The 469,321-nt window shown below is 41.5% G+C and overlaps 4 protein-coding genes and 1 pseudogene across 55 annotated transcripts; 2 read left to right on the top strand and 3 right to left on the bottom strand.

The window, feature by feature from the left end:
* Window positions 1-1,715: 1,715 nt before the first annotated feature.
* Window positions 1,716-299,149, bottom strand: TTLL5 (tubulin tyrosine ligase like 5). 50 transcript variants are annotated; one of them, XM_008977927.5, is made up of 35 exons: window positions 298,757-298,928; window positions 296,927-297,095; window positions 290,634-290,740; window positions 278,519-278,601; window positions 276,504-276,610; window positions 269,840-269,970; window positions 260,900-260,982; window positions 253,073-253,142; window positions 252,452-252,536; window positions 242,207-242,308; window positions 240,343-240,434; window positions 239,465-239,572; window positions 227,739-227,820; window positions 226,108-226,169; window positions 224,870-224,964; window positions 222,556-222,597; window positions 214,978-215,091; window positions 214,605-214,696; window positions 207,398-207,460; window positions 202,469-202,507; window positions 195,545-195,702; window positions 193,949-194,255; window positions 188,453-188,573; window positions 184,732-184,878; window positions 183,511-183,614; window positions 180,663-180,790; window positions 177,803-177,889; window positions 176,846-177,229; window positions 167,282-167,469; window positions 140,374-140,528; window positions 96,672-96,867; window positions 77,573-77,790; window positions 58,246-58,328; window positions 53,769-53,897; window positions 1,716-2,123 (listed from the first exon to the last, which is right to left on the bottom strand). In XM_008977927.5, exons 2-34 carry the CDS (start codon window positions 296,998-297,000, stop codon window positions 53,776-53,778), a joined length of 4,029 nt encoding a protein of 1,342 aa, XP_008976175.1. In that variant the 5' UTR covers window positions 297,001-297,095; window positions 298,757-298,928; the 3' UTR covers window positions 1,716-2,123; window positions 53,769-53,775. The 50 variants fall into 50 exon arrangements, with proteins under 50 accessions (XP_008976175.1, XP_054953239.1, XP_054953238.1 ...); XM_055097264.2 differs by having other exon boundaries at window positions 167,282-167,466; XM_055097263.2 differs by lacking the exon at window positions 298,757-298,928 and adding an exon at window positions 298,506-298,670.
* Window positions 299,150-299,242: 93 nt separating this feature from the next.
* Window positions 299,243-309,226, top strand: ERG28 (ergosterol biosynthesis 28 homolog). Its single transcript, XM_003824192.6, has 5 exons — window positions 299,243-299,366; window positions 302,615-302,778; window positions 305,136-305,226; window positions 308,235-308,353; window positions 308,490-309,226. The coding sequence occupies exons 2-5, from the start codon at window positions 302,646-302,648 to the stop codon at window positions 308,567-308,569; spliced, it is 423 nt and encodes a 140-aa protein (XP_003824240.1). The 5' UTR covers window positions 299,243-299,366; window positions 302,615-302,645; the 3' UTR covers window positions 308,570-309,226.
* A 2,729-nt stretch (window positions 309,227-311,955) lies between these two features.
* Window positions 311,956-388,344, bottom strand: FLVCR2 (FLVCR choline and putative heme transporter 2). 3 transcript variants are annotated; one of them, XM_003824190.7, is made up of 10 exons: window positions 381,775-388,344; window positions 339,228-339,369; window positions 335,391-335,531; window positions 326,447-326,514; window positions 325,117-325,220; window positions 320,656-320,766; window positions 319,054-319,159; window positions 318,821-318,932; window positions 318,216-318,271; window positions 311,956-313,721 (listed from the first exon to the last, which is right to left on the bottom strand). In XM_003824190.7, the coding sequence occupies exons 1-10, from the start codon at window positions 382,459-382,461 to the stop codon at window positions 313,653-313,655; spliced, it is 1,596 nt and encodes a 531-aa protein (XP_003824238.2). In that variant the 5' UTR covers window positions 382,462-388,344; the 3' UTR covers window positions 311,956-313,652. The 3 variants fall into 3 exon arrangements, with proteins under 3 accessions (XP_003824238.2, XP_024781125.2, XP_054953280.1); XM_024925357.4 differs by lacking the exon at window positions 381,775-388,344 and adding an exon at window positions 355,801-355,943; XM_055097305.2 differs by lacking the exon at window positions 320,656-320,766.
* Window positions 365,245-365,681, top strand: LOC129393758 (small ribosomal subunit protein eS24-like; annotated as a pseudogene).
* Window positions 388,345-414,431: 26,087 nt separating the features above from the next.
* On the bottom strand, window positions 414,432-439,230 carry BATF (basic leucine zipper ATF-like transcription factor). The gene is made up of 3 exons (XM_003824188.5): window positions 438,674-439,230; window positions 436,231-436,335; window positions 414,432-414,965 (listed from the first exon to the last, which is right to left on the bottom strand). Exons 1-3 carry the CDS (start codon window positions 438,734-438,736, stop codon window positions 414,756-414,758), a joined length of 378 nt encoding a protein of 125 aa, XP_003824236.1. The 5' UTR covers window positions 438,737-439,230; the 3' UTR covers window positions 414,432-414,755.
* Window positions 439,231-469,321: the final 30,091 nt, after the last annotated feature.

The raw sequence follows: 469,321 nt of genomic DNA, 5'->3' as shown, positions 1-469,321 counted from the left end.
GGGGGAGGGTAAAGAGTGACATTGGAACTATCACCTCCGTTGGAGGAGGGCTCATAGCATCTGTCTGGTTTATTGCCAAGTGAAGTCCAGTCCCAATAAAAATGACTTGAAAGCACTTGGACACATGAAGGGAGAGATCTGGCGTCTTAGCACCTGATCAGCATATGGTAAGTGCAGTAAGAAATTAGCTGGAAGACTTCATTCTGATTGGTTACCTAGGGCAATTTCAAGCATTATAGTCTATAATTTCTTTTACTGGGCTCATACTTTTTTCCCTTGTCACAAGATTCACGTGGTGAGTCCTCCCAAACCCCTTATTTCCCAATTCTACACCTCATCAGGGGACTATGGAGGAATTCTAATTTGTCTCCTAATCAACTCACAAGCAATTGAGCAAATCGTTAAGGTGGTCCTGAAACTACTCTCCAGTCCCGGGGACATTTGGAATGCATTCTTACTTCTCTTCTCAAACCCACAGACCTCATCCTTCACAAGCAAACAAAACGTGTCCATGTGCCCAAACCTTTGTTTTCATTCAGTAAGAAGGCAATAAAGTCCCTTTTCTGCCCCTTTAGGTGTCAATTTTTTCTTTCTTTCTTTCTTTTTTTTTTTCAGGTGGAGTCTTGCTCTGTTGCCCAGGCTGGAGTGCAGTAGCATGATCTCGGCTCACTGCAACCTCTGCCTCCCAGGTTCAAGCAATTCTCCTGCCTCAGCCTCCCGAGTAGCTGGGATTACAGGCGCCTGCCACTGCGCCCAGCTAATCTTTGTATTTTTAGTAGAGACGAGGTTTCACCATCTTTGCCAGGCTAGTCTTGAACTCCTGACCTCGTGATTCACCTGCCTCGACCTCCCAAAGTGCTGGGATTACAGGCGTGAGCCACTGCGCTCAGCCAGGTGTCAATTTTCTTTTTGGATTTCAACACTAAGTCCATAGTACCCTGCTGAAGAAGCCCCAGAGTCTGGGTTCTCCCCTGATAACTCTCTAGGGCAGCTAAGTTAATCCTTCAGTGGACTCTGCTGTCCAACTCTCAACCTTTTCTCTAGCAGAAGCCAGAGAGAGAGGACATAGGAAAGGGGAGGAAGCAAGAGGGCGGAGGCTTGAGGGGAGAGCACTGGGGCTGTGCTGCATCATTCAGGTGAACTGCGAGGTATGCAACATGCAACTGGATACAGGGCTCAAGCCACTGGAGGCCCACGCTGTGAGTGAGCCTGCCTGCCGAGGGCTGATAACGGAGACATCTGCACATGCCCGCTCCCCAGGTGCGGGAGCTGCCTTTGGGAATAGCCTGGACCCACCATATGCTGAAATGAAATGTAAAAATAAAACATCTCTTTACAGCTCACATTTCTAAAATGAAGTTTAAAAAATTGCACAGCCACAAAGTAAAATAAAAAACTGGTTCTACTTCAGTCCTGTTTGTGAATATTGATTGTTGGGAAATTAGTAAAGGGAAAAAAAAGAAAATAAAAATAGAATTACTTTATTAATCTTTGAAATCAGTAATTCCAAAGGGTGCCTTTACCCTGGCTCATGTTGTCAACAGCACACCGATTTGTCTCCTCTCTCTAGGAAACTTGTGATGAATGCTCCTCTTTCCCCCTAGATCCTCCGAAAAGGGAGGAACAACTTTGGCGCATGATGATGTTGAAATTTTAAGCTTGTACAAAGAAAATAAAGCGTCATACTGTAATCTGGAAAAGAAGAGGAAGCAAAATGCAAATAGCCAAAGAGCCTCTTTTATATCATCTGTGTGCAGCAGCAGTAAAGGGACAGAGAAGACTTAAGCAGTTTGGGGGCATGGGGCAAAGGGAAGGTAAAAGATACAAGTGTGCTCTGACGGGGTATATAATGCATCAGCTGAATGTCCCCACTGCCAAGTTCCATCAAAACCCAGAAGATCTGCTTTCCTGTTGTCCCAGTGAAAGTCTGCATTGGCTGATTAGCAACCATCTACTGCCACTTCTGCTCGAAGGCTTTGGGGACTTTGAGGCAGCAAAAAAAAAAAAATACTATGGACCCCTTGAAGTGCTGGTGGATGCTTCACCCTCAATCATGCACCCAGGAGTGGTGAACAGGTTGTTTCTCTGTGTGTTTGTGGTTCATATTTTAGTGTGAGCAGGATCTGAAAAAGAGAAAGGCAACCATGAAATGAATGAAATGACAGCATGGGGTTTTACTTACAGGCAGCAATGTCTGGTTTATCTAACATCACTGAAGAATAAAGAAGTGGTGGCCCAAGTAAATGAAGTTCACCTCTAAGTGGAAAGCTCTTTTTTTTTTTTTTTTTTTTGAGACGGAGTCTCACTCTGTCGCCCAGGCTGGAGTGCAGTGGCGCGATCTTGGCTCACTGCAAGCTCCGCCTCCTGGGTTCACACCATTCTCCTGCCTCAGCCTCCCGAGTAGCTGGGACTACAGGCGCCCACCACCCACCATACCCGGCTAATTTTTTTTTATTTTTAGTGGAGATGGGGTTTCACCGTGTTAGCCAGGATGGTCTCTATCTCCTGACCTCGTGATCTGCCCACCTCGGCCTCCCAAAGTGCTGGGATTACAGGTGTGAGCCACCGCGCCCGGCCACAAAGCACTTAATTTTAACCACTTTTGCTGGAAACCTTCCTAAAATACTCCCAGTTCTACTGCTGTTTCTTTTCTGTGTTGTTCTCCTTCCTTTTTTTTCTTGGACAAAAACATTTTATCTTTTCCTTTTCAAATTAAACAATGCTAAATATGTCCATCTTTTCTAGAAACACAGTGTATTATCAGCATTTTTAAAGTGCATGAAAAAATTCTTCCATGTATGCTTTTGAGTTTTTCTAAATTTTCCCTCAATGTCAGAGTGTCAGATAATACTTTGCCTTCTCCTCAACCCCTCAATCCCAACAATATACACCTATATGCTCACCATCTAGTTTAAGAAAAGGAACTTTACCATTACCCTGCATCCCTGCTAGACCCTCCCAATTCTTTCCCATTCTCACCATCCTGAATTTTGTGTTTATCCTTCCCTTGTTTGCTTTTAAAAAAACAGGTTTATGATCTTTATGCCCCTATATAATATACTGTTGAATTTTATGTGGCTTTGAATTTTGTAGTGCTCCTGTGATTACACATGCAATCTCAGTATATTACTGGGAGAATTTCTTTGGGTATACACTTAGGAGGGGAATTGCTGGGCCATAAACACTTGGATCTTCAACTCTCTAATGCCATCTTATTTTCCAAAGTGATTATACAATTTACACTCCCTCTGGAAATGCATGAGCATCCTCACTTCTCCACACCTCTACATGTGGAGCAGTATTGCCTCAGTTTACAATTTCTGTGAATCACATGAGTATTCAATGGTATTCCACTGTGGCTTAATTAGCATTTTCCTGATTAGAAATGAGGTTGAGCATCTTTTCAAGTATCTATTGTGCATACGTGTTTCTTCTTATATGAAATGTGTGGATATGCCTTTTGCTTATTTTCCTATTGAATTGTTATTTTTTAAAAAACAGCTTTTTTTGAGATGTAATTCACATACTGTACAATTCATTCCTTTAGCATGTACAACTCAATAGCTTTTAGTATATTATATTCAGAGTTGTGCATCCGTCATCATAGTCAATTTTAGAACATTTTGATGACCCCAAAAATAAACCCCATACTTCTTCACCACCACCCCCTACATCTCTCATCCCTCAGCTATAGGCAACCATTAGTCTAGTTTACCTTCTGTCTCTATAGATTTGCCTATTCTGGACATTTCATATAAATGGAATCATGCAATGGTCCTTGGGGACTGGCTTCTTTCACTTACCATAATGTTTTAAAGGGTCATCTATGCTGTAGCATGCATCACTACTCTACTCCTTTTTTATGGCTGAATAATATTCCATTGTGTGTATAGACCACATTTCATTTATCCATTCATCAGTTGTGGACATTTGGGTTGTTTCTACCTCTTGGCTATTAATAATGCTTCTATAAACAATGATGTAAAAATATTTGAACTATGTTTTCATTTCTCTTGGGTATAGATACGGAAGTGGAATTAATTGCTGGGTCATATGGCAACTCTTCACGTAAACTGTTTAAGGAACTGTCAAACTGTTTCCAAAAGCAGTCACGCCATTTTACATCCCTCCCAACAGTGCATGAAGGTTCCAATGTCTCTTTTCCATTACAGCCATTCTGGTGGGCATGAAGTGATACACTGCTGTGTTTTTCCTTTTTCTTTTTTTTGGTGCAGATGGGGTCTCGTTGTGTTGCCCAGGCTGGTCTCAAACTCTTCGGCTCAAGTGATCCTCCAAGCTGGTGGCTGCTGACCACTGTGGCTTTGATTTATTTCCCCAGCGGCTAATGATATTGAGGATCGTTTTATATGCTTCTTGGCATGGTATATCTTCATTGGCAAAACATCTGCTCAGTTCCTTTGCTCATCTTTAAACTTGAGTCGTCTTTTTTATTATTGAATTGTAAGCGCTCTGTATGTATTTTAGATACAAGTCCCTTGTCATATACATGATTTGTAAATATTTTCTCAATTTCACGGATTGTTGTTTTACTTCCTTGATAGTGTCCTTTGAAGCAGGAAATTTTAAATTTTTGAGGATGTCCAGTTTGTCTACTTTCTTCTTTTGTTGCGTATGCTTTTGATGTCATATCTAAGAAACTGCCTATTGAATTTTAGAAGTTCTTTGCTTAAATATCTGGATACTAACTTTTTGGTTTTTATGTATTACAAACATCTTCACCCAGTTTGTGACTTGTCTCTTCATTCTATGGTTTTTTGAGACAGGGTTTCGCTCTGTCGCCGAGGCTGTAGTGCAGAGGCAGAATCATGGCTCACCACAGCCTCAACATCAGGGGCTCAGGCAATCCTCCCACCTCAGCCTCCTGAGTAGCTGGGACCACAGGCATGTACCACCATGCCTGGGCTAGTTTTAAAATTTTTTTGTAGAGACAGAGTTTTGCCATGTTGCCCAGGCTGGTCTCGAACTCCTGGGCTCAAGAAATCCTCCCACGCTGGCCTCCCAAAGTGTTGACTTTACAGGTGTTAGCCACTGTGCCCTGCCTGGTATTTTTTTAAAGAGATTGTTTTGTAATTTATTAAGATAAGTGCTATTCAGGATAAAAATTAGATTGTATTTAGACATGTACCTAACAAGTGATCTTTTCAGAAAAGGTTATGTATTTATTTATTTTCGAGACAGTGTCTTGCTCTGTCACCCAAGCTGGAGTGCAGTGGCATGATCATGGCTTACTTGCAGCCCCAACCTCCTGGGCTCAAACGATCCTCCTGCCTCAGCCTCCTAAGTACCTGGGACCACAAGCATGTGCCACCACGCCTAGCTAATTTTTTTTCTATTTTTTTTGCAGAGATGGAATCTCCCTGTATTGCCCAGCCTGGTCTAAAACTCCTGGGCTCAAGTGAGCCTCCTGCCTCAGCCTGCCAAAGTGCTGGGTTTATGGGCACAAGCCACCACACCTGGCCCAGATAAGGTTTTTAAAAAATATTAGAAAATCCAGGACAGTCACCATAAAAACAGGATGGATTAAAAACAAAAAACAAATTTTTTTTTTTTGAGACAGGGTCTTAACTCTGTTGTCCAGGCTGGAGTGCAGCGGCATAATCATAGCTTACTGAAGCCCTGACCTCCTGAGCTCAAGTGATCCTCTCACCTCAGTCTCCTGAGTAGCTGGGACCACAGGCGTGTGCCACCAGGTTTGGCTAATTTTTAAAATTTTTATAGAGACAAGGTCTCCCTATGTTGTCCGGGCTGCTCTGGAACTCCTGGACTCAAATGATCCTCCCTCCTTGGCCACCCAAAGTGCTGGGATTACAGGTGTGAGCCAATGCACCCGGCCCTGACAAAGGTTTTTAAAATAAAAAATTTCAAACATACATAAAAGATAAAATAGTATAATACACTTCCATGTTCTCATCATCTAGCTTTGATAATGATCGGCATCCTACCATTTGTTTCGTCTCTTCACATTTGTTTCCTGGAGTATTTTCAAAGCAAATTCAGGATAACATTATCTTCAGAATCTATCTCTGATGAATAAGAAACAAAGGGAAAAAAACTCCCACAATATCTTCATGGCATCTTAGAAGTTCTTAATTTTAACCAGGTCAAATTTATCAGTTTTTACCTTTATGGTTTGCACTTTCTGGATTTGATTTTACAAGCCCTTTACTTTTACAGTGACTATAATGATCTGGTCCTCTAATGTATTCTTAAAGATTTACACTTTTGCTTTTCATATTTAAGTCTCTAATCTGACCTGAAGTTGTGTACAGTTCGAAGCACAGATCTAATTCCATTTTTTCCTACACAAAAACTGATTGTCCTAACGTTATTATTGAAGTCTATCCTTTCCTCTTCTAACCGCAATGCGTCTTGGTCGTAAGTTATTTCCTATATATAGACCAGTTTTAGGTTTCTCTATTTTGTGTCAATATCACATTCTCTTAAGCATGTTAGCTTGATGGTAATTTTTGTTATCTGGTTAAGACAAGTCACACACAGCCCCCTACTGACATCCCCATTCTTTATAGGAGTATAAGGGTTCTTCTCTCTTTCATATAAATTTCAAAAAATAAAAATAAACAACTAATACCCTCTCAAATATACAAATCAATTTTAGGGAGAACTGGTATCTTTACAAAACTGTAACTTTTTTTTTTTTTTTTTTTTTTGGAGACAGAGTCTCGCTCTATTGTCCAGGCTGGAGTGCAGCAGTGTGATCTCAGCTCACTGCAGCTTCCATCTCCTGGGTTCAAGCGATTCTCGTGCCTCAGTCTCCCGACTAAGCTGGGACTACAGGCATGCACCCCACGCCCAGCTAATTTTTTGCATTTTTAGTAGAGACGGGGGTTTGCCATGTTGCCCAGGCTGGTCTTGAACTCCTAGGAGCTTGGGCAATCCCCCTTGGTCTCCCAAAGTGCTAGGATTACAGGCGTGAACCACCACGCCAGGCTACAAACTGTAACTTTTAATCCACGAACATGTAGGTGTCTCCATTAATTTCTTAAAGCGTCTCTTGGTAAGGTTTTATACATATATATTCTTTATATAAGGTTACATATATATAGGATATAGAATATATATATAGAATATATATATACTCTATAAAACCATATATATATTCTATATATATATATAACCTTATATAAAGAATACATATATATATTCTTAAAGCGTCTCTTGGTAAGGTTATATATATGTGTATATATACATATTTTATCACAGATCTTACGTATCTTTTGTTAGATTTATTCCTAGGCATGTGCTTTAATGCTCTGTAAAGCATATCTTTTCAGTAATCACATGTTCTACCTGTTTGTGCAGAAATATAGAAATGTAATTGATTTTGGAAAATTCTCTGATAAAGCCAATAGTCTATTTGAACGTTCTTTTTGGGTTTACAATCAAATATGTTATCTGAGAATAATGACAGATCTGCCTCCTCCCTTCTGATCCTATATAATTTTCTTATACTCTGGAATAGTTTGTAGATTGAAATATTTGTTCCTTGAATGTTTGGTAGGACTCACCAGTAAAACACAAAAGCCTGGTAATTAATTTGTGGGAAGATTTTTGTTCTTGATTCAGTTTCCATAATAATTAAAGGAATATTTGGATTTTGTATTTCTTCTTGAGTAAATATTTGTAAGTTAAATATTAAAATTGTACTCATCCCACTAAAGTTTTAAAAATATATCAGCATGTCATCATAAAGTTATTCACAGTATCTTCCTAAAATCTGTTTAATCTCCGAAGCATGTATAATAATGTCCCTAACTCATTCCTCTCAACTCTATGTTTATTTTCCTCTATATCTTTATTATTACTATTATTATTTTTGGTTTTTACTTTCTTTTGACTTATTTGGTTTTTCTTTTTTTTAACTTCTTAAACCAGATACTTGGCACATTAACTTTCAGCCCCTCCTCTTCCCTCACTGTAAGCATAAATTTTCCTTTAGGTATTACTTTACCTACATTTGTCAAGTTTTTAATATTAAACAACATTTTAAAATTATGATTTTTTTTTTTTAAGATAGAGTTTCACTCTTGTCACCCAGGCTGCAGTGCAATGGCGCGATCTTGGCTCACTGCAACCTCCACCTCTCAGTTTCAAGCCATTCTCCTGCCTCAGCCTCCCGAGTAGCTAGGCTTACAGGTGCCCACTACCACACCTGGCTAATTTTTGTATTTTTAGTAGAGACAGGGTTTCAGTATGTTGGCCAGGCTGGTCTCGAACTCCTGACCTCAGGTGATCCACCCGTCTTGGCCTCCCAAAGCGCAGGGGTTACAGGTGTGAACCACTGTGCCCCGCCAATTATGATTTTTAAATTAGTTAACTCTTTCTTAATTTCCAAAAATATGAGGACTTTTCCAGTATCTTTTCGTTATTGCGTTGTGGTCAAGGAATGCAGTGTTTGAAATGTGATTTAAGGCCTACTACGTAGTTTCTGCAACTCCCCCATAGAAGATTGCAAAGAATGTGCATTATGCAGTTATTTAGTGTGATGTCGTATACACGCCTATGAGATCAAGCCTGTTAATGATGTAGTTAAAATTTCGATTTTTTTTTTTTTTTGAGACAGGGTCTTGCTCTGCTGCCCAGGCTGGAGTGCAGTGGCATGAACACAGCTCACTGCAGCCTAAACCTCCTGGGCTCAAGCATGGGGATGCGTCAGCCTCCCATGTGGCTGGGACCACAGGCACACACCACGCCCAGCTAATTTTTCGATTTTTTTGGAGAGACGGTCTCACTTTGTTGCCCAGACTGGTCTCAAACTCCTGGGCTAGAGTGATACTCCTGTCTCAGCCTCCCAAAGTGCTGGGTTTATGGGTGTGAACCACTATGCACAGCCTCTTAAATGTTCTTATTATCAGAAACATTACTTATTATCAGACTGCTCAATCTAGCAATTACTGAGCTACATTAAAACCTTCCAATATAAAGCTAGATTTATCTATTTTTCTTATGGTTCTGTTAATTTTTTGCCCAATGTACTTTTCATAAATATGTATTTATTAAATGAAAAAAACATTAAATATACTAGTTAAAGTAAGTTGACGAGAAAAGGTTGAGCACTTTCTTGGTGAACCTTTAGCCATAATGTAGTGACCCTCTTTATTTCTTGTTATGCTTTTTGCCTGAAAATCTATTTTATCTGATAAATATAGCTACATCGGCTTTCGTCTGGTTGGTATTTCCCCAATATATCTTTTTCCAACCTTTTTCTTTGATCCTTTCTATATGCCTATGTAAGATTTTCTTGTTTTAATAGCCTAAAAGTATATTTTTTAAAAATCCAGGCTGACAATATAACTATTTCTGGTTGGCCATTTTCTCTTCCCTCCACTGTTCCCACCTTGTCCCTGCCTGATATAGCAGCCACAGCCATCCTGTGAAATCCTCTGCTCAGAATCCCTTGATGGCTACCACTACACTCAGAAGACAAGCGCCAAGTCCTCTCCTTGGCCCCCAGGGCCTGCATGATCTGGCCCCTTGTCATCTCTCAGCCTCATCTGTTCTCACTGTCCTCTGCTCTCTCGTGCAACATGACAGCTCCACTTGAATTTCCCAATCACAGCAGCCACATCCCTCCCTCCAGGCATGAGCTCCCGCTGTTCCCTCCACCTGGAGTTCCCTTCCATCCATATCTGCCAACTTATTCCCCCTTCTTCAGTTCTCACCGCAAAGGCCACTTTCTCTACTTTATTTAGAACAGCGAGCCTCCCCATTCTCTACCTTCTTTCACTGTTTTTTTTTTTTTTTTTTTCTCTAGAACATTTCCCACATTCTCATGTATGGTTTGTGTTACTTATTTGGTCTGCTGTTTGTCTCTCCTATTGGGGATTTTTGGCTGTTTTGCTCACTGCTCCACGGCTTGTGCCTAGTGCCTAGAATAGTGCTGAACACACAGAAGATGCTTGGTCCGTATTTGTTGCATTCATGAATCAATCAGTCTTTGACCTTCACTGGAACATTGAGTCAACTCACATTTTGGAAAGGGCCAATGCTTTTATTTGTTCGTACTGTTTTAAGCTGTGCTTTCTATTTGTTCTACCTCTTCCATGTTTCCTTTTCCTCCTTGTGGATTTATTCTCTATCTCATTCCACTTTCTCTCTGCTACTTTGGAAGTTTTCTATTTTTTTAAATACTTTATTCATTTAACAATTGTATATGTTAACTATATAAAGGTAAAATTCATCAATAACTTTACCGTTTCACTGTACAGTATGAACTTAAATGACTTTAATTTTGAACATCTGCTCTCCTTGAGTTACATGATATGATGGTTTGGACATTTTCATTTTCTTTTTAACCTCACAAGAACATTATCATCATTTGGTTGCTCATTATGTTGCCCCCAATTCCTCCTGCATTTCAGACCTTTCTTCTGGTATTATAATACCTTCCTCTGTCTGAAATACATTCTTTAGACTCCTTGGCAAAGGTCTACTAGTGACAAACTCTTTTGCGTGTTATGTGTTGGAAAATGTGTTTCATCCTCATTCACGAAAGATATTTTTGCTTAGAATACATTTATGGTTTGGTAATTATTTCCTTTCCTCAATGGCAACATTACACTGTATTTTTGTTTCCATCTTTGCTGCTGAGAAGTTAGCTGTCAATCAGACTGGAATTGCTCTGGTAATCCTTCCACTCCCTCCAGCTGCTTTAACATCTTTTGACCTTAGTGCTCTAAAGTATGATGTGTCTAGGTGTGGATTTCTTGTGATTCACTGCAATATGTGTATCTTTCACTAGTTGTGGAAAATTTTTAGCCATTATCTCTTCAAATGTTGTCCCATTTTTTCTTTCCAGAGCTCCAATTAGATACTTATTAGGCCTTCTCAAATGGCTTTCCACCTCTTTTTCTTTCTGTGCTGCATTCCCAATCATTTATTTTTCAATTTATTATTATTTTTTGGGCAGAAGGGAATGTTTATTAAAAAACTTTAGAAGGCCAAGTGCAGTGGCTCATGTCTGTAATCCCAGCACTTTGGGAGGCTGAGGCGGGCAGATCATGAGGTCAAGAGATCGAGATCATCCTGACCAACATGGTGAAACCCCGTCTCTACTAAAAATATAAAAATCAGCCGAGCATGGTGGCACGCACCTGTAGTCCCAGCTACTCAGGAGGCTGAGGCAGGAGAATCACTTGAGCCTAGTGGGTGGAGATTGCAGTGAGCCAAGATCGTGCCACTGTACTCCAGCCTGGGGACAGAGCAAGACTCCATCTCAAAAAAAAATTTTTTTATATATTATATTATAAAAAATATATATTATAAAATAATATATGTAATATATATTATATATCTATAAAAGCTTTAGAGCAGGAACAAAAGGAAGGAAAGTACACTTGGAAGAGGGCCAAGCATGTGGCTTGAGAGATCAAGTATGAGGTTTGACCTTCTGACTTGGGGTTTTATATGCTGGCATACTTCTGGCGTCTTGCATCTCGTCTCCCCTGGTTTTTCCCTTGGAGTGGGCTGTCCACATATGCAGATGCAGTGGTCTGCTAGCACTTGGGAGATGAGCATGCACAGTGTGTTTACTGGAGTTGTACGCATGCTCACTTGAGGCTTTCTTCCCTTACCAGCCGAATGTCCCTAGGAGGTCATATGCCAGTTAAAGGCCGCCATTTTGCCTCTTAGTGCACATGCTCAAGCCCACTCCCCCAACTCCTGAGATCTTATCAGGAAGCTACTAATCACTAGTTTCAGGTTTTTCCTATCTATAAGGAGACTGCCTTTCCCTGGTGCTGGCTGCAACTGATTATTATTTTAGAGAGACAGTTAACAACTGCCTGATCATCACCTGATGGTCACCTGACATTCCTGGTTGCGGTGGGAAGGGGTAGGGCAGGAGCCCTCTCTTGCCCTGCTCATGTCTGACTACCTACTGTAATCTTTCCTGACTCAAGAGTCCAAGATCCCAATTCTTTGGGGAAAATGGATGAAGGTCAGTCTTCTGTAACTGCTTTCCACTGACAGGTGGTAGTTGGCTGTTCTGTGGGTTTTGGCCTGTTGCTAGCTGTCAGGGCAGGGTGGCTCCGTGGGTTGGTGAAAGTGGGATCCAGCCAGGCCCAAGGGAGACAGGGGCAAGATTGTGCCTTTGTTTGTTCCACTGATGGGCAGTCTAGGGGTCCTTTGTAGAAGGGTGACTCTTGAATATTGAGAGGACGGTGTCCCTCACTGAGGATCATCTGAAGCTTGATGGCAAGTAGGGGACGTATTCGAGTCACACAGCAAAGTATGTTACCAGCGGAAGGTATCCAAGTCACATGGCACCAAAATATGTTAGCGGCAGTGAATCTGTATCTGTACAGGTCTGCCGCAGCCTCAATTCTTGCCTCCTCAGAAGAAAGAATTTGACTGAGGGGCATAAGGCAGAAGAAGAGACCAAGGCAAGTTTTAGAGCAGGAGGGAAAGTTTATCAAAAAGCTTCAGAGCAGGAAGGAAAGCACACTTAGAAGAGGGCCAAGCAGGCGACTCGAAAGACAAGTGCCCAGATCATTTCTCTAAATCCGTCTTTGAGTTCATTAAAGCTCTCTTCAGTGAACTGGGTCAAATCTGCAGGTAGGCCCATCCACGGATTTTTAAACTTTAATTATTATTTTCCAATTCCAAAAGAGTTACTTAGTTCTATTTCAAATCTGCTTGGTCATAACTTTAATCTCTTGGTTTACTCTCTCTTTTAATTTCTCTAAACATATGAGAAAATTTATTTTGCACTATTTGGCAATTTCAATTATCTTAGTCTAACACTGTTATCTATTATTTTGCTGGCTTTGCTCATGGTGCCATGTTTCTTTATTTGTTTTGATTTTAAACTCTGATCTCACAAAACTTTACCTGTGGGAATTATTTGAGGTTTGGGTTGGAGGAGGATTCCTCCAGATAAAACATGCATTCAATTCTGCTAGGTGCCTTAGGACCACCTTAAACTCTCAGTCTGAAGTTTTTCAGGCTACCTCCAGAATGTGAATTCATGCCCAAGCTTACAAGGGGTCCAGCTTGTGGTTATAAATTACCAGGGGAGATTCCCCTTCTCCACTCCATTTAGCACCAAGTTTCCAGATACCCAGTTTTCTTTCAATGCCTGAGGGACTGAAGGGTGGATGAGAGGGAGGGTTTATTTCTAGTTGACTTACATATGGAGACTATAGCTGGCACTCTGGGGTCCCAGTCTAGAAGGGTCTCCTACTAGACTCTTCACCTTAAGATTTGCCAGTTGTCCCTTACATCCTGCCATAATTCGGGTACAGAGTCACTTCAATCCTAACTCCTGCCTGGTGATCCAGTGACGGGGTCATAAAGCCGGAGAGGTATACAGAACAACGATGTTACTGCATTTTTCCCTCACTGCCTCTATGACCACGACTACAGCCCAGCTCTTCCCCCACACCGCCTTTTTTTTGTGGGACTTTGAAATACCAGCCACTGTAGCTAGCCCATCTTTATTTTTGCTTTAATGGCTTGGCCTGGAAATTCTGTCTTTTTTTGGCCAAATGTCTACAGATAATACTGTCTTTATACACTCACTTGGCATTTATGAAATAAATGAAGTTATGTCTTATTATGTTAGTCCTAAAGTCAACAAGCAACACAAACATAAAATATATTCAGAACTACCCTAAAAAGTCTTAAAGCACCTGTAAAATACATCATGCCAGTTCGGCAACTATCAGGGAGTCCAACAAACACACTTATACTTCCATCCTTCTGTTCTTTCGTTAGCACCCAACTAACGTGACTGGCTTGTGTTTAGGCCATAGAGAATGCAAGTATTTTTAGACGTTGTGATCAACATTTGCCAAGGTAAACTGCACTATGAGAACCACCTAGGAATGAAGAACCATTGAAGCCAAGAGCAGATTCACATGTCGTGCTCATTTGGAAGCATAAGTTACCTGAGAGGAATGGTGGAGAGACCCTCCTAAACGATCTAAATCATTGTTTCTTTTATCATTTGGAGGCACATGGGGAGGGACTTTGTCTTGCATATACTGCTTATTTTCACTGCTACACTCTTAAGTGCTGAGACCGCATCTTACAAATTTTCACATGACCCAGGGCACCCAGCATTTTGCCTTATAAATATTTACATGAGAGCTGCTTGGTAAATAGTTGATTGACTGATGATCAATAGCGCTGTTACCCTATGGGTGGCAAAAGACTTCCAACTAACAATACAAACTAGGCTTCTACAAACAACAAAAGGCCTGATGTGGTAAGCGGCAATCTGTACTTCCAGGCCAGTGCTTCTACCACTCATCAGCTGTCTGAAGGTTAAGGGATACACTTTTTTTTTTTTTGAGACAAGAGTCTTGCTCTGTAGCCCAGGATGGAGTGCAGTGGCATGATCTCAGCCCGCTGCAAGCTCCGCCTCCCTGGTTCACGCCATTCTCCTGCCTCAGCCTGAGTAGCTGGGACTATAGGCACCCGCCACCATACCTGGCTAGTTTTTTTGTATTTTTAGTAGAGATGGGTTTCACCATGTTAGCCAGGATGGTCTTGATCTCCTGACCTCGTGATCCGCCTGCCTCGGCTCCCAAAGTGCTGGGATTACAGGCGTGAGCCACCGCATTTTTATGAAATCCTATGACTCATAGCTTTTCCAGTTCAGAGAAAAAAAAAAAAAAAAAAAGTTCATCACGAATTCCCTGCCAATAAAGAAGGCCCTAAGCCAGGCAGGTGTGGTGATACATACCTATAATCCCAGCTTAGGAGGCTGAGGAGGGAGAATCACTTGAGCTCAAGAGTTCAGGATTCAAGACCAGCCTGGCCAACACAGCAAGACCCTGTCTCAAAAAAAAAAGAAAAAAGAAAAAAAGAATACAGTAAAAAGAAAAAATTCCTATCTGGAAAATGGGACAAATAAAGAAGGCCCAAACCTCAAATGTTATGAACATATAACCAAAGTTATTTTTCTCCCTCCAAGGTCTGAAGTGAATAAGAAAAATAAAATTAAAAACTTAATTTAAAATATTACCTAAATGCAAAGACGTTTACCTCTTAAAGATTTGTCCCTAAGGCCTTTCCAACTGATCTGGGCAGCCCTGGTAGTATCTTCTGGCAACATTCTGGTTTGATAAGAAAGGAAGTGAATGAATCAATTTATTTATATCCTGAGTGACATTAGTAGAAACGGACAGCTGGGGTGTGTGGGCCAACCTGCTGCCCCTCACCTTCCTGGGCATAGCTCCAGTATGTAGGAATGAATAACACAGGCACAAGAACATCAGATCCATTTCATGAAACCTTGCCTGGGTGTCACAAAGGCGCCGGGCACAGCTGCAAGGGGTTTGTTCAGAGCAAAGACAGCCCAAGGAACTCTGCAATGCAGCCACATGGGACATGGGAGCCGCTGACTACAGCAGCACCACCAAGCCCTCATGGCCTCCCAGAAATCCTTTTTAATTTCTCATGAGTAATGCAGGCATCTGGTTCAGTTCAGATGCTAAAACCAACAAGAGCTCAAGTGTCCATCTATGGGGGAAGATTTCCTTTCTACTCGCAAATGAGTGTTGAATAATTTTAATACAATGCTATTTTAAGGAATTCTACTATAAAGAATTACAGTCATTAATACAACAAGCCTAATTCTTCTAAGAAAAATGCACATAACTCATTTCTGAAGATATACTTAAGTCTCACAAACCTGTAAAAAACCATGTTCCCCCTATTCTGGATTATTTTATTATAATAAACCCATCAGATGGGCATGATAACATTTTATCACGGAATAGAGAGATATAAATCTCTGAAAGACTTTCAAATGTCATTCAGTGAAGTGTTTCTTTTTGTAACTACATTTAGATAGTAAGTATCCTAATGGAAGACTGATTAACATGTTTGACAGAGGTTTTTTGGCATAAGAATACTTAATAACCACCCTTTTATGAAAATTTAAAAATTTTAAGCCTGACTAAAATCAAAGTTCTTGGGATCTAATTCTATGATGTATCTACCATGCTAGTTTCGAAGCATAACCTACTTGAGTATATCTGGTGTATTTTTATATAAACATGTAAAACCTAGATTTATAAAATAAATGACTGAATTATTAAAAGGAGAGTTTCTTTTATGAAGAGTTTCTTTACTTTCTTAAAAAGATTTAATTTCGGCCGGGCGCGGTGGCTCATGCCTGTAATCCCAGCACTTTGGGAGGCCGAGGTGGGTGGATCATGAGGTCAGGAGATCGAGACCATCCTGGCTGACATGGTGAAACCCCGTCTCTACTAAAAATACAAAAAAAATTAGCCAGGCTTGGTAGCGGGTGCCTGTAGTCCCAGCTACTTGGGGGGCTGAGACAGGCAATGGTGTGAACCTGGGAGGTGGAGCTTGCAGTGAGCTGAGATCGCGCCACTGCACTCCAGCCTGGGCAAGAGCGAGACTCCGTCTCAAAAAAAAAAAAAAAAAAAAAAAAAAGATTTAATTTTTTTATAGGGAGCTCTGGTAATGAAGAGTGGTAGAGTAAAACAATGCTACGAGCTATAAATTGATTTATGCTATTCACAAGCCTCAAACCTCCGGGATTTAAGGATAATGATTTTTGTTTTCTGCTCACTGGAGAAAATCTTTGGTGGGGCATTAGAATGGATTTTTATATAGCTTTGAGTTCAAAAGACAAATTGATGGTGGGGGTGGATTTTGCCTCTTCTAGAATAGCTTCTAGTCTGATAAAAATTCAGCCTCATTCCTCCTGTAGCAGATGCAGCATGAGTCAAAGAGGGTGCTGGATACCAGTTCTCTATCTGAAGATTAGGAGAATAGCACTTTCAGTTACCTAAAGAAGGTGAGAAGTAAATGGCCCAGCTGGGCATGGTGGCTCATGCCTATAATCCCAGCACTTTGGGAGGCTGAGGCAGGAGGATCGCTTGAACCCAGGAATTTGAGACCAGCCTGGGCAACATAGAGAAACTCATCTCTACTAAAAATAAAATAAAATAATTAGCTGGACATGGTGGTGCACACCTGTGGTTCCAGCCACTCAGGGGCTGAGGCAGGAAGATTGCTTGAGCCCAGAAGTATGAGGCTGCAGTGAGCTGTCATCATGCCACTGCACTCCAGCCTGAATGGCAGAGTAAAGCTGTCTAAACAAATAAATGAAATGAAATGAAGGGACTCTAGACCAGTGACCAACAGTGACTTTCAAACTTTTTTTCTGATTGCAATGCATAGTAAAAAGTACATCTCACATTGCCACTGAATGCACAACCATCTTTATGACTTAAATACAATTCCCATAATACTTACACTTACTTTTACTGTAGATAGACCCTGGTATTCTTCTATTTCATTCTGCTGCACTGGGGTGGGGATGCAGGGGAATGATGATTGTGACCAGTAGTGTGCTAGAAAATGTTTAACAGGCTCTCTATGGTAAAACAAATGAAAGCCCCAACTTTGTGTTGTTGGCCAATTTCCACCACAATTGAGTTCAAATAACCAACGCAAAGTTACTGAAGGCAGAGTTGGGAAGGGACACATTCCACCAGCTCTTGTGAGCCTGGTTGTGACCCGTTAAACTGATTGGATGACCCATCGCTAGGTCATGACTCACAGTTTAACAATCACTGCTCTAGAGTATAGGAAATCAAGCTCTTTACTAGTTCACAGGAAGCCGAGAGTGGCCAGTCTATATTGTTTCCAGGAGGTACTGAAAGAGATCTCATGTGCTAGGGATGACAAGCCTCTGGGGCATTACGGGAAGACACTCATGCCTACTCTGCTGTAAGCATCTCTGAACTACTGTGCCTTCAGCCTCCCCAAAACTGATCATCTTGGGAAACTGAGATTTACGAGCAGTAACCTTAGGAAAATTGCAATCTCTCTGTGCTTCAGTTTCTTCCTCTGTAATATGAGAATAAAAACGTGTGTACCTCACTGGATTGCTACACGGGCCAAATAAGGAAATCCATATGAAAGCATTCTGAAAATTATAAAGGGCACTACAGATTATTATTCATGTAAAATGGTTCAATTTAACAAAATTTTATTCACAGGCAATTTACATAAAGTCATCTGTCTTGGCATCTGAGCTCACTGATCATTCCCATCCTGGGACTCCGAGTTTCTGAAATATCCAGGTGTCTCTCAAGGCTGCCTCCATGGGCTCCCCCACTGGCTCCTTTTCCTCCATCCTTTGAACCTTGCTGCTAATCCTTAAACTCGTTTCCTTGGAGAATGCATCCATGAACAGTTTTAACAAGTATCTCCATACAGATGATTGCTCAATTCTACCTCTGGCTCCGACTTCTCCCTCTCTTTTGAGAAAAACCTAGCTGAGTTTAACATTCAGTCATCATCGAAACTTGACTTTGAAAATTCTAACAGTATTGTCTGTCCCACTCATCCATGATGCTAATTTTATAAATGGCACTAGTATTATCTCAGTTACCAATGTTTAATTTAAAACCACATCACACCCATTAGGATGGCTACTATCAAAACATAAACATTTAAACTAACCATAAAATAACAAGTGTTAGTGAGAATGTGGAGAAACAGAAACCCTTGTGTGCGGCTGGTGGGGGTGTAAAATGGTACAGCTACTACAGAAAGCAGGATGGTGGTTCCTCAAAAAATTAAAAACAGAATTACCATACAATCCAGCAATTCCACTTCTGTGTATGTACCCAAAAGAAATGAAAGCAGGGACACAAACATATATTTGCACACCCATGTTCACAGCAGCATTATTCACAATATTTAAAGGTGGAAGCAACTCAAGTGTCCACTGATTGCTGAATTGATAATGTGGTGTATACATACATTAAATTATGACTCAACCTTAAAAAAGGGAATTCTGATGCTTGTTACAACACAGATGAACCTGGAGAACACTATGCTAAGTGAAATAAGCCAGTCACAAAATGACAAATACTGTATGATTCCACTTATATGAGGTACCTAGAGTAGTCAAATTCATAGAGACAGAAAGTAGAATGGTGGTTGCCAGGGGCTGGGGGCAAAAGGGAATGAGGAGTTATTGTTTAATGGGTACAGAGCTAAAGTTCTGCAAGAAGAAAAAAATTCTGGAGGTGAACGGTGGTGATGATTACATAAGAATGTAAATGGGCCAGGCATGGTGGCTCACGCCTGTAATCCCAGCACTTTGGGAGGCTGAGTGGGTAGATCACAAGGTCAGGAGTTCAAGACCATCCTGGCCAACATGATGAAACCCCGTCTCTACTAAAAATACAAAAAAAAAAAAAAAAAAAAATTAGCTGGACGTGGTGGTGCATGCCTGTAAACCCAGCTACTAGGGAGGCTGAGGCAGGAGAATCGCTTGAACCAGGGAGTTGGCGGTTGCAGTGAGCTGAGATCGCGCCACTGCACTCCAGCCTGGTGACAGAGCAAGACTCTGACTTAAAAAAAAAAAAAAAGTAAATGTACTTAATGCTATACACTTAAAAATGGTTGAAACAGCACATTTTATGTTACATATATTTCACCACAATTTTAAAGATGTTAAATAATTATGGATATTGATCTATCACTTATTCTGCTCCAGTGTTATATAAAGTGCTTATTGCATGAATTGTTTTATAATTTAACCTGCATTTATATAAGAAGCTAAGGGTGGAAAGCAGGGAAATTTACTATTTTTGTCTGCCTAGTGACACTTCCCATCTGCTTAGGGTTTCAGCCCCTTTCTCTTCCTTTGGGAAATTGCTCCCCACTTCTTCTATTCCAACCAAGCTATTACTGCCAGGCTACAAATGTTAATTCCATATCCTCTTGATCACAAAAGTTGATGCAAAAATGATCCCAGGCCTGGCCAAAGCCTGAATCCCCTTGGCCACAGCAATTACTTCAAGAGGTGGTCTTATTACCCAGGCCAAGCCGATCCCAGTCCTTCTTTGGGAGTTATATATATATTAAAGTAGAAAGAGAGACGCTTCCCTCACTCTGTGGTCACTGCTGGGAAGAATAAGATGGAAGATGCTCAAACCACACCCTTCCATCTGATCTTGCCACATGGAAGAAGCCATATAATGCAAGAAATAAGGAGGTCAATGAAGCTGTGATGAGAAATACAAAGCGAGGAAGAGAGATGGATGGAAAGACATGAAGCAGAGAGGGAGGGAGAGCAAGAAAGATCTGACTACACTTTAAGACAAGCCAGAGAAAGAGGAGAAAAACTTGAAGGTAGAACTGATCCGATGCACCCCTCAGGAGAAGGGCCATTCTAATCTTTGCTGGAGCAAAGTAACAGACATTTCGTAGAAAATTAATCTTGGAACTCTCTATTTTCTAAAGAAAACCCAAAGAAGGAATATATGTCTCCACTGTAAAAACATGGCAGTTTAAGAAGTATTTCTCATATGATTGTTGTGATGATTAAGTGAAAAAAAAAACTATGTAAAAATTACAGCACCTGGGATACAGCAGGTGCTCAATAAATAACTGCTATTCCTACCATGATTTTTCAAACTATAATGACAAAAAGGAGAGAGAACCAGAAAACTCAAATTACTATTTAAGAGAACAGAGCATGAATTTAAAGGCTATATGCCGTAACTTAAGTGTCATTTCTTCAAGGGTTTTCTCTTTTAAAAACTGTTCCTATTTGTGTGGTTTAAAAGTCATCTAGGCATGATTTTAAAAAAAAATACACAAGGGGAGGAGCCAAGATGGCCGAATAGGAACAGCTCCACTCTACAGCTCCCAGCGTGAGCGACGCAGAAGACGGGTGATTTCTGCATTTCCATCTGAGGTACCGGGTTCACCTCACTAGGGAGTGCCAGACAGTGGGCACAGGTCAGTGGGTGTGCGCACCATGCGCGAGCCGAAGCAAGGCGAGGCATTGCCTCACTTGGGAAGCGCAAAGGGTCAGGGAGTTCCCTTTCTGAGTCAAAGAAAGGGGTGACGGACGGCACCTGGAAAATCGGGTCACTCCCACCCGAATACTGCACTTTTCCGACGGGCTTAAAAAACGGCGCACCACGAGATTATATCCCGCACCTGGCTCGGAGGGTCCTACGCCCACGGAGTCTCGCTGATTGCTAGCACAGCAGTCTGAGATCAAACTGAAAGGCAGCAGCGAGGCTGGGGGAGGGGCGCCCGCCATTGCCCAGGCTTGATTAGGTAAACAAAGCAGCCAGGAAGCTCGAACTGGGTGGAGCCCACCACAGCTCAAGGAGGCCTGCCTGCCTCTGTAGGCTCCACCTCTGGGGGCAGGGCATAGACAAACAAAAAGACAGCAGTAACCTCTGCAGACTTAAATGTCCCTGTCTGACAGCTTTGAAGAGAGCAGTGGTTCTCCCAGCACGCAGCTGGAGATCTGAGAACGGGCAGACTGCCTCCTCAAGTGGGTCCCTGACCCCTGACCCCCGAGCAGCCTAACTGGGAGGCACCCCCCAGCAGGGGCACACTGACACCTCACACGGCAGGGTATTCCAACAGACCTGCAGCTGAGGGTCCCCTCTGTTAGAAGGAAAACTAACAAACAGAAAGGACATCCACACCAAAAACCCATCTGTACATCACCATCATCAAAGACCAAAAGTAGATAAAACCACAAAGATGGGGAAAAAACAGAACAGAAAAACTGGAAACTCTAAAAAGCAGAGCGCCTCTCCTCCTCCAAAGGAACGCAGTTCCTCACCAGCAACGGAACAAAGCTGGATGGAGAATGACTTTGACGAGCTGAGAGAAGAAGGCTTCAGACGATCAAATTACTCTGAGCTATAGGAGGACATTCAAACCAAAGGCAAAGAAGTAGAAAACTTTGAAAAAAATTTAAAAGAATGTACAACTAGAATAACCAATACAGAAAAGTGCTTAAAGGAGCTGATGGAGCTGAAAACCAAGGCTCGAGAACTACGTGAAGAATGCAGAAGCCTCAGGAGCCGATGCGATCAACTGGAAGAAAGAGTATCAGCAATGGAAGATGAAATGAATGAAATGAAGTGAGAAGGGAAGTTTAGAGAAAAAAGAATAAAAAGAAATGAGCAAAGCCTCCAAGAAATATGGGACTATGTGAAAAGACCAAATCTACGTCTGATTGGTGTACCTGAAAGTGAAGGGGAGAATGGAACCAACTTGGAAAATGCTCTGCAGGATATTATCCAGGAGAACGTCCCCAATCTAGCAAGGCAGGCCAACGTTCAGATTCAGGAAATACAGAGAATGCCACAAAGATACTCCTCGAGAAGAGCAACTCCAAGACACATAATTGTCAGATTCACCAAAGTTGAAATGAAGGAAAAAATGTGAAGGGCAGCCAGAGAGAAAGGTCGGGTTACCCTCAAAGGGAAGCCCATCAGACTAACAGCGGATCTCTCGGCAGAAACCCTACAAGCCAGAAGAGAGTGGGGGCAAATATTCAACATTCTTAAAGAAAAGAATTTTCAACCCAGAATTTCATACCCAGTCAAACTAAGCTTCATAAGTGAAGGAGAAATAAAATCCTTTACAGACAAGCAAATGCTGAGAGATTTTGTCACCACCAGGCCTGCCTTACAAGAGCTCCTGAAGGAAGCACTAAACATGGAAAGGAACAACCGGTATCAGCTGCTGCAAAATCATGCCAAAATGTAAAGACCATCGAGACTAGGAAGAAACTGCATCAACTAACGAGCAAAATAACCAGCTAACATCATAATGACAGGATCAAATTCACACATAACAATATTAACTTTAAATGTAAATGGACTAAATGCTCCAATTAAAAGACACAGACTGGCAAATTGGATAAAGAGTCAAGACCCATCAGTGTGCTGTATTCAGGAAACCCATCTCACGTGCAGAGACACACATAGGCTCAAAATAAAAGGATGGAGGAAGATCTACCAAGCCAATGGAAAACAAAAAAAGGCAGGGGTTGCAATCCTAGTCTCTGATAAAACAGACTTTAAACCAACAAAGATCAAAAGAGACAAAGAAGGCCATTACATAATGGTAAAGGGATCAATTCAACAAGAAGAGCTAACTATCCTAAATATATATGCACCCAATACAGGAGCACCCAGATTCATAAAACAAGTCCTGAGTGACCTACAAAGAGACTTAGACTCCCACACATTAATAATGGGAGACTTTAACACCCCACTGTCAACATTAGACAGATCAACGAGACAGAAAGTCAATAAGGATACCCAGGAATTGAACTCAGCTCTGCACCAAGCGGACCTAATAGACATCTACAGAACTCTCCACCCCAAATCAACAGAATATACATTTTTTTCAGCACCACACCACACCTATTCCAAAATTGACCACATACTGGGAAGTAAAGCTCTCCTCAGCAAATGTAAAAGAACAGAAATTATAACAAACTATCTCTCAGACCACAGTGCAATCAAACTAGAACTCAGGATTAAGAATCTCACTCAAAACTGCTCAACTACATGGAAACTGAACAACCTGCTCCTGAATGACTACTGGGTACATAACGAAGGCAGAAATAAAGATGTTCTTTGAAACCAACGAGAACAAAGACACAACATACCAGAATCTCTGGGACGCATTCAAAGCAGTGTGTAGAGGGAAATTTATAGCACTAAATGCCCACAAGAGAAAACAGGAAAGATCCAAAATTGACACCCTAACATCACAATTAAAAGAAATAGAAAAGCAAGAGCAAACACATTCAAAAGCTAGCAGAAGGCAAGAAATAACTAAAATCAGAGCAGAACTGAAGGAGATAGAGACACAAAAAACCCTTCAAAAAATTAATGAATCCAGGAGCTGGTTTTTTGAAAGGATCAACAAAATTGATAGACCGCGAGCAAGAATAATAAAGAAAAAAAGAAGAATCAAATAGACGCAATAAAAAATGATAAAGGGGATATCACCACCGATCCCACAGAAATACAAACTACCATCAGAGAATACTACAAACACCTCTACACAAATAAACTAGAAAATCTAGAAGAAATGGATAAATTCCTGGACACATACACTCTCCCAAGACTAAACCAGGAAGAAGTTGAATCTCTGAATAGACCAATAACAGGAGCTGAAATTGTGGCAATAATCAATAGCTTACCAACCAAAAAGAGTCCAGGACCAGATGGATTCACAGCCGAATTCTACCAGAGGTACAAGGAAGAACTGGCACCATTCCTTCTGAAACTATTCCAATCAATAGAAAAAGAGGGAATCCTCCCTAACTCATTTTATGAGGCCAGCATCATTCTGATACCAAAGCCAGGCAGAGACACAACAAAAAAAGAGAATTTTAGACCAATATCCTTGATGAACATTGATGCAAAAATCCTCAATAAAATACTGGCAAAACGAATCCAGCAGCACATCAAAAAGCTTATCCACCACGATCAAGTGGGCTTCATCCCTGGGATGCAAGGCTGGTTCAATATATGCAAATCAATAAATGTAATCCAGCATATAAACAGAGCCAAAGACAAAAACCACATGATTATCTCAATAGATGCAGAAAAAGCCTTTGACAAAATTCAACAACCCTTCATGCTAAAAACTCTCAATAAATTAGGTATTGATGGGACGTATCTCAAAATAATAAGAGCTATCTATAACAAACCCACAGCCAATATCATACTGAATGGGCAAAAACTGGAAGCATTCCCTTTGAAAACTGGCACAAGACAGGGATGCCCTCTCTCACCACTCCTATTCAACATAGTGTTGGAAGTTCTGGCCAGGGCAATTAGGCAGGAGAAGGAAATAAAGGGTATTCAATTAGGAAAAGAGGAAGTCAAATTGTCCCTGTTTGCAGACGACATGATTGTATATCTAGAAAACCCCATTGTCTCAGCCCAAAATCTCCTTAAGCTGATAAGCAACTTCAGCAAAGTCTCAGGATACAAAATCAATGTACAAAAATCACAAGCATTCTTATACACCAACAACAGACAGAGAGCCAAATCATGAGTGAACTCCCATTCACAATTGCTTCAAAGAGAATAAAATACCTAGGAATCCAACTTACAAGGGATGTGAAGGACCTCTTCAAGGAGAACTACAAACCACTGCTCAAGGAAATAAAAGAGGATACAAACAAATGGAAGAACATTCTATGCTCATGGGTAGGAAGAATCAATATCGTGAAAATAGCCATACTGCCCAAGGTAATTTACAGATTCAATGCCATCCCCATCTAGCTACCAATGACTTTCTTCACAGAATTGGAAAAAACTACTTTAAAGTTCATATGGAACCAAAAAAGAGCCCGCATCGCCAAGTCAATCCTAAGCCAAAAGAACAAAGCTGGAGGCATCACACTACCTGACTTCAAACTATACTACAAGGCTACAGTAACCAAAACAGCATGGTACTGGTACCAAAACAGAGATATAGATCAATGGAACAGAACAGAGCCCTCAGAAATAATGCCGCATATCTACAACTATCTGATCTTTGACAAACCTGAGAAAAACAAGGAGTGGGGAAAGGATTCCCTATTTAATAAATGGTGCTGGGAAAACTGGCTAGCCATATGTAGAAAGCTCAAACTGGATCCCTTCCTTACACCTTATACAAAAATCAATTCAAGATGGATTAAAGACTTAAACATTAGACCTAAAACCATAAAAACCCTAGAAGAAAACCTAGGCATTACCATTCAGGACATAGGCATGGGCAAGGACTTCATGTCTAAAACACCAAAAGCAATGGCAACAAAAGCCAAAATTGACAAATGGGATCTAATTAAACTAAAGAGCTTCTGCACAGGAAAAGAAACTACCATCAGAGTGAACAGGCAACCTACAAAATGGGAGAAAATTTTCACAACCTACTCATCTGACAAAGGGCTAATATCCAGAATCTACAATGAACTCAAACAAATTCACAAGAAAAAAACAAACAACCCCATCAAAAAGTGGGCAAAGGATATGAACAGACACTTCTCAAAAGAAGACATTTATGCAGCCAAAAGACACATGAAAAAATGCTCATCATCACTGGCCATCAGAGAAATGCAAATCAAAACCACAATGAGATACCATCTCACACCAGTTAGAATGGCAATCATTAAAAAGTCAGGAAACAACAGGTGCTGGAGAGGATGTGGAGAAATAGGAACACTTTTACACTGTTGGTGGGACTGTAAACTAGTTCAACCATTGTGGAAGTCAGTGTGGCGATTCCTCAGGGATCTAGAACTGGAAATACCATTTGACCCAGCCATCCCATTACTGGGTATGTACCCAAAGGACTATAAATCATGCTGCTATAAAGACACATGCACACGTATGTTTATTGCGGCATTATTCACAATAGCAAAGACTTGGAACCAACCCAAATGTCCAACAATGATAGACTGGATTAAGAAAATGTGGCACATATACACCATGGAATACTATGCAGCCATAAAAAATGATGAGTTCATGTCCTTTGTAGGGACATGGATGAAACTGGAAATCATCATTCTCAGTAAACTATCGCAAGAACAAAAAACCAAACACCGCATATTCTCACTCATAGGTGGGAACTGAACAATGAGATCACATGGACACAAGAAGGGGAATATCACACTCTGGGGACTGTTGTGGGGTGGGGGGAGGGGGGAGGGATAGCATCGGGAGATATACCTAATGCTAGATGACGAGTTAGTGGGTGCAGCGCACCAGCATGGCACATGTATACATATGTAACTAACCTGCACAATGTGCACATGTACCCTAAAACTTAAAGTATAATTAAAAAGAAAAAAGAAAAAAGAAAGCACACAAAAAAAATACAAAAGATTATGGAGTTAAAAGTATTTCTTCTACCCTAGACTCTTGGGTCTCCATCTCAGAGGCAGGCAGCTGCCTATTACTGGTTTGCATAGGTGTGTGCTCACCCTTCTCAGGACTGTCTATGCACACACAAACATATATTCCTCCTGCCCTTTTTATATGAAGGGGAGCATAATCTACAGTGGGTTGGGTTTTTTTGGGGTATCTTTTACTTAACAATATCTCTCAGAAATTGTTCCACAACAACATAAACATCTACTTTCAAGAGAACTCTTTAGGTAATCCATAGAAATATCCAAATCCCAACACATCTTTTTAGTGTGGGTCTTGTGGGATCCTCCCACCATCCGTCTCACTCTCTAGTTTCACAGCTTGTTGTATGGAAAACTGAAATGGGCCCTAGAATCAGCCTGTCTTCTTGTTGTCATGCAGCCTGGAGATAACAGGAAACAGCTTCTTCCTCTCTTAAAGGCTCACCCAAGAGAGCGTTCCAATGAAGCAGGAGCTAAATTATTGCAGCTGAATACGTGGAGATGTTATTACTATTGACAGCTCCTTAGAGCTCTCTGAAAGGCAAAGGGAGAATCTCCCCTCATATTAGCATCACTCAAGAAACCAACGAGGGCTGTTGGTGAAAAGAAGTTTGACCTTGGTTGGGAATAATGACAGCTTTGCCACATAGACTCTGATTGTTAGACAAACACAAGACAATCAAGCTGACAATGCTACTAATTTTAGAGGCTAAAGCTACTGGGAACTCAGTGTACTTACTGAGGAATCAGATGTCAGCTCACTATCACCACAAAGCAGATGTCCTCTGGATCCTTTGAACTAAAGCTTGGGTTCAACAGTCCCCAATCCTTCTCTTGTAAAGTTCTTCCTATTAGTTCTTAAAGGCTCCAGAATATGACTGCTACTTTATATTTATCTCCCAAACTAATCCATGCAGCCCCTTAACTGTTTTCTTACTCTTCACCGGATGTTCTTAAAAGCTCTTTGGGTATTATGGTGCACTGCATGCCCACCCGGAACCCAGTCTCATTTACTCCCTTTTTGTCCATTAACAATGAGAGAATGGTTAGAGCATTTTCTCAGCTTTTTATGACCTATTCTCCATCAGCCAAGATTGTCTTCAGTTTTACCTTCTGCAGTTTATGAAAGCTATAATTTTTTTTCACTTTCCATACATAAGATTACATTACAGTTTGACTGTGCTTTTTACTAATGATAAACTTTATCCCTCCTTCCTTCCCCCCACCTCCTCTTGGTATGCAGCCCTGGATGAGAAGCACCATATTCAACCTAGACTTAAGCATTTATTGATAATACCTTTTCTCTTCAATCTAGTCCATTAAAATGTTCTTCATCCCCCAGAAAACCTTGTCTTGAATGTCAAAAGTTTTTATCTTACAGATCATAACAATCTTAGGTTCACAGAATGAGAGTATAGCTTATAGATTAAGTTAGTCAGAGTGCTCATGTATTTGGTGAGGTTGAATCTACAGTATCACGGAAAAGTTGCCAATCTGTCCATCTCTAAATGCTTTACTTTAACTTATTTAAAAGCAACCCCAAACTAGTATGGCAGGCAGCCTTTTAATGACCTCTGTGACTCCTCCTCCTGGAAGGCATACCCTTATGTAATTGCCTCCCCTTGGGTGTGCACTGGAATCACTTCTAACAAAGAGAATACTGCAGAAAGTATGGAATGTTACTTCCAAGATTAAGTTATAAAAAGATTGTGGCTCCTGCTGTGGGAGCTTTCTCAGGCCCTCATGGCTTTCTGGCTCAGGGGAGGCCAGCCACTATGGGATAAGCCAGCTGTGTTCGCTTGATAGGGCTGCCATAACAAAATGTCACATACTAAGTGGCTGAAATAACAGGAACTCATTTTCTCACAGTTGTGGAGGCTCAAAGCCCAAGGTGGAGGTGCTGGCTGGTTTGGTTCCTTCCTTGGCTTGCAGATGGCCACAGTCTTGCTGTGTCCTTGCATGGTCTTTCCTCTATGTGTGCAAATACCTGGTGTCTCCTTATGTGTCCATATTTCCTCCTCTTGTAAGAAGTCACACTGGAGCAGGGCCCTGCCGCATGGCCTCATTTTAACTTTATCACCTCTTTAAAAGAGCTATCTCTACATACAGTCATATTCTGAGGTATTGGGGGCTAGGGCTTCAACATATGAATTTTGAGGTGGACACAATTCAGTCCATAACAGCAGCCTTTAGAGAAGCTTAAGTGGAAAGAAGCTTGCCAACAACCACAACTTGGAAGCAGATCCCACCAGTTTATCCTTCCAATGAGACCACTGCTCCCAGCTGACAGCCTGACTGTAACTTCATGAGAGACCTTGAGCCAGAGACACTCAGTTAACCTAAGAAGTCTGATCCATGGGAACTGTGAGATAATAACTGTGTGTTTATTTTTTGAGATAGGGTCTCAGTCTGTCGGCCAGGATGGACTGCAGTAGCATGATCCGGCTGACTGCGGCCTTGACCTCCAGGGTTCAAGCAATCCTCCTGCCTCAGCCTCTCCAGTAGCTGGGACTACAGGCACACGCAACCACGCCCGGCCTGGCTAATTTTTTAATTTTTTTTTGTAGAGATGAGGTCTCACTCTTGTCTAGGCTGGTCTGGAACTCCTGGGCTCAAACAATCTTCCCGTCTTGGCCTCCCAAGTGCTGGGATTATAAGCGTGAGCCACTGTGCCGAGCCAAATACTTATTGTTTTAAGCCGTTAAGTTTTCAGGTAAAATTTGTGATGTGGCAGTAGACAATAATACAATAACAACTTCACCTATCAATAAAAAACTGTATTAACTAGAATGCTTGGGCAAAGAAGATTGGGGCTACTTGAACTTTTCTGTGAATTGGGGCTAAAGTCAAATATTTCTTTGCTTCAAATGAATCAGTGTACTTTTCTGTCAAAGTAACGGAGTCTTCGCTGACTGAAGACTGAGATTGTTCTAGGTGTCACTTGATAGTAATAAACAAAAAACAACACCAACAACGCTCTCACAGGCAGTATCTCATCCAGCTTTCACATCAACCTCATGAAGAAGACACGGCAACTATTTTGAGTGCATAGCAAAGCACCTGACACACACACACACACACACAGGCATTAAAAATATTTCTAAATGAATGTATTTCCATTTCACAGTGACAAAACAGTCTGGAGAGGTTAACTAAATCGCTTCAGAGTGCACAGCTACTAAGTGCCAGGAATGAGAATAGAAGCTACTAAGTCCAGAATTTTTCTACCACAGCAGTTCACCTTGTGTATTTGTTTGCATCTTTCTTCCTTGAAGTCATGGGTTAAAACAGTAAAAAAAAAATAAAATGGCCTGTTAACATTCTATTTTACTTTTTATTCCCCCATACAGGCTGTGTTGGGATGAATGAGAAGTAGAGGCAAACAGCAAAAAACTCCATCGTGAAAATGGTGAATTCATAAGTACGGACATATACACCCTAGTTTGCTACTGAGTCAATTCTAAAAGATTTGTATAAAATCTCCTTATCTTTTTAACATCAGTATATAGCGATGTTAATATCTTTAGCTTATTAAAGATAGGTACTCCACTCTAGGCCTGTTTTTTGGTTCCTCCCAACCCCAAAGTTCTGGATGAATGAAGTAGAATAGCCTCCGAATATCAGAAAAAAAGTTGATTACAAAGATGCATGGAGTTTCTGTTTCCTCTCAGAAGTCCAAAGGACACAAGAAGTACAGAAGTAGTTATTAAAATACCCATAATTTACAAGATATGAATATTGCATAGCTGATCTTACCACTGTACAGCCACTTATTCAGTGAATGCTAAACCTTACAATAGCAATAGAAATTTACCTTTTATCCCATATTTATGTATTGAATACCTACTATATGCCCAGGACTATGAAAAGCGCTGGTGATACAGAGGTGAATGACATAATCCCCAATCCTTTTGGGACTTAATAATCTAGTGGTAGAGGGCAATAAGTAAAATAAAATAAAACATTTTAGCAAATTCTGTTACAATGGAAGGCAAAGGGTGCTACAGGAGTTGATAGTAAGGGATGGGATTTCTAGGAAGAGGAAACATCTTGTGCAATGGTGAAGAAGTTTGGGATAGCATGGCAAGTACTTTAGAATGACTGGAATTTAAACCTATGTGTTGAGGGAGTGGCTGGGGAGTGGTCTTTAATGAGCAAACCATGACTGGCTTTGGCAATCCACTTACAGAGTTTGCACTTTAAAGGGAGCTTCTGAAGACTTTTTAGGGGGGAAGCATCATAGTCATAATTGTTTCTAAAAGACCACTTTTAGAGCAGTGTGGAGGATAAAGGCAGGATACAATTTAGGATGAAGAGATCCGTCTGGAAAACACTGTAGTAATTCAAACAGAAAGTGTTATGTGTTTGAATTACGGCAGTGGATATGAATGAAATTGGACTTGTTAAGTTGTTAACTGAGGGATATTTAAAGGGAAAAGTATAATAATGATAATCAAATATGTGGACTGAGGGGAGGAGCTCACATGCCTCTCAGTTTCTGGCTTTACCTCTAATGAAGGTGAACAGGAAGGACCAGAGGAGGGGTGTGTCTTGAGAGGATGATAAGGTCAGTTCTGGATGTGTTACACCTGAGATGCCCGTGATCCCTTCAGGAGACATGTCTAGAGGTGGCTGGGGAACATGGATCCAAAGAGAAGTATGAGCAGGAGAAGTACTACTTATGTTCATGTTTGGTGTGTATGGTGCCCCAGAATTGTGCTGGGCACAACCAATCTTTGAAGCCATATGTGACAGTCTTGGCTGGAGGAACAGGTTTGGAATTGTCCTAGATGGAGGTCAGCTGAAACTATGGGAGCAGATCAAGGACAGGATCTTAGAGAATAATATGAAAATTAACAAGCAAGCAAGGATGGGGAGCTTTATCAGGAAGAAGGAACAGCTAGAGCGGTAGAAAAGGAAAGCCAACATTCCCAAAAACTCAGTGTTGTTAAAGACCAACACTCTAAATATATGGATGATATTTCTCTAAGCCGAGTGATTAAATAAACTGCCCTTACTGATTTCTCAAAAGATTTATCATAGCCAGACTTCTAAATGATGTTAGGATTGTCCGGCTAAGGTTGATCTTAGAACTTAATCTTAGCCTCAATATTTATACCAGGTGAAATCGCTTCTTTCTCGCAGAACCATAAAAGTGCTTTCTTTGCCTAATCCTATTTTTGCATTTCCCCCCCTCACTTATCTCCCACTTGACCCCTGATCCACTTGTTCCGTGCATTTCTTGTTCTCTGCAAGAAACGTCAGTAGATATTTAATTAATAATATATACAGGCTGATTATCCTTTATTCAAAATGCTTGTGACTAGAAGTGTTTTAGATTTTGATTTTTTTCAGATTTTAGAATATTTGCATTATACTTACTGGTTGAACATCCCTAATCTGAAAATCCAAAATCCAAAATGCTCCAATGTACATTTCCTTTGAGTGTCACGTTAGCACTCAAACAGTTTTGGATTTTTGAGTATTTCAGATTTTGCATTTGTAGATTAGGTATACTCAACCTGTGCTAGTATCTGTCAACATATGAATTTGTAATCATTCTTTTGCCTTACTCTACAATTTGAAATTCTGTTTTACCTTGTATGTGTTCATTCTCTACATTATAGGTTAGGATCTTTGGATTTGTTATTCTTTACATGCACCTAGTATTGTGCTGAGCATAATTAGTTATTCAAAGAATAATTAACAGACCATACAAGCAAGGCCACAGGAGAACACCAAACATCTGAAAGGTGGGAATAGAAAACAGAAGTCAAAGAAACTTTGTCGCAACTCTAGTTACAAGTCTGTACTGGTCTGCTTAATTGCTTTGGTGCTTACGTTCAGTTTTTTAAATTAGAAGTCCCCTTGCCATATATAAAATTATTTTTATTTTTCCAAATAATGAGATTTGAAGGTTGAAAAGTTACTTTAAACTGAGTTTGGTAACCATGACGTGTGACAGATTATATAGATTACCAGCAATTTGGACTTGAACCTCCTTTCTCAAAGTGACGAGATACTAATCAGCATTATAGGAAAAATGGTTCCAGGTCAGATAAACTTAAGAAATGCTGAGTTAAAAATAGGTATCTTTGGCCGGGCGCAGTGGCTCACTCCTGTAATCCCAGCACTTTGGGAGGCCGAGGTGGGTAGATCACCTGAGGTCAGGAGTTCAAGACCAGCCTGGCCAACATGGCGAAACCCTATCTCTGCTAAAAATACAAAAATTAGCCAGGTGTGGTAGTGGGCACCTGTAATCCCAGCTACTTGGGAGGCTGAGGCAGAGAGAATTGCTTGAACCCCGGAAGCGGAGGTTGCAGTGAGCCAAGATCGTGCCACCGTACTCCAGCCTGGGCGACAGAGCGAGACTCCATCCCCACCAAAAAAAAAAAAAAAAAAAAGATATCTTTATTGAAAGACTTTTCAGAGTCTTCAATATGTTAATATATTACAACTCTAAGAAGTGGCATAGGGTAAATAGCATTTGTCAAACTTATTCGACTGCGAAGACTTGTATTTTGTGAACACATTTTGGGAAACCATGAGGACCCTGAGACCAAAGAGGTTTGGTGACTTGCTCAAATTCACACGAATGGTAGCAAAGCTGAGATGAGAATCAGTTCTAATTTTAAATTGAGAGCTCTTTTCATTATACTACGCTGCTGCTATGCTAATTAGTTTTATTCTAAACACTTCATGGAAAGCAGTACACAAAATTGATACCACTGATCCACAGAAATTCTGACTTCTAAGACTCAGAGATTCCCTCCTTGTGTACAATGACAAGATGATCTCTCTGGAAGTCTGTCAGCTGCTCCGTGGCCACGAAATAAACTGTGGGGGTGGGGAGGGTGGGCAGGAGGAGGAGCTCCCTGGGATGCTTTACGATGCTTAAAAGAAAAATGGATTTATGCCGAGGATAATTCCTGGAACAGATGTGAAACTAAATACTTCATATCACAATCCTGCCCCCACCCTTTCTGCAAGGGAAATGAAATAGCAGGATTAACCTGCTCTTGATCAGATCATGCTTTGTTTCTTTCAAAAAATCCCATGACCAGGGCAGATTCCATTTCCTGCTACTCCCCTTCCTATCACAACTAAGGGGACAGCCCAGGACAGAAGAGGCTTTCCTTGTGCCCTGCGATCACCAGGTAGGTTAATGCTTGAATATTCCCTTTTACTCCCAACACACATGCCACTTTCTCTGTCCTCATGCCATTAGGAAGTTTTTTTTTTAGTGTAATAAGCATCGTAGAATACTGAGAAATACATCAATCTCAGGGGAGGGAGGGAGGAATTCTAATTAGTTTAATTCTAATGCTCTCTGAAAAGAGTACATATAGGCTGAAAAGTGGCTCAGTGCGTGTGTGTTTTGCCATAAAAGCTGAGGTTTGTGAAAGAGATGGATGAATTTTATAAATAAAATAACATTTTGCCCAGGAAATGATAGAGTAAAGCAGAAATACAGTGAGATATATATATATATGTTTTTGTCATTCATTCATCACAGAGCTAGCTGTGCCATAATTTAATAACTCAGGTGTCAGGACATAAACTCTTCTGTTTGAGCCAAAAAGAACTGGAGCTTTCTCACTATCTTTGCTAAGTAATGAAATGCTGCTTTCCCTAATGACGCTGGCGGCTAGGCCAGGATCTCAGAGGAGGTCAGTGGCAGTTACCTCCTTTGTGAGTTGGGTTTGGTTGGAAAGGGTTCGCCTACAGACAATCTCTGGTGCTCCATGGAAATGAACACCAAGAGCATCCCAGCAAGCCAGGGTCTGGGTCACTTGAGGTATCTCTAAGAATCACCTTTCAAAGTCCAAACCACTTGTTCAATCACATCACAAGTGGGCAACAGGATGGTGTCAGGGAGGGGTGCCTAGGAACAGCAGAATTAAAGGGATTAACAATGGGAGAGAAGCAATTGGTGGCATAGCTAGCCCCATTCTCAGCTGCTCTTTCGTGGATTTGAAGCATGAGGTGAAGCTTAAGGCTGTGAAACTATAGTCAAGGTCCTCCTTGCTCTGTGCTGACGAAAGCAACAGAAATACTTGGGAGCCTGACACCTTTCCAAACAGGGAAAAAGAGAGTGAGGCCAGGCCCAGGGACAGCTGCTGTCCCCTAGGCACACCACCTTTCCTGGGAGGATAAAACAGCAGGGGCAGAGCAGAGCCCAGACATCTTTCTGCCTAAGACCTTAGAGCACACTTCACACACGGGAGTCAAATTATTTGTTGGACAAATGAACAGGACACACTAAATAAGTATTGATCAACAATTTGTCCATCTAAGATGTGAAGACAATTTGCTTATGTTGAAGGGCTTTTTTTTCCTCTTACTTTCTAAATATTAACTATTAATTCTTTCAGATTTATTGTGATATATTTCACATATTAATAAAATTCACTCATTTAAAGTATACAGTTCGGTGGTTTTTATTGTATACACAAAATGGGGGGATGGTTAATGGGTAAAAAATAAATAGAATAAGACCTACTATTTGATAGCACAATAGGGTGGTTATAGTTAACAATAACTTAATTGTATGTTATAAAATAGTATAATTGAATTGTTTGTAACTCAAAGAATAAATGCTTGAGAAGATGGCTACCCCATTCTCCATGATGTGCTTATTTCACACTGCATGCCTGTATCAAAGCATCTCATGTACCCCATAAACACATACACCTACTATGTACCCACAAAAATTAAAACAAAAACACAAACACAAAATGGGGTAACCATTACCACAATCTCATTTTAGAACATTTTCATTACTCCAAAAAGAAACCCAATGCCATTAGCAGTCACTCCCCATTTCTTGGCCCCCGCCAGCCCCAGTTCCTAGGCAATCTGTATATATACACTGCATTTTGTTTATCACTTCATTTTCTGGCTAACATTTAGGTTGTTTCCACATTTTGGCTATTATGAATAATGTTGCTATGAACCCTCATATACAAACATTTATGTGGACATATGTTTTCATTTCTCCTAAATGTATATTTAGGAGTGGAACTGTTAGGTCATATGGTAACTCTATGTTTAACTGTTTTAGGAACTGCCAAACTGTTTTCTAAACCAGCTGCGCCATTTTACATTTCCACCAGCAGTATATAAGGATTCCAATTTCCCCATATCCTCACCTACACTTGTTATTACCTGTCTTTTGATTACAGTCATCCTAGTGGGTGTGACGTGGCATTTACTGTGGTTTTGATCTGTATTTCTCTAATGACTAATGATGCATCTTTTCATTGGTCATTTGTATATCTTTTTTGGAGAAATGTCTATGCAAATCCTTTGCCTGTTTAAAAAATTGGGTTGTTGGTACCAGCCACTGCAAAAACATGCCAAATTGTAAAGACCATTGATGCTATGAAGGAACTGAATCAATTAACAGGCAAAATAACCAGCTAACATCATAATGACAGGATCAAATTCACACATAACAATATTAACCTTAAATGTAAATGGGCTAAATGCCCCAATTAAAAGACACGAACTGGCAAATTGGATAAAGAGTCAAGACCCATCAGTGTGCTGTATTAAGGAGACCCATCTCATGTGCAGAGACACACATAGGCTCACAACAAAGGGATGGACGAAGATCTACCAGGCAAATGGAAAGCAAAAAAAAAAAAAAAAAAAAAAAAAAAGCTGGGGTTGCAATCCTAGTCTTTAAAATACATAGACAAAATAGACTTTAAACCAATAAAGATCAAAAGAGACAAAGAAGCCCATTACATAATGGTAAAGGGATCAATTCAACAAGAAGAGCTAACTATCCTAAATATATATGCACCCAATACAGGAGCACCCAGATTCATAAAGCAAGTTCTTAGAGACCTACAAAGAGACTTAGACTCCCACACAATAATAGTGGAAGACTTTAACACCCCACTGTCAATATTAGATCAACAAGACAGAAAATTAACAAGGACATCTAGGACTTGAACTCAGCTCTGCACCAAGCAGACCTAATAGACATCTATAGTACTCTCCATCCCATATCAACAGAATATACATTCTTCTCAGCACCACATCACACTTATTCTAAAAGTGACCACATAATTGGAAGTAAAGCACTCCTCAGCAAATGTAAAAGAACAGAAATCACAACAAACTGTCTCTCGGATCACAGTGCAATCAAATTAGAACTCAAGACGAAGAAACTCACTCAAAACCACACAACTACATGGAAACTGAACGACCTGCTCCTGAATGACTACTGGGTAAATAACAAAATGAAGGCAGAAATAAAGCTGTTCTTTGAAACCAACGAGAACAAAGACACAACGTACCAGAATCTCTGGGACACATTTAAAGCAGTGTGTAGAGGGAAATTTATAGCACTAAATGCCCACAAGAGAAAGCAGGAAAGATCTAAAATCAACACCCTAACATCATAATGGAAAGAACTAGAGAAGCAAAAGCAAACAAATGTAAAAGCTAGTAGAAGGCAAGAAATAACTAACATCAGAGCAGAACTGAAAGAGATAGAGACACAAAAAACTCTTCAAAAAAACCCAATGAATCCAGGAGCTGGTTTTTTGAGAAGATCAACAAAATTGACAGACTGCTAGCAAGACTAATAAAGAATAAAACAGAGAAGACTCAAATAGACACAATAAAAAATGATAAAGGGAATATCACCACTGATCCCACAGAAATACAAACTACCATCAGACAAATAAACTAGAAAATCTAGAAGAAATGGATAAATTCCTGGACACATACACCCTCCCAAGACTAAACCAGGAAGAAGTTGAATCTCTGAATAGACCAATAACAGGCTCTGAAATTGAGGCAATAATTAATAGCCTACCAACCAAAAAAAGTCCAGGACCTGTCGGACTCATAGCCGAATTCTACCAGAGGTACAAAGGGGAGCTGGTACCATTCCTTCTGAAACTATTCTAGTCAATAGAAAAACAGGGAACCCTCCCTAACTCATTTTATGATGCCAGCATCATCCTGATACCAAAGCCCCGCAGAGACACAACAAAAAAAGAGAATTTTAGATAAATATCCCTGATGAACATCGATGCGAAAATCCTCGATAAAATACTGGCAAACCGAATCCAGCAGCAGATCAAAAAGCTTATCCACCATGATCAAGTGTTCATCCCTGGGATGCAAGGCTGGTTCAACATACGCAAATCAATAAACGTAATCCATCACATAAACAGAACCAGAGACAAAAACCACATGATTATCTCAATAGATGCAGAAAAGGCCTTTGACAAAATTCAACAGCCCTTCATGCTAAAAACACTCAATAAGCTAGGTATTGATGGAATGTATCTCAAAATAATAAGAGCTATTTATGACAAACCCACAGCCAATATCATACTGAATGGGCAAAAACTGGAAGCATTCCCTTTGAAAACCGGCACAAGACAGGGATGCCCTCTCTCACCACTCCTATTCAACATAGTGTTGGAAGTTCTGGCCAGGGCAATCAGGCAGGAGAAAGAAATAAAGGGTATTCAATTAGGAAAAGAGGAAGTCATATTGTCCCTGTTTGCAGATGACACGATTGTATATTTAGAAAACCCCATCGTCTCAGCCCAAAATCTCCTTAAGCTGATAAGCAACTTCACCAAGTCTCAGGATACAAAATCAACGTGCAAAAATCACAAGCATTCCTATACACCAGTAACAAACAAACAAACAAACAAAGAGCCAAATCATGAGCGAACTCCCATTCACAATTGCTACAAAGAGAATAAAATACCTAGGAATGTAACTCACAAGGAATGTGAAGGACCTCTTCGAGGAGAACTACAAACTACTGCTCAACAAAATAAAAGAGGACTCAAACAAATGAAGAACATTCCATGTTCATGGATAGGAAGAATCAATATAGTGAAAATGGCCATACTGCCCAATTTAATTTATAGATTCAATGCCATCCCCATCAAGCTACCAATGACTTTCTTCACAGAATTGGAAAAAACTACTTTAAAGTTCATATGGAACCAAAAAAGAGCCCACATTGCCAAGACAATCCTAAGCAAAAAGAGCAAAGCTTAGGAGGCATCGCACTACCTGACTTCAAACTATACTACAAGGCTACAGTAACCAAAACAGCATGGTACTGGTACCAAAACAGATATATAGACCAATGGAACAGAACGGAGGCCTCAGAAATAACAGAACACATCTACAACAATCTGATCTTTGACAAACCTGACAAAAACAAGCAATGGGGAAAGGATTCCCTTTTTAATAAATGGTGCTGGGAAAACTGGCTAGCCATATGAAGAAAGCTGAAATTGGATCCCTTCCTTACATCTTATACAAAAATTAATTCAAGATGGATTAAAGACTTAAATGTTAGGCCTAAAACCATAAAACCCTAGAAGAAAACCTAGGGAATACCAGTCAGGACATAGGCATGGGCAAGGACTTCATGACTAAAACACCAAAAGCAATGGCAACAAAAGTCAAAATAGACAAATGGGATCTAATTAAACTAAAGAGCTTCTGCATGTCAAAAGAAACTATCATCAGAGTGAACAGGCAACCTACAGAATGGGAGAAAATTTTTGCAATCTACCCAACTGACAAAGGGCTAATATCCAGAATCTACAAAGAACACAAACAAATTTACAAGGAACAAACAAACAACCCCATCAAAAAGTGGGCAAAGGATATGAACAGACACTTCTCAAAAGAAGACATTTATGCAGCCAACACACACATGAAAAAATGCTCATCATCACTGGTCATCAGAGAAATGCAAATCAAAACCACAACGAGATACCATCTCATGTCAATTAGAATGGCAATCATTAAAAAGTCAGGAAACAATAGATGCTGGAGAGGATGTGGAGAAATAGGAACGCTTTTACACTGTTGTTAGGAGTGTAAATTAGTTCAACCATTCAAGGATCTAGAACTAGAATTACCATTTGATCCAGCGATCTCATTACTGGGTATATACCCAAAGGATTATAAATCATGTTACTATAAAGGCAAATGCACTTGTATGTTTACTGCAGCACTATTCACAACAGCAAAGACTTGGAACCAACCCAAATGTCCATCAATGACAGAACTGGATTAAGAAAATGCAGCACATTTACACCGTGGAATACTATGCAGCCATAAAAAAGGATGAGTTCATGTCCTTTGCAGGGACATGGATGAAGCTAGAAATCATCATACTCAGCAAACTATCACAAAGCAGAAAACCAAACACCGCATGTTCTCATTCACACGTGGGAACTGAACAATGAGAACACTTGGACATGGGGGTCGAGGGGAACATCACACACCAGGGCCTGTCGAGGGGTGGGGAACTGGGGGAGGAATAGCATTAGGAGAAATATGATGGGTGCAGCAAACCAACATGGCACATGTATACCTATGTATCAAACCTACACGTTGTGCACTTGTACCCTAGAACTTAAATTAAAAAAAAATTGGGTTATCTTTTTATTGTTGGGCTATAAGAGGTCTATATATATTCTGGATACAAGTCCCTTGCCATATAAATGATTTGCAAATAATTTCTGCCACTCTGTGGGCTTTTACATTTCATTTTGTTGTTGTTTGTTGTTGTTGTTGTTGAGACAGGATCTCACTCTCACCCAGGCTGGAGTGCAGTGGTGCAATCTCAGCTCACTGCAACCTCCACTTCCTGGGCTCAAGCATTCCTCCCACCTCAGCCTCCCCAGTAGCTGGGACTTACAGGTGTGAGGCACCATGCCTGGCTAATTTTTGTATTTTTAGTAGAGATGGGATTTTGCCATGTTGCCCAGGCTGGTCTCAAACTCCTGAGCTCAAGTGATCCGCCTGCCTTGGCCTCCCAAAATGCTGGGACTACAGGTGTGAGCCACTGCACCCGGTTTGTCCTTCACATTTCTTGGTGGTATCCGTTGAAGCACATAATTTTAAAATTCTGATGAAGTCCAACTTGTCTAATTTTGTTGTTGCTTGTACTTTTTGGTATCACAGCTAAGAAACTGTGGCCTAATCCAAGGACATGAAGATTTATTCCTATGTATTCTTCTAGGAATTTTATAGTTTTAGCCCTTTCATGTAGGTATTTTATCACTTTTTGGTTAATATTTGTGTAGATGTGAAACAGGGGTCCAACTTCACTGTTTTGCATGTGGATAACCAACTGTTCAAATGCCAGTTGTTGAAGAGACTATTCCACTGAATAGTCTTGGTACCACTGAATAGTTGTTGAAGAGACTAGTCCACTGAATAATCAATTGGCTATTTGATATATAAGTTTATTTCTGGACATTTAATTCTATCCCATCCATACTGTTGTGGTTACTGTAGCTTTATATTCACTATTAGATTAAAATCCTTTTTTAAAATTATGACTCCATACTGTTGAGTGAACGTCTGTTTTGGATTTTTCAAGTTACCAGGCCCCTCCCTGTCCTATTCTTTTTGGAGAATGTCAGCAAAGACCTGAGCACAAGGAAGCTTTTCTTTTCTTTTTCTTTTTCCTTTCTTTTTTTTTGAGACAGTCTTGCTCTGGAGCCAGGCTGGAGTGCAGTGGCGTGATCTCAGCTCACTGCAACCTCTGACTCCCTGGTTGAAGCAATTCTCCTGCCTCAGCCTCCCGAGTAGCTGGGATTACAGGCACGTGCCACCATGCCCAGCTAATTTTTGTATTTTTAGTAGAGACAGGGTTTCACCATGTTGGCTAGGATGGTCTCGAACTCCTGACCTCGTGATCCACCTGCCTCAGCCTCCCAAAGTGCTGGGATTACAGGTGTGAGCCACTGCGACTGGCCAGAAGCTTTTCTTTAAATGAAACAGGAATCATTAATAACTTGTCTCAGTGTTTAAAGCAGCTGTACTGTGAGCAAATCTTAGGAAGACAACAATCGTGAACAGAATTTACTATCATAATAAAATTAAAGTTATAACAATATTAATCTCCATAATTTAAGAGTATACATAGTCATTATTCAGCTGAAGGATAATCAAATAGTAAATAATTTATGTGAATGAATGTGGTATATCATAATTTTATATTGTACTCGGAGAAAATTTATAATTTTAATAAGTATATTTATAGGGTACTTTTTTTCTCTATGGCTCATTTTTTCCATCTTCCTCATTTACGGTGACCTTTTAAACACTTCCAGAAACATGAGGGCTCTCATGTGTTACTGTAACTGAAAGGTAATAGGGACCCCCAACTCCATGTACTAGTAGACAGGACTGGGGCAAATTTGGGTCAAGGAACAACGTATCTATTTATAGCAGTCAAGAAGCTGGTGGTAGAGGGGCTGCAGAAGTGTGATGAAGTTCCTCCAGCAGGTGTGGAGTCTCTGGAAAGAAAATGTGCTGTGATTGAAACCAGTAGATGTATATCATTAGCCATTCCCCCTTCTTCCTCAATAAAAGAGCCCAGATCTGACTGGGAAGGCAATGTGCCCAGCTAAAAGACCACCTCTCTAGACACCTCTGTTGCTAAGGAGAAGTAGGCAAGGGAGCCAGTGTTGGCCAATGATATGGTAGTTAGAACTGCTGGGCTTCCAAGAAAGTGTTTTTGAAAGGGGGACAGATTGACCTGGCATCTGTCTTTTGCCCTTCCCCCTCTTCTCACTGAAACATGGACACAATGCCAGTAGGAACAGAAACCATCTTATGACCAGCAAAATGAAAGCCAATGCATTAGAGTTAGTAGAGCAGAAAGAGAGCAGCCTGGCTCCTCGGTTATGTCTCTGAAGAGCAGCACTAGCCCTGGACCTCCTGTCTCCAGACTTTTTGACATGTGAGAAAAATAAATCCCTTACTTACCCTGCCACTGATTTCTCGGAGTTTCTGTCACCTGCAGGGAATGCTCTCTTAACTAATCCAGGGGTGATTCCCAAGCCCTCTCGGCTTTTCCCCCACCTCCTACCTCCCCACTTCAGCTCCACCCTCTGCTGCAGAGCTTCATCTACATCCATGTTTCCTCTGCCAACCAGAACTGCTGTCCCTTCGAAGGCGGTTCGGGCATGCGGGAAAGATCACAGATCACCACCACCACCACCACCGTCACCATCACCCCCACCCAGGGGAGGAGAGGCAGAAGGCCCACCTTGCTCCTTATCCTCCCTCTCCAGGTCTGGCTCCATCTAAATAAGAGAAAGTTAAATGGCTGGATAAAGAGACAGCCAGCCTAAACTACACATGCCCTCCTACTGCCAGGCATCCCCCTAATGAGCCATTTGAGATAACAACCAGACACTGCAGGGGAGGCGGACGCCACAGGACCTGATCACCAGCCGCTCAGCTCCATTAGGAAAGGAAGCTGATAAAATGAAATCACCTTGACGGGCCGAGTTTTCAGATGAAGAAGCAGTTCAGCAGCTTCTGGAAAAAAACTGCTTGGGTGTGAATTTCAGCTCCATCATTGACCGTGTAGCTTGGACAAGCTACTTAACTTCTCTCAGCCTTAGTTTCCTCAAATGCAAAATCGAGAAAACAAAAACACCTAATCTGGGGTATAATACATACACAATCTATAATCTTTCTTTAAAAATTGTGGCAAAATACATGTAACATAAACTTTACCATCCTCACAATTTCGAGTGTACAGTTCAGTGGCATTAAGTGCATTCACGCTGCATGACCATCCCATCATTCAGCTCCAGAACTCTGCATCCTGCAAAACTGCAACTCTGTGCCCATTAAACAAAAATGACCTATTCCCCTCTCTCCCCACCCCCTGCTGACCACCATTCTACTTTCTACCTTTCCGATTCTGACTACTTTAGGTACCTTGTATAAGTGGAATCATATAGTACTTGTCTTTTTGTGATTGGCTCATTTCACTTAGCATAACGTCCTGAAAGTTCCATGCTGTAGCTTATTGCAGAACTTCCTTTATTTTGAAGGCTGAATAGTATTTCACTGAATACACAGACCACATTTTGTTGACTCATTCATCTGCTGACGGACACTTGGGATGCTTCTGTCTTTTGATTACTGTGAATAATGCTGTTAGGAGGATACAAATATCTGTTTCTGTCTCTGCTTTCAATTCTTTTGGGCATACGCCCACAGAGTGAAATTGCTGGATCATATGGTAATTCAATTTTTTTGTTTTTTTGAGACAGAGTCTCGCTCTGTCACCCAGGCTGGAGTGCCCTGGTGTGATCATGGATCATGGCAGCCTCAACCTCCCAGCTCAAGTGATCCTCCCACCTCAGTCTCCCAAGTAGTTAGAACTATAGGCACGTGCCACTGTGCCTGGCTACTTTATTTTTTGTAGAACCAGGGTTTCCTTATGTTGCCCAGGCTGGTCTTGAACTCCTGGCCTCAAGTAGTCTTCTTGCCTCAGCCTCCCAAAGTGCTGGGATTACAGGTGTGAGCCACTGCACCTGGCCAGTAATTCTATGTTTAATTGTTTGAGGAACCACCATAGTGTTTTTCATAGTAGCTGCACCATCTTCCATTCCCAACAGTACACCGGGGTTCCGATTTCTCCACATCTTCCCCAGTACTTGTTAGTTTTTAATCCTCCCTTCCCTTCTTCCCTCCCTCCCTCCCTTCCTTCCCTTCTTTCCTTCTTCCCTTTCCCCTCCCTCTCTCCTCCCCTCATCCCTCTCTCTCTCTCTGTTTCTTGAGACAGTCTTGCTCTGTCACCCAGGCTGGAGTACAGCAGCCCGATCATATCTCACTGCAGCCTTGAATTTCTGGGCTTAAGCAATCCTGCCTCTGTCTCCCAAGAAGCTGGGACTACAGGTGTGTGCAACCATGCCTGTCTAATTGTTTTTATTGTCTGTAGAGACGGTGTTTCACTATGTTGCCCAGGTTGGTCTTGAACTTCTGGCCTCCAGTGATCCTCTTGCCTTGGCCTCCCAAAGTGCTAGGATTACAGGCAGGAGCCACCATGTCCGACTTATTTTTTGCTTTTTTAATAGTAGCCATCCTAAAGGTGTGAGGTGGTATCTCACCATGGGTTCTGATTTGCATTTCTCTTATGATTAGCAATGTTGAGCATCTTTTCATGTGCCTATTAGTCATTTGCATATCTTCTTTGAATGTCTATTCTAGCCCATTTTTATACAGGAATTTTTGCTGCTGCTATTGAGGCAATCTATCATCTTCATATCCCAATCCTGCAAGATTGATATTTTTATGCTTATTGTATAGATGAGGAAACTGAGGCTGAAAGAGGTTAAGTGATTAGCCTAAAGTTGCCAACTGGGCAGTGACAGGGCCCACGCAGGTCAGTCTAACTTCACAGGTATGATCTTTCCACCCTGCATTCTGGAATTCTTACAAAACTTAGGTATTGTTACTGACAACAGCAGTGGTAATGCTGCATGGCCCTGTGAAGCAAAAGGAAGTAAGGAAGGTAACAAGTAAGGGTTGAGAGAACTTTGGTTTTGTTTCTGGGAATACTGTGCACATTTAAAGTGTAACATATGACTCCGGAACCATGACGATAAATTTTACACAATACTCAACACCTGTCAGATTAGAGTGTGCTGTTCAGTTTCAGGTATTATACAACTTAAGAGGAACCTAAAGAATTCATGGTGAGTTCAGAAGATAATAAGAAAGACAGTTCAGTGTTCAAAAGAGAAATCTGATCTGTGCAATAAACAATTCCAGTTAGGTGATGTAGAGGGAAAAAAAAAAAAGCTGAAAGCGAATGTTTTCCAAATAAATTCAATCTCATTTTAACTTTGTTCCCTTATAATGAGATTCTTGAATGTGGTCTAAAATGGAACATCTTCATACTGAAATCTACCATGTAACAAGTTATAGTAAGGTTGGGAATGTGTAGCAGATGTTGTTATCTAAAGAGTAGCGATCGGCCGGGCGCGGTGGCTCACGCCTGTAATCCCAGCACTTTGGGAGGCCAAGGCGGGCGGATCACGAGGTCAGGAGATCGAGACCATCCTGGCTAACACAGTGAAACCCCGTCTCTACTGAAAATACAAAAAATTAGCCGGGCATGGTGGCAGGCGCCTGTAGTCCCAGCTACTCGGGAGGCTGAGGCAGGAGAATGGTGTGAACCCGGGAGGCGGAGCTTGCAGTGAGCCGAGATTGGGCCACTGCATTCCAGCCTGGGCGACAGAGCAAGACTCCGTCTCAAAAAAAAAAAAAAGTGATCAATCATTCATTATTTTACAGGAAGTAGTTTTACAATGTTGCAAGAAATGGGATAGAAATACCAGGTAATTTATAAGGAAGGTTATTCCGATTTTGAAGACTGTTTAATAATAAAATGCATTTTTTATGAAATCTTCATTAGAAGATTTTATCTTCTGAGGTTAGGCATTTGACTTAAATCCAGGAGAACAGAGGAAATGGACTATTTTCCAGAAAAGTTTTATGTATGTATGTGTTCTTTTCTTTAGGGTCTACAATACAAAGTAATGAAACATTTTGGGTATTACTAGGGATTGAAGAAACATACAGATATAATTCTGCCCTCAAAAAGTTTATGGTCTTATTGAAGAGACAATTCACCCAAAAAGTAAGCAGTGATAAAAGATGACAAAATCTGAAGAAGTGTTAAACTTTGTGATATAAATTGTAGGTCTCTAGGAATTTTTTAAACGACAAGATAAATGAGTGACAGAGCGAGACTCATCTCAAAACACAAATAAAAACAAAAACAAAACAAAACAAAAAACTTAACTGGGCCCTTAGGGGATTTTATATATATATATATATATATATATATATATATATATATATATATATGTATATATTTTTTTTTTTTTTCCTTTTAAACAGTCTTCCTCTGTCGCCCAGGCTGGAGCGCAGTGGTACAATCTTGGCTCACTGCAACCTCTGCCTCCCTGGACTGAAGCAATTCTTCTGCCTCAGCCACCCGAGTAGCTGGTGCTAAAGACGTGTACCACCACGCCCAGCTAATTTTTGTATTTTTAATAGAGACAGGGTTTCGTTATGTTGGCCATGCTGGTCTTGAACTCCTGGCCTCCAGTGATCTGCCCACCTCGGCCTCCCAAAGTACTGGGATTACGGGTGTGAGCCACTGAGATTGGCCTAAGAATAGGAAGAATTTGCATATGTAGGCAGGTATTCCAAATGTCAGTAGAATAAAAAAAGGCAGAAATATGAAAATGTACTCATTCATCTATTCAATCAGAATTTCTTTTTTATTTTTGGTTATTTATTTGTCACCTTATTATTTTTTGTTTTCTTTTCTGAATTGGGATTTCTTAAGCCCCTACTACAGGTTGGGCACTATGCTAGACCCTAGAGTTTTAGAGTCCACTTGGACCTGATCCTCACATTCCAGGAAATTTCAAGCTTAGTAGAGGGAGGAGTTAAGTAACCATAAAGATCCTAGAGTGTTGTAAAAGCCATGATAGAGGTAATCACAGAGTTCTAAAGAGCAGAGTCAAAAGCATCTAAATCAGATTAACATAGGGTAGGGCTGGACAGGAGAAAAGTGGTTGAGGACAAACAGGAATAGGCATATTGGGGAGGGAGGGAGCAAAAGTGGGGAGATGGTGCCTAGGCAGAGGAAACTGTGTATGGGAGTCAGGGAGCAGACAATCAACATGCCACATGATAGAGCGAGAATACTGCTTAGCTGCCAAAGCTTTCAGAAGATATTACCTCTGCCATCTGCTTTCCCAAGCATATATTAATAGATGCATCTTCAAACAGTAAGATAAAAGACCAGGTATCTGGATCCTTGCCTAAGAGCACAGCTAGTTCTTATCAAGCAATCAATTGAGAGAAGTTATATTTAGGATTGCCTAAGACACATGCAATTCACCCAATCCTCTAAATAACCATTATCTTACCCTTGGATTACGAAGACCACAAAGAAACTTAGACTATATTCCTTTTGTCCCCTCACAAAACTGTCTTCATTGACGTGTACTATAATATTTTATCTTTGCACAGTTCATGCCAAGGAGTAGGCATATGAAACACAGCACTCTATTGGCCTGTTGACTGAGAAGCTACTATTGACTATTTTTTAATAGTTCATTAGCAGTTGACTACTACTTTATTAGGTGTCTTCTATATAAAGTATGTAAAATACTTCCTTTAGAACCAATACTAGGAAATATCTTGACTTTCCCTGGAGTATTTCTTCCTTTTTGATTGTGAGAACTATATACTCCAGTTTATTATGTTTCCCTGTTTGCCCTGCCTATTAGGAATCTTAGAACCAAATTTCACCTCAACAACAATAAGTTTATTTAGGCTGATATTTGAAAAATTGGAATTATCTTGTTTTTTGGCCCTGACTTTCCCTTTATACCTTGTTATTTTATTGCATGTGGTTTTATATTTTAAGACCCTATGCTGGACATGAAAAGGCTATGCTGTACCTGCCTAGCTACGATCCCATCTGAAAAAATGGTCAGACATGCATACATTGGCGGCTTTGTATCACACAATCATACTACCCTAGTACCAGGCTGGCATCTGTCTGGAAGGCAGCTGCCACCCTCTTTATTTAGGGCAGTTAAGGCCTGGGAGAGAGAGCTCTGCCCACCAGGGGCACTTTGCTGGAGAAATGAATGGGAAGTATTCCGATTCTGTCTTCTGAAAACTGAATGTAAAAAAAAAAGGAGAGAAACAATCCCATAGAGAGAGTCACGTCATGAGTAGGGCGGAGCTGTCAGCCTAGACAACAATGGAAGCTGGCTGCGGAGGAGCCAGCAAATGACCTGGCCACGGGGATGGGCTAACCCGAGCTGCTGTTCAGCCAGTAAAGCTGCTGATTCTCTCAGCAAGGCTGCAGGTTTTCAGGAGGTCTGGCTCTTGAGACTGATTCCTTCCTGTGCTCATGTACAACAACTTCCCTTCCAGAGGTGAACTGAGGGTCTCTCTCCTCTCGATCATCAGAAGGCTCTTGTGGTAATAATAAGAATAAATGTACACATGTACGATGATGATTAATTTTGGAGAATACTAAAAAGGATGAATAAATATAAAACAGAAGGCCTGTGAGCGGTCATTTTTCTGAGTTGTGATTTTGAAAATTCCATATTCCAGTATCTGATTAAAAACTATCAATAATTCATTGCCTAATATAATTTGAAGCTCAGGCATAAGTTAAAAAACTCTTGTCAAATTCCAAAATATCTTCATTTGGGCTTGTCACAAGTCTTAATTTCCCTGGGAATCAAATTACAAATAAATAAAAGGGGAAGGAAAATACCTCACTCTCACTTTTCAGTTCATTAGATATTAAAAAAAGAGTGATTCTTCTAACCAACACCAAACAACTAAATGATACATATAGCAACTTCTAAGCAGCTGATTTTTTCTTCACCTCATCATCTTAAAATCAGGTTGGTTTTCTAACTTCTTTCCCCATTTTATAATGGGGATAGAGGCTATGTTTTATTATAGCGAAGGCAAGTCCACACATTCAAGCTACTCCTCTCTGGTATCAACTAACTGCATAACCAGACCGGGCGCGGTGGCTCATGCCTGTAATCCTAGCACTTTGGGAGGCCAAGGTGGGCAAATCGCTTGAGGTCAGGAGTTCGAGGCCAGCCGGGCCAACATGGTGAAACACTGTCTCTACTAAAAATTAAAAAAAAAAATTAGCCATGCATGGTGGCGCATGCCGGTAATCCCAGCTACTCGGGAGGCGAAGGCTCGAGAGTTGTTTGAACCTGGGAGGCGGAAGTTGCAGTGAGCTGAGATCATGCCGCTTCACTCCAGTCTGGCTGGGTGACAGAGCAAGACTCTGACTCAAAAAAACAAAAACAAAAGCAACCAACCACCCACCCCCCCAACAACAAAAAAAACCTGCATTCAAGTTTTAAGAGAAGGGAGCCCCTTGACACCTCTGGTACAAACTGGAAATACCTGCATGTTCAAAAGACGAGAACAAAGAAGTTTAAGAGACTACTGTTTTAGTTTTAGTAATGCTCTTCATTTTGAGGACTTAAGAGAATCTGAGTCTTTTCCTTTATAATCACAATTTGAAAGAATAAAGGATAAAAATCAATACAAATCATGCCAACAGAGCAATACACTTCAAGTCATCATTCTCCAAGCCCTGCTATTATCTACCTACACTTTTTGGGACCTGGTTCAAACTCTACAGATCAGGTAAGCAGAGGTGTAAATATTTCCATGTGGAAAGCTTGCTTTTTCCAAAGACAGGCGTGGCTTAGCATGTCATTTTCTTTCTTTAGAACTTTCAGGAGCAACTATGCCCTGAGGATATGAGGACAATAAAGCAAAGGTATGTGGCTATAAGATGTGTGGGTTCACAGGATGGATAACCACAGTGAACAGATCGATAACCTGGAGTGATATATATAAAGACAGAAAGAAGGGCAGCCTTATGCTGGTTACTTGTCCAGTTCAGGACTGCAAGAATAGACTAGATCGTCTTCTGCCCAAAGTGCATGGATATTACACAGGACCACACAACTCTGCAGCAAGATGTAGGAGTAGGCACAATTCTAACAATCCAGGCTGCCAGGCATTTTTTTCCAAGAGGTGTGTGTGCTTCTGTAATGTAAGTGTAATTTGAGAAAGGGGCCACTGTACTTCCCGTGTCTCTTTATAACAAAGTAGTAATTGTTAATAACTGAAGAATCATCACTCCTCTCTTGGGATTTTGCCAGTTCAGCAAGAAAAAAATATCAATTTTCAGATATTATCTTCTCCATAGCCTATTTCTTAATCCATTTGAGAAATGGAGTTCTCTGGTTTTCTTCAAGGCCAATGAACCCATTTTGGATAGATTCTTAGAAGTACCCCTATTCTCTCCCCCAAACTAAAAGCCAGGCTGTCTTCTCCCTCACTTCCAACCAGGTTGTTCAGCTATACTTGGGTTTTGTTTCTGAATGTAGAAACAGTTACTAAATGAAATGCAAGAGGCCTCAGGACAGGAACGCATGCACTTCAATGGCTGACAGCCAGGTGATTTTGCCATGTAGAGGGATCCACATCCTTCTTGTGTGGCTACAGCCAGGTCAATGCCAGCAAAACACATACTGTTAAAACATCACTTGTGTAACACAGGCTACGGATGAAGTGCTATGCCCAGTTGCTTAGAACTGGGTGATGTAAACCTAATTCATGGTTCTTCCTGGTTCCTCGTATTGCAAGTTAAAGATATTTATCCTCTTAATGTTTGTTCTAAGAATGTACATGTTGGATACAGTATGGCAAAGTTGGTGTGGCCACAGGAGGAAAACAAAAACAAGGCTCGGAAGGAAGGTATCGTTTATTCTGACAGCTCCCAGAGAGGGGGTCACTGCACACTAAGCAGGGTCACAGTGAATGCACCAGTGTCAGTCTGGAGGCAGAAGACAGCAGTGGGGGGAAAAGCCTAGGTCAGAACCTTTGCTGGGGCTTCCATAGGAAAGGCAAGGCAGGGCAATTAAACAGCTTTGGATTGGCTGGATTGGCTAGTTTAGATAATTCCAGGGGGCTTCGGGGCATAGGGATGGTATCTAGTTGCCTGGTACCTGGCCCTGAGATGATTTTAGGGCAGGGGAAATTTTGGGTTGGTGTGTGAAAGTTTGATAAGGAGGTTGGGTGTAGATACTCAGGACTGGTTGGTTTGCATATAAAAGATGTGCTCATGGACAAGTTGTTACTACGTTTAGGAATTAACTAGCCCTGTGAAAGGCACTCTCTCCCCTGGGCCTGCAAGGATCCCAAATGCCAGGGCACTAAGAATACAGAAAATGGCCAGGTGTGGTGGTTCACGCCTGTAATACCAGCACTTTGGGAGGCCAAGGCAGGTGGATTGCTTGAGCTCAGGGGTTCGAGACCAGCCTGGGCAATATGGCAAAACCCCATCTCTACTAAAAATATGAAAAATTAGCTGTGCATTGTGGCACATGCCTGTAGTCCCAGCTACTCAGGAGGCTGAGGTGGGAGGATCGCTTGATCCCAAGAGGCGGAGGCTGCAGTGAGCCATGATCACACCACTGCACTCCAGCTTGTGCAACAGAGCAAGACCCTGTCTAAAAATATATATATATATATATACAGAAAATAAGAAAATGTAGTTAATATAATTAGCCCTCTGATGAACAGACAAATACAGAATCTAAGAAAACAAAGAACAATGTAGGTATTTAAATATGACACTTGCCCTGGGCAGCATACAGGGGTCATACACAGGCTTTGCTCCTAATATCCTTCAGCACAGCTCCCTCCACTCTGATAAGGACAACTGACGTTTTTCTCAGTTTTATAAAACATGTAATGCAAACACAACTCAAATTCTCTAACCTGACTGCCTCTCTAAACCCACATATGAAGAGGTTCTAGGACTGTCATGGCTAGTGATGACATTCGTTTGTGATTATGGTTGAAGGGACCTCTGCTGCCTACACTGCATTCGCAATAAAAAGAAAGCATGCTTCAGGTGATGGGCTGAGGCCTGTGGGGTTCTGCCTCCTCACTTTGTAAACAACCTAATTCTTCTGCTCAAGAGATGCAGCCCACTGCCATCGGCCACATGCCAGGCTGGTGGGCCTGACTCTGCAGCTTCCCAGCAGTGACGGTGGTGTCATAGGAGCTGGACTTCTGAGACCCTCTGATCCACTCTGTCCTCTTTGTCCATACACACATGCTGTCTCATCGCCTCTGCTAATCACAAAGCACAGCATCAGTCATCCCTCGCTTATACACAGCTCAGGCTCAGCATGGCTGTATCTGCAACAGAGATCAAAATGTTGAGAAATGGGCTCTTTCCCAAGGCTTCTTTTGCTGATGGTCCCATTTTGCCATGTAATGTTCAGGGTGGATTGTAAAGGATACTAATGAACGAGGTTCAAGGAAAGTGATATAACTGTGGCAGGTCCAAGTATCACAGTCCTAGAAGCAGATGGACATGAGTACTTCTTGGCAGGCCATCAGTTTAGTTTGGAGCTTGGTGTCACATTTGTTCTTCTGGCTGCCAGTCTCCTAAGGGAAATATTGACCTTCTTGCTTTAGTCTTCTATATTTTATTAGTTATTCATCATTGGACAGGCTGCTTAGTATCAGAATTAAAGGGCCATTGGCTAAGAATTACCAATAGAACTCTGGTTGTTTTCAGTTTCTCCAGTAAATTTTGGTATATGACCAAGCCATGGATTTGGTGTTCCCTTCTCTCTTCTCATTCCTTTCTGGAAAGAGTTTAGATGGGCTAGGGAAAGATATTTGAAGCTTGCTGATCCAATGTAAATGAATCCTGTGGTGGGTAAATAATTTTCCTCTCTCTTTTGCACTCCTGGGGTATTCTGATGAATAACGCTTCTCAAATAAGTTTATAAATATTCCCCCAGAAGTAAGAAGAGTATTAGCCTCATGGCAGGTGTGCTGTTAATGCATCAGTGTGTAGGGCAGAACAAAGAGGAAAGGAATTATCAAAGCCTTGAAGTTTCGCAGAATTTTCTGGAAATTTTTGAAGGCCATGGCTGAGAACAAAATACTGATGGCAGTGCTGGTGAAGTGTGGAAACAGCTTCACAAAATCAAGTTAGACCATGCCTTCGGTGTATGAGCTTTTTTTGGTTGGATGGAGGATGAGGTTTACAGTTTGTTTTGCTGCTAATTATAGCATATGTTTATTTAAGTAACTCAGCAAAAACACAATTCATCAACCTCACCAAAATTTGAAAAAAAATTTGTTCCCTCCCTGCCTCCCACAATCTGAAAGTCCAGTTTATAAATTCTAGTCTAAAAGCCTTAATAATAAATATCCATTCTCTTTTGCAACTACTGCAACTTTACCTTCAAATATCATGTTTTCCCATATATTATGTTATGCTTTGTGATAACTCAATTATGGTTTTAGTTTCTTTATTTGAACTGTCTTAAAATCCTCGTATTTTTAAACAAAAGCCTCTAGTAATAATAGAGAAAGTTCTTACTGCCACAGCGCCACCTACTGGTAGACCATTATAGGAGCAAACTATTTGGAGCTCAACTTTGACCCAGTTTGGGAGCATCCTTCTAAGTTTTGGTTTATAAAGCCCCAACTTCACTGTCATTTTGAGAAGCTATAACTTCTTTTGGTAGCCACTAAGTCTCTTGCTGTAGTATAAAGTCAGCAAGTGAAAATGATAAAAATATGCTCTTATTCTTACCGTTACCTTAAATTGGCCCTGACTTCACCGACTTTGATTTTCTCTGTCCTATAACTGCAGCAAGGGCTTCAGATTGTGTGGGCAAGGGTTTGGATGTGGCGAAAATAACTTGGGGAGTATCCAAAGATCCTGAAAAATGGAAAAAAGAATCCCTACTTAACACTACGTTTGATTTTGGCCCAAAGGACACAAGGTAAAATCTGAAACTAGGTTAAGGGGATCACCGTTCCCCCAGATACTGCCACCCCACTTCCTGTCAAATTCCAATTCACAGTCTCTCTTTTGCTTTTGAACAGCGTAAAAGTGGGTGATCAACCCAAATTCTTACCCCTCTGGCTCTGGAAAGAAAATCTGGGGAGCAATCAGGGGGATAGGATTTAGTTTTATGCGACTGTACTCCAGATCCACCCAGGAACTCCAAAAACTATATAACACGTGGTGAAAAGAGTAAGAATCTGATCATGAAAATAGGTCATTCTGTTGAGAGCTGCCAGGCAAGTAATTTTGCTTGAAAGTTAAAGTGACATCTAGATCCTTAGGGTTTTGGCTCCACAGGGTTTACTATATAGTAATGTTCCTTTCTATTGTTGTCTCAGGGACCCAACGAAGTGGGCAGTCAGAGTCACACTGATGCGCTGTTGCCCCATCCCCATCCAAAAAGCACAAAGCTATAGTACATTTTACTAGGGCCAGAAACAACGAACATTTAATAAGGACACTGCTCACTGCTTGCAAATGAAATCCATCATTGATTTTCTAAAGGTGGTAAGGTCCCTTCCACCAATTGCAGACTACTAAGAGCTTAAAAATAAAAGGAGGGAGAGGTTGGGCTCCAGAACAGGAAAGGCTTAGGCAGAAGCTAAGGGGCAGGGATGAGGGCAGCTGCTGCGGCTTCAGACTCCTACAGTAATGGTAGTTTACATTATCAAATCAGCATGAGAGAAATGTCAGTTATCTAATCTGTTGCTCTCTGCTATTTTAGTTTACCATCACCACCTCAGAACTCAAGAAGAACACCATGGTTATAAAGAAGGAAGGCCAACGACTTTGGCTTTGGGCCAAGAGCTCTCACTCCAGCTTCCTTCTCAAGTTTCCAAATTTGCTGACTCTAAACCTTCCCTTCCACAGCAAACTACTAATATAAAGCCTGAGGTTGGTAAGTCAAGGAAAAACCACATTCATGGAGTACTCCAGGCACTCTGCTAGGAGCTTTCAATTCACTGTCTCATTTAATGTTCATAATACCAAGAATGCCATTAAGCCACCATCTATAGGAAAGGACTCTGAGTTGTTTTTCAACAGTGCCCTGGGACGAATCACTATCTCATTCAGACTGCCAGAGAACAGTCACACAGCCGAAAGCCTGGCTGGCAAGACTTACAGGAAGAATTAAGGAACTAGAAAACAGACTTCTGCTATAGTCTTGGACTCAATATCATGTTTAACGGATTGAATTAACTGGACCAGATGGGCTAAATACCTTTCAAAGATGGTTTAGGGATTCCTACATAGGCACACGCTTCCCAGGTCTCAGGGAGAGGTGTAAACTTTTAGACTTATATTATGAGAGTTGTTCTTCTTTCTTGTGGGTTTACAGAAAAATGTTGCTACTAGCAACCTAATCTCCTTTTTGTAGGATATCCTTCTGAACCCCTAGGATAGAACTGCTTTAAATCTACTTGTAATACAGAAAACAAATGATTTGCAGTTCAAATGTTGGTGTGCCTGGCAGTTACTTACTAGTTGTACAAATAACTGTAACAGATTTAGTTACTAATGCTGTGAAGGTAAAATGTTCATCGGGAAGTATGGAAAATGCCTGAAGCTTACTATATCATGCACCTCAGTGTTTCTTTAACTAAGGATCAGGAACACCAGAAAAATCAGAGTAGAAACAAATTCAAAAAGTTCAGAGGCCCAGAGCCTATTGGTGACAAAAGCAGTAAGTAATAAACTACCTAAACAATGAAGAAGAATGATCTGCTTGTTACCATAAAGTAGAATTAGCAGGGAAAGGTCACTATGAGAAGCCAGGAAGAAATACAACTTCTTCTTCTTGCTCTATGGTTTCATACTGACACCAAGTTCAGTATGAGTGCCACAAAATCTTCTAAATAACGTTACCAAGAGTCAGTAAACAGTAATTCACGGTCAAGATGCTGCAAGTATGACCCACCTGACCACCCAAGTTTCCAACTGGCTCAGCTGGAGTGCATGCAAAGTTCAATTCAACACTTAATTTATCAATCAGACACGCAAATGAAGTATAGTCAGGGAACTCCTTGGGTTTGTGAACTTCTCTAGCAGAAGCAAACTTGAAGAGCCAAAGGGGTTCTCATAGGGTATCTCACAGAAATCCTTCACACTTGGCCATGATTCCCTTGTGCCATTACTTCGCAGTCCATAACAATCCCAGGTGAAGGTTTACTTTCTTAAAAATATAGTTAACTACCATGTTCTAGTAATTCTTTTTTTCTTTCCTTTTTTTTTTTTTTTTTTTTTGGAGGAGTGAGGTGAGTAGATACCCATCAAGTATTTCTTGAATTCAGGTTCTAAAATGTTCAGTGGAGAACAAATCCTTATACTCCTATCATACTTCCATGGATCAGTGTGGCTGGGAACTGGGGCATGAGCAGGGAGTGGAAAGAGAAAAGGTTATGGGGTAGTAGTGGCCCGGGTGTAGTTACAGTAGTTATAGCGCCTTCCCTATATATTGCTTCATTTAATCCTCACTATAAGCCTTATGAGATACATATAATTATCCCCAGGATGTAGTCAAGTAACTGGCTTTTTTTTTTTTTTTAATTAGAGGTAGGGTCTTGCCCTGTCACCCAGGCCGGAGTACAGTGGCAGGATCACAACTCACTGCAGCCTTGAATTCCTGGGCTGAAGTGATCCTCCCACCTCAGCCTCTTGAGTAGCTAGGACTACCAGCATGTCACACCACACCTGGCTAATTAAAAACATTTTTTTTTGTAGAGATAGGGTCTCACTCTGTTGCCCAGGCTGGTCTCAAGGGATCCTCCTGCCTCGTCCTTCCAAAGCATTGGGATTATAGGCATGAGCCACTGTACCTGGCCTGAGCTTCTCAGAGATCTTGTAATCATTTTAAGGTGTATTATGTCAATCCTTGACCCCTAACCACCCAGCCCCCTCCTGCTTAAAACTCCTCGATGGCTCCTTATTGCTGTCAGGGCAATGACCAAGTTCCCTACATGGCTCATAAAATGGCCCTACTACCTCACAACCTTTTCTCTTTCCAGTCCCTGCTCATGCCCCAGTCCCCAGCCACACTGATCCATGGAAGCCTGTGGAACACAGCACGTTTTCACTTCCCCCCGGTCTTTGCTTGCACTGTTCCCTCTTCCTAGAACTCCTTCCACCTGTGCCTTTCCTCTCCTGGCTGACTCGTCCACATTCCAGTGTCAGCTTCGATGTTTTTCCTCTAGGAAGCCGTTCCCAGTCCCTAGAGATCTGGGCTCGACTGCTTAGGTTCAAATATGCCCCACTGCTTACTAGTTGTGAGACTTCAGACAAGTTTTATAATCTGCCTTTATTTCTTCAGCCATAAATGGGGAATATAGTTCCTACATTATATGCCTGTTCAGTGAACAAGTGAGTTGTTACACATAAAGCATTCAGAACTGTGCCTGACACATAGCAAATCCTCAGTCAATGTAGTCTGTTGTTATTCTATGTGTCTCAGGCATGCAATAATACCCACTTTGCAGCACATTCCCTGCTGACTTTTCTATCTCCTTTAGTCTTTAAGTTCCCTGAGAGCAGACTGTCTTGTTCACCCTGTGTGTATCTCAGTGCCCAGCATGTTATTTTCTCTAGAGTAGGTACTCAGTAATAAATATTTGTTCAATTTTCTGACTTATCAGTGCATTTTTATTAATTATTATTCATAGAAACTATCTCTGGACCAACACTGCCTAACTTATCTGTATGCACCTACATTGAGAGGCTTCAGGCTGTCAGTAACAACCTGTCCACAGACCATGGCATTAGCACAACACGTAGATCAAAGACCAGAGCTCCAGCTCTGCATCCACGCATAAGCTTCAACAAGCCCTCAACTTTCTGAGCCTGTTTCCTCAAGTGGAGGGGATAAGATCAAATTCACAGGGCTGTGTGAGAATTAAGTGAGAGATACAACATGTGGAAATACAACATAGACAGTGAAATACCAGTCAATACGGGAAATCTGAATTAAATGCTGCAAATCTGACAGCATTTTATAAGATGGCGAGGTTTCATTTACCCTAAGCTAGTTCCAGAAAATGCCTATTTTAGGCTGCCAAGACTATTTTAAAGAAGAATGCAACAAAAATGCCCATTTGCCAATGTTTTGAGAGGCTAGATGTTTCATTCTTTGAACTGGGGCTCTCTTTGGAGGCAGAAGAGAGAATGTGCCAAGCCCAACACCTTCCCTGTCATCTATCCAGTTGCAGAAGAGCTGGTGCCCACTAACCTGTAGAGCTGGTGATGGGCACAAAGGCTGCAGGGTTAAGGCTGCTTTGGAGTCCATTCAGCTGCCCTTCCGCGGAGGACCCTCTGAAACACAAAGGAACTTGGTCAGACCTGCAGGCGGAAAGGTGAGGTCAGGTGCAGGACCTCTGATGGCTTCGCTTCTTGCTCTTGGTGCTTCTTCTCCTGTGGCTCATTCACTCGCTTCCTTCAAGGCTTTGTTCAAATGTCACCTTATCAGAGAAGACTCTATGACAAACCTCCACACTTCTGAAATAGTATATATTTTGAGATTTATTGTTAATTTCTCCCTACTGAAATGTAGTGTCAAGAAAGCATGGGCCTTCATCATTGCTGTGTCTCCAGTGCCTAGAATAGTGCCTGACACATAACAGGTACTCAATAAATAGTTGTTTATTGAAGGAAAAAATTATATTTCTGGTATTGACTTACCTAAATCATATGAAAACACATTTTTAAAAAAGCAAGTCTCATGTGGAACAGTGGTTTTCAACTGGGGAAGTGGGGAAGGAGAGATTATGTGTCCCCTGAGCCAACGAGGGACACCCAACAATGTCAAAACATCTGTGGTTATCACAACTGTGGGGTGCTACTGGCAGCTAGCAGGCAGAGGCCAGGAATACTGCTACGCATTCCACAGCACACAGGAAAATGCCCCAAACTAAGAATTATCTACTCCATGGTGTCAATAATCCCAAGACTGAGAAATGTACACAGCATCTCCCCTCATGCCAACTTTGACAAGAGATATGACAGAGTATATCTGATTCTTTGGGCAGAGGTTCCCTAGCCATATGTCTCAGAAATCCTAGGACTAGTCTGATGCCCTACAGCCCAAGTCAAGCCTCCCTGTGAAAGGCGCTTACAGCTCTAATTCTTTCTTTGCATTTTTCAAAAGTATAATTATGAAACTGTGTAACTGGTTGCTTAGTATCCATCACCCTTGCTAGAATGTAAGCTCCATAATGACAGAGATTGTATTGGTCTTATTCACTGCTGCTGCATTTTGCACACATCAAATATTTATAATTTTTTTGGAAATATTTGTAATATTTTTGTTGTATATTTATAATATAATATTTTTGTTGGGTCTATCTGCCTTGATTTTAGTGGACGTGTAAAAGTTGTACCTGAGAGATCAAAGCTTTCACATGCTCAGTTCTTTGTTTTTGTTGAGCAACATCCAACCCAACCTTTAGTATCTCTCTCCCGACACTATTTTTCCAGTCAGTCATTCACACAAGACATATTTATTAAGCATTTCCTGTGTTCTGTACTAGTGAGGAGATACGTTAAAGCACGTACATAAAACACAAACTGTGTGCTAAATGCTAAAGAGAAAAAGCACACAGTGTTATGAGAACGAGGCCGGGGAACCTGGTTTAGATGATGAGGACTGTGGTCAAGGATGGTCTTTCTGTGGAAATAATTTCAAGGGAGTCATGAAGTTAGGAGAGGTAGGCATTAGCCAGGAGGAGGGAGACGAAAGAGCGTTTCACGAGGAAATTGCATATATAATGACTCTGAGGCAGAAAGGGGCTTGGAATGTCCTAGGAACCTTTAAAGACCAGCTAAGGAGATAGGATAGGGGTGGGGACAGTCAGGCAGTGTTTGCTGAATGTCTTTGACAGGAATGACCTGGGGTCACTTGTTAATCACACAGCTTTCCAGGTGGGCCTGGGGACAGTGCCCCAGGTGCCCAGGTGATTCATATCATCATTGGCTAGTAGGTAAAGAGCAAAGTGGTATGAGGTGCACCTGGAGAGTCAGGTGGTGTCTGAGGTGCCCACACAGTCCCTACAACCCTGAAAGAGACATGCCGCTTGAGAAGATTCTAGCCCAGCATTAGCGCAAGGATCAGACTGTCTCATAGCCCCTCCCCTCTGGCAAGCAATTTGGGGCCTACCCTCTCCTTTCCACTTTCATTTTGAGGACAAGGGAGCCACAGAGGCAGGAGAGAAAGGGGCAGGGAGCTTCTCCCTTTTCCCATCAGCCTCGGCCTTGGACAGCCACATCTGAAATCCTCACGCATTTTATTTCAGCCCCTTATGGGACCCAAAAACTCTCCCAAAGCATCTGTAGCTGATGTTTGCTCTTCCATGTCCAAGTGAAAAAGTTCTGGAGGGCCTAAGATAAGCTCTTTCCTTTACAGAAGTTAAAAACCATTAGAGCCACTGTGCTTGCTTTAGGAGCAGCTGAGTGGAGCAAAGCCCTGGGCTGGTCTCAATTTCACAAAGTATTAGTGGTTTAAAAAAAAAAAAAAAAAAGGGAAGAAGCCGGCAAAATCTTTGGGTCAGTAGTAGAAACTGGTAGTGAATAATAGAAAACTGCCTGAGGGATGAGAAGAGTCCCTGGGGGGTTAGACTCAATGAATTCTGGGTCTTTAAAACTCTTGAAACTTTTCCCTCTCCTCTCTGGAACCCCCAACCCACCCTTCACCTTCTCAGGCTTTATCCCGTTCTTTACTCAAGATCCTCTAACCCTATGGTCCCTGGTTCCCAGTTTCACTCACTCTTCCATCCTCTTCCCTCCCATCAACTCCCATCAAAGGCCTTGGAGACCACCACAGATTCAGAATTTGAACACTTCTAACGATTCTACTGCTTCTAGCATAGAGTCCCCATTCTCCCTGTGATGTAGAAATGTGTCCACAGCAATCCAAGGGGAAACTCTTGAGTGAATTTTTCCACGGAAACACTGGTGCACAAAATGGTTTAGGTCTGTTATTACTACTTTAGGCACATTATGGGTAAATATGCTTTTGTTGTGATAACATCATTTCCTTGGGAAAATATATTCCAACTTCTGGACAACCTTCCCCTAAATGAGAACTTTTGAAACTCAGCTTGTCTAGAGCCTGCATGTCAACTTGCACTTGCCCCTGCAATGATTCTTTGCTGCTTTCCTAGGAATACATGTGTTTTAGGAAATATTTACGTTGGGAGGTATGTATGTGTTCCCTTGGTTGTCTTTAAGTCAGTTACTATGGTTTAACACCTGGATAACAAGACCTACGTTATAGGCTTTTGAAGACTACGTAAGATGGTGAATATAAAGCACATCTAAGCAGTGACTGGTGTTATATTATGGACTAAATATACATGAACTATTACTAGTAGTAGTATTGTCATTTTTTACTTAGGAATACTGCTTAACACTCTCTGCATTCACTATAAGTCTATCTACATACAGAAATATCAAATTGAATGACTCATTGACTCCAACATCAGTCTGAAATATTAGTGCTAAACTACAGAAGAATGGCCATAGGCATTCTGAACCTGGAAGTTAACAGCAATTTGCTATTAAAGTTACAAGGTAATTAACTGGCAGCCTATAAGACAAAAATCTCATAGTAAAAATTATTCTTAAGATCCCTTAGGAAGAGACGCCACATTTGAGATTGACAGGTTATCTCTTAATAAATCTAATATGTATTTTTCTGCCAGTGTCAGAATGATTTGTTCAACTGTGCACCAAATGAAGTAGGTTTGTATTTAGAAAAGTAGGCTTGTATTATGGGATCATGTTGTATAAACTATGTATTTCTATTTTTACTTTTTTGAGACAGGGTCTTACTCTGTCACCCAGGCTGGAGTGTAGTGGCACAATCACAGCTCACTGCAGCCTCAACTTCCTGGGCTCAGGTGATCCTCCTATCTCAGCCTCCCAAGTGGCTGGGACTACAGGCGTGTGGTACCAGGTCTGGCTAATTTTTGTATTTTTTGTGGAGACAGAGTTTTGCCATGTCACCCAGGCTGGTCTCAAACCCCTGGGTTCACACGGTCTGCCTGCCTTGGCCTCCCAAAGTGCGGGGACTATAGGTATAAGCGACTGCACCTGGCCTAAAATATGTATCTTTAAGCATGAGAATAACAGTGCAGTGGGATGCCCTTGCTATAAGAAAGTCCCACGGGAACTGCAGCTGACTGACTGGAGTGATATTTCTCCCATCTTATCCTAAGTGTAAAATCAATTGGAATCAGCCACTTTATTGAAATTATAATCAATTTCTCTCTGAATAGCTGAATGTATAAAGTTAAATATGTGTGTGATACAGTTCCATTATCTGATGTTCTCTGGTCATAGTACACCAGAATATAAAGAAGTGGCTAAAGATGAAGTTAGAAAAACTGGAGTTATAGAAGTATCAAGAGCTTGACAGTGAGAAATACTGAAAAGATGGGACAAAAGGTGCCATTAACTTTACACTACACAAAAGTTAGAGTTCAAACATGAGAAGAGTGATAGATGTGAATATCTAGTCCTTAATTGTTCTTCTTGGAAATTGTCTAGGAGATGGAAAGCTGCTTGATGTAGTTAAAGGTTGAGAGTAAGAAGCTTACTACAATCTCAGCTGTGGTAATGGTCTTATTTAGGTTCTTCTCTGAGGATAAACTGTCAATGATTATTAAAAACTGCTTAAGCCAGGTGCGGTGGCTCACACCTGTAATCCTAGCACTTTGGGAGGCTGAGGCAGGCAGACCTGAAGTCAGGAGTTTGAGACCAGCCTGGCCAACGTGGTGAAACCCCATCTCTACTAAAAATACAAAACTAGCCAGGCGTGGCGGCTCATGCCTGTAAAACCAGCTACTTGGGAGGCTGAGGCAGGAGAATCACCTGAACCCAGAAGGCAGAGGTTGCAGTGAGCCAAGATTGCGCCATCACACTCCAGCCTGGGTGACAAGAGTGAAACTCTCATCTCAAAAAATAAATAAATAAATGAATAAATAAAAATAAAATAAAAACTGCTTAAGAGCACACTGCCTGATTAACTTAGCCACTTAAAAACTATAATAAGACACGTGACCACATATAGTAGCAACAAAGAATTCGAAGAACTCAATGAATAGTCGCATGCTCCTCTCTATGAAGTCAAAATCTCTTTCCTCGGGACATGTTCACAGCTGGCAGCTAAAGAGTTTCCTTAAATATTACATGTACACTTCCTAACCCTGAATTTGACTCACTTGCTTCACATCTATCTACTTGTCTTGCCTCTGCCATTTTTCTGAGGTCTGAGAAAGCACCTCAAATGAGCATTATTCCTACTCTGAGGGAACAGCTCTCCTGAGCCTTTCAAAGTAGTTGTTCAATGATGCATTAAAAATAAATAATATCCTTGTAAGATGAAATGCCTGTATTTCATCTTATAGGGATATTACACCCTGTATTAATTATTTTGAAAAATTTCTTCTAGTACAAGTCTCTATTTAAGGAATATAAGCCAATCAACTGGCTGGCTAGGAATTCCACTGGCATCAAGACCACACCATATAGCCAGCCTATATAACTATATAACATATATTTATACATAAAACCCAGTCCAGGAGGGTTATAATGAGCAATAGCCCCACCATCCCTTTTGCTGGTAAGGTTTCTGACAGGTTTTTCGTGGATCTTCATTTCTTTATTTGTGGTTTCCTCTATTCTTCTTTTGCCCATTATTTTGATCAGTGGAAACTTTTCTGAAAGCGATATGCTTTCTTTAAGGTCTGTTTTGTTCATTACTTCACAAGGTTGACTGTGGTTTGCTGCTATATTATTTCTGTTTGGGTTCTTTTCAAGGCTTTCCACATCCCCAACACAGGGGTACTAGTTTTCTATTTCAATGGTTTAGTATAAGTTTATCTTGGACTCATGCCACCACATCAGAGATGACCTTTCTGTAGAAGGAAGGACTCACAAAAGGAAAATGCTCAAGATTTTACAGGAAGAGCAAAGCTACAAATGCTGATCTTACCAGGGCTGTGGCAAAGCAGACATGGCTGCATCTGTGAAGGTCCTGAAAACAAACACCCCCAAACCTGATCGTTTTTATAAAATACAGCGATAACCAACCTCTTTCAATTCCCAAGAAAAAAGAAACAAAACACAACAAAAAATACATACCCTGACTTTTCCTACCAAACATTTACTCATAGTAAGTAGCCTACAATTTTCGACATATCCACACACACACAGGTATATGCTGCTTCTTCCTTTTATCTCTCAGTCTAGGGATTATGATTCTGAAATGGAAGTTAATGCTAATCCTTAGAAAATAACAATTAGAACATTATTAATTAGGGTCAGGTTCCAAAACCAAATCATGAAACATTTAGTGAAGTCAACTTTTGTGCAGTAAAGGCACTCAGGACTCCATTTTATAAATATACTGCATATTATCTATTCCCCCGTATTTCTGGTTACAGTCCTTTTCATTCCTGAGTAGGCCCTTTTCTCTTTTTATTCATTAGTCTTTCCAGAGGCCATCCCAGTACTTGTCAGTTTCATTCGTTCCTTCAACAAGTATTTAATGACCCCCTACCACATGCCAGATACAGTTGGAGGCACTGTTCTCTCATGTTCTGCCATGCACCTGACTGTTGTAGGAGATTTCTGTATTTTTTTCCTTTCTATATTTCAATTAGTTTACTCTGTTGTCCTTTCATAGCTTTTCGAATTAAACAATTAACTCACTTATTTTTAATCCTTCTTGTCCTTTAAATAAATGTATTAAGAGTTTATTTTTGAGTGCAGTTTTGGTTATTCCACAAATCTGATGTGTAGTACTTTTAGAGCCATACAGTTTAAAATATTTTATAATTTTCATTATGATTATCTCTTTAATGCATGAGTAATAGGTACTCTATTTTTTTTTAAATTTCCAACACATGGATTTTTTTTTAAAAAAAAAACCTCTTTTTATTATTTCTAACTTAAGTGCTTTGGTTGAAGAGTGTGAACCGTTTGATATTGATATTTTGAAGTGCACGGAGCCTTCATTTGTGACATAGTATGTGCTGAATTTTTATAAACATTCCACATATACTCGAATACCATTGAGTGCAGGAGTCCATGCATAGCTGTAACTGCTTTTCAGGCTGTGAGCTGTGATTCATAATTGGGTTGTAAAATGAATTTCAGGGCTCAGAATCAGCGTTAAAAAATAGAAGACAGTATTTAGTGAAATTTTAATTGCACATACACACATACATATAGATAAGTATTTTTGCTGGGTTGCATATAAAATGTTTTTTCTTTTTTTAGATCATTTCGCCCATGACATACCCCTCAGGAAGTCCTGAGAACATGTGCCCCTAAAATGTATTTTCTATTTTAAGTGCTGGTCCAGAAAGATGAAAACCCACTTATTAAAGCAAAATGTTAATTCTGCATTTCAAATATTCAAGTCTTCAGTAATTTTTGAGTTGTTACTGACAGAAGTACATTCAAATAAATTACCCACTAATATTAATGATTTGCAAGTTTCTCCTTATAATTTTGTCAGCTTTTGGTTTCTATATTTTTAAGTTTATGATGTTAGGTGCATACAAGTGCTTTTCTTTATTCCTTAGTGATTTTTGCTATATTTTATCTGGCATTAATATTGCTATACCAGTTTTCCTTCTGATTAGTATTTCATAATTGCTCTTTTCCAACCTTTTATTGTCTACCTTTTGTTGATATTTTACTTTATGTATGTCTCTTTCATGTAGCCAATAACTTAAGTTTTTAAAAAGATGCAATTTGATCATCTCTTTTTTAATGGAAGAGTTTAATCTGTCAACATTTATTTTGGTTACTTGTATATTTGGACTCATTTCTACTATCTTAGTTTTTGTTTTCTATTTATCATCCTTTTCTTTTGCTTTTTTTTTTTTTTTTTTGAGACAGAGTCTTGCTCTGTTGCCCAGGCTGAAGTGCAGTGGCGTGTGATCTCGGCTCACTGCAACCTCAGCCTCCTGGGTTCAAGAGATTCTCCTGCCTCAGCCTCCCGAGTAGCTGGGATTACAGGCATGCGCCATAACGCCCAGCTAATTTTTGTATTTTTAGTAGAGATGGGGATTCACCATGTTGGCCAGGCTGGTTTCGAACCCCTAACCTCAGGTGATCCACCTGTCTCGGCCTCCCAAAGTGCTAGGATTACAGGCATGAGCCACTGCGCCCAGCCTCCTTTGCTTCTAACTTTCCTATCTTCCACTGAATTAATAAAGTATCTACATTTCCCTTTCCCTGCTCTATTGGTTTGAACACTACAGCCTGCATCTTAATTATTTAGCTATTTTTTCCTAAGTGTAAAGTCATTCAGTATTTCTGTCCTGACCTCAAAGTCGACACGGACCCTTATCAATTAAATACTCTAGGTCCCTGTATCTTATCTTTGTTATCTCTAAATGGTTTTCATCTTCTTAAAGACCAATAATTATTTTATAGTCATTAACATTTATTGACATTTTACGGATTTGTTGTATTTCATTGTTTCTTGTTGCCTAATACTTCTGGATTCACTTCTATCTCTATACAGTCTTTACTATTTCCTAGTTTGAATTTCAGGTATACTCTTAGACTTTGAATGTCTCAAATTATTTTTATTTTGCCTTCACTCTTTTTTTTTTTTTTTTTTTTGAGATGGAGTCTTGCTCTGTTGCCCACGCTGGAGTGCAGTGGCACGATCTTGGCTCACTGTAACCTATGCCTCCCAGGTTCAAGCAATTCTCCTGCCTCAGCATCCTGAGTGGCTGGGATTACAGGCGTGTGCCACCCCGCCCAGCTAATTTTTTGTATTTTTAGTAGAGATGGGGTTTCAACGTGTTAGCCAGGATGGTCTCGATCTCCTGACCTTGTGATCCGCCCACCTCGGCCTCCCAAAGTGCTGGGATTACAGGCGTGAGCCACTGTGCCCAGCCGCCTTCACTCTTGAATGCCAGTTTAGCTATGTATAAAATTCTAGACTGAAAGTTTATTATCAACACTTCGAAGCAATTGGCTACTGTTTTCTAGCACTCATTATTGCTGAGGAGAAGAATGCTGGTACTCTGTGTTCCTTTGCCATTTACGCAGATTTTCTCCCTGGTAATATTTAGACTTCTCTTTACGCTTAATGTTCTGGTTTCTTGCTACTATGATGTGTCTAGAGATACATTTATTTTGGTACATGAATGAATTTTTTAGCTGAGGACTCATGTCTTCTTCAATTCTGGAAAATTCTGTCATTTTCTAAAAGCGTTGCTTGTCCAATTATCCTTTAGGTCTTTTTTGTGATACTCCTATCAGAGTCACATATCATGTTCCACGAGATACTCCTATTAGACACATGATCTAACATGTCTGACTGTTTTAAAGTATTAATTTATCTGTAAAGAATTCACGTTCCAGTTCTTGATTTTCCTGGCAATCTTTCTTAGAATTAGATTTTTTCATGTGTTTTGGAATTTTGGTTTGCGGGCTTATTTTGAATGGGAATCATTCCCTGTCCTGGTCTCTGTGCTTGCTCATTCCTCCGTGTCTGAAGATTATATAGTTGTCTTTACCCAGACCCCTGACACCAGCCCCAAACCAGGCATTATGGTGGCATTTTGGGGCACTTGCCTCAGTGATATTTAGAAACCAAAGGCAGTTTTGAGACAGGAACAGTTGGAAGGGTATGTCATTGCCTTCCTGACTCTGTAAGGCCCATAGTCTCATATAAAGACATAGGCTCAGTTAGTCGGTTCATGCCAGTTTTACTACTCTCCCATTAGGAGGGCATCCTTCAGTGCAGGGTTTTCAACCTTGCCACTACTGACATGTTGGGCTGGATAATTCTTTGTAGTGCGGGACTGTTCTGTGCTTTGCAGGATGCTCAGCAGGATCTGTAGAGTCTACCCACTAGATGCCAGTCGCACTCCCCCAGTTATGACAAGTATAAATGTCTCCAGATATTGCCAAATGTCTCCTGGGGGGGAAACTGTCCCAGGTTGAAAATCAATTATTTTCAAGTAATGAGCCTGGCTTTAGGTTCTCCTCTTGTAGGGCACTTTGAGCTCCCAATATGACACAGGAGCTTGCCACTGCCTGCTTCAGAAAGCCTGTAGCTTCAGCTTCATTCATTGATTCTCGTTTATTTTGGTATATTTTGGGGCCAAGGAGATATGTGCCTTGTTTTTGAAGCACAGCTAAGTCCCGTAGGTTTTCTTCTTTAAATGTTCATCCATCATAGCTATGTATTTGCAGCACAGGGGGGAAATGGATGTGAAAGTGTGAACTTTGGGAGCCAACTGGCCTGGAAGTCAATAACTCCAAATCTAATTTTTTCTTTTGTTTGAAACTGAGCCTTTGTCTTCAATTGCCTTTAGAGTTATTAGTGTTGAGGAAATCAGAATATGTTTAAATTTCCACAGGCTCACCAGCAGAACCAAATCACACTTATAAGTAACAACCTACCAACAAAACAAATGTGATTTCTTTTAGTAGGAAACAAGAGCAGCTGCAGAATACAACTATGCTGACCAGCAGACATTGGATGCAATATATGTCAGGGAAACACATTATCTCATTTAACCCTATGAACAACTCCAAGACATAAGTGATATTTTATAGATAATGAAACAGAAGCTTAGCGCTATCTCTAGAAAAGTTAGTTAAGCCAAGGAACCAGGATCCGAATCCCATTTCAAATTCCAGACTATTAACAACTGTACTCTACTGTCTCCCATACGCTACTCTACAAGGCATAAATAATGAGATCATTGTTATTTACTGACCTTTGATGCATATGACTTGACACAGAATACCATGTCACCACCACCACTGCCATCACTATCTCCACCACTTCCATCTCCACCATCACCACTGCCATTTGCTGAGAACTTACGAATATAAGCTATCTCAGGCACTGGGAATGAGTTTATCCCTTCTCTCAAAAACAAACCATGCAAGCAGAGATCTGATCTGTCTTGTCCACTGGTGTTATCACCATTGAACATTGCTGTCTAGGGCAATGTTGAGCAAAACAGACATTCAATATATATGTGATGAAAGGGTGAAGACAGGGTATCTGTCTTTGAGAGAGCTATAGAAAGCAGAACATATGAAAAAAGGAAAAATAAAACAAGGAGGTAGATGGCAGAGTCAGATGAGGAGGTGAGGAAGGGGCAGCTGGGAAGGATGCACCAAGGTGAGACACTAAAACCCAATCTTGAATTAAAGGCAGGACTTAGGTTCAAGAGGCCTAAGGGCACTCTGCAGAGATGACATGGATATGTAGGAACAAAGAATGGGAAGCATGTGTGTGGAACAGTCTGTGTGCAAAGCGGTGATAGAGTATGAAGAAGGCAGGAGACAGGAGAGAGGTCATATTGCAGAAGGCTTGAATGTCAGAGTCAGGACTCTCAACTTTATCTTGTGGGCACCTGGAAGCCTCCAAAGATTTCAGAAAAATGGGCCAGGAGCAGCGGCTCACGCCTGTAATCCCCGCACTTTGGGAGGCTGAGGTGGGCAGATCATGAGGTCAGGAGATCAAGACCATCCTGGCCAACACGGTGAAACCCCGTCTCTACTAAAAATACAAAAAATTAGCTGGGCTTGGTGGTGCATGCCTGTAGTCCCAGCTACTCTGGAGGCTGAGGCAGGAGTATCGCTTGAACCTGGCAGACAGAGGCTGCAGTGAGTCAAGATCGCGCCACTGCACTCCAGCCTGGGTGACACGGCGAGACTCCATCTCAAAAAAACAAAAACAAAAAAAAAGATTTCAGAAAAATAGTTTGAAGAACTATTTTGGAGACGATTTTTAAAAATGGTTCCTGGGCCTACTCATGTGTTTAAGAAGAAGCAATTTAGGCAGTTTGAAAATTTCCACTTGTTCTATGTTCTAGTTAAATCTTCTTTTTCTTCAAGAAGAACCAATTTATACTTGATATTTTTCAAAATATTATCTTTCATCTAGTTTTTAAAATTGTACATAGTGTGCCGTGTTCTCCTAATTTTTCAGTCTCTTCTATATCTACTTTTAAAGTATTTTTCTTATGTTTACTGCTCTTATTCTTCTGGCAGAAGTATGTTTATTTTCTTCTTCTGGGTTCCCCTGACCCAAACTAAATAAGGTTTTGAACTTAACTAATTTTATTGCTTGCTTTTCACTTTATATTACTTTTCTTCTTAATTTCCTTAAATCTGTTTTTCTTAGCTTTGTTTTACGGTTCCTTTTCTAACTTCATGTGATAAAAGCTTACTTCAGTTATGACAAATATGCGGCCTATTCACGACTCTCAGCATCTTCCCTATGTGTGGCGGATGCTACTAACCTATCAAAGCACTCTTTTTTGCTGAGCTCAGGGAAGTCCTCATGGGTCTTTCCAAAACAACACTGGGCAATCACCTGAAGCCAGTTTATCTATTGAAGCCAATTTACCATTTGTATCTTGGTTAATTTCTTTTTCATCTTTCAGTATTTTAGTAATGAAAATGATGAAGATTATGAATTTACCTTTGAGTACATCTTTGACTCCCTCCCTCCTTCCCTTCCTTCCTTCTTTGACAGATTACCTTTGAGTACATCTTTGCCTGACTTCCTTCCTCCCTCCCTCCCTCGCTTCTTCCCTTCCTTCCTTTTTTTTTTTTTTTTTTTTTAAGAGTCTCGCTCTGTTGCCCAGGCTGGAGTGCAGTGGCACAATCTTGGCTCACTGCAACCTCCACATCCCAGGCTCGAGCAATTCTCATGCCTCAGCCTCCTGAGTAGCTGGGACCACAGGAGCCATGCCACCACGCCTGGCTAATTTTTGTATATTTTGGTAGAGACGGGGTTTTGCCATGTTGGCCCGGTTGGTCTAGAACTCCTGACCTCCGGTGATCCCCACCTGCCTCGGCCTTCCAAAGTGCTGGGATTACAGGTGTGAGGCACCGCACCCAGCCTTTATATTTAATATCTCATTTTATTGTAAAGTGGTCTGAGAATGAGGCATGTATAATTTCTACTTTTTGAGGACTTAATTGAAACGTTCCAGTTTAGAAAACTATTCCACAAGATCTCTGTAGGGCACAAAGTTATGTATCTATTGATTTAATCTTATTAACTAATCCCTTTATGTCCTTATCTTGGGTCTTTTTTGCCTATACTACTGACTATTATTTCTCTTCTCTTTCTGGAATTTGTTATTTTAGGTTGAATCTGTCTTTTCTGTCATCAGTTTTATCTTTGTATACTTCCTCCTCAAATTTTTGGCATTTGTCTTTTACTTTGCGAATTCAATTTTCTGCAGTGGCCAATTTCTATTCACTGTGTTCAGCCCAATTTTTCACTTACGTAGTTCTCATCTCTGTGCAATCCTCCCTGACTGCAGGCCCCTTGCTCCTTCTATATGATAGCTTTGTCTAGTTCTCCACACAGATGCTCTCTACTCTTACATTTTGCTAAGAATACACACTAGGTATTTTCTAAAATGTTATTATTTCTTGCTTAAACTCATTCCAGAGGTTAGAAGCCTCTGAATCTTCTCCATGAAGCCTTCTCTTTTTTTTCGGAGACAGTCTCTCTCTGTTGCCCAGGCTGGAGTGCAGTGGTGTGATCTCAGCTCACTGCAAATCTCTGCCTCCCAGGTTTAAGCGATTCTCCAGCCTCGGCCTCCTGAGTAGCTGGGATTACAGGCACCCGCCACCATGCCCAGCTAATTTTTTGTATTTCTAGCAGAGACGGGCTTTTACCATGTTGGCTAGGCTGGTCTCGAACTCCTGACCTCATGACCCACCCGCCTCGGCCTTCCAAAGCACTGGGATTACAGGCATGAGCCACCATGCCCAGCCTGAGCCACTGTGCCCAACTGAAGCCTTCTTTTAAGCTATACCACCTATTGCCAGGCCCCAAGATATTCCAGTATTTGCTCATCCTTAAAGAAGGTCTAAATTTGCCAAGGGCTTATATTCACGGAGAAACTGATGTGGATGGATTCTGTCAGAGGTTAGCATAAATTCCTGCCAAAATCTTTTAAAAAAGCGTTTTCATACTCAGGTGAAGGACGAGGGAAGTGAGGGATGGGAAATATCCAGCAGTTATATTACCATTTCAACAACCATTTTAACATCCCAGGAGGCAGGCATGAGAAGTCAGATTTTAATTTAAATTATGCCAGTATGAATCAGCAAGGGAAGACCCATCATTCCATGACTCTCATGTAGCTTTCCTCCCCAATGAGACACACACAATCACGCAACTTTTGATTAGGTGTGGTTGTAGCACCCATCCCTCTGACTGACGTCACTGTCCATGCCAAAAGCAACCCCAGAGACCTCCTAATGCCACCACTGAGGTCCAAATGACGAGGATTACTAGAAGACAGAGAGTCTAAGTGGCAGAGCTCCTGACTGGCGCTCATGTCCTTTCTACCCTCAGGCCCTGCCCCTCAGAGTCAGAGGGTATTATTGTCTGCAGTGTTCCAGGTTTCCCTTTCATTTCCTAGAATGCACTCTCCCAGAAGACACTATACAAAAGCCCTCCATGTTGTTCTTCAATCCAGTCTTCCTGTGCTACATCTAAAAGAAATTCCCCCAGCACCTCTAATACGAGTGGCATTAATTCTTCCTCCTTTTGAGTATTTCATTTTCAGTATTTCCTGGTCATTTAAGTGGTAAAACTGGCATGGAAAAAGAGGGGAGTGAGTTCCTAAGTGCATACATTGTATTTTCTTCAAAAGCAATATTTTAGGATAATTGATCTGCCATTTGCTGTACAGACAGATATAGATGAATAGATTGGCAGGGACCTTTGAAATCAGTGATGTACGGGGAAGAGTCTGAGGTGAGCACAGCGGGTCATATAAGTTCCAGTTTGAGCTCAGCCACTGAACACCTGCGTACCTTGTTGTACTCATATCCCCACAACTATGCCTCCATCCCTTTATCTTCTACCAAAAACATTTTATAATTACCTACCTTGGAAATGCATAATGTAGAGAAGCCTGTATTAAGGATGAATATGTTATAGATTCAACTATGTTTCTTGAAACTGCACATAATAAAAAGCCGGCAGAACATGGTTAACACACAATATGGTATCTTCTATGCTCACCTCAAGAACTTTTGGACAATTATTAAGTCCTAATTACTTTGCCCTTAAATCTTCTCACTTTAATGATTCATATGTTAAAAAGATATAACATTTTTTAAGCCGGTGTTTATTTTCATATTCTTCTGACATTAATCTCTTAAACATCTTTCATCATACGGCTGACCTCACCACATGTTCAGGTAACATTAATTGGGATTTGGTGCTACCAGGCTACCCAGTCCTGATGGCTTTCCTCCCTGCTAATCCCTGGCAGCCTTAACAGACACCACTGTCCTGGGTGCTGACACAGAACAGTCGTTACCACCAACTTCCACTCAGGTCACCCTGATGAGAATCACCTAAGCCCAGGGTAAAGAAGGTCATCTCAGCTATTTAAGGAAAAGTACTGCAGTTCAGTCTGTGTTTCTTAAACAGTTTTCTTTCTTCAGAGAAGTCTCCCAGGTTACAACATCTTTGGCCCCACCCTTTCAAATTCATTCAGTCTGAGTTTTGCCCTTGTGCCTGGCAAACTTCAATCTCCTCAGGTTTCTTTCTCCATATTTCCTGGAGAGTATGATTCTGGCTCTGAAAAAAGCTCATTTACAAGAGACAGTTCAGATGCATGTAGTTGTTCGTAGGCTGTCGTCCTCAGTTCAGCTGACTGCTTGGAAGAAATACCACAAATAGTTTTGAAAGGAGGATCTGAAGCGGGTACTAAATTATGAAGTGTTGCAAACATTGGAGAAGAAAATCAAGAAAGATTATTGGCACTAGGAAAATGGTAAAAAAAAAAATTTTAAATCATTCCCTTCACAGAACTGACAAATGAGATTTAGCTAAATGAAATATAAGTATATGAATTTGAGAACTACAACAAAGAACTGCTGGGACAAGAGGGGCTGAGGAAAATGGCTTGAAAGCATCAGGATTAAAGAGCAAATGGGCTCATAAAAAAGCTTTCAATGGAATAGACAGAAAACAAGTCATTTTGGTTAATTATTCAGTAGGGACAGTGGGTTTCGTTTTACAGATGGTAAAATGAAACCTTTAGAGGGAAAGCAACTTGAGTATTATCATAAAGAAACAGGACCCCACTATTCTGATTCTCAACTCCCTTTGCACCAAAATCCAAGTGACATTCCATCTTTAATGTTCTATTCTTCTCTAAACTCAAAACTCAACCCTCTAGGATGTGGAAACTTTGATGCTCTTGGAAATTGCTTCTATATTTGTCTAATGCCAACTTCTGTGCTAGAAGAAGTTTGAAGTTCAACCCAAAAACACAGGGCTTGGCATGGTCAAAAGCTCATTACAACTTCTCATTAGTTGTGTCTCTTGAGGCGACTATGGCATTCCTGAGTGTGACTCAGTATCACCAGTCATAACTGAGGGTTCCTGATTAATCTGAACTGAGCCGGAGTAAAGGCCACAGTAAGATCCAAGCAAATGAAGCAACACATCTTGTAGGAAGAAAGTAAAAAATTTACATGAAAATTTCTTGAAATGCATAATAGTACCTAACACTGATTTAGTATGTATTACATACCAGGCACTGTATTTGTGCTTGACATTCATCAATTCATTTATCTTAATAACCCTATGAGGCAGGTACTATTACTATTCCCATTTTAAAATAGGAAACTGAGTCACAGAGATGTTGAGTAACTTGCTATGCTGGCTAGGAACAAGAATTACTACAGAACAGTGAGAATATATCAACTGATACTCAGGATCCTGATTTCGAGAGCCATGAAAAGCTTCTCTAGATTAAAAAAATTACTTCATCAGTCCAAATAAAGTATGGGGTTTAGTTCATAGTAATGTGCCAATGACAGTTTCCTAGTATGGTACATTCCTCAAATGCCCCATGGCAATGTCAGATGTTAACAATGGAAAAAACACTGGGCAAGTGGTACGTGAGAACTCTCTGATCTCGCTCTGTCACCCAGGCTGGAGTGCAGTGGCACGATCTCGGCTCGCTGCAAGCTCTGCCTCCCAGGTTCACACTATTCTCCTGCCTCAGCCGCCCAAGTAGCTGGGACTACAGGCGCCCACCATCATGCACGGCTAATTTTTTTTGTATTTTTAGTAGAGACGGGGTTTCACCATGTTAGTTAGGATGGTCTCGATCTCCCGACCTCTTGATCTGCCCGCCTCGGCTTCCCAAAGTGCTGGGATTACAGGCGTGAGCCACCGCACCTGGCCAGTTTTTTAATTTTAATTAATTAATTAATTAATTAATTATTTTTTTGAGACGGAGTCTTGTTCTGTCACCCAGGCTCTCCGGAGTGCAGTGGTGTGATCTCAGCTTACTGCAAGCTCCGCCTCCCAGGTTCACGCCATTCTCCCGCCTCAGCCTCCCGAGTAGCTGGTACTACTCGGGTGCCTGCCAGCATGCCTGGCTAATTTTTTTTGTATTTTTAGTAGAGACAGGGTTTCACCATGTTGGCCAGGATGGTCTCGATCTCCTGACCTCGTGATCCGCCCACCTGTGCCTCCCAAAGTGCTGGGATTACAGGCGTGAGCCACCACACTTGGCCCAATTGTTTTTTTTTTTTTAAAACTTTATCAGGATACTTCATAGGGGGAACTTTTCACTGTTCAGATGAAAAGCCATGCTATTCTTTTTCCTAAAAGTCAGGAGAATATCTGAAAACACTGGGGTCCCCAAAACGCTGTACATTTCACATGTAAGTGAGAGAATGTTCAAGTCTTTATTAGTATTAACTTAGCTTCAGAGACTTGTCCTAGAGTTTTAGAGGCAAATTGGAAACTATTTCCTGGAACAACGCCTCACAGCATGCCTTTTGATACCTGGATTATATTACTTAAATTCTGAAGAAATCTCCGCTTTTTCCCCCCTTCTGTGCATTTTTGATGCTGAGCTGTTTCCGGTTTTCCCACACTCTTGCCTGTCACAAAGAAGAAACCACAAAAATGCTGCAAAGCAAAGTCTGTCCAAAGAGCTGCAATTCCATCTCAGGAGGCTGCGGAGTTCTCCTGCCAGCAGTGAGTTCAGGGCAGTAGCAAGCAGCGTCTTCAAATGTCCAGCCCTGCCGCCTGGGCCCACCTCTCCACCAGCTAGCCACACAGGCCACCAAGGGCCCTCTGAGGGTACTGGCAATAATCAGAGAATCCACAAGGGGCACACTGGCAAATTCAACATTCGCATTTGGCTCAAAAATTTTCCTAGTTAACTACGGGCTTTCCAAATCTGTGAAGGAGAGTGTGGTTTTAGAATGCATATGATGGTGACCAAGGCTTACTGAGCTCTTACCTGGGCCGGGCCTTACTCTATGTACTTCACACATATTAACTCTGTTAACATTTAACAACTGACCTAGGAGGTAGATACTCTTATTGTTTTATTTTTACAAATGGAAACATGAGGAAGCTGAGGCTAGGAGATTAAGTAACTTGTAACCTGCAGAAGGTATCATATTAGTAAAGTGTGGCCTGAGGATGTGAATCCAGGCAGTCTGGCTACAGAGGCTGCAGACCTAAGGATTTGACTCCACTATTTCCAGGGTGAGAAGGCACACATTTCCTATTTTGCTACTGGCATTCAACCACAAACTGCAGCCTTCCTACTGCCCTTTTCTACTACTCCAGAGAGTTCTGCAGTCATTACAATGCCAGCTCTTCCCAGAACAGCGCTTGGTACTTAGTGGGCACTGAATAAATATTTGTTGGATAAATGAATAATGGCAGCAATATAATTAAAACAGCCACAAGGGATTGTTTTCTATCTAAATCCAGAATTTGATTTACCATCCAAGGAGGAAAAAACAGTAATGACTTTTTCTATGTTTTAGGATTCTTCTCACAACTAATATTGATCTTCCGAAGGACAAATGAATGAGAAGCCTCAATGACAGCAAGAGAAATACACAAATGTCTGCGACACAAAAACACAGCAGGCAATGCGTGCCTCTTCCAGACATCTCTAAAAGTTCCCCAAGTTTAAACTGAAGAAGGGCTGCTAGAACCAACGCTCTTCACCAATCTATTTCTAGTTCACTGGCTAAAAAGTGGCTGGAGATACAGTGAAGGATTTTGACTTAACAAAAATTTGACTCAGGAAAGGAAATGTCTTTTTGGTGTAAACAGGTAGACTACAAAAGGTATTAAAAACACTGTTGCTACACAGAGCTTGGTGACTAATGTCAATAAAGTTATATTATCTTCTTAGATGAAATCTCAATCCTGTATCTCCCCTTTCAAATGCCTAAAAGTGAACAAACCAAGGGGAAGCAGGATGTTGAATTTTATATGAAATTGAAAAGATCTGATTCTGCAGGGCCTGTCCCTCCCACAGGGTAAAGCCCTGCCATCTGCTTGTTTCAGTAGTTCCCTGGGCGATTCGAATTTGTAGCCCACGCTGAGAACTAGCGTTAGCCTTTATTTCCCAGCAGGTGTTCTTGTTTCCAGTACTTCAGTACGAACGGTCTTGAAGAGTAATAAATAAAGAGTACTATTAGCTTAGAATTGATAAAACTCAGTAGAAATTGAACAGAAAAAAACTTACTTGGAAGTTTTCTGGGATGTTGCCCTTCTGAGCACTTGTTTGTGGTTGGGTGGGGGTTTGGGAACCAGGGAGGCGCAAGAACTTGGAGGTGGTACCACTTTTTGTGGCAGAGTGGTTGGCTTCTGGCCACTAGCTGTGGCACTGGAAATTGTACAACCTGCACCATTATTCATTGTCCATAAATTGGAGTTAGGTAGTGTCTGGCTGCCAAAGATTGCCTACAAAAAAAAAAAGGAAAAAAATGATCGATGGACATCACCTTCACAACCCATTTACTGTATGTAACTAGTCTGTAATCCTGTCAAGGGGCAAAAAGGACAACTGTTAAAGTAATTTTTTTTTTAAGGAAAAACTTCTCTAATGTTGCCAGTGCAGCTCTAGATTCAGAGAAGGGGAATATTTTGAAGCAGATTGTTGAAATGGTCTTGTTGAAAGTACACTGGGCTAGGAATCAGGGCACCTGCGATACTAAGTGTTGGTCCACATGCGTGAATTAGAAAAGCATCTGATCCCTCAGTGTAGTTTCCATCATTGTTAAATTCAACACTTTTTTAATGAATGTCTCTTTCGAGGCGTGAAGTACTAGAAATAGAGCACAGAATAAAATTGTCTTGCAGCTTGACTTGATTCCTGCCCACTCCAAAACTCTGAGCTCCTCTAGAAAGTTTGCAGGCAGGAGGCAAGGGGAGGAGTCAGTGTAGCTAAGGCATGGTGAGCAATACAGAAAGATGAGGTTCCTGCGACAGGAACCATGAGCCAGGCCTGGTTATAATCTTCAGGGCTAGTTTAGAATTCTAGCCTAGAAACACTTTGTTGACCTAAAGATTAACATAAGACTTTACATTTGAAAGCGCTTTCAAAGTAAAATTACTATACAAATGCTTGTTATATGAATACAATCGACAAAAGGATATTTTTGCTCAGAGGGTAAGCCTATAAATAAAGACCTAAAAATCACCATCTAAACATCACAAATGTCAACATATATAATTAGGATGTAAAAGTATTCTTCCTTCAAGTAGATGCTTAAAAAGTTCTTACAACTTATTTATCTCATTAGAAATGGTCTTTTTGTGTCTCAATTTTGTTACTAGTCTTTCAATACTATTAATACTGCTTTCAACATGCATTGTAAAAACTTTAAATGAGAAATAATATTAAGAGAAAAATAACATCATTGACAAAATACATACATGTTTTTTATTAAAACAATTTCTGGCAATTGATTTCCATTTGTACCTACAACATGTAAAGGACTCATGGTGAGGCAGGATGAAATAATATGAGATGCTCTTAGGAAATATTCATCTTCTAGACAGAGTTTGCTAGTATTATTTTTGCCCTTTATGAATTTTATTTTTTCAGATTTAAAAGATGAACTGGGTAATTTTAGTAAAATGTTAACCAACCCTTCTATATGCATGACATAAAATGTCTCATTTTCAGGAAATGTGTCAAAGGTCGTAGGCTAAGCAGATATGAGAGGGGGATCCAGGGGTCTTGTGTGGAGTAAATGTGTTTCACTGAGATGCTTGACAAAGAACAAAGAGATTTCAGAGGTAAAGGGTCTGAGCATTTTCAGTCAGACCAATCTGACTGAGATGTCCCCAACCTGTGTAAACCACCTGAGGGAGAAAGTGAAGAGCTACAATTTTTCTCCATCTCTGATCCACAGAAGAGGAACAAAGACAAAGCCAGGTGCGGTGGCTAATGCCTGTAATCCTAGCACTTTGGGAGGCTGAGACATGTGGATCACCTGAGCTTAGGAGTTCGAAACCAGCCTGGGCAACATGGCAAAACTCTGTCTTTACAAAAAATACAAAAATTAGCTAGATGTGGTGGTGCCTGCCTGTAGTCCCAGCGACTCAAGAGGCTGAGGTGGGAGAATCCTTTGAGCCAGGGAGGTGAAGGTTGCAAAGGGTGAAGACTGCACCACTGCACTCCAGCCTCGGTGACAGAGCTAGACCCTGTCTCAAAAAAAGCGGGGGGAAGAGGAACAAAGACAGATGCAAGGTCATGGGCAAAGCCGGGAGGGCAGCACTGTTGAGCATGTACACATGGGGAGGTTTCCGGATGGTCCAAGAGAATCAAGGAGCCCTGACCCTGCTAAAGCAGGCCTCCTCAGGACAAGGAACCAAAGCTTCCAGCAGGAGGCAGCCTTCTGGGACAGGGTCTACAACAAACCCTTTCTTTGCAGCTGTTGTTTCCATATTTGAGGGCCTTAAAATCTGTGTGAGAAACTCAATTGGAAGTAAAGAGGGACACAGGAACAGGCTGCCCCAGGCTTCTATTTTCACCACTACATCCTAATAATTGAGGTTAGGTGTAAGGAGTGTTTGGGAAGTGCCTCATTCAAGATGGGAAGAGACCAAAAATCAGAATGAGGGCTGAAGAACAGTTCTACACTGAGCCATCCATAAAGAAATTCCCTGGGTGAGTAGTAGAGGAGGGGATAAAATGTTGTTAGTTAAGAGCTCTTGGAAATCAAAATATTCTTTATTAAATTATATATTTAATGTTGTAAGGGAACTGCCATTGGTAAGAACATCTATTCAATAAATGTTGCCACGGTGACAACTATATTTTCAAATTCATAATTTTTTCCCCCAAAATCTGAAACATGTAAATACAAATGAAATAATGAGTGAAAACAGCAGGTTCAGAACAGTGAGTTTAGTGAGCTCCTATTTTTGTTTTTTTAAAAAGAATACATACACACCATATATATCTATATATGTATGTACACACACTCTCTCTCTCTCTCTCCTAGTATCTGCACAGAACAATTCTGGAAGTATACACAAAAAACTGGTAGCCTTCAGGGAGAAGAATTGGTTAGCTAGGGGTCAAGGCAGGAGGGAGACTAACTTTTTACTACATGTCATTTGTATCTTTTGAATTTCATACTGTGTGCATATAGTTATTTATTACAAAAATAAACGAATTATTTAAAAGACAAAAGAAGTCTAGTTCCAGTAACATTTAAGCAGGTAATACATTATCTGTGAGTACAAATCAAGATACCCAAGTGAAGCCCAAGTTTTAACCAGCTGGGTATAGGATTCCTATTAGATTGGGCTAAAGAAGGAATTAACTGTTCAACACTGGCTAGAAAAGCAGATTAGGTCATCAGTGAAAGGCAGAGAGACCCAGAGTAAATGGAAAAGACATGGCTTGCGGTCAAATGTATCTCAGCTCAAATGTAGGCCTTGTCACTTACAAAGTGGGTGATCTTTTCAAGTTAACTTCTCAGAGCTGTCTCAGAAGCAATTAAAATTACTTCACCTTTAGAAGATGAAGAGCTTAATTAAAAAAAATTACTTCATTGGATTTTTGGAGGTCATCATGTAGGTAACCTTAGCCTAGGCATTCAATAAGGATTTCTTGAAATAAAGCAAAGACCTAGGCACACAGTAGGCACTCAACAAATGTTCCATTCCTTCCCAAACCTCTACCTACCTCAGTTCTACTGAGAAACTAAAGGATGGGATGACAGCGAAGTCCACCTATCAGTAATCCTTTGTGAATGGCAGTTGCTTATGCATTTCTTCAACATATTTTTCCAGACTTATGACACTCACTAGTTGTGAAAGCAAATTCTTACAACGGAAACATATGTTTAGGCTCCCCAGATCATATTTACTCAATTCTCTCTGGCAGAAATAATCTTTTCCTCTTCTGAATGCTTAGAAAAATGTATTTGTATGACTCATCACAGTACATTCTACCATGTATTATAGCCACTTACGTGTGTACTTTGTCTCCCTTCTGGGTGATTCACACTGGAAATGGCTGAATTTATATATGATTAATTTTAGTTTCCCCTACAGTGACTAGTAGAAAGGTGCTTAATAAATGGAAAAAATTAAAAATTAAAAATAAAAACACCAATCCCAACTATTCATCTTTTTTTAGCAAAAACTAAATTCCTACACAACAAAATAGGCAAATGTGTATTTATATCCAGATGTAATCTTGTAAAAGGACCATTTTCTGGACTTTAAACAGTGCCTAGTGTGTTATTTGTGTCCAACTCATACTCAGACACAAAATATGTTAGCCCTTCTGCAGATCTCAAACAAAAATAACTTCACACCTTCCTAAATGCAAAATTTGTGGTAGGACCTTAGATACTGATGTTTTATATAAGATTAGTTTTCACTTCAAACAATAAAATAAAATAATTTAGGAGAACTTACTGCCTAGGAGACTGCCACTTGCCTAGATAAAATCGCTTCTCCCTTTCTTCTTAATATTACTACTCTGACTTTGTTTGGGTCATAATGTTTGCCCAGCTAAAGAAAATACATTTCTAAACCTCTCTTTTACCTAGGGATAACACATGCCATATGTTCTGGACAATGAGATGGAAACAGAAGTTTCTGGGTGCAGTTTTTGGGAAAGCTCTTTAAATGGGCAGACTCGGCTGGTGCACACCTTATGCCCTTTCATGTTCCCTGTTCTTCTTCCCACCTACAGCATGGAATCTAGCAAGAGGTGGATAGGCATAGGGTAAAAGTTATTTGCTAAGGATTGCAGAGAATAAAGACAGAAGGAGCATGGGTTTCTGATGGCACCATGAAGTCTGCAAGAGCCTATCTCTAGATTTCTAACTATGTGGGAAAAAAACCCTTTTAACTTAATTAAACTATTGGTGGTAGAGAGGGTTCTGTTACAAGCAGCCAAACGGAATCTTAACTGATACTAGAAATAATTCTCAATCTACCACAGATTCAAGCTTGCCTAAGCCTCAATACAACAAACATGTACTGCATCTCAGAAGGCAGACACTCTTTCCAAATACAGTAAAAGGCCTCTAGGTTGTGACTTGTGGTTTGGTGATTATACTGTAATACACTGAACGGATAATGAAATGATTATAATTGCATGCCATCTGAAACTCCAAAGAGTCGGTAATGTAGACAAGTCCCCAGGTGTTTCACCAAAGCCAAGGCTAAGTGGGATGGGATTAAAGCAATCAAACCTGATAAGAAGAAACCCAGGAACACACTCAGGCAATGTTAAAAGCAGACATATAAATGGTTGTGTGTAAACTAGCAGCAGAAATCAGCCTCTCCAGGCACCCTGAGAGTCCTGTACTGGCCCCGATCCTACAGCCCCACCAACTGAACTGCTCCATCATGTGAATTGTTCTGTCCTGATATTCATTCATAAAAGGACAGAAGAATTAGATGAAGTTCTCTCTAATAATTTGTAAGAAACATGAGGTTTCGATATACAATATTAACAACACAGGCATAGGAGCTGCACCATCATTAGTCAATGTCCTGGGAATGAGAGAGCTGTGTAAGCACTGGCCTCCACTCAAGACCTAGTCAACATACACTCAGCATATACATGACTCTTGTTTCTTTGCTGGGTGTGGGAAACAGCCATACTACAGCAAGAAGACTCAGAGAAAAACCACAGTTTGAGGGTTGGCTTGGCCCCAGGCAAAAGACTGGAAAGGCCCTCCTTCTCCCACAACAGAAGGGTGCTCATGGGTGGGAAGGAAAAATTTTTGATAGACAGAACACAGACTGCAACTTGGAAGGTTCCAGGGAAGCAAGATCTGGGCTCTCTTACTAGAAAGATAATACTGTTTAGAGATTAAATTCTGGGAGGACTTTTTTCTTTTTTTAATTCCTTCCAGAAAAACACTACTTTCAGCCTTCACTCAGGCTTCTTGGTGATGGAGCAGAGCTGGATGCCTCTTTGTAGTGAAATAATTCTGTAAATTAATTTTTTGAGAATGAAGGGGATAAAGTAGGCAAATGCTACTCTCTATTTGAGTAGGTTAATGTCTCTTTGTGACCCTTGTACTCTAATTTAAGACGAGCAAACATTTCTATGCAGTATTCTCCCCACATTAGATTGTGTCCCAATTTGGATAAAATTCCCATGACATATGCAAAGACATTTCTTGTCCGTTTCCCTCTTGAAGCTAAACTACTGAGAAGGTACATTTTCTTGAGCATGTAAGTTACTAATCACTCACCTTCCTACAATCAGGCCAAGACTGTTCAGAGCAAAGAACACATCTAGAGTTTTATGCAACCCTGTGATGCTGTAAAAACCTTGCAGCCAAGGTGAGAGTGAGAGTAACTGTTTCTATTTTGGCAAAAGTAAGCTTCCAAAAGGCCTTTGTCTCACACTGTATGGAGTTCTTGGCTGTCTTCCATTCACAATGTTTGTCGGCTGGGACAAGACTGGGTGCTGAGCAAGAGAAACAGTACAACTTTTCTGGTGCTGCTATAAAGCACTGGGAAGTACTACGACTCCAATAGGAATGGGACAGCAATCCAGAAGTTGCTCCTCTTCATATAGAGAGACCAAGCACACAAATACCTGAGACAGGATATGGAGCTGTCAAAGGTGTCAGAAGCCTTCCAACATATCCTCTCATTTCTAAAACCAATTACGAAGCTCCCCCTCCTTCAGTGAGTAGGAAAGGAGGTTCTTACTACCTCAAATGACCTACTCTAAAGGATACAAAGACAGGTGCTTACCTGGACAGAAAAATTTCGAAACTATTATTCACTAACCAATTGAGATCAGTGTGATTCTTCAGAGAGTCCCTAAATTAACTGTACTTACCAACATTTAAGAAGCAATGAAGATAATTACAACTAGATATTCATATATACTCAAAACTGAGCTTGGACTAGTGTGTGACCCGACCAGCACAGTGTAGCTATGACACAGCTGGCTAAGACTAGGGCTGCAGTTCATGACACAAAAGCCAGTGAAACCACCTTGCCCTAAGACATCACATGGGTGACCTTCCCTTATTAGCAGCCACACCTTCATCTAGCCGCAAAACCAATCAGACACTGGTTGACGTTCTGATGCAAATTCAGACTCAGATGACCATAGACTCTGCTTTGCTTTACATTTCTTTCATATCTCCTTCAATGCCCAGCACTGTTTGATCACACACACATACATAAAAAGGTTGGCAGACTGATGTTCTTCTTTTTGAAACAAATTTCTTTAATAAATGTTCATTCAAAATGATTTATGATTCTGCTCTCAGAGATAACCTGTTAACATTTAGATGTTTTTCTATGTATATACAAACTTATTTTCTATATGTACGTATGCATGTATTTCTGTGTGCTGACAAAACACGGAATCATATGACACCTGATGTTTTGGAGCCTGTTTTTATTTCATTCAAATACCTATTCTGAGCATTTTTCCCTATCTATAAACGTAGACCTAGACTGCTGTTTTTAATGGCATTTTTTCTACTATGGTTTATTATACTTCACCAATCATCAATGCTATAAATTGACACACTGAGATACATCTATATTTGAAGCTATGGAAATATGTAAATATGTTCACAATATATTTTTTTCTTTTTTTTTTTTTGAGATGGAGTCTCACTCTGTTGCCAGGCTGGAGTGCAGTGGCACGATCTCGGCTCACTGCAACCTCCGACTCCAAGCAATTCTCCTGCCTCAGCCTCCCAAGTAGGTGGGATTACAGGCACGTGCCACCACATGCAGCTAATTTTTGTATTTTTTTTTTAGTAGAGATGGGGTTTCACCGTGTTGGCCAGGATGGTGTCGAACTCCTGACCTCGTGATCTGTCCGCCTCAGCCTCCCAAAATGCTGGGATTACAGGCGTGAGCCACCACGCCCAGCCCACAATAGATTTTTGAGTTAAAAAAAAAAAATAGGCCGCGCGCAGTGGCTCACGCCTGTAATCCCAGCACTTTGGGAGGCTGAGGCAGGCGGATCAGGAGGTCAGGAGATCGAGACCATCCTGGCTAAAACGGTGAAACTCCATCTCTACTAAAAATACAAAAAATTAGCCAGGCGTTGTGGCGGGCACCTGTAGTCTCGGTTACCTGGGAGGCTGAGGCAGGAGAATGGTGTGAACCCGGGAGGCGGAGCTTTCAGTGAGCCAAGATCACGCCACTGCACTCCAGCCTGGGTGACAGAGTGAGACTCCATCTCAAAAAAAAAAAAAAAAAAAAAAGGCCCCCAGTATCTTTTTTTTTCTCTGTGTCACAAACAGAAAAGCACCCCCAAAATCTTATAGTTCCATTTTGAAATACCATATGTACGTGTGCACGCACACACACACACACGCATATATACACACACATATTCAGGTTGTTACCAGTTTACTTTGCTTTTTAAGAATAGTGTTGTGATAAACATCATGTTATCTATACCTTTCCACATATGCTGGATCATTTCCTTAAAATAATTTCCTCAAAGTAGAATAGCTAGATCAGAAATCTCTTTATTCTTCTGCTTCAAAACTTTTTAACATATATTCCCAAATTGCTCTCAGGAAAGGTTGTACCAATTTATATTTCATCAGTATGTCTGAAAGGATTAAATTTACTTATCATTCCTTTGATTACTTTGAGAAAGCAGCTTGCACCCGATGAAAAGCTAGCTCACAATTGATGCTAACGCTGTTTCTTGTCTTTTTATGTTTGTAAGATATTTATGCCTTTGGACAAACATGTCAATAATCTACACAGATATTATTCTAAAGAATAACCATTTAGGCCAGGTGCGGTGGCTCACACTTGTAATCCCAGCACTTTGGGAGGCCGAGGTGGGCGGATCACGAGGTCAGGAGATCGAGACCATCCTGGCTAACATGTTGAAACCCCGCCTCTACTAAATAATACAAAAAATTAGCTGGGCGTGGTGACGCATGCCTATAGTCTCAGCTACTCAGGAGGCTGAGGCAGGAGAATGGTGTGAACCTGGGAGGCGGAGCTTGCAGTGAGCCCAGATTGAGCCACTGCACTCCAGCCTGGGCAACAGAGTGAAACTCTGTCTCAAAAATAAATAAATAAATAAATAAATAAATAAATAAATAAATAAATAATAACCATTTAATCATGGTATTAATCATGCTTTTTATTCTTCTCATAGCTCTAATAATTATGAACAAATTAATTTGCATACCATATTTAATTGTTCAAGTAAGTAACTATTAGTTTTAAAAATGTGCTAATTAATACTTAATGAGCCTTGGGCTTCTCCTAAGACACTTTCTTTAATATCATTTTAATCAATTTCTGTTTCTGGCCCGGGAGGTTTAAGTAAAACCCCCAAGTTGACATCATAATGCCATGTATATTTACGGTTAAAAATAATACATAAGAGATATTTGTACATCCGTGTTCATTGATGTATTATTCACAATAGCCAAGATGTAAAAGGAACCTAAATGTCCATCAATGAATGAATGGAAAAAGAAAATGTGGTATGTAGTACCCAAAAAAACTAAAAATAAAAAACTAAAAAAAGAGAAAACATGGTATGTATATGTGTATACACACACAATGAAATGTTATTCAGCCTTAAAAAAGAAGGGAATCCTGTCATACGCTACAACGTGGATGAATCTTGAAGACATTATGCTAAGTAAAAGAATCTAATGACAAAATCATTTCACTCAACATGAGGTAATGAAACTCACAGAAAGTAGAATGGTGATTGTCAGAGGCTGGATGGGAAAGAGGAAAACAGGGAGTTGTTCAATGAGTACGGTTTCAGTCATGCAATATAAAAAAGTTCTGGAGGGCCGGGCGTGGTGGCTCACGCCTGTAATCCCAGCACTTTGGGAGGCCAAGGCGGGCGGATCACGAGGTCAGGAGATCGAGACCATCCTGGCTAACACGGTGAAACCCCGTCTCTACTAAAAATACAAAAAAATTAGCTGGGCGTGGTGGCGGGCACCTGTAGTCCCAGCTACTTGGGAGGCTGAGGCAGGAGAATGGCGTGAACCCGTGAGGTGGAGGTTGCAGTGAGCCGAGATTGAGCCACTGCACTCCAGCCTGGGGGACAGAGTGAGACTCCGTCTCAAAAAAAAAAAAAAACAGTTCTGGAGGTCTGTGGTACAGTATGCATATAGTTAACAATACTGTGCTGTATACATAAAAATTGTTAAGAGGGTACATTTACATGTTTTCTACCTAAATGATAAAAAAAAGGTGATACACAATTATAAGAGCAACTAACTTTTGACTTTTTTTTTTTTTGAGATGGAGTTTCACCCTTGTTGCCCAGGCTGGAGTGTAATGGCCACGATCTTGGCTCACTGCAACCTCCGCCTCCTGGGTTCAAGTGATTCTCCTACCTCAGCCTCCTGAGTAGCTGGGATTACAGGCATGCGCAACCACGCACAGCTAATTTTTTGTATTTTTAGTAGAGACGGGGTTTCTCCACGGTGGTCAGGTTGGTCTCGAACTCCCAATCGCAGGTGATTCGTCCATCTCAGCCTCCCAAAGTTCTGGGATTACGGGCGTGAGCCACCACACCCGGCCTTTTATTGACCTTTTATCATGGGTCAGGCATTGCTTTAAGTGCTTTATGTTATCTCTTTTATCCCTCCCAACCATATGACCTGTGTCTCCTCATCATCACCATTTACAGAAGAAACCAAGGCACAAAAAATGTTAGGAAATTTGTTCATAATTGCAGAGGTACTGAGTAGTAAGCTGGGATTCAAACCCATGGAGTATGACTTAAGAACCTCACTATACTATGCTGCCTTTCTTATTTATGTTATGCTGATTCCCTTTTAAAGCAAACATATCTAAAGCAAATTTATTTAAATCATATCTCTTTTCTAAAGCAAACGTAGAAATGTGTCCAGTTTCCACCAGATGTATATAAAGACAAATTTCATTCACCTTGCTCCAAGATCACTCTCTTTCTTGAGAAGGAAAGGAAAGGCTGAAAAAAAATTATTGTCTGTAAGCAAATGTTTGTTACTTATTGTTAAAGTGAAAGTGTGAGTATGTATACAGATAACATCAAAGAATCAGCCATGACCCCATATAGAAAGCACAACTGGCTAAAGAAAGATAGGTCTGCTTCATTTTCAATTGTGTGTTTTAACTTTTATTTGTTAGTACTTATAAGAAATTATTTGTATATCAGGGCCCCGTTCTCCTAACGTGTCTGTATCTTATATGTCCTGATTACTAAAATGAAATAATTAGTCAAAGGCAATCTCTAAGTTTCCTTTACAACTTTGAGGTTATAAACATCTAACTTGTCTCTGTCTTCAAATGTATAATTTGTTTTGTTTGGCCCAGGATCTCACATGGTTGGTTTACTGTGCATATCTTCCACAGACCTTACTGTCATATATTCATTAAGTATTTTTCCCCTGGCTGCCACCATCTCAGATGGATGGATTGAAGTCTTTCATCATCTCACACAAAGTTACTGCTGGGAGTCCCTCATATACCTACAGACAAACAAACAAACCACAGGCCACGGAGTGAGGGAAGAGAATAAAACTGGTCACCAGACAGCTGCAGCAACCAAGCTGAGTTCTGAATCTTAATTGGTTACACCGATCCTTTTTTTTTTTTTTTTAAAGATTTGTGTATACGAGAGTATATAGCAGTGCAGCAGCAATAATGCTGGAATGCCTTATCTGACTGATAAGTATGTAAACTAAAAAGAAAACGAAGAGTCAATTCTGTCGTGGGGGAGGACGGCAGAGTGGAAAGGGGCTTTGGAAGTCCTCTGACCTGGTATAAATATTATCTCCACAATCAGGCAGCTGTGTGATCTTGGCTAAGTTACCCAAACTCTTTGAACATTGATTTCCTCATCAGTGGAATGGAGATAAGACTACATCTGGTGCACAGGAAGCATTTACTGTGTGTTCATTTTCCTCTAAGATTCCAGAAGAATATTCCCCTAGCAGCAGCTTAGAAAGCAACATGATGATAACCAGGGTACTTATGTTACTATCAGTAATAAGTTAACACAATGAAAGAAAGTCTGTATTGTAATAATACACTAAGATCAGACTTATATGATATTGAAAAAGCAAGCATAGGCCGGGCGTGGTGGCTCACGCCTGTAATCCCAGCACTTTGGGAGGCCGAGGGTGGGCAGATCACAAGGTCAGGAGATCGAGACCATCCTGGCTAACACAGTGAAACCCTGTCTCTACTAAAAATACAAAAAATTAGCTGGGCGTGGTGGCGGGCGCCTGTAGTCCCAGCTACTTGGGAGGCTGAGGCAGGAGAATGGTGTGAACCTGGGAGGCGGAGCTTGCAGTGAGCCGAGATCGAGCCACTGCACTCCAGCTGGGCGACAGAGCAAGACTCCATCTCAAAAAAAAAAAAAAAAGCAAGCATAATATGAATTAAGCAAACATGTCATCTGTGGTAGTCACATTTGTAGACACCTGTCAGGTTTCCTGGGAGTCTTCTGAAAAACACCTATCACAGAAATAAAATTAAAATAGCATTACCAGTAACAGTGTTGAAAGGACAAAATAATAATTACAGAAATCATTCCTGTATTATTAATAACACAGGAATTAATAACAACCCATACAAGTGCTCCTACTATCCAAACCTCTAGAACAAACATCAGGATACTGCATGTGTTGTTAGGTGCTAATCCTATTACTTAATAAAAGTACAAGGGATGGTAAAGGATGGGCATTTCCAAGATTGTTACGCCCAAGAACACCTTATTAAGATACTTCTTTCATTAAGAATTGAGGAGAGGCCGGGCGCGGTGTCTCATGCCTGTAATCTCAGCTCTCAGGGAGGCAAGAGGCAGGAGGATAGCTTGAGCCCAGGAGTTCAAGACTTGCCTGGGCAATATAGCGAGACCCCGTTCTCCAGAAAAAGGAAAAAAAAAAAAAAAAGAATTGAGGTAATTGGGATGACGTCTAGGCCTAAGTGCAGGAAAACTTTTCTTTTGAGATGGTGCTTATGAATAGTAGGAGACTGGTGAAGAGACCTGATAATAACTTTTCAAACATAGTTTCATAGGAGTCAATAAGTACTTGTTGGCTGGGTATGGTGGCTCACGCCTGTAATCCCAGCACTTTTGGAGGCGAAGGTGGGTGGATCACAAGGTCAGGAGTTCAAGACCGTCCTCACCACTATGGTGAAAACCCCATCTCTACTAAAAATACAAAAATTAGCTTGGCGTGGTGGTGTGCGCTTATAGTCCCAGCTACTCAGGAGGCTGAGGCAGGGGAATCGCTTGAACCCGGGAGGCAGACGTTGCAGTGAGCTGAGATTGCGCCACTGTACTCCAGACTGGGCAATAGAGTGAGACTCCATCGCAAAAAAAAAAAAAAAAAAAAAAAAAAAACTTGTTGAATGTATAAATTGCAAGTTAGAATTTATGTAATAGTACTTACAGTTGCTGTTTATTGAATGCCTTATTAGCAGCAGGAGGCAGCATATAGCATAATAGCCATGAGCTTGGATGCTGCAGGCTGACAGACCTGGGTTCAAGTTCCAGTTCTACCATTTATTACTTATGTGACACAGAGAAAGTTATCTAACTGATACTATGCTTTTTCATCTGTGAAATGAGGCTAATAAGAGGGCAGCTGTAAAGATCCACTGAGATAATACAAAAAAATGGCCACTTTGGTGCTTGACATATGGTAATATCAATATCACATCCTGAGAACTACAATCATGATAATACACAGGTATATATCATCATCTTCAAATGAGAGATAAGGAAAATGAGGTTCTAAAAGTTTGAATAACCTGTCTTAAGTCATGGACTAGACAGGGCCAAGACTTAAGCTGTGGGTTATCTGACTCCAAAGCCTGTCTAGAGTGGCCTATTTCCAAAACAACTGAATGCAGTATTATTTCATGTATTTTCTATGTATTTTCATTAAATAAGAATAAAAGTTTGGCTTGGCAAAATCTACTAAATCAAGTGGTCCTAGGAAAATCAATAACAACTAAAAGCTAGACACTAAGTACGAGTTCCTGCTAAAAGTCAAGTGGAAAAATAAAATAGAACAAAAGAACCAAACAAACAAACAAAAAAACAACGAAGCAATAGGTTATGACATTAAGTTCCGGAGTCAATATGCTCCGGAACTTAAACACACACAAACACACACACACACACACACACACACACACACACACACACACACACTCCTCCCCTCTCATGTCCCCAGTCCAAGCTTCCTCTCTGATACACCATTATAAAGATCTATCAAGACACCTCCTGCATGGCTAGACTGTTCGCCTGCTCTTTGTGCCACGCTGAGGAGCTAGCATGTTATTGCCAGCTGCTTGGAAAAAGACAGGGTGCCTGCTGAATTTCTCTTTCTTTCCCCTCCCCTCCTCCACAACACAAACACACAGCAGCTGAAGGCTTGGCGAAACAGAATTCATTCCTGCAGGAAGAGGCAGAATTTTTTTAGACACATGCAATGAACTTTTAGGAGCAAAATAACAAGACGTGGTTCGGTTTATATGGGAATCCTTTCCACACCTGTGGGATTGTGTATATACACACACAGCATTAGCAAAAAGCTTGTTACACACTGCACTCAAGATGTTACCAGCAAACTGAAAGACCTCTTGATGTGAACAATGAGCTGCTGCCAGTCCTGCCTGTTATAGGAACATTAGTTTCTGCTAGGATTATTGAATCCAGATTAGTTTGGTAAACTTGGACATGGTGGGAAGGGAAAAGTAAAGAACAGATGGGGCAGAAGGATGAGAGAAATTTAGGACGCACAGTTTTCTCCTACCTTGAGTTATTTACTAATGTTGAAAATTAAGTCTACTAAAAATTGAAGGGGTTTCGAAAGAGACCGGAACCAGTGAAGAATTAAGATGTATTTAAAATCTCTCCTTTCTCCCATTATTGTTAAAGGAAACTTCGGCAATTCTGTGTTGGCCATCAATATGTCCTTAATTTTTCTGCTTTTGGGGCTCTTTTTCACTGTGGATGAGGCAGAGAAGAGAGTGGGAGGGAAGGAAGCAGGGAGTGGGTTGGGAGCAGAAGTTTAACAAAGGATCACTTTAACAGAAACTACTGAGTAATCGCTCTGTCCTGCGCCAAGAATAACATCAGCTCAATGTCTGCAATTAGAATCAGGTCAGTCGGGCCTCACAGCCGGTGCAGCCCTCCTCACAGACCCCAGCATGGAGAGCTACTCATGCTGATGTCACCAGTAGTCACTGCTGCCCAAGAAAGTCCCCGACTCAGCTGAAAGAAAAGTTTTCTTTTGCCTTCTCCTTCAGGGGCAGGAAGACAGCAGGAGAAGACAGACAGAATTAGAAGACATGCATTGGGCTGTATCAACATATAACAGATTTGTTTGATCATTCCTAACTCTTGAGATTCTGTACTTCCCCCAACCATCCTGAAATTTTTTTTTGCTTTTTTTTTTTTTTTTTGGAGACAGAGTCTCAATCTGTCACTCAGGCTGCAGTGCAGGGGCATGATCTTGGCTCACTGCAACCTCCGCCTCCCGGGTTCAAGCGATCCTCCTGCCTCAGCCTCCTGAGTAGCTGGGATTATAGGCATGCGCCACCACGCCCGGCTAATTTTTGTATTTTTAGTAGAGACGGGGTTTCACCATATTGGTCAGGCTGGTCTCGAACTCCTGACCTTGTGATCCACCTGCCTCGGCCTCCCAAAGTGCTGGGATTACAGGCATAAGCCACCACGCCCGGCCCTGAAATTCATTTTTAAATGAGTTAACGTGTATAGAGAACCCTGAATAGTGCTTGGAACACAGCAAGTGCTTAAGTGGTGGCTATTATTATTAAAACAAAAAGGGAGGATTCTGCCTATTCATTAGGTTATTCCAAACCTAATGAATCAGAAATGGGATGGAGGAACAATTGTTTTAACAAGCCCTTCAAATGGTTCTGTTACTCTAGTCTATGGGTCTGCACACTAGGACCTATAGGCCAAATCCAGCCCATTGCCTGTTTTTGTACATAAAGTTTTGTTGAAAGACCGCCACACTCATTCATTTACATATTGTTTATGGCTGTTTTCACTCTACCATGGCAGAGCTGAGTAGTTGCAACAGAGATGCTATGGCCTGCAAAGCCTAAAATATTTACTATCTGGCTATTTACAGAAAAAGTTTGCTGACCTCTGCTCTGACTTAAAACAATGTTTTTCAAACTGCTGGTTTTACCATCAGCGTGTAAAAGCTCATTGTTTCAATTTTGTCTTATTTTGTTTATTATGCTCTCTATCATACGGACTGGATCACGCCAAGTTTCTTGTATCTCTGTTCCTGAAAACTTCTGCCATTGGCTCTGGGCGACTTTCCTCTCTCACTCCCATGTCACAGGATCAGTCTTTTGCAGGGGTGGATTAAGTATATGACAATTGCTACATTTATGAGTGCAATGCTATACTGAGATGAAGATCAAAGCTCATTCCCCATGAATACTGAGAGATGTCCATTTCCAAACTCATATCCTGAATCAGAGTTTAAGCAGAAATTAACACCTTCAATAAGTTGGATATCTAAGTGTTCTGACTGGAGGCCGAAAAGAATGGAGAACTTCCTATGTATACAATGAGAGAAAGGCTGCATGAACTTTTCCCAGACATTATTAGGAGATTACTATGTGAAAGATGCTGTTCATAAACATAATATAATATGATATAAGATAAATATAAGGCCTCCTTTAACATCGCATTCCATAAACAGGCCTCTTTTATGGATGAATGCTAGGTAAATCAGATTTCAATTCTATCCACTGGTTTCAAACAGGCAGTTAACCACACTGTGAGTTATACCAATGGCTCTCTACACTTTAGAGAAATGAATCCAAGCGCAAGGAGTTCATTGGAAAAGTACCATTGCTATCTAAAGGGTAACCCCAGGACAGAAATACAGAATACTGAAAATGTAAACCATGCTTCAATCAACAATTTAGTGATAATTATAATGGTCAGATCTAGCACAGCTAAGCTACAAAGGCATAAAATCTACTAGGGCTTTGCTTCCATTGTGGAATGATTCTAAGTACCCTCTAAAATAAAGTGCTCTAAGTTTCTACATATTCTTCCTGTTAGAATATTTAATATCTTATTTGTTATTTTACTAGTTATAAACTCTTGAAGCTAATGGAATTTAGTTACTTTAGCTCTCTCCTACAGTCCCAGAAACTTCACCCTTACTCATTTTTACCTAAATCGGCTGTGGTTTAGAAGAACGGGTTCAGGGTGTTGGGGAGAAGAAATAATGTTACACACATATATACAATTATGATGAATGATTTTCTGTTTGCTCTCCAGGAGAACGAGATAACTCCCTTCTTGGGAGTTCTGCCTCCTCGCTAAAACAGATATTCTGACAGATTCTAAAAAACATAATTTCCATATACTTCATAATTCAGTGAAACTAAACCAGTATAATCCTCAGTGAAAAGAAATTCCACACAAGAATAGTAGTACAGTACTTTGAATTTTCAAAGGAATGTGAGTTGCTGGAAGCTAATCAAAACGATGAGAAGGACTTAAAAATGAAGCAGTTTCTAAAAGTGAAAATCAACAAAACTGCCTCTCCTTCCCCAGTCATCCTCCATTTCAAGGTATTGAAGCATAGTTTAAAAGGTACCAACTGTCTAGATTCATTAGAGCCAGAGTTTTTTTTTCTGACTTGTATTTTAGGCTCAGGGGTGCATGCTCAGGTTTGTTATGAAGGTAAATGGCATGTTGCGGGGGTTTGGTGCACAAATTATTCTGTCGCCCAGGTAATGAGCCAAGGACCTGAGAAGTAGTTTTTTGATCTTCAGGCTATACAGTGATACTTCCACTATCCAGTATCTGATTAAGTTGGCATTCTCAAGTACTCTGAATGACAGGGAGTTTAAAGTTTAAAAAGCTTTAAGAAATTTAAGAACACAGATTAAAAAAAAAAAACAACAACTAAGACACACATTTGTATCTGGAATTGTGAAAATGCAAACTGGCTTAAATGTGTCTACTATCCTCAAGACCTCAAGATTTTCTAAATGAAGAAAATTTTACATGACAGAAAGTGATGTGATTACAATGAGATGCTATATTCTATGCTTTCCAGATTAAGAGATTTTATTTTTCTCCAGTAAAAATGGTCTAAAGAACTACTTTGCAAATGCCGGCACTTACAATTTCTCAATTATGATGAATTAATATAATGTACAGAGTATACTACCGCAGGTAAAGATGATCAATTGATGAACTATGTTGAAATAATAAAATGACATTGTATTATGGGTGGTAGTTGAAAAGAGAAGACAGACTATAATAATCATTGTTTTACATAGAGGAAAAAACCTTTGGGAAATGTTGCTTTAGTCTTTGAGTAAATAATTTTGCACAAACTCATGCACACTATGTACTACATTTTTATAAGAAAAAAATGATCAGGAGATCAAACTGATAAAAAGTTATTTCTTCACATAACCAAATGTCAGAAAAGCTTATAAAATCAGTACTAATTCATTCCAATAACCCCACTGTAGAACACAGTAACTATTCTAATGATGATCCTGAGTCACCAAGAAAAATTTAACTCCTGAATTTTCGGTGAGGTCATCCTTTCTCTACCATTGGGGCCATACTAATATATTAGTGCTATATACTTATATAGCTCCCTCACTCAGGGGTTTCTGGCATTTTATAGACAGTGAGTAGCGAATCAACATCTACCTACACATAAGTTGCACAACAGCAAGGATTTTTGTGTGTACAGTCACCTTATAGCCCCACTGTTTAAAACAGTGCCTAGTACACAGTAGAATCACAGTAAACATTTGTTGAATGACTAGCTATCATTTATAGATGACCTGCATGCTAACATATGTCCATTTCCCACCAGAAGAACTTGCAACTTATTTATTCCTTGAAAATCTTGTTAGATAATGAGTAATATCATGCACGTATGCCAAGTATATCAAGACAAGAAAGTAGAACATTTAGAAATAAAGATGCTTAAAATGCAAGCTTTCAGGTATCTTAGAATCAGACCCTATGGGAGGTTACTAAACTAAGATCATACAACAGAAAGGGCAAACACCACAATAGAGATTTTTGTATAGAAGCATTCAAATGAAAAAAAAAAAACATGTCAAACACTGGTTAAGCATCACTTTCAAGCAAAGCCAGTGTTATGGCTCCAGAACAGTTTTTCCTCAAGAGTAGACTCCCCATGAGCTGTCCAAGCCAGGATGGCACGAGGTTGGAAAACTAATCCTACATTTCTCATTCACTGACCTTTTTTTTTTTTTTTTTTTTTTAACCAACAGCAGGAAGATATAACACATGGAAAAGACTTATCTTGAATTACCTGGTGCCGGGCTCGACTCTGGTCCAGGAGCTGCCGGGACTGAAGTTTCTGTTGTTCAAGTTGCTGCAGGGCAAAATGAAGCTGATAGCTGCCTGCTGTGGGGTGATACTTGTGCTGGGGGACCACCCCTGTAGCCTTGCTGTACACGTTGTTTTCTACTTCTCCTTCCCAGGCAAATCCCCCTGTCTGCAGGCTCCTGAAGAGAAAAGCAAGCAGGTTTCTTAGAGTGAGTGGTTGTATGAACAATCTAGAGGAAAGGAGAGAAATATCTCAGGTATTTTTCCAATATGGAACCAAGCACAGTTTGGAATTACAAATCTACTTGTGTGATATTATCTGACTCCCCCACTAAACCGTAGCTCCATGATGACAAGGACAGGGTCTGTTTTGCACTCTCTTCTTTTCCTAGCACGTATCATAAGGCCTGGCACACAGTCAATGTACAATAAATATTAGCTGGATGTAAAACAACTGAAATAGCAATTTCATTCCCCTGTGATTGCCAGAAGACCTATAAGAAGAGTCCAGAGAGCTTCCAATGCAGGATGGGGGACTAACTTAAGGCAGGAACAGATGCATGATCATCTTCTCTAACATCAACTTCGAAAGGAAAAGGGTTCATCACACAGAATTTGTTTTCTCTCAACCACGCATCAGTTAAATATCTAAATATTTTCTAGAAGTTGTTTATATTTGAGCTTATGTCCCTATGACTGGGTAACATAAATGGTGTGGGAAGACACTTTTTTTCATTATTCCAAATTTATCTCACAGGGTCCCCACTGAGGCTGACAATCTGTACACTGGCGAAGGGCCGGTGGCCTTTTTGAATAGTCAGTACCTATGCTATGTTATAGTATTTGTTAAATACTTTGACTATCTTCCTTGCCCAAATTATTTATTTATTTAGAGACAGGGTCTCAATCTGTAGCCCAGAATGGAGTGCAGTGGTGCAATCACAGCTCACCATAGCCTCAACCTCCCCATGCTCAGGTGATCCTCCCACCTCAGCCTCCTGAGAAGCTGTGATTCTAGGTGTGTGCCATCATGCCTGGCTAATTTTTATATTTTTTTTTTGTAGAGACGGGGGTTTCACCATGTTGCCCTGACTGGTCTCAAACTCCTGGGCTCAAGCGATCTGCCCACCTCAGCCTCCCAAAGTGCTTGGATTGCAGGCGTGAGCCACTGCACCCAGCTCCAAATTCTAGATTCTGGTGACCATGTCTGTGTACTTCCTAGCAGAAGTCTTTACAACTATAGCCTCCTACATTTCCCCTCTCAGATCACTTTTCCCAGTAGAAAAGACCCCATTTATACTACTTCATTCCCATTTGGCTGGCTATTATTAAAACAAAATACCTGAAGATAACAAGGGTCACTGAGGATGTGGAAAAACTGGAACCCTTGTGCAATGCTGGTGGGAAAGTAAAATGGTATAGTTACTCTGGAAAACACTTTAGGGGTTCCTCAAAAAGTGAAACACAAAATAACCAAATGATCCAGCAATTTTTCTTGTAGATATATACAGAAAAGAATTGAAATCAAAACTAATAACCGTACACCAATGTTCATAGCAGCATTGTGCAAAATAGGCAAAAGGTGAAAACAACCCAAATGTCCATCAACAGATGAATCTACATACAATATTACTCAGGCTTAAAGAGAAAGGAAATTCTGACATATGCGCAGCACATGTACAGAACCTTGAAGACATTATGCTAAGTGAAATAAGTCAGTCACGAAAGAACAAATATTATGTGATGCCACTTATGTGAGGTACCTGGAATAGGTAAATTTTAGAGACAGAAAGTAGAATGGTGATTATCAAGGGCTATGGAATTAGGGAATAGGAAGTCATTTTTCAGTGAGTACAGAGCTTCAGTTTGGCATTAATGACAAAGTTCTGGAGACAGATGGTGGCTAATAGTTGCAAAACAGTATAAATGTACTAAATACCACTGAATTGTACACTTTAAAATGGTTAAAATGGTAAATTTTATGCTAAATATATTTTAGTATGATTTTCTAAAGGTCTCATTTCTTTTGAGAACAGTCTTATTTGTCAGTCCTTCCATCTCCTTAACACTTTTGGTTATTCTTCTTGGGACCATCTTTAATTACACTGTATTTCTTTTCCTTTTTAGGTACAGTGACAGGAAAATTGTACATAGAAGAAACATAAGACTTTCATAATGAACAACCTTGCTCCAAACCCTGGTTAAGGGGGCTTAGAAAAATGAAAGGCTGCCTAAATTGAGAGAAGTATTCATAGTGATTTAAATCAGTGTTATTCTTTCCTTTGTCATTAAAGTCATTTCAATGACAGAGGTGTAGCAACCCTGAAGTGAGGCTACACAGACCTTCCAGAGTCCTCACCTAAAAGCCACATAGGGTTATTTATAGCCTGGGTCCTGATGACTCAACAGAGCACTGAAGGAGGGAGCAAAGTGAAATGTTTGCCAAGCTCAGAAGTCCATGCTCCTCTGTTGCCTGTGCCCTCCCTCACAACCTGGTCTTTTCAGGCCTCTGCTTTGGTTTCCCAACTCTCTTAGAGAGATTTCCAAAACTCTCGTTAAGGGTAAGTCCGTGAACTGTATTCTTTCAGCTTTCTATCCCATAATCTCACCTCTGATATGTCACATGCCTTACTCATCTCCTCCCACAGTTTGGCTCCCACAGTTCAGTTGCTCAATTGTATACCATCTGCTAATCTTCTTGGAGAACACACCAAAAAGTTCAGAGCTTATCTATTAAGTTTTCTGAGTGCGACATTTGATCTTCAGTGATCCTTCTTGAAGTGCCTCAGTGTGCATGTTATCAGACAGTTAAAAGGGCATGATCTTTCCCAAGAGACTTCTAGATGTATGGAGAAATATGGTGAGCACTGATCAAATATAAATAAATACTTCAATACATTAGTGAAATGTTAACATTATTCACAAAGCAGGGTGCTGAGTGACAGTAAAACAGGATGACATCGTTAGGAAAGGAGGAGCCTGAGGAACCTATTATCTCTTTTCTCATTAGTGAGGGAAGAGAAAAGCTTACTGAAGATAAAACACCCAAAACTACTGAATAGCTACTGGCTCAGCTAAAGGAACGGAGTGAGCTGTGAACGAAAGGGGGAGCCACCAAGAAAGGTATCTAGGTTCAAGGCAGGAGTGGGCTGATCCAGTGAACAAATGACTACAAAGGAAAGAAACAGGTGAAAAAGAAGAAACTGCTTTAGCTGGCTAACCTTGAGATTTCCACACCAATTAGGGCAGGTGCTGCTTTGAATCCAGAATGAAACTATTAGTTACAACTGGACTAAAGTTCAGAAAGCCCATCAACAGTGGTTCTGCTTTCGTTCCTGCTTTGCTGGTTACAGAAGTTGCTAGCTATAGAAAGCAATCTAGACTCAGTGATTAGATTTTACAGTATTTATATAACTATGAAGCTTACATCAGAATTCATCTCACTGGTTAGATTGGTTCATTTGCTAAAAGCTGTTTTAATAACAAATATCCCCAGGAGACATTCACTTTAATGCCTTCTTGTGTATCAGAAATCAAAGTCTGAAACCAAACCAGGCCCCTTTATGTGGGGATGATCATGGACAGGTTTGCAGGTGTGTGAATATGAGGTGGGGGTCTGTGGATATATAAAGGGTAGGACAGTGGGCAAGAGAAGATCAAATAAGGAATTATGGATAAGAAAGGATGTGTTCCTCCAACTGCACACATATTGAACGGACTGGAACATCATAAACTTTTATAATGAAATCTGTTTTTAATCTCCTCAGTAACATAAGCCCAGTCTACAAATCACAAAAGGAAGTTTCTCAAGCAAGTAGAGGCTTTTAGCAAAGAGGCAGGCATTTTTACGGTGCAACACTGGGTGCGGGCAGAAATGCACAGCTGTGTAATGTAATAAGTGCCACGAGAAACTTGCTTGCTTTGAGTTACAGTGGGTGTTACTCAGCCCATGGTATCTCACACTTAAAGCACAAGCCTTGGGGTTTGCAGTATGCTAATGCTATAATGATCGACACAGCGGAGGCCAGGTGTACCATAACTTGGCCTTTCCTTGATTTCTGGTGCCCAAGTTTATATATCTAAATATTCCTTTCTAGGCATCTCATACTTTCTATTTCAATGCAAAATTCCATCCCATTCTTGAACCTCAACGAATTCTATTTTTCTAATAATGTTTTTTCTACTCCTACCAAAAATTTTGAGGTTCAATCATTCTCTCCAAAATTTAGTGTTTTTCCTTGCTCAATGCTAAAACATAATATTGTACACAGGCCCTGTAAATATCTTCTAATTGATTTACTTTACTTCTACAACAGAGTACACAGAGCCAAGAGAATTAGCTGTGGGAAGGTTCTGTGCTTAACATCTGATTCAAAGTGAATTAGGCTGTATTTCCCCTTTACATATGTAGCAAATAGGCAACAATATTGCAAATTTTTCTAAATACTACATTCTCTTATTAGCCTATCCATTTAGAACTTTATCTTACTTTCTATATTGTACTGTGGCACTGCAGGATGAAATGTTTTTCTCTACAACTGCCCTTCCTGCAGCATACCTGCAACCTCCAGCCAATAAACATTGAAGAGCTATACTTTTCCTCTGGTTTAATATCTGTTCCATCAAATGGATACTGGTTTTAGGGAACTTGGAGGGAATCTGAAAAATGTAAAGCAAAATCTCAATGGAAGTTGCACTCTCCATAAAGATATGCAGAGGACTGTGACACTTGTATAGAGGGTGATTCCACGGTCCATTTTCCCAGCCTCCTCCACCCAAGTCTAGCCAAACACAAGCTACCATGTACAAGGATGCCCCTGCTCTTTTTGATGGTGCTTGCAACTGTGAGTGTGCTTTCAACTGTCACAATGATGGGGGTGGAGGTGTCACTGACATTTAATTGGCGGAGGTCGGGGTGTTAAATATCCAGAAATGAAAGGAATAGTCTTGTATTAAGAAAATGTGTGCTGCTTAAAATGCCAGTGGTGCTTCTGATGAGAAACACTATAAGGCCATGAAGGAGGTGCTTTCTGGGGAGAAATTATTTCTTTACAAGAAAGTCTATTCACTTCAATGGCACTTTGTGAAATGTACAGATATTTAAATCTTCAAGTATTAGGAAGATGTCAAACTCACAGTGGTGGATACAAGTTTTCCAAAAGTCAAACTTTTCCTGAAAAGCTGTAATTTTATCATTGACAACAAATACTGTCAGTTGTATTCTTTGAAGTGATAGGCTCACTGTTTACTTTTGAGGAAACAACTGCCAAATATCCAAATCCAAATAACCCTAGTTTGTCTATCAGATAGATGCTCTTTCAAGTTCAGGGTCACAAATGCCTTTCCTTGAGACAACTATTACATACTAAGCAGCCGAATTGCTTTATGTGTACATCTCATTTTGTCAGACAGAATATTAAAAAGATATACACTCCGGGGTTGAGTTTAAGAAAATATTACTGCTTATGAAGGATACTCTTAAGTAGCACTGGCATTTGTTTCAAGTGAAAATGCTATGGTGGTCAAGAATACAGTGACTTCTACTACAGTTTGGTGCCATTGCCTGGATCTGTGCTAAGGCACGAGCAGTTTTACAAAACCCACCATCGTTTTTGTACCATCGGTGCAAATGTCAACACAGTGAAAAAAGTAGAAATGTCTCAGTACCACTATGAAAATGTTTGACTCTATTGGCTTCCTCAAAGGGTCCTGAGGATCCCCCCTCCTCCCAACCTCTCCGCAGCCCCCAGGTCCAATAATAGCACTTTGAGAATCACAGACCTGCTGTAATACGTATTTTAAAAATTTAATTTGTAATCAAACCTTTTTAAAAACCTTAATATTTTCTTACATAGAAGGAAAATTCTAAGCCCGAATGATTACAAAATGAATTCTATGCCAGGCGTGGTGGCTCACTCCTGTAATCCTAGCACTTTGGGAGGTCGAGGTGGGCGGATCGCTTAAGTTCAGGAGTTCGAGACCAGTCTGGCCAACATGTTGAAACCCCAACTCTACTAAAAATATTAAAATAGCCAGGAGTGGTGGCTGATGCCTGTAATCCCAGCTACTCAGGAGGCTGAGGCAGGAGAATCGCTTGAACCTGGGAGGCGGAGGTTGCAGTGAGCGGAGATTGTGCCACTGTACTCCAGCCTGGGCGACAGAGTGAGACTCTTGTCTCCCCCTCCCCACCAAAAAAAAAAAAAAAAGAATTCTATCAAACAAGAAGAAATAATTCCATCCTTTCACAAACTCTTCCAAAAAAGAGCAGAGAAAAAAAAAACTTCCCAACTCATGAGGTTAGCATATCTCTAATACAGAAATCTGACAAAGACAGTACAAAAAAAAATTACTTTCTTTTGGTCTTTTCAGACCAATATGCCTGATGAACATAGATACATAAAAAAACTTTAACACAATATTAGCTAATAAAATCTATCTATCTATCTATCTATCTATCTATCTATCTATCTATCTAATCAACCAACCAATCAAATACACTAGGATAATATATCATGGCCAAGTGGCATTTACCATAGCAATGCAAGGGTAACATTAGAAAAAAAGTCAATCATATAATTCACCACATTAAGAGAATGAAGAAAAGTCATATATTAATACCGTTAGACATGAAATGCATTTGACAAAATTCAACACCCATTTCCTGACAGACACTCTTAGTAAACTAGAAAACATTTCTATTCAACAGCAGTAAAGGATGACCTAGCCAGTTTAAGACAAGAAAAAAAGATATTATTCATTGACAGATGATTGTTTACATAGAAAACCTTATAAACTTTAGAGAGATACTGCTAGAACTAATAAATAAATGTAGCAAAGTTGCAGTAATCATGGTCCATAAACAAAATGAAATCATATTTTTATATTCTAGAAATACACAATTGGAAAATGAAATTTTAAAAAGCAATACAACTCGGCTGGGTGTGGTGACTCACGCCTGTAATCCCAGCACTTGGGAGGCGGAGGTGGGCAGATCACAAAGTTAGGAGTTTGAGACCAGCCTGGCCAATATGTTGAAACCATGTCTCTACTAAAAATACAAAAATTAGCCAGGAGTGGTGGTGGGTGCCTGTAGTCCCAGCTACTGGGGATTCTGAGGCAGGAGAATCACTTGAACCTGGGAGGCAGAGGTTGCAGTAAGCTGAGATCGTGCCACTGCACTCCAGCCTGGGCAACAGAGAGAGACTCTGTCTCAGGAAAAAAAAAAAAAAAAAAAAGCAATACAACTTATAATATCATGAGAATACATCAAATACCTAAGAATAAATCTAATAGAAAATACATAAGGTCACTACACTGAAATTATAAAACACTAATGAAAGATATTAAACAAAACCTACATAAGTACAAAGATATACCATGTTGACTCACTGGAAGACTCAATATTGTTAGAATGTCTATTCTGTATTTCAGATATTGTTTTTCTCAGTTTCACAATTTCCATTTGGAAATCTGTCTTTATTATTATATTATTATTGAGATGGAGTGTCACTCTTGTACCTCAGAGGCTGAAGCGTAGTGGCATGATCTTGTCCTACTGCAACTTCCGCCTCCTGGGTTTAAGCAATTCTCCTGCCTCAGCCTCCCAAGTAGCTGGGATTACAGGTATGTGCCACCACACTCGGCTAATTTTTGTATGTTTAGTAGAGATGGGATTTTGCCATGTTGGCCAGGCTGGTCTTGAACTCCCGACCTCAGGTGATCAGCCCGCCTCGGCCTCCTAAAGTGCTGGGATTACAGGCATGAGCCACCGCACCTGGTCAATATTTTGTATTTTTCATTCATTAAAGCATATTTTCCTTTACATCCTTGTGCACAGTTATAAGAGTCACTTTAAAATCCTTGTCTGTTAATTCTATCATCTGGGCCTTCTAAGGATTGGTCTTCATTGATTATCTTTTATTCTGAGGATAGGTCGTATTTTCCTATTTCTTCCTACATTAAATAATTTCATATTGTATCCTGGATATTGTGAATGATATGTTGTAGAGACTGGATTGTATTATGTCGCTCTAAAGAATGTGTGTGTATGTGTTTTAAGTAGATGGTTAACCTGGAGAAACTCAAATTGCAATTCTTTCTTCTCCTCCGTGGGCTGCAGCTCAGATCAGTTCTTTTTGTGTTACCTGCATGCTTTGAAGTATGTCTTGCATATGCATTAGTCAGGGGTCAGTCAGAGATTTGGGAAAACTTTCTACATAGAATTTAGGCTCCCCTTTTCTGGAGATGTCTCATTTCTAGAGTTCCCCTCTCCCTCTACAGCAGATGTGGTTGTCCTGAACTCCATCTTCCAGTTCACCAAGCCAGTTAGACTGCAGATTTTGGGGCAAGTTTTATCTGCTCCATGTGGTGCAAACTATGACTTGCCCTTAAGTGAAAAGGCAACAACAGAAAACAAACAAACAAACAAAAACCCAGAAAACTCACCCGTGGCAATTCCCTTCTTTCAAATGTTGATTCATCTCCAGTATCAATCAGCTTTTGTTCACCCTCCAGTGCCTTTAAATAGTTGTATTTTATATTTTATCAAGTAGGTTGATCAGATAAAGACATAGCCAGAACTGGAAACTACCCCCTAATCAATCTACAGATTCAAAGCGATCACAATAAAAATTCCAGCAGGCTTTGTTTTTGTTGTTGAAGAAACTGACATGTTGATTTTTTTTTCTTTTCTTTTCTTTTTTTTTCTTCTAGCATACCTCTGGTGGCAGGAAAGGTTGATTGCCACATTAGGGAAAAATCAAAGAATCTATATTAGTCAAAACAATCTTGAAAAAGATAACTTACATCACCTGATTTCAAGACTACTATAAAACTACCATGATCAAGACATTTCTGCTCATCAAAAGACATCACTAAGGAAAAGAAAATGAATAAGCAAGACATGCCTTTGAGGAAAAATATCTGCAATATAGGTATGTATATGTGACAAAGGATTTCTAGTGATAAAATATAAAAATGCCCTATTGGTAACTGTTGATTTGAATAATAAAAATAATGAGATTTAAGAACATGTAAAAGATTGGAACAGTCAATTTACAAAAGAAAATATGTGACTGGCTAAGAAGCAAATGAAAAGTTCTCAACATCAGTACTCATCAGGGAAATGCAACTAACATCTTACATCTACTAACATGACTAAAATCAAATGGAGAACAATATCAGATGTTAGTGAGCATGAAGAGCAACCAGAACTTTCATACATTGCTGACGGGGGTGTAAAATGATGCAATCGTTTCAGAAAACTACTGGTCAGTTTCTTATAAAGTTAAACATATATTTACATGACAGGACAATTCTACTTCTAGGTATTGGCCCAAAAGAAATAAAAATGTGGCTAAAAAAAAGTTGCATAAGAATTTTCATTGAATTTGTATTCATAGTAGTCAAAAACTGGAACCAATCCTAATGCCTATCATTACAGAAATAAATTGTGGTGTATTCATACAATGAAGTATTGCTCAATAAAAACGAATGAACTGCTAATATAAGCAACAAAACAGATGAATCTCAAAAACACTGTATTGAATGAAAGAAGCCAAACACAAAAGAACAAATATTGTATGATTCCATTCATGAACAGGCACAGCAAATCTACAGTGAGAGGAGTCAGAAGAATGATTACTAGTGGGGAGGGGCAGTATCGACTGGAAAAAGACGCAAGGGAATTTTGAAGTGTGATGGAAATGTTCTGTATGTTGTGTTGCATGGTGGTTAACACAGATATATAAAATTGCTGAAACTCATCAAATTGAACAGTTAAAATATACATATATTTTCTCTTTTTTTATTTTTTGAGACGGAGTCTTGCTCTGCCACCCAGACTGGAGGGCAGTGGCATGGTCTCCGCTCACTGCAACCTCTGCCTCTGGGTTCAAGCAGTTCTCATGCCTCAGCCTCTTGAGCAGATGGGACTGCAAGTGTGCGCCACCACGCCTAGCTAATTTTTGTATTTTTAGTAGAGATGGGGTTTCACTGTGTTGGTCAGGCTGGTCTCGAACTCCTGATCTCAAGTGATCTGCCCGCCTCGGCCTCCCAAAGTGCTGGGATTACAGGCGTAAGCCACTGCGTCCAGCCAAAATAGATGATTTTTTAGTTTACGTAATTATACCTCAATTTTAAACAGACAAACATGCAAACAAAAAGTTACAGCATTTTCACTTATCTTTCATTAAAACTCTTGTTATTATTTCCTGTTTTTATAATTTCCTGATTTTAGCTATAAAATAACTTTTTCTCTCTTGTACTTTGCAATACTGGGATCATATGTAAAGATACATGCCTAAGCAGTTATTTCATTTCAGTGCAATTCAATCCACATTTATTGGACACTGTTCCTAGGTGCTTACGGACTACCAAGAAGAAAAACACATAGTTCCTGCTTTTTAAAAGCTCATGACCTAGAGCAGTGACTTGTCAGGCGAGTCCACAGGAAGAATGAGGAGGTGAAAAAATGTCAGGAATAGCAGGACTCTGGAATAGGTGGTATTAACACAGGGGTTTAAAGCCCAGGAGATGTTAGGCAGAATCAAGGGGAGCTAGCTTATATGTTAACATTAGTGATGAAAATCATGTTAGTCTGAATGACCCAGTAAACTGGCATGAAGGTCTGAAGAAGTGAGAAATGCAAGGACAGTGACAATCTTGGTGTAAATGAGTCCTATGGATGAAAGGCACAAAGAATGGTTGGCTCTGAAAGTAAGCTTGATGATATATTGATAATAAAAGTGAAATGTAGTTAGAAGAGAGTCAAGGGTCATAATAGTTAAATTTAGCACTGAAATTGCACAGTGGAGGCTCTGTAAAGAATAAATCTGTTTATGAAATGTGTTCAATGAATGATTGATAACTACTCTCATTAGTAAAAAAGCTGAATTGCACTTAGATATAAACTTAATACATACTGAAACAGTCTACTAAGAAATCTTAATATAAAAGGTAAATTATAAATTAACTATAACTGTTAATAACTGTCAGTAACTGCTGACTGGGAACACTGATAGCTAGCCAAATGAAATCTGTGCTTAACATTATTTAAGTGAGTTAGACGGACCTGCCAAGAGTTCACACTCATGGTGACAAGTGCTTTGATTCTTAGAGAATTTATGTGTTAGAACAAGATTTTTAAGTGATCTCCAAAAATTATGATTCTAAAGAAATTAATTATTTTTTAACCTTTGAGTTTACACCTTGAGATAAGAGTATACTCTCTTCTGCTTTTCCTGTTTTGAACCTATGGAGTTATACAGAAATGGTTCTTCTATGGGAAGAGTTAAAGTATAATAGGGATGGTGTTAGAGATAATGAAAAGCTCAGAAATAATCTGGAAAAACTATGTGAACTTTTGATGCTAGGTCAAAAGCACATAACTACACGAAATTGTAAGTGCAAGCTGATCTCCTTGCTTGAGAACAGGGTGAAAGGACTTAAAAACTTCTAAATAATTTGTTTACTTGAGAGGATGAAAGTCTCCTGGGAAAGGATTAAAGAAATAATCCAAGAAAGAAGACAAAAAGAAATAAAAGGTTTTGGGTGCTGGGAAGGAATCAAACCCAATGCAAGCACTGAGATAGTGAGAATTCAGGAGGCCTTGCACTCTGGGTCCACACCACGGGTCTCCACAGGACCACCTGCAGAAGGGGAGGCAGCAATGCAGTGACTAAGGCTGAGATCGAGCGCAAGCCTGCAAGGTTCAGATCCTAGCTCTACCACTAGAAGCAACATGTTTAACCTCTCTGTGCCTTGGTTTCCTCAGCTGTGAAATGAGAATAAAAATTAATCCCATCTCTCATAGGGTTGGTCTAAAAATTACATGTGATAATCTATGTACAGCGTTTAGCACATGGCATGCATAATAAATGTTCAGTAAACATTAGCTATTATTAACATTCTTCCCATGGAAAGTGAACCCAAGCTTTCGGGGCACAGGGTAACCAATAAGGGTACTAAAGAACAAGCACTGCTTCTGAGAAAGAAGAAGCATACTACTTCAAAGCAGTATTTACAATGCCTTTACACCAAGTTTTGTGTCTATGTGGGATCACCTGGGTGATAAATGAGGGCAGCCAAACTATTGGATCCAAAAAAAAGACGCCAGAATCACTCAGATGTGTGAGCAGGAGAGTAAAGTCCATTTGCCAGTCTCACCCGCCAGAGACAGCGGCTGCACGGTGGCCCCTGCTGGAGGGGACTTTCCTATGGTGGAAGCCTGCTGCTCCACGCCAATCCCGCTGCAGAATGCTCTAATTCTGGGCAGAGTGGCTCCTGTGGGGAAGTGGGGGTTTACTAATAATGCTGATTACCTGAGAGAAGCAATGGTTCAGGCACTGGATGTGAGCACTGACGAATGAGAAAGATTACCAAATCTTCCTCCCCTCCCCGAAGGCTAAATTACCAGCAGCGGCTATATACCCTTTCACCTTTTCAAAATGAAACAAAACCAAAGCAATTTTTTAAGAATCAAAGTATTATATTCTCAATGCCTAAAACCTGAGAGACAAAAAGGCATAGAGAAATTCATTCGTGATCCAACAACCAAAGACATCTACATTTTGTCAGCATGTTGATGTATATTCTTCCTCTGTGTGTATTTCCCTTGCACAAACAGAATGAGTCCATACTCTATGCTTTATAACCTGCTTTTTCATCTGATAATGTTATGAACATTTTCCCACAAGATAATATGTGGTTTTGGCAGTTCTTTTTCCATTAACTTTTTTTTTTTTTTTTTTTTGAGACAAGGTCTCACTCTGTCACTCAGGCTGAGTACAGTGGTACAATCGTGGCTCACTGCAACCTCTAAGTCCCGGGCTCAAGCAATCCCTCCGCCACCTCCGCCTCCTGAGTAGCTAGGACTACAGGTGTGTGCTAACACACCTGGCTAATTTTTTATTTCTTGTAGAGATGAGGTCTCACTATGTTGCCCAGGCTGGTCTTGAACTCCTGGACTCAAGGGATCCTCCCGCCGCAGCCTCCCAAAGTGCTGGGATTACAGGCGTGAGCCACTGCACCTGTCCTTCTATTGTTAAATTCTATTATATTTAAAGTCAACCTAAACCCTTAAAGTCTTCTTTACACTTGAATTTTTGAACTCATGTGAAAGGCTTTATGTTTTTCCCTATTAAATTCCATGAATTAGATTCATTATTCTAGCCCGTTTAAATCACGGTGAATCCTGCCTGTCATCCCAGGTATTCATTATTCCACGGAATTCCTACTTCATGTTATCTTAAAACAGGATTCACGTGCCTTCTACCTACCTAAGTGCCTAGCATATACTAGGCACCTAAATAAATATGAATGAATAAATTCATTGATAAACACTGGGAACTATGAGTCAATGACAGAGTCCCAGAAACTTAATTCTCAAACTTTGATTTATTGTTTGGGTACAGCTGCACATTTAGTTACCAATTTTTTTTTTTTTTTGAGACGGAGTTTCACTCTTGTTGCCCAGGCTGGAGTGCAATGGTGTGATCTTGGCTCACCGCAACCTCTGCCTCCCAGGTTCAAGCGATTCTCCTGCCTCAGCTTCCCTAGTAGCTGGGATTACAGGCATGTGCCACCATGCCCGGATAATTTTGTATTTTTAGTAGAGACGGGGTTTCTCCATTTTGGTCAGGCTGATCTCGAACTCCCGGCCTCAAGTGATCCACCCGCCTCGGCCTCCCAAAGTGCTGGGATTACAGGCATGAGCCACCGTGCCCAGCCCCAGATTTTTTAAATTTTTTTTATTTTTTGAGACCCTGTCACTCAGACTAGAGTGTAGTAGTATGATCTCGGTTTACTGCAACCTCCGCCTCCTGGGCTCAAGCAATCCTCCCACCTCAGCTTCCCAAGCAGCTGGGACTACAGGTGCACACCACTACGCCCAGCTAAATTTTTGTATTTTTGTTAGAGACAGGATGGTCTCAAACCTGTTGCCCAGGGTGGCCTCGAACTCCTTGGCTCAAGCAATCCACCTGCTTCAGCCTCCCACAGTATTGGGATTACAGGTGTGAGCCACCACACCCGACCAGTCACCAAATATTCTTAATGACAGTATTACCGCATTCACATTTCTCTTTTGTGCTCACAAGATTTCATTATGCCTTGGGGAAACCTAGTTACAGTAATTCCTTTGTAGTCCCCTGGTCTTCCCTTACCAAAGTAATTCTACCTTGAAGGGAAATGAAGTTAGTCTAGCATAACTTACTTTTTTCATGAATCAGTGCTGGGCTTAAATGATTCCCTTCTACTTCTCTAAGGACTGCCAACTCATTGGTTTGCTAATCTATTAGATTTTGGCCTAAAACTGACATCTCAATTACCAGTTTATATATTCGGCATCTAACTTATTTCTATCTCTTCCTTCTTTTCCCAGCATACGACCTCCTTCTTTGTGCATTAAATCATCTACTGAATCACTATCACAAGCACCAGAAACATAAATCAGAAATTAGCCATCATAAGAACTGCTCTTTGTGGATACAGTAAATTCAACAGAGAGAATAAGGTTGACTCAATGAAAAAGATTAAGAATATGGGTAGGATCCAAATAAAATATCTAATTTAAAACACAGAATTACAAGCTCTTGAGGACAGACTTCTGATTAGCCACTCAATAAGCAGAGATACAGAAAAGGAAAAAGCGGCAGAAGTGATGATGGGAAGATGCTGGGGAGGGAGATGTTTTGGCTAACTTTACTTTGATTTTATTAAATAACTGTATGACAATTACATAAATTTGGGAAGAATACATTGAGGTATCATGTCAAAAAGCTAGAAGCTGATATGTCTGTCCTTTAAAAGTACAATGAGATTCCAGCCAGCTGGACCTGACAATGGGTAGAGAATGTGAACCAGACTCCTGCTGTTTCCACACCCCTACCACTCCATGATCAATGGAATGGTCCCCAGGAGGAAGAAATAAGGACAAAGCTGGATTTTTTAGTACATCTGGCAGAGACCCTGGGAGCAAGCTTTATGGAACAAAAAGCTGGATATAAAAACCAAACCTTTCAAAAGGTTAAGTTCACAGCACTGTTGCAGAAGGCAACTTAGGATTCTAGCAGTGAGCTGGTTATGGAGATAGAGACTCCCTGGTCCTTTATCTATTAGGAGTCTGGATCTGAAAAGACAGATTGGTCCTCAGCCTTATGAACATGAAATGTCTTTGATCCAGTTCTTTATTTTGGCATAACCAGCATACCACATGAAGCCTAAAAAAATGTAGCTGTGAACTAAAAAAGAAGTGAGCAAAGAATGACCTTTAAGAAAGCCAAAGGAAAACTCCCTGACACCAGTTCATTCAACAATGAAGACTGAGTCCGGCTCAGCAGGATTTTTATCAAATCAAGGGGAAAGTCTTTGTGACAGTAACATCAGCACACATAAGCACAGCTGGCCCTTATTGTAAAACTGGACCGCCATCACCTAGCTTTCACACTCTGCAAAGGCAAGCCAGGAAAAGTTTTTAGAGTGGAAGTTAATGTGCAGATTGTCTAGGGCAGCTGACATGCCAGTTTCCAAGAACTTCTACATTGAATTGTAGCTGGGTTCAAACCTAGTGCACATAAACAGCTTGCAAAGTGTCACAAATTTAGAATTCCTGCCCCATCACATCAGTTAGGCTCCCTTCACTTCTCTTTTCCCCAGGAAGCAAAATATCAGGCAACTTGGAACAGTGAGGCCTACAGTTTTTCTGGCTCCAGTAACCTGCCTCTGCCCGCTTCCTTCAGTTGGCCAAGGGAAATAGGAGACAACTCCAAAACTCCACCTTTTTTTTAAACCTTCTCCACCTGTACTTTTTCTTTCTTTATAAAGATATTTTTATAAAATGGGGAAAATACCAGAGAAATCACAAGAGATTAAAAAAAAAACAGCACCAAAGGGAAGAAAAGAAAATGTATACTTATAATTAAGCCTTTCTCTTACCGGACCACCAGCAACAGCAGCAGCCACATTTTGAAACTTGTTAAAAATGAAAATAATGGAGCCTCACTCCAGGCCTACTGGAATTAGAAACTCTGTGGTTGGGCCCAGCAATCTGTGTGTTAACAAGCCTGTCAGGTGATTGTGACACACACAAAGAATCACTGGCAGAGTGGTTAAGAGCACGAATTCTGCCACCATATTGCTTGGGCTTGGATCCTGACTGCCTTTCATCAACTGTGTTATCTTGGGCAAGTGATTTCATTTCTCTGTGCTTAGTTTCTTCATCTGTAAAATGGGGATGATAACAGTACTTACCTGATAGAGTAGCTGTGAGCACTGAATCAGTTAATACATGTAAAGCTTTCAGAACAGTTGTGTACATAGTAAACATTAGTTATTAAATGAATTAAGGTACATAAGTTAAGGTACATAAAGCATTTAATTATTATTGTTACTATTATTTCTTATTTATGATCTAGTTTTTGAGGTTCAGTGAGACATAATCCAAATTTCTCACAAACCAAGAGAAAGTCCATATTCCTCTATGGCAAACTGGACCCTCTTGGTATAAAGAAGCTAATCAGCTTTGGTATTAATGTGATAAAAAAAAGAAATACAGCCAGATGCGGTGGCTCACGCCTGTAATCCCAGAACTTTGGAAGGCCGAGGTGGGTGGATCACCTGAGGTCAGGAGTTCGAGACCAGACTGGCCAACATGGTGAAATCCCATCTCTACTAAAAAACACAAAAATTAGCCAGGTGTGGTGGTGGGCACCTGTAATCCCAGCTACTTGGGAGGTTGAGGCAGGAGAATCAATTGAACCCGGGAAGCAGAGGTTGCAGTGAGCTGAGATTGTGCCACTATACTCCAGCCTGGGTGACAGAGCAAGACTACCTCTCAAAAAAAAGAAATATAGAACTTGTATTTTAGGAACTTAATCCAATGTAATTCTTTGCCTCTAAAGCTCTAAATTCAGACATTACACTTGCCAAGGAAGAAATGCATGATTCATCTCTATGTCTGCCTTATGGACTAATTCCTCACACTTCGAGTCCATAAATGGCCTGGAGGCCAACAGGGAACTCTTTCATTATCTCTTGTAATTCTTTTTTTTTTTTTTTTTTTTTTTTTTCTGAGATGGAGTTTCACTCTTGTTGCCCAGGCTGGAGTGCAATGGTGCAATCTCGGCTCACCGCAACCTCCGCCTCCCAGGTTCAAGTGATTCTCCTGCCTCAGCCTTCCTAGTAGCTGGGATTACGGGCATGCGCCACCATGCCTGGCTGATTTTGCATTTTTAGTAGAGACAGGGTTTCTCCATGTTGGTCAGGCTGGTCTCGAACTCCCTATCTCAGGTGATCCGCCCGCCTCGGCCTCCCAAAGTGCTGGGATTACAGGCTTGAGCCACCACACCCGGCCAGTATCTCTTTTAATTCTTTACATCCTATCATGATATCATGGTTCGCTTCTAAAATACTGTAACTATTAAACCATATGCTTTTTAAACCATAGCTAAAATGACAGATCACATTTACAAGAAGTGTTGATTGACCAACACCTGTGTGATTAGGCCATTGTAAAAATCCATCAGGACCAAAAAATCCACAATTTCTATCCCCTAGAGTCACAAGATTTCCCTTATGTAATTCCCCACCAACTAAAACAACCATTCTTACTTGCCTAACCTGTTGGTTTATATCTATTTAAAAAAATAAGTTCTATTCAGGAGAGTCAGCATACAAAGCAAGACAAAATTCAGTCTAAATTGTAAATATTATACAAGTCATATATTGATAGTTAGCCTCTTCAGGCTATTGATGTTTTCTGCCCACACTCAAAGCTTCTCTATGGAATTGGCATTTGACAAAAGTAAAACACTATACAAATGCATAGACTAGGGTAAAGATATTTGTAATGCTGAACTCTATCGCACCAGCCCCTAATTTTTTTTCATTTTTGTTCACAGAAAGATTCTTATAATCCACCAGTGATAGTTTCTTTTCAGAAATATTTCCATCTGTCCTTTGTATGCTATCACCAAAAAAACAGGTCTAGGCTGGTCTGGGACGCCATTGTGTAAAGACTGGTACTGATTTTCCTCCCTCTAAAACTAGGAAAGTTAAAGTAGAGGAAAGAACGTGAGCTTTCACATCAGAAAGACCTGGACTCAAATTCTTGGGCCATCAGTTACCTCAGGTGTGACCATGGACAAATGGTATCACCTCTAAGACAATTTCATCATTTACACACGAGGATAACAATACCCACATTACAACCCTGTGTTCAGCACAAATCATACAAAGCACAGGATCTGGCATAAACCAGGCGCTCAGTAAATGTGGTTAAGCTCCCTTTTCCTTCTCCTGTTCCTCTCTTTCACAACTTACAGCACAGATTCTTATTTCAAAATAAGGGAGAAATACTTCTGAACTAATATCAAGTTGTAGGGCATTTCAAACAATATAAAAATTAATTTAAAAATTAAAAACATGCTGACTACCAAAATGTGTAAGTACTAAAAAGTGCAAAGAAGAAGGAAAAAAGTCACCCCTAGGGCCATTCTACAGCCACGGGGAGTCCTTCGGTATGTCTCATTCCAGTCTTGACCAGTACATTGTGATCATACTATTCATCTTTATCATTTAGTATTAATGTCAACACATAATGGATATATTTATGTAGTTTAAAAATAGGTGTACACTTGTTTAAATTAAGAAAAAAAACTCCTGCTACTCCTCCAACTCTGTATGCCACTGTGCTGGGAACAGGACACTAGCTTTAGAAAACAAGAGAAGGGAACTGGCTATGGAGAAAAATCAAGGAAGCCTTCCAAGTAGAAATGACATTTTATCTGCATCTCAAAAGATGACCAGTAACTTGCCAACTGGAAAGGACATTCCGGGCATCAGGAATACTATGTAAAAGAACAGGGAACAATAGGAAAGCCAATGTGGCTAAATGGCAGGAGTGTGGAGGGTGGAGAGATGCTGTAATGAAAGCTGGTAAGATGCAGATCTCTCACATATTCAGAAATAGAAATGTTACTGGTCAAAACTTCCATTTAGGCAAAGCACTGCACAACAGCTTTAACTGGAATCATTCATGCACTTATGATGAAGCTGCAATGAAAAGGCTAAAAAAAATTAAGGTTTGGGTAATAGAAAGGGCATGAGTGAGTGTGGCTTAGAGTGACCAAGAATGAGGACAGCCAAGTCTCACCATCACTACCATCATTAGTGTGAGGGCTTTCTAAATGCCAGACTCCCAACTGAGCTCTTTATATGCCTTATCTTTGTTAGCCTTCATAGCAACCTGTTGAGACAGGTATTATCCCATCTTACACATGAGAAAACTGAGGGTTAGGTTAAGGCCTAAGGACATACAGAATAAAGGAAAGAGCTGCTTTTGAACCTAAGTCTTGATGTCTCCACAATTATAATGAGAAACAGAAAATCATAACTTAAAATAGCCCCTGCTAAAGATTTTCTAACAATTATTGCTACAGACCTTTGTTTTAGAAATACTAAAGTCATCCAAAGATCCACACAAATATGCTCAACTGATTTCTGACAAAGTTGCAAAACCAATACAATGGAGGAACAATAACCTTTCTAAACCATTTATTTGTGTATTAACAAATGAAGTTGGAGCAATTGAACATACATAGGCAAAGAAGGAACCTCAACCAAAATCTCATACCTCATACAAAAATTAACTCAGATTAGATCACAGATTTAAATATAAAATGAGCCAGGCCAGGCGGCTCACGTCTGTAATCCCAGCACTTTGGGAGGCTGAGGCGGGTGGATCACGAGGTCAGGAGTTCGAGACCGGCCTGGCCAATATGGTGAAACCCCATCTCTACTAAAAATACAAAAATTAGCCGGGAGTAGTGGTAGACCCAGCTACTCGGGAGGCTGAGGCAGGAGAATCTCCTGAACCTGGGAGGTGTGGTTGCAGTGAGCCGAGATCATGCCACTGCACTCCAGCCTGGGTGACAGAACGAGGCTCCATCTCAAAATAAAATAAAATAAAATAAAATAAAAATAAAATGAGAAACTATAAAATCATCCCAGAGATGACTTCTAAAAACATTTCAAACAAAGGAGATGCTTCCATTTTAGCTGTATGCCACATGAGGACAATGATGAGAAAAAGAAGAGGAGGTGCCAGGCACTGCGCCAAATGTTTCTGTGCTTTATCTCACTTTAACCTTGCCTCATGTTACAGATGAGGCAACCGAGGCATAGCTAACTGCAGAATCTGAGCACTCATCTGCTCTGCAGTGCTACCTGCCTTATTGCTACCATTGCCCTACATGTGGTGGCTGCTCCTCTGAAATAGGAAATAGTTGACAACAAAAAATAACATTTCATTTCCTTCTTGTGTAAGATGAACTTTTAAAGGTGTCTCAACAAAGTTTAAATCTAGATGGATGTGAAGATCCAGCTGAACCAGGAACTTCATTTAGTAACCCCCTTTCCTTCTCCCTCCTTGGATGAATGGTTAGGCCAAGAGGCATATGACTGTTCTTGACCAGCTGGAAGTCATAAGGTCAGGGAGCCCTTCAGCTCTGAACAGTATATTTACATCTCAGTTCCACAGTGGGAAGAGTGGACTTCCAAGAGAAACAAAGGTCTAAGCCTCCAAATAAGTGCATGCACTTCCACACTGGCATCTAGGAGGGCTTCAGACTAGAGGGTTTTCAAGTAAACGCGATTATTACTGATGGAAAGAGAATCCTATCTGTCACAAGGAGGTTCTCAACTCCTTTCACGTTCCTCTCAGGACAGCAAGGGGAGAAAATATCCTGGACTGGTCAGGCAGGCTGCTCTCTGTCCACAGAAAAGAAATTTGGGCATACTGAAAGGAGTTTTAGCAAGCAGGTGCTTTGCTGTTCAAAACTTGCCTCCACCTTTCTTCTTTTTGCTATGGAGGCAAAAAGGGCACTGAAATATACCAGGACTTCTTCAAAGTGGACACCACCTTTGAGGCTGACTCAAAGGAAGTGTCCAGGTATGGAAGGGTTAAGGCGTGTCCTGTGCTGTCAGCCCTTGATTATTATCACTTTGAAAAGCCGCTGGGTTTACAGGAAGAGTGTGAGAATACTGCAGCTTTCCTAGCCAACATTTGGTTCCCATTACCGTGAATAATCTCTTTCCTCCCTCCTTTCCCCAACCCCCACCCATTTTCTACTTTTTCCACATTTTATATTAAAAGTACATCAAACAACACTTTTCTTCCTTTTTAATATTTTCCTTAAGCTTTTTTCATTCAGTTTGCTGGGTTCTATAACTTTTTCTGGTTATTCATTACTTAGGGAGGGGAAAGGATCAGGCTCCCTGGGTAAAATCAATCAAAAACAAAACCAGGAGAGAAAAGACCTAAGCAGCGTGGAGGGAAGATGAACTTGACTCACAGGGATTCCTTCTAGTCTTAAGGAACATTAAGAAAATAAAGAGCCCACGGAGAACCCTTTACCCTCCTGCTTCTCGGCCTCCTCTCAGTTGTACTCCTGCCCCAAACAAAACACCCTTGAAGTAATATATCTGAAGATAGGGTCCACTCCTCATTTCATCATCAGTAAAAGTGGGAGAGCAACAGTCCAGAGGAAGAGACAGAAAGGTCAATGGTATGTAATGTTGGCAAGGGTGTGGAAAAAGGGCATGTTTCTGTACTCCAGATTGGAGGATATACTGGGATAGGCTTTTTGGATGCCAATTTGACAGCATCTATAAAAATTCAAAGTGGACATTTGATCCAACAATTCCACTTCTAGGAGTTTATCCTACAGAAATACACACATGCACAAAGATCTACGTATAAGGAGTTCCCTACAGATGCCTCATCAGGATAGGACTTAGTGCTTCTTAATAGAAGGATGGAAAAACAAATTATGGCACATTCATACTTTCAAAAACGACATAGTGGTTAAAAATATTTAAGTCAGTTTATATGAACAGACTGAAAAACATGGAGACATATTAGGATAGAAAAACATCACAGAAAAATACATGAAAAAATATACAAACCAACCTTTTAAGTATAGCTACCTCTGAGAAGATTTTATTTGCCACCTAATCTTTCCATATGTGTATTTTTTAGACTACTGTAACGTGTGGCTACATGTGTGTACCACTTGTACAACTATATTTTTTAAGTATGGACATAGATATTTCAGTCTATAGAAAATAAAAAAAAGTAAATATATAGATCCCTTCCCAATCCCCCGATTTACAGCCCCATGTAAACTGTCCTGAACTGGAAGAAATTTAAAAATTAGAACCTTTCTTAACTTCACAACATGTACTAAGTCAGACTTAGGGAAGTAGATCATATGGAAAATTATCAAGGGAATCACCCAGAAAGTCAGACCAGATGACAAAGAAAGGAATAAATAGGAAAGAAGAAATAATGACTCTAAGAGGCCCAAAAGTTCCCAGTCACAGTCATGGTAATGAAACCAGTGAATATGAATCTAACCAAAAACTGTATTCTAAGTATACTGCAAGGATGGAAGGAAGGAAAGAATGCTGTGGGTATGTGTGTTTGTGTGGGTGTGAAGGGTGTAGAGTAAGAGTGCAAAATCTTTTTCTGACAGAAAGTTAATAGATAATATCTAAACCTAAAATCCAAAAATGGCAGAATAAACATGATTTAGAACTATGAAGGTGATATGGTTTGGCTGTTTGTCCCCTCCAAATCTCATGTTGAAATGTGATTCCCAATGCTGGTGGTGGGGCCTGGTGGGAGGTGATTGGATGATGGGGGTGGATCCCTCAGGCATGGCTTAGCATCATCCCCTTGGTGATGAGTGAGCTCTTGCTCAGTTCGTTCACACGAAATCTGGTTGTTTTAAGAGTCTGGGATCTCCCGTTTCTTGCCCCTGCTCTTGCCATGTGACATACCTGCTCCCCTTCACCTTCTGCCATGATTGGAAGCTTCTGAGGCCCCTACCAGAAGCAAATACTGGCACCACACTTCCTGTATAGCCTACAGAACTGTGAGCCAATAAAACCTCTTTTCTTCATAAATTACCCAGCCTCAGGTATTTCTTTATAGCAATGCAAGAATGAATTAACACAGAAGGTAAATAACAGAAAAAGCAGTTACAAGAAAGTTGAAAGCAATTATTTCTAGGGCATGGAAATTAAGGTTGGGTAGCAGTGGGAAGAGAAAAGGCAAGGGATTCCCATTTTCATTATAAACCTTATAGAATGCCTTAACTTTTAAAACTATAGTTCTGAATTATTGTGGGAACCAGCCTTTGAGAGGGCCCCCAACGATCCCCATACCTCCTAGTATTCCTAACATCCTTGCGTAGTTCCCTCCCACACTGAATAGGGCTGCCTGTATAAACCAACAGAATGCTGAAAAAATGACTGTGTCTGAGGAACAGAAAGCCAAACACCGCATGTTCTCACTCCTAAGTGGGAGGTGAACAATGAGAACACAGGGAGGGGAACATCACACACCGGGGCCTGTCAGGGGGTGGGGGGCAAGGGGAGGGAGAGCATTAGGAGTAATACCTAATGCATGCAAGGCTTAAAACCTAGATGACAGGTTGATAGGTGCAGCAAACCACCATGGCACATGTATACCTACATAACAAACCTGCACGTTCTGCATGTGTATCCCAGAACTGGAAGTATACATATATAAAAAATGACTGTGTCTGAAAGACACAAGCATAAAAGCTATAACTATTACAACTCTTAGAACACATGTGGCAAAAGCTGTATGACACTGGATTTGGCAATGATTTCTTGGATGTGACACCAAAGGCACAGGCAACAACAACAACAAAATAGACAAATTAGACTTCATCAAACTTAAAAACTTTTGTGGATCAAGGGTTACATTGTCAACAGGGTAAAAGGGTATTCAATGGAATGGGAGAAAATATTGACAAATCATATATCTGTTGAGGGTTTAATAGCCAGGATATATAGAGAACTCCTAAAGCTCAACAATAACAAAAACAACCTGATTAATAAATTGCCAAAAAACTTAAACAGAGATTTCTCCAAAGAAGATACACAAATAGCCAGTAAGCATCAAAAACATGCTCAACATTACTAATCATTAGGGAAATGCATATCAAAACTACAGTGAGATCACACTCGTTAGGATGGTGATATGATTTGGTTGTGCCCCTCCCCAAATCTCTTCTTGAATTATAATCCCCATAATCCCCATGTGTTGTGGGAGGGACCGGTGGGAGGTAATTGAATAATGGGCACGGTTTCCCCCGTGCTGTTCACGTCATAGTGAGTTCTCACGAGATCTGATGGTTTTGTAAGCATCTGGCATTTCCCCTGCTGGCACTCATTCTCTCTCCTGCCGCCCTGTGAAGAGGTGCCTTCTGTCATGATTGTAAGTTTCCTGAAGCCTCCCCAGCCATGTGAAACTGTGAGTCAATGAAACCTTTTTTCTTTATAAATCACCCAGTCTCGGGTACTTCTCCATAGCAGCGTGAGAACAAACTAATACAGATGGCTACTATCAAAAAGACAGAAAATAAGTTTTGAGGATGTGGCAAAATTGGAACCCTTGTGCACTGCTGGTGGGAATGTGAAGTGGTGCTGCAGCTATGGAAAACAGTATGATGGTTCCTCGAAAACTTAAAAATAGAATTACTCTTCTTCTCCAAGACAAAATCTCAAATGGCAGATGACACCAGCGCTATGGGACGGTCTAGACCGCAGGTGTGCTCAGGGCCCACACCACAGAGCTCACAGAAGCAAGACCAAGTACAAGGAGTGTGTCACCATCCGCATGCTGGGCTGCCTGGACAAGAACATGAAAATCAAGTCCCTGGAGCAGATCTCTCTCTTCTCCCTGCCCATCAAGGAATCTGAGATCATCGACATTTCTGGGGACACCCTCTCACAGGTGAGGTTTTGAAGACTATACTTGTGGCAAAAGCAGACCCACACTGGCCAGTGGACCAGGTTCAAGGCATTTGTTACCATAAGGGACTACAATGGCTACATCAGTCTCGATAATTGCTCCAAGGAGGCGGACAGTAGCATCTGTGGGGTTATCACCCTGCTCTCCATCATCCCCATGCAGCAAGGATCCAATGGAACAAGATCAGCAAGCTCCACACTCTGCACTGCAAGTGACTGGCTGCTGCGGTTCTGTGCTGATGTGCCTCACCCTCGCCCCCAAAGGCACTGTCAACATCTTAGGTCCTGCACTCAAAAAGCTGCTGCTTATACCTGGTACTCATGACTGCTACACCTTAGCCAGGGGTTGCACCACCCTCTGAGCAACTGTGCCAAGACTACCTTTGATGCCACCTCCAAGATCTTTTTGTTTTTTTTTTTTGAGATGGAGTCTCGCTCCGTCACCCAGGATGGAGTGCAGTGGCACGATCTCGGCTCACTGCAAGCTCCGCCTCCAGGGTTCACGTCATTCTCCTGCCTCAGCCTCCCGAGTAGCTGGGACTACAGGTGTCCACCACCGCGCACAGCTAATTTTTTTTTTTTTTTGTATTTTTAGTAGAGATGGGGTTTCACCGTGTTAGCCAGGATGGTCTCGATCTCCTGACCTCATGATCCGCCCACCTTGGCCTCCCAAAGTGCTGGGATTACAGGTGTGATCCACCACGCCCAGCCGCCACCTCCAAGATCTTTAGCTATCTGACCTCTTACTTCTGGAAAGATTGTGTTTACCAAATCACCCAATTGGGAATTCACTGGCCATCTAGTAAAGACCTGCACCAGAGCCTCTGTGCAAAGGATGCAGGCTCCAACTCTGGCTACCATGTAGTGCTTTTATATAGGAAAAATAAAGTGAATAATTAATTTTTAAAAACACAATTAACATACTATCCAGCAATTTAACTTCTGGGCATATACCAAAGGAACTGAAAACAGGGAGGTGAAAAGATATTTGTACACTCATGTTTGCAGCAGTTTATTCACAATAGCCAAAAAGCAGAAGTAAACCAAGTGTCTATCAATAGATGAATGAGTAAACAAAATGTAGTGTGTGTGTATGGGTGTGTATACATATATACACACACACACTCCCATATACACACACATATATATCTAGATATACACACATACATATATGTTTAATGAAATATTTTATATTATTCAGCCTGTAAAAGGAAGGAAATTCTGACACATTATAACATAGATAAACCCTGAGGATATTATGCTAAGTGAAATAAGCCAGTCACAAAAAGATAAGTACTCTATGATTCTACTAATAGAGATACCTAGAGTAGTCAAAATCATATAGATAGAAAATACCACAGTAGTGTCCAGGCGTTGGGGGGAGGGAAGAATGTAGAGTTATTGCTTAATGAGTATAGAGTTTCAGTTTATCAAGATGAAAAGAATTATGGAGATGGATGGTGGTGATGATTGCACAATGTGAATGTACTTAATGCTATTGAACTGTGTACAGTTCAAATGGTTAAAAATGGTTAAGATGGTAAACTTTATATTGTGTTTTACCACAATTTTTAAAATAATAATTTTTTAAATGATGATATGTGATTTCCAAGGCTAGGTCATAAAAGACATTGTGGCTTCTACCCTACTCTCTGTTGAATCACTCATTCTGAGGGAAGTCAGTTGCCATGTCATGAGGTCATGTAAGCAGCCAGTGGAGAAGTCCATGTGGAAAAGTCCATGTAGTGAGAAACTGAGGCCTCCTGTCGACAGCCAGCATGAACTCATTATGCATATGAGAGTGAAACATCATGGAAGTGGATCCTCTAGCCCCAGGTAAGCCTTCAGATAACTGCAACCCTCTTGGCTGACACCTTAACTGCAATGTTATAAGAGAATTTGAGCCAGAAACACCCAGCTAAGCTGCTCCTCAATTCTTACAGAAACCTACAGAGGCTGAAATAATAAATGTTTATTATTTTAAGCCACTAAATGTTAGAGTAATTTGTTTTGTTGCAATAGGTAACCAATGCAATCACATTGATAAATTTTAAAAAGAAAAAAATCAGCTTTAAAGCATTATCATGTCATAGTGGCCTGCTCTCCTAACACAGCACAATTTAGGGCATATTTTCATGATGGTCTATCACCGGATTACAACACATCTCTTCATTAAAGTCTTGGGAAAGAGGCTTCAACTTTTCTGTGCTGAGAAAACTTCACAGGTGTGTAAAGTTTGATCAGTATGTATATTTGATTACATATATTTTATTTTTATTTTTAATTTTTTTGCATACATAGCAGGTGTATATACTTATGGGTTATATGAGATATTTTGATAAAGGCATGCAATGTGTAATAATCACATCAGGGTAAATGCAGTATCTATCCATCACCCCAAGCATTTATCCTTTGTGTTACATACAATCCAATTACACTCTTTTAGTTACTTAAAAATGTATAATTAAATTATTTTTGACTACAGTCACCTTGGTATGCTAGCAAATACTAGGTCTTACTCATTCTATTTTTTTTTTGTATCCATTAACCATCCCCACTTCCCCCTGTCACCCCTAACCCCCACTACCCTTCCCAATCTCTGGTAACCAGCATTCTACTCTCTATCTCCACAAGTTCAATTATTTTGATTTTTGGCTCCCACAAGTAAGTGAGAACATGCAAAATTTGTCTTTCTGTGCCTGGCTTACCTCACTTAACATAATGACCTCCAGTTCCATCATGTTGTTGCAAATGACAGGATCTCATTCCTTTTGTGACTGAACAGTACTCTACTATGTGTACGTATGACATTTTCTTCATCTACTCATCTGATGATGAATACTTAGGTTGCTTCCAAATCTTAGCTATTGTGAACAGTGCAGCAACAAACACAGGAGTGCACATATCTCTTCAATATACTGCTTTCCCTTCTTCTGGGCAGATACCTAGGAGTGGGACTGCTGGGTTGTATGGTAGCTCTATTTTTAGTTTTTTGAGGAATCTCCAAACTGTTCTCCATAGTGGTAGTACTAATTACATTCCAACTAGCAGTGTAGGAGGCTTCACTATGCTCCACATCCTCGCCAGCATCATTACTTGTCTTTTGGATATAAGCCATTTTAACTGGGGTGAGATGGTATCTCACTGAAGTTTTGATTTGCATTTCTCTGATGATCAATGATGCTCAGTATTTTTCATATACCTGTTTGCCATTTATATGCCTTCTTTTGACAAATGTCTGTTCAGGTCTTCTGCCTATTTTTAATTGGATTATTAGTTTTTTTCCTACAGAGTTGTTTGAATTCCTTACATATTCTGATTATTAATCTCTTATCAGATGGTTAGTTTGCAAATATTTTCTCCCTTCTGTGGGTTTAACTACATATTTTAATACAACATAATGGTTCTCTTTGTCAGATGAAATGTTGAGCTGGTTGGCTCCTGTCACATGGTATAGAGCAGAGTCCATTTGCAATACACAAGAAGAGAAGCATAACATCAACCTGGTGACAAATAGAGATTGTGTGTTTACTACAGTCTGAAGAAACTTTGTCCTGTGAGTATACTAGAGTCTAATGAGGGCAGTAAATAAATAGCAATACTCAAAACAGCCACATGGTCCTGAAGGATGACTGAATGAGGAGTATAACTATAGATACCTAATGGACACTGGGAGACAATGCTCTACTTTAATATTGATTCCACCAGGTGAAATTTACTGGGTTGAGTATTATCTTGCATCTTTTGATCCCTTCAACTGTGTTGATCAAAGTTCTTGTATGTGGAAGTGTGTTGCAAACACACAAGGAATGACAACTGCTGCCATAGCAGGTTTTTGGCCAGCTGAGTGCTAGGGTACCTTACTAGAGGAAGTCAAAGCTCAAATTGTTTTTTTTGTTTGTTTGTTTGTTTGGAGACAGGGTCTCACTCTGTTGCCCAGCTTGGAGTTAAGTGACACAATCATGACTCACTGCAGCCTCAACCTCCTGGGCTCAAGCAATCCTCCCACCTCAGCCTCCTGAGTAGCTGGAACTACAGGCACATGCTACCATGCCCGGCTAATATTTGAAATTTTTTGTAGAGATGAGGGTCTCACTATACTGCCCAGGCTGGTCTCAAACTCCTGGGCTCAAGTGATTCTCCTGCCTCAGCTTCCTAAAGTGCTGGGATTACAGGTGTGAGCCACTGTGCCCAGCCCAAAGCGCAAGTTCTAATGATGGTAAGCATGCTGAATTGTGGTTCTGGTTAAAGGAAAAAGTCCTGACCTAATCCATCTACAGAATAAAAAAGTTCTTTTTAAATGATGGTGTGTGACTTCTTGTAGTAGGCTAAAGAACTGCCCAGGTAGAAGTCCGGTCTGTGAATTTTGGGCATAGGTATGTAATTAGACTGCCTGGGATGGCAGGGAGTAAAAAATATACAGAGTAAGGGGTAGAACTGGGCTAGATCCACAATGGTAAAAAGTGTTTGCCAAATAAGAATGGGAAAGGGAAGGGGAAAGACAGTGAAAACATGAAAACATAGGTATAAAGATGTAGAAATGTTTTTTAAAAACTCCCTTGATTTCTTCATTTGACACTGATTAAAAGGGCTGACAATGGGATAAAATCCCTTTAACATGGCATACCAAGCACTTTAACTTTTCAACTTTCCCACTTTATCCTCAACCACATACTCCCCTACTTGAATGTGATGCTCTCACAACACTGCACTTCAGGTATGCTCTTCCATACCTCCCTGCCTTTGCACAAATCTCCGCCATTTTCATCTAGTAAAAAACCAATAATTCACTCTCTGCAAAATCAATCCTGGTTTTCCTCTGATTTAGCTTGTTCCTCTAGGCCCCACATGCCTTTTACTAGCATGTTTTTTGTACTGTGACTTATTCTTCACAGTGATGATTTCTTCCCTACTGGACTAACCATTGAGACAGTGAGTTCATCATTACTGGTCTTTGTACACTCAGAGCCTGGTAACATTACGGTCATGTAATGTCTGTTGAATGAAAAATGAATGAATAAATGAACATGCCTCTATCTGGGATAATAGCATACTTCACCTAAAGAAAGGAAACTCAAACAAATAACCCTTTGAGGAGTCAGAGAGATCAAATGGAAAATTTATCAGGCAGAGAACTAGAAGCCCTGGATTCCACTCCTTACTTTATCACTAGGTAAGCATGAGAATTTGCACAATCTACTTCATTTCTCTGGGTCTCCATTTTTAACATTTCTAATGTATGGGTATGGGTAAGGGTAGATGACATAGAAATGTTTACATGGATTCCCACTTACTGGGCACGTACTCTATGGCAGGCATTATATATAGTAAAAGTGCTTTTCTTATGCCATTTAGTTTTCATTTGCTCCTGAGAACATCCCTAGGAAGTAGGCATTTATTCTCTATTTTAGAGATAAGAATATTAAGTTCAAAGAACTTGCCCTAGGCAACATAGCTAGTGAGTGGCTAAAAAAAGAAGGAATCCAAATTGGTCTGCCTCTTAACTACATGCTTTCAAACATTAGGTCATAACACTTAAATGGAAGATCTTAGATATTTTAAAATAAAAAAAATTGGGAGCTTCTCAGGCCATATGATAGTCCCAAAATATGGCAGCACTTATTTATCCTATTTTTCTCTGAGAAGGAGCTGCCTTCAGATGCTGGGGACTGGGTGACAGGAGGGTGAAGATGTACCGAACAGCAGAGTCTTGAAATATGAAACAGCCTTTCTGGATGAAAGGTCAGAACTCAGAGAACGAAAGAAAATGTAGGATGAAATGATATGAAAGAGGGAGGAGGCTAGGGGATGGCCTGGCAGAAAAATAAGCACAGGGAGAGGAACGCAGGAAGTGAGGCTGAGAGGTGCTGATAAGGGCATGGGGCTTGGCTGAGGAGAATGATGAAGGCACCTGGTGTTCCTGATGGGCAGAGCTGCGGGAGGCAGGTGGCCACGCTGAGGAGACTGGCCCACCAGTACAGCAATTCCCGCTGAAACTGGGAACTGGATGGACAAGCCTGCTGCCCTAAGAACAGAGGTGGTTAAAAGAGAGAGCTCAGCCTGGGCCTGATAGGAGAAGAAGGGAGACTTAAGAAAACAACCACCCCACAGCTCCAAAAGGAGGAGCTTGCAGACTGAAAGAGAAGCGATGACAGACAGTGCCTGGAATGGACCGTTTAATGCTTTAAACCTGTGCCAAACTAACTGAGTAACGTGAGACTAAACTGGTGATTTACCTCAATTCTGGGAGAGATTAGTCTTTGTACATCAGCAGCAGAAACAAACATTACTATTTTATAGTGATGAGTATTATTAGTACTGAAAAGACCCAATCATGTGTAATACTTTACAGTTTACAAAGCACGTTCACATATGGGATCTCATCGAATTCCCATGACAATCCAGGCATCACTTTCCACATAGCAAAATTAGGCTTTGGTTTTGTCAAATGATTTGCCCCAAGTCAGGTGGACCTGTGGCTGGCACCTAGGTCTTCCCATTCCTGGTCCAGAAATAAAATGTAGCTTACATCTCAGGAAAGAAAGAAAAGACAGTTAACTACACAAAAGAACATACACTAAACTCCGAGAGTGGAGTTCAGAGGAAGCAGCAAATTTGGGGGCAATTGGGAAAGGCTTCAGGTGACTGTAGACTGGATAGGAGAAAGGGATTACTAAGAAGGCAGGGAAAGCACAGAGGCTGGGCCTTAAAGGTGTATTCTACCTCCCCAGCCCTTCTCCTCCAGCATAGCAGCTGCAAGTGCAATCATTTAACAAATATTTATTGTTGACATTGTGCTCAATGCCAAGGAGCCAATGGTGAGCAAGAAGTTTACTCTGAGACCAGCAGTATCCGGGTTACTTGCTGTGGGGGTGGGGGTGTGTGTCATCTGTTCTTTTGTAAAAAGGGAGAAGTTCTAGCCTCAAGAGTGACACCCCAATCTATCACAGAAATGTAGGACCTCCAGTTTTTCAAACTGTACTATGTTCCCAAAACAGAAGAGGACTCTAACCCTCCGTTGGCAAGTGATCAGAAAGGGACAGAGCTGAAAACAGGGCATTAAAATGGCTATTTCATATCAGAGTCGTAGTAAAAAGCAAAAGCCAAAAGCCAAAAGGGTTGTGTTTAGTTCCTTACTCCACAATTTTATATTTGCCCTCCCAACAGCCAAGCTCCATTGTGTATACTATGCACACACAGTAAAGAAAAAATGTGATATGGGAACACAGGGAGAGTCTGCAAAGTGCTGAAACAGCATACCTGGCAGCTGCTAAAACAAAACTTCAAAGATTTGGCGTCTCTGAAAAGCCATCAGGCAGGACCCCACCCACTCCCCCTGCTAGCCACGGCTTCCCTGGGAGCTAGTACACGTAACCACTTCCGCATGTTTGGCTCTGTTCCCCAGAGTTACAGCAGCTCTAGAAGCCATGTCAGAACCTCCAGCCAGGCAGGTGGGGGTGGGGGTGGCTGTGGGCAGTAGAGGGAGGGTAGAGAAGCAAGACTCCCCCAACATCTAGCCATGGACACATCTCAGAAAATAAAAAGATAATGCTGGGATCTGCTTTAAAAACCCCTTCCTCTCAGTTGGCCTAGCTCTGATAGGTTAAATACTAGTTACACTGAAGCTCTGATCTTGTGAGATTCCCAAGGCATTAGAATATTCCCCTTCCAGGACCACAAATTAGTTCAAGAACAGCATCTGTAGTAAATCTCCAGATCTAAACAAAAGAAGCTCAAGACCTACAGAAGATCCTAAGAGGATATCAACAATGTACCTTTCTTAGAAACTCATTCCTTTTTACTTTTTATTTCACTAACCAAGTTTGAGTCTTTATTACATCTTCTGGGTCAACTATCCAGTCCTGAGCTGTCCAATATGGTAGTCATGAGCCACGTAAGCTCGTTTTGAGCTTTTGACTTGTGGCTTTTATGACTGAGAAACTGAAATTTTCATTTTATTTAATTTTAATTAAAACTTAAATATACACATGTGGCTTGTGGCTACCATACTGGACATCATGGTGAATTATATCTCTCAGGAGCATGATTCCAATAGATGAAAGGCATAAGGATGAGAAATCCTAATAAGATCTGCTTGGGACATCAGGGAAGGTTGCAGGAAGACTGCAATAAACTGAGCCCTGTGCGAGAACAGGATATCCGTGCGAGAACAGGATATCCATTCACTCATGCTTTTACTCAATATTTGTACATCAATAAGTTCCTACTGCTTACCAAGGCACTGGGATACAATAATGAATAAGACAACATACACTTAAGTGAAAGAGTGATAGAAAGTAAACAGTAAACAAATAGAATAAGTGCTACAGAATGGCATAAGTGAGGATGTGGTGATGGGAAAATATACAAGGCTTATATATTTGTGTTCCAAAATATTATCTTTCATGTTTCATTAATTATTTTAATGAAAAAATAAAAACTGTATATATTTATGGTATACACCATGATGTTTTGGAATATGTTATACATTGTGGGATGGCTAAATTGAGCTAATTAACACATGCTTTACCTTACATATTTTTGTGTGTGCTGAGAAGAGTTAAAATCTACTCTCTTAGTGATTTTCAAGTATATAATACATTGTTATTAATTATAGTCACCATGTTGTACAATAATAGGCTTACTTTTGATCTGTTGACTTGGCTGACACTGAACTTATGAAGAAGAATACAAGTGGTAAGGTGGACTGGACCCAGATGCAGGTGCTCACTTTGGAAATTAGGCCACAATTTTTGTTTTTGTTTTTCACCTTGTGGTGTGTTGGATCCTTTTCCTTCTTCTTGAAAAAATTCGTTTTAATTATCCAAGTGACCAAAATGTCAATACAGGAAATATTTAGAATACAGAAAACAAATTAGAAAGACTCAGACTTGAGAGGTAGAAGCCTAATTATGCTATATCCCCAACAATTTATCCTTAGCAATACAGCCAATATCTCACTATTTCTCTAACTTTTCTACTATTTCTCATTTAGTTGTGAACATGGAAGAAAGCAGAATGATTAATGATACTTCCTAACTCCCCCACACCAACTTCTAGGCTTTTATACGAACTAAAAAATCTCCTTTACGGATATGCCAGCTTGATTTCAGTTTCTATCACTTGAAACTCCAAGTGTTTTGACTAATACATTATTTCTGACACACTCTGTCTGAGCCAGACTGGTTCCCACTTACTGTCCCTGCAAATACCTTAAATATCTTGCACATTAACTTCTTTTTCGTTCCATTTCTTAACCTATCCGTAGCCTATACACCTGGGACTGAATTTACACCCTACCTTAAACTCTTCCTCTGCAGAACCTTATCTTTTCACCCAAGTCTTTAGTATCTTTTTTGAATTGTGAACTCATCTGAACCCATATGCCCTTTTAAAATCACTCGCTTTCTGTGTTACATGAAAAAAAAAAAAAAGTAAATGTATAGGACAGTATTACTCAACCTGAGGATGGCAAGAATGAAGACCTTTATGATGATTCACTTCTGCTTAATGAATAGTAAATGTATTTCTCTTCCTTATGATTTTCTCAATAAATTTTTTTATTCTCTAGCTTACTTTTTAGTAAGAATACAGTATATAATACATATATTATATACCATATGTGTTAATTACTGTTTATCCATAAGGCTTCTGGTCAATAATGAGCTATTACTAAGAGTATGGATTACAATTCTTTGATCCTCTCAGATTCTCACATACTGCCAAGCACCAAATATATGTGCAATTATCTCTTAAGTGATGAATATCAGCCTGTTGGCCTATCCAAGCCCCATCTACCCTTCCAGGTTCAACTCACACCTTTTCTTTTCCATGAAGTTTTCGCCAGCTTCTCCAGCCAGAGTGATTTCTCCTCGGAACTCTCACCACTTAAGAAAAGGTTTTCATCTTCCTATTCAATAATTAAGCACATATTGCTTTATAATACTTGCATTAGTAAATTTTATGATCAGTAATTTTCCTTCTTGAGGACAGGGATTTATTTGTCTGATACCTCCTTCAGGGCCCAGTCTCTCACACTGAGGAGATATTCAGTAATTTTACATGTTAACTTTTTGAGGATAACATTACTGTAACAACTATCAGATGAAATCATTTCCTAGCTGAAACATTACTTACTACCAGTTTCACCCTTGCTTTTGCACATATTTTAATTTACTAAATATTTGTTGAAGAAGGTAACAAAACTCTTTTCGAAGCTTATATTTCAAATGTCAGTACTGGGCTCAAGCAGCTAGTAAGATATTTGAGAGTATTCAACAGTATAGGCAGGGTCTTTCATTTACTTAGTTTTACTTGGTGCAACCCAGTTTCAGAAGAATGTACAGTTGACCCTTGAACAATACAGGGGTTGGGGTGCCAACCCCTGCACAGTCGAAAATTCAGGTACAACTTCTGACCCCCTACAAAAACTCAAATACTAATAGCCTATTGTTGACCGGAAGCCTTACGGATAAACAGTAATTAACACATAAGGTATATGATATATGTATTATGGGACTGTATTCTTACTAAAAAGTAAGCTAGAGAATAAAAAATTTATTGAGAAAATCATAAGGAAGAGAAATATATTTACTATTCATTAAGCAGAAGTGAATCAGCATAAAGGTCTTCATTCTCGTCATCCTCAGGTTGAGTAAGCCGAGGAGGAGGAGGAAGAGAAGGGGTTTGTCTTGCTGTCTCAGGGGTGGCAGATGATGGAAGAAAAGCCACATATAAGTAGATTCGAGCAGCTCAAACCTGAGTTATTCAAGGGTCAATTGTGATTTGATTTCCTCTAGCCTTTAAGTATATTCAATTTACTAACCTCTTTATGGCTGCCTTACCTACTATGCCAGAAAGCCTGCTTTTGTCATCTAAATCCTTTTAAATTATAGTCACATCATTGAGATGCACCCATATTTCATTCTCATCACAGAAAGATAGCAAAACTTATTTTTAAGATCAGCCAGGCCAGGTCGGGCACAGTGGCTCACACCTGTAATCCCAGCACTTTGGGAGACTGAGGCGGGTGGACTGCTTTAGCCTGGGAGTTCAAGACCAGTCTGGGAACATGGTGAAACCCCCTCTCTACAAAAAATGCAAAAATTAGCCAGGCATGGTGGTGCACACATGTAGTCCCAGCTACTTGGGAGGCTGAGGGAGGATCACTTGAGCCTGAGGAGGCAGAGGCTGCAGTGAGCTGTGATCATGCCAATGAGCTTCAGCCTGGTGACAGAGTGAGACCTTGTTTCAAAAAAAAAAAAAAAAAAAAAAAAAAAAGAACCAAGCCAAATGTGGTATTGATTATTGGCTCTGAAGTGAAATTAATATGAATCTTAGCTTGATAATTCATGAAAACCACGAGTAGTCCCTTTACTGCTCCTGAAGCATACGAATGGTCCAAGCAGGACAAGAGTTTGTAACTTATAATGAACACCTGGGCCTGCCATATGTTGTGACATTTCAAATCCCTAAGCTCTCATACACTGCCTCTCTCACTAGCTTTGCACACATCACCCAAAGAACAGTTGGCTCCATATTTAAATAAACATTTAAAATTTGGCTTTTCCTAATTATCTTTCTTTACGAGCATTTTAATGATTTATAATAACAGTTTTAATAAGTGGGTACTTACTTCACAATATAAATAAATAATGTCAACCTTAGTATTGTGATTACATATTACTGCTTTCCCTGCTATAATACTGTATTTTATTGTACGTGAGTTACGGCCAGTTGACTCTAAACTGTGTCCCAGTGTAGCAAATACCATATACCAAGCAAGTACAATTTTGTTTCTTTCAAAAAAAGGGAACTAAGACTTAGCTACTAAAAGCCTATACCAAAACTTTGTCCCACAAAGCAGCTTCAGGAAAGAGAGGACTTTTATTCCTTTGCAGATATATAGTTCTATAGTTTTATTTTATGAAAGCATAGATACAGGGAGTTTTTTCTTATTAGCATCTTAACTCCTGAGACCTTTTAAAAAAGAGCATTGATTTCTTAGCTGTACTGGGTAGGTAATACGCTGAGAGTCTTTTAGCAGCGAGAAGGGCAGGTGGGTAGGATGAGATCTTTAGTTAAAGGATCAGGAAAACTGGCTGGTTTTCCTTCTAAATTTGTTGAGTCAATACTAGGTAAGCTTTAAATATGGATCATCAATGTTCTTCTACATGAGTCAGAAAGAAAGACTGTGTTTCATCACGCCTGTGATCTTCCCAGGCTCTTCCAAAACTGGTAAACCAGTTAACTTGAAGGGATAGAAGCTGATAGAAAAACCATGCCAGGAGAATTAAACTAAATTATAAATAAAACAACTCCTATAATTTCCTAATTCTAAAAACAGAGTCTCATTTAGCTTAGTGTAAGGAAATTTGTCATAACCAGGCCTCTTAAAACCAAAATAATCATCCATTTTGTAGAGTTACAAAATTATAAAGTAAACAGTTAAATATGATTAAACAGTTAAATAAAAAAATTATTTGACCAGTAAATAATTTTTGTGAAACTATGGGGTTCTCTTTTAAATCCTTACATACTCTTTTTTTTTTATGTTGTAGTTAAAAAAACACACACATAATTTAAAATGTACCATCATAACCATTTTTATGTGTACAGTTCAGGAGTGTAAGTATATTCACATAGGTTTTGCCTCTAACAAAGACTCGTGTGTGTGTGTGTGTGTGTGTGTGTGTGTGTGTACGCGTATCCTAAGGAAATAGAAGGTGGTTTATCATTAATACTTCAAAGCAGTGCGGAGTGGAGTGAGAGAGGCAAACTTAACTAGAAAAACTGACACTGGCAAACTGCAAACACTGCATTCCATGCTTTATTCTGACTTGTGGATAAGAAAGATCCACGTTTTTCACTCCTGACACTCGGCCCCAGGTTCCCGAACCTATGCTACCTAGGCCCTGGTATGACGTCCAGCCAGCTATCTTTGACAGATTTCCTAAGCTTCCCAACATTCCTTTATTAGGCAGAAGCCAATCACTTTTGCTCTTGGCACAAACACTGACAGCACTCAGCTCTCTCGGTGAAGGAGGAACTGTAGAATCTGTCACAGAGCTTGAACTGATGCAGCGTATAACTCTTGAGAGGTTACGTGTCTGGCTGAGTGAGAAAAGTAGCAGAGAAAATTCAGATGGAAGTACAGGCCTTTATCATACATGTACTGGAGAAATCGTTTTCCTCAGGGGAAGGAATAGTGAGAGTTAAGACTCAGGAGAAAGGTGAGGTAAACTTTATTTTATGAAAGAGGAGAAAGAGGCATAAGGAGTGAAATATCACTTCTACAGGACTCTGAATATGAATTTTTTTTTAGTCCCCCCCACAAAAAGTAGTTTCTCTTTGATTGTGCTCTTTGGCTGGAAAGCATTGTTTATATAACAGGATAAAGTACAAAATTATAAGCTCCAAACTGCTCCAGAGAAAAGCTCTCCCAAAGCTCGACCCCCAGGATAGATGGAAAATATGAGTGTTTACTGGCTGGAACATTGAGCTGCAATGGAAATTTCAACATTCAGGAGACAGCAGAGAAAAAGGGCCTGCTGAGTAGAAAGAAGCTGACCTCCAACCAAGGGGTCAAAGAAAAAGGAAGAGTCTCTTGTTGGCCCCACTCTGATGCCTTCCCATCCTCGGCTAGAAAGGCCAGATTTCTGTAATCCAGTCCCAGGAGCGTACTGCACAGGGTGATGGCCAGAGTGATGTAAACTAGGTACTAAACTAAGTGGTGAGCAATACCATATCCCAAGCAAGTTCAATTTTAAGTTTCTTTCTTTCTTTCTTTTTTCTGGAAAGGGAACTGAGAGTTACCAAGAAACCTACACCAAAAAAGTAAAAAGTAAAAACCATGCTGGCCACTTTCACATACACAACTCAGTTTAATCTTACAACAACTTAATGAGGTGGGTTTAACTATGTGCATTGAAAAAAAGATGGGGAAATTATGGTTCAGAAAAGCTAAGCAACTTGCCCAAGGTCACACACTTAATAAGGCAAACCTAGGTCTGTCTGACTCTAAAGTCCCTTCTCTTCCCACCATACTATGCCATCTTCCTCACAGAAATTGCTGGGCCCATTTCCTATAAAGGTAACATGCTTTTCAAGAAAGAGAAGTATTTAAAGGACTATGTTCAGAATAATTCCCTTATAACAGAGGCAGAGGATAAAAACAAAACCTTGCCATTTGGCCACTAAGTAATTTTTGTGGAACTATGGAGCTCTCTTAAATCCTTACATACTCTTCTTTGTTTTAAAAAAAAAAAACACATAATTTTAAATGTACCATCTTAACCATTTTTACATGTATAGTTCAGGAGTGTTAAGTGCATTCACATCATTCTGCAACAGATTTCTAGAACATTTTCATCTTTCACAACTGAAACTCTATACCCATTAAACACTAATTCCCCCTCCCCTCTTCCCCCAGCCCTTGGCAACCACCTTTCTACTTTGTTTCTATGATTTTGACTACTTTAGATGTTTCGTATGAATGGACTTATACAGGATTTGTCCTTTTGTGACTGGCTGGCTTCACTGAGCACACGACCCTCAAGGTTCATCCGGGACAGGACTGACTCCTTACATGCCCTTCTTGACACCCTTTCTTCAAATTGTCTATCCCATAAAATTCAGATCTTTGTCATATGCCGCCTGCCACTGCTCTGATTGTTTCATGTGTATACACTCCCTTTCCCTGCCAGACAGTAGCCTCTTAGTGATCAAACATTATGTCTTCAAAAGTCTTTTAGGCCCTACCCAGCACCCAATACTGTGCTGAGAACGTGGAAGATATACCCTAGAGAGTAAATTTTGAGATTGGGAACCATTCTGTTTTATTTACTGCTCCTCCCCAGCAACTAACACAATGCCTGACATATAGAAAATGCATAAGACATATTTTTAAAGGAAATTAACAAATTCAGTATTTCTGAGGACTGACTGAGAATGAAAAGATGAGAAGTTAGAGACCTGAATCTCCAGCAACATTTCTAAGAATAATCTAAAAGAAGGGAGGAAAGTATTATTAACTAAACTAGAATCAGAATCTCTGAAAAATGTGTACCTTAAAATTACGCAAAGCAGAATACCAAGCTATTTATAATCTATTGTTGAATAAGAGGGCAGAAGGGCAGGGTGACATCGAAAATGGTTCCAACTTCTCAAGATTTCCCACTCCTCAGTGGCATTTCAAGTTCATACAGATGTTCTCTAGAGAATGGGAGCTGGCCAGGTGGAGCAGCCCATGCCCATAATGTCTTGTCCTATCACAAAAAAGTAGGAACAAACTCACAGCTGTGCTCTTTCTGCAAATTCTCCCATCTTTCATATCGAGGAACAGACAAATCCCCAGGATGCATGTGTGAAAAAGCCAGAGGTGGATAAAAATAATTCAATGACAAATGCTGGAAAAACATACAAAGGGGCAGGAGCCAGACATTCGTGGGATTCCCTGACAGCTCGATCCACAGGGAAGGGCTGGACTGGAAAAAAACAGGGCCTCAGGTTCCTGCCAAGCTGTCTGAGGCCCTGTTCTTCCCAAATCATTCCAAGCAGCAGCCAAGACTTTACAGTAACCCTTCCATGTCTCACAAAGAAAAACGCACTAAGAACCCACTGAGTGCTCCACACCTAGAAAATCCTCCCTGATGCAGTCCAATTCCATGGAAGGCTGGCAGTAATGATGAGATGGCTCTGCACATCAACTTTCAGCTCCCAATGACTTCCCATGTACCCCAAAAATGGATAATTAAAAGGCAGCTTGAAAAATCTAATCTTTCTCATTGGCTAAAGAAAAGTTAACACACCCACGTATCAGCACCTAGAAACTGAAAACGTCACTTTAAGGAAGAGAGAGGTCATAAACACTTGGTACCTGCGTCCTGGAGTCCCTACTGTATAATTCTAAGTCGGCCTTGCTTGGAGGCACACCTCAGGCTTCTAAACATGTGACTGTATTTGGCTCTAACTACTTTCTCTTCTGGAGAATGGCCTGCAATTAATCTCACTTATTACCTCTGAAAAGTAACAACAGAGGGATGGCTGGCCAAGTCCAACTCCAGAGTGTCTAGGGAACTGCAAGCTACATGGCCAGGCCTCAGACTGTCTGGGCAAGTCGTGGGCTCTTTGCCTTCTTCTCCCACAACAAAGCCTGAACAGGACTCCAGACAGACCAAAGGAACCAAGGGATTTGAGGCGCTGGGCTGAGCTTACACTGACCCAATGGGAGACGACAACCCTGAGGCTACATTTGGGGTGATTTCAAAACAGCGGGAGAATAAGGTCGTTTGATGAAAACTTGTGTGATCCATAAAATTGGGAACAATAGCAACACCATAGGGAAATGAAAAATAACACTATTTGCAGAGTTCTTGTGAGTCACCAGTTTTCATTTCTGTGGCTACCAAGTCAGTGAATTCTCTGACATGCAGAGATGAAAAGTACAGCTAGCAATGGGATTCTCTTTACATTTTATTACAGTTTACAGGGCAGCCCCTAGTTTAGTGAATTATCAGAACTAAACTGGAATCCACTGTTGCTACTGTAGAAAAACTATTGAGAGTAACTTTTATTTACCTAGCACCTACTTCTAGGGAGATCAAAGTGCTTTAAAGGCAATCTAAAAGCTCTCAAAACAGGTCACTTCATATGTAAGTATGCTTACCCAATAAAAAGATTAAATGAATAGCTTAGGGTCACTTAATGTCAAACCAGTAATAAAACTCAGATCTCTAAGCTACAAATCCTGTATTCATTAAACTTAGTCATCCTTACGACTAAAGGAGGAACAACAAGAGACTAAATATCCACAAAACAGTGACTTACCAGGTATAAATGGAAACCAGGACATTGGGCTGTGCAGGTTGTATGCTGCAGGTCTGGCTGCGGCCTATATCACAGCCAAGTCTGGAAAGACCTCTGAGAATTCACTCAGGGCTCCTTTAGGTTGGGTGCCTCTGGGAATTCCATGTGGAACTGGGACTCTCAAGCTCAGGTTGCAGGCAGTGCTGGCAACCAGAGGTCACCTGGGGGTAGAGGAAAATGTCCCAGGGCTACCCTGAACTGAAATGGGACTTGAAAACTGGCTCTTGTGTTTGAAGAGGAGGTAAAGAGAAGGCTGCTGTGGGTAAAAAGAAAAGGAAAAGACCAGGGGACTTTGTGGGGATTGCTTTTTGGCTGGAATGGGTCAGAAGTAAATCGTGTAACGCACCATGAGCATTATCGCAGCCTTGTGGGCAGTCTGGCTGGGAGAAGGCCACTCACAGTACTGAACCTTAGGTCCTGGCACATCCTTAACCGAACTCATCATCTTTCATCTCACTACTAACAGGCGCTACCAAAAGAAAGCTCTAAACCCAGCCACAATTGTTATTAAAAATGTTTTCCCTCATTCCATCTACAAGTATAAAAAGTGCTAAAACTGAATTTCTCCAAAATGTGTGGTTTTAACATTTTGTTTACAGTAGGAGCAATGCCTGTAGCCTTGTCATACAGACATTATATCCAAAATTGCAGTGAAAATGTCTTCCATAAAAACAAGGCTCTGAATTTAAAATGAAAATGGAGTATCTGTAAATTTTTTTATGGAAAATAAAGCTCTATGGTATAAACAGAATTTCTTGTTTATGACTGATGTTTTACAGCAGACTTCTCCTGGGGAGAGAACTGTGTGGAGGATGCTCTGCCTTAAAAAGTCCTGCGTCTTGGTCTTCGGTTCTTTATAATTCTCAGTTAAAATGATTCTTTTCGCCCCGACCACAATGATCACTGGTATGAAAGACACCGTACCACAGGATGATGTAATGTGCTTATATCTATGCTGCTTCCTGGGCAGAGCTTCTGCTTCCCAAATTAGTTCCTTAAGTAATAATTCTAACACCAATAGATACTTTACCAACAACTAGGTATTTCCTCCATGTCCAAGTCTTCAGTACCCCCTCTGAATCTCAGGGCAAAGCAGCATACTAAAAGGCAGAGGCTGGAAGTACTGGAATGGGGCGTGAGGGCTTGGTCGGGCACCTGTGGTAAAACTTCTCTGGTTGGAGGGAACAATATCTCAGCTGGTCAAAATACTTCACTGTAACAGTCACATTTCTCTCTAGTGCATTGGACTCAGGGACTGATGCAATTTAATCCATATTTAATAGGCACTAAAGCAAGATGTGCTGGGAATCCATTTCTTTTTTTTTTTTTTTTTAATACAGGGGTAATTAAAACACACAGCAAGACCAGAATTCAATACAGTGGTTTCTTTTTTAATTTGGAAGCTGCTTACATTATTGCCGGAAGCTACTTGGATTTTATCTTTAGCCACATCTCTCAACTACATAAAGGAAATTTCCTTCCCACTTCCCAAATGAGCATTGTTCAGCGAGGTTGTTTCAGTTCAGTTATTTGAAACTAGATAAAAAAATAAAAAACAAATATGTCCTCCAAAAGAACAGAGTCTACAGTTACTGAAACACAATGTAGTATAAAAAAAACTATAAACAACACAAGGTATTAAAAAAAAAACTAAGAGACAAGGACAAATGCAAAAAGTTGGTACATAAAAATGATGACTATAAGCAAGGATTAAATATAGTATAAATTCTTGCTCTTTTACCCTAAGGTGATTTTCTTAGCTATCTCAGAAATGTCCTTTTCATTTGATATGCTTGAAAACTGTCTTACAAATAAAATGAGGCTCTCTTAGTCAGGTGCCAGAGGATCGAGGCAGGTGGAGAAAGTGCATATGCCTTAGTGCTATCTCCATACAGAACTCAAGGTGGGAATGGCTTGCTTGGGACACAGGCCATCCCTGAGTAACCCAAATGCTAGTTGCAGGGCCCTTCACATACCTGCTTCCAGGAGAGCTGGAGTGATTCTCGGGAGCTTGGGGGTCTGACTGTGTAGACCATGTCGGGCCACTAGGACTGATGATGGGTCGGAGGGTTGGGGGAGTTGAAGCACTGCTTCTGTTTATGATGCCAGTTGCCAAATTCAGGTTTGTTACCTAGAAATAAAGCGAGGGAAATAACCTGACTTTACAGAGTTTTTAAAAAGCATCATTAACAACATATAGGCAAAATCAAGTCAAGGCCAACAGATGCTGACCCCTCTGAGCTGAAGCTGTGGCTGTGACAAAGGCACCCAGGAAGGAATGGCTCCTGTGCACAAAGAGCAGAAGTGAGAGTGGTCAGTGTAAGTTAACAAGCATTTATTTTGCTCCTACGAAGTGCAGGGCACTGGACTGTGCCGGGTGCTATGAAAAACAAAGACGGATAACAAAAACAGCAAGAATCTACTGAGTAGACAATGTTCAAAGAAACGAGGCGAACTAGTCTTTCTGCCCTTGTTACCTCATCTGAATGTTCTAAATGCTCAGTAAATTTTAGTTATAAATAACATTATTATAATACACAAAGAACCCACTAATTTAGAAAGAAAAAAGACGGTTAGGAGAAAAATAGTCATGGACTTCAATAAATAATGTACAAAGAAGGAATACAATTAGCCAATTAAACATGTAAAACTAGTCATCATTTCTACTGGTAAATGTAAATTATAAGAAAGACATGCAAATTACAAAGAAATGCAAGTTACAAGACATCATTTTTGCATATCACTTTGGTATACAATATTTAAAGATAGTATCCAAAAATGGCAAAGGGTGAAATTAGGTACTTATACTACTTGTGTGACTATAAATTGGTAGAATCTTCCTAGAAATCAACTGGCAATACCTTATCAAAATATATTACAATATCTGTATACTTTGATACTACAATCTGGCTTCTGGGAACTATACAACAAAACAATTGCAGATGATTAATGACAGGTGGCTATCATAATAGCAGTCAATATTTATTAGAACTCACTAGGTGCCAAGCTATGTGTAAATGAGTACGTCGCACACATCTCATTTAAATTGCCACAAGTCTGTTGGTAAGTACCATAATAATACTCATTTTACAAGAAGGAAACCGAGGCCTATGATTGCACTGAGGCCTAGAAATAAATGGCAGAACAAGAATTCAAACCATAGTTTTTCAACTGCCAAAGCCCATTTTCTTACTCACTACATTATACTGTGAATACTGAAAATCAAGCATTGTTTTTAATACTGAAAAAGGAGATCTAAATGGCTAACAATATTGTTAAATAAATTTTGCCCTAAGTAAGACAATATTACGTATGCATTAACATTTTTTGAAAAATAGGCCGGGCACGGTGGCTCGCGCCTGTAACCCCAACACTTTGGGAGGCTGAGGCGGGTGGATCACGAGGTTAGGAGACCGAGACCAGCCTGGCTAACATGGTGAAACCATATGTCTACTAAAAATACAAAAAAAAAAAAAAAAATTAGCCAGGTGTGGTGGCAGGCACCTGTAGTCCCAGCTACTCAGGAGGCTGAGGCAAGAGAATTGCTTGAACCTGGGAGGCAGAGGTTGCGGTGAGAAGAGATCATGCCACTGCACTCGAGCCTGGGTGACAGAGCGAGACTCCATCTCAAAAAAAAAAAAAAAAAAAAAGGAAAAGAAAAGAAAAGAAAAATAATGATATAGGAACATGCTAATATCTCAAGTAAAAAAAATCGTGGTAGCAAAAATCACAATATGAAACTGTATAGAGTAGATCCATATTTCTTTAAACACATACACACACAAACACAAGTGAAAAGACATTCCTGAAGACTAGAAGTAAAAATCCAGACTATAAGTAGCATTTATTTCTGAATTACAACTTATTTTCTTCCTTATCTATATTCTCCAAATTTTATAAACTGAGCATGTATTACCTTTTATAATAAAAAATTATTTTAAAGTTGTTATGGCAAATACAGATGTATTTAAAACCTGGGCAGTGGTAGTGGAATCAGAAAAGAAAGAATGGGGCCGGGCGCGGTGGCTCACGCCTATAATCGCTGCACTTTGGGAGGCTGAGGCAGGTGGATCACAAGGTCAGGAGATCGAGATCATCCTGGCTAACATGGTGAAACCCCGTCTCTACTAAAAATACAAAAAAATTAGCTGGGCGTGGTGGCAGGCACCTGTAGTCCCAGCTACTCGGGAGGCTGAGGCAGGAGAATGGTGGAACCCAGGAGGTGGAGCTTGCAGTGAGCCAAGATCTCACTACTGCACTCCAGCCTGGGCGACAGAGTGAGACTCCGTCTCATAAAAAAAAAAAAAAAGAAAAGAAAAGAAAAGAAAAGAAAGAATGGTTGTGCGAAGCATTTCAAAGTAAGATGCACCGGGACCGTTGAAGAGAGAGAAGACACAAAGCTGAATGCAGGATTTTAAGCATGAGACACTAGAGAACAGTAGTGAAAGTCATCAGACTGGAGATGTAAATTCCAAGGCAAATGTTTGGCTATAAAATGTTCTAAGGGCCTAATAATTTTGAAACTACAAATGAGAGAATTATGATTTTTTTTTCCTAAAAATTCTGAAAGAAAAAAGGTCATTTTTAGCAAGAGTATAGTGTTTCATTCCTAGTTATAGAATTCAATAAGTGAAAACAGCTCAGGACTGTGTCTTTACACCAAAGGACTAAAAATAATTTTCTTGGAAAGAAAGTTGTTTTCCATAGGTCAGGAGCAATTCCCAGTGTCTGTGGAGGCTGCACCCTCCAGTGTGGACCAGTCTTTGGAAGAAAGCCTCACTGGCCATACACGACTTACCATTTCTGTCCCCTACTGCTTCTACAATGGGGAGAAGAAGGGCATATGCTAACTAAAAGGCAGGGAAGAGGCTGGGCGTGGTGGCTCACACCTGTAATCCCAGCACTTTGGGAGGCCAAGGCGGGTGGATCACGAGGTTAAGACATCGAGACCATCCTGGCCAACATGGTGAAATCCCATCTCTACTAAAAATACAAAAATTAGCTGGGCGTGGTGGTGTGCGCCTGTAGTCCCAGCTACTCAGGAAACTGAGGCAGGAGAATTGCTTGAACCCAGGAGTCAGAGGCTGCAGTGAGCTGAGATAGCGCACTGCACTCCAGCCTGGCGACAGAGCGAGACTCTTGTCTCAAAAAAAAAAAAAAAAAAAAGACAGGGAAGATATAGTAGCAAATTATGGTAGTAACTTCTCTGGCCACTAGTTTCTCTGAAATGCCTTGTCCTTCTTCCTATATCCTAGGGGCAATGTAGGTCAGGCCTTCAGACAATGAACCAGACTCCCTGTACTCCTGAACTCACTCCTGCCCCACACTGACTCCTCTGCTTTCCTGCCCTGATTTGACCATCAGACCTTTTATATTAGACATGATCTTGAAACTTACAGAAAAAGTACAGTGGGAAAGGTCTTTATGATAACTAACAGCTTCTCCAATTACTGCTTTAGTTGTGCCAAGAACTTAATAAAGGAGGCTTAATAATTTATAAGGGAATATCAATAAATAAACAATGTGCACCCTTTACCATGTTTAGTATAAATGATATCGTGCAGAGATTAGTGAATGGAAAGGAGAGGAGATAAAAGATTTAGTAAACCTATCCTTTGGCAAGACTGCCCCTAATTTAAACATCATCATATGCATCTTAACAGTTAACACTTATGGAACACTCACTATGTGCAATGACCTTGCATTATGGTTTTATTTTATTTTTTGGAGACAGAGTCTCACTCTGTCACCCAGGTTGGAGTGCAGTGGCGTAATCTTGGCTCACTGCAACATCTACCTCCTGAGTTCAAGTGATTCTCCTGCCTCAGCCTCCCAAGTAGCTGGAATTATAGGCATCTGCCACCAGGCTAATTTTTGTATTTTTAGTAGAGACAGGATTTCACCATGTTGGCCAGGCTGGTAACCCCTGAGCTCAAGTGGTCTACTCGCCTTGGCCTCCCAAAGTGCTGGGTTCTTGCATGATCTTGAAGTTCATTATCTCATTTAACCCCGAGCAATCCCTTTGTAACAGGTTCTACTGTTACCCATTTTACAAAAGGGGAAGCCAAAGTCAAAAGAGGGTAAACAACTAGACAACAGTCACACACCTGTAAGTGGCAGGGCCAAGACAGAACAGAGAGTGTTTGCCTTCCAGCGCATGTGGTCTACTTTTCCCAAATAATATGGTTTAATGAGTCCTTACAGTAGTGGTGTCAGGCATTCTGGGTTTTATATTTTACTTAGTCCTTACCCATTATTCACAGAGGTAGATACTGTTCCACACCATTTCACAAGTGGAGAAACTAAGGCTCAGAGAGGTTATGATAAGTAATTTGCTCAAAGTCACATAAAAGTTGCAGAACTGGTACTCCAGTTTTAAAAATCTTTTCTAGTTTGGAAACTAGTAGGAAAACAATCCTAGTTACCCTTAATTATTAGAGATTTTTAAAATATCATCAGATACAGACCTCAAATTCTTAAAACAGTGATTATACAGAGATTGACAAAACTATATCAGCTTTTCCTTCTTTCCCTTCGATTTTACTTCCCACTTGTTATCTTTCATCAGAAGACATTAAAGAAGTAAAACAAAGAAAAACATCCTCGGCCAGTTTTGTTTCTTGGCAGGTAAAAAGTGACTTGATCATGAAATTACTTTTGGATTATTGGAGGGTTATGTTTATTCACATAACAACCATTCCTGATGTGATGGATAAATCAAGAAGTGGCAGCCACTGTGATTTCGTTTTATGCAAAAGCAAAGTATCATTGTTAATTTGAGAAACAGCAAAAGTGACTGCTACTTAAAGAGAGACTATACAAGGAATGAGAAAACTTTAAAAGCTTCTCACCTTTCTCTCTAAAGGATTCCTGCTAAAAGAAAACAAAAAATCTGTTCCTACCAAATGATAATAACCTGCCCCTCTAGATTAAATATTCTATTCTTAGACTTGTGGATTTTTTGTCTAGAAGACACTCAGCACATATGCCAGAGCTAACAGCCCTACATCCCTCACCCAGCAGTCTCTTCCTAGGACTCATACTGCTAACCCATAATCAAGCAACTCGGGGCTGACTTGGAGATGGTCTCAGAATCTTCTTTACACATTTCTCTAAGTAGCCATCACTGATCTATCAGAAAAACAAGTGAAATAAATCATTTTCTATGTTCTAGAATGATCTGTGATAATGGAAATGTTCTGTAATGTGCACTGTTCAATACAGTAACCCCTAGCCACATGTGACTACTATGCATGTGAAATATGCCTGCTATGACTGAGGAACTGGATTTTAAACTTTATATAATTTAAAATTTAAAAGCCAGATGTAGCTAGTGGTTACCTTATTGCACAGCACAGCTCTAGACTCTCAATTGGATCTGGCTAAATGTTACGTATACAGATTTACACCTGACTAAATTTTGCACCAAGCAAATTATCTCTAGATTAAATTAAGTAAGAAAACCTCTGGTCTTTCTTTTCAGCTTCCCACTTTTTTCCAGAATGGGCAGAAGGAGTCACTGAACAAAAATGAATCTAAGCATCAATTCTGGCTTTAGAACTGCTTTGTCCTGCCTAGAGAAGACCTAAGGGCAGGGAAAATCTCCCAGTATCGGATGAGACCTTAATAAACTCTACAAGCCAGTTAGGGTTCATACCTGAAGGTTTCTTCCCTAACAGGACAGAAAGATGATGATTATAGACGTTACCAGGCTACATCCACTTCTCTATCCATCTACATTTCTCCAAATAACATAACAAAACCAGCTTTGATCAAATGAAGAGAAAGTGATAAAGAACACTTACAGGTGCCTGATATACAACGATGATCAACATTTCATTGCTAAATAATTTTTTAAAAGAACAGGCTTACAGTACATGAAGAGACAGCACCACTCACAAAATCAATCACTGGCTCACCATTTTTGTTAGTAGTACAGGTTAACTGTCCCTTAACAGAAATACTTGGGACCAAAAGTGTTTTGCATTTCAGATTTTTTTGTATTTTGGAATATTTGCATTATACCAATTGAGCATCCCAAATCTGAAAACTTGAAATATCATGTAGGTGGCTCAAAAAGTTTCAAATTTTAGAGCAGTTTGGATTTTGGATTTTTAAATTAGGGACACTCAACCTATATTAGGATATTAAAGTGGAGGTCATAGCCATTGGGCCAGTTGGTGTCTCTGGGCTAATAACTAGTGTCTGTGCTATTAAATCTAGGCTTGCCAACCTACGAATTCATGTTATTGGTCACAAAGGGGTCTGGAAAACAGACAGGAGATAGTTGAAAACCTATAGCTTTTTTTTTTTTTTTTTAAATTGAAACCATGACTCAAAGAACATGCCCTACTGGTAAAGGTAATCAACATCTTTAAGTGAAAAACACAAGTATATACACATAAGAAGCTTATAAGTCTGTGTTTGGACCTTTAAAATGTTCTACTATAATCGATTTTAATATGCTACTTTTTAGATCCACTACAGTAACAGTAATAATAACAACAAAACTATATTAATACTAATGACGGCTAAATTCAAAAAACAGTTTGGGCCAGGCACGGTGGCTCACACCTGTAATACCAGCACTTTGGGAGGCCAAAGCACGTGGATCGTTGGAGCCCAGGAGTTCGAGACCAGTCTGGGCAACATGGTGAAACCCCTTCTCCACTAAAAATATAAAAATTAGCTGAGTGTGGTGGTGCATGCTTCTAGTCCCAGCTACTAGGGAGGCTGAGGTGGGAAGGATTGCTTGAGAGCAGGAGGTTGAGACTGCAGTGAGCTGAGATCACACCACTGCACTCCAGCCTGGATAATAGAGCAAGACCCTGTCTCAAACACACACACACACACACACACACACACACACACACAGTGCCTGGATAATAGAGCAAGACCCTGTCTCAAACACACACACACACACACACACACACACAGCTTGTTCCAGGCAACATGCTAAGCATATTTTATGTATATTAACCTACTTGGTCTTCAAGACAGGTAGATGGGGAAACTGAGGTTGAGAGATAAAATAACTTGCTCAAGAACAAATAATTATTATGTGTCAGCCCCTGGATTCAATTCCTGGTCTGCCTGATGAAAATTCTCCCAATCTTGTTGTTTTAATCACTGTGTTATCTCACTGCCTTGTACCACTGAGCCTTGCGACTTAGAATTTGGTCTCTGGACCAAGAGCACCTGCATTACTGGGAGCATATTAAAAATGCAGAATCTTGGCCCAGCCCCAGCCCCAGCCCCAGCTGCACTGAACCAAAATTTGCATTTTCAAGATCCACGGGAAACTTACTTGCATTGCAGAGTTTGAGAAGCACTTGTTACCAGGAATGGTAGCTAAGGAAATGAGAGAACAGGTAAAAGGAACCATTCAATGCTTCCTCTCCTCCACAAAGCTCACGGGCAGGGGATTTTCCAAAAAACAGCAGAAATGCCTTTGATGGGGTGAAGACAAGTTACAAAACAACAAAGGGGAATGAGAAGGGAAAATAGTTTCATTAGCAACTTTAAGGTTTTACTATTTCTCAATGTTGTTCAGATGCTCAAACATTAAAATGAGTAATCATTAAATATGCCAAGAATGCAAAAGTGGACAAAACAGCTTAGGACAAACTTCAGAAAATTCCAAGATTACTTGCTATGCTGCCCTGAGAAATAGTGGTAACAACGAAAAAACAAAAAACAAGAAATTTAAGCCTAAAAACAGTCAACTTGTTCCACATGTCTCTGTCCCTGCCTCCCTCTAGCTGGCTGCTGCTAAGTGAGTAACTGCCTGTGGGAAATCTGGTCACAAGATCCTACCTCCACCTAAGCTTTGGGGCCTGCTTGGCAGATGTTTCACCCCTTGCTCTCCTCCTCCTCCCCCTGCTCCTGCTTTTCCTCTTCCTCTGCTCCCACTCTCCTGGAGCAGCTTATCCAGATGTTCCACTCCCATTCTCTGCCTCATGTCCACTGCCACGGTGACCTCAGTGCGTTTTTCCTTTAGTACCAAATCACTGTTTATTTTAGAGCCAATCTTCCAAATAAGGCAGGTGAGCAAATATCTGAATGTGTGGGGTAGGGACACATTGCATGCATACCATCTAGACAGGTGTTTAAATTATAGCAGGAATAAATACAGGTGATGGATTGAAAAGGGGGTAGGAGAAACCCAGAGAAAGAGGCCAATTTCCGGTGGCTGGCCCGCCCAAGTGTTACTTCTTGTTACTGCTGTTTGTTAAAAGTCGTGCTGCTGCCAGCACTATAATTAAAATATGATGGAGCTTCCCTGTTGATTCTTAGAATATACCCACCATCCACCCAAATACATAACCTTTTGGTATATGAAGAGGGTTTGAAGACAAGCCTAGCTATTTCAATGCTGCATGCTCTCAAAAATGCTGCAGTCCCGAATGCTTAAGAGAAGTCCAAACCTCAAAGGTAGTAAGTGCTGTATTGCCTATCACAGGCAAAGCCTTGAGGAAAGCGCTAACGCATGTGCAGATAAAAACATGGCCCTTCCCTGCCCTCAAGCCATGTTGGAATTTATAATTACTAGGTCAGACAAGATTGTAAGACAAAAAGCAGTATTTAAGACCTCCAGAATGCAGTAAGTGCCATAAAAGAACAGCTAAAGAAATTTAAAAATGGCATCTGGGCTGGGCCTAAAATAACAGGTAGGAGGAAAGAAAAATCGTCAGACAAGCAGGGAGAACATCTGAGAAACAGAAAGTAGTCTAATTCAGCAAAAGCTTCGCGTGATAGAAGATAGGGACAGACAGATAAACAGCTTGGGGAGGCCCTTGAATGTCAGACTAATGATTCTGTCCTTGATCTAGTAGACAACAGTAAGCCTGCTCACAGGTTCTGACAGAACCATGCTATATGAGAACCTTGGTTGCAGACCCTTCTACTCCCAAACACACACACACACATACACACACACACACACACACACACTCTCTCTCTCTCTCTTTCATTCCCTCTCTTTCCCCACCCCCTCTATTTCTCCCTCCCACCCCCATCTCCAGTTAGCAGCTAGTTTCACCAGTTGAGTAGAAAAGTGGTTAATGTCTCTGCAAGGCTATCAAGGAAATTAGGAGTCCCAAATCACCTCTTTTTGCCTGGGCCACAAGGGAGGGACTGCTTTAGAATTCAGGGAAATAAAATGAGCAGTGACTAGAGTTGAGAGATGTGTTGCTCTTGCTGTGCCCTGAATAATTTTAGAGAGGATTTTTGCTTGATCTTAAATGGATGAAATAACAGCTTTGACATACAGATGTTGTGCCTTATGCACACAATGTGTATATTTGTTTCTTCATGCCCCTGGAACTGCAAAGGCCTAAGAAACCATTTGCGATGGACTCAAACTAATCTCAGGTTCACTAAGGATGTCTGCAAATTTCATGCATCTTATTTATCGAAATGGAGAAGAAAATTAAGCATTAAAGATTTAGGGTCAGGCACAGTAGCTCATGTGTGTAATCCCAGTGCTTTGAGGGGCTGAGGCAGGAGGGTCACTTGAGGCCAAAAATTCAAGACCAACCTGGGCAACATAAGAGACCCCATCTCTACAAAATATAATTTAAAAAATTAGGCATGGTGGTGCATGCCTGTAGTCCTAGCTACTTGGGAGGCTGAGGCAGGAGGATCACTTGAGCCTGGGAATTCAAGGCTGCAGTGAACCATAATCACACCACCGTACTCCAGCCTGGGTGGCACTCTAGCCTGGGTGACAGAGCAAGATCCTGTCTCAAAAAGAAAAAGGGAGAGAGCGAGAGAGAAGATGATTTAGTTAATAAGAGCTTAACATGGGAGTAACTGGTAGCAAAGCATTCCCAATGCAGTTTATAATCTTGCCATAGCTCAATTTCCTCATTGTAGCAGGTCCAGAAAAATTTTAGATAATTCTTGTCTGAGGTGGTCTAGGAATGGTGTTTCCTAAGATTAGTTCACTAATTCAAACTAATATTTATCAGGCACCTACTCTGGGCTTGGCATTCTTTTGAGCATTAAGGATAAAACAATGACAAAAAACAGTCAAGTACGACAGTCCATATGGAAAACAGTATACAGGTTCCTCAAAAAGCTAAAAATACAACAACCATATGATCTAGCAATCCCACTGCTGGGTATCAACCTAAGCGTCCATCAACAGATGAATGGATTAAAAAAAATGTGACATATATACATAGAGGAATATAGTTCGGCCACAAAAAGAATGAAATCCTGTCATTTGCAGAACATAGATGGAACTGGAGGTCATTATGTTAAATGTAATAAGTGAAGAACAGAAACACAAAAATTGCATGTTCTCACTCATATGTGGGAACTAAAAGAGTGGATTTCATGGAGATAGAGAATAGAATGATGGTTACCAGAGCTGAGAAGGGAAAAAGGGGAAGGAAAAGAGATATTGATTCATGAGTACAAAAATACAGTTAGATAAAATGAATAAGTTCTAGTATTCGAAAGTATAGTAGGAAAATTGCAGTTAACAATTTATTGTATATCTCAAAATAGTCACAAGGGAAGACTTGTTAATGTTCCCAACACAAAGAAAAGATAAATCTTTGAAGCAACGGATATCCCAATTACTCTGACTTGATCATAACACATTCTATAGATGTATCTAAACATCATATGTACCCCCCAAAATATGTAACACTGTGATATATGAATAACCCCCAAATCCTTGCCTTCATGGAGATTACAGCCTAATGTGGGGCTATCATTGAAATATATAAAGAATGTATAAAACAAAGATACTCATAGATTTGGAGTTTGGGCCAAATTATTGATATTAATGGTTATATGCTACCTAAACACTTTCAGGGGATCTTAACTTAGAGACCCTAAGTCCATGGGGCATCAAGACAGAGCCTGATTGAGGGTGAGGGTATTTGAACCCTTTGAAATTAATGCAAATTTATAAGTTTGAGTGTATATTTTTTTCAGGAGGAGGAATAAAGCTTTAATTAGATTCTCCAAGAGACTTCTGAATCCAAAAAGGTTAAGAATCACTTCAACTGATAAAAGGATAAATTTGTCTAAATGTGCATTCATATTATCCTCAAAACTACCTCAATGTCATTTGAAAATAATGTTCTCTGTGGTGTTCATATATAAAGAATATATATATATATATATTCCTTATATATATCCTGATATGTATAGCTATATCAAAATCTGACTGGATCAGCTAGGCATGGTGGCACACACCTATAATCCAGCACTTTGGGAGGCCAAGGCAGGAGGATCACTTGAGCCCAGGAGTTCGAGATCAGTCTGGGCAACACAGTGAGACCTCACCTCTATATAAAAATTTTTAAAAATAAGAAAAAAAGAATATGACTGGATCAATTGAACATGCCATAGCTTTGATTCCTGCAGCCATGGGGCTCTGAATGATCTGGAACAGGAAAATGCTGTGGCTAGTCGCTCCTGACCTGTTTTCACCTGTTTTGCTAGAGCAAAAGGTAATCCTTGAATAGGAAATATCAGTGGACCAAGATCTGTTTCACTCAAGGTAAAAGAAGAGGAAAACCAAAAGTGCCAGATCTGCACCAATTACAAGATTTTCACCAATGGAGAAATATTAGAGAATATATTCAATCAGAAAAATGAAAAGAACTATCTTAAACAGTTACATTTTGAACAGTCCTCCAAAAGCACTTCACGAGCATTTATTAAATCACTAGCCACAATTCAATTTCTTCTTCAATTCCTGGATGCTGATAAAATAAACCTCAAGAAATTCACACTCCAATCCAGGAGAGAAGGGTTAAATGTTAATAATATTTTAAAGGGGGTCAGGAAAAGCAGGGAATCTCTGCAGTTCCAATACCTCAGCACTAAATTCTCTTGGCATATCTTCTCTTTCTGCTGAGTGCCATCATTTTCATAATATACGTATATATACAGACATTTAGTGTTCCAAAATCCAGACAGAGTTCCAGATCAAGATTTGCCAGAGACATTCCTGGGAAACCTGACAAAATGGGCAAATCTCTTCGTAGGGTTTCCAATTTATACATGTAGATTTTGTGTGTTGACAGGGGAGTTGCTGCTGCCATCATAAGTAGATCTATTCTTATTGCATCTCTAGTGATTAACAAGGCTGAGTTTTGTCTGGTCGAAGAATCAGTTGACTATACTATAAAATAATCTAATGAGGAGTTTGCCTAACAAATAACTGATAATTCTCAACAGCGCCACATGTTTTGCAAGCTGCTTCAAGAACTAGAGAAGCATTTCAAATCAAGAAAACAGAAAGTTCAACTCCTTGTTTCTCTGAGCAGGCACAAGTATAGGCTTGGCTACAACTCTGTAGCAACATCATGGAACAACAAGCTCACAGGGTGAAGTTCGGTCACTTTCGTCTAATGAGAGGTTTGAGTCCTTATTCCCACCGAAAGAGGGAGAAAAACACTGAGGTAAAGAGCATAGAGTCAGACAGAGCTGAGTTTGAGTCTTAGCACAGTAACTTGCCATCTGTGTGACATTAGCAGAGTCACTTATCCTACCAGCTTCTATTTCTTCATCTTAATTGGCAAAAAGTAAGTACCTACACCTCATTAGGGTTAAAGAGATAATGCATATAAAGTCCTTGGCACAGTGCCTAGTACAAAGTAAGCATCTGATTAATGTCAACTGCTTAATTATGAAGGGCAGGTATGGTGTTATCAATGAAAAAATTTTGACACAGGGTCTTACTTTGTAGCCGAGGTTGGAGTGCAGTGGTGCAGTTATGGCGCACTGCAGCTCTTGAGCTCAATCAATCCTCCCACCTCAGCCTCCAGAGTAGCTGGGATTACAGGCACGTGCCACCGCACCTGGCTAATTTTTGTCTTTTTTGTGGAGTTGGGGTTTTGCCATGTTCCCCAGGCTGGCCTAGAACTCCCGAGCTCAAGTGATCCACCCGCCTCAGCCTCCCAAAGTGCTGGGATTATAGGAGTGCGCCACTGCACCCAGCCATCAATCGTTTTTAAAGAAAATATAAAAACCTACAAAATGTAAAAAAGAAATTCTTTTCAATTTAGCAAGCATGTGATGACTGCCAAGTGAAAGGCCTTGCGCTAGGTGATGAGTTAGAAAGAACTGCATCATGTAGTTTAGTGCAAAACAGGAAAGAAAAGATGCAAAATAATTATAATAGATCTGTTATAAAAAGTAATGAAGGAATGAAGGAGCACACAGAATAGAAAGATGACTTCTGGCTAAGGCAGCAGAGGGGTCTTCATTTACTTATTTATTCAAAAAATACGTACTGAGTGCATACTATTAATATCTAGCAGGCTGGGAAAAAACTGGTGAAAAAAATGGACATGATCCAATTCTCAATGAATTACCTTGTAGTCCAGTCGAATCAGCACATTTTTTGAGTACTACCAATGAGTCAGGTGCTGAGGCAGCAAAGGACACTGCCCTCAAGGAGTTCACTGTCTGTTAAAAGAGACAGCTATCTTGACATACCTAGTGTGATGAGTGAAAGAGTATGCATATGAGTGAAGTGGCATCTACACTGAGCCTGGACAGATGCCCAGATTAGACATGGCAACTGGGGAACATTTTCCATGAGGAGATAGCATAAGGCATGGAGACTAACAGAAATTCTAGTTGAGCTGCACAAAAACATGTGTGATAGGAGGGAGACAGGCTGGAAAAGTAGCCTGGAGCCAGATTCTAAATAAAGGCTTTGAATCACATTTAACAGCCTGAGCTTCCCATTATAGACAACAGGAAGGCCCTCGAGATTCTTAAGCAGAAGAGTACCATGACGAGACTTGTGATTTAGGAAAGGATCCATTATGGCCGGGCACAGTGGCTCACACCTGAATTCCCAGCACTTTGAAAGGCTGAAGCGGACAGATTACTTGAGGTCAGGAGTTTGAAACCACTCTGGCCAAGATGGTGAAACCCCATCTCTACTAAAAATACAAAAATTAGCCCGGCATGGCGGCAGACATCTGTAATCCCAGCTACTTGGGAGGCTGAGGCAGGAGAATCACTTGAACCTGGGAGGCAGAGATTGTAGTGAGCTGAGATCGCGCGCCACTGCACTCCAGTCTGGGCAACAGACTGAGACTCCATCTCAAAAAAAAAAAAAAAAAAGAATCTTTCAGAGCAAAGCAAAGACTAGGGTGAACGGGAAGAGACTGGCCAAGAAACCAGTGAAAAGGTAATTGCAGCTCTCCATCCAAGAGATAATAAAGGCCTTAAGCAGGACAGTAGATGTAAAAGTGAAAAACAGGATAGGTATCAGAGACACTGTAGAATCTTGACAACTGCCTGGACATAGAATGAGGAAGTGAAGAGAGGCACTGATAAACCAATGGCTCCATTCCTAAATTCCCTGGGATTCTAGAATTCCAAGAATTGCAATGTCACTAATATAGAGAAGAACAAAAAGAGGCAAATAAGTTTTAAATATGTTTAAGACTTTTCTGAGTATTTTCAAAATATGTTCAAAATACATCAAGTATTTTGAATGTTCTGCAATATAGTTAGGTAGAAATGTCTCACAGGTGGAAATGTGGACCTGACTCTCAGCAAAGGCTCAAACTAAAGATATATATTTGGGAGAAATCCATAGAGAAGTACCAGGATGAAATCACAGGAAAAGGAACTTTATCCCAGGGGAAAGTATGGAGAGGAAAAAGAAGTTCTGAGGATTACAGCCTAGAATTCAGAGATATGCTGGAGGATCCCAAAAGACCAGGGAGAAGCAGATGCCCAGGGGCCACTCCACCTTCTTCAACCAGAGCCACTCTGCTATGATCAACTTTATACACCTAAGGTCTATATGCCAGTGGCTCTGAAAAACATGCTGAAAATGGAATCTAGTTTTCAGGGAGAGCAGGAGGAAGCAATGATTTCTCAGAGGAATTACTGAAGGGTTAGAAAAGCTAAGGGAAATTTTCACCTAAGAAGCAGTTGATAATAGTGCCACATGCTAAAGGAAGAAGATTAAAAATAGTGACTGAAGTTGGCAATTCTGAGGTCATGAGTGGCCTTTGAGAGAGAGATGGACAAATGTAAGAGATGAAGTCAGACTGCAAGAGCAAGTGTGTGGGGGTGGAGGGGCAGAAGGAGACTAGAGCCAACAAGGGTGTGTTATTTTAAAAGAAGTTTGGCAGTACAAGTAAGATGAGTTTAAAGGGGTGGCAGAGTAAAACAAAGGCTATTTTAAAACAAGAGACCATGCAGTAGGCCAGGAACTAAAGAAAATGAGAGCTTCAAGCCTCAAGACCTAGAAAAGCTAGGAAATTAGATCAGATCAACTGGAGCCAGGTCCTGGAACAGAGAGGCACAAGTAGCCAAGAGAAGAATTGGTCTTGATACCAAAACTACCCCATTTTACAGATGAGGAAATCAAGGCACAGGGAGGTTAAACAACTTGTCCAAGGTCTTGCTGACTCAAGAGCTTATGCCTTTTTCTATTTACCCTTTCCTGCTTCTAGAAATGGGAAAGAATAATGTATATGGTACAAAGAACAACAACTTTTTCTACTAAGAAAGAATATGAAACTAAAGGAACTAGGGTTAACAAACGGCCACAAAATCTGAGCACAAATGTACCTAAGTTCAAATGTGTCCAGATAAACTAAGGAGGCAGAAAGAGTTTCCAGTGCCAATTACTGAAGCTTGTGATAAACTGGGCGCCATCTGCCTCAATCCTAGAGAACATCTGTAACCATTTCAAAGATTTAGCTCCGTCTCTCTTCATTTGGAATTTCTGAAATTGAGATTCACTCAGGGTCCACTGTGGACCCTTACGGTGTTAGCTGCGGAAGCAGAAGAAATGATAAAGAATTCCTTTGTATAGAGAGAGTGAGAGAGTTTAACTGCTGTGAATCACGCTTTATGTACCTCCGCATCTATCTTTCTCTAGGACCAGGCAGGGAAGTCTCAGGGTAAGGAGCAAGAAAAATGAAAGAAATAGAATGGATTTTTTTTTTCCCACTCTCCATCTAAATGAAAAATGTGAAGAGCAAAAAGTATCTCCTCCCCTCTCTGTATCTGTCAGCACATTTCCAGGCGGCCTGGCCACATCCCGGGCACTGGCTGGTTGGGGAGCAGAGACTGACACAGCACATTCGTTCACACTGGAGCCCCCGCCTGGGTGGTCTGCTGTTATCCCTTTGATTAAACTCCCAGGCTGGAAGAGCTGGAGTTGCTCCTAATGATAGCTGGGTCCTGCAATCTCACACTTGCCTGCACGGAGAGGGCCAGCGCTCCCTCTGATTCCCTGCCTCCCACTTCTCACCACAAAGCTGGGCTAATTCACCACATTCTTCTGTTCACTAATGGCAATAACCACAAAGGGCTACATCTCTTCAGAGCACTACACTCCCTTCCAGCATGGAGTCAGGCAGAGATAGTGAGACTTCACACGGAAGCTCAGTACCCTATTGGCCACCACGACACTTCTCCTGCCCCCAGCCCAGGTGCAAGATGTTTCTAGAAAACCCTGCTTTCAGGGACATACACATACATTTCCAAAAAATCTCATCTCCAAAAGACAACCAGCCTCTCTTGGGCCAAGGGAAAGAATTAAATTTGATCTGCTCTCTGCTCAGATTTGTAAGTTATTTGTTGAATGGTGGTAGTTGAGAACATTTATCTCTTTATATTTCAAGTATACACGTGCTTGCACAGATTTTTTGAAGTGGCTGCTGCTCACGTGGCAGGGAAAGTTTGATATTTTTATGTGTTTTAGGCTATAAACAAAGTTAAATCACAGCAGGAGTAGTAGTAACTACACAGGATATGAGCTTCTGTTTTTGCCACACAGATTTCTTAAGAATCTAACCTCTAATGTAAATTCTGAGTTCCTCTATGTTTTATCATCAAATTTTTGGCTTGTCAGAATACTTTGCTTCTTTACCTTTAGCTAGTTCACTGTTCCTCATTATCTTCACCAGCGAGCATGGAGGAAAAAGGAGTGGCACTGCCTCATCCTCCAAATCCATCCTCTTCAAGCTACCTGAGTGGTCAAGCTAAAAGGCAAAGCAATTGTGTCTCAGAGAATCTCCATCATCTAAGAGACAAAGGACAAGTTCCTTCACACGGCATGAAAGCTCTCCCTGAACCAGCCCTTGCCTTCTCGCCCAACTTCATTCCTAGCTAGTCCCTGCTGACTCTCCATCCTGTGACATCCTTAGCCTGTCACTCGTTTCCCTACATATGCACAAGTGAGTTTTTATTCTGTAAACTGTTTCTCCCCTTCTTCTGCCATCTACCTGCCTATCTTTAAGATTCAGTTTAGATATAATCTCTTCCAAGAAGGCTAGTTCAGCTTTTTCCCCACTCCCACCCACAAGCTGGGTTCGGGGCCTCTTTTAGTGGTTGTTATTCCCTCGGACTATCTCTGTCATGCATATTCCATGTTATTATTATCATCTGTTTATGTAGCTGCCACCATTACAAGAGAGTGAGTTATTTCATGCTGAGGACTATGTGTTATATCATCCCCATGGCTTAGTACCAAAGCCTGGAAGACTCTTAAGAGCCTAGCAAAATGTTTTTTAAATACATACATATACACATGCACACACAAACACAATGAAATAAAAGTTTTGCAGGAAATGCCACTAAAAGTTTTAATAGGCTAAGCAGTTGAAATTGTAGGCCAAATATAATGATTTTTCAGAAATACCCAACAACTTCAATATTCTATACTCATCTTCCAAAATAGCACAAGTAATTTAAATTCAACTTTGCTTGCTTAGTAGAATATCTCTTAACTCCTTGCCCAGAAAGCCAATTAAAGATAGATCAGAATTTATGTAATATAATGAGAGCAATGCTCAGAGAAAAATTCATAGCTTTTATATAGTGAAAAAATACCAAGAGTGAATGAAAATAAATGAAGCATTTAACTCAAGGTGGGGAGAAATACTGAAATAGTGGAACAAAGTTAAGGAAAGCAGAAAGAAGGAATTAGTAAAGATAAGGCAAGAAAATAATGAATTAGAAAACAATAGAATGAATAAACATATCCAGAATAAATCTTATTTTTAAAAGGGGAGAAAATATTAATTAAACCTATTAGAAAAGGGAAAACAAAAAAAAGAAAGCACAAACAGAAAATAAGAATCAAGAATATGAAAACAGGTAAGAGGAAACAAAAAACATTTAAAGTGATTACTGGACACAAACTTGTTTCTGATAATAGCTAAGTTTAAGTTTTCAGGCCCTAACTCCAGAGAGAAGAGCAGAACTCTCACCACTTTCTGACTGGAAATCCACCTCTTTCTAGAAAGCTACAGACATTGTATCACTTGACTCAGTGAGTAAGAAACTAAAGCAACTTTCTTTTTAAACATAACTAGAGAAAAAGGGAAACTGTTAGTAAACAAATATACCAGAATCTATACTAAACCATTATAACATGTTATTAGTTATTTACCAGAAAAAGAATAATCAATGACAGAATTTTCCAAATTCCAAATTAAGGAATCACTTTCTCTGAAGGGAAAGGGTTGAATAACCTATAATTGAGCTTTGCAACACAAAATACAGAGGGTGGGGGGAAGTGGGGATGGTTAATGGGTACAAAAATATAGTTAGCATGAATAAGATCTAGTATTTGATAGCACAACAGGGTGACTACAGTCAACAATAATTTATCATACATTTTAAAGTAACTAAGAGTATAACTGGATTGTCTGTAATACAAAGAAAGGATAAATGCTTGAGGTGATGGACACCTTTACCCTGATATGATCAACACACACTATATGCCTATATCAAAATATCTTATGCACCCCAGGAGATTGGCCGTGTTGGCTGCGTGGGAAATGGGTGAGGTCTGCCACTGCTGGCTTTCCCCTACTTCCCTGGTGACCTGTATGATGCAGCAGGGGCAGCCATAATCCCTCTGGGAACGTTAACTCCATGGGCCTGAGAACCACACCCCCATCCCCCACAGCAAAAGCAGCAAGCCCTGTCCAAGGAGAGTCTCTGAGCTCGGGCATGCCTAACTCTGCCCCAACCTGATGGTCTTTCTCTACCCGTCCTGGTAGCTGAAGAAAAAAGACGTAATATCTTGGGAGCTCTATGGCCCCGCCCACCACCTGAGACACTCAAATACTTACCAAGGCGACCTTAGGGCAAGCTTGTATCAGCTGATGCTCTCTTGAAAGCGCCACCTCCTGGCTGGAGGTCAAAAAACCACTAGCACAACCAGCGCTCAAGAAAACCAGCTCACTGAACAAAACTACAACAAAGGACCCTCACAGAGTCCACAGAGCTCACTCCCCTGCTACCTCCACCAGATCAGGTGCTGGTATCCATGGCTGAGAGACCTGAAGATGGATCACATCACAGGACTCTTCACAGAAACTTGCCAGTACCAGCCCAGAGCCCAGCAGCTCTGCTGGGGGGCTAGACCCAGAAGGGCAGTAACAATCACTGCAGTTTGGCTCTCAGGAAGCCCCATCCCTACTAGGGGAAGAAGAGAACACCACATCAAGGAACCAACCAGTGGGACAAAAGAATCTGAACAGCAGCCCTTCAACCCAGATCCTCTGATACAGACTACCCAGACGAGAAGGAACCGGAAAAACAATTCTGGTAATATGACAAGGCAAGGTTCTTTAACACTCCCAAAAGATCACACTAGCTCACTAGCAACGGATCCAAAGAAGAAATTTCTAAGTTGCCAGAAAAAGAACTCAAAAGGTAGATTATTTAGCTATTTAAGGAGGCACCAGGGAAAGGTGGAAACCAATTTAAAGAAACTAAAAAATAATAATAATACAGGACATGGACCAAAAAATCTCCAGGGAAATAGAGAGCATCGATAAAAAACAATCATAACTCCTGGAAATAAAAGACACACTTAAAGAGATGCAAAATACACTGGAAAGTTTCAACAATAAAATAAAAAAAGTAGAAGAAAGAACTTCAGAGCTCGAAGACAAGGCTTTTGATTAACCCAGTCCGACAAAGACAAAGAAAAAGGCATCCCCAAAAATGAACAAAGCCTCCAAGAAGTTTGGGATTATGTTAAATGACCAAACCTAAGAACAACTGGTGTTCCCGAGGAAGAAGAGAAATCTAAAAGTTTGGAAAACTTTTTTGGGGGAATAATCGAGGAGAACTTCCCTGGCCTTGCCAAAGATCGAGACATCCAAACAGGAGAAGCTCAAAGAACACCTGGGAAATTCATCGCAAAAAGATAATCACTTAGACACATAGTCATCAGGTTATCTAAAGTCAAGACAAAGGAAAGACTCTTAAGAGCTATAGGCAAAAGCATGAGGTAACCTATAAAGGAAAACCTATTAGATTAACACCAGATTTCTCAGCAGAAACCCTAAAAGCTAGAAGGGAGTGGGGTCCTATGTTTAGCCTCCTTAAACAAAACAATTATCAGCCAACAATCTTGTATCCAGTGAAACGAAGCTTCATAAATGAAGGAAAGATAGTCTTTTTCAGACAAACAAATGCTGAGAGAATTAGCCACTACCAAGCCAGCACTACACAAACTACTAAAGAAAGTTCTAAATCTTGAGACAAAACCTCGAAATACACCAAAATAGAACCTCCATAAAGCACAAATCCTACAGGGCCTATAAAACAATAAGACAATGCAAAAATCACCAGGTATTCAGGCAACAACTAGCATGATGAACAGAATAGTGCCTCACATCTCAATAATAATGTTGAATGTAAATGGCCTAAATGTTCCCCTTAAAAGATACAAAATCTGCTGTCTTCAAGAAACTCAACTAACATATAAGTTCAGGAAACTCACCTAACACATAAACTCACATAAACTTAAGGTAAGGGAGTGAAAAAAGATATTCCACGCAAATGGATAACAAAAGTGAGCAGAAGTAGCTATTCTTACATCAGACAAAGCAAACTTTAAAGATTCAAAGCAATAACAGTTTAAAGAGACAAAGAGGGACATTACGTAATGATAAAAGGACTAGTCCAATAGGAAAATATCACAATCCTAAATACATCTGTGCCTAACACTGGAGCTCCCAAATTCATAAAACAATTACTACTAGACCTAAGAAATGAGATAGACAACAACACAATAATAGTGGGAAACTTCAATACTCCACTGACAGCACTAGGCAGGTCATCAACACAGAAAGTCAACAAAGAGACAACAGACATAAACCATACCCTAGAACAAATGGAGTTAACGGATATTTACAGAACATTCTACCCAGCAACTGCAGAATACACATTCTATTCATCAGCACATGAAATATTCTCCAAGATAGACCACAAGATAGGCCACAAAACGAGTCTCAGCAAATTTAAGAAAATCAAAATTATATCAAGTATTCTCTCAGACCACAATGGAATAAAATTGGAAATCAACTCCAAAAGGAACCCTCAACACCACGCAGTACATGGAAATTAAATAGTCTGCTCCTGAATGGTCATTGGGTCAACAATGAAATCAATATGGAAATGTAAAAATTCCTTGAGCTGAATGATAACAGTGACACAACCTATCAAAATCTCTGGGATACAGCAAAAGCGGTGCTAAGACGAAAGTTCATAGCTTTAAATGCCTACATCAAAAAGCCTGAAAGAGCTCAAATAGACAATCTAAGGTCACATCTCAGAGAACTAGAGAAACAAGAACAAACCAAACTGAAACCCAGCAGAAGAAAAGAAATAACAAAGATCAGAGCATAACTAAATAAAATTGAAACAAACAAAAAAACCCAATACAAAAGATATATGAAACAAAAATCTGGTTCTTTGAAAAAAAATAAACAAAATTGATAGACCACTAGCAAGATTAACCAAGAAAAGAAGAGAGAAGATCCAAATGAACTCAATTAGAAGGGAAGCAAGAGATAGTACAACCAACACCACAGAAATACAAAAGATAACTCAAGGCTACTATGAACACCTTTACGTGCACAAACTAGAAAACCTAGAGGAGACGGATAAATTCCTGGAAATATACAACCCTTCTAGATTAAACCAGGAATAAATAAAAACTCTGAACAGATAACAGCAAGCAGCAATATTGAAATGGTAATTTTAAAATTGCCAATAAAAAGAAGTCCAGGACCAGATGGATTCACAGCTGAATTCCTTCAGGCATTCAAGAAGAATTAGACGAATCTTATTGAAACTATTCCAAAAGACAGAGAAAAAGAGAATCCTCCCTAAATAATTCTATAAAGCCAGTAACACCCTAATACCAAACCCAGGAAAGGACATTAACAAAAAAAGAAAACTACAGACCAATATCTCTGATGAATACAGATGCAAAAATCCCCAACAAAATTCTAGGTTGTTGCACAAGTAATTGCAGTTTCTGCCACTAACCTAATCCAACAGCATATCAAAAAGATAATCCACCATCATCAAGTGGGTTTCATACCAGGGATGCGGGCATGGTTTAACATACTCAAGTCAATAAATGTGATATACCACATAAACAGAATCAAAGACAAAAATCACATGGTAATCTCAACAGACACAGAAAAAGCATCTGACAAAATCCAGCTTCTCTTCATGATTAAAACCCTCAACAAAATCGGCATAAAATGGACATACCTTAGGGTAATAAAAGCCATCTATGACAAACCCACAACCAAAATTATACCGAAAGTAGAAAAGTTGAATATATTCCCCTTGAAAACTGGAACAAGACAAGAATGCCCATTTCACCACTTCTATTCAACATAGTTCTGGAAGTCCTAGCCAAAGCAATCAGACAAGAGAAATAAGGGCATTCAAATCATTAAAGAGGAAGTCAAACTGTTGCTGTTTGCCAATATGATCATATACCTAGAAAACCATAAAGGTTCACCCAAAAAGCTCCTAGATCTAATAAATAAATTCAGTAAAGTTTCAGGATACAAAATCAATGTACACAAATCAGTAGCACTGCTATACACCAACTGCCACCAAGCTGAGAATCAAATCAAGAATTTAACCCCTTTTACAACAGCTGCAAAAAATAAAATAAAATACTTACGGATATACCTAACCAAGGACGTGAAAGACCTCTACAAGGAAAACTACAAAACACTGCTGAAAGAAATCACAGATGACACAAACAAATGGAAACACATCCCATGCTCATGTATGGGTAGAATCAATATTGTGAAAATGACCATACTGCCAAAAGCAATCTACAAATTCAGTGCAATTTAATACCATCATCATTCTTCACGGAACTAGAAAAAACAATCCTGAAATTCATATGGAACCAAAAAAGAGCCTGCATAGCCAAAACACGACTAAGCAAAAAGAACAAATCTAGAGGCATCATATTACCCAAATTCAAACTATACTACAAGGATATAGTTACCAAAACAGCATGGTACTGGTATAAAAATAGGCACATAGACCAACAGAACAGAATAGAAAACCCAGAAATAAAGTCAAATACTTAACAGCCAACTGATCTTTGACAAAGCAAACAAAAAACATAACCTGGGGAAAGGACACCCTATTCAACAAATGGTGCTAGGATAACTGGCAAGCCACATGTAGAAGAATGAAACTGGATCCTCATCTCTCACCTTACACAAAAATCAACTCAAGATAGATGAAAGACTTAAATCTAAGACCTGAAACCATAAAAATTCTAGAAGATAACATCAGAAAAACCGTTCTAGACATTGGCTTAGGCAAAGACTTCATGGCCAAGACCCCAAAAGCAAATGCAACAAAAACAAAGATAAATAGATAGAATTTAATTAAACTAAAAAGCTTCTGCAGGCAAAAGAAATAATCAGCAAGAAAACAGACAACCCACACAGTGGGAGAAAATCTTCACAAACTACGCATCCAACAAAGGACTAATAGCCAGAATCTACAAGGAACTCAAACAAATCAGCAAGAAAAAAATAATTCCATCAAAAAGGCTAAGGACATGAATAGACAATTCTCAAAAGAAGATATACAAATATCCAACAAACATGAGAAAATGCTCAACATCACTAATTATCAGGGAAATGCAAATCAAAACCACAATGCAATACTACCTTACTCCTGCAAGAATGGCTATAATTAAAAAGTCAAAAAATAATAGACGTTGGCATGGAAGAGGTGAAAAGGGAACACTTTTACACTGTTGGTGGGAATGTAAACTAGTACAACCATTATGGAAAACACTATGGAGATTCCTTAAAGAACTAAAAGTAGATCTACCATTTGATCCAGTAATCCCACTACTGGGTATCTACCCAGAGGAAAAGAAGTCATTATATGAAAAAGATACTTGCACATGCATATTTATAGCAACACAATTTGCAATTGCAAAAATATGGAACCAGCCCAAATGTCTATCAATCAATGAGTAGATAAAGAAAATGTGGTGTGTATATATATACACCATGGACTACTACTCATCCATAAAAAGGAACAAAATAATGGTATTCGCAGTAACCTGGAGGGAGCTGGAGACCATTATTCTAAGTGAAGTAACTCAGGAATGGAAAACCAGACATCATATGTTCTCACTTATAAGTAGGAGCTAAGCTATGAGGACACAAAGGTACAAGGATTATATAATGGACTTTGGGGACTTGGGGGGAAGGGTGGAAGGAGGGTGAAGAATAAAAGACTGCACATTGGGTACAGTGTACACTACTTGGGTGATAGGTGCACCAAAATCTTGGAAATCACCACTAGAGAGCTTATCCATGTAACCAAACACCACCCGTTCCCCAAAAAACCTACTAAAATAAAAAAAATCGTATGTACCCCATAAATATATACACCTACTATGTACCCACAATAATTTTTGAAAAACTACTAAAAAGTACACTTTATCTAAAAACTTGTTTCTAACCAAATTAGAAGCCATTTACTATTGAAAGCCTTTTATGGCTGAAATAACAATATTTTCCACATATATTGCATTTAGAGGTTTTGCATAATATCCTCATGACCCTGTTGTATTTTCCTCATCAATCAAAGAAGACTCTGAGGTTAAGAGAAGTTAAGTGAACTGCTCAAGATCACACAGCTAGTCAGTGGCAGGAGAACAGTAGAGTGAACTGTCCAAGATCACACAGCTAGTCAGTGTCAGAAGAGTAGAGTGAACTGTCCAAGATCACATAGCTAATCAGTGACAGAACAGTGGCATGAACTGCCAAAGATCATACAGGAGTCAGTGTCAGAATAACAATGGAGTGAACTGCTCAAGATCACACAGGAGTCAGTGGCAAGTCTCTGGATGGCTAATCCAGCTCTTTCTCCACTACTCCATCCTGCTTATTACATCCTACAGCACCTCCCTCAGTACTGACCACCCTATTACCAAGACTCTAAAAGTTAACACTGACATCTAATGGCAAGTTCAGATCCCTACAAACCATAGTCTAATGGACTTTTAATTCGCTGGCACTGAAGTTCTTTATAGATGAAAAAAATGAACTGAAGGGGGATGACTTCCCAATCAGGATACAGTCACCTTGGATTCCTACAGGATTAGGATCTTTTCACTTTGTAGGCTTTGCAGTCTAGCGAACGATAGGAGCTAGAAATAGGTAAGCACTAATATTGGCTATTTTGGGTATTTTTTTTTTTTTTTTTTTACTACAATCACAAAATCTCAATGTCTTGGTGCTTCTAGCTGCCCATTTATAAACCGGAAACATATAATCTAGTTAGTGACCCAATGATAAAAGTGTAGCAGAGCACTGGCCTTTCCCGTCTCATAGCCACTTATTTAATTTGAAAATTCCTTCCCATCGTATCTTGGTATCCTATTCCCTCTTCCCATAATTCTATCACTAAAATCTAACTACCCAACTCCCTCCAAGAATCAACATTGTTCTTGTAATATTCTTTGCTTCCTATTTCACATTAGGCCTTCTTATTTACTCCTTTCAAACAACTAAGTATTTGAGAAAGAAAATAATTACTGCTTCACACGCTGGGATGAGGCTGAAGTAAAACTAATTCCATGAGAGGCTTAGCTTTAGTTTTGGTCCTAAATTTTATACAGATAAGTAGGGTACCACCAGGGAGCAGTGTGTTGCCTACTTTTAGCATGTACTTAAAGTAATTTTCAGCTTCACTTTTTTCGAGACTTGATTATCACTACAGAGTTACTACCAATTAAGGAATTTGGCACATCAGCAACATAGCAAAATATAATTGTGGAGTTAAATTACGATAATTCCTTTGGAGGACTTTGATGCCATTTAACATTAAGGAATAAGAGATATGGCTTTTCCTTCAATTAAACACCATAGGGATAACCAGCAAGAAGGACAAAGAGAATTCACAAAGCTCTTGAAAGTGTCATCTACCTTCACTGTGTTGCAAGATTGTTAATATCTATATAGCATAAGGACAATATCCTGTTATTTATTTCTATCCACCCAGCTTGTTGAATGACCTTGATCACATCACTTCTTTCAGCCTCAGGTTCCCCCATCTGTAAAATGGGGAGAATATTATATTGAATAAGGGTATAATGAAATATGAAATTAATCAGTTACCCATAAAACATCCTGAGATCATGAAGTAAGAGGCAGTACAGAAAAAAAAATTTTTTAAGGGTAATGTTATAAAATTCTGGTAAAAAGATTTATAAGACTAGAACTCACTGGAAAATTTTACCAAAGAAAAGAACTTATTTTTAAAGATCCTTTAAAATTATATTTACAGATGAACATTCAAGTCTGTTTATCCATGAAATAGGTACATCATATCCAGTAGCAGACTTACTTCACAATGCCTGTAACAGAAAGTTATTTTCTTTAAATTTGAAGAGGAAAAACTTGATACTTTAGCTTGAAACCAACTATTAATAATACTCATTCAAGAGGCATCAGTATATGGGAATAGTAAAGACAGGGAAAGACAAAGTACCCTGTCATTAATTCTATCCTCAGGTCCAAAGAGCTCTTGGGCACCCCAGACCATCCGTACCTGTTGGGTGAGGAGGTTGATGTGGCTGGATGGAGAATACTGTCTCGCTGCCTGCTTCTCAGCTAGCCGCTGAAGTTCAGCTGTAACCACACTTTGGTTGTACCGTTTGCTATATAAAGAAGCATCTTCTCCCTCTTTTTGTGTTTTGGCTATTCCTGAATGATGCTTGTTTAGATAGCACGATCCTGCTAAAACGGAGAAAAGTTTTCACTCATTTAGGAAAAAAAGGCCTGAAAAAAATTAGGATAATGACAGAAATCTCAGGTCAACAGATACTTTACTGAACCCTAAGGATCTTTAATAATATAGGAGAAATAAACTATCTTCAAATGATCACAAAAATAAATGGTTACCATAACCTAGAAACTCTTCCTATTACCAAACTGCCACATGCATTATTTATTAATATGTTTTTGCTTATAATGAAAGCTTCACAAAGAAGAATTTTCATTATATGTAGTGGGGAATACCAATCCTATAATTTGCTAATCTTACTGAATAAAAAATACATATTTGAAACTCATTATAATTCTTATTTGTTTTTCTTGTTATGTAACTGTACTTGTCAACAGTCTGTGGCATCCACTGTCAAATCATCCATAATACTTAGAAAGCTCAAAAGGGAAACAGGGATAAAAGCAAAATCGAGTATACTCAGAAAAATAACAATAACCTTATATTTTCTTTTTTTTAATATTTTTAGTCAAAACATGTTTTCTTTTTTATTATTATTATACTTTAAGTTCTAGGGTACATGTGCACAACGTGCAGGTTTGGTACGTATGTATACATGTGCCATGTTGGTGTGCTGCACCCATTAACTCGTCATTTACATTAGGTATATCTCCTAATGCTATCCCTCCCCCCTCCCCCCACCCCATGATAGGCCCCGGTGTGTGTATATTTTCAAATGACTGATTTCCCTTTCAGATTTAAATTTTCTTCTTTCAACTGTAATATCAGAGCATTCTATTATTTAAGCATTGAAATTCTGGCAAAAAGAAATTATTTAATATAAAATCAAGATTCAGCTGAGCACAGTGGCTCATGCTTATAGTCCCAGCTACTTGGGAGGCTGAGGCAGGAGGATTGCTTAAGCCCAGGAGTTCAAGGTTACAGTGAGCTATGATCATGCCACTGCACTCCAGCCTGTGTGACAGAAAGAGAACCTGTCTCTAAAAATAAAATAAAATAAAAATCCACATTTTTCCTGATGGTAAAAGTCATATCTCTTCGAAAAAAATTTTTAAACTCAGAAAAGTAGAAATAATATAACCTATTTCCTGTCTTTTTAAAATTAATGCTAATATAACAATGATCATTCTGCATATACAACTGATTTTCTGAATCTGTAACTTTTTCATGTTTACTATATTATTTAGTACATACAAAATATTTATAATAGCTGTATATGTAGTTATATGCATACTGTAATGAACACCTGTGAACTCACTACCCAACCCAGGAATTACATTATCAACAATATGTACTAACCTATGTGGTTGTTCCTCCCCATTCCTAATCTCCCCTTATCAATCATTCTTTTTAAAAAAAAAGTTTTATCAAATATATTTGTGTGTATATGCATATACAAACAAAATACCAGATAATTTTGCTCGTTTTTGAGATCTACAAAAATAGTATCCTACTATAGATATTTCCTGGGACTTGCTCTGTTATTCAACTCTACTCTTCCAAGATTAATCCTAGATAAATACAGCTGGAAGTCATTCATTTTCCTTGCTGTCTGGCATTCCATTTTGTAAATACACCACAACTTATATTTCTATTCCCCTATCAATGGGTATTGTGGTTATTTCAAGCATATTGCCATTATAAACAACGCAGCCATAAACACTCTTGCATACATCTGCTGGCACACGTGTAGAAAAGCTCCTCTTGTATATGCCCAGGAGTGGAACTGTTGGGTCACAAAGTATGTAAATTTTCAAGTTTATGTAGTAATACCAAAGTGGTTTTTTTTTTTTTTTTTTTTTTTTTTTTTTGAGACAGAGTCTTGCTCTGTCACCCAGGCTGAAGTGCAGTGGCGCGATCTCGGCTCACTGCAAGCTCTGCCTCCCAGGTTCATGCCAATCTCCCGCCTCAGCCTCCCGAGTAGCTGGGACTACAGGCACCCGCCACCAGGCCCGGGTAATTTTTCTTTTTTTTTTTTTTTGCTTTTTTTTTTTTAAGTAGAGACGGGGTTTCACCGTGTTAGCCAGGATGGTCTTGATCTCCTGACCTCGTGATCCGTCTGCCTTGGCCTCCCAAAGTGCTGGGATTACAAGCGTGAGCCACCGCACCCAGCCCCAAAATGGTATTTTTTTACACTCCAACAAACAAAATAAAAAAGTTCCTGGGCCGGGAATGGTGGCTCACACCTGTAATCCCAGCACTTTGGGAGGCTGAGGCAGGAGGGCCACTTCAGCACAGAAGTTCGAGACCAGATTAGGCAACAAAGTGAGATCTCTTATCTATAAAAACTTAGCTGGGTGTGGGGACATGGGCCTGTAGTCCCAGTTACTCGGGAGGCTGAGGTGTGAGGATTGCTTAAGCCCTGGGAGGTCAAGGCTGCAGTGAGCCATGATTGCACCACTAAACTCCAGCCTGGGTGACAGAGTGAGACCCTGTCTCAAATTAAAAAAAAAAAAAGAAAAAAAGAAAGAAAATTCCTGTTGATCCATAGCCTCTTCAACACTTAGTATTGTCAAGTGTCTTAATTCTTCCCATTGTAGTCTTCATGTACCTGATTAATAATGATGTTGAACATGTTACCTCTTTTCTGGTATCATTTTTCTATTGGGCTATCTTTTTCTTATTGACTTACACGATTTGTGTTTTTGTTTTTACTTTTGCTCCATACCACAAGTTCTTAATGATGGTCTCCTTTATTTTATTATTTTATTTCAGTATGGAAGTTTTACAACTGAAATTGATTTTATACATGGTGTGAGGCAGGGATCTAATTTCATCTTTCTCTGTGGGGATAACCAATTACCCCAGAAGCATTTATTGAGACATCTCTCCCTTTCTTCTGATCTACAATGCCATCTCTGTCATACATGAAATTTCCATCTTCTTGTGTGATTGTTTCTAACTTTCTATTCTGTTCCACTGGTCAATCTGTCTACACATTTGCCAATACCACACTGTCTTAAGTATCAGACCTTTATATTAATAAGGTGCTCCTCCACCTTATTTTTCTTCTTCAGTAGGTTCTCACTATTCTTGGCTCTTTGCCTTTCTATTATCATTTTAGAATAGGCTTAAAAAATCCAACGACACACTTGTTGAGATTTTGATTGGAACCGTATTGAATACAGAGATCAATGTGATGAAAATGGAAACTTTGATGATATTGAGTCTTCCTATGCATGTACGTGGTATATTTATCCATTTATTTAAATTTTTGTTAATGTCTAATATCTGTGTCTTTCAATGCAGTCTTATAAAACTTCCTTTCCTTTCTAAATGTATTCCTAGGTGACACAGTTTTTATGCTATTATTAGTGATATTTTTAAAAACATTTTTATTGGTGGTGATGGCTGCAAAACAGTGTGACTGTACTGAATGCCACTGAATTTAAAATAGTTCAATGTTAAATTTTATGTTATTTATATTTTGCTACAATCAAAAAATTGTTTTCTGTCACTTCTGGCAAGTAATTTTGAAAGCAATTAATTTTTAAATATTGATCTTATGCTAAAATAACTATTTCTAAAATGTATCTGTAATTACTTTGTTTTCTATGTAGACAATATATTATCTGCAATTACACAATTTTGTTTCCTCTTTTTTGATCCTTATGCTTATACTTGATCTTAGCCAAAAGGCTAAGAAGGGAGGATCCTTATGCTTATAATTTCTTTTTCTTATCTTACTATGTTGGTTCTGATCTCCAGTAAAACACTGGACAGAAGGAATGTTAGTGGGCATCCTTACTTGTTCTCAATGTTAAAGAGAATGCTTTCAACATTTCTGTATTTAGGCTGATAGCTCTTGCAGGTTTTTGGCAAATACCCTTTTTTTATGAGAATCTCCTTCTCTTCCTAATGAGCTGAGAGTTATCATCATGAATGAGTGCAGAATTTTATCGAATTCTTTTTCTGCATGTACCATGATGAAGAATATGGTTTTTTCTTTATTATATTTACATGGCAAATGGTATTTATAGGTTTACTAATGTTAAACCCCTCTTACATTCCTTGAATAAACTTGCTCATGGTGTACTATCTCTTTTAGATGTTGCTAGAGTTGATTGGCTTTTATTTTGATTCAAATTTTTGCATTTGTGTTAATAAATAAAGCCAGTCTGTAATTTTCCTTTTTAATACTGTCCTTAACTGTTTCTATTATTAAGATAAAACTAGCCATACAGAATAAGTTGAGGAAAATTCTCTTTTTCCACACTCCAGAAGAGTTTTTTAAAAAATATATTGAAATTATCTACCTTTTGAAAGATTAGAACTTACCCATAAATCTAGGCCTTATGTTTTCTTTAAGACTTTCAACTACTGTATTACTTTTTAAAATACTTATAGGACTATTCAGACTTTCTTCATCTTCTTGAGTCATTTTTACATAAGTTATAGTTTGTATGAGTTTGGTCCATTTTATGTAAGCTTTCAATTTTATTGGAATAAAGTTAAGATTACATTATTTTTGTCATTTTGGGTGTATTTATATTTTCTATGTCTGCTTTTCTACTCCTTATATTATTTATCCATGTCTTCTCTTTTTTCTTGATAGGTGTCATCAGAGGTTTGTCCATTTTATTAGGCTTTTCAAAAAATCACTTTTGGCTTTGCCACCCTCTACTGTGCCTTATTTTTGAATTCTATAATCATTGCTCTTATCTTTATATTTCTTTATCCTTTATTTAGATTTATGATACTGTTGTTTTTATAATGTCTAAAGCCAGACATTTAGCACATTAATTTCCAGCCTGTCTTCTTTTCAAATATAAGTTTTTATTTACTTATTTACTTATTTATTTATTTATTTTTAGAGATGGGATCTCGCTATGTTGCCCAGACTGGTCTCGAACTCCTGCGCTCAAGCAATCCTCCCACCTCAGCCTCCTAGGGAGCTGGGACTACAGGCGCACACCAACTATAATTATTTAAGCCAGTAAATTTCCCTTCAAATACTGACTTGCATTGCTCTCTACTTATTTGGACATACAGCTTTTTCATTATCATTCAGTTCTAAAACTTAATAATTTAATTCCATCAGGATTTCTTCTTTGACTCTTAAATTTTGAAATACATGGGGGTTTCTTCTATATCTTTTTGTTACTGACTTTCAACTTAATTGCAATGTGGACAAAGAATGTGGCTGTGTGATACCAAGTCTCTGCAATTTGTTCTCTTGTTTATGATGTAGGATATGACAGATTTTTATAAATATAGCATGTATGCTTGAGGCGTTTTGTCTATTGGGTGCACGGTCCTATATATTATCAATAAATAAACTTATCACCTTGTTCAAATCCTCTTTATCCTTTCTGCATTTAAAAAATCTGTTTAGTGTATTAATAATTAATAGAAGTATGTGGCAATCACCCACTAAGATAGTGGATTTATACATTCTTCGTGTGGTTGTTTCCATTTTTGTGTTACATATTTGGAGGCTATTTTGTGAGGTGCAGACACTTTTAGAATTGTTTAACTTTTGACTGAACTGAACCTTTTGTCATTATGTAGTTACTCTTTATCTGTAAGAAAGTTTTATATCTTCAAGCCTATTTCAGCATATATTAATGCAACCATACCAACTTTCTTCTGGTTAGTACTCATCTCGTATTTCTTTTTTCAATTTTTTACTTTTAAACGTTCTGTGTCCTGAAACTTAGGTGTGCCTCTGGTAAACAGCATATAGTTGGATTTTTTTAAACTTTAAAAATCTGTCAAGTTTAACCTATTCATGTTTATTTGCTTCTTGATATATTTGGACTTGATTTACAATGTTTTTTGTTTTGTTTTGTTGTTTGAGATGGAGTCTTGCTCTGTGCCCAGGCTGGAGTGCAGTGGTGTGATCTTGGCTCACTTCAACCTCTGCCTCCCGGGTTCAAGCAATTCTCTTGCCTCAACCTCCTGAGTAGCTGGGACTACAGGCCAGCGCCACCATGCCTGGCTAATTTTTGTATTTTCAGTAGAGATTGGGTTTTACCATGTTGGCCAGGCTGGTCTTGAACTCCTAACCTCAAGCGATCTGCCTAACTCGGCCTCCGAAAGTGCTGGGATTACAGGCATAAGACACTGTGCCCGGCCAATTTACTATGTTTTAAATTTCTATTAATCTTGCTTTTTCTATGCTTCTTGCTTGCATACACCTAAGTTTCTGCATGTTTTTTATCCACAATTCATTTTTCTTCTCCCCATTAGAATTTATACTTTTATTCTTTTAGTGATGACCTTTGAAATTTGATGCTGTATATTTAACTTTAAAAAGTCTATAGAGTTAAATAAAATCTTACTCCTATTCCAAAATCATTCAATTACCACAGAAAAATTTAACTCCAATCAATTACAGGCTGTTGTCAATTATATATTTTTGTCCGCATATTGTCGTCTACTACTGTTTAATCCATTCAGATTATGTTCTCTGACCACAGTGGAAATAAGCTAAAAACCAATTACAAAAATAAAGAATCCCAACTACCTGAAAATTAAACAATATATTTATAAATAATCCAAGAGTCAAAAAAGAAATCACAAAAGATATCAGAAAATATTTATGAACTCACCAACTTCTTTTGTTCACTATCATTCTCTTGGAAAGGATCAAAAGGGCGGGTTTTGAAAAAGTTTTTATGATAACACAGGCCACTGAAGACATTCATCTTACTGAATTTCTTACATGGGGAAAAAATAGTTCAAACTAGAACATTATTGATCATTATTATTACCGATTTTAGAAAATTAAATCACAAGAACAAGATCACCCAGAATTAGCAGATATATATATATGCATATATTCATATTTATGACTTATTAAAGTGGACAATTTAATATCTCTGACTCAAGCTGCATATTAAAATATCCATTTCATTTGAAAACAGGTATTAAGAAATACAGACTGGCTATTTATAAAACATGTCTTAGCTGTAACTCACCTTAACATAGCTATTACTAGTGTTTAAATCTTGACTGATGTTAAGATAGTCCCCAAATTGATCCACAGATAATAATCCTATCAAAATCCCATCTGCCTTTTCTTGAGGAAATTGACAAGCTGATCCTAAAATTCATATGAAAATGCAAGGGATCCAGAACAGCCTAAACAATCTTGAAAAAGAAGAGTGAAGTTGGAACAATCATCCTTGGTGATTTCAAAACTTACTATAATGCTGTAGCAATCAAGATAATGTGATATTGGCATAAGGTCAGACATATAGATCAATGGAATAAAACTGAGGCCTTAAAAATAAACCTTTACATTTATAATTGATTTTTGAGAAGAGTGCCAAGACAATCCCATGGGGAAACAATACTCTTTTCCACAAATGATGCTGATTTAACTGAATATCCACATGCAGAAGAATGAAGTTAGACCCCTACATCATACCATGCAGGACAATTAACTGAAAATGGACAAAAGACCTAAATGTAAGAGTCTAAACTATAAAACATAGGAGGGGCCGGGCGCAGTGGCTCACGCCTGTAATCCCAGCACTTTGGGGAGGCCAAGGTGGGTGGATCACAAGGTCAAGAGATCAAGACCATCCTGGCCAACATGGTGAAACCCCACCTCTACTAAAACTACAAAAATTAGCTGAGCATGGTGGCATGTGCCTGTAGTCCCAACTACTCGGGAGGCTGAGGCAAGAGAATCGCTTGAACCTGGAGGTGGAGGTTGCAGTGGGACGAGATCGTGCCACTACACTCCAGCCTGGCGGCACAGCAACAATCCGTCTCAAAAAAAAAAAAAAAAAAAGGAGGAAATCTCTGTGACACTTGATTAGGCAACAGTATTCCAGACGTGATACCAAAAGCACAAGTGACAATAGAAAAAAAACAGATAAACTGGACATCATTAAAATCTAAAACTTTTGTGCTTCAAGAAAGTGAAAAGATAACCATCAAGTAGGGAAAAAATATTTATAAATCCTATCTGACAAAGTGTTTTTATCTAGAGTATATAAAGAACATTTACATTCAACAATAAAAAGGAAAACATATGAATTTTTAAAAGGGCAAATAATTTAAATAGACATTCCTCCAAAGAAGATATACGAAAACCCAATAAGCAAATGAAAAGATATTCAACATCATTAGCCATTAGGGAAATGCAAATCATAACCACAAAAAAGAGATACTATTTCATACCCATTAGGATGTGAAAATCAAAAACAGAGACAACTCATAGTTTTGGCAAGGACAGGGAGAAACTGGAACCCTCAAACATTGCTGTTAGTAAAAAAAACAGTTTAGAAGTTCCTCAAAAAGAGGAAATACAAAAAGTTATCATATGAACCAACAATTCCACTCTAGCTATACACTCAAGAGAAATAAAAACATATGTCCACACGAAAACTTACAAACAAATGTTCATAGCAGCATTATTCATAATGGCCAAAAGGTATAAACAAATCAAATGCCCCTCAACTGACTAATGGCTAAACAAATTGTGGTATATCCATACAATGGAATATTATTCAGCCATAAAGGGAATGAAGTTCCTACTACAACGTGGATGAACCTGAAAAACACTATGCTAAGTGAAAGCAGCCATTCACAAAAGACCACCTATTATGATTTTACTTATATAAAATGTCCAGAATAGAAAGCAGCCATTCACAAAAGACTATTATATGATTTTACTTATATAAAAATGTCCAGAATAGACAAATCTGTAAAAACAGAGAAGTAGATCAGTGGTTGCCAGGGGCTTGGGGCAGGAAGAAACAGACCGTGGCTGCTAACAGGTATGGGGTTTCTTTTGGAGATGATGAAAATGTTCTAAAATTAGATAGTGGTGTCGAATGCACAAGTCTGTGAATATATATATAAAACCACTGAATTACTGAATTGTACGTTTTAAAAGGGTGAATTTGATAGAATGTAAATTATATCTCAATAAAGCTGTTATTAAAAAATGGAGGACAAACTTGACAATATAGGTCTATTTCAGTTAAAATGATATAACCTATTCTAAGAATTCTTTGGTTATTTATTTAGGTCATTCTTGCCTAAAAACTAACTTGTCTGATGTTGGGAATAACTATTTGAAGCACAGAGAATGCATATAGCACACTCATAGATGGTTATCTGTGACAGGAAATCTCTTGACTAGGCTGTAGGCTCCTAGTGAACAGAAGCCTTGTCAGATTCATCTCTTTATCTCCAGTACCTAAAAGAAGTCCTGTTTCCCTTTGTGTCAATGAAGGCATGCTACTGGATGCAATGCAAAAGTCTTCTTTAGTCACGTCAGAACAATGCAGTGTGTGTCCATTTCCATTTCAAAATTTAAAAAAAGGCAAAGGGAAGAGATGACATCCTTTCTTTATTGGGGCTGGGGAGGAGCTCACATTGTGGACTGTCTTTCGTTCTCTCACTCACCTGCCTTTGCTGAAGAGGGACGAGACAGTTTCTGGCTATAGATGTGTGCAGCACTTTGGAAGGAAGAAAAGGGACCAATGGTGTGACTTCCTGATCGACAGCGTGGCAGGCCAGCAGGGCTTGGGATGTTCTGTGCCCCAGGATGTAGGCAGGGAGAAGCACTGGCAGAGACTGTGTTCAGTAAAATTGTTGGCTGGTGAGGCATGCTGGGGATAGCTGAAGGAATTTGAGATAAAGAAGAATGGTGGCAAGGCCCTGGAGAGAGGTCAGAGGTTGTAACAGACGACAAATGGGTGTTGGGAATTTTCTGCAGAGTAGCAGTAGGACCAGAGGAGGAATTGCTATCAACTAATTTTGCCTCTTTTTCTGCTGAAGTGGTAAATCCTATTAAAAACAAAACAAAACAAGACATCATTATAGGAAAAACAAACATACAATCTCTATAAAACAAATATTTTTAAAACATAAACATCACAATAATCTTGGCATGAAACAGAAATCATGAAAAATACAGACTTTAATGAGTGTTCATCATAAACTTAATGATTTTTGCCTACCAGAAACAACCTGGCAACAGAAATAGGAATTTACTTTTATTCCTTTCTAAAAGCTGGAGTTGGGACTACCACTATGAAACAGAGCAGGCATGTCTTACACATGTTAGGACATCAAGATGAAGTCTCCACTAGCAACAGGTAATTCCTCTCCCCCTTCTTTTCACCCTTCTAGGAAAAAAGAATGCACTTAGAATTTCTAAACTTAAGAAAACGAAAAAGTCTTTGGAAGGAAAATAGCTTATCAATAGATAAGAGAAAATTCTAAGGGAAAAGGAAAAAGAAACATATTTCTTTGGGGTAATGTTCCATGCTTTAGAAATATTTAATATCTGATGACTGTTTCCTTCTTTTAGGAAATTATCACAGAGCAGCAAATCTAGGTAGGTTTGAAATCACTCACGAGATAATTTATCAGAATGAATTTCTGTTGTCTGTTGCTGTTTAGGTGGCTTTATTTTCACTTCTTCCATTATAGTCTCAGGGTGATCTGAAATAAGAAATAATGAGCTTGGACTCTCTTATAATCAATTGCAAGTCCGCTGTTCTATACATAATTTTATTTCCAAAAATATAACACAACTGCTAATCAATGCTGGGAAACATGGCACGTCTCATCACACTTTTCCAAAGATGGAGACACCCACAGCCCTAAGGAGTAGGCAACCAATTAAATGATTCCCAGCTATTCCCAATCCCAGCTACAGTTAACTGAACTGGCGAACGGTACCTAAACCCAGGGCAGCCATCCACGGACAGCCAACAAGCTAGGGCTTATCTGGAAAAATAATAATAATAAGGGCAGTCAGATCTTATGCCAGGAATTCAGACTGAGGGTTCTAAGAGATCACGCTGGTTGGTGGTAGCCCCTGGAGCCAAGAAGTTACAATATGTATGGAGCAGCGAAGCTACCCCGAGACAGCAAGAGCGGTCCCACTATTTCTTGGCATAATACCTGGATACTACGATGGCTCTGTATCTTAAACTCCTCAGCTTTTTTTTTTTTTTGAACAAAGTTTCACTCTTGTTGCTGCCTAGGCTGGAGCGCAATGGCGCGATCTTGGCTCACTGCAACCTCTGCCTCCCAGTTCAAGCGATTCTCCTGCCTCAGCCTCCTGAGTACTTGGGATTACAAGTGCCTGCCACCACACCCGGCTAATTTTTGTATATTTAGTAGAGATAGGCTTTCACCATGTTGACCAGGCTGGTCTTGAACTTCTGACCTCAGGTGATCCACCTGCCTCAGCTTCCCAAAGTGCTGGGATTACAGGCGTGAGCCACCACGCCTGGACTAAACTCTTCAGTTTTACTGGAGATAGGTTGATCAGTATATTCAATAATAGTATCACTCTAATCAATTTTGACATTAATAACTAATTTTTTCCACTACAGAATTTTGAAACAGAATAGCCAGAGCTAATCATATATAAAAATATTCCAAAATCTTTGTCAAGGGCTAGAATCATACAAAAACTTAAGAAAGGCCATTTTATAGATCATCTTTCAGAGTGAAAGAATAAAGACATACGAATTTTCTCCCCTCCATCGCCAACAGCAGTGGTAACACTGTCACACACTTGTTTGTTCATGTTTGAAATGAGTCCAGATACTATACTATCAAATGTCATAATGTTGTTTCCTTGATTGACGCCTTCCTACTGCCCCCGCCGGCCAGTTATCCTTAACAGGTTTACACAGGTATGGATCTTATGTAAAGGTAGTCCTTAAAACACAAACCCTAGAATTTTGAATGACCTATCAGTATAAAAGATGTCACCACTACATGCTGTTAGGGCTTCCACATTACTGCCAGGGGAGAAGTTACTAGATGAATGTCCATCTAGGCCCCTACCTCCCCAAATTAGCATGCTTTTCTCTATTCCAACCTTATTACAAGAATTCCTTTGTCTCCCTTAGCCAAAACTCTTATAGGAGTTTTTCAGAGCTTCTGCCAGCTTTCTTATTCTATTCACTCACCTGACTTTTATCTACCAGACAATAAACTTTATAAAGTTAAAGACTGTGACAGTCCTGGTCATTGTATCCCTAGCAACCATGAAAATGCCTAACACATAATAGGTGCTAAGTAAAAAAAAGTATAGAAGGAATGAATGAACAGGTGAATGAAGTTAGAAAAACTCAAAGAAAAGGGCTGGATTCAGGACTTCCAGTAATACAATAATTCAATCATACCATGAGTTAAACGGGCTTATGTGGATTGGCCTATGAACCAAATCAGTTTTTAAAACATTAACACTGTTTCTTTGGGAAAATTCATTCCACATTTTAAATGACCAATCTTCCTGGCTATTTCCACATTAGATTATCATAACTTAAGAGCAGGGAAGAAGTCTCCATCTTTGAATCTAGTACTTGGCACACTGACAAAATCAGGAGGTTGATTACCTATGCCTTAGGCTTCCATCTAGGTTTTAAGTTAATTTTACATTTAAAGCACAGAGCTTTGTTTGTAACAGAATGTCACTGCTATTTTTTTTTTATCATGGTGACGTGAGCTAGACAGCCACATCCGTATTCAATTCCAAAATCCCCAACCATGGAATCCCCCAGCAGTAAGAAGTTTTAGAAACATGTAGGGGCATTCTGGATTATCACAATGGCTGACGGAAGCTAATGGCATGTCAGGCTTGGAACCAAGTATATTAGACTTCCCACCAGGTATGGAACAGCCCCACACGACAAAGAATTCTCCTGCCCAAAATGCCAATGATGTTAAGTTAGAGAAAGTAACAAACTTGACAAGAGTCAGAAATAATCATTAAGAGAGACAGAAGAATATATTAAGAGCACAAACTTTGAGTCAGGCAGGCTATGTATCCAATTCCTTGTCCCTGCACGATAAAGAATAACCTTGGGCAAGTTACTCAGTCTCTTTTAGCTTATTTTCTCATCTGTAAAGACGTTCTGTAGTAGTGCCCACTCTATATGGTTTTGGGAAGTAGAAAATAAGACCATGTCCAGCAGACAGAAAGATAAGTGTTCACTAAATATCAGCTATTATTAGCTTTTCTTGAAAATCTCTCTGCTGTTAATTATCTTGAAAAAAAATCAGACCATGGCCTTCTTCTGCTTTTAGGACAAAAAGTACTGTCCCCCATTCTCCACCCCCTCCCCATGCTGCAAAGTCTCATTACCTTGGGGACTATTAGTGCTTAGCCAACACATTATTCCTCATTCTCCTTTGCATTTCTCATTTCTTCACTTGTTCTTCTTATTTTTCGTTCATTAACCAGTATACTTACCACCTTTTGCCCCACTATCAGAATAACTGTTGTTGTTCTTAGAACTTTTAGAGTGAGTCCCCAGGAAGACACTAGCAGACTTGTTCTTTTGGGTATAAAAAGTCAACACCTCCTCCAGTTCAGCCTCACTGAAATGAGGAGAAAAAGTATGGTCAGACAGGAAGCTATTCTGGAAAATCTTTCCACCAGATTTTATTATGAAAACAGAGCAAGCTGGAAAAGGGAAAAATGAAAAGCACAAGCTGAAAATTCCCTATTAATAGGTGGTTAAAATAAAATATAAATGAAAGCAATCTAGAAAATTTAAAGCATAAGGCTTTATTCATCCCGCAGTGAATTTTCTAGATCTACACTGTCTAATATGGTAGCAACTAGTCAGTCATATGTGACTATTTAAATTCAAATTAAATTAAAGATTCTTTTCCGTAAACTAGCCACACTTCAAGTGTTCAGTAGTCACCCACAAAAAGTTCTACTGGACAGCCACATTCTAGAACAGGCGGCAAACAACTACACACTGTGGGCTAAACCTGACCAACGACTTGTTTTTATGGCCCCCAGCCAAAAATTTTAAAAAATATTTTTAAAGAATATGCAAAACAACAATAACAAGAACAACCACCACCACCACCACCACCCATATGTAGCCCACGGAGTCTGAAATGTTTATTATCTGGACCTTTACAGTTTGTTCAGCTCACTTCTAGATAATTGAAGTATCTTCACTTAAAGAGCCACTTGTCATTTTCATTGCCTATGTCAGAAATAAGGAAATCCACCAATAACCATAGAATTCCCTAACCATCTATATAATGCACGAGACTAAAGTAGATCATCTCTAAATCACTTCAAATTACTGAAATTATATGCTCTTTATGAATAGCCACAAAATAGAAAGTATAAGGAAACAGATGAGAGGCTAGTGGATTCTTCTAGTGAACATATCACACATGGACTTTAACATCTGTAGCAGCTTCTCAATGACCTTTTTCTTTTCTTTTTCTTTTTCTTGAAGCTTGGCTACGTTCTAGAAAAGTGGCTATTAAGTGCAGTATGCCTGCATTATCACAGAGAACCTATATCCCATCTTCAGAAAACACACTCTAACCAGAACCTAGAAACCACCTTTATGAATCTCAGCGTAAACCCTAAAGTCTTCAAAGTAGCCAAATGCCACAAGATAAGTCTCTCAAGTGACTATCAAAGATCTACAGCTGAGGGTGCAAACCTTTGCCTGTCAGTGTGTTTTATTTGGCCCTTCACAGAATACTGAAAGGCAAAGGTTATGGTTGGTCAAAATACAAGCTGCTTTATATCTGTCTTATCCTTTGCCCACTCCATAATTTATGTTTTCCTGTCTGACTCCGGCAGGTATTTGAATTTACCAGCCCTGAAAAGTATCCATGTACTCAAACCAAACTTAATAAAAGAAGAACTGACGTCACCACATTATTTCCCAACAATCAACACCTAATCCCCAATCAGAAGTAATTATGTTCCAAAGCATTTTATCTCCAAATCTATACAATTAGTTAACAATATGTTATAATTCATTTTTAGTGTCCAGTTAGACTTGCTTGGGAAATAGTGTTCTTTTAAAGGCTGGGTTTTTTAAAATATATATTTTAGGGATTTTGAAGATCCTTAGGATAAACCTGAAAATTATCTTTTAGCTTTAAAAAGTAGAGCTATTTTCTGGACACAATCTGTTTTTTTTTTTTTTTTTTTATCCTTTTCTGTTTTTATAACGTTGATGAGAGAAGCTGTTACTATACCTGTTTTATCAATCATATTACTTAAGACTCAAAAATGTCAACAAATAACACCATACAATTATGGACTCCTACAAAATGATATATTTGTTTGCTGTAAAGCGCATGATAGTGAGGTCTGAAAAGGGTATTAAACAAAGATTATATTATGCTGGTGATTGATAAGCTCCTACCCCTACCTCATTTAACTTCACCAATCAACATAGGGTAGATTTTCTACTGATTTTCTCCCTATTTGTGACTTTGACAGTTGAAGCCTAAGTAATGGGGCTTACTGTTTTTTTATCCTATTTTATTTTAATGGTTTTGCACATCTATTTAGAAAAAAATCCTCCAGTGTAAGTTTTACAAGATTTAAAATTAAGTGCCTTTGTTATCTCTTCCTTTGTAAGCCAACATAAATGGACAAAATGGCCTGGCTGACTTTTAGCAAGATAGAGAGATGAGTATCGAGATTTTCCATTCCTAAAGGCTAACCCTAAGCATGAAGAACTTGTTCTATTTTATATAAATTAGGTGTAACCCTCACAGAGTGGAGAAATTGCAAATTCCTCAGCCTACTCAATGTAGGCAAAATGTGGTCATTTCTACTCCATGAGTAGGTCAGGGACAAATTCAGACCCAGTAAATATGAGATGCCTCTAATTTCAACTTTCCAAAGAGCTCTCATGTGACTTCAAGAGATGTGCACTGTGAAGGCTGTCGAGAACTACAGCCCTGCTACCCAGCAGTAATGTTTTGATAACTGAAGCCATGAAAATAGCAACGTAATTGGCTAAGATATGGAGAGGCCAAACCCATACAATCTTTTCTCCTTCTGAGAATGATTTCTTTTTTCATCATTTAGAGACAGGGTCTCACTATGTTGCCCAAGCTGGCCTTGAATTCCTGGGCTCAAGCAATCCTCCTGCCTCAGGCTCCCAAGTAACTAGAACTAAAGGGGTGTGCCACTGTGCCCGGCTTTAAGAGTGATTTCATTCACATCCATGTATCAGAAACAAAGGAATGCTGGGTACTCAATGAGCATTATGGAAGATGGAATAAGACAGCTTTTATCAATCAAGAATGTCTACTACCTTGCTTGTCTGATGAACTCCTGAAAGTTTTCCGTATTCACCCCATCTTCCTCTTCTTCCTCAACTTTCTTCTTTGATTTCTTTTCAGCCATTTGTTCTGTTTCCTATCCAGTGCCCAAACCCCACAGAAAAACAACAAGATAAAACTGACTCCTAATAAATATGCACTTCATCATGTAGTTTCAATAGCCTTGAGTTAATCTGTCCTTATAGTAAAGACATTTAATTCTTGTATGTACTTTTGCCACCTATAAATTTGATATATTACTTTTGGCTATGATTTTGTAAAACATTTTGAAATTCCCAAGTAAAAGTTGCAGAATGAATGTAAATTTTAATCATGTTTTTACTTTCTACTTACACAGCCCATTGATTAAAGAGGTTTTTATAGTAGCTTAGTAATATCTATGATCACCCTTGTAGCTTTAACAATATGACAACAGAGACACAGTATTTTGTTCCAATTAGGAGAGGAAAGACAGATCTTGGAAGGTACTCTTATACCAGCTTCCATACTGACTAAATTCTTCACTTATATAAGACATAACAAAATTCTCAACAGATCTGGAGTAAATTGTGGCTATGAGTTTGGTGCACTGATATTCTACCAACAATTCCATGCAACTTTAGAAAAGCCATTTAAATTTCTATCAGCTTTTCCTTCTGCAAACTGACCAAACCTCCCAAACCCAAACACCCAAAATGATATTTTTAATGCATTCTGAGATCCCGGGATATAGAATGCTTTGCAAAATATTCTAATTAAATAGTATATTTCTTGGGCTTGACTGTAAAATTCTGTAATGTATAAAATGTTTTAAAGATGAAAGTATAACTCGTTCAAGAAAGAATATGTCATTACATTCAATCCACAGCTCAAATTTGTTCTCCAATGGTCAATTTGCCACTTTCTACAGGCAGTAACAATCGTGCAGACTCACACAGCCTAGGATTCATCTCAGTGCTCAAAAGGAATATGCCTTTTGATAAGAATGAAGAATTAACTATGGCCACTGGGCCTTCAGAAGTAATAAATAGTTTTTCAGACCAGCTGGGTTAAGGTGTGGGGTCCTGCTTCCCCTAACAGTAATACATAAGGGATGGTGATGCCAGAGAACAGAAGAAGAGTGTCTCCATCCAGCTGGACAGAGGCTTCTATCTAGTCTGTTTCTGACAGTGTATGGCAATCCAAAGCACAAGACTAACAGATAAAAGACTTACCTTGTTGTATACAATGATAAAGTCACCCAGCTGGTGGGCCAGGATTCTTCTGCGTTCCAGAAGTGCCAATCGTCGGCTGGGTAATACCATCCTCAGTGAATGCTGGAGGTTATTTGATGCTCGCTTGAGGAAACGAACAACCAGCTCCTATAAATTAAAGAGTCACGGGAGAAAAAAAAAGGAGGGATGGTGCTAAGCAACAGAAGACAAGCTATGAAGGCATTATATAACAGAGATGTAAGAAGACATATATTACACATTTCAACAAACAAGACCCAGAACAAAAAGGTTAGAAGCATACAGAAAGACAAAACAAAAACGAAAGAAACTTATTCCCTTCCCTCAATAAGCTGGCAATCAGAAAATTTAAATCAAGTATGTATGTAAATAACTATGTAATAAAGTAGTAGTTGTAAAAGTACCACAGTACATACACAAATAGCACTATTTAGGGAAGGTAGCATTCAAAGACAGGTAGTAGGAACTAAAACTGTGGAAGCAGATGAAAGTATCAAAGGTGAGAAGACAGAGAATACAGAAATATTCATATTTAGAGATAGAAAAGATGATGAAGTATCAGGAAAAAAAAAAACAAGTTAGAAACACCAGAAACACAGAAAACCAGGAGAAAATAGGCTGGGCATGGTGGTTCACACCTACAATCCTAGCAATTTGGGAAGCTGAGGTGGGCAGATCACTTGAGGTCAGGAGTTTGAGATCAGCCTGGCCAACACAGTAAAACTGCATTTCTACGAAAAATACAAAAATTAGCCTGACGTGGTGGCACACACCTGTAATCTCTGCTACTTGGGAGGCTGAGGTATGAGAATCACTTGAACCCAGGAGGTGGAGGTTGCACCGAGCCAAGATCATGCCACGGCACTCCAACCTAGGCGACAAAGCAAGATTCCATTTCAAAAAAGAAAAAAAAGAAAATTAAGAGAAAATAGTGCCATGGAGGCCAACTGAAGAAAGGGTTCCATGTCAAATGCTTCCAAGAGGCTGGAGCTGGAAAGGCCCACTACAAAGACAAGGCCTTGGATCTGACCACTGAGGGATAATTTCAAGAAAACAGTTTCAATAAAGAGAGTACAAGAAGACATTAAGAAAATGCATGGGTAATGAAAAATATACATGAAGAGTAGAAACTAATGACTTTAAAAGTGTCGTGATTAAGGCAAAGAAAGAACTATCACAGTAGTTTGAAAGGTAATAGCTTTTTTTCTTCCCCAAGAATAAGGGAGCTTTTAGAGTTGGGGGTTGTCAAGGAGGGCACAGTGGAAAGTTATTAAGGTAAAGAAAGAATACATCTCACGGAAGATGGGGGCAAAGGATTTTGAAATCTGAACAGATACCAATCAGATTACTGATGAAATCATAAACGCTTCAAAGGGAGATTTTATAAGGCCAAGAGCCTTAAAGATGTTGTTGTCCAAAAACCACAATAAAACTGCCTTCAGATGATAAATCTGGGGACGTTCTGTTGATGTGCCTTCTGTGAGTTATGAGAGAAGGAATCTCTAACCTAAGCTGGAACACAGAGGCCAACTCTACATCTACCTTCCTCAAAAGCAAGACCACTGCTACAATCATCAGGGAATGGGGTAGGGCTTGTGCTCTCGCTCTCTCTCTCTCTCTCTTTCTCTCTCTCTCTCTCTCTCTCTCTATATATATATATATTTTTTTTTTTGAGACGGAATCTTGCTCTGTCACCCAGCCTGAAGTGCAGTGGTGTGATCTCAGCTCACTGCAACCTCCGCCTGCCAGGTTCAAGCAATTCTCCTGCCTCAGCCTCCCAAGTAGCTGGGACTACAGGTGCGCACTACCACACCCAGCTAATTTTTTTGTATTTTAGTAGAGACGGGGTTTCACCATGTTGGCCAGGCTGGTTTCGAACTCCTGACCTCAACTGATCCACCCGCCTCAGCCTCCCAAAGTGCTGGGATTACAGGCATGAGCCACCGCACCCAGCCTAGATATATTTTCAAGAAAGAATTCACAGAACTGGTATTAAGTTTTGTAGTGATGATCCTCAATATTCTTGTAGAAAGCCCCAAAGAAATACTGTGTGAATTCCAAGCCAGTATCTGCAGTGGTTATTCTTTTTTGAACTATTTTTTTTCTTCTTGAATTTGATTTTGGTTCATTGTCCTTTGGTGCCAATTTACTCCAGCATAAGTGAAACAGCCTCATAACCAGAGGGTTGAATTTCATAGTTCTACTCTGCTGTCTTTACTATAGGGTGGTTTAAGCTGTTATATTAAAACATTATTTTTTTCACAGGGGAGCAGACAAACTGACTCTCAAAAAGGCAGTTTCAATTTTCCACTTGGAAAGAGCAGAGCTAACATTTTCCACTGATGGTTGAAGGATTATTCACAACACACAAGGTTTTATCTCTGGGTTCCATTGGCTACTTTAAATTCATAAGTTGTTTTCTGGGATAACCAACATGTTTTTACAATAAGCCTGGCATAAAGACTTGCCTTTTGTATGTGGAGGACTAAAAATTACAGTAAGGTCACCACTGAGTGGAACAAAGAATGCAGCTTTCTCAGACTTAAAGGCCCCTCTCCTTTTGGTGACAAATCCCTGTTATTAAAAAGAATATGGGGCCAGGCACAGTGGCTCATGCCTGTAATCCCAGCACTTTGGGAGGCCAAGGAGGGTGGATCACCTGAGATCAGGAGCTTGAGACCAGCTTGACCAACATGGAAAAACCCCGTCACTACTTATAATACAAAATTAGCTAGGCTTGGTGGTGGGTGCCTGTAATCACAGCTACTCGGGAGGCTGAGGCAGGAGAATAGCTTGAACCCAGGAAGCGGAGGTTGCAGTGAGCTGAGATCGCACCACTGCACTCCAGCCTGGGCGACAGGGCAAGACTCTGTCTCAAAAAAAAAAAAAAAAAGAATATGGAAGGGCTGTGGCTTCTTCCATAAACTCTGACCTTACCAAACAGCTTAAAGCTCCCCATCATTCTGATTCACACACACAAAACTGTCCTAGAATACTGAATCCCAGGAATGTTCAAATGACTGATATACAGTAAAAATGATTATACAAGTTTGATTCTAGCAATCTAAGAATCTTACGAGGTTACAACTAGTAAAGTAAAAAATACCAACTTGGAGGATGGTATATTCTGACAGGGCCTATGATAAGGTGATGACTTTCAAAGAGCTAATTTGACTCCTCAGGACAGAAAATAAATGCTTTACAATGCATGAAAGCAATGGAGGAGCAAGTAAAGTACATCTGAGTTTAAGTTCTGGTTTCATCACGTATAACCTGTGGAACCTTGGCTTCTCGAGGTCTTTGTTTGCTCTTCTGTAAAACAGGAATGATAATGCCTACCTCAGAGTTAATAACGTGAGGTTGCTTGAGAAAAGACTGTAAATTGTTATTCTTTTAAAGGGCTTTGCACAGGGCTTCACGTCCAATGAGAAATCAATTTCCAATTCAAAATGAAATACATTGATGCCTTCACTACATGGTGTAATGAACATAGCTCCAGGTCAAAGATTTGCTTCACATTGAAGTATAAGAAATAAGTATATATAAATCTTATAAGTATAGATTTATAAGAAATCTAAAAACCTTCTTATGTAATAATCCTTTCACCAGAAAAATATCGCACTTTACCCTAATAGGAAAAAAAAAATACAGAAAGAAGAAAGAAAAAGGGAAAGTAAAAAGGTTTCAGTAAGAAAAGCCTTACCATCTGTTCATCCTCTTTGGCAGCCCAACTGGCACTGAACGTCTGACCGCCACTGTCTTTCATCAGGCGAATTTGAACATGCTGGAGATAGGCAGAGAATGCTATTCGGGCCTGCACTTTGCTATAGAAATCCAAAACAACATACCGTTATGTGACAGAAGTGTAAAACTACAAAATGTGTACTTGCTTCTCTCCAAGTGGCCTTTGAGGATGCTTCTATTATGATGGCTAAGAAATATGAAACCCATCTTACAGCCTGTGAATAAGGATTCCTTCTAAGCAGTACATGAAGGTTTTTCTTTTTAAATTTCCTATTAAAAGAATCAGAGATGGAGAATCCTATTTATTTTCTCATTATTAGCATAAGGGAAAAAAAACAAGAATAGAAAATTAGATTTCTTACTCCTTCTCTTTGAATTTTTTTTTTTGAGACAAGGTCTCATTCTGTCACCCAGGCTGCAGTGTAGTGGTGGAATCTCAGCTCACTGCAACCTCCATCCTGCTGGATTCACGTGATTCTTGTGCCTCAGCCACCCAACTAGCTGGACTTACAGGTGCACACCATCACACCCAGCTAATTTTTGTATTTTTAGTAGAGACGGGGTTTCACCATGTTGGCCAGGCTGGTCTCGAACTCCTGGCCTCAAGTGATCCGCCTGCCTTGGCCTCCCAAAGTGCTGGGATTACATACAGGCCTGAGTCACTGTGCTTGACCCTCTTTGAACTTTTTAACAACTTTCTTGGGGGAACAGACAGGAGAAGTACTGAATCTTCACAAAAACCACTGTATTAATGAGAAAATGTTTTTTACATTTGGAGGTCCATAAGAACTTATCAGTTAGTACAAAAGCAAAAGTGTGGATTTTGCAATGGCAATTAATATTTCTAGTATATAAAAGTGTCCAAAGCAGGAAATAGATAAATCCTATAAAGGGACTCTTAAGACCAAATTTAAGGCCACACTGTTCTCAACTACAAGATGGAATGGCTGGAGCCCAGAGCAAATGAGGGAGGTCCAACAGAGTTTGGCACAGATGAACTGATGGGCCAGGCAGGACAAGCCCAGATGTTCAGTGGGCGAAAGAAATCCTCAAGTCTTGTGAAAAGCACCTTAGCAACATCATTAAAGAACGCAGCTATTTTCTGCCTGGTGGCCTAGGCTGGAAATAAGGAAATCTGATCAAGCTATAGTTTGGAAGACAGAAGTACCAGAGAGACACTGATGATTTTCACCTCAGCTGCTGTTCATGGCAGATCTGTTTTCTTTCAGGCGAGATTTTGGTTACTTCAGCTGATCGGCCTTCTGATACTGTAGCCAAAACTATGTCAGCGAAGATTAGGGCCCAACACAAACTTTGTTTACAATCCCCACAAATGCAATCACTGAATGCTTTCTACTGACTGTTTTCACAAGGTTAGGAGGTAGGATTTGGCTAAAGTAAGCTGCAAATCGTAAGAGGGCTCCAGTCTAGCTTCCATGTGTGTGTTGGAGAATTGGAGGGCAAGGGAGTCAGGCTGGGGAGTAGATTTGCTTTTGAGAGTTTAATACATAAGAGCTTCAGAACATGAACTATGAATAAGGCTAGATCTTTGTTACTAGCAGGGATGGTTTTTACGGGAGCATAATACGGTTTTGAAATAATACACTTATATTTTCTTTTTTTTTTTTTTTTCGAGACAGAGTTTTGCTCTTGTCACCCAGGCTGGAGTGCAGTGGTGTGATCTTGGTTCACTGCAACCTCTGCCTCCCAGGTTCAAGCGATTCTCCTGCCTCAGCCTCCCAAGTAGCTAAGATTACAGGTGCTCACTACTATGCCCAGCTAATTTTTGTATTTTAATAGAGATAGAGTTTCACCATGTTGATCAGGTTGGTCTCAAACTCCTGACCTCAGGTGATCCACCCACCTCAGCCTCCCAAAGTGCTGGGATTACAGGCATGAGCCTGCACGCCTAGCCATAAATGTACATTTTCAACTGTTCCTCAAAGACAATAATTATACTCTTGTTTACCCAGAGAGCATATACCACTTTGCCCTGAATCAATCCTATAAGCTTTGTCTCCATAACAAATTATTCTCAAGTCAAAATAAATTTAAAAGATCCTCAGTTTGGGTCAATAAATTCACCTACAATATAATGAGCAAGAAATAGCATGTTTCAGACACCTTCAAATGTAGCAGAATATCCAATTCCACGGATTCATCCCTTTATACTAAAACTTGAAGATCTTTTAAATAAGGGGATTATTGCTCATAAGTTGAGACTTCAATCATTGTTTTGTTGTGAATCACTGTTGCAAAGCAAATGAACAAATATTGAGGTTTCCATTTCTATAAACGTCACGAATGTTAATTCTGAGACTGTCTCTAAGGTATTGGACACATTGTTCAGCTAGTCACTTGCAACAAACCCCCCAAAAGATGAAAGAATAAAAACCAGAATGATTTACAACAAAGAAACCTATTTTTAAAAACAAAAGGTTATGCAGATGCTCAGTATATAAGATATGCAACAATGACGTGATCCTTAGAGTTTTGAACCCTGGCCATGGACTTTCCCCAAACCCCTAAGTAGCCTCTGAGACACTTCACCGAACAATGAGCAGCTTTAGGGAACACAGTCTGAAAACCACTGATTGACACTAATGCAGCCTGCAATTTTAACAGTTTACTCATTCAAAGTGAGAGCCACAAGATTCATGAAAAAATAATTTATTTCTACAACAACTAAGCAGAATGTTATTGCTGGAAAGGACCTTAGAATACAGTCCAGTGGTTTTCAAATGCTCTATTTTCAATTCAGTGAAATCTTCTTTCCCTCTAGGAAGAAGTTTGAAAGAACACTTGTCTAACTCCACATCTTGGATTGACAGAAAAGGAAACTGAGGCCTAGAGAAGCTCTCTGACTTGTCTATGACCACACGGCCAGGTGGTAGCACTAAAACAGCCAGAGCTCAGGTCTTCTGACTGAGTTTAGCATATTCTATTCTCCACTGACAGAACTATTCTTATTCTCCATGACACTGTTCCAAACCTTAACTCTATCCCCTGCTACTCCAATGTCACCCTCCAGCCTTTCAGTATAAGAACTGGCCTCTAATTTAGAAATAAAGACTATCATGCATAAACGGCTAAACTTCCTTGCTCTTAAACTTCTATCAACTCCATTCATCCCATAGCACTTTCTTTCTGACTGATAGGAAGAGATACTCCCTCCTCTGGCCTCTTCCCACCTTCCTTTAGTACTCTTCTCTACCAATATGTCCATTTCTGCATTTCTAATCCTCTTATCCTCAAATCCTTCCCCTTAGTCTATAAACAACCTCCAGAACCTCTTCTCAAAAGAAAAAAAAAAAATCCGTTTCTTTTAGCTGGCTGTCTCCCTGATGCATTCTTACCTTCCTTTCATTGCCAAACCCTTAGACAGTTAGTTCACACTTGCTTTCTTATTTTCTCCACTCACAACTGGTCTTCCACCTACTCAGTTGGCCCTAGGTCACAAATCCAGAAGTCTCTTTTCACTATTCATCCTAACTAGGGCTGTTTGAGGCTCTACAGACCTGAAATGCTCATTCTGCAGCTTTTACCATACTATTCCTTCCTGATCTTATGTCTATTGCTCTAACTGCTACATCTTGACCTTTTTACTGACTTACCCATTGAACAGTGGTATTCCCCAGGGCTCAATTCTTTTTTTATCCTTGCTGAACCAAATAAATTTGTGAACAATCTTATCCATTCTGAAGACTTTACCTATCAACTATACAATCCTGTTCAACCTTGATCAACAAAGCTGTCCACCTGTCTATTGGACTTTAGCCCAGAACCCTTCTTCCTTACTACATCTTAAATCAAACTCATTGTTTTTAACATGAAACCAACTCCTATGTTCCTTATATTGACCAAAGGCACCACCAAGTTTCCAAATGTGAAAAACTTAGTCTTATCAATTTTACTTTGCAAATTTTACTAAGTCCATCACATTCTCTCCACTCCTAAAGCCATTACTCTGATCAAGGCCTTCATCTTCCTGGCTCTGGACAATTCTAACAGTCCCTAACTCACCCCCCTGCCTTTAGTTTCACTATCCCGCAATGCAAGCACGATTTACTTTCTAAAACAAGATCTCACCGTATCATTTATCTGCTTAAAAGTCATCTAGAAAATAAAGCTTAGGCTCCTCTTACGGCCCTTCACAATCTAACAACATCCAATTTTTTAGTCTCATTTCTTACCATGCTCTTCTCCTTATATAATTCCTCTAGTCTGTATTTTGTAAACACACCAAGCTCATTACGATGTCTGGGCTTTTGTACTTGCTATTCTGCTGGGAGTATTCTGCCTCCTACTATTCACACGACTGACTCCTCATCATTCAGGACTTACCTCAGAGGTTACCTCTTCATGCCAGATCACTGCAATTAAGTAACTCTGCCCAATTACATTCTAACATTACACCATCTTATTGTTCTGACAGCATTTCTCACGACCTGAAATGACCTTGTTTCTTTGTTAACTGTCATTCTTCCCCACTAGACTGTAAACTCCAGGCCTATCTTGGTCCCCACAGTAATGTGATATGGCCTAGCACAATTGGCATAGGGCAGGTGCTCAATAAAAACTCACTGAGGGACTTAATGAATGACTGTATTATCACACCTCTATGTCTTTTTTTTTTTTTTTTTTTTTTTTTTTTTTTTTTTTTTAAGATGGAGTTTCACTCTTGTTGCCCAGGCTGGAGTGCAATGGCACAATCTTGGCTCACTGCAAACTCCACCTTCCAGGTTCAAGCAATTCTCCTGCTTCATCCTCCCGAGTAGCTGGGCTTACAGGCATGCACCACCACACCCAGCTAATTTTGTATTTTTAGTAGAGACAGGGTTTCTCCATGTTGGTCAGGCTGGTCTCGAACTCCTGACCTTAGGTGATCCGATCACCTCGGCCTCCCAAAGTGCTGCAATTATAGGTGTGAGACACTGCGCTTGGCCACCTCTACGTCTTTATTGCCTCTACCTAGCACTCCCACATTTAACCATCACTTCCCAAAGCTCCTGAAACCCTACTCATCAGTCAAGGCCTGATTCAAATTTTCCCTCGTCCATAATGCCTTTCTAGCCCTCCCAAGCCAGACCAATCACTCTTTTTCTGTGTCCTAAGACCACTTTGTTCATAGTGGGGCCATGGCCTGAGCTGTCTCTGATACTAAACGACGAGCTGCTTGAGCTCCTTGTCCCAGTTACCTTATACTCAGTGACTGACACAAATGCCCAACCAATGAGACCCGGGTTTGTATCATAGCTCTACCTTAGACAAGTTACCTAACCTCTCTAAGGCTCAGTTTCCTTAATAATAACAGTATCTAATCACAGTCATTATTTCATAGGACTTCTGTAAATATTAAATGAAAAATGACTGTAAAACCACTAAAATAGTAGCTGGTACACAGTACAAGTTAGCTGTTATCAGTTTTACTAATATAATTATAAAAGATACATACCTAAGATTGCCATTATCTTGAAGAATCTGCATCAGGTTAAATTTAGGCTCTAGCTCCTGAGTCTCAAGTTTGCAGCAGTGTCCATCTTTATTATTCCATTCACGAACTTTCATGGAATTTTCTTTGGGTGTATTTTCTACCAAAGCTGTCAATGAGGGTGTATATTTGGCTTGATTTTCTCTAAGAAATCCTGCAGACTCCTCCTGGGAAGCCTCCTGTTCTTCATCTTCATTGTCTAATGAGACTTCTTCCTCCTCTTCACTCTCTGTCTCAGTTTTAACATTCATTTCAGCTGGTTGGGTAATCACTAAATGCGAAGAATCACTAATGTTGCTGAAAAAAGGATTAAATGTTCCTCTCTCCCAATACCTTCCTTTTCTCTTTTTAGTAAAAGCCCATTTCTAAACCAAACCACAAACAAGGTACAGAATTAATAGCACCCACATGTCACTCTCTAATCTCATATATTCTTTTATTTATTTTTGTTTTTATTTATTATCATTTTTTGATTCAGGGTCTCACTCTGTTGCCCAGGCTGGAGGGCAGTGGCAGGATCTCGGCTCATTACAGCTCGACATCCTGGGGTCAAGTAGTCCTCCAACCTCAGCCTTCCAAGTAGCTGGGACTATAGGCACATGTTACCATACCCAGCTAATTTTTGTATTTTTTGTAGAGACAGGATTTTGCCAGATTGCCTGGGCTGGTCTCGAACTCCTGGGCTCAAGCGATCTGCCCACCTTGGCCTCCTAAAGTGCTGGGATTACAGGCATGAGGCACCATGCCTGGCCTAATGTTACATATTCTAAAACCTATTAATAATCTTCATTAAAGTATACATTTTTCATCATACTCTCATCATCACTGTCTCACAACTTAAGGCAAAAAATAAAAATAAAAAAACAAAAAACCCTTGGCTTAGTAATTTCTATAGTGTGTTAGAGATTTTTTAAAAAGCACCCTTCACGGAGGTATAAAGAACAGGGGAATATCTTTCTATCCTATGTTTATTCATTATCCTTCTCTATCGCCTTCTAAGTTCTATGAGGACAGAGACCATATCTTTTTTATTTACCAGCAAAACCTCAGTGACTAACACACTGCCTGACACAGACGTTCACAGGAGGGAAGGAGAGAAAAAAAGGAAATCAGTATATCAGTCAATTATAAACAGACCTACAACATTGTAGAAGCTAGGAGAGAAAGAAATTCCACTTTGTCTAAAATACTTATGCCATTCAGCAATGTTAAAGAATGAACTGAACTTACCTAATTATAAAAAACCTGAACAGTAATGCTCAGGATTCCATTAAACTCAGGCTAATATTATTTCTAGAGTATCAGGTATTTGTATGATGCTGACATAAGAGCAAAGGCCAAAACGTATGTGTTTCAGATAGTCTTCAATACAAATATTATAGAGTGGAAGGTTTAAAAACTTAAGACTTTGTTGAAATTAAGTTTCAGAGAAAAAACTATATAAAAAAGGTGTATGTGATCAGGAAGATTCTGACTCATGAAATACTGAGTAAGAAGCTGGTTAACTCAGTCTGGCAGGATCCAGATAAGGGAGTTTGGTGAAAGCTCACCAGCAGGTACCTGGGTATTTTGGCCTCATTGCCCTCAATCTGCTACTCCGTCGTCTACGTTTTCGCACCTCCAGAGACAGGAGCTTCCTCTCGTAAAGTGCAGCATGCAGCTTGGCCTTTGAATTCAGACTCTCTATCTTCAATTCTGGCGCTCCATCAGCAGTCATTCTAGGGGAAAAGCAACATGGTAGCTATGGCCTTCAGAAAGTTCTCTCCTTCATTCCAAGGCTAAGCTTCCCAGAATTCCATAATGCTGACATACTGGACATGGTAACTCAAGTGAATTCTAAAAGTTTGACAGATAAAGAGGAACACTAGAATCTACGTTAAAACCTCACTAGTGACCCATTTGAATTTATTAAATGTTCTAAAAAAATATGCAGCTAAAGACAATGTTTAAGACCTTTAAGTGTTCAGTGATACTGATTATTACTTTACTGCAGGGATTATAAAGTGCCACCCAACACCTTATACCTTAAAATACTTTATACCTTAAAAATGACAACATCTTAATTCTTAAGTTGAGTGGTGGCAAATGGTGTTTGTTTCATTTCTACCCATTATAACTTACTCAGCATTTTATAAATATTCTTTTGAATGTATATAAAATCTAAACAATATGGATTTAGCAGAGGTTCAGATGAGGGGAACAAAGGCTGATGATCTGTGAATACGTGAGGGAGCACCGAGTTGACTGAGACGCATAGAAGTGTCTTAGTGAAAAGTCACCAAGCCCTAGGGACTCACCAAGTCTCAAGCATCCCAACATGAGGAAATGCCAAGGCACCCACCCTCCTTTAAGATCCTGATTATATACAGGAGAAGGTGGAGCAAGGTGGCACGGACTTTACAGTTGTTAAGTACAGGTCAGGAGTTACAGTCAGAGGCACAGACAAGGGAAGGCAGCAGAGATAGGACAAGGCTAAATACATCAAGTCAAGAATGAGAAATGGGATGTGGAAAGGGGGCTGGCACCAGCTACATTAGGCATTAAAGTAACACAAATCACAAATCAGGGAGTGACTGATATGAGGCCCAGTCTAGACAAGGACTGAGCAAAATACAAGAGAGGCAGCCATAACCAAGTCACCAAAGAGCGGGCTCTGGGTCACCAGGTCAGAAAAGCAGTATCTGTATCAGTGACTGAAAGCATGTAGCCAACTCTCTACACTCAAACGCAATATCTAATTGGTTGGCTCTGAACTCTCTAGAACTCAAAGTGTGTTCCCTTTGAGGTCAAGAAATCATCCTAACTCCTCTGGGAGTTTTCAGTCTCTGAGTATAATAAAAAGGCTGTGTCATTTGGTCTATTTAGGACCTTTCTGATAGGGATTTCTGGGTGGATAGAATGGATGGTAAGTCTTTCGGAGGCCTTCTCTCCAGAGTAAGACAAAGAGCCAAAAACAGGAAGGTCCTGGCACTGGGAGCAGAAATGGGAAGCAAATCAATTAACTTTAAAAATAGTTCCAATGTATTTTATCAGAGTCCCAAAGAGTACGTACACACACAACACACACACACACACACACACACACACACACACAGAGAGAGCTATAGAAATAAACTTTTAGCCAATTCGATAATAAAGAAAATAAAACAAATCTGATAGAAAGATAAAATCATTTAAACCATTTATTTAATAACGTCTGGCTAACTTGGTCAATTTTGTATTTTTTTTTAAACTTGGTCAAATTTGATAACTGTATGGACAAACATGGGCATAGCTTAACACCGACATCGTTATCTCATAAACACACAAACTCTCTCTCCAATGACATGTCTCTTAAAAACTTAATGTGATTGGAGACAATTTAATGTTTGAGGTCATCCTAATTAAATGAGTGGAAGTTAATTCAACACCCTAATAAGTTAAAGCCCAGTGTTTACGTTCATGAACCACCGTTCATTATATAAACAAGAGTTTATATTGTCTACATTATACCATCTACATTGTCAAGAACTCCATTCTTTAGGAAAAAAAAGATTTCTTTTTATCAACAAAAACTCAAAAAATAAACTTCTGAAAACATGAACGCTAAAAGCTCACAGATATGGAGAAGCTACTACAAATCTCTTTCTCTAAAGAGATTTTAAAATAACAACTAAGAACCAAGAGACCCTGGATAAACAGATAAATCCTAAATAGTACAAGGGATAGAGGATAGGGAATGCTGGGTAAAATATGAATCTGATAAGCCAGAATAATAGTTCTATGAGGGCAAGGACCATGTTTGTCTTGTATCACTGTATCCTAGATGCTTATGAGACTGTCCAGCACACAGCTGACTTGCCATAAATATTGGTTAATTAACAAACAATTGAATTTCCTAAAAATAAGTTGGATATCTTTTAGCTACATCTTTTTCATTTACTTTTTCCAACTATTTATTTATTTATTTATTTATTTTGAGACGGAGTCTCGCTCTGTCGCCCAGGCTGGAGTGCAGTGGCGCCATCTCGATTCACTGCAACCTCTGCCTCCTGGGTTCAAGCAATTCTCCTGCCTCAGCCTCCCAGGTAGCTGGGACTACAGGCATGTGCCACCACGCCTGGCTAATTTTTTGTATTTTTAGTAGAGATGGGGTTTCACCGTATTAGCCAGGATGGTCTCAATCTCCTGACCTCGTGATCCACCCGCCTCGGCCTCCCAGAGTGCTGGGATTACAGGTGTGAGCCACCGCGCCCAGCCCCCAACATTTTTTTTTAAATATTTAAACAAAAGTTTAAAGAACTGTACAGTGAACAACCATATACCTACTTACCACCTAGTTTCTACAATTAACATTTTACTATATTTTGTTTCGTCACGTATATATCCAATCATACATCCTTCATCCAGCAGTCTAATTTTTAAAGCAATTCAAAGTTAGAGACATCAGTGCATTTTGCTCATAAACATTTCAACATGCATATCCTTACTATCTAGAGTTTAATAATTGTTTTATAGAACTGTGTTGGGTAAGCTAAAAGTTACATACAGTGACATATCCAAATATTAAATGTCCACTTAATGCGTTCTGACAAATGCCTAGAGCTATATAACCTAAACTCTTAACATTAGTATCACCTCAGAAGTTCTCATGCCCCTTCCCACTCCTATCTAGCCAATCCTTCCCTAACGTCCTAAAGGCAATCACTGTTGTAAATTTTTCATCATGTATTACTTTTGCCTGTTCTAGAATTTCATAAAAACGAAACCATACAGTATGAACTGTTTTGTATAAGGCTTCTTTCATTCAGCATGCTTTTGAGATTCACTCTTGTGTGTGTCAGTATTCATCCCATTTTATTTCTGAGCAGTAGGTCACTGTCTGAATAACCCACAGTTATCTGCTCTCTTGTTGGACACTTAGGTTGTTTCCTGTTTTGGAGCATTATGAATAAAGCTACTATGAACGTATTTGTACAAGCTGTTTTGTGATTATGTTTATTTCTTCTGTGTAGATCTCAAAGTGAAATCTGTATATTTCTAACAAACTGCCAGTCTCTTCCTAAAGTGCTTGTACCAGTTTACACCGTCAACGACAATTTATCACAGTTCTGTTAGTTCCACATCCTTACCACCATTTAGTATTGTCAGTATAATTTCAGCCATTCTGCTAGATGTTCAGTGGTATAACGTGGTTTTACTTTGTAATTCCCTGATAACTAATGTTGTTAAGCACATTTTCATAAGCATATTGGCTACTCATATATCTTCCTTTTGAAGTGTCTGTTCAAATATTTTATCCTTTTGTAATTGGGTTGATGGTCTTTTTATTATTGAGTTGTAGGAGTTCTTGATAGTTCCTAGATATCAATCCTTTGACAGATATGTTTGATGCATATTTCCACTCAGTCAGTGGCTTGCCAAATCATTTTCCTAACAGTATCTTATAATGAAGTTTTTAATCTTGAGAAAATATAACATTATTTGTTTTTTATTGCTTTCTGTGTCATGTCTAAAAACACTGCCAAGCCCAAAGTCACAAAGATATTATGTTTTCTTCAATAAGTTTTATAGTAATCATTTTTGTATCTATGAATCATCTCTAATTTCTATGGGAAACAGCGGTTGGGGTTCATTTTTAAAAATACGATATTCAGTTGTTCCATCCTCATTTTTAAAAAATAATTTCCTTTCACCATTGGATTACTTTGACCATATAAATGTGGGTCTATTTCTGGGCTTCCTATTCTGTTTCAATATGATCAGTTTGCCAATATCTTGAATACTGTAGAATTACAGTATTTAGGTCAAGTACGTTAAGTCTTTTTCAAGATTACTTTGGATATTCTGAGTCCTTTGTATTTGAATATAAATTTTTAAATGTTGGTCTGTTCCTTTTAAAAAAATCTACCAGAATAATGATTGAAATTGCACTGGATCTTTATATCAATTTCAGGAAAATGGCTATTTTAACTATATGAATTCTTCTAATCAACAAATATGGCATATCTCTCCATTTATTTAGGTCTTCTTTAATTTATTTCAGTAATATTTAATAGTTTTTACTGTATAGGTGTTGAACATGTTTTGTTAAATTTATTCCTAAGTATTTCATATTTTCAAATGCTGTTGTAAATATAATTTAAAATTTCATTTTCCAATTATTTACTACTAGTACATTAAGATACAATCGATTTTAGTATGTCGATCTTGTATCCTAAGACCTTGCTAAGTTCACTTCTGTGTTCTTGTAGTTATAGATGCCTTAGGATTTTCTACTAACCTGATCATGTCATCCAAAAATAGACATTTTACTTCCTCCTTTCCAATCTGTGTGCATTTCTTTTTTCACTGCCTTGCTTTACTATACTAGTGTACAACGTGAATAAAAGATGTCCACATCTTTTATTACATCTTGCCCTATTACAAATCATATGGAAAAAGCCTTCAATATTTTACTGAATATGATGATAGCAAGAGGTTTTTCATATAAGGCCTTTATCAAAGAAGTTTCCTTCTATTTCTGATTTGCTGAGTTTTTCTCATAAATATGTGCTGAATTTCATCAGTTGCTTTTTTGGGATATCTAATGAAATGATAATCTAGTTTTTCCCCTGTAATTAATATGGTGAATTTCAATGACTAATTTTCAAATGTTAAGCCAACCTTGCAATACTGGAGAAAATCTCAGTCATATGTATTATCCTTTTTATACTGGCAGATTAGATTTGCTAGTATTAAGAAATTTTGTGTCTATGTTCATGAAGGATATTAGCCTGTAATTTTCTCTTCTTCTTCTATTTTAATGTCTTTGTCAGGTTTTGGTATCATAGTCATGCTGGCATCGTAAGATGAACTGGGAAGTGTCCCTTCCTATATTCTTAAAAGAATCTGTATAAGATTGGTGTTATTACTCCTCAAATGCTTGACAGAATTCAATAGTGAAACCAGTGAGCCTGGAGTTTTCTCTATAGGAAAGTTTTTCAGGACAATTTCAATTTTCTCAACAGATACAGGGCTTTTCAAAATTTCTACTTCAGCTGGTATCAGTTTGGGTGTTGCCCCCAACTTTCCCACCACCACAAAGAATTGTCATTTCAACTAAGTTGTCAAAGTAATTGAATAAAGTTGCTAATAATATTGCCTTAATATCCTTTTTCCGCACCTTAGCATCCACTTTATGTCTATTGAATCTATAGTGAAATCCTCTCTTTTCTATCTGATGATATTGGTAATTAGTGTCCTTTCTCTTTATTCTAGATCAGTCTACCTAAGGGTTTATCAATTATGCTACCTTATCAATGAACACACTTTGGATTTTGTTAACATTCTTTACTGTTTGTTTTTTATTTGATTTCTGCCTTTCCTTTCTTCCACTTACTTTGGAGTTACTCTACTTTTTTCAGTTTCTTAAAACAAACATTAGAACAGTGATCTCAGTCCTCAGTTTTCCAAGGTAAGCATTTAAACTTATAATTTCCCCCAAAGCACTACTTTAGCTGTAGCGTACATATCTTGACATATTTTTAGTATCATTCAGTTCAAAGTATTTTCTAATTTTCCTCATGATTTCTTCTTTTACCCATGGATTATTTAGAAATGTTTAATTCCCAAATATGTGAAGATTTTCTATTGTTATTGATATTCAATTCTATTGGGGCCAAAGAACATACTCTGTATCATTTTAATCCTTTTAAATATATTAGGACTTGTTTCATGCTCCAGCATATGGTCTATCATATGCCAGCTTGCATCTGCTTACACCTCTACAGGGCCCAAAATCCCTATTGATGGCAATATAAAATGAGTGCCAAAAAATGAACAACAGAACTCAGTGCTCTTCACATATTCTTAATGTTTAAGATTTTTTTCTTTTTTCTCAATTTCCAAGTTAACAGCAGTATGTTATAGGAAGCATATTTCTTGACTCAAAACTGGAGAAAACTTATACACCAAGTGTGACTTTCTATTTGGAAACAAGCTACAAACTTGATTTATCTCAGTTTTCCCTTAACTAAATGGCAATCATAATGTATTCCTTCTTTAAAGAAAAATTAGATTTATGCTTTAAAGGGCTCTCTGCCTAAATGAAAGTCCACAGGTGTTTTGTATACTTTCAGTTCTGTGGCAAACTAGAAACAGGTTCTCTTCTGTACCATGAGGCACAGAGCTGTGTGCCTCAGGTATGTCAAGGCCAAAACACAAACTCTGTACTTGAATCTAACATGACAGTAGTTTCAAAATCTCATTAATACTCTCTCTCACACAGCTAAACGAGAATACCATCTTCAGTTAGAATAGTATACCTGTAGTTACAGTGAAGTAAATCTCAAACTTAGCTTGTAAAAAGTGGCCACAAAACACTTTTTCAATAGAAAAAATTTTTATGTTACTATTCAAGCTGAACCAAACTAAAAATGGTTATATAAGGTATTATGCTTAGTCTGTGCATGGTCACACATTATGCACATGGAAAGCATTTCTCAACTTTTAAAAGTCAATTACCGTGTTCTTCCTGTCAATAAGCTTCTTCTTGGGTTTCCCCTACAGAAGCAGAAAGGACAACCGGGTTAGAGAATGCTATTCAGGTAGTCTCTCTTGAGTTCACACACACATGCACTCCAGAAATTTTTAATACAGAAATTCAACATGACATTAGGCCAAGGAGGGCATCTTTGCAGAAAAGCAGACAGATAAATTGAGAACATTCTCATAAAAGAGTAGAGTGCTGTGAGCTGGAGGGACATCAATAAAAAACAAAAAAGGACAAATTATAGAGAAAAATTATAACAATTATTTGTACTTGCTTATCTATTTACAAAGCAAACTGCTTATTCATCACAACCACCATGTGAAGAAGGTTGTTAATTCGCTCCATTTATAGAAAGGAGCAGGATAAAATAATTTTTTGACCTGCCATGGCCGGAGCTTAAAGGGCTTACATCTGAGCCCCTGGCTTAGGTCTCAAACTGCAGTGCTCTTTCTACTTTCACTGAACTGTTTTAGGAAAAGAAACCAAGCTCAATTCTCATGGGGTTCAAAAGGGATGCTCATCAGAAATATATTTTCCACAATTAAAAAAAAATCTCTATTAAAAGGACGGGCGCATTGGCTCACAGCTGTAATCCTAGCACTTTGGCTGGCCGAAGCAGGGGGATTGCCTGAGCTCAGGAGGTCAAGACCAGCCTGGGCAGTACGGTGAAACCCTGTCTCTACTAAAATACAGAAAATCAGCCAGGCGTGGTGGCGTGAACCTGTAATCCCAGCTACTTGGGAGGCTGAGGCAGGAGAATTGCTTGAACCTGGGAGGCGGAGGTTGCAGTGAGCCAAGATCATGCCACTGCACTCAACTCTGGGCAACAGAGCGAGACACCTCTCAAAAACAACAAAACAACAACAACAACAACAAAACCTCTATTGAAAAAAGATACTCTCCATTGTCTCTAAACTAAGACTGGGCTCTAACCACAGAAATTGAGTGCTATTCATGTTAAAATAGGCCTTTGTTTTTCTTTTAAAACACTCTCATTCAATTTCCTTTCATTTAACACTCTTAAAAAATTTCTGGCTAGGCAGTGGCTCACGCCTGTAATTCTAGCACTTTGGGAGGCCGAGGTAGGTGGATTACTTGAGGCCAAGAGTTCACGATCAGCTTGGCCAACATGGCGAAACCCATCTCTACTACAAAATACAAAAATTAGCCAGGTGTGGTGTCATGAGCCCATAATCCCAGCTGCTCGGGAGGCTGAGGCAGGAGAATCACTTGAACCCAGAAGGAGGAGGTTGCAGTGAGCCGAGATTGCGCCACTGCACTCCAGCCTGGGCAACAGAGTGAGACACTGTCTCAAAAAAAAAAAAAGTCCCCAGTTTTACTTGTACTCATTTATGTACGTGTGTATTTAATTCAGTACATGTTTACTGCCTGTGTAGGTTCATGTATCCACCACAGAAAAGATACTCAATGATTATATCACCATGAAGATCCCCTATGTTGCCCTTTTATAACTACCCATACCTCTTAAACCCTGCCTCATTAATCTGTTCTCCATTCTAAAATTGTCACTTCAAAAATATTATATAGAGTCACATAACATGTTTTGATTTTTTTTTTGTAAAGAGACAAATGCAATGTAGATGATATGCAAAGAAAAATCCAGTGAAAAGGTAAGTCTTCACCAAGATGTTTTGTCTTTCCTTTCCCATGTTTTCTATCCATGTTAATGTCCTGATATTGTCAGGTAATCATCAGAAAGTCTCAAAATGATTTTAAGTTTTTCACCCAGATAATGGTTTTCTCCAGTAATTTGCAATCATGACTTTACATTATAATTACCTGGGCAGCTTTTAGTAAGTACCAATACTTCACTCTGGGTGGGGGTGGGGGGCGGTGGGGGGGTGGCCAGGACATAAGCCAGGGTTAAAGCTACTGCCATAGTATGAGACAGTATGTAAGATACTGTTTGCCAGAACAGGGTGGGTAGGTCGGGGAGGAGTCAAGAAGGTAAGGAAGGTAGTCAAAATTAACCTAAAAGAAATGAGTAGAGAATTAGTTTGAAAATGGTCCTAACAATAACAAAATTAATTGGATCTGCAAGAAGGAAAATATCAATTTAGACTGATGAGAGAACAGATTTATTGGAAGATACTAGAACTTGCTACAAACACAATCTCATTTTTTTCAATGCATGTTTCCGTGTGTGTGCCTACCATGTGGTAGGTTCTTGACACTGACAAAGATGAACATAACAAAGTATCTACTCTTAAGAGCCAACATGGAAAGCACAAATTAGTAAACAGGCAATTATACAATCTGGGAATCTAAATTAGACTGAGGGATAAAAGAAGGGCTGGGAGTACCTCTTTCTAATCTAGGATAGAGGAGGAAGGACAAAGCTAGAAGAATTTAGGGATGGATTGAAGGCCATTCCAAAAGAAGGGGAGTTTGTAAGAATATGGATGTATAAAAGAGCAAGTAGAAATGGCCATCAGTTGGTGTGAAAAAGTGACAATTAGGCTAAAAAGGTAAGCATGGGTAGATCATGAGGGTTTTTCTTAGCTAAACAGGGAAAATTATTATTATTATTATCATTATTTTTATTATTATTTTTTTTTTTTGGAGACAGAGTTTTGCTCTGGTTGCCCAGGCTGGAATGCAATGGTGCGATCTTAGCTCAGAGCAACCTCCACCTCCCAGGTTCAAGCGATTCTCCTGCCTCAGCCTTCCCAAGTAGCTGGGATTATAGGCATGCGCCACCAAGCCTGGCTAATTTTGTATTTTTAGTAGAGATGGGGTTTCTCCACGTGGGTCAGGCTGGTCTCGAACTCCCGACCTCAGGTGATCTGCCCACCTCAGCCTCCCAAAGTGCTGGGATTACAGGCGTGAGCCACCGCGCCTGGCCAAATTATGCTTTTTTTAATCAAAGTTTTTAGAATGCTTCATAAGCAGGAGCTGTTAACTGGGGCCTCAAGAAAGAATGCAGGGAATATACAAACTTGGATAGAAAAAAACTTACATCCTCTAATTGAAATTTAGCATTTCCTCCATATAAATGTAGGAAACTATCCACAGTAGTGGATTAATGTGACTTCATTACCAAAAGAAATAATGCATCTTTCTTCATATTATTTTAGAATTCTTACAACTATTTTGAAATACTGTCAATATTTATCACCGTTTGAAATTACGGTAGGTATTAGATCTGCTGCTACCTCTTACTATTTAATATGTTAACAAAGAGGCACACATATTATTACACCTCAAATTGTTTATTTTTTGCTACTCCTAGGCAGATACTTCCTCATTTTGGCTAATGCAGTGGTCCCCAGAATGCCTACTCTGCCCTCCTTCCCCTTCCTGGGAAATTCAAGTATAGAAAGATCCAGCCTCAAGCGCAGTGTCCATGTCAGTTCAGAAACAGACCTATATAACCTGTGAAGCAAACTACCTGTCTTAAGCAAACAGTTCATTACTTCTAAATACGACTGGACAAAGATCACCATACATTTGCAGATATATAGAAGTTAAAACTAGAAAGAATAAGATGAATAAATACAACTAATCCAGAAGAATTAAAATAATGCAAAAAACAGAAAGGAACTTTAAACAATCTAAAATAGAGATCTGAAAAGACATTACATCCATGAAATACTAAAACTAATCGAAAAGCAAAAATAGTTCTTGTATATTAAAAACACACTTGCCAAAATAAAAAACTAAATTAAACACCCCTATCTTGTGTGGGAAATAAATAACAATATAGATATGGTTGAAGATCAATTTAGTTTTGGAAGACAAAATCCAAGAAATCTCCAAGAATTTAAAGCTAAGAAGCAAAACCAAAAGTTTAAAAACAGTAAAGAAATATGGAGGTTATAGCCAAAATTTATCTAACAGGAATTCCACAAGGAGAGAAAAGAAAGGATAAGGGAAATACTTCCCACAGCTGAAAGACTGAAAGGCCGCACTCACTGCATAACCAAAATAATGAAAAATGACGTATCAGAACACATCCTGGCAAAGTATCTAAACTCTAAAGATAAAAGAAACCTTGTAAAAGTTTTCATAGAGGGGAGGAAAAACCCACAGGTTTTATACATATAAAGAAATGAGATTCTGTCTTGTACGTAAATCCAAAGATCTCTTTCTTTAGAATCTACACAATGTGATTACTTAATCAATCGTAATTACCACAAATTTACAGAGACAAATTGCAAATCCCATGTATTTCCTGATACTAGATCATGAAATTGCAGATGGTTAAAACATGGGTATCTATTTTAAGAATCCTTCAAAAACGTACATATATCCTCAAAATAATGTAGGTTTCTCTAAATAACTAGGGTGCCTTATTTTGATAATCAATTAATGAACTGTACTGCAATGCAGTTATGTTTCAGGGGCTACAAAAGTATGTGGGACTAAGCAGCCCTGATTGCTGTGCTATTTAAATTCCAATGTCTGTTTTCCATCATTTCCTTCTATTTTCCCTTGTACTGAGATTATCAGTTGTCATTTCTTATCAAAGTTTCAGTGTATTTATTTTATGAATTACCTCCCCTCCACTTTTTCCAATCTGATAATTCTAGTATCTTCAGGTCTAGAAAAACAGATAATCGTGTCTATTAAAACTGCATCTAAAGTATAATGGCACTGAGTAAAGGCCTTCCTTGAAGAAGAATAAAGTTTAAGGCATCTGTTAAAATTGCTCAAAGATCTTTATAGTTAAATTTTTGTCTTTTGGAAATGTTACAAAGTGCTGAGAGTTCATGATAAATTCTGGAAAAATGAGTCATGATAGCATGCTTTCTACAGGACTTTTTTTTCTAGCAGAGATTTTACATAAAGACTTTTATAAGGTCTCTTTCCTTCTTTGACATGTACTTTCTTTTAATCTTGTGATCTAGTCCTAAATTTAAAGTTTAGCAAATCTCTACCTGTCCTGGAAGAGGCGTGTTGCCAGCATATAGTTCATTGAGGTCTTATGCTCGAGGTAGGACCTGAAAAGCAAAGAAAGAAACTGGTTATTTCTTAAGCTAGTTCAAGAGGAAAATGTAGAAATACAACCATGAATCAAGCACAGAAATAACAGGGGTACTTATATACTGTTTTTAATGATAAAAGAAAAATTAACAAAAATTTATATATAGGTCAAATGAAACTGGGAATAGGAGATGCATAAAGGGCCTGAAAATGTAGATAAGAGACTGTTTCAATCATGTTATTCCCAAATTAAGAGCTTTCAGTGGCTCCTCGATGTCTACTGCTTAAGGCAAATACTTTCTCTTCCAAACTTTCAAAAGTTGGATCATCTGTAACATCAATTTATTGACACTTTCTCCACACAGTTGCCCAACACGGATCCTGCAGTACAGTCAGCCAAGTCTCCTTAGAATCCTCTTGTCAGAGGCATTTGAACCAGAGCAACTCCATCTTGAACAGGGGCTGGGTAAAATGAGGCTAGGCCTACTGGGCTGCATTCCCAGATGGTTAGGAATTCTAAGTCACAAGATGAGACAGGAGGTCTGTACAAGATACAGGTCATAAAGACCTTGCTGATAAAACAGGTCGCAGTACAGAAGCTGGCTAAAACCTACCAAAACCAAGATGGCAGTGAGAGGAACAATGGTTGTCCTCACTGCTACACTCCCACCAGCACCACGACAGTTTACAAATGCCATGGCAATGTCAAGAAGTTACCCTACATGGTCTAAAAAGGAGAGGCATGGATAATCCACCTTATTTCTTGATTGTTTAGCATACAATCAAGAAATAACCATAAAAAGGGGCAACCAGCGGCCCTCGGGGCTGCTCTGCCCATGGAGCAGCCATTCTTTTATTCCTTTACTTTGTTAATAAACTTGTTTTCACTTTACCTTATGGACTCACCAGAATTCTTTCTTGTATAAGATCCAAGAACCCTCTCTTGGGGTCTGGATCGGGACCCCTTTCCAGTAACACTCTCTCACCTCCCACTGATCTTTTGCCTCTGACTGGTTATCTTCTCCCCATATCTCCTCTACATCTATACAGTGGTCCTCCCTCATGTTTCAGTTACCCACAGTGAACGAAAGACTGAAAATATTACATGGAAAATTCCAGAGATAATTCATAAATTTTAAATTATGCACTGTCCTGAGGAGCGTGATGAAATCTCATGCATTCTGCTCTTTCCCACCAGGAATGTGGATCATCCCTTTGTCCAGCGTCTCTGCACTGTAGACACTCCAGGCCCATGAATCACTTAGCAGTGTTTGTGTTCAAAGAATCCTTATTTTACTTAATAATGGCCCCAAAAGACAAGAGTAGTGAGGCTGGCAATCTGCATATGCCAAAGAGAACTGTAAAGTGCTTCCTTTTGGTGAAACGGTAAAAGTTCTTGACTTAAGGAAAAAGAAATCACATGCTGGAGCTGCTAAAATAAGAACAAATTTTCTATCCATGACATCGTGAAGAAGAAGAAAGAAATTCATGCTAGTTTTGCTGTCACACCTCAGATTGCAAAAGTGATGGCCACAGTGCATGATAAGTGCTCAGGTGGAAAAGACATTACATTTTGGGGTGGAAGACATGAGCAAGTGACAGCAGTGTGTCACACCAGAAAGCACTGAGCCCATACAAAGACTTCAGCAAGGGATCTGAAATGAGTGACACCAAGCCATTTACTGCAAATAAGGGATGGTTACACACATTCAGGAATACAGAAGGTCAACAGTAGCCTAACACCATGTCACAATGCCTATGGCGTTCACCTCACTTCATCTCATCTCACTGTACCATCTCATATCATCACAAAAGGAAGGGTAAGTATAGAACAATAAGATATTCGAGAGGCCACATTCACATAACTTGTATTACAGAATATTGTTTTAACTGCTCTATTTTATTATTAGTTACTATTAATATCTTACTGTGCCTAATTAATAAATTTAACTTTATCATGGGTACATATATAGTAAAAAACATAGTATATATAGTTGACCCTTGAACAATGTGGGGTTTAGGGGCACTGGCCCCGCCACAGAGTCAAAAATCCACATATAACTTTTGCTTCCCCAAAAAAGTTAATTACTAATAGCCTACTGTTTACCAGAAGCCTTATCAATAACACAAAAAGTGGATTAACACATATTTTGCATGTTATATGTACTACATACTGTATTCTTACAATAAAGTAAGCTAGAGAAAATAAAATGTATTAAGAAAATCATAAGGAGGAGGAAGAAGATCTAGTTGCTGTCTCGGGGTGGCAGAGGTAGAAGAGAATCCATGTATAATTTTACTTCAAATCCATGTTGCTTAAGGGTCAACTGTTTGGTACTGTCCACAGTTTCAGGCATCCACAGGGGCTCTTGGAAGGTATCCTCCGCTGATAATCCTCTGCTGATAAGCAGTTTTCTACTGCACTACACCCTTCAAAAAGCAGGTCAAGTCCACCCTGCTGTACAAAGCCTTCCCTGATATGCCCTAACGTGTCTCTACTGTATGCCTAAGGACCTCTCATAACCTGTGCCTACAGAGCAAACTTTTTGTTCTAGGAAAGCTGTATGATGCAGCAGGAAAAAAGTAGGATCTAGATCAGAATATCTGACCCAAGTCTCACTGTGTGGTTACGGACAAGTCACATTGTTTTACTGAGCCTTAGAATCCCTGTCATTAAAATGTGAGTGAAACAATGAAGTATACAAAGTACATTAAAATTACAAAAAGCTATATAAATATGAGCTATTCTTATTATTAAGATTAAGAATATCATTAGGAATAAAGTAATAAAGCTATTCTTATTATATGTGTAAATAATTTTCCATAAACATACTGTTAACTCTCAACTGACAGGGAGCCCACCTAATATTTATTTTATACACCAAAGAACCAAGCATAATGTAGACATTTGTTGATAATATATATGTACTAATAAAATAGCATATTTGTTAGTAGATAAACATACCTCCCACATTCTATGTAAAGGCAGTTCAATTAATATTAAATATTAATTGAGCCTCTTTTCTCAGAATGCACCAAGAGAGTTAGAGTAACTTACCAATGTGATTGGTAATTTAGGAAAAATAAACAGAAAATGATGCACTGAGCACCTCTCTTTTTTCTCCTGGGAGCTAATCCCCACTTAGGAAATACATATCCTCTACTGCTCCTATAGGGTCAGCACTCCCCATACATGGCTCAGACCAACCTTGCTTACAATAGGAATATAAGTCCGTCCAATTCTGAAGCTCAACAGGAAGTGCATTTGCTTGTAGACAGTTACAATCAATTCCCCCAACCTAGACTTTATCAGTAAAAAATACAGTATTTTGGTTTCTATCTATTTTAGTCCTTGTTTTATTTCTCAACTAGTTCAAAACCAACCTAGTAAAGAAAGGTATCATTGTTGGACTTCCTTAAGAGACCTCAAGATTATTTGTAATTGATTCCATAGAAAAAGATACTCAAAGTAAGGTCCTATATCTTGAAATACTCAAAAGTAAATGGTCCCCCTTTCATTAATTAAAAGATACACTTTCTAGGAAATGCAAAAATTCAAATTCTTTAAAAAACATTTCAAAAGATATACACATATATATAATTTTCAAGAAAACCCATGTAATATTTTTCTGTTGAACTCCTAGGTCTTCATAAGGTATAACTACATGAATAGCGTATTTTAAAAGATAAAAGGACGATTTCTCTATGAACAGCTAGGTTTTCAAAACAAGCAAGCAAATTTTTAAAAATGGCTTTTTCTTTTATTGCTCTAAGTTCTACCTCTATACTTAGAACCACGAACATCCCAACTAGGTCAAAATGCAGTCACCAGAGGAAGAAAGTGTGTTGCCTATAAACAAGTACAAAGAGTGTCAACCTTACTAGAAATCATAGAAATGCAAATCAAGACCAAAATAAGATATTTTACTCCCATTAGATTGACAAAAATTAAGAAGTCTGACAGTACTGCAATTGGAGAAGATACAGATCAACAGACTCTCTTATGCATTGCTGATAGTTTACATAGTCACTTTGGAAAACAATTTAGCTTTTTTTTTTTTTCCTAAAGCATTACCTTTTAAAGCTTAACATTCACATGTCTTAAGGCACTGAGCCTATACAAAAACTTCAGCAACGGATCTGAAATGAGTGGCACCAGGCCATTTACTGGCTCACATATTTTAAGGCCCAGTAATTCCACTCCTAGATACATGCCCAGCAGACACATACAAGAATATCTGCACCACAGCTGTCCTTAACAGCAAAAGACCAGAAAGAAGTCAAATACTTAACAACAGGAGAACAGAAAAATTAACAGCAATATAAACACACAGTAAATACAAAAGCATTGAAAAAAGTGTACTGTAACTATATGTAACATGAACCTGAATTACAAAATGCTGAATGAAAAAAGCAAGAATACATAGAACATGTCTTTTTTTTTTTTTTTAAAGAAAAAGTTTAAAAGTGATTCAAACAAAACAATAGAATTCTGCTTCTATACATGAGAGGATAACTGTTACAGGACACGCTCTCCTACCATAAACAGCTAGAAAAGTTTACAAGTTATTTGAAATAACTGTTTTCAGACATTAAACAACTGGCAGCACAGGACTGTGATCTCTGACAGAGGGAAATACACGAAGTACAACTGCCCTACATTTCTGCCTAAAGGCAATTTCCAGACTACGCAGAAAGAGAGGAAATGCAAATAGAGCCCAACTGTCTCTGAAAAGAGATAACAGAAATCTAATTTCTAGGGAGTGGCTAGAATTTTCAGAGCAATGTCCTGGAGAAGAAGTTGTGCAGGAGAAGATATTCAAAAATCATCATGAGGGACCCCTTGAATGTTTGGGTGAATACAAATCTGCTTAGGTATAGGGTGAAAGTCCACAAGGCTGAGCAAAGTGCAACTATCAGGATAAAGAACAAATTAAGGAGAAGGTAAGGTGTAAGCTGAATAATTCCCAGAGCTCACATGAGGTTGCAAATTGAGTTCCCACCAGACAGAATGAAAAGATCTCATTGAACGTGGAGGTAATTTAACAGACACCTCAAAAGACTCTTTAGTGGAGGAACTAACCTGGATCTAGACAAAAAGCTACTATAAACAAACCATAACAATGCTTAAAAATAAGCCTGAAAAAGATAAGCTGATCTACAAGTAACTTAAGTGCCTGACCAAAAAAAAAAAAAAAAAATTCAAAAGGGTTTAAAGAAGGCAATAAAATCCAAACACTCAACAATATAACATCTGCAATGTCTAGCATTCAATTAAAAAAATTACTGTACATGTGAAGAAACAAAAATGTGACCCATAAACATGAGGAAAACCAGTCAATAGAAACAGACCCCAAAATGACAGATAACAGAAAAAGATATTTTAAAACATTTATTACAAATATTATAACATGTAAACAAAAATGTAAAGGAAATCATGAACATAATGAAAAAGAGAAAAGGGAGACACAAAAACTGATGAAAAATAAAATATCTGAAATGAAAATTTCACTGGGTAGAATTAATAGAGGACTAGGCACTGCAGACAAAATGATGAATGACCTTAGAGACACACAGAAATACAAAACCATCCCAAATTAAGGAAAGCAAGAAAAAAAAGTCTGAAAAAACATGAGCACAGCCAGATTTGTGGTAAAATATAAACTAAGTTAACATGTAACCAGAGTCCCAAAAGAAGACAGGAAAGGAGAAAATTAGAAAAAAATATTTGAAGAAATAAAGGCCAAAAGGTTTCCAAATTTGAATAAAACTATAAGCCCATAGATGAAGAAGCTCAATGAATCCCGAGCACAAGAAACATGAAGAAAATGACACCAAGGCACATCATAATCAAACTGCTGAAAATCAGCTGTGACCAAGCACGGTGTCTCACGCCTATAATCTCAGCACTTTGGGAGGCCGAGGCAGATGGATCACTTGAGCCCAGGAGTTCAAGACCAGCTTGGGCAACATGGGGAGACCCCATCTCTACAAAAAAATACAAAAATGAGTCATGCACAGTGGCATATACCTGTAGTCCTAGCTACCTGGCAGGCTGAGGTGGCAGGATAGCTTGAAGTGGAGCCCAGGAAGCCAAGGTTGCAGTAAGCCAAGATTGTGCCACTGCATTCCAGTCTGGGCAACAAAGTGAGACACTGTCTCCAAAAAAAAGAAAAGAAAAGAAAAGAAAAGAGGAAATCAGTTATAAAGAGATAATCCTAAAAGCAAGCTGGGAAAAAAAGACATTATGCATAGAAGAACAAAGACAATAATTGCTGTATGCTTCTCATCAGAAAAACGCAAGCCTGAAAATGACGAAAAGACATTTTAAAGGTGCTGGGAATTGTACATGAATGGTCACAGCGGCTTTCTTCAAAAGAGACCATAACTGAACACAACCCAAATGTCTACAAAAGATGAGTGGTATATTCTGGTATATTCAACAAATTCTGGTATATTCAAACAATGACATAGTATATAATAATAACAACGAACTATTCTTCATAAACCAACACATATGAATATGAAAAACACTACGCTGAACAAAAGAGTCCAGATACAAAAGAGTACATACTGTATGATTCCATTTATGTGGAACTGTAGGAAAACTGTAATGACAGAAGGCAGGTCATAATGTCTGAAGCCCAGGGTCATGTGGAGGATTGAATATAAAAGGGGATAAAGAGGGCTATGAGGGTGATGGAAATATTTTATATCTTCATTGTGGCAGTAGCAGTGGTTAAACTGGTGCCTACTGTTGCCAAAAATCATCTTCAAACTGTACATTTAAAATAGATGCATTTTACTGCATATAAACTAGATCACAATAAAACAATATATTGCTTAGATACACATATAGATAAACAATTTTTTTTTTCAAATCAAGGTAATGATAAACACAAAGTTTAGGACAGTCCCTAACCCTGGGATAGGAAGCTAGCTAGGAGGGAGGCAGAGGATTAAAAGGGAGAAATAATACACAGGTATATTAAATTACTGTCAATAATCTAGTTCTCGGGTTGGATAATATTTATCATATTATAAATAAACAAACAAAATAAGAAAAGCATCATCGGGGGGAGCAGTGATGACAGTGTATCACAATTAATCTAATTCTATGGACCTCAGGTAAAGAATAAAAAAAAAAGGTAGTCACCTCACCCATATATTTCCCATGTCTCAGATGTAGGAAATATGCGAATAAATCCACCTCGCCGATCATTCTCCTCCTTCACCCTTCGTAAAACTTTGATCTAGATGAAAAATAAGATAAAATGAGTACCTATTTTGAAAACCGGAGTCCATGTGGCTATAGGACAAAGGAAGATAGTTATGACCCAAGAATATGAAAGTAGCATGAAGGGAGAAATTAATTCCATTTAAAATGTTCTTCCCTGAGAAAACATTTCTCCAATCTTGAATCTTTCTCTTTTCAATGTAAGACATGAGTTTGTCATGAATATTATCAATCACTCACTAATTTTCACTAAACCCTGTGTTAACCCACAAAAGCCTAAAATGAACTTATCTTTACCTCCTCCATTGACAGACCAAGCACAGAACCACCCAACTTCCCTGGCCCTTTCTCCCGGGCTGAGCCCACGAGGTTTTTCATTTCCGCATCACTGGCAGAGAGTGGACGGCAACGCTAAGGAGAAGAAAATGAAAATAGTAAAAAAAATTTTTTTAAGTTTTCATTATTCCTCATTACCCTCTGTTCATTCCCTCAACATCATTATTTTTCCAAAGATTTATAAGCTCAAATTCATAGCCCACTTTCTGTAATTAATCTCAGCCTGGAACCCTGGAAAACAGACGAAAGCTAATAAACTCAAAGGCAAGAGGAGAAAACAGAACAGTAAAAGAACACTATGGGTTGAGAGAGAAAAGAGAAGAAAGAAAGAATGAGGTCCACGTGACTTTCTAAGCTAGTATTTAACCCAAACCTTGGTTTTAGAGCACATCCAATATTTCAAGGATATGGAAAAATCTGAAGATGCCCTCAATAGAAAAATAAATGTGTATTTATTTCAGTGGGTATATTTTTAGCACAGGAGATGAAGAATTAAGAGAATTGAGACATAAGACACAAAACCAAGGAACAATCTATTATATCACAAATGAAAAAGTTGGGCTGTGAAATGTTTTACAATTTGAGGGGGAAATATTGAGATGAGAGACATCAGTAACACAGAAAAGAGCTGTGGCCAAAAGGCTATCACTGTGGTTGCTGGACTTCAAGAGGCCTGGAACAAGCGTGACTACCCTGGGTACTCCAAGAAGGCAGTCAAATGGGCCCTGTCCATCACTGATCCCAGAAGAGGATCTTGGCTATTTCAGCTTCTACATGATGATGAGGGAGGTCATCTGAAAACATAAGTTTTAAGTGATTTTGATTTTATGCGAGTGGAGAAATAGAAAGGTAAAAAAGGAAGTCAGTATAAAAGCATAATAATACACTATTATTGAAATAGATGAAGTGACAGACAAAAATAAGACAAATCTGCCAAGTACAAAAAGTAAGAAAGAATTCGCCCACATGGGTGCAAATTGTCCTCTTGATTCTTAGAAGTAACTTCAACCAGAGAGCAGCAGCCCCATTGTCACGAGGTATTATTTCTCTTTCTCTATTTGTAGAATATCTATTCAAAGGCATTGTGGTAACTAACTTTTGGCCTTTTTAGCAACACCCGTTGTTATGGACTGAATGTTGGTTTCTCTCAAAAATTCTCATGTTGAAGTCCTAACCTCCAATGTGACAGCATTTGGAGATGGGACTTTTGGAAGGTAATTAAAGTCAGATGAAGTCATGAGAGTGGGGCCCTGGTGTAATGGGATTAGTGTCCTTATAAGAAGAGATGGTGGCTGGGCACGGTGGCTCATGCCTGTAATCCCAGCACTTTGGGAGGCCAAGGTGGGCAGATCACAAGGTCAGGAGATTGAGACCATCCTGGCTAACACGGTGAAACCCCATCTCTACTAAAAATACAAAAAATTAGCTGGGCGTGGTGGCGGGCACCTGTAGTCCCAGCTACTCGGGAGGCTGAGGCAGGAGAATGGCGTGAACCCAGGAGGCGGAGCATGCAGTGAGCTGAGATCACGCCACTGCACTCCAGCCTGGGCAACAGAGCAAAACTCCGTCTCAAAAAAAAAAAAAAAAAAAAAAGAGAGATGCCAGAGAGTTTGATCTCACTCTCTCTCCCCCAGACCCCAGCTAGTGTGTGTACAAAGAAGAGGTCATGTGAGCATACAACAAAATGGAGACCTATAAGCCAACAGAAAAAAGACTTAGAATGAAGCCTACCTTGCCGGCACCTCGGACTTCTCAGCCTTCAGACTGTGAGAAATAAATTTCTGTTGTTTAAGCCACCCAGCCTATGGCATTTTGTTATGACAGCCTGAACAGACTAATATATTCATGTACATAAATAACCAACCATGGATGGTTTTATCTTTGGACACAAGAGAGACCAACTAACCAATCTCCAAAGCTAGCATGGGAGTTATAAAAGCTAAATTTTCTGATTGGCAACTCCATGATGGATATCTATATCAAGAAAAACATGAAATCAACAGATGTAAGCAACATGTGAAGTGCAGGGGCTTTTACTGTGGTATCTTCAACATCCAGAACAATACACTGTACTTGGCATGAAGTCAATCAAGAAATATTGGTTGAACAAACAAATACGTGAAAGTGCTGACATCAATCATGGCTAGAAGTAAACTTTGCAGAAGGATTTTGGGAAATATTTTTACTTCCTCAATCTCTGGGAATAAATTAAACAGTAGATGTTAAAATGAGAGGGTTTATAGGGGAAAGTTGAAAGATTTAGGAAGGAAACAAATATAAATAATATAACCATTGTTTATAAATCTTTAAAAAGTGTGAACACTTATTTAATGTATAATTTGGAAAAAGCCAAAAATATTAAATGGATAGTTTGATGACTTTTCTCATGATCACACGCTACTTATTGTTTGCCAAAAAATACTTACCTAGTTCACCCATCACAGCATGTCTCTGATCATAAAGCCACTGGCAAAGCCTGGTGTGGTGGCTCACACCTGTAATCCCAGCACTTTGGGAGGCCAAGGCAGGTGGATCACCTGAGGTCAGGAGTTCGAGACCAACCATGGCCAACATGGTGAAACCTTGTCTCTACTCAAAATACAAAATTAGCTGGGCTTGGTGGCACATGCCTGTGGTCTCAGCTACGTGAGAGGCTGAGGCAAGAGAATCGCTTGGACCCTGGAAGCGGAAGTTGCACTGAGCCAAGATTGCCCCATTGCACTCCAGCCTGGGTGACAAGAGCAAAACTCTGTCTCAAAAACAAAACAAAACAAAACAAAACAAAAAACAAAACAATAAAGCCACTGGCAGTCAGTCTTCTACAGTTAAGTAGCTTTCTTACATGACACTATTTAAGGGCCTCAAATCTCAAATTACGTAAAGAGAGAGTAAGAAACAAACATTCATTTAAATGATATAATAAAAATAGGTATCTTTATTAAGCATTTAAGAACAGAAAGAATGCTACTTAGAAGGTTGATAAACTAAAAGCTATATCAAAGGTCAATTAAAAGTACTTAAAGAAAAAGTTATTAACTATTAAACAGATTAAGGAATGCATGGCTGTATTTAAAAGAACAGGGGTCAAATCACTATTGAATGACATCTAATGAGAACTTCCAATTCCTGGGTATTGTTTTTAATGGTTTTTTTAATATTCCTGGCTTCTAGAAATTGAGATAATGATGTGGCAACCTTCTCCTACTAACCTAATGTGGTTTCTGTAACCAATGAATTAGCACCCCAAAACTCTTAAAACTTCTCTGCCAATCACTTTCAAAGAGTTGTCTCCCATATACATTCACAACCACTCCTTTGTTACAGCCTACAATTCTAGGTCTAGCTACTGTGTACATTATTTGTGAATGTTTGGGGTCGGGTAGAGGCATGTAGGAATTCAGGTCTGTGCTTCTAGTTGGGGTATTTAAGAGCTCTGAGAAAGGTCTATAATTCTGTGACCTGAGTTATAGACACAGGTGAAAGAAAAGGTAGAGAAAGAGAGAAGGGAAGAAGAAAGGATAAGATGGACAGAAAAAAAGAAAATAAATGCTTATGAGTGTCAAGGAGACACACTTGGAGATTAAAAACAAAGCAAAGTTAAAAAAAAAAAAAAAAGGAATCAGACTGATTTGAAAGGCCACCAAGACTATCAAAAACAAGGGCAAAATAGTCCAAACGCAAGTCATTCTGTAGCTTTGCCTTTGGGCACATCAACTACATTCTCTGGGTGGTAGATATAATAAATCCACATATTCCCATGAGTTGACTGAATGCACTAAGGAAGTAAGGTCCTCTGAACTTAGAGAGGAGAACCATTGCCTCTGGCTAAAAGATACATGATTTAGATATCCAGTGCTCAGATAAATTATAAACTGTCAAATTACTGTCAAGAATTCTGCCATGCAACATGCACCAAGGATAAAGATGAATTTGTCAATAGTACAACTTACGATTCAGAAATCTTCCCAGAGAAGAAACCTTACATATCTAACCATCATTGCTAAGGAACAACTGGCTGAAAGTGTGAAATTATTGAGACAAGGAACCACCAGTCTCCACTCAATCAAAGTAGTAAGAAACAGATGTTGAATCAGAAAATGACTCTCAGCCTAAAAAAAGCTGGCAAGTACCAATGATGAGAAGAACTTAACAAAATGTGGAATGGGGAAAAATGGCAAGATATCCTAAGAATATGTCATAATTGAGGGGCAAAAATAAAATTTGCTTGACAGAGAACACATGCAAAGAATAAAAATCTCCCAATGCAGTTTTACAAAGTTTGGAATTCTTCATTAAAAGCAAAGGAACTAGAAATAGCTCAATTTATATGTGATACATTTTACCATCTAAAAAACAAAAGGTAAAATCAAGTTTAAAAGTAAAATGAATGCTATCAAATGAAAGAAAACAAATGGAAAAGACCACATTATCAATAAATCTGAATGGAAATGGACAAAAAAAATGGCTTCTAAGAGAAGGTTTAAACATACTGATAATCAGGGTATACTTTGAAATTGGCAGGTGGAGGGGAGAAAGTAAGTAGGCTTGTGTAACAGCATCTAGAAATTTGGAATAAATGTAAGCCAGCAGGTCTGAGAGACATGCATCTTGTTATTAAGGAAATTGGCTTTAAAAACAAACAAAACTTACCCAAACCACTTATAATTATGTTTGAAAAATCATGAAGAACTGAGGAGGTACCAGTTTAGAAAAAAACCAAATGAGGTACTAATCTTCAAAAATGTAAGAAGTATGCTCCTGGTGGTTACTGCCTGGTAAACCTAACTCGAATCCCTAGTAAAATAATGGAATAAATATTAAAAGGAAAAAATCCCTAATAACTTAGAGGATAATGGGCTTATGAAGAATAGTATGAAGAATGCTTTATTTTAAAACATGCTTTAAAAGTTTCATTTTTAGGACAAGATTTTTAAAAGGGGAACTATAGCAATATATTAAATGTCTTTGGATTTTAAAGAAGTATTTGAGAAAATTTCACAAAATTTTTATTCTAAATTATATTTCCAGTTGGGGGTTAGTGCCAGAATATAACACATCAACAAACACTGAAAACAGTGTAAATGCAAGATAAATAGCAGTGAATCAAGTTAGAAAGTGATTTCTGGAATGGGTATTAACTAAGCATTATTTAGAATCTTCATTAACGTCTGGAAGGAAAAACAAAATAGCATTTGTGGATGATGGCAAATGTGAAAAACATGACTACAAACAGGTGAATATCAAAATAACAAGAGATCTTGACAATGGGAAAATCAAAAGACTCAAAAGTGTGAAGGGGAGTAAATCTATCTTCTTAGTGTAAACTACATGTCTAGCACTTATCCTGAATATTTTACCTCTTATATTTTATCATTTCTTCCTCACCGTAACTTCATGTATATATTATTATCCCCATATGACAGATGTGGGAATTGAGCCTCAGAGAGGTAAGAGAACTTGCCCAAAGGTCTAATTGCTAGTTTTTGGCAGAGCTCAAATTTGAATCCAGGTCTATCAGACTGTAAAAGTCCATATTCTTTCCACAGTACCATGTCATACAATTTCTGGTGAGTGGAAAATTTGAACCATAGACATTAAAGAGAAAGGAGAAATATAGAGATAATGGTTTAAAAAGGAAAAGGCAGAAAAAGGGCAAAGGACTAAGAGAATTCACAATCTGACAGCAACAGAAAAAGAAAGCTTGACACAGTCTAACTGGTCAGAACAAAGAAATTTTTTTTTTTACTTAGCTCCAATGAAAATACTGTGAAGTTGAGTGCTTCGTTAACAGAAAGACAATGACAAAATAGAACATTGCAAAGTACAATAAAAGTCAAAGAATTCAACATGTATAAAGCTGGCTGAATAAAGCCAGAAAAGCTTTATGTCACGTAAGCAAGTATTCAGATACATTACTACTAAAGAGAGGTCTTGCTCTCCAACAAGCCTATTACAACCTATGGTAATTCAAGCAATGCAACTAGATGTAATGGAATTAAAATTGATAATGAGAAATTAAGATTAGAATTATATATCAAAGGCCGGGCATGGTGGCTCATGCCTGCAATCCCAGCACTTTGGGAGGGCCGAGGCAGGCAGATCGCTTGAGCTCAGGAGTTCCAGACCAACCTGTGTAACAAGTCAAAACCCTCATCTCTACCAAAAATACAAAAAATTAGCCAGGCGTGGTGGTGTGCACCTGTAGTCCCAGCTAATCAGGAGGCCAAGGTGGGAGGATCACCTGAGCCCAGGAAGTCCAGGCTGTAGCGAGCTGTGATCGCGTCACTGCACTCCAGCCTGGGTGATGGAGTGACATGCTGTCTCAAATAAGTAAGTAAAAATAAATTAGAATTACATATCAAAGACACTTCTTTACAGTCAAATGCCACAGGCTATGAAAGAGTACCCCTTTCCTAATGTACTCCTTTCAGTACATTAGTTCCAGATATATTTAGAATATAAGCTCTTTGAAGTCAACAGCATTATTTTGTTTTGTTTTCTGCCATGGGAGCAACTAGCATACTTAGGTATTTACTAAATATAAAATACTACATATTATAGAGTTTCGAATTCCACCAACTAAGCACCAAAACTCATACTACAGAGCCACATTAATCAGTTACTAAATATTAGACAAGGCATCCAGTAAGTTATTTTTCATTTCTTGGATTCACATAAACCATATAAATCACTTTATCAGAAACAGTAGCTAAGAAAAGTTACACGTCAAGCATTCAAGCTTACCAGAAATTGCATCAGAGAGTACAAACGCCAAAATAAATATACTGGAGCTTTTTGCTAAACAACAGTTGCAGTGACACGTTTATATATGAGAATATCTATATCCCTCATACTAAAGCATCAAATAGCAGGCACAGGACCCCCACTGCTAGCCTATTACTTCAAAAAGAATTTTTTAAATCTGTGCAGAAGAAAGCAGTGGTTAATCTCAAACACTGCTAACAAAAACAGTAAGAAAGCAAATGCTGATCATTCAGAAAGAAAGATGTTTGTATTTCAAAGGTAGCATCTGAGACACTATTGTGGCAGAGCTTCTAAGATTTATAAACTGCACATCACTACATATTTGAAATGTCACCTGCTAAGGAACTCAAATACAACCCTACACCCAATGTGAAAACATTTCCAATATTAAGCTATAGACAACAGTATGTTTCATAAGATGTCTGAAAAAAAAATTGAAGTTCATTTGTGAACTGGAAAATTTCCTTCCTGGATTATTTTGGTCAAAGTGATAGATATGCCTTCAAGCCCCTGTTCCTCATTTAAATTCAACTGTCTCCATCTCAGTATAATCACTATCAGGAAAAGAGGATCCCTAAGTTCCTGCATCCTCTACTCTTATATCCTATAACCAAAAAGACTTCTATGCATTTATTTTCATTCACTTTGTTATTAAACTGCGCAAAAAAATAGGTACATAAAAATATGTACCATGAAAAACTAAAGCTAAAAAACTTTCCATTTGGAGAATGAAAATAAAATTTGAATGAAGTCTCCAAAAGATCTAGAACTTACCTGCTTGGCCTTTGACGACTGAAACTGTGCAGATACTGGACGCTATAAAAGACAGAAAAATGGAATAAACCCTTATCTTCTCCTAATATGCCTACATTTTCCATCTCCTAGATCTATGATATAAAAAAGGAAAAAATAATCTCCAAGCAGAAACCAAAAGCAAGAGCCCTACACTTTGTGGTTGGAAGGTTAGAACATTTATCTTTCACACTGCTTTCTCCTATGCCATATATATTCCAGCTTCAACTTCTCACCACTGAGGGCACAATCCTACTGCCAGATACTGAAGATCCTGAAGTCAACTAGTCCACCTGACAAACTGGTTTCACACAGTACACATGACCAATCTACAGTTCCTTTAGCCTTTATATAAGTGTCCTGTAGGCTGCTTATGGATGTAATCATGCCATTACCTACCAGTTGGCAAAACAAGCATTGAACAGATTTTCTAGAGTTTGCAAAGAGTTGCCAATAAAGCTGACAGGCAAACTAAGAAAAGGGACCAATTCATTTAAGACTGGCAATACAGCTACCTCTAGAAGTGAAACTTGGCAGAAACTGTGTTAAAGCTGCACAGAAATGTTCATGATCCTTTATACATAATTCTGTGGTTCTTGCCACAGATACTGCAGGAAACAATTTGCAAAGGAATGTGACTGCCTAAATTAAGTTTTTCTAGTACACCTAGGTTAATCCTCTACTTTTTCTTATTAAAAATTAAAGAAAACCCTTTGATCTGTGATGATGCACTGATCAAGTACAACCCTGGTAACTGATTTTATATCTAATCCAAGATAATAGCCTTTAAAATACAGTACACCCTGTTCCACATCCCAACATTAATTAGGGAATAATTCTGCAGCACGGGGTCATAGATAGGCATAGACTGAATCTAGCTCAAAGACATGTTATGCTTGGCCTGCAAAGTATTGTTTCTAATGAAGTGGCTGCCAATACTTAAAAGTAAGATTTCTGATTTCTCTTGACAATAGGAAGATCTCATAACACCTGGCCCACACTTATGCCTGATAGTAATTAGCTAGAGCACATTAGTAAAACAGCCATCCCTTTCAGATGAGGTACGCACTCTCCAGTTTACCTCAGTCATATCACTCTTGGCTGTTTTATGCCTGCCTCTATTTACTCATTTATATTACCTGCCTGCAGGCCCTCTAGGCATTTGAGTTTGAAAACCCTGTTCCAATAAAAAATTATCTGAATAAATAATAGCATATGGGTTTCGCAAACAGAAAATAGCACTACTCCAAATGAGACTAGCAAGCAAAAGGAACAAGAGCAGGAATGGGAGTGGAAGAAGGGAGGAAAAAAGTGGGGAGTAAAGGGTTAAAGTGGAGTTGGGGCAGGGATAAAAGGAGAGAAGAAAAGGAAAGAGAAAATGGGGAGTAGGAAGAAAAAGCTGCTTATGCCTTCAAAGAGCCTACAATCTGGCAGGAGAGTACAGAACAATTTAAAAGCAACAAATCAATGAATGCAAAACAATGTAATATAGAACAAGTAAATAAATGTTAAAATGAAAAGTAAAGGTGATGATGGATTTAATAAGAAAAGACTTCCAAAATGTCTGAGCAGGCAAAGCAATCAAACCAGATGGGAAGAGAAGAGCAAAGTGGATTTTTTTTTAAATAAGAAGAAATGTTAAAGGCCAAGAAACAAAAGTGGAAAATTAGCAGGGTCAAAACAGACAGGGACTGACAAGATGATGGAATGAGTAAATAGAAGGATCAGCTGATTGGTTTAACTGGAACAAAAATGCAGAGTACACAAAGACCGAAGCAATGCTTGATCAAATAATATTTTAGACAAGTATAAGTTTCTTTGGGCTTTTATCTCATTTAGCCTCAATAACTCATGATCATGGAGGGTCCTTTGAGGAGAATTACTTGTAGAGAAGATACTATTTCAAGAAAGCATCTTCTTTACAAAGCTAGTCTGAAGATCAGAAAGAATGCAGTAATGACTAAGAATTAATAGGCTCCTTTTCTGTGCCTTGTTTCTGAGCATATCAATCTGAGGCGGAAAAAACGTGATTTTTAAAAACAGAAAGAAGGAAGATAATGAAAAAAAGAAGCCAAGAGAAAAGACAAAACAAAAAACAGGGAGTAAGTTTCTTGGAAAATGTTGAAAGCATAAGCTATTAGCCACAGCTGAATATAACTGCCTCCCGTCTAGAGTGATCCCCAAATTCTCCTGCTCTAAGTGACCTCATACCCACAGTGCTTCTGCTCCCACAGTTACATCAGCCGCCACTTCCCAGTAAGCCTCCTTCAGGCTCCCTGCTGTGGAATTGGCTTACCTGAGGTTTCTGGAAAGGGTTTCGCCTGGAAGACTCAAAGGTGGGATAAATTGGCCGAGTTGATGCCCGCTGGGCAGGATCTTGGCACACAAATCCTGAATGGGGAATGGGCAACATTAAAACCTGCCATTTTCTAAGAAATTAGCAGGTCTGGCTGCATCTTTTCTTTAGATACACAAACTCAGTTTCACTGTCATAAATATCACAGAGATCTATCCTCAGGAGCATAATGCACAACTCTCCCACACACACCCTCTGAACTCTGAACCACCATAACTAGAGAGAAGAAAAGGGAAATCTCCAGATGAATTAACCTTGCTGGTTGGGTAGCTGAAATGTGATTCTGAGTGAGAAAGAGATGTAGATTTTTGAGGAACTTAAGAGTAACTGCAAATTACCATTTTAAAACACACAGTTGTTAATAAAAACAAGTTACTTTAAAGTGGCTACCTGGATGATGACTGGAAAATAAAGTTATTTTTACAAAAGCAAGTGAACAGTCTCATCCTGTTACATGATCTACTTCTGGAACTGCAGAAGGTGGTCTATTGGCAACTTTCAAAATTGGCTTTGTAGATTATCTATGGCTTTGGAAATTGGACTTCAGCTAATTTCACTTACTTCCTAAAAAGAAGCAGATTCCCATCCAGGGAGAATAGAGTAGCTAAGTTTTATAGCATTTGCTGGTACATCAGGTACTAGTTCATTTCAAATATATTTTATTATGTCTTTTTATAGTACCTAAAAAAAACCAACAAGCCCACAAAATACCCACCTGACTGCCCATCTCCACTTCAAAGTTTTGGCTTATCTACTTAAAATGAGATTTCTTCTTTGGGCTGCTTTGGTTATAACTACTACAGAAGGGATCACGTTGAGACCAGTAGAGACTGTCTAGCAGAAATATAGCCAGTCTCCTTTGCAACAAGGCTTCTTCAGTGGGTTTTACTTTCCCAGCTTGGAGAAAAATACACTTTCTCCAGATCTTTGCTAATTCTCTTCCTCAGCTCCTAATTCCTGTGCCTCAGGTCTCAGCCTTAGTTGTGGTTCAGCCTCAGGACAGGATGGAGCCAAGTGTCGTAGAAACATATAAACATTTCCCTGAAAATATAATTTTTTAGTACAAACCATTCAGTATGGCTTAGGACCTGCCAGTTGGCAAAACCTATGGAGTCTGATAAAATGGACGCTCCGGTTAATTTTTATGTGAGTCCAGTTCAGAAAATACTACTACTCACCTACAACAGTGAACATATCTGAAATCATACTGGCTTTAATCTTTAGGTCCAGAGGCGCATCACTAACAGAACAGAGAAAGAAAAGAGCAATTAATAAGTGTGTAGGTTAACAGAATAGCCGCCCTCTGATGGGTCCCAATATAGCAAAGTTTCCAAATGTCAATGAAGAGCAACACATAAAGCCCATAAAATCCACGGGGGCGGTGGGGGAAAAATCCTGGGCAAAAATATGAGAAATGAAATCCTGGTGTTAAATTCGTCCTCTGTAATGCAAACGCAGCACCATCCATTGATTCTCTAACATGCAATTTTCTTTATACCAGAAGGTCTTGTGCAATTCAAAATTTGCACAAGTCAAGAATACCACTTCATTAAAACTGTGGATTTTAGAGGTTCAGATTTTCAGTATGCTCTTTTATGAGTATGTCCACCACCATTCAAATTACTTTTTGCTGCTGCAACAGTCAAGTCACATTCACACGCAAGAGAAGCAACTCTGGCCACACTGGTACTTTTTAAAGTCTTTATTGTCTGCTCTAAAACAAATTTCTTAGGCTTGCAGGCTTGCGAATACGGCAAAAAAAGAAAAAAAAAATACAACTTATACCAAAATCTCACCAGATGGGCGGGAACCCACATGAAAACAAAAACAACATCGACCAAAAGCAAGAGGCCTCCCTGCGGCAGTGACGGCCACGGTGGCTTCAGTGCTGAGGTGTTCCTCCACGAACCAAACTGCTCTGGCCGCTATACTCAGTGCCTCGTTCTGGGGATTTCTCACTTTTAAAGTATAGTATAATATACTTTACTGGGCAACCTACAAAAGGCTGACTTGACGAAAGTTGCATAACATCTGAAGCATCTGTAATATCTAGCTCTACACCTTACTATGGAGGTTAAGCCAAACTCCCACTCCAAAAGTAGTCAATCTGTCTTTATTTGATTCCTTGGCATTTTGCCAATATCTCTCATCCTTAAAAACTCAGCAGCTGGGTGGTCTTTGGCATAAATCTCTAGAGTTCTCAGTTTAGAGAAGTGTACAGCGAACAGAAATTCTGGCTGTAGCTGCAAATATAATAAGAATTTTCCCTGGTATTGAAAAATATGTTTCTTTTCTTCTAAACAATAGGTTAGTAAAAAAAAGATTTTTAAGTTGTTTGAAGTTTTTGACTTTAAACTTGGATGACTTAAACATGAGACAGGGTAAAAGGACCACATATTATCCACATGGCCCTAGATCCAGGTTTATACCTTTATAGTGTATGTGGATTTGAACCTGTAAAACTTTCGGTAATGAAGGAAATACCTTATGTATTTCTTTACCCTTAATAGAAGACCTACTATTAAAAAAACTACAGGGATAAAACTGAATGCAAGAATCATCCCTTAGAAACCTAATAAACAGGAATGATAGAATTGTAAATTGACTAGGAAGACAGAGATCCATGGTTGTCATATGCACTTTGATATTATGCCATAAACCAGCTGATTTAAGAAAGTCTGGTTATCTCCACCTAATAACTAGGAAAAAAACAGTCTCCTAGTGCCAAGAGAAATGATCAAAAAAAAAAAAAAGTGCTTTAAGTACTACTTGAAGATTTGTCCTTTTGTAGTTGATGGAACTGACTTACCAGGCCAAAGAAGGAGAGAGATTCACTTCCAACAACCATGGCTTCAGAGTAGAATCTATGAGCACGTCAAAGCCATAGAGTTCTAGAAATACAACACAACACAATACACAAGATCATTTTCCATGTCACAACTACACAAAGATCTAGAAGACTCAATCTCATTAACTCCCAGGCCTAGAAACTCACTGAGTGTAAGTAGCAAGTGGAAGTAGAAGCAGAGAATCTTTCAAGAATCTTTCAAGTTCAAGAGAAATTAATCAAGTTCTAGGAATAAGAAAACAATGCTATAAAATTCCACTGTTTTTATCATGCAGTGTCTATTGATGTTCCTAAATCCTACATAGAAAGCGACCTGACTCTAGAATAGTTAACAAGCACGATTCTGCTGTGCTTATGGGCGCAAAAAAAAAAAAAAAAAAAAAAAAAAGAGGTGGGGAAAGGGATGAAACAAGCACAACCAATACCAACACTGCTTTAGGCCTTCTCTGAATTTCCCTTCCCCAATCCCTCCCTGCCAACTTTGAAAACAGAAACATCTCCTGAAGGCATTTCTCTAGAATCCTTCCATCACATTTTCTTAAACCAAGATATTGCTTTTGCAACCTAGGTCAAGAAGACATATAAATGTATTTATTCTTTCCCCTCTCCTACAGCTTCAATTTCCCTTTGAAGACAGAAAATAAAACACACTAGCCCAACATGAACCAAAAGACAGACAAGGAAAGAGAAATCAGTGGTAGCAGAGCACAGGTGTGACAAGGTATCTTGCACTACTAATATTATTTAAGAAGGGTAGGAGCCAGAGATCAAGTTTATGGATTCTGTATTGATTCTCTTTCTCTACCTTCCCAACTGTTGCAAAGAGAAAGCAAGACCCAGAAGCAAGTGTTCTTCCCAGAATGCCTGGTTTCATTTAACAAGTTCAGGGATGAGAGGTTAACTTTGAAACCCTTCTTATTATTACTGAGACTTCCTCTACAAAAATCACGGTAATGTACAGTCCTGTGTGTGTGTGTGTGTGTGTGTGTGTGTGTGTGTGTGTGTGTGTATGTATATGTGTATATTTATAGCTATATCTATATATATATAAAACATCACTCCTAAACATCCCATCCTGTGACCCTCAAAAAAACTGCTTATATTTTTTCTCTAGAAGTAAACACTACCACACTACCTTCCTTACTGTTTGATCAGAGGTCACAGACCAGAGCTCACACCCACAGAACACAACGAGGTATTTTCCAGAAATTAATTCTGATACAAATTTCCTTGCTTCAAGAAGGATTTTTAAATTTCTCAATACTCTCAGAAAACAAAAAAATAGACTCTAAAAAGATGGCTGCCAAAACTCTCTTCTAGAACACAGGGAGTCTGAAGTTACATGATGTATTAAGAATCCTAGAATGAGGCCGGGTGTGGTGGCTCATGCCTGTAATCCCAGCACTCTGGGAGGCTGAGGCGGGCAGATCACGAGGTCAGGAGTTTGAGACCACCCTGGCCAACATGGTGAAACCCCGTCTCTACTAAAAATACAAAAATTAGCTGGGCGTGGTGGCAGGCACCTGTAATCCCAGCTACTCAGGAGGCTGAGGCAGGAGAATCGCTTGAAACCGGAAGGTGGAGGTTGAAATGAGCTGAGACCGCACCACTGCCCTCCAGCCTGGGTGAAAAAAAAAAAAGAATCCTAGAATGGGAATCTAGAGACCTTAGTTGTCCCCATGATTCTACACTGTGGAACTTGGGGAAATCATTTCTCTCTCTGAGATTTCTTTGGCATCATTTGGTTTCCTTTAGCCTCTTTATTAACCACTGTCAATATCTGGATGCTATTTACAGATATATGGCAGTATGAACTCAGACATTCATATTCTAAATCCTCTAGGGAAAATTTTCCATGAATGAGTTGGCTTCCATAGTAATTATATGGGATTCCATTTAATTTGCAAAAATCATCACAAACTATACAAGAGTTTGAGATGGGATCACCTTCAAGTAACTATACCAAATTTATACATTGCCTATACATTAAAATGTAAAGAAAAGGAAGCTCTTTCATCTATCTTCTTTTCGTAATGAATTCATAGCTTTTAACAGCTAATACATTCTTCTCAATAGCTGATCTAATCTTCAGTAATCTTTTAGAATATTGCCCCTTTAACCTGAGAAAAAATCATCTGTGATATAGCACTAAATAAGGCATTTAAAAGGAAAAATCTACTTGCAAAATCTACAAGTCTACATAAACATTTTATAAGCAAGAGAGAATACAACATTTGATTGAAGAAAAAGAATATTCTCTTCATTGTTTAAAAGCTGAAGCACAGGATTCAACTGTTTCATAAAGTGGTAATATTATTAAAAGTAAGAAGAACAGGGTGAAAATAGTAATTGATGCACATATTGATCAGGTTTACAGAATCAGCTACAAATGAAGACAAATTCAAATCAGATTAACAATCAATGAAACCCACTATTTAAGTATCTTGCATTAAGCAGCTACAGGTTTACTTAACCATTTCCCCAAACCAGAGGCAAATTCCAAGAATCTCAGTTGACAGGCTGAGAACCAATATTCTGGGAAATATGAGGGGGGAAAATGACCTAGAGAGAAAACATCCTTCAAAAAGCTAAATTAATTTTCATTTGGATGAATAAATCTTGTTACTGCTAAACAACCTCTACAGAGAGGGTGCCCAAACTAAAAAAATCCAGCCTTGAATCTAACTACATCTGTACACATACCAGGCTTGGACCTACTATCATTTAAGAGTTGGAGAAGAAATAATATATTGGTATGTGACAGCATTGTAACATAGTGCAAAACCCAGCTCACCTCAAAGGCTGGCATTGGTGGGGGGAATGGGGTGGAAAGATTGCTTCTGTATCAGGTTTTCCTCTTTGAACACAATCAATTCAGCTTAAGAAAAATAATTTGGGTCCTTGGCAGGCAACTAGAGTCCTTAAAGAACCTTTTAAACTTACTATTGGTATTTGGTATTTTCTATGGGCATTGAAGATTTTAAAAGGTAAAGAGTAGGTTGTACTGAGCATAATCAACTTCCTCATCTTTTAATATTGAGTGTTTTGGCAGCCGTAACGAGAATTTTAAAAACTCAGTATCCACAATGAGATACACCAACTTTCCTGTCATGAATGGGTGCAAGCTAGCTGGGCTTTTCCAGTTCTGAGAGCTCCTCTTTCTGTGTTGTCTTTATCATGACAGAAGAGCAAGTGTTTTCAAAGGACTATTGCGTGCCTTATGGAACATTTCCCCAGGACAATTTTCCTTAGTAAGAAATATTTCCTTCAGCCCCTAGCCAAACCAAAGCAAACTTAGCTTCCTACCTCTTTAATACGGTTCCTTGAAAAAGCAATCTACACTTAACAGTCTGAACTTCTTAATACCTATTTATTCCCAGCCCTAAGAATTTGCTTCTGCTCCCTCTCTAATAACTGACTATTCTCAATATGATCACCAAAGACTACCTTATTGCTAAGCCCAAACATCTGAAACTGATGACCACCCCTGACTTACTGGAGCTTTCTTCTCCCTTGGGTTCTAGGACACTGCTCTCTTCTGATTCTCCCCTTTCCACTCCTCCTTTCCTTCCTTCTCTTCTACCAAGATATTCAATGGTAGGTTTGCTCAGGGTGACACTCTCAGGTCCTTCCTTCTCAATTCTAGTTTTCTCCTTAGGCAATCTCATGTATTCTCATGGCCACAATTAATATGACGATGATGATGATGATGATAATATTCAAATCACATCTTTAGCCAAGTGTCTCCTGGACACCAAATCCATAATTCAAATTGCCTTTTGGACATCTTCACTAGGATATTCCACAGGTATTCAACACTCAACAAAATAGCCCTTGTTTTCTTTCCCCAAAACTGTTTGGTTTGCTATTATTCTTCATCTTGGAGAATGGTAACCCCATCCACCAGGCTCCAAACTAGAAACACTCTCTTACCACCTCCCAAATACAAGATATCACCAAATCTCTATCTCTCTTTCTTGTCTTTAATCTTTCTCTTTAGTCTCTTTTTCTCTTTTTTTTTTTTTTTTCTGAGACGGAGTTTTGCTCTTGTCTCCCAGGCTAGAGTGCAATGGTGTAATATCGGCTCGCTGCAATCTCCACCTCCCAGGTTCAAGCAATTCTCCTGCCTCAGCCTCCCAAGTAGCTAGGATTACAGGCACCTGCCACCATGCCTGGCTAACTTTTGTATTTTTAGTAGAGATGGGGTTTTACCATGTTGGCCAGGCTGGTCTCAAACTCCTGACCTCAAGTGATCCACCCTCCTTGGCCTCCCAAAGTTCTGGGATTACAGGCGTGAGCCACTGTGCCCAGCCAGTTTCTTCCTCTTTAATCTCTTTAATCTTCTCTATTCCCTTTTGAGGTATAATTTACATATGATGAAATAGTTAGATCTAAGTGTACAACTTGACAAGTCTTGATAATTGGACATATCCATGTAACCCACATGCCTGTCAGCCCACATAGAATGTTTCCATCACCCCAAAAGGACCCCTTGTGCTGCTTCCTAGTAAGTATCCTGCCCTTTCCCCCATCCCTGACAACGACTAGTCTTATTTCTTTCACCACAGATTAGTTTTGCTTATTCTAGAATTTCACATAAATGGAATCATATGGTATATACTCTTTTGAGTCTGGTTTCTTTCATCTACCATGTTTCTGAGGTTCATCCATCTATCATTGCTTTTTGTTTTCAGGCAGATTTATCAAAGTCTAATTTACATACAATAAATTCACCCTTTTAAAGTATACATTTTGGTGAGTTTTGACAAATATATGCAGTTGTCTAACACCACCACAAGACATAGGACAATTTTAACAAACATTCCCTTGTGCCCCTCTCCAGTCGCACTCCCACCCTCAGCAACCAGTGATCTTATTTTTGTCTGCTTCCTGCCTTTTCCAGAAAGTCGAATAAATGAAATTAATGTAATATGTAGTTTCTTGAAACTGGCTTCTTTCACTTAGCATTGTGCTTTTGAGATTTATCTATGTTGTTATACATACCAATAATATAGTTCCTTCCTTTCTATAGCTGAGTAGTATTCCATTATATGGACATACCACAATTTATTTACCCATTCAACAGTTGATGGACATTTGGATTGTTTCCAATTTTTGGCAATTATTAATAAAGCTGCTATAAACATTTGTATACAGATATTCATATAAACATATGGTTTCGGTTCTTCTGGGAAAATACCTATGAGTGGGACTACTGGGTCATATGGTTAAGTATATATTATCACTGCACACCTCTTACCACCTTAGTCATTTCCCTAGCACTTGCCTCTCCCAATTGTAGTCCATTCTTCAAGGCCATGAGAATTATACTTTTCTTAGAAAAACAAACTTAGCAGTCACATAGAGGTAGGCAGTGAATTGGTCCAACAACAGACACTAATGTCAGCTTGGTTCCTAGAAGATTTTAAGTCAGTCATTGCTAGTAATATTGTACTGTATTCCCTTTATTGTAATTCTGTCATCCTAAGCTTTGGATTAAATTATGATAAAAGTTAAAGAAAAATAATAATAATCCTATCGCTCCCCTGCTCAAAAACTTCCAGTGGCTGTCTGTTAGCTACAAGATGAATTTAAACTTGTCAATTCTTTATATTCTGGCCCAAATCCACCTCCATAACCCTATCTTCTATTCCCCCATTCTATGCACGCTATATCTAGTCATACTTCTTACCATTTCAAAAAATATCACATCCCGTCATGACACTGTATGTTGCATACTACATTCTTGCTGTTAAAAATGGCTTTCTGTGGATCCCCTAGGCACAGCTAGTAAATCTTATATATTCCTAGAGCACCTGAGTCACTTATACTACTTGTAATGTCATTTATCATTTCATGTCTGCTCCTCCCTATCACTTGAGGGCAGGGTCCATGTTTCATTCATTGTTGTATTACAAGTAGCCTGCACCATAACTAGCACATAGGAAATACTTCAGAAATACTGAATGAAAAAAATATATTTTAAGTGAAAAACAATGCATAGTTTTTGAGAAAGACAAAATAATTGGCAGCCACTTCCTACAAAATAACCCTGATCACAAGACTTGAAATATTTATAATAAAGCCACCAATCATAAAGAAAATAAGAGAGATTCTTAGGAAACTTTACATATTAAAGCTGTATTAAGAAAAAACCTGATAAAAGATAGTTTAGGGAGAGAGGAGGAAAAAAAGATTTTCTCAAGAAAATAATAATCCATCCAAGGCCTAATAGATTACTAAACATGTCACACCACTAATTTTGGATCAATCCACTAACTCTCCCCAGAAATAAAGTCCCAGCTGAAGCTGTGGTCCCTGAGGCAATGGAAAGTGCTGACATTAGCCAGAACTCACTGTCACTGAAATGCTATTGTATGAAGGAAATTCTTTTTACCTTGGCTTTGGATTCAAATTGAAAAAGCTAAAGAGGAAGTCTTTATATGGGGTCCAGAAGGAGAATTTTGGAAAAAAGCAGACCCACAAGAAAATGAAAAGAAAATGCCCACAGCCAATTGGTTAACTAGTCCAAGAAATCAATATGCTATCTGGTTACCAGATGTAAAGGTAGATTTGAAAGGAGTATTTAGGACTAGGTATGCTTAACTAGAGCAAAAGGAGTGTCCTTTTCAGGCCTGATCTGCTAGAAAGGATGATATCATTTTTCCTGAGTATCTAGTTACGGGAGAGCAGAGGGAGAATCCAGGATATGGGGCATGCCAAAAGTGGCCGGACTCATAAGGACATGTCTTTATGTGGGTGGAGAAAGAGCCAGAGAGACCTGGCTCCCAAATTTGGCTTTGCCATTTATTAGCTGCATGACCTAGGACAACTTATTTAACCTTTCTGAATCTTTTTTCCATGTCTATAAAACACAGATAATACCAACCAAAATTGTTGAAGACTAAAAAGAAATAACCAGTGAAACCAAATTAAAGGAAATAACCAATGTTTGCTTGATAAACAGTAGATACTTCCTACATAAGTTTCTTCTGTAGTAAACTTCCTTTCCCATCTAAACAGGAGCATATGATAAACCAAAAAAGGAGATTATCTCAAAAAGTGAAGAGATTGATGACTCTCATTATTCTTCTGTGGGTGGCCAAGTAGTTTACATTGTTGGAGAATGTACACTGCCTGCTTTCATTCCTCCAACAATTATTTATGGACATCCTCCCTATAAGAACCTCAGGTTACCCTGTGAAATGGTCAAGCACGGCAGCAACAGAAAACCAAACCAGGTATCATCAACACAGAGGTGTACTGGGCATGGCTGGTGCAGAGCAAACACGTCACTGGGCTCTGATCAGAACAAGTCCAGGCTGATCAGTTCTACAAGTGGCTCCACAACTTGTCCCCATGATCCCAGGCCTGGGTCACAACCCATGACTTCAGCCATGCTAATACACAGAGATAAAACCACTGTCAGCAGCAACATCTTTAAAGAACAGCGAACATCCTGTTGTTTTTGGCTGTTTTTCTTCAACTGATCCAAAAGCTATTCTCATAGCCAGTTGTATCTCACAATGCCAATTTCCTAAGCATATTTAAAGGATTGCTGTTTAAGCATATTATTTCACATGGTACCATATTTTCACGATCTTGGAAGGCAGTAAAAATTAGATTGTAAAAAATCTGTCTTATTGAGGGAGGCATAAAAAATTCTATAAATCAAAAGTCTTATGATCAAGATTATCTGATTGCCAAAACCCATCTTCTGAAGCCCCATAGATACAAGCTGAGTCATTTTGACCTGAGTTATTTCACTCACTAACTCTAGAACCTGGAACAAGAGTTCATTTCTCAGGGTTTCAATTTCTATATCTGAACTAATTATTCTCTAAGGTCCTTGCCAGATGTGCAAATCTAGGAAAAAGCATTAAATGACAAAGTTTCGGGTAGTTTGTATAGGTTCTCAAGTCTACATTTAAACACTAATAGTGCAATGGAGGTATATATATATCTATATCTGTATCTCATCCTACATAAAATTTGGTTTGAGAGGAACAAACTTGATGGTAATACACTGCCGAAAGGCTAACCTATGACTTGCCCACAGCAGGAACTGAAGAAAAATTAAATGTATAAATAAATAGGATGGGATATTGAAGATACCTGGAAACATAGTTGAACATTACAGGTGGTAGGATGGGAAAGAAATCATAGGATACAAACACTGAGATAGTAAGGGAATGCCCCTGGCAGAGATCCATAAGATGGAAGGACAGGAACAACCACCAAAAGAATATAGCGAACCCCATGTCTGGTCTGTTGGTTTCCCCTAAAAGCACCAATGCTCTGTTTAAGCCAAAATCTTCTGGGAAGCTTTCAATTCCTGTTTACTCTAAAATAAATGGAAAAAAAAAAACAAAACTAGCTTATTCCTTGTGACTTAAACCCCAGGGGAAGTTAGGAGTCAGTGGGAGGCAGAGACTCATACAAATATACACACGTATACAAAATCATATCTGATGGGATGAGGTTAATGAAGCACACAAAATCCCAGGGCTGACAGGAAGTGGAATTAGAACCACAAAAGCCAAGAAGATAGTCAACAACTTAAAAAACTCCAGATGCACTCAGTTTATTAAAACTGAACACAAGTAGGGAGGAAGAAAGGAGACCCATGGCTGATGAAATGGACTTACGGGGTATTTCACTGAGTCAGAGAAAGTCACAGCTTCTTCCACGTCGGAACATTCTATTGCCAATAAGTTCAAAAATGAAGCTCCCAAGCTTCCAAAAGGCAATCAAGTTATAAAACAAACAAACAAACAAACAAAAGGAAACATTCAGAAAAGGTTTTATAATTAACTATTTAGAACAAAGATTTTTACAGCAAGGGATATCAGAAATTTACCCTCATATAAGAGCCAAGTAGATGTAGAAAAATAAACCTTTATTTATTATTTAAATCTAATGAGGTTTTGGAAGTTGGAGTTACGCTCCTAGTCCCAACCCCTCATCCCCATCTTCAAACAGTCTGCAATAATTCTAAGAGTTCTAGGCCATTACCAAACCAGATCCATTGGGAAGTCTACTGTCAGGCCACCAAAAAGCAATTAAAGCAAGTCCCAATCATTCATTCAAGAAACATTTCCTGAACATTCTCTAAGAGCAAAAGATGCTGACATGCAACTGGGTATGGTGGCACACACCTATAGTCCTAGCTACTCGGGAGGCTGAGGCAGGTGGATCCTTTGGGCCCAGGAGTTCAAGGCCAGACTGGGTAACGTAGTGAGATACTGTCTCAATTTAAAAAAAAGTGCTGCCATGCATGGTGGGGGCAAAACTGACGGAGATATTCTTACTGTCCTCAAGGAGTTTCCAGTCGGCTACAGGAGACAAATATACACATGACTACCAGACAACATACAGATACTATTGTAGAGTTACAAACAGAGTGCTGGGGGTATAGGGGCAGAGCAGGCTAACTCTGGGAGCATTAGAAAAAAACATCACCAAAGAAGTGACACTTGACTTTGTCTTGAAAAATGTCTGTAATTTATTAGGTAAAGTAACACAAGAAAGGTATTTCAGACACACGGTAAAACAGGTGCAGAGGTAGCAAGCGAGGGCTTACATGGTAGCTCATGCCTGTAAGCCCAGTATTTGGGGAAGCCAAGGCAGGAGGATCACTTGGTACCATGAGTTCAAGGCTGCAGTGAGCTAAATACGATTGCGCCATTGCACTCTAGCCTAGACAACAGTGAGACCCTGTCTCTAATACAAAACAAAACAAAAAAAATTTTAAAAGGGGACAAGAGAAATGTTGAAAGCTCTGGTTTGGCAGAAATAGGGTGAAATGGGAAGAAAGGACACACTGGCTGTTATGAATTCAAGAAAATAAACTCAGACACGGCTGAGTGTATGTATAAACAAAACATCATGATGTGATAGGAAAAGAGAATGATCAAACAAGCACAGAAAAGCATAATGCATAGTGAGGTCACATTTCTACAAAAAGTTTTTTAAACAATTAGCCAGGCATGATGACACATGCCTATAGTCCCAACTACTCGAGAGGCTAAGGTGGGAGGATCACTTGGGCCCAGGAGGTGGAGGCTGCAGTGAACGGTGATCATGCCACTGTACTCCACCCTGGGCAACAGAGCAAGACCTTGTCTGAAAAAAAAAGAACAGCATGAGGGACGAGGCAATGTGGAGAACTAAATCTTAGAAAAGAAATGGGAGCATGCAAGGCAGAGACAGAAGGAGAGTTTTTAGGCCAAACAGCAGAACTCATACAGTGGCACAAAAGCACAGAGTGCTTAGAAGTATACTATAGTACAGCTGGATTATAAGGTATATGAGGGGAAATGGAATTCTAGAAGAGTTACCTGAGTTACCTTAGAAGCCTTTCAGGTCATATCAAGTTTCTATTATACAATTTAAGCCTAAGGAACCATTTAAGGATTTCAGAAGACATGATCAGATATGTATTTTAAAAAATATATTACAACCTCTTCTTTTCCCATATAATTTTAGGTCCTGATTTATCTACCATCTTCTATTCAATCTCAACAATTCCCTTTGTTTACTGACCCTCAAATATAGCCTGTTAACGATAATCTGTTAAAGAGATCAGGAATTATGATGTCTAATTACAAAAATAACAAATAATTTTTATTGAGTACAACCTAAGGGCCAGACATTGTGTCAAGTGCTTTGCGTGCATCATCTCATTTGATCTTCATGGTATTCTCAGGAGGTAGACACCATCATTACTGCCATTTTATAGTTGAGGAAACAGGATTAGAGTAACTTGCTGAAAATCACAAAACTAGATATGGATATACATGGTTACAAACTAAGGCTGTTAGGCTCTAAAACCCATATTCTTTATTTCCCTGTTACCCTGCCTTCTAACCAAAGCACGACTCTCATATCCTTACTACCTGTATTACTCCACACCACACTTTAATCATCCTCCCCATCAAAGACCCTAGCGTATTTTACTAACAAAGCCTAACACTGCCAAAAGCCTATGTGACTTTAAACACATTCACATGGGCAATGACAAACCCATTCATTTCCACATAGGAAGCAATGTCCATAGGCACCCTCAGTGCTACCATTATAGCTAGTGGGTCAGTAGGTAACATTTCCTGATTCTGTAGTTGTGAACTGCTTATTCCTTCTCTGTGCAGTCAAGGAGTTGGGGGTGGAGTGGAAGGGGAGGAGAAGAGGAAGAGAAAGAGAAAGAGAAAAGAAAGTGGAAGAGGAATGGGAGAAAGAGAGGAGGGGGAGGAACACACTAGAAAGAAGACTCAAACAAAAAGGAGGAGTCATCGGAAAATGGGAGAAAGCACATACTGGTACCAGCCAGAGCTTCTTGGAACTGTTCCCAGCCTGGCTGCCAAGGAGCTCTGGAATATATTTGTTAGAGTTGGATTCCTGTACAGTCCGTTGCAGACTTTTTCTGACTGCACTCTGACAGAAAGACCAACACGTTCGTTCCAATCCCTGCTTCCCACACAGAAAGCTAGTTACTCCTCAGGGGACTTCTGACCAAACTCACTATTGGCCTCTTAGTAGGCTCTTCATATGCTACATGAGCTTAGAAAGAAGAGTCCGTCACATACCTCTTACTGCTATAGAATCACTAAGCCTCTCTACCCTAAAATCCCGTCCAACTTCCCAAGATCCTCTTCACAAAACATGTTAAGCTTCTTGAGTCTCCTTACCAAAACAACTGCTGCGATGAGGAACAAAGGTTTTACAGGCAGTAGCAATAGCTAGTTCAGCAGAGATTATAGTCTTAATGATCAGGTCTTCTACATGGGCCATCAATGCTGCAAACAAAAATTTTTAAATTTCAGACTCAATATCAAAATACATGGATTATGAACTGGATTCCAGATAACAATATAACTATAAAAGCATGTGTGCTCATTCAAAAAAGCCTCTATATGGCAGACTTCTGAATGGGTGCTATAGAGGCAGGCATATCTGTGAACAGATCAATACAGTCAAGAATGTAGGTGCCAAGGGATACCCTCAGGTGGCCTCTTATGACAAAAGACAGACACATAATGGAATAGGAGCCTCACTTCCCTTCTCACACTTCCCCTATGACCCTTTCCCTTGTGAAATGAAACAGTCTTTTTTGGCACACAGTTTCCCATTCTGCTCAAGGCTCAGCAATTGTGTCCATTTTGATTTGAAGCCCTGTGCTCAAACAGTGCCCATTCTCCAACTCAGCAACATGAATGAGAGAGATTAACTTAGAAAACTCGAAACTTGGGGCCAATATGGAGACAGGCAATTTGTTATATAAAAAGCTGACCATATTTTAGTCAGCAGTTCAACATTCAAGAAGGGTAAATTCACTAAGGATTAAAAGGAAAAAGTTATGCCTTTCAGACCCGAAACAAGAAAAGGGATTTTGAGGGTAATGGAAAACCTGTTCCCCAGCTTGTCAACTGCAGGAAAAAGTAACACCAAGGACAATTATCCCGTCTCACCAACACTATCAAAGCAACAGAGAATGATTCCTGGCAAGAGACAATGATAAAGTTATCCAAAGAAGAGAAGTCAAGAAGGAAAAAGGCCCAGTACTCACCGGTTGTATCTCTGCCTTCTTGTTTCAGGTACCTAAGCATAGCACTCATGCTCCATTTGTTTCCATAATCCTCCACTTCTGGATCGTCACAACTAAAACAAATTAATAAATCAAAGTCACATATGTAACTAGGCTTGGCTATAATAACAAGACTCTTTGCAAATAGCCTTCTTGTCTTTTTAAAAAGTTTTTTTTTTTAATTCACTTTGCTGACTTCCAGTTACTCATTTTTTCTTGGTCCTTTTTGTCATATATCCTTTCATACCAATTTCTTCAATGGAAATGAAAATGCATACAGTTTGCCTTTTTCAAGAGGGTGGGGAAGAAGGCGGCAAATTCTTTCTTAACCAAACAATTATGCATCAAGAAAGAGTGAAAGCAATGTGTGAAAGAAGGCAAACAAATTTAAGAATGGTTACAACAAGTTAAAAGACAATTAACCTTTGAGGTGAATGTCACCTGAGTCCACAAAACAACCTCTGATGCCATTTTCAGACCAGAACTGAGTTGGACTGGGTGAGTGAGTTATTCTGGTGCAGCATGCTAATGAAATAACCCCACACAGAATTGCTTTGGCATCTGAAGCAGGTTCCCTCCTCTTTGGCAGTAGATATGGCTTTTCCTGATTTTTTTGAGGTAACACTGAAGGGAGCGTGCACTGGAGTGACAGTAAGAGTGAGGAGGTATACTATTGCTATGGCAGCGGAGTGGCCAATGGCACAGCCTCCCACGAATGTTGGAAGAGCCCTGCAATCTGGAACCTGTGTTTTGCCGCTGTCCCCTCACTCCCTACCACCATCCCACTCTCCACCAATTGTGCCTTTGCTCATCTTTCACAGTGGAGGTATGATCTCTTCAGTCAATGCAAATGCTGCTCACAGGATATTTGATGAAACCTATATAGCTTCAGCAACTATTCTATCACTTCCAGATTCCTTTCTTTCTTTCCTTGGACCTGCTAGGAACCTATTTTTAGTCTGAGTAGAAAGTAACTATTTGGGTCTCTTTTCCACTTTTCCACTTTCTGGCAAAAATATCGGCATGAAAGAAAACAGAGCAAAAAGAATATTTCCACATAGCTGGGCTAGTACTCCCTTCCACCGAATCCTGTTCTGAGATGGCCTCATTTCTTTCTTTCTTTAATTTTTTCCTTTTCTTTTTCTTGATCATACAAGTATTTATTTTACAAAAATTTAGAAAATACATAATGGCACAAAGAAGAAAATAAAAATCACCCACTCACAATCCTACCCACTATAGTTAAGCTAAATTAACACTTCGGTATTACTTCTGGTCTTTTTTTCCTCCCCCCTCAGCAAAAATAAGCAGCTTTAGATATCTCATATTCAAGCAAGAAAGTAAGTTGCATGTGCTATCTGATAACCTGCTTTTTCCACCTATGAATACATGGTAATGAACATTCTTATCACTGATCCTGTGTGTACATCTTTTATTTCTTAAGGTTAAGTTCCTAGAAATGGAACCATGGGGTCAAAGGGTACAGACATTTTTTAAGCTTTTGATATGTTTGCCAAGTGCTGAAATGACCTCATTTCTTAACTTCTAAAACGTTCCATATGCCTATTAAATTCCCATTCCTAAGTCAAGTGAGGGAAGGCAGTGAGGAAGAAAAACTTGTGAAGGCACATTTTGGTAGAGAAAGGTGACACCGTTAACTGGGGAGGCAATGGAGAAGCAGCAGGAGATATGCCTCAACACTGTTATATGACTGACAGATTTCCATAAATGGTACATGGACATTAATGTAAAGTTGTCCTCCAGTGCCACATGTTACCTTTCCACCTCTACAACACCCACATCTGAGACTGACACCTCTGACTTCTGGCCCAGACACAGCCAGTACCTGACGTAATCTCCACTTTTCTTGTTGACACTGTAGTTTGTCAGATGCATGAACTGGTTCCGAATGTTCTTGGCTCCTTGATCGTATCGCACAGTTGCAAACCTGATAGAAGGGAAACAGGTTAAATGCCAGGAACAGAGTTTCAAGGAAATACAGGCTGGAACTGAGGATCAATGAGATAATAATAAAGGAGGGTAATCTCATTACCTAACAAATACCAAGTGCCTACTAAGTGCTAACTCCCATTCTAAGTGTTTTATAATGTCATACTTAATTCAATCCTTAAAGCAACCCTATGAAGTAGATAATATTGTATCCAAGTTGAAAAACAGATGTGAAAACTAAATGTGGTCTATTAAATAACTTGTTCAAGATCACACCAACTCCAAAACCCATGGACTTAATCACAACAAGACATTGCTTCTCTTATATAGAACATTACACCAATAGGAAGAATGAAAATTGAAAATATAGCTATTTACAACCTGGGAAATTGTGTGTAGGATACTGTGAAAGATGCAGCATTAGCTGGTCCAGAAATAACAACTGGCTGGGCATGGTGGCTCATGCCTCTAATCTCAACACTTTGGGAGGCCGAGGCAGGAGGATTGCTTGAGCCCAGGAGTTTGAGACCAGCCTAGGCAACACTGCAAGACCCTATCTCTACAAAAAATTAAAAAATTAAGCAGGCGTGGTAGTGTGCACCTGTAGTCCCAGCTACTTGGGAGGCCAAGGTGAGAAGACTGCTTGAGCCCAGGAGACAGAGGCTGCAGTGAGCTGTGATCGCACCACTACACTCCAGCCTAGGCAACAGAAACACCTACTGAGTGCCCACACAGTGCCTGGTACTATAGCATTCAATGAAAAAAAAAATAAGCAAAAAGAAAAAAGGACAGCACAGCTATATGTAGGCTTAGAGCTGACATCCATAGAAAGAATAGAACTGATCCATAATACTCATTTAAAAAGAATGATAATGACAGCATTAACAGCAGACAAAGCAAAACGGCATAAATATGGGCACAGCGCAAGAGACTTAGTCCTGAATTTGAAATGAAGGCAAAAGAAAGAGGAATTAAACATGGAGCCCACTGAAAACAGGGTAGCAATTTGATATCCCGGACTGTTGTCAAAAGAAGACCAAAGTATAAAATACATGTGCCTCTGAAGGAAGTAACCAGGGAAAGAGAGAACTTTCCAGTGATGCTCAATATCAACAAAAGGATGCTCAGTATCAACAAAAGGACACTCAAGGCGAATGGTTATGGTAAATATCAACCCCTGTTTACATACCACTGTAACCATATCACCCTTCACTAGAGTGGTTTTCCCAAGAGGCATATCCAAGTGTGTGAAAAAAAAAAGAAGGCCACAAGTTTATTTTCATATGACTTACAAATTATTTACATATGCTTACTCAGACTATGAAGTCAACATGAATTTTCACCACATTAAAGGTCAGCATTAAAAAACTTTCCTCTTCTCTGTTTCTTCTCATCCACCCACTATCTCCACTCCCTAATTCCCTGTACCAGAAATATACAAGAGCCAAAGAAAGAATAGTGAAAAGAAAAAAAACCCCAAACCCAAAAAACTAAAATAAACAAACATGAGGCTAGGAAAAAGGATGTGGACAAAGAGAAAATGATGACTAGGCTAAAGGACAAGAGTTTGATGAGCATTATTACGTCTGTGCTTGAGAAGGACCCCAGATTTTCTAGAAACTTCCAACTTCCAGTAGTTATCACTTAACTTCTAGCCATGTCACACCCCAGTGCCCTGGTGAGTAACCCTTGCCTATGCATCCCAATCTTCCTCTGATAGATTGTCCAAGCAAGTTGCAGACTGTCATTCTCTGAATTCTTGTGAGATGCAAAGGGGCCCCGTGCTGGCTGCCTGCCTCAGCCAGACATTACCTCAAGGTGACATCCCTCCTGTCATCCTCTCCCCTCAAAGAACAATGAGTTAGAAGGAGGGGAAAGCTTCTGCTTCAGAAAAAGAGGCTTTTCATCTCTTGTAGTTACTACAAGTACCTGATCTAACTTGGTCAACATGAAAAGCCTGACAAAAGTCTGTGGTGAGCTGGAATCGGGTACCAACACATTTGTCATTCCTATATTCTTTTTTTCAAGAGGGCTGCACATCTAAAAAAAAAAAAAATCATGTTTCTTCTTCCTAATCTTCCTTTTCACTGGAGCATTTTATTCTGAACCCCAGCAAGGATAAGATTTCTAATATCAAAGCGTGGAATTCTAAACTGAGTGTATGAAGCAGAAGCAGCAAAAATTAAAGTGAAACAAAAAAGCTTAAAGGAAAAGTTCCCCCGAAGGGTGAAAGTGCTCCACTCCATATGTCCCTCAGTCTAGTGGGGAACATACACTATGGAGAGAAAAGGTGTGCATGCTCATCTTTCCTCCTACCCCAGTAAGAGCTTATAGCTCTCACTAAAATCCGTATTAAATAAGCCATCATCATCATCTGATCACTATTTTCTTTTTTATTGTCTAGATCACAGGTCACATTAGTCTTGAATGTGACCTACTGGTCAAGTTCTGATTAACCTACAAAAGCTTTGTTTTTTCTTTTAAACTTTAATTACCTGAACAACATATAAAAATCAGACCTTTCTTCTTGCAGCCCAGTGGTAGCCAGGGCCCACATGAGGAAGATGGTGAGTAACAAAAAAAAAAAAAAAAAAAAAAAAGGAAGATGGTGAGTAGGGTGGGAAGTCAGCCAGAAGCACAAGGAGGTTTTCTAAGCAGGGAAGCCACCAAATAAGGGTCTAAATCCATATAAAAACGGCATCTGAATGGGACAGTGGCCCAGTGGGGTCAGGAAACTGGCCACATACAAAGGAATTGAGCAAATAAATAAATATGTTAAAGATACTGCGAGCCAGATTTCCTGCTGTTGGAAAAGAGATTTTAAAATATGAAAGCAAAAAACAAGAAGGAACTCTGTAGTTTTGAACTAGAATTGTGGGTACTAGTATAAACTTCTATTTTTCAACAATACATTAGAGACAGATATAGAAATACAGATGTACAAGTGTATATGTACATATATACATAATTTCCTAACTCTGTTCATGGCCAGGGTCTGAAAGCAGAAATGCCCCAAAACAATGAGCGTATCTAGCACCCAGATATTGATTTCTAAATATTATACTCCATGAAAAAGCAACCAGTGCTCCTTGGAGAAATGGTTGATTCCAGGGATAGAATAGAGAAAGAACAAGATGAGCCTGAAACATCTTGTGCTCAAAGAATGATAAAGACATGTCAAAAGGACACAAAGCCAGCTTGAGAGGTCTCCCACTGGCCAAATCTGGGACAATTTGAGCATCAAAATAAATCATGATAGTAAAGAATTATAACCCATTAAATAAAACAGGAACGCTTGAGTCTGCATTGGTATATATAAATAGATGAATAAATAAACGAGAAGATAAAGCTCTTCCTCACAGAAAAATGCCAAGAAATAAAAGTTATGATGGAATTAGAAAATCATCATTTGGCAACTATTACAGCAATAATTCATTAAGGCAAGAAAAATCAATAGATTTTTCTTAAAAATAAGAAATGAGATGAAGAATGAAATTTTACATGATTTAAAGTATCTCCTTATAAAATACTTACTAATTACAAAGGGTAAGACCAAATAATTTTACAGTGGAAGAATCTAGCAGATAGTCACCTAAAGCAAGTGGTCAAACACCACTAAATGACTAGCATGTGCCATCACATATAATGCAATGACAAGAATTAGTATCACTTTTGTGGTATTCTGGCCCCAAATGCATTACCTAGGTCTCTTCATGAGAAAATATCAGACAAGCCCAAACTGAAGGACCATCCACAAAATGACTGGCCTGTAATCTTCAAAAATGCTGAGATCATGAAAGTCAAAGAAAGACTAAGGAACTGTTTCAGACTGAAGGAGACTACAGAGACCCGACGGCTAAATACAACATGTGATCCTTGATTGGATCCTTTTGTAATTAAAAAAAAAAAAAAATCTTAGGACAATTGGCAGAATTGGAATGAGATCTCTAGACATAGGGTAAAAGGTAATTTTTCATATAATTCTTACAGCTCTGACAACTCTATAAGTTCAAAACGGTTTCAAAATTAAAAGTGTAAAAAAGTGCTTTGTTTCACAGTAAAAATCTACATGTTCAAGCCTCACTTAACAAACCAGATCTGGCAATACCAGTATCAGCTGCTGGCACTAAATAGTAAATGCCTTTAGATGAGACATGTACTCTCCATTCTCCAGTCTCCACTCTTCCTTCAGTGAATGTACTTGTGAGCATTTATGTTAGTGACCTTTGATTTAGACCATCACATATTATCAAATTTCATCTTCTCTAGGTCTGAAGTTTCAACACAATTTCTCTATTAACAATAACCTAAAAGAGCACTATTTACTAGGTACCCCAGGACCAAGTTTGCACATACAACCATTCGTCACTTAACAATGGGGATATGCTCTGAGAAATGCATTGATAGGCCAATTTCATCGTTGTGTGAACATCATAGAGCGTATTTACACAAACCTGGATGGTATAGCCTACTACACACCTAGGATAGATAATACAGCCTCTTGCTTGTAGGCTACAAACCTGTACAGCATTGTACTATACTGAATACTGTAGGCAACTGGAACACAATGGTAAGTATTTGTGTATCTAAACATAGAAAAAGTAATACATTGTGTTATGATGTTACAATGTCACTAGGCGACAGAAATTTTTCAGCTCCATTACAATCTTATGGGATACCATAGTATATGTGGTCCTTCCTTGCCCATTGTTATAAAGCACATGACTACATGACCACACTTATCCTAATGTAGACCAAAATTTACACGATGGAGTCTTGTATCTCCCTCTTAATGAGATCAAGATTTAGGAAAGTTCTCATGACAGACCTTTAAGGCCTTGACCTTTAAGCTAACAAAAGGTGGGAGAGTTCCTACTTTCTTTGCTAAATTTGAAACCCTAGGTACTATTTTGCAGCCTATTGATGAATATAGAACTATTTGCCACCCCCTCCCCCCTTTTTAACCACACTGAAAACAAATATGAATTGTTTTGGACAATATCTTTATTTTGACAATAAATTTTTAAATCACAAGTTACATTTCCTTTTCACTTTCTAATGTTTCTCACTGAGAATCAAGATAGTGATCAAGATAATTTGATCAAGAGAATCAAGATAATTTGTCTAAAAGTCTGAATGTCTGTGTGGAGAAAAGATTTCAATGTTTGGCATATGGTAGGGACTTGGCAAACATTAACTGAAACTGCACTGGAGTTGCTTGCTCCAAGATCTTTACCAATATGGAACCAAAACAAGAAGGAAAGCAGAGAGTTAGTGGGATCTTTTAAACTCTCTTCCCCTGTTCAAAAACCAGTTTGTTCTTCTAAGAATATGACCCCACATGTTCTTTTTTTTTTTTTTTTTGTCCTGCTGTTTTCTTAAAAACTTTTTTTTGATACCAATATCTTCTTATGGTCAGAGTCACAGGCATTCTAGATGTAGAAGCTTAACATCCTCTTTGGTAGTTATATTTTCTGACAAACATTCACTACAAATGTACCAAGAAAAGAGAAGGCCAGCCTCGACCTCGCTGTGGCACATGAGTTATCCTTCAACAGGTGTAGGCATTTTGAGTCAGAGAGGCCTGGACAATGAAGAGACAGCACCTCAGGCAGCCTTGCCAGGAGCCACTGGGTTTCATCCTGGCCTGACCCAGAAAAATCTTATGGAAGAGAACAAGAGGCCCAAGAGCTCTCTGATCTGCTGTCAACCAGCTGCAGCCGGGAGACTGCCAAAGCGCTGCAGTGACTAGGCAGCGACCTACAGAGCCGTCTGGGAGGGGATTACCAGCCTGATCCCTTGTCTTTAGAGCCAGAAATGACTCAAACTTCACAAACAGCAAGGGCCTGCCAGGGAGGGTGACAATGAGCACTGGAAAGGGTTTTCTCCCCCTTGTTGGTGTCTCTTCCCCCTACTTGCTGCTGTGGCAGATTCTGGACAGTGTGCAGCCTGTGAGGTAATCTGAATTCCTTGGCAACCAGCAAGTACCTGAATTCTTTCAAAACCACAGGAATCCAGCAGAGAAAAGGTAAATATCCCTGCGGAGCCAGTGTTAATTAGCAAGGAAGGCTACTGAAGAAGGAACTGGGGGTGGGGAGAAAGGGAAAGGCACCACAAATGTTTTGGGGTCTTTTCTGAATTTCCACTGAATAATATGGCTGAGGCAGAAAAAAGGCCGTTCCAACCGGGACCTTCCCAGAATCCTCTCTTCCCACCTCCGCCACATGGGTGGAACTCAGCTCCCTGGATGGGTACTTGCATGCCCCCCAAGTTGCTAGAGCTGCCTATCTTTGGGTCTCTGGCAACATATTTAGTTTTTAACTCCATTTTGTTTTTATTTTTTTGAACTTTTTATTATTCCTGTTTCAGTGAAAATCTGGCTATTAGCTTCATCTCAGAAAGGGCTCTGTCAACTCATCTAAACCCAATACTGGATCCACCTAAAGCTGTAAAATCCAGGACAAAATCTTTTTGGAGTCCACCCCTGACAGGAAAAAGAATCTGCACCATTTTGGTAGAGCATAGCACCCCTCTGTGGAAACTGAGTGTCCCCTGGTGGTGCAAAACAGCAACATGCAAGAAAAATTCAAAAGCACAGGGGACCTCTGAGGGCTACTGTGGGAATCACAAAAAGCTGCACCCAAATACCAGGGGGACAATTGCAACACTTCTTCAATACTATACCCACACATGAGAAAACAGTGAGAGCTCTCCCACTTCTTATGTTAATAAAACAATAAGGACAACTGAAAACACTCATCTATACAGAAACTAGGGTTTTCACGAATTTAATTTTGTGTTAAAAAATTTTACACAAAATAACTTATATCACAAAACTGTCTTGTGAAATGAATTCAATCTTTCTGTCGCCTAGTATTAATTTGAGGTCCAAAACAGAAGTGATAGGGTGTAAGGGAATTCATTTCTAAAGAAGGAAATGAATTGTATTTGCCTCCTGTTCCGTCTCTTTAGGAAAGATTATGGTTTTTCTTGTTGAGCCTCAACGTAACCCAATAATCTCATCCCAAACTGATGATCTTCAGTTATGTCTACATAAATTACATGTGGCCCAAGATAACTAAAAGCTGCAGATCTGGAGATGCTACAGACTATCGACATAGTTGAACAGACTCTGAGGGTTACAACAAAGCAAGTGAATGTCAAGATACATAATTAGTGAAGACACAAGAACTTAGGCACATTGAAATTACTGCACGGAACAATGTGCCCTCGCAGGACTCCCGCAAACAGCGCATCATATTGCCATGCGTTATGCTTTTGTAAAGCTTTGATAAAGCTTTTATATTCACCTACACTTTCAGGTAAACCTAACCAAAGCCCTGAAAATTCATGTGGCTTTCTGGTTCTACTTGGTCTCAGTTTTTTAAAAGCTGTTTTTCTAATTATTCTGAGAAAAAACATCCATTGCGTGTGCGTGTGTGTGTGTGTGTGTGTGTGTGTGTATAAATTTTTTTGTTTCTGCTGGAAGCAAAAGGGTTATACTTAATTCAGTAGATTCTGACTTCCAACACACAACCAGTAGCCAAAGCACTTGCATATTTGTAGTAAATTCTATAATAAACATTGGTACTGTTGTTCTCATGTTGTGCTCTGAACCAGAAAGGTCTTAAAATTATGCCAAATTTTACCCATAGAGAGGGCTGTTAATATTGTAGGTGAAAATATCTTTGGAATATTAAGCAAAACATATTGGTATGATGTCCTTGAGAAACAGTGAAGCACAACCTCCATCTCTTTTCTCTATTCCCAAAGTCCAATTTTTGGCAGGACATAATCAGTTTCTAAAACTTGACACAGGAGAGAAGTTCAGGTGAGGATGAGCAGAGGAAGGAGAATGATGAAACTCATAACACAAAAGAGAGAAAGCTCAGAAGTCTCAAATTATAAAGCTGAAAATCCTCAGCACCTTGCATATCTGAGAAGTCAGGACTGTATTTTACCATCATTTTGTTCTAAATAATATAGGGAATAGGCTTTTTCTTGCTCTTTTTTTTTTTTTTTTTTTTTTTTAATGAGATGGGGTCTCACAATGTTGCCCAAACTGGTCTTGAACTCCTGGCCTCAGGCAATCCTCCCATCTCAGCCTCCCAAAGTGCTAGGATTACAGGTGTGAGCCACCACGCCTGGCCAGGAATAGGCTTTTATACCTAATTTTGTATAGTGATACTTCAAAACGTGAGAGCACGTGTGTCTACAAATATTATCGACAATTTCTTTCCTATAAAAACCTGATTAGAGCTAGTAGTCAGCTCATGTTCAGATGCCTGGTCCAGCCCTTTATCTAATAACTGCGAGATGTTTCAGTTCTTCCCTTTCTCAATTTTCAAGGAAGAGGCCAGAACTAGGGAGTTTTGGTAGTCTCCAATGTTCCCAGGGCTCAAACTCAAAATCTCACTTAAGAATATGACAGGACTTATAAATGCTGTCACTGCCACCTAGAGGCGAACGGAACACAGAGCTCCACCAGCGAGAAGGTTTGGTTAGTCTGCTCTCACTGATTTCAAGTCATAGGATACATTTGAAAAAAACTAAGTCTCTAAAATCATTAAAAGACCATTCTAAAATAATAGTTGTCAGAGTACAATAATATTTGTCAAAGCACCTGTACATAAATAGGTAGCCTTCTTTTATCCATGGTATTTCCCATCTTCCAATTGCATTTTCTAAAATACAGAAACATACACAGACCAGGCTTTTTTAGCTTGTCGTGACCACTCACAGATGCAAATCACCTCCTAAACTGCTATGCTTTATAACAAGCTTGTCCAACCTGAGGCCCACAGGCTGCATACAGCCCAGGACAGCTTTGAATGTGGCCCAACACAAATTTATAAAGTTTCTTAAAATATTATGAGTTTTTTGCAATTTTTTTTAAGCTCATCAGCTATTGTTAGTGTATTTTATGTATGGCCCAAGACAATTCTTCTTCCAATGTGGCCCAGGGAAGCCAAAAGATTGGACACCCCTGCTCTATATCAAAGGCACTACGCATAAAAAGAACTTCAGGGCAAACTAGTTGGCTAATACAAAAATTTAGTTTTGTTGGGGGGAAGAACACAGCATAGTAGTTACATACTTATTTTAAACAATTCAAAGGGTTTATGAAAACAATTACCTGTAAAATTCTGTGGCTGGAGGAAACAAAACTTCAAAATATAACAACTTGAACTTAATCTTGTAAGTCACATTACCTTAAAACTTAGAAAGCACCTCAACAGGCCAGGTGTGGTGGCTCACACCTGTAATCCCACCACTTTCGGAGGCTGAGGCAGGCGGATCACGAGGTCAGGAGATTGAGACCATCCTGGCTAACACGGTGAAACCTCGTCTCTACTAAAAATACAAAACATTAGCCAGGCATGGTGGGGGGCACCTGTTGTCCCAGCTACTCAGGAGGCTGAGGCAGGAGAATGGCGTGAACCTGGAGGCAGAGCTTGCAGTGAGCCGAGATCACGCCATCTCAAAAACAAACAAAAAAAAGCACCTTAACAAAAAGAGAACAATGTATGTACAACCACTGTAAAGTAACTTGCATGTTAAGGAAAAAAAAAAAAAACCCTCAATTAATACCTTCCAAATATGAGAGGGCATGAAATTGTCTGAGCCCTGAGCTCTGGAGTCAGATCCATGAGGTCAAATCCCCATTCCACTTCTCCCACCTCTAAATCTGTTTCCTCAACTGCAAAAATGCATCAACTAAAAGGTTGTTGCGAGGATGAAAATAAATGCCTGGCATATAATAGGCAAATACAGCTAGGATTTTATTTTTCTTTCTACATCTATCCTGAAGAACAACAGCAAATTATCTTAATATCCTAGGAGCTTCATAACAATTGTCACTGCAGGAAAATACCATATGACCCTGGATCAGTGCTGGGGAAGATGTTTACACACCTTATGTGTGGACATGCAGTGAGACTACAGACAAATAAGCCTAATTTCTGAAGTTCTTTTTAGGCATACTGGCTTTGATGTTATAGAGCACAGCAGTTGAGGAGGTGGATTGCATCTGTAAGCAGTAATGACAAGTAAAAATAGCATGATCTGATTTAATAAACTTGTTAATGGATCCACTCTTAATATACCCACCCAACCCCTTCACCCCCAAACAGCTTCTTACCTAGCCAATCCTTCTTCATAGAGATAGATGACAAGAGGATCATAGGAAGTCACGAGCACATAGAGGCGCACGTCAAACTTGAAATCTAAAAAAAAAAAGTTTGTATTCACAAAAAAAACTAAGTTCATTTGTTTCCTGTTACAGAATAAACAACGAAACCAAGAAACATGAAAGAAAGAACATTCCTCCTCTCCACATGAAACACACACTGCTCACACACCTTGACTTTGGAGGATAACTAATAATTATACTATATAATTGTACTGTATACATATTATGTATATAGTACATAATAAAAACCATATAATGTATATATACATTAATATAACTGTAATGTATATATAATGCATATGTGTATGTCATTTTCATATATATTAATTACTGCACAATTTTCATACATATATTACTATATAACCTATAAAGCACTTTCTCTTATATTGTCTCATCTCACCTTCAGATAAATCCCGTGAGATAGGTAAGGAACCTGCTGCCTTTCTGGAGCCACACATGTCAAGAATTTCACAACAGTATAATAAAGACTTACTAGAGAAGGCTACGAAAAGCTTAAAAAGTTTAGCAAAAATCTGGCCCAATTTGGTCAAGGGCCTAATCACAACTCACCATCTATGAGCAGGGGGTTGTTAATGTAACGGGAGACCAGAATGTTCTCTTCCAGGGAGATCTGGTTTGGCTATTGAGTAAAGAGAAAGAATGAAAGAATAGAAATACACAGGAATCCTAATTTAAAATAAGGGAGCAAAGTTCTTAACCTTTAAAGAAATGGTAAGGTGGAAAACTAAAATTCTGGTTAAAGTTTCCTCCAAGGTACCCATATATTCAGTTGGCCATATAATATCACTTCTATAACACTATAGGCATCCAATTACGATGCAGGAAAAATAAATTTACACAGTACCTCTCACATAATAAATAATAAATAAATAAATAAAAGCCTAATAGCCTTAAAGATGTATATACATGATATTAAATAGTTACCTGCCAAGAAAATAAGAGCCACTTTAAAAATAAATGAAAACTTGCTTTCTCCCTGAAGTATAATGGAAATTTAAAAATACTACTACTATTCTTAAATGAAGGCTTTCATTAACATGTTTGGAGAATTTACAGATCCACAATGGATCCTAGCATTTTCTCTGTAAAATGAGATAGGTGTTTAATTGATTCACTTAAGGGTATTTGCTAAGCAACTGTATGCAAAGAGTGAATAAGGTCTTTAAAAGACTTCTTCAATGAAAAACAGTTGTTTATACAATAAATAGAAAAGTACTGTGGACACTGCATATGGCACTGGGGATACCATGATGAACATAACACATATGATCTCTGCCTGGCAGATTTAAGATTCAGTAAATCCCTATCCCTGAAAAGTTTAATATTTAGGTAGAGGAACAGCAAAATATAGAATTTAAAAGAACACAAAGCAGCATTTCTATAAATACAAGATGCCAGGTTGCAAAGTTAAAGTGCAGACCAATCAGGTGGGACCAGTCAGGGAAGACTTGTCCCAGAAGAGTAGATGCAGAAATGAGTGAAGGCTGGGAAGCACATGGTGGAGAAGAAAGGAGCCCATCATCAGAAGATGGCACGCACCAAGCCCAGTAGAAAGGAGGGTGGGCCGATTCACAGACCTGGGGCTAAAAGACTGAACTGGGAAATTATGAAAGACATGGTTAAACAATGAGGAGGGAGGTACCCTACTGATAAAGGGATCTGAACCCCTGGCAAAGGGAGTTTATATTTAGCATGGTGGGAAGCAGGAAATTATTGTGGATTCTAGATTAAGGAACAGAAAGATTAAAATATCTGGGAGAAAAAAAAAAACCTTCACATGTGATTAGATAAAGCTGGAAGTCACCACAATCCATGTAGGACAAAAGGGCTCCAAAAGGGAAGTGGTAGTGATAATAATTAGGTTGATAATAGCTACAGTAAAGGCAACAGAAATAACCATCAACATTTGCAGACACAAAATTTAACAAATGTACTAAACACGTGGATGTGCCAAGTGCTGTTCTAAGTCTGTTCACAGGATTATTTCATTTAATCCTCACCCAACCCCATGAGGCAGGTATATCACCATCCACATTTTATAGATTAAAAAAGAATCAGAGTGGGTTAGGGACCTGCTCAAAGTCACGGAGCTAATAAGCAATAGAGCAGCAACGGAATCCAGGGAGTCTTCCTCACAGGCTTCGCTTTTAGGCTTTATTCTTACCTCTTCCCGATATTCTGCTCTCAAATTTAATTGTCCCCCAAATTCAAAAGTTTGTCTTTATAACAATGCATTTCCTACCCTCAATACTACTACTGTTTTTCATATGATAATTTTGTGACCTATAACATTATACACAACCAGTATGAGCAGCTCTGAAGTCAGAATGAGATTCCTCTCTCATTTCCCACTGCTGCTATCTCAAAGTCAGAACACAGCTTTCACAACCCATCTCTACGCATCATAGGAACACAATGACATCATTACTGATTCATCCCTAATGAACTTCATCATCCATACCATTTCCTGACTCCCTTACATTTCTTGATCAGCTTCTCATAAGTACTATCTCCATTTTGAATCTGCTCAATGAGAATTGATGCAATCACTGTACAGCTGCAGGCTATGTTGTAAACGTAAAATCAAACAATCGCAGCTCTCTTCCTACTGAGTAGAACCTATAGGCTACAATAAATATCTACTCACCCAACTTTTCTCCACAGCAGAGAATATGCTGATAGTGGTCATCATTCCATGACACATCTAACGCCCATGCCCATTTCCTCTCCTCCCTTGCTCACCATACACATTTATCCTTTGAGTTACACGTAACATAAACCCTTACAATATTTAGGTAACTTTACTATGTGTTCTATTGTCTTTATCCCTCACTTCTATCCGCATCGGGAATTAAACTGTAGACTCCCAGAAGAAAAGAAAGGTTTGGGTATAGTTGCTTTGCACAGCGTTACAGACTGAAGAGCAACTAAGAAAAACTTTTTGATATCTTCAAGCCTGTTTCCTTTCATCAATCCCCAGTTAACTAATTTCTAATTATTCCAATTCAAAGCTCAAACTGCCTCCCAAAGAATGCTGAAGTAGGAATCTGAATTGTTGGGAAAGTTGGAAACACATCTTTCTTTTCTAAGACAGCATCTCATTTCTTCGCCCAGGCTGGAGTCCAATGGTGTTATTTCAGCTCACTGCAACCTCCACTTCCTAGGTTCAAGCAACTGCCCTGCCTCAGCCTCCCCAGTAGTTGGGATTACAGACACCTACCACCATACCCAGCTAATTTTTGTATTTTTAGTAGAGACGGGGTTTCACCATGTTGGCCAGGCTGGTCTCAAACTCCTGGCCTCAAGTGATATGCCCGCCTTGGCCTCCCAAAGTGCTGGGATTACAGGCATGAGCCACTGCGCCTGGCTGGAAACGTATCTTTCTAAATGGACCTTAAGGTTAAAGCTCATGGTATCTGTTAAGTCATTGTAAAGGAGAATGATATAGTGGTTAAGAGAGTCTATGCTGGAATCATCTGGACCTGAGTTACAACCTTGACTCTACCACTTATTAAGGAAATAATAACTACCTCATAGGGTTCATATATGGATTAAGTGAGATTATGTTTAGAAAGGACAGTGGTAGGCTCAATAAACATTAGTTATTATTACTGCATACTTAACAGAATATATGTGGTTCTAATTACAAAGTCCCACAGCTCAACAGCATTCATCACTACCTGCTGCATACCATTCTACTCAGAGTACTGAGTGGTACTATTATGAAAATTAGGAGATACATAATAATTAGGAGAATTTCTCAAAAGCTTTTAAGGAGTGACAACACAGTAGGCACTCCGGAAATACTTGTTGAGCAATGAGAAAAACAAAGGGAACCTAAGATAAAAACACATAAACAAACAGAAACAAGAGAGTACAGAATTATATTCACGAATATAGGAGGGACTAGAGTGACCTAACACTCTCCTAACATGTTAAAGTCTCAGAGAATGTATCAATACTGTATTTCCCATGGATCATGTGTGAGACAAGAATGAGTAAACTTGACTTCCATAATCAAATTCATACCTTAATCAGAAAACACCCATTCTTTCCCCTCCTTGATTTGAATATACTAAATTGGGAAAATATGGCATTTAGTCATGGTTACTGAAGGAGTGGAGCAAACACAGCTTTGTTCCTTTATGCTGTATTTCTAAAGAGCACATCCTTATGAGACCACGTTAGCCAACCGAGATGTTTCCATCTGTGGTCCACACTTCTCTTTTCAGTGTTACATAAAAGTGATGCTTTTGCTATCCTTTATCTCGTTCTCGTAATGGTAAAAGTTGCTATTTGCAGAGAGTTTCCAAAAGGTTATGACTACTATAGGGAAGTTTTAGTAAGTGGCCCTCTCACTCCAGTGGGAAGAGAGGGGAAGATATTTTCATTTGGCCCTCACACCAACTCCATCCCCACTGCCTAAATCCCTCACTCACTCACATTAGTTCTGCTCCCAGACCCTCTGCCTCAGCATTCCCTCTCCTCACCCTCCTGCTTAAATCTAAAAGGAAAGCAGGCAGCAGCCTTGGAAAGAGTTACTTCATCCAGTTGGCTAATGGGTCACATATTCCATGGGAAAGGATCCAGGCATGGAAAAGAGGGGATGGTTATGCCTTTTGTGTAAGGAGAGAGAAGAGTATTAACAACATGGTTTGCAGGTCTGGGTAAAAGGTGGTAAAATTCCAGTTTTGGGGTAAAACAGGAGTATTTTCCCATTATGTCCGCATGTTGCCAGCTCCCCTCATGCCTCCTGGCATCTTCCCAGGCTTCTGTCTGGCACTTCCACTAAATACCTAAAAGAATCAGACTCATTCCAAAGCTTCACAAAGAGGGAGGGGGAAGGCAAAAGGTCCTGCCAAGTACTTTGATCTATGCAGGGGGTCTCAAGGGATTCAGCCCAGGGAGAGGTGGGAGGGAGAAAAAGACTCTTACATAGCCTGCCAAACACATTCTCTAAAGACATGTCACCCCGCTGAGATTCGGCATCCAGGGAAGAGTTAGGGCGCAGGGTTCTCGGCTCCACCAAGGAAAGTTTAACTTTTCTATCCTTTATGATGCTAGCTTTAAAATAACAAATCACTAGGGCAAAAAAGCATTCCAAAAGAAAAAAGTCCCAGATGAGCTGGGAATAGATCCTATTCTTTTTGACTCATATCTAAGAAAATAAAAAGCAAACTTGTACCATAGCTGACTTTCAATAGCAATTCCATTTGGCAGCTAAAACCTAAACCCAAACTAGTGCCGTCTATGAGATTCAAACAACACTGGAGCTCCTGGCACAGAGCTGAAGGAAAAGCTGTTGGAGAGGGGCCTTCAACACCAACGTCAGAGCAGAGACAAGAGGAGACAGAGCCAAGGCATATGACCATGGCCTTATGTCACAGGAGACTCAGGGTAAAAGGCCTCCAGAGTGGCCTAGGCCAGGTAACAGAAGTTGCAGCCAATGCCTGGGGCTGTAGCAGTTGCTCTATCAAAACCAGATCCTATATTTCTTTGGCATGAAGGGTCTGGCCATCATTGTTTACGGTACTGTTTTGAGTCCAGACTGAATTTAAGGACTTTCCAATGTGAAAGATCCCTCAGAAAGTTAGTTTCTACACATATGGCAAACAGCTCAATGTGAAAAGACAAGTGGGGAATTTAAGATAGGGTTCTGGTCCCACATACAACACATCTACCTACCCCTGCCCTTCCAGAGTTCCAGTGGAAGGACAGAAAGAATATTTTCAAAAGAATGAAATGATATCAAAGCTAGGAAAAAGTAAAAGAAGCCAGAAAAGTCCAAAAGAGATAAGAGTGACCTTCCCAAGGAGGCTCCTGCAAATTTCCAAGCTTGTACTCAACAAACATGAAGCTCAGGGATCAGCCAAGGAATTAGAATCAGATAATTAACAAACAGCATTTGGAACAGTGAGGCCAGGAGATGTGTGGGTGCAGAAATCTGATAGAGAAGAGTAGAACTTGAGGCTACCTTATCCCCAGTACACACAAAAAGGAAAAGAAAGGTAGCTCTGCCCAAGAGGGAGATCACCAAAATCTTCCTCTGCATTCACAATATGGCCCACTTTATTTTGGCAAGGTGGAAGGGGAGTGCTTCTCACCATGTCCACCTAAAGTAAAGCCTGAGAGTCAACATGTTTTGCCCTTACACAAAATTCACAGTCAGCCTCTTGCAGGGAGAAGATATTAGGAAAAGAGTCCTACACAACCACAGTAGAAACCCAGACCAGCGGCCAGTTTCATTCAGTCTAGTCTTTTGTTCACAAATGTGGTCCAACATGTAAGGATCATCAAAGCTGAGAAAATCCAATAGCAGGGGAAAAGACAATCCCAATAAAATTCAAGGACAGAAGAGAACTTTACAAAAATTTCCTTTGGTATCCTCAGAAGGACAGGCAGGCAAACTGCATCCATTATGCAACAAAAGGTTGTTATTTGTAAATAAAAATAAAGCAAATCAGAATATGAGTTTCTGGAAATCAACCTATGATACCCAATATAAAAATACAGTAGATGAATGAATAATAAAATGGATAAACCTCAACCTGTGATCTAGAAGATGGGAAAAGAATTAAAAATGAGAGAAAAGTTAACATGGAGGAAAGATCTAGAATGCCTCAAAAAAGAGTTCTAAAAGCAGAGACAAAGAAGAAGATAACTTTCCTTAAAGAAAAACACCAGTTTCCAGACTGAAAATGCCTGCCAAATATCCAGGAGGAAGAATAAAAAACTGGTCCAGGCCTAAATCCTGGTTAAATTTCAGAATCCCAAAGTCTGTCAGCGGCAACAGCAAATCCATATGGGTGGGTCTGCAGCAACTCACTTATTGCCTCCTTGCAGGAAAGAATTTGTCTGAGGGCATAAGGCAGAGTGAGAGACCAAGGCAAGTTTTAGAGCAGGAGTGAACATTTATTGAAAAGTTTTAGAGCAGAAATGAAAGGAAGTAAAGTACATGTGGAAGAGGGCCAAGCCGACAACTTGAGAGACCCAAGTGCCTGTTTCACCTTAGACTTGGGGTTTTATATGTTGGCATGCTTCCGGGGTTTTGCATCTCTCCTCCCTTGATTTTTCCATGGGGTAAGCTGTCTGCATGTGCAGTGGCCTGCCAGCACTTGAGAGGGGCCTCATACACAGTGTGTTGGCTGCAGCTGTGCACGTGCTCATTTGAAGTGTTTTTGCCTTACCAGTCGAGTGTTCCTAGAGGAAGGTCATATACCAGTTAAACTCCATCATTTTGCTTCTTAGGGCACATGCTTGAGCCTACTCGCCCAACTCCTGAGATCTTACTGGGAAATGGCTGATCACCAGCTTCAGGTGTTTTCTATTTGTTGGGAGCCTGCCTTTCCCTGGCATCTGCTGCTATCAATTATTATTTTAGAGAGACCAGTTTAACAACTGCCTGACCATCACCTGATGATCACCTGACACTCCTTGGTGGTAGCGGGGGCCCTCTCATGCCCGGCTCATGTCTGCCCAGCTACCTATCCTAATATTTCCCCCTTTAGGAGTCCAAGAGTTGGTTTCCACTGAGTTTAAATGTTTTACTCAACTTATAGATAAAATAAAGAAACTGAATCATAGTTACTGAAGAGATTCTATTATTGTTTAAAACATAAACATAAAAACTAATCAAACAAATGTGCAAGGGAGGGTGGGACATGATGTAAATGCAATAAATGCCAAACTGGGAATTAACAAATACAATGTAATGTCAATGAAAGAAATATAAATCAACAAAAGTTACTAACTACTATTGTAAGTCCAGGGAGTGAGACCAGTAGGGATTTTATTTACCATGTGTATGTATTCAATTTAAGACAACTTTTAATGAGAATTTTGCAAAGAATCAAGATATTGCTGGCTTTTGAAAAAAGAGGAGAAATGAGACAAAGAAGGGCAGAAAGAGGAAAGGAAAGAGGAAGGAAGGAGGAGAAAGGAGAAGCAGCAGCAGTAGCGAGGATACCATACCAAATTAAGGTTCACTTGTTTGATAACCTTGAGAACAGAACCCACAGTTCTGCTCACAACAGATGCTAAACACATACGCTATCAATTAATACTTGGTGTGTAGGAATTAACATCACAATATGCTAAAAGCAGAAAAGGTACGTCTTTTCTGCTGACACAACAGGTTGCCCTCCCCTAAAATCTGATCAAGTGTCTTTTTAGCCATGGAGTAACTGCTGGTGCAGAAGATTCCTGCCAGTAAGGCAAACAAGTCAAGTTATACCTACCCTTAACTCACTTCTGAATGCAGATTTAAGAAGAGCACACCTGCTCTTAATGAAATGGAACTATATTAGTAACCAATACAAAGGGTGAAGGAGGAAAGAACAAGTGAGGAGAGAGGTTTGCCATCTGCTGCATACTTACATTGTTGATCAGGTAGACGCCCCGCCCCCTAGAAGATGCCACTGGTTTTACTATCCAAGGTCCCCGGTCCTTCGAATATGAATCTGCTCAAAATATTGGGAGATAAAAAACAGAGGAAACAAAGAAAAAGAATGAACTTGAGTTTATTATATCAACTTTCAAAAAGGGTTATCTACTCAGGGAACCCAAAAATCTTACAAATTTCTAAGTGTTGGGCAGTAACTAAAATTACCTGTATTTTTGGACTTGCCTTAAAAATAAAAATAGAGCGAGGGAAGGAGGGAGGAGAAAAGAGGACAGCAAAATCACTCCCATAGTAATTTCTTCCACCATTTCCCCTCTTCCCTTTTCCTTTTCTTTTTTTTAAGGCAGGGTCTTTGCTCTGTTGACCAGGCTGGAGTGCAGTGGTGCTTCCATAGCTTATTGCACCCTCAACCTCTGGGGCTCAAACAGTCCTCCTACCTCAGCCTTCTGAGTTGATGGGACTACAGGCATGGGCCACCATGCCCAGCTAATTGTTTTTAACTTTTTGTAGAGACAGGGTTTCTCTATGTTGCCCAGGCTAGTCTTCAACTCCTGGCCTCAAGCAATCCTCCCACCTCAGCCTCCCAAAGCGCCGGAATTACAGGTATAAGCCACCATGCCCGGCCTCCCCTCTTTCTTGAATGAAAAGATGAAAACAAAATAAGGCAAATATCTGGATGTTAGTCTATTACTGTCACAAAGAATCATCATGAATCTTTGAAACGCTTACGTCTGTTAACTAAAGGACCTTAGGCAAACAGTGTCAATGTAAGCCAAAATCTAGTTCTTATAATACAGCTACTTTCCTTAAATATTTCCTCGAGCTTATAAAAAAAAATTCACTGTAAATCAAGCAATGTACCAGTGGAGAGGAAGGACAATCATTTACAAGTGATTAAAAGGTGCCATTTGTCCTGTTCCTTTCCCAGGTTCAGCTTTACACTTTAAATCCCTTTGGATCATGAAAAGAGAAAGCAGACAACTGACACTAAGCCTCCCAGAGGCTTGCAAGTGGTCTGAGGAAAAGCAGCTCTGTCTTCCACTTAGGGAGTGTCAGAAGTCAGGGGAGAGAAGCAGGCTAGAGCTCTCAGTGCTGCTGATTCTCACATCCCAGACTGGAGAGAGAGCACTGGTCCCAGCTGTGCCTCTTCCACTTTTGATGAAATACGTCAGGTGGCAGCAGTCAGTACTGTTTCAAAGCAGAGATGGGATGAAAGGTAAAAATTGAGAGAATTTTTTGTTTTTGGTATTTTTCTTCAATGAAGGAAGAGAGAAAGGGAAGGAATAGTGTGGGGAAATAAATCAAGCAAATGCAAATGTTTCTGAGCAGATCTCACAAAGACTTCCTTTTTCCAAATTGCCTAGGTTGCTGTGCGCCAAGATATCAGTCCCAGTTTATTTAGAATACAACAGCATAAACCTAAGAAAGTTCCCTATAGTTTCTGTTCTTCTGGTTGGACCTATTAAGAGGCAAGTCCTTTTCTAGGGCTCCAGTATCAGAACAAGACTTTCAGATACTGGAGTCCTGAAGTTTTGCACACTTCCCTCCACCCTGCATTTGGGCCTATACCAGGCAGGTCTTCAGAAGGAGCTCTCTAGGCTCAGCTCCTTTTCCCAGATGACTTGCCAGCAACTACTTGTCTCCTTTTCTTTCCTCTCCCTCTGACATGAGCCAGTCTCTTCAAAGCCTCCCACACAAACTTGACTTTGTCAATGCCACAAACCATTTCAGCAGGAGGAAAGAAAGAGATCTTTTGTCCACTCTCCCCCATCTTCCTCTGCCTTTTCCCTTGATGCAGAATTAACAGAATTAGAAAAAATTTAATGTGCCTCACAGAATTTAAAACTCTGTGAGCAATTCTACCTCTAGAACTATATCCTCTAGTTCTACTCACACATGTGTAAAATATTGCATATATAAGATTTTCAATGCTGTGTTATAACAGCAAAATATTAATTAAATACACTACAATGCATCTATATGAAGGGTCGGCAAACTATTTTTGTAAAAAGCCAGAGAATAAATATTTTAGGCTTTGCAGGCCATGCAGTTTCTGTGGCAGTACCTAACTCTGCAATTGTAGCTTGAAAGTAGCCATAAACAATATGTAAGCAAAGGGGTGTGGCTGTTTACATAAAATTTTATGTATGAACACTGAATTTCATATGATTTCTACATGCCACAAAATTTTATTCTTCTTTTGATTTCTTTCCAACCATTTAAAAATGGTTCTTAGCTTGTGGGACACACAAAAACTGGCAGAAGACCAATTTCACTCAAGAGATATAGTTTGCAGACATCTAATCTACACAATGGAATATTAAGCAGACACACAAAACAAGAATATTATTAATGAACTGATATGGAATGATCTTGAAGATAGCCTGTTAAATGAAAAAAACAAAGTGCAGGGCAATGTATGTTATATACGCCCATCTGTTCATATACACACGTTATTTGCTAGTAAATGCAAAGAATATCTCTAGAGGGTATGTAAAAAACTAGTAACACTGATCATCTCTGGGGAGGAAAACGGGATGACTGAGGAACAAGAGGAGAAAAGAGTCTTTTCACTGATGACTGTTTTGGAATTTCTTTTGTACCATGGGAATATATTACCTTTCAAAAAATATAATTTATAAGTCCTGCTATAGAAGACATATTTATAGTTATATATGACAAAAAATTAAATTTCCATAAAGTGAGGCCACTGAATATATGTATGTGTATTCAGTTTATATATTTTTTTCACTTTGCCATTTTCCCCAGATACTGAGCAGACTGAACAGAATGCCTGAGCAAGAGGCTATTAATATTAAAACAAAACAAAAAATAACAAAACTTTCCAAATGTCACTCATTTAATACCTCTAAGTATCTAATCTGTGTCCATCAGTTTGCTAGGTGTGGGGCGCACAATATTAAAAAATACAGTCTTTTCCATCATGAAGATTAGACTAGCCGAAAAAACAGACATTGAACAAGTAATTACAGGCAATGAGAGTTATAAAAAGGAAGTACAAGGTTCTACAGAAATGTCTAAGGAAATGACCAGGCTAGTTATTAATAGGCTCACTCACACCTGTAATCCCAGCGCATTGGGAGACTGGGGCAGGAGGATCCCTTGAGGCCAGGAGTTCAAGACCAGGCTGGCCAACATACTGAGACTGTCTCTATGGAAAATAAAAAAATTAGCCAGGCATGGTGGTGTGTGGCTGTAGTCCTAGCTGCTTCTAAGGCTGAGGTGGGCAGATTACTTGAGCCTAGGAATTTGAGGTTACGGTGAGCTATGATTACCACAGCCTGGGTGAGAGAACAAGACCCTGGGGAGGGAGGGGAGGGGAGGGGAAGGGAAGGAAGGAGAGGGGAGGGAAGGGGGAAAGGTAGCGGGGGAAAGGTAGGGGAGGGAAGTGGGAGAGGGAAGTCGGGGAGGGGAGGGCAGGGAAGGGAAGGGGTCAAAGCTGTCTGGAGACAGTACCCTCTACTTTGTGAACTAGGCTTATCAGAAGTTAATGCTTCTGGCTATCGGGGGAACCACCCCCAATATTTCAACATAGGTTCTTTTCTATTTCTCTAAGTGTCGGCTGGTCTGAGAAATAAAGGGAAAGAGTACAAAAGAGAGAAATTTTAAAGCTGGGTGTCCAGGGGAGACATCACGTGTTGGCAGGTTCCATGATGCCCCCTGAGCCCCAAAACCAGCAAGTTTTTATTAGTGATTTTTAAAGGGGAGGGAGTGTACGAATAGGGTGTGGGTCACAGAGATCACATGCTTCCCAAGGCAATAAAATATCACAAGGCAAATGGGGGCAGAGTGAGATCACAGGACCAGGCAAAACTAAAATTGCTAATGAAGTTTCATGTCCCACTGGGCACGCATTGTCATTGATAACATCTTATCAGGAGACAGGGTTGAGAGCAGACAACCAGTCTGACTAAAATTTACTAGGCAGGAATTTCCTCATCCTAATAGGCCTGGGAGCGCTACGGGAGACCAGGGCTTATTTTATCCCTTATCTGCAACCGTCTAAGACAGACATTCCTAGAGTGGCCATTTTAGGGACCTTCCCCTAGGAATGCATTCTCTTTCTCAGGGCTGTTCCTTGCTGAGAAAAAGAATTCAGCAATATTTCTCCTATTCGCTTTTGTAAGAAGAGAAATATGGCTCTGTTCCACCCAGCTCTCAGGCAGTCAGACCTAATGGTTATCTCCCTTGTTCCATGAACATCACTGTTATCCTGTTCTTTTTTCAAGGTGCCCAGATTTCATATTGTTTAAACACATGCTTTACGAACAATTTGTGCAGTTAACGCAATTATCACAGGGTCCTGAGGCAACATACGTCCTCAGCTTATGAAGATGACGGGATTAAGAGATTAAAGTAAAGACAGGCATAGGAAATCACAAGAGTATTGATTAGGGAAGTGATAAATGTCCATAAAATCTTCACAATTTATGTTCAGAAATTGCAGTAAAGATAGGCGTAAGAAATTATAAAAGTATTAATTTGGGGAACTAATAAACGTCCATGAAATCTTCACAATTTATGTTACTCTGCCATGGCTTCAGCCAGTCCCTCCGTTCAGGGTCCCTGACTTCCCACAACATCTGGCTGGGCGCAGTGGCTTATGCCTGTAATCCCAGCAATTTGGGAGGCCGAGGTGGGTGGATCACCTGAGGTCAGGAGTTCGAGACTAGCCTGGCCAACATGGTGAAACCCCGTCTCTACTAAAAACACAAAAATTAGCTAGGCATGGTGCACATCTGTAATCCCAGCTACTCAGGAGGTTGAGGCAGAAGAATTGCTTGAACCCAGGAGGCAGAGGTTGCAGTGAGCCGAGATCACGCCATTGCACTCCAGCCTGGGCGATAGAGTAAGACTGTCTCAAAAAAAAAAGAAGTTAATGCTTCTTCTGGTGCTTCACTATGATTAAAATCCTGAATGTTCTTGAAATTCTAAATATCAAAGACTGTCTTTCATGCTAGGCTTTTCTCCTTGATTTGTAATATTTTCAGAACAAGGATTGTTCTCTTTTACAGGTTCTAAATGTGTGGGTAGGAAGCAAGAAAAATCAGAGGCAAAGGCCGGGCAGTCTTGCTCAGGACTCTCTGCTTCAGGATGAAGATGTACTAAAACAGGCTCCCCCGTTCTTTCAAGTGCTTTCCAGTTCCTACAGTGGCAGCAGGCTTGGTCTAACAGAAACAGCAATGAACCTGGAGTAGAAAGATCTGAGTTGTAATTCTGGCTTTTCAAGTATATGACTCTAGAGATAATTTGCTTAAATCACCTAGTCTTATCTTTAAAATGAGATTTGTAAAATTTAGCCTGATTTACTAAGATCTCTTATAATTCTAAAATTGTAATTCTACAAATTTACCCATTGCTTTGAAATTTAGTCATCTGTAATTAGTTGGCGGACATGAAAATTCACATGTTAGAATCACTTCTCAGTCTCCCTTACAACTAGAGATGGCCATAGAGCCCAATTCTGGGGAAAGTTTTGCTTTTCTGATACTGGTACCACCCCATCTTCTTCTTTGTTGCTTCTTTCTTCCTTCTGCTTAGAAAGCTGTCCCCTTGAGGGGAATGGCTAGAGTTGGCAACAGATCCTTAGTCACGGTCTTCAGGGTCACAGACCTCTAATTCTACTCTACTAAATACTGTAACTGGCAGTGATGGCAGGAGCCTAGATGGACCAGTGTGCCATGTATTCCAACCACTACACTCAAATTACTGAGAACAGTTTGGGGAGTACCCAGGCTTTCACATCTCTGGAGACAGTGATTAGTCTCTAGGCTATATCTTTACAGGTTGTCTCTAATTAGAACAAAAAGCTATACCTTCATGAGATCACCTTGGCTGGTGTCTCTAGTGTTTTTAGGCAATCCTCATGTCCAATCCTTATCAGTTCTCTTTCAAAGGCCCTGCAGAGGCTATTCCAATCCCTTTCTGCCTTTTTAGACACCCACCCATCCCTAGGCCCCTCACTCCTGGCATAAGACCTCATCAACCTGTTCACTAAGAAGGCTAGGAATTTGTAACATAAACCTATTTACCTGCTTTCCTCTCCATCTAAAATGTTATCTGGGTCATCGACTTAGCCTTCTTCCTTCTCCTCTTTCAGGAGACACATGCCCACTTCTCTTTCAAATGCTCACCCTTCTACTGGGGTTCTTGATTTAACCCTCTCCTGCCTCCTCTGAGACCTCATTCCCTTGTTCCTCTTCAATCTCCCTTTCCTCTCTGATTCTCTGTGGTGCTGCTGCTTTTCTTCTCTCCCTTAGTAATCACACCCATCTCCATACTGCAGCTTCCAGAATCTACATCTCTGGCCAGAACTCAAACCTGCTCTTACAACTGCCGCCTGCAAAACACACTACCTGGATGCCCCATCGACATCCAAATCCATACCCTGTCCAAAATGTAACATTCCTCTACCCCTTTAACAGCTCCTCCTTTGCCTTCCTGGTTACATTCCCTGGTTAAAAACCCAATGGTCTTCCTAGCTTCTCAGACTCAAACCTTAGGATGCCTCTTTGACCCCTGCCTCGCTCCCCATACACAGGCAGTAATGTTTGTTCTTGCACTCTTTCTACTCATACCTATCCATTTTATCCACTTCACTGCAGTAACCTTCAAAGAGACCACCAGTTTCTTCTCTCTGCTTCCGCCGACTCATTTCACATAGTTATTTTTCTAAAGGCCAGTCTGTTTATGGTGTCCCTTTCCTTCCAAAAAAATTTCCTATTGCCCACACTCAATTAAGCACTGGAGGGCCAGAACATAATAACATTAATTAGTATTGTTTAATACTAATTAATAGTAGTTATTAATAACATAACTACAACTTTAGTTAGTAGTTAAACAAAACATACTAAAAGTAAAATAGTAAAACAAGTAAAAACATAGTAGTATTAATATAGTGAGTAGTTAAACATAACTACTACTAATACAAACATAGCCTGAAATAGGAAATAGTATTAAACATTTATCAAGCCACCCCTATCAGGCACTATCCCAAGTGATTTCCACATACTAACCTACTTAAATATCTTGACAACTTTATAAGGTCAGCACCAGCAATACTCCCATTTTATAGATGCGGACATTAAGGCACACAGAAGTTGGAGTAACTTGGCTAAAGTCACATAGCAAAAAATTTATTGACTACAAATTTGCAGCTTTGAGTGCACTGAAGTTCTGAAGTTGATTCATTTAATTAGTGCTCTATGTGACCCACTGCAGAGCCATCTGTGGGCAAACAATGAATTGCCAACCAATGGCCCCAGCTAGAGCAACAAACGCTATTAGATAAATGGTGAAGCAGGCGTTCCTGATGAACTGCTGGTCTCCTCTGCCAAAAGATGAACAACCCACTAGGTGACCCAGAGAGACTGGCAAGCCTAACATGTTAAAAGAATCAAAAGTCAGGAAGTCTAGAGATAACTCTCTCTTCTCCCCATGCTACTTCGTCTATCCATAAAACAGAAATAGTCTCTTTCTTGGACTTCTTGGGAGGAAAACTGTCCTCTCTGTGTGTCTCACCTGATGTTCCTCATGGGAGAAGTGACTTCTCTCACACTGATGCTACTGGGGAATGGTCATTGCATGCACGCTGCCCAGTGCCATTAGCAATGAAGCACAGAGACGAAGAGCATGGCCTCTGAAGCCAAACTGCCAGTTTGAACCCTAACTCTACCATTTGCAAGCTGCATAACTCATGGAAAGTTTCTTAACCAAACTGTACCTTAGTCGCCTCATCTAAAATACTACCAGAGTAGAGGTGCCTACTAGAAAGTAAACGTTCAGTAAGTGTTAGCTATTACCACCGTAATTTGGACTTTCACAAGAGACCTGCCTCACATCTCATCTGTACTCATGTCTCTTCTGTGCGTTAAGCCTACTGAGTCAGGCTCTGCCCCTGTGGAGGAAAGCCTGAAACCAGCCCAGCGCCTCTGCCTGGCCTGGGTGGGTAAGTTCACAATGATGCAAAATAAATAAGAAGCCCATTTTAGATCTGGATCCAGGCCATGTGTTTCTGTGTCACTTTACCAGCCATACAGCTGACACTTAGGTGCCTATTTGGCTCCTATGTGTACTTTTTTTTATTAGTCTGAACTCAAAGGGGAGAGAATGTGACTAACTTGTAGCTCCAAACCCTAACATGCAAAGATATGCGATCTCTCTGCCCCCAAAGAACATAAATTACACAAGACAAGAAATCAAGGCTGAAAGAATGTTCTTAAATGGCAAGGGAAAAAGGGATACCGAAAAGGAAGCATGTATAATTCACATGCAGGAATATAAAGTATCCTTACAGGCCAGGTATGGTGGATCATGCCTGTCATCTCAGAATTTTGCAAAGCCAAGAGTGGAGGATCCTTTGAGCCCAGGTGTTCAAGACCAGCCCAGGCAACAGAGCGAGATCCCATCTCTACAAAAAATTAAAAAATTAGCTAAGCCTAGTGGTGCATGCCTGTATTCCCAGCTACTTGGGAGGTTGAGGAGGAAGGATCACTTGAGCCCAGGAAGCAGAGGGTGCAGTGAGCCATGATCGTGCCACTGTGGTTCTGGGCTACAGAGGGAGGCTCTGTCTCTTAAAAAAAAATAATAATAATACTTACATAGGCACTAAGTCATCAATGGAGAGAAGGGACATTCAAGCAAAAAATACATAAGACAGGGGCATGCTTATATGATGCCAATGTGCCCTTACATAAATGATACTGACAAGTTTACTGAGCATATCAGAATAAAAATAGTTTTTAAAGTTACCTCTGCAACTGTTTTACTAAAGAGTCACAGTTGTCTAAGGATTTGGAAAGCCCTGATTGGTTGACACCTTGAGGTGGCTTTTGGGGTAAATATTCCCCAGGTTCAGTTGCTGGGGACTGGGGCATTCCCTGTCAAGCACTTACTACAAAATTCCGCGTACTCAGCTGGCAGCAGGAAGGTCTGGGGGAGGATGTGAAAAGCCTTGAATCCATGTGTATGCTGCATTCGAATAATGTTTTTGTACAGTCGGTCCTTCCGGGTAAGTTCATAAGACCTGAAAAATCAAAGAAGTATTTCCATTCAGTAAACTATGACTCAGAATTTTCCTGTGTTATCACATTCTAAAGAGTTACAGTTCACAGTCCTAGACCGGTTAGTGAAGATAGTATTATATCCTAAACATATCGCTGTTAATCCAAAAGGCTTATTAATCATTTTTATCAAATGGGTTTTTTGGTCAGATTTTTTCATTAAGATAAAATCTCCATACAGTAAAATTTGCCCTTTTTAATGTGTAATTCTATGAGTTTGGACAAACACATACAATTATGTAACCACCACCACAATCAAGATAAACAACAGTTTCAACATCCCAAAAAGTTACCTCAAGTCCCCCTGTAGTGGACCCTCCCAATCACCTCCAGCCCCTGGGAAAACATTCATTTGTTTTCTGTCCTTATAATTTTGCCTTTTCCAGAAAGTCAAATAAGTGGAATCAGACAGTGTGTATCCTTTTGAGACTAGCTTCTTTCACTGAGCAAAACTCATTTGAAATTTATCATTGTTGCATGTATCAGTATTCTGTCCCTTTTCTTGCTCAGTAGTAATCCACTGTATAGATGTACCATGGTTATCCATTCACCAGTTGAAGGCATTTGGGTTGTTTAATTTTTGGAGATTATGAATAAAGTTGCTATAAAGCATTTCCATATAGATTTTTATATGAATGTACATTTTTGTAAGTTTTACTGTAAACGTAAGTTTTTATTTCTCTAGAAGTGGGACTGCTTGGTTGTTCAGTAAGTTGTTTTAGTTATTTATTGCTGTACAACAAATTACCCTAAAACACAGCAGCTTAAAATAACAGTATATATTTATGACCTCATAGTTTCTGGGGCCAGGAATGTGGGAGTGAGAGAGCTAGGTGGTTCTGTCCCAAGGTCCTTTATGAGGTTACAGTCAAGATACTGGCCAGCACTGCAGTCATCAGGCTCAAGAGAGGATGGAAAACCCAACTTCCAGATGGCTCATCACTCACATGGGGCTGCCTGCTGGCAGGAGGCCTCAGTTCCTCCCCACATGAACTTTTTCATAAGGCCAAGTGCCTTCATGATGTGACAACTGGTTTCTCCCAGATCAAGTGATCCAAGAAAGTGAGCAAGAAGCTGTAATGTCTTTTACAATCTAGTCTCAGAAGCGATAGTCACTTCTGTCATATTCCACTAGTTAGAGGCAAGTCACTAAATCCAGTCAACACTCAAGAACAGAAAAATTAAGTTCAACCTTTTGAAAACAATGTCAAAGAATTTATGGACACATTTTACAATCACCACATATGTTAAACTTTATAATAAACTGCCAAATGGTTATTCTGAGGAAAACAAGCTCCGTTTCTCCTGCTATATTCTGAGATATTGAGGAAAAACCAAAGTGTTTTTCCTACTCTCTACTCTCAATTCAACATAATCACTCAACACTTTAGACACCAAATGTGTGTTTCCCCACACACAAAGCAAGCAATCTTGCAGTGGGTGTCCTCTAATTCAACTCAATTTTGACCCTACCTACCTCGAGATAGTGTCAGTTCCCATAAGTTGAAGGCTCAGTCCCACAAGACTGCCTCCCACTTCCAATGCCAACAGCAAGCCCCAAGCTGTTTTACCTGTGCTTCTAACCACCTGGCTATAAATAGGCGTCCCTACGACTCCCTCCTTGGGTTCAATTAATTTGTTAGAGCAGCTCACAGAACTCAGAGAAACATTTATGTTTACTGGTTTATTAAAAAGGATATTACAAAGGATATAGAGGAAGAGATGCGCAGGGCGAGGTATGAGAAACGAGGCGCAGAACCTCTATGCGATCTCCGGGCACACTACTGGCCAAGAATCTCCATGTATTCTGTTACCCAGAAGCTCTCCAAACCCAGTCCTTTGGGGTTTTTATGGAAGCTTCATTACACAGGCATAATTGATTGGACACTGGTGACTAATTTAACTTTCAGCCCCTCTTCACTTCCTGGAGGCTGAGGGGTGGGCTGGAAGTTATAACCCTCTAATCATGCCTTGGTCTTTTCTTGTAACCAGTCCCCATCCGGAAGCTACCTAGGGACTGCCAGGCACCAGTTAAGTCATTAGTATATAAAAGGACACTTCTCACTCTGGAGATTCCAAGGAGCCAAGGAGTTATATGTCAGGAAACACGAGGAAGACTGACTACATATTTCACAAGATCACAGTTATCCAGAGTGGCTATACCACTCTGCATTCCCGCCAGCAAAAGTGTTCCAGTTGCCATGCATCCTGGCCCACACTTGGTGTTTTCTGGTTTTTGTTTTTAGCCATTCTAACGGGTATACTGATACTTTGTATAGTTTTAATTTGTATTCCATTAATTACTAATGCTATTGAGCATCTTTTCACGAGCCTCTTTTATTTGCCATCCCTGTATCTTCTTTGGTGAGGCATCCATTCAGATATTTTACCCACTTTGAAAAATAAAGTTGTTTGCTTCCTTATGATTGAGTTTTAAGAGTTTGTTATATATTCTAGACACAAATTCTTTATCAGTTATGTGTTTTGCAAATATTTTCTCCAGTCCATAGCTTGTTTTTTCATTTTCTTAACAGTGTCTTTCAAAGAGCAGATAGTTTTAATTTTTAAAAGGTCAAATTTAGGCGAGGCATGGTGGCTCATCACGCCTGTAATCCCAGCACTTTGGGAGGCTGAGGCAGGTGGATTATTTGAGGTCAGGAGTTTGAGACCAGCCTGACCAACACAATGAAACCCCATCTCTACTAAAAATACAAAAAAAATCAGCCAGCCGTAGTGCATGCCTGTAGTCCCAGCTACTCAGGAGGCTGAGGCAGGAGAATCGCTTGAACCCAGGAGGCGGAGGTTGCAGTGAACCAAGATCACGCCACTGTACTCCAGACTGGGTGACAGAGCGAAACTGTCCCCCCCTCAAAAAAACCAAAAAGGTCAAATTTATCAAGTTTTTCCTTTTATGACTGTGCTTCTATGGTTGCATCTAGGAATCCTTTGTCTAACACAAGGTTGCAAAGATCTTGTCTATGTTTTCTTCTATAAGTTTTAAAGTTTATGTTTTATTTTTAGGTCTATGACCCTTATTTCAAATGGGTTTTTAAAAATTGATTCACAAGTATAAAAATCTATTCTAAAACAGATTTCAAATATAAGTAAACAACAACAAAAAAGTTTGACTGTTGATAAATATACCCAAAATTTCAGGCTATAAAAACCGAACCTGTGAAAGAAATTCTAGCTTCAAAACCTTCAACAGAGTCTGTGCTATTCACTATTATAAATCATTATAAAATATTTTAGGACCCCTGTGTGTTTTACTTTAATGGAATCACGATTCTCTAATAGCATAAAATCATCTGGATTACTCAGATAGTGAAAAAAACACCAGTACTCCAACTAAAAGCAAGCTCCCAAACCAAAGCATTCTGGAAGTTTTTATACCACAGGTATCTACAGGTGTGACCTTCTGAGAAACATAGCATGGCAAAAAAAAAAATTCTGAGTTAATTCTAAGTAGAATGTAAATTGAGAAAGATTAGCTACTAAAACATCGGAATTTCTGAGATGTTATCTTAATTTGGTTTTAGGGGGAAAAGCATTTAGCATATTTTTAAAAAGGACTGTCCAGGAAAATCAAACACATGGTTATCTAATCCATATTTATAAATGTATTGCCATAGCAATAACTGCCCAACCTCTCATGTAACTATGTGGAACTCTTATCATCACTAGCACCACGGGCCTGAAATGACCCTTCCGGATGGGACCCAAGACAGGCCTTAATTTTAGAGTATAATGATCCTGTTACAGTGAAGACCCAGGTTAGGAACCCCGTTGAGAACTTAACTACATCATTGAGAGATGGATATAGAAGAGGCAAAGTTATAAAGAAAATCAGGGAAATTAGCACCTTAAAACCAGGGTAATAATTACTATTATATCAGGGGTACATTCTTGTGTACAGTACTCCAAAAAGGCACTTTGGTTAGCCTCGACTGGACTCATTGATCTATGATTTGTTCCACTCCTTCAAAACCAACTAAGAACCTTTCTGGTAATCATTAAAAACTTACTCAACCTGTTCCACAGTTCAAATTTCTTTCTATGAGTTCAGAAACTGCTTTGGCAAATCTAGGTACCACAAACATTTCTTTCTTACCTATGGCCCTCTTCTGAAATCCAGAGCAGAGGTACTCAATTTTTAGTGTATATAAGAATCACCTAGAGAACTTCCTAAAAAATGCATGTTCCTGGGTCTCACCTCTCAAAATTCTGGGATGAAGCCCAGGATTCTGCATTTTAAACAAGTACCCCAGAAGATTCTGATACAGATGGTCCAGGACCCACACTAACTGCTGATGTAATCTACAACAGTAATTTCCAAACTTCCCTGTTACAAATTACCTCAATGCTTTTTAAATATATAGCTTTCTAGGTACATATTTACCTGGAAAGGTAAGGTAACTAGGAAAGTGCTTAAATATACACCTTCTCTAGAGATGGTAACTTCCATGAATCTGCAATGGGACCTGAGAATGCATATTTTGCAAAAGTACCCTAGGTAATTCTTATCATTAGGGAATTACAAACACTGAACCAGAGGCTAAGAAAAAGAATGCACTCTCCTACAGATGCCCCACATCAGTGGTTTTCAAACTTCTTTGCTTGGTACATCCTAGAATAATTTGGGGAAACTATATATCCTCTTGCATGTTTAAGCTGGCATGTAAGATTTTTCATCATAAATTTAAATTGTTCCAAAGAATATGATGAATGGTAAATATTACATTAAGACAAAATCATAACACCACCCTTTTTTTTTTTTTTTTTGAGACAGAGTCTCTCTGTGTTGCCCAGGCTGGAGTGCAGTGGCACAATCATAGCTCACTGAAGCCCTGACCACCCCAAACTCAGGTGATCCTCCCACCTCAGCATCGCAAGTTGCTAGGCACATGCCACCATGCCCAGCTAAATTTTTTGTTTTTTTTAGAGCCGGGGTTTTGCCATGTTGCCCAGGGTGGTCTCCAACTCCTGGGGCTCAAGCGATCTGTCTGCCTTGGCCTCCCAAAGTGCTGGGATCACAGACATGAGCCGCTGCACCTAGCCAACACCACACTTTTAAGTATATTGAAGGGAACCTAAACAACATCAAGATTCAATACCTCATTTTTAAAATGTTATTAAAGGAAAAGCTCTGTCAGTAAAATTTTCACTTTTTAAAATACGCTTTTTAATGAAGTTAACATATGTACAGAAAAGTATACAAAGTACACGGCAGGGCATAATGAATTTTTACAAAGTGAACACACCTGTGTAGCCACCACTCAAGTTCTGTATAGAACATTCCCAGCATGCCAGAAAAGCCTCCCTCAGACTGCCACACAGACACTATCCCCCAGTCACTCTTGTTTTTAATTCTTTCATTTCCCACAAACAACAGGTTAGCCTAACGTATTTAATACTTGTCTTTTACATCATATCATACCTTCTGTACAGCAAAATTATACATAGGAATTGGCATGTAATATTTTTAATTCCCTGTGACCGTAAGGCTATAACTGTTTATATATACATGACTGATTATCATTGCGAGTATTGTAGTATACAATTCATCCAAACACCAATGACGCTCAACTCTGTGAACTCCTTCCTAATTACACATCAAAAAATTACAAAATGATCTGTCATCAAAATTATGTTTAATGATCAGCTAATAGCTAGATTATATCATCCTTCAATTATTTTAAAAACAAAGAAATAGAAACTACCATCATGCAAAAAGGATTTGTTATGCTATTACTAGAATTCAATTAGACACTAATTTTTTTCTACCTTTCTTTGGAACCCTGAAAATTTCTACACCTAAGGACAATATACCAGACTAAGATTCTAGGTGAGCCATTCTTTAATAAAAGTGAAAAAACAGTAACTGTGAAGGGGAAGTAAGAAAGGCAAACCCATCCTGAGGTACTCCCAAGCAGCTCAACTTTAGGAAAGAGAACCAGAAACTATCTCCTTTAAAACCATCCATGTCTATATAGCCCTTAGAAAGTGTTCATTCATGCTCAGGGATATGAACACAACAGTTTGATTTGCAGAGTGCTGTTCCGTACCAGAAAAATTTCTTCTTCTGGCCGGGCGTGGTGGCTCATGCCTGTAATCCCAGCACTTTGGGAGGCCAAGGCAGGCAGATCAATTGAGGTCAGGAGTTTGAGACCGGCCTGGCCTACATGGTGAAACCTCGTCTCTCCCAAAGATACAAAAATTAGCCGGGCATGGTGGTGCAAGCTTGTATTCCCAGCTACTGGGTAGGGTGAGGCAGGAGAATTGCTTGAACTCAGGAGGCAGAGGTTGCAGTGAGCCAAGATCATGCCACTGCACTCCAGCCTGGGTGACAGAGCGATACTCATCTCAAAAAAAAAAAGTCCTTCTTCTTCTTCATTTTCATCTTCCTCTTCTTTAAGGACACTAATTACCTTTGCTGGCTATGTGCCCCAATGTCATGTACCTTTAAATGAAGCAAAGCAGCTACAAAGAGCATTACCTGGGAAAGTGATTAACTTTTTGCGCTTCAGAGAGGGTGCGCAGTAAGAAGGGCTTCAGGTGGGATCCCGTCCACATTAGGTTATAGTCAGTGCTGCTTGGGTGAACCTGAGGGCAGACAGAAAGACAAGAAGGCAAAAAAACGTCAGAGATACCCCTTCTCCAGGAAAAGCAATGACAGAAAAAGCCACAGTGATTTTTTTCATCCATAGTGTACTCACCAGGGTGGCCCAATTAGTACGTGAGCCTAGTGAGACAAAAGCAGAGTATCACAGAACAAGTTCAAGGAATGGGAGGGTTGGGCAAATCCCCGATGCAGAAACTAAAATAAATTAACCCTTCTATAGAAACCCATGATGTCTCTTAATATTCTTGCATTTCTTTCTCAGGCTGTCCTTATCCTTGCAGAAACTGAGTATGAAGTGCTGATCAGAGATAAACCTTATAGTAGCAAACCGACTTAGAATTCACTCATTCATCCATTGAAATTCTTTTGTCCATTAATTCAACAATGAGGCACCATGTTAAGTGCCAGAAATAAAACAGCAACAAGACAGGATACAAACTGGTATCAGAACTTCCCTCACGGACAAGTGCGGTGGCTCATGCCTGTAATCTCAGCACTTTGGGAGGCCGAGGCGGGAGGAGTGCTTGAGCTCAGGAGTTTGAGACTAGCCTAGCAACATATTAAGACTCTGTCTCTATTAAAAAAAATTTTTTTTTAATTAGCCAGGAGTGGTGCCATGCACCTGTAGTACCAACTACTTGGGAGGCTGAGGCAGGAGAATCACTTGAGCCCAGGAGTTCAAGGCTACAGTGAGCTATGATCATGCCACTGTTCTCCTGCCTGGGTAACTGAGACTCCATCTCTAAAAAAATTAAAAAAAAAAAAAAACTTCCTCAAAATGTCTCTTACAAATCTCAAGCTAGGAACCAGACTTTTATCAATTGTCACAAAGTATCTATAGTGGAAGTGTCTGTTCAGCCTTTTTGCCTGTCCTTTTTGATGTTTACATTCCAATCTTCCAACTTTCTTTGGAGAATGACTTACTCCATGGTTTTCAAGAACCTGCCAATCACCCACCCATCCCCTCCTGCAAGGAGTGGATCCAAACCCAAGCTACGCCAATCATTCTATCTCCAGAATGTGATTTTTGAGCAAGGAAAGGCAAAAGGACAATGAATGGAGTCCAGTCACGCCCATGGCAGTGCCTTGAGAAAATGATCTTGAAGACTCCTGTCCCTCCTCGGTGCCAGCCATGCAGGCCTCTCCCCATCTGACCTTCACTCGGGGACCTTCCCTGGCTGTGCTGAAGACTCCTGTTCCTATATCCTTGGGGCTTGTCCTGGTCTCTCTCCTTCCAAAGGCCTGCCTTTTCAGCTTTTTCTCTGATTCTGCTAGTCCCCTCTGCACATCATTCTGACAAATCCTTTTTGGGTTTGTTTTTTTTTTTGAGACAGAGTCTCACTCTGTCACCCAGGCTGGAGTGCAGTGGCGCGATCTCGGCTCACTACAACCTCCACCTCCCAAGTTCAAGCGGTTCTCCTGCCTCAGGCTCCTGAGTAGCTGGGACTACAGCTGCACACCACCACACCCAGCCAATTTTTGTATTTTTAGTAGAGACGGGGTTTCACCATGTTGGCCAGGATGGTCTCGATCTCCTGACCTTGTGATCCACCCGCCATTTCAAGTTAAGCAAAGTCTGTTCAGTTGCCTGCAATCAAAGAACCTTAACTGGGTGTCAGACAATTCCTTATGGGCAACGGTGCCCCTAGCCCAAGCCCAAGAACGTAGCAAGAAAAAATTTTTTTCTAAAATCATCTGGAAACGTTTTCCATGTATTGCAAGCAGAAACTGGTAAAGCCACTCCAAAATTCAATCTGAGTTCTGGACCATCACTAAGCATTGGTCCCATGTACTTCCTGGAGCTGGCCCTGTTAACTGGTAAAGTCAGTTAGGTGGCTGGGATTTTCAGCTTATGAGCAGATCAGGTGAGGTATTAAAAATAAACTTACTTCATGAAATCCATGGGCTGTCAGAATGCTGCGTACTAGGCGACTGTCCGTTCGTACAATCTTATAAGACAAATGATAACGTTCTAAAGAAAAACAGAATCGAGTTCAGTAACTAGAAAATTAACTGTGAAAACAAAAATAAACTGTAACATGGTGGCTTAATTATACTCAATAACATTACATGCTACCATTAAAATGATTATAAATAAGTTGAACATATTTTGGACCATGAGTTCTTAAAATGAGACTCTTTGGAGGTCATTAGACATAGATGGGGGAAAAATTACACCTTGGTTTTCACTAGTTTCTAGTTGAAATTTAACAATGGATTCAATTAGGATTTTAAGTAACAAAACAGGCAGTATTAACATTATCTGTGACCCTGCCACTAACAGACATCAGATAATTTAATATTATTTTACAGTATATCTCAAAATATCAATTATTCTCATAGCATTTAAAAATTATAGTAGTTAATAGACCTTCACTAGATTGTTATTTAATACACTAATAAAAAAGCACATGTCACAATTTCTTAAAAAATATTCCGATTACTATATTTCAATACAATGTATTTCCTTTGTAATTACGTACTTTTTAAAAATCTATTTTAAAACATTCTTCTGCGAAGAGGCCCATGGGCTTCTCCAGACTGCCAAAGGGATCTATTGTACCAAAAAGGTTAAAAACCCCTGCTCTAGGCTGGGCATGCTGGCTCACGCCTGTAATCCCAGCACTTTGGGAGGCCGAGGTGGGCGCATCACCTCAGGTCAGGAATTCGAGACCAGCCTGGCCAACATGGTGAAACCCCATCTCTACTTAAAAATACAAGAAAGTAGCTGGGTGTGGTGGTACGCACCTGTAATCCCACCTACTCGGGAGGCTGAGGCAGGAGAATCACTTGAACCCGGGAGGTGGATGTTGCAGTGAGCCGAGATCATGCCACTGCACTCCAGCCTGGGGGACAAGAGCAAGACTTCATCTCAAAAAAAAAAAAAAAAAAAAAAAAAAAAATCCCTGCTCTAGATAGCCCTCTGTATCCTATAATGCTGATTACCAGCACATCTTAGACCAGAGGTTAGAAACTGGTAGCCCAAGGATGAAATCCAGCCTGCAGACATGGTTGGTTTGTTTCTCATGGTGCTCTAAAAATAAAATTGAATTCATTGCTTAGCTTCTGAAATGGAAAGAATTCGTATACAACTCTAGATTTCTAGACGTCTCTTAAAAAACCTGGAAACCTGGGCTTTCTTCTCTCCAATGGCAAGAATCAGCTGGAGAACTGCAACTGCCCCATTCAGGACAGGCCACACTCTTCAGTTCAGCACAGGACCCAGCCTGCTTCACTCAATCACATTTCCTGCCAGGGCCAAGTAAGCGTTTGTGCTTGTGACCACTATGGGAGCGGAAAGTCTGAAACCATGTGAGATTTCAATATATTTACTCTGGACCACTGAATTCAATCTCTTTCTATGCACCACTACTAACTGAAAAAGTTAGCTAAGAATTCTGCTGAAGAATTTTTTTAGAGGACTTCATATTGAACAGTTTCTGAATTGAACAATTCTGAATGATACAGACACTCATGGACAGACTCTAGAACAATATTCAGCCTCTGTAGTCAAAGACAACAATTTCTCTTTCAAGTTTATGTGAAGATATTCATAAATCTCTGCTGCTACTTACTCAGCACTGGCAGGAACACCATGCAAAGCAGACACAGGAGGATTAACATTTAAAATGTCAATCACTTCGTCCTTTTCATTCTTGTGGGCAAACTTTCAAAGCCAAGTAACAGTGTTATCCCAATGATCAGTCACTATTACTTTGTCTTTGCAGTATCATCATAAGAAACACTGAAGAATCATGTGTGGGAATCACAAGATAGGCTTAGAATATCTTGCAATGTCAAAAAACGGAAATACTCAAAAACTGATTAGGGACATGTCGCTAAGAGCTTAAAAGGGCTCTTGAGGGCCAAGTTTAAGACAATTTGAATGCAAAAATGAATAGTGACAGAGATAGATTATAACGTACTTATAAAAGAATCCATGTATCCACACTTATAAGGAGTTGAGAGGGAATATTGGTTTTCTTTTGCTGCTGTGACAAATTACGACACATTTGTTGTCGTAAGGCAAATTTATTGTCTTACAGCTCTGTACATCAGAAGTCGAACACAGGTCTCACCAGGCTAAAACCAAGGAATTGGCAGAGCTGTGTTCCTTTCTGTGGGCTCTGGGTAGGATTTGTTTCCTTCCCTTTTCCATTCCTTGGCTTATGGCTTATGGTCCCCTTCCTCTATCTTTGAAGTCAACCATGGTTGCATGTAGTCTTTTTCACATCACAACACTCTGGCCTCTTCTACTTCCTTCTCCCACTTTAAAAAACTCTTGTGATTACATTGGGCCCACTTGGATAGTCCAGGATAATCTCCTTATCTTAAGGCCAGTTGATTAGCAACTTTAATTCCATCTAAACCTTAATTCACCCTATGCCATGTAAGATAACATATTCACAGATTCTGGAAATTAGAAGGTAGACATCTTTAAGGGACCATTATTCTGCCTACCACACAAGAGAAAGCTATTATTTACAGAGAATCCAGCTAATAAATGTAGAAGGAGAGACAGAAATGAAAAATCACCATTTTACAAAAACTATAAGAGTAAGTGATTCAAACAAGAATCAGTAGATACCAATGGGGAGAGGCTATTAGGGAATAGGACACGCATACATCTCAAAATATCTTACCAGAGAATGCTTATAACAAAGGGAAAAGGCACCTTTAAAATGAAGCCATCTGGTGAACACAGTCTTAACCAAATGATCAAATGTGCCATCACCAATACTGCAAAATAATAGCATCACATACTCCCAAATGTTATACACTGGGGATACAGTTTCACTAAGCAATATTCCTGCAGATTTTTAAAATCTGAATCTAAACATGTAGGAACCATCAAACATGGATAACAATCAAATTTAAAGATATCTGTAAAACAAGCAGTCTAGAATATTTTTTAAAATGTCAATGTCATGGAAGACAAAAAAAAAAAGTCTAGGAAATGGCTGTACAGCAGACTAAAGAAATATGACAACGAAATGTAATGTTTGATTGGATCCTGAATAGAAAAACAAAAAACCACTATAGAAGACTAAATTGGAACAATGGGGAAATCTGCATAGATTAGATCTATGGATTAGATAATAGTATTTTGCCAGTGACAGATTATTGTGCTTATATAGGATATGCCCTTATTCTCAGGAGTCACAAGCTGAATAATGTATTAGGGCATGCAATATTTTACTAATTCTCAAATGGTTCAGAAAGAGAGAAGCAAATATGGCAAAATGTAAGTAATTGGTGATTCCAGGGAAAGACTATATGCGTTCATTGTACTACTTTTGTAACTTGTCTGAAGGCTTTTAATTTTTCTAAATAAAATGTGTACAAAAATGAAAAAATATCCGGTCCTTTCATTATGATAACCATGATCACTAACATTTTTGCACATGAAAAGTCAAAGCATCATCAGCTACACAGTGACTGCTAGAAATAAGGACTGAACCCAATTCTGTGCATGTTCTGCAGTGCTTGCCCCTCACTGCCCAGCCACAGGGGAGGTGATCAGTAAGGTGTGTGAGAAAATAGAGAACAGTTACATGGGGAATAAGAGACAAGGCGGAATAATAACAAGTCTGGGCATGGTGGCTCATGCCTGTAATCCCAGTACGATGGGAGGCTGGAGCTGGAGGGCTGCTTGAGACCAGCAGTTCAAGATCGGCCAGGGCAACATAGCGAGACCTCGTCACTAACAAAAAAAAAAAAATTTTTTTTTTTTAATTAGCCAAGTGTACGGGTGGGCGCCTGTAGTCTTAGCTACTCAGGAGGCTGAGGTAAGAGGACTGCTTGAGCCCAAGAGTTCAAAGTTACAGTGAGCTATGATCACACCATTGCACTCCAGCCCAGGTGGCAGAGCAAGACCCTGTCTCTTAAAAAAAGAGAGAGAGAGAAACCAGCCTGGGAAACATGGTGAAACCCCATCTCTACTAAAAATACAAAATTTAGCCAGGCATGGTGCTGTGCGCCTGTAGTCCCAGCTACCTGGGAGGCTGAGGCAGGAGGATCACCTGAGCCTTGAAAGGCTAAGGCTGCAGTGAGTCATGATCAGGCCACTGCACTCCAGCCTGAGTGACAGGGTTGAGACCCTGTCTCAAAAAAAAAAAAAAAAAAGAGAGAGAGAGAGAGAAAGAGAATCTCTAGAATCAAACTAGGGTTCAAACCCTGATTCTACCACTTCCTCCCTGTAGCCTTCAATAAATTGTTTAATTTCTCTATGATCAATTTCCTCACCTGTAAAATGGAGTTGATAATAACAGTAGTTACTGCATAGAGTAGTTGTAAGCACTAAATCAGTTAATACATGTAAAGCTATGAAACAATTATTCTACACAGTATAAATTATTTTTATATAGTAAAAAAATATAATAAAAGTCATTAGTATATGCACTGTACATAATTATACATTTTATATAGCAAATTAAAAAATTAAAATGGGCCAGGTGTGGTGGCTCATGCCTGTAATCCCAGCACTTTGGAAGGCCGAGGTGGGAGGTCTGCTTGAGGCCAGAAATTTGAGTCCAGCCTGAGCAACATAGGAGACCCTGTGTCTACAAAAATTTAAAAATTAGCCAGACATGGTGGTACATGTCTCTAGTCCAAGCTACTCAGGAGGCTGAGGCAAGAGAGTTGCTTGAGCCCAGGAGGTCAAGGCTGTAGTAGTGAGCTGTAATCATGCCACTGCACTTCAGCGTGGGTGACAGAGCAAGACCCTGTTTCAGAAAAAAAAAAAAAAAAAAGTAAAATGCTATCAATATTATTTCTCCTACTCCTCCTAATATAAAAGAAAAATACAACTGCCACCACACTCAGTGGCAAATCTGATTCTTACAATACATAAGTAGTAAGCAGTGACAAGCCACTTCTAATCCATATCACCTAACTATAACCCAACTCAGATACACTGAACATGTTCCAAAAGAGTAGTGCAAAAAAAGAAGGGTGGAATGACAGAATGCAAACATCATTGCTGGAGATTTTCAGTTCATATATACTCTGTGTCCGGTAGCCCTCTGTGTGCAATAAGGCTGGTGGGTAGTATATTTTAGACTAGAGGTTACAAATTAGTGACCCAAGAACCAGACCTAGCCTGCAGATGTGGTCTGTCACTCATGATGCTTCAAAATAAAACTAAATTAGTTGCTAAGCCATTGAAAATTGGAAACATTCATATAAAAATATAGATTTCTAGGCTTCTCTTAAGAAACCTGGTAATGATGGTTATTTTTATGTGTCAACTTGACTGGGCCACAGGATGCCCAGATACCTGGTTAAATGTCATTTATAGGTGTCTGTGAGGATGTCTCCAGAAGAGATGAGCATTTAAATATAGGGAATGAATAAAGCAGATTACCCTCCCAAATGTGGGTGGGAATAATTTAATCCATTGAGGGCAAGAATAGAACAAAAGGGTGATTGGTTGAGCTCTCTCTCTGCCTGACTGTTTGAGATGGGACACAGACCTTCTCTGCCCTCGACACTCCTGGTTCTCAGGAATTCAGACTCAGAGTGGAATCTATACCACTGGCTCTCTGGCTCACAGGCTTTCAAACTGGACCACCAACTTCCCAGGGTCTCCAACTTGCAAATGGTAGATAATGGGACTTTTTAGCTTACATAATTACATAAACCAATAACCTTATAACAACATTCATTCCTCCCTTCCCCCTCCCTGTCTCCTTGTATCCTATTGGTTCTATTTCTCTGGAACACCCTGACTAATATGTACCTGGGCTTTCTCTCCCGTAACAAGAACTCTGACTAATATGCCTAGGCTTTCTCTCCCATGACAAGAGTCAAATGGAAGACTGCGACTGTAAACTGAAGCTGCCCAACTGCCTAAGAAAGAACCACCTCATCCCATGTTTTCTTCTGTATAAAAACATGAGGCAGAGCATGGTCCTCCTTGACTACTAGCAAACTGCCAAATATCCTATTTCTAAGCCTCTTAACATGCATCACATCAATTCCACCATAGAAGAGACCACAGAATTTCCTCTTCTCCAACCACTCACATGTGCCCCTAGAGGCAACTTGAAGTGCTAGGACCCCTAGCAAGTTCCAGGACAGACCACAGCAGAGCAAATGAAAACAAACCAATAATCTAACTGTCAACACAGAGAAGTACCTAGAGAGCAATGAAACGCCTTAAAGGGTTTAAACAAAAATAGCATGGGAAATAGGATAAAGATAAAGCTGACATTTTTGACTTGTAGAACACAAAAATAACTCCTTTAATGGCAACATAGTGTAGCTGTGCCCTAGTATCAGAAAATTAGGTTACCTAGAATTAGGATTAGGATATCTGTGCTGTCGAATGTGTGTGACTAATAAGCACTTGAAATGTCCTTATTTAACTTTAGTTAATTTAAATTTAAGAATGAATACTTGATTCAGTTACTGGAAATCCTATTTTAAACAATTTGCCTGTGGGGAGGGGAAGAAACAATTGAGTATATGAATTTACTTTTTCAACTATAAAAGTTATAAAATCTAAATATAGACCTAATATTTCCAATGAAAATTTTGCAAATTGAGATGCTCTGTTATGTTAAAATATATACTAGACATAAAATATTAATGGTTTTTTTATATTGAGTAAATGTGGAAATGATAATATTCTGGAATATATTGGGTTAAATAAAATATATTATTAAAATTAATTTCACCTACCTATTTCCTTTTACTTTTAAAAATAATTTCCTACTAGAAAATTTCAAATCACATATATAGCTTGCATCATACATCTATTGCTAGTATATACAAATACAAACTTAATAAACACATTCAGCGACAAATTACAGAAAAGTACTTCATTCTAGAAGTTTACTTTAAGCTGAAAATACCTATGTTGTCTCTAAAATACAATCCCATTTACACATTTAAAGTACATACAATTTGGGAAAAAAACAAGGTTATAATGAAGAAAAGCCACATTCCTGGAATATTTCACAAATAAAACACGAGAAATCATATTGTACCAAAAATATTAATAGTGAATTCAATGAAACATGTCATAAAGAGAAAAAACCAAGCTGGCATCTAACACGATGAGATCAACAGAAGGTAACTATTGCCCCAGATATACTTCTCAGGGGGATTTAACCACAGGCTTATGATCTGAACAGATCTGTGTCAGCTATTTAAGAGAGCCAAAAAGAAAAGAAAAAGTTGCAGACTGAGAGTATTTAACAATACAGAAAACTGAGGCAGCAACTACCAAAAGTCATTCAAATTGTTCTTTTCATTAAGGAAGGTGAAGAAAATTATTAAGCCACAAGGAACTGGGAAAGATACAGAAAACTCAAAAACACAGAATTTGAGAAAAGTTTGGCAGCTTTTTCTTTAATCACAGGAATGTGTAAAGAAAAAGACTTATGGATCCTAAAAAAATAGTAATTGCTTAAATAGATGACATTGATGGATATTATTTTCCAATAAATGTTAGGTATTCTAAAAAAGAAGGGTCCGCCTATTGCCATAGAATACATCGATTACTTTATGTAACAAGCAGACCAAAAGAAGTATGTTTGGGGGGAATATTTGTTTTTATCCACCTTTAACATTTTGGCTCAAATCATATTTAGAGGGAGTTTCTCAGCAAGGGGTCTTCAGTTACTCAGGCTTCAGAGAACATGAATGAACCACTTCCCTTTAAATGGTAACTTGGCAACTTGCTGAGGGGACTAGAACACAAGGATCCTTGGGGAGGAAGGAGGATTCAAATCCCAGAAGCAATGCTAACAGTCCTCTGAACTCCTGACTTATTAAGGGACAAGACAAAGGTCATTTACAAGTAGAGTAGATCTTATTCAATCAGTAAAATAAGCAGCACAAGTTTTGAGCGCCTACTATGTGTCAGACATTAAATGATCTCATGTAATCCTCACAATATCATATTCTCTCCATTTTACTAATGATTTTACTAATAATGAAACTGGTTAAGATTTTACTAATAATGAAACCGGTTAAAAGAGTCTAAGTCACTTGCCCAAGACTCACAGCTAAGAAATACTAAAGCTGGGATTTGAACCAATGGCTGAGAACCCAAGTGTACACTCTTTCCACCATATCACAAGACAGTTCTGATCCACAGTGTTATAACCTTTGAAGATGGCTACAGACTAACACCAGGGCTCAGAGCACTGCTTAAAATCCAACAGGAGCAGAGATAAGTGAAATTGATAAAATACAAACAATGCAGAAAACAAGAGAAAGCAAAAGTTGGAATTTTAAAATTGGGTCTTTAAAATTATCAACAAAGCCAGGTGCAAATTCTCATTCCTATAATCCCAACACTTTAGGAGACTGAGCTGGGAGGACTGCTTGAGGCCAGGAGTTCAAGACCAGCCTGGGAAACATAGTGAGACCCCCCATCTCTACAAAAAGCTTTTTTTTTTTTTTAATTAGCTAGCCATGGTGGTGTACACCCACAGACCAAGCTACTCAGGAAGCTGGGGCAGGAGGATCACTTGAGCCCAGAAGTCTGAAGCTGCAGTGAGCTAGGATTACACCACTGCACTCCAGCATGGGTGACAGAGTGAGACTGTCACTAAAAAAGAATAAAATAAAAATGATCAACGAAATTGACAAACCTCTAGCTAAACTAAGGAAAAAAGAGAAAAGACTGAAATAACTAAAATCAGAAGTGAAAGTGGGGACATTATTACAGACCTTACAGAAATGAAAAGGATTATAAAAGAATACTATGAACAGTTGTATGCAAACAAGTTAGATAAGCTAAATAAAATGGACAAATACCTAGAAACACATAAACTACCAAAACTGACTCAAGAAATAGAAAATATGAATAGACCTACAGCAAGCAGAGGTTGAAGGGAACCCATTCTATGAGGCCAGCATTACCCTGATACCAAAGCCAGACAAAGGCATCAGAAGAAAACTATAAATCAATATCCCTTATAAATACAGACAAAAAATGTTCAACAAAATACTAGCAATTAGACCGGGCGTGGTGGCTCATGCCTATAATCCCAGCACTTTGGGAGGCCGAGGCGGGTGGATCATGAGGTCAGGAGTTCAAAACCAGCCTGCCAACATGGTGAAACCCCATCTTTACTAAAAATACAAAAATTAGCCAGGCATGGTGGTGGACGCCTATAATCCCAGCTACTCGGGAGGCTGAGGCAGAGAACTGCTTGAACTCAGGAGGAGGAGGTTGCAGTGAGCTGAGATTGCGCCACTGCACTCCAGCCTGGGTGACAGAGCAAGACTCCGTCTCAAAAAAATAAAATAAAATAAAATAAAATAAAATAAAATAAAATACTAGCAATTACACTCTGACAAAGTGGGATTTATCTCAGGAATATAAGGGAGGTTCAACACACAAAAAGTCAGTCAATGTAATGTACCACGTTAATAGGCTGAAGGGGGAAATATCATTTCAGTTGATGTGGAAAAAGCATTTGACTAACACCTTTTCATGATAAAAACACACAACAAACTAGGAATAGAAGCAAACTTTCTCAACATGACAAAGGACATTTATGAAAACCCACAGCTAATATCATACGCAATGACAGAAAACAGAAAGCTTTCTTCCTATGATCAAAAACAAGACAAAGACACCCTCTTTCTATTCAGCATTGTACTAGAAATTCTAGCCAGAACAATTAGGGAAGAAAAAGAAATAAAAGGCATCCAGGTTGGAAAGAAAGAACTAAAATTCTCTCTATTTGCAGATAACATATTACATGCAGACAAACCTAAACACAAAAACTATTAGAGCTAATAAATGAGTGCAGCAAGGTTTCAGGATACAAGATCAATATACAGAACTCAGGTGTATTTCTATACACGAGCAGTGAATAACCCAAAAATGAAATTGAGAAAACAATTCTATTTACAATAACATCAAAAAGAATAAAATATTTAGGAATAAATTTAACCAAGGGGGTACAAGACTTGTACACAGAAAACTATAAAACCGTGATGAAAGAAATTAAAGAAGCCCAAAAAATTGGAAAGACATTCTACGTTCATAGAAAACATCATTAAGATGGCAACACTCTAAGTGATTTATAGATTCAATGCACTCCCTATCAACATCCCAACAGCCATTTTTGAAGAAAGGGGAAAAGCTGATTCTAACATTCATATGGAATTGCAAGGGACCCTGAATGGCCAGAGATCTTGAAAAAGAACTATATTAGAGGACTTATGATCCGCAATTTCAAAACTTAATACAAAGGTACGATAATCAAAAGAGTATGTTACTACCATAAGGATAAATGTATAGTTCAATGAAATATTAAAAGTCCATAAGTAAACCCATACACCTATGGTCTACTGATTTTCAACAATAGTGTCAAGACCATCCAGTGGGGAAAAGAATAGTCTCTTCAACTAATTTTGCTGAGACAACTGGATATCCAAATGCAAAAGAATGAAGGTGAACCCTTACATAACCCTACATGAAAAATTTAACTCAAAATGGATCAAAGACTATTGAGCCCTAAATATAAGAGCTTAAACCATAAAACTCTTAGAAAAAAGCACAGGGATCATGACCTTGGGTTAGGCAATGGTTTCTTAGATATGACACAAAGAATATAAGCAACAAAAGAAAAATTAGATAAACTGGATGTCATCAAAACAAAAAACTTTTGCTCATGAAAGAACACTAACAAGAAAATGAAAGACAATTCACAGAGTAAGAATATTTGTAAATCATATATCTTGTCTAATATCCATAACATATAAAACTCTTATAATTCAACAACAATAAAGAAAACCCAATTTTTAAAATGTACAAAGGACTTGAATAGGCTTTTCTCCAAAGAAAATATACAAATGGCCAAAAAGTACATAAAAAGATATTCAAATTACTCATTAGGGAAATGCAAATCAAAACCACAGCCAGATACCACATCACATTCACTGGTATGGCTATGATCTAAGAAACAGAAAATACCAAATGTTAGTGAGGATGTGGAGAAACTGGAACCTCTATACATTGTTGATGGGAATGTAAAACGGTACAGCTGCTATGGAAAACAGTTTGACACGGAATAAGTTAAACACAGAATTACCATATGGCCTAGCAATTCCATTCCTAGGTATACCCCAAAGAACTGAAGATAACTGTCCAAACGACTTTTCCGTGAACATTCATAGCAGCACAATTCACAACAGACGAAAGGTGGAAAAAGGCCAGACACAGTGGATTATGCATGTAACCAAGGCAGGATTGCTTAAGGCCAGGAGTTTGAGACCAACATAGGCAACACAGTGAGATCCTGTATCTAAAAAATAAATAAATTTTAAAAACAAAATAAAAAAAAAAGGTGGAAACAAAAAAAATGTACATCAACTAATGACTGGATAAACAAAATGTGGTGTATCATTGGAATGCATTCATTAGCATATACAATGGAATGTTATTCAGCTATAAAAAGGAATAAAGGACTGATATATACTCCAACATGGATGAACCTCGAAAACATTATGCTAAGTGAAAAGAAGCCCGCCAAAAAAGGTCACATATCACATGACTCCATTTATATAAAACATCCAGAATATGGGAATCTATAAAAACAGAAAATAGATGAGTGGTTGCCAGGGACTGGTGGTATGGGGGCTGGGGATATCTGCTTAATGGGTATTGGCTGTACTTTGGAGATGATGAAAATGTTCTGGAACTAAACAGTGGTGACGGCTGCACAACATTGTGATGTACTAAACAACAACGACTTGTACACTCTAAAATGGTTAAAATGGTAAATTTTGTTAGGTGTATTTTACCACAATAAAAAAAATAAACACATGTACACAATATTCTTGAAAAAAAATCAGAGGAAAAACATAAGCAGAAAACAATTTAAGAAATTATAATGTTTGAAGTATAACAACTCAATTGATTTTTCTCATGGCCAAGGCCCTTTCCCTATATATATGTCATATCAACTTCTTTAAGACAAGGACGTCTGGGCCATGCCCAGCTCTGTCCTCTGTGGAAGAGGTTATACGCACCTCCAATTACTCTAATATTGTTGTCCTTTGTAAGAATAGCGTCGGCATGGAATACCAAAACTGGAATTCTCCTGCAGCCTCCAGTCCACATGATGCATGGATGATCCCTATAACGACAACAAAGCCTTCATTAATTTACAGCTCAAAACCTGAACTAACTGCTGATGCAGATTACTATGGTTTGTTGCTTAGCAAGTTTCCCCTTCCTTCTGGAATACAAATCCCAAATATCCTGTGGGAAATCACATCTCCCATTCTTAGCTGTGTGTTTAAAATTAACTCTATCCCTGGTTCAGGGATGGGCCTTGATTGGTTTCAGCCAATCAAGATATTTCATCATTCATTATAGTTAGTGGTTCAGAGATAGGCACATAAACCAATTGGAGCCCATAAGTTTAATGAGACATGTTCTGGACTCTGTGAGAAAGCAATGGTTTCTTTCTCTTCTATAATGGCTACAGATGATAGCCTGTCTTCCTCTTGATGGTATAGGATGAGAATGAGAAGTCTGGAAGGGCAACAACCATTTTGTGACCTTGAAAGAAGAGCTTGTAGCTGTTGGTGAAGGAGAAAGTCAGCAGGAGGTTGACTGAAGAGATAAAGTGGGATTTTCAGAATCAAGATATGCCTGAATATGACTGAACGTATTCTCTTTATTACTTAGGACCATTTGGATTATGTTGTAATCCTTTGCACACATAAAGAATCCTAACTGATGAGTTCACAATAATTTACATACTCCTTTTACACGCTATAGTCCATTTTCAAACCAATTTGATGACGTATCCTAAGACTCTGAACTAGGAACTCTAAATTAATACAAGTATCCCAATTAAAATCACATATTTTAAAGGAAGCCCATGCTAAATGGAACAATATATATTTTCCTCCAGTATAAAACCACAGGGGAGAAAAAGACCTCTGACTTTATTCTCTTTCCCTATCCTCAGGAAATCTCAGCTTAATTTTAGGCTGATGAATATTTACTCATAGATCAGAAAAACCTTCACCCTCATTAGGGCAGGGAGGTAGGAAGAGAAATAAAATTAAATGAACTGAGTCCCTACTATGTGCCAGGATTTAAACTAAGAGCTCTCATATCTCACTTAATCCCCCTGCCCATACTATGAACTGCAGGAAAACTGTCTCAGAAAGGTTAAGTAACCTGCCTAAGGTCATATAGCTGGTTAAGTAAGGGATGAGGTATTTGAACCTAAAATCTGTATTCTTTCTACTGTTTGCCTCCCTAATCGCATTTCAGCAAAGTTGTATATATTGGATACCTTGAATTCAATTATTTGGGAACTTAAACTGATAATTCCTTAAATGCAATACAATCCACTTGGCCAAGATTCACTCGACTCTTAAAAACTCACATAACCACATCCCTTAACAAAGGTCATACCACAAATCTCAGGGCCAAGTCAGCCCCTCCCAATCCAACTTTAAAAAGATCCACACTCGGGCCGGACACGGTGGCTCACGCCTGTAATCCCAGCACTTTGGGAGGCCGAGGCAGGCAGATCACGAGGTCAAGAGATCGAGACCATCCTGGCCAACATGGTGAAACCCCGTCTCTACTAAAAATACAAAAATTAGCCGGGTGTGGTGGCACACACCTGTAGTCCCAGCTACTCGGGAGGCTGAGGCAGAAGAATCAGTTGAACCTGGGAGGCGGAGGTTGCAGTGAACCAAGATCGTGCCACTACACTCCAGCCTGGCAACAGAGCAAGACTCCGTCTCAATAAAAAAAAAAAAACAAAACATAAAAAGATCCACACTCTGAATGCACAGTCTGTAAGGCTCCCAATCTTAGGAGTGAGGCAGTCTTTAGACTTGGGACAAGCTGCCAACTGCTTTATAGTGAAGAAACTAAAGAACAGCATACCTAGTTTATTCCCCGTTTTCTAGAAATGGCATGTGGATGCTTATTGTTCTTGTTCTTTGACTTGGTGACAGTACCCACTTGTGAGAAACGGTGCTGATAGGGTACCTTTTTTAGCAGGAAGGATTTTTTTGTGGCTTGCTTGCTTCTTCATCTTTAACACCTGTAAAATGTGGGCATGAAGCCAGGTGATTCCTATGATCTCTTCCAACCTTAATTTTTCCACTATATTTCTAAATCAGCAAGTACAGAAAAAAACAGGCAGCCTAAACTACAAAGTCTCAGACAGGAACTCTGGAAACTATCCAAAGTTCTCTGTCAATCTAGCACTAGCTACCAGCTGGCACCACTATGCCTTAGCATTTATAAACAATGGATTGCTGCTCCAATTTAAAAATGCCTGACAAGGGGAGCACAATCAACAGATACACAGCTGAGAAGAGCCCAGGCCCTAACTGTACTATCTGTAGAAAGCCAAGTCTCTAACAGAGAAATCTTTTCACTTCCAACCTATAGAAAGATAAAAGAGAGAGTAAACAGTAAGGTCAGCTAAAAAAAAAAAGCACTTAAGGAATACGCGAAGTTGTCATGAAAAACATATTCCCACCAAGTGATGCTAAAAGGAAAAAATTCAGAATGATTAGGAAACTGAAAATTGGGACTTTATATTCTCATTCACATCAGAAACTGGTACATATTAAAATCCACTTTTATAGGCATGAAAAACAAAGGATTTGAATAATTACCGAAGCAGATCAGTTGTATGATTCACTTTATTGAAAGCCTAAAAACATTTTGGTTTTCCGGGAATAATTTCATGAGAAATAGACATCATTCACTCCTGGGACCCAGCCTACATAACTCAAAGATGGAGCTGTAAGCAGCTTTTGCATTCTTGCTTCTAGGCTGTCTTCATACCACTACCCCTATTAGAAATGCCTTCCCCACTTCTGTTTATCTAAGCCCACTCTCCAAGGCCTACCTGAAGTCTCACCACCTTCAGGCAGCCTTCCCCAGCTCCTTCAGCCCATTACGATACCTCCTTCTCTGAACTCCTATAGCACCCACTTTATAACTGATTGTTAATAATCTTTTTAACTGATATAAAGCCAGCCTTTTACAATAGCAATTAAAGTTGACATTTTTTCAGTGACCAAAGAAATCTTACATCACGTTCTTCTACGAAAGTTTCTATATCTACATACAGAGTTGTATTTGGGATCCGCAAGCAAAATATAGAAAAACAGCCTCTTTACATTTTCTATTTGAAGTAATACCATGCAAAACAAGACTGCCTGGATAGTTTCTATTCCTGAAGTCCAGGATTGCAAGGAATTAATACTTTAACACAGCCTAGGGATCTCAGCAGATCTAACAGATGTCCATGGATATACATCTTTGGATCAAGTCAACATCTTCAGATGATTTATGGCCTTCAAACTTCTAAATCAACTTTTAAAATGTAAGCCTGCTGCTTCAGGTGTGAACAAGATTGATTTAAGCTTCCTAATGTAAAAAATAAGTGTCTGATAGACAAGACATAAGCTGATGAAACAAGATTAACAGTTAAAAATCAACAGTAGGAGTCTAAAAGGAAGAAGTGGTCCATAAATTTGGATGGGAGCAGAGGGAAAATTATACCTTTATTTTCACTAACTTTTACTAGAAATTCAGTATTTCTTAATTATGAATATAGGCAACGAACCATAGTAATATTAGCATTATCTGTGCCTTTGACGTTATCTAAAATTACAGCAGTTTTTTTGTTTTGTTTTGTTTGAGACGGAGTCTCACTCTGTCTCCCAGGCTGGAGCACAGTGGCACAATCTCGGCTCACTGCAACCTCTGCCTTCCAGGTTCAAGCGATTCACCTGCCTCAGCCTCCCGAGTAGCTGGGATTACCCACAACCACACCCGGCTAATTTTTGTATTTTAGTAGAGACAGGGTTTCACCATATTGGCCAGGCTGTTCTCAAACTCCTGACTGCAAGTGATCTGCCCACCTCGGCCTCCCAAAGTGCTGGGATTACAGGCGTGAGCCACTGCACCTGGCCAATTACAGGTATTACATTTGTCACTACTTCTAAGTTATAGTAGTTTAAGACTCACCCCTAGATCACATGTGATCATGGTCTTTCTATCTAAATGCTAGTGTGATGAGGTTGGACAACAATTGGGCAACTCTCCTCCTAATAATCATTCAGTCACTAAATGATGACACCTCACACTGGTGACCCAGGCATCTATGCTGCTTCCCAGTACCCCCAATCTATGATTGTTAATCAAAGACCACCCTCCCAGTGTACTGATCTTACACAAACTAAACAAAAACAGTCTTCATGTTGTTGTCTTTAGAAAACAAAATTTAACTTTCCCAGATTTGAAATGATCTTATTATTTAATGTATTAGTAAAACAGCACATATTACTATGTTACAAATGTGTTTTAATAACTGCATTTGAATGTAATTAGTACTCTTTGTAATAATATGTATTTTATTTTAAGCCTTAAAAACATTATTCTGGTAAGGAATCCATGGCATAAAAAAGTTAACAACTCTGATCTAAGGTAATGTAAAGTATAAAGCCTTCATTTATTCCTTCATTTCGTTATTCAGTCAGCAAGAATTTACTAAGTACCTACTATAATATTAGGTCAAACTATCTGCAATCATCAGTATTTGACTGTTTCTGACCTACCAAAATGGCAGTTTCATAAAGTTCAATCTAACATTTGTCAGGCCCAATCTGTAAACCCACTAATAAGAGAGACAGTAATGGAGTAAAAGAACAACCTTTAAAAAGGGAAAGACTGATACTTGCAGCAGAAGTTAAAAGTTTTATGAAATGGGTAAGAGGCAGCACACTGAAAGCAAAAAGTCAGAAGAAGGGAGAGTAACCAGAGGGAATTATCCATTTAATTATCCTGAACAAGAATGACCCAAATATACTTTCAAATCTCTATTAGTTTCTATGACCTAACAGTGATAAGAAACGTTTCCTCAAAGCTTTCTTAACGCTTCAACAATTTTTTTCAAATTACAAGTAATCTTCTATCTTACAAGAAGCCCACCATAAATTCAATATTAAAACCAGTAAAAATAATGCCTTACATTTGTATAGCACTTACAAAGTAATTTCACATACATTATTCTATTTGAGTCTAACCAGACCCCTACAAAATAGCCTGGGAGATATTATCTCTATTTTTCGGGTTACATAGCACACACATATCCAAAAGGACTCAGGGAGAATCTTAAAAATGAATTTTACCTTTAAACCAGATTCTCTCTTTACTCTGTGTCAAGCAATAATTAAAGGAGGCAAAAGAGCAAAGTGATCAAAATCCAGAAAAGCTAAGTCCAAATCTCAATGCATCACTTACTCTCTATGGGTCACTGAGGAGATTTCCTGATAAGACTGAGTTTAAAAAAGTGAAAATAATAACACTTTCAGATTTAAAAAGATATAAGATATAGATGAGATAAAGCCTTTATCGTCATCTGTAGTAGCTATATTTATCATTATCATTCTTTTTTTTTTTTTTTGAGATGGAGGTTTGCTCTTATTGCCCGGGCTGGAGTGCAATGGTGAGATCTCAGCTCACTGCAACCTCCACCTCCCAGGTTCAAGCCATTCTCCTGCCTCAGCCTCCCGAGTAGCTGAGATTACAGATACCCACCATCACGCCCAGCTAATTTTTGTTTTTTTAGTAGAGATGGGGTTTCGCCATGTTGGCCAGGCTGGTCTTGAACTCCTGACCTCAGGTGATCCACTCACCTCGGCTACCCAAAGTGCTGGGATTACAGGCATAAGCCAACACACCTGGCTATTATTCATTCTTATTGTGTTGATCCAGTAATCATGAAATTGGACTCTTAACTAAAAGAACTCAGGAAAGCAGTGTGGGTCAATGGACACAACACAGGCTATAGAACTCTAATATCCTGCCTCAGAGTTACTATGGTAAGTTACCTGACCTCTCTATATTACCACCATTTTATCATTGTAAAGGCTTTTGAGAAAATTAGCAAACATAACTAATGTTGCAGAGTTTGGACATGCTTTTCTTCAATACTTAAACATTTCAAAATCTTCTGTTGGGAGTTCTGAGCAAGAGTTCACCAAGAGCTACTACTTGCATTTTACAACATCTAGAGCTGATGTTCACTTATGGGCCCAGAAAGAGAGCCTTATCTCATTTCTCATAGCTGATAGGGACTGAGTAACAAGACCTTAAATGACATTATGGATAGAAGCTAAAACCAGAGTTAGATAATCCCCAAGGAATGACACTAGATAAAAGAGTATATAAGTAAAAGAGAAGAGTATATAGTAAAACAGTATATAACAGTATATAAGTGAAAGAGTACAAAACACAGGTCGAAAGCAGGCTTGCTATTACTTACTCTTGACTTATGACCTCCTCATCCTCTGAGGATGATGCTGTTTCCTCCAGGTCCCGGGCCATCACGATTGGCATTTCCTTTAGGGTTTGTCATGCAGTCAGCAGACGGGGGCCTCAGAGACCTTTCCTAGCAGATTCACTGGATCAAGCAATTTGGATGGCACAGATTCCTGCAAGAAATCAACTTGATTGGATCAATTGACCTGAAACACAATGCAGTTGTCTATTTATTGGTTATTGCTGATAATCTAAGTAATGAAAATGACTATATTCCTAAACAGTGCTCAACCTCTAGAAGTTTACTTTCCATAACATATGGAATGTGCCTCAATATGTGCCTCAATATGCCACAAAAATCAAGATTTTTTTCAAACATACTGTCTGTGCTCTATATATTTGAAGAGCTGTTACTAAGTTTGTTTCTCATTATTTACTAAATCGAATATGCACCAAAAGGATAGACTCTTCACTTTCACTCAGTTTGAGGCAGGTGACTGATTCCCTAAAACATATATTCCTTGCTAGACAAACCTGGCCTGGGTTAAAAATAAATAAATAAAAACTCAAGGTTTAAGACCCTTGCAGGCCGGGCAGGGTGGCTCACGCCCGTAATCCCAGTACTTTGGGAGGCCAAGGCGGGCGGATCACCTGAGGTCGGGAGTTCGAGACCAGCCTGACTAACATGGAGAAACCCCGTCTTTACTAAAAAAAAAAAAAAAATACAAAAAATTAGCCGGGTGTGCTGGCTCATGCCTGTAATCCCAGCTACTCGGGAGGCTGAGGGAGGAGAATCGCTTGAACCCGGGAGGCGGAGGTTGCGGTGAGCCAAGATCGCGCCATTGCACTCCAGCCTGGGCAACAAGAGTGAACTCCGTCTCAAAAAAAAAAAAACAAAAAACCCCTGCAAACATTTATTTAGACTCTATGACAAGCACGCTGACAAGATGCCATCATGTTTCCAGTAAAATAAATTCAACAATGAATCGAAAGATGAATATATTCTCTTGAATCAAAGGGCCATATAAATAGGTGGGGGAGGGGAGGAATGCCCTTCCACTCTTAAAAATTATTCTTCCTAAAAATCACAAACTTTGGTACGACTCTCAAATAGACGATAAAATTAGGAAATTTCCAACACTGCATTTCTAACTTAAAATATTTTTTCCAAAGTAAAAAAGTACATGTTCGTTGTGTGTGTCAGAAGAAGAAATAGGAACTACAAATAAAAGAAACATGTTTAAATGACCATAATCCCAAATTACTCAGCGATAATTACTTGCTGTCAATCCTTCTTAACTTTTCCATGCATTCATAAATACGATGAGACTGTAAATAAGACCAAAAAAAAACAGACCCCGATAATGATCAAAGATCTTCGGCGCAATGGGCAATGTCTAACAACTTCAATGGCTTTCTTCAGGGGATTCTCAACGGGATTTCTTGATCTTTCCCAAAATGCTGGGAAGCCCTTTAAGTTTAAACAAACAAAACCTCCAAACGGGAAGGGATGCCAACCTTTCCTAGGCTGCCTGCAGAGCGGGGAGAAACAGGTCTATCGGAAGAAGAGTAGAGATACTCACCTAAGGAGACTCCTCGCCCTAAAGGAACCTGCTTCTCAGCCCCACCCCCAGCTCACCCCAATCCCACGTAGGTCCGCAGATGCTCCCCCCCGGGAAGGACGGGACGACCCCGCAGCCGCGATTCAACGCGGCGCGCCCGGAAGCCAACAGCTACTCCCGGGCTCTGAGCGGGAAGTGCTGCTGCAGGCGCCAGCCCGGACCCGGGAATGCTCCTCCCTAGGGTAGGGAAGCGCGCGGGCGCAGGCGTTTACCTGTCTCATCTTCCCATGGTTCGGGGCGAGCAGGCGTGGACCGCGCTCTGCGCCTACCTCCCTCCTCCTTCCCCAGCAAGGCTCAGGGCAGCCGCCGACGGCTGCTTCCCCGGTTACTACAACAACCAACAAGCAACCGCCCGCTCGGAGCCACTGCGCAGGCGCTCATAACGCTCAGCTGCGGACGCGGGCGAATGTCGTCACCGCCGCGCAGCGCGGGCGCAGAGCCCTGCCCTCCGCTGAAGGGAGTCTTCTTTTTTTTTTTTTCCGCTGTTTTTTTCTCCGCCCCTAAGAGGTTGACTCCAAACCCGGAGTTCCGCTAGGTCCAACAGGAGGGCTTACGGCGTGAGCGGCGTACCTGGGGAGAGGCTCAGGCAGCGGCAACCGCTGATTGGCAGTAAAGGGGTTCACTCCCCATCTCCTGCTCGGGCGAAACCGGGACAGCCAATGAGAGAGAGTACTGACGGAAACGGCCCAATCCTGGGGCAGGGCTGAGGGAGGGGGCGGGGACAAATGGCTCAGGTGGACTCCGGGCTGGAGCTGTCCTGGGGGAGCTTGTTTGCGGCAGCGGCTGCTGCTGCCACTGCTGTGCTGGGGGCCAGGTCGCCAGGTAAGGAGAATATGGGGGAGAAGAGGGATGTAGGTGTCTGTGTTGCTTCTGATTGAGAGGATCCGGAGAGTCTGGAAAAATGGAGGTGGGATGGAAGGAAGATAACTGGAAGGCAACCTTTTGGGGGGAAAAGGTTTCGAGAGGCGATGACAAGGGGGAGCTAGGAAGATGGAGAAGGCTTGGTGAATTCAAGGAACGAAGGAATGGATGAGCGAATGAGCAGCCACTATGAGCCTAGCACTGTACAAAGAGCCTTCACTTTTTGTCATATAATTCTTACAATAGCCCTTCGGGTTGATATTTCTATCTCCATTTTGCAGATGAGGAAACCGAGACTGAGAAGTGTAAATGACTTACCCAGGGTCACACAGCTACTAAAGTGGTAGGGCCAGGATAAGAATCCCTCTCTCCTGATTAAGTTTTAACAGCACACCTATGCTGGGCTGGGCTTGGCTGGGCTGGGCCAGGGCCAGGACAAAATTTGGAAATAGATGTTGTATACACTCTAAGAGGCCCTTAAGCTTTAGGGAAATTAGGTTGAGAAATTGGCAGAGCAACTCAGAAGTGCTCAGGCTCTGTCCTCATCAGCTATCTGTTGGGATTTCTAACAGATAACACTTCTGTGAAATGGAAGGCATACTTGTGCAGAAAAGTGGAGAGGTGCATCCATGCCGCTTTTCTAAACCCCGGAGGAGTCTCCTCTTGAGAGAGGGTGAGAAAATAAAGAGAATGGGTGGATCTTGGCCCAAATGATAATGGCCTGTGATGTCCAGTAGACCCTCAGTCTCTCTGATCTTCGACAGAGACCACCTTTGTGATCCAGCTCTCCCTGAAGGGCTCATCAATTCACCCTTCCTTCTCTAGATCTCTTTATTGCTTGTTTGGGGCGGGGAGTTGGCGAGGGGGGGGAGGGGGGCCGCGGTGTTTCACACTGTCTTGGGCCATTGCTGACTTTAATATCTGTCCCACTGGGTAGCAGAGAACAATACCGAAACTTGTATTGCCAAAGTGACAAAGAAAGCCTGTTAGTTTATTACCACTTCAGGCCCAAGAGGTTAACCTGACAACAGATAAACCGTGGACCAAGAAAATAATAATGAGGATGGGAAAAAGTCGTTCCATTATTAGATTATTTATCTATTTTGGTTTTATTTAAATCAGACTAACTGAAATTACTACTCAACAAGAGTTGAACTAAGCCTTAAAAAAAAAAAAAAAAGGCTGGGTGCTGTAGCTCACACCTGTAATCCCAGCATTCGGGAGGCGAGGCCAAGGTGAGTGGATCAGTTGAGCCCAAGTGGAGAGGTTGAGGTAGGAGGATGACTTAAGCCTTTGATTTCAAGGCTGCAATGAGCCATGACCATGCCACTGCATTCCAGCCTGTGTGACAGAGCAAGACCCTGTCTCAAAAAAATAAATAAATAAATAATAAATTAAAAAACAAAAAGTATGTAATCTAATTGTATTTTCCATACAACTTGAAGACAAAAGTGGATATGGTATGCTTTTCTTTCTCAAAAAATGGGAACTTCATTAAAATAGTCTCAAACAATGAGGTAGCACTGCAGCAGTCCAGCAGACCATGATTCTTATCTCAGCTCTGCCAACTTTGCTGTGTGACCTTAAGAAACTTGTTTAACCTCTCCGTTCCAACCCTCATCTGTAAGATAGAAATATTAATAGTGCCTGCTTACCTCATTGTAAAGATTAAATGGTAATATATGTTAGGTGCTTGGCACAGTTCATGGTGTAAGTGCTCAATGACTGAAACCTATTATTTTCTTGCAACCCAACACCAAGATTGCTGTTTCCTTCGCCATATAATTTTCTTACTAGTCCTAAACTCACACGTTAACTTAAACACGCACAATTTATAAATTTGGAAAAAAGGAAAAGAGGCTTTATCTCTTGCAAAGGGTTACAGCCACCCAACAGGGAAGAGTGCCTCCCACCAAGACCAGAGACAGTTACTTTGGAGGAGAAGGGTTTGGGGTAGAGCTTCATGCTGAACAGGTTTGCTAAACATACACATTCAACAGGTTACAGGAGGAGCTATGAATATTCCTCAAGGTGGTCCTGACACATGCATATTGAGCAAACATGTGTAACCACATATGAACCCTGTTCACTTTGGAGTGGAGACCTAACATTTAAGTCTATCACACCTAGGCTCTATACGTCAAAAAGTCTTTTCAGGACACCAAGACACTCAAATGTGTGATCTTGCTGAACTGGCCAGGAGCAGTCCACGGTTGGTGGTCTTATCTGGAGAAAATTACTGAAATCAGTCTCTTGTCCAATCAAAGCTGTAGTTACAACTGGTGGAACAGGGGTCAGGTAGTCAGCCTCTGTGAGCTGGATGAGCTGCAATTGTTTTAATATTGCTTATCTCAAGGCCAGTGTTCATCTAGCTGCTGGAGAAAAAAAAACCTTGTGGCAGAATATAAGTTTTATTCTTTAAATGTAGGAGTGTGTAACTTAACCCTTGCCTGGCATGGCCTTAGGTCTTGTTTATAATTTGGTAACTTATTGCACAAAGAATCTGTTGTGTCATTCTTATGATCTCTATTTTAACTTTAATGCTGGTAAGTTGCTGTCTCTAAACCTGAAAACACAACAAATATAACAGGGCATGTCAGACCTCCCATCTTGTCATGGCCAGGAGCTCAGTTTTAGGATTTTTCTGGGGTCCCCTAGGCCAAGAGGGGCTCTGTTCAGTCCGTGATGGGCTTAGGATTTTATTTTGAGTTGACACACAGCAGTTTATTTTTAACTTTTAGATTGTTCTTCTAGTTTATGGAGCATGGTATACCTGAGAACCAGAGTCCAGAAAACCTAGGGATGTGAATAGTGACCTCACACCATAAGTCCTACTCAAATTTATAAAGTTCCATACACTTGGAAGAATCCATCATCAATAGCCAGGCAGGTGTCTGTGAGTATAGTTATAATCGCCTTTGAGCTATTTGCATTACGAAGTAATGGCATGAAAACATGAAGGTATAGAAGTAAAGATAGAGGACTGATTCCAACCCAGAAAAAGGAGTTCTGATTTAGGGTAATATTTTGGAGAAATTGCTTAGACAAGGATAAGTACTGTGCCACTTATTGCAAAGTATACTGTTCATTCACCACTATTAGTGTGACTGAATATCTTTTTTTGGCCTGCTTCGTTCTTCCTCCCTTCCTGCTTATGGTTAACATAGACTGGCCCTCATTGTCTCATGTCCTCTGTCTTTGTTTCCAAGGCAAAAAGCCCTCCCACGTTTGAGGGGAGTCATGAGCCGTTTCCTGAATGTGTTAAGAAGTTGGCTGGTTATGGTGTCCATCATAGCCATGGGGAACACGCTGCAGAGCTTCCGAGACCACACTTTTCTCTATGAAAAGCTCTACACTGGCAAGCCAAACCTTGGTAAGAAATCAAAGAATTTCTGCATCCTTTATAGGACTTATAGGACTGGCCCTATGCTGTGGTTCCCAAACCAGGCTGTACATCAGAGTAACCTAGGAAACTTCAACAAACACAGGTACCCATTTCCCTCACCAAACCTATTTATTGAACCTGGGTGGAGCTCAGGAATCCAGTTGCTAAAAAACTTCCCAGATGATTCTGATGCTGCCTTAGCTAGCCTTTGGCAGCTACTGGAGTAATAGACTTTGTGGTGAGCACTTGACCCTTTTCCCCCCAAGCTTCTCTGAATACTTTTCATTCATTTTACACTGCCCTGGGCAATTCATGTATTTAAAAAAAAAAAAAAAAAAAAAGCATTATAAGGGCAAGTGAGGAAATAGACTTACTTGGTGACTCTGTGATGCCTGACAAGAAAGCCATAAAGAAGCTTTACATATATCTCAAAGCCCTCTTCAGAATCAGGTTTACATGATTCTGGGGCTTACATGACTCATATTCCATGTTACAGATGGAGAGTTATTAATTCAAGGTCTTCCGTGACATAGTCCCTGAGAAGATATTTAAAATCCCTTCAAGTTGGTCTCCCAAAATGAAACTTAAGAAGGCCCATGGCAGCCTTTCCTGGCTTCCTGAGCCTCTCTACTGAGAGTGTCCATTTCAGCTTGCACTTCATCACGCTGATGTGTGGGGTAGTTTAAGCTGCAGCACTGTTTCACAGCAGATGACAATTCTGTGTCACATTTATAGCTAACCCAGATTCAGGCTCTGACCTAGCTCGTTTTTCTGCAGTGTCTGAGTATAAAATGAAATTAAGTAGGCTAAGGCTCATTTTAAGAAAGCTCAAATATAATAAGAGTAAAGAACCTGGGAAAGTGAGCAGAATAATTCCATCTTTTCACCTTCAAATGCTGCCCTCAGGTGGTCATGGAACCCTATATAGATTCACACGTTTTTAGAGGTCATCTGGTCTAGCCCTTTGAGTTTAAAGTTGAGGCAAAGAGGTCCAGAGGTCATGTGACTTAAAGGCATATAGCTGAGCAGAACTTTATGTGTGTGTGTGTGTTCAGCCAGCACGGAAGCTGAGGCTGCCATCTCCCTTGTGATCTAGGGGCCTTCATGTTACTCTTCTGAAAGTAGCAGTGCTCTAAAGTGTCCCACAGAATTTCACCTCATACCTAATCTGGTTAGGGCTGGTTGAGTACTCTTAACTAGAGAAACGTCCTTAGTCTTCTCATTATCAAATTGGTTTATAAAGAATATAGCTATCCAGGGCTAATGCTAGCTATTTGGTTGGCATATGGAATTTTTTCTCACTACCATCTAATGGTCTTCAGTATTGTGAATTTGGGAGAGCTGTCTGGTTTTCCAAAGGCTGGAAAAATCCTTAAAGCCCAAGTAAACATTAGTAGACTTTTCAGTTGTCAATTTTGTCCCTTAAAATTTATCTTACTCAGCAGGTAGTAGACCAGCAAAGGAAGTATCTTTGCTTTCACTGTTTTGGCATCCCCAAGCCACTGGATGCCTTAGCTCAATGGCTTTGCATTTAAATTACCCAAACAGGGAGTTTCTAGAAAATGCTTATGCCTGGGGCCCTCCTCCAGAGAATACGATATAGTTGGTCTGGTACCCAGGCCTTGTAATTTTATAAAACTACCTCAGTTGATTGTAATAAATGCCCAAAGTCAAGAACCACTGTTATGGTGGAATATGACCCATACTTTCAGGACAAGATATTTAATACAGCAATGTCAGAACAAAGCTACCAAGAGCAGGATGCCCCCAGCAAACACCAAAGAAACAGTGCTTTGTCCCACTGCCATGCACACAGGAAACCAACCTGGTATTGGTTCATCCAACAGCATAGATCTGGATGCAGGAAGAGACCCAGGCACTCACATATCTTAAAGACCATATATGGGCATCTAAATTGGTCCCCAGTATCTCTGAGTTCTCTCCTGGATCAGCCTTGAAAGTCTGCTGGCCTCCTGGGCATCTTGCATTTCCAGATCAGTCTCTACAACATTCCCCAAAACCTGTCCTGATCCAGACCCTCTAGGCTTCCAGGACAAAAGGGGTAAATTACTATATCTAGGAGTTATTTGCCTAACTGGGCTCTTTGTGGGTTTCCACTCTTGGAACTTCCCTTTCAACTGTAGACATTTGAAGAGAATCTGAGAAGTTCTCATTCTGGAATTCCTTCTAGTTCCCATGTTGCCACTAGGACCTCCATCCTGCCCAGCCACAGAGAGGTCAGGTCCAGCTCCGTATCTCCCATGAACCACCAGTGAAATAGGAGGAGTTTAGAAGGAACCTCAAGTCTCCCCTTCTGAACACTCTTGCTTTTTTCTGCTACACAGTGAATGGCCTCCAAGCTCGGACCTTTGGGATCTGGACGCTGCTCTCATCAGTGATTCGCTGCCTCTGTGCCATTGACATTCACAACAAGACGTATGTAAGGGAAGGAAGAGCTTTAGCATCCTTTTGTTGGAAATCAGATGCGAGGCATACCTGTTACCTTGAGTAATGGGAACTGTTAATCATTTTAATGCATTAGCTTAGAATGTGAATAATAAAAGACTCACAGGTTACATTCCCTCCAAGCCTAGAAAACATAGTAGACCTAACAGGTCTTCATTAAAGTCTGAAAATTCTTTGGAACTGACATAGCAAACTGGCAGGCCATTATCCAGTGGCCTGCATCATGCCCCTCCACTTCTTTATGAAAGAATCAGCCCTTCTTCTACTAAAGAAATAGAGTGGTATGCTCTTTTTAGAGTAGCCACCCACACATACCTTTCTCACATTCCTCCTTAAGAAGCAGGAATGAACAGAAATCACAATCCATGAAAAAAGAGGAACCCACAAGTAAACCGTTGTATGTGTATGCAGCGTCAGCAGGTGAGGGTGAAAGAGAAGCTAGGGCTCCTGAATTCAACCTGTCTTGGGTACTCAAACAGACCAGGGTGGAACAATTGCAGTCAATCAGAAGCCATAACCAGTTCTGGCCACTGGAGGGGGCTCGAGCTTTCTTCCCAGCGAGAGTCATCATCACACTCTAGGTGGAAACAGTTTGTTCAGGTCACCGAGGGAGGCTATCTGAATGCCAGCTTCATATTAAAATGTTTTTCTGTCTTATCCAGGCTCTTGGCATCTGGGGAAAACAGGAGGCGATAATATTTATTGAGCCCCTCTTATTATGCTGAGCTTTTCTCTACGTGATCTTGATTAAGTCTTTTCTTAGCAGCCCTGGAGGTCATGATTTTCATTCCTGATTTTTGCACATCTAAATATTAGAGATACAGTTAGTTTAAAGAAAGACTGACTCAAGTGAGATTTGAAGCAGGGCTATTAGCCGTTTGATCTCTTCAACCTTATTATTTTTTTTTTTTTTAATTTTTTTTCAAACTTGAACCTGCAGTTTACTTGTCCTAGAATGACACATACTTTTGGAAGCAGTGTGTTTAGTTCTGGGCCCAGTTCTGTTGGTAACTAGCTTTGCAGTAGCAAGTCCATTATTCACCTTCCTTGCACCTTGGCCTCTTCATCCATAAAATGAGAATAGATATCTGTTCTACCTCTCAGGGTGACTAAGAGGAAGGGAGGATTGAACAATCATTTTAAAGACCTGTACCACGATGAAGAATTGCTGATGAGTATGAGGGATATATCTTTTGATTGTTGTGCTTTTGAAGTAAGCGAAGACAACCCAGACTTATCTCTTTTTTTTTTTTTTTTTTTTTTGGAGACAGTCTTGCTCTGTCACCCAAGCTGGAGTACAGTGGCACAATCTCAGCTCCCTGCAACCTCCGCCTCTGCCTCCGCCTCCTGGGTTCAAGCCATTCTCCTGCCTCAGCCTCCCCAGTAGCTGGGATTACAGGCGCACACCACCATGCCCCTCTAATTTTTGTATTTTTAGTAGAGACAGGTTCTCACCATGTTGGCCAGGCTGGTCTCGAACTCCTGACCTCGTGATCCACCCACCTTGGCCTCCCAAGGTGCTGGGATTACAGGCTTGAGCCACTGTGCCCGGCCTGACCCAGACTTATCTTTACGTCAGTTGCCATTTACTTTCACCTCTCCCACACAGGACAGCTGCAAACGCTGACTCCTGTTTCTAGACCTTTCTAGCCTAGGACTTTGATCGATGCACTTCTGATGTGCATTCTGATCCTATTCCCTCCCTAACTAGAGACTGAAAGTCAACACACATACATATTGTTTCCACAATGGGCCAGGCACAGGTGGCTTCCGCCTGTAATCCCAGCACTTCGGGAGGCCAAAGTGGGCAAATCACTTGAGATCAGGAGTTTGAGACCAGCTTGGCCAACATGGCGAAACCCCATCTCTACTAAAAATACAAAAATTAGCTGGGCGTGGTGGTGTGCACCTGTAGTCCCAGCTACTCCAGGAGGCTGAGGCAGGAGAATCACTTGACCCAAGAGGCGGAGGTTGCAGTGAGCCAAGATTGTGCCACTGCACTCCAGCCTGAGAGACAGAGCAAGAGTCTGTCTCAAAAAAAAAAAAAAAAGGTGTAAAAATATGCACAGGAGAGATACAAATCAAATGTAAGATACCAGTTACTTGTGGGGATGAGGGAGAACAGACTTAGAGCAGGATAAGGATACACAGGATGATTTAACTCTTCTCTGTAAGTTTTTATTAGAAGAGTCTGAAACAGAATGTCAAGATGTTAAGATCTGAGGGAGCTGGGTGTTGGTTGCATTGGTGTTCATTATAGTGTTCAGTACTTTTTTTGTATGTTTGAAGTATTTCATAATTTTAAAAAATTTTATACTAAAAAGATATCAGCAAACAAAGTGGTCAGTCACCTAGTAGCCTGTCTCTTCTCTACCTTATAGTCAAAGCTGAAAGATAAGTTCTCTTCCCATGAGGTTGTCACCATGTCCTCAATGTGACTACTTTTCTAGGCTAAGGCACAAAGTAACCAACGTTTATTGCAAGAGCATCTAAAAGCCCCAGAGGTGTCCTTGCTCCTTACTCCCCATGAGGCCGTTCGTTCTGTGGCATCCATCTTATAAACACCGACAAGTGCATGGCCAGATGCCTGCCAGGTGGGACTAGACTGCAGAGTCAACCAATTTGGATAAACAGAATATGTAAGCGTGCTGGATCCAAAGTTGTCTACACTGCCTGTGATTGTCATCATTCAGGCTCTGCTTTGCTATAGCTGAGTTCACCACTTTGCTGAGACTTGGACATTCATTCTGGATGCCTGAACCATTCTCCTCTCAGTTTAGCAGTTGAAACCTTCAGTTTTGCCCTAGATGAGAATATTATTGTGATCAAATAACCAGCTCTTCCTCAGGAACAAGTGTCCTTTCTTTTAAGTCTTAATGACATCCTGGGTTCTTATTTGTCTGTATGAAGTCTGATACTTTTCCTCTGTTATGAACAAACAGTAACTTTGGTTCCCATTTCTGTCTGCTTCCTTGTAGGCTTTATCACATCACACTCTGGACCTTCCTCCTTGCCCTGGGGCATTTCCTCTCTGAGTTGTTTGTCTATGGAACTGCAGCTCCCACGATTGGCGTCCTGGCACCCCTGATGGTGGCAAGTAAGCATCCAACCACCCTAGACCTCCTACAGGAGCTGTGCCAGCTCTAGAGCTAGTACAGAGGGTGGACACAGGAGAGAGAGAGAAGAAAGGTGCCGTATGTATGTTAGTCACTAGTCTTTCCTCTGTATTTAAGGTTTCTCCATCCTGGGTATGCTGGTCGGGCTCCGGTACCTAGAAGTAGAACCAGTATCCAGACAGAAGAAGAGAAACTGAGGCCAGCATTACCACCTCCAGGACTTTCTCGTCTTCCACCTTGGCCATCTTCTTCCTTCGTCGTCTCTCCTCTTTAATTTCTTTTCTATTCCATCATCCGCCTTTTTATTCACTTTTAGCCTCTTTTTTTTTTAATTTTTAAAATTTAAAGATATGCATACTGAAAAGTATATAACATGTACGTACAATTTAAAGAATAATTTTAAAGTGAATACTATGTAACTCCATCCAAGTCAAGAAATTGCCAGCTTCTCGGAAGCCCACTGTGTCTCCTTCCCCTACCTGCAACCTCTTCCAGGCTCCCTTTTCCAGCCTTCCCCTTTTTCCCTTTTATTTTCATGCCTTGATTTGACTTGTGTGGTGGGAACATGTGAACTATGAAACTTAAACCTGCTGCCCACCCAGAGCAGCTGTGACCAAGGGCTGCCTCAAGGGGTTGTCCACGCAGGTTGGGCTCCTCTCTGCTGCTGGACCCAAGACTCTGAACCTTCCAAGGGACAGGCAGTTCTTCTAAGAAGGGCTCCCCTGTGTGTGAGCAAGACCACAGCTCTCCTTCTATCTACAGATGCATGAGGGTTGGAAGAGTCTGGGCTGTTTTTAGACCTTCAGGTCAGCTGTATTTGTGTAACAACTTTTGTAATAAATAGAAAAACCCTCTGCTCTGATCAGTTCTTGTACTTTGACCTCTGCTAAGACAAGAGCATGGCTGCCTCCTCTGAGCCCTAGGAGAATCACAGCTTTATGCCTGATTGAATACACCATAGTGAGTAGGACAGCTCATGACACAGGTCAGCCTGGCTGCCTCCAGCTCCTTACTGTCATTTGCTCATTCCTCTTGTATTCTTGAAGTCAAATCTTCTTCTTTCCCCACCTTCAAGAGTCTGCGTTCACAACTAAACACTAAGTGCCCTTTCTTGTTTCCTCCTAAAAAAGAAACAGATTCTTGAGAGAGCAGAGACAAAAAAATAGAACTAGGCAGCATAGATGAAACAACTGCATGACATGGGAAGAAGACAACTAAACCCCGAGGAGAATGCACTGGAATGGACAGTTGCTCTTAAACCCTACCCAGAGGGCCCCCCCAAGCTGGACCCTCATACACAGTGTGTGTATCCAAAAGGCCATTGCTATTTCAGCAAATATTTGTTGAGTACTTCTCCATGCCAGACGCTTGGGAAAGAGAAATGAACGACACAGGCAATGCCCCTGCCCTGTGGGCCTTATATTGTAGTCAAGGTAACAGAATCAACAAGCCAACACAAAAATAAAGAACTTCAAATAGGGATAAGAACTCTAACAAACACAAGGTATTTTGGTCAAGAAGGAATGTGGGGTGGGCAGTGGGGAACGTAACTTAAATTAGATCATCAGAAAGTCCTCCCTGAGGAGATGGGATTTTTTTGTTTTTTAGAGACAGGGTTTCACTCTGTCACCCAGGCTGGAGTGCAGTGGCACAATCACACCTCACTGCAGCCTCAACTTCCTGGGCTCAAGTGATCCTCCTGCATCAGCTTCCCAAGTAGCTGGGACTACAAGTGTGTACCACCACATCCAGCTAACATTTTTGGGGGTGGGAAGAGATGGGGTCTTACTATGTTGTCCAGGCTAAGAGGTGGGATTTGAGCTGAGACTTGAATGCCCAGGAGTTAAATGTCTTAAGATATGGAGCAGGCCGTTAGAAAGGAGGGAGCAGCAACTGGAAGGTAGAATAGTCTTATTCAAGGAATAAGAACTATGTAATCACAGCATGGTGAAGAGTTAGGAGGTGAAAGAAAAGGTCAGAAAAGGAGGCAAGGGGCTTATAAGGGTGTGATAAGAAGCTTGATGTTTACACTTAAATACATTGGGAATTCGCTTATCAGTTAAGTCTCTTTAGGTGAAAGGACAAAATCTACCTTAAACTAGCTTAAACAATAAAGATAGCTGGCTCATATAACTGAAAAATTACAAGATTAGCTTCAGGACGGGTTTGATCAAGACTCCAGCTCCATTTCTTTACGATTCTTTCAGCACTACCTACGTGTGCTGGCATCCTCAGGCTGACTTCTTTTATGGTACCAAAGTTGGTTGCAGAAATTCCAGGCCTCATATGCCCAGAACACTGTATCTAGAAAAATATCTCAATGGTAAGAACTATCTTGTCTTTACTTGCCAGCTATATTGTTAGGAGGCAGTAAAAAAGCAGTGATGACAGTTACTGTTTGAACACAGATCCACATGAAGACCTTATGAAAGGAGTGAATGAAAACATTGGATGATTTAGGTCCTCTGAGCATGTGTCATGGAAATGTGGTTCCCTGGCCGGGTGTGGTGGCTCACGCCTGTAATCCCAGCACTTTTGGGAAGCTGAGGCGGGCAGATCATGAGGTCAAAAGATCGAGACCATCCTGGCCAACATGGTGAAACCCCATCTCTACTAAAAGTACAAAAATTAGCTGGGCGTGGTGGCGTGTGCCTGTAGTCCCAGCTACTTGGGAGGCTGAGACAGGAGAATTGCTTGAACCAGGGAGGCGGAGGTTGCAGTGAGCCAAGATCGCGCCACTGCACTCCAGCCTGGCGACAGAAAAAGACACCATCTCAAAAAAAAAAAAAAAAAAGTGATTCCAGATTAGTAAAGGCAGGGTCCCAAAGGATCTAAAGAGATGTATAGTTAGAGTATTTAGCAGACACTGTGGATATTAGATTTCTTAACAGCCCAGGCTTGGGTCCCTTCCTAGATTATTTAAAATAGACTCATAATATTGTTCCTCCCCAGCTAAGAATTGCTATAAATACGATTCTAGAATACCACAGGCACAGTACAACTCTCTATGGAAAGAATGTACAGAACACAGATAGTAGCAGCAAATTCAAGTAACATGCACAAGGTGATCACAACTGGGGAGGGATGAGTAACAGGACGTTGGACAGTTAGGAAGAAAAATGGTAACGCAAGACTGCAGCTGCTGGGACTGAGCCATGGGCCCCAGCCACAGCAAGCTGGTGCATGGCTGAGGTAATCAGAGAACAAACATTTCAACCACCCTTTGAGGCAGAGCCAGAAACAACAGTGGACTCTCTCATCAGCAGTCACTCACATTCCAGCGCGTACACAGCATGGAAAGAGGTCAGGGTCACGTGCTGGATGTTGAGTTGCAGTCCCTCCATGTAGGCAAACAGTAACCTTTACAGCCTTGTCTTTAAAAAATATCCCTCCCAGATGGTAAGGTCTGGCAACAGTGAGATGCTCCTGTGGAAGACCACAGTTGCTGCTTCTCTAGCCTCACACTCCCCCGCCCCAGCCCAGCCCTTCCCCACACCTAAGACAGGAGCCTCAGGAATGTGTGACAGTCTTGCAGGGACTTCTAAGAGCCATCTCTGCCCCACTGAATGATAAGGCAGACCACTGTCTGAGAAGTTTTTATTGCCTCGAAATGTCAGATCTTACAAATAGAAAACACAAATTATGTTTTTAAAATAAGGCAATAGGTTTGGTAAACATTTTGTTAATACCTTTTGAAGGGTTGATGAGTAAACATCTTTCTCTTTATCAAAAAGTAAAGCACACCCTCACCTCTCTTCCACACTGACTCACTACTTCTGCCGAAAACGTGGACTTCTTTCTTCTATTACATACAGCATGTTCCTTGCATCCATTGCTCGAATCTGTACAAACACACACACACACACACATGCAGACACACACAAACCTGGCTCCTCTCAGGCAGTGGCCCAAGCACCACAGTATTGCAGCCAGCACAGGCTGCCCTGATATGCTGAGGCCAGGGCAGTGGCTGGAGCAAGACAGCACAGTGGTCACGATCACAGTTGCCCAATGCATAGGAAAAATTACCAAAACCTCATTTTTAGGAGATATTACCAAAGCCCACGAGTACAGCCAAACAGCAGGCTAGATGGGAAAGATCAGCTTGAGGTGGTTTAAAGGGAATCCCTTTAAGTTTAGAATATCTGATAAAGATTATCGCTCAAAGCAGGTGAGGAGAGGGGTTGGTGGTGCAAATACTGTCCCCAGCAGAGGTGAGATAAGCTTTTAATTCTAACAGACTCAATTCCCATTTCAAGGGGCACCTTTCCTTCTACCCCTTCCCTCTTATCTCTCAGAAGCACCTTTGGATTTTCAGAGTGGAATGAATCAAGATTAGTTTTCAGCAAAGGTTAGAGTAAGTTGACGGGGATTACCCTGCCTTGGAATAAAACAAGCACTTGGGCTGATGGCTGAGATTCCCAATGCAACATCAAGATAAAGGCATCAGAGGTGACTGTGACACACAGAAGTCCCTGGGGAAGTACTTCTGTAAAAAAGAACCTTCCCATTCCCAACTCAAGCTACCCGAGTTCCCAAATATGGGCTTCCACAAGTATACTCAGAAGGTAGCCCCCGGCACGATCACACCTAGGTAGGTAGCCCTCCTGAGTAGGTATCTCTGTCATGGCCACAACAAAGTCTTTTGTCAAGTTTATTATGGTTGGTTTGCTCAGCTCTTAGGAAAGAGGGTTTGGAGACAGACCCATTAGGCCAGGAAAATTCAGGCCCACAAGTCCCGGTGGAGCTGTTCCGATGGAGTTGTTCTAATGGTGCTTCCTCTCCTGCAGAACTTGAGCAATCAGTCCGATGACCCAGGAGATGACCCCGGCAGAGCAGCTTGCCACTTATTAGAACTGGGCTTCATGAGAGGCTCTTAGGACACTGGAAATTTCAAGTTAATATCCTGAATAGGCTTTCTTCCTGTGAAAATTTTGCAGGCATTGTCCATGATGGATGGAAGAAAAGAGGGAAGGCAAGAGACCAAGCTAGGATTGACTCCAATATTCTCTGCCACCCTGTCCCAACACCAACTCCCATAACCTAAAAGGGGGTGGAGGTGGGAATCAAATTTGCATTTGGTGATAGGTGCAATTTTCTCCAACTAAATCATCCAAGCTCTTACGTGGGTTCTAGGAGGAATAGGCCATCCATGCCACAAATAGTCCCACTGATTCCCTCCAAAAACATCTCTAGCGAAGCCCTTTGTGCTGGCAGTGAGAGCTGTGCTGAAGGAAAAGGTGGGGTGTTCGTGTTCCCTGAGTTGTCACCACCTTCCTCTCAGAGATGATCCTCTGACACAGCAGTGGGCACTTTGCTGGTGTTGCTCTCCTCCTCCTCTTGGAGTTTCTATAAAGCAAAACGAACAGGCAGTGCTGTGGGTAAAGGCACAGCACTCCACCCTGGCTGGAGCAGCTGCCTGGCCATGACTAATCAGTGGGGAATACAAGAGCCGGGGGCCACTCAACATCCCAGAGAGCCAAGAAAGAGAACAAGAAAAGAAGCAACCAGCCCCTGCCATAAATGCACCCACAAACACACACCACCCAACATCATGAGGTCATCAGAGGGAAAAAGGGGCAAGCTTTCTATGATGCCAAGGCCACCACAAATGATCCAGCTCCGAGTGCCACTCTTTGAGGCTCACTCTCGGGACTGAAACAGAAGCAAAGCCCCTTTTCCCTCCACATTCTGACAGCTGAAAACTCACCTCAACTAACCATCAAATCACTGTCCAAGGTGCCAGGTCTGTGATTCCCTTGGAATTTCCAACAACCCCCACTTGGAGGCAGCCCCAGGATGAGGAATACTTTTTTTTTTTTTTTTTTTTGAGATGGAGTCTCACTTTGCTGCCCAGGCTGGAGTGCAATGGCGCGATCTCGGCTCACTGCAAACTCCGCCTCCCAGGTTCAAGTGATTCTCCTGCCTCAGCCTCCCAAGTAGCTGGGATTATAGGTGCCCACCACCATGCCCAGTTAATTTTTGTATTTTTAGTACAAACAGGTTTTCACCATGTTGGCCAGGCTGGTCTCGAACTCCTGACCTCAGGTGACCCACTCACCTTGGCCTCCCAAAGTGCTGGGATTACAGGCGTGACCCACCGCGCCCAGCTGAGGAATACTATCATAATGAACATGCAGTAGATGCCAAAGCAGCATGCATAATTGCATATGTAAGCTCAATGGCTTTAGCTTTCTAGGGCAGGGATGGCACAGGATTCATTTACAGGAAAGTCTTCTAAGTCACACTTTTTAGGTGAGTTTGGAATTAAACAAGGCCTGGAAACTATCCTGTGGGGCCCCTAGGTACATACTGCCAACCTGGGCCTTTGTCTACTGTTTTAAGAAGTACTTTGTCTGTGACCTCAAGGGTTCTTCTGATTCACAAGAAGGCCTTGGGCACAGGTGCAGCACCACACAGCCAACACTACTCAAGGCCTAGAGGACATGCACAGGGCTAAGACAGAAGCCAATGTCAAGTGGACAAATGGTGCTTTCTTCCCCAGGGAGTGTCTCAGTGCCTGTTTGTGGCAATGGAGACAGCTGTAGAATCCAACCTTCCCATTCTCAATCTTGCTAACACTTGGCATCAAGTCAGCCTCAGCCATGAGGAGCCATCATTCAGGAAACTAACAGCCTATTTCAGTCACTTAGTCTCCCCTCTCTCTCTGACACACACACACACACACACACCCCACGCCCGCCTCCTCCAAAGCCATCACCTCGAAATCACAATCACAAACGGGAAACAAGTTAGTGGAGACAGAAGTGCAACTACTGTCTATGTGCTAGAAGAAAAATGGAAACCCAAACCAGTAAGATGTTCATAGTCAAGGTCAATCATTACCCTGTCCCAGAAGTCCCATCTCTTTTTCCCTAAACTGTACATCTCACTGATTAGAAAGAGCAGGTCTGGCCAGATCTGCCGTGTGCCCCGTCTTCACCTGACTCTGACAATGAATTTGTCTGCAGGTCTCTGAGTTACACCGGCTGCCATGGGGTGTGTAATGTCATGGCTCCAGAGGAGGGCTGCTCTGTGATGGCCCTGGCTTCCTTGCTGGTGTCAGTCTCAGCATGACTTTGACCCCCCATAATACCATGCTGCCACAGGTGCCAGGGAGGTCTACAGACACATAGTGAATTATCCAGGGACACAAGACAGGTGAGCACCATTTATTGGAACCTAAGGCTGTTATTCCTACTCAGCGCTATTTCCAGCACCCCACACTCAAAAGAGACTGAGCCAACAATTGTAACCATAATTAACAAACCTGGTCCATGTGCACAAAGAGCTGGCTGCAAGAATAATGAAATAGTGGAACAACTGAAATATTGAGTGAGATGGAAATACACAGTAGACATGAGGTTGTGGTATAATGTAACAGTGTAGAAATGTTATCAAGCTATACTAAGTAAATAAGCAGGGTAGAAAACAAAATATACACAAGCATGTCCATAGATTACAACACTGGAAATGCTACTAGGTTATCTCTGGGAAGCAGGATTATAGGCGATTTTTATTTTCTTTGTTTGCCTATGTCTGCCAACATAAACACAGGTTATAAAGTCAACACAGCGAAATCTCATGTCACTTGACATAATACGTCACGTTCCAAACTGATACCTTTCACTAGGCACCTTTTCCCAGACTCGCTATACATATATTTACCCAAGTGTACCAAATCATTTCTCTCTCTCTTTTTTTTTTTCAAGATGGAGTCTTGCTCTGTCACCCAGGCTGGAGTGCAGTGGCACGATCTCAGCTTACTGCAACCTCCACCTCCCGAGTAGCTGGGATTACAAGCGTGCGACACTAGCCTGGCTAATTTTTGTATTTTTAGTAGAGATAGTATTTCACCATGTTGGCCAGGCTGGTCTCAAACTCCTGATCCGCCCACCTTGGCCTCCCAAAGTACTGGGATTATAGGCGTGAGCCATCGCGCCCGGCCAGTGTACCAAATCATTATGTCCCCTTGTACACAGTGTGGGTGAAAAATCCATCTCCACAGTGGCCATACTATGGCCCTGACACAGAACTAAAGAATGTCATTCCTGCTGAAAGGCCTTCCCTGTCTCCCCAGTGAATTTCCTGTTCTAGGCTCCTTCTTCCACATGCTTTTCTGCTGCTGCCTGCCAACTCTAGAACGTAATAGCAAAAGACAAATAGTAAAGACCTAAAGATTATCATCTATCTGCCAACACAGATCCTTCAAACACTAAAAATATCCCTTACAGATATCTCTTGCCTTAGAAAATTGGCGAAGATTTTTCAAAATGAAAAATACTCCGTGTTGGCGCTCATATGACTGCCTAGCAATAGAAATTGCTAGTACTCAAAGTACCTTTCTAGAGGACAGTTTAGCAACACATACCAAAGTCTTTGAAATGGGCATGACCATTAATCCATTTCTCCAGGAAATATGGTACTTGAGAACATGCACAAAGATTCAGCTTCCAACATATTAATCACAATATTATTTGTAACAATTCAAAACAACCTTAATGTCCACAGACAGGAAAATTGCTAAATAAATCATGGCTTATCCGTATAAAGGAATACTATGCAGGCATTAAAAGTATGTTGTAGGCCAGGTACAGTGGCTCACTCCTGTAATCCCAGCACTTTGGGAGGCCAAGGTTGGTGGGTCATTTGAGGTCAGGAGTTTGAGACCAGACTGGCCAACATGGTGAAACCCTGTCTCTACTAAAAATACAAACATTAGCTGGGCATAGTGGCGTGCACCTGCAATCCCAGCTACCTGGGAGACTGAGGCATGAGAATCACTTGAATCCGGGAGGCAGAGGCTGCAGTGAGCTGAGATTGCACCACTGCATTCCAGCCTAGGTGACAGAGCAAGACTGTGTCTCAAAAAAAAAAAAAGTATGTTGTAAGAGACTAGCTGCCTGATAAAGTGCTTGCAATAAGTGAAAAAAGCAGTTTTATTTCTGTTTAAAAATATGCATTTATATACACACATTCATATATCCACGTATATATTATAAGTGGATACAGACATGCAGCAATCAATGCAAAAAAGGCATCTCATCTCTAAATGATGAAATTACAGGATGATTTTTAAATTTTGTACACTTTTCTGTATTTTTTACTTATTCTACAAAAAGCATGTATTACCTCTATAAGTTTTTTTTAATTTTTGAAGAAATATCTTACCTTTACTCTTTCTCAGATTTGAAATTCCTTTCATCATCACTCAGATTTGATACCTAATATTTTGTTTAAAGTGGTTCCCGGCTAGTTAGAACAGATGGAAAACACTTTTCTGTTCCAGGTCATACTCCTGGTCCTCTCCTCTCCTACCTCGCCAGCTCCTGCTTCCTGACTTGTCCTTTCAGAGCCCTACTGGCAATTCTTTGGCTCCGTCCCCATGGCCCTGCCTAAGGAGTTGTCACATGCCAGGAGAGTCACAGCCTTAGGGCCACCACTGCCATGACAGAGTGGTGGAGCCAGGCTTCCCCTTCCTCCCCAGCCACTGACCCCAGGCTGAAAACAGTGGAGCCAGAGCCTCAGGACTCGGCTCAAGATCCAGTCAGGGGTGCTGTTCAGCAGACTGTGACAACGGTGACACACTCTGGGGATGAGGCCGGGGGCTCCAGAAAGAGGGCAGGAAGTGGGAGAAGAGTCCAAGAAAGGGTAGCAAGAAAGCAATGCCAAAGATGCCCACTGAGGAAAGTCTTAGGATGCCATGTGTAAGTGATGAGCTGGTCTCCCAGCTATGACAAAACCAGTCCCTGTGGGAGTTCTCCCTGCCCCATCTATGTTGCCACATCCTCATCAAAATCCTTGGACCCCGATCTCAGCCCCACAAAGCTCCCACATACTCACGTTCTCAAGAGTTTCTTTGTTTGCTTTCTGTCTCCGGAGATCTGCCTTAATGAATGCTAAGGTTGATAGATTGAGAAGGAAGAGAGACAAAAACATAGTTATCACGTTCATCCGAGAGAAGAAACCTTCATTTCCTAAGGGTCACAGGTATCCCAAACTTACTTCAGATAGTCAAGAGAGCTGGTGACTGAGGGCACCATCAGCCAATTTGAGAGAGCCCGAGGATCACTGCCGTCCCTGACAGGCAGAAGCCAACAATGACAGTGGCCTTCACTTATGGATCATGGACTTTGCACACATTGCTCTAATCATCACAACAATCCTCATTTTACAGATTAAAAACTGAGGTTCCCAGAGGTTGGTCCACTTATCCAAGGTCAATAGCTATGGAAGTCATTGTCACAGTCTGGGATTCCAACACGAGTCTTCTGGCTCCAAAACCCATGCTCATTCTACCAAAAGAATGTGCTGCCTCCCAACAGATTCCCCAACAAACCCTTCCATCTGTCCCCCTACGTACGTACTCCCTATCTGTTGCTCCATCGAGACGCTAGGGTCCCAAATGGCCAACCTGAGCCTCATCTTGCCCTCAGGCTCCAACTCACCAGTGAGGGCTGCTCCAAGAGTAAGGAACACACACAGGAAGATGTTCCCAGGCTTGGTTCCATAGTTGTCAATAATCTGGCCCTGGGAGATGGTAAAGATGATCCCAAATACCTGGAAAGGCATAAAGAAGATAGGAAACAAGGGCCCAGTCAACTAACTCATGAGGAAGAACTGAGCTGCCATGATGCAATGCCTTCCCAGCCAGGAAACAAACAGGAAATATGAGCTCTACCTGTGCAGATATGTTGAGGAGGCCGGAGGAGATGCCTTCTGATTCTGGGTACGTGAGCTCCACAGCAAACTCAAATCCCAGTGGGAGATAGCCAGTCATAAAGAAGCTGAAGTCCAGACCAGAGAAACAAGAGGATGAAGAACTTCCAGAACAAGAAGGATGGGGAGCCCACCTCCTCCCCTAGGACTCCCTTTGCTGTTTTGTTTCTTCCCACCAAGACATACTAGGCCCTCTAATGATCTGGGCATCCTCTATGTGATCATACCAAGGAGACAGGCACCCCTGAAGGCCAGGAAGAAGTTCACAGGGAGACCTTGTGCTCAGCAGGCCTCTGGGATCCCTTGCTGCTTCTCCATCTTGCCATCAGTGACAGCCAGAGTCAGCATTTACAGAAGGGGCAAGGATGCCTGGTGTGTTCAACCTTCAGCTGAGAGACTATGTCCTGGGTACACAGGCCCTGTGCTGGGAGTGGGAACTTCCTGGATATTGAGCAGCATCTCCGTGGCTCTCTGGGACCTAGAAGGAGGAGCTTAGAGTCCTCCTTATTTCCATCCAGACAGGAACCAGCTGAGGACTGAGTGCCAGCACATGCTCTCTCCCTCTTTCTCTCTTTCACATGCACATACAGACACACACACATACACACACACACACACACACACAAACACTCATATACTGCCCATAGGAAAATAACTGGGAAGCAGAGCTGAACAAAGACTCCTGTGAAAGAGGTATTGTTTCCTATGTTTTCTCATACAACAGGTCTAGAAAATTCCAACTTTAATTTCTCCTTTTGTTTTTTTTTTGAGACGGAGTCTCACTCTGTCTCCCAGGCTGGAGTGCAGTGGTTCGATCTTGGCTCACTGCAACTTCCGCCTCCCAGGTGCCAGCGATTCTCCTGCCTCAGCCTCCCAAGTAGCTGGGACTACAGGTGTGTGCCACCATGCCTGGCTAATTTTTGTATTTTTTAGTAGAGACGCGGTATCACCATATTGGCCAGGCTGGTCTTGAACTCCTGACCTTGTGATCTGCCTGCCTTGGACTCCCAAAGTGCTGGGATTACAGGCGTTAAGCCACCGCACCTGGCAACTTTAATTTCTTACATTTTCACAATGCTTCTTGATGCTTTCATATCTATTATCTTTCTCAATCTGTCCAACAACTCGACAAGGCAGGCCACTATTATCTTTCTTTACAGATGAGGAAATTGAGGCTCAGAATGGTTAAGTGCTGTGCCCATGGTCTAACAGGTAGGCAGCAGCAAAACTGAGACCAGGACCCAGAGTCTCTGGTTCCAAGCCCTGTGTACTTTCCACAATCCCATGTTGTCCAGGCAAAACTGAAAAAGACTCTGAACAGGTTCTAGCCTCCAAGAGGTCGCGAAGGGTGTGCTTCATGCTTCATTCCATCCCAAAAGAACAGACAGCCCAGGCTGCCTTTGGAACTACTACAAGTATTACCGAGACCCCTGGGCACCATGTCCATATCTCCTGAGGTCAGTGAGAAGGCAGCAAAGGCATCAATATTGCATTCTAGGATGCTGGAAGCTCTGGGAGCCATGGCATGGTATTTTCTAATAAATCAGCCAGAGGTGAAACTTACCCCATTGTGCCAGCAGTGATGAACACTACCCACAGGTGTCCCAGGTTCAAGGTAAACGTGTACACCACCATGCCCACCAGTGTCATGATATAGACTACCAGGGTTGTCTCTCTACAAGTAGAGGCAAAGAAATTGAATCAAACACTTCTGACTTTAATAGGCTCATTCATTCATTTATTCCACAAGCATCTATTAAGTATCTGCCACATGTCAAGCCCTCTGCTATGTTCTTGGAGTTTTGTTTTGTTTTGTTTTCAGAGACAGTGTCTTGCTCTGTTGCCCAGGCTGGAGTGCAGTGGCGTGATCACAGCTCGCTGAAACCTCCACCTCCTGGGCTCCAGCAATTCTTGTGCCTCAGCCTGCTGAGTAGCTGGGACAGTTGTGCGCATCACGCCTGGCTAATTTTTGTATTTTTCATAGAGACGGTGTTTTGCCGTGTTGGCCAGGCTGGTCTCGAACTCCTGACCTCAAGTGCTCCACCTGCCTTGGCCTGCTAAAGTGCTGGGATTACAGGCCTTACAAAGCCAAGGCCTGGCTTTGTTCTTGGACATTTTCTTTCATAGAACTTTCTCTCCATGAGGGTGATGGACACTGACAGGTGATGATCACACAAAAAAATTATTTAATTACATCATGATCAATGCTACAAAGGGTAAGTAAGACTAGTAAAGTATGAAGCCATCTTACGATATCTTTGTTCCCTTTCTGTAGAACCCACTCAACAATATCAAGCTGCCCCTTGACTTGTCATGTCCTAGCCACAGACAAGAAGGGCAAAGCCCTTTCTCCTTCTCCCATCCCTCACCAGAAAAAAGAAAAAACAGGACAAACATCAGCCATGATGAGGTGGCGGTGACATTCAGGACTACCCCAGAAGCTGTCCAATTCTGCTTGTCTGCTTTATCCCAAGACCCATGCCAATGCTGGGCAATGCGCTCTGTCACCTACAAGTTCTTCCTGTCCCTACTTGAACAGACCAACAGACCCAGCAAAGCTTTTTCTTTTCTTTTTTTTTTTTTTTGTCCTTTTTTTGAGATGGAGTTTCGCTCTTGTCGCACAGGCTGGGGTGCAGTGGCGTGATCTCAGCTCACTGCAACCTCTGCCTCCCGGGTTCAAGCGATTCTTCTGCCTCAGCCTCCCAAGTAGCTGAGATTACAGGCATGCGCCACCATACGTGGCTAATTTTTTGTATTTCTAGTAGAGATGGGGTTTCGCCATGTTGGCCAGGCTGGTCTCAAACTCCTGACCTCAGGTGATCTGCCCACCTTGGCCTCCCAAAGTGTTCTAATTAGAGGTGTGAGCCACTGCGCCTGGCCCAGCAAAGCTTTTTCTGTTGAGTCTGAACTACTCCACTCCAGAGAGCAGGAACTAAGAGAGAATATTCTCTCAGCCTGAACTGAGTGCTTGACTTCCAAAGCCAATGTGAGAAACCTTCTCTATCTTCGCCCACTCCCTGTTACATTTCCCTGTGTCGATCCCCTCAGGAGTACCATCAGCAAGTCTTGGTTTCTATTTCAGTCTCACCCCCTCCTGTGCCCCTCCAGCAGTTCTCTTCCCATGTTGCCCACCTAGGACTCTGATGCAGCCCCGACTCCTGCAATTCGACCTGCATTCTTCTCCCTGCACTACCTAAGGCAGGGCACAGGCACTGCACATCCCTCTGCCCCCCTACCATGAACATCAGGACTCAGATGATGAAAGCTTTAAAGCTTTTCTTTTCTTTCTTTTTTTTTTTTTTTTTTTTTGTGAGATGGAGTCTTGCTCTGTCACCCAGGCTGGAGTGCAGTGGCACGATCTCTGCTCACTGCAAGCTCCGCCTCCCAGGTTCACCATTCTCCTGCCTCAGCCTCCCAAGCAGCTGGGACTACAGGCGCCCGCCACCACGCCTGGCTAATGTTTGTTGTAGTTTGTTTAGTAGAGACAGGGTTTCACTGTGTTAGCCAGGGTGGTCTCGATCTCCTGACCTCATGATCTGCCCGCCTCCGCCTCCCAAAGTGCTGGGATTACAGGCGTGAGCCACCGCACCTGGCCAAAATCTTTAAAGCTTTTCTTTACACATCACCCCTGAAGCCAGAATCATGGTGGAGGCACCAACCGGCACGCTATGGTTGTGTCAAACGAAACCCTCCATCTCTTGAGTGCCAGATTCTGTGAAGCACTTCAGATGCATTTATTATTTCAATTCAACCTTTACAAAAATCCTGTAAGAAATATCTGATGATTTCTCATTTTACCAATGAAGAAACTGAAGCTCAGGCCACTCAAGTTACTTGTCCAAAGTCACCAGCTGAATAAATGCAGAGCTGAGATGTGAACTCAGAGCTGGATTTGAAACCTGTGTCCCTTCTGCTACTGCATGCGGGAATAACGACGCACTATGTGGTTGCATCTTTGGAAAAGCTCAAGGTCAGAGCCTCCAAAGGATGCTGCTCCCACCTGGTGCTTCAAAGCAGCTGCTAAGGGTAGAGGAGCTTCCTCCTCCCTTCACGCTCCTCCCTCACACTCTTCCTACCAACTCTGCTGAAAGCAACGTCATGGACGCCAGTCTTGCCCAATGATCCCACAAGCTCACCAGGATGAAGCTTTAACCATAACTTCATCCTAAACCACTGACCAGTTTAGAAAAACTATTTGTAGTCCCAGTCTGAGATAAACAGACCTCATCACCCAATTTCCAACCTCCAAACAAAACTAGACAAATCTGGGAGCCTTAGAGTGACGAGGACTGGCTCCGAAATGATGGGATCACAGAGCTCTCATCCCACTGGGAGTTGCCTTTTCTCTGCCTGGGTAGTGGCACAGGGAGAAAAATATCTTGTGCTGACCACTGGATTTAGACATCACGTGATGCTAGGAACTGGTGACATCTAGGTTCTGAAGAGGGCTGAGAAAGTGTTCTTCCCAGTCCTCTCATTATCTTTTCTAATTCATCTGAATCACCCGGCTGCCCATGTCCCAGCCCAGCCAGCATTCCAATCCCTCCCTCCTCCTGCCGCAGAGCAAGCCCCGGAAAAAGGGTCACTGCTATTCAGTGGTTTGGGGATGGCCAGTCCTCACTGCTCTTGTGTCTGGCTGAAGCAAGCAACTAACAGATGGCAGCGATGAGATGGCAGCCAAGCCCCGCCAGCAGTAATTAAGCCGAGCCAGGCTCCTCGTCGCCACCTCCCTAGGGATGGTCTCAATTGGCCTTTGATTAGGGCAGCCAGAATGAGACCTGGTCTGACCAGAGCCTCACAGAAGCGGGTTTGTGTGGCAGAGAACAGGTCTGCCACTGTCTGTTGCCTGCAGACACTGGGAACTTTGGAGGCCTTGACAGAGCAGCCGGGGACACTGCTCTGCCCCGGTACAGTACAGCCCAGCAGCTGCCCCGCCAGCCAGTGCTAACTGAGTACCCAGTGAACGGGGAGCACTGGAAAATCACAACGGAAGGATGTTGGGCTGCTGTTCGCCAGAGGATTTTCTCCAAGGCCAGCTGCTGAATAGAGGCACCCAGGCTGCTTTCTACAAATGCAGATTCTTCTGCTGATTTGGCATCCATGGGGCGGGTAGTGGCCTGGCATTCACTAAAACCTTTTAATTTTTTTTTACCCACGTGCACACCGATAAAACATTTTCTTTTCTTTTTTTTCTTGAGCCAGGCTGGAGTGCAGTGGCGTGAACCCAGTTCACAGCAACCTCCACCTCCTGGGTCAAGCGATCCTTCTACCTCAGCCTCCCAAGTAGCTGGGACTTCAGGTGTGTGCCACTATGCCTAGCTAATTTTTGTATTTTTTGTAGAGATGGGGTTTCACCATGTTGCCCAGGCTGGTTTTGAGCTCCTAGACTCAAGCAATCCTCCTGCCTCGGCCTCCCAAAGTGCTGGGATTACAGATGTGAGTCACTGCGCCCAGCCTGATAAAACCTTTTAAAATAGCTCCAGGCTCTTAGAAATGTACTGGGCATTCAGGTCCAAAGTATGTTATAATATTTACCAACAAGGTATAAATAATTGCACAATAATATACACTGCAAACTGGAGAAAGCTCAGAGTACCTTGGTCAACCCCATGGGGTCCACAAGGTGCCATGAGAACAGGAGAGTGAAATCACCTCCTCCTCATCTCCACTCTTTGGGGTTTCCACAAATTTTCCACCGCTGAGATTTTTTTTCCCCATTCATTTTCATTTCTCCCTCCTCTGCTGCTTTCACAAAGCTACTTAGAGAGTGGGGATGGGGAAGAGGACTATGCTAGGCCTTCAAGTCCAGTAGTTCCCATCTTCCTAAGATCCTGTGGGGATGTTAAGAAGGGTATAGCTTCCCTCATTTGATAAATGAGGAAAGTGAGGCTCAGAGAAGTCAAACTTGAATGACCTGCTTGGCCACTAGGATCTCCAAACAATGACTTGGAGTCACATTGCTTATGAATATGTCATTTCAAAAAACAGGTCCCCAGTTCTCAGTCCAAGAGGATGAGTCACTTACTTGTAGGTTTTGGACCTATCCAGCCAGATTCCTGAGATCACAGCCCCAAGCATTCCTGCAATGACGATCGTCAGGCCAATTCTTCCAGCATTCACTTCTTCCCCCTGGGGAAACCATAGCCCCAAAGATCACCCGGCGATGGGACAAGACTCAGGACAGAGCACAGTCACCATGGGGTGAAGGAACAAAGGCAGGTAACTCAAGCTCCATCAGAGTCAATATTCAGAACATATTGGGACAAGATGGCCTGTAAGAAGATGGCCTAGGAGAAAATTCTAGAATAACTACTCCTCCCAACAATATAACCCTGACTGTGTGTGCATGATATTGGATGCTGGAGTGACAAGGATGAACCAAATCTGTTCTTAGAACTACTTTTAGGCAAATTTTTTAAAAAACGTAAACCTCACAGCAACTCTTCTATCTTATCTGTCATGAATTCCATTTCACAGATGGGGAATTTAAAATATATATGTTAAAATTTCCATTCTTAGGTTTTTTTGAACTATCAATGCCAAGAGGAATGGAAAGATAATCGTTATATATTTTTGAGTGCTTACTATAAGCCAGGCACCATGCCTAAGGTTTTATATCATTATCTCATTTACTCCTCGCCATTCCCCATCATAAGGTTAGGAGTCAGTCTTCTCCATTTTGCAGATGAAGAAACAGGCACAATGAAATTAACCTACTAGCCCAAGGTCACAAGGCATATGTTAAGTTCAAAGCTAGGATCTGAACTCAGGCCTTTGAACTCCAAAACTAGGACACTTAGCCATATAGCCTACCCCTTCTGCAAGTGTGAGAGCCTAGTCCTTTCAAAAGAGGGTTGCATCTCCGTATTCCTGACTCCAGGCCACTCAGTATTCCATTCCCAGCATCCAGCCCAGCCCTCGTGGGTTCTGGAAACATTTAAATTCAGAAATATTTTATATATATATTTGCCAACAGTGTTGCCAGGCACTATGCTGTATAATAAATACATGTATCACATATAATTATGTATACATACACAAGTGTCATTATTTACTCTCTGATCCTAAAAAGAATCTTGCAAGAAGCAATTATGCTTCTTTTGCAGAAAAAAAAAAATGAGAGCTCAGAAACACTAACTAGCTTGTCACACTGTCAAGCCATCACACAGTTTAGTACCACCAAAGCTAGGGTTGAGATCTAGGGCCATCTCCCTCCAAATCCCATAAGCATACCACCATATCACGCTACCTAGAACTGGGGGGAATGAAGACTTAACTGTCATCCCAGGTCCTGCCAAGACAGACTTAGAAACTATATCATCTTGAGGCCCAACATGCTTAGGGAACTCCCTTACCGGGTAGTGCCAGATCACCATGCGATTCAGAAGAGTGGACAAGGCATAAAAAGCACCAGCATTCAGACCTGAAGAAGGGAGCGAGAAATACAACATTAGGGTCAGCTTTCTTCTGGGGCCATTGCTAACTTCTCCCCCAGCATTTGGGGGGTGGGCAGAAATCCTCATCTCACTGCCACTCTGAGCAGTATCCTCAGAGAAGAAAACTCCAGGGAGGTCTGAGGCTACTCTGCAGTTTTCTCAAAGAAATACTTCAAAACAACCAAAAGTAACCATTTAACCTTCCCTTAGCCACACACTATTGCTCTCTGATCCCTTTAACTTGCCCTGGAAAATAGATTCTGTTGAGTATTACTCCCAGGGCAGAGTCATCTACATTCTTCTTAAGCGCTGGGTAGATCTAAGGGGTGGTCAGTAGAAGTCCTGGACACCCTCCTCCTCCTGATGACCCTGCCCCTTCTTGAGGCTGCTCCAGACCTCTGACCTCTGACACCATCCCTCTGCAGGTGATTTCTCTCCTCTTTCTCCATTCCTCCTCCAACTTTCTTTGCTGATTCAATGTCACACAAAATCTATTACATGAAACTAGAAGAGATCCTAAAGAGCATTCGTTGACTCTCCTACTTTACCAATTCATTCACCAAAGGAGCACCTAGAATATGCTGTGAAAGGCTGTATCTTTAGCGAATAAGGTCATTTGCCCAAAGCCATACAGCAAGTGAGTAGCTGAGACTGGAACTGACCCAAAGGAGAAAAGGCCTCCTGGCCTCCCTTCAATGGTGATGATGATGATGACAATGGCGGCTGCACATACCTATGGATTAGACACTTTATGACAACTCTAGAAAGTAGGTAGTATTATCGTCACCATTTTAGAGATAATAAAGATGCACACACAGTTAAAATAACAAGTACTGCCACTCCATAATGCCCACCAGGGGTCTTTCTAACTTTAACTAAACATTGAGGCTCACAAGACTACCACCGGCACACTCCATATTAGATTTACTTGGAAGGGTGTAAGTCAGGACACATAGCTTGTGGACAGGGCAGCCTCAGGAGTTCCTCTTCAATAGAACCAATCCATAGAACCCCAGTTCATATAGCCTTCCGGAAGCTACTGTCTTTCAGATGATGGCTAAGGTGCAAGGGAAGGTGGGTATGGCAACCACCCTGGCTTAATGCTCACAGGCACCACTATTACTTGTAACAATTCCATAGGGGTAGCTTCCAGGGGCCCCATAAGTGACAGGCCAGTGAAAAGAGTCACTGTACTCAGAGAAGCACAAAGAACGGCTTCCCACAAGAATGAATAGGTCTCTCTGTCCATTTGTATCACCAGAGGACATTTTTATCATAAGCAATGTTGCCTAAAGGTAGTTGACATACTCCCTTTATCAGGTTCCCAGGGAGTAAAAGATACAAAGTTAAGCGAAGGTCAAATTATCTTGCAAAATGGGAAATAATTTGCTTTGCAATCACACAGGTATTAAGTGATGGAGCTGAATTTGAACTCAGGCCCTGTGGCTCCAGATTTCTTGATCTTAATCACTCTGCTTTACATCCTCACGAAGCTGATTATTGAATCAGATTTTCCCAGCTCAGGTCATGAACAATTTCCTCATGTCCCAGCCTCTCCCAGCAGTTCACCCCAGGGATGCTACAAGGTTGGGCTCAATGCAGTCTCCTGAGCAGCACAGTGGGCCAACGGTGCACACAGTGAGCAGCACAGTGAGCCACAGTGGGCCAACCAACCCAGACATGTCCCCAAACGTCACTACAACTGACAGGCTGATGGTTGCAATGATCATGAGGCTCTCAGCAACATCTCATTCAAGCAGCATTCCCATCTACCCTTCATAGTACATACTCAGCCACTTAGAAAGTCCATTTCTGAGTGAAGAGGTCCCGTCCCGTAAGGAGACATTCCTGAAAAGCCAAGTGAGGTGGAGTGTGGGAAGGAGAAGAAAGAAAATAGTCTCCTCCCCTCTTCCCATTCATTCCTCCCGCTCCTCTCTAAGCCTCTTGCCTGCCCTAGCCTGATACTGCAAAGGGCAAGGAATGTTCCAACTCAGGCTTAGCTTCAGGGGAACAGCTGCTTTGCTAACTGGGATGAGCCAAGGATGGCAGAATCCACAGAAAAAGAAAGGAAATTATCCAGAAGGACTGGGAGCAAAAAAAATACACCAGTGCTCACTGGTCCTGATAAAGACCTGGGGAACAGAGTCCTGAACAGGTTGACCCATACTGCTGAAGCTGAGTGGTTTTTCTGGGGCTCAATGGTTTAGTGAAAAAGTTTCCAAAGTGTGGTCTCTGTTCCACCCCAGACCTACTGCAGCAGAAACTCTGGGAGTGAGGCCCCCGGCAATTTGCATTTGAACAAGCCTCCCAGGTGATTCTGATCGTGCTCCAGGTGGAAGCACTGGCTCCCTAGAGCAGTGTGGTTAAACAACAGCCATCCCTGCTCCAGGCCAGACAGCAGACTGAAGCGGGGCTAAAGGGCGGCGAGAGGGAAGGAAGAGCAGGGGTTCATCCTGGAAGGCTGCCAATCTGTTCCACTGTTTCTGCAGCCCCACCTTAGAGGATTTAGGAGCTTATGTATGTTTTCTGAATCCATCTTTGGTCTAGATGTCCCTCACCATATTGTCAAAGTTTGCCAGACACAGTTAACCAGCATAAGTCCACTCTACTGCCCAAACAAAGGGGTTGGGCATCCCATACAGAAGGGCAGGAATGAAATGCATGCTCCCTCCTGTGTGAGTACCCCTTACAGGAGTACGGGTGACTGCATTCTATTCAGGTCTGATCATCCTCAGCAAGGTGAGCCTGCTGGGCCAGGGAAGAGAAAATGTGATCTTCCCTGAAAGGCCTGGTCATTCCTGGAATCAGTCACCTGGGAGTAGTGCCACGTACTGAGGAGGCAGGCTTTAGAGAGGCAGAAAGGACTCTGTCATCATTCTGAGTCTCTTTCTCTCCTTTGTCAAAAACAATTTTTTTCTTTGTAAAAAATTTCTTTGGGGTCTCACTATGTTTACCAGGCTGGTCTTGAATTCCTGACCTCAAACGATCCTCCCACTTTGGCCACCCAAAGTGCTGGGATTACAGGTGTGAGCCATCAAGCCCAGCCAATAACAATTTTATTCAAACTGTGTTCCGGTGACTACTGACATTAGAATTCCTTAAAGTTTAAAACTGCAGATTCTGAGGCCCTACCACAGACCTACTGAATCAGAATCTCTTGGAATGGGGCCCAGGAATCTGCATCTTTAGCAACTACAACAATAAAACCCCAATGTACTTGTTAAAATGTCTGGAATTTGAGAATACATGGCCTTCAAGATACAAAAGATCAGGGACCAGACCCAGGCTCCCAGGTGGTGGGGTTAACACGGAGGCAGCTGGGATGGGAAGGGGCTTCAAGACCCATCACACAGCTACCTCAGAGGTTCTCAACTCTGCTGCAAGTCAGAATTATCTGGGATGCTGGTAGAAAGCAGATTCCTAGGCCCCAACCCAAACTTTCTGAATCTGAATTTCCAGAAATCTATGCACACATTCAATCAAGCACCCCAGGGGGTCCTATCCTCAGGGAAGTCTGGGAAACACTGACCCCAGATCATATCTTTGGGTTTTGGTTATTCTGCGTTTCCCTTTAGTCCTTGTTTTAAAGGGCCAGCTTGACCTCGGCAAAGCTCCCAGGAATCCGGAGGATTTTATGCCCACTCCTCAGCCAGGATTTTAGAGGGGGCATGAAGCCCCCTCCCTAGGTCCATGTAGGTGGAGCAATGATAAAGTGCTGAGAGCCCCAAGGGAAGGTGAACCTTGGGATACACAAGTTGAGGCTCTGAGTTCAGATGCCAGAGGCACTGGAAGTTTATTCAGAAGCATGAATAATCTTGCTGGCAGCAAGTCTGGGGCATAACTATGGGAAAAGTACGCCCTTTGAGTATGCCATTTTCTAGAAGAGAAGCCTTTTCAACAATTCTTTTCAACAGGGCAGTTGTTATGCCATTGATAATAAGACGTTAGAGGAGGCCATGTGAATGCAAGACCCAGAGACACAAAGAGAAGGTAGCCAGAGGAAGGTTCCTTTCTCCATCCCACCCTACCCTACTGTGAAACACACCAAAGACACAAAGAGAAGGTAGCCAGAGGAAGGTTCCTTTCTCCATCCCACCCTACCCTACTGTGAAACACACCAAAGACACTGGCAGACAGGTGGAATTTCTGGTTCCCTGAGTCTTCCCACATTGCCAAAGTTAAAGGAGAGAGGAAGGGTGTTTTACTGGCAGTTTCTTACTGATATGATATTTCCGCAACATCAAGCACGAGCTCCACCCCTGCACCTCTCCCCCTCTAAACTGAATTGCCAGATTTCGAAAAAAAATAGCAAATAAATACATTTATAATAAATAATAGTTCTTAGTATAAATATGCCACAAATATTGCATAAGACATATTTATATTAAAAGTATTTGTTGTTTATCTGAAATTCAAATTAACTGGATGGTCTTTATTTTATCTCTCAACCCTACCTCTAAGAGTGTAGCCAGAAGTCTAGGGAAAAGCCAGCAACACTTGGACCCTCGATTTCCTCCAAGGCCTTCAATTATCACTGCACCTCAGTTCTGGGCAGTTGACTCATCAGCTGGGAGAACCACTTGAAAAGCCACTACAAATACAATACCACCAGCTGCAGGACAGTTACTCCTCCTCTTAGTGAAATCTGGTTTGGACCAAAGAAGCAACGCTGGAAACCAGTAAGTTTACCAATGCAATAGCATTGCAGTCTGGCAATGGCACACTGGCAGTCTGGAGGCATGCCATGTCTTTATTCTCAACTGCATTAAAAGCTTTCACTTCCATTCAGAACACTCCAATGGGAAATAAGTATCATTACTGTTTTCTAGTGGGGGTGGAGAGTATTAAAGAGATGAAGGATGGGCAGCACAGATGGATGAAGGTGGTACACTCAGTATCTGGCAGAGCTGACACCAAAACTCAGACCTCCCATTTCTTATGAGCCAACTCTGAACTTACGAGTCCAGCACTCAAGGCTCTTAACCCAAGACATGTCCACCCATGTCCAGTACATGTGCCTGTGAAATGCTGTTGCCTGCTTAATTCCTAGCCACATGCTCTTTAAATGCATATAATTCAGAGCTAAATATGAACACTATGTGTACAATGTAAAAAGTATGAACCATTTTGTTCTTCAAAGTCCAATCTGAAACTGCAAGGGGATTAGGAGGACTGGGGTAATTCTGGAGGATTTCAAAGCATCTAGTTGAATTGATAGAGGGCATTTTAGAAAATTGTTTTTGTTGGGAGGCCAAGGCGGGCAGATCACCTGAGGTCAGGAGTTCGAGACCAGCCTGGTCAACACGGTGAAACCCTGTATCTACTAAAAACACAAAAATTCCCTGGGTGTGGTGGAGGGTATCTGTAATCCCAGCTACTCGGGAGGCTGAGTCAAGAGAATTGCTCAAACCTGGAAGGTGGAGGTTGCAGTGAGCCGAGATCATGCCACTGCACTCCAGCTTGGGCAACAGAGTAAGACTCTGTTTTAAAAAAAAAAAAATTGTTTTTGTTTTTGTTTGTTTTAATTTGGAACAAACACAGTAGGAAAAGAAAGCAAAGATTAAAAGTTGGAGTAAGTGCCTATAGTTCTTGCCCTATAGGCAAGAAGCTAAAACTCTAGAGCCTCAGTTTCCTCATGTATAAAATGAAACAAAGGGCTATGTCATGGGTTTGTTTTGAAAATTAAATGAGATAATGCATGTAAAGCAATTAACATGATTCCTCCGTCAAAAATTTTTTCAAATCTGTGATTAAGTCTAAGAATCATTTTCTTTTTGGCAAAGAACCCCATATAGACATCACATTCTCCAGAGTTTCCTTTCAGCATTTTCAGGCAGCCTCTTGTTCACCCCAACTGTTATCCCCACTGCAGGCAGCTACAATGTTAAGCAGTGCCATTGACTGTTTTCAACAAATGCCCTGGCAATAGGGCTTTTCTCATTAGCAAACTCCAAGTCAGGTTAAATAGCAACATGTCCTATGAATAGGGCTTTTCCGGGGACCTGCTAGGTAGGTCAAATAGTAATTCTCAGGGGTGGAGCTCCAAATCGACTTTGCTCCCTCCAATGGCTATGAGACAGTTGGTTTTCACAGCTCCACGGCTGCGAGGCTGCTGGATGTCACAGCCCCATGGCTGCAAGGCTATAGTAGGGAGAAAGGGATTGGAATAGGGCAAGTGAAAACACAAGGCCCACTGTTGTTACTGATATTTAGCCATTTCTCTTGAATAAATGCTGCTTGGATTGTTGCAAGCCATTTGTTAAAAGTTCTGAAAAAATTCATTTGGATATTTTTTGCCATTGTTCTTGTTTCTATAGAGGAGCGGATTTTCTAAGGTCCTTACTCCACCATTCAAGAAGTGCTTTCCTATTTATTTCCTAGGTTATCATTTAATCAAATAGATAAGGAAAAGTGTCCAGAAGTACAGGATTAAAACTACTTTGTCAGATTAAAGACCATGTAAGCAACCAGGCATGTGAGAGGAAGGAGGAGGAGTAGCTTTGCTCCCCACAGCATGGCCTAGGCTTGACCCCTCGATGACCAGGAGCAACAATGTTTCTGGTACATTTTGTCTCTGTTTCTTGTTCTCATGAGTCAGTGACCTGGCCCTAACACCAACAACCTCCAGCACTGAGGACCACAGCCTTTGGAACGGGACCATTGCCCAGTTATTACCACTGTCACCGTTTTCAGCCATAGAAAATATTTATGAAGCACTCATCTGCCCTAGAATCCCAGGTAGGCCTCAAATATCCTCTTGTTAGATGCAGCAAGATTTATGGTTGTCAGAGGTCAATGCACTCATGATGTCCAACTCTAGCGAAAGTAAAAGCTCTTAGAGTCATGGAATCCTGAGTCTAAAGGGCCCCCAAAGGCCATCTGGTTTCACTATCCATCTTTAGCCTGAGATCCCCTACAACATTCCCATCAAGTGGTTAGTCCCATCTATGCTTGAATACCTTCCGGTGATGGGGAACTTGTAACTTCCTTAGTTGGACTTCTCTAAGCATTGGAAACTTTGTCTTTACTTTGCGGATGAATGGGGAGACATACTCAGAGAATTGAGAAACTGGAGGAAATGAGGAACGGAGGACCAAGATCTTGAAGACAAACCTACAGCTATTCCAGATGAAAGGTCACCTAATTTCTATGTATGCCTGAAAAACAGGATTGCCCCTCTACCAGGATGAAGCCACCTCTTATCTAGTGTTTCAGCAGATAAACATTTAGTTGAGATAAAATGTATTGTTGAGCCTAAAATGAAACTCTGGCACAATTCTAGGAAGGAACATCAGCAATTACAGAACAGGCATTAAGAATGCAGATTTTGGCTGGGCGCAGTGGCTCACACCTGTAATCCCAGCACTTTGGGAGGCCAAGGTGAGCAGATCACCTGAGGCCAGGAGTTTGAGACCAGCCTGGCCAACATGACAAACCCTGGCTCTACTAAAAATACAAAAATTAGCCGGGCATGGTGGCATGTGCCTGTAATCCCAGCTACTCGGGAGGCTGAGGCAGAAGAATTGCTTGAGCCGGGGAGGCAGAGGCTGCAGTAAGCCCAGATCGCACCACTGCACTCCAGTGTGGGCAAAAAGAGTCAAACTCTGTCTTAAAAAAAAGAAAAAAAGAAAAAGAATGAGACTTTGGAGTTAGACAAACTTGTATTTGAACTCTGGCTCTGCCACTTGAAAGTTGTGTGACCTTGGGCTAGTTATTTGGCCACTTTGAGTTTAGTTTCCTCATCTGTTAAATAAGGATAATTTTAGTACCAACATCACATAGGTGTACTGGAAGTTAAATAAAATCAGATATGAAAAGCATCTGACACATAGTAAGCACTATTGTTGTTATAAAACAATAGCTTTTGAGTCTATAGGCAACATGAAGCCATGGCCAGCTGGGGTTTCACTAAGAATAAGTCATGTCAAACCAATTTCATTTCTTTGTTTCATATGGTTACTGTACATGTCACAGATTTGCTAACTCTTAGTTTTAATCAAACTTTAACTGGTGGATTAAATGACCAAATGTAGGCTGAATAGCAATAAAGGTGGGTAGATATGTAGCAGCTTGAACTAAGGGTACTAACTAATAGACTGGCATTCATCTGGAGGACACTCTTTAGTGGAATGCCATGAGGCTCTGTCTTTGCCCTTGTTCAATCCAACAATCTTATTACAGGTTTGAAATAAGATACAGAAAACACCATGCTGGGAAAGAAAGCCAACATGTTAGCATAAAGATTCCAATTTATCTTTCCAAGAGCCAAGCATATGAAATGAAAGAGGGATGTTGTTGTGCATTCAGATAAAATAGAAGTCAATTACAGGATGAGGGAGGACTGGTTGAGGAGTGACTCATGTGGCAAGACACATATATGCATGCATGCATTAATTAATTAACTAATTCAGTAACTACTAGAATAGTCACTCGAGGCCCGACACTGCTGAGGAACTATAAAGATGAAAAACATAAATCCACACTCTCAGAGAGTTCAGTCTAATGGGGAAATAGACCTGCAAAAAAAATTTTTTTTTAATGACAGGTGTTAAGATGTACAAGGAATAGCATGGTAAGAGAGGGAAAGTTACCTATTACTGCTTTACAAAAGTGATACTGAGATGAGACTTGGAGGACCAACAGGCATTTGTCAGATAACCTGACATGGGAAGAAATTATTTTCTAGGTGGACTTTACAACACATGCAAAGGCCCTTGGGCATAGCTGGGTCCTCTGGATTGACCCTAGACAACAGCTTTACATGCACATTTGGGATTTAGAAAGAGTAATATATGAAGACACATCAGGCCTCTCATCTAACATTTCCAGCTCGAATGCATTCCTAGACACATTGACACCTTACCATAGGTGATGACAAGCAGCACAAAGTTGAGATTTTTGAAGAGCCGGGCGATGGAAGCTAAGTATGAGGCATCAGGAGAGGTCAAGGCATAGCTCAGGGATTGGGCCCTGCTGGGGGAATATTTAGGTTTCTCCTTGAACACTGAAAGGAAAAAAACAGAGATGGCTGAAAATTCCCAAGGTCCCACCCCAGAAGAGCTGGTTCCACATGAATGAAAGCTGCTCCATCATCTGAGAGGAGCTAAGACTCCCAAAGGAAATAGTAATTCTTTAATTAAACCCTTAATAGCCCCACTCTTGAAACTGCTTCTCATTGTTTGAGGCTGAGTGAATGGTCCTTTGATACCATTCACTTTTTTATTTTTTATGCCATTTTCTTTATTTTTTTCTTTATTTTTTTTGAGACAGAGTCTCGCTCTGTCACCCAGGCTGGCGCCATCTCAGCTTACTGCAACCTCCACCTCCTGGGCTCAAGCAATTCTCCCATCTCAGCCTCCTGAGTAGCTGGCACTACAGGCGTATGCCACCACACCTGGCTAATTTTTTGTATTTTTCATAGAGATGGGGTTTCGCCATGTTGCCCAGGCTGGTCTCAAACTTCTGAGCTCAAGCGATTTGCATGCCTCAGCCCCCCATGGTGCTGGGATTACAGGCGTGAGCCACCGCACCTGGACTGATTACTTTTGCTTTTCTTTTTCTTTTTTGTTTTTTTTGAGACGAAGTCTCGCTCTGTCGCCCAGGCTGGAGCACAGTGGTGTGATCTTCGCTCACTGCAGCCTCCGCCTCCCGGGTTCAAGTGATTCTTGTGCCTCAGCCTCCTGAGTAGCTGGGACCACAGGCATACACCACCAATCCTGGCTAATTTTTGTATTTTTAGTAGAGACGAGGTTTCACTATTTTGGCTAGGCTGGTCTTGAACTCCTGACCTCAAGTGATCCACCCACCTTTGCCTCCCAAAGTGCTGGGATTGCAGGAATGAGCCACCACACCCAGCCCTGATTATTTTTTTTTAAATCACCTCTGGAAGGCTGAAATCACTGGACCTCCCAGGCAGTGTTCAAAGATCAAGGAAACCCATAATAACCAGCAAATAACATACCACAGAGAACTGAAAAAACACACTAGCAACACATGATGGAAAAGCAGCAAAAGCTAAAGTTTTGGGATTGGTGAGCCCAGTTAATGGCTTAGCGCCACAGCTCCTCCCAAGGGATGGACTATGTTGCCCATGCTTAGCACAGAGCATGGCATGCAGCAGCTGATAAATATTCCCTGAATAAGTGAAAGGGGTCTTTTTCTGCAGAAAAAAAAAAAAATGTAGGGTCCATTCCTCGTTTCTCAAAGTCTGAATCAGACCTCTGCCTCTTGATAGAAACAAGAAGATTAACACATGCTTCTCCATTAGCTATACTGATCGCCAGTCCATTTTCTAGAGGGCAGATCAGTTTAACTAGTTGTTTGGCTAAAGTGATTCCCCTGTTAAACCCAAATAAGTGGTCAGGAGTGGTGTCTCATGCCTGCAATCCCAGCACTTTGGGAGGCCAAGGCAGGCGGATCACTTGAGGTCGGGAGTTCAAGACTAGCCTGGCCAACATGGTGAAACATCGTGTCTACTAAAAATAGACATGGTAAAACACTGTGTCTACTAAAAATACAAAAATTAGCCAGGCGTGGTGGCATGCACCTGTAGTCCCAGCTACTTGGGAGGCTGAGGCAGGAGAATCACTTGAGCCCGGGAGGCGGAGGTTGCAGTGCACCAAGGTTGCGCCACTGTACTCCAGCCTGGGCTACAGAGTGAGACTCTGTGTCAAAAGAAAGAGAAAAATTTCCAAATAAGCACCTTGTGGCCTCCTCCACACCCCAAAAGAATGCTCCTGAAAGGTCAGTAGATTGTCGCCACTTAGAGGAAGCCGTGGAAATGAAGTTTACTCTCCTGGCAGATCAAAGGGGCCCTCCACCCAGAAAATGCCCTTGCGCAGACTTCAGAGTCCTGCTTCCTCCTTCTCTAGAAATAGTCCTGGATATTACAGTTGGGAGCCTCTCATCCATTGTCTTGCCTCTTCACCTTCCCTTCAATCGGGGGAAAGAATGTGAGGCAAAAAGTTTGCTTATCTTTACAACAGCAGGTGTTGGCTTAAGGATTTCACAACCACGAACCAGAATTCAGATAAGATTTTTCAGGTCTTTACTCAATTAGCAACTATCCATCTGTGCTTGATAATAAAATGCCCAAACAGAAATGTCCTACCTCCAGATTTTCAACTGCAAAGGACCAGGCCCTCATCTGCTTGAGAATTTGGAGCTGGACATATAATTTGAAACTCAAAGTCTGGCTAAGAGGCCCCTGGCTGTATCATTCTTCCCCGCTCTCATCCACAGCTCCCTTGCTTCTCACCTTACCAGGAACACCAAGGTCTCTGTCTAACACATTTTGCCAGCTTTTAAATCCATTAGACAGCCTTTCTCATCCTGGATTCTTGGTGGGGAACAATGCAATGAGAACGGTTGAATGAGGTACCCAATTATAGAACTGCTTGACTCTGGAGGTGGGGTCAGTAGGCAGGAATGAAACCTTTAACATGTGAGGTGACACTTTCAAGTATTAGGAAGAAAGCTGGTTAACCTTTAGACAGGTGACTAACTGAAAATAAAAACCTCTGTCTTGCTGGTTCTAAATTTATCATAGCCCATATAATATCACCCAGCTGAAAAAAAGGGATGTAAAATTATCTTACCAAATACCTCAATCATTAAATGTACATGGATATAAAATATTAACAGTAGTGGCCGGCCGGGTGTGGTGGCTCATGCCTGTAATCCCAGCACTTTGGGAGGCTGAGGCGGGCAGATCACTTGAGGTCAGGAGCTCGAGACCAGCCTGGCCAACATAGTGAAACCCTGTCTCTACTAAAAATACAAAAATTAGCCGGACATGGTGACAGGCACCTGTAATCTCAGCTACTCGAGAGACTGAGGCAGGAGAATCACTTGAACCCAGGAGGCAGAGGTTGCAGTGAGCTGAGATTGTGCCACTGCACTCCAGCCTGGGTGACAGAGCAAGACTCCATCTCCAAAAATAAATAAATAAATAAAACATTAACAGTAGATATCTGAGGTTTGTGGTTGGGATTAACTTGTACAATGACAAGTTAATGGTCATTCCTTTCTCTATGCTTTTTTGTATTTTCTAGATTTTTCTATAATAAGCATATGTTACTCTTATAATTTTTTTAAAAGGCATTAAAGAACTATGATCCCCAAGTACTGTCAGGTTAATCTATGAAATTATTAGTTTTATGGATCAATTTCAGTTTTGTTTTTTTAGAAATTTAGAATAGGGACATAGACAAGCTTAGACTTGAATCCAATCTCTGCCACTTACGAGCTATCTAATCTCAAATAGTTTATATAACTTCCCTTAAATCTCATTTTTCTCTTTGTTAAATAGGACTGATAGTGGTGCCTCACTGATAGGGCTGTTGACAACTAAATGAAATCAGGCATGCTCAGTACAGTGCCTGTGATGGCCTAAGTGCTCAGTGGGTTTCATCAAGGGGACTAGCAGTCTACCCATTACTTCCGATGAGGTAGGACTGGGGAACTGGTTAATGATAATTAAACCTTTCCTTAGCCACTAACAAAGTGCATAGGACCAGCTACCACTGTGTGGGGACGACTGCCCAGGCTAAAACATTTGAAGACCATAAGAAGCCCAGACTCCAGTTTCTGTAAATATCCATGGTATTTCAGGGCATGTTCACAAGGGTCCCATCAAAGTCAGCAGAATCTCCCTGCCCCTTCGCCCCCTGCTACCCCATCTGTTTACTAATGACCTTACCAATGATGACAAGGATGAGGAGGAGAGTGGCCACACCTCCTATTATATAGAACATGATGCTGATGTGGTAGGCAAGCTCGTCCCGGTCTTCAATGTTGGGTACCAAAACAGGAGGGACCAAGAACCCAATCGCAATTCCAAGCTATAGAAGACAGAGACAGACAACCCAATCACAGTTACCAATGGCCAAGAGGTGACAACACAAATGTAAAGAGATTCCTAATAAGAAATCTAATTTCCAACTTCCAATCCTTCCTAACACCCATGCAGGGATTATTTCTCACCTCAAAACACCAGAGAAATCTTTCTTCTGACTGACATTTTGGCTCATACATCCTTCTGACCACCCTCACTATCAATGCCTATTATAAGAACATGTAGCTGATGGTCTCAATGCGGGCTGGCTCTTCTCTAGCTGCAAATTGATGAATAATGGTTCCTCTACTCCCATATCTGGAGTAGACTAAAATAACATTGATTATTATTTTCTTGTGCTACTCGAATTTTTAGTTTCACTGAATCTGTTAACCCAGAGCTGAGAGCCCAGCTGGGGAGAAATGCTATACCCTGCGAGCCCAAGAACTTGCATTCGGTAAGAGTTGGAAGGCTAAAGCTGTTACCACATTTACAAGCATGGAAGCTTCAGTTTATTGTGTGAATAACGTAGTAACTTCTAAAGCATCTGTAGTGTGAAGTCACACATAACTGCATAAATTTATACACATAGGAGATAGGCACGTAAAAAATGGCTATAAACACACACACACCCCCAACAAATTAAACCATTTCTTTTTTTTTCTTTTTCTTTCTTTTTTTTTTTTAAATGGAGTCTCGTTGTGTCGCCTGGCTGGAGTGCAGTGGCGCAATCTCGGCTCACTGCAACCTCCGCCTCCTGGGTTCAAGCAATTCTCCTGTCTCAGCCTCCTGAGCAACTGGAACTACAGGCGTGCGCCACGCCTGGCTAATTTTTGTATTTTTAGTAGAGACGGGTTTCACCATGTCGGCCAGGATGGTCTCCATCTCTTGACCTCGTGATCCACCCGCCTTGGCCTCCCAAAGTACTAAACCATTTCTTATCTGGGTTGGAGTCCAAACTCCAGTGACCGACAGATAACATGACTTGGGTGTTTCCGAGGTCAGAAAGGCTTGGCTTCAGTACTGACTGGCTGTGATACAATTCCCAAAAGCCCTTCTGCTGCACATAATATTGAGGCGGAAATGGGAAAATAGCTTGTGAACTCAGGCAAGCTTCAGATTCCAAGAGAGAAGAAGATGAGTAATTCCTTTGTCGTAAGGTCTCATTTTTCCTTTGTTGTACTTGAAAGAGCTACAGGAAAAGAAACAATTTGCTTTCGCTCCTCACTTTCACATCATCCATCAACTGCCAATCTGCTGACCCCCGTGATTCGTTTTTCCATCTGTCAATTACAGCCATTCCAGATGTTTACTAGTGGTTCTCAGTTCTGGAATATTCACAAAAGTGGTCACTCATAGTTTCTGTGTAGAGTTCTTTATACCAATATGTAATCAATTAACCAAATGCATCTTTAAAACGTACTCTGCTAGATATTTTAGAAAGTACCAAGAGGTATAAGACAGAGTTTCTGCCTTCAAGGAGCTTAATAATCTGTTAGCAGGAAAAATGTTAAAACAAAAATACAACAGATAACACAACTGGCCATATTTGTGGGTTAAAATGATAGAATATTACAGTTTGAAAGTTCATCTGTAATCCTTTATTATAATTACAAACCCAATAATTACAGGAGAAAACAAAGGCCAAGTGAGGTTAATTGAGCTCTGTGACTTGTTGAGGGTCACCCAGAGTTCTAGCAGAGTGGAGGTGAGAAAGCAGATCTCCTGGCTTCTCTGGCCAGTGCATCCCAGGCTAAGAGCCTGGAGAAAGGCCCAGGCAGGCAGGCTTCTGCAGAACAGAGGCCTCTTTTGTGTCCTTGGAGCTTTAGCTGACCCTTGGTCATACTGGTTTGTCAGAGTCAGGCTTCCTACTGCTCATCTTCAAGACTTTAATTGAAGGCAGAAACCAGCCACAAGCAGAGGGGCAAATGCAACCTTCTTCATAGCTGGGAAGCTGGGCCCACTCCAGCTCATATATGGCCTTCTAAGCACTTTGGAGTTGGAGGTCTGGAAGTTAAGTAGAATCTCCCAGGGTCCCATTTGCAAGAGTGAGGAAAGATACAGACATCATTTGAGGCTCTTTCATTTCCAAAGGAAAATTAAAGCTCTGAGGTCCCAACACAGGATATCTTAATTCCCAGTTAATCTTCTGCCCCAATAAAGAAATCCTCCCAGCTGGTGCTACACTGTATGCCCTCCTCCTCTGGGGCAGCTGGACTCTGTTCATTCCATCTATACACTAAGCTTGAGTGAGTGCTGTTCCACCCCAACTCCGGCTTTTAAGCCTTCTCCAGGCAGCAGGGTGGATGGGTGGGCCTTAGCAGTGGCCTACAGTAACCCCAGCTAGGCAGCAACACTGTCTCATGGTAACCTTTCTCAAGGAGGAAATTGGCTATGGAGGTACATTTAGGCCCAGTGTGGAAAACCAAAACATCAGGATTAGACTGTAAGCTGCTTCCTCTTTTGTTTTTTCAATACATATTTTTTTCCTGCTTCTTAAGAGCAGTGTTTAGGGAGAGTCTATTTCTAGTTCCTAGTATATAGGTCTGTTCCATAGTCATGATGGATGGGTGGATGGATGAGCAGATGAACATTGGTGGAAAATCCTGTCTACACAAAGCTAGGAATGACACATCTCTCTATTAAGGTCCAGGTTCTTTCTACATTGTACTCACAGTGGTAAGAAAAAAAAATGTGTATGGGAAAGTAAGGAGAGGGTAGGATACCCTAGTGTATCTTGAGCATCTACTATGCGCTGAATATGTAATACACTTTATCTTTTAATTTAACCCCAATAACTTTATTTATTTTTCATTAATTATTATTATTTTCTGAGACGGGGTCTCACTCTGTCACCAGGACGGAGTGCAGTGGCATGATCTCAGTTCACTGCAACCTCTGCCGCCTCCCAGGTTCAAGTGATTCTCCTACCTCAGCCTCCCAAGTAGCTGGGATTACAGGTGCCCACCAACATGCCTGGCTAATTTTTGAATTTTTAGTAGAGACAGGGTTTCCCCATGTTGGCCAGGTTGGTCTCAAACTCCTGACCTCAAGTGATCTGCCTGCCTCGGCCTCCCAAAGCGCTGGGATTACAGGCGTGAGCCACTGCACCCAGCCTATCGCCAATAACTTTGTAACAACAAAAAAGAGAGAGGGCAAAAAAAAAAAAAAAACCTGCTGCTCAGCACCCTGCCCAGGGTCACACAGACAGCTAGCAGAGGAGCTGGGCTCCTAAGCCAGTTCTGTCTGATGTCAGAACCCAGGCTCACTTTGCTGCCTTCCATGAAATGTTGGTGTGATACTAGTCAACACGGAAGTCTACATTTTCACCCATTTGGGTTGTCATTCATTTGATAGGAAACCTCTGGAGTACAAATCAGAGACCTGGGGCCTGAATCAGTGAAACATTAATTTAAAATGTGGGAGAACGCGGCACCTGGAGCATTTGGCATCTTTCCTGGAGACCCACCTTGGGAAGGCAAATGAATGAATGTCACTGCTAACTGGTTTTGAGTTGACTTACATCCCTGCACTTGTTCTAGTTTTATCATTCTCAACAAAACACAAAGTCATGGGCAAAATACAAAATTCATGGTCAAACCAAGTCATAGTCTTAGCTCTTCTGGAACATACTTTTCAAAATTAGGCTCTCTTCATTTTTACCCATCCCATAGCAGTATTTCCCAAACTAGTCCCATAACAAATGTCACCAGTACCAACCCCGTTTTTATCCCTCAGGTCTGAGGTGGGTCCTAGGTACCTGTATTTTCATATGCAGGCATCCCTATCTTCATCAAGGGAGTTGGGGAGACACTGGCCTCTGAAAAAGTATGGCTCATGCCTCCTAATAGCTTCCATGCAGCTCTGCTCCTAGCTATTTTCCATGATAGCCAGCCATCTTTGGAAAACGTCCTGCTTAACACCCTGCAGTGACTTCTCCTTGCTTTAAATTAGAGGTAAAAATCCTAAGCACAGCCCACAAGGTTCTGCACATGGGCTCTGTCTAATGGTCTGACCCTTGTCACCAGCTTGTTCCTCAGGACTTTGCTACACTGAGCTCCTTTCTGTCTTTCAAGTGACCATGGGGAGTTTGCACCAGCTCCTTTACCTGGACTAGAATCTCCCCCTGCCCTGTTTCAGCTAGTCAATGCAGATATCCTTCAGGTCTGAGTGCAAATCCTGCTTCCTCAGGAAGGTTGCTCTAATCCCTTACATGAGTTCGGGTTCCTGCATAGGTAATTTTATATTTGTATGATCATTTAATTAACATCTGTCTTCCCAAACAGATTATAAGCTCCATGAGGGCAGGGCTCACACTGATCTCTGGAGGCTGGCACATGATAATACTCATCATAGTAAAATGTATGAGCTATATGCAGAGTATCTCAAGCCTCACAACAACCCCAAAAAGAGGGGTCTAACATCGTCCCAATTTTACAGATGATGAAGCTGAGATGCAGGAAGGCTAACTGACTTGCTCAAGGTCACACAGCTATAGGTAGAAAAGCTGGAGTTTTCAACATACAGTGTTTCAAAGTTAGGTAAGCTTTACAACTATAGTTTACTTCATCCCAATAGAGGGTGTTTAATAAAAAATGTGATGAATGAAGGGATGGAGAGGCAGCCTGGGATATTTAATTTTCATTTTCTATTTTATTTTCCACCCTTTCTGCAAACTCAAAGGTGACCTCTAAATGCTACTGTAATGTCAGTAATCAGGAGCGTTTCCAGAGCAAATGTCACAGTTAAAAACATGTCTATGTAGTCTGAGGGCCCTAGGTGACAGGGAGAAGCCATACTTTGAATGATGTCTCACTTGTGATTCTAGCTCATGCATTTGGCAGAGCAAGAATAAAACCAGAAAATCATCAGGCTGCATCTGGGGTAAGATTTCCATACCCAACCCATTACACAACACAACACACATGCTATGCCAGCTCTGAGATCCACGGAACCACTGTTTCCCATCCTCTTCCACCATCCACTGTCCCCACCCACCATTCACAAAGCCCTAAGTCACAATTGAATCAGAACCCTAGCATACAGATGCCCTCCTAAATCCTACCTAGTCATGGGGCCAGAAAATGGCCAGGCCATCCATGGAGGATCCAAGAGCTTCCCCAAAAGGCAAGGCAAGGAGCTCTGTGTCCACACAGTGGTCAGGGCTTCAGTCCAAATGGAACAGGAAAAGAACCAATAGTCCCCATCTGAGCCTTTTGCTGGGTCCCAGGCACCTTATCCTCTTGACCCAAGCCACTGGCAAGGTGGATCCTGCTCTTGTTAGGAGACAACAACCTCCACAAACAGGTTCTCGCCTACTGAAACTCATTCCTCTCCCAATGTGCTGTGCTATTCAGACAAAGGCAAGCCCACCCTCACCCCTAGGGCTGGGCTCCAATTTGCTCAAACCAATTGGCTCATTCCTCTCCCCTGGGCATAATCACTGGGTATGGCTGGACATGTTCCCTTAGATTTCAGAGCTCTCAGGAGCTATCTTCTCCTAGTGCTGAGTCAAAAAATTCCATACTCCATAAACATGTAAAATGCCATGTATCAATTAAAAATATATATATAATGTATGTATCCCTTTATTGAGCCAGCAGCTTTCTTTGCACCAGAGTCCCTGAGGCTGAAGGCTTCCATCAAATTTGGTCCCTTTATGCCCTAATCTGGGGCTTGCCTCATGCCCATGCTATGCTATTTTTATTTTTTAAATTAAAAAAAAAATTTTTTTTTGAGACGGAGTCTCACTCTGTTGCCAGGCTGGAGTGCAGTGGCGCAATCGTGGCTCACTGCAACCTCCGCCTCCTGGGTTCAAGCAATTCTCCCGCCTCAGCCTCCCAAGTAGCTGGAACTACAGGATCATGACACCATGCCTGGCTGACTTTTTAATTTTTTGTGGAATTGGGGTCTCTCACTATGTTGCCTAGGCTGGTCTCAAGTGGTCTTCCCATCTCAGCTTCCCAAAATATTGAGATTACAGGTATGAGCCACCATAACTGGCCTTATGCAATTTTTTTTTTTTTTTTTTGAGATGGAGTCTCACTCTGTCGCCCAGGCTGGAGTGCAGTGGCGCGATCTCGGCTCACTGCAAGCTCCATCTCCCGGGTTCATGCCATTCTCCTGCCTCAGCTTCCTGAGTAGCTGGGATTACAGGTTCCCGCCACCACACCTGGCTAATTTTTTTTTTTTTTTTTTTTTTGTATTTTTAGTAGAGACAGGGTTTCATGTGTTAGCCAGGATGGTCTCAATCTCCTGACCTTGTGATCCTCCCGCCTCGGCCTACCAAAATGCTGAGATTATAGGCGTGAGCCATGACGCCCAGCCAGCCTTATGCTTTTTTAAATGAATCTCCCACTTCTTCTCCTTTCTGCTTCAACATTCCTCAGAGACATCATCATACTAATATAGTGCTTAAGGGCTCAGGGTCAGGGATCAGAAAGATCTCAATTCAAATCTCGGCCCTACCAGTTACTAGAGCTTGGCAAGTTAATTGACCTCTCTGTGTGTTTCCTAATCCACAAGAGGAAGAAAATACCATCTAGCTCATCGGGCTGAGGCTCACTCCCTGTCTGCAGGGTTGGCCTTTTCCCACACACTCTCACACAGCAGAGGTGACAGGCAGCAGAGGCCACTGGGACTCCCAAGATGCACTTGGTTTATCTGGGGAACTCATACAAACCATCATCCTACCCTGGTTCTGCTTCACTTCCTTCTCTGGCTCCATCTGCGTGTCCTTCCTCAATTATCTTAGTCATCTTTGACTCTGCCCTCTTATATGCACTTCGTCTCAGATCCTCCCAAACCCTACTGCAAAGTCCTCTTTGAATCTGCCCTGTCCCACTTCGGCCCTTTCTGCCTTTCTCCCAGGCAACTGTGATCTCTCCTCTGCCCGACCTGCATCATGTACTCACATTCATGGTCCTTGGCGTTGCATTGAACCCACCGTCCCTGCTCAAAGACCTTCAAGGTGTCAGCCCTCTCAGAGGAAGAAAGCAGGTCCAAACCCCTCAGCTACTGTTCTTAGCCATTGATTTGGTTTGGCTCTGTGTCCCCACTCAAATCTCATCTCGAATTGTAATCCCCACGTGCCAAGGAAGGGGCCTGGTGGGAGGTGACTGGATCATGGGGGCAGTTTCTCCCATGGTATTCTCATGGTAGTGAGTTCTCACAAGACTTGATGGTTAGAAAAATGTTTGACAGTTCCTCCTTCAGACGCTCTCTCTCTCGCTCTCTTGCCTACCACCATGTAAGATGTGCCTGTTTCCCCTTCCACCATGATTGTAAGTTTCCTGAGGCCTCCCTAGCCATTTGGAACAGTGAGTCAATTAAACCTCTTTTCTTTATAAATTACCCAGTCTCAAGCAGTTCTTTATCACAGCGTGAAAACAGACTAATACAGCCGTCTTTGCTAGTTTCAACCTTCCTTTCCAGACCCTTCTCTTCTGTATCCCTATAAATCCCCTATATTCCAGCCAGATTGAACAAGTCATGATTCCAACTTTCCCATCATCTCGTCTATACCTTTATCCCAAGTTATCCCCTTTTTAATCTTTCAGAGCCCATCACCATGTGAATTCTCTCACAGAGCTTTCCTTGACGATCCTCACTAGGCGTGATTGCCTTGCTCTAACTTCCTCTAATCTTTGGGTTGTCAGTCATTTTTCTGATACTTGCTAGTCTGGTGCTTACTCAATACATGGTTGTTGAAAGAATGAGCTGCAGTTAACTGGCATGTCAGGAAAGCACCATTGCCACTGCACATTTGTCATGTGAGCCCAGAACTGTGGAAAGATGTGGTTGGAAATTTAAGTCTAGACAAGGTTCTCAGAGAAAGTTTGATACTTTAAAAAGCATGGTTGAGGATCCTTTTAAAATAAGAGCCTCATAAAAGATACATTGAGGTTCAATCTAGACTTCCACACATTGGATTACTGTAAGCCCATCAACCCAAATGAGCAATTTTAAAGCATTCAGTATGATGCTGTCCTTGCCAAAGGATGTTTTACATGATACAGTTATTAGGTAAATGTGTATATCTACATACCTCTATGCATACTACCAATGATTTTATGGCCTAAAGATTAATCTGAAGTTAAGTTCACAGAGTAGGGCAGCTGAGGAAAACTTCAGCTGCACAGACAACTTGGGAGAAAGTGTTACTATGTAAAGGGGCATGATAGGTTTGGATGTTGTCCCCTCTAAAGCTCAAGTTGAGGCTGGGTGTGGTGGCTCATGCCTATAATCCCAGCACTTTGGGAGGCCAAGGTGGGTGGATCACTTGAGGTCAGGAGTTTGAGACCAGCCTGGCCAACCTGGTGAAACCCTATCTCTACTAAAAATACAAAAATTAGCTGGGCATGGTGATGTGCACCTGTAATCCCAGCTACTCGAGAGGCTGAGGCAGGAGAATCGCTTGAACCCGGGAGGCAGAGGTTGCAGTGGGCCAAGATGTGCCACTGCACTCCAGCCTGGGCAACAGAGCAAGACTCCATCTCAAAAAAAGAAAAAAGAAAAAGAAAAAGAAATCTCATGTTGAATTGTAATCTCCAGTGTTGGAGGTGGGGCCTGGTGGGAGGTGATTGGGTCAGGGGGGCAGATTTCTCATGAATGGTTTAGTGCCATCATCATTCCCTTGGTGCTCTCCTTGCAATAATTAGTTCTCCTAAGATCTGGTTGTTTAAACCTGTGTGGCATCTTCCCCCTCACTCTCTCTTGCTCCTACTCTTGCTCCTACTCTTGCTCCATCATTGCCTTTCACCATGATTGGAAGCTTCCTAAGGCCCCGCCAGAAGTCAAGCAGATGCTGGCACCATGCTTCCTGTACAGCCTGCAGAACCGTGAGCCAATTAAACCTCTTTTCTTTATATATCACCCAGCCTCAGATATTCCTTTATAGCAATCCAAAACGGACTAACACAAGCTCCATCTCCCAGGACCATGTCCACCTGGGGAATTACGTGGAAGTGACTTCCACACTCATTGCCCATGCCCACACAGTGCTGTGTGCATTGAAACACCACAAAGCTGGTACTGTTTAGGCAAGTCTGCACACTCCAGTCCATAATTCTGTTGCTATAAATACTGCTCTCTACCCCTTGGCCAGCATCATTTAGATGTTTGCTTATACCTGCTAGTGAATAACTGATCTAGCAACATGGAGAATAAACAAGGGCTCCAAGACCTCAAGTGGAAGAGACCAGGCTAGAGTGAAGGCACTCTGCCAGGCAAGCTACCTTGGGACACGTAGTCGAGGTTTGGCAGGGGGTCTTGGGACTGAGTCTGCGGATGCCCCAGAAAGAAGCAAGGAGAGTCTAAGGTGGCTGCTGGGGCTGCGAGACACTGCAAAACTAAGAACCCAGAGCTTGAGCTTAATCATGAGAATGAGCCCCGAGCACCCAGGAATGCCAGGCGGCTCCACGGTAACCGATAATGTCCAGGCAAAGACCGCTCATATGACTGTTATTTGTGAAATCTCCAAATCCAAGGCTTCTTTTGAAAAGGTCAACTCGGGATCAAGGAGGTAGCAGGCCTTCAGAGACAAAGACAATCTAAACAACCTCATTGATTTGGTGGAAAATCACTCAGGAAGGGGGTTTATGGATTTAAAGGCTAAGCTAAGATCTCTAAGAACTTAGGGAGTAGGGTTACAGCTGGCCAACTCCAGACTTCCTTCAAGCTCCCGCCCCCGTCACAGGGTTTGTCCTGAAAGCTGTGATTATGCTGGTGGCTTTTACTGCCCTGACTCCTGGATTCCCTCAGTTCTTTGGGTGAAAGAGGTTAGAGAAATGCAGGAAGCAGCAGCTACTGAAATTAGGATAGCCTACAATCATTGATCCCTAGGGAAGATAATAATAGCGATGAGAGCTGATACACTGTGCTCAAAGCACCCTATAAATATATATACTCTTTGAATCATTTTATTTTTTAATTATTAATTTTTTTCTTTTGGGGGGCAACACTTCACTCCATAAAATAGAAGGCGTGCTCCCCTAATGTCTATTTTAAAGTGGAAGAAATTGGCATTTAAGTAGCTTGCCCAAGGTCACATAACAGTAAGCGATGAGGCTGAACTTCAAGCTCTGGCCATCAGTACTAATCTGTACTCTTATCCATTAGGTTAAAGGTGCTGGTCTTAAATGTTACTCAAACCAGGAGGAAGGAGGTGAATATGTACTGAGTGTCTGCTATGTGTTAGACAGCATGCTAAAGGCTTTTTCACATGATATTTCATCTATGCCCTCACAACTACCCCCTGAAGTTGGCACCATCATCTCTGGTTTGGGTTTTGTTTGTGGGTTTTTTTGCTTGTTTGTTTGTTTGTTTGTTTGTTTGTGAGACAGGGTCTCACTCTGTTGCCAAGGCTAGTGCAGTGGTGCGATCTTGGCTCACTGAAGCTTCTACTTCCCTGGCTCAAGCAATCCTCTCACCTCAGCCTCCCAAGTAGCTGCGACCACAAACATGCACCACCACACCTGGCTAATTTTTTGTATATTTAGGAGAGACGGGGTTTCACCATGTTGCCCAGGTTGGTCTCGAACTCCTGGGCTCAAGCAATTCACCTGCCTCAGCCTCCCAAAGCGCTGGGATTACAGGCATCAGCCACTGTGCCTTGGCCTCTGGTTTGGTTTTTACAGATGAGAAAGCCTCTATAATTTGCCCAAGGTCAAAACAGCTTCTCCTGGCAAAACTGAGATTCACACCCTTGGCTATCTGATTCCAAAGCCCTCAACGGACAAGGTGAATGCCACAGAAAAGTGACTGCCCTCAAACACCTGACACTCCCTCCAGTCTCATATGCTCCATTCTGTAGTTCAAATGTCCCCAAATGTGTAGCTGTTGGAGGAAGCAAGGGTGAGAGGTGTCTCCAGCTACAGTTTGGTTTCTTTGCCACAGTTACACTTTACAGGTTTCTTGTTTTTATGTCACGCTTAGTTTTGTCTCTTTTTGTGTAGTGTGTTGTCTCCCAAACTAAACTGTTAGTACCTTGAGGACAGGGACATTGACTCACATTTGCTCATATGACCCTTCCGCATACCACATCTGACACAATCACAAGAACAGAGACAGCATTCAGGAAATATTTTCTGAGTGAAGAAATAACTCTTAGAACTGTGCAGCTCAAACCTCACTCAAGTCTTTCCAGGCTGCTCTGCAGTAAACAAGTTGGGCACAGTAGCAGTTTGCTGCATTGTAAGAGTTTAACCACCCAAAGCAAGTAGATGCCAGATGAAATGACCTAAGGAAGCCCGCAGACAGGGAAGACCTCTCATTTGGGGTGCCCCAAGATCAGGCATGGAGGGGATTCGAATGCAGACCAATCAACTTCTCACTCTTAGACCTACACTCAGTATTTATTGAGCACCTGCTGCATACTAGGCACCCTACTCAGAAGGGAAGAGAAAGATGCAAGACAAGGAGCTCACTCTCACCCGGTTTATAATGTAATATACCTTGATCTTGACCTACAGCCTTGGTGTTGGGTTTCCTCCTCATCTTTGTGGGGGGTGCAATTTAGCTGAAGAGCAGAGATACACTAGGCTGTAAACAGAGAAGTTGCTAAGTTTAGGTGAAGAAAATGAGTTTCACAAGGAAAGTTTTCTGATTAAAGAAAAAAAAAAGGAACACCGACAAAGGCCGTGTTTTATTTTTTTAGCTAAGCCCGGTATTTATGCTTGCTTTCTGTCATCATGAACTCAGGAGCTTCCTGGCACACACTCCTCCTTTTAAGGACTTGGTGTTCCCCTTGAAGTTGTCCTCATGGTGAACTCCACAAAGGGCCAGCCTAGGTCTACTTTGGGTGCACAAGTGAAGAATCCACTGCCTTTTCTTTCAGTGAGAGAACAAATCACTGTCACTTCAATACACTAATGTCCCTCTAGCTGACTGTGCTGAAAGCCAGTGGTCACAGAACTTCCCCATGACTCGGCTAGGAAGGAGGAAAAATGAGTGGGTGTCTTTCAAACCACCCAGCCAGCTGAGATCACATCAGATCACATCATGCAAATCTTACTCCAAAGTTTTCACATTTGAAGTAGGCGATGTGCAAAGCGCCATTCAAATGCTTTGGCACTGATTGCCTACCAATTCTGTCCCAGACACCAGCAATCAACAGCCAACAGAGGGATTCTCCGGTCTTCTGCATTCCCTTAACACTAACCCAACTCAAACGTGCCACTCCCTGACCTTTGACAGATAAAACAGCCCAAAGGAGAATAATTGTCTCCTTTGTCTGCAAGGCAACATTCTGGCATTCCTAAAAGGGATGCTCACGTGACGACCAATGTTTCTAATCCTCCCATGTTTCCTTCTAAATCTGGATGGACTTTCTGGTAATAGCCCTCCTATTCTGATTTTTTCAGGGGTAAAACTTACTTACTGCCAATTACTTACTGGCAGGCCCTGGAAGAGTTGCTGCTTCATGGACTGCCATGGGCAAAACCCAGTTCCTCTGGAGCATGCACTTCAAGAAATAGATAGGATGGGACCCATGTAGCTTTTTCCTAAGAAGCCAACTTCATAAGTTAACTAAGCTTGCCTCAGGATCCCAGACAGACAGCTGGAAAGAAAAAGAAATCTCAAGCTTACACCAAAAAAACTATTAGTCACTCACATCTATAACGCCCTGAGAGAGAGAAAGAGAGAGATTGCAGCACCATTAGATCTGGCCCTGTTATTTAGGGAGTTACTCAGGGACCTGCTTAGCTAAAAACATCTCCTAATATCCTGCTCTGAAGTCACCTGCCCTCCTACTTGGGCTGACATTTGCACCATTAGCCGCTCCGGTGTGACTGGCTTATAGTGTAATCTCTCTTCCCTTCAATGTGAACTCTACAAGAACAGAGGGCTATTGCCAACAGGGACCTTCCCTTTCCCATTCATTGCTGCATCCCCAGCTGTGAAAATGTTTGTTGTTTGGCACAGAGTAGATGCTCAATAATATTTGTTCAATAAATAAAATAAAGGCTATGGTGCATTGTCTAAAAAAAAAAAAACATGACAGGCCAAGGGGAGGAGAGCCTTCTTTAGTGGCTTTCATTTCTCTCATTGCCTGCTGTCAACTGGAAAGACATAGGGAAGCTGGCTGGAGGGGATGCAATTCAGGACAAGCAGGATTCAAGGAACTTGTTGTAGAACAGAGACAAAGATGTGGTAGCCAGGGGACTGTGTGGGTTATTTGCAAGGGACAGAGGTCTGGCCCAGGATGGGGGCACACTAATAAAGGACATGGCTTTTGGTGGGGCAGCATGAGAATACGGGGGCAGCCATACCCAGGGAAGACAATGAGGAACCTTCCTCCCTAAGGAGAGATATAAGAATTCTGGAGAGAGAAACTTGTTGAACGGAAACTGCAACATCTTCCTAAGGGTTCCAACATCTTCACAAGGGCTGTCCAAGCCCTACCGATCCCCATTTGTTACCATTGATCACTGCCACTTGCTAACTGTGAGGGGCTGCGAGAAAACTTGGTAGGGCCAGGACCACCATGCCCTTAGGATAAAACTTCTCACTCCCAGGCCTATGTCCTGAGGGTGGGGATGAATCAGTTCTGTGCTATGCCACCACAGCCATTTTCCTACACTGAAGAGAGGAACCATCCTAGGCACATATAGACTCAAACGTTGCATCGTGCCACTCCTGGCAAAAGGCCCTTCTGCAGCAAGTGGTCAGTTTCCTGGAATGAAAAAGAACCAGAATGCTCCACAGGATTCCTGGAGCTGCCGAACAGCTCAGCTCAAGAGGATCAAATCAGCAAGTATAGCTTCCTTTCTTTGCCGATGAGAGGAAGGCTTTGAAACCCAGAAGCTCTGAGAGAGTCTCCTACGGTAAGGATGATGGAGCTTATCCTGAACCATGAGCTGGTGTAAAGGCAGGAGTGCTGAGCCCTCTACATGGAGGGCATGGCCCCCAATCCAGGCAGGACACGATGTGTGTCTAGAGAAGCCCTTTTTATTCTACTGTCAAAGGGCAAGTCCAGAGTATTTTTTAATTTTTTAGATGAGATCTCACACTGTTGCCCAGGCTGGAGTGCAGTGGTGCAATTACTGCTCACTGTAACCTCAAACTCCTGGGCTCAAGTGATCCTCTCTAGCTCGCAAGTAGCTAGAACTACAGGCACGTGCCACCACACCCAACCAACTTTTTAACTGTTTTTGTAGAGATGGAGTCTCACTATGTTGCGAAGACTGGCCTTAAACTCCTGGCATCAAGTGATCTCCCACCTCAACCTCCCTAAGTGCTAGGATTACAGGTGTGAACCACCACACCGAGCCCCCCCTTTTTTTTTGAGTTCAAGAAAGGGCACTAAAAGTCAACACTGGCAAAATATTTCACCATCTTCAAGGCACCTACACATCCAATATATTACCAGAGCCTCAAAACCACCCAGTGAGATCAAGAGCAGGATGCCCAAAGTCCAGACGAGGAAGCAGAGACCTGTCAGGGCCAAACTGTCTTCTCTACTTCATAACTGAGTTGAAGCAACTTGAAGTCACAGAGCTAATCATCAACATCGAGACTTCTGAGGTTCCATTCCCAGCCCTGCTCTCTTCCCATGGAACCTTGCTGAGTCTCAAAAAGGCACAAAGCAGCATCATATCCCCAGAAGACATGGTCTGAGACTCAGGATGATCCAGAACCACTTCTGGTTTGGAGCCAGCCAATTCATGAATCACTGTTTGCTCAAATAAACTCTTAAAAAAATTTTAATTGCACCTCCGTTTACCTTTTTTAACACTAGCATGTTGTAGAACATGAGTTTGGTAGAGAGGGAAGAGATAGATGTGGATTCAGTAAATGTTTACAGAAGGCTTACTTGGTTCCAGGAGCTGTTTCACATAGACATTGCCTCATTTAGCTTTCATGGCAACCCTGTGAGGCAGGCATTCTTGCTATAGAAAAAAAAGCTGATGCCCAAAGAGGACAGGTATCCTGCTGGAGGCCCCAAACATGGCTGCTGGGTCCAGCTTCCACGGCTTCTATACCAGGAGTTTTCAAACTTCAGTGGGCATCAGAATCCCTAGAAGGAGAATCAAAAATACATATTCCTGGGTCCCAACCTAGAGGAGCTAATTTCTTGGGTCTGCTCTGGTGCCCAGGAATTTGCTTTTTTTTTTTCTTAAGACAGGGTCTCACTCTGTCCCTCAGGCTGGAGTGAGGTGGCATGATCTTGGCTCACTGCAACCTCCACCTCCCAGGCTCAGGTGATCCCCCCTACCTCAGCCTCCCGGGTAGCTAGTACTACAGGCATGCACCACCATGCCTGGCTAATTTTTTGTAAAGACAGGGTTTTTCCATGTTGCCCAGGCTGGTTTCCAACTCCTGGACTCAAGCAATCCTCCTGCCTTGGCCTCCCAAAGGTCTGGGATTATAGGTGTGAGTCTCTGAATTTGCATTTTTAATGAACACCCAGGTGGTTCTGGTGCAGAGACTCATGCAGCATACTTTAGAAACAATTGATCTCCACCACTCTGAGGAAGGAAATCAAGAGAATTCTCAGCTGCTGGCTTCCCCTACGTACCCTAGGCAGGAATGGTGGGAGAGAGGTGTGTTCCTGTCTAGCTTCTCAGCAGAGAAGGGATGAATCCTGGGTGTGCTCAAATGGGTGTCTCCACAAACCTGTCCAGCACCCAACAGGAAGCCCAGGATAAAGGTCTAAGGAGGCCTAGATTGCTCAAAAGGCAGCTACTACCCCAAACAGCCTTGAGAATGAACCCTGCTTTAACATGGATGCCTCACCAGGGTGTGGCTCACGTCTGTAATCCCAGCACTTTGGAAGACAGAGGAGGGCAGATCACTTGAGCCCAGGAGCTCAAGACCAGCCCTGGCAACGTGGCAAAACCCCATCTCTACAAAAAAATACAAAAATTGGCCAGGCGTGGTAGCATGAGCCTGTAGTTCCAGCTATTCGAAAGGATGAGGTGAGGTGGGAGGATCACCTGAGCCCGGGGAGGTTGAGGCTACAGTGAGCCGTGATCATGCCACTGCACTCCAGCCTGGGCGACAGACTGAGACACTGTTTCAAAAAACGAAACAAAAGCCCACGAATGCCTTATGCCTGCTCACCTCCTATGTTTTCCAGTAGATGAACACAGCAAATAGACTTCCATACAGACAGCTACCTCTAGAGCCGCCAAAGGAGACCCAGCCATGTCAACCCAGTCATTGTATGCAGAAATCAGGAATTTCCAGGGGAGAGAAGAAGAAAAAAAGGAGAAAACCAGCCCCCAACCTTGCTCCAGCTTCTGTGTCCCTCTTTTCCGGAGCTGGCAGGGCTGTGCAATCAAAAGCAGCCTCCTGGAACTGAAAAATACTTGTGTTCAACTCCTCTCTGGAGAAGCAATCGGAGGGGAGCCAAAGCAAACACTCCTCCCTCCTGAGGCTCCGGACACACAGCTGAACCCAAAGAAGTTGGGAAGGAAGTAAGATCTATCCTCACCTCCTGTCTCACGCTTCTACAAACACAGATGGTGCTGCTGTTATCTGCGCTCATGCTGGGACAAGGCTGCGTCTTGAATTGTGTTGGGGTGAGAGGCTGAGCTCAAGTTTTTGCACAGCATGAAAAAGGAAAGATGCCTGTAATCAAGTCAGAAAGCAGAAGTGTCTGGCTGGGCCACCAGAGCTTACAGGGTGCCCTCCCACCTATGAATGACTCACCAAAGAAAAAGGCCCTTAGCTCTGTAGGATCGAGGGAGGGGAGATATTCCACTGGGTTAACTTGGGAATGGTGCTAGGTAGAAGTCAGGAGGTCAAGAAAGAAAGAAGAGGAAACACCAGATATCACCTTAACCCTATGGTGATGGTGGTGGTGGTGGTTGTTGTTGTTTTAATCATCCTTGATGGCACTCCAACCTACATCCTGCAATCCACACAGGGCTGTTTGATGTTGAGGCTTGGGGGGAGTTCAAGTCAAGGGAAGGACATCCTGTTAACAGCATTGTTGGAAAAAGATCAAGAACAAGGAGATGGAAAATAGCTGTGAACACCTGATAAGCCTGGGCGCCCCCCACCCGGTCCCCCTACCCCTGCCCGCTTCCTTCAGTCTTAGGTTTGTGAGACTAAAGTCTTGTGCACAGGCATAGGGGTTGACCCAGTGAGTATCTGTGTCACCCCAGAGTCTCCAAAGTCTTCATCACCGCACTCTGGGAATATTACACCAACTTCCTGCACCCGTATTGCTTTTAGTTTAAGTAGCTCTCAAGAGGCACAAGTCTCCATCAGGATACTACTGGGATACTTCCTGGAATGGCCCAACCTCCCCTATGTACCAACTCCTGGTCACTTCACTCATTAAGAATCAGCTCAACCTTCACCTTAAGGAAGCTGCCCTGCTTGTCCACACTGCACCCACACTGGGGCAATGTCCGGTAGTATTAGGAAAGGTTTCAGTATTGGCCTCTCTTTCTAGATCCAGAACCAACAGAAGACAGAGGCAATTACATTTATTGATGATGGTACTGAAAACATCTGTTCTTTATTTAATACTTTTTTTTTTTTTAGGTAGAGACAGGGATCTTACTATGTTGCCCAGGCTGGTCTTGAACTCCTAGGCTTAAGCAATCCTCCCTCTTGGCCTCTCAAAGTGCTGAGATTACAGGCATGTGCCATGACAGCAGACCTCATTTAGCACTTCTTATCTGAGAAACTACTATCTAAATGCTGTCCACATATTGTCTCATTGAATCCCTTCCTGTAGCTTCTGCAGTTGCCAGTATGAATGCTATTTTACCAAAGAAGCCCAAACCTATGAAAGTTATGAGACTTGTCAAAGGGTACACAGCAGATCTAGCAACAGTATTCTCCCATCCAAGTACTAACCAGGCCCGACCCTGCTTAGCTTCTGAGATCAAACAAGATCGGGTGCATTCAGGGTGGTATGGCCGTAGACGACAGTATTCTCAACACCCTCGGCCTGGCACAGTCCAACGCACACTGTAAGGATTCAGTAGCTTTTTCCACATCAAGTCACATCAAGAAGACAACCCAGGCATGAGAATCTTCTCCTCCAACCACCTGAACTCTCAGTTAACTGACTGGTCATCTTAATTTCTTTCAGGAAGTGAAAACTTGTTAATTTGCCCATCCATCTGCAAGCAGCTGCTATGCCCAGGGCCTTGCTCTGAGACACAGGACAGATGTGTCAGTGAAACAGGAAATTTTCCTTGACCCCTTTGTGGGCTTCATGACAGGGGTGCCTCACTTAGCCCTCAGTTCTCAACCCCTCAAGGGAGCGGGAGCACACAGGCAAGCAGGCACAGGAGCTGGAGTGATCGCTTTTGGGCACCAGCAGGAGAAAAACTCCATGCGGGTACTGCGGCAGCATCTAAGGCGGGGAGTATCTGTGACCCCTGAAGCTCCAGAGTGTGTTTGTTACACTGCGCTCCTTTAGCTTAAGTGTTTAACAGCTCAATAGACCCTCCGCCTTTTCATGAGGGCAGGGAGCCAGTGTGACAGCTTTCTCTATCCTGAGCTCTTACCTGGCATCCAGGAAAAAAATCAGATAGCACAAATGAATTGAAGGATAGTAAATGCACAGGATTTTATTGCCGATAGAAGTGGCTGTCAGTGGGAAGGGGAGGTGGAAAGCAGATGGAGTGGGAAGGTATTCCACCCCTGAGGTCTGGCTGTCCCCAGCTGACTCTTCTCTGAAGTCCCGCTGTCCAGCCGTCCCTCTAAAGTAAAGCTGCTTCTCTCTGATGTCTGGCTACTGCTTCTCCCCTTCTCTGCTCTCTGTCAGTAGAGCCTGGGGGTTTTGAGGCTATAGGATGGGGGTTGGCCAAGAGTGGTTTTGGAAAAGGCAACATTCCAGCAGGAAAACCGGATGTAAAGTTCTCACTTTGGGCTGCGGTTTCAGGCTTGAGGGTGGGGCCCTCGCCAGGGACCCCACCCTTTTCTGCCTAGAATTTTTCTGCCTTCTGTCCCTATCATCAGCCAAGGTTCTGGCCCTCTGAGAAATTTCCCATTTACTAGGAAGAAGATGTGGAGATGGAGGGGAAGGGGACAAGAGAAGGGATAAGGAAGAAGGAGAAATAGACAAACCACCAGAAAACAAAGGCGAGTGTTGGAACAGACCCAGCAGGTACACAGGCTTGGGAATGCATTCTTTAGAGCATAAAGGCTGATGTGGATGAGGGCAGCAGGGGAGCAGGGGTTCCAGCTAGAAGGGAACACCTCAAAAGCAGAGTATCTTTTCTTTGTCTGCTTGGTGGTGGTTAAATATACACAATTGTTGATTTTTAAGCAATTTTTAACTGTATAGTTCAGCAGCGTTAAGTACATTCATACTATTGTGCAACCATCACCTCCATCCATTTCTAGAACTTTTTTCATCTTCCCAATCGGAAACTCTGTACCCGTTAAACAGTAACTCCCCATTCTCTCCTTCCCTCAGCTTCTGACAATCACCATTCTACTTTCTGTTTCTACTCCAGGTAACTGTGGTATAATAAAAATATTATTTGGTCTTTGTCCTCTGTTCTTGGTACAGAGCTACAAAAATCCTTGGGATTCCCTGAGTGATAGGAATATCTCATCATTTCCTAAGGGGCCCCTTTCCAAGACACCAGAGTTTATGCTAATGAGGTGACATAGGTAGCCCTCCTAGACAGCCTCAGGACGGGGCTGGTCACCAGAAAGACCAGGGATTAGAACTTGGAAATGTACAACCCCATCCCTCTACCCCCTCCAGGGAGTTTATGCTAATGAGGCAACATAGGTAGCGCTCCTAGGTAGCCTCAGAAGGGGGCTGGTCACCAGAAAGATCATGGATTCGAACTTGGAAATGTACAACCCCATCCCCCCACCCACTCCAGGGAGGGTAGGGGAGGGGAGGGGGCTAGAGACCGTGCTGGATAAAATCTCTTGAACAGTTGAGTTTCAGAGAGCTTCTGGTTGGTGAGCACGTCCAGGTGCTGAGAGGGTGGCAGGATAGGGCTTGGAAGCTCCACAACCCCCATCCCCATTTCCTGCCCTATGCATCTCTTCCATTTGGCTGTTCCTGAGTTGTATCCTTTATAATAAACTAGGAAATGTGAGTAAAGTGTATAATAAACTAGGAAATGTGAGTAAAGTGTATAATAAACTAGGAAATGTGAGTAAAATGTTTTCCTGAGTTCTGTGAGTTGTTATAGCAAATCAAACCTGAAGAGGAGTTATGGGAACCCCCAATTCACAGCTGGCTGGCCAGAAGTTTTTTATATATTTCATCGTATATAACAACATATATGTATATATTTCATTGTACATATATATACATATATACACACACACACACACACACACTACATTTATTCATCTGGAAGCACAGACACTTGGGTTGCTTCCACGTTTTAGTTATTGTGAATAATGCTGCTATAAACATGAGTATACAAATATCTGTTCAAGTTCCTGCTTTCAATTTTTTACCTAGAAGTGGAATTGCTGGATCATATGGTAATATTATTTTTAATTTTTTTGAGGTGCTTCCATGTTGTTTTCATAGCAGCTGCACCATTTTACATTCCCACCAGCAATGCAAAAGAGTTCCAGTGTCTTCACATCCTTACCAACACTTTTTTTTTTAATAATAGCCATCCTAAATAGGTGTGGAGTGGTATCTGACAGTGGTTTTGATTTGTATTTCCCTAATGTTGAGCATCTTTTTAGGTGCTATTGACTGTTGGGAGCAAGCCCCCCAAAATCTGGCCATAAACTGGCCCCAAAACTGGCCATAAACAAAATCTCTGCAGCACTGTGATATGTCCATAATGGCCCTAATGCCCAAGCTGGAAGGTTGTGGATTTACGGGAATGAGGGCAAGGAACACCTGGCCCGCCCAGGGCGGAAAACCGCTTAAAGGCATTCTTAAGCCACAAACAAAAGCATGAGCGATCTGTGTCTTAAGGGCGTGTTCCTGCTGCAATTAATTCAGCCCATCCCTTCGTTTCCCATATGGGATACTTTTAGTTAATTTAACATCTATAGAAACAATGCTAATGACTGGTTTGCTGTTAATAAATACGTGGGTAAATCTTTGCTGGGGGCTCTCGGCTCTGAAGGCTGTGAGACCCCTGATTTCCCACTTCACACCTCTATATTTCTGTGTGTGTGTCTTTAATTCCTCTAGCGCCGCTAGGTTAGGGTCTCCCCAACTGAGCTGGTCTTGGCAATTGACCAATTGTATATTTGTTAGCTCATTTTTAAATTGGATTGTTTGTTTGTTTGTTTTTGCAGTTGAGTTGTAAAGAGTTCTTTACACATTCTAGAAATTAATTCCTTATCAGATATATGATTTGCAAACATTTTCTCCCAAATATGGGTGACTTTTTTAGTCTGTTAATAGCATCCTTTGATGCATTAAAGTTTGACATTGATGTAGTTTAATTTTTTCTTTTCTTTTAGTACCTCTGCTTTTGGTGTCTGACCCAAGTAATCTTTGCCAGAACTAACATTATAAAGCATTTTCCCTGTTTCCTTCTAAGAGTCTTATGGTTTTAGCTTTTATGTTTAAGTCTTTGATCCATTTTTCAGTTAATTTTTGAATATAGTATAATGATGTTACTGGAAAGGGGTTCTGATACAGATCTCAATAGAGGTTTCTTGGATCTTATACAAGAAAGAATTTGGGGGAAGTCCATAAAGTGAAAGCAAGTTTATTAACAAAGTAAAGGAATAAAGAATGGCTACTCCATAGGCAGAGCAGTGGCATGGACTGCTCAGCTGCTTATATTTATTGTTACTTCTTGATTATATGCTAAACAAGATGTGGATTATTCATGAGTTTTCCAGGAAAGGGGCGGGCAATTCCAGGAACTAAGGGTTTCTTTCCTTTTTAGGCCACATAGGGTAACTTCCTGATTTGCTATGGCATTTGTAAACTGTCATGGTCCTGGTGGGAGTGTCTTTTAACATGCTAATGCATTATAATTAGCATATAATGAGCAGTGAGGATGACCAGAGGTCACTTTCATCACTGCTTTGGCTTTGGTGGGTTTTGGCTGGCCTCTTTACTGCATCCTTTTAACAGCAAGGTCTTTGCGACCTGTACCTTGTGCCAACCTCCTATCTCATCCTGTGACTTAGAATGCCTACCCTCCTGGGAGTGCAGCCCAGTAGGTGTCAGCCTCATTCTACCCAGCCCCTATTCAAGATGGAGTCGCTCTTGTTCAAACGCCTCTGACAACACAAGGGTCTAATTTCATATGGTTATCCAGTTTTCCCAACACCCCTTATTGAAAAGACTGTCTTTTCCTCATTGAATGGTCTTGACACCCTTGATGAAAATCATTTGACCATATACACAAGGGTTTATATCTGGACTCTCTTCTCTATTTCATTGGTCTATTGCCTGTCTTTATGCCAAATACAACATTGTCTTCATTACTGTAGCTTTGTAGTAAGTTCTGACATCAGAAAATGTGAGATCTCTGATGCTGTTCTTCTTTTTCGAGATTGTTGTGGCTATTGACGGTTCCCTGAAATCCCATATGAATTTTAGGGTAAGGATTTTTCTATTTCTATGAAAACCATTACTGGGATTTTGACAGGGATTACATTAAATCTATATATTGCTTTAGATAGTTTTGACATCTTAACATGAAGTCTTCCAATCCGTAAACACAGGATGTCTTTCCATTTATTTACACCTTATTTAATTTCTTTCCAGCAACATTTTGTAGTTTCCAATATACTTGACTTTTACATCCTTGGTTTATTCCTAGGTATTTTATTTTTTAATGCTATTATAAATGGAATTGTTTCTTAATTTTTTTTGGGGGGGTGTTGTACATTGTCAGTGTATAAAAATGATGTTGAGTTAAAGCAGGTTAAAATGTTGCAAATTCCATCTATTCAGTTTGCAGAGGAGAACTGGGGACTGGAGGCACAGCATGGGGGAGGAAATGGGGCAAAGGTGAGTTAAAAAGCCATGAAATTTCCTATGGTTTTGAATGTGTCTTTTTCTTGGTTGGGTGGGCTTGGTTGCTGTAGATCTTTGACTTCCAAAGCTTGTCAAAAGAAGTTATTTTAGCCACTTCCTAGTTGGTTATTTAACATTTCTGTAGGAAAATGAGGGCTGGAGTTTTCTAGTCCACCATCTTGCTGACATTCCTCTCCACTGCCTAAATCTTAGACCCAAAGGGTATAACCCAAGGAGATAGTATGGAGCCTCAGTGGTCAGAGCAGAGCCAAGGCTGAGAGGTAACAAGAGACAAGTTAAATAGGAAAAGGCGGGGAGCGGAGGTCTGGAAATTGGAACCTGAAGACTTAGACTTAATTCTGTGAAATTAACAAGCAACTATAACAATGCCTGGCAAGGCAACAAAGCCAAGGCATGCCCTGGGTGATAGCTCATGCCTGTAATCCCAGCCCTGTGGGAGGTGGAGGCAGCAGGATCGCTTGAGGCCAGGAGTTCAAGACCAGTCTGGGCAAAGTAGTGAGACTCAGATTCTACAAAAAATAAAATAACTAGCCAGGCATGGTGGCACATACCTGTAGTCCCAGCTACTCTGTAGGCTGAGGCAAGGATCGCTTAAGCCCAGGAGGTCAAGACTGCAGTGTGCTGAGATTGTGCCACTGCATTCCAGCCTGAGCAACAGAGCAAGACTCTGTCTCTAAAAACGGAAAAAAGAAAAATCACTTCCAAGATTAGGTTATAGAGAAAAAAATATAAAAAGCCAAGGCAGAAGCCAGGCCAGGCCAATCTGAGCTTCTTCCAGTGCACTGGATTGAAAGTCAAAGAACCCAAAGGATGTGGAGCATATGCATGGTTTCAAGCTCATATCCCATTAGGGCTCCTCAACTCCCCAACCCTAAGGTTTCCAGGACATTTTCAGTACCTTAGGTGAATCAAAATCATGAGCCTCAGCCCAGCCTCTGCCCTCAATCTGAAGGGTGAGTGGCCCAAGCTCCCACTGCTTCCCATTGAACCTCACAGCAAACGTATCATAAATCAACCCTGACCAGCTGGGTGCAGTGGCTCACACCTATAATCCCAGCACGGTGGAAGGCTGAGGTGGGAGAATAACTTGAGGCCAGGAGTTCGAGACCAGCTTAGGCAACAAAGCGAGACCTCATCTCTACAAAAAAAGAAAAAGAAAAAAAAAATCAGCCCTGACAAGAATATGGCTCCAAGCAGGCAGTCTTTCCCCATGCATGCTGCTCTTTCCTCCTGGTGGTTTCAAAAAGTGTCTGATCACGAGCCTTATTTGGGAGGCCAGTTGAAAACATATAATGCTGGCTGGGCATGGTGGCTCACACCTGCAATCCCAGCACATTGGGAGGCTGAGATGGGCGGATCACCTGAGGTCACGAGTTCAAGACCAGCCTGGCCAACATGGTGAAACCCTATCTCTACTAAAAATAGAAAAATTAGCCAGATGTGGTGGCGGGCACCTGTAATCCCAGCTACTCAGGAGGCTGAGGCATGACAACGACTTGAACTTGGGAAGTGGAGGTTGCAGTGAGCCGAGATCACCCCGCTGCATTCCAACCTGGGGGGGCAAAGTGAGACTCTATCTCAAAAAAAGAAAAAAAAGAGAATACAAAATGCTGGGCCGCTTTCCTAGACAGTTTGGTTAAGACAGTCTGTGTGGGGCTGCAGACCTCTGTATTTTCATCTAGCCCCATGGATTAGGCAAATCACCAACCACTTCTGGAAGTTCTGGGCTAATCCCCCAAGTTGAGTTACTAGCCTCTGACATTGTTTCCACCTGCCCACATGTTTGGTGAGAGCTTTTCGAGGAAGGAGAAAGCAGAACTGAAATTCAGTTCCATGCAACCTTTCCCAGAAGTCTCAAACTGGCTGCTTCTTCTTCTTTTTTTTTTTTTTTTTTTGAGATGGGTCTTGCTCTATAGCTCAGATTGGAGTGCAGTGGCATAATCATGGCCCACTGCAGCCTCAACCTCCTGGGCTCAAGCAATCCTCCCACCTCAGCCTCCTGAGTAGCTAGGACTACAGGTGAGCTCTACCATGCCCAGCTAATTTCGTACTTTTTGTGGAGACAGGGTCTCACTATGTTGCCCAGGTTGGTCTCAAACTCCTGGGCTCAAGCAGTCCTCCTGCCTCAGCCTCCCAAAGTGCTGGGATTACAGACATATGCCACCATGCCTGACCTTCAAACTGGCAATTTAATCTGATGCAGTTTTAAGACATAAAATACATTTTTAAAAAATGAAATGAATTAGTTACCAGCATTTAAAAAACAGATTTCATAAGCCAGCTACAGAAGGACAAGTATGATTCCACTTTTACGAGGATCCTACAATAGGCAAATTCATAGGGACAGAAAGTAGAATAAAGGTTACCAGGGGATGTGGGGGTGGGGGGCGGGGCAAAAGAGGAGATATTGCTTAATGAGTACAGAGTTTTTATTGACGATGATGAAAAAGTTTTGGGTATAAATAGTGGTAACGGTTACACAACATTGCAAATGCATTTAATGTCACTGAACTGTACACTCAATGAATGGTTAAAATGGTAAATATTATTTATATTTTATCATGATTACAAAATACAGATTTCACATAAAAATCTGGATTTCTGATTTCTCTTCAAAGGAAAAAAATGCAGATCTGACACCAACAAGTCATGCTTTGTATATATCAATGATTGGTGGGAGCTGAAGCAACTGCAGCCTTTAGATAGGACGCAAACTCTCAAGCTCATTGGGACCCCACCACACTCCAATATCATTTTTACTAGGCCTGCTTCAGCATTTATATGGCCTGGCTGGCCCCCATAACCATTTCAGAGGGTGGTCTCAGACCTACCCCGTCTATCTTCAGTCACTACTGGCCTTGTTCTCTGCTCCCAGCCCTTGTCTACTCTCCTCCAATGCACAATAGGAGGCTAGAAAGTAGACAGTCATGCTTTTCCTCCCTGGCTGTCTGAGGATAGACCACCATCATGAACGATACAGTAACTATCCACACTAGAAAGTTCATGATCAACCGATGACTTCAGAGGAAACAAACAGTCATTGATATCCTTCACCCTGGGAAGGCAACAGTGCCTAAGACAGAAATTTGGGAAAAACTAGCCAAAATGTAAAAGACCACACTGGATGTCATCTTTGTATTTGCATTCAAAACTCATTTTGGTGGTGGCAAGACAACTGGCTTTGGCATGATTTATGATCCCCTGGATTATGCAAAGAAAAATGAACCCAAACATAGACTTGCAAGACATGGCCTGTATGAGAAGAAAAAGACCCCAAGAAAGCAATGAGAGGAACGCAAGAACAGAATGAGGAAAGTCAGGGGGACTGCAAAGGCCAATGTTGATGCTGGCAAAAAGCTGAAGGAGTAAAGGTGCTGCAATGGTGTTATCTGTGGCCATTGTGGATTTTTCACGAGAAGATTAATAAACTAAACACTTTCATGTGAAAACACAAAAACAAACAAACAAAAAGTAGACAGTCATATGAGCAAGCACTCTGTTTGCTGTCAATAGCGATAACAATCAATAGACGTGAACAAAAGAGTTTGCCTTCACCTCCGCAAACTTCCCTCAGACCTTGAAAGACCTCTGACATTACAAGATCCAAAATGACAACGCTGGACTGCAACATACCCAAGTGGCCATGACTTTGGAACAAGACTAGGCTGACCACACACTTTATGACTGTGAATCCCAAGTCAACCTCAGAAACTCTCAGCCTCTCTGGGTGATACCATATGATCAGCCTGTCCAGCAAACACAACCTCCTCAAGGCCTGAGTCACTTTCTAGAGCCTTTCGTTATCTGCTAGGATCTGATTTCCACTGCTGAAATACTATCATTGTTCTAGACCTGGACTATCCAGCTGGTTATGTTTATCCAACTAGTTAACCTAGGGGCCATTGCTTATGCGGCCATCTATAAGTATAAAATATACATGAGTTTCCAAAGACTTAGTAATGAATGTAAAATAGCACATTACTAACTTTATTATATTGACAACTTGTTGAAATAATATTTTGGATACATTGGGTTAAATAAAACATAATCCTACATATAACTACAGTTTGAATGTGTCCCCTAGAATCTATGTGTTAAAGACTTAATCCCCAGTGTAACAGTGTTGAGAGCTAGGGTCTTTAAGAGGTGATAATGTGGCTAGGTATGGTGGCTCATGCTTGTAAACCCAGCACTTTGGGAGGCTGAGGCGGGAGGAACTCTTGAGCCCAGAAGTTCAAGACCAGCCTGCACAACATAGCAAGACCCCATCTCTATAAAAAATAAAAAATTAGCCAGGTGTGGTAGTATGTGCCTATAGTCCCAGCTACTCTGGAGCCTGAGGCAGGGGATCACTCGAGCCCAGGAGGTTGGGGCTGAGGTGAGCTGTGTTCATGCTACTGTACTCCAAGCTGGTGACAGAGTGAGACCTTGTCTCTTAAAAAAAAAAAAAAAGTCATAATGTGATTATTACAGGAGTGGACTCATTATTATGAGGGTGGGTTTGTTATAAAAGTCAGTTTGTCCTCTCTTATTCTCTCTGTCACCCATGTGACGGCTCCTGCCATGTTATGATGCAGCAAGAAGGCCCTCACCAGATGCAGCCCCTCAATCATGGGTTTCCCAGCCTCCAGAACCATAAGCCAAATTAATTTCTGTTCAGTGCGAATTACCCAGTCTGTGGTATTCTGTGATAGTAACATAAAACTGACTAAGACAGAAAATTGATACCATGAAGTAGTCTGATGCCATAACAAATACCTGAAAATGTGGAAGTGGTTTTTGAACTGGAAATGGGTAGAAGGTGGAAGAATTTGGGGGATCAGGAGAGAAAAGTCTGCCATGAATGGAGTATTAAGGGGAATTCTGGAGAGGGCTCAGATGAAAAAAGAACTTTAAGAAGAGCCTAAAGCTTCTCAGGGATTACTTAGGTGGTCCTAATCAGAATGTTGGTAGAAATATAGACAGTTACAGACAGTAAAGACCATTCTGATGAGGTGTCAGATGGAAATGAGGAACAAGGTATTGGAAACTGGAGTAAAAGCCATTCTTGTTATCTACTTGCAAAGAACTTGGCAGAATTCTGTCAGTGTCTTAGGAATTTGTGGAAGACAGAACTTAAGAGTGATGAACTAGGATATCTGGTGAAAGAAATTTCTAAGCAAAATATTGAAGGAGCTGTATTGCTACTTTGAAGCACATATAGTAAAACATGAGAGGAGAGAATGACTAAAAGGTGGAATCAGTAATGAAAAAGAAAGCAGAGCAGAAAGATTTGGGAAATCTGAAGGCTGGCCATGTAGACTGAAAAGGTGTCCGTAGGAGAAAAACCAAGGGTGTGGCCAAGCAATCATTTGCTGAAAAAATTAGTAGACAGAAGGCAACCAGGCCTATTCATCAAGACAATGAGAGAAAAGCCCTGAAGACATTTCAGAGATTGTCTAAGCAGGCTGGGGCCTTGAGGACAAGTGCTATGGTTTGGATATGATCTGAGTTTGTCCCCTCTTAAACTTATGTTGAAATTTTATCCCCAATGGGGTGGTGTTGGGAGGTGAGGCTTAGTGGGAGGCATTTGGATCATGGGGGAGGATCCTCCACCAGCTGATCTCATGGAAGCAGATTCTCACTCTCGCAAGACTAGATTAGTTCCTGCAGAAATGGGTGAGTTCCCATGATAGTGGGTTGTTTTAAAGCCAAGAGATCCCTTGGGTTTGCCTCTTTGCACGTGTCCACTTGCCCTTTGACCTTCTCTGTCATGTTATAATGTAGCATGAAAGCTACAACCCCCTGCAGGCTGCAGGCACGCCCTTGAATGTCCCAGCCTACAGAACAGTGAGGTAAATACACCTTTTCTTTATAAATGACCCAGTTTCAGGTATTCTGTTATAACAACACAAAATGATCTAAGACAGACAATTTGTACCAAGGAGTGGGTTGTGCCATAAAGATACCTAAAAATGCAGAAGCAGCTTTGGAACTGGGTAACGGGCAGAGGTTGGAGGAGTTTGAAGAAATAGGCTAGAAAACACCTGAATTGCTGTGAACAGGGCATTAAGAGTAATTTTGATGAGGGCTCAGAAAAAGACAAAAAGATGAGGGAACGTTTGGAACTTCTCAGAGATTGGTTAGATGGTTATGACCAAAATGCTGATAGAAATATGGACAGTAAAGGCCATTCTGATGAAGGAAAGTAGTGTTTATTTGGAAACTAGAACAAAGGTCACCCATGTTATGCCACAGCAAAGAACTTGGCTGCATTGTGTCTATGCCTTAGGGCTTTATAAAATACCAAACTTAAAAATGATAACCTAGGGCATCTGGCAGGAGAAATTTCTTTTTTTTTTTTTCTTTTTAAAGGTGGGGTTTCACCATGTTGGCCAGGCTAGTCTCGAACACCTGACCTCAGGTGATCCGCCCACCTCGGCCTCCCAAAGTGCTGTGATTACAGGCGTGAGCCACCATGCCCGGCCTAGGCAGAAAAATTTCTAAGCAGCAAAATGCTCAAGACACAGTGTGGTTACTTTGACAGCTTAAACACAGCAAAGGAGTGACCTAAAGGTGAAATGTGTAAGAAGCAGAGCATTAAAATTTAGAAAATTTGCAGCCTGGCCAAGTGGTAGAGAATGAAAGAACATTTTCAGAAGAGGAATCTAAGGGTGCAGCCAAGGGACCTTTTGCTAAAGAGATTAGTTCTGACAGAAGGGAGCCAGGTACTAACAGAACAATGGAAAAAAGGCCCTGAAAGTATTTCAAAAGTCTAAGGCCATTCCTCCTGTCACAGACCCAGAGGCCTAGGAGGACAGAATGGTGGGATACCACTGCCCTGAGCCACCTCAGGATGCTTCTCCTAGCTGCTCTGGCCAGAGCAGCCATGGCCCAATAGCCCCAGGTACAGCTTGGGCCACTGCTCTGGAGAGTGCAAGCTGTGGGTCTTGGTGGCATCCATGTCCACATGGTACTATTGTTCATGCATGTGGAATGCAAGAGTGGTGGGCATGGCAGCTTCCACCTAGATTTCAGATGATGTATCAGCAAGCCTGGGAGCAGGCCAGGCACAGTGGCTCATGCTTGAAATCCCAACTCTTTAGGAGGATGAGGTGGGTGGATCACTTGAGTTCAGGAGTTCAAGAACAGCCTGGGCAAAATGGCAAGACCTCATCTCTACAAAACAAAAACAAAAAAGAAACAAAATTAACCAGGTGCAGTGGTGCATGCCTGTAGTCCCAGCTACTTGGGAGGCTGAGGCTGGAAGATTGATTGAGCCTCAGAGGTCAAGGTACAGTGAGCTGTGATCACACCACTGCACTCCAGCCTGGGTGACAGAGTAAGACCCTTTGTCAAAAAAAAAAAAAAAAAAAAGGAATGAAGAGAAAAAGAGAGCCTGGGAGCCTAGGCAGAAACCTGCCATGCGGGGGAGCCACCACAGACAGCCTCTGCTAAGACAATGCCAAGCAGAAATGTGAGGCCACAGCAGAGGACTCTTCTGCAAAGAGTCTTCACTAGGACAATGCCTAGTGGAGCCACAAGAGTAGGGCCACCGCAAGGACCCCAAAATGCTAGAGTCACTGGCAGCATGTGACCTCAGCCTGGCTAAGCTTTCAGGCATTTGATTCCAACCTGTGAGTACAGCCATGTGGGCTATGTCCAGCAAAGCCATGTGATTCCAACCTGTGAGTACAGCCATGTGGGCTATATCCAGCAAAGCCATGGAGAAAGGGCTGCCTGAGGCATTGGGAACCCCCTCCTGGCACTAGTGTGCCCAGGATGCAAAACATTGATCCAAAGGAGATTATTCTGGAGGTTTAAGATTTAAAGTCTGCTGGCCAGGGCTTGGTGTGGCTCATGCCTGTAATCCAGGCACTCTGAGAGGCCAAGGTGGTAGGATCACTTGAGTGCAGGCATTCGAGACCACTATGGGCAACATGGCAAAACTCCGTCTCTACAAAAAAATACAAAAATTACTGGGTGTGGTGACATGGCCTGTGGTCCCAGCTACTTGGCAGGCTGAGGTGGAAGGATCACTTGTACCCAGGTGGCAGAAATTGCAGTGAGCCAAGAACTCACCACAGCAGTCCAGCCTGGGTGAAAGAGCAAGACCCTATGTTTGAATGGTAATTTTACCCAATGCCTGTGCAACCATTGTATATTGGAAGTAAACAACTTGTTTTAGAGTTTATAAGCTCATACCTGGAAAGAATGTGCCTTGAGTTTCAGATGCAGTTTTGGACTTTGGACATTTGAGTTGATGCTGAAACAAGTGTATTATTCCATTCTCACATTGCTATGAAGGAATATTGGAGACTGCGTAATTGATAAAGAAAAGAGGTTTAATTTGCTCCCAGTTCTGCAGGCTGTATAGGAAGCATGATGCTGGCATCTGCTAGGGTTCTGGGAGGCCTCAGGAAACTTACAATCATGGCAGAAGGCAAAGGGGAAGCACACACATCACCTGGACAGAGTAGAAGCAAGAAAGAGAGAGGGAGGATGTCCTGTACTCTTTAAACCACCATATCTCATAAGAACTGACTGTCATGAGAATAGCATCAGGGAGACAGTGCTAAACCATGCATGAGAACTTTACTCCCATGAGCCAATCACCTCCCACCAGGCCCCACCTCCAATACTGGGGACTGCAATTCAACATGAGATTTGGTGGGGACACAGACCCAAACCATATCAGCAAGTTAAGACTCTCGGGACTATAGAGATGGAATGACTGTATTTTGTATGTGAAAGGACATGAGTTTTGGGGGGCTAACAGCAGAATACTATGGTTTGGATATGATTTGAGTCTATACCTATGAAAACTCAAGTTGAAATTGGATTCTCAATACAGCAGTGTTGGGCGGTAGTGCCTGGTAGGAAGTGTTTGGGTCACGTGGGCAGATCCCCCATGAACGGCTTGGTGCTGATCTCACAGTAGTGAGTTGTCACTCTCATGAAACTGGATTGTTCTCAAGGGAATGGATTAGTTCCTAAGAGAGTGGGTTGTTATAAAGCTAGGATGTCCCTAGGCTATGCCTCTTCACATGCAACCACTTCCCCTTTAACCTTCTCTGCATGTTAGGACACAGCACAGAAGCCCTTGCCAGAAGCCAGGGCCGTGCCCTTGAACTTTTCATTTTGCAGAACCATGAGCTGAATAAATCTCTTTTCTTAGTTACTCAGTCTCAGGCATTATTATGGCAACACAAAATCGACTAAGACAGCAAGGTTTCCAGATAGTCACCATGGGACCTCAGCATTCACTGTCCAGAGCTGCCTCAGAACTCTGCTCCTTGCATTCTGGCATGGCATTCCTTGGCTACCCCAGCCATGGCTCAAGTGGTCCCAGGTGTGGCTTGATCTGCTTCTCTAGAAAGTACAAACTATAAACTTTGGTGGCATCCACATGATGCTAATCTGCAGGCGCATATAATGCAAGAGCTATGGTGCCATGGTGGCTTCCATCTAGATTTCAGAGAATGTCATGAACAGCTTGGGGGCTCAGGCAGAGACTTGTTTCAGGGGCAGAGCCACTGCAGAGAGCCCCCACAAGGGTAATGCCTAGTGGAGCCATGGAAGTGTGGCTATCACCAAGACCGCAGAACTGTAGAGTTACCAGTGTGCAACACTGGCCTGAGAGAGTTGCAGGCATGAGACTCCAACTGTGAGAGCTGCTGGGTGGACTGAGCCCAGCAAAGCTGTAAGGGCAGGGCTGCCTGAGGCCTTGGGGGACCAGTCCCTTCCCCAGTGTGCCCTTCTTTGACATAAAGTCAAAGAAGATTATTCTCCAGCTTTAAGACTTAATGTTGTTTTCCCTGTTGAGTTTTGGACTTAATTGGGACCAGTTACCCTTTTCTTCTTGCCTATTTCTCCTTTTTGGTATGTGTGAATGTCTATCCTATCTCTGTTCCGCCATTGTATTTTGGAAGCATATAACTTGTTAGTTTTGGGGGGATGTTTTTGAAACAGGGTCTCTCTCTCTGTCACCAAGGCTGGAGTGCAGTGGCATGTTCACGGTTCACTGCAGTCTTGACCTCCTGGGCTTAAGCGATCCTTGTACCTCAGCCTCCCAAGTAGCTGGGACTAAAGGCATGTGCAACCATGCACAGCTTCTTTTTTTTTTAAAAAAAATGTTGTCCAGGCTGGTTCTTGTTAATTTCATAGGTTCAGAGGTGGAGAGGAATTTGCCTCATCATGAACGGTGCCTTGAGTCTCCCTCATATGTGATTTAGGTGAGACTCTAGAATTTGGGCATTTGAGTTGATGCTGGAACAAGTTAAGACTTTCAAGGCTATTGGGATAGAATGAATGTGTTTTGTCCAAGAGAAAGACATAAAATTCTGGGGTCCATGGAGAGAATACTATGGTTTGAATGTGTCCCTTAAAGTTCATGTGTTGGGGGGCCAGGTGCAGTGGCTCACGCCTGTAATCCAAACACTTTGGGAGGCTGAGACAGGGGGATCACCTGAGGTCAGGAGTTCAAGACCATCCTGGCCAACATGATGAAACTCTATCTCTCCTAAAAATACAAAAATTATCTGGGCATGGTGACAGGTGCCTGTAATCCCAGTTACTCGGAGGCTGAGGCAGAATTGCTTGAATCGGGAAGTGGAGATTGCAGTGAGCCAAGATCCTGTCTGTGAACTCCAGCCTGCGTGGCTAGAATGAGACTCTATCTCAAAACAAAAACAATAACAACAACAAAAGTTCATGTGTTGGAAATCTAATTCCCAATGTAACACTACTGAGACACGAGACCTTTAAGAGGTGATTAGGTCATGAGGGCTCTACCTTCATGAATGGATCAATGTCATTAAAATGAGGGTGGGTTTGTCATAAAAGTCAGTTTGGCCCTCTCTTGTACTCTTTCATGAACATGAGATGCCATTCACCATGTTATGACGCAGCAAGAAGGCCATCACCAGATGCTGGTCGCTTGGCCTTGGACTGCCCAGGCTCTCAAACTGTAAGCTAAATAAATTTCTGTTCATTACAAATTACCCAGTCTGTGGTATCCTGTGACAGCAGCATAAAACAAACTAAGGCATTTACTAAAACTAATTTCACCTTTTCTTTTTACTTAAAAAAAATTTACATCTTTAATGTGGCTGCTAGAAAATTTAGTTACATGTGACTTGCATTTGTGGTCTGCATTATATTTCTATTGGACGGTGCTATTTTCGACAGACAGCTGTGGTTTCTATAAAACTGGTTCTGTAAAGTGACTGTATTCACTTCTAAAAGCAAACTGATTCTTTCCTATTCTATTTCTAGCTTGCACTGTGCTATGAGCTACCCAAAGGTCCTGGCGAAGTCCCCTCACAACCTCCATCCTATAGGACTCTCACCTGGGTTAGGACCAACCTCGAATATCTTTCTTAGATCCTGCATCTATCTCATCCAGTACCACCAAGGAAACAACGTTTTCTTTTGACCCTTGCACAGTAACAATGTGTGCATATCACTTAAAACCCCACACAGCTCATTTCCCCCTGAAACAATGCTACAAGTGTTGCTAAAAATTCCAGGCTGTTACTACCTGGGGGCAACTGGTCAGAGCATACCAAGAAAAAGGAAGGGCCTCAGTTGTATTCTCCAGGCTCATCTTCCCTCCCTCATCCCAGCTCTGGATTCACTGGTTTCTTCCTGCTAGAGACTCCACCCTCACCTTCTTGACAACACAATGACCATGCTAGGTTAGAAGAGGCAGAATCAGCCCTCTAGCAGCAACTTCAAAAAAGAAGACAAGTGCTAGGCCCTCAAACTCTAGAAAAAACTGCTGGAAACTATCACCAATAACCCTGGAGACGGGGGGAAAAATTAAATCCTCAGAATCTGCCTTTTCTTTTTTTTTACATGTATGCTTGATGCACAAGTAATACTGGCCTACTGAGAGTGGCTTTGAAGGTAGAACTGGGTTTAAATTTCTCTTTTACTACTCAGTAGTTATAGGACTCTGGATAAAGTTGCAAGATTTATCTGGATCACAGTTCCCTCTCCTGCAACAATGGGGACAATTTCACCAACCTCACAGAGTTGTTGGAAGGATTAAGTTAAATAATGGATGAAAAAGTACCTTGCATAATAGTGGGTATTTAATAGATATTAGCTTCCTTTACCTTCTTCAGCCTTTCCCATAGCAATTAGGTAAAGAAAATGCTAAAAACCCCATGGAGAACTGAAAATAAATCCTCTAGCTGAAAATAAATCCTCTATGCTATGATCTGTTCAGTTGTTGTGTGTTTGTTTGTTTTTTAATACAATCTGAATCTTGGCTCCTGGCACAATTTTTTAGAACCTGGTATAGTATCTCTTCGAAGGCAAGGATTATCTTTGCAGCCCTAGCACACTGTCTTGCAAAAACTAGATAAATGCTTGTCGAAAGGAAGAATGTTGGATTTTAATGCAAGCGGAAGGTAATGCTCCTGTGGAGTATGTAAGAAGCATTTGAACAGAGAGGTCAGAATTACCGGAATACAAGGGTTATGGTGATCTGTGTGGTCAGGGTCATAGTAAAGATGAACAGAAGGGAAATTTGCCTTTAGAGAAGTTTTGTAAAGTTTCTGTTTTAAATGAAAAATTTCTAAATTAAAGGTTACATTTTCTCAATGAAATTAATAGATAGGAGAAAATAGTCCAATGAGAAGAACTGGGATTTGTCAGGCCTCTGAGCCCAAGCTAAGCCATCATATCCCCTCTGACTTGCACGTATACATCCAGATCGCCTGAAGCAACTGAAGATCCACAAAAGTGAAAATAGCCTTAACTGATGACATTCCATCATTGTGATTTGTTTCTGCCCCACCCTAACTGATCAATGTACTTTGTAATCTCCCCCACCCTTAAGAAGGTTCTTTGTAATTCTCCCCACCCTTGAGAATGTACTTTGTGAGATCCACCCACTGTCTGCAAAACATTGCTCCTAACGCCACCGCCTATCCCAAAACCTGTAAGAATTAATGATAATTCCCGCCCTTTGCTGACTGCTTTTTCGGATTCAGCCTGCCTGCACCCAGGTGAAATAAGCAGCCTTGCTGCTCACACAAAGCCTGTTTGGTGGTCTCTTCACACGGATGCGTGAGACATTTGGTGCCGAAGACTCAGGTCAGAGGGACTTCTTTAGGAGACCAGTCCCCTGTCCTCACCCTCACTCCGTAAAGAGATCCACCTACGACCTCGGGTCCTCAGACCAACCAGCCCAAGGAACATCTCACCAATTTCAATCGGGTAAGCGGTCTTTTCACTGTCTTCTCCAGCCTCTCTTGCTACCCTTCAATCTTCCTCTCTTGCTACCCGTCAATCTCCCTGTCCTTCCAATTCCAGTTCTTTTTCCTCTCTAGTAGAGATAAAGGAGGCACATTTTATCCGTGGACCCAAAACTCTGGCGCCGGTCATGGATTCGGGAAGGCAGCCTTCCCTTGGTGTTTAATCATTGCGGGGACGCCTGCCTGATTATTCACCCACACTCCATTGGTGTCTGACCACCGCGGGGACGCCTGCCTTGGTCATTCACCCACATTCCCTTGGTAGCAAGTCAATTGCGGGGACGCCTGCTTTGGCTGCTCACCCACATTACAGCCCAGGGCTGCTCCCCACCCCCTTCTCTGTGTCTCTACCCTTCTCTTTAAACTTGCCTCCTTCACTATGGGCAATCTTCCACCCTCCATTACTCCTTCTTCTCCCTTAGCCTGTGTTCTCAAGAACTTAAAACCTCTTCAACTCACACCTGACCTAAAAGTTAAATGCCTTATTTTCTTCTGCAATCCCGCTTGGCCCCAATACAAACCTGACAGTAGTTTCAAGTGACCAGAGAATGGCACTTTTGATCTGTCCATCCTACAAGATCTAGATAATTTTTGTCGAAAAATGGGCAAATGGTCTGAGATGCCTGACATCCAGGCATTCTTCTACACATTAGTCCCTCCCTAGTCTCTGCTCCCATGTGACTCATCCCACATCTTTCGTCTTTCTCTCCTGTCTGTTCCTTCAGTCTCACCCCAAGCTCTGAGTCTTTTGAATTCTCCTTTTCTACAGACTCATCTGATCTCTCCCCTTCTCCCCAGGCTGCTCCTCGCCAGGCCGAGCCAGGTCCCAATTCCTCCTCAGCCTCTGCTCCCCCACCCTATAATCTTTCTATCACCTCCCCTCCTCACACCCTGTCTGGTTTACAGCTTCGTTCAGTGACTAGCCCTCCCCCACCTGCCCAACAATTTCCTCTTAAAGAGGTGGCTGGAGCTAAAGGCATAGTCAGGGTACATGTGCCTATCAGACCTTTCCCAAATCAGCCAGCATTTAGGCTCTTTCTCGTCAGACCCTACTAAATATATACAGGAATTCCAATATCTAACTCTGTCCTACAATTTAACCCGGAGTGACTTAAATGTCATCCTAACTTCTACCCTATCCCCAGATGAACGGGAAAGAGTTTTTTCTCTAGCCCAATCTCACGCTGATAACCGCCGGCTTCATGAGCCAGACCTCCAGGAAGGCATTAGAGCAGTTCCCAAGAGGACCCCCAATGGAACTTTCAGGCAGATTTCCCAGGTATAGATAGGTGAGATTACATGGTTTCCTGCCTAGTTGAAGGGCTTAAAAAGGCAGCTTACAAAGCTGTTAATTATGACAAACTTAAAGAAACTACCCAAGGTAAAGACGAAAACCCTGCCCAGTTCATGGCCTGCTTAGCAGCAACTCTTAGACGCTTTACTGCCCTAGGGCCAAAAGGCCGCTTTATTCTTAATATGCATTTTATCACCCAGTCAGCTCCTGATATTAGAAAAAAGCTTCAAAAATTGGAATCCGGCCCTCAATCCCCACAACAGGAATTAATCAACCTCGCCTTCAAGGTGTACAATAATAGAGAGGAGGTAGCCAGACAGTAACACATTTCTGAGTTACAGCTACTTGCCTCTGCTGTAAGACAGCCCACAACCACATCTCCAGCATACAAGAACTTCAGAACATCCAAGCCACAGCTCCCAGGGGCACCTTCAAAACATCCTTGTGGACCTTGCTTCAAATGCCAAAAGCCTGGCCACTGGGCCTCAGAATTCCTGCAGCCTGGGATTCCTCCTAAGCCGTGCCATCTGTGCGGGCCCCCAATGAAGGTCGAACTGTCCAACTCACATCGCGGCCACTCCTAAAGCCCCTGGAGCCCAAACCCAATGTTCCTTGGCCGACTCCTTCCCAGATCTCCTTGGCTTAGCAGCTGAAGACTGACGCTGCCCAATCGCCTCGGAAGCCCCCTGGACCGTCACAGACACTGAGCTTCAGGTAACTCTTACAGTGGAGGGCAAGTCCATCCCCTTCTTAATCAATATGGAGGCTACCAATTCCACATTACCTTCTTTTCAAGGGCCTGTTTCCCTTGCCTCCATAACCGTTGTGGGTATTGACGGCCAGGCTTCTAAACCTCTTAAAACTCCCCAGCTCTGGTGCCAACTTGGACAACATTCCTTTATGCACTCCTTTTTAGTTATCCCCACCTGCCCAGTTCCCTTATTAGGTCCGAGGCATTTTAACTAAATTATATGCTTCCCTGACTATTCCTAGGCTACAGCCACACCTCATTCCTGCCCTTTTCCCCAGTTCAAAGCCTCCTTCGCGTCCTCCTCTCGTATCCCCCCACCTTAACCCACAAGTATGGGATACCTCTACTTTCTCCCTGGCAACCGATCACGAGCCCATTACTATCCCATTAAAATCTAATCACTCTTACCCCACTCAACGCCAATATCCCATCCCACAGCATGCTTTAAAAGGATTAAAGCCTGTTATCACTCGCTTGTTACAGCATGGCCTTTTAAAGCCTATAAACTCTCCCTACAATTCCCCCATTTTACCTGTCCAAAAACCGGACAAGCCTTACAGGTTGGTTCAGGATCTGCGCCTTATCAACCAAATTGTCTTGTCTATCCAGTCCGTGGTGCCAAAGCCATATACTCTCCTATCCTCAATGCCTCCCTCCACAACCCCTCCATAACCGATTATTCTGTTCTGGATCTCAAACATGCTTTCTTTACTATTCCTTTGCACCCTTCATCCCAGCCTCTCTTCGCTTTCACTTGGACTGACCCTGATGCCCATCAGCCTCAGCAACTTATCTGGGCTGTACTGCCACAAGGCTTCAAGGACAGCCCCCATTACTTCAGTCAAGCCTAAATTTCGTCTTCATCTATTACCTATCTTGGCATAATTCTTAATGAAAACAATGTGCTCTCCCTGCTGATCGTGTCCAGCTAATCTCCCAAACCCCAACACCTTCTACAAAACAACTTCTTTCCTTCCTAGGCATGGTTAGGTACTTCCGCCTTTGGATACCTAGTTTTACCATCCTGACTAAACCATTTTATAAACTCACAAAAGCAAACATAGCTGACCCCATAGATCCTAAATCCTTTCGCCACTCCTCTTTCCGTTCCTTAAAAACAGCCCTAGAAGCTGCCCCCACACAAGATCTCCCTAACTCATCCCAACCCTTTTCATAACACACAGCCAAAGTACAGGGCTGTGCCGTCAAAATTCTTACACAACAGCTGGGACCGCACCCTGTAGCCTTTCTGTCCAAACAACCTGACCTTACTGTTTTAGGCTGGCCATCATGTCTCCGTGTGGCAGCCGCCACCGCCCTAATACTTTTAGAGGCCCTCAAAATCACAAACTATGCTCAACTCACTCTCTACAGTTCTCATAACTTCCAAAATCTATTTTCTTCCTCACACCTGATGCATATACTTTCTGCCCCCCTCCACTACCTCTCAGCAAGCCAAACTCGTTGCCTTAACTCGAGCCCTCACTCTTGCAAAGGGACTACATGTCAATATTTATACTGACTCTAAATATGCCTCCCATATCCTACACCACCATGCTGTTATATGGGCTGAAAGAGGTTTCCTCACTATGCAAGGGTCCTCCATCATTAACGCCTCCTTAATAAAAACTCTTCTCAAGGCTGCTTTACTTCCAAAGGAAGCTGGAGTCATACACTGCAAGGGCCATCAAAAGGCATCAGATCTCATCACTCAGGGCAATGCTTATGCTGATATGGTAGCTAAAGAAGCAGCTAGCATTACAACTTCTGTCCCTCACGGCCAGTTTTTCTCCTTCTCATCGGTCACTCCCACCTACTCTCCCACTGAAACTTCAACCTACCAATCTCTTCCCACACAAGGCAAACGGTTCTTGGACCAAGGAAAATATCTCCTTTCAGCCTCACAGGCCCATTCTATTCTGTTGTCATTTCATAACCTCTTCCATGTAGGTTCCCGCCTCTTAGAACCTCTCATTTCCTTTCCATCGTGGAAATCTATGCTAAAGGAAATCACTTCTCAGTGTTCCATTTGCTATTCTACTACTCCTCAGGGATTGTTCAGGCCCCCTCCCTTCCCTACATATCAAGCTTGGGGATTTGCCCCCGCCCAGGATTGGCAAATTGACTTTACTCACATGCCCCGAGTCAGGAAACTAAAATACCTCTTGGTCTGGGTAGACACTTTCACTGGATGGGTAGAGGCCTTTCCCACAGGGTCTGAGAAGGCCACTGCAGTCATTTCTTCCCTTCTGTCAGACATAATTCCTCGGTTTGGCCTTCCTATCTCTATACAGTCCAATAACGGACCAGCCTTTACTAGTGGAATCACCCAAGCAATTTCTCAGGCTCTTGGTATTCAGTAAAACCTTCATACCCCTTACCGTCCTCAACCTTCAAGAAAGGTAGAATGGACTAACGGTCTTTTAAAAACACACCTCACCAAGCTCAGCTTCATACCTAAAAAAGAGGACTCTGTCAAGAATAGAGCCCAAAAACTCACCAAACAAACAAGTAATTATGCTAAATCCCCTTGGACCCCTTTGGACATTCTCTAATTAGATGTCCTAGGTCCTCCCAATTCTTAGTCCTTTAATACCTGTTTTTCTCCTTCTCTTATTCAGACCTTGTGTCTTCCGTTTAGTTTCTCAATTCATACAAAACCGCATCCAGGCCATTGCCAGTCATTCTATACGACCAATGTTTCTTCTAACAACCCCACAGTATCACCCCTTATCCCAAAACCTTTCTTCAGCTGAATCTCTCCCACTGTAGGTTCCCACGCTGCCCCTAATCCCGCTCGAAGCAGTCCTGAGAAACATCTCCCATTATGTCTCCATACCACCCCCAAAATTTTTCGCTGCTCCAACACTTCGCTATTTTGTTTTGCTTTTCTTATTAATATAAGAAGACAGGAATGTCAGGCCTCTGAGCCCAAGCTAAGCCATCCTATCCCCTGTGACCTGCATGCTTCAGGCAATCCAGATTGCCTGAAGCAACTGAAGATCCACAAAAAAAGTGAAAATAGCCTTAACTGATTTCATTCCACCATTGTGATTTGTTTCGCCCCACCCTACTTGATCAATGTACTTTGTAATTTCCCCCACCCTTAAGAAGGTTCTTTGTAATTCTCCCCACCCTTGAGAATGTACTTTGAGATCCACCCTCTGTCTGAAAAACATTGCTCCTAACTCCACCACCTATCCCAAAACCTATAAGAACTGATGAAAATCCACCACCCTTTGCTGACTCCTTTTTCAGACTCAGCCTGCTTATACCCAGGTGAAATAAACAGCCTTGTTGCTCACACAAAGCCTGTTTGGTGGTCTCTTCACATGGACGTGTGAGACAGGATTACCAATCCTTTGTTAAACACACAGCCAGGACCGTACGTGCTTGGAAAGACGCGAGACTGGGAGGCAGTGGTCTGGCTAAAGGACGTTTGCTTTAAATATTCCCATAAATATTTGCTTCGAGTATTTGGAGACGGCATTCAGGTTCACAACCTGCCCAGCTTTCTGGATCATAACCACATTGAGATGCAAAGAATTTGAGCTTCTCCTTCCAATAAGAAAGAAAGAGAAAAAGATTAAGACATGAACTACCCTTTCTAGGCCATGGAAACTCAGAGTGAGATTTCTACTCCATCCTGCTGGACTTGGCTCTAAATCCCAGGCAAGGAGTTTGGCACAAAGCACTGCTCCCACTGTCCTGGCTTCAGCTGTGTATAAAACAAGGTAAAAGCAGTGCCAAACACCACCAGGCATGGCTTTGCAATTCTATGCAGTAGAGGAGATACTGCACTCTAGGAAAGCTGGTTGGTCCAACTGAAAGCACTGCCAAGTTCTGATGACACCAGAATAGTCTGATGCCCAGGGGCTGCTGCCAGACAGAAGAGCATTCCTGAAGTTACAGGTCTAAGTTGGTGGACTGACACAGGTTCGAGAACGACACAGCGAAGGTATAGTATGTTCTAGAAGCATGCTTTTGGCTGGGGCAAGAGCAACTGTGGATGAAAGAGCAGGTCCCCCTGCTTTTGTTTCCCGCCTCTCTTACAGCATCACAATCACTGCCTGTCACACCCAGTCACTGTCACCCAGAGTCAAAAACACTGTTGGACAATCAGCAAATTATAGCCTACCACACCCAATAGTTTAGGTGCAATCTAACACACGCCCCTGGGAACATTCACAAACTGTTCTACCTACCTGATTGCCAAAGACAGCCACGGAGCAGGCTGTTGAAACCTCATTAGCCCCGAACCAGACGGAAGCGATGCGGGAGGGCATGCCCAGGATGAAAACCTGGGCCACAGAGCAGATGAGCTGGCCCACTACGGTGACCGGAAAGAGATGCGGCTTCAGGCTGCCCAGCTTCACCCAGGCCCCCAGGCAGTTGAGAGCCGAGCCAGTGAGAGCAATGGTGCGCAGGCCGAACTTCTCCAGCAGCCAAGCCACCGGCAGGAGCAGAGGGATGTAAGTCAGCATGTAGCACATGGACAGCCAGTCAATGGCAAAGGCACTGACACCGTAGAAGTGCATGAAGATGTTATTGATGGAGCCGTACTGGATCCACTGAAAGGAGTTGCACATGGAGTAGCAGCTAAACACCAGGACCACGGCCCAACGGCGCCTGCTCACCTTGATCACGCTGAGGTCCTCGGGGCCCGAGCTACTGGGGTGAGCCAAGCCACTGGGTTGGGCTAAGGCACTGGGGTGGGCCGAACTGCTGGGGTGGACAGAGACGCTGGGGTTGATGGAGACGCTGGGGTTGATGGAGACGCTGGGATGGACCGAGACGCTGGGATGGACCGAGACGCTGGGGTCCGCTTGGAGTGCAGACTCCGGCGCAGGGGTGTCATTGCTCTCTTCCTGGTTGGGACCTTCATTCACCATCGCCACAGTCTCCTCTGGAATCCTGGAGAAGTGGTAAGGACTCCGGCAGTCTTAAGGGACAGTGCCCTCCGCTGGTCTCTTAGAGTTGAAAGGACACTTGCCTATTCCAGAAGAAACAGAGACTCGAGGCTGCGTAAAAGCCTCAAGTGGGGCTTCCTGTGCTCACCTCCAAGCTCCTGCTCCCACTTTTGCTTGGGGCTCTCTGTTGCCACCCGCAGCGATCGCTGTCCCAAGGCCGGCCGCACACGCCGCAGCCGGCTCCGGACCGCTCCTGCCTTGGGTCTCCCCACGAGGCGTTCCTTGTGCGGGAAAAGTTCTCTCCTTGCGCAGCCACTTCGCCCGCCGAGTCCTCTCCGGGGCCAGCTTGGGGCCTCGCCCAGTCGGGCACACGTGACCGCCCCGCCCCCGTCCTGCCTGGCTTCCTCCGCCCCCAACCCCCCCGCCACCACTCCACCCCCGACCCAGTGTCTCTTGCCTTCTCGAGCCCGGTCCTCCGGGCAGAGCAGTTGTTTCGCCACAGCTTGCGGGATGCATTCCTCCCCCACGCCCCGGGCGCCATGGAAACCGCCCGGTTAACCCCCACCCTTTGCACTGCCCCTCATATTCATTTGCCACCCGCTATCAGCGGGCCCTGCAAGAAGATCCGCCTTCCCGAAGTAATGCCCAAAATAGAGCCTCTCCGGTGCCTGTCCGCATGCCCTGCGCGCGTGCACCAAAGCCCGGCGCCACCTAAGTGTCCTGGGGAATTCAAGAGGGATTCCCCAACTTTCTCCCCCTTGGCTTAGGCTCCCAGCCCTTTGCTGAACTAAAGAGAGATTTGTAGATTTCCCGGGCTGGTTGCGCTCCTGGGTTAAAGGGGAGTTACAGAAAACTCGCTTTACTCGCTTCTTTCCCTGCGGACGTGGTTTTGTCTTGGGGAGGTTAGATTTGAACCTGTTATGTGGGGCTATTTTTCCTGATGGATTCTGGGCGAAGACCCTAGGGTGCGGGGGAGGGAAAGGAGAGTTTGAAGAAGCCGAAGAAGCTGTCCGCGGTTGTGTGATGGAACGCTTAGCACAGAGCTGGCTCCGGGCTTGGTCTTGGAAGCGGTCTTTGAACTCAAGCAGCCCTAGTCTGCCACCTGCCGGTCCTAGCCCATTTCAAAGGGCAAACCCTCGACTCGTTGCACTGACCCTGTCCTTGGCGAGGGATCCTGGTAAGGAGCCCAAATTCTCCCTGAGTTCAAACACCAGCTTAGCTACAATGAGGTGTCACTGTAGACCAAGGAACTCCACCTCTCTGCGCTTCAGTTTCTTCATCTGTAAAATGGAAATGATGAAATAATAGTACCTACCTCACCGTGTTGTTCTGAGACTTGAATGAATTAATACACGAATGCACTTAGAAAATTCCTGCCACATAGTAAGCATTCCGTGAATGCTGGCTATCCTAGCAAAAAGCTAACATTTGTTGTACAGTGCTAAACAAATTGAATGCATTAGCTCATTTATGCATCACAAGAATTCTGTGATAAAGTTACTATTGCTGGCCTAAATTTTATACACAAGAAAACCCAGACTCAAAGAAGTGAAGTAACTTCTTTCTGAAGGTCCCAGCTGGCAAGAAGAGCCATAATTCTCGTTCAAGTCTGTAATCATTCAAGCTGTAGCCTAGCTATTCAAGCACAGTCTGTGGTTAGCAGCGTGGGCACCTGTGGGAGCTTTTTAGAAGCCCAGAATCCCCTCCAGTGTTAAGGCCTTAAAAAACAAAACGACAACCACAAAACAACCAAGAAGGTTGTCAGGCCCAACCTAGACCCACTGAATTGAAAGCTGCATTTTAACAAGATGCCCAGGAGATTCATTTGTTTACACATTAAATTTTGAGAGCTACTGGGCATCACTGCTTCTTTATTTATTTATTTTTTCTTTGTTAAACTTCAGACCAGAAAATGAATAACTTGAAGCTCTGGGAAGTGGCTCTCCATTTTGTCTGCACATTAGAATCATATGAAGAAACTCTTAATATCCCAAGTGTTCGGGCAACACCCCATTTAGCGATCTCCGAGGGTGGACCTGAACATCTGCATGTCTCAAGCTCCGCTGGTCATCCCAACGTGCAGCCAAGTTAGAACCACTGATTCCCAGGAGAGAACTAGATTCAAACGATCACTCCCTGCTTGAAGGCACCTACTTTTTGGTAGAAACTATAGAGTCTTGGATTATAATGGAATATTTGAAGAGGGAGTTCAGACTCAGATCTAAGAATTTCTACAGTAATTTAACATCTCGTGTTGTCACTATTCCTCCTGTGTTTCCCATCATTCTCCAGGGAGCACAGAACTCTGTTCTTTTAGAAGGCCTTCTGAGACCTCTCACTGCTTCTTTTCCCTCGGTCATCATGGGCCTCTTCCAAAACTCTTCAGAATATATTCTTAACTTCATTTTACAGATAAGGAAACTGAGGCCTGGAGAGGCGGGTGTGTTACTCAGCGTCCTATAGTGAAATAGCATCAGAACAAGCAGCAATAAAATGGGTGCTCCTTCCACGTGGCCTTTCCCATGAGCTCTTCTGGGGCAGCCCTTCAGCTTGGTGAGAGATTCCAAGGGGTCTAACCTGGGATTTGGAATTGCTTTTGTGGTGGAACGAGCTGGATCTGTTGTGAGCTCTGGGTTGGGTCTGCTTAGACTTGAAGCTCTGTTTTGTCATTCTTAGCTTTGGTATCTTGAGCAAGTCACTTGACCTCTCTATTCTTCAGTTTCTGAATCTATCAAATAAGGATTAAAAATACCTGCCTCCAGCCTGGCACGGTGGCTCACACTTGTAATCTCAGCACTTCGGGATGCCGAGGTGGGTGGATCACATGAGGTCAGGAGTTCAAGACCACCCTGGCCAACATGGTGAAACCCCGTCTCTACTAAAAATACAAAAATTAGCCAGGTGTGGTGGCACACGCCTGTAATCTCAGCTACTTGGGAGGCTGAGGCAGGAGAATCACTTGAACCTGGGAGGCAGAGGCTGCAGTGAGCTGAGATAGCACTACTGCATTCCAGCCTGAGAGACAGAGCGAGACTCTGTCTCAAAAACAAAAAAACAAAACAAACAAAAACCTGCCTCATAGAATTGCTGTGAGAATTAAACAAGCTAATATGCATAAACTGTTTTCAATAATAATAATGACATTCTGGGAGCCACCAGGGTAGGGATGACTCTTGGCTGATTCCTAATGTGGGGGTAGGGTGTTGGGGTCATCTCTATAAATATTGGGTAGATACTACATAGAGAGAAATATTCTGTATTCATCCCATTGAAAAAACATGTATTGAGCAGCTTACTATGTAGCGTATCTATCTTTATGATGTTCTATCTATCAGTACCTATAGGTACACTTTGAAGGGTAAGGAGAAATACATTTTAGAGATTGCTTCCTGAAAGGGGGCTCTGGTTTCTGGTTCCTGGTTCCTGGCTCTATTCCAACTGACACCTTAGGAAGCTCGAGGGAACGAACCTCTGGCATTGAACTCAAGCTTGTGTGGCCTCCTGCAGAATGGTAGTTAAGTCAGCCCACTGGGGACTATCAGCAACTCCTGGATTCAAAGCGAAAACATCACCCTCTTGTTTATAGCTTACTGCTAGCCAAACAGAGCTATAGATTTAAGAGGCAAGGAGTTTGTTGAGTGCATGGGAAGGCCAAATTTCTAACAGAATGAATCAGGTTGGGAGCCTGCATTATTCTTTCTTAAAAATACCAACACTTGGAATTTGTGAAAATGTTGCCCTTACAAGTCTTATATGCATACTTTATATATGTAATACTACATGCTCATCAATATTCTGTTTGCCTTATCTCCTCCACTTCCCTCAGATTTCTAGCTGTCTCAGGACTTGTGGATATTTTTGTATATCTTGGAGTGTTTGGTGAGATAAACTATGTAACACATGCTCTCAATACTCATCTGTAGAATTGAGTTGTACTGCACATCACCATGAAATTTTACAAAACTTGAGACAAAGAGGAGATCCAACAGGATTTCAGAGATTTTAAAAAATCAGAAAAACTTAAAAAAAAAAAAACAGATACAAAATATCAACACAGTTGCCTCAAGCCTGGGAACTGGAAGTCAGTGGAACAATGCTTTCTGAAGGAAAACCATTTCTTACCTAGAATGCTATATCCAAACTACCAAAAAATCAGTTTGAGAAAAGAGTGAAACAACAAATGATACTGCCTTATCTTCTCTCTCAGGAAGCTGCTGCAGGATGTGCTCCACCAAAACAAGGAAGGAAACCTAGAGAGGGTAAGAGGTTAAGGCTGAGGAAACCGAGAATCCGCCATGAGAGGCAAACAATGGGAATCACCCAGCTAAAGGAAACTCCTGGGTAGACAGCTATCTACCAGGCATAAAAAGCAGCATACTCGGCTGGGCATGGTGGCTCATGCCTGTAATCCCAGCACTTTGGGAGGCCGAGGCGGGTGGATCACCTGAGGTCAGGAGTTCTAGACTGGCCTGGCTGTCATGGTGAAACCCCGTCTCTACTAAAAATACAAAAATTAGCCGGGTGTGGTGGCAGGCACCTGTAATCACAGTTACTCAGGAGGCTGAGGCAGGAGAATCGCTTGAACCCGGGAGGCAGAGGTTGCAATGAGCCGAGATCGTGCCATTGCACTCCAGCCGGGGGGACAAGAGCAAGACTTTGTCCCCCCAAAAAAAAGAAGAAAAAAAAAGAAAGCAGCATACTCAGGCTGAAGCTGCTTCGAAGACTCCAAGAAAGAGTTCTTCAAGAAGGTCACACTGAAAGAATCATGTTTGAAAATATTGAGAGGTTTACACAATAGGGGGAAGATTAGGGGTTGGACTAATGATAAGTACCATAAATATAACTAAGTAAATGGGGAAAAGGAAGCATTATTAACTCCAGTGGAATAAACAAAGCTATGGAGGAAAAGGAAAAAATAATCATGATATACCCTAAGTGATTTGATTTGCATAGCATGAACACAATCCTAATAAAGTGAACACTGGGAGTTGATGTATCTAAAGCTATGATATAACACTGTTAGCAGGATGGGGGAGTGGGAAGCGGGCACCTGTGCAGGGTTGAGATGAGGGTGGGGTAAACAGTTAAACAAGGAGAATGGGGCCGGGCACGGTGGCTCACACCTGTAATCCCAGCCCTTTGGGATGCTGACGCTGGTGGATTGCTTGAGCTCAGGAGTTCGAGACCAGGCTGGGGAACATAGCTAGACCCTGTCTCTATCAAAAGCAGAAACAAAAACCAAAAACTAAAAACAAGGAGAGCTGGTTTTCTTCCCTGGGGTTTTGGCAGAAGCACATTCCCTGGAGCACATTCCCTTCAAGGACAAACTTGGAAAATCTCTGAGCAGACCCCAGAGGGGAGGGAATCCAGACTCCAACATATTTGTCTGCCATATAGAAAAGGCTATGGCACGTAAATGCCTAACATGGAAAAAGTCCGGAAGTGTCAATAAACCCATGGCACTTACAGCTATGGTGGTTAAGTACCAAAAGAATTGAGAAGAGTTGGAAGTACTTGCCTCTGGAGCACAGGAAAGGGGGGTAGACAACTGATATGTTTCATACATGATTATTTTATTGTTTGAACTATGTATAACTAATTTTTTTTCTTTTTTTTGAGAAGGAGTCTCGCTCTGTCGCCCAGGCTGGAGTGCGGTGGCGCGATCTCGGCTCATTGCAACCTCTGCCTCCCAGGTTCAAGCGATTCTCCTGCCTCAGCCTCCCGAGTAGCTGAGACTACAGGCGCATGCTACCATGCCCGGCTAATTTTTTGTATTTCGTTGTAGAGACAGGGTTTCACGGTGTTAGCCAGGATGGTCTTGATCTCCTGACCTCGTGATCTGCCTGCCTACCTCAGCCTCCCAAAGTGCTGGGATTACAGGCGTGAGCCACTGTGCCCAGCCAACTAATTTTTTTGAACTTAAAAAAAATCCTAAAATTAAAAAATGGAATCAAATTTAACAGAGCTCCAGCTGTTTCACTGGAGCCCGTAGGTGATGTCTGAAAGTGTGGTCAACTTGTCCTAGAGTTTATACTGTTGGTGCTATGATGGACAGCCAAGACTTCAACTCTGGAACCTCAGGGATGCCTCTTCAGCCAAGCTATGTCCTCCAAAGTCCATTAGGGCGTCTCCTCAGAGAAATTGTGTGCGTAGTCAGAGGACCTATTCCCCACACCCTAGTCTTGTTTGACCATTCCCTGGCCTTCTTTTTGCTTCTAACGTCTTTCATACTTATAGAGTCTGTGGGGTCTTATCCCTACAACTTACAACTCAACTTCCGTCCCATCATCCAAAGACCTGTGCCAAGGTCTACTTCTCTGGAGTTCTCTCTGTCGATGAAGCACACCACTAGCTCCCAGTGAGCCAAGCCTGAAGACTAAGGATTCCCCAGATCCCCCTTCACTCACTTTCAGTGTCACAGATGCTTCTTTCCTTACAGTCTTCCCTCCTGTCCTTTCTCACTGCCACCACCCTGCTGCAGCCTCTCCTGGCTTCTCACCTCCAACCCACAGCTGCCTCCTCGTTGTTCTCACTCCTTCCAGTTCAGCCAGATGTCGCCTCACAGGATTTTCCAGTTCTCTTCAGGTCACTCCCTGCCTTGAACCCTCCAGTGGCCACCAAAACAAGGAAGGAAACCTAGAGAGGGTAAGAGGTTAAGGCTGAGGAAACCAGGAATCTGCCGCTAGAGGCAAGCACTCCTCAGCTCTGCACGCAAGGTCTTTGTGATGTTGTTCTGGCCACATCTCCCACCACTGTCCACTCCCCACCTTTTGCTCCAGACAGGTGGAGCCACCTGCAGCTCCCCATAAGCATGCTTCACAATGCAGGGCAAGCGTCCCCTCCTCCAGGAAGCCTTCCCCCATGCCCTAAGTGTGACTCAGAGGTTTCTTTCCATCCCTGCATGTGCAGCTTTGTGGTAGCTCCTGTCACACAGTTTCATAAATGTTTGTTTACTTCTTCAAGTTAATGACTCAGTGTGCGCTCCTCAAACTTAGAAATGATGGCCTATTCATCTTCAAATCCCAACCTCTAGTGTCACGTCTGGCCCGCAGAAGGAAAATGAAGGCCTGACTGCACTGACTTTTTGGATGCATTTCCTAGATAAGTCCTATTTCTAGGTGGCCTCACAAGAAATAAAAACATGTCCAGCTTGTTCCGGACGCTCATGTCTCCTTGGTTGATTGTGTCTTCCTTTCTCTTTTCTGGAATGTGTCCCCTGTGGTGTTTGGGCCCCACTGCCACACCTCACAGAGCCCATGGGTGGGAAAGTTGGGAGGGCATTCCTGTGCCATGGGGGAGTCTAGATTTCTTCTCCTCCAGGGCCCTCCCAGCTCAGAGTCTCCAAGTCTGTCCTAGAAGGGAATGTGCTCAGGGGCTGCTGAGGATTCAGAGAAGAAGAAGATCCATTTTTCTCAGACGAGAGTCTAGAAGAAAGGCCTCCTAGCTGGACATGTAGATGCTGGGCTCTGCCCGGGACACATGGTTTGAAATAGACATTTCAGTTCCCTGGAAGTACATGAGTCATCTGGAAAGGCCTCAGATGGTATCAGTCCTCCTCTAAAGACAAGGTCCCTGTACGTGGGTCACATTTTGTATCCTCAGCTGCATGTCCTTGGGTGTGATCATGCGTGGCCACTGTGTTATTCTTCATACCTGTTCTATATTTTAAATGCTTCTTAATAATTAGAAAACCAAAAAAAAAAAGTTGCCCCATAAATATGAGAAAGAGCTAACTAAAAAACATGAGTCAAAGAGGAAGGAGACATTAAAATGGCTTTTCTTTTTGCATAATCTATAGAAAGCCTGGAGGTGTGAGGCTCCCTTTGCATAATGGAATAGAGAAACGGTGGTAGCAGCAAGATTTGTTGATTGCCAGGGCAACAGTTAAAGGCACATGGCATGACAAAGCAGAGGGGTGCTGGCTGGGCAGGGTTATGCAATGCTGGATCCACAGTGACAGAGAAAGGACACACAAAGTCATCTCAGCCAGCCCCTTGATGTACAGGGTATAATACGTGGGCCCAGGGGACTGTCTTAACAGAGTCATTCATTTACCCACCATTGATCTCCTGCAGGCCAGGCACTGTGCTGGGTGTAAAGGAAACAAATTCAACAAAGATGAGGTTCTTGCCCTCCAAGAATCCACAAAGTAGTGGTGAGACAGTTATGTAAGCAGATCATTGCCAGGTGGTACAATAAATGTGTGGTCCATGCTGGTTCATGGGACTCCCAAAGCTTAGAGTCACGGGGGGCTTCTCAGAGAGATGCTAGGTCGGGATCTTGAGGGATAGATGAGACTTAGCCAGGCCCTGTGGCAGGTGCTGAAGATCCTAGGAGTGAGCAAAACAAACGTGGTCCCTCCCTACCTTCATGGAGCTTACAGTGTCCTTGAGAGGACAAACATCAATCAAACACTTACATACACACATAAGTAAAATTATAAGTGCTATAAGGGTTATTTGTAAGAATTTATATAGATGGAACAGATGAGTGGGATCTTAAGCAATATATTTTTTAAAAAGTTAGACTTATGGCTCATGCTTGTAATCCCAGGACTTTGGGAGGCTGAGGGGGCTGGATCACCTGAGGCCAGGAGTTCGAGACCAGCCTGGCCAACATGGTGAAACTCGGTCTCTACTAAAAATACAAAAAAAATTAGCCATGCATGGTGGCAGGTTCCTGTAGTCCCAGCTACTTGGGAGGCTGAGGCAGGAGGATCGCTTGAACCTGGGAGGCAGAGGTTGCAGTGAGCCAAGAGCGTGCCACTGCACTCCAGCCTGGGTGACAGAGTGAGACTCCATCTCAAAAAATAAAAATAAAAATAAAATAAAAGTGAGACTTAACTTGGTGAAAGAGGGGGGAAGGGCTTTCCAGGAAGAGGGAACAGAATGTGCAAGGCCCTGAACCAGGAGGGAGCAGGGCCCTTTTAAGCCACAAAGCCAGTGAGGCTGGAGCAGAGCGAGGGTGAGAAGCAAAGCCAACGTGGTTGGAGAGAGAGGCAGCAGCCAGATAGCGCGGGCCTTATTGAGGGCTTTTCTGTTTTTGTTTGTTAACTTTATCCTGGGAGCAAAGGGGAGCCGTTGGGAGGTTTTAAGCAGATGAAGGACATTGTCAGATTTGTCTCCTGGACAGACTGCTCCAGCTGGGCTTGTGGCAAATCCAGTTTGGGTGCGGATGGCCCTCTTAGGAGGCTGCTATGGTCACTCAGGTGAGAATGGAATTTGTGAACTGAATGAGGGCAATGGCAAGACAATGGAGAGAAGTGGGCAGGGGTAGATGGGGGTGGACTAGACTGGAATTGCAGGAGGATGGAGAGGGAGGGGTCAGGAGAATGCCCTGCCTGGGTTTCAGATGCGACCAGCTGGGCAGATGGAGCTGCCATCTGGAGGGAGAATCCCAGCTTCGACATTGAGATCTTCCGCAGAGGGAAGAGAGGCTGTCAAGGACAGGTGCCTGTGTACCCGTGCCTCCTGCTCTTCTCTTCCTCCTCATTCCTTTATTCTTCCTTCTACTCCTTCCCTACAGTGACCTCTGTCACCACAAGATCAAGAGGCCAGAGAACCTACTTCCAATTCAGAGTGTGAATTCCCATGAAAATCCAATCATCAAATTCTATGGAAAGTAAGGCGTCCTGAGTTCCTCACCTCATCTTTCACTCCTTGGCATGGTGCCTCCTCAAGGTTACAGGTAGGACACTTGGCTCAGGTTCCCCTGAATTCTGTGAACAGAAGAATTAGAAATAAACAAACAATTCCAAAATAAAACCCAGATAGTTATGGGTTCCCTTTAAGCTTAAGTCAGTAGTTGTGTGAAGTCCCCCTGATGCCATCAGCCTCCCTGGGCCCCGAGTAGTCCCTGAAAGTGTGTTCTAGTGTCTCAGATGAGAAAACCGAAAGTGCTGACTGTACCCCCAGGTTTTTTTTTTCTTTTCACTGCTGAGTTGATTGCAAATGACAGACGCTCAGCTTTCATCAGCCTAAGCTCAGAGATAGTACATCTGAAGAACATCAGCGGCTGGGGGAGGTGAGGTTCTCAGAGACCTCAAGAGGAGTTGGTGGTCAAGTAGCAGAAGAGCAGAGAGAACCAAGGACTGCAACACGTTCAGGATGCTCGGCTTCTCCCATATTCCCTGCAGGCCAGCTTGCATTTTCTTTCTTCCTAAAGGCTAGTTTCTCCATTTGTCAGAAAACATGGCAGCCAGCAGCCCTGGCATTACACCTCATGACAGCTTCAGCTGCCCGAGAGAAGCTGCCCTTTGTGTCTTAAATACAAACTCCCAGATGCCCATTCCCAGCCTCATCAACCATGACCGTGGTGGCAAAGGCCGCATAAGAACAGGGCAGCTCCCCAGGGGGATCCGTATTGGAGTGGAGGAGGGGCAGTTCCCAGAAGGAGAGGGGCAACTAACCAGGCAGATAAACAATCAATGCCTTCCACCCGCCCCAAGTGCCTTTAGAAACAGAGAACCTAACTCCCTACCCTCTCAGTGCTTGAAAGCCCCATCCACCTGAATAAGGCCCATCCCATTGGCCAGAGTAGTGACTCGGGAGCACCACCACCTTAGAGGGCTTCCTGTGTCTGTGCAATTTGTCGTGCACCATAATCGATGTGATTCTGCAGACGACTCTAAAATCCAAAACCCAGCATTGTGTCTTCGCGGTTATTTCTTGCTTTTACAGATCTCTGTATGACAGTTTACCTTTCTGGTCTTCCTTGAGTTTTTTTTCATTCCTTAACATGTTTCTTAGTCACCAAGGCTCCCAGGAGCTCTATCTCCCCAATAGGGTAGTATAATATGTTTCTGTCTTTCTGACCTCCAAAGTCCTAGGTGGACTGATGTTCCTTGCTTTAGAGCAGGAGTGTATACATAGATGACTTCAGGTGGCATGTGGGCGACAGAGAAGCTGCCAGCAGAGACCATCATACTCACTGTCCAGTCCCCAGCCAGCCCTGCCTGGGGTGGTGGGACACCCAACCAGCACCCACTCCGTTCCTCACTCCCCTTCCCTCCAAGCCCGTTTCTGGCTCACACAGGGCGGTCCCTCCTCGACACCCTCACCCACCAGAGTCTCCACTTTGTCACGGGCCTGCCCCCAGCCCTGCTCCCCTTCACTCTTTTTTTTTCTCTTGTTGAGACAGAATCTTGCTCTGTAGCCCAGGCTAGTAGCTAGTCATCCAGGCTCACTGCAGCCTCGCCCTCTCAGGCTCAAGCAATCCTCCCAGCTCAGCCTCCTAAGTAGCTGGGACAACAGGAGCATGTCACCACACCAGGCTAATTTTTATAATATTTTTTGTAGAGATGGGATGTCACTATGTTCCTCAGGCTGGTCTTGAACTCCTGGGCTCAAGGGATCTTCCCGCCTCGGCCTTCCAAAGTGCTTCACTGTTTTTGTTTGTTTGTTTGTTTTTGAGACGGAGTCTTGCTCTGTTGCCCAGGCTGGAGTGCAGTGGCGCAATCTCGGCTCACTGCAAGCTCCACCTCCCAGGTTCACACCATTCTCCTGCCCCAGCTTCCCGAGTAGCTGGGACTACAGTTGCCCGCCACCACGCCAGGCTAATTTTTTATATTTTTTTTAGTAGGGACTGGGTTTCACCGTGTTAGCCAGGATGATCTTGATCTCCTGACCTCGTGATCCTCCCGCCTTGCCCTCCCAAAGTGCTGGGATTACAGGCGTGAGCCACTGCGCCCGGCCGTGCTTCACTCTTTAGGGTCCTTTTCTGCGCTGTGGCTCTCGCTGTACCCAACTCCTCAGTACTCCTTCCCTAAACTGCATCCCACTTTTGTTCCCCCACACCTCCTCTGGTTCCCCTGGTTCTGCCCTGAGGCTGTGCCCTCTGTCTCAGTCACATCCTCGCCTCACCTGAACTCCACACACACCAAAAACACGTCACAATTAGCTCCCTCACCCCACTCTCCACTCCCAGTCTCCCCAGGCCTGGAAGTCCCATGAGATTCCCAGAGTCCTAGGACCTCACCTACTCCCCCTTCCTCCTTCCCTCTGCTCAGCCTCTTGGGACCGGGACTCCCTCACCCAGTGGGCGGCTCCTGCCTTCCTCTCCCTTCAGGCCTCTGCCTTCGACCTCTGCACGCGGCCATTTCTTGGGGGCCAGGTTTGTCCTGCTTGTCACACCTGTCTGTTGGTCTTCCTTAGCTCCTAGTTTCCTTTTGAAATGCATGTATTCAAGTCATAAAAATGAGTCCATTTTAAAAGCTGAGTAAAAAACAGTACAGATAGTTTATAGATGCAGCAGAAGCAGTGGTGGTAGCCTGTGGGTGGTGATGCTGAGCTAGAGGAGTGGGTATAACCCCAGACAGAAAACAGCCACTGGGCTCACGCGATGGCAACGGCTGTGTGTCACCTAATGTCATGTGTTAGTATGGCTCAGCTCTGCCTGAGAATCAGATAACCACAACAAACACAAAAGTACTTACATAACCTGTTTCCATCTCTTCACAGTCTTGGTGGCACACAAGCTGGGACTCAGTGTCACCTCTGTGCCTGGGCCCCAGTACCAAGCAAGGAGGTGTTTCCCTCTGTGTCCCAGACACGCACATCCTTTAGAAGCTGACATGTTCCCACCCTCTCCATGGCTATTTAAAGCCTGCTCCCTACTGCAGGAAAAAGATAGGCAGAATGAAAGAAGAAAGAAAGACAGAGAGAAAGAGAGAGAAAGGAGGGAAGGAAGGAAGGAAGGACGGAAGGAAGGAAGGAAGGAAGGGGAAAGAAGGAAGGAAGACCTGCTCCTGACCAATGTGTTGGGAAAGTTTGGGGGCACCAGAAAGAATTATGGGGTCTTGACATCATGCATTTCCTTCCATCCCCTTTGCCAAAGTTAGTGAGGGATGAGGAGGCAGGATGGGGGTGGGGTGGTGCTGGGGGTGGTGACACCCATTCATTAATTGATTCACTCAACATATTGTTAATTAGCCAGGCATGGTGGTGCATGCCTGTGGTCCTGGCTACTTGGGAGGCTGAGATGGGAGGATCACTTGAGCCTGGAAAGTCGAGGCTGCAGTGAGACATGATCACACCACTGCACTCCAGCCTAAGCAACAGAGCAAGACCCTATCTCAAAAACAAACACATAAATGTTAATAAAAACATATTGTTAGCCTTATGTGAAAGTGCTGCTCAAGGCACAGGGGAAATAATGGTGAACATCTTGACAAGGTCCTGAGCCTCTTGAAGTTTATAATCCTGTGGAGAAGACAGTCTATGGATAAACAAGTGTCATAATATCATGTGAGGTAGCACAATGAAGAGTGAGATGGTGGTTAGGGAAAAAACATTTGAGCAGAAGGGAGGAAATGGATATCTGGGGCAAGAGTGTTCCGGGCACAGGGAACAGCATGTGCAAAGGCTCTGAGGTAGGAACGTGCTTGGTGTGGCCAGACACAGCGGGGATCCCAGCGTGGTTGGAGCAGAGAGACAGAACAGGGGGCTGGTGGGAGAAGGGCTCAGACAGGTAAGTGGGGGTCAAATCTTGTAGGGCCTTGTGGGCTCTGATTAGGATGTGGACACTGAGTGAGGCCAGAAGCCCTGAAGGAGTTTTAAGCAGAGGAGTGATGTGGCGGACTTGCGCTATAAAGGAATCTCTCTGGCTGCTATGTGGAGTAGACAAAGAGGCAGTTAGGAGGCTGTTGTGGTTTCCTGGCAAAGCCTGGAGGAAAGGTCTGGGGCTGCTGGCAGGTAGGCGGGTAGGGCTGTGCCAGATGATTGCAGTGGGTCACCAGCTGTGAAAAATGGGGGATCCCTCCGTGAAGTAGGACACAGCACCAGAACTTTTGGAGGTGGTGACGTTAGGAAGAGGTAGGACCATCTTTCTAGTTACTTGGGGACCTCAGTAGGCTCCTCAGGCCAGGAGATAGAATCTCCATACTTCATGCTGGGCACCCTGGGCACATGCTTTTCCGTCTGCCTGGAATGCTCTTCCCTGCCTTCCTCATCTGCTTCACTCTACTCCTCCTTCAAGGCTCAGTTGAAATGTCACTTCCTTCCTGAAATCGGTCACGTGTTCTGAGTGTATGTGCTCCTGATGCTTCTTTTGCATGGCACTTACCACAATTGTCATTATTTAATTAGGATAATTAGGGCGCAGTGGTTCACACCTGTAATTCCAGCACTTTGGGAGGCAGAGGCGGGTGGATCACTTGAGGTCAGGAGTTCGAGACCAGCCTGGCTAACATAGTGAAACCTCATCTTTACTAAAAATACAAAAATTAACTGAGCATGGTGGTGCACGTCTGTAATCCCAGCTACTCGGGAGGCTGAGGCAGGAGAATTGCTTGAACCCAAGAGGTGGAGGTTGCAGTAAGCCAAGATGGCACCACTGCACTCCAGCCTGGTGACAGAGTGATACTCTGTTTCAATAAATTAAAAAATAAAAATAGAATAATTAGTTCTTTGGTGTTTGTTTCCCCTGGCAGACTGTAGGCTCCATGAGGGCAGGTGCTGGGTCTGCTTTCTTCTTCCCCCCTTGGTTACTCCCTAGCAGAGTGTCTCACACAAGTCAGTGCTCAATACATTTTGTTGAATGAATGAATCAATAAGCAAATGGAATGGACAGCAGGTGCAAGAGAAGCATCAGGGGAGGCAAGCTGATTCCTAAGAGCTGCAAAGGAATAGGGCTCATTTCAACTTAGAATCCAAACCAAGGCACTTGCAGGCACCTGGTGGGTGATAAATACCTTACATCATAGGAACAAAGTTCTAAGAATAGGATTTCAGTCATCAGTCAAGGTATAAAAGAGGTTATTTGTTTTGGGAAAGCAGGCAGAAAGGTTCATATGTCCTGGGGATCATATTCCCTGGCTGCCAGTCATCTCACACAGGTTTGCCTAATCCTGCATTTGCGGCCCTCAGAGGACATGTGGCTACTTTAGCATGAAAGCGTTTATTAAACAGACATTTTTATTTATTTGTTTGCTGTTGAAGCGTTTCAAGCATTTATTAAAGAGGCAGGATCTTGCTCTGTCACCTGTGCTGGAGTGCAGTGGTATCATCATAGCTCACTGCAGCCTTGAACTCCTGAGCTCAAGCAATCCTCCCAATTTAGCCTCCTGAGTAGCTAGGACTATAAGAATGCACCACATACAGCTAATTTTTTTTAACTTTCTTCTTGTAAAGATGGAGTCTCACTATGTTGCCCAGGCTGGTTTCCAATTCCTGAACTCAAAACAATCCAACCACCTTGGCTTCCCAATGTGCTAGGATTACAGGTGTGAGCAACCGCACCTATAATCAGAAGGACATCTTTAGAGTACATCATTTAAAAAATCTATTAAGCTTTCAACCTTTTAAAAAATGTTATCAAGTAATGTACATAACATAAATCTTCATCCAGTTCCCGAACCTCTTTGCATCCTTCATCTCCACTCCTTCGTGCTCACCATTAATGACACATTGTGTCAGAGTGGACAGATGGAAATGGCCCCTGAGTCAAAGATTCTGCCTCACGTGGAGTAGGCTTTCTCCTGGGAGTGTGAGGCCCTCCTGGCTCACCACACTGTGGCGACCTGGGAGCTTCTGCACTCCAATCCAATGCCGATGTCCTGGGCCGTGCTTGCTACCAGCAGCTCTGTTTCTTGAATCTTGGGTGACTGCTGTGTTGACTGATGAAGAGTTTTTATCTAAGGGTCTACGAATGGGTTTCAGAATCCTGCAAACCCCTGAAATCATATCATCCAAATTGATTAATACACATCTGTTTTGGCTGGGCATGGTGGCTCACATCTGTAATCTCAGCACTTTGGGAGGCTGAAGGAGGTGGATCACCTGAGGTCAAGAGTTTGAGACCAGCCTGACCAACATGGGGAAACCCTGTTTCTACTAAAAATACAAATTAAATTAGCCAGGCATGGTGGTGCATGCCTGTAATCCCAGCTACTTGGGAAGCTGAGGCAGGAGAATCACTTGAACCTAGGAGGTGGAGGTTGCAGTGGGCTGAGATCACGCCATTGTGCTCCAGCCTGGGCAACAAGAATGAAACTCTGTCTCGAAAAAGAAAAAAAAAAGAAAGAAAGAAAGAAAGAAAGAAAGAAAGAAAGAAAGAAAGAAAGAAAGAAAAAAGAAACATGTTTTATAAAGGGAGAGGCGGGGGAGTCCACAGTTCCATCAGATAGTCAAAGCAGCCCAATGACCCCCAAATGAAAGAAATCATGGTTTAGATGGATAATCTATACATTTCAGGTTTAAAAATCTACTTCGAGCTTGTCACCTAGTATCTGCCCTGACTATATACGCTGTGCTAGGTGCAGATCTGACTGTTGTGTTTATTTCATCACTATGGGTAACTAAAGTGGATTTCCTGACACAAATCATGCAGGACTAGACAGAGACATTACTAGATTAATTGTGGACACAGTGAGGCACATATTTGGTGAGACCACTTTGCCTTCTAGAAGTGACCCTTTATTCTCCATTTGCAACAAGATTCTGAGAGCCAGGTCTGAATGAAAAATTTTAACCCCTGGCTTCTATGTTCCAGGTGATCTTGGACTTAGGAGAAGAAAGAAGACGCTGAAGGAGGTGTGGAAAGCTCAGGGAGTGGGAATGGCTTTCCTTATCTGCCCATCGATCATGTCCGTGCTTCAGTTGAGACTGAAGTCACTTGGCAGCCACACGTTTTAGACTGAGGTAACTCCCCACTGCCATAAAGGTCAAGAAAGCCACTGTGCTGACACAGGTCCTCCCCTAACAGCCTGTTCCACAGCGACCCTTGAGTCATCACGTCTGGATGACTAGGCTGACAAAAACAAGGTTTCACAGGGTGAGTTGAATTGTGGGGGAGCAGGGCACAGCACAGGGCAGCGGAGTAGGAAGGGCACTGCACTTGGAGTCTGAAGATAAGGGCTGAAGGCCCTGCTCAGTGAGCTTGGGCAACATGTGTTGGTGTTTGGGCTTCACATAAAATTAGACACTATTCACAATAGCAAAGAGATGGAACCCATCTAAGTTCCCATCAGCTATAGACTGAATAAAGAAAATGTGGTACATATACACCATGGAATACTATGCTGCCGTAAAAAGGAACAAGATCATGTCCTTTGCAGCAACATGGATGGAGCTGGAGACCATTACCCTGAGCGAACTAACACAGAAATGGAAAAACAAATACTGCATATTCTCACTTGTAAGTGGGAGCTAAGGACACAAAGATAAGACAGACACTGGAGCCTACTCGAGGGTGGAGGGCAGGAAGAGGGTGAAGACTGAAAAACTACCTATCAGGTATTAGGTACTAAGTGTATTACCCGGGTGATGAAATAATCTATACACCAAACCCCTGTGACATGCAATTTACCTATGTAACAAGCCTGCACATGTACCCCTGAATCTAAAATAAAAGGAAAAAAGATAGGGCAAAAAGGAAATGAGAGGCTGCTATTAACATGTTACCGGGGAGCTAGCAGGTATTCAGTGATTGGGACTGTGCAGGTACAACGTAGTTATCACCCTAAAACAGGATGTAGCCAACATCCTGTTCACGGCTACCCGGAGTTTCACAGTAAAATATCTGCAGAGCTTGTGTTTGGAAACCAGGTTGATGCCCAAATCTGTGCAGATTTGCATTCCTGGTCACTCACCCAAACATCTCTTCAGAGCTATGCCCTAGGATAGAGTGAGGAAGCTGAATGAGGCGCCAGCTTGCATCTAGAGGTCAATTCTCTGTATTCAAGCTTCTGCCCAAACAAGTGATGGTTGGCTGCCATGGTTCAGGACTCTCTCAAGCTGGGAAAGGAGGATGCAGGAGGGAGGGGGAACGGAGGAGAGGGAGGAAAGTTGATCTCTGCAGTTCTCTGTCACTAGGTGGCAGCACCAACCCGGGACCGCTGTCCCGATGGTCCTGGCTGTAATCCTGGAATTTGGGGAGTTCCCCAGGTGCGCTTGCGCTTGCTATATATAGCTCCAACTTTGCAAGCAGCCAAAGAGAGGTTGAGTCCCATCTCCACGTTTAACTGTGTGACCTTGGGCAAACCATTTAGCCTCTTCGGAGTCTTTCTTTATCTGTAAAATGGGGATAATAATCTTTCCTAAAATAATAGAGTGAACAGAAAATGAGATCATAAATGGCAGCCACTATCATCCCTGCCCCTAGCAAGATGACCCCTCACTCTTTCATACATCACCTTTATTTTGCACTTTTCTTTTCTTTCAAGGGTGCCCCTAATGCTTATTTTAAATGAGCATATGTAGATGAACACTTTGGGGTGGGGGAGTGAGGCGGCAGGAGGAATGGTCCATGGTGTGATTTTTTTTTTAGAACAGACCCAACTTTTTAATCTTCCTTCCCCTCCTTGCACCCATTCTCTTCCTCTTCATTTTCTTTCTTCTATCTTTGGATTTTTATTTACAAATATATGTTAATCATCTGCTGTGTGCAAACCCCTGGCGAGGCAGAGACAGGTGGGGAAGAAGAGGGAGAGGCGAGCAGAATTACAAGGACACACTGGAGAGTCCCTCCCTCCAAGACCCCCACAGTCCTGTAGGTGCTAAGCTGATAGCGAGATGGTGCGCACCGGTGCAGTTGAACTGGCTGTTGAAATATTAAAATATGTACATCTGGCTGACTGATAGCCCCTACCCTAGTGCCCCTCCATGCAACAGCACAGACGCATGCCTTCACCCTGCTCCAGCTCCGACCCCATTCTGACTGCCAGTGCCTGGCCTGGATTTTGAATATTGCCCTTTAGCTGATGGGCTGAGCTCCACATAGAATGGACTGAAGAGGATGGGGAGTGAAGCCTGGAGGCTGAGTTGCAACTCCCAGTGATGGTTTTCAAATTAGAGCCTGGGGTTCCTTCCAGAAGCAGTAATGGGTAGTATCCAGGTTGGGCAATCCAGAGGCTGGTGTGGTTCTGGCTGCATGCCCAGTTTCTGGTGGAGCGCAGAACACCCTCAAACCCTCTCAGAAAGCAGTCTACTCCTGTTAGCCCCTGAGAATTAGGATGCAGTGCCCTGCCCCCTCGCCCCCTCTCTGGGAAACCCAGGTACAATGAGTCACCATTTTTTTGGTTTCACAATAGAAGCTTACTCTGGTTGACATCAGCAGTAAATGAATGTATTGGAAGGATGTATGTGGCTCACAGAATTCAAAAGAAGCCCAGAGAACAAGGCCCAGAACAAGGCAGAAGCCAGGACAATTCTCCACCACAGGAATTCTCTCTCTGGCCAGGGCTTCACAGTTAGAGTAGAGGGGCTCCAAACATCTTCTGGGTCTTTTCTTTGCTCTGCTCCAAAGCGAGATTCCCAGTAGTCTGATTGGCCCAGTCTGGGTGTTTGGTTGTATCCTGGCCAGATAAGGCAGAGAAGACACCTTGATTGACAGCTCTACACATGGAAAGGAAATGCAGATGCTTTGTCAGAAGAAAGAGTAATAGAGCCGGGGCGCAGTGGCTCACGCTTATAATCCCAGCATTTTGAGAGGCCTAGGCGGGTGGATCACTTGAGGTCAGGAGTTCAAGACCAGCCTGGCCAACATGGTGAAACCCCATCTCTATTAAAAATATAAAAATTAGCCAGTCGTGATGGCATGCACCTGTAATCCCAGCCACTCAGGAGGCTGAGGCAGAAGAATCACTTGAACCCGGGAGGTGGAGGTTGCAGTGAGCCGAGATTACTCCACTGCACTCTAGCCTGGGTGACAGAGTGAGACTCCATCTCGAAGAAGGAGAAAGAGGAGGAGGAGGAGGAGAATGGGGAGGAGGAGGAGGAGGATGAAGAGGAGGAGGAGGAGAAGAAGGAGAAGGAGAAGAAATGGATTCTGGGTAGCAAAAAAAAAAGTGTGTGGGGGTCACTGTAATCAGGTGCATCTCAGTTCTAGGTCACAATTCAGTGACATCTTGCCTTCAGCCCCAGGTTTTAGACCCAGACAGAACTAGATCCCCATTATAGTAGTGCAGTGACCTTCCTGAGGCCACCAGATCATCCCAGTCAGTCCTGCTTCCTGGGCATTTAGGGCTCTTATGGGCTTGTTCCCCCACCCCCTGGGGATAAACAATGAGACACAAACCTTTGAGGGAGCCACAGGTAATTTAGTCACAGTCCAAACTCAAAATTCTCAACCTGAAGTAGACAAGGCTTGAGAATATATGAATGAATGAATTATTTATATTTATGATTAATTAATTCATTTATCAAACCTATAAATATCACATATCTGCTCTGCTGGGCACTAGGAATATAGCAGTAAACAAGACACAGATAGTCTCTGCCCTCACTCATGGGTTAGTGAATGGCCTATCTGGACAGCCATTTAACTGTCCACCATGTGTCACCACTGGGGGTTTTGGGCACGATGTAAGTAGACATCTGGTCTCTGTCATCTTCTCTCAATGATTGCTGTGGTTTAAATGTCTCCTCCAAAAGTCGTGTTGAAATTTAATTGCCATTGTAACAGAGTTGAGAAGGGGGGCCTTTAAGAAGTGATTCGGTCATGAGGACAGAGCCCTCATGGATTAATGGGTCCCTCGATTAATGTCATTGTCACAGAAGCGGGTTTATCTTTGGAGTGGGTTCCCAATAAAAAAGACGAGTTTGGCTCACTTCCCTTTCTGTCTCATGTGCTTGCTTCCACCTTCCACCCTTCTGCCATGGGATAACGCTTGCCAGATGCTGGTGCCATGCTCTTGGATTTCCCAGCCTCCAGAACTATGAGAAATAATTTTTTTTCCTTACAAATTACCCAAGCTGGGCATGGTGATTCACACCTGTAATCCCAGCAACTCAGGAGGCTGAGGCAGGAGGATCACTTGAGGTTAGGAGTTCAACACTAGCCTGGGCAATGTAGTGAAACTTCATCTCTAAAAAAAAAAAAAAATTTAATTAGCTTGGTGTGGTGGCATGTGTAGTCCCAGTTACTTGGAAGGCTGAGGAAGGAGGATCCCTTGAGCCCAGGAGTTCGAGGCTGCAGTGAGCTATAATCATGCCACTGCACTCCAGGCTGGGTGACAAAGTGAAACTCTCTCTCTCTGCTCCCTGAATTTCAGCACAGTGCCTCTCAGCCCTCCCAGCTGTGGCTCAAGCAGCCTGGGTGCTCCAGAAAGAATAGGTGGTAAACCTTGATGGCAAACATTTGGTGTTAAGTCTGCAAGGATGCAAAATGCAAGGGCTATAGAAGCATGGCTTCCTCTGCTTAGATTTCAAAGGATGTCATGGATCACCTGGAAGCTCAAGTAGAAATCTGCTTTAGGGGCACAGTCACCTCAGAGAGTCCCCACTAGGGCAATCCCAAGTGAAAATGTGGGGTTGGAGCCACTTCGGTTTGAAAGTGCCCTCCAAAACTCATACTGAAATTTAATTGCCATTGAAACAGTGTTGAGAGGCAGGACCTTTAAGAGGTGATTAGCTCATGAGGGCTCCACTCTCATGAATAGATTAATGCCATTATCACAGGAATGAGTTGGTTGTTGCAGGAGTGGGTTCCTGATAAAAAGGACGAGTTTGGTCTGCTCCCCTCTCTGTCTCATGTGCTCACTTCTGCCTTCCACCCTTCTGCCATGGGATGACCCTGGCCAGATACTGGTGCCATGCTCTTGGACTGGCCAGCCTCCAGAGTTGTGAGAAATAAATTTCATTTCTTTGTAAATTACTCAGTCTGTGGTATTCAATTACAGCAGTACATAGGTTGTGTTCGTGTTTGTAGTGTGTAGAGGCATGAACCACCAGCAAGGCAGGCCAACCAGCTTCTATTACCATGGAAGCAGGATTTGGAGTAATAGAAAATAGGCGATGAGGGTGGACTGGGGCTAATCTATTTCTACAGGGTCTTGTGCAGGATTCCAACTTGCTTTTACTTTGATCCTGGTCTTTCCCTCTGTCTAATAGGTGACAGCTAGACACAGACTAAAAGCTAGATAACACTGTGACTGAGGAGACACAGTTCACTGCCCTCTCCTCCTCCAGCCCCACCTGGGACTCTATCCCCAATCTCTACCATCTTCACAAGAATACATGCCTTCCCTTGATTCCTGCTCTTAAAATATCTGGTTGATTCTTACTTTTTATATGTTAACTGAATATTTATTTTGTCATTTGTATTCCATCGTCAGAATAATAATTGGCTTGGATTTTACATTCCTAGAAGGCAGGCACTGTGTTCCATCCATCCATCCATTTATTCATTCAGCCAATGAATATTTATTGAATTTCTACTCTGTGGTAGGCTCTTTGCTACTGTGCAAGGGGCTGAGAATACAATGGTGAGCAAAACATTGGCAATCCCTGACATTATAGAATGGATGGTCCAGTCACAGAGACAAATGTTAACCAAATAACCACATAGATAAATGTAAATTTTCAGTCTGTGTTAATGGGTATAAAGGAAGGGCATGAGGTGCTATGAAACTATTTGAAATTGCAGTTCTGATCTAGCCCGGGGATCAAGCAAAATTTCCCCAAGCTGGTATTTGACAAAAGGTAGGAATGAATGAGCTAGAAGGGTAAGAGCATTTCAGTTAGGGCTGAGCAGAATGAGCAAGGCTCTTGGGCTGGAGGGAGCACGCAGAGATTTGGGGAAGGGACAGATGCCAGTGCAGAGGAAAAGAGGGTGATATGAAGTGAGCTGGGGGACAGAGGGTGCAAGGTCTCCAGCGCCCCCACTAAGAATTGAGTCTTCATCATATAATCACCCCGAGTAACTCATAAACCCCAATCACACTGTGCACCAGTAGTCAATGGATAACATTTTATGTGAATAATGCTGACTTCACTTAGAGAAGATGTGCTAATGGCGGTTGGGGTGGAGAGGATTGACATGGTGCTAATGTGACTCGCAATCTAATTTCACTGCTCCCATGGCCCAGATATGAAGGGCTGATCCCTAGGAATGGGTACCTATGTGTATGGCTGCAAGTTGCAAGATGATTGGCAAAGTTTAGTATCAGTATCTTCACATGCCACAAGATAGAGAAAGAAGATAAGATGCTTTTGGTTGGGTGCAGTGACTCACAACTGTAATCCTAGCACTTTGGGAGGCCGAGGCAGGTGGATCACTTGAGTCCAGGAGTTCAAGACAAGACTGAGCAACATGGTGAAACCCTATCTCTATTGAAAACACACACACACACACACACACACACACAAAATTAGCCAGGCATGGTGGCACTCACTGGTAGTCCCAGCTATTCAGGAGGTTGAGGTGGGAGGATTGCTTGAGCCCAGGAGTTGGAGGCTGCAGTGAGCCATGCACTCTAGCTTGGGTGACAGAACAAGACCATGTCTCAAAAAAAAAAAAAAAAAAAAAAAAAAAAAAAAAAAAAAAAAGATGCTCTTAACTTTCCATACATGGATGCTGCTATAGCTTGGATGTTTACCCCACCAAACCTCATGTTGAAAATTGATCCCAAACTCAGAGGTGGGATGCTAATGGGAGGACTTTTGGTCATGGGGTAGACCCCTCATGAATAGATTAATGTTCTCCCTGGGGTGGGGGTTGAGTGAGTTCTCACTCTATTAGTTCCCACAAGAGTTGATTGTTAAAAAGAGCCCAGACCCTCCCATCTTGCTCTTTCTTGCTTCCTCTTTCACTGTGTGATCTCTGCACACACATGCTCCCCTTCACCTACACCACAAGTGGAAGCACCCTGAGGCCCTCACCAGGTGCCCGATTTTTTCCAGACAGCAGAACCATAGAGCCAAATAAATCTTTTTTATGTATAAATTGCCCAATCTCAGGTATTTTCTTATAGCAACACAAATGGATTGAGAGAGATGCTTTATTGAGAAAATGAAAAGATGAAATTTCATGAATGCTTGTAGGCCTCCAAGCTTCAGTATCTATACTCTATATTTGCCAAGCTTTATTAATTTAAATATATATGTTTTTTAAGCAAAAGAAGAGTACAGCCAATCTTGGGTTTGGATAACACAGAGGTCTTATTTATCTCTGTGATATAACACCTTGTTACAGTCTTTTTTTTTTTTTTTAATAATGTTGGGCACTTCAGTCCTCAGAGGCAGGCCTTAAAAAACAAAATTTATCTCTGACTTTTCTCTGCCCTTCTTTCCCTAGTGCAAAGCAGGACCCTAATCTTCCTCCCCTTTTCTGATTGTGGTCATAAGACCCTCATTTCAGAAGCAGTCCTGCTGCATACCCTGGAGGAAGGAACGCTACACAGAGAGGCCAAAAAGAATCTGCACAGACAGATCTTGCTGGGTTTCTCTACTTAGCCTGCTAGTATTAGATCATGTGACTCATACTAGATCATGTAATTGGACCCTTTTTGTCCAGTTGCATTTCTACATGATTGTCAATCATGGCTCTCCAATGAAGTCTCCATAAAAGGCTCAAGAGGACATGGTTTGGGGAGTTTCTGAATAGCTGAACACAAGAAGATTCCTGGAGGATGACGCACCCAAGGAGGGAATGGAAGCTCTGCACCCCTCCCCCGTACCTCACCCTATGCATCTCATCTGTATCCCTTGCAATATCCTTTATAATAAGCCAGTAAATGTAAGTGTTTCCCTGAGTTCTTTGAGCCATTCTAGCACATTTGTCCAATCCAAAGAGAGGGTCGTGGGAACCTAACTTGAAGCCAGTGGCCAGAAGTTCTGGATGCCTGGACTTGCGACTGGCATCTGAAGTTGGTTGGAGTCTTGTGGGATTGAGCTCTCAACCTGTAGGAGCTGATGCTATCTCCAGGCAGACAGTGTCAGAACTGAATTGGAGGATACTCAGCTGGTGTCTGCTGCAGAACTGATTGCTTGCTTGGTGTATGGGGAAAACTCCCCACATTTGGTCACAGAAGTCATCTGTGTTGATTGCAGAGTGGTGTGAGAGCAGAGGAAAAACACAGTTTGAATTTTTGCCTCCAAACTCTTTTACTCCTGTATTCCTTATCTTCTATGCACATTAAAAAGCAACAATGCAAAGTACTATATGGAATCAACCCAAGCATCCACCAACAGATGAACAGATAAAATGTGGTACATACACACAATGCGATATTATTTAGCCATAAAAAAGAATGAAATCCTGTCATTTGCAGCAACATAGATGAGCATGGAGGACATTATGTTAAGTGAAATAAGCCAGACACAGAAAGATAAACACCACATGTTCTCACTCACATGCAGAAGCTAAAGAAGTTGAACTCATAGAAGTAAAGTGTGGAATAGTGGTTACTAGAGGCTGGAAAGGCAGGGCAGAGAGGAGGGCGAAATAATGAGAGGATGGTTAAAGAATACCAAATTACAGCTAAATGAGAGGAATAAGTCCTAGTGTCTTAGCACTGATGGGTGACTACAGTTAACAATAACTTATTGTATGTTTTCAAATAGCTAGAAGAGAGGATTTTGAATGTTCCCAACACAAAGCAAAGCTGGGTGTGGTGGCAGACACCTGTAGTCCCAACTACTCAGGAGACTGAGGCAGGAGAATTACTTGAACCTGTGAGGTGTAGGTTGCAGTGAGCCGAGAGCCAAGATTGCGTCACGGCACTCTAGCCTGGGTGACAAGAGCAAGACTCCATCTCAAAAAAAAAAAAAAAAAAAATGAAGAGTCATGGTCCCCACCTGAAAAGATGAGAGGGAGATTCTAGGCAGAGGAAATGATGCATGAGCAAAGGCTTAGAGAGAGGAAAGTGCCAGATACGGTGAAGGACGTGGCTTTTTCAGCCTGGTCAATACACAGGGTTTGTTTCTGAGAGAGGGATGGACAAGCGTGTCAGGGTAGGTTGGTGGGCTGATGGGCTAGTGCCCTAGAAGCACTAGGGCCAGCTGCAGGGGTGCTCCACCTCTGTACTACTGATGTTTTGGGCTGGATTATTGTTTGTGGGGTCTGCCCTGTGCATTGCAGCATGCTTAGCAACAACATTTCTGGCCTCTTCCCACTAGATGTTACTAGTACCTCTCTCCCAAGCTGTAAGAATATCTAAAAATATCTCCAGACATTGTCAAATATCTTGGGGAATGGGGAGAATCACCCCCAGTTAGGAACCACTGAGCTAGGGGAATTGTTTAAATTCCTTATTTGGTTGTTCCATTGGCTCCTGCATTAGATAGAATTGAGTTAAGCTGCACTTAGAAAACCCAACTCACGGTGATGTAACCAAATAAACTCTTTTCCACTTTCACTTAGAAGCCGTCTAGAGGTGGTCCAGCTGGAGCTTCTATCATCTTCACACTTCTGCAGTATTACCAGGGACGCAGAATCTCTTCCTCCTTTGTGTACATGGTTGCTTCACCTCTAACACCACATCTGCCTTCCAGACAGAAAGGAGGAGAAAGGCATGTGCCAACTGAGACAGCCCCACCTTTTGAAGAGCTTTCCCATAAAAGTCTTACCTAGCAAATTCCTGCATATCTCTTTGGCCAGAACTCTGCCATATGGCCATCCCACACATGAGAGGAATCTGGGATATGTAATCTTTTCTCTAGGCATATTGCCATCTTAGACAAAACAAGAGTTCCGTAGTAAGGAAAAATGGAAGAATAGCTTTGGGAGGGCAATTATCAGTCTCAGCTACCCCTCCTAGCCTTGGTTTCTAGGTGCAATGACAAACTCAGCAATCTGTCTACAGGAATCTTCCAGAGGAAGCCAAAGAAACCTCCTGGGTAGCAAAGGTATTTGTGCAAATTTTCCTATTGAAGTCCTCTAAAAGGGGGCTCTTCATCTCTACCTACCAGTAGATTGTTCAAACCAGGATCAGGTTTTTATTTTATCTTCCTGTAAGTGATTAAATTAAATCACATATCACGTGGTTAAAAAACAAGATTTTTCAAGACCAGCCTAACCAATATGGTGAAACACCATCTCCACAAAAAAAAAAAAAAAATTATCTGGGCATGGTGGCGCGTGCTTGTAATCCCAGCAACTCAGGAGGCTGAGACAGGAGAATTGCTTGAATCTGGGAGATGGAGGTTGCAGTGAGCCGAGATCGCACCACTGCACTCCAGCTTGGGCAACAGAGTGGGACTCAGTCAAAAAAACAAAAACAAAAAACAAAACACAAACCCGCAAGAGTTTTAGAAGGGCTACATCTCTTTCCCTCCCATTCCCATCTCCCACTCCTCTGGTATCTACATGAGGCCAGTGCAGTCACATGTCATTCCCATGGCAAGAATTCCATTAAATATCTCCTCTGCACACTTGCTACAAAGCCTAAAATGCTACCATAAAAACTCTTTCCTTTGGGTCAAGTGTTACTTTCTCTAGGCATCTCTCTTTTTTGTTTTAGAGACAGGGTTTTGCATCTCGCTTTGTTGCCCAGGTTGGAGTGCAGTGATGCAATCATAGCTCACTATAGCCTTGAGCTCCTAGGTGTCTCTTAAAATGACAGTCCCCTCTGGCAGAAACAAGAGTATTAAATCTTTACTACGTTGGTGTTGATCTTAGTTCACTAGACCTTTTTCCCCCTTGGAATTCCCAAGCAGCTTTGGAGCACTGAACTCGTGGGGAAGAAGGAAGAGAAATAGAGATAGACTATCTGTCCCCAAGAGAAGTGGGGCATCCAGTGGTCTCACCTCCTTCCCCGTAAAGCCACAACTGTAACATCGGCTGGAGGTATTAATAAACTGCTGGTAAGTTTTGGTCCAGCAGACGGCAACTTCGTGACCTTTGAGTTGACTTTGCCTCCCTTTCTCTCCCCACCCACACTTCTCATCCTGAGGACTGAAGATCTGGCTTTCTCGTAATTTGCTCTGACACTCACTCAGGGAATGACACTGCTAGTAAGAGATAAATGCAGAGGATGGCAGGTGGGGAAACTAACATTCTCCAGGAACCCGCATTTCAATGTGACAGATGTTGACGCTGTCTTGTGTCCATTTCTTGCTACACAGGGCCTTCCTGTAGCCTGGGCTTTTCCAGGAGATATTGCTGACCTAGATCAGAGTTGCAAATGGGCAGGTCTCTGCAGTGCCACCCTCAGACCTGGACAAAAGACGTCTCTGCTCTGAACTCCCCACAATACAGGGACCAGCACTGCCATTCCTCCTGCTACGCTCCTTTTGTTGGGGCAAAAAGTCCTTAGAACTAAGGAGACACCTACCTAGAACCCTGTGTCCCCCCTTTTAGACTGTGCCCAACATTCCAAGGACACCAGAATCCCCTTAGTAACTGGCCCTGGGCTGGCTTCCAGGAGCTGAAGCCTCTTCCCTGGATACTTCTTCCCGAGTGTGGACCAGACCACTGGTATGTGCATCTCTGGACCCAAGGGATGGGTCCTGTGGGGGTGAATGTGGACGGAATTTGGTCTTCCAGGCTGGCATGTCCGCCGGCATGAACTGGAGGCTGCTGTGGTACAGGAAGAACCAGGGGAGGGCAAGAAAGCGGCAAGCTGCAGTCCGGGTACTGCTTCTTTCTCACTACCTTGTGCTAATATAAAATTTTGAAGTGTCTAAGAATTCTGAGTTCAAACTTGGCCTTTTAGGTTGTGATGAAAGTATCCTTGTCAAGGAAGAAGAAAAGAATGTGTTTTGTTAACAACTTGTAAGCTTGATTTATAATGTTTTAAGTATTTTATTTAGACACATGGGCTGGATGTGGTGGCTCATACCTGTAATCCCAACATTTTGGGAGGCTGAAATGAGAGGATGGCTTGAGGCCAAGAGTTCAAGATCAATCTGGGCAATATAATGAGACCCCCTCACTACAAAAAAATGAAAAAACAAAAATAAAAAAATAGCTGGGTGTGGTGGCATGCACCTGTAGTCCCAGCTACTTGGGAGGCTGAGGTGGAAGGATTGCTTGAGCCCAGGAGGTCGAGGCTGCAGTGAGCTATGACAGCAGCTCTGCACTCCAGCCTGGGCCACAGAGCGAGACCTTGTCACAAAAGAAAGAAAGAAAAGAAGAAAGGAAGAGAGAAAGAGAGAGAGAAAGAAAGAAAAAAAAAGAAAGGAGGAAAGAAAGGAAGAAAGGAATAAGAAAGGAAAAAAAGAAGGAAGGAAGAAAGAAAGAAAGAAAAAAAAAGAAGGGAGGGAGGGAGGGAAGGAGGGAGGGAGGGAGGGAAGGAGGGAGGGAGGGAGGGAAGGAGGGAGGGAGGAAGAAAGGGAAGGGAAGAAAAAAAGAATTGAGAGATTTCATGTAGAAATTCTGATTTTGGCTTTTCTTGACAAACTGGAAGACATGGCAAGCCCAGGCCTAAATTCCCACATGGCACCATGGGAGAGAACTGAACGACAGACAGCTGCACACTCTCCTTAGTTTGCCACATTCTCCACCACTCCCAATTGCCCTACATCCAGTGGGTCCCATGCTTTCACAGTGCCTGCCTGGGTAGAAGGTGTTTGAGTGTGGGTCAAGTGGCCCACCAGCCTGAGGGAGCCATCCCTGTCATGGGTAGAAGGCTGGGACAGAACCTGGTTGGTGAAACATCCAAGGTTAAAGCTACGGATGTTCAAATTTCTATTCATGGCTGCCTCTCCAATTTCCCTGCATGGACATGAAGTCAGCCTTGGCACCAGCCCCAGGCTCAGCTACCTGCTACCTCTACCGGGCTGACTAGAAAGGAGAAGTGGAACTGCCTGGGGTCAGTAGAAAGTAGAGAATGAAAGGGGAAGAGAAGTCCTTGCTGAGAGATGGGAACCGTGCACGTGAACTCTGCTTTTCTAGTTCTGGCCCTGAATGTCATTCAGAAGATGCTGGCAGAAGTCATGTGCCTTCTGTGGGGGTTTCTGGGGAAAATCACAGTGCTAGAGCATGGGTGGAGATAAAAATCTCTGATTCAAAGAAAGCCTGCCCACAAGAGGCCAGGCCCTGGCAGAGATAGTAGCAAAGAAAGCTGGACTCAAAGTTCTACGTCTTTAGATCGTGAAAGAAGGCCAGGTGCAATGGCTCATGCCTGTAATCCCAACACCTTGGGAAGCTGAAGTGGGAGGATCGCTTGAGTGTGGGTAGTCAAGGCTGCAGTGAGCCATGATTGCACCACTGCACTCCAGCCTGGGTGACAGAGTGAGACCGTGTCTCAAAAAAAGAAAAAATAATAATTATGAAAGAAAAATGAATTATATTTTATGACTGCAACATCTGAAGTGAAGATCGGCTTCTTTGCTCTTCTCATTAACAGAGGGGTGGGAAAGAGCTAAACAGAGCGTTAGCTACCAAAACCCAGGTTCTGAAGGAAATTAAGAAAGCTCCTCCTCATGACACATCTGCCCAGTCCACATGGAGGCTCTGCACTGAAAGGGGAGCCTGTTTTGCCACGTTTCGTTGGGAGACCAAAGGTTACAATGCAAGATTCTGCGCTGGGAGAAACGCCAGCACTCAGGGAAGGTCTTCTGGGCTGTCTTCCCAGGCTCTGAATTATGGGGCTCAGCCCAGTGTCCACATTCTAGGCTTCCATGGGCACCAGTTTCTCTGGTGAGAGCCCCAAAGATTGCAATGTGCCATCAGAGGCTGTTGGGTTGGACTCCTCCCAAGGGGCTGCGACCCCACCACCTGCTGGGATGCAGCTCATCCAAACTTCTATGGCATTTAATAATCACAATAGCCCAACACTGGCATCATCTGAGAGGGGCAGGAGAGACACACACAGGGGAGGTCTAGAGTTGAAACTTGGCCTCAAACCGGCCAGAGTGGTTGCCCAGTGGGTTCAGGGGGCACTGACACAGGGAAGCAGGACTTCTCCTCCCTTCTGTCACCCCATGAGGGATGCCACCGGGGAGGCAACAGGCAGAGGCTGTCCCTCTAAAGGACAAATGGATGAGACTGAGGGTGGCTACTGAAGGAGCTCAATCAGGTGGGCGCCTGGCACAATGATCTCTGTTGCTTTTGTCTCCAGCTGGCTCAGCAGGGGTTGTGTGTGGCCAGGCCCTGCTGCAGCCTTTGCTCGTGGGCAGTGGTGTGGGTAAGGCTGTGTCAGGCAGGCCAGCAGGCACTTGGCCTGGGGATCTCTGAAGAGCAGGGGGGTGGAGCATGCTGGTTTCAGGCTCTGCCAAACTGAAGATGACCCTGTGTTCCCTGAGCCCTCAAAGTGCTCAAATGGCAGCCTGCAGAGCCCTGCGGGGACAGGACAAGTCCTGTGCTCTGTATCACTGCCTTCTTAGGGAGGTGGAGTCTTCAGCAGGACACGTACACCACTGGCAGAGAAGTCCCTGTGGACCCAAGCTGCATGTTGCCCCTTGAGAGCATTAGGAAGACACCGCCTTCCATGTGAAGGGCAGCCTGGCACAGGGCCTGGTTGCAGCACCCGGAGACTTGGCTGTCAGGATGGAGCCAGTTGGCTGGGTGAGTGGAGTCATGAGTGGGAGACGAGAAGGTCAACCTGACTTACCACCTCACCAGGTGAGGCCATCCTGCACTGGGCCTTCTCCCGGACTAGGGGACAACCTGCTCATGGTCTAGAAAGCAGTGAAGAATGGAAGGTGGGAGGTCACAGTGAGGGGAGCATGGGAGGGCAATCCAGAAGACACCTAGGCTGGGCATGGTGACTCATGCCTGTAATCCCAGCACTTTGGAGGCCCAGGCGGGTGGATCACTTCAGGCCAGGAGTTCGAGACCAGCCTGACCAACATGGTGAAACCTTGTCTCTACTAAAAATAAAAAAATTAGCTGGGCATAGTGGTGCGTGCCTGTAGTCTCAGCTGCTAGGGAGGCTGAAGCAAGAGGGTCTCTTGAACCTGGGAGTCGCAGGTTGCAGTGAGCGGAGATCGTACCACTGCACTCCAGCCTGAGCCAAGATCTGAGAAATTCTGTCAAGAAGAAGGAGGAGGAGGAGGAGAAGGGGGAGAAGAGGAGGAGGAGGAGAAAGGAGGAGGAGGAGGAGAAGGAGAAGGAGGAGAAGGAGAAGGAGGAGAAGAAGGAGAAGGAGAAGGAGAAGGAGAAGGAGACACCTAGAGGAAGGAATTGAAAGCTTCCCAAGTACATCAATAAACCATGGAAAAGAGGAGCTGTTAGCGGAGTCCCTAGAGCTCTTTGAGGGTACTAGAGTCCAAAAAACAAAGAAGGTCCCAACATCGCAGAATTTAGAGTGTCAAGGGACAGGGTGAAAGAGAGAAACTGCCTTGTCAGACTGGTTTCTTTTAAAGCATTTATTTAGAAAAATAACCGTTCCCTGCCCGCCTTGCTCTGTGCCATGGGACTTGAGCATCTTTCTTAATACTCTTCTGCATTGGGCCTGCAACCCACAGTGGTGGGGTCCAGCACACGCCCCTCGAAACGCTGCGGCACTGCTGGGAGGCCTCACGCCCTTCCAGTCGTGACAGTTCCCGTGTTCACTCCTTGTCCAGGCCTCTGTCTCCGGGTCTCCAGGTGGACAGGGGCCTCTGGGGGATGGGCACAGCTCTGCCACAGTCTGTGTGCCCCTCCCGAGGCTCTGCTCTCCCCGCATCGGAAGCTCAGGGCTGGAAGCGCGGGGAGCTGACATGAGGTTGGTGGAATGCGTGGGCGCTGTACACCACCTCGGGGGGCGAGGGCGTGCTGGCGGCCAGCACCGAGCACAGGGGCTCGTGGCTGTTCAGCACCGACGTGAAGTACTTCAGTTCCTCCGTGAGCTGCTTGATCTCCTTGCGTAGAGCCGCGTTTTGTTTCTCCAGGTCTTCGCTCTCCTGTAGGGGTGGGGATCAGCACCGGAGGTTAGTGTCTGGGAAGGAGGCAAGGTGGGTGGGGTGCGGAGGGACACAGGAGGGGCCAGATTAGTTGTTCACTAGCACAGCCATGGAGAAGGGCACCAGAGAATTTTCCTGCACGTGTGAATGTGTGCACAAGTGTATATATGTTTGTAGGTGTGTATGGGCGCGTTTACGTAAGCACATGGGTGGGTGTGCATGTGTACACATAGATATGAGGCTGAACCAGGTGAAGCTGCTGATATTTGTCTGTTGTGACCTATAAGAATAGCAATTTCAGGCCGGGCGCGGTGGCTTACCCCTGTAATCCTAGCCCTTTAGGAGGCCGAGGCGGGCGGGTTGCCTGAGGTGGGGAGTTTGAGACCAGCCTGGGCAACGTGGCAAAACCCTGTCTCTACTAAAATACAAAAACAGAAATTAGCTGGGTGTGGCAGTGCGCCTGTAGTCCCAGCTACTCAGGAGGCTGAAACAGGAGCATTGCTTGAACCAGGGAGGCAGAGGTTGCAGTGAGCCGAGATTGAGCCACTGCACTCCAGCCTGGGCAACACAGCAAGACTACATCTCTCCCCCACCCCCAAAAAAGCAATTTCACATGGTTCAACCTGATAGAGGGGTGTGTGTGAGTGTGTTCCTCTGCGTGTATGCATGTAGGGGTCTCTGTGAGGGTGTGTGGGTGGGAGGTGGCGGGAATACAGCAAGGGAAAGCAGCTGGCAGGCCAGAGCCTAAGGAAATGGAAAGTCGTTTGTGAGAACGTCTTACACCAGTTTCACTCTTTTCCACTGTGTTATGCCACGTGTTTTCCAAAAGCTCCCGGTGTCTGCATTTCGTCTTACAAATAAAGTCACTGGATACTTGTCTACTGCACCCAGATTCTAGAATGCTCAGGGTCTTTATAAATAGTAAATGGGGCCAGGTGCGGTGGCTCATGCCTGTAATCCTAGCATTTTGGGAGGCGGAGGTGAGTGGATCACCTGAAGTCAGGAGTTCGAGACCAGCCTGGCCAACATGATGAAACCCTGTCTCTAAAAATACAAAAAAAAAAAAAAAAAAAAAAAAATTAACCGGGCGTGGTGGTGCACGCCTGTAATCCCAGCTACCCGGGAGGCTCGGGGAAAAGAATTGCTGAAACCCAGGAGGCAGAGGCTGCAGTGAGCCGAGATCATGCCACTGCACTCCAGCCTGGGTGACAAAGCAATACTCCATCTCAAAAATAAAAATAAAAATGAAATAAATAAATACTAAGTGGTCAAAGTCTGCTACAACGTTTTGTTCCACCCTGTCCGGCCTACCAGAAAGCATTCTGATGGTACTTTGGGGGTGTCCCAAGCCTGTGAGCTTCTCTTTTTTCTGGAAACTCTTTTCCCTGTTGCTTGGGGGAACCATCAAATACATGCTAATCAGAAAAATGCCTGCTAAGAAGTGCTGATTTCTGATCACATCATTAATTAATCAACAATTGCAATCTGGTAATTAGCATTTACGGAAAAGCAATCCCATCCTCAGAAAGCCCGGGAGATCGCAATTCCGGTATAATTTTAAGGTTTACATTATTCGACTCAACCAAACAGACTTTCTCTGCTAAGCATTGGTAACCACAGAGGAAAGGCAAATATCACTGGAGATGCAAATAAAAAAAAAATTTTTCAGTTCAAAAGGCAACCTGATATTTGGAGACCAGGTCTTACCTTTCTAAATCTATTTGGATTAGGTCAGTATTTCCCAAACTTGCCATATCATGAGAATTAATTTGAAGGCTTGTTAAGAATAGAATTTCAGGCCCATCCTAAAATCTAGGAATGTGAATCAGTGGTTTTGGGATTTGCGGAGTGAAGTCTGCAGATCTGAATTTTTTTTTTTTTTTTTTTTTTTCCTGAGACAGTCTCACTCTGTCCTCCAGGCTGGAGTGCAGTAGTGTGATCTTGGCTCACTGCAACCTCTGCCTCCCAGGTTCAAGCAATTCTCCTGCCTCAACCTCCCGAGTTGCTGGGATTACAGGCAGGCACCACCACGCCTGGCTAGTTTTTGTATTTTTAGTAGAGACGGGGTTTCACCATGTTGGCCAGGCTGGTCTTGAACTCCTGACCTCAGGGGATCTGCCCACCTCGGCCTCCCAAAGTGCTGGGATTACAGGCGTGAGCCACCATGTCTGGCTGCAGAGCTGAATTAAAAACATAATAATAATTTTATTTTTTAAATCCTAGCCACTAGACTACTAGGGAGTGAAATTTGGATTTTTAACTAGTGCCACAGGTCATTCTAATGATCAGGCAAGTTGGAAAGCACTAGTTAAATATTATTTTAAATTTGTTTTAATTATTCAAGCACTTATTAAATGCCTATTTGTTAATGCCTGGCTCAATGCCTGGCACATAGTATGAACTCAGATGTTTGTTGACTGACAGACTTATGACATCTGCTGGAATGAAGAAGGTAACTCAAAAATAGGGTGGGTGGTGAGTAGATGTAAGATAACTTGACATTTAAAATTTGCCCTAAATAGGCTGGGTGCAGTGGCTCACACCTACAATCCCAGCACTTTGGGAGGCTGAGGTGAGAGGATCGCTTGAGCCCAGAAGTATTTTGGTTTTTTGGGTTTCTTTTTTTTTGAGACAGTCTTGCTCTGTCTCCCAGGCTGGAGTGCAATGGTGCGATCTCAGCTCACTGCAACCTCTACCTCCTGAGAGCCCAGGAGTTTAAGACCAGCCTGTGCAACATTATTGAGACCCAGTATCTACAATAATAAAAATAAAAGAAAATTAGCTATGGAGCACCAGGGGTTGGAGGCTGCAGTGAGCCATGATCATGCCACTGCACTCCAGCCTCACTGATGGAGTGAGGTCCTCTCTCAAAAAATAAAATAAAATAAAATAATAAAATAAAATTTGCCCTAACGAATCCATCAGGGGCATGAGCTGTAGGCTAATGAGGTCAATCGGTTATACTGTCAATCATCTTAAACCCCACATCCTGGGGGGGTTCTTTTTAAATGGCAGAGAAGCATATACCAACCGTGGCCTTGCTCATCAAGCCAGGTTCCATCATCTGTGAAGGACAGATACAAGCATGCTCAGCCTCAACCTGGCATTTCTTGAATGGGGCTCTGAGCTAGAAAGTGTGCCAAGGTCAGTACAAAGGAAGCCCCTCTAAAACGGGGCAGAGGAGTTATCAAGAGCCACGATGATGGAGTCACAGCCCTGCCTTCTGCAAGGTGTGGCTGGCTCATTCGTTTTACCATTTGGGTATTTCCTGGCACATCCCAGAAGGAGGGCATCCCCTCTTTACCGAAAGGTAAGATAAAGCAACACAATGAGACTAGGGGGTGTTGGTAAGACGGGAACTGGGGGCCGGGAGTCCTGGCTCCTTCCTCTAGCCCTTTTCTTCGCCCCCTCTGAGAGTTTCCACTGGTGACAACATTTACTGTAAATTCTGTGCTCTGAAGAGCCTGGGCAAACCCCGAGGCAGAAGGGAGGGCCGCTCTGACCTTCTCCCCGCCTAGAGGCTGGCCCCGCTTTCGGGAAGTGACAGCGGGTCCTTCCTCCCTAAGCAAGCTCTGCTGAGCTCACTCTAGCTCTGTCGTCTGCCTCCCCCTCCCTGGCTTGCAGATCCCAGAGCTCTAGGCAAAGTTTGTAACCGCTGCCTGCTGCCTCTAACCAGAAAACCACCGCCAGTGATAAGAAACTTGTCTTTACCTTGGGAAGCAAGAGTGTTTCCTGCTAGGGCCCCCAAGAAACCCGCCCTGCCAGCCCAGGGACCGTGCAGCCAGCCTGACACTTGTGAGAGAAAGGGTTTGACTTCCCTTGCAGGAGGAAGTGGCTGATCTGGGGCCTCGTCCCTCCATGTCCCTGCTATTGCCCAGTCCCCTCTGGCCCTCCTTGGGGCAGTCATGCCCTGGAAAGGGCTCGCCCAACTGAAGGGACAACTGGCAAAGGTGGCATGAGAGCAGCTGTTTATCCAGAGGTACAACAGTGACATCCCCTAACAATGAGGGCTGGACACCTAGAGCACAGTGAGGCTGGGAGGAAATGCAGCTTCTCCTATATGCATGTCTTCTGCTACTGAGAGGGGTGGGGGTGAGCCTGCATTTGGGCATCCATGTACCCATCTTTCTTCTATTCAGAATTCATCCCAGTCCATCAGACTCCTCACAATAACGCTCTGTGTGGGATAGGGAAGGTCAGCTGTTATTATCCCCACTCTACAGATGAGGACAACTGAGACCCTGGGACAAACCTAGCCACATACCCTCCAAAATGACCACAGGCTGGTGACAGCTGTGCTATAGGATTCACCTCAAGACACTTGTTTTCTCAGAAGTTCAGAAACTTTGAGTGTTTGATGCAAAGACTCATTGCCCGCCAGGGAGGCGCAGAGCAGGGCTTGGCTCGGGGCCCTGTGTTCCTTCTCTCACACTGACTGCTTCCCCTGAGAGACTGGAGACTTGAGTGGGCAAAGGTCTCCCGAGAACACTAGAAAGTTGGCCAGGTGCTGTGGCTCACGCCTGTAATCCCAGCACTTTGGGAGGCTGAGGTGGGCAGATCACTTGAGGTCAGGAATTCAAGACCAGCCTGGCCAGCATGGTGAAGCTCTGTCTCTACAAAAAATTAGCGGGGCGTGGTGGTGCATGCCTGTAGTCCCAGCAACTCCAGAGGCTGAGGCAGGAGAATCACTTGAACCTGGGAGGCAGAAGTTGCAGTGAGCCAAGATTGCACCATTGTAGTTCAGCCTGGGCAACCTAGCAAGACTCTGTCTCAAAAAACAAAACAAAACAAAACAAAACAAAAAAACAAGTCCTTGGCTACCCTGTTGTCTCCCAGGAGAAAGCTGGGTCTCGGTTTTGGTGACCCACACACAACACAACACAACACAAGATCCCTGAGTCACTCACATTCTTCCAATCATAGAGCTGACCATCTGCCTCCTGGGCTGCATGGAGAGGGGGTCACCTGGCCAGATATTCTGGACAAGGGCTGACTCGAGGCCAGACCTTCCTCCAGACACAGAGCCAGGTCCTGAACTCATGACCACGGTGAGCTCCATCAGCGGTAAATGGGAATAGGAACTTGGGCCCTGGTCCTGGCTGGGTGATCCTCAGTGACTCAATTTCCCTATTCAGCTCCAGTTGCCTCACTTTAAAATGGAAAGACTGGACCAAAACAATGATTCTCAACCTCATCCACACACTGGGGTCCCCTGGGGAGCTTTAGCAATCCTGATGCCTGATTCTGATCTAATAGGTCTAAGGTGTAACCTGGCTCAATTTGTACGAGAAAGGTGGATAGAAACCAAAATTTTTTTAAAAAATAGCTTAGCTTAACTTAACTATCATTTATTTGTTTATTTAATTTTTGAGACAGAGTCTCTCTCTGTTGCCCAGACTGGGAGTGCAGTGGTGCAATCTTAGCTCACCACAACCTCTGCCTCCCTGGTTCAAGCAATTCTCCCCACCTCAGCCTTCCGGGTAGCTGGGGTTACAGGTGCCGGCCAATACACTTGGCTAACTTTTTGTATTTCTAGTAGAGACGGGGTTTCACCATGTTGGCCAGGCTGGTTTTGAACTTCTGACCTCAAGTGATCCGCCTGCCTCAGCCTCCCAAAGTTCTGGGATGTCAGGCATGAATCATCCATGCCTGGCCAATAACTAACATTTATTGAATACTTCCGTGTGCCAATCACTCTTTTAAGTATTTTATGGTTATCATTACATTTGATATTTTCAACAAACTTGTGTGGTAGAAAATATTATCTCCGTTTTACAGAAGAGGAAAAACTGAGGAACAGAGAAGTTAAGTCACTGGCTCAAGATCATGCAGCTTGGAAGTTGCAGCACCGGTACTTGAATTGAGGCACTCTGGCTTCAGAGTCTGTGCCCTCCATCCTTTCTTGCCTTTAAAGTCTGTTTAAACGTTATACTGTTTGACAGTTCTCTCCTATGAGATAATTCCTCAGCCCCGGTGGCTTTCCAATTTTATCTTCCCTCTTTTCCCACCTCAGGCAAATCCCTCACCTGTGGGGTCATTTGATGCCACCTACCTCTACCATGAACTGCAAGCAGCTTGGGGGTGGCTAAGGAAGAGGCTTCCTGGGGGCGTGGGAACATTCTGGGAAATCCCCTACTGGAGGGGCTTAGGAGGGGGTCACTCACAGAGCGCTTCAACTATGGGGAATCCCCAGGCAGTTCCCTCACCCGCCGGGAGCCATTAGGGATGAAGACCAAGGACAAGGCTGGCATTTCCTAGCTGGGCCCTGGTGGGGACTCTCCAGGCACCCTGAGCAGGGCTGAGGCTTCCTCCCTACCAGCTCCAGTTTAGTGTCTTGGCCTTCTCCTTGCATTTTCTAATCACAATTTCCAGAAGGGTGAAAATAGTCCCTGTGTATTTTCTCCTCAACAGGACATGCAATCATGTATTGGCAGGGTGACCTTTTGGCTCCCACCCACACTTAAGTGGCGTTTGAAGCTTATCCCTCACACCCAGATATATGTTCAGGCTCCATCAGTTACCAGCCCCTGTACGTCACATGCAGAGGGTGGAACCCGCCATTCCTGGAGCAGGCTTCCAACTGAAAAGTACGACTCTTCCCAAGCAGCGGGAGGATCTAGGCCCACATCTCCCACCATTCCTGGGGAAATACACCCCAACTGCTGCCTCTCACCTTATGAAAGGAGAAGAAGAATCACCAAACCACAGATCTTTGCGCTGAATAATGCACGTGTGTGATTCTGGAGGAACCTTCACTTTCATGTCTTAGAGCTGAAGCTCTAGGGCCATAAGCACCTTTGCATTTACAGAAGATTGGCCACATCAGCCGTGCCCTCAGGGACCTGTCTAGTCACAGGGTGAAAAGGCTATCGCCTGGTCCTTGGTTTTCAAGACTATGATTTCATTGCCCTCAAATGTGAAAAAAACTATAGTTTGGTTCATTCAGCGTCCATCCCAAACCCCTTCTGCCTTGCCTTCCTCTAGAAAGACTGGGAACAGAATTGCTAAAAAATAAAAAATAAAAAAATAAATAAATAAAAAATAAAAATTCCAGCTTACCTTACCTTATAGCTAGGGGTAGCCATGTGACAGAATTCTGACCAAAGATACGTAAGCAGAAGTACCTGATGGGCGGGAGGGAGGTGAAGGCAGAGCTTCCCTTCCTACCAAAAAGGCACAGCCTGCTCATAAGGACAAAGGCTTCCTTCCTTCAACATAGACTGATGCCGAGAGGCTCGGCACCCATCTCACAGCCTAGAGAATGAAAGCCTCATACTGAGGATGGCTGCTTAGAGAGAAGGAGCTTGGTTCTTCCTTGCTGTAGCCTGGTCTCTCCGCTTTTGAACTTCTTGTTACATGAGAAAAGTAGGCCATGATTTGTTGATTCCTCATTTGATGGCTGGTCTCTCACTTGTCTCTGAATGCATGCAATCTTGGCTGATACTGATGCTTCGAGTTACAAAGGTTACCACTAGCAAGATTATCAATGTTCAAAACCAAACAACAAAACAAATAATAACTGCCATCAAAGCAAGGGTTTGAATAGTTTGTTTGTTTGTTTGTTTTTTGAGACCGTGTCTCACTCTGTCGCCCAGGCTGGAGTGCAGTGGCATGATCTCGGCTCACTGCAAGCTCCGCCTCCCGGGTTCATGCCATTCTCCTGCCTCAGCCTCCCTAGTAGCTGGGACTACGGGCACCCGCCACCATGCCAGGCTAATTTTTTGTATTTTTAGTAGAGACAGGGTTTCACCTTGTTAGCCAGGATGGTCTCGATCTCCTGACCTCGTGATCCACCCGCCTCGGGCTCCCAAAGTGTTGGGATTACAGGCGTGAGCCACCGCACCTGGCCGTTTGTTTTGTTTTAAGCCATCAGGCCACTGTCTGTGACAGAGTATCTGTGTACTTACCCACACAATTGCCCCACACTCACTCCACACATTCTGCTCACTCCACACATTCTACTCACTCCACATATTCAGGTACAGACCTGATAGGCTGCAAATGTACTGCTTCTGATTCTCAACCCTGGCTGTGCACACTGCCAGCACCCGGAGAGCCTTAAACAGTCTGGATTCCTGGATGCCAGACCCCCAGACTCCAATTTAATTGTTCTGGAGTGGTTGCAGGCATCAAGACTTTAAAAATGCTTCCTAAGTGAGCCAAATGGGCAAAAAATCATGTTCATAGTGGATTCCTTTTAATAATAACATAAGGCCAGGTGCAGTTGCTGTAATCCTAGCACTTTGGGAGGCTTCTTTGGCAGGAGGGTCATTTGAGCCTGGAAGTTTGAGACCAGCCTGGGCAACATAGTGATACCCAATCTTTACAAAAAATTTAAAAGTTAGCCAGGCATAGTGGCACACACCTGTAGTCCCAGCTATTTGGGAGGCCAAGGTGGGAGGATCATTTGTGCCTGGGAGGTGGAGGCTGCAGTCAGCCATGATCACACCACTGCACTCCAGCCTGAGAAAAGAGTGAAACCTTATCTCAAAATAATAAAAATATGACATAACTATATAGTGTTTGATTTTATTAAATTTGTTTGTTAACAAACAAATTAAATTTGTGAGACTTGCCCAGTTGTGAAAGGCCAAGTCCCTGAAACTACTGATATCCTTAAAGAGTTTATATTTTTACATATTTTCATTTTATTAAATATGTATTTTATTTTATCATTTATAGTATAATATTAAAAAATTTAAAGAGTTGGGAGACTATTTCTAGTTAAAAAAATTTCTAAAACAAAATGTCCATTTAAGCACACTACTATTATATTCTTAAATTGGTGGAAACAATTTTAAATAGTCCAGCACAGTTCATTCATATAATGGAAAGGCAAGAGCTCAGGGATCTATTCATGTTTCATTAATTATAACTTTAACCGTTTCCTTACCATTTACATTGTTGAGCTCTGTGAGGGCAGGAGCTATTGTTGTCTTCACTGTTTTGTTCTCAGTGACAAGGACAGTGCCTGCCATAGAGTAAGTGTTCGATCAAATCACGTTGCTTGACTGCCAACTTATAATCTGGAATAATTTTCCAAAATCTGAGATGTGCCTATGAAGAAGGGTCAGCTGAGTAAATCTGTGATGTCCATGAGAATTCCTAGAGAGTGATTAACACACCACTCAAACACTTTAATAGCTTCTACTTTGTAAATCTGGGATACTTCCAAATGAATCCAAGAGATTCATTTTTTCAAAAGGCCTAGGTCAAACCTCTGTTTATTCCCCAAACTGAACCAACAGGGTGGGAGTGGCAGAATTACAACCACTTTAAGAACTTCGTCGTGCCATTTCCCTAGTTCAAATTTGACCCTCTCTCCATTCATACCCAACAAAGGAGACTTGCCTAGTTGTGAAAGGCCAAGCCCCTGAAACTACTGATATCCTTAAAGAGTTTATAAGCAACCAGAAAGAAGAACGTGTGTGTTCATGTAGGATAATATATCTGATTGATTTCTAGGAAAAGGGCAGGCTGTCTGCATTAAACAAAGGAACAGTGTAAAAAAAATGACAATATTGCTTTGTTCTTACATTTGCCCTCTCAATTAAACTGTCAAACAGCCTAGTGAGGTGCTATTGCTTCTCAACTTATGATCAGAGTTTAGGTTCAGAGAAATCCCCCCAGGCAGGGTTTGAATTAGTTGGGTCCCCACCACATGCCCCATCCAGTTCCTGCTCCTAGCAGCACAATTGCCTTTATTTTATTTTATTTTATTTTATTTTATTTTATTTTATTTTAAAGACAGGATCTTGCCCTGTTGCCCAGGCTGGAGTGCAGTGGTGCTATCACAACTCACTGCAACCTCAACCTCTTGGACTTAAGCAAATCTCCCGCCTCAGCCTCCCAAGTAGGTGGGACCATAGGTGCATGCCTGGATATTTAAAAAAAATTTTTTTTTGTAGAGATGGGGTTTCACTGTGTTACTCAGGCTGGTCTCGAACTCCTGGCCTCAAATGATCCAACCAACTCGGCCTCCCAAAGTGCTGGGATTACAGGTGTGAGCCACTGTGCTCAGCCCCGCAATTGCCATTATTACTGAGTTCCTCCTCACTCCCTTATGGTCTTGAACTTGGTCTCCACCTTACCAGGCACCTTTCTGACCTTTGCCTGGCCTCGCAGCTTGGCCTCAAGGCTCTCTAGGCTGAGATCACCCTCTCCCCAGATCTTTCCAGTCTCCTCTTTGATTCACCTTTGATCTCAAATTCCAGGGCCTCAGGAAGGCCTCCCCTGATCGCTGCCCCAATCCCGTCCCTTAGACACTTTCCACATTGCATGATTTCATCTTCTTTGAAGCACTTTACATGTCATGTGATTAGTGTGTTTATTTGTTTTCCAGCCTGACTTCCAACTGACTGTAAGTTTCGTGAAATCAGAGACTCTGTCTGTCCTGTCCCTGCAATATTCTCAGTACCTAGAACGAACTGTACCTGGCTGATAAATATTTGTTGAGTAGATGAATCACTTCCGCTGATCTCAGCTCTAGTACTGATAATATGGCCTTTGCTTTATAATTTTCGGTGTCACCCTACTCTCTTAATGATAAGACATATTCTTATGCCAGCTGAGTACCCTTTTTTAGTTACAGGGTCCTCAGTTGCAGGAAATCACATTTTGGTCATAGGAATTCAGTCCCCTCTGCTTGACTCTGAAATTTATCACTTCTTCTGAGTTTTCATAAGAGCTTCATGTCATCTTTCTTGGTTTCCCTGTCTAGGGTGACCAGACATTTACTGGGACACCTGTTTTCCTGGTGTAATATTTACAAGTTCCATCTTCCACTCTCGAAGTATTCCTGTTTGGGGTATAAATTATAAGATCTCCTACCAAAACCTGATCCCCAAATTCGAGCTCAGTAATATTCTCTCTTTGTACTTGATGTCCTCCAGAGTTCCTTCAGCTCTCTATTTGGCCATTTTCTTCTGTTTCTTTAAAAATAAAAAAATACAGTATAACTACATTAAAGATATTTTTTAAAAGTTAAAAACGCCCATGATCCTAGTCCCTTAATACAGCTGTTTTCATTTACACATATTGAGATCTCATCCTTTTTGTTGACACAGGGTCTCACTCTATTACCCAGTCCAGAGTGCAGTGATGTAATCAGGGCTCACTGCAGCCTCAACCTCCTGGGCTCAAGTGATCTTCCCACCTCAGCCTCCAAAGTAGCTGGGTGCAAGCTACCACGCCTGGCTAATTATTTTTATTTTTATTTTTATTTTTATATTTTGTAGAGACAGGATCTCACTCTGTTGCCCAGCTTGGTCTCAAGTCATCCTCCTGCCTTGGCCTCCCTATGTATTGTGATTACAGGCATGAACCATCCCACTTGGCCATCTCATCCTTTTGAACAAACATGCATACTTATTTTTACAAAATTTCAATCATAGTACACATACAATTTGTATTTTGCTTTCTGTCATAACTTTGTCACATCTACATAGTCAACATAATTTTTAATGACTACATCATCAAATGGATTATCCACAATTTACTTAAAGTGGTCTAATGCTGGACATCTTGGTTGCTAACAAATTGTCACTATTAAAAATAATGCTGAGGTGAACATCTTGATGCACACTGGGTTTTGTCTCTGTTCAGTGATTTCCTTGGAGAAATTCCTAGGAATGAAATGAATGAGGCAAAGGAGGCATTCAATCTTCCCAGTCCTGAGAAGTATTACTGAAAAGGGGTCATGTCAAATATATAATGTCACCACTAGCGAATGCTTCTATCCATTTCACTACAACCTCCCTGGCATTTAGGTGTTATAATTTTAAGTAATTTACTTGTTGCCAATTAGCTTTATGAAGTCTTCTTAATTTCATGTTAATGTTACAGTTTGTCAAGTATTAAGGAGAAAGAACAACTTTCCATGTGTTTGTCTCCTTAGTGTAGCGTTCTCAACTAGGACTGATTTTGCCTTTCCAGGGACATTTAGCAAGTTCTGGAAATATTTTTGGTTATCAAACTAAGCAGGCTGAGGGGGTGTTCTACTGGCATCTTGTGGGTAAATTTTACATTTTACAAGGCACAGGACAATCCCCAACAACAAAGAATTATCGGACTCGAAGTGTCAATTCCACTGGGGTTGAGAAACCCTGCCTTAGTGTGTATCATTTTCATAATCAGAATAGGAAATTAGGGTATTTTCATTTTGGTAGGAAAAATATTATGTAAGCTTTCTGTTCATTGCCTCTGCCCACTTGTCTGTTGGAGTCCTGATGTTTTGCTTTATAAGAGTTTCTTTTTGTAGCATAAATATTAAACCTTCATTTCTTTAATTTGATGCAAATATTTTCCCCAATATGTCACTGCCCTTTCTAATTTTGGATTACAACTTTAAAATCTCTTTAAACAAAGAAACATTTACACTTCAGCCCCTGTCAAGTTTGGACTCACTCTCTTTCTGGTCTCTTGTATAGCCGTATGTTCTGGAGCTGATGAGTGTCTAGGCAGTTCAAGTGTTCTGGTTAATGGCCTGCTTCTTGGCCCACCTTTGCAATAGGCCTTATGTAAACACCTGCCTAGTAAAGCTCTGTTCAGCAAAGTGGCATGAAACAAAAGCAGACTGGTGGGAAGGCAAGAGGTTTGGGTTCTTGGGCGTCATCAGTTTCCTCATTGGAAATGTGGCAAGTCACCCTAGAAGATCTCTGAGTTCCCACTTAATTCTGAAATTTTATCAACAAGGTAGTATGACTATTATGATTGTTATTCCCTCCGCAAGCCATCATGTGAACCCGTAGTGGAACCCTCTACAGATATCCCACGATCTGAAGGGGCCTTTATACTGTGGACCCAACCCACCCCTCCTAGGAAGCAGGGGACTAGACTAAGTTCAAAAGAGGGGAGTAAGAAAACCTCTGAGAAGCTTGCGCAAGGGCACTCTGGGGAGACTCTCCCATTCTGATCAAGAGAAGGAAGTCTGGGTGCTGCTGAGAATAGCTCCATCAAGACATCTGCTGAACAGGCAGCTGTCAGTTTGTGACCTAGGACCATCATCCTATGCAGACAGTCATTTTTTTTTTTTTTTTTTGAGACGGAGTCTCACTCTGTTGCCTTGGCTGGAGTGCAATGGTGTGATCTCAGCTCACTGCAAGTTCCGCTTCCCAGGTTCATGCCATTCTCCTACCTCAACCTCCCGAGTAGCTGGGACTACAGGCGCCAGCCACCACGCCTGGCTTACTTTTTGCATTTTTAGTAGAGACAGGGTTTCACTGTGTTGGCCAGGATGGTCTCAATCTCCTGACCTCATGATCCGCCCACCTTGGCCTCCCAAACAGTCATTCTTTACAGCGTCAACACCAGCATGGAGCTGGACTCCCAATTTCCAATGTGCCTCCCAAACTTAGCCACGCCGACCCGTCATCGGTAAGACAAGCAGTTAGGGGTGGTGGATTGCCTTGATGTGTTTTCCCTCCCCAAATGAAAATAGCCTAATTTTTAAAATTCTGATTTTTAAAATGGCACACATTCATTATAATAAAAAAGAGAGAAAAGTACCAAGAATAAGATGAACTACCCAAACTCAACCACTCATAACTGCTATTAGCATTTTGGAGAATATCCTTCCAGATATCTCTTTATGCATGCAACCATCCCCAAAACCCACAAATTTTAGGTGAAAGGGTTATACTCTGCATGCTCTTTGTAATTTGCCCTTTTCACTTAATGCTGTATCACTGACATCTTTCTATGTTGATAAATACAGATCTACATAATCATTTTTAGTACCAGCATAAATTTTTTTATTGTATGAATGTATCATAATATGCTTCATCTTCTGTTGTAAGCCACCTGTCAAGTTTTATAGCATTGTTAAAGTATTTACTATTCACAGATAATGATGAACTAAGCATCTTTGTAAATTATTTTTTCTTCAAACTCTGTTGTGTCAAAGGTAATTCCTGTGAAAGATGTTAACATTTATTGCTACACAGACTTCTCAAAAGAGATTTCAATTGATATATTGTATAATTTGATATACCAGTTGTATCTATCTATATATAGTACCTATCTATATATATTGATATCATGATATATATGACATATATGATATCAATTGTACAATTGATATACTGTATTGAAAGTAAACATGTCTTTACTTTCTTGATCACGCCTGATGATGGCTGGGGGATAGTGTAGATTTTGGAGGATATTGCTTAAAAGACGAAAAAATTAATTCATGAAGAGATTCAAGGAAAATATAGGTTAGGGAAGATGAATACATCTTCATCAGAGGTTGAAGAAAGAGGCAGTAAAACTTAATGGTTAGGAAAATGGGTTCTGAAGTCAGACAGACCTAGTCACAAGCTGTGTCATCTCCATCAAGTTACTTAATGCAAGGAACTATAAAATACAGCTTTTATGCAGATTAAATGAGATGCTGCAGGGAGAGCACTTGAGGCACAGTGGTTAATACATAGTCGTTTGTTCAATTAACATGGTTTTTTCTTAAAAGAAATTCATAGCAATGGAGACAGAAGGGTCGCATCTCTTTCCATAGATGGTTCACTGATTCTACATTGAACTTTTTAAGGGTGGAACTAGCCTGAACATTCCTGACCTGTGACTTATCTGTGCCAACAAACATTATGGCATGGTCTCCCAGAGAGAGCAAAAGAATTCCAGGAGTAAAATAGGACTGTAAGCATCCTTCTCTGCCTCCTCAGAAGGCCAAGAACAATAGTGCTACCCAAACATCTTTTCCTCCATTACTCAATTTTTCTCCAATTGTAAATACCGTATTTCTCACAGTGTTAGCTCAAAGCTTCATTTAATGCATAATTTATACTCATGACTTTTCTGTCATATATGACAAAGCACATCCCTGGAACCTGTAAACCTCTCTTTTTTCTTATACTGGTGTGAGACTCCTTCAGGAGGCAGCCCCAGGCAAGCACCTGGCCCACTTCCATCTAAGACAGTACCTAAATCTCAAGCTTTCAAACTTGGCTGTTACTCTCACTTGCTTTCAGCTCCATCCACCAGGCCAGATATGACTTGTCAACAGCTCGGCTCAGGGCTAACGCTGCTATTTGCCACTGCTCCCGGCAACTCCACTGATTTTAGCCTTTTCATGAATAAAGCTTCTTAATTGACCTCAGCTCTCTTTTCCACTGATCCTGGTCTTTGACTTGAAATCCTTCCAGCTGTACGGCACCAGATAGCCATGACCAACCAACCAAGATGGCTACACAAGGGAAACGGATTTGCCATCTTTTATCATATAGTACTGTGGACCTTAGAGTCACTCAAATCCCAACTTACAGTTGGTTCTCCCAAGGGCTGAGATATTTATGTATGATGTTCAAAAGATAACGTCAAGATTGAATACTCTTCCATGTCATGATGGAAGATTATTCAATGTTTGATGTCAAAATTAGAAAAGAAATCCTCCTAATGCATGTGTGGTAATGATCAATGTTGAGAATTTTGATATCTATATTATAAAGATAAAAGCATGTGATAAAAAATCCCAAACTGTGTAAAAGGTAAAGAATGCAAAGTATCTCCCTCTTGCTTTAGATCTTTAGTCCTACTTTTCAGAAATAAATATCATTAACAATTTTTTATAATCTATTTGAAAATGTTTGCATTTATACTTATGCATATATGTACGTTTTTCTTTTTATTAAAAACACAGAAGGGGCTGGGTGCTGTTGCTCACGCCTGTAATCCCAGCACTTTGGGAGGCCAAGGTGGGCAGGGCAGATCACTTGAGCTCAGGAGTTCGAGACCAGCCTGGGCAACATAGTGAGACCCTGTCTCTAAAAATAATAAATAAATAAATAAATAAAACATTAAATTAAAAAACGAATGGTAGCAAACTATGGACTATATTTATACCTTTTTAACTTAAAAGTACAGAAATGATAATCCTTCCAGATTAGCACATTCAGATGTAACTCATTATTTTAACATATCTGCAATATTCCACAGAATGGACAATAATTTATTGAATCCCTTATTGGTGGATTTTTTTAAGCTTATGTTCAGTCTTTCCTATAAGAAACAATGCAGCAATGGTTATCTTTACATGTACGGAATTGTATGATGTGTGGATTTGTTTGTGAATACACTCCTGGATGTCAAATTGCTGAGTCGCAGGGTATGTGCACCTATAATTTGAATGGACGTGGGCAAATTGCCTTCTACCAGGGTTATGCAGGCTCTACTACTAGCTGTGTGTGATGGTGCCTGCTTCTCCATTACCTTGGCAACATCGTGTATCAACAACATGTTTCATCTTTGCCAGCCTCACTGCTGCTTTAATTGGCATTTTCCTAACTAAATAAGGTCTACCATCTTTTCACACATTTATTTGCCACTTATTTCTCTTTTCTGTAAATTGCCTATTCATAGTCATTGTTCATTTTTCTTTACTTTTTTTTTTTTTTTTTTTGACGGAGTCTCGCTCTGTCTCCCAGGCTGGAGTGCAGTGGCGCCATCTTGGCTCACTGCAAGCTCCGCCTCCCGGGTTCACGCCATTCTCCTGCCTCAGCCTCTCAAGTAGCTGGGACTACAGGCACCCGCCACCACGCCCAGCTAATTTTTTGTATTTTTAGTAGAGACGGGGTTTCACCGTGTTAGCCAGGATGGTCTCGATCTCCTGACTTCATGATCCGCCTGCCTCGGCCTCCCAAATTGCTGGGATTAAGGCGTGAGCCGCCACGCCCGGCCCATTGTTCATTTTTCTTTTGGGTTGTTAATCATCTCCTATTCATAACAGCTCTCTCATATAGTAAGTAAACATACCTTTTTTGGTCATATGTATTACAGATATTTTCCTCAGCTTGTCATTTGCCTTTGATTTTGCATACGGTATTTTGATCTATAAAGGAACTTTTACTTTTTATGAATAAAAGTAATGTATATCAATCTTTTCCTTTATGGCTTCAGGGTTTTATGTTTTATTTAGAAAATAATTCCTCATTCCAAGATAAATTTTTAATGGTTATTTGTCTTTTCAAGTTTCTTTAGCTTCCTTTTTTAAAAAAATTTAACATTTACCATGTTGGCCAGGCTGGTCTCGAACTCCTGACTTCAAGTGATCTGCCCACCTTGGCCTCCCAAAGTGCTAGGATTACAGGCGTGAGCCACCGTGCCCAGCCCATTTTGTATTTATACTTGTGTCCTAGGAGTTGAAATATGTATTTGGGTCTTAAAATCTGAATTTGTTTTTGGGTCTGTTTCCGTATTCTATCCTGTTCAATGTTCTGTCTTTTCCACATTGTTTTGATTTCTGTATTTGTGTTTCACTTTAATATGTTGGTCAGTTAATCTTTTTTCATTATACTTCTTCTTTAGAATTTTCCTGGCAATTGTCATATGATTTTTTTTCACTGGAAACTTAGAATAGCTAATCTAGTTCTTGCCCAAATCCCAGGGTTTTTTATTGGGATCTCATTAAATTTATCAATTAACTTAAGGAAAATTGCTAACTTTACACAAGGTATATCTTTCCAATTATTTGAATCTTTTAAAAATCATTTAGGATACTCTTCATAATTTTTGTTAAATTATTCCTTCCTTCCATTTGTTGTTGTCATTGGTATTATAAACAGGATCTTTCCTTCCATTAATTTCCTAATTGGTTATGTTTTGCATATAGGAACGTTATTCCATTTTGTTTTAATTTTAGAAGCTGACTGCATTCTCTTATTATTTCAAATAATTTTTCAGCTGATTATCTTAGATCCACTTATTATCTATTGATATCTTTTAGAAACTAACTGGTCAAGTTATGCCTTTCTCTTTTTTAATCAACATCTGTACTATATACAATGAACCCTACAGTTGTCTGCAGGAGAAAAGGAACTAAGTGTGCAGGGTGCTTGTGTGAGATGCTCAACAAAAGGAGAATTAAAACAGAATTAGATTGTTTGTTGATGTCACAATTACGAAAGGAATCACCAATCCATTTTATGTCAGAGATAGTCGAGGCCAGGGATTTATAACACAATCATAAAAAGAGGCTCTTTCCCTACTCTGTCAATTTTTAAAGCAATCGATGTACAATGTCTTGGTGCCAGCCATTTACAGCATAGATGCTGAAAATGTCGAATAGTAAGCATCCCACACTCTCACTAGAGGACTAAGATAATTGTTTCAGTATTTTAAGGTTGATAATAATGACAGCAGTTGAAACTAAGAAAACATCCCAGTATATATGAGGCTAGAACCCTAATAGGAATGTGGTCCTTTTTTGATATGGTACTCTCAGTAGCTCCCAAACCCTCATCTGTAAAGCACTGGTAGGCGAGGCCTACAGCCATGTCTGAGGGCCAGAGAACAACCCCAGCATGTGGAGCCAAGCATGGAAAGGAGTCAAGGGCAAACCACACACTGAGCCCTGACACTGGTGGTAAACCAGAAGACTTTTCACCTGAATCTCAGACATAATTAAGAGGAAAATGGATGGAGAAGATGAGTGATTGTCATCTTGGAGGAAAGGAAGATGTCAAACCACAGCTAATTTGATGTAGGGCAGATTGAACACGTTGCTGCCAAAAGCTTCTACCTGAAGCCAAGAAACATAAGTTGCATTGGCAGCAGTCTGCAGGCTTGCTGCATCAACTCTGCTGCGACCCACTCATTGGGCAAAAGGTAAAGGCGATGCTGTGGTGCTCAAAAGAAAGCAGTGGAGGAGGAATCTGTGTTCAGATGTGGGGAAGATTGGAACATTCTAGAGACTGAGGCTGGGGTGTGGCTATGGATATGTTGACTACATGACTTGGGGCTCTGTGGACCCTCAAGCTCTAGAGATTACCCTAATGTCACATGACTTGTATAATTAGATGAGCTGACTCTTTGGGCTCTGACATTTGTCTTGGAGAGGGAGAGAGCTGATTCAGTGCTGAAAGCCTTGCCGCAGCAAAGAGACATCTGTGTCACCCTCATTAATACGTTCCCCAAGGGTTTGGATGAAGACCAGTGAGTTGAATTTACAGGGAGACAGGGGTGCAGCTTAACATAGGAAAAACTCTTCTGTTCATAAATTGGGAGAGAGGAAGATCTCCAGCCCTAGAAGTGACCAGGCATACAATGGGACCATTGGCTGTAGGTGTTGCAGAGAAGTCTGAAGCATCAAACTTATGTCTAAACTTTCTAGCCTTTAAGAAACCTTTCAACCCTGAGCTTCTGTGATTAAATATACACAAAATGTATATATGTTTTCATATATATAATGTGTGTATAATTTGTGATTATCTTGCTTCTTATGATAATTATTATTACTCTTATTATACTTAAATTTTTGAGTATTTATGAATGATAGGCATTGTGTTGGGCTCTTTAAATGTACGATCTGTATAGGGTAGTTATTGTCATTTTCCATTTTCTAGATAAGGAAACCAAGCCCAAGGGAGGCCAAGAACGTCTCTGTCACACAGATAGTAGGCAGCAGGGCTGGGATTCAATCCCTGTTCTGACTGCTGAGCTGCCGAACTATACTTACATTCCACTTAAGAAAACAGGTACACACTTAAAAAGCTTACAGCAGTTTGCCAGTCTGAGGACATTGTCTACTTGTACACAAGGAAGATTTTATCCTTTTAAATTTTGATTGGTCTGTTTGCTTGCCCTAAAGAATACTGAATCAGAATCAGACTCTGATAGAGAAAGAGGTAAGGATCATAGATGTTCAAGCTTAAGGTGGTAAACCAGAATGTGGGGACACAGTGAAATCATGGAGAACATACAAGCAGCAGGGCCACCAAAAACTTGACATTCAGACTGTTGAGCACAGTTAGTACAGACTTTCTGTTCATTCATTCTTTCCAAAAAGTTAACAAATAGCTGTGAATTTAGTGTTAGTGTGCAATGGAGTGTAAGCTGAATACATTTCAAATAAAACCCAAGCACCCAATCAGAGCTGTTGGTGCAGTCTGCTCTGTTTCCTTGTAAAGCTGAAAGATGCATTATTTCCCCTAAAACTACATCTTACTTACTTATTCTTGATACGGTTAACACAGCCATTCTAACTGGCTGATTATCATGCTAATCTTCCAAATAAATACAAGCTTATTGATTTTTGGTGCCAACTGCACTTTTTCCATGGAAAGGAATTGCTAGGCTATTAGAGGTAAGGGAATGTTTCTGGAGGAAGGGCAGGAAGGTAGAGTTGCTAGGGAAGGGGATGAGGGGATGGAGAGAAAGGAACTAGTGAAGAGTTGGTTGAACAAGAACCATACTGGGGGCAGAGTGAAGAGAGGTAAGGTGGTAAGGTATGAGCAATGGGGAGGAAGCAGTACTTTATAAGGGGCACAGCCAGAACCTAGAAACACCATCTAGGGCCTTGGCCACTGGCGGAACTGCAGTTCAGCACTACTCAAGGCCCCTGGACCACTCAAGACAGAGGTAAAAGCTTTCTCTAGAAAAATTTGGGACTAGAGGCAACTCAACTAGGATGGTGATCATCCCAGATAAGGGCACTTGAAATTGCATCTTTCATAGACCCCTTGGGATACCATTAAAGACAGAAATTTCAAAATAAGACTTTAATAATGCTCTGAAAAGAGGAATCTGGTACAGCGCCCTGTGAATTTCCTTGTGTCAAATGCAGGGGCATTTGGGTCTCTGCCAAGGGATGCGACTATGTATGGTCCTTGCACTGCGAGACAATGGGCCGTCCCCAAAGCACTTGATACCTTCTAAATTCTTTCCCAATACAGCTCTGCCTTCTCCCACCCCTTGAGCCCTCCTGGGGTAGAAAGGCCCATTTCTCTGTTCAGCCTCCTGGCCCATTCCCTGCTACAGAGCCTTCTATTTTTTTTTTTTTTTTTTTTTTGAGATGAAGTTTCACTCCTATCACCCAGGTTTGAATGCAATGGCGCGATCTCGGCTCACTGCAACCTCTGCCTGTTCAAGTGATTCTCCTGCCTCAGCCTCCCAAGTAGCTGGGACTACAGGCATGCACCACCATGCCTGGCTAATTTTTTGTATTTTTAGTAGAGACGAGGTTTCGCCATGTTGGCCAGGCTGGTCTCGAACTCCTGACTTCAGGTGACCCACCCGCCTTGGCCTCCCAAAATGCTGGGATTACAGGTGTGAGCCACCATGCCCAGACTACAGAGCCATCTTAAAGCACTCTCACGACAGCTTCCCTTCCCTACCTCACCCCACGGCCCTCATCCTCCACTAACCCACCCCACATACACATCCCCACGCAAGCAGAATCAAAGCTATGGTCCAAGGGTTCCCAGATGGCGGAGGGCAAAGCCTAAAGCTCACGAAGATGAAGATTGATCTGAACACTTACCAGGTGCAGGGTGTCGGCCTTCTGTGTCTGCCTCTGTCGGCTCTTCTGGGCGGCAATACGATTTTTCTCCCTCCTCTGAACTCTTCTCACATCATCAGATGAGTCCTGGGAAGCAGAGACGGGGAGGATTACATGGGTCTGCATCTCCCTTCTGAGTGAAAGCAGGCTCTGGTGGTGCGTGGTATCCGTCCAGCCATCCTTCCATGCCTTCGTCTCTGCATGAACCCTCCATCCCTCTATTTACCAAAAGCCTGCACCCGAAGGAGAGCTCTTCTCCATGCCTGCTTACACATTCCCAGGTCTCTGACTTTTTTGACCAATAGCTACAGGAAAAAGACAAGAGAACTTGAGGACTCAATAGAGCTGTATTTGGCCAAAAAAAAAAAAAAAATGGTTAAGGCGATGAAGTGTGTTTTATCACCTCTCCTCTGTAGGGCTGCTCCACCCTCGCCCTCTCACTTTTTGGCCTTTAGGCTCTTCTTGCTGTTCTTTTAGCTGTTTTCTTTTTTTCAGACTTTGTTGAGTGCCTACTATATGCCAACCTCTGTGCAAGTGTTCTTTCAGAGGTGCTCTTGTTTAATTCCCCAATGCTGTGAAGTTGATATCATCATTTCCATTTTATATGTGAGGAAACTGAGGCTCTAAGAGTGTGCCCAAGGACTCCTGGTCATCTGAGAGTGCTACATCTTCTGGTGCTGAGCCCAATGGCTTTCCAAGACCCTTCCCCGCTAGCTACTCTGCACCCCATGTGGTCTTCTGCTGCATTTCTGAGCTGAGGGTGCATCCCAGATCTGCCTCCTCTTTCCTTCCGTTGTGCTCAGCCACTGTGACATTCTCCATGGCCCCAGCACAATGCCTGGCACATCAATGCCAAAAAGAACGTTAATGGTGGAGGTGACCTGGCTGTGGTGGGCAGTAGATGGGTGCTTGGTAGGATAAGGGGATCTTTGGGTGTTCTCTAATTACACCCAGAGACAGGCATGTCCTGTGCCTGGGCAGAGAGGTTAGCTCCAGTTCTCTCCCAGATGCTGCAGTGTAGGTGTAGGAGTCTTGGCAACTCATGCCCTGTTCCCTTCCACATCTCCCACAGGCTAGAGGGGCACAGATCCAAGGGCAAAGCTCTGGGATCACTAAGTACTGGGCTCACCAACATGTCCAATACTTTCAGGCCTTTGTGGTAGGAGGTCATTGGCATAGATAGGAAGGAAGTGCTCTTCCTCTAAGGGGGATGGGGCACCAGGTTACCATGGAAGCCATGAGTAATTTCCTTCCTAAGAAAAGTGCAAACTTCCAGGCAGTCAGAGCCACTCTGACACCATCTTGAGCAGCGGACTGGATTCTGTGCCTTCTAGAGGTCTCCACCCAGACTCATCCCAGCCTGCTGCTCCGTTACTAGAGGCTTAGGATATACGCCCTGTTCAATATTTATATACTTTTATTTTGGCTGCAGCATTTTGAAAACCCTTGTGGATATCTGTGCTAAGGAAAGAATGAAGTTTTTAAACTATGAAGGTTGAGAAAATTTTAACCCACGGATACATGTCGGATGAGAAAGAGGAGGGCTTCCTACAGCAAGGGATGTCAAGAGTGTGGTGCAGAACAAAACCCTAGAAGCTGTGAGATGGGCAGGGCACTCCTTTTTTGGTAATCCTCAAGCTAAAACCTTTGGACTTGGAAGTCACAATCTAGACTCCAAATGCTCCCACAATCCCTATCTCAGTCTCTCTGGTTTCCCCAGAGCTAAGATGAACTACCAGCAAATGTCTTCCAACAAATTTCCAGAGCCACCTCCACATTCATTTCCTTGCTCCTATCCAGAAGCCACAAGCAAAGAGATATTGGCTGGACCTCTAGCATCTCTCCTTGCTGGCTGTGCTAGCAACAGAGGCAGTGCCCCAGTAGAGAGATCCTTCTATGCTAGCCTGGGTTTCTCCTCCTCCTCCTCCTTCTTCCTCTTCTTCTTCTTCTTTTTTTTTTTTTAACTTTTCCCTAACCCCTTTTCTCCCCTTCCCTATTGGCTGTCTCCTGGGAAACCGCATATCTAGGATTTGAGCTGTGCATGCCAGCGGCCCACTTGAAAACTCCTCTCACTTTTCTACAGCCTTGGAGAACAGTAGACTCTTTTCTCTGCATTCTTTGATGTTCATCCTCCTCTTTGCTTCCTAGAAAGCTTTTTAGGGTGGCAACCCCAGTGAGGCAGAGGTGATAGGCAGCCTTGGAAAATGGAGAGAAAAAGGGGCTTTGGCAGAATGGGTGGAAGGATGAGGATCTCTGCCAATATGCACAGCTTAGTAGCAAATTCCATGTCCTAAGTCTAACAGAGTGCCCGTGCCATGAGCCACTTCCTCCATCCTCAGCTCCCTGGGCAGGACAAGGAAGCCTGGCTCTCTTTCCATCCCCCAGGAGAATCAGAAGGTAGGAGAGAGAAAAAGGAGGACTCTACCTGTTTGCCAGGGGGAGGAGAGCGGCTGAAGCTGGAGTCACTGCTGTCGGAGCTGTGAGGCATGGCTGAAATCTTCCGGGCTCTCACACTCAGCCCCAGGCACCTCTGGGCTCTCTTGTCACCAGCTGGGCTCCCTTCCTGACTTCTCCTGGGCCACCAGCCCACCACCCCCTACAGGTGCCTCCTCTGCCTGCCCTGTAGCCACCTCTGACCCCTGCGTCCTCCTCACTCTGGGGTGCAGAGGGACTGCTCCCCAAAGGGACATGTCGCTCGCTTTGGGGCTTGCACGCTCTCTCTCTCTCTTGTGGTTTCTGGTAACTCACGCTGGAAGTCACATGGGCGGAAACTTCAGCGAGTTAGAAGTTAGAGAGAAAAATACATATCTGGGAAAAGACCTACAGAATTATGTGAAAGAAAAAAAAATACAGATACCTTCCGACAGTTTGAAAGACACAGCAGCCCTCTTCAATTGATGAAGATAAAAGAGAAAAACAGCCCAGGCAGGGAAAAACCCCAGCCAGAATTAGCAAGTCCGTCTTCTGTCAACATGGGCAGAGAGGAGAGGACAACCAGGAAAATGTTTCCATTGTCACACAACTTGCTTTTTAAACCAAAATAAAGCAAAAACACTGGGATTTCTTTCTGGTTTTCAGCCGAAAGCAGCTGCTCACCCATCTTGTCTTTCCTCACCCCTTAAGTCCAGCCAGCCTCGGGGTGGTCTGGAGATAAAACGATCCAAGGGTATTCTCCTTTCCTGACCATCAGACACAAGGGCTGTGGGAGATCAGAAAGCCACAAGGGAGGTTCTAGAATTGCTGCACTGAAAGCCTATTAAGCGCCTGTGCTGCTTGGCAGGGAGCTCACACTCTTTAGAGAAAAGATGCCTTCCATATTGAGCAGCTCAAGACAGGCCCTGAATCTTTATGATTCAAGGTCACCTGGTCAGAACCCAGAATGGAGAAACAGTTAAAGAAAAAAAAAAAGAAAGAAAGAAAGAAAGAAAAAGTGAAACAAATACTACACTTGGAGTCAGACCAACCAAGATTTAAATTCTGGTTCTACCACTTTGTATGTCTGTGGCCCTGGGTAGCTCACTTGAGCTATGTGACCTTCATTATCTTCATCTGTAAACAGAGGATGATAAAACCTGCCCTGCCTACCTCTTAGGAATGTGGCACAAAGCAAATGACAACGCGGATTAGAATGCCCCGCAGACTTTGAAGTAAATGACTGAGAGGGTAAGTGTAGGGTAGTCCCAGCCTTGCCATGAGCGCATTTGTGGAGTTCTCAGTGATCAGTTCAACCCTCACCTGGGCATCGTGGCTTTTTCAAAAGGCCTTACCTTATTCCCAGTATGGCTCGAAGCCAAACATTTGCCTTATTAAATTTTAGGATTGACAGGAAGTTACGGCTCCTAGAGGATTTTTGTATCCATGAGCTGAATTTCTAGACTAAGACAATATTGTCCTAAGGTTAAATTAAGCAAGACAAAATTCCTTTCCTATGGAGGAAAATAAAGCAGGGTTGGAGGTTAGGGAATTCTGGGTGGTCAGAAGGGCCTTGCCCAAAGAGGGGATACCTGAGCAGAGATTCGAAGAAAGAGAGGGAGTGAATGGTGAGTGTCTCAGGGAAGGACATTCCAGGACCTGAGGTGGAAGTGTGCTTGAGTATTGGAAAAAGAGCAGGGGGGCCAGGTAGTTGGATATCAGAGGCAGCAAAAGTGGCAGGCGATGAGGTCAGTGAGGTAATGGCCTGGTCAGGGAGGGCCTTAGAGGCCACCATCAGGATTTTAGCTTTCATTCTGAAAGACACAGTGAGCCCATGGAGGGTTTCCCCTTCCACCTTCACTCTTATCCTCTACCTCAGCTACTATTCATTTCTCCCATAGCAGTTACCCAATTTTATACTTATTTTATTCGTTTACTGATTTATCTTTTTCCTGTTTCCCTCAATAGAATGTTAAAACCATTTACACCTTTATTAATATAGTCAACAAATGTTCATGGTGCATCTACCATGTGCCAGGCACTAAGTACTGAGGATACAGTTAGTAAAAAGAAGCTTGACTTTTTGTCTAAATGAGATAGTCTATCAGTGTTCACTGCCCAAAAAACTACCAGAAACTTCGATGACTCAAGCCATTTATTTGGCTCATGAGTCTGTGGGTCATCTGAAAGGTTCTTTGGGGATAGGCTGGGCTAGGCTGATCTCGGCTAGGCTCGGTCATGTGTCCTCAGACAGCTGGTAGGTTGGCTGATAATTGACTGGTCTGGCCTGGCTTTGCCTTGGGCATTTCTCCTCCACATGGTCTCTCATCCACCAACAGGCTGGTCGGAGCAGGTTTATTTGATAGTGGCAGGATTCCAAGAGTAGGAGCAGAAGCATTCGAAGCCCCGTGGAACCCAGGCACAGAGCTAGCACAGAACTCAAAACCTGCCACATTCTATTGGCCGAGGAAAGTCACAAGGCCAGTTCAGACTCAATGAGTTTGAGAAACAGACTTCACTTCTCGATAGGAAAAATTTAAATAATTGTGGCAATTTCTGCAATCTCCTACAGATGAGAAGCCATTGGAGGTGTCAGAGCAGAGGAGTGACATGATCTGACTTAGGTTTTTAGAGGATCTCTCTGGACACAGTTGAGATTTTACGATAGGGGAGCAAAGTGGAAGCAGGGAGATGAGTCAGGATTTCAGTATTGGATTACTGCAACCATCCAAACAAAAGATGCTGGCAGCATAGGCCAGTTAGACAGTGATGAAAGCGGTGAGAAGTGGGCCCTGTAAAAACCAAGGTCTGTGTTTCTCTTGTTTATAGTCATATGCTCAGTACCTAACAGATGCCGAGTAAATGGTTTTCAAATGAATGAATGCATAAGTGAATTCCCTTTGCTCTTCATTTATGGCACTTATGACCTGCATTATCCTAGTGTATTGAAAGCTCTTTCACGACAATAATAGTCATATTTATGTTTCATTCGGTTTAAATTAACATTTATTTATCACCTATTACAGAGCAGAATTCTTAAATATGAATAAGACAGAGACTCTGCTCTCACAGAAAAAAGAAAACATAGTCAAATAACCAAACAGGTTATTATAAATGTTACAAGCGTTCTAAGTATTACAGCGTATGGATGAAGTTCTTAGCTCTTTGAACATCCTATCATTCAACAAGTAAACACTTGTTGAATGAATGATTGCTTGATTCTGTCATTCCCAATCAATGTACTGATTTAATATTTAACAGAGACTAATGAGAGAAATGCAAAATTAGTTTTTACATAAAAAGACAGGTCTTATTTAATAGTATTAATTATACATTATTTTTAAATATTTAAGATTAAAAAATAATAAACACTTATGTAGCCACCATTAAGCTGAAGAAATAAATTATGAATAGAGCCGAAGCTTCCTTCATCCCTTTCTAATTCCGCTTCCTCCCCACCCCAGGTAACCCATTATCCAGATGCGGGGTTTATCATTCCTATGCATTTTTCTATACTTGAACCAAACCTGTATGTATGCCTAAGCAATATATAATATTGTCCTGCAGGATTTTAAACTTTTTACCTTGCTAATATTTTTTATTTGATTTTCAGCATTGTATCTGAATGGTAATGGCAAGGTTTGGGATATAGACATCCCACTGATGTTATCCTGGAGAACTCCAGGAAGCTACCAAGTAACAGTTATAATAAAACTGGCATGTGCTCAGTGAACATCAGCCTAAAGCCTAAAGATAGTGTTAAGGTAGTGGTTGCTGGATACTACAAACCCTTATGCTGACAGCTGGCTGATATAGGGCCTGGTACAAACTAGAAAACAGCGCCACCTCTAGGTAGGCAACCTCATACCAAAGCGTATGGCCTGGCAAGCCCTCACTTGACCTCTCAGGTTGGAGCCCTTGAACAGTGAACAACCTGCACAACTATACCTAGCATCCTTGCCATATGCTACTTACTGTGTACCAGGAATAGTATATGAATTGGCTCCATTTAATTCTCATGACAGTCACAGGAGGTAAGCACCGTTTCCCCACCTCACCCCATTTTATGTATGTGGAATATTGAGGCACAAGGAGATTAGGTAACATTCCCAAGATCATACAGCTAGAAAAGTCACTGGAGCTAGGACTCAAACTCAGGCAATTTGGTTCAATGCTTATAAGCACCATGCTCTACCACCTCTCATTTTAATCTTCCCCAGGATTCCACAGAGCAGGTATCATAATTAGATTCTAAAATTTATATGCAATTAAGGCACATAGAGTTCAATCATTTGCCCAAGGTCACACAGTTAGCAAGTGACAGAGTTGGGAGCAGTCTAACGTATTCAAACAGTAGACAACTGCCAAGATGCTACTCAGCTCCAGGCTGTCATTAGAAGAATGCCAAGAAATAACCATACCTCCAAACCTCCTGCCCTTAGATTACTTCATTAGGCTTGGAACCCTTGTAATTGCTGTAATAATTACTAGGAACTTGGATATAGCTGTTTTACTTGGTATAAACTTTCTGGAAACACGTTCAGGAAAAAATTCAAAAGACCACTCCAGTTTGAAATAATGAAGGGTGGGGGAATGTGGGGGGGGTAGGGTCACATGCATTAAAATGCCTTAATTGCCCTAAATTTTTAAAAGAAATATAGTTGGAATACTTTGGGATAAAAGACTCCTCAAAACACTCTGTGCATTTATGGCATTTTAAGAATAAAGGTAGGCTGGGTGCAGTGGCTCATGCCTGTAATCCTAGCACTTTGGGAGGCCAAGGCAGGCAGATCACTTGAGGTCAGGAGTTTGAGACCAGCCTGGCCAACATGGCGAAACCCTGTCTCTACTAAATATACAAAATAATTAGCTGGACATGGTGGCGCACTCCTGTAGTCCCAGCTACCCGGGAAGCTGAGGCATGAGAACTGCTTGAACCAGGGAGGCGCAGATTGCAATGAGCGGAGATTGCCCCACTGCACTCCAGCCTGGGTGACACAGCAAGACTCTGTCTCCAAGAAAAAAAAAAAAGAGTAAATGTAGAGCCTCCTGTTTCAGCTATCTATTGCTACACAATGAGTTACCCTAAACAACTTTAAACAATAAGCATCTATTATCTCACACAGTTTTTGAGAGGCAGGAATCTAGGAACACCTTGGCTGAGTGGTTCTGGCTCAGGATCTCTCATGAGGCTGCAGCCAAGTTATCAGCTGAGGCTCTGGTCATCTGAAGACTTGATTGGGACTGGAAGATTCATTTACAAGATGGCTCCCTCATACGGCTGTTGGCAAGACATCTCAGTTCCTCCTCACATGAGTCTCCCCACGGGGCTGCCTGAGTGTCCTCCCCATGACATGGCAACTGGCTCCCTGGAGAGTGAACAACAAGAGAGAGAAATAAAGAAAGAGAGAGAGAGAGAGAGAGAGGAGTTGCAGTGTCTTTTATGACCTAGTCCTCCATCTTTGTTCTACTCTTGGGGCCGGGTGGCATGGCTCATGCCTGTAATTCTAGCACTGTGGGAGGCCGAGACAGGAGGATTGCTTGAGTCCAGGAGTTTGAGACCAGCCTGGGCAACATGGTGAGACCTTGTCTCTACAAAAAATTAGCTGGGCAGAGCTGAGGTGGAAGAATCACTTAAGCCCAGGAGGCGGAGGTTGCAGTGATTTGAGACTGAGCCACTGCACTCCAGCCTGGGCAACAGGCTGACCTAAAAGAAAAAAGTAGAATGGAGCACTGAGTCCAGCCCACACTTGAGGGGAGGCAAATGAGTCTCTACCTCTTAGAGGGAGGAGTATTAAATAAAGAATTTATGGACTTAAAATCACCATATTCCCCAACTGATTTCTGAGGAGACATTTAGCTGGATGTAAGCAATCTGATATGAGGTCGAGGGGGAGTTGAGAGGCAGCATTCTGGTCCTAGCTTTGCCCCCAATTGACTCTGAGATTGTAGGAAGGTCTCCTTCCCTCTCTGGGCCACTGTTTCCCCAGGTGTAAATTTGGTGGGAGGGAATGGCAGAGAGGAAGAATGCTAGAGTCCACTTTGTGAATCTCAGTTTGGCAGAAGGAGGAAAACCCTACCTTGTTCTTTCATGGTTCTATTTCCTCTGGTTGAGAGCAACAGACCCTGCAGCCAGCCCGGTCTAGAAGATATCAGCAAGAGACTTCACCTCTCTATGCCTCTTTCCATACCTAGAAAACGGGAGGATATCACACCACCAATATCATAGGGTCGTTATAAGGATCAAATGAGTTAATGTTTGTAAAGTTCTTAGAATAGTCTCTGGTACATGGGCAATACAATATGAGTTTTTAACTTAAAAAAAAAAAAACCTTATACTGCTCTAATTAAATATGGCCAGCACAGAGTCCTGCAGCAAGCTGCTTTCATGAGTAGATTGAAATGATGTCTAATTAGGGGTGACACAGCTGACAACCCATGTAGCGTGGGTTCCCACCATTCAGCACAGCCCCTACTCCCTGCCGTGCCAAGCAAATAACCTTTTAGTTGCTGGATCTTGGGGAGGTGGGAAGGGGGTTGGTGCCAAAGGAGGGGAAGGAGGGAGGAAGGAAACTCCAAGGATTTAGGGAAGCAGCTACTTGTCAACCTCTATTTCAGCGTTTTAATACCAGTGCCTATTGGATCATCCTTGTTCAAAATCAGCAGCAGGATATACTGCACATAAATGGGTTCTTAAGGTAATTGAAAACATATTTTTTAAAAGTGCAACAAACCTGCTATATCCTTACCAGTTCAGTCCCCCTGTTCCTTTGCTATTCTCAGTGCCAGGACAAATAGAAACTTCAGTCCAACGCCTGGTGAATCTGCCCACTTCAAAGACTTCGAGATCTAATTGCCTGATATTTTACAAGAGCAGAGATGCTCTGGCCCAATCGTTAAGGAAACGAGAGCAGAAGAACCACGCAGAGCAGAAGCCTCCTGGGAGTCTGTGGTGTGGCCCCCCTGGCCAGGCTCACTGCAGAACGGAGCACTTCTCCTTCGTGAGAATCATTTCACAAGTCAGGCTTCCTTCCCTGGAAGGAGATGCAAAATCTCCCAAGGCCAGAAAGAAGATGGGAAATTCTAGCTTGGAACTTAGCCTCAGATATTCCAGTGTAGGTGGCCTGGTGCGGGCCTGAGCGTGGGCGTCTTTTAAAAGCCCCCAACTGGCTCTGACACAGCGATTTGATGGAGGAGAAATCCTGCAGCGATTTCTCCAGTAGGGGGCAGTTTGTGGCCTCAGGGTCGAGCTGGGCTTCCGGGCCAAAAGGAGTAGACACAGCGGGCCCTCTTTCGTCTCCGTTCTTTCTTTCTCACCTGCCTGGGGGCAGAAAGGAGCCGGGCTCCCTTGGCCTCATTAGCACCAACGGACTCCCGCTCTCTGAGGTTAACCAGCCCCGAATCTGTTCTCATCATCCGCCTTGAGCTCGCACTTGATCTTTTTGGGTTAACCCCCCAGTTCAAGTCACCAATGCATGCCAAGCAAGAGCTTGTGAAAGGCAGGAAGTGTGAGCCGGTGCCCTCGGCGGCTGCCCGGGGCCGCTGGCGGTCTGGGTCTTTCGGGGCCACAGTGGGTTGCTTTCCCTCTGCAAGGCAGTTTCACTTTCCTAGAGCGCTGGCCCTGCATTCCCCAACAGCCCATCATCTAGTTATTAAAGATGAAACCCAGGGAGAAGAAAGGAGAATCTCCTGAGAGTACATGCAAATGTCCCCAGGCCCCCAGGGGCCCCATGCAGAGGGGGCTTGAGGCTGGGGGTGGGCGGAGGCCTTCGGTCTGTGTCGCCTGCCCCGCCAGACCAGAATTCCCAGGTTATCCCCACTCCCCTGATCCACTGATACTAAACTCACTCTTTTTTAAATTTTTTCTGAGTTCCATCTGAGCGCCCCTTTGAGGGCTGACAGTCGCCTTTAAAGGAGTTGGCTGCCACTATTTAGTTATTTGAGCTAAAATAATAAAAATCCCCTAGCCGCTTTAATGTTTTTTTGGTGGAAAAAGCACACATGGTACATCTTCACTGCTCAGAAGATGGCTAAAGGGGATTTTTCTCAAAGTTTCCCAAACAAGTAGGGAAAACATTTACCTGAGGGCGGAGCCCTCCAGTAAGGGGGCCAGAGTGGGTGGCCAGGTGATGAAGGGGAAATCCCGCGGCGGAGTGGCCTACAGTCCAGCCCTCTCCGGCTTTGCAGCCTTGGAGGAAGCCTCTTAGGAGGGGTGTGGCTGCGCTTCATAAGGCCAGCCCCAGAGGGTTAGAACACATTTCCTCAACTGTGGCACTCTTGACATTTGGGGCGGATAATTCTTTGTTGCGGTGGGCCATCCTGTGCATTGTAGGATGTTTAGCAGCTTCTCTGGTCTCCACCCACTAGTTGCTGGTAGAACCCCAAGTTGTGAAAATAAAAAAATGTCTCTAGAATTGCCAGATGTTCTACAGGGAGGACATGCTAAGTCGCCCCAGGTGAGAACCACTGGGTTAAAGAACATGCATCCAAAGCTCCTGTTCTCTTGGTCAGTCTGGGCCTGGTGGCTGCCTTATAAACCCCCTTGAAGCTCAGGAAATTTCCGGATAGATGCACTTTGCACCATGCAGCTTCTGGGTCCCCAGGTTGTTGACCTACTTCAACCTGTAGGTATGGCCATGCTGATAGCACATCCAGCCAGCCACTGGCAGCAGCCGGAGTGGGCATCAGAGCTGCTTCCTGCAGGGCCTCCTCTTCCTGCACCTTTCAGACAGTAGGAAAGGGAGTGAGGCCTCTCAAAGGTTGAGAGAGAGGCCACTCCATTTTTCAGTTTCCCATCAGATTAAAAATGAAGATATATCAAAATAAGGTTAACAAAAAATATGGTATGTTTTAAAAGTAATGTACTTATACTACAACCAGAAAATGATGGAATTTATATGAGTATTTAATTCCTGGGTCTCTGGAGGTGGTAGCATCAATAAATGGAAAGTAACTCAAAAGTTGGGTAAATCTCCTCATCTCTCAGGCCCGGCTAAATATCTCAGGCTGGATATACGGCCTCACTGGAGTTAAGTGCTTTGAAAATGTGAGGCCTGAACCAAATGACTTTTCAGCATCCTTCCCTCACTCACCCAACCCTGACAGCATACAGAGAGAGACATGGTCAAGGAGGAAAGCAGGAACACGAAAACAGCTTCTTAGCTTTGGGTTTCAATATGAAATCCAATGTTCTGGCTCTGTCGCTTCATAACTCTGTGATCTTGGACAATCACTTAAAACTCTGTGCCTCAGTTTCCTCATCTATATAATGGTGCCACCTCATACCATTGAATGTATTTAAATTGCTTAGTGCAATGATTAGTGCCTAGTAAGCATACAGTGCCTATTAGCTATTACTGCTGTTATATTTATTTTATGTAACCCATATAAAACTGGGATTATCCAAGTAGAGTCTCATCCAATAGAAATATTGAAAAAAGAGAGTAAGACCGGATGGGGTGGTGCACACCTATGATCCCAGCACTTTGTGAGGCTGAGTCAGGAGGATCACTTGAGCTTAGGAGTTCAAGACCACCTCTAAAAAATATATAAAAAATAGCTGGGTGTGGTGGTGCACACCTGTAGTCCCAGTTACTCTGGAGGCTGAGGTGGGGGGATTGCTTGAACCTGGGAGATCAAGGCTGCAGTGAGCTGTTACCATGCTGCTGCACTCTCTCTTGTCTGGGCAACAAGAGAGACCCAGTCTCAAAAAAAAAAAGAAAAGGGAAAAAGGGAATAACATCACATACCAACTTTCTATAAAAATCCTTTTTCTAGACAGGCACCGTGGCTCATGCCTGTAATCCCAGCACTTCAGGAGGCTGAGGTGGGTGGATCACCTGAGGTCAGGAGTTCAAGCCCAGCCTGGCCAACATAGTGAAACCCCGTCTCTACTAAAAATACAAAAATTAGCCGGGCATGGTGGCGGGTGCCTGTAATTCCAGCTACTAGGAAGGCTGAGGCAGGGGAATCACTTGAACCCGGGAGGCGGAGGTTTCAGTGAGCTGAGACTGCACCATTGTACTCCAGCCTGGACAACAAGAGCAAAACTCTGTCTCAAAAAAAAAAAAAAATCAAAAAATCCTCTTTCTACAGTTTCCCTTGAAAGTCACCCTTCTCATGGCTTCTGTGCCTGTCTACCCCTTCCCTTCTGAGGCTTTCTCTGTTACTGCTCCCAAATCTCACAGCCCTGTTACCTTTATTCCTACTTTGCTGAGCAACTCAAGTCTCTACCTCCCAACCAAGTGTTCTCTGTTCTTCAGCTGGACATCTCCAGGCCAGGGTTAGTGTCTCCTACCTTTCCCACACCTGCATCTCCACCCTCTCCTGCTCCACAGGGCAAAGGTTCTATAGCTACAAGCCCCAAACAAAGATGCCTCCTCCAGGGGCAATTTGTTATCTGTTCACCTGTTGCTGGACAATGGCATTGTTTCCAGGTTTTGATTGTTCTGAATAAAGTGACTGAATATTCATGTCAAGTCTCTTGGGGGACATATGCTTTCACTTTTTGGGGGTGTATACCTAGAAGGGACTTCTTACAACCTTGCAATATTTATTTGTTAGTTTGAGTTGCTTTTATGTAGATTCCTTAGGATTTTCTTAGATGATTATGTTGTTTGTGAATAAAGACTGTTTTACTTTTTCCTTTCCAAACTATCTGCCTCTTTTTTCGGTGTGTGTGTGACAGGTTCTCACTGTGTTCCCCAGGCACTGGAGCACAGTGGTGGAATCATAGCTCACTGCAGCCTCAAGCTCCCAGGCTCAAGCAATCCTCTTACTTCAGCATCCAGAGTAGCTAGGACTACAGGTGCCTGCCTCTAGGCCCAGCTAATTTTTAAAATAATGTTTTGTAAATATGTAGTCTCTCTGTGTTGCTCAGGCTGGTCTTGAACTCCTGGCCTCAAGTGACCCTCCCACCTTGGCCTCCCAAAGTGCTGGGATTACAGGTATAAGCTACTGCACCCAGACACATTTGCCTTTTTGTAAAGTTTAATGTTGAATAAAGGTTTTGAGAATACATATCCCTGCCTTGTTCCTGATCTTAAGAGATAAGCATTCAGTCTCTTATCACTAAATATAATGTAAGCTATAGGTTTTTTTTGTAGATGCTCTTTTGTCAGGTTAAGGAAATTCCCTTTTATTTCTAATGTGTTGGGACCCTTTATCCTGAATATGTGCTGAATTTTGTCATTTAACAAAATAACAAAGGCCTTTTCTGAGTCTATTGATATAATTTTATAGTTTTTCTCCTTTATTCTATTATTATGATGAATTATAGTAACTGATTTTTGAATGTTAAACCAACCTTGCATTCCTGGAATGCACTCTACTTGTTCATACTTCTTTAGTGTATTTTAAAATTGAGATACAATTCACAAACCGTGAAATTTAACTTTTTAAAGTACACAATTCAGTGTACAGAGTTTCACAGAGTTGTGAAACCATTACCACTATCTAATTTTAGAATATTTTTATCACCCTAAAAAAACCCCTCTGTTCCTGTTAGCAATTATTCCCCATTCCTCTCCCCCTCAGCTCTTGGAAAGCAGTAATATACTTTCTGTCTCTGAATTTGCCCATTCTGGCTATTTTATATAAATAGAATAATGTAATATGTGGCCTTTTGTGACTGGCTTCTTTTATTTAACATGATGCTTTTAAGGCTCATCGTGTTGTAGCATGTATCAGTACTCCATTCCTTTCAATGGCCCAATAATATTCCATTGTATAGGTATACTACACTGTGTCCAATCACCAGTTGATGAACATCTGGTTTGTTTCCATATTTTGACTCTTACAAATGAGGCTACTACAAAGTTTGTGTACAAGGTTTTATGTGGATATATGTTTTCAATTCTTTTACATCATACGTCACTCTATGTTTAACTGTTGAGGAACTACCAGACTGTTTTCCACAGCAGTTGCCCTGTTTTACATTCCTACCAGCAATATCTGAGGGTTTCAGTTTCTCCACATTCTCACTAATGCTTGTTATTCATCTTTTTTATTATAATCACCTAGTGGTTGTGAAGTTGTATCTCAGTGTGGTTTTGATTTGCATTTGCCTAATGACTAATGATGTTGAAACTCTTTCCATATCCTTATTGCCTATAATATATATTCAAGTATATATAGAGAAATGTCTATTCAAATCCTTTGCACATTTTAAAAATGGATTTTTTACAATGTTGAGTTGTAAGAGTTGTTTATATATTCTTGATACTAGATCTTTGTTAGGTATATGATTTGCAAATATTTTCTGTGGTTGTCTTCCACTTTCTTGATAATATCATTTGTAAAGCATTTTAAATTTTGATGAAGCCCAAGTTATCTATTTTTATTCTTTAGTTGCTTATGCTTTTGGTGTCATATCTAAGGAGCCATTGCTTAACCCAAGGTTACAAAGATTTACATTGACTTTCTTCTAAGAGTTTTATAGTTTTATGCTTTACATTTAAGTCTTTGATCTATTTTGAGTTAATTTTTGTGTGGTGTGAGGTAGGGGTCCAAATTCATTCTTTTGCATGTAGATATCCAGTTGTCCCAGCACCATTTATTGAAAAGACTATTCTTTCCTCATTAGTAATTTTGTCACCCTTGTCAAAAATCAATGGATCATAAATGTGAAGGTTTATTTTTGGGCTCTGAAATCTCTCCCATTGATATATATGTCTCTACCTATGCTGGTTCCACACTGTCTTGTAGTAAGTTTTTAAATTGGGAAGTATGAGTCCTTTGACTTTGTTCTTCTTTTTCAAAATTGTTTAGGCTACTCAGAACCTTTGGATTTCTATATGAATTGTATAAGATCAGCTTGCCAATTTCTGCCAAAAAGACAGCTGGAAAATGATACAGATTGCATCAACTCTGTAGAGCAATTCAGGAAACATTGCCTTCTTAACAATATTAAGTCTTCCAATCCATGAACAAGGGATACCTTCCCACTTTTTTTTAGTCTTCTTTGTTTTGCAATTTCTGATGTATAAGGGTTGCACTTCTTTGGTTAAATTTCATCCTAAGTATTTTATTCTTTTTGATATAAATTGTTTTGATTATAAATAGAATTGTTTTCTCAATTTCATTTTTGTATTATTCATTGCCCGTATACAGAAATAAGTAGTTTTTGTGTATTGCTCTTATATCTTCCAACCTAGTTGAACTTGTTATTAGCTCTAATAGATATATATTGAATCTAATAATATGTAAAAATATATTTTTTAGGGGGGATGGATTTCTTAGGGTTTTCTATATACAAGATTATCTCATCTGTAAATAGGGATAGTTTTACTTTTTTCTTTCCAACATGGATGCCTTTTCTCTCTTTTTCTTGCCTGATTATCCTGGCTGGGACTTCTAGCACAATGTTAAATAGAAGTGGTGTATGAGAGGATATCCTTGTCTTGTTCTTGGTCTTACTGGAAAAGATTTTGATCAGTCTTTCACTAATAAGCACAATGCTAGTTGTGGGTTTTTCATAGATGTTCTTTGATAAGAAAGTTCCCTTCTACTCATAGTTTTTCAAGTGGTTTTTAATAAAAAGCAGTTAGATTTTGTCAAATGCCTTCCTGTGTATATTGAAATAATTCTGTCATTTTTGTCCTTTATTGTATTAATATAGTAATATTGATATGTAAATATCAATATGTAAATTGATATGTAAATACCAATATTTACATTGATTTTTATATGTTGAATCGATCTTATTTTCTGAGCTAAGTCCCACTTGATCATGATGTATGTTCCTTTTTATATGTTGTTGGATTCAATTTACTAGTAATTTGTCCAGAATTTTGCATCTATATGCATAAGAGACATTGGCCTTTAGTATTCTTGTGTTATTTTCTAGCTTTGGTATCAGAGTAATACTGGCTGCATAGAACACATTGAAAAGTGTTCCCTCCACTTCTACTTTGTGAAAGAGTTTGAGAAGGAGTGGTGTTAATTCTTCTTTAAACATTTGATAAACTTCACTAGTGAAGCTATTTGGTTCCAGGTTTTCCCTTTTGACAATTTTTTGATTACTAATTCAGTCTCTTTATTTATTTTCAGTCTATTCAGATTTTTCTATTTCTTCTTGATTAAGTTTTGGTAGCTGTGTCTTTCTAGGAATTTGTCTATCTTATCTAGATTATCCACTTTATTTGCATACAACTTTTCATAGTATTCACTTACAATTCTTTTTATTTTTGTAAGGTCGACAGTAATTTTCCTTCTCTTATTTTTTATTTTAGTAATTCAAGTCTTATTTCTCCCTCTCATCAGACTAGCTAAAGGTTTTTCATACTTGTTAATTTTTTCAAAGACCAACTCTTTATTTCATTTTTTTCTATTACTTTTATATTCTCTATTTCACTTTCTTCTGCTCTTATCTTTATTGTTCCATTCTTTCTGCTTCCCTTGGGTTAGTTTGATCTTTTTCTAGTTTCTTAAGGTGGAAGATCAGGTTACTGATTTGAGATTTTTCTTCTTTTCTAACATATTTGTATGCAGTGATTAATTTCCCTCTGAGCCATTCTTTAGCTTCACCCCATAAGTTTTGGTATGTTGTGTTTTGTTTTCATTAATTTCAAAGTATTTTCTAATTTCCATTGTGATTTTTTCTTTGACCTATTTGTTCTTTAGGAGTGGTTTTAAAATATCCCTATCCTTTTGAATTTCCCACATATTTTCCCTTATTGATTTCTAATTTTATTCCACTGTGATTGGAGAACATACTTTGTATGATTTCAGCCCTTATAACTTTATTGAGACTATCATATGGTCTCTTCTGGAAAATATTTCATGATGCACTTGAGAAGAATGTGTGTTTTGCTGTTGTTGAGTGGAATATTCTATTAATGTCTGATTTAGGTTCAAGTTTTTTATTTCCTTGTTGATCTGTCATTCCATCTATTAATGAAAGTAGGGTATTAGAGTCTTCAACTATTATTATTATTATTATTTTGAGACAGAGTTTCACTCTTTCGCCCAGGCTGGAGTGAAGTGGTGCGATCTCAGCTCACTGCAACTTCTGTCCCCCAGGTTCAAGGGATTCTCCTGCCTCAGCCTCCTGAGTAGCTGGGATTACAGGCGCCTGCCACCAGGTCAGGCTAGTTTTTTGTATTTTTAGTAGGCATGGGGTTTTGCCATGTTGGCCAGGCTGATCTCGAGCTCCTGACCTCAGGTGATCCACCCACCTCAGCTTCCCAAAGTGCTAGGATTACAGGCATGAGCCACTGCACCCGGCCTCAACTATTATTCTTGTATCGTCTATTTCTCTCTTCAATTCTGTGAGTTTTTGCTTCATTTATTTTAAGGACTATATTGTTAGCTGCATATATATATTCATAATTGTTAAGTTTTCTTAATGGATTGACCCTTTTATTATTGTCAAGTGTCCTTCTTTGCTGTAGTAACATTTGTTGATTTTTGTCTGATATTAACATAGCTACTTCAGCTTTCTTTTAAATACTGTTTTCATCGTTTATGTTTTTTCCATCCTTTTACATACAACCTATTTATGTCTTTGAATCTAAAATATGTTTCTTATAAACAGCATTTGGTTGGATTTTTTTTTATCCATTCTGCCAGTCTCTGTTTTTTGATTGGAGTATTTAACCTATTTATATTTAATGAAATTACTGATAGGGTAAGATTTATATCAGCCATTTTGCCACTTGTTTTCTACATGTCTTATGTCTTTTTTGTGCCTCTGTTCCTCCATTACTGCCTGTTTTTGTGTCTCATGGATATTTTCTAGTGTACTATTTTAACTAACTTGCCATTTCTTTTATCACATTTTTTGAGGTTTTTTTTTTTAATGGTTGCCCTGGGGATTACAATTAACAGCTTAGAATAATATAGTTCAGGTGAATACAAACTTTAATTTTAAGTTTGTAGATTACTAATTTTAATAATTACAAAACTTTGCTTCTTTATAACTCCATTTTCCTCCGCTTCACTTGTGTTAATATTATCATAAAATTACTTCTTTATTTACTATATGTCCATCAACACATATTTATAGTTATTACTTTTTGCAGTTATCTTTTAAGTCAGATTGGAAATAAAAATTGTTATAAACAAAATATACATTTACATTGTCTTGTATATTTACCCATGTAGTTAACTTTACTGGCGCTCCTCATTTCTTCTTGTGGATTCAAGTTACTGTCTAGTGTCCTTTCATTTCAGCCTGAAGGACTCTCTTTAGTGTCTCTTACAAGGCAGATCTAGTAATGATTTCTCTCAGCTTTTGTTTATCTGGGAATGCCTTAATTTTGCCTTCATTTTTAAATTATTTAAAAAATAAAAGTATAATTCATATACTGTATAATTCACCCATTTAAAGTGTACAATATAATGGCCTTGAGCATATTCATAGAGTTACGCGTTCATCACAACAATCAATTTTAAAACGTTTTCATTGCTCCAAAAATAAACCCTGCACCCCTTAGCCATCCCCCCCCAAATATCTCATCTATCCATTCTCTCAAGCCCTAGGCAACCACTAATCTACTTTCTGTCTCTATAGATTTTTCTATTTATGGATTTAATTGACTGTGTAAAAGAACCATCTTTTGATTTTATTGATTATCTTTGCTCTGTTGGTTTTCTCTGTACCTTTTTTCTACTGAGTACAGTCGTAGTTTACTCCTTCCGATTCCTGTTGATATTCCAGTGAATGAATGTACCATAATTTATTTGTTTATTCAATTATTGAATAAATTTTGGGTTTTTAGGCACATCTTTGATATGTTCCTAGCACTTCAATCCTATTCTTTATGTATTTTTATATTTTCCCTTTCACAATGGAATACCCAGAAAACTGACTTACATCCAATGAGTAAAGACTTACTGCTCTCAGCATATGCAATCAATTCCATTTTTTTGTCTCAGTTGCTAGGAGATTGAAAGATCTACATTTCATATCATTAATGTTAGCACTTTCACTTTTCTAGTTTTTACTATTTTAAGAAAAAAGCAATATGAAATAAAATATTAGATAATTACACAAAAAGGCTGCTATATAAAGAGGCAAGCCTCCTGACATTGAATTGTTGACTGGCTGAGAGAACCACCAAATATCCCGCTCTTTTCCAATTCTCATTGAAAGGACAGCAAAAAACTGCAGTAAGGACTTGACTCAGGATAAAACTGATCAGGGAAGTAAGGGGCATCAGCAGACTAGAGATTCCGATGTATTTCTAGAAGACTAAAAAAATGTTGGAAACGTGTATTATTTTATTTTATTTTTATTTTTTGAGACAAGGTCTTGCTCTGTTGCCCAGGCTGGAGTGCAGTGGCGTGATCACAACTCAGCTCTGCGTGTTCCTCCCAAGTAGCTGGAACTGCAGGAGCACATCACCACACCTGGCTAATTTTTTAAAAAACTTTTTGTAGAGATGGGGTTTCACCACATTGCCCAGGCTGGTCTCGAACTCATGGACTCGAGAGATCCACCTATCTTGGCCTCCCAAAGTGCTGGGATTACAGGCATGAGCCACCGTGCCTGGCTGAAATGTGCCTTCTTTAGTCGATCAGTAAAAATCCAGTTTAGCACATGAAAGGAGACTGACTAGAAAGAGAGAAAGACAGTAGTACAATAGAAAACTATACAGCCACTAAAAATGATGTTGCAAAAGAATGATAAAATAATAATGCACAAAGATGTTCATGATATATTAAATTATTATAAATATATTGATATACAATATATAATAACTAAATAATAATATAAATAAATTTAAAAGCAAGTTAAAAAGCAATGTATTTAGCACGTTCGTATTCTTATTAAGAAAACACCTATGTATTTAATTGGCAGATTATGCATCAAAATGGTAACAATGACACAAACAATGCACATGTTTTCTCTAGCAAACAAGTTTCTATGGTTTGAATGTGTCCCCCAGAATTCATGTTTTGGAAACTTAATTCCCAATCCAACAGTACTGGGGCCAGTAAGTGGGGCCTAATGGGAGGTGTTTAGGTCATGAGGGCTCTGCCCTCACAAATAGATTAATGCTATCATAAAAAGAGTTTGAGAGAGTAAGTTTGCTCTCTTGTACTTTTGCCCTTTCACCTTCTGCTATGTGATGGCACAGGAAGAAAGTTCTGGCAAGATGCCAGCACCTTGATCTTGGACTTCCCAGCCTCCAGAACTATATACTAGTAAATTTCTGTTCATTATTAACTAGCCAGTATCAGGTATTCTGTTATAACAGCACAAAGTGGACTAAGACATATATAATGTAATAATAGAAATGACCATAAATTGTTATATACCTACCGGAGACCAGATTTTAGAATATCTCCAAGCAATTTTAAGAATGTGGCTGTTAGAGGGGAATGGCAGTAGTATGGACAGATTGGGGTTTATATAGCTCAATAAAATTGATAGACTTTTGCAAGATTAAGCATCTTTTTCTCCATCAGCCTCATGTGTACATATGTCAAATTTTCCAATTCATGTCATAAGAAAGTCTTTAATCAACCTGGTTCCTCAGCAAATAGAACATGATTTGTCTTAACTCCATATGGTTTCCATGTTTGGACATACATGTTCCTACATTGCCCATTCTCCCCTTTGTGGCCTTTCCAATGTTCCTTTAATCTAGTCTTCCCCATGGTAGACATAAACATCCTTGGGAATCTTAATGACAGCATAAGGGGCCAGTCCCATGGAGCCTTACTAACTGCCACTCAGGAATGAAAGGATGAGATTTCCCTGTGAGCTGCCATCCTTTTGAACATAGAGTTCATGTAAATGAAATATATCTGAGCAATGTATTTCTAAACAGAATCTTGTGGTACTGAAATAGCTGTGGATTGATTTACGGGGCATTTTGTTTTTATTGCCACCCTGGAAGTAGGCAGGATAAAGCATATAACAGCCTCTCTATGCACACTACTATCCTCAAGGATATATCTGGAAGGATACAAGATTAATATTCCTGTCTCATTCTACTGGTTGGGATAGCTTTTTTGGATCCATGTAGATACATGGTAGGATTAAGAAGTTAAGGACTGGCTGGGCATGGTGGCTCATGCCTGTAATCCCAGCACTTTGGGAGGCAAAGGCGGGTGGATTGCTTGAGCTCAGGAATTTGAGACCAGCCTGGGCAACATGGCAAAACCCTATCTCTCCAAAAAGAAAGAAAAGAAAACACAAGAAAAGAAAAGAAAAGAAAAGAAAGTTAGCTGGGAGTGGTGGTGTGCACCAGTAGTCCCAGCTACTCTGGAGGCTGAAGTGGGAGGATCACTCAAGCCTGGGAGGCAGAAGTTGCAGTGTGCTGAGATCCTGCCACTGCACAATAGAGACTCTGTCTGAAAAAAAAAAAAAAAAGTTAAGGCCTGAGAAAATAGATGCACCAGTGGGCTTTCTAATTCCATTATTATCTAAAGATTACTCTTAAAACCCCCTCACATCTCTAATCCAAGACAGACTACTAAGCTCGTGTGCTTCACGTGCCATTGAGATGACAGAGAAGACATGCAGAGAGAAACAGATTCATAACAAAGCTTAATAATGGGAGGGAGAAATGTGAGCAGGTCAGGAGACAGCCTGAATAATTTCTGGGTGAGAGAAAATGAAAGAACCATCGTGAGAGAGAAACCATGGTGGAAAGAGCCTTGGCTAAAACTAGTAACGTGCAAGTGCCAAGACTGGAGTAGAAAACGGAGCAGAAATGAAGGTGGGCATCAGGGTACTGCCTCAAGTTGCAGCATCCAACATGATAGCCACTAGCTACATGTGGGTATTGAGCCCTTGAATGTGGCCAATTAGTTCTATTAGAAGCAGAACTAATCAATTTTATTTTTATTTATTTATTTATTTACTGAGCCAGAGTCTCGCTCTATCACCCAGGCTGGAGTGTAGTGGTGAGATCTCGACTCACTGCAACCTCCGCCTCCCGGTTCAAGCGATTCTTCTGCCTCAGCCTCCAAAATGGCTGGGATTATAGGTGCCTGCCATCAGGCCCGGCTAATTTTTATATATTTATTAGAGACAGGGTTTCACCATGTTGGCCAGGCTGGTCTTGAACTCCTGACCTCAAGTGACCCGCCCGCCTCAGCCTCCCAAAGTGCTGGGATTACGGGTGTGAGCCACTGCGCCTGGCCAGAACGAATTAATTTCAGATGCGCACTGAAGTATTTAAGAGTGATGTGTCATGTTATCTACAAGTTATATATAGATAGTAACTTAGATGATATTATTAAATTATTGTTAAATTCCTTAGGTGTGATAATGACATTGTGGTTATGTCCTTGTCTTTAGGAGATGTACACTGAAGTACTTAAGACTGATAGGTCATGTTCTCTACAAGTTATTTTCTAATGGCTTACAAAGAAATATGTAAGAGTGTGTGTGTGTGTGTGTGTGTGTGTGTGTGTTTGTGTTTAAAACTGGTGAACCTATTACAGAATGGAGGCTCACTGTTCTAGTATAGCAACTTTTTGATTGATTTGCTTTTTCCCCAAAAATTTTTAAAAATGGGTGATAAAACGCTACATGATCATAGTAGGAAAAGTTTAGGTTATTTTGTCACCAAGATGAAACAAAGGTGACTCCAGTAAAAATCTATATAGAAAGTTGTAATTTGAAAAAGAAGCAAACCAAAATGTAATACAATTTTATGCAATTGGTAGATTGTAACAATAAAAAAAATCCATTTGACATTTGATCTTGCAACAGTTCCCTTTAGGCGGCTCAGTTTGAATAGCATAGGATTACATTTGCTTGTCTGCAGGTCAAACCTCACTATTTAGATTGTCACTAAAGAATACACAATAAAAATATTGTAATTACTGTCTTCTGTTTTCAATTCTTAGGAAAAATCTTTGAATAAAGCATGGAAGACTAAGTTATAGTAAAGTAATATAATAAAGTCATGGTAGAATAAAAAATGACAATGTTATTTATAGTGGTGTTTCTTCTGGTTTTAATTTTATTATTATCTTTTCTTGTTTGTATGTTTGAAATATTTCACAGTAAAAAAAATTAAAAGTAATTGTTTATTAGCTGACCATAATCAGAAATAGAAATAGGAGATACAGAGAAGGTATTTATAAGTTCCCCAGAGAACAGACTCTGAGATTCTAAGACTTGGGTATAGGGGGGTTGTTGGAGAGTGTTCTCAGAAACATCACCTGTGAGAGTTGAGGGAGCCAAGACCAGGCAGGGGAGGAGTGAGTAGATACAAGGCCCCAGTCAATGCTGCAAGAAGTTTGGGAGGAGGCAGATGGCTCTTCAAAGTTGCTCCATTGAGGCCGATAGGCTGGCTACACCATTATAACACATAACCCATACTGACCAGTCACTGGATATGGGCTGCCCTCTGGGAGGTGGCATAATCTCTCACATAATCTCCAGGTAACTCCCTTCAGCCAAAAGCAATTCTTGGAGAGGGACTCAGCTGAGACCTCTTAGCTGCCAGCACTCCCCAAAGTTGGGGAATCAAGGCCTTGGTCCTGAAAGGGATCTGGGCAGCACACCACACCACAGTGTCCATTACAAGGCAGAAAGAAGTCTGCCTTGTGTATTTTCCTGAACTTACACTTTGTAAGTTAGACATACTGTAAAAGGTGACGGGCCAAGAAATTGAGATGTAAGTATATTATTTAAAGTTATAAAGATTCCGATAGACTAAATATAAAAATAAAAATTGGGAGGGGGAACATGAGGTGAAATATAACTGAGTTAAATTCCTCAATATTCAAAGTATAAAGGAGTTTTCAAACAATCTTTAAAGTAGATAAACTAAGAGAGAGAAGTATAAACATATTTTAGAATTCTGCCTATAACCACAAGAGGACAAAACCTAGATCTGATTTTAAATGTTTACGTCTAAAGAGTGAGTCTAGGGGTAGGCCGGGAGATGTGGAAAACTTATGTTTTCTTTATTTTTTTGTAACTGTTTGAAATTTTATTACCACACACATGAACCATTTTTATAGTAGTTAAGAACAATAGCAACAACAACAAAAAATCTCCCCCTTAGGAGCTGCTTGGAAAAACTTTCTCCTTTTATCTCCTTCCAACAGATAAACTGATTCAATCTGGACTCTCCCATCTTATTCCTGATCAGAAAGTGTTGCCCGGAAAGCATAAGATGACCAGGCTTAGATAATACTCTACAGTTTTGTTTTTAATTTTAATTTTTTTTTTTTTTTTTTGAGACGAAGTCTTGCTCTGTCACCCAGGCTGGAGTGCAGTGGCATGATCACAACTCACTATGGCCTCCGTCTCCCAGGTTCAAGCGATTCTTCTGCCTCAGCCTCCTGAGTAGCTGGGATTACAGATGCGCACCACCATGCCTGGCCAATTTTTGTATTTTTAGTAGAGATAGGGTTTCACCATGTCAGCCAGTCTGGTCTCAAACTCCTGACCTCAAGTGATCTGCTCACCTCGGGCTCCCAAAGTGCTGGGATTACAGGTGTGAGCCACCATGCCCAGCCTTATTTTTTTTAATTTAAAATTTAAAAACCATTTAAACCTATTTACTTATTTACCATTGTATGCCCTGCAGTTTTGAGTGAACATCCTAAGGCTACCCTTTTGTGAGTTCTCCTTTTGGTTTAGTCCTGGCTTGGTTAGCAGAACCTAAAAGAATAGCCACTTCCAAAAACACGCTGGTAGGAGGTGAGGTTCCAAAGCCCAGTCCTGCCAGCTCCTATGGTGGGAAGAGCGACTGGAGCCTGGGGCCCGGGACTCCTGGCAACCCCAGCTCTACAAATGGCTATGGGACTCTGAGAAAGCCTCTCCCAGGCTCAGGCGTCATCTGTGGAGTGGGAATAATAAAAGTAGCCACACACTTTGTTGGGAGAGTTCAATGAGATGATGACTAGAAAGCACTTAGGCCTGAGCACGTGGTCACCACTCCATAAATGTCTGCTGTGTTGGTGTCACTGCTGCTACCATTTAGTTGTCACCGCTGCTCCTGGATTGCTCTGAAAAAGCTCAGGGAGACGCCATCTTCCAGCCTCATTAGGCATCTCCTTTGTGAAGAGCTCAGCCCCAAGGGCAAAATAAGGTCCCAGTGCTTCCAACAGTCCCTACTCTCAAGCCAGAGACAAAGAGAACAACGTCAGAGCCAATTCTCTAACTACCTTAATGACACTGAGAGCCGAGCCCTGAGCCCCGGGAAAGTTCCTGTGATGTGGTTGGAAAACTCCGTATCCCCTACTCAGCATGATGTCTCCGCCATTTGCTGGCCTGGATGTCCTGGACCCAGACAAAGCTCGACCATTTTCTGCTGTGTGTGGTGTTCAGGACAGATTGTCCAGGCAGAAAGTTCAGCTCACTCTACCCAAAAATTTCACAGCAAGACCGCAGCTACGTGAATTCTACACTGTTGACAGCCCTGAAACCATAAAGTCCAGGTTCCAGTTGACTTAAAAAAAAAAAAGAAAAGCACACGGTCATGGTGGAGTGCACATCCAGAAATTCAGACTGCGGGTCACCAGGCCCAGGGGCTTCTAGATGTTTAGTCTAAGGCAACAGAGTCTGGGCCTGCTACTGAGGTTTCTTGCTCTGAATCACCCAGCACAGAGGCAACCAGCAGTGGCTTTGACAACCCAAGCCACAGTTACACATCTCGCTGATTCTGAGGAAAGGGATGGTCCTCAAACTCTCTGGGGGCTCCCAACCTCATTTATAGAGCAGTTCTCTTATATGTACAGTGGGTTGTAGAGCCTATTTCAGAATTTCTATGTCTACTTATTTCTACCCAAAAGTAATAAGAAAGAAATTAAGCTATGATCATATTTAATAATTAGTATAAGAGCAAACATCTATTTTGTAAATAAATATTTGTATACTGTCTTGTAAGAAATTATACATATGGTTTGTTTTTTTTTTTGAGATGGAGTCTCACTCTGTTGTCCAGGCTGGAGTGCAGCAGTGCCATCTCGGCTTACTGCAACCTCTGCCTCCTGGGTACAAGCGATTCTCCTGCCTCAGCTTCCCGAGTAGCTGGGATTACCGATGCGCACAACCATGCCCAGCTAATTTTTGTATTTTTAGTAGAGATGGGGTTTCACTATGTTGGCCAGGCTGGTCTTGAACTCCTGACCTCAAGTGATCTGCCTGCCTCAGCCTCCCAAAGTGCTGGGATAACAGGTGTGAGCCACTGCAGCCAGCCCTGTATTTATATTATATACAGACATGTACAAATATTTTTGCATGCTAAAAAATTTAACAGGGGGTGGGGTGGGCTAAGGCAGTGTGTCCCAGGCCATGGGTCCCTGTGCAAAATAATTTCTAATGAAATTTATAAATTTAAAAAATTCTTTTAATTTACCAGATGGAATGGATAATCCAGGAGGATTGGAGATGGCAGCTCTGCAGGACAAAGCCCCCACTCCCTCATGTGGTCCCTCTTCTTTCTGGTAAGCTTTCCAGCCAGAAGCTGGAGACGTTCCACTCTTCGCTGCTCTGGCCACCCACCATTGTCTTTCTCAGCTCTGCTCGTCTATTCTTTTTTTTTTTTTTTTTTTGAGGTGGGGTCTCGCTCTGTCACCGAGGCTGGAGTGCAGTGGCGCGAACTTGGCTCACTGCAAGCTCCACCTCCCGGGTTCACTCTATTCTCCTGCCTCAGCCTCCTGAGTAGCTGGGACTACAGGCGCCCGCTACCATGCCCGGCTAATTTTTTGTCTTTTTAGTATAGACGGGGTTTCACTGTGTTAACCAGGATGGTCTCGATCTCCCAACCTCGTGGTCCGCCCACCTCGGACTCCCAAAGTACTCTTCTATTCTTGCTGCTTCCTCTGGGTTTTCTCCTACCCCTTTGGCCTAGCCAACTCCTAGTTGTTCCTTAGGCCTGCACTCATTTGCCGTCCCCAGTGGGAAACGTTCTCTGATGCACCAGGTTGGAGGTTCTTGGGAGCCCTTCACTGCCTGTGCATTCCCTTAGCATGGCGTTTTCATCTCATTGCCGCGCTATCCACAGGTCCATCTCACTCACTAGCTGTAGATAAGATCATCTTAGTCCCTCTGCTCCTCAGTACCCATTACAATGCCTGCAGGTGAAGTTACCACGGAGGCCTCTTCTCTTCCATTCATGGTGCCAGGAAGACCACTGATTAAAACCTGTTGCAGAAAAGAAGGAGCATCTTCTCCAGACTCCCATTCCTTCCAGAGCATAGGTCAAATTGTGACTGCCAGGCCAAGAGTCTCTCTTCAAGAAAGAGAAGAAAGTTCCCCTTCAACAACACTCCCCCTACACCCCCTCAGGACTGTGGTTCCTCCAGCACGAAGCCTAACCAAGGACTTCCCCTGGTGGCTCTGTCAGAGCCCAGGCTGAGCGAGCTCCTTCTGCAGAAACTCGATAACATCAGAATATGGTGAGGTTCCAGGCAGCAGACCGTCCTTCTGCTGTGACTGGAAAAGAGGCCTTCAAAAGAGCTGAAGGCCTCCTCTGGGCAGGGCCCTCCAGAGGCCCAGGGTGGCTGGCTTCTCAGGGTTTCTCATCACTGCAGCTCCCCTGCTTCTGCTCATCTCCCTCCATCTCCACACAGGCCTTCCCCACGTGTCTGAGGATGGACACCCCCCAGCTCCTTGAGCCAATATTGCCTCAGTCCAAGCCATCAGAGGAGTCTGAGAAGCCCCTCAAAGTCAAAATTCCAAACTGGGAGAGAGACTCTCATGAGTCTGCTTTGAGTCAAGAGTCTACTCCTGGGCCCCTCAGTCACTCATTGGGGGTCTTACAAACATGGCTGCCAGAGCCCACTCTTACAGAGGGCGCTGGACAGCTCCCACAGACAGGGGCTGAGGGGACTGTAGTTGAGAGCACGCTCTCAAAAGTGTCATCTGTAGGAAGTAAAGAAGGAAGCAGAAAAATAGAAGCTGAGTTTCTATTCAGGGCCCGATGCTTTGGCAAATGTCTTAAAAATAAGGAGTTTCACTCCCTGGAGAAGAGGGTTAGGGTTTTGTGTCCACCTCATGCCAGGAACTCTGCAATAGGGCAGAAGGTGGGAGACCTACTTACCTTGAAGGAGCTAACAATCCCTTGGGAATGTCACAAAGGAAATTAAAGTGGCATTAGAAAGCCTGGCCCCTCCTTCGAGCCCATCCACACCCCATCCCTCAAGGCCTAGATCACGTTCCTCCTCCTCCTCTGTGAAGCCTTTTCTCACCACTCCAGCATTGGTGTTGAGAGGGACATGATGTGGTGTGGCAGAGAGAACCAGGGACTGAGAATCCATCACTAGGGACCTGGTTCTGGCTTTGCCACTAACTAGCTGTGTGACCCTGAAGATGCCGTTGGTCCAGCCTCAGTGGCCTCATCTGTAGGCTGAGGATGCTTGATCAGCCTTTATGGAGGCTTAAAACTTTAAGAGTCTATGAAAAATGTTATCTCCAACTCCTTAGAACTTCTTCAGAATGAAAAGTCGGGGCAACATGATTCCTTTCCTAATTTCCAATGGTCTTATCGTGGTTCAAAGTGAAAATGCAACACGGCAGATTGGTTAGGAGCATGGGCTCTCAAAAGGTGACTTATCCATGCTCTGCAGTATCTTCTCATTGGCAGAATGTTCTAGAGTGGACTGTCTGGCTGCTTCCTGTGGTATTATAAGCTTTGCAAAAGCAGAAGACCTCCCACCTCCCGTGGTTTTGCACACTTGGAAGCTTGCCAGCTCTGGACAACCCAAATGACATCTATGTTTTCCTACCTACATTTGGGATCTTGACTGGCATTCTGGAACAAATTCTACCACTCCGGAAAATTTAAGCCTGCAGCTTCTATTGCTGTTACCCATATGGTTGCCAAACTTGAAATTATGGTGTTGACTAAATTCCCATCAATAATATCAGGTGACCCCTAGGGTTGTTGTGGGACTGGAAGTCGGCCAATTTCTATTACCTTAATGTATGAAGAGAAATGAGCAGAGGTCCTAAGTGTTTTCAAATAGCTTGATAATTTATAGAAGAAGAAAAGAGAAAGAAGAAGAGGTAGAGGAAGAGGAGGAAGGGGGGGGAAAGAAAAAGGAGAAGGGGAAAAGGGTGAGGGGAGGAGGTAATGAGGAAGAAAATGGCACTGAAATTTGACACAAAGAAAATAAACTAATTTTGAAACTCTCGGAACTACAACCTCACGCAGTTGGGTCTTTGTATAAGGATGATGTTGCTACTTTCTGTAGACAAAATCTCAAGGTGTCAAATGTCAAATGTCAGCAGTTGGAAGGACCTTGAAACTCAGAAACTCTATGAAAGGATATCCTTTCACATTGAGATCTTAGCTATCTCTTATGTTCATCTACGCATGGACTTCATTTAAAATTCTGTTACATGAAATCAACAGTTTTATGATACTTCCCTCCTCCAAAAAGGATGGGGGAAGCTAGAATCAGACGACTGAATTGAATCACAGCTCCACCCCTTGCAAACCATGTGCCTTTAGGCAAATTATTTAATCTTTCCGCATCTTAATTTTCTCACCTGAAAAATGAAGATATTACCAGTATATGTATCATAGAGCTGTTTGGAGGATTCCATGAATTTACAGCTTGGGTGCACTTGGTTAATGGCAGCCTCTGCCATCATTAATATGGCCATATCCTGTGATTCAGAATGCGACTCAGAGGCAAAGAGGTCTCACATCATGTGACAAGTCTTTGGGGCAAATGTCCAGTGACATCGCCAATTTCCTTCCCAAAGCCAAGAATCACTTAGCTCCATGACCGCCATGTTCACAGACTTCATTTCACTGGCCAGAGAATGGAAGCTCAGCAAAACCACACATGCCCCGGTGGCCCATGCTCCAGCTCAGCCTTTTAGCTATGCAGAGATGCACCACTTAATATTCCCCAACACCACCCCTTCTCTGCAGCATGGTAGAGGAAGGGTCCAGCACTTTGATTCACCTGTGCGAACATCTAAAGATCGCTTCTCCCATGACACACAATGAGAGGACAACTGAGCTGAGATTCCCAGGGACCCTTTGGGCATCATGGGGATGGGAAGATGGGGTGTTGGAATCTCCCCATCTTTCAAGAAAGGTGACATCAGCATGGCCTGCTACCATGCACTCAGGCCAGAAAAGGTCTCAGCTGACCATCCTGGCTAACACGGTGAAACCCCGTCTCTACTAAAAATACAAAAAATTAGCCAGGCATGGTGGCAGGCACCTGTAGTCCCAGCTACTTGGGAGGCTGAAGCAGGAGAATGGCGTGAACCCAGGAGACGGAGCTTGCGGTGAGCCAAGATCACGCTACTGCACTCCAGCCTGGGGGACAGAGTGAGACTCTGTCTCAAAAAAAAAAAAAAGAAAGAAAGAAAAGAAAAGGTCTCAGCTATAATGAGACCACCTTGCCCCATTCCCACCCCCAAAATGACCACGTGGACAGGGGCTGGCTCCCCTAGTTGTGGAATAATAGGGCACATGTATATCTGCTGATGCAAACCTTTAATGGATAATCATATACGATATTTCACTATAACCAGGCTTCTTTTAAAGTTAGTACAATAGTTCCAACTTTCTTTATCACAATAATATAAAGAGTTGAAAAATTCTAATCATTCATTGAGCACCTATTATGTGCCAGGCCCCATGCCAAGTGCTTTATAATCAGAATCTCATTTGAGGCTCACTCCACTGTGTGAGGTGGGTATTATGAGGGTCTCATCTTACAGATGAGGAAACTGAAACTCGCCCAATATCACACCACGTTAGGAAAGAAAAAAAAAAGTTAATACCATAAGTGTAGTTGATTTATGATTCAACTATGAAGACTGGGATGGAAGGAAGCCCAGAAAAATGAAAACAGTTCATCTGATGGGATGATAAGATTATCGGGGATGTTTTTCCCCTTAGTAAATATTTCTGTTGTTTTTGTACATTGATGCATTATACTACAGGGTAGAGAAGTTGGTTTCAAGCAGGGCTTTGCAGCCTCAGAGTGACATAGCGGAAAGTCTATGAGAAGCGGGGGGTTACGGACTGTCAACCTGGTGATAAATGTCCTAGGAGAAGACAAGCACCCTCCCCAGTCCCCCTCCCCACTCTCCATCCCCGCCTCCTCCCAGCCCACCTCCCAGCACACTCCCAGGCTCTTAGTGAATTGCTGGGTGTGCAGGGAGAGTTTGGGGGAAACCCCTTCTCCAGCTCAGGTTGACTTTGTAAAACTCACACAAATTTGCTCCTTTGGAACCTAGAGTGTTTTTTTCTTCTTCTTCTTCTTCTTCTCTTTTATGAATCAGCACAGGATTGGCCTGTGTGGGGGCCAGAGAAGTTTCTAGAATATAAATCTCGCTGAGGCCTGGTGCACCTCAGCCTACAGATACCTCCGTCCTCCCTCAGATTCCCTGCCTCATTAGGGGCACAGGCCAGGCTTACTTCAGCCCAGGCCCCAAGCTGCACCTTGCCCTCCCTTTCTCCAGGGGCACGAGCCCAGAGACAAGACTCCCACTCTCCCATTCCAAAGTCAGTCTGTAGGGTCCCTGTAATCAACATGCATAAAGAGGGGAGAGGTCCCTGGGAGAAACTGGCTCCCCTCCCCTAAACTCAGCTACCCCCAGAACATGATGAGATGACACATGCCCTAGACTCCTCTCCACAAAGAGCCCCAAGTCAGGTGCCCCACAGGTGCCATCCCTCTTTCCTCCCTCTCCCCGCAGGCTTAGCGACCCTCCCCACCACCAAGCTGCTAATGAGAGCAGCAGACTGATTCACTTGTCCTCCTTCAAGTCCACCTGATGTAATATGTTGCCCCTCTGAGGGCATTTTCAGATCATCTGGGTCCCATGATCTTATTTCATAGATGAGTCAATGGAGGCTCAGAGCCATGAAGTGACTTGCCAAGATCGCCAGCCAGGAGGTGCCAGGCTGGGATTTCTTGCCCTACCACCATGCTGTACCATCCCCTTGTCTTGTTAAATGAGGTTTCTCATACACAGTATGTAAGGACTATGGTTTTGTTCATGAACACTACCTTCATCTTTCTTTCTTTCTTTTTTTTTTTTGGAGACAGAGTCTCACTCTGTCACCCAAGCTGAAGTGCAGTGGTGCAATTATAGCTCACTGCAGCCTCAAGTTCCCGGGCTCAAGTGATCCTCCTGCCTCCGTCTCCAGAGTAGCTGGGACCACAAGTTTGCACCACCATGCCTCGCTAATTTTTATTTTTATTTTTTGATAGAGATGGGGAGGGGGCGAGTCTTGCTGTGTTGTCTGGGCTGGTCTCAAACTCCAGGCCTCAAGCAATCCTCCCACCTCAGTGACCCAAAATGCTGGGATTACAGGTGTCAGCCACTGTGCCTGGCCAACCGTCATCTTAATATCAGGCTGTGGAGAGGGAGCTGTAGTCAGGGAAAAGGAGCGATAGATGAGCTTGAGGGGTTGGGTCTGAAGTGGTGCTTGGAACCCCAAAAAGAGAGGCCAAGACTTGACCACAGGCCCCTCCCCAGTCCTGATCTGTTATATGCCAAGACTTGCAAATACCAGCTACCCAGAGGCATTGAGGGGGGAAAGGAGGACAAAAAGAGGTCAGCTATAAAAAACTAAAACTTGTCCCAAAATAAAGACTTAGAAACAAAGAATAAAAATTAAACACCACTTATCTTGTTATTCCTGGAGCCATCAGATTTTCAGTGATCTAATATCACTTTGACTGCTTTTTCTCTTCTATTCAAGCTCCTTTCTCGTGTTCACTTTGTAAGCTACTGCAAAAATTTTGAGGAGTGAAC

The sequence above is a fragment of the Pan paniscus genome, chromosome 15, assembly GCF_029289425.2.
Source record: "Pan paniscus chromosome 15, NHGRI_mPanPan1-v2.0_pri, whole genome shotgun sequence".
NCBI lineage: Eukaryota > Metazoa > Chordata > Mammalia > Primates > Hominidae > Pan > Pan paniscus.
The sequence above is the reverse complement of the archived record's forward strand: the minus strand, read 5'-3'. Positions and strand labels throughout refer to the sequence as shown.

Excerpts from the sequence above, each read along its gene's own strand:
- ERG28 (XM_003824192.6), top strand. The coding sequence starts at position 302,646 with ATGAGCCGTTTCCTGAATGTGTTAAGAAGTTGGCTGGTTATGGTGTCC. Across the intron at positions 305,227-308,234 it reads ATTGACATTCACAACAAGAC|GCTTTATCACATCACACTCT; the intron begins GTATGTAAGGGA and ends GCTTCCTTGTAG. Across the intron at positions 308,354-308,489 it reads GGCACCCCTGATGGTGGCAA|GTTTCTCCATCCTGGGTATG; the intron begins GTAAGCATCCAA and ends TCTGTATTTAAG.
- FLVCR2 (XM_003824190.7), bottom strand. The coding sequence starts at position 382,461 with ATGGTGAATGAAGGTCCCAACCAGGAAGAGAGCAATGACACCCCTGCG. Across the intron at positions 335,532-339,227 it reads CCTCATCCTTGTCATCATTG|TGTTCAAGGAGAAACCTAAA; the intron begins GTAAGGTCATTA and ends TTTTCCTTTCAG. Across the intron at positions 318,933-319,053 it reads TCCTCAACATATCTGCACAG|GTATTTGGGATCATCTTTAC; the intron begins GTAGAGCTCATA and ends ATGCCTTTCCAG.
- TTLL5 (XM_008977927.5), bottom strand. The coding sequence starts at position 297,000 with ATGCCAATCGTGATGGCCCGGGACCTGGAGGAAACAGCATCATCCTCA. Across the intron at positions 207,461-214,604 it reads GAGACATGGGAAATATATGG|GTCCTACCTCGAGCATAAGA; the intron begins GTGAGGTGACTA and ends TTTGCTTTTCAG. Across the intron at positions 77,791-96,671 it reads AGAGTCGAGCCCGGCACCAG|GCAATCTTTGGCAGCCAGAC; the intron begins GTAATTCAAGAT and ends TTTTTTTTGTAG.
- BATF (XM_003824188.5), bottom strand. The coding sequence starts at position 438,736 with ATGCCTCACAGCTCCGACAGCAGTGACTCCAGCTTCAGCCGCTCTCCT. Across the intron at positions 436,336-438,673 it reads CTCCTCCCCCTGGCAAACAG|GACTCATCTGATGATGTGAG; the intron begins GTAGAGTCCTCC and ends TCTGCTTCCCAG. Across the intron at positions 414,966-436,230 it reads AGGCCGACACCCTGCACCTG|GAGAGCGAAGACCTGGAGAA; the intron begins GTAAGTGTTCAG and ends CCACCCCTACAG.